The 576,716-nt window shown below is 37.4% G+C and overlaps 11 protein-coding genes and 1 long non-coding RNA gene across 30 annotated transcripts; 6 read left to right on the top strand and 6 right to left on the bottom strand.

Moving 5' to 3' along the window:
- The first annotated feature begins 38,884 nt into the window (after positions 1-38,884).
- Positions 38,885-145,757, top strand: LOC101738279 (collagen alpha-1(XVIII) chain). 4 transcript variants are annotated; one of them, XM_062671260.1, is made up of 25 exons: positions 38,885-39,117; positions 103,679-103,737; positions 104,316-104,818; positions 121,603-121,671; positions 122,883-122,903; positions 124,880-124,940; positions 126,327-126,397; positions 127,177-127,275; positions 128,271-128,384; positions 128,715-128,909; positions 129,377-129,535; positions 130,931-131,039; positions 131,399-131,488; positions 133,440-133,501; positions 133,708-133,905; positions 134,320-134,406; positions 134,860-135,109; positions 135,195-135,274; positions 136,053-136,145; positions 136,664-136,750; positions 137,199-137,344; positions 139,019-139,201; positions 139,783-139,920; positions 141,120-141,188; positions 143,006-143,535. In XM_062671260.1, the coding sequence occupies exons 1-25, from the start codon at positions 39,104-39,106 to the stop codon at positions 143,145-143,147; spliced, it is 3,099 nt and encodes a 1,032-aa protein (XP_062527244.1). In that variant the 5' UTR covers positions 38,885-39,103; the 3' UTR covers positions 143,148-143,535. The 4 variants fall into 4 exon arrangements, with proteins under 4 accessions (XP_062527244.1, XP_062527245.1, XP_012551551.3 ...); XM_012696097.4 differs by lacking the exon at positions 143,006-143,535 and adding an exon at positions 143,589-145,757 and having other exon boundaries at positions 38,893-39,117; XM_062671261.1 differs by lacking the exon at positions 122,883-122,903 and having other exon boundaries at positions 38,892-39,117.
- A 40,002-nt stretch (positions 145,758-185,759) lies between these two features.
- LOC101738416 (uncharacterized) lies at positions 185,760-364,596 on the bottom strand. 13 transcript variants are annotated; one of them, XM_062671256.1, is made up of 14 exons: positions 364,173-364,478; positions 308,041-308,080; positions 301,563-301,602; positions 299,655-300,048; positions 292,395-292,434; positions 241,504-241,616; positions 199,797-201,684; positions 197,605-199,722; positions 197,196-197,473; positions 196,357-196,563; positions 195,622-195,911; positions 189,020-189,131; positions 187,783-188,046; positions 185,760-187,031 (listed from the first exon to the last, which is right to left on the bottom strand). In XM_062671256.1, the coding sequence occupies exons 6-14, from the start codon at positions 241,573-241,575 to the stop codon at positions 186,900-186,902; spliced, it is 5,361 nt and encodes a 1,786-aa protein (XP_062527240.1). In that variant the 5' UTR covers positions 241,576-241,616; positions 292,395-292,434; positions 299,655-300,048; positions 301,563-301,602; positions 308,041-308,080; positions 364,173-364,478; the 3' UTR covers positions 185,760-186,899. The 13 variants fall into 13 exon arrangements, with proteins under 13 accessions (XP_062527240.1, XP_037869597.1, XP_037869598.1 ...); XM_038013669.2 differs by lacking the exon at positions 299,655-300,048 and adding an exon at positions 257,712-257,788; XM_038013670.2 differs by lacking the exon at positions 299,655-300,048 and having other exon boundaries at positions 364,173-364,596.
- LOC134199756 (uncharacterized) lies at positions 279,263-281,437 on the bottom strand. Its single transcript, XM_062671292.1, has one exon. The coding sequence runs from the start codon at positions 281,435-281,437 to the stop codon at positions 279,263-279,265; it is 2,175 nt and encodes a 724-aa protein (XP_062527276.1).
- LOC134199755 (uncharacterized) lies at positions 356,567-361,123 on the top strand. Its single transcript, XM_062671291.1, has 2 exons — positions 356,567-359,470; positions 361,067-361,123. The coding sequence occupies exons 1-2, from the start codon at positions 356,567-356,569 to the stop codon at positions 361,121-361,123; spliced, it is 2,961 nt and encodes a 986-aa protein (XP_062527275.1).
- An 18,662-nt stretch (positions 364,597-383,258) lies between the features above and the next one.
- Positions 383,259-419,601, top strand: LOC101738550 (axotactin). Its single transcript, XM_012696152.4, has 29 exons — positions 383,259-383,468; positions 384,295-384,429; positions 385,771-385,996; positions 388,143-388,279; positions 391,622-391,773; positions 392,385-392,448; positions 392,605-392,889; positions 393,853-393,959; positions 397,594-398,208; positions 398,670-398,850; positions 399,787-400,053; positions 400,603-400,805; positions 401,900-402,111; positions 403,130-403,344; positions 404,316-404,489; positions 405,331-405,556; positions 405,639-405,886; positions 406,893-407,321; positions 408,440-408,643; positions 409,382-409,605; positions 410,813-410,892; positions 412,703-412,818; positions 414,860-415,063; positions 415,638-415,828; positions 416,790-416,942; positions 417,916-418,032; positions 418,267-418,396; positions 418,785-418,879; positions 419,468-419,601. Exons 2-29 carry the CDS (start codon positions 384,318-384,320, stop codon positions 419,573-419,575), a joined length of 5,475 nt encoding a protein of 1,824 aa, XP_012551606.1. The 5' UTR covers positions 383,259-383,468; positions 384,295-384,317; the 3' UTR covers positions 419,576-419,601.
- Positions 419,602-421,907: 2,306 nt separating this feature from the next.
- Positions 421,908-423,012, top strand: Mtch (mitochondrial carrier homolog). Its single transcript, NM_001043395.1, is given in 1 exon segment — positions 421,908-423,012. A coding segment is annotated over 1 exon segment (888 nt). The 5' UTR covers positions 421,908-421,925; the 3' UTR covers positions 422,814-423,012.
- A 777-nt stretch (positions 423,013-423,789) lies between these two features.
- Positions 423,790-427,516, bottom strand: LOC101739847 (U3 small nucleolar RNA-associated protein 6 homolog). The gene is made up of 8 exons (XM_004932854.4): positions 427,287-427,516; positions 426,706-427,018; positions 426,160-426,354; positions 425,457-425,657; positions 425,154-425,255; positions 424,857-425,063; positions 424,456-424,641; positions 423,790-424,211 (listed from the first exon to the last, which is right to left on the bottom strand). Exons 1-8 carry the CDS (start codon positions 427,376-427,378, stop codon positions 423,801-423,803), a joined length of 1,707 nt encoding a protein of 568 aa, XP_004932911.2. The 5' UTR covers positions 427,379-427,516; the 3' UTR covers positions 423,790-423,800.
- Positions 427,517-428,512: 996 nt separating this feature from the next.
- Positions 428,513-448,166, bottom strand: LOC119629141 (tonsoku-like protein). Its single transcript, XM_038014058.2, has 14 exons — positions 447,974-448,166; positions 447,639-447,896; positions 446,631-446,796; positions 446,066-446,342; positions 444,524-444,677; positions 444,102-444,306; positions 437,925-438,114; positions 436,950-437,184; positions 435,722-435,834; positions 434,431-434,617; positions 432,657-433,965; positions 431,996-432,171; positions 430,798-431,503; positions 428,513-430,150 (listed from the first exon to the last, which is right to left on the bottom strand). The coding sequence occupies exons 1-14, from the start codon at positions 447,990-447,992 to the stop codon at positions 429,805-429,807; spliced, it is 4,341 nt and encodes a 1,446-aa protein (XP_037869986.1). The 5' UTR covers positions 447,993-448,166; the 3' UTR covers positions 428,513-429,804.
- A 2,325-nt stretch (positions 448,167-450,491) lies between these two features.
- Positions 450,492-551,232, top strand: LOC101739984 (tyrosine-protein kinase Src64B). 2 transcript variants are annotated; one of them, XM_038014057.2, is made up of 8 exons: positions 450,492-450,751; positions 495,775-495,805; positions 540,719-540,803; positions 542,779-542,907; positions 543,726-543,936; positions 544,420-544,673; positions 546,872-547,059; positions 547,812-551,232. In XM_038014057.2, the coding sequence occupies exons 3-8, from the start codon at positions 540,755-540,757 to the stop codon at positions 548,544-548,546; spliced, it is 1,566 nt and encodes a 521-aa protein (XP_037869985.1). In that variant the 5' UTR covers positions 450,492-450,751; positions 495,775-495,805; positions 540,719-540,754; the 3' UTR covers positions 548,547-551,232. The 2 variants fall into 2 exon arrangements, with proteins under 2 accessions (XP_037869985.1, XP_004932912.1); XM_004932855.4 differs by lacking the exons at positions 450,492-450,751; positions 495,775-495,805 and adding an exon at positions 478,719-479,006.
- On the bottom strand, positions 498,015-506,520 carry LOC105842528 (uncharacterized). The gene is made up of 3 exons (XR_002431571.3): positions 506,200-506,520; positions 502,726-502,861; positions 498,015-499,218 (listed from the first exon to the last, which is right to left on the bottom strand). It is a non-coding gene; the product is annotated as an uncharacterized LOC105842528 (long non-coding RNA).
- Positions 551,233-554,093: 2,861 nt separating the features above from the next.
- On the bottom strand, positions 554,094-559,491 carry slc35b3 (solute carrier family 35 member B3). 3 transcript variants are annotated; one of them, XM_012696091.4, is made up of 6 exons: positions 558,739-559,491; positions 557,851-558,187; positions 556,987-557,213; positions 555,690-555,916; positions 554,993-555,174; positions 554,094-554,373 (listed from the first exon to the last, which is right to left on the bottom strand). In XM_012696091.4, exons 2-6 carry the CDS (start codon positions 558,162-558,164, stop codon positions 554,196-554,198), a joined length of 1,128 nt encoding a protein of 375 aa, XP_012551545.1. In that variant the 5' UTR covers positions 558,165-558,187; positions 558,739-559,491; the 3' UTR covers positions 554,094-554,195.
- Positions 559,492-561,781: 2,290 nt separating this feature from the next.
- LOC101740210 (E3 ubiquitin-protein ligase MARCHF6) lies at positions 561,782-576,314 on the top strand. The gene is made up of 10 exons (XM_012696141.4): positions 561,782-563,120; positions 563,741-563,992; positions 564,285-564,485; positions 565,698-565,883; positions 567,010-567,138; positions 567,285-567,375; positions 570,518-570,702; positions 571,209-571,393; positions 573,709-573,898; positions 574,138-576,314. The coding sequence occupies exons 1-10, from the start codon at positions 562,044-562,046 to the stop codon at positions 574,264-574,266; spliced, it is 2,625 nt and encodes an 874-aa protein (XP_012551595.1). The 5' UTR covers positions 561,782-562,043; the 3' UTR covers positions 574,267-576,314.
- Positions 576,315-576,716: the final 402 nt, after the last annotated feature.

Below are 576,716 nucleotides of genomic sequence, written 5' to 3'. Positions count from 1 at the left end.
TATTGGACTTCAGCAGTGCTTTTAACTCAGTAGACTTTGACATCCTTCTAAGTATCCTTGGATCTCTTAATGTATCTCCACTTGCCCTAACCTGGTTTGAATCTTATCTCCGGGGACGCTCGCAGTGTGTCCGTTCTGATGATGCTACTTCAAAATGGTGTGATTTAACTGCGGGTGTACCTCAAGGTGGCGTACTATCTCCTCTCCTTTTCTCTATTTTCATTAATGAAATTACTCAGGTGCTGACTTCTCACTACCATCTCTACGCTGACGATTTGCAGATTTATAGACATTTTAAAGCTGATGACGTTGCTCTAGCTATTGCTGAAATCAATGGAGATCTTGGTAGAATTAGTGCTTGGGCTAAATCTTTTGGACTTCTTGTGAATCCATCAAAATCACAGGTCATAGTAATTGGTAGTTCCTATAGGTACAACACGATTGACCACATTAATTTGCCCCCTGTGACGCTAGATGGAATTCCAATCGCTTATTCTAAAACAGCAAAAAACCTAGGTATCGTTCTTGATTGTCATCTCTCTTGGTCCAGTCAGATAAACTTAGTTAGCAGGAAAGTGCATTGCACGTTTCAGTCTCTCAAGCGTCTTCAGCGTTTCTTGCCCTTTGAAGCTAAAGTCACCCTGGCCCAATCCCTTATGCTTCCTCTCCTTGACTATGCAGATGTCTGTTTCCTGGACGCCGCGGAGGGGCTGTGGGACAAACTGGAAAGGTTACAAAATTTATGCATACGCTTTATTTTTGGTTTACGCAAATATGATCATGTCTCGCAGTACAGATCACAACTTAATTGGTTACCTATCCGACTTCGCCGTGATGTACATGTTTTATGTATGCTGTTCAACATCCTTAATAACCCAGCTGTTCCCCGGTACCTCCGTGAGCGCTTCGAGTACCAGATGCCCCGAGGTGTACCCTGTCGTACAAGTAGATCCCTTCTCCTTAATTTTCCCCCTCACTCCTCCAGCCGCTACGGCGGTTCGTTCACTGTGCAGTCTGTGCGTCTGTGGAACTCAGTTCCACACTCAATCCGTGCAAGTCCCTCACTTGAGGTATTCAGGAAGGCATTAAAGAAGCACTATCTATCTATTTAGTATTACTTATATATATTTATTTTATGTATTTCATTATATATGTACGTGTATGTATATGTTTACGTTATTTATGTGTGTATGTATATATATGTAGTCTAATATATTATGTATTAGTGTTTTTTTTTTTGTTTTTTTTATTAAGTTCTTGTCTAGATTGTAAATTGTTTAGATTGTATTCTTCTACCCACTCATTTAAAGCTTTCCTTCGTTAAGAACGGTTAGCTGGTAGAAAACTCAATTGTTGAGTTAAGCTCGCCATTTTTTTATATCTTACGCAATTATTGTAATATTAACTGTGTGTACAATAAAGAATAAAGAAGAATGAAAGTTGCTTTTCCGCAGGTCACTTCATTTCATTTATCTGCAGCCTTTTCAATAAGTTTGCTCACATCTTCACTATTTCGGTTAGTTAGCCGAGCGAACTGTAAAAAGAATGTTGTTTTAAATCATTTAGCACGTACGAAACTTTTAGAAAAATCTAGAAACTTTGTAATTCTAACTGGAAATACAAGATTCTAAAACGCCTTTGTTTGGGTTCACTAATTTCGTGCAGTGTCAATAGCGCACTCGGTTGCAGAGTCCAAGCTTCTAATCCTGTAATTACACAATAAACTCGGTACGACCTAACTTTAATCCCCCTTTGTTCCTGTAAACAAGGCGTCTACTCTCTGAGGAGTTGCGTGTGTTGGGTCAGCTTCTTTGAGGTTTTTCTTTTGTTGTCCTGGTGTCAAGAGATTACCGGAGTCCATTGAAACAATTCCGTCACCCACCTTGAGTTAGGGGGTCCACCAGCGGCACCGCCCGGGCGGCCTGGTAGGGCCGCCGTACCGCGGAGACCGACGTCGTTGGTCGTCGACTATCGCCTCGACGACCCGTCGGTCGGGCGTCCTCGGGGTGGCGCCGCGTGTCTGGTTGTAGTGTTGACCGCGGGAACCCCCCTACTCTGAACGGGTTCTGACCCCGGACGGAGATCGGACGTCGGGTGTAAGAGTGCAGGGGAGTCGTTTAGTGGGTGGGCCCTAAAATCCTTGGGCCCGCGATCTGCTCTCAACACCTGCAGATCGTTGAGTCTCACATACCCCGCGCGCCCCCTAGGCGCGGGGACCTCGTAGGAGGTTCGGCCCCCGGCCCGAAAAAAAAAAAAAAAAAAAAAAAAAAAGCTTCTTTGAGTTCCTTAAAGTTTAGAACTACTGTTTTTCAGTGCTTTATACCTTTGCGGAATGTAATTTCAGTGTTTCTCGTAAGATAAGGTATTTTTTTCGTCATAAATAAAACAATCATTTCACTTTGACCGAATTAAAAAAATGCAAGTGATGCAAATAGTATCCTTAACTACTGGTAACGTATTCATCTTATTCCAACTAATTTTGTGCAGATCGCTATGAATGATTGTTTGACATTCAAAAGAAGAACAATAACTTCCATTAAACTAATAAAACGCACACTGTCTATAGACAATCGGGTATATGAACATCCGTGTGCTCACTCACATTCGACAGCCATCACTATTGACTTATTATAAAGTCAAGTCGACTATACAAGGCTGTAGAAGTGCTTATGAAATTACGTGCGCATCAACTATTACGTGACAAACTTACAGTACGTCAACTTTGCGATGCGGAGGTGCAAACTTACGCCTCGAGCAAGCAATAAGACTGTTCTCAAACTCACCGATAACGAACGGTGTCTCAAAGTTTGTTGATACAAACTAAACTACAGACCAATGAATTTCATTAATATGGTTAATTTTGTATTCACTGGAATTAGGGCAGTGCATTACGACATGACTTTTATATCTTCACACGAGAAGAGAATTCTTTGCAGTCCACTACAGTGTATCAAAGCACCAGTCATACTGTTCTCGTCGAATTTTTCGAAGTGTCATGTATGATACATACTACTCATACAAAATTTTAAATTTTAAGAATTAATTTATATTAAGGTATATTTAGAAAATAAAATGGTGGATTGTCAATTTTCTTTCTTACACAAACAACACATAACATAAAAAACCGCAACGAAATTCTGCCAATTTATGCTCTTCATCTTTCCCCGTCGTTGTTGTAAATTAGTGCTTAACTGTTGATGGATTTCGTAAAGTAATGTGAAATGACGAATTTTGATTGGTTCAAATATTCGATTCGATCGAAAATAATTCAAATATAATTTTTTCACGATCCGGAAGTTCTTGAGAAACCATACCCATGAAAGTTCGTTTTTGTGTACTTTTTTGTTTTTAATACCTAAGTAGAGTACTGCTCACATCAGGTGGAATTCTTAATTAAAATAAAAAGCTGGACTGTCAATTATTAGAATAAAAATTAATGCTCACGAAAATAGTGATGTCCCACTACGCATCTTTAAACTTCCTAATTCTTCAAACTATGAAATAGACTTCAACTTAAGCTTCGTTCAAATATAAAATCACTAATAATGCTTTGCGACATAATCAAAATGTAATACAACTTTTTACTTAAGTCAATAATTAGGTCAATAATCTTAACATATTAAAATAATCTCTATATATAAAAATGACTTGCTGCTCGTTAGTCTCGGATTCCTTTCGTTGTTTTAAGTTTACTAGTGGTCCCGCAGTAGTCGAAATTCGACTATAATTAATTGGAATTGTAAGTTCGTACACTATTATGATTGTATTTTATACTTCATAATCACAAATTTCGCCAAGGCTACACTATAAATATTAATAAAGACAAACAATATTTAATCTATTCTCAATTTGACCACGGGCGTCAAGAACAAAAGTTTGACAATATGCGTGCGTCAAATACATGGTATGTAGTGTGTGTAATGTTTCTTTATTGATTTAATGTATCTTTTATGCATTATTTTAAAAAAATATTAGCATTGTGCACTTCTTCTCTATATTCTCTATAAGTGTGGAAAATTTCATACTCCTCCGTCCGCGCAATTTTCGTAAAAAGGGATACAAAGTTTTTGCTTCACGTATTAATATATAGATATTATGCAAAAGTTTAGGTCTTTTATTTATCGATTGAGGCACTACGAAGTCTGCCCGGTCAGCTAGTTTAACATAAATCAAGTGATACAGTAGAACAAATCTTCCAATGCGCTTGAAGGAGACACAGTTCCCAAAATACTGGCTGCGTTACCTCGTTGGGAAGCCAGATTTACTGTCTGTTCAAAGTACCAGCCAGCCTTACCATCACGTGTAGCTTCCTTCAAGCGTTTGGAGATTTCATTTATTTATTTCATTTTTATGGTTCATTTACCTTAATAACCTTGCTTTCCCATTCCGATAGAGGCACCCGTCACGTGCGGACGTGCTCATCGACCACTCGTTCGCCCGGTCTTTATTCGCCCGGCTTTTGTTAGCCCGGCCATTGTTCGCGCGGCCTGTGATCGTGATACATCTGCCGACCAAGTGTTTTTCCTGGAAGCTTTTATTTGTTTCGTTTTAGTTATTTTTGTGTTCGTGGTACATTTGCCGACAAAGTGGTTTCCTGCAAGTATTTATTTGTTTTGTTTCTTTTTGTTATTTTTGATTTGTTTTGCTTTTTCTTTGTCCTGTAGTAATCGCGCCGCATTGCCACCTGTGTTCAATAGAACCGCTCAGGTCCGAGAAGTTGGGGCCTCGCCGCAAGGCGAGTGTTTTCTAAGACCCAGGGTAGCCCCACCTGGGCACGTAGACATCATGGACGCTGTATTTGCGGAATTTCTCCGGCTTCGCTACCCAAAGCTCACTTCCGAGTTTCAGGCCTTCAGGGCCGATCACACCGCGAGCCCTCTCGTAGACTCCGCCGAGCTCGCTGCTCCTGCGTCGCCTGTACCTGCGTGCAAAGCTTCTGCATCGAGCACCGCAGCCTCCGTCGTGCCTGCCGTTCCCGCGTCGCCTATACTGGCGAGTAAAACTGCTGCGTCGTCCGCCGTGGTCACCGTTCCAGCAGCGCGATCATCCGCGGCCTCCGTCGCGCCTTCCAAAACACCTACTCGTAGGTCACCTGCGCCCGCCTCCTCGTCCTCCGACTCTGACTCGGACATGGAGGTTGACCTCGCCCCCGCCTCATCGACGGATGGATTCACCCTGGTACAGAAGGGTAAGAAGCGTGCCGCGGAGTCCCGAGCTCCCGCGGCCGCTAAAATTAGCAAAGCCGCGAACGCGTCGCGCCCCCGCCCTCAGACTCCCGTTGCGGCCCCAGTCCGTGCCACTCCGTCGCCGCGTCCGATGGCACAAAATAAAACCCAGACCCCTCCCCCGGTTATCCTTCAGGAGAAGGCAGATTGGGATCGAGTTTGCCTGGCCCTTAAGGCCAAAAATATAAATTTCACGAATGCCCGTAACCTCGCGAACGGCATTCAAATTAAGGTTCAAACACCCGACGACCATAGGGCCCTCTCTTCTTACCTCCGCAAGGAACGTATAAGTTTCCATACTTATACGCTCCAGGAGGAGCGCGAACTCCGCGTTGTAATACGCGGAATCCCTAAAGAGTTAGATGTAGAGCTCGACAAGGCCGATCTGTTAGAACAGGGCTTTCCAGTGAATTCTGTGCACCGTATGCACACCGGTCGCGGTAGGGAGCCATATAATATGGTTCTAGTCACCCTCCAGCCTACCCCCGAGGGTAAGAAAATCTTCAACACACAGGCCGTCTGTAGGCTCTCCGGTATCGCCGTCGAAGCCCCCCATAAAAAAGGCACTCCTAGCCAGTGCCATAACTGCCAACTGTACGGGCACTCTTCCCGTAACTGTCACGCGCGCCCCCGATGTGTTAAGTGTTTGGGCGATCACGCCACGGCCCTCTGCGCTCGCGACCAAAAAACCGCGACGGAACCGCCTAGCTGCGTCCTGTGTCAAACACAGGGTCACCCCGCAAATTACCGCGGATGCCCCCGAGCCCCGAAAATAAATCGCCGCGTCGCCCGCCAAAACCGCCTCCGAGCTTCCGGCCCAGACATCAAAGCCTCGGCACCCTCTGTGTCGCAGGCTAAGCCAGCGTTCGTTTCGGCGCCGGTGCCCAGTGTCTCGGCCTGGGCGAAACCGCTGCCGTATATGAACACGGCTACAATTCCCTCCTCCGCGATTCGTCCCGCCCCCGCGACTCGTCCCGCCCCCGCGACTCGTCCCTCTCCCGCGACTTGCCCTCCGACCGCGTCCGACAATCTCGCTTTAGCGATCGACTTCTTTCAGTCGATCAACTTTGAGCGCGTTAACGCTTTGGGCGACGCCATTCGCGCTGCCTCCACTGCACAACACTTTATCGCCGTTGTGCAAGAATACGCCGACGTATACGCGTCATTAAATACGTACGTCCTCCCCTCACTCCGCCGGTAATCAATGGCGTATATAAGTAGAGTAAAGCCCCTATCCGTAACGATAGGATTTTTTAACGCTTACGGTCTCGCAAATCAACGTGATCAGGTTTCTGACTTTTTGCGTGACCATCAAATTGATATATTTTTAGTGCAGGAGACCCTACTTAAGCCCGCGCGCCGTGACCCTAAAATCGCGAACTATAACATGGTCAGGAACGACAGGCTCTCTGCTCGTGGTGGTGGTACCGTCATTTACTATAGAAGAGCCCTGCATTGCGTCCCGCTCGATCCTCCCGCGCTCGCTAATATCGAAGCATCAGTGTGCCGAATCTCACTGACGGGACACGCGCCGATCGTTATCGCGTCCGTTTATCTTCCACCGGATAAGATCGTTCTAAGCAGTGATATCGAGGCGCTGCTCGGCATGGGGAGCTCTGTCATTCTGGCGGGCGACCTAAATTGTAAACACATCAGGTGGAACTCACACACCACAACTCCGAATGGCAGGCGGCTTGACGCGTTAGTCGATGATCTCGCCTTCGATATCGTCGCTCCGCTAACCCCGACTCACTACCCGCTAAATATCGCACATCGCCCGGATATACTCGATATAGCGTTATTAAAAAACGTAACTCTGAGCTTACACTCGATCGAAGTAGTTTCAGAGTTACATTCAGACCACCGTCCCGTCGTTATGAAGCTCGGTCGCGCTCCCGATTCCGTTCCCGTCACGAGGACTGTGGTGGATTGGCACACGCTGGGCATCAGCCTGGCTGAATCTGATCCACCATCGCTCCCGTTTAGCTCGGACTCTACCCCGTCTCCTCAGGATACCGCTGAAGCCATAGACATCTTAACGTCACACATCACCTCGACATTAGATAGGTCATCGAAACAAGTTGTAGCGGAGGACTTCCTTTACCGCTTCGGGTTGCCCGACGATATTAGGGAGCTCCTTAGAGCTAAGAACGCCTCGATACGCGCCTACGACAGGTATCCTACCGCGGAAAATCGTATTCGAATGCGTGCCTTACAACGCGACGTAAAGTCTCGCATCGCCGAAGTCCGAGATGCCAGATGGTCTGATTTCTTAGAAGGACTCGCGCCCTCCCAAAGGTCTTACTACCGCTTAGCTCGTACTCTCAAATCGGATACGGTAGTAACTATGCCCCCCCTCGTAGGCCCCTCAGGCCGACTCGCGGCGTTCGATGATGACGAAAAAGTAGAGCTGCTGGCCGATACATTGCAAACCCAGTGCACGCCCAGCACTCAATCCGTGGACCCTGTTCATGTAGAATTAGTAGACAGTGAGGTAGGACGCAGAGTCTCCTTGCCACCCTCGGATGCGTTACCACCCGTCACCCCGATGGAAGTTAAAGACTTGATCAAAGACCTACGTCCTCGCAAGGCTCCCGGTTCCGACGGTATATCCAACCGCGTTATTAAACTTCTACCCGTCCAACTCATCGTGATGTTGGCATCTATTTTCAATGCCGCTATGGCGAACTGTATCTTTCCCGCGGTGTGGAAAGAAGCAGACGTTATCGGCATACATAAACCCGGTAAACCAAAAAATCATCCGACGAGCTACCGCCCGATTAGCCTCCTCATGTCTCTAGGCAAACTGTATGAGCGTCTGCTCTACAAACGCCTCAGAGACTTCGTCTCATCCAAGGGCATTCTCATCGATGAACAATTCGGATTCCGTACAAATCACTCATGCGTTCAACAGGTGCACCGCCTCACGGAGCACATTCTTGTGGGGCTTAATCGACCAAAACCGTTATACACGGGAGCTCTCTTCTTTGACGTCGCAAAAGCGTTCGACAAAGTCTGGCACAACGGTTTGATTTTCAAACTATTCAACATGGGCGTGCCGGATAGTCTCGTGCTCATCTTACGGGACTTCTTGTCGAACCGCTCTTTTCGATATCGAGTCGAGGGAACCCGCTCCTCCCCACGACCTCTCACAGCAGGAGTCCCGCAAGGCTCTGTCCTCTCACCCCTCCGATTTAGCTTATTCGTTAACGATATTCCCCGGTCGCCGCCGACCCATTTAGCTTTATTCGCCGACGATACAACTGTTTACTATTCCAGTAGAAACAAGTCCCTAATCGCGAAGAAGCTTCAGAGCGCAGCCCTAGCCCTAGGACAGTGGTTCCGAAAATGGCGCATAGACATCAACCCAGCGAAAAGTACTGCGGTGCTATTTCAGAGGGGAAGCTCCACATGGATTTCCTCCCGTATTAGGAGGAGGAATCTCACACCCCCGATTACTCTCTTTAGTCAATCCATACCCTGGGCCAGGAAGGTCAAGTACCTGGGCGTTACCCTGGATGCATCGATGACATTCCGCCCGCATATAAAATTAGTCCGTGACCGTGCCGCGTTTATTCTCGGTAGACTCTACCCCATGATCTGTAAGCGGAGTAAAATGTCCCTTCGGAACAAGGTGACACTTTACAAAACTTGCATAAGGCCCGTCATGACTTACGCGAGTGTGGTGTTCGCTCACGCGGCCCGCACACACATAGACACCCTCCAATCTCTACAATCCCGCTTTTGCAGGTTAGCCGTCGGAGCTCCGTGGTTCGTGAGGAACGTTGACCTACACGATGACCTGGGCCTCGAATCTATTCAGAAATACATGAAGTCAGCGTCGGAACGGTACTTCGATAAGGCTATGCGTCATGATAATCGCCTTATCGTTGCCGCCGCTGACTACTCCCCGAATCCTGATCACGCAGGAGCCAGTCACCGTCGACGCCCTAGACACGTTCTTACGGATCCATCAGATCCAATAACCTTTGCATTAGACGCCTTCAGCTCTAACGCTAGGAGCAGGCTTAGGGACCTCGGTAACCGTACTCGTCGAACTCGACAAAGAGTTCGCCGTACAACCTAACCCATGAATCAGCTCGCTGAGTTTCTCGCCGGATCTTCTCAGCGGGTCGCGATTCCGATCCGGTAGTAGATTCATTCGCGAAGCAATTGCTCATGAGTTGTTAGGTCTCCTTCGGAGGCGCTCGGGCAGTTGTTAGCTAATCCCGCCCCTCTTGGCTGAGCCTTTGCTCGCCCACCTGTCCTGGTGAAACTGGAAAGGCCTTCGGGCCACCAGTAAAGTATCAATCATAAAAAAAAAAAAAAAAAAAACCTTGCTTTCCAAGGTGATGGAGCGAATAATTAATATACAACTCCTGAAGTATCTGGAGGATCGCCAGCTGATCAGTGACCGACAGTACGGTTTCCGTCACGGTCGCTCAGCTGGCGATCTTCTTGTATACCTTACTCACAGGTGGGCTGAAGCCTTGGAAAGCAAGGGCGAGGCTCTTGCTGTGAGCCTTGATATCGCGAAGGCCTTCGACAGGGTCTGGCATAGGGCACTTCTATCGAAGTTACCATCTTACGGAATCCCCGAGGGTCTCTGCAAGTGGATCGCTAGCTTTTTGGATGGGCGGAGCATCACGGTCGCTGTAGACGGTGACTGTTCTGATACCATGACCATTAACGCTGGCGTTCCACAAGGTTCGGTGCTCTCCCCCACGCTTTTCATCCTGTATATCAATTACATGCTGTCTATTGATGGCATGCATTGCTATGCAGATGACAGCACGGGGGATGCGCGATATATCGGCCATCAGAGTCTCTCTCGGAGCGTGGTGCAAGAGAGACGATCAAAACTTGTGTCTGAAGTGGAGAACTCTCTGGGGCGAGTCTCCGAATGGGGTGAATTGAACTTGGTTCAATTCAACCCGATAAAGACACAAGTTTGCGCGTTCACTGCGAAGAAGGAGGCGATGTTTGTCATGGCGCCGCAATTCCAAGGAGTATCCCTGCAACCTTCCGAGAGTATCGGGATACTTGGGGTCGACATTTCGAGCGATGTCCAGTTTCGGAGTCATTTGGAAGGCAAAGCCAAGTTGGCGTCCAAAATGCTGGGAGTCCTCAACAGAGCGAAGCGGTACTTCACGCCTGGACAAAGACTTTTGCTTTATAAAGCACAAGTCCGGCCTCGCATGGAGTACTGCTCCCATCTCTGGGCTGGGGCTCCCAAATACCAGCTTCTTCCATTTGACTCCATACAGAGGAGGGCCGTTCGGATTGTCGATAATCCCATTCTCTCGGATCGTTTGGAGCCTCTGGGTCTGCGGAGGGACTTCGGTTCCCTCTGTATTTTGTACCGTATGTTCCATGGGGAGTGCTCTGAGGAATTGTTCGAGATGATACCAGCATCTCGTTTTTACCATCGCACCGCCCGCCACCGGAGTAGAGTTCATCCATACTACCTGGAGCCACTGCGGTCATCCACAGTGCGTTTCCAGAGATCTTTTTTGCCACGTACCATCCGGCTATGGAATGAGCTCCCCTCCACGGTGTTTCCCGAGCGCTATGACATGTCCTTCTTCAAACAAGGCTTGTGGAGAGTATTAAGCGGTAGGCAGCGGCTTGGCTCTGCCCCTGGCATTGCTGAAGTCCATGGGCGACGGTAACCACTCACCATCAGGTGGCCGTATGCCCGTCTGCCTACAAAGGCAATAAAAAAAAAAAATAAAAAAAAATATGTGTGGTGTCGTGGGACACCGGATAAGAACGAAGTTCCTTATTATAAAAATATTAATTTTAAGTTCTATTCGAGGTATAAAGAAAATAAAACTGGAGGTTTCGCAACAACCCACGGTCATTCGGTAACGTGCGAACTTATTGTGGTACACTTCATTCATGGTTGTTTGCATAAGAGTTCGTGTATTGCGCAAACGAACGCTCTGAGATCGTGGTCAATGAATGATAAAAAAATATGTTATTTTTTATACGTTATTACAAAGTTAAGTCGTACACTGTGTGCATTACTAATAAAAATATTACGTTACGGACGTTTTTTCCCGGTTGGGTGCCTCTCCGCATCGTTCCATAAGGAGTTTCGTTCCAATAAACTCTCTTGAATATAAAATAATAGAAGAATGCATGTGCCTTGTGCTAAAACACAAAACTTAACTTAAAACTTCTAATATCTATTAGGTATTCAACCAGTGAACCAGTTCGTTTTATGTCGATAGCATCGTTTTGCAATTCGAATCCTGTATTCGAAATTGCACAGATACGCGTATTTTATTGATCAATTTTATACGTGCCCATATCTCTCTGTGAATTCAAGTCTATGGTAATAAAACGGCACGACGATAGTTCGCCTCGCATTAAATCGAGACAAACCCACCCCTTTAGATATAAAATTATTTTATGGCTCAACTACCAGGATTTTGTTTTATCGATAACACTAAACGTTATCGATGTATGTATCGAAAATTTCGAAATAAATTTTGATCGAAGGTCGGTCGTCAAACTCAGTTTTTCGACAAGATTTATCCAACTATATTTTTCGATAAGCCGGTCGGAATTTTATTTTAAAGTGAAATAGAAATTGTAGGTGGAACAAAAACGTATTTAGTAGTTTATTGGTTTGATTATGGCGCAAAAACATTGAACGTCATATTAGTAAGATCAGAGACCAGGTTCTGTAATTATAGCACTCTACCCGCATATTAATGAGGGTACAGGGTGACACGGACTTTAACTAATGCAGCTATATTCCTTTAACTAATTCATATTAACAGTATCCATCCCTCAATGAACTTCTCCCTCTCAAGTTCTTTCTGCTCCTTGTTTCTAAATTCCACTTTATGAAAACTACCCTACATATTCAGATGAGCGGTGTTAGTGGCTTGGCTGTGCCCTTACCTGACGTCCTTGAAAGTCTGCTACTCATCATCAGGTAGTTCGCATGCTCGTCTACCTCATAAATGCAAAAATATATATCTCAACTTGCTCCGGTACGTTTTTATCATTGAGTGGCTCGTGAAGTTTATTTTCGGTAGGCAGCGGCTTGGCTTTGCCCCTGGCATTGCTGAAGTCCATGGGCGACGGTAACCACTCACCATCAGAAGAGCCGTATGCTCGTATGCTTACAAGGGCAATTTTTTTTTAATCATCGATTAAAAAATAAACAGTTGAAAACATACATAATATATTTTCAATGCAAAATATGTTGGTATAATAATTAAATATTGGTGACTGACGCTAGCAATATCTAATTATATTATTTATAAAATGATAGGTAACTAACTGACTCCAATTGCAAGTACTAGTTCACAGTTATCTATTCTAAGAGATAGTGCAATAGAGAGGAGCAATGTCCTTCCACTGATGGATTTTTAATAGTTTTCTCTGCAAACAGTTTATTCAAAATTTCTTCTACAGCGTAGGTGACATTTTCAAAAGATATATTCTTATATATTATGCATATTAATATGCATTTACACCACTTCGGCTCTCCCCAACCATTTCTTGCCGACCAGCATTCGTAAGCCATACTTCGTTTGCACATTCGTGTACTTTATGAGTAGAGCCCAAGCATTGTACACTTCGGGACATGCACAGGTATCTAGCATATATCTGTTAGCAATAGGTGACACGCGAATTCGATTATCAAAATTAAATATATTCATAAACATAACGAGCTACAGGGAGGCCTGACTTTTATAATTTTTATTTATTTATTTGGTTTTTGAGTCCCGGTTTTTAACGGATGACAGTGTTCATATTTAAAAAAAAAATGTTTCAATAATGTCACTGCGTATATCGTAATCAAATCAGATTTGGATAAGCAGAGTTCGGGAAGCTACGCAGAATCTTCTGATGCCAAATACCGCAGTGTCTTATAACGATAGCCTTTGATTAGTGTATCCTATAAGTAATCTAAATATTATTTTTTATTGCTTAGATGGGTGGACTCACAGCTCACCTGGTGTTAAGTGGTTACTGGAGCCCATAGACATCTACAACGTAAATGTGTCACCCACCTTGAGACATAAGTTCTAAAGTCTCCTGTATAGTTACAACGGCTGCCCCACCCTTCAAACCGAAATGGTCACGTAGAACTTCAACTATGTTGGTGTAACGCTTGTTGGAATTCTCGAGACTCAATTCGAGTAGCTTACAGGCAACTAAAGTAGTTACATATAAAGTGGACGAATAATTTAAAATAATAAGGTATAATACTATTCAAAAAATTCAAACAGTTTTCGAAAAATATGCATCTAAAATATTCCCGATATATTCTAGATAGGCAACTTTAGAATTCCCAAAATGCGCTACTCCACTTGAATATTCAACATACATCACTGAGCCATACATAGTTCTCGATCTATACATGATATTTAAAGAGTAGTTCGTCATTCCGTCACGTTCCAACTCTATACATATTCAATACGTGCGAGCAGGACAAACTTCAGGATTTAAGTCCTGTCTACAGATCATTCCAGTCTGAGTTTCCCCTTGTGCATTGAAATATTTTCTGGTGTTGTTCTACAGTTTATTCCGCCAATATAAATCACAGGTTGTTCAGTCCTGAGAGACTACTTAGATGATCTTAGAATTCTAGCGCAGTCGGGTTTTAAATTTAATCGTCTCTGAGGAGCCCTGTAAGCCTTTGTAGGTATTTTTGGTTTGAATTTTACAAGCATTTATTTTCATTTAAACAAAGCCGCAATGGAAAGAGACGTGCTAGGGTGATGATCACAAACAGTAAAAAGACGGTTTGCCTTGGAGCAGAGTACGTCCATATTATCTGGAACCGCTGCGTTCATCGACATTGAGTTTCTAAAGACCTTTTTTGCCACGAACTATCCGGCTTTAGAATGAGATCCCCAACACAGTGTTTGTCGAGCGCTGTGACATGTCCTTCTTCAAACGAGGCTTGTGGAGAGTACTTAGCGGTAAGCAGTGGCTTGGCTCTGCTCCTGGCATTGCTGAACTCCATGGGCCTGCAAGGGCAATAAAAAAAACCTTGGTTCACAGCAGCGGGTAAAGGTACTACCACCTGTACAAACGGGTAAGTGTCTAATATACCGTGTCTCCCAATAACAAGAGGTTTTATTTTAATATGTAAAAAAAAGGATTTTAACCCAAATCATCGAAGAATTGTAAAGAAAAGGGTATGTCATTAATAATGAAAAACAATATCAGCCAAACGACTGCCACGGCTATGCTTACAAGAACACTTTTTTTTATTAAATTTTCCATCACCAATTCTCATATTTTAGCTCCTTGATAACTTCGCGAATGCTATCTTTAAAGTATTAAATCGATTGTGGGCCTTTAGTTTTCATGTAGACCCAGAAAAAGTCTATAGGTGTGAAATGGCAATTCAAAATGAGCATCTTAGTGAAACGCCCTACAATTCTGACACCGAACAGTTCTGTGTTACTCTTTAAAGAATGAGAGAGACATCAGAGAGTAAAATATAGGTCTGACAAAGAAGCAAACACAAATGAAACTTCAATCATATGTCTCTTCGTAAACTGGTGGAAGGACCTCTTGGGAGTCCGTGCGGGTAGGTACCACCGCTCTGTCTATTTCTGCCGTGAAGCAGTAATGCGTTTCGGTTTGAAGGGTGGGGCAGCCGTTGTAACTATACTGAGACCTTGGAACTTATATCTCAAGGTGGGTGGCGCATTTACGTTGTAGATGTCTATGGGCTCCAGTAACCACTTAACACCAGGTGGGCTATGAGCTCGTCCACCCATCTAAGCCAATAAAAAAAAACCACAATCCACTATCAAGTTCGACATTTTCCTAACACCGATCAGTGAGCTCTGCCTATCATAGTTTTTCCGTTAAAGTTCTTTAAACAAATATCAAACTGCACGATGTGCGAGTTCTAAAACTAAATAGCAGTCCCATTGTACTAAAGACATACAGTGGCTATACGGTCCGAGCCAGGAATTAGCATAAGCAATAAAACTTTATACGGATCCCTTTCACGAGCTCGCCTCGCACACCCATCGCGAACGATAATCGGACTGAATACACTGAATTATATTATTACTTAATCAGCTTCGCAGTGTTTTCCAGATCCAAAGAAACCTTACCTTTTAGAATACAAGAAACACAATAATAATGGCTCACCATATATAGTGTCTTCTATCAAAAAGCGCAAGATAGAATATCTCGGCCACGTGCTCAGGAACGATCGATACATGCTGCTGCAGTTGATAATGATGGGCAAAGTGGACGGAAAGAGATGTGCTGGGCGAAGAAAAAAGTCATGGCTCCGGAATATCCGGGAGTGGACCGGTATTGCCTCCATCGAACAGCTGTTCCGGCTGGCTGTTGACAGAAATGAATATAGGAAGCTAACGGCCAACCTTCAGGATTGAAGAGGCACTGGAAGAAGAAGAAAATATATGGTGTATAGGTAGGGGTGACACTGATGTGACCTTGCTATATCACTGATGGTAGAGCGTATTGCGTGGCCCTAAACACGTCATTACGGATTCCCCCGATCCAATAACGATGTTTTTAGGTACCTCAAGCACCGGTCACCATGCTCACCGAACCTGTCGCTTGGGACGAAAGGCTCGGCGAGTAAATTAACTCATAGACACAGCCCACTGAGCTTCTCGCCGGATCTTCTCAGTGGGTCACGTTTCCGTTCCGGTGGTAGATTCTGCGAAGCACTACTCTTGCTAGGGCCAGTGTTAGCAACATCTTCGGTTTGAGCCCCGAGAGCTCATCTACACGCTAGGGCAACGCTGATATGGTTATAGCCTCTCAAGGCTATCAGCATAGGTTGAAAAAAAAAGTATTGCGCGTATAATAACTATTATTAAAACATTTCAAGATTTTTAGATTGCGTTTCCAGATTTGCAATATTATTAATCCATATTAATATATTAACGTGAAAATTCATTTTTTGTACGTTTGCTGCTAAATTTGATGAAATTTACTGGGAAGTTAGTTTATAACCTGAGTTAACTAGCACACAGAACACTTTTATAATGGTAAATGACATAGCTTGGGCAACGTTAGATATATTTACTGTAATAAATACCATAGTGTATTCGCTACATCGACTTTTTAAACACCTACCTATATATCTACCTACTGGTATATACCTATTTTAAACTAGCTGAGTCCCGCGATGTTACCCGCGGTCATTGTTGTACCGCGGGTGACGCCGCGGGGCGAAAAAAATGTAGCCTAAGTTACTCCTTATATCATCAGCTACCTATCAGTGAAAATCCCGTCAAAATCGGTCCAGCCGTTGCAGAGATTAGCCGGAACAGAGACAAAATTAAAAAAAATGTTATTTTGGTATACATACTGTGTACAGTATACTTACGCCTTTAGTAAAAAGTGTTTATTTTATTATTACAAACAGACACTCCAATTTTATTTATTTGTTTAAATAATAATGTATTGTCAATAGTATACCGCAACATACCTGGTATATTTTTATATTTTCCAGAATTTCTGTAAATTAAACGGTTTTCTGGAAGAGATCGCTGTTAGCGATAAGACCGCCTATTGTACAAATCTATCTGATTTCTGACTGTTTTTAAATGTAAAGTTTATTCTCTCTCTCTCTCTCTCTCTCTCTCTCTGTACCTAGTCTGAAAGGTAAGACAGTCGTGAGAAAATACAAATGAACACTGGTGGTATTTACGTCGTGTCCTTGAGCTATGGTAATCACTTAAAACCAGACAAACCGTGAGCTTGATCACCCAAACAGTGAAATAAAATATAAAAAAATTCAGCATTAACATACAACTGATAAAGTTGTTGGACACGTATCAATTTTTTTCTTTGCGCCATTCATTTGATTATGCGTAATTGAATTTTACAGTTCAGATAAGTTTTAGCGTTGAAAGTCAAAATTAATGAACTTAGGTCACCTCGTTAGTTAGTTGCTTGGTTAGTGACTAGTTTCGATTTCCGATTAAACTTTGTATACTTTTGTTAAAAAGCATTTTGGTATTAGCGGTTAGGTGCAGTCTTTTATTATTCTATTTCCAGCACAAGAAATTTTGACCGAAAAGGAGGCGTACATATACGCGAAAAAAATACGATTAATATTTGACGTCATTGTATACAGGTTGTCCCAGAAAGAATGGATAATCCTGAAACACCACACAGTAGAACTATTGGGGACACAAAATAAAAAATAAAAATTCTCAGGTAGGTAGTACCCAAAATACGTATTTAAAATAAAAAGTTGATATTTTTCATACTGCTATGCATTTCTGGATATAACAGCTACAAATAAATTAAATCCATAGGCTTTATTTTTTTATTTTGAGTCCCCAATAGCTCTACTATGAGGTGTTTCAGGATTATCCATTCTTTCTTGAACACCCTATATATTGCATTAGCTTGAAACCAAACACTGAACTAGTTTTACTCACTGCTATTTACCTCTACTGTGACCTAATATAATTCCCATGCAAATAAAAAAGAACATGTACATTCCATTAATACTTAAAAGGTGGCGCTTTGTATATTGTTGTTTTAAAGGTCAAGTCATCTGCTACGCACATGAGCTATTGTTTTAAACACGTTTTTTGCGTGGGATTAGCATATTTTCTTGCATACATAATATGATATCTATAGACAAATAATGGCTATACAAATATGACTTTTACAAAATATTATATGTAAATATAGATGACGACGACTTCAAAATATCAAATGCAAAAATCAGTTGCTTCTTTATAGTCAATATGTCCTCTTGCTAAAAAATATGACCAATGACCACAATAACGACCGTTACAAAATTAAATGATAGAACATATTCATAAGCACTATCTCATTTGTGTCCATAGCTCTTTTTGAATCCTTGGCGATCTGCTGTTGTTGTCCGTAACTTATGCCAGTGCCACGAGGTACGAAATCAAGCATGTTGTGCTAATTTCCAATAATAATTACATAATTTACTAGCAAGCTAGTGAAAGCCAAAGTAACATCCAAAAAGTGCAGGGTTGAATAGTTCTTGAATTAAAGCAAATTAAAACTCATCATCATCAGCCTGTATCCCTTCATTGCTGGATGTAGGCCTCTCCCATAGTCCGCCACAATGAGCGATCCTCCGCCTTCTGCATTCAATATTTTCCAGCATATCGCCCAATTCTGCGCTTACTGGTATGTGATCTCCAGTCCAGAACGCGTCTGCTAAAACTACTAAATTAAAACTGCAACTACTAAAGCATATAAAAGCATAGTCTAGATTCTAATATTAGCTACATACGAAACTTCAGGAGAGCTTTAGTACATTTTTTGTTTGTTTAGCACAGGAGGGCATTGCCATCAATGGAGGCATCAGGATCATACAAAACTAATGGATTTTATAAGGAAAGGGGAGAGCTTAAAGGTTAAGCATAGAGTATGTGCGGTATAGCGTTCTCATCTAAACTCACATAAAGAGGAATCCTTAGCATGATTTTTTTTTAATTGGACAATCCATGCAAAATTATCGATTCTCAATCTATTGATGACAGAAGAGAATTGCTCTACAATTTTTAGATCAGAGAAACATGAGTGTCCGTTTATAGCCCAATATGATTTCACCAAAGTCAAATATGATGAGCTAACATCTAAGGCCATGAGGGATTGTAGGTTTAGTGCCAGTTCACTTTCAACCTGCCTTTATGGAAGGAAACGAGTAGTAGTCTTTTCTGCCCGAAAATGGCAGGCAGCAGTCAATGTCAATGATAATATACGTACGCGACTTGGCTCTGCTTCTAGCATTGCTGAAGTCCATGGGCCACGGTAACACTCACCATTCGGTGGGCCGTATGGTCGTCTGCCTACAGGGTAAAAAAAAGTACTTAATAAAATAATTTCACACTAATTGACACACATACACTTACGCACACGCCACAATGTACACATTAAAAAAAAAGATGTGGTGTCGTGGGACACCAGGTAGGAACGAACTTCCTTCGGCTAATGTAGAATCGACACAATTTGCAAAAAAAAATCGTGCTCAATTTTATGTAGGTTTTCTTGATTTTTCTCTTAAATTTTACTGATTACTTTTTATTTAAGTACAGGAAAGTATTTAGGAAATTCAGTATTTTAGGAAATAATAAATTACGTAAAATAATAAAACAAATCGTAATTCAAATTATCAATTAAAATAACAAAATATGTCTCTTTATTTTTGTTTGATAACATAAAATTACATAGAAATAGAAATAATTACAAAATAGAGAGAGAAGGGATGAGAGAACGAAAAGAAAGAAGGAGAAAGAGAAAGGTATTATACACTACTCGCTTGTGTATACGACTGTCGCGCCTGCGCACGTCTCATTTAACGGTTTTATTCCACGGACTTTTGCTTACGGTTTTACTATAAAAAAAAATTCAGTTCGGTCGCGCAGCAAAATCCCTATCTCCTCCAAGCCTGCCGTAAGGAACTTCGTTCCAAAAATTAAGGTAAAACATATTTTATATCATTCCGATTGTTGATTCACTAAATTATAGAAATTATTACAGCATAGCCATTATTAAAACGCGACATATCATTATAATGAGTCATTGCAATGAACTCAACACAATAACGAATAAATGACATCACATTTGTAACGCACGAACTTTGTCTGAGTTGATTTTCCATTGTTTTATTTATAGTGCTTTTACACGTGAACAAGTACCCTGATATCACAACGCCAATACCTATCTTGGGACATGAGTTCTACGTCTCGCTTTTACTGTACAACGGCTGCCACAAAGGCATTACTGCTTCACGACAGAATTAATTAAGGATTTCAACTAACAACACTTTTAGTTTAATATCCTCAATTATAGTGTATATGGGCGCAAACGCCACCATTCGTAACATAATAACATAATAATAAATAGTTTAGTTTATTCTATGTTAATATTTATTTATTATTAGCAACAAAATTGTTATTCTATCATGTTTAATAATTAGCAGACACTGTTTTTATGTGAAAATGTTAAGAATATGTTTAATGTTTATATTATTGTTTAAAAACACAAATGACCGCTGTATAAATGATTAAATATGAATAAAGCATAAATATTAATAATAATTTATATTATAATTAACAGTACTAATAATTTAATTAAGTATTGTAATTGTTATGCAATGGTGTTGTTGGCGCCATCTATGATTAGGCTGGATAATAACAACGTTAATTAATATTACTTAAAAGTAATTCATGTAAAATAAATTAAATGTCAGTCATGTAAAAATCACTAAAATATGTATTGTGAATATTAAGCTATATTTTGTGAATTGTACCGCAGTAATTACATTTGTTTGTATAAAAGAAGTTGTAGTTGCTATAACCATCACAAAATGGCTAATTGTGTAAGAACCACTGAATAACTAAGGCGTGGCTTTTTGTTGTAAACAAGTAATGTTAAAGTTTTATAGAATTGTATTGTATTTTCATTGTAAAAGAACTTATGTGTGAAAACCCTGGCTTAACGCCGACATGTACCTAACGCTGAAACTAAACTCGAAGTCAAAATATACACTCGCGAGCAAAAGTTTGGAATCACTTACTTGAAATTGATTCCGCGCGATCTTGTGTACTAAATATTTTTTTGATAATCATAAAAATGAGATCATTTTAAAGGTTGAATTCCTAACTTTAAACTGATACCAAATTCATTAAAATCAAACCAGTATTTAAGAAGTTATCTTGGATTAAGTGAAGGAATAACGAAAAAGACGTGTTTCAATTGCTTGATACGTCGCGAGTTGCGGCCTACTGACCCCTATAAAAGCACCTGTTATCGGATTTTCTTTATCAGTCGACTTTCACACGTTGACTGGTACATATCTCGGCTACTTTTGACCCTTTACCTTGTACGACAATTGGGACAACACCTACAGAAGTAGCACAAATCGTAGCCCTATTGCAAGAAGAGCTCAGCCAGCGGATTGTCGCTCGTCGGCTCCAAATAAGCCATTCCTGTGTTTCAAAAGTTTGCAAGCGCTTTCAAGAGACTGGTAGCTTTATCCCGAGACCAAGATCTGGACGGCGCCGGGGCACATCGGAGAGGAATGACCGTTTTATCGTGTTAACCTCTCTCCGAAATCGGCATTAACCTGGTGTCGACGTCCAACAGGAGCTCCGAGATGTTCGTAGGGTAGCAGTTAGCAAGTAGACAGTTCGTCGACGACTCAAGCAAGCGAATCTGACTCCAAAAAGGCCTGTCACAGGCCCGAAACTCACGGTAGCTCAGCACGCACAAGCACGCCTTCAATTTGCTCGTACCAATCTTAATTGAGAGGTTGAGCAATGGAGGCAAATCCTGTTCTCCGACGAGAGCAGGATGTGTTTGCATGGTAGCGACCGAAGAGGTTGGGTCTACAGGCGGCCTGGGGAGCGATTTGCGCAGTGCTGTTTCGCTGAAACAGTGGCTTATGGGGTCGGCTCTTGTATGATGTGGGCCGGCATTTCCTTCGACGGTAAAACCGAGCTTGTTTTCGTGCCTGGCGGGGGACGAGGAGGCGGTCAACTTCGGACGGGTACATTCCCAATATTCTGCTGGAACATGTCGTTCCCTATGCGGGATATGCCGGTGATAGCTTCCTCCTTAAGCACGATAACGCTCGTTGTCACACTGCCCGTGGAACAACTGAATACTTCGAAGAAGTCTATATCGCCACATTGGACTGGCCTGCGCTCAGCCCTGACTTGAATCCTATTCAGCACGTGTGGGATGAACTGAAGAATAGGGTTCGTTCCAGAACTTCTGCTCCTTCATGCCTGAATGAGCTGAAATCGGCGTTGATTGAGAAGTGGGAAGGTATCCCACAAGAATCAATTCAAAAGCTGATCAGGTCTATGAAGAATTGTCTTTGAGGAGTTATTAGGGCAAGGGAAGGGAACACAAAGTACTGACATTTAATTTTAAGGCTAAATAAATTTTTTATTTATTAATTTTTGTTGTTTTATGCATTCATTATTTTTCCATATTTCCTTTGTTTCCTACCTCCTTCACTTAATCGGGAATAGCTCCTTAACTACTGGCTCGATTTGAATGAATTTGGTATCAATTTAAAGTTAAGAGTTCAACCTTTAAAATGATCTCATTTTTATGATTATCAAAAAAATATTTAGTACACAAGATCGCGCGGAATCAATTTCAAGTAAGTGATTCCAAACTTTTGCTCGCGAGTGTATATGACCAAATGAACTATTTTTAAGCTTTTCATTCGTACATTTTCGTTAAGTAGTACAGATAATATGATATGAAGCTCTATACCAAACTCACGCGACCAAAATAACATGATCTCGGCCAGAGTTTCTCAAATTGTACGACTACGTACATAATTCCACATCTGCAAACAGAGGCCGTCGTTAATAAATAAACACTTCCGTTGAGTTGCACCCTCGTGAATCTGGACCGCAGGTTAATGTTTTCAAGGGTGAAACAACCCGAACACCTAAATCCCATCCCTTTAAAAATCAAATGTTTTTCTGTGCACCGCATTTAAAAAAAAAAAGATGTGTGGTGTCGTGGGACACCGAATAGGAACGAAGTTCTTTATTATAAAAATATGAATTTTAAGTTATATTCGAGGTATAAAGAAAATAATTATTGGAGTATACATTTTTCATTATGACTTTTTTATTGATAAAAATAAATAAAAACTACTTTACAAAGTTATCAACTTTATTTTATTCACAATGATTAATAAAAAATATATAATAAAGAAATATGTTATTTTTTGTACCGTATTACAAAGTTAAGTTGTACACTGTGTGCATTACTAATAAAAAACTACTTTACAAAGTTATCAACTTTATTTCATTCAGAATGATTTATAAAAAGCATATAATAAAAAAATATGTTATTTTTGTACGTTATTACAAAGTTAAGTCGTACACTGTGTGCATTACTAATAAAAATCTTACGTTACGGACGTTTTTTCTCGGTTAGGGTACCCCTCCGCATCGTCCCATAAGGAACTTCGTTCCAAAAAGGTGCTTTCGAACGACACGTATAAGTTAAACAGATATAAGTAAAGATTTATTATGAAAAACGTCATGTCGATTACATGATCTTATTAGATACTGCAATTTTTACGTCCACAATTTTAACTTGAACTTTTAAATCTCTTTCAGAGAAAAAGCAAAATCCATTCATTACTCCGCGGTAAGGTCATGCCAGCCTCAAATCGGCTTAAACTAGCAAACTCTCTTATCGCTATTGTTTTGTTATGTGGACAACGTACATATTTTAAAGAAAAAACCACAATAATTTGCAATCGCAGGAACTGCAGGCACTGATTCTTAATATGACAAGTTGTCCCCTACTTCCGCGTAAGAATCAATTTAAATGTCAGAAAATGCTTGTAGAAACTAAAATATATTATAGTTTCAAAATTAAATAGGACACTATCCAAACTCTTTCCTAATAAATAGCGTAGAATTTAATCATCAAGAAAAAGAATCTTTAAAACAGTGAAAAGTGATTAAAGACAGAGGAGAATTTTCATCTGAGATTTTAATGTACCCATGATAATTCTTTTCTTAGACTATAATAAAACGATCGTCCGCAACCACAAATCAAGGAACACTAAATCACGCAGCAAAAGAAGAGCCAATTAATAAAAACGTCTTAGAGAACTCCAAAATTATTCATCTCGAAACATTCTTACGTACAAAACACAAAAGCTTTATAAATATAACGAATGTTTGAAGCGAAGTGGGAGTCCTTTTACCAGATTGCGAGGGGAACGATAGATCATTCCAATGTACAACGTAAGCAGCGGAACAAATGTTTGAAATCAACGCCATCTATTATTCAAGGAGTAGAACTTACTCCAAGCATTTGTTTCAAAAAATTACTAAATTAATTAGTCAAAATTCATTCTTATTAATACATCATTAATACAGACAACAAAACGGTATCATTCGTATCTGTAGATTAAAGAAAAGTCTTAAAAATACAGAGAGATAATTATAAAAAATGAATTTTACTCCAGCGACTTTTTTGATAGCGAAAATTATTTTATGTCTATATGTTTAAGTGATGTTTGTTTGTGTAAATCTCCGAGTTAATAAAACGGATTTCTTACAGGTAGACACATTAATTTGGAGCAGAATCATTGCATAAATAAAATTGTGGTTATGTTCGTTATAAAATATGAAATTTGCTTTTATACTATTAGATGCTAGAAGTTGTGTGACAAATAATATAGTTAATACAAAAGTAACTCTCTATTACGTTTTAATTCACAAATCACTGGACCGATTTTTTCACGAAACCGATTATTAAAATCGTTTGAACGCTAAGACTAAACATAAGCTTTCTTTCATCTCACTGCTAAGCTCGGATCTTGCCCAGGCGACATAAAGTGTAGTTCACGCAATTGAAACAGCGGACGGAAAGCTAATTTTATTTCTAAGCATTAGTTAGCAATTTTTTTTTTTTAATTAATGATATGCTACTTTTTTTCTATTGATCGATCGCGATCTAGGTTACCTAGTTGAATTAGATAGTTCCAGCATAATATAGTGTGTGAATGACGATATGAGAGAGAGAGGATTCAGTGTTGAGATGACGGCTGATAGAAGAGAATGGAAAAGAAAAATTCGCTGTGCCGACCTGGTGGTATAAGGTGGAGAAAAAGTAGACGTTGCTCCTTCCGGATTGATTCCCAAATAATTACATATTATCTTCATTATAGAGAGGCAATAGTGTAACCATATACTCAGCGGCAATAAGATCATAGACATCAACAGCACCAGGGAACAATCAGAATCAATCACTTTTTCTTATTACACATTTTATTAATTTAAATTTTACATGTATTTTTCTCGCCTTCTCGACATCTTTAGACTAATGCTTAGTAACCTTTATTTCATTAGAACAAATTATTGAAATCGTGGATACCCTTTAGTTTGTCTCTAAGTTAAATGTTTGCTAACTTATTTGTAATACAAGTTTAATTATGTCGATAAAACAAGATACATTATCCTGTCCTCTGATAGGCGTAATTGGCGTTTCAATAATTACGTGCAAAGATAACAAAATGCAACATAACCTAAAACTATTTCACCTACGCATTCTATTTTTAGATATTACACCGATATTTAAGTTCCAAAGAGTATAAATTCATGAGAAATTACTTAATAATTGAATCTATATATTAATACGTGAAGCAAAAATAATGCATAAAATATACATTAAATCAATAAAGAAAACATTACACACACCACATACCATGTATTTGACGCACACACGCATGCATACTATTTATTGTCAAACTTTTGTTCTTGACGTCTGTTGTCAAATTGAGAATAGATTAAATATTGTTTGTCTTTATTAATATTTTTTTATAGTGTAGCCTTGGCGAAATTTATGATCATAGGATGTGTACAAACTTACAATTCCAATTAATTATAGTCGAATTTCGACTACTGTGGTACCTCTAGTACTTATAATTTCCTAAGAGACTAGTCTATATTAAATAAGTTAAAAAAAAATTGATAAGAGATAAATTTAATATACATAGGAATTCGAAATTCGCAATCTACGTGTGCATACATATTATACACCTTTTCAAATTTATTGAATAATTGCTGAAAATAATAAATCTAATACTCGGATTAATTTTTTTTTTTTGGGTTGTTTTTTATTTATTTCGGAACTAGCGTGTTCGAATATCACATAATGTAACCTATCAGTAGACGTTAAAAAGTCTCACCACCGACAGAGCTTAGTACGCTTAGATCATCAAACCACAAATACTCAGGGAGCTATTTTGAATGACAACGGTGTTTTTACGATCGGCCATCTCGGTATTTACATTGGACTGTAATTCGCGACAGTACCGAGAAACGGTGTGATAATATCTACAGCAGTGATTCTCAACCTTTTATTTGTTGCGGCACATATTTAACGATTTTAAAATTTGGCGGCACACAAAGAAAAAGATTTAAACTATTTACTTTCTAAAACACTGCATAAAACGTTTATAAAAACCATTAAATATACGAAATAAACTAATATATGCTTTAATAATAATTAATAATATTTAAACGTTTAAAAAGGGATTAATTACAAGCTAATAATAAAAAAAAAATATTTGATATAATTTAATAATATTAACATCATTATATATTGGCAAAATATGGCGGAACACTTTTGAAATTTCGCGGCACACAAAAGTGCCGCGGAACAGTGGTTGAGAATCACTGATATACAGCTACAGTTTCTTAAACGAGACGATAGCATAATAATAAATCGCATTGCCAACGAACTTTAAGTTAATTCGGTTACAAGTTGCGTCGATATTAATGCCGGCGTTGATTTTAAAGCGATTCACTTCATTGGATGATTATCTTTCATTGACAAGTCATGATTGAGGTTTTTTTTTTATTGCCCTCTTAAGCAGACGAGCGAGCATACGGCGGACCTGATACCGTACCGGAGTTATCTGCTCTCTGTTTGGGTATTGTATTAAATGTACGAATGACAATATTCAAGATCTTTTACTGCTGGTAGGACCTCTTGTGAGTCCGCGCGGGTAGGTACCACCACCCTGCCTATTTATGCCGTGAAGCAGTAATGCGTTTCGGTTTGAAGGGCGGGGCAGCCGTTGTAACTATACTTGAGACCTTAGAACTTATATCTCAAGGTGGGTGGCGCATTTACGTTGTAGATGTCTATGGGCTCCAGTAACCACTTATCACCAGGTGGGCTGTGAGCTCGTCCACCCATCTAAGCAATACAAAAAAAAAAAAGATCGTCTCCATGAAAATTCAGCAAAAGCGAAAGAAAGAGAACCGATATATCTACGTGGCAACAGAGTTATTTGAAACAAAATAAATAATTATTCCGTCTTGTTCGCTCACACATGCTAAAAACTATTCGAAATGAATAAAGAACGATTGATTCAAATCGGATCACGTGGTCAAAGAATATTCTAGCAACACGCAGATGTCGTTTGATGAAAATTAGCAATAGATACGGGACCAAAACCAAAGTCGGTTGAACATAGGGTATTTATACAACAGTTACGATAGAATTTAGATTTTTTAACTACACGATTTATGTCTTAATTTCGCGAACGTTATGTAAATGAAGGAGTTTGTTATTAAATTTCTATTGCAGGATTATAAATCTTCCGAAGTATCATTGGGAGCCTACATATGTCTCCTGCTGAATACCTGCAATCTTTGCATTTCACCATATTCGCCGGTCCTGCGCTACTCATCTCCTGGTTTCCCATGATCTTCAACAGGTCATCGTTCCAACTTGTAGCAGGCCTACCCATGACACCCCTTCCATTGTACAGTCGCCACTTGCGAACTTTCCCCAGCATTTATCTTTCTATAAGCTATGCCCACAGCAAGTTCAACCTCACATTCCTTTGGACTGCGTCAGTTACCATGGTTCTCCTGCGACTAGGCAACTTCAAGCTTAACTAACCCTTTTCATTGCTCTTTGGGTAACTTTGATCCTTCTGATGAAGCCCATTATGAGTGACCACATTGTAGTGCCATATATTACTATTATACTATTATTATACTGAGACCTTAGACCTTATATCTCAAGTGGGTGGCGCATTTACGCTGTAGACGTCCATGGGCCCCAGTAATCACTTAACACCAGGTGAGCTGTGAGCTCGTCCACCAATCTAAGCAATAAAAAAAAAGATTACTAATAGCATACACTCATCAAAGGTTTTCGTTATAAGACACTGCGGTTTTTGGCATGAAAAGATTCTGCGTAGCTTCCCGAACTCTGCCCATCCAAATCTCATTTGATTACGTTTTACGCAGTCACATTATTGAAACATTAAAAAAATTTTTTTTTTAATATGAACACTCTCATCTATTATAAAATTGGGATTCAAAAAACCAATTAAAAAAAACACACACATCGATCATCACCCTCCCACAACAATTTTGAAATAAATTGTATTTCAAAACATCTCTTCTAATACTATATTATTACTGGTGGTAGGACCTCTTGTGAGTTCGCGCGGGTAGGTACCACCGCCCCGCCTATTTCTGCCGTGAAGCAGTAATGCGTTTCGGTTTGAAGGGTGGGGTAGCCGTTGTAACTATACTGAGATCTTAGAACTTATATCTCAAGGTGGGTGGCGCATTTACGTTATAGATGTTCATGGGCTCCAGTAACCATTTAACATCAGGTGGGCTGTGAGCTCGTAACCACCCATCTAAGCAATAAAAAAATAAAAATAAAATACCATTCGCTTTGCTGATTCAGGCAACGCGTTGTCGACCAATTCACATGATACCCACAGTCGGCATTATTAACGTCAATGCCCACGCTTGAGTAATGAGTCGAAAGCTCAAAAATGCTGGTTAATTATTAAATGAAACTTAACGGTAGCTGCCAATCTTACTCAACTTCTGAGAACACCGCCAGGCGCCAACTGTTATCAAGTAAGGCTTAGCACACACGAACAATTAAGGCGATGACGATTAACAATTGAATGATCCGAAGTGTTTACGTGCTGTGTTAAGTAACATCGCACAGGAAAATTTTGTCTTAGAATGATTTTAATTTATTTTCAAAAAAGGGAATATCTGATAAAAAAAATTGCTGCTCTTTTAAGCCGTCATGACCTAAAGGCGAAATAAGGCGCCCGGCGGTGTATTCGTATGTAGCGATGCAACGGTGTTCGAAACCCGAGGGAAGGTACCAATTTACTGGTGGTAGGACCATTTGTGGTTACTGGTGGTAGGACCACTTGTGAGTCCGCACGGATAGGTACCACCGCCCTGCCTATTTCTGCCGTGAAGCAGTAATGCGTTTCGGTTTGAAGGGTGGGGCAGCCGTTGTAACTATACTGAGATTTGAGAACTTATATCTCAAGGTGGGTGGCGCGTCTACGTTGTAGATGTCTATGGGCTCCAGTAACCACTTAACACCAGGTGGGCTGTGAGCTCGTCCACCCATCTAAGCAATAAAAAAATAATAAAAAATTCCAATGAAATAGGTATTTAACAAATGTTCACAATTCTACGGTGAAGGGATAACATCGTGTCATAAAAATCAAACCCGCAAAATTATAATTTGCGTAATTAATGGTGGTAGGACGTCTTGTGAGTACGCACGGGTAGGTACCACTACCCTGCCAATTTCAGCCGTGAAGCAGTAATGCGTTTCGGTTTGAAGGGTGGAGCAGCCGCTGTACTGTAAAAACTGAGACTTACACCCGTATCTCTAGTCGTTTACACGAGCTTAACTCGACTCGACTTAACCTCCAATGCGCGTTTTGGTATGATTAGTCGTAAAAATAAACTCCACTCAAACGTCCTTGGAAAATTTTCCTAACCGGAGTGAAGTAAGCGAACTGTCAAGTCAAGGTACGTCGCGACGTACCTTGAACGATCCTCAAGGCTGGTTTTCTATCAATGTCCAAATAGTATGTGGACCGCAAATGGAAATATATGATATTGTTGTGCAATGGCCTGGATCTGTGCATGATTCCCGCATATTTTAATAATTTAAGTTTGATAATATTTATTAATAAAGTAAATAGTTCGAGGTTAGACATTTGAAACTCTTTATTTTATTTACCTACATAAGAGACATATTTTGCTTACTACCTGATAAATAAAGTCAATGCGATTATAAGTTTTATTTATATAATAATAAACTGGTGGTTGTGGAAAAGCACTTCAACAACACGATGCAACCAAAATCACACAAAAGCGGCGAATAAAAATACAAAGCCGGATCCAAAATCTAAAATAATAATAGGTTAGAAAATAAATAATACACTTTCAGATTTACCGCACGCACACATATTTACGAATAACTCAGCAACCAAAACATCAAACAAGTTCATCTAGTGTCAAACAGACAGCGGCAGCTTGACTTTGACATTAAACAATGACCATAGACTACAGAACTCTATGGGTTTGATGCTAGCTTGATCAAATTTTCATCATTATTACCTCACTCGAGGACAGTTGAGGAATATTGTAATGGTCGACTAAAAATACCAAACTCGAGTAAGTTTGGAGGCAATTCTCGAGCATCATCAGATGAGTTAAGAGTGGAGGACTATTTTACGAAACGTCTAAAGATACGGGCATTAGAACTCATGTCTCAAGGTTGGTGGGCTTCGGTAACCACTTAACACCAGGTAGGCCGTGAGTTCGTCCACACATCGAAGCAATAAAAAAAATCTTTGTAAAACAAACTTTACTATCGCGTGGATTATTTCCAGATTTCCGTAAACGAATGATTGAAATCGAAATAGTTTTAATATTGTCGAACGCGTCTGAACGTCATTATTGTTGTTCCATTGGAAATCTTTCTCACTATTTATATTCAATCAGAACTTTAGGTTATTTTTAGTCGTCGGACGTAATGTCAGAAGCAGTCATGTCTTGTTTGGAGCGTGAGACATCCGTTATACAATATAGTACACGGGTAATATCGTTGTTGTAATAAACATGGGTTCCGGTAACAAAATAACAAAAAGTTAGCCGTCAATTTGGCTTTAAATAAAGCAACAAAAAAATATGCCATAAACCTCCATACGACCGTGTACACAAAATAAAACAAATTTAAAGGTATTAAAAAAAATCAAAGTACATTTTTATCTTCGACATCCATTGGTACAATGACACCCTTCACAGTACATTATCCAAAACGTCCTATTTTATATATATATTTACTATTGCCCTTGTAGGCAGAGGAGCAAACGGCCCACCTGATGGTGAGTGATTAACGTCGCCTATGGACTACAGCAATGCCAGGGGCACTACGAAACCACTACCTACTTATTGAGAAATAGATCCAGTGTTTTAAGCTTAAAGCATTAATGTTGTGATTGATTCTTAAGGTCTGTCTCTATCGTGACGCAGGATGCTGCAAACCAATCTTGCGTTTCAATTTTAAGATGCAACCACAATTAGAATATATTTTAGACTTTGACGCCTGTCTTTAAGTGCATTGCGAATTTAAAGTAAATTTAAAATATCTGATAACTCTTTTTTTATTGTTTAGATGGGTCGATGAGCTCACAGCCCTGGTGTTAAATGGTTACTGGAGCCCATAGAACATCTACAGCGTAATTGCGCCACCCACCTTGAGATATAAGTTCTAAGTTGCTCCACCCTTCAAACCGAAACGCATTACTGCTTCACGACAGAAATAGGCAAGGCGGTTGTACCTACCCGCGCGGACTCACAAGAGGTCCTACAACCAGTAAAATAAATTCTAAAGTCTAAACACTTTTCTTCTTAAGCATACCGACAAAACGAATACCATATGATCCTTATAGAAAAATCAACAGCGCTAATTCCCAACGGATTCGTAGGCCATGACCTGATTTCCACATTGGAAAAAATGAGAACTTGATTAATTAAACGTTGTGATCAGACGTCAAAAAAAATGGAACGACTCTATTTTGAGTGACACGTCTTCATTAATGTTCTTTGCACACGGGCTTCGGGTGTCATCTGCTATGACGTCACGGGCCGTTATCAAACGATTTTTCGCATCTAACTATTTTCGTATCCTGCCGTATTTTTAGATTTACAGACTCTATCACAAATATTTAGTGTTTTAAAGTGCCGCTCTCCCAGTTCTGTTCAATAAAGGTAATTAAATAAAATGAGTATTTAACAGTAACAATGGTGACAAAAATGAAACTACCAATTTATTGATACTTGAAGCACTAGCTCATTTCAATAAAAAATAAAACTCCTCATTGTCATTATGAAATGACACAGTCGCATAGTCGCAAAACATAGACTTCATTCAGACATTTGCAGATGAGCAGCGTTAGATTTCTTAAAAAAATATAGACAACTGGTTTGACATCTTAATGCAGGTCCCTTCAAGACCATCCATATATGTAGACTTGGAGAGCGTGGTACGCGTTATCCCTTTGCAAGTGACATAACACTTCGGATTGGTCGCTACATTCATGCACTTATTAATGCGATTTAATTAACACTAACCCCGCAGTTGGGACATAAAGTTTTCAACTAATACATACTAATAAGCATCTCTCAGATAAAAATCGAACAGGTTTCAGAATCAGTACGGAGACATATCTCATTGTGACCGCAGAGTACATAGAGTAACTCAAATGCAATACATGCAATACATATATGCAATGCAATACATACATACAATTAATGTTTCCCTCAAATTTTAGGTTTGTGCCTATTTTATGATTCCAATTAAATTTGGACACTCACAGTACGGGTGGTCCGTCAGTTCAAGGTCACTCAGCGAGCCATTGAAAGAGCCATGCTCGGAGTTTCTCTGAAGGATAAAATCCGGAATGAGGTTATTCGACAGAGTACTAAAGTCATCGACATAGCTCAAAGAGTCAGTAAGCTGAAGTGGCAGTGGGCTGGCCAAATATGCCGTAGAACTGACGATCGCTTGAGCAGACGGGTTCCCGAGTGGAGACCGCGCAGCAGAAGACGTAACGTGGGACGCCCCCTGGCTAGGTGGTGCGATGACCTCCGAACGGTGGCCGGCAAGAAGTGGATGAGAAGTGCCGAATACCGGGCTCAGTGGTGTGGGTTGGGAGAGACCTATGTCCAGCAGTGAACGACTGGGGGTGTTGATGATGATGATGATAATGAATAAAATTTTTAAACCTAAACTGGCACTCTTCTAAATTAATATAATGAATAATATGTAGAAATCAGATTGTTATGGTCAATCGATATACAAGATACCATATACCATAATCTACCATAAAAAATATCTTTCCGACAAAATAATATTTTAAATATTTATTTAAAATCTATGGTCATAGTTCTCGCAATCTATAAAACAATGTTCAACGGATGCAAGGATCATTAACTACCAGTTATCCGGGCTGGCAATAAATTGTCGAACAAAGCGATTGTTCCGTATTCGGTAAAATGCCGCGTGGGTGTTTAATTGAACAACGTTTTTACTACTCTAAGGGACAAGCCAAAGCTTCAGTCACCGCACCGGTACAAGGTCCACACTCTATTTTGAGTAATATCGATATTACGTCGTTACCACGAAGTCGTCGTGGCCTAAAGGATAAGATGTCCGGTGCATTGGTATGTAGCGATGCAAATGGTGTTCGAATCCCGCAGGCGGGTACCAATTTTTCTAATGAAATACGAACTTGTCAAATGTTCACGATTGACTTCCATGGTGAAGGAATAACATCGTGTAATAAAAATCAAACCCGCAAAATTATAATTTGCGTAATCACTGGTGTTAGGACCTCTTGGGAGTCCGCACGGGTAGGTACCACCACCTCGCCTATTTCCGCCGAGAAGCAGTAATGCATTTCGGTTCGAAGGGTGGAGCCGTTGTAACTATACTGAGACCTTAGAACTTATATGTCAAGATGGGTGGCGCATTTACGTTGTAGATGTCTATGGGCTCCAGTAACCACTTAACATCAGGTGAGCTATGAGCTCGTCCATCTATCCAAGCAATAAAAAAATAAACTGGTGATAGAACCTCTTGTGAGTCCGCACGGGTAGGTACCACCGCCCTGTCTATTTCTGCAGTGAAGCAGTAATGCGTTTCGGTTTGAAGGGCAGCCGTTGTAACTATACTGAGACCTTAGAAATTGTATCTCAAGGCGAGTGGCGGGCATTTACGTTGTAGATGTCTTTGGGCTCCAGTAACCACTTAACACCGGGTGGTCTGTGAGTTCGTCCACACATCTAAGCAATAAAAAAAGAAAAATAACTGCGAATGAGGAACACCCGATTTTATGACATGATGACTATAAAAAAATCAAAACTATGTTTTTCTCGTTTAATTAAGATGTTAAATGAGTCAAGGTAGTCCATCTATTTATTTAATGTTAACAAATTTAAAATGTTAATTAATTTTAAATAGTTTTACGATTTCAATCGATGCAGGAAACAGAACTTGGTTTTAAATTGATTTTTTTTTGTTTCCCTTATTTTTCCTCAATTGTTTCTGTGTATATTATTGTTTTTGATAAATAAATATGTATAGTAATTAAATTATTTAAATTGCATTATTTGTCGGGTTGTATTTCTATGCAAAAGTACTAATGAAGCAGATTTATTTTTATGGTAAGTTGCAGATTGTACTCTTTGGAGTTTAGATGTTTTATTTATATATTTATTTATTTATTTATTTATTACACTTCATGTAAAATTTACATTGGCGGACTTAATGCCTAAGGCATTCTCTACCAGTCAACCAAAGGTAGTGCAGAGTAAAGTGTTGGTCTCTGGTTTTAACACTTCACCCTATCTAAGTATGTGGACAAGTAAGATTTTTCAACAAGTTATCATATAGGTAAAGGCGCTTCATAGGATGCAGGATAAATCTATTAACAATTCTATCATATGGCGATTATTTGGCGCTTATATTCAATCGAGATATGGCTTACTTGATTTAAGTTGATTGAAAATTTTTACTATAGCGACACTTAAGCATTACGTCAACGATACGCACGCAATTATTGCATTACGGTACGCCAATTGTCCGGCCTGTCTACATGTGAATCGTCTTAGGCAATAAACGGTGTTATCATTGGTATTATTATTAATATTTTATTATTGACGTCACAATAGCGGTATTTATTTTTCCTACCTATTTTAGTAGCTTTAAGGGGTTATTCTAGATTCACCGAACTAAAAGGTAAGCTCACGAGGTTCAAACCGGGAGTGTTGCTAACACTGGCCCAAGCAAGAGCAGCGCTTAGCAGAATCTACCACCGGATCAGAAACGCGACCCTCTGAGAAGATCCGGCGACTCAGTGGGCTGTGTCTATGGGCTAATTTCCTCGTCGAGCTCTTCGTCGCAAGCGACGAGTTCCGCGAGGACGGTGACCGGTGCTTGAGGTACCTAAAAGCACCGTTAGTGGATCGGGAGGATCCGAAATGACGTGCTTAGGGCGACGTCGACTTTACCATTCGGTTTACCATTCGGTCCAACGGATCGGGTATGGCCCGGTAACAACCTCTATAGAAGTGACCCAAAATGAACTTACCATTATTGTCTGTGAGACAGACTTTTTATTTCGGATACCAAATTTTAATTAATTAGTTTGTATAATGCTATTAAATTCTATACGCTTGAAAATGCTCTTGATTGGTGGACTAGCACACGGTCCAACTGACATGAAGCTTATACCGGATCTTATACTACACAGGCCTTAATTTTACCAATATTATTTCACGGTTATGCTAAAATTGATGATTGTACTAGTAGCTACGAAGGCTTTTCAAGGACACGACCTTCAGCAGTGAAGTATCCGACTAAGAAAAGATGCCACAATTCCGTGGATATTTTAAATATTATTTAAATATTTACACTATTTATTTACACTAACAATCACGCCACGTTAACTGGTCCCGTGATAAGTTCGTAAAGAACTTGTGTTACAGGTACCAGATAACGGAAATAAATGTAAGATTTTTATTATACACATACATATATTTAATATACATCCATAACCCTGGAAAAGACATTTATATTTATCATACAAATATCTTCCCTTGGCGGGATTCGAACCCGCGATCCCCTTGTGTAGTGACCATGTCACTTACCACTACACCAGACGGCCGTTTAAATGATGTAATGAGACTATAGCACCAGCTGTGGGATCACAAACTTTTCTAGTTTTTTTTATTACTTAGATGGGTGGACGAGCTCACAGCCCACCTGGTGTTAAGTGGTTACTGGAGCCTATAGACATCTACGACGTAAATGCGCAACCCACCTTGAGATATAAGTTCTAAGGTCTCAAGTATAGTTACAACGGCTGCCCCACCCTTCAAACCGAAACGCATATATATGCCAATTATATCGTATAAAATACGAGACAGATGACCTACAACAGTCACTTAATAATCACTAGGTCGCAAAACACACAAAACTAATTATGTAACAGGAAATTAATCACGACTTCTGATACGATCCAACGAACGTTCGACCGAATCCATTTTTATTATAAGTTAGGCGAAATCACGCAATAAGAATATAAGTTAGGTTATAACCTTTAACCTTATAACCTTTTTACTGGTGGTAGGGCCACTTGTGAGTCCGCGCGGATAGGTACCACCGCCCTGCCTATTTCTGCCGTGAAGCAGTAATGTCGGTTTGATGGGTAGAGCAGCCGTTATTGTAACTATACTTGAGACCTTAGAACTTATATCTCAAGGTGGGTGGCGCATCTACGTTGTAGATGTCTATGAGCTCCAATAACCACTTAACACCAGGTGGGCTGTGAGCTCGTCCACCCATCTAAGCATTAAAAAAACTTTTTTTAATTGGACGTAATATTTGGGTTTTCTTGACGAAACCCTTGTCTAGCATATTTCGTCTATCAATCTTGAACTCGCCCCGACAAATTAGAAGTATTTCAAGCCTAACTTTACGAATTCTAATTCGCGAACTAAACGCTTGGTAATGAAAAGAAAATTATCCAGCCCACTAATAGAGTCTCCGCTCAGTTAATTGTGAACAATAAATCTCGTTCATGCCGCGAAGTCCACTAATGATCCGACCGATGTTATGCAAACTCATTTACATACTCGGTGCTTTCTTTAAGATTTTTTTTAATTACGGTACGATTTCCTTTCTTTTTAGGGAGCAACTCCTCTGCTCATCTGTGATAACAACCTAATACTTTAAGTACTTTTTTGAATTTTTTTTCTTTCAATATAATTATTGGCTTCTTACAATGCCGTCCATTAACGGTGCTTTTAGGCACCACAAGCACCGGTCACCGTCCTCGTCGAACCCGTCGCTTGCGACGAAGGGCTCGACGAGCGAACTAACCCATAGACACAGCCCACTGAGTTTCTCGCCGGATCTTCTCAGTGGGTCGCGTTTCCGATCCGGTGGTAGATTCTGCGAAGCACTGCTCTTGCTAGGGTCAGTGTTATCAACTCTCCGGTTGAGTCTCCCCGCGAGCTCACCTACTAACGTTAGGGCGAATCTGAAATAGCCTCTCAAGGCTATCAGCATAGGCAGGGAAAAAAAAAAAAAAACAATGCCATCGTTACCAGTGTCGAATTTATAAGTCGTTCATTGTTGTAATTGAAAAAAAAAGTGTGTGTGTCCGCTCCGACGCACGACTGGAGTTTACTGGATATAAAAAATTAAACGAAACAATACGAGAAATAGTTCTATATTACGACAACACGATACACTACAGATTATTAACAAATTAACGAGACACAAAACAAACGACTAACAAATATATGAAAATACAATAATGAGAGAAACGCGCGATCAGTACGAGGCTTTGTGGCGGACTGCCGGCGCAGCAGCCCGGCGTCACCTGCGATAACGCGGCCGCGCGTTGGCTCCTGATTGGCGCGCGCACGCATCACGCAATCAGGAGCCAATCAGGCGCATAACGCATTTCGTGTGACATGCTAGTACGATTTTGGTCCCCATAATTTTCATACCCCGGGCCTATATATGTAAATCGATTCTAAAGGAGTAAACTCCAAAAAATAGAGCGAAATTACGATGAAGTTAATTTATTAGAAATTGTAATTAATTATAATGAAATAATGTTCTAGTCCCAGTAAAATGGTGGACATTTACCTATTGAGAATTCCGTGGAATTTTTTGGTACAATCTGAAGAATCACGTGATTATTCTTGACACACGGACGTGCCCTTATACAGATACTAAGCGGATAATAAGTCACAATTAATACACCTTTAAACCTGAAGAAATACTAAATTACCAAAACCAAACAATTCAAATTGTCTGCTCATCGCGCTCCCGATCATTCTTGATCCTGCGGACAGAATGGAAAGCAGTCGACGTCGCCCAAAACACGTCATTTCGGATCCTCCCGATCCACTAACGGTGCTTTTAGGTACCTCAAGCACCGGTCATCGTTCTCGTCGAAACCGTCGCTTGCGACGAAGGGCTCGATGAGCAAATGAACCCACAGACACAGCTCACTGAATTTTTCGCCGGATCTTCTCAGTGGGTCGCGTTTCCGATCCGGTGGTAGATTCTACGAAGCACGGCTCTTGCTAGGGTTCGTGTTAACAACGTCATCAGGTTTGAGCCCCGTGAGCTCACCTACTAGTTAAGGTTACGCTGAAATAGCCTCTCAAGGCTATAGGTAGGAAAAAAAAACAAAAAAAAAGTGTGTGTGTCCGCTCCGACGCACGACTGGAGTTTACTGGATATAAAAAATTAAACGAAACAATGCGAGAAATAGTTCTATATTACGACAACACGATACACTACAGATTATTAACAAATTAACGAGACACAAAACAAACGACTAACAAATATATGAAAATACAATAATGAGAGAAACGCGCGATCAGTAAGAGGCTTTGTGGCGGACTGCCGGCGCATGTCCCTCAAAATGCCACGATTTTGGTCCCCATAATTTTCATACCCCGGGCCTATATATGTAAATCGATTCTAAAGGAGTAAACTCCAAAAGTTCCCGACAAAAAACCATATAAAACAATTATTTCCTATTTCCAATTATTTCCTACCCGAAAGAAAGAGAAAACAATTTAAAAAATCACAAAAAAAAGAACTAAACAACCGATGACATGATAGCACAGCTATAAATAAAAGCGCGCGAAAGAATAACAAGCGCCACAGAAAAAAAATCTTTAAAAAACGTGTGAGCAATAACGTGTCGCGCGTAATTAATTAGATCTCTAGTTAGCATCAAGCCAGAATTCGCAGTTCGCCAGTTGAAATCACGCTCTCGTTAGTAACACATGCGCCGGCGCCTCGCGTGCCCAGAAGCGAAACTTCGATACAATAAAAAAATATTTGCTGAGCGATAATGTGATAAATATGAGTGTACTGATTGAACGTTTTTGGTGCTGTGGTTTTGAATAATTGTATTTAGCGTGGTGTGTAGATTTTGAATTCGGAACGGCAGTATGGCGGGAATTTTGTAAGTTTTTTTTTCCATATTTGAATAGTACATAGTAGTGGTAATGTTTTTCTTTTCTTAATTCAATTTAGATAATATTTCTTAAATGATTCTATTTCGACTAAGGAGTTATGCAAATGTGTTGTTACCTACCAAACTGGTCTATAATGTAAACACATAAGAGTTCTTTTTTATTTTTATTATTTACCTTTTTCGAACATATTCTACTTAAATCAGCAGATTTGACACAGCCTTTTGTAATAATGATTGCCGTCTGGTTCATAAAATTCATAAAATAAACGGACCTCAATTTAATCATATCTTAAATCTTTTGTTCGATAATCAGCCTCTATCTAATTTTTAGTACTACTAATTAATTACCAACCTACAGATAATATACTGAAAAGTTTAGACTCAAAAGTAAAATTTTCAGCCAAGCCACAAACGTTAACTTCCTCAAAATGTCAGATTACGCAGCTATATTATGCAGTTTCAATTATTTTAACTATAAATAATATAATAAATTCGGGAGATCTGGATGGGTAGTTGTATCACTATAGTGGCGTAACAAATGTATGGTTTACATGAGTGGACGAGCTCATAACCCATCGGGAATTCCCTCTTGAAATATATTTTTTCCTACCTATTCTAGTGACCTCGAAGGGTCATACTAGATTCACGTGGTGTGTAGGTGAGTTCACAATGCTCTAACCTATTGAAATTAGTAACACTAGCCCTAGCAACAGCAATGCATTGCAGAATCTACCACCGGATCGCAAACGCGACCCACGGAGAAGATCCGATGAAAAACTCAGTGGGCTGTGTCTGTCGGTAAAACATGAGTTCTAGATCTCTGCTTTTATAGTACAATGGTGCACCTCCCTTGAAACTGAAACGCATTACTGCTTCACGGTAGAAATAGGCAGTGTTGGCTCAGAGGGCTCAAAGGACTCCCTACCACAAGAAAAAGTATTAGAGGGTCGTGTAAGCCATTGGATTAATTTTAGATAATTATGTCTAAATGAATAATTTAATGTTAATCATTTATTTAATCGTTACAACTTAAGGTATAACAAGGTAAGATAGTTTTAAATTAATAATTTTGTGCAGCGACCGGCGCATGCGCGTTATTCAAATTTTTTCGAAACTCACTGACTGCATTTTTACGAATCCCGCGCAGGTGTCGGTCGCGCGGCGTTGGTCGACACTTTTGGGTTCCGCTTAGCGTGCGAGGATTTTTTATTATATTTCGGTTCCGCACGTTACAATAAATAATAACTTATACATGACGTCTGTTTGATGTACAATCAATTCATTCAACTAATAATTTGAAAATAAGTTTTGTTTTTTATAAAGTATTTTAATTTTTGAATCAATAACTTAAATTATATTTAAATATTTACAGTATTACGGCATAAAGATAAGATGTAATGAAAAACAAATGTCAAGTATATAAATCGGACTACAAAATTCTTTTAATATGCTTTTTTTTACAAAGAATTTTAACCATCCATTCCACCTTTGATTGTTGATAAAACTGTAATATAACAATCATCGTAGAGATTACATTGAAAATACTGAAAATAAACTTTTAAATGTACGAAACAGCCTCCTGTGTGGTCAGTAATGAAATCTGTATTTTTTTATATATATTTTTATTGCTTATATGGGTGGACGAGCTCACAGCCCACCTGGTGTTAAGTGGTTACTGGAGCCCATAGACATCCACAACGCAAATGCGCCACCCACCTTGAGATTTAAGTTCTAAGGTCTCAGTATAGTTACAATGGCTGCCCCGCCCTTCAAACCCAAACGCATTACTGCTTTACGGCAGAAATAGGCAGGGTGGTGGTACCTACCCGCGCGGACTCACAAGAGGTCCTACCACCAGTAAATGGTATGAAAGGAATAAAACAAATAAATATTACGTCGGTTCGTCGGCAAATGCTATAAGGAATTTTAGAGATGTTTCCGTATAATAAATAATATTAACACGTTTTAGTTACCTTGATAGGTATTTATGATGGTTTGCATGTAACGAAATATTTGACCGTCATTTTTACCGACTTTAAAGACGTCTGATTAATTTGAAAAATTTCGCACGCATCAAGGACAAGGATATTAAAATAATTTCAGGACGTCTGACTGACTACTATCAACAAGATAAAAAAATATGAAATTAACAATTGTTATTTCGGTAATCTATTTGAATGGAAAAGCTAAAAACGTGCTATTTCGGTTTTTTAAAGTATGTAAATTTAATAATTAACGTTTACCAACGAAGTAAGTAATCGATCATAAGCTTTCTATGTCAGACAAGTAGTTGAAACAGACAGCCGTCTGGTATTTACCGGTTATTCATCTTTCGCCTATAACATATTCATATATAACAATAATATTTTTTTATTGATATATCCTAAACAATATACTAAAACTAAGTCCAGGCTCTCGCGTTAATAAATAACTGTGCTAAGGAAGCTAGTCTTTTCCCAACAATGTTGTGGTATGAATTCAATAAATAAAAAAAAATAAAAAAATCATTGTTAAAAGTAGATTTTATTATCATTTCATTATTTACATTTTAGTTTACATGGTATTTTATTATTAACAAAAAGTCAAATCAAAATAATTTAACATAACTCAACCCACACAGTAGAACAGATCTTCCAATGCGCTTGAAGGAGGCACAGTTCCCATACTGGCTACGTCGCCTCGTTGGACAGCCAGACTCACTCTCTGTGCAAAGTACCAGCCAGCCTTAGCATTATGTGTAACCTCCTTCAATCGTTTGGAGATTTCTGTTAAAAATTTGTTTGCTTCAGGGCCCCAAGGGCCCATCGTCTCAACCGCGAAAGGCAAATTATTTATTTAATTTATTAAAATTATTTATTATTTACAATTTTTTTTTATTTATATAATAAATTTTTTTTCATAGTTAGAATTTAAGAAAGAACCGAAGAAAATACAATAATAAAACTATCGTTTTTGTTTTTAAATAGCTCAATTCGTCAAATTTATTGAATCTTAAAAAAAAAAACAAAATAAATACATTATCATTAACATATTTATTAAATCTGCAATAAATTCGTTAATGATAATCGATTCAAATTTGAATTATCTTTGAATAAAAATTAAGATTTATTGAATCTTTATATTAACGAATTCATTGAAGATTGAATAAATTCGTTTTTGTTAATTAATTAATTTTGTTTTTCCTTTTCCAGTAAGCGTTTAGTTCACTTGCGTGAACTTGACACATATTCTTGCCATTCCGATAGAGGCACCCGTCACGTGCGGACGTGCTCATCGTCCACTCGATCGCCCGGTCTTTGTTCGCCCGGCTTTTGTTAGCCCGGCCATTGTTCGCGCGGCCTGTGTTTGTGGTACATCTGCCGACTAAGTGCTCTTTCTGGAAGTTTTTATTTGTTTTGTTTCCTTTTGTTGTTTCTGTGTTCGTGGTACATCTGCCGACAAAGTGGTTTCCTGCAAGTATTTATTTGTTTTGTTTCTTTTCGTAATTTCTGTTTTGTTGTGCTTTTTCTTTGTCCTGTAGTAATCGCGCCGCATTGCCACCTGTGTTCAATAGAACCGCTCAGGTCCGAGAAGTTGGGGCCTCGCCGCAAGGCGAGTGTTTTCAAGACCCGGGGCCGCCCCACCTGGGTACTCAGCGATCATGGACGCTGTATTCGCGGAATTCCTCCGACTTCGCCACCCACAGCTCGCCTCGGAGTTTTTGGCCTTCAAGGCCAATCACACTGCGAGCCCTCTCGAGGACTCCGCCGCGCTCGCTGCTCCTGCGTCGCCTGTACCTGCGTGCAGAGCTTCTGCATTGAGCACCGCAGCCTCTGTCGTGCCTGCCGCTCCCGTGTCGCCTATACTGGCGAGAAAAGCTGCTGCGTCGTCCGCCGTGACCATCGTTTCAGCTGAGCGATCATCCGCGGCCTCCGTCGCGCCCTCTAAAACACCTACACTTGCTCGTAGGTCGCCTGCACCCGCCTCCTCGTGCTCCGACTCTGACTCGGACATGGAGGTCGACCTCGCCCCCGTCTCATCGACGGATGGATTCACCCTGGTACAGAAGGGTAAGAAGCGTGCCGCGGAGTCTCGAGCTCCCGCGGCCGCTAAAATTAGCAAAGCCGTGAACGCGTCGCGCCCCCGCCCTCAGACTCCCGTTGCGCCCCCAGCCCGTGCCACTCCGTCGCCGCGTCCGGTGGCACAAAATAAAACCCAGACCCCTCCCCCGGTTATCCTTCAGGAGAAGGCAGCTTGGGATCGAGTTTGCCTGGCCCTTAAGGCCAAAAATATAAATTTCACGAATGCCCGTAACCTCGCGAACGGCATTCAAATTAAGGTTCAAACACCCGACGACCATAGGGCCCTCTCTTCTTACCTCCGTAAGGAGCGTATAAGTTTCCATACGTATACGCTCCAGGAGGAGCGCGAACTCCGCGTTGTAATACGCGGAATCCCTAAAGAGTTAGATGTAGAGCTCGTAAAAGCCGACCTGTTAGAACAAGGCCTACCAGTGAATTCTGTGCACCGTATGCACACCGGTCGCGGTAGGGAGCCATATAATATGGTTCTAGTCGCTCTCCAGCCTACCCCCGAGGGTAAGAAAATCTTTAACACACAGACCGTCTGTAGGCTCTCTGGTATCGCTGTCGAAGCCCCCCATAAAAAAGGCACTCCTAGCCAGTGCCATAACTGTCAATTGTACGGGCACTCTTCCCGTAACTGTCACGCGCGCCCCCGATGTGTTAAGTGTTTGGGCGATCACGCCACGGCCCTCTGCGCTCGCGACCAAAAAACCGCGACGGAACCGCCTAGCTGCGTCCTGTGTCGAACACAGGGTCACCCCGCGAATTACCGTGGTTGCCCCCGAGCCCCTAAAATAAATCGCCGCGTCGCCCGCCAAAACCGCCTCCGAGCTTCCGGCCCAGACATCAAAGCCTCGGCACCCTCTGCGTCGCAGGCTAAGCCAGCGTTCGTTCCGGCGGCGGTGCCCAGTGTCTCGGCCTGGGCAAAACCGCTGCCGTACACGAACACGGCTACAACTCCCTCCTCCGCGATTCGTCCCGCCCCCGCGACTCGTCCCTCTCCCGCGACTTGCCCTCCGACCGCGTCCGACAATCTCGCTTTAGCGATCGACTTCTTTCAGTCGATCAACTTTGAGCGCGTTAACGCTTTGGGCGACGCCATTCGCGCTGCCTCCACTGCACAACACTTTATCGCCGTTGTGCAGGAATACGCCGACGTATACGCGTCATTAAATACGTACGTCCTCCCCTCACTCCGCCGGTAATCAATGGCGTATATAAGTAGAATAAAGCCCCTATCCGTAACGATAGGATTTTTTAACGCTTACGGTCTCGCAAATCAACGTGATCAGGTTTCTGACTTTTTGCGTGACCACCAAATTGATATCTTTTTAGTGCAGGAGACCCTACTTAAGCCCGCGCGCCGTGACCCTAAAATCGCGAACTATAACATGGTCAGGAACGACAGGCTCTCTGCCCGTGGTGGTGGTACCGTCATTTACTATAGAAGAGCCCTGCATTGCGTCCCGCTCGATCCTCCCGCGCTCGCTAATATCGAAGCATCAGTGTGCCGAATCTCACTGACGGGACACGCGCCGATCGTTATCGCGTCCGTTTATCTTCCACCGGATAAGATCGTTCTAAGCAGTGATATCGAGGCGCTGCTCGGTATGGGGAGCTCTGTCATTCTGGCGGGCGACCTAAATTGTAAACACATCAGGTGGAACTCACACACCACAACCCCGAATGGCAGGCGGCTTGACGCGTTAGTCGATGATCTCGCCTTCGATATCGTCGCTCCGCTAACCCCGACTCACTACCCGCTAAATATCGCGCATCGCCCGGATATACTCGACATAGCGTTATTAAAAAACGTAACTCTGCGCTTACACTCGATCGAAGTAGTTTCAGAGTTAGATTCAGACCACCGTCCCGTCGTTATGAAGCTCGGTCGCGCTCCCGATTCCGTTCCCGTCACGAGGACTGTGGTGGATTGGCACACGCTGGGCATCAGCCTGGCTGAATCTGATCCACCATCGCTTCCGTTTAGTCCGGACTCTATCCCGTCTCCTCAGGATACCGCTGAAGCCATAGACATCGTAACGTCACACATCACCTCGACATTAGATAGATCATCGAAGCAAGTTGTAGCGGAGGACTTCCTTCACCGCTTCAAATTGCCCGACGATATTAGGGAACTCCTTAGAGCTAAGAACGCCTCGATCCGTGCGTACGATAGGTATCCTACCGCGGAAAATCGTATTCGAATGCGTGCCCTACAACGCGACGTAAAGTCTCGCATCACCGAAGTCCGAGATGCCAGATGGTCTGATTTCTTAGAAGGACTCGCGCCCTCTCAAAGGTCTTACTACCGCTTAGCTCGTACTCTCAAATCGGATACGGTAGTAACTATGCCCCCCCTCGTAGGCCCCTCAGGCCGACTCGCGGCGTTCGATGATGACGAAAAAGCAGAGCTGCTGTCCGATACATTGCAAACCCAGTGCACGCCCAGCACTCAATCCGTGGACCCTGTTCATGTAGAATTAGTAGACAGTGAGGTAGAACGCAGAGCCTCCTTGCCACCCTCTGATGCGTTACCACCCGTCACCCCGATGGAAGTTAAAGACTTGATCAAAGACCTACGTCCTCGCAAGGCTCCCGGTTCCGACGGTATATCCAACCGCGTTATTAAACTTCTACCCGTCCAACTCATCGTGATGTTGGCATCTATTTTCAATGCCGCTATGGCGAACTGTATCTTTCCCGCGGTGTGGAAAGAAGCGGACGTTATCGGCATACATAAACCCGGTAAACCAAAAAATCATCCGACGAGCTACCGCCCGATTAGCCTCCTCATGTCTCTAGGCAAACTGTATGAGCGTCTGCTCTACAAACGCCTCAGAGACTTCGTCTCATCCAAGGGCATTCTTATCGATGAACAATTCGGATTCCGTACAAATCACTCATGTGTTCAACAGGTGCACCGCCTCACGGAGCACATTCTTGTGGGGCTTAATCGACCAAAACCGTTATACACGGGAGCTCTCTTCTTCGACGTCGCAAAAGCGTTCGACAAAGTCTGGCACAATGGTTTGATTTTCAAACTATTCAACATGGGCGTGCCGGATAGTCTCGTGCTCATCATACGGGACTTCTTGTCGAACCGCTCTTTTCGATATCGAGTCGAGGGAACCCGCTCCTCCCCACGACCTCTCACAGCTGGAGTCCCGCAAGGCTCTGTCCTCTCACCCCTCCTATTTAGCTTATTCGTCAACGATATTCCCCGGTCGCCGCCGACCCATTTAGCTTTATTCGCCGACGACACGACTGTTTACTATTCTAGTAGAAATAAGTCCCTAATCGCGAAGAAGCTTCAGAGCGCAGCCCTAGCCCTAGGACAGTGGTTCCGAAAATGGCGCATAGACATCAACCCAGCGAAAAGTACTGCGGTGCTATTTCAGAGGGGAAGCTCCACACGGATTTCCTCCCGGATTAGGAGGAGGAATCTCACACCCCCGATTACTCTCTTTAGACAACCCATACCCTGGGCCAGGAAGGTCAAGTACCTGGGCGTTACCCTGGATGCATCGATGACATTCCGCCCGCATATAAAATCAGTCCGTGACCGTGCCGCGTTTATTCTCGGTAGACTCTACCCCATGATCTGTAAGCGGAGTAAAATGTCCCTTCGGAACAAGGTGACACTTTACAAAACTTGCATAAGGCCCGTCATGACTTACGCGAGTGTGGTGTTCGCTCACGCGGCCCGCACACACATAGACACCCTCCAATCCCTACAATCCCGCTTTTGCAGGTTAGCTGTCGGGGCTCCGTGGTTCGTGAGGAACGTTGACCTACACGACGACCTGGGCCTCGAATCAATTCGGAAATACATGAAGTCAGCGTCGGAACGATACTTCGATAAGGCTATGCGTCATGATAATCGCCTTATCGTTGCCGCCGCTGACTACTCCCCGAATCCTGATCATGCAGGAGCCAGTCACCGTCGACGCCCTAGACACGTCCTTACGGATCCATCAGATCCAATAACCTTTGCATTAGATGCCTTCAGCTCTAATACTAGGGGCAGGCTTAGGGACCCCGGTAACCGTACTCGTCGAACTCGACAAAGAGGTCGACGTGCAACCTAACCCATGCATCAGCCCGCTGAGTTTCTCGCCGGATCTTCTCAGCGGGTCGTGATTCCGATCCGGTAGTAGATTCATTCGCGAAACAATTGCTCTTGAGTTGTTAGGTCTCCTTCGGAGGCGCTCGGGCAGTTGTTAGCAAATCCCACCCCTCTTGGCTGAGCCTTTGCTCGCCCACCTGTCCTGGTGAAACTGGAAAGGCCTTCGGGCCACCAGTAAACTTTCAATCATAAAAAAAAAAAAAAAAAAAAAAAAAACATATTCTTGGAACAATTAATATATTCATTATTAATCTTTACGTCATTTTGCCATTAGCCGATTCAGTTTTACGGTTCGAAATTAATTAAAACACCATAAATACAGTCTGACGGAACGAATATAATTTACCAAAATGGTTTTCTTATAATAAAAATTTGTCATCAAAACCTCAACTGTTGAATAAAATAAAATATTATGTAGATCCGCTATAATTATGTTCCGTCGCGAAGCAATCTTGCTTTCCGGTTCGTGGGGACAACTTATGTCTTAATTTGGATGGCAGCAAATCACATAATATATATAGGCTCATCTATGTTTTTATTTAACCTATAGTGTAACCTTAATCTAAACATCAGCCCGCTGAGTTTTTCGCCGGATCTTCTCAAGGTTCGGAGTCCGCACGGGTAGGTAACACCACCCCGCCTATTTCTGCCGTGAAGCAGTAATGCGTTTCGGTTTGAAGGGTGGGGCGGCCGTTGTAACTATGCTTGAGACCTTAGAACTTATACTGGTGGTAGGACCTCTTGTGAGTCCGAACGGGTAGGTACCACCGCCCCGTCTATTTCTGCCGTGAAGGAGTAATGCGTTTCGGCTTGAAGGGTGGGGTAGCCGTTGTGACAATACTGAGACCTTAGAACTATATCTCAAGGTGTGTGGCGCATTTACGTTGTAGATGTCTATGGGCTCCAGTAACCACTTAACACCAGGTGGGCTGTGAGCTCGTCCACACATCTAAGCAATAAAAAAAAAAAAAAAAAAAAATCGGATTGAATACGTTGTTTTCTTCGATATTAGCGAGTCGTGAACATAATTAAAACTGCTTTTTCGTTTTAATTTCTAAGTATTTTTTGTTGTCATTGTATTATTCCCGACATTTCAAATACTTTACAGTTTCCGTGGTCACGGACGACAATTTGATGACCTACATATTGTCCGTATACAGTACCAGGTACACGTTTGTTACAGATGTGAATCATATAATTTAGGTCTTCCTTTTCTTGGTCTAGCACTCTTGTTAAAGTGGTCGTAGTTGTGATGATGAGCCACAGGATCATTAGTTAGGTCCCCAAAGTTTTCAAGGATTACGTCCTGGTGATACGCTTCCAGATCAGGCGGTCTGAAGCATTTCACGTACACTGGACCATGGTAGACTCAGTGGCTTGGGGGAGGGTGATGGGAGAGATATGCTCCGCACTAAACGCTTCACTTTCCCCCTTTGCCTTTTCATGAGTTCTGTCTCATGCGAGGTTTGGATGCTGGTTGTTGAGCAACAGGAGGATTTAGTCGGTTCAACTCCGACATGCCCCGCCCTCCATCCCCAGTGGAGGACGGAAGTCCGGTGATTTACTCCTGACAAAAAAAAAACTCAGTTGCTTTCGTTATTTAATCAGTACAGCGGATTGGTAAGTAGCCGCTTGATCTCTTGCCTTCCATCTGGCTTTAAACCACTGGTATCTCAATCGAATCTTCTTTTCTGGACATGTGACCAACTTTAAAATCCGTAATCGTGCAAATGACGAAAGTCAGTCTTTCATACCGAATTCTTTGAGGATCAATGGAATCTTTAGAAGCTTCTCCAACACCTATTTAGTTAGGAGAGGAATAAAATTATAGCAATTTCATTACTATTGACATAACAATTTTATGAGATTGTACACTCATAACTCATTATGAGCCCGTTGTTTAACTTATAGTCAACACGGTACCGCATTTGAAACAGTGAAACAGTAAGATCACCCCAAAATAAATATAGCCCAACAAATATAAATCGATACAATATATATTAAAGATTGTACTGTAAATATTTTAATATTTCTCTCCGAAGCCCGTCGTTGGCCACACAAGAAGCTAAAAGCTGTTTGGTTTTCGCTAAAAATTTATGAAGTTACGACAAGACGCAATAACAGGTCGCAAAGTTTCGCTACACACGATCATCTCGTGCGGCCAACTAAGGACCAATCTATCTTGAGTTTTTTTTTTTTGTATCATTTATTGAAGTTGTCGAAGCTTAAAGGTTACATTTTTTTAACCTAGTCTAGCTGTTTAGATTTTTTTCCTGAATTAAAAATAAATAAAACAAAGTTAGTGCTGAGATGACGGCATCTCACCAATCTTGGTAAAAATGAATTGAAATTAAAACCTGGTGTTAAGTGGTTACTGGAGCCCATAGATATCTACACCGTAAATGCGCCACCCACCTTGAGACATAAGTTCTAAGGTCTCAGTATAGTTACAACGGCTGCTCCGCTCTTCAAACCGAAACGCATTACTGCTTCACGGCAGAAATAAGCAGAATATATTTGGCATAGAAAAAAAAGGCAGAAATAAGCAGAAAAAGAATATATAAACGTGTCTAAGTATGTATGTCAGTCTCTGGTATCCATATCACAGGGAATTCTATTTTGAGGCCAGATGACCGTGCTTGATTTGTTCCCAGCTATTATTATTGTTATTACCAAACGTCAGGATAAATAAATATACCTTAAAGATTATATAGAAACAAACAAACGATAATCGTCAACAAGTCATTTATTATTAATGCAAAGTGAGTGCCTTCATGCTCTCGGCCGTGGTTAATTAATATCATCATGTACTGGAAGAGTTAGTCAAACGAACTACCAAACATAAAATAAATATTCAATTTTTAAATTTCAAAAATGGAATTCAATTCCTTATATTTCAATTCCAGCGTTCATTAGTCCTATAAAATATGGTTTAAAATAGCAAATGATACTTTTTTTCCGTTTTCTGGTCAAGTGTATTTTTTTTATACTTCCTGCCTATTCTTTTGATGTAACTTACGTATAATAGTTGTTAGGGGAAATAAAATGCAAATTTAATAATAAATATAAATTTAAGCGTATTTTAAAAATTGATGGTCGCTAATATAATTAATACGAAAATAAGTTCAACCAATAATATGAATTGATAGCAATAGTGAAGTCTTAAACATGAAAACCCAAGAGATTTCTCGAAGAAATTTATTATTTTTAATGAACACCCTCGGTGTCCGTGTGTAACATTTGCACAAAATATTTAAAATAAATATCGTTGCCGCCGTCGGTCTGAAATTAAAATATGGTAAACTAAATTCTGCGCGTGACTTAGTTCGTTTGTCATTCACAATTTATATTCGTTGTTGCTTGGGCCATCAGAATAGTGTAACAAGCCTTTGTTTGCTGTTTCCACTTTAGTAAAAACTAGCTTTTGCCCGCGACTTCGTCCGCGTGGAATAATTCCCAAATAATGCTTTATTTTAGAACAAATTTGGTTAGGATAAGAAACATTATAGTGAGCCAACCTTAACATATAGACATATTCTGTCGCGGACTTTTTTTTAGATAAGGGAACAATTCTGTCATACATTATTTTAGCGAAACTTTAACCATTTCTGCAGCGCACGCAGCGGAAGCTCTCAAAAAGGAAAAAACACCGATTTTGAAACATTCTTTATTGGTGCTCCGCTTATATTGGTCTTAGCGTAATGTTAGCGTTAGCCTATAGCTTTTCTCAATAAATGGGCTATCTAACACTGAAAGAATTTTTCAAATTGGATCAGTAGTTCCTGAGATTAGCGCGTTCAAACAAACAAACAAACAAACTCTTCAGCTTTATAATATTAGTATAGATGAACACGTCAGCATCTTATTATGGAATCAAATCTACCAATATCATAATATCATGAGAATATTTACTGCTCAATAATCGTAGGAATTCTATTTATCTATTTTTCAGATTGGAAAAATTGGGAAGGTAACTAGTAGCCTATATTGGACGCTATTTTACAAGAGTCAAACGAAGTATAATAAATAAAGAAATAATAATATATATTTTATATTATTTACTTTACGCCAAGAAGCCTGTGCTAATTACTCTGTGATCTAAATATACATATGTACATATTCTCCAAAAGTCATACCGATATGTTTCGGCAATTTTGGAATAATCTGACATTAGATCTTCGATCAATAATACTACTAGATTCGCGATTAGCGCTTCAAAAGCGGCCCGAAAAATAAGACCACAAATAAATTTGTGGTCTTATTTCAAATTAGTATGGTCCAATCATAGCCAACACTAAGACGTCAAAACGCTGCAATGCGCGTTCAAAAACTGAGTAAAAAACCACCGTAACACCAAGGTTTTGGAAGGAATATCTTTTTTTGGTAAATTTATATTATTAAGTGTTTTTCATAAAATAATAAACACAATTATATTGTAAATAAAACACAATTTACGAATATTGTAATTGTTTGGCCAATGTTTGCAACAAGGCACCAACTATTGTAACAAACATCACCTATTCTTGGACAGGGAATGCATAGAGTAGTTTTGTTATTTTATAATGTTATTTTTGTTTGTAGATTTCCTAGTAGCCCCTTGTCGCTGTGCACAATGGATATATATTTTCGCGAAAGAAAGAGGAGAAGAAATATACAACTCTTATAAAAATTCTAGAATTGTTCAATGGTGGTGGCAAATCAATGCAAAAAAGTATTAAAAAAACTTTATATGTATGTGTAAATATTTTAAGCGTATATGCTGAAAAGGATTTGTTTTCTGGGGGAAACGAACACAGCCATAAAATAAGCCTAAATTAAACTGATTATAGAAAAATTCATTGATATAAGATTACATTATATTTGTAAAAAAGAAACCGCTCATATAAAAATGACTTCTAAAAGACAGCTTTATAACAAACTGAATCTGTTTAAAGTTAATTAAACCTACTGGTTGCGCCAGCGTCATAACAGATTTCTAGATAAATGTTTTATAATAATATGGCAGCTATGACACTTTTCCCTTCCCCTTCCTCACCCATCCCCGCGCCCTGGATTGGCTAGTACGAGTGACGCGGGCACAAAAAAAAAAAAAAGAAATATATGGCGGTTACCTAAATAATGGTTGCGCTATGCGGTTGGTAGACCAAATTGTAACGGTCACCTAATACAAAAATGAGTGTGGACTGTATTTGCGTTGTTCAACTATGACACTTTCTCGGGTCGTGGCGGGAAGAAACAAAGGAACACAACCCGAGGGAAATTGTGAAGGAAAACGCCGTACCTGGAGAGGATGGAGTCGTCCGAATCACGGCTGCTAAAAGTGCTTGAAGCCAGTTGGTGTATCTTCTATCTTGCACGACACTGTGATACACTGACACTGATGTTGTATGAGAATAAAGTCTTAGGCCATCTCAATAATTAAATCACAAATAACTTATTTCTGTAATGCGGAGCGCGCGCTAGGTAACCGCCATATATTTCTTTTTTTTTTTTTTGTGCCCGCGTCACTCGTACTAGCCAATCCAGGGCGCGGGGATGGGTGAGGAAGGGGAAGGGAAAAGTGTCATAGCTGCCATATTATTATAAAACATTTATCTAGAAATCTGTTATGACGCTGGCGCAACCATTCCCCCCCAGTTTGAAGGGTTACCTTCAAGAAATAAAAAGCTAACCTACCAAACACCTATGCGAAGATCTATCTATCTATCTATATCTATGTTATCTATGTATATTAAACTAAATCTAACGAATACCTTATATCTAATAGTGAAGTTATTCTATTGTGAATTAGGTAAAGGGCAGAGGCGAATAACCGGGCGTAGATACGATCCGGTTGCGGTCCTAACGCGTACAGTTCTAATCACTCCATTTGAAACAGGAAAAACCTCCTCCACTACTCCTAAAGGCCAATGTAGCGGGGGCGCGTTTTCCGTCATTAAAATTACTACTTTTCCAACAACGATTGGGTTGGATGGAGTGTTCCATTTTTGGCGCGATTGTAGCGTATGTAAGTAGTCTGTTTTCCAACGTTTCCAAAATGACTGAACTAATTTATCTAAAAGAGAGTGACGCGAGAGAATATGCTGCCTGTCTTCGTCAATATCTCTAGCGGGTAAATATTTAAGCGGCGTCAACGACAAAAAGTGAGCCGGAGTCAAAGCTAACGGCTCAGCTGGGTCGCCAGACAGTGTCCTACATAGCGGACGTGTGTTCATCACGGCTTCTATTTGAGTGAGCACGGTACTCAACTCTTCGAAAGTGAGAATCTGCAACCCTACAACTCTATAAAGATGGGATTTAAGGCTTTTTATATTTGCTTCCCAATTTCCGCCGAAGTGACTTGCGGCGGGCGTATTAAACTGCCATTTAATGCGATTTTCTGCTAACATATGTGCGAATTCAGTTTTGTAGTATTTAGAGTTCAAAAAAGCGTGAACTTCCGAAATATTGCGTTTGGCACCCACATAATTTGTACCGTTATCTGAGTACATACAACCTACAGGACCTCGGCGCGATAAAAATCTTTTAAAAGCAGCCATGAAACTATGCGTGCTCAAATCACTGGCTAGTTCTATATGAACAGCACGAGTGGTCATACACACGAAAAGACAAACATATGCTTTCGATGAACGAATACCCCGACCACGTGAGATGGTGACCTTAAAGGGTCCAGCAAAGTCTGTACCAGTATGCACGAAAGGTTTAGCGGTTTCTACAACGCGACAAGAACGGTGGTCAGCCATTTCAGGTGCGATGGGACGCGGACGAAGTCTATAACAGGGCACACATTTATGTACCCTTGAGCGAATCAAATTACGTGCGGAAAGTATCCAATATCTTTGTCTAAGTATTGACATCAATAAATCGGGACCAGCATGACAGTGAAGTTTGTGATAATAATCGACCAGTAAATCAAGGATGTGGCCCTTACGCGGTAAAACTATGGGGTGTTTTTGATCAAATCCTAAGTTGGACTGACTCAAACGACCACCTACTCGGATGAGTCCATCCTGTAAGAAAGGCTTCAAATTTTGAAAAGGACGCCTGCAAGGTTTATTAGACTCTAGGCTGCTAGTTTCTGAAACGAAATGCGCTCGTTGCAGTTCACGAAGAACAATAAGCTCTGCCTTATAAAAATCAGAGGCGACTATGTACTGTTGCTGTGGTAACAGTTTAGCAAAGCGGCAAACATATACCACGCAACGTAACAACTTTGACCATGACGAAACATGACTAGCCAACAATAATATAACTGAGTCTTCTCTTGGCGCAGAAGTTACAAGAGTGTGTCGTTTTTCTTCTGGCGGTTCAGAGACAGTCGCGGGATTAAAAAGCTTAACTGGCCAACTACAGGGTGCATCTCGTACCCATGATGGACCATGAAACCAGAGCGGATGATCTAATATTTGAGCGGGGGTTAAACCCCGCGAAAGACAATCGGCAGGATTGTCTGTTCCAGCGACGTGATATAAATTTTGAGGTGATAATTCAGACTGAATTTTTGCTACTCTATTAGCAACAAATGTGTCCCAACGGTGGGGAGAAGAATGAGCCCAACACAAAGCTACGGTTGAGTCAGAAAAGCCAGCAATTCTATCAATATTAATGCGGTTGTTACAACCCTTGACTATGGCACCAATGAGCCGCGTCAATAGTAGTAAAGCGCAAAGCTCAAGGCGCGCGAGAGAGACGACCTTTCGAGGGGAGACCTTAGATTTCGCACTAATAAGGCTAACTGTAATATTGTCGCCATTGCAAACGTGAAAATACACCACTCCTCCATAAGCCTTCTCACTAGCATCTGCGAACCCCACTATTGTGACTACACTATCTCGAGAGATACCTACATGACGTGGGATTTCTATATGTTCGAGCATAGGAAGCTCTTCCCTGAAGCGAGCCCATAATCTGGCCACGTTGTCCGGTGCGATGTCATCCCAGTCACACTGAGAAAGCCAAAGCTCTTTAATAAGAAGCTTTGCGTATAACACTACAGGTGCTACAAAACCCATAATGTCCCATATGCGAGCGACACAAGACAATATGGTGCGTTTGGTACAAGTTGGCGGGGTCGAACTAATTTTGAGACTGAATGTATCGGATGTGGGAGACCAGCTCAAGCCGAGAATCTTATGTGTATCATTGACATCAAAATCCTTAACCGTCGATAGACGATGCGATGGCGGAATCCAGTCCAAAACACGTTGAGAGTTGCTCGACCACTTAACAAGGTCAAATTGCCCAGTCTTCATTAGGCTTATCACTTGAGTAGCTGTTTCGATGGCTTCAGGCTCGCTATCTACACTATAAGCAAAGTCGTCCATATACAGACCAGTATTGATGGTAGCTTTTGCCTTGGAGTAGGAATCACCCCCATCAAGAACTAACTGCTTCACAGTGCGAAGCGCGTGAAACGGACTTGACTTAAGTCCGAAACAAACGCGGTTAAACTGGTAAACCTTTAATGGTTCGTGTGGGGAAAACCTATATAAAAATCTTTGGAATCTACGATCCGATTCCCGAATGCCAATACAAAGAAACATTTGTCTAATGTCTGCAGATAGCGCTACAATAAATAAACGAAAATTGACGATAATATCAAACAAGTTACCTTGAAGATTTTTACCACAATACAAGATGTCGTTTAGAGAAACAGAAGTACTAGTCTTAGCACTGCCATCCAGAACAACACGCAATTTTGTGGTGAGTTTATCCTCCCTAATGACACCATGATGCGGGATGACATAAGAGGGACCATTTTGCGTCTCATCAAGTACAGCGGGAGCAGGTGAGATGATACCCTTATCTACATATTCATTCACGACATCGTCGTAGGCCTTTTTCAACTTCGGAGATGCCATCATCTTACGTTCTAAACAAAAAAAGCGTTTTTCGGCCATTAGGCGCGAATCACCAAGCGAAAAGGTATCACCCTTAAACGGGAGTGCAACAATATAACGACCACTTTCATCGCGGGTGGTCGTGCTACAATAAATATCCTCAGCGGTCTTATCATCAGGACTCATAACCAGCGGAACATTTACTTCTTCAATTTCCCAAAAGCGGCGGACGGTGGAGTCCAGTGGCGGCTCGACGGCGCAGCAGTATGATACGGTCGAGTAACTATTTATAAGAGCGGGTGCGGATCCAACTATAACAAAACCGAGAACAGTTTCCAAAGCGTGCGGTGCGGGGTTCGCCGAATGACCTTGAACCTTACGTGGCAGCAGGAGGTGCGGGAAAATCGAAGCGCCAATCAAAATATCGACGGCTCCTGGAACGGCGTAAGTATCATCGGCTAACGGCAAACTATCAAAGTTAGCTAACAACGAGGTATCTACAGAAACAGTAGGAAGTTGCTCCGTTACTTTATCTACAACCAGCGAGTTTATTTCGAATGAAACATTCGAGCTAAAACGTGATTCAAATTTAATTTTTACGGACCCTTGGATGTCCTTAGTAGACCCCCCTATGCCCTTGACTACGGGGCACGTAGGCTGGTTACTATATTTTAATCCAAGGCGTTGACAACATTCACGAGTAATAAAATTACTCTGTGAGGCGCTATCTAAAAGGGCGCGAACAAGATGCGGTTTGCCATAAGTATCAACCATTACAACTCGAGCGGTCGCAAGCAAAACAGTTGTAGGTAAGCGAGCGGAAGACAGCGAGCATAATGTGACGTCATTTGTGTTGCCGTCCGAGTTGATAGCTGCGGAGCTGTCTGTGCGAGCGGCAGCGACAGCAGCGGCGGGAAGCGCGGGTGAATACGCCGGACGCGCGAGAAGTGTCGTACAACGTGCGGTGCCGCCAGCGTGAGTTCGACCATGCGAGTGCTCCGAGCTTGATACTGCTAGCGACGAGTTACCATACATTGGTTGGTTACCTGCGCTTGTATTTCTATTGGCTACTATATTACTATTTTTATCAAAATGAAGCAAGGTATGATGCTTCAACGAACATTTGCGACAACTATGGCTACTATTACACACACCAACGCGATGTTTATCACTAAGGCAGTTTAAACACAAGTTATTTGTGCGAACAAAATCATAACGATTTGTAGGCGACAATTTCAAAAACCCAGCACACTGATACAACTGTGTATGATAAGATTTGCACAGAAAACAAGTCGACTTGGCGGGCACAGACACAGGCAACGCCGCGGTATTTACATAGCTATGAGTCGTTCTAAGCGGTCTTGAGGACGTTTCTAAATGCCTTTCTGGTTGTCTTTTCGGGACCTCGTGAGGTCGCGTAGTACGCTGAAGTATTCTTATGTGATTACGTAAAAATGATTCCAATTCATTAAATTTCGGCAATTCAATACCCTTAGTACCCTGATTCGTTTCAAATAAGCGAACAGTTTCGAAATCTAACTTTTTTAAGCCAATGTACAAAAATAAAAAGTCGCTGAGGTCATTGACGTTGAGATTTCTAATAGCCCGAACAGATGATGCAAATATGTCTAAGAATTTCTCCAAATTCTGTTCGGTACACGATAAAATAGGTTTTAATTCGAACAACTGATCCAGGTACGCGGTAGCTATCAACCGTTTATCTTCATATTTGGCTTTGAGTGTGTTCAAAATCAAAGAATAGTTTTCGGCACTAAACGTAATTCCCGCGCAAGCCGCACGGGCTTTGCCGGTGAGTTTTTCTACTAGGTAGTGTAATTTTTCGTGATCGGTTAAGTGATCATTTTGATTTACTGTATTTTCAAAACTATCTATAAATAAACCCCAATTACGGATGTCCCCATTAAATTCGGGTATGTGGATAGGCGGTAATCTAGGTCTATCGCGGGTGAACTTAGGTTCCGTTTGCGAATACCCGGCGCTAGGTATTTTTTCTAAAGATTTAGCGACACGTTTTATACGGCAATATAGATCATCAAACGACGACATAACAGAGTAACTGACGGCGTAATCAGGATCTAGTTCTAATTGCAATGCGTTGATATTATGAACGATACTTTCGAAATCCGCGCGCAAATCGTCTATGTTTTCAATAGAACAAAGAAATGAGTCTCGTATTGCTAAGTCGGATATCTTAAGTGCATTATCACAAATTGTTTGCACGCGTGAATAAATCATATCCCTCTTAGCGTACAAAAGCTTCAAATCGTTCTCGGATTTATTAGATTTAGGCGGCATATTTAAAATTTAAATAAAACTAATAGGTAAAGAAACAAAATAAAATCTGCAAAACAGCGCGGGAAATCAAATAATTTTGTGAATAAAGTATATTACGCGGGCGGACGAACGACGCAGGGGCGAGGGGGCGCGCGGCGAGGTGCAAGCGCAGCGCTCGTCGTCTTATAAACTAATAATAATAATATTTAAAATAGTTAGACAGCTACTACTATAAAAGTTGCTATTATTGGCGCGTTGAGAATAAAACAACCAGACAATATCAAACGACCTAGGTTATGCCTCTGTCCTAGTTAAATCAAAAATGATAATAAAATATAATAACATACAAATATTTAAACACGAACGATGTACATATGTATTATGTTATTCATTCAAATAAATCAAAACAGACCAATTTGGTAGGTATTTGTATGTTCAAATGCGGTTGGCGAAGCGAGTGAATAACTCGTGAACATAAAAATAATGGGAAGGTAGCTAATCACAAGATCACAATGTTCAAAGTAAATCTTACGATATCTATGATGCGTTTTCGAATACGAAAAAACCAATTAAATAAATATAATTTCTACGCATTCAGCGTCTAGCGAATGTGTGTGACTACAAAGATGGCGTTTACCTAGGCTATCTAAATCTACCTATAACTAAATACCTAAATGCGGGTTTTTTCTACTATATTAAATAAGTATTTAATTGCGGTGCGTTAATTCCCTATGGAATTAAATACAAATAATGCTAGATTACTAATATGAGACGATGTAAGTTCAGAATCCGGCTCGAAATGGACCACTAAATAATGGTTGCGCTATGCGGTTGGTAGACCAAATTGTAACGGTCACCTAATACAAAAATGAGTGTGGACTGTATTTGCGTTGTTCAACTATGACACTTTCTCGGGTCGTGGCGGGAAGAAACAAAGGAACACAACCCGAGGGAAATTGTGAAGGAAAACGCCGTACCTGGAGAGGATGGAGTCGTCCGAATCACGGCTGCTAAAAGTGCTTGAAGCCAGTTGGTGTATCTTCTATCTTGCACGACACTGTGATACACTGACACTGATGTTGTATGAGAATAAAGTCTTAGGCCATCTCAATAATTAAATCACAAATAACTTATTTCTGTAATGCGGAGCGCGCGCTAGGTAACCGCCATATATTTCTTTTTTTTTTTTTTGTGCCCGCGTCACTCGTACTAGCCAATCCAGGGCGCGGGGATGGGTGAGGAAGGGGAAGGGAAAAGTGTCATAGCTGCCATATTATTATAAAACATTTATCTAGAAATCTGTTATGACGCTGGCGCAACCACCTACATTATTGTTTTAATTACTTCTGTATAAAGAATACGTGGAAAACATGTTTCGTGTTTCCTTTCATATTTTTTTTACTTTATTCAATTTTATTTTTTATCACCTATTTGTTGTAATAGCGGCAATGTAAAATATTATCTACTACTTTTTTGAATCGGTCAAAAATAGTTGCGACCATACAAAACAAACCTAAAACAAATATGTATATTCTGCAACTCTATGTCTTTCAATACTTACTGTGTTCTGAGCATTGAAATGTAATACCAAGAACTACATCTAGTTCCACAATACAATAAGCACGAAATTTTAAACAAATATTTTTAACCTTATAAATTAGGCTTTAAGTATCATTTTAGAATAAATATTTTTGTACTGATGACTTTTTATGTTCAAGTGACATTTTAAATTTATTCCATAATATTCTTTTTCTGACGAAAGGACCTAAATACATATATTTTGCAATGGTAATTAAACTTTATGTTTAAGTTTTAAGGTTTATAATAAACTGAAGTCGTTAACATTATTAAACTTTTTTCTAAGAAATGAAGATGTTTTCGTGTCTGCAAACGTGGCCACGGGAGCGTCTTATTTTTGTTCCTGATCCGTAATCTAGTACTATTATTGATCGAAGCATTAGATCACAAAATAGTTATCAAGTTGTTGTTGTAAGAGGAAATACATATTCGTGATCGCTTTTCTGACTTGTTGTTGTTTTTTTTTTAAAGAGGTTTTGGAATATCATGGAATGGTAGTACTACAGGTGGTAGGACCTCTTGTGAGTGCACACAGGTAGGTACCACCGCCCTGCCTATTTCTGCCGTGAAGCAATAATGCGTTTCGGTTTGAAGGGTGGGGCAGCCGTTGTGACTATACTGAGACCTTAGAACTATATCTCATGGTGTGTGGCGCATGTACGTTGTAGATGTCTATGGGCTCCAGTAACTTCTTAACACCAGGTGGGCTGTGAGCTCGTCCACATATCTAAGCAATAAAAAAAAAAAAAAAAGAATTCAGATTTTTCTGGTTCTTGGTAAACTTCCTTTTTAAGCGCGCTCAGAACAAGTAAATTCGAAATACATCTGGATACGATTGACCGTTCTTGAAATTCGAGTGTATGAAGGATGCAAGTTTTTTTTTTATATTATTAAAATTGTCAATATAAATGTATCGGTTGTGCAGAAGAATGTTGTTTGACGTGACTTCGTGTGCATGACATTCAAGCAATTTACATACTTCAAAGGTTACTGAACTTATGAAACTCAGTCGGTAGTATATGGGAAACAAAAATATGTTGCAGTTAAAATTAATATACAATTTTGCGGTAGGCAGCGGCTTGGCTCTGCCCCTGGCATTGCTGAAGTCCATGGGCGACGGTAACCACTCACCATCAGGTGGGCCGTATGCCCGTCTGCCTACAAAGGCAATAAAAAAAAAAAAAATGTAAGATGAAAATTCCATCGCCCGCCTAATATTAAATGGCAACCGAAGCCTATAGACATCTAGAACGTAAATACAGCCACCCACCTGAAGACATCAGTTCTAAGTCTCAATATTATAGTAGAACTAGCCGTACTCGCCCGCTTCGCTGCGCATTTAAATTTAAAATTATTATTTATTGTGATTATTATTAGGGAGCCCAACACTCATATAAATATTAGCCTATCCATTAAGTACATGTATTTTCTACATGGATACCAAGTTTCAAGTCAATCGGATGCATGGTTCAGTAGTTATAACGGAACATCCGTAAAAACCACTGTAGAATTATATATTAGTATAGATGACAGCCCCACCCTTCAAATTGACACGCATAACTGCTTCATTACAGAAATAAGTACCTACATCTGTTTCATTACAAAAATTGGTACCCGCTTGCGGGATTCGAACACCGTTGCATCGCTCGATACGAATGCACCGGGCGTCTTATCCTTTAGACCACGACGACGACACGAGTCTGAAGAACATGGCGCCTTTTAAGCAGCAATGTTAAGAACGGAAACAATTTAAGATCAGGTGTCCGTGTGACGTGTACATATTATCTATACAATCGTTCAAGAGTGGACATGCAAAAATTCATTTCCACAGCTTTCTGAAGACCAAATCCGTACTTAGGACAAAAATATCGTATCAAAAATAACGCATTGCCTGAACTGGTTGGACTGCATATTCAAAATTTAAGGGAAACAGTACTGAAGTAATTAAAAGTGCACGTAACTACAGAGTGACAATGTTTTTTTATGAATCATGTGTCATTTTTAGAATTATAACCAAAGTACCAAATTATCTCCGTCCAGACTACGTAGCTATTTACACATTTGTAATGTTTTGGTACTATCATTTAATTCCCCCCATAAAAAGGTTACTTAAAAAGTTAAAGTAACAATCCGCATCTGTGTTTGATACGCACACAATATGTGATTAAGTTTTACTTTAATGGCCCTAAACTATATACAGCTGTGGTATGATGTCATCGTTACTACGTTAGAAATTGGTCTTAACGTTTTTAAAGACCTATTCAGAGTTCTGTGTAAGCTGCCACTCTAAATACATGGTGATTCTTAAATTTACAAGTATACATACTGTTTAATTATTTGAAGAACAGTAAATAGGACCAAGGACGTCTACAGGCGTCTCCCGAACCAGGATTACGGTATCATTTCAAGAAATCTGTTTCGCTCTATTACAAAACCCCCCAGTGGTTGATGGATGGATGGATCGTACTGGACAAGTCTGGACGCCCTTGAGGTGATGTGTGAGTCCGGATGCAGTATTGACCACGATAGCCCCTACCTCTCCCGGATTCTGTTTCGGAGGAAAATACGTTTGGGTGAGAGTGGAGTTGTTTATTGGATCATATCGCCAACATCTTCGCAGTCCAAAATACCCCTTGCAGACCTTCGCACCGGGGACCCAGAGGAGGTTCGGCCCACGACTCAAAAGACCCTATAATTGAATCAATCAGACATAGTTAATGAAAAATTTGTAAGCATACAGTGCAATGTAGTGCATGCAAGATGCAATACAGAATTTGCAATTAAATGATGGCTTAGGACTATTGTAAAATAATATTTGCTGCAAACAGATATTAGTTGGTTTATTATTAATTATTGATACTGACGAATCGTGGAGAATTAGTAAATAGCTCATAGTTGCCGGGGTCATAAACCTCTTTTCACGAATTATAAACCACAAAAGCATCAACCCAATCTTTGATCTGCCCAGACCGTGAACCTTGTGATTTTATCATTTTAAGATCCGACGCATATCGTACTTAATAAGGTGTGCCAGAAGCAACGAGGCATGACTTCACACCTTCAATGGTATTTTAAACCGAATGACAACGATCTTATCTGGTGAATTAGTCAGCTTAACGTCCACAAAGGGTTAAGTAATTTTCTAGAGTTTCGATTTTTATAATTCACTGCCGAGTAGTAATCATAACTTCACAGCTTCAATGGTATTATGGTCTGTAAATACGCATACATATATGTAAGTATATACATGTGATTTTATTTGCCCATATAAATATCATGACGTGAACAGTACCCAAGAGACAGGAGGCCTAGTCTAAATTGCGCTGTAACAACAAATGTCCTACCATTTAAATTATAAATATATTTCCCAGTAGATCGGAAAACTTTACTGGTGGTAGGACCTCTTGTGAGTCCGCGCGGGTAGGTACCACCACCCTGCCTATTTCTGCCGTGAAGCAGTAATGCGTTTCGGTTTGAAGGGTGGGGCAGCCGTTGTAACTATACTTGAGACCTTGGAACTCATATCTCAAGGTGAGTGGCGCATTTACGTTGTAGATGTCTATGGGCTCCAGTAACCACTTGACGCAAGGTGAGCTGTGAGCTCGTCCACATATCTAAGCAAAAAAATATATATATACATATAGACAGGATCACATTTATTTGTAGACCCTCACCTTTAAGTAAACCAAATCTCTTGTTCAACTCTACCAAAACGGTATGAGATCGAATATGTATTTTTCACGGACGCACAAGTTGCAATCATTATTGTGGTTGATAAGTTTAACGTATTGCAATCTAGAGTGAAACTAATCTTCTGTTTCCCAGCGTGATTTATTACTCATTTCACTATCATGTCGTTGTTATTATTAGTAACATCCTGTTGCATTATTAACAGAGATGTGAACAATTTTAATCGCTCTGCGATATCCTTTACGGCTTACTGTTTTGTATGTGTGCGTTGATTTAGACAGGTCCCGTGTGTGACTTTACCTAATTTTTTGATTGGGTTAACACGCTCACCAGTCTAGTTGGTATTAAGAAGCCCAAAGGCATCAGCACGTACTTTGGAAGCTCATCTCTGTTTAACGTTTTATGGCGGCATAGGACCGCCATAATTTCAAATCACTATGAGCTTTTGTCAAGGTTAGTGTCGATGTTTGCTTTATGATGTCAATGGACTACAAGCCCGTTTGTCCAACTACATTAAAACGTAAGAATTTTTGATTTTATTGATATGAAACATCTATAGCCGCACGTAAAACCGTGGCGTGGCGTGGCGACGCATGCCTAGGCGACGCGTCGCCACTCTATATGTGGTATATATATACAGTATCTATGCAGTAGTGTGTACGGTGTGGCGACGCGTCGCCATGCGCTATCGACTGTGCGATTCTCTCCCACTCGATCCGGCGCTAAGCCATCTCTCTCGCTACACTGAGCTCGGATACCTATAGTGTATACTCCGTAGTGTATACAGTGTTGTTTACTACAGTACACATAACCTGTGTTTTACTTGAAAACAAATTATTTTTTCGTAATATTTTATTTTAACATTATGACGCATTTAGTTCCTATCACAATCTGTTCTTTTCTGCATATTACTTTTACAAAATAATGTCGATGTTTCACATCTGCAAGACGTCCCGTGACGGCTCACATTTTTTTATAATTATTAATTAGTATAATAGTATCAGTGATGTGTATTTTTATATTGAAGATCAAAGCGATGTTTTGAAGTGAAACTTCCTTATCGGCGTTGGAAAAAAATTTACCGTCACATTTTTCGGTTACGCGTCACATTTTTCCGTTACGCGCCATCTGTTTTGTATTCATGTCTATGATAATAAAATCCTTTTGTTTAAACTTTATCTAATTTAACTTTTTTGTATTCATGTCTATGATAATAAAATCCTTTTGTTTAAACTTTATCTAATTTAACTTTATTTAACCAATTTCTAGAAAGTTGCATGTAGATCATTTTTCGAAAAATAAGGCCATAAATAAGTTTCACTTCTTACGTGTGTACACTAGTACACGCACACATTTTTTTGAAGTGAAACTTCCTTATCGGCGTTGGAAAAAAATTTACCGTCACATTTTTCGGTTACGCGTCACATTTTTCCGTTACGCGCCATCTGTTTTGTATTCATGTCTATGATAATAAAATCCTTTTGTTTAAACTTTATCTAATTTAACTTTTTTGTATTCATGTCTATGATAATAAAATCCTTTTGTTTAAACTTTATCTAATTTAACTTTATTTAACCAATTTCTAGAAAGTTGCATGTAGATCATTTTTCGAAAAATAAGGCCATAAATAAGTTTCACTTCTTACGTGTGTACACTAGTACACGCACACATTTTTTTTGTTTAGTTTGTCTACATTTGTTGTTTTTGAATTACACTTAAATGAATACGCAGAAACAATGATTGATTTGTAGTGCTCAAAAGCCTATTACATTTTTCCAATAAACAAAAGTCGGTAGGCGAGATAACATTTCTTTTATTTCTCTATTGTTTACAAAAAAAAACGCTTACAAGAACCTAACTAAACTAGTACTGAGTATCACGAAAAAAACAAATATAATTAGCAGAATCAAACAACTTAATTCAACAGTTTCGTATAGTATACTTAATAAGAACAGATACCGCGTGCCCATTATCGAATTGACCTGAACAAAACTGCACCCATTATCGTATCTACAAGCATACCTTCCAAATTATTAGACCGACAAAAACGACAAAAGAATGTCATCGCGTTTCTTTATCAAGACTAGTTCTGAAGTAGTCAGCGCTTATCGGTCACTTTTATTATCAACTCGATCTAAAAATTTGATTAATGTCTTTAAAAATTTGGGTCAGTGAACTTTGGTAAAGTGAAAGTCGAGATTTCCGTGCGAGAGCGAGTACTAAGCAGTACTTCTAGAGAAATTTAGGTTGTTTTGTTCCAGAAAAAACCAGGATCTAATTTATATTTACGAAAAGAGGTTACAAATTTGACCTCGGCTCGTATTAGACTATTTTAAACTATATGTGTATTGATAATAAAAGACGGGAAGTCAAGTGAATAAAAACAACTTAAATTTTGTAAGCCACAGTCCTAAAGACAACCAGAAGTCGAACTACGGGCTTACTTTTGTATTTTTATAAATAAAATAAATATTTAGACAAATATTCAAATTACATATTTTTCTTTTATTTCTTGGACAATTGATCTATATAAATCATCACGATGTCTTCATTTAATATGAAATTAGTGATAATAAATTACGCACACATACTCGATAGATAAGAGAAGAGACGAAGAAAGAAAAAAGAAGTTGGTCCAACCCATAAAATCAAGCCTGACACAATCCTGCACTTCATCACCCCTGCCTCAATAGACAGGGAGACAGCCTGGGCAGAGGGGTGTCCTGTAGGCCCGCTCCGCGCCCCTGCAATGGGTCGCGACGACCCCCACAGATAGATGGCGTAATTAGTTTTCGGAAATGCGCTATTGTAAACCTGTAGGGGAAAGTACCACAATCCTGCCTCTTTCTGCCGTCATGCGTTCTACTTAATAGGGTGGGTAAGCCGTTTTACAATACAATTTAGATTTTGCCCCTTTCACTTTGTGATGTCTATGGACTCCTTGAATCTTTTTACATCAGGCGAGCCGAAAGCTCACTTATATATAAAATTGTAAAAAAAAAGTTTCATTAAAACTGCCTTTCTCAGCGACTACTTAAGTCGATGCAAATGAAGTTGCGAGCAGGCGTAGTAAAATATATTAGACGCCAATCAGATTTAAAGCTATTTCTCAAGTTGGATGACGGCATCGAGTTTGAGCTGTGTACGTACGTGCCATGATAAAAAAAATCAACGTGAACAGTTGAATGAACAAAAACGCCACACCAACATTTCCAAAGAATCAATCACAAGACAAATTCGCTGTATTATATATACACTAGGTAAGTTTATTTCCGGGACGTCTATCAATCTTGCTGCGTCAACTTGAAAAACAAATATTATTCCAAAGAGGTACATTCTATTCTAATCCTTTAGTCTATACGATAAGGAATGTTTTCCCGAATGAAGATTTGTAACGGTGGCCGTGCTTCCTTGAATTTTGGAGGGCTTATGAGCCTGTGAGAAAAACTTGCTAATAATTCTAGTATTAATAGATAAAAGATAATATATATTTATTTTAACTTTACAATAATACTGAAACAACAGTTTTTTTCTGTATAGGTACCGTTATAGGTAGGTTGCTTTTGTATGGAGCTTAGCTTTAAGTACTAGATTAAATTAAATCTATCTTCTTAACACATGTGAAGAAAGAAAATTCAATAAAAAAAAAACTAAAAAAACAGAAATGTTTACCAAACACTTTATAATAACTTTAATCGAAAGTCTAATTTTTATTAATTAATATTTATCTCGTGTTTTTTTTTTCATTAATTTTTTTTTGACCTTCCTTCGACATATTTCCACTTTTACGTAACCACTTAACGTTAAGGTGTTATTAGAGAACATTTCAATATTTTATTTACTGCCATCTTTTTTTTAACGATCGTTACGATTCCCGAAAGCGGAGGAAAATAGTTTATTCACATAATTAGAATGAATTATACGGCTACTATTCAGCGGAGTCAAAGCAGCATCAATCGCGTTTGACTGGCAACCTGGTCGCCTTGTATACGCTTGGCGACGCCCCGTGGAGAGCTTGATGAGGATTGCTGGCATGACCTGGAGTGATATCAAGAAACAAGCGCAAGACAAGGTCAAGTGGAGACAAGTTGTGAGAGCCCTATGTACCAGCGCGGTACTACCACACAACAACAACATACGACTACTAAACAGTCTCAATGTTCATTAATTCAAATCGATATACCAATACTATTTGCGATATTGGGCGTCCCCCTGCCCGTTGGACCGATGACTTGCGGCGATATGCTGCGAAAGATTGGATGCGGAAGGCGGAGGATCGTTCATTGTGGCGGACTATGGGAGAGGCCTACATCCAGCAGTGGAGAGACATAGGCCGATGATGATTTACGATATTAATCAATATATTAGTACACTGGTGATTTGGGATCGAGCCTTCGCTTACATCGGGCCCATGTTGTTGTAAAAATCGCTTTGATTAACACAGTCTATTCGAACCGTATTATTTGCGGATTCTTTCGAGTTCTTTTTCTCAAGGTGAGTGTTGTCACTTGCGTTATAATTTAAGGCCACCACTTCACACTAAGGCGCCGTGATCTCATGAATATTAACAATAAATGGAAACGAATAAAACAAGTCAATGTTTAAACATTTATAATTCAAATCATTTATGTTTCTTTTACACTCCAATCGATTTCATTCTTAGGAGCTTAATGTTCGTAATGTTTTACCAAAATAGTAATGTCAACTTTATATAAGTGATATTTATACAAACTAGTCCCGCAGTAGTCGAAATTCGACTATTATTAATTGAAATTATAAGCTTGAACATAATTAAGGTTCTATTGTCAAAGACTATTATACTTCTATAATCACAAATTTCGCCAAGACTACACTATAGACAAATAATATTAAAGATAAACAATATTAACCTATTCTCAATTTGACCACAGACTTTAATCAATAACAAAAGTTTGAAAATAAAAAAGACTAAGTTATGTGACTGTGTGTCAAATACATGATAGTGTGTGTAATATTTTTCTAATTGATTTATTGCATTGATTCTAATGCATAATTAAAAAAAAATATTAACATTCTGCACTCCTTCTCTATATTCTCTATAAATGTGGGAAATTTCATACTCCTCCGGCCGCGCAATTTTCGTAAAAAGGGATACAAAGTTTTTGCTTCGCGTATTAATATATCGCGTATAAATTATTTCCTTAAATTATATTTGTCTATCTGATGATTGTCTGGAAGAGATCGCTGTTAGCGACAAAACGCTGCATTGTAGTTTTTCTATTTATTATTACATATTCATTAGTTTTGATTTTATCAGACCAGTCGATCATAATGTGAATCTCTGCAGAACCAAACTGTATTTATGTGAATCGAAAATATTTTAATAACTCCAAACCGATGACTTCTGCCTTCGAGTGGATCTCGAGTGAGCAAGGTGAACACGCTTTTAATATCAAAAACAGATTCCCATGAGTATACAATTGATCCGTAATTTAAACCAACCAGGTGGTCATTTAGCATTGCAACGAACAATGTTTACTTTATAAATCAACTTGCTGACAACGCGACTTCAGTGAACGGACAGATAAATGTATTTATTGTGGTGTTGTTACGAATGTATATAGTGTTTGTTTCATTCGTATAGACCGATATATCCACAGTAAACAATTCATTTTGAATAAGGCTCTCAATTGTAATTTTATATCGGCTTGTGTTAACTTTTAAGTCAGTGAAAATTAAGGGACTATTTAAAAGAGATTTAAGAGAGATTTTTACTGGTGGTAGGACCTCTTGTGAATCCGCGCGGGTAGGTACCACCACCCTGCCTATTTCTGCCGTAAAGCAGTAATGCGTTTCGGTTTGAAAGGTGGGGCGGGCAGCCGTTGTAACTATACTGAGATCTTAGAACTTATATCTCAAGGTGGGTGGCGCATTTACGTTGTAGATGTGCATGGGCTCCAGTAATCACTTAACACCAGGTGGGCTGTGAGCTCGTCCACCCATATAAGCAATAAAAAAAATATATTATTCGCTAAACACCCAACCGACGATATTTAAAGCTATTATTATATAATTATTCACAAACGCCCATTCGTAATAAACAACAAAGGCGAATGTAATTGAAGAATTTGTTAGACGGGGCACATAAGGACAAGCGTGAATACTTAATAGAATATAACAGATAAATGACTGCAGCGTGGATATTGTTGGTATCGCGCCAAGTCATAAAATTAATAACATAATATGTAAACTCACTTAATTCACTGGAAGTCCAAGGAGGATCCAATTTAAGAAGGTGACGTGTCTACTAGACTTATTAAAAAGCACTGCCGACTTAATTTAAAAAAGTGCATATTTTATAGTTAATTATGTTGCTACGGGGAATTAATGAAATTCAACTCGATTTTGGAATAAAGTAATTACAATTAAGTTATATAATTCGTTTTTGTTTTCATTCTTTTAATGGAATTAAAACTTCAATGTAAAACAAGGGAAAACGGTTTCCAATTTTCATCACGCCACATTCACCTGTAATAAAATGTTCTAAAAGGCAATTCCTGAAAACCTACGACTAATCGCGTAATACTATTGGAAATAAATTTGTCAAAATGACTCGCGGCGCCTATCCTACGTTGAGGCATTCTAGAAACTTCTGATATTCCATCAGCTTATTGTACAGGATCTTAATCAATTGAACAACAAAAAAATACAATAATATTTGAGTGTATCCAAAAATAAAAAAACAATGTTACATTTTTTTTTAACTGACTTCAAAAGCTTGTTCTCTGTTTTATGTCACACGAATTCGCGGTCGTAACGAAAACAGGTATGTTGATTATTATTTTTATAGGCCAAGTTCGCCTCCAAAGAGTCCCTGACATTACTTTGTTTATGTATTTTGATTCTTTCTAAACTAAATTTAGAAAAAAAGCCTACGATAAATAAAACAGTATCACTGAAGATTTAGCTATTAGATAATAATATAGCTATGGACTTAATGCTCAGCTTGGTTCAGAGAAAGGCATGTAGTTACACAAGTATCGATTTGAAAACTAAGACATCCATTATACGACAAATTGTGATGACTTTTCTTGGGCTCAGTAAGAACTCACGTCGTGACGATCTCTATAAGGTCCGAAGGCTATTTAATTTCCTTTTTAATCTTAATTTACATATTAAATAAGTAAACCAGCTCTCACGGAAGAGGTCTAATCTATTTAACTGCAAGAAATTGATTTTATTTGACATAATTTACAAAATATTTATTTTAGATGTTATACTGAGAGCAATAAATTATTCTGAATATTGTCCAAGAGATCATTATCACCAATTAGACAATATGTTTTTGTTTACTCATATATTATAAAGAAAAGAAACTTCCATTATATTTCATTAAATTTAATACACAGAAGATACAAAGTCATAAATACATCAATAAAGTTTTCTCACAGTAACTTAAGTGTATAGTTGTATACTATTCGATTGAATTGTATACGACAGTAACTTATCCATTTATGATTGTGACCTGAATCCTAAGTATCTATACAAATGAATGAAATAAATTGCCTGTCTGTAGTTCCGAAGAAAAAACGATTTTACTAATACAATTTGCCGTTTACAGAAACGCGTTAATTGCCTTCGAAAGTAAATAAATTACGTTATATTTGTAAGTGGATATCGCCACTTATTGATATCAGCAAAACGTAAGATACAAAAGCCAACAAGATATATGAAATCCTGTTTGAAGAAGAATACAATTAACGTTAGCCTAACCTTTCAAATTTCAAAGTCGGATAGTGAGTGGCAAAAATGAAATTTGAAAACGTAATGTTGATGAATAGATCAGTTCCATGTAGCGCAATAGTAAAAAGGTGACGAGAGGAACACCTCAAACAAATTACTCGAAAAATTCTCATGTAACATAAAGTACAAAACACAGGGGAGTTACTAAAGTTTCTCCGTAGACCCAAAGGCTCCAAACGATACCTTAAGGATTATAGATAATCCGGAGAGACCTTTGCGAAGAACTTTTTAAGAAGCAAAATGAAACTAGTTGCTAGTTACTGGGCTTGGTCCAAAGATTAGAGAGGAACTCCACAATTAAGTTTTTATTCACACCTGAAGTATCGCTTCGTCGTGTTGAGAGCTGCTAATCTCTCGAAAAGGTTGCACTGATTTATATTGAAAAATTATAATAAATTGAGAAAGTCCCCAAAAAAAACGTAATACACATACAATTCAATTTTTTTTTATCAAGAATTAAATTCGAACGTAATTCAGGTAAAGCCGCGGGTCTGAATAGTCGCCCATAAATATGCACGGCTTCGGTGCTTTATGTTAATCGAACAACAAAAAGTTAACACAACATTGTTGTGCTGCGATTGTAGAATAATGATAAGAATCGCGGCAATAAGAACGAATGATTGCCAAACTGTACACTTGTTCGCTTTGTTCGGCTTCGATAAACGTTTAACCCTAGAAAGGCTACATATCCTGAACGCCCTGAACAAAAAATATTGAGTTAGAATAATAGCAAGCATCATGCAAATTTAAGACTTGTAAAACTAAAACAAATCAAGATAAGTGACAATTTACCGTTATTAAATTTCAAAAATAGTTCGATATTTGCGGGAACCCCTCTACTCTGCTTAGGTTTTGACCCCGGGTAGAGATCAGACATCGGGTGAGAGAGTGCAAGGGGAGTTGTTTGGTGGGTAAGGTCCTAAAACATCCTTAGGCCCGCGGTCAGCACCCAACATCTGCAGACCGTTAAGTCTACTACTACTACTACTACTACAATAATGTTTTTACCGCATTGATATATGTATAATGTATCGTTTTCATTCGGAACTGAAAATATCTTCCCGTTCTATTCGTTTTTGGAGGAAATTTATCTTTTAAGATCTTTACTTACTCCAAATGCTATAGGGCGATGCTAGAATTAATCGCTAATTGATATCGCCAAGTCATTGAGGACTTTTTCAAACGGAGCATGCTAATTTTGGAATTTCAAAACCCTGCTTTGAAACTTCATAACTTCCCGGGATACTCTTAGTCATATCCATAAACTCTGTTTTATACCTGCCCCTGTCGAAATTGAATTCAGTCTGAAGTAGGCTGCACGGAATGAATTCGTGGAGGTAAAATACATAAGCCATGCGTTCCGAATAAGGGTTTGAGCACAATTCAATCCAATTCCGGTAACAGCCTAGATTAGGACGGCTGATCGGACTCTAAATAAACTGTAGGGTTTTGCTGGGAAATCAATGAATGAAATAAAATGTTAGTGAAATGTTGTGTTGATAAAATTTGTTTTGGCGTTTGCTTAGACTATAAGACGTTGTCAACTAAAGGATTAAGTAATACTTAGTATAATACCACATTAAGTACCAAGTGTAAGCGTGTTCAGCGATGCGACTATTTATAAGTTTCGAGGGCATTTATCAATATTTCTAATGAGAGACGAAATTTTGTTTTTTAAGCTGTTAGATCAATATAGTCATATAAATGGGAATCAATATATTCAATAAACCAAATTCGATATCCTTAATTGCTTCATAGGTTTTTATTTCGTATTGTCAATGAATTAGTTCGCTACCCACCGGGTATTAGGAAGTTAGGAAAGTCCAAAAACATCACAACACGAATACTATTACCCGTCCTGAGACATGAGGTCAAAATCTCCATTGTATTGTATAAATGATGTCCTACACTAATAGCCAGCATGCATGACTGCTTGAAAGAAATAGTCAAGAAAACGTCTATGATACATGAGTATATTGTACCTATACATTCCCTTAATATTAAAAAGATTCATAAATAAAATTTGGGAAGTAACATAACCCATTTTTCTTAGATACTAAAATATTTTCATTCATTGAACAGTAGATGAATCAGTTATTTAGAATTTTCAAATACACTTGGCAAAGTTCCATTTTCATATGATACACGCACTCAAGCTATCTACGAATATTTTTATGGTGGATATTTCAATGGGCAAAGCTCACGGCCTAATAATTAGTATCTAGCAGACGATATGCGTCTTCACTTCACTTTCGACCTGAAGTGGGAGCTCCGAAGCTAGGAGCTTCTGTATTTTCCGAAATATGCATATACCCACGACCCAAATAGCTTCAGCAAAAATATTGTATTATATAGAACCATTAGAAGCTGGGCACAAGATACCCGGACACTTCATCTTTGGAATTTATAGTGTCATTTCTCTCTACCCTTCATCTCCAAACACGCCTTGCACCGGCTTATCTTGGTTCGGGTAGCCATTGTCTAATTTTTCAACAAAAGTATAGCCTCCAAGCGAGAATCAAACTTGATTACAACAGTAATGGTCACTTATAACTAAATCAATAAGGTAATCCACTAAAATTGAGCTAATTTGAATTTTATCACGTTTTTTTTTTTACAATTAATATCATTTATGAAGATTTTTTGTGACAAATTTATTTACTCGTTAGCGGTCAATCATATTGAACTTAAGAGTTAAAAATTAAAGGCACATCTGAGCTATATATTTAATAGTTTTTATTATTTAACAATAATTTAAGATTTACAGTACACTGATGCTGTTCATCAGTCTATAATATATACTTATATTAAGGGATAAAGGTTGTTAACGTAGCAAATAGGGATGGTATAGTTGTATTAAATATAGGACCAATAGCCGAGTTTGACAAACCAAAATAAAATTAAATTTAGTCTTTAAAATTTATTATAAATTCATATTTAAATGATGAGCACAAAAAAAATATATCGTTGCCTTCATTATACGGGATTACATAAACTTCTAATATGTAATTTTTTCATACCCCTGTACCACCAAACCTAAAATCCATTTAATACCTTATCACTCATAAAATAAGATTTAAAGTGCCATATTAATGTTTTGCCTGACATAGTACAGTGCTCGGCAAATCCGTGCCATTTTGACAAGGGTCTGGCTGCTCCCAAAAATAGATTTTAATCTTCATCGTTACGTTAATGCAGTGTAGCTAAACGGAATGTCCCAGACGCGAAAACATCTTAATGGTCGTGTCGTGACTTTAAAACGACGGTAAGTTAAATTATGTCAATTTGCACTAATAATTAATGCCTTCCAAGTTACGCCTGATAAAATTGACATGTGCGACTTTTATATTGTATTCAATTATTATGTAATCATAGTTTGTACCGTTTGCCAGTCATAAAATACTGGTATGCGACCCCGAATTTCCGTAACTAGTGATACAAATTCCGGCTCTTCCTTAATTCCACCCTGTAATGCCTTTCTTAGGGGACTTTCTAAGGCCACTCAGTTAAACACCACCATTCTATTTTAAACTAGCTGACCCGGCAGACTTTGTAGTGCCTCAATCGGTAAATAAAATACCTAAACTTTTGTATGAAATAAACTTAAAACAAACAAAAGGAATCCGTCCGACGGGAGACACATCAAATGGAAAACAAAATTGTTATTTTTATTTAATCCGAGCATTTTCATATTTATCTACCTTTTAAATCTTCTCTGGACTTCCACAAATAATTCGAGACCAAAATTAACCAAATCGGTCCAGCCGTTCCCGAGTTTTAGAGAGACTAACGAACAGCAATTCATTTTATATATATATAGGTATAGATAGATAATAATGTGCATTCTAATACAATCTGCTGAATCCCTTTCGCCAATTCTTTACTGGAAGGTTTCCGTGGAAACTGTGGCAGAAATTAACTTTCGGCCAAGAGCTGTAGAGCTGAACGAATGTAACGAAAAATTATCTCTTTAAATTCTTAAACTAATAAATTCTCTCTATTCACCTCAACTCAAAATCTAAAAGCATATCCAGTATGAGCAGTGATGTAGTCTGACCTTTGTGGTGTGAAGCTCAAAAGAAATAAAACGAGAAATCTGGCTTTGCAACAAAAATATTCTAGACATGAGATGCACTTGAATCATGTGACAAGACAACATATCAAAGAAAAAACACAAAAATCATTTTAAAATTCTATTGAAATGGGATTCAGTGCCAGAATTATTAGATCTATTAAAAGAGTGCGAAACGAAAATAAAGTTAGCGTGATGCAAATGCAGAAGTGGTGTATTTTTTAAATTTAAAATAAATTTGAATGTAAGCTCGAACCTGTCTGTATGAACCTGAATATATACATTTTTAAAGCTGTGTAAAGGTAAAAGAGCACACGGACATCACTTGTTACTAAAGTCACTAGATTATAATAATATTATAGACTAAGACGTTCGTATTGAGATGGAATTAAGATTTTGATTATATTAGAATACGGGTTATTTTCCTTTCAAAACAAATGCATGACTGAGGCTTTTTTTTCCCTACCTATTCACTGGTGGCCTAAGGGGCCATTCCAGTTAGTGAGCTCTCTTGCTCATTCTTGGGAGAATTTGCTAACACTAGCCCAGCAAGAGCAGTGCTTCGCAAAATCTACCACCGGATCGGAATCGCGACCCACTGAGAAGATCCGGCGAGACACTGAGTGGGCAAAACTGAGTGAAACAATATATAAGACATATCCTGAACTCGCATCGGGTACCGCTGTCTTTTCCTGTGACGCACAACCTTTAGCCGTCGTGGTCTAATAGATAAGATTCCCGGTGTGCTCGGATCTAGTGATGCGACTATACCGATTTTCTAATCCCTCAGGCAAACAGTAAAAACTGTACTGAGTTCATGTTCAAAAACGTCTTTCACGATAAAGGAATAAATAACGTCATAAAAATCAAATCTCATAAATTGTGATTTTTCATTTTGAATTCATTTTATACAATGAGAAAAGAAAATATTTTTTACAAGTTCTTCCTTAAGGCTCAAGGTAGGGGCAGTATTCGCATTAAGATGTATATTATATAGATTTAGAGCTGTTAGTTCGCTCATCAATGCTATAAAAAAATAAGTCTTCAAATTAGAACAATTGAATGTTTGTCATTCATACGCTATAAGGACTTAAAAAGGTCACAAAGTAATGCGCCGGCTTGCCTTAAAATATATATAATGGTTTGTAAAAACAACAAGATGTTTGTGTCATTTGTCATCGCATGATGTCAATACAAAACTTGTTGGTTAGATCACTCAAGGTATTTTTATTGGTTAGATTAACGAGCAATGTCTAATACGTAATAAGTAATATTCATGTTTAATATTATATACGTTTATTTTTACTGTTCAAATTTTATTTTAATATTTTTTTTATTTTTAGCTCACATTATTGTTATCTGTACTTCATTACTTTTTGGTTGTATTTGTTTTATTGTTTATTAGGGATAGTCCTGAACTATGGAATTGACGGGACTTTGATTGGCACCAGTGGTAGGACGTCTTGTGTGTCCGCACGAGTAGATACCACCACCCTGACTATTTCTGGCATGGAGCAGTATTGTGTTTCAGTTTGAAGGGTAGGGCAGCCGCTGTACTGTGAAAACGAAGATCTTAGAACTCTTGTCTTAGATTGGGTGGTGGTATTTATGTTGTACACGTCTATGGGCTTCGATAACCACTTAACACCAAGTGAGCCGTGAGCTCTTCTACTCATCTAAGCAATAAAAAACTTAATTAATTTTTCAAATAAAATTTTACATACTCCAGTGTTTTTTCATTTGTTTTTTCTTTTTATATTTTCATTTATTATTCAATCTCTAATAACAATGCTCTCAAAAACTCTTCCCGGCATACCTTCGCCGATTTACTTTGACCATCTGACCATGATTAGCGAAATCCAGGGTAAGAAGAGAAAACGTCGAACTCAAGCGACGGAGAAACCAAATATAACAGCATCAAGAGATGCTTGTCAGCATAACCATTCATTTTATTGATAAACATAAACTGACTTTTCCTGAACACCGTTTTGCAAAAATTTTGGCTTACCTTCATCGCCCTCTAAAGCGACAAATTTCAATAATTTCAATATTAGCATGGATGTAACAGCAAACTAACGAAAAAGGCTAATGCATACAATTTGGCAACTTCGATTATTTACAAAGATAACAAAATACAAAGATTTGATTAGGCTTCCGCGAGTGTTTGTTAAGAATGTATATTTCGTGAGAAATATAACGTTTGATGTACCCAAACAAGACTTGGGTGCTTACTTCTTTAAATGCACACATTCAATAAGTTAATCGTAATTTCGCGAGTGTTTCTAAATTAGCAAAAACCACAAAGAAACGGCCTTTCAAAAGACATATTTTACATTAAGAGTCCCTACGACTGTCTTCTTTTTGTTCTAACTTACACATATTATATCTAAATTGATCCCTTTATTATCAAAATATTCACATGAAATATTATCCAGTATTAAGAACGGCTCTAGTTGCTCAATTACATTCCTAGAACTATGAAGTAAACATAATTACAGACGTGTCAATCTTTCACATTAAGATTGACCTTGAATTTAGTAATTTACAAAATAAAAACTAGTACCTTGGAACGAAGTTCCTTATGGGACGATGCGGAGGGGTACCCTAACCGGGAAAAAACGTCCGTAACGTAAGATTTTTATTAGTAATGCACACAGTGTACGACTTAACTTTGTAATAACGTACAAAAGATAACATATTATTTTATCACTCATTGACCACGATCTCAGAGCGTTCGTTTGCGCAATACACTAACTCTTATGCAAACAACCGCGAATGAAGTGTACCACAATAAGTTCGCGCGTTACCGAACGACCGTGGGTTGTTGCGAAACCTCCAGTTTTATTTTCTTTATACCTCGAACAGAACTTAAAATGAATATTTTTGTAATAAGGAACTTCGTTCCTATCCGGTGTTCCACGACACCACACATCTTTTTTATTGATCTTGTAGGCAGATGAGCATACGGTACGCCTGATGGTGAGTGGTAACCGTCGCTCATGGACGTCAGTAAGCCAAAGGCATAGAGAAGACTCCGTCTACTGCGGAGTACTCTCCGCAAACATCATGCGAAGAAGGTTATCATAGCGCTCAGGAAACAAAAAGAAGGGGAATTCGTTCCTACAGGAGAACGGCATCATCGATAATCTGAACAGCCCTCTTGGTTCTTCCTTAGTATTTTATAGAGCCAAATGAAAGCTGGTGGTGTTTGAGATATTAGAAATTACAATTATTCTCTATAAAATCTCTGAAATTAAAAGTGAAGTAAAAGTAACAAAGACATCATAAATAAGCCTTGTTCGTACCCAAATGTGATATTCAGGTTTTCATTATCAAGGTAATTAAAATGCTTTCGTCGAAATAGTCAATGAATACTCGTATCATCAATTATTAAAATTAATCAAATTCCGAAATCTGTTAACTGAATTAATTCGATTTAACATTAAATATTGATTTGAGATATGATATATCACACTGACAGCTATAGTCATGTTGATTCTTCGTTTTGTTTATTTTGCGGATAATTAACTTAACTAATGTGACTTTTCGCAACTTTCTTTTATAAAATAATATATCTAAATATATTATTTTACAAAAGAAGAATCTTTATATAATTAATTATAAAAGAATCTCATAAGGTTTTTTTTTTATTGCTTAGATGAGTGGACGAGCTCACAGCCCACCTGATGTTAAGTGGTTACTGGAGCCCATAGACATCTACAACGTAAATGCGCCACCCACCTTGAGATATAAGTTGTAAGGTCTCAAGTATAGTTACAACGGCTGCCCCACCCTTCAAACCGAAACGCATTACTGCTTCACGGCAGAAATAGGCAAGGTGGTGGTACCTACCCGTGCGGACTCACAAAAGGTCCTACCACCAAGCTAGATTGTAATTAAATATTTTGTTAAATATCTTGTAATTAAATATTTATAATTTCTCAAATTGACTACAATTAGCGCAAAAAGGGCCGTATATAAAAAACAAATATACTTACGGATTGCTGATCCTATACACACGCTAGGTTCGTGACTTCACATTTAGCAAGCCATCTGCCACGTGCAATAAGGGTCTATAGGGAAACTTAATTAATTGTGAAGCCATAAACTTAGTTTGTTATTAATGAAGTAATTAGCAAACTAATGAAACTCATGTATCGGTTACCTAAGCACTAAGTATTGATTGCTGGCTCTGGGCTCTGTTCCTGTTATTAACAAAGGCTATACAGCCAATGTTACGTTGGCAAGTTATAATAAATATATTTTTATAGATTGTTTTGAAAACTTTTTTTTTTTTTATTGCTTTGATGGGTGGACGAGCTCACAGCCCACCTGGTGTTAAGTGGTTACTGGAGCCCATAGACATATACAACGTAAATGCGCCACCCACCTTGAGATATAAGTTCTAAGGTCTCAAGTATAGTTACAACGGCTGCACCGCCCTTCAAACCGAAACGCTTTACTGCTTCACGGCAGAAATAGGCAGGGCGATGGTATAATAGTTGTGTTCTAGTTTACTTGTGTACCTATCGAAATTCGACCATAATGACTAACACCTCAAGATTCTGTTTACTGTATCAGATTTTCTCTCGTCTTTTGTTATTGACAGATTTAATTCGGAATTTCCAAAAAAAAAATGTCGATAACACAAAACTCATCAAGACCATCTACTAAATAAAATTACCAGTTCACAGAGGTGAATACGGTACTAACCTGTTTTATGTTTGCCTATTTGTTCATAGATTCCTAGGTTACACATTAAGGTCACAAATCAATTACTCTATGTTGCCGTAAGCAACGAGAAGGCTTAGCTGTATGGATTCTTAGTTCCAATTGAATAAATGTTTTACATTATCATGACTTTTTTTTATTGCTTAGTTCGGTGAACGAGCTCACAGCCCACCTGGTGTAAAGTGGTTACTGGAGCCCATAGACATCTACAACGTAAGTGTGCCACCCACCCTGAGATATAAGCTCTAAGGTCTCAGTATAGTTACAACGGCTGTCCCACCCTTCAAACCGAAGCGAAACCGAACCAAGAGGGCCTACCACCAGTAATGCATATCTTTGTGACAGAAATAAGTAGGGTAGTGATACTTATGCCCAAATACTTGGCATATGCTATAGAACCTATGTTAACATATGAAATTAAGGTATTTTGAATTAGAGAATTAGATTGGTACCTTCTACTGCGGAAGCATGACAGGGAGGATAGTCGCAGAAAAAAACATAGATTTTGTGTAAATAATTAACACGATTGATTCGTAACGTCAAACTTCCTAAACTGTAGTGTTCACAATTTTAAATCATAAAAGTATATTTGCCGCGATGCGTCGCATGGACATTGACTTTGGATTTCGAAGTAGTTAAAGCCATAGATATTTTGTAATTTCATAAATCTGAATATAATTATTGTTAAGTCGACAAGTCCTTTATACGCGAGGAACATTATCGGAGTGAAGCAAGTCAAGCTGAACACGATAATTACTGAGATAGGCTTGTCCTCGGGCTAATGCCCTAATGTATGGTAGCCATGATTTTGGAATTTTAATCAATAAAATTATTATAAGTGTGTTTATTTCTTTTATTTACTATATGAAATATTTGTACACATATTCTACATATTGTACGCTGGAACAAAAGTAGCGTGTGATGTTAGTTTAAGTCATATCTTGTACTGTTTTCTTGTACAGTTACTGTTTCCTGTTGAAATATTTCTGTGCATATTAAATAATAATTAAAAATAATTAAAATAAATAATAATAACTAAAATAGATAAAAATAATAAAAATAAAGGAATTTAAAATATTAAATTAATTAATTATTAAAACTCCTTTCAAATTTCTTTTGAATTTAATTGATGAATAGTTTTAGGAGTGTTATTATTATTAATAATAATAATAATAATAATGAAACAGTAAATTGAAACTAATGCTAGTTATTTAAATTCATTGAAACCTAAAATAATTAAAATCGTAGAATTGATAGTGACTTAATAAAAAAGTATGGACACCGTACCTCATGGTATGAAAGTAAATTGAAGATGCTCATATATTTGAAAGGCCCGCTATCGCTAAATGGAGCTTGCACCCTCCTTTGGTTTGCATTTATGAACATTAATAGTCTGGCCAAATTAGTTTAAATCTTCATAAAGTGTAGAAAGTACATTAAATCGTTCTCGAGCGTGCTTTATTGAGAAGAAAAACGGCTTACGTTTTGTACCTACCAAAGTGCTCTCCCGTTTTTGGATAACGAACCCAGAGAAAATATTTTGAGCAGTTAACTAACTTTAATACTTGTATGTTTCTTTGCTGATTATTTTTTTTTGTAAGTATTCCAACTTTGTTTTAAGACATTCAGCCAATATAGAACAAATAAAAAGAAAACTAAAATTTTAAGTTATTTTTCAATACAAATAACTAGTGGGTAAATTACTTAAGACTTATATCAGTTTTATTCATAATTTTCCCATTCGTATACTACATATAAATTTCAGTAGATTCAAAGTCTTTCAAAGAGACCACAATTTTTTTGTCAAGTCATTAACTATTCATGAAATTTCTCGATCCACATCGCGTCTAAGCTTGGAGGAGTTATATATACAGATGTTTTGATATTAATCAATCATAATCTTAACGGCCGTCAATAATTGGATAATCTGACAACAATACGTGACAGTCGTGAACTGCACTTACTTGTTACCAAACACGAGCTTACTCAACAATCAAAAGGTACCTCGTTTGATGACAAGTTTTATTTGTGTATATTGGTTAACGACACTAAAACCCCTTAACGGCTATAGGGCCGGCTGAGTAATCGATAAAGTAAACCTGATAATGCCCAAAATGGATGACAGACACATGGCCAAATTATACTGAACGCCGTGAAGGATGTTGTCGTTTAAAAAACCACTTTCACGCCAAATGGTAACTTGTTCCTTAAGTTGTTTCAAAAGTATTGATTAAAACAGGAACGTCAATGCTACAGTTTGATAAGTAAACTAAATAAATGCTATTAAAAACACCGCATAGTCGTTAGAAACACCACATTAATTTATTCCTAAAACACACAGACCTATAAATCTAAGACTGACATAGACACACATACGCAAGTAGGTCTAATATATAAGCAGAATAGTCTGAATTTCTGTGTCGTAATTGACCACGAATTCATTAAGTATCAAGTTGTAAGTTAAGCTCGCAAGATTTGACATATGTTCCATTTTTATAAATAAGACTAGTGCATAATATATATTATAAGACAAGCGTATTTTTTGCCAAAAATATCCTTAACTCACTGTTATATTGACAAAGTAGACAATAGTTTTGGACTTGAAAGGTATTTTTGAAAAACAGATAAGATAAAAATTAAAAGGAGGTCATAGAAAAGTAATGAAAAAATGTATTTATTCTTTTCTTAGTTATCAAAACATATATTCATTAAGATACAATTTTAATTTAAAACTTTTGAAAGAGTTTTGATAAAAACGATAAAACAATTCAAAGCTTGAGGATCTTAACGTTAGTAATGTGTTGGGCGACTTATCAACTATAAGATTTGGGTATAAATGGTGCCCATACTTGAATTAATATAACCTCATAATACACTGATGATACTTGAAAACGCCTTTTAATCTCACACTTATTTCATCAGTTTTATAATTTCCAATGATTTAACCATTTTAATTTAACCTTGGTTACGGAATATGGATGTATTGTCTAATGCAATTTTTACCAACCTTACAAAAAAATACCAATAAACAAACAAAACAGAAAATGTTAAACATAAATTGAATTTCAATCTTGAAGTGTCAGGGATTATAATCTCATGGGCCAACAGTAGCAAGGTTTAGGGATTCCGGCGAGCTATATATTTCAAGGTGGGTGGCGCATTTACGTTGTAGATGTCTATGGGCTCCAGTAACCACTTAACACCAGGTGGGCTGTGAGCTCGTCTACCCATCTAAGCAATAAAAAAAAAGCTAACCTTCTTACTAATTACTGACGTCAGCAATTTGCACACCGAAGCTGAATGTATTACTATATATTATAGTGATAATGAAGATAATTTAAAGTCGTCGTGGCCTAAAGGATAAGACGTCCGGTGCATTCCTGTGTAGCGATGCACCGGTGTTCGAATCCTACAGGCGGGTACCAATTTTTCTAATGAAATACGTACTCAACAAATGTTCACGACTGACTTCCACGGTGAAGGAATAACATCGTGTAATATAAATCAAACCCGCAAAATTATAATTTGCGTAATCACTGGTGGTAGGACCTCTTGGGAGTCCGCACGGGTAGGTACCACCACCCCGCCTATTTCCGCCGTGAAGCAGTAATGCGTTTCGGTTCGAAGGGTGGGGTAGCCGTTGTAACTATACTGAGACCTTAGAACTTATATCTCAAGGTGGGTGGCGCATTTACGTTGTAGATGTCTATGGGCTCCAGTAACCACTTAACACCAGGTGGGCTGTGAGCTCGTCCACCCATCTAAGCAATAAAAAATAAAAAGATAATGTCACATATTTAAATTAGATCTTAGAATTACGAAGTTGCAATATTTCACTGAAGGTATTTAATTATCTACAAAATGGACTATTTTTTACTTAGAAATTTAAATTTTTAGAAAATTTCGAAAATTAGAATTTTTACTTTAAAAAAAAAAAGATTTAGTTACATAATTCAATTCTCAATCTGTGTGTTAGTTTCATTAAATGTTTTAGATAGATAGATTGGATATTTAGTTACTTTAACTGCATCCTGATGCAGTTAAAGTAACTAAATATCCAATATTTTAAGCTAAAAATATTTTGAGCGAATTTTTTCTTTTTTTTCTTTGTCATTCATGGTTTATAATAAATTTATTTATTATTTAAACACCGTCATGAATCCGAAGTCGCCCATATGCCTCAATGCGGCTGGTATCATTCACGTGACGTACGTGACTGCGTATCATCACAAAATCTACTAGCATATTCATTCATATCCATAAAAAAAAAACCCTAAAATTTCATTTTTTTTCTCACAATCGTTCAAATCGCAACTACGGCTATACAAAATAAGAAAGAAAGACTCATTCTAACAGTTCACTTTGAATACTCTAGGTACTTACAATACTACCCGCTTACATAATAAAACAAGTATCTGGTTGGCCTTCAGCGTATACAATACAGGAACTGGACCGAGAGGAATCGATATAAAACTATGTCGGAATAAGGATGTGCAGTGATAAAATCGATTTTCCTTACCGCATCCTCGAACTTGAACCGTTATCGATAATTGTCAATAACATTGACGATACGAGCAAGTATTACAGGATATTTACTGTATAATTGCATATTATCGTTGTTAGGTCGCGTTCATGGACATTAAACATAAATGAAGCAGCTCAATTCGCAGTTCGAAACTAGTTTTTGAATGCGGTGCTATGCGGTAGGCAGCGGCTTGGCTCTGCCCCTGGCATTGCTGAAGTCCATGGGCGACGGTAACCACTCCACAAGGGCAATAAAAAAAAATAAAAAACTGAAACCCTCTTCACTAAATATTTAAGTACAACATATTTCATCGCTTTGATTTAGCTGGCTGATAGGTCATGTCCACGCCATAACAATTAATGTTGATTGTAGTTTAATATCTGTTCTTTGTTGATTTATATCTGTTGACATTAGAATAAAATGGATACAACAAATTAACTAATAGATAGACAGCTAGTTCCTAATTAGTAAAGTGACGTATCGTAGATCTAGATACTAAATTACGTTCAAAGTGAAGCACCTCACTAGAACAATCTCAGAGGTGCATTGAAATCCCTCGGTCTATTGTCATATCTTTCCTTCCATCCAAGACTAATGTTTTTCCGATATCCTTATATTTTAAAGTGCATTTCATTTCTCGAATGTACTTCGGGTTTTATGTATACCGTAAAAGGGTAACTGAGAATTGTTAAAGATATTATCGATATCCACGAACCATTTGTGGAATAGGTAAAGGGGTTTGATGACGCAAGGTAATTTATGTTTACTAGAGGTCCGGCAATAGTCGAAATTCGACTATAATTAATTGGAATTGTAAGTTTGTACACTATTATGCTTGCATTTTATACTTCTATAATCACAAATTTCGCCAAGGCTACTCTATAAAAAAATATTTAAAATAATAAAAGACAAACAATATTTAATCTATTCTCAATTTGACCACAGATGTCAAGAACAAAAGTTTGACAATAAATAGTATGCTTGCGTGTGTGCGTCAAATACATGGTATATAGTGTGTGTAATGTTTTCTTTATTGATTTAATGTATCTTTTATGTATTATTTTAAAAAAATATTAGCATTGTGCACTTCTTCTCTATATATTCTCTATAAGTGTGGAAAATTTCATACTCCTCCATCCGCGCAATTTTCGTAAAAAGGGATACAAAGTTTTTGCTTCACGTATTAATATATAGATAAAGACCAATGCAGTTGCTTTATCCGTAAATCAGTGCTCATAACGAGCCAATCAAGAGGTTACTTTGTACTTTTTAATTGCTTTAGTTTGTCTAGTTGCTGTAGTGAGTCCACAGCCCAGATGTCAAGTGGGTCATAGACATAATAACATTAATGCCTTAAAATTTAAAGCCGAGGTCTCGATTTTATAGATAACTCCTATACAAACCTTTGAGTCAGTATTTATGTTATACCTTTTAGGTAAATTTAATAATATCAATGATCTGAACATCAATTGAGTTTGTTTCGCCGGTTCTTCTCAGGACTGTGGCTTTTTTTGGAACCGGTGGTAGAGTTAACATTTTCTTTTACATTTTGACATTCAACAAGTGTGTTTTTGATGACATCCAAGTTGAAATAAATGATTTTGAGTTTGAATTTGAATTTGAATTTCCTTCAAATACCTTTTTAGTGTCTCGCTACGTTGGTTCTTGTGTTAGTAGGACTTTTGGTTGGGTTTGCGACACTGATATTGTAAGTGCTATGGGATTCGAATTGTACTCTCTATCAGAATCAGTATTTTTGTTAAAAATATTTGGCGCTTAGGTAGGTTTTTTTTGTATTTCCAGTTCCTATTACACAGAAGTAATATCTTTTTTTAGGCAAGATACCAATATGTTGTCATATGATTAGTACACATAATAGGAATTTTGATAATTATGGAATCCGGTACGAAAAAAGATGGGGTTACCACAATTACGAAGAGGTAAAGGAAAGAAGTAGAAGTAAGACTAATCTTACCTTTATTCTTTCCTTTACCTCTCGAAGTTATTGGTCTGGTTTCTAAAAACCAGACCAATAACTTCGAGTAATTACATACCTTCATGACCTTATCACCTAAAACGTATGCTTAAATTATATCTATTAAAATACCTGCTACTGCGCTTGGTATAGAGTTTTATCTATATAACATTGCGATATTAACTGGAATATCCATGTAACACGAATATTAAAAACCCAATCTACAAAACCAGTACTTAATGGAAATATACAATACTTAATAATATGTTTCGTTTGATAGCCTATCAACGTAACCAAATGAGGCTGGAGACACTAACTGAAGACTTGTTGTTAACCAGTTGCAGAGGTAAACTCCATTCATTAGAACCGTTTATGGAAATCTTGATTATAAACTAAAACTGATATTACTAGTACTATAACGTTGTAATTGTGCAGTACTTAGTAAAGATTAACATATAAATGAGACTATTTTGTACGGTTACAGATTTTAGTATGGAAATGGAATGACTTTTTATAACTAAGGTATATACCGTTCTCTGTGTTTCGGTGCATAATATAAAATAGTTGCTTATTCAATTGCATTCACTAACCAGTTAACAGCTGCTAGACTATAAGATTTTATACTGAAACAGAAATCAATAATGTAGTAAATGTAAATTGGACATTTCATTAGTTTTTAATTAAAAGACTTGACAAAATGTGGCCCAATTTAAACACATATTTCTTATATAAATGAGACTCCAAATTCAGCTTTAAGTATGTATATGTAACAGCCTGGCCACGGGACATTCGCCGATGCGAATATTCGCGCGGTGCGAACGGCGAAGCGTCTAGCGACTAAAACAAGCGCATAGAACTGTACCTAACAAGCCACGCGCACCGGCGACCGGCGAAGCGACCGGCGAAATGTACCGAGCGAATCGCGCGATGCGGCGGGCGAGCAAAACAAATGCATGAATACGGACGGCGCGAGCCACGGAGTCGAGCGGTAGTCGCGGCGAATAGTGCAGTGATTAAATGAGTTTAGTTGTTTTCGCCGCGAAAAATTAACGCCGAAATTTTTATATTTTTTATTTATTTTTTATTTTATATTTTTAAAGTCGTCGTGGCCTAACGGACGTCCGGTGCAATCGTGTTGAGCGATGCACCGGTGTTCGAATATCAGGCGGGTACCAATTTTTGTAATGAAATACGTACTCAACAACACTCAACGTTCACGATTGATTTCCACGGTGAAGGAATAACATCGTGTGATAAAAATGAAATCTTCAAAATAATAATTTGCGTAATTACTGGTGGTAGGACCTCTTGTGAGTCTACACGGGTGGGTACTACCACCCTGCCTATTTCTGTCGTGAAGTAGTAATGCGTTTCGGTTTGAAGGGTGAGGCAGCCATTATAACTATACTTGAGACCTTAGAACTTATATCTCAAGGTGGGTGGCGCATTTACGTTGTGGATGTATGTATGGGCTCCAGTAACCACTTAACACAAGGTGGGCTGTGAGCTCGTCCACCCATCTAAGCAATAAAAAAATAAAATAGCTGAAATACTAGCTAGACCAGCTATTTGGAAGTCTAGCCACCCAAAGTATTTCTCGTACTTCTTGTGGAATTCTCCATCTATAGGTATACTCCGATTCTTATTCAAATCATGTACTTCACAATCTTTTCCAAATAATAGGTCCTGAACCAAAAAACTATTAATTTGTAAGCAATATCGAGATAATTTCGATATAGACATTTCGCTGTCGGACTTCCTTACTAGTCGCGGCGGCGAACGTGAGTACCCGTGGCCTGCAAACGGTGCTGCGCGAATGGTCGCCTCGCCCACCGCTTCGCTGTTCGCACCGCCGATCCCCGTGGCCAGGCCGTAAGCCATCGATTCGACGACCGCCAGTCTGGCGTCCCGAGGGGAAGGGTGATGGGAGAGATGCGCTTCGCACTAAACACTTCACTTTCCCCCCTTTGCCTTTTCATGAGTTCTGTCTCATGTGAGGTTTGGACGTTGGTTGTTGAGCGACAGGAGGTTTTAGTCGGTTCGACTCCGACATGCTCCGCCCGCCGTCCCCAGTGGAGGGCAGAAGCCCTTCGATTTCCTCCTGACCAAAAAAAAAACCATCGATTGCACTATTTTCAATGTCAACAAAGTCACCCAAAATAAAAACGTATAAAAATCGAAGCGAGCGAATAGTTTTACACCAGTTACACAACGTTGACTTTGATTGACAGTTGAGAAACAGATATTTCAGTAAAACGGATATCTAAACTTGACACATGACACTTTGAGTTGACCGAAATTGAAAACCAAAACTGTCGTCTAATAACAGAGCCACTAAATGCTTGCATTAAAAAAGAAAAAACTTCAAAAAGAAGACGATTTTTACAATAAGAACTCGAAGGCCACTTCCCTTGAGACTTTAGAACTTATATCTCAAGGTGGGTGGCGCATTCACGTTGTAGATGTCCATGGGCTCCAGTAACCAAAACCAAAGTTCTGTAGTCGTCGTGGCCTAACGGATAAGACGTCCGGTGCATTCGTGTTGAAGCGATGCACCGGTGTTCGAATCCCGCAGGCGGGTACCAATTTTTCTAATGAAATACGTACTCAACAAATGTTCACGATTGACTTCCACGGTGAAGGAATAACATCGTGTAATAAAAATGAAACCCGCAAAATTATAATTTGCGTAATTACTGGTGGTAGGACCTCTTGTGAGTCCGCGCGGGTGGGTACCACCTCCCTGCCTATTTCTACCGTGAAGCAGTAATGCGTTTCGGTTTGAAGGGTGGGGCAGCCGTTGTAACTATACTTGAGACCTTAGAACTTGTATCTCAAGGTGGGTGGCGCATTTACGTTGTGGATGTCTATGGGCTCCAGTAACCACTTAACACCAGGTGGGCTGTGAGCTCGTCCACCCATCTAAGCAATAAAAAAAAAAAAAAAAAAGGAACCACTTAACACCAGGTGGGCTGTGAGCTCGTCTACCTACCGAAGCAATAAAAAAAAAGGTGGCCAGATTTTATTTGTCTACGTTAACATTAAGAGTATTAGTCTTACTAAAAGGTAGTTCGCCTTCCATTAATCAGAAAACGTTTAATAAAAGTGAAACCGAAATATCATTAGTGCTTATGAGACGTCTATACATGGTGCAAAACAACTCGGGTAAAAAGACCACATAGCCACGTACCATCCGGCTATGGAATGAGCTCCCACCCCTCTACGGTGTTTCCCGAGCGCTATGACATGTCCTTCTTCAAACGAGGCTTGTGGAGAGTATTAAGCGGTAGGCAGCGGCTTGGCTCTGCCCCTGGCATTGCTGAAGTCCATGGGTGACGGTAACCACTCACCATCAGGTGGGCCGTATGACCGTCTGCCTACAAAGGCAATAAAAAAAAGCCAAATCAAAAAAAAATTAAGAACTCGATTGAAATCGACGATAATTTAATAACAAACAATAAACAATTGAATTTACTCCAGCTTAAGTGGCGGAAGCGTTGCTTTCTCGGCTAAATGCCACAGTTTGAAGTCATTGAACTTTGCTTAGGCTCGTCCTATTGTAAGATCAGGTATATTAGATGAATACTCAGATAATAAATGTGGGTAAAACGTTTGTATGTTAAATCGGTCGATCACGCTCGTTTTCAAATCAACTACTTCTAATTGGACGTCGTGTCTGACGAATATCGAGTTTACGTTCAAAATTGTTATTACATTAATACGTCAATCTGTTTCCTTCATAAATTCTCTTATATAATCAAAGTTCAACAAAATACAGTTCTTCCCGTAATAAAAAAAAAACTAGTAAGGCGTAAAAATATACAGCGTATGCAGAAATTAGGTCTTACAAACATTGAACTTTTTGCTGTTCATTATGCAATGAACGTAACTTCTCGTAATAGATAGCTACTACACACGGATTTAAAAGAAAGAAAAAAATCTAATAATAGTTCGTGTGTCTGGTTTTAATAAAGAAATGATAGAGTCGACTCTTCAATAATAGTTTACGATGAATCTTAAACTAGATTATTCTGCACGTGCGTGATATGAAGAATTTATTTAGTTACTAGCGGACCCGGCGAACTTTGTTCCGCCACACTGTTTGTTTTAAACACGTCAACTTCAAAATTCTACGATAATTAACCATAGAATATATTACGTTTAGCTGTCAGTTGCGTTTTGTTATTCCTTATCAGTTGCGTTTTGTTATATCACGTTTTATATCACGTCCTACGGGAACGTGATAAAAAGTATCCTATGTCCTTCTCCTGGTTCTAAGCTACCTCCTCACCAATTTTCAGCCAAATCAGTTCAGCCATTCTTGAGTTATAAATAGTGTAACTAACACGACTTTCTTTTATATATATATAGATATGTACACACCTAAGAATGGTTATTTTTAGGAATTTAAACATAGAATTTGTGATGGAAGCGAATTACGTCACAGTTATATCTCTAACTTAATCATAATTCATGTAGAAACGTTGATCTCAAAATCAACGCTTACCACGAAAAGTTTGATCTCATCTCGTAATTCTCTAAAATTTTCTAGGTCTGCTATATTCATTTACTTTTTAGGGTAGCTATATTCATAAGGTTCAAACTACTTCCATAACTGATTTCGTCAAAATCGGTTTTAATGACTTAAGCGTGAAAACGTAATAGACAAACACATACTTTTTTATTAAATATTTTACGTATTTCATTATCTTACATGTCCATTTCTCAACTTCTGAGAGTATAAAAGTTAATTAAAAACTATATATTGAAACTTCGATATCTTGTTCTGCAATATCCGATTTTAGTGAAAAGAAGCTTGCATTCTGCTCCAAATTAATATCAAAGTAATATTATCCCAAAACTCCAAATTAATAATTAGCATAATAAATTCCGGACATTGCGCGAAAAAAAAAGATGATTCAAAAAATCGCCAGTCCTATTACTTTTCGTTTGTGACCCCCTTTCTATTTTAATTCTATTTATTTTTCTATTTTATTAGACGTATTTAAGAGAGCTAATTCATAGTATCGTTCGCGTGAAAACAGCCAATTATTATTAAATGTGAACGAAGAAGATTATAATTAAAAAAAAAAAAATACTAGAAAAAAATACTTCCCGCAATTCGATAGTATTGCTCCGCGAAACCCACGCATCGAACGAACTAAGACCTCGTTTATTCCACATCAGAGTGGCCCGGCTCGGATCATTTGCAACTGGGTCAGTTTTATTCGCGACATTGTATAGTTTTCCGCTGTCAGCATTTGTCGAGAGCCCGGCCCGACTTTCCGACGGGAATGAATGAACGGATTCTATTTCAGAAGCAACGCCGCTCTCTGTGTTTTACTGAAAACTTTCGGTAGGTAGGTACACTAAAAAAGTTATCTGTGCCGATTTTGGTTATGGCGACTAAAAAAAACTATTATGAGAATAAATATGTGCTCAATTTTTTTTTATTGCTTAGATGGGTGGACGAGCTCACAGCCAACCTGATGTTAAGTGGTTACTGGAGCCCATAGACATCTGCAACGTAAAATGCGCCACCCACCTTGAGATATAAGTTCTAAGGTCTCAGTATAGTTACAACGGCTGCCTCACCCTTCAAACCGAAACGTATTACTGCTTCACGGCAGAAATAGGCAGGGCAGTGGTACCTGCCCGTTCGGACTCCTCCTAATACCAGTAATTACGCAAATAAAACAAACTCAAAGAGTCAAAAAAATCACCTATATATTTAAAGAAGAATTAACACTGACAACGCAAGAAGACATACATAGATGGCCAATATTTTCTTTGAGGCTATTTAATGCGAGCCCAGTATTGAAAGGCATTGTTGTAGTTTCGACTTTCAGTTTCTGATGTCCGTTCTTGTGACTTTCGGGTGTAGTTTAGACTCTGCTAACCATTGAGCTGGCCACATTAGGCCGCAAGATAACTTATCCGATTGATACACACGGTAACACGTCTTGACCTTGGATTGGACTGAATGCGGTATTATCCCTCTTAATTAATTGGTGTTTTTTTGCGTTGGAGAATTGAATTTACGGATACCGTCGATGGGAACTCGCAAAGCACTAACGCGTCCGTTTTATATAGCCCATGTGTCGAACTTTGAATCAATAACTTAGAGCAATTTATATTTAAAAAATAATTTTATTTTTCAGCAATGTTTGTTCTCATAACACTACCGTAATCAGTATCGGGTATACATATTATTATGTACGTATTTAATAAAACGACTTCACGATGATCATACCTAATTATCAGCTCTTAAAATATTTTTGCAAAAAAAAAATTGGTTTCAATGATTGATAGGGTTACATTCCTTTACGATTGAATATGGCTTGACAATTAATTATGTTATTAAACGCATCGTGAAATCCAAAAAATAATGTACTAGATGTCAATATCAAGTCACTTAATACTTATATATAATTCTGGTGTAGTGGTAAGTGACATGGTCACTGCACAAGGGGGTCGCGGGTTCGAATCCCGCCAAGGGAAGATATTTGTATGATAAATATAAATGTCTTTCCAGGGTTATGGGTGTATATTAAATATATGTATGTGTATAATAAAAATATTATATTTATTTCCGTTATCTGGTACTTGTAACACAAGTTCTTTACGAACTTAGCACGGGACCAGTTAACGTGGCGTGATTGTTTAAAAAAAAAAAAAAACTATCATCTACTCGTAATGCAGATGGACATGTTTTTAAAAAGATCGACACCAGTTTTATATATTTCTACTGCTAATAAATTCATGGTTTTTTTTTATTGCTTCGGTAGGTGGACGAGCTCACAGCCCACCTGCTGTTAAGTGGTTACTGGAGCCCATAGACATCTACGACGTAAATGCGCCACCCACCTTGAGATATCAGTAGGTCTCAGTATAGTTACAACGGCTGCCCTACCCTTCAAACCGAAACGCATTACTGCTTCACGGCAGAATAGTGTTTTGATAGTGTGGTGCGGTGAATTCTCAGATGCGTCATGAAACAAAAACTCACTGACCGGCAGTTCTTATGTAAGTACCTGCGAGTATGTTTCGTTACTAAGGTTTTCACCACATATCTCCATTTAATATTGAAAAAAAAAAGCCCAGATGTTTTATCGACAAGCCAGACGGACGTAGTAAAATGTAGTGCATATATTTAAAACGTCACTTAAGAATTTAATGTTAAACTATAAACCTAGTTCGCCTAGGAAACGTTGATCTAAATGTTTATTTACGTACGACTTATAAAGTGTGCTTCACACATGATTCGCGATGTTTATAATTTTTATCAGTGTTTATTTTAGCGGTTTAAATTCTGTGTTAAGACAGTTTAAATATTACAGGAAACAGTAGATATGACTAGAAATAGATAGAGCACTATCCAAGCTTTTTTTTTCTTCTTTAAATAAGCTTAAATTGGAAATAATAATATGTTACATTTCTTGTTCCACTATATTACCACACTAGAGTACCAAGTCATCACTCCTTGATTCAATACAAGGGCTTAATCTTTTTTTATTGCTTAGATGGGTGGATGAACTCACAGCCTACCTGATGTTAAGTGGTTACTGGAGCCCATAGACATCTACGACGTAAATGCGCCACCCACCTTGAGATATAACTTCTAAAGTCTCAGTATAATTACAACGGCTGCCCTACTCTTCAAACCGAAACGCATTACTGCTTCACGGCAGAAATAGGCAGGGTAGTAGTATCTACGTGGACTCACAAGAGGTACTTCTACCATCAGTATATTATATGTTATATTTTGGAATATTTATACAAATACATTAAATATAAAATAGGACAAATTGGGTGACGAGCAAACATACCATTACTACTAGCATTGTAGAAATACTTATTACTTGTTTTGATTACAGGCAGGCAGACGCTTAGCTATACCCCTGGCATTGCTGATGCCCTTGAGCGACACTGACTATATATCATTAGGGAGGTCGTTTGTTCGTCTCCACTCAAAGTCAATAAACAAAACTTAATATTATACGAATGCTTTATGATATTTTTCTTTGATGTTTTCTAAAGTTAATATTGATTTTCAAAAGTTCAAAACTAACTTACTTTTATTATAGAGCATCAGAGCCACTTAAAACAAATGAGATTTGTTCGAAAATATTCGATTCTTTGTACTTAATGTACTTACTTTGTACTTTCAAAAGTTAGTTTCTTATTTAATGCCATTACACGATAAAAACTAATGCATTCCTTGAATTAGATCACGATTGAAGTTGCTAAAATATATATAATACAAATTTATAGGAGTTCTCAAATATCTACGACTGCCCTACCCTTCAGACCGAAACGCATTACTGCTTCACGGCAGAAATAGGCAGGGTAGTAGTACCTACGCGGACTCACAAGAGGTACTACTATCAGTAGATTATAAATTTATATTTTGGAATGTTTATACAAATAAATTAAATATAAAATAGTAATACTTTAAACAATTTTTGGGTGACGAGCAAACATACCATTACCTACTAATATCATTATAGAAATACTAATTACTTGTTTTGATTACAGGCGGGCAGACGCTTAGCTATACCCCTGGCATTGCTGATGCCCTTGAGCGACACTGACTATATATCATTAGGGAGGTCGTTTGTTCGTCTCCACTCAAAGTCAATAAGCAAAACTTAATATTATACGAATGCTTTATGATATTTTTCTTTGATGTTTTCTAAAGTTAATATTGATTTTCAAAAGTTCAAAACTAACTTACTTTTATTATAGAGCATCAGAGCCACTTAAAACAAATGAGATTTGTTCGAAAATATTCGATTCTTTGTACTTAATGTACTTACTTTGTACTTTCAAAAGTTAGTTTCTTATTTAATGCCATTACACGATAAAAACTAATGCATTCCTTGAATTAGATCACGATTGAAGTTGCTAAAATATATATAATACAAATTTATAGGAGTTCTCAAATATCTACGACTGCCCTACCCTTCAGACCGAAACGCATTACTGCTTCACGGCAGAAATAGGCAGGGCGGTAGTACCTACCCGCGCGGACTCACAAGAGGTCATACCACCAGTAAATCGGGTAATATTAAAAAACACCATATCGCAATAAACCAATAGTTTTAAGATCTTAGTTTATTTAAGATCTTCCTAATCCAAATGTCTCTAATATATGTCTTCCATACACAGAAACAGTTGTATCATCTATATATTAATACCTGAAGCAAAAACTTTGTACCCATTTTTACGAAAATTACGCGGACGGAGGAGTATGAAATTTGCCACAGTTATAGAGAATATAGAGAAGAAGTGCAGAATGCTATTTTTTTTAAATAATGCATAAAAGATACATTAAATCAATAAAGAAAACATTACACACACTACATACCATGTATTTGACGCACACACGCATGCATACTATTTATTGTCAAACTTTTGTTCTTGACGTCTGTGGCCAAATTGAGAATAGATTAAATATTGTTTGTTTTTATTAATATTTTTTTATAGTGTAGCCTTGGCGAAATTTGTGATTATAGAAGTATGAAATACAATCATAATAGTGTACAAACTTATTATACAATTCCAATTAATTATAGTCGAATTTCGACTACTGCGGGATCACTAGTATATATTAATACGTGAAGCAAAAACTTTGTATCCCGTTTTACGAAAAATGCGCGGACGAAGGAGTATGAAATTTTCCACACTTATAGAGAATATAGAGAAGGAGTGCAGAATGCTATTTTTTTTTAAATAATGCATAAAAAAATCATTAAATCAATAAAAAAATCAATATACTCACTATCACGTATTTGACAGACGCACGCATGCATACTATTTGTTTATTGTCAAACCTTTCTTATTGGTTATAGTCTGTAGTCAAATTGAGAATAGATTAAATATTGTTTTGCCTTTATTAATATTTGTCTAAAGTGTAGTCTTGGCGAAATCTCTGATTATAGGAAGTATAATAATAGTCTTTGATAATGGAATCATAATAGTGTGCAAACTTATAATTTCAATTCATTAATTAGTCGAATTTTGATTACCGGGGAGCCACTAGCTCTATGTAAAGTAGCCCGGGGTAAATTATAAATTATAATAAGCCCGTCCATTTTTACTGGTGGTAGAACCTCTTGTGAGTCCGTCCTTCCTTCTCTTGTGGGTCCGTTCCTTCAAGCCGAAAAGCATCACTGTTTTTTTTTTTTTTTTTATTGCCCTTGTGGACAGAGGAGCATACGGCCCACCTGATGGTGAGTGGTTACCGTCGCCCATGGACTTCAGCAATGCCAGGGGCAGAGCCAAGCCGCTGCCTACCGCAAAATAAGATTCATACTAAGAAATAGACAAGATACTGGTACCACCCCGATAGGACTAAAAAATACAACTACCAGTAATTACACAAACATAATCTTATACAATACTCTATAGAAATATTGTTACGCAAAAAAATATAGATAAAAATAATAATAAATCTATTAAAAACAGGAATATTATAAATTAGTAGTGTCACTCGAGATGAAGTAAAACTTCTAAGGAGATATCCCATACACCCAAACCATAAAAAGCCTCCAGGAAAACAGTACCCTTTCTTGGACTGTCATGTGTCATTTTTAAATAAGATTCTAAAATGCAATTAGTAGTGATTCAGCCTAGCGCTTGATAAGCGAATCATTTAGAACAAATCATTACGAATAATTCGATCTAAATTTGAATGAGATATACAACTGAAAATGGATTTACTGTGTGAATACGTCAATTAATTTATCAATGAAGCCCTTTAACATACACGTGACATGTAGGTAGCGAGTGACGTCATCGTGGAAAACGCACGCTCAACCTAATTAATATCTGTAACGTGCCTTCATACGAATTTCTAATTAAATCTAACTTAAAAGCAATTTCGTGTCGCATTTTAATGTTAACGAAAGGTTTCTCTGTTTTTTTTTGTCAAGCAAATTTAAACTTTATTATCCAGACGCAAGGATAGCCTTAGCAATACCGATACTAATAGTAGCACATTCATATATGGATCAAAAAACGCTTTGTAATTGTTATTGTTAATGTTTACGCATTAGAGTGAAAAAAGAAGAATCAGATAGTGAATTTTGGTTTACTGTGTTAAAATTTATGTCATGAAAGTATCATCTCTAACAGTGAGCAAGAGAGAAGAAAAAACTGCGCAAACGTATGACGTCATCCGCGGGCAAAATACTTATCGTTTATTTTCGTTCTTAATTCTACCTTATTTGGATTACAGCACAATGATCAGCCACATATAACGTTGCGATCAGTCTAATAAATACATACAACTGACAAACTAACCGAAACGTTTTGAAGGGAGTCAAATCCCGGTTAAAGATTCCGTTTCATACAATATACTATAATACGTACGAATCTAATAAAAAACATATTAAAAAAAAAATGTTATTTATTGTACGTTATTACAAAGTAAAGTCGTACACTGTGTGCATTACTAATTTGTACGTTATTACAAAGCTAAGTCGTACACTCTGTGCATTACTAATAAAAATCTTACGTTACGGATGTTTTTTCCCGGTTAGGGTACACCTCCGCATCGTCCCATAAGGAACTTCGTTCCAAAAATCATCAGATTGCATTTAATGATTTAAAATTTAAATCACTCTTATTTCACAGAAATTTTAGTTTAAGATCTGATCTCTTTTTCTCTATGATTATTTTTAATTGTGTCTGCTGGCATGTTACGCAGTTGCATTTCAAGATTTCGGAGTTGACAGTACTAGTTTTTGGTATACACTCACTTGTAACACTGCCTACTGAGCATGAGGGGTGTGAATTCGTCGTTGTCCTAACCACCTATAAAAAATAATTAGAAGCTCAATTTATGAAAACAAGCGTGCGCTTGTCGATAAGATTTTCAACTTGGGCGGGAGACATAGGAATTCACGTAATCTCTTAGTATCGATGCAGGGAACCGTTCCTATCTGGTCTGCCGGTTGAAGTCAAAAATATAACAACTGCCCGATTTCGAAGGCTCGGACTAATATAATTTCGAGTCACGAGCCGAATTTCTAATCTACAATCGAGCTATTTCCTAATCGCGCAGCGTAATCACAAACTAAACACAGTTAGGGCCCGACAATCTCGTCAAATTGCATGTAACTAAGCCAGATATAAGATTTCGTCATTCGCAACACGTCTTAATTGGAGGGCGTAATCCGAAGGGTTGAGTTTCAGATTCGATGACTCGTTTTGTTTTCGTGAATTATTTTCGAAAATAAACCTTAAAATTATTGAGGGTTTAAGGTTATTTTCTTTCTTTCCGGAGATTGGAGGATTAAGTTTGACAACACTACTCCACATGTGGGCTGTGGGGTAGCATTTGGAGTATCGACGATCCAACAACACAACCGCGCTGCCCAATTTTATTCAACAAGATTCCTTTGTCGTATCACTCTTGTCAGAACGGTCGTGATCGTCATTCAACATCATTGCTGTGGGCAGATGTTATGCGCCTCACGAGCAATCGCCACTCCTCCCGGTTTGTGGTGAGCCTGGTACACTCATGCAAACAGCCGCCAACTGCCGACTTTACTGGTGGTAGGACCTGATCCCAAAAAAAACCGTGAACCGCGGCGACTACTGCGCCATTATTTTCAAATTTAGGCCCCTAAGATGTTCCTTTAACCGCAGAAATAGGTAAAAATCACTAGATTTACTAGTGGTAGGACCTCTTGTGAGTCCACGCGGGTAGGTACCATCATTCTGCCTATTTCTGCCGTGAAGCAGTAATGCGTTTCGGTTTGAAGGGTGGGGCAGCCGTTGTAACTATACTTGAGACCTTAGAACTTATATCTAAAGGTGGGTGGCGCATTTACGTCGTAGATGTCCATGAGCTCCAGTAACCACTTAGCACCGGGTGGGCTGTGAGCTCGTCCACCCAACTAAGCAATAAAAAAAATAAAACTTGATCTGATCGATCCATGGCATGGTAACCTTCCAAGAACAAGATAAAAATTCACAAATCTGAATCACATCCATGATCCCTGAAAGCTTATAACAGTGATCCTTCCTACGAACAATTACGTATTCATGAGGCCTCGTCTCCTAGAACTCCTGCTGTGTGATTCGAGATTGAAATTGATTACTTAAGAGCAGGTCTCTGTAGATAACGACGCGTGTCGATTGAATATAGAGCGCCGGATCGACTATGGTGCAATTGTACAATGCTTTCCTTAGATCTCGGCGTTTCGGGGTGGTTTCATTGTCGTAATATTAATACAGCTTTCGATTTCAGCGTGTTGTAGATATAATTCAAACCGTTTTCGTAGGGCTTAATCTCGCATTTTTTTACTCATCATCCTTGTCGTGAAGATCAAAGGTGAAATCAAACAAACTGCCAATCCTCAAGACAAGATGTTTGTGTGAAATTAAAAAAAAAATTGTATTAGAATAATAAACGGTATTGAGGACAATATTCAAATATCGACAGATTACAGTTTAATGGTCCGTGAAATAGAAAATTGTAGAATATTCGAAATGTCGCACATTATATTACGTCTTTACCTGTAAAGCTACCTAAAGTATACTATAAGTATGGTTGGTAATTATATTCAAAATAAAATATATTTTTATTTTTTAAATATTTTATCTAATATTTTTAACGTACATAAAAGCTATATGACTTTGACTGACATGTGGCGCACTGAAGCAATTATGTCGATTTCTGATACTAAGGCGCCGAAATATCTGATATTTGACTTTGGGAAAAACGAATCTGAAGATACTGTGAATGAATCTATTGCTAAGAAACCTAAGAGACTAAAGCACTTCAAAAAAAAAGAAAGTCAACACTAGTTGAACACTAATAATGTTGACAGGCGCCTTAATAATATAAATCGACATAATTAATTCTATACGCCACGTAGGGCACCGGAGACCTACACGTCAGTCAAAGGGTTAATTATATCACTCAATATTTTTATTAGTATTGATCGCGTACTAAATTTATATTTTACAAGCTTACAATCCATCTGGTCATTAATGGTTAATGGAGTTAATGGACATCACAGGCCTAATTACTACCTTGGCTCGTGTGATCGAAATTTAACATTACCCACTTATATTTAACGGCTGTAAGGACTGTACTACCTACCGAGTCGAAACTCATAAATATTAGAACGAATTAATATTGAACGATTGGCTTCGAGAACGAGATAGTAAAGTAGTTGTTACTACTTTATAATTACTAGAGGTCCCGCAGTAGTCGAAATTCGACTATAATTAATTGGAATTGTAAGTTTGTACACTATTATGATTGTATTTTTTACTTCTATAATCACAAATTTCGCCGAGACTACACTATAAAAAATATTAATAAAGACAAACAATATTAAATCTATTCTCAATTTGACCACAGACGTCAAGAACAAAATTTTAACAATAAATAGTATGCATGCGTGTGTGCGTCAAATACATGTAGTGTGTGTAATGTTTTCTTTATTGATTTAATGTATCTTTTATGCATTATTTAAAAAAATATTAGCATTGTGCACTTCTTCTCTATATTCTCTACTAGCGACCCGCCCTCGCTTCGCTTCGGAAACATTAAAACATACATGAAACCAAACAAAAAAATTAAAAAAAAAAAAAAAAAAGTAGCCTATTTTCATCAGGGACAATGTCGGCTTCTAATGGAAAAAGAATTTTTCAAATCGGTCCAGTAGTTTCGGAGCCTATTCGAAACAAACAAACAAACAAATCTTTCCTCTTTATAATATTGGTATAGATAAGTGTGGAAATTTTCATACTCCTTCGTCCGCGCAATTTTCGTAAAAAGGGATACAAAGTTTTTGCTTCAGTATTAATATATAGATTAACACAAAAATTGCGTGGTCCACCAAAAATCAGCGGAACTCCAAAAGAATGTGACGTCAATTATTAATTTATCTAATCATTACCATCAAAGGTTCGTCAAAGCGTCAAAATGTAAACAAACTCGATCATTTAACTGCGTATATTTCTGTTTGCTTCCAAACGGGCCCTGTAAGCCGTTTGAAAACGTTTTAAAACAAATATTTAATTTTCGTTTCTTACAATTCGATGGTGTACTCTTTCGATGGAGCCTCGTGTGAATTTCGATGGCAGTTCAATATTTATTTTGGCATCGAATAATTTCAAAAGTTTACTTATAATTACGTTTTATTTCTCTGTATGTGTTTTTTTTCTGATTGACGTAAATTTTGTGTTGATGTAATATATTTTTTTATCTTTTAAAGATCTATAGATAGACAAATTCACAGACCGCTTGGTGTTCACGATTGACACTCATGGTGAAAAAAAAATCAAACTCGCAAAATTATAATTTGCGTAATTAACTAGTGGTAAGACGTCTTTTAAGTCCGCAAGGGTAGCTACCACCGCCCTGCTTATTTCTGCCGTGAAACTCTAATGCGATTCAGTTAGAAGGGTAGCCGTTATACTGTAAAATCTGAGGCATTAGAACTCATGTCTTAAGGTGAGTAGCGGCATTTAAGTTGTAGATATCTATGGGGACTTAACACCATGTGAGCCGTGAACTCGACCATTTTTCATTCCACTGGGATCGTCTTTGTGTCAACCATTTCTAAGGTTAATATTGAGTAAGACTTGATCGATCGTGAACCGTGCTGACCCACTGAGCAATACAAGTTTTGTTTGGTTTAACTTTACTTATCGTTCCCTTAGTAGTGCAGAAATTTCTGCTACTTCTACAACGAGACAATACTCTGATTGCGTCATTGCCCTTGTAGGCAGACGAACATACGGCCCACCTGGTGGTGAGTGGTTACCGTCGCCCATGGACTTCAGCAATGCCAGGGGCAGAGCCAAGCCGCTGCCTACCGCTTAATACTCTCCACAAGCCTCGTTTGAAGAAGGACATGTCATAGCGCTCGGGAAACACCGTGGAGGGGAGCTCATTCCATAGCCGGATGGTACGTGGCAAAAAAGATCTCTAGAAACGCACTGTGGATTTCTACTCAACAGCTTTTTTCATGGGAATTTTTTCAAGGTGTTGTAAAGTTCGCGTTGGAGTTATCAAAATTGTCTTTAGCAGGTATTGCGATATGGGTTGCGTTAGCATAATTTTCCGTTAAATTTTAAAACTATTTGGAAAAAATTGTATGCCAAGCGACTTCATTCTCCCCATGGCAATGTCGATGTCCATGGTGACAGTGACCACTTATTTAACATCAGGTGGACCAAATGCCAAAATCTATATATTAATACGTGAAGCAAAAACTTTGTATCCCTTTTTACGAAAATTGCGCGGACGGAGGAGTATGAAATTTTCCACACTTATAGAGAATATAGAGATATTCTCTATAAGTGTGGAAAATATCATACTAAGAAGTGCACAATGCTAATATTTTTTTAAAATAATGCGTAAAAGATACATTAAATCATTAAAGAAAACATTACAAACACTACATACCACGTATTTGACGCACACACGCATGCATACTATTTATTATCAAACTTTTGTTCTTGACGTCTGTTGTCAAATTGAGAATAAATTAAATATTGTTTGTCTTTGTTAATATTTTTATAGTGTAGTTTTGGCGAAATTTGTAATTATAGAAGTATAAAATACAATCATAATAGTGTACAAACTTACAATTACAATTAATTATAGTCGAATTTCGACTACTGCGGGACCTCTAGTTTTTATAAATACGTAATTAAAGGACTACATGCCAAATTTCAATATTAAGGATAATTTGCGCAAAATAATTTGGTTAAGTACTAATTATTTTCAACACAATGAATGTACATACTAACAGCAGCAACTTTGCTTTTAATTTTTATAGATTAAGGATAATAAAAAGAAATCACAACAACTAATCTTATTAATTCTTTTTCAGGTACACTTTATTTTCTATACTACTCTTCCAAAGAGCAATTTCCAGTTACTTGTCTGGTGGTAAGAATATATTTAATTTTTTTTGTATTTAATTGTTATATACTTTATTATATTATAATTTTATTGTTGTAAATAAACTATATGGTTCAATTCTTCTCTGATCTATTCGTTCAGCATCTAATGACTTTAATGCTGAGCAAAGGTAAATTTGGAAACTTGTTTTTTCTCGCCTCGTATGAGAAAAACTCTCAACTGTAAAAATAGTACAACTCGCAAAAACCGAAGAAAATATATTCGAAAATGTTTATCTACTATGTGACCTGAAGGAAATAAAAGGCATCATACATGCAGTTATATTTGTACATAGTATGTAGTCTGGTAACTGGCCAAATTCGGATTACACTTGATACACAATAATACACTGAAGTCATGAAAGGTTTTTGTCTTGAAGATTTGTGTATTTGTGCGACAATCTACATAAAGTTTGAATAAATTTGTTTGATTTAATTTTCAATAATTCAATAAAAGCTTAGAGCATAATATTTAGGGACAGTTTCAACCAAATCGGTTGAAAAAAAAAAGCAGTTTTTGTAAGATAATAAAATTTTCATTTAGCCGATGACGTACTTCATTTACAGGTTACAACTTACTGAGACTGGACCAATTACCTTCCGACATACCGACAACCGTAGCACCCGACGGCTTTCCGGCTCCAAATTTCGCAAATCAATCCGTCACAATACCAATAAGCGACATCATCGAAATCGGGGATTATCTACCAACACCGTTTATTATCAACGCAGTGATCAAATTGGACGAACTAACAGCGACATGCTTATTCCAGTTTAAGAATAACGTTGCTGACACGTACTTCAGTTTGTGTATGGAGCCCGCCAGCGAGTCTCTAGTGAGATTTATCTTCAACGGCCTCGATACGAGCCCTATAGAAACCGTAGTGAAAGTAGACAAAGATTCATGGACAAAATACACTTTTGAAATCGATCGCACCTCGTTGACCACTCGTTTGGACTGTATACTCTTATTTAAGCAGAGCACCGAGAGACCTACTATGGATGTTTTATTCGAACCGGATTCGACGTTGGTTTTGGGAGAGTCGCCTTACAGTGAAAAGAATTTTATGGTAAGTGTTATATAATCGGTGATGTGTTTTTCTTTGAACTAGGAATCCCTCTACTATGAAAACCAAAGACTGACGCTTAAAGAAAAAGATACATATATACAACATCCAGATAAGGAGCAAAGAAATGTGTTCGTCACGCGAATGATTGGCCAATATGGGAATGGATCTCACAATCTTCAGCCAAGCCGTCATTGCGCTAACTACTGCGTTAACAAATCAGACATTGCTCCCCAGTGCTTGTTTAGCATTCTTACACTGGTAACAGAGTTGGGAGATTGTATGTAAGTTTCCTACCCTTCTACGTATGTAAGGCCTTGGTCTGATCCCCGCAGCACCACACCATGGCTATTTAGGACTCAATTATGAATCGTCACCTACTGATTCTGGGTAGAAATAACTGAGAATGAGGATGTTTTTGTTCGAACTCACAATTCATTCGGCCACTACTAAATATGCAGTTATTTTTTAATTTTTTATTGCTTAGATGGGTGGACGACCTCACAGCCCACCTGGTTAAGTGGTTACTGGAGCCCTAGATGTCTATCATCTACATCGTAAACGAGCCACCCACCTTAAGATACAAGTTCTAAGATCTCAAGTATAGTTACAACGGCTGCTCGACCCTTCAAACCGAAACGCATTACTGCTTCACGGCAGAAACAGGCAGGATGTTGGTACCTACCCGCGCGGACTCATAACAGGTCCTAGCACCAGTAAAAATTGTTTATAAAATTACACAATGTTTTCCGTGCCGTCGGATTTTGGTTTCTCGAGACCCACCCGACAAGGTTTTGATAACTCATAAGAGAAAACAAATTAATACTTTTTGTTCTAAACAAAAAAAATAATTTTAATCCCTTTTTTACGCCATCTAAATTCTCCCGTTGTAAATCCAACGACTCCGCGGAGACACCTTAATATTAACTTTGTAACTTAATGAACGTTTAATGCAGCACAGCGGTACAAACATAACATGTGTTACCAAATTTATCGTTTAGACAAACAGCCATTTTGCATTGTAATATAATTGCAGTTTTAGTTCACTTTGAATTTATTTATGAAGATTAGGATTAAATGCGTTTCGGCTGAATTGTTATTATCTATATATATAAATAAAAATGAATTGCTGTTCGTTTGTCTCGCTAAAACTTGAGAATGGCTGGACCGATTTGACTAATTTTGGTCTTGAATTATTTGTGAAAGTCCAGAGAAGGTTTGAAAGGTAGATAAATATGAAAATGCTCGGAATTAAATAAAAATAACAATTTCGTTTTTTCTTTGATGTCCCCCCCCGTCGGATGGACTCCTTTTGTTTGTTTTAAGTTTATTTTATACAAAAGTTTAGGTATTTTATTTACCGATTGAGGCACTACGAAGTCTGCGAGTCAGATAATTTGTTAATAAATTTATTTAGAATGTTTTGGACTAGGTTAGGCTCCATTGAGGGGATCGCGATGTGTGGCATTATAAAAACGACGCGCTTGGATCCAGATCCGGCAGCGGATGCATTCCCTAAGCAGCTGCCCTTAAGCTATTAGATCTTCTTCGTAAGGGGTTAAGGCAGCAATTAGAAAATCCCACAAACCTGAAAACGGATCGGGTAACATACTATCCTGCTCTGTAGATATAGACGGTAGATATCCCTGTCTCTGTCTATGTCCTTTTACCTCCAATTACTAGACGAGTTACAATACACTTGCTGTTAAAATGGTAAGAGCCCATAATCATCACAATGCAAATATCGCCACCCACCTTGAGGCGTTTGATAAGGTTGTTATATCATTTGAACTGTTGGCACTTGGTTGGAGATGTCTCTTGACAGAGTATGGTCATTACCGACCATTGACGACACTTCAGCAATATCTGGACCACATAGAGCGCTGCTTACCGTCAAACTTTATTACACTTCTCAAACATCGTTGAGACACATGTAATTGAGGCTTGCGAATACCGAAGGCGAGAGAAAATAAAAAGATATCCGTACAAAAGTCTTATCGCTAATATCTTCAACAATCATGAAAGTCACTAAACTTTTAAATATCAATGGTCGGCTTTTATTTGTGATATCGGCTCCTCGAAAGCGCCCACAAATAAGAAAAGGATCTTGTGAAAGGCAAAATTGAATTCACCTTTATCCAACGACTTTATAGAATCGAAACCGGCTTGAGACGGATACGAGTATAGTAGCAGCCGAACAGACGTTAAAATTTTCTAGAACATTCCGAAAAATGTTTTCGAGTATTTGAAGATTTATATCTAAATAGGTGTTTTTATTATTTATTTTTTAGATGGGTAATTTTTTCCTACCTATGGTGATAGCCTTGAGAGGCTATTTCAGCTTCAGCCTAGCGTGTAGGTGAGCTCTCGGGGCTCAAACCGGAAGTGTTGCTAACATTGGCTCTAGCAAAAGCAGTGCTTCGCAGAATCGGAAACACGATCCACTGAGAAGACCCGGCGAGAAACTCAACCCATAGGGATAGTTAAGCCCATAGGGGTTAATTTACTCGGTGAGCCCTTCGTTGGAAGCGACGGGTTCGGCGTGGACGGTGACCGATGCTTAAGGTACATAAAAGCCCCATTAATGGATCAGGAGGATCCGTAATGACGTGTTTGGAATGACTAGCCTTTATCATTCGGTCCACAGGATCGGTTATACCAAGTCACGAGGTATATGGGGCACATAGTGATGACGTCATTATACTTTGAAGTCATCATGACCTAAAGAGAGAGACTCCCAGTGTACTAGAATCGCGCGATGCGATTTTGCCTAAGTTCAAATTGCCTTCAATTATTGTGCAAAATAGTTGTTCGATCTGAATTGAACTTCAACTTCATGTGCTAAAGGGTTTTCTTTGTTGCCTTTGTAGGCCGACGAGCATGCGTACCCAATTGATGTTAAGTACTCACTGCCGTTCGTCGACCTCAGCAATGTCAAGAACACAGTCAAACCGCTGCTGCCTACTATGTTCAAACCGCTCGCAAAGCCGTACAGATAACTACTTAACACTAGCTGGGCTCCTTTATCAGTCTATTCAATAAACAAAAAGTATCATCAGGAAATGCTAACAACAATACCTTTTATAGGCGTAAATAGTCGAGTTGAATGTCCGCCTGAAATCAAATGGAGTATGTAATATATCGAGTAAAGATTGACCACAGTTGCAATGGAATTTAGACTTTGTGTCTATAGCATCTAAGGCGACATTAATGTCAAAAAATACAACAGGCACATCATTGTGTTAGTACGCTCTTAGTAACTTAACCTAAGCATCAGCCCGTTGAGTTTCTCGCCGGATCTTCTCAGCGGGTCGCGATTCTGATCCGGTAGTAGATTCATTCGCGAAGCAGCTACTCTTGAGTTGTTAGGTCTCCCTTGGAGGCGCTCGGGTAGCTGTTAGCAAATCCCGCCTCTTCTGGCTGAGCCCTTGCTCGCCCACCTGCCCTTGTGAATCTGAAAAGGCTCCGGGCCACCAGTAAGCCCTCAATCATAAAAAAAACGCTCTTACTGCAAAAAAAAATACAAAGTTTTTTATTGCAAATGCCAATAAAACATAGTTTGTCCAAATCGATCGACTGTTGTTGTATGAAAAGAAAAGATTTTTCTTTGTAAACTGTATCAACATAGTTACGGTTTGTTCGTTCACCCATCCAAAACAAAAAGTTTGAAACCGATAGATCGTGTAATTGTTGTTTTTACGAAGCTTCGCGCTTTGATGTAAGAACATACCGATTCCTTCAAAAATCGTTTGGCGTCTGAATTACCACGAGAATGCGAAGGTTCATAAACATTTTTTTGTTGTTTTTTTATTTTATTGTTTTGATGGTTGGAGAGCCCACAGCCCACCAGGTGTTAAATGGTTACTGGAGCCCATAGACATATACAACGTAAATGCCGCCACCCACCTTAAGATGTGAGTTCTAAGGTCTCAGTATAGTTACAAGGGCTGCCTCACCCTTCAAACCGAAACGCATTACTGCTTCACGGCAGAAATAGGTAAGGCGGTGGTACCTACCCGTGCGGACTCACAAGAGGTCCTACCACCAGTAATTACGCAAATTAAAATTTTTTGGGTTTTATTTTTATTACACGATGTTATTTCTTCACCATGGAAGTCATTTGTTAAGTACGTATTTCATAAGAAAAATTGGTACACGCCTGCGAGATTCGAACACCGGTGCATCGCTAGATACAAATACACCGGACGTCTTATCCTTTAACCCACGACGACGAATATCTTCAATACTGCAATTATGAGATCGATGTATTTACAACTAAAGTTATTCGGGATAATACTTGATAACAGGGAAGCCGCGAACTCAACCCGGCTACAAAAATAGAGGAACGTACCAGAAGCCTTCTTATATAAGATCTCGACAAAAATAGGCAGAATCTTGGTGTCCGTCCACCACACGTAAAAGGGACCTCACATATTCTACTCACACTCGCACTAACGCAATGCAAAAGTTAAAAACTTCTCAGTCGTTTAAAGTCACGTACGTTCAACATAACCTCACAGAGAAGAGAAATTAAGGCGACCCGCACTCGGAAGGAAGGAAGTTGAGACAGAAAAACTTGGCGCCGTACCTGTCTGAACAATGAGCGCACAGCTACAAAGTTTCAACTGCTTTATCTTGGTACAAGTTGTGAAATGAAAGCGTAAAAATATTCCTATATTATAAATACAAAAATCATATTACAGTCGATCTTAGAAAATGGGCAGAAAATTATAGAATATTTCCCTTGTTTACATTTTCACTACACTATTTTCTGTTGTTCAAAAATCTTCGATTTCTTAACCAGGACATTTATACGCCTTGTGTTTTTTTATTTTTATTGCTCTTGTAAGCGGACGAGCATACGGCCCACCTGATGGTTAGTGATTACCGTCACCCATGGACTTCAGCAATACCAGGGGCTGAGCCAAGCCGCTGCCTACCGCTAAATGGTATATTTAAAATCGTATTTCTGCTAAATATTGGACATTTGTTACCATGTTCTCGCCCACTGTTTGTAGGCTTACGCGATTACCAAAAGTATTAGTAAACGTATTTTAAAATCTTTGTTTTTTATTGCTTAGATGGATGGACGAGCACAGACAGCCCGTCTAGTGTTAAGTGGTTACTGGAGCCCATAGACATCTACAACGTAAATGCGCCACCCACCTCGAGATATAAGTTCTAAGGTCTCAGTATAGTTACAACGGCTACCCCACCCTTCGAACTGAAACGCATTACTGCTTCACGGCGGAAATAGGCGGGGTGGTGGTACCTACCCGTGCGGACTCCAAAGAGGTCCTACCACCAGTGATTACGCAAATTATAATTTTGCGGGTTTGGTTTTTATTACACGATGCTATTCCTTCACCGTGGAAGTCAATTGTGAACACTGTATTTGTTTTATATTTAATTATCTGGCTTTAGTGTTAAATTTTTAGTTCGTAGACTGGTCGGTTTGTACTTCTACAAATAGGTAAAATCATGAACCAGATAACACAATACCGCATTTGCCGAAGATGTGCGAGTAAACTCCGTTACCACGATACGAAGTAATCTTATTTTCTAATTCAAGCTATAATACGCTATCGTGAGGCGAAATTTCATATAAATATCGCACTATTTTTGTGCGTGGTAAATGTCACACATCCAAACAAGCATTCTTAAAATTTATAAAATTACTTGTATTCATAAAATATTTTTTACTAACGCCATAAGTCTCTTTTCCTGTAATAAATGTCTTGTTTCTCTTTTATCTTTCAAACCTCTAGGAATCGCTACATGTTTTGAAGTAAAAAGTTTATGACTTAAACCATCCAAGTAGCACTGAGGGACCAAACGGCGGTTCGCGAAGGATTTGAGTGCGGTATCGTGAGGCGGTCGGTTTCGTCCCAACCTTCTTTTTGAGGAGCTTTAAACAAAGCGAACAATTGATTTTATATACTTTCCCGCGATGCCTTTAAATGGCCATTGAAAGTTCAAAAGCTATGATTTAAGGCTTCGACGGTATTACCAAAACAAAAGTATTAGGGGGTTTCGATTTTTCTTTGTATTTTCCTTTTTCTTTTATTTTTGAAACGTTTGATTGTTGTTTAGCAAAGCTGTTTACGATTCGATTAATCTCGAATTTTCAATAAAATCTTCTGCATTTTTATGGACTTCGTAATAATACTTTGGTTAGCCTTAACAATAACCTACCACGGCTTTGTGGCTTACACGTGCTTAATATAGATCAAAGAGTTTGGAATTAATTTAATTTTGAAATAATTTAGTTTCACTGCTATATAAATAAAATTGGAGTGTCTGTTTTTAATATTGACATAGCCTCTTTTAACTACATGCATATGAATATATATACGGTACATACACCAAAATAACATTTTTAACAATTTTTGTCTGTCGGTCTGTCTGTCTGTTTGTTCCGGCTAATCTCTGGAACGGCTCGACCGATTTTGACGGGACTTTCACTGATAGGTAGCTGATGATATAAGAAGTAACTTAGGCTACTTTTTTTAGACTAGCTTCAACAACCGCGGGACTCAGCTATCAATAATAAAATTTAATGTTTCCGAAGCGAAGCGAGGGCACCCGCTAGTAATAAATAAGTAGCAATGTATCATCAGAATTGTTCGAACTAACAAATCTGTCGATTAAAGAATCACATTTTTTTTATTAGGGATTTTAGGACCTGGTAACTAAGACCTTTAAGTCATCTCTTATTTTAATTTATATTCTTATTTTTATGAAAATTGATAATATGGAGTGAAATGAAATGACATGAAGATGATTAATTTGAGACATTAATCTACTGGGATGAAATTAAATGAAATGAGATGAAATGTAATCTCAGTAAAATGGTGATCATTTACTGAAATTTTTTTCAGTGGACTTTTTGGAGCATCCCGGGAAGTTACGTCCAACGGCTTTGCTTGATTTTCCTACATTTGTGCACTTTCATACATATACTAAACAGTTAATAAACCACCGTTATTACACATTTAAACCAGAAGAAAAACTAAATAGACAAAATAAAACAAATCACACAACTTCACTCCTCGCGTTCCCGCCAAAAGTCCCGAATCACACATTACATAATCACATAACCTACAAATTCTGAATCGATATTTAAATTCACAGAATGACGTAAGTTTTTTCACAGGCCGTGACATTGACAATTGACGAAATAGAACAAGTGTAGATACGAACAAATATAAAATGAATAAATTTTAAATGTATCATCATAACCTATAAATCATAATAAAACAAACGTTGGTAACAGACGTTTTGATGAAAACGCGAGACAATTAGAATAACTCACGTGTAACAAGCTACGTGATCTCATTACGTTTTTAATAAAGTAGTCGATTTATGACAATGAATTTGAGCTGTGCAATGTGTGTAAGACAAGGTTCTTAAGACAAAGGTCTTAAGAACGTACGCTTTTTTGAAATTAAATTAAATTAAAATGTAATATATATTATTGATTGTTTTCTTTGTCGTATCACTCATGTCAGAGAGGTTGTGGTCGTCAGTTAGTAAGTATAATTACTGTGGGCAGATGTTATACGCGTCACGAGTAATCGCCACATCTCAATTAATAAATTTTTTTTTTTTTTAAATTCACTTCACATGTTTTTTTTTTTAAATATAATTAATATGGGTTTGAAGATATAGAAAAATTAAGTATTTGCGGAAAGAATAGTACATATCCAGGAGAAATAGTCATATAGCGTGGCATTAGACTTCGAAAAGCAACTAGAAGAATATTGCAAACCCTACCGCGTCGGATCACACGGATACCGGTTCAAACGGGGATCCTCCTTAAATTTGCTTCAGTTCTCAAGCGGAAAATCCAATGATTTACCGGGATAAAGCCTTATCATAATCTCGCACGTCCCTCATATTTCACACTGAGTTAGTGCCGTGTTCTTGCCTCATTGTTTCAAAGAATTCCAAACGTTTTAGCTTTTCATCTCTCAGTTTAGATATTTTTGCTTTTAAATTAATATATGTAATGACGTCTGTACAGAAAATAGGCCGATACAACATTTGAATTTAACTATACTTCGCTGGTATTCATATGCCTATTTTTAAGTATTGTTTGAGTGTGTCCTGAAAAAAAAAAAAACAATATTTATTTAAATAGTGTACATTGTAATTACTTGTAAAACCGATTTATAGGTTCACCTGACGTTAAACCTAAAAATACCCTACTAATGCAATGCTGTCCTACTAGATCGAAAATTCAACTATTCATTTTACGGCATAATTAAAAAAAAAACCTAATCTGGCTCATAATTTTTGGTTAAAACTTTCATTTGCGATATCAAAGAACGATAACTTTGAGGCCTCAAGTTTAATTGGAACATTTTAATTGTTTTCGAAAGTATTATGATTAGTTTGCGAAGGAATTACAATTTTCAGCTTCGGCTAGCGGAGACCAGTAATTTTTTTAATTTTACGTTTTTAACTAAAAAGTTTGAAATTTTTAGAAAGCCCTTATTAAGCTATTATTTTGATAGTAAGCAGCTTTGGTTACGTCACTAAAGACTCCTTACATTTTTAATGCGTAATTAATACAAGATTTTACAATTCTGTGACAGGCAATATTTTTTTATTTTTTTATTCTTTATTAGAGCCATACACCTATTAGGTTCAGTCGGCTAGGCAATCATTTAAACGAGATTTCAAACTATGATTACTGTGTATGTAGGTATGTAGGTATTTTTTTAAGTATATTGATGAGTGAACTCACCGTCCATTCGGTAAGTGGTAGCCCATTGTCAACACAACACAAAATTTAATGCCTTTGCCCACCCTTAGATCGAAACGTCAGCTGTGTTCTATCAAGGATGTCCCTTCAAGCCGAAAATTAGATATTTAATTTTATTGTTTAGATGGGTAAAAGAGCTCGCGGTACAGCTTGTAGTAATTTCCAGTTTTTTATTTTTATTTATTGCTTAGATGGATGGACGAGCTCACAGCCCACCTGATGTTAAGTGGTTACTGAAGCCCATTGACATCTACAACGTTAATTAGCCACCCACCTCGAGATATAAGTTCTAAGGTCTCAGTATAGTTACAACGGCTACCCTACCCTTCGAACGCATTACTGCTCACGGTGGAAATAGGCGGGGTGGTGGTACCTACCAGTGCGGACTCCCAAGAGGTCCTACCACCAGATAATTAATATATCAATAACGTAAATGCCGCTACCCATCTCGAAACAAGGTTTAAATCTTAGTTTTTACAGTACAACAGCTGCCCTACCCTGCTAAATGAAACGCATTACTGCTTCAGGGCAGAAACGGGCAGGGTGGTGGTATCTACCTGTGTGGCCCACAAAACGCCAGACTACCTCCCGAAATTTAATCAAATTACAATTTTTATTACCTGATGTTATTCCTTCACCGTGGAAGTATTTCGTGAACATTTGCAATAGTATTTTTTTTTTATTGATTTGATGGGTGGACGAGCTCACAGCCCACCTGGTGTTAAGTGGTTACTGGAGCCCATAAGCATAGCCCTTAAGATATCTTAAGTTCGAAGATCTCAAGTATGATCTAGTATGATCAAATAGTATTCCCTTCAAACCGCATTACTGCTTCACGGCAAAAATAGGCAGGGCGGTAGTACCTACCCGCGCGGACTCACAAGAGGTCCTGCCACCAGTAATTACGCAAATTATAATTTTGCGGGTTTGATTTTTATTACACGATGTCATTCCTTCACCACACGTATTTCATTAGAAAAGTTGGTACCCGCCTAGAATTCGAATGCCGGTGCATCGCTACATACGAATTGCACCGGACGTATTTATCTTTTAGGCCACGACGACTTCATTTCATTAGGAAAATCAGTACCTACCTGTGTGATTCGAACACGGTCACAATCGCATCGCTAGATACGAATGCACCGGGCGTCTTATCCTTCAGGCCACGACGCCTTCATAAAATACTCCACAATTGTTGATTGCTTTTTCCGTCTTTAAGCCGGTTTAATAGTGACAATAGTTTGATCGGCTATTAATCAGGAGTTAAGAGAAGACGACTTCAGCTATTAGCTAGAAACGTAACTTAGCAAATTACTATTGCAAATTTTAAAAAAATGTATTTAAAATTTCGCATTTTTGTTTATTTTAGTGTACAAAAAAAGGGTGCGCGTACTTATGTACGCGAGTAAGAAGTTATACTTAATTTTTGTTAATTTTTTTTTTAATTTAAATTTTAATCAATTTGAAAAAAAATCGATTAAACAACATCCTCAAACACGCATATTGGACATCCCTTTTCTTTACATCGTATAAATTCGGTAATTCTCGGTACGGTTCGGAAAGTTCACCTGCGGCTATATTCAGACTCGCCAAGTTACGTCGGTCGTATTGTGATGAGCGATTTAGTGGGCAGCTTCATTCTGTTCATTTTGTGTCACGGTGCGCGCGCATCGTGAAATTTCACTCTCATCAATTTTTCATAACGCGCCTAAAGAAGTATAACTTCAAAAACCTTGGTATCTCTCTCTACAGAACATTGAAGTCACAGTTAAAATACAAAAGAAACATAAATTTAACACAACTTTTATAGGCTTTGTGAAGCCGAAAGCCACGAAACGAAGACCCTGTCGAACTCTTAGATAAGACGGATGGGTTGAATGTGGTTTCATGCGAAATTTTGTTGGGCGAAAACTAAATTTGTGTTGAATAGTTTTGGGTTTAGTTAAAACTGTAACTGACCTGTCTCGTGTTACCTTAACGAAATCAACAACAATATGAATTTATTTATTCAAACATAAAATACTTATTCTTTTGACCTGTCTAATGGTCAGTAGTCCACCATGGACCATACTGGACCAGAGTTGCAGAGGACCGAGCCCAATGGAGAGAGCTGGAGGAGGCCTATGCCACGAGGCACGTCGAACTGCGAGATATGTTATAAGAAATAAAATGTAAAAATACACAAAAATGTTTAATTTCATGGTTGTAGTTCGGAATTAAAGGGCTTTATTATTATTATTATTATTATTATAATGGTCAGTAGTCAGATTTAGATATCAGCAATTAGGCAGTGGCTTGACTATCCTCCTGCCATTACTGACGTCTATGACGGTGACTACTAGATACCTCGTCTACCAAAATGGCTATATAAATAAATGCAGGGTAATAACGAAATGGCAGGGTATTCACCCATAGAGTGCTAAACTAGGGCAATATCGAAACAATAGATCTCATGTTAAAGTCTGTACGTTATAAGACAAATAGACAGTTATTCGAACTAATTCATATTCAGAATACCAGTGCTACTAAACATTGTGTAGGAATCCGCTTCCAAAAGTCAGGAAATAATACACAGATTGCAGTAGTTCACTTAATTCTGTATTGTTTTATTTGTAACTCCACTTATACAATCTTTAGATATCTGCTCACTACTGAATACACTGCTTTCTGTCCCGTTTTTTCAGACTACCGCCTTTTTAATAAAAAAGGCCTTAGTGGCGACGTGCCCCCACCAACAGTGTTCCTATTTGGCAATCCGAAAATTGCCTTATCATTAGGTAACAAATTTAATTATTTTACAACAAACCTTACAGTTGCTCGTAGTGTTGTTCAAACTTGTAAGCTCGAAGTAAACTTGAATGTAGGGTAGCGAAATTTTCCCCCCGACCTAACATGAAAGCGCGTATAAAATTTAATTCAACTTATTTCAGAAGGTTTTTGCTTTTCAAACGAATTAAATAGAGCTTCGGTTTTTTTTTGTTTCGTATATTTTTTTCGAATAACATAAAACTACAACCAGTGGAACTCCACCACGCTGCGTTCTCTACCGAAATGTTTGCGCTAGCAACGCAATTATTGTAGTTGCTTCCGAGAAAACACAACAAAATATTATCGTCTAAAGTATATAAAATAAAATTTAAGCACCTTGTTTGTGTAATTAAGAGTAACAGTGTATTTTTGGAACCCACATCGGTTGGTACATACCACGCTATTTCTGCCAAAGCAATCACGTGCGTATTCCAATGCCATTAAGAGTACGACGTCATGTCTCATTGTTGTTGATAAAAAAAGGCTTTTAGTAAATGTCAGATGTCGATTTTCCGTAAATCGGTCTTTCGTTAAACAACTGTCAGAATTTTAATTCCTTACGACGGACGATGCGGAGGGGTACCCTAACCGGGAAAAAACGTCCGTAACGTAAGATTTTATTAATAATGCACACAGTGTACGACTTAACTTTGTACTAACGTACAAAAAAAAAGATATTTTTTATCATTCATTGACCACGATCTCAGAACGTTCGCTTGCGAATACACTAACTCCTATGCAAACAACCGAGAAGTGTACCACAATAAGTTGGCACGTTACCGAATGACCGTAGTTTGTTACGAAACCTCCAGTTTTATTTACTTTATACCTCGAGTAGAACTTTAAATTTATATTTTTATAATACGGAACTTCGTTCCTATCCGGTGTCCCACGACACCACACTTTTTTTTTGTTCGGAAGTGTATTGACAAGATTGAAATTTTAGTACAATTTCATCTATTCAAATATGGAATAAAAATATTAAAACTTAAAAGGTCTCTCTTCTGTCTTTCAGCCTAAAGACCTCCACTGCTTGGAAATAGATCTCGCCAAGCCTCACTACACAGATTAAAGGAATTAAGTGACTTAAAAAATGTTTATCTTATATACTTATGTAATTTTATAATTTTGTTCCACTTTTTTTGGTAAAGAATTATCTAATATTTCACAAACTTTGTCTAAATTTTCCGTTCCCTTTTGAAAACGTTAAACATGAAAATGTAGCAAAAGACAAATCAGTAGAATTGTGGACTCCGGTTACGTAATATCCGCCGTGTCATAGCTTCACAGCTGTTGCGATCTACTTCCGTCCACAACAAGGATTCGATAATGACAATATGGATGTGGTATCGTATACAAAAAAATCTAATTATTCTAAAATAAGCACAGATCTCGTGTCGACGAACGAATTCTACAGTAAAAGATTGATTCCAATAGTATAAATTCAAAACTCAAAATTTAACCGAAACAGCAATATTACAGTACAAAGGAAATCAGAACTTTTTCTCTCAACATTATTATATACATTCGGTCCGTTAACGAAACTATCAGGAGGACGGTGAACTAATCTGCCTGTCAAAATTAAAAAAAGATGCACATCTAAGTTTAGCTTACAGCGTAATTTTGACATGTCCACAATCTTTCATGACTCCGCGTGCACTGATCCGTCCTGAACAGGGAAGGTGCGCACGAATTCGCTAGAAATCGAACTGCGGTGAAACTTGGTAAGTTGTGTTTGTATCCGCTCGGACGTTAACTAAAGAGACCTCCAGTTGTCGATAGTTACATCAGGAGCTCTTTTATCAAGGGCTGTGCGTTAAAAAATTTAATGTATTTTTCTTTAAATAGTAAAGTACCATAGAACATTCCTTTTTCTCTACAAAACCTTTACCCTATAAGTATGTAACCGGTTATCGAGCTATGTGATACAATTTAAACTAAATTCCCAATGCTTCTACATCACCCTGGTGTGGCAGAAATTTCGTTGCCTCTTTCCTATCCTAACTACTCTCCTTAAATTCTAAGTAAAGCATATTTATTCATGACGTAAGCACACAACTTGCTGTAAACAAAAACACAGTAATTACCCTTGTCTAAATAGAAGCCACTTACATGACACAACACAAGATGATCTAACAATTCAAATCAAATCAAATCAAATCAAAATATTTTTATTCAACATAAATGAAAGTACATACTTGTTGAACGTCAAAAGAACTACCGCCAATTCACAAGAACTAGCCTCCGTCCTGAGAATAATTGGCAAGAAACTCAGCGGGCATGTCTTTTTTTTATTAAGAAATTATTTTTTATTAGTTTTTTAACATTAGATTTTTTTTTAAATATGAATTTTTTACAATGAGTATTATAACGTAACAATTACTACAATATTGAAATGCCCGGAGCGAGCAACTCATTCCCACTTTGTGCAATCTTCTAGATAATCATTGACTTTATAGTAAGCAATTAGAGGTAACGACACTAAATAATCTTTCTGGACAATTGGGTGTTTAAAATATACAACTCGTTTCCCATTCCCTGGCATTGATTTATTGATAGAATTAGATTTTTTTAGATTTACAATTAGATTGAAACTAGATGGGCAATGCAATTTCAAGTACTATTATCATTAAATATGACACCTAAATACTGGTGGTAGGACGTCTTGTGGGTCCGCATGGGTAGGTACCACCATCGCCTGTTTCTGCCGTGAAGCAGTAATGCGTTTCGGTTTGAAGGGTTGGGCAGCCGTTGTACTTTAAAAATTGAGACCTTAGAACTCATATCTCAAGCTGGGTGGCGCATTTACGTTGTAGATGTCTATGGGCTCCGGTAACCACTTAACATCAGGTGGGCCGTGATCTCGTCAAGCACTTAAGCAATAAAAAATAAAAAGAAATCCTACCTACAATTGTATTATCTCGTTAGGCTTTCAATCCTCCTCCTCCTTCAGTCGATCGCTCATTGCTGAGCATCGTGATGCGCCCGTCTGTGACATTTTTTTTGTATTTTGTATCCACGTATGTCGATCAGTGGCACAGTGAAGTGCGTGGCTCAGTCTCATGTCCAGATACTCGGACACTTGGTCACTCCATCTTTTTCCGCTCCGACCTCTGGATCGTCTTCCATCCACTTTACCCGTCACTATGAGTCTCTCCAGGTTGTCAGAGGGTTTTCTTGCTATATGACCAAAATATTGGAGCACTTTATATAGGCATTTGGTGGATAGCCTCTGGTCAACTTTTAACTCGTTGAGAATGGAAGCGTTGGAAGCGAAAACGAGCGTCTCAACAATTTGCACTTTCAATACCCTATTAATAAATTAATAAATTAAATTCATACAAAGATCGAGATCTTTCAAAGGGCGCAAACAAAACCTTTAAAATCCAACAAGAAGCCAACACGGATTTCAGCTTCGTAAAAATTAAAATACGCTTCGTCTCTTCCTTCACAAAGAGTTCCTACTTTAGACGTCATATTTTTAATCTTCTCACCGAGCCGAGCAGACGTAGTAAGATTTAACGTCTTATCCACACGTTGCGGCGAAAAAGTTGCTTTTTATTTTATTGTTCTAGATGTGTCTGGTGTTAATGTGTATCATAATCCATAGACATCACGATACAAATGTCATCACACACATCTAGGACTGCATCACGAATTTACAATTTTTATTAAGCTATGGCATAGCTTTTATCGCGGTCTTTGAGCGTGGCGACCGAATCACTTCGAAATAGCACACGCAGAAATAGGCAGGGTGGTGGTACCTACCCGCGCGGACTCACAAGAGAGGACTCACAAAAGAGGTCCTACCAGCAGTAATTACGCAAATTAATATTTTTGCGGGTAGATTTTTGATATTGAATCAAAATGTTTTCTTGGGTGAACATAATTTGTGATTGAAAGAAGTTTTATTGTGTCTTCAGGGTTACAATAAATTAAAAAAAAATAGTTGCTCCAAAGATTCCGACTGTAAACCGAGCATTAAGTTTTAATACTTTCTTTAGCTTTACGGCGCTACGTCACTACAGTCTAACTGAATCATGTTCTCCGCGAAAGTTCAGTTGTTAACGCAACCATTGAAATAAAATTTTATCCATCCCAACGAACCCTTGTTGTTTGTAACTTCACTATCACTTGTAACTCCTGCGATGTTTTCTTTGAAAAGATTTAACGCAAAGCAATTGTCTACGCGAGACACTGTGGCCTTATTGTTTCTTTAATAAAACCAATTGCATTCTTGCTACTTCCTTTAATTATACAATGGTTTGGTTGTGATTGTTCGTCGATGAATCTTGGAATGTGACCTTTCACGAAAAAAGGAAGGTCTTGTGTCAATAATGATTATTGGGAGGTATCTACAGACTGTTGTTGAATGCTGTCAGCGCGCGGTGCCGGTAGTAGTAAATGTTTTGGCTAGCTTGCTGTGCTAAACGCGTCAGGCGCCGCGACAGCAATAAATGTAGTTCATAGTTATAACAGGTTTCTTGGCCTTTCAAACAGTGCTTTTTTATTCGAAACTCCGAAACTATTATAACTCGACTGGCTCGATGGTTTAGTCGTTAGCGCTCTTGACTGCTACGCTGAGGGTCGCGGGTTCGGTTCCCACATCGGACAAACATTCGTGTGATGAACAGGTTTGTGTGCTCTTTGTCTCGGTGTTTATTATATATGTCTCTATGTATGTATTTAAACGTATATAAGTATGTATGTCTGCCTGTGTTATGTTGCCAATTAGGCCAAATTAAGATTATCCCAAATTAGCCCAAATTTGGGGCGGATGACCGTGCGTGATTTGTTGCCAATTTTTTATTTAAGTAAATTTTAGTGAATTTGGTCTCACATTTTAACTGTAAAAATTGTTTTTTTCTAGACAATTACATCCTTAGTTAATACTACAATGTGCAATAAACTTCGTATAATAATGACTTTGTATACAAAGTAATATATTCCTAAATAATAATATAATCGAGAAGCAATGAAGGGTTTCAGTCAGAATTCTCTTTTAATAAATGCAAAGAGTACATGAGAAGCCACTACAACTTCGATCAACTATGACCTCATGGTGGCCGGGAATACCTATGTCACAGTTTTATGGATAGACCCTGAGTTCTATAATTATTGTCCCTGTACAGATAAGCAAATGAATCGCCACTAAGTAAATTTTTTTTATATTTTTGAATTCGCACTTAATTTCATAAATTTTTTTCAGGGATCCATAAAGGAAATAAAAATATATCCGGACTCAAACGAAGAAACCATAAAAAATATTTGCAACGAGGTAAGATAACTTATTTTATAGTTCATGTTAAAGATGATCGTATAAGTCCTTGTGAAATAGCAAAAAGGAAACCTAATTAGCTGTGAAGATGAAAATAATCGTAAATTGTAAGTCTTTTACAAAACAAAGGTACAGCATGATTGTGTTTGTTACACATTTTTTTCTGACTATGCTGATAGCCTTGAGAGGCTATTTCAGCTTTTCTCACGGGGTTCAAACCGGGAGTGTTGCTAACACTGCCCCTAGCATGAGCAGTGCTTCGCAGAATCTACCACCGGATCGGAAAACCGACCCACTGAGAAGATCTGGCGAAAAACTCAGTGGGCCGTGTCTATGGGTTAATTTATTCGTCGAGCCCGTCGTTGAAAGCGACGGCTTCGGCGAGGACGGTGATCAGTGCTTGAAGTATTTAAAAGCACCGTTAACGGATCAGGAAGATCCGTAATGAAGTGTTTAGAGTAATTACACAAGATACACAAATACCTATATTAAAACACATTCACGACGCTTGAGCTCATCTTAGTATTGAAGGAATCGATCCTAGACCCATTATTTCTTTGCGTCAAGTCAAACACGAATTAAATGAGCCATGAATAAAAGCCATTAAATTTATTAGAGATCGACTTTTTTAAGGTGGCATTTGGATAAATCTATCTACGTGGCGACAATAGATAGTACAGAAGGAATACTAGAAATGTCCACTGCTTATGCAACGGGGAATGAAGAAATGGCTAGTAAATTTGATTCTGCGTTAATGAAAATTATAGTTAGATTCAGTCAAACATCGCTTTAGGTCATTCTAGCTAAGAGAAGATCAACAATCGATTCCAAGGCTTTGAAGTTTTTGATAGCAACGAGTGATTCGAAAAACCGTGAAAAACACTGTCAAAATATTCACCAAACCAACAGGTTGATACAATTAGTTTGTTTTCATAGCGGTTTTTACCAAACGCGTATGAATAGGCATGAATAAAATCAATACAATCAAATTTAAAAACTTTGTATTGAAAACGAATTTTAATGTACCTACCAAAAATTTTAAATTGTCTACTAGCTTTGGGACTGCTATCTGCTTAGTTAGACCCTGATTACGGAACAAATTTTTGTGTTAATGACCAGAATCCATAATATGTTTGGGATTCCATAATTGACAAACTACAACTCTAAAATTCACATTTTTTTTTCTTTCTAATTCTTTTAATATTTTACAGGATTTCAAATTACCGAGTATAGTTAGTATGATTGCATTATTAAAAGCACATTATGCTTCAGCAACACCTCTCTGTGTCATTGTTCTAACATTTGGTCATGCAAATTACAATTTTATTTTTAATCTACAACAAAAAGTATTAAAAAAATGGTCTTTGGTCATAATTATCATGTGATTTATAACGCTTTTGTTTCTCAACCCCAGAAGTAAATTCGTCATAATCTCAATAATATTAACTCGTATCAAATACACAATTCTGACTCTCTCAAAAATAGTTTTTGGAAACAACGTTTAATAATTTACTATTTGGATACTGTGTTTTATCTTCTATTCCATAAAATACCAGTGTATCGTCTTGTTCGTCAACTAATTGATTTTATAAATGAAATCAGTTTTAGACATTTAGATAAAACAAAAACAAAGTTAAATCCCGAATTATCTAAACAACAATAATTAAAGTAAAATAATGTAACTTTCTAATATTATAATGGAAGTTATTGTTTTCCTTGGAACTGAATGAGTTATTCTCGTATAAAATGGCAGCTAAGGTATTTAAAGATTAAATAAAGTTTGCTTTAACATCCCAAGTCCATTGTGTACAAAGACTATTTTTGTCATGCAACATATTACTTAAACAGTATTCACACAGTGAATTGTTTAGTGATAATTGAAAGAGATACATGTGCTAAGCTTGTAAAATTGTGATACTCACTTATGTTTTTTAAAAGGCAATTTTTAGTGGATTATGAAATATCGTGAACTGTATTGACACTGTAATAGGAAGGAACAATTTCACCTTCCAAATATGCAAAAAAGACAATTTAAAATTATTTACGTTCAACGGATGGGAAATATTTAACAAAAATTTCGAATAAATTTTTGATTGACGCATGGAATATTCTTTTTATTTTACTGACGAAAGAATACCAGTCTCGCTGCGTTGTATATCGGCAAAATTAATGAAAAAGAATGGGCCGTTTATTAATATTTCGTGTGCCACCATGGAGCGCTGTTTAGTAAGTCGTTCCTGAAGTGCTGATTTTAGATGAGAAGATGCTACAATATACTCCGATTCCAAACTAGCATTTACTGACGGTAGAGCATATTGTAATCCCACAAACAATAACCAAAATACTCCGATTACAAACCAGCATTTACTGACGGTAGCACATATTGTAATCCCGCACGGATAGGTCCCAACATCTTGTCTATTTTTGCCACAAAACAGTCATACATACCATAGCCCATCTGGTTGTAAATACCGACTTTCAAACATCAGTGTGGGGTTCCGAGATGTTTTGCCGGTACTTATGCAATGTAAATATTAAACAGCTTTCAATTGACCTTTCCAAAACTGCGCTTTACTTACGACATACCAAGCTTTTTACTTTGTTAACACGGGTCCATAATCTGAAAGCATACCTAAAAATATTCAACATCACATTATAATATGAATAATATATAAATAGATTTAGAAATAGAATCTATTTGTATATTTTCAATATTATAATCTACAAGTCGTATTGAATTTGACAATTGTCTACTTCTTTCTTTACAAACTATTATTAATATTTGTAAGTTTTTCAAATTATTCAGTGCTATTCTAGAAGTTTGTCTTCGACCCTTCCAAAGAAGTATGACAACTGAGCAAATGTCAATTAATTTTAACTCGAACATCATTAACTCGAATAACACGAGTAACTAAATCTGTTTGAAATCTGTATAAATAAAACGTTCAAAGACATAAAATTCTATAAAATGTTTTTTTATAAATTTAATAACAACTTTCACGTAATTTCCGCTGCCATGCAAATATGTGACTTCAGCTGATTCTAAGTTACTTAGCAAGCAAAAGGAGAGTCATGTAGTATAACTTTTCAACATAGATATTCTTAACAAAGATAACTAGTCTAACGATTATAACCCGAACATACAGATTTCCAACAGTTTCGATTTTATCTTAACAGATTTATTTTATTAAAAAAAATATTTTTGTAGTTTAATGAAGAAAACGAAGAGTCAACGGACAATGTAGAAGAACCTCAATATATTAAAAACCGTAAGTTATCACAGATAATCGTCTACAATCTAAGCTCTGTTTGCTAAGAAAATTTCAAGCATTTCGAAATATTATTTTTGGTACATATTAAGAGTGTTCAATAGAAAGTGATAATGAGTATGATGCTACTATCTTTTATTAAATGTTATCTTATTATATTTTTCGCCAACCTTCCAAATATATATACTTTGTGTATATATTTTTTTTGTTGTTGCTTAGATGTGTGGACGAGCTCACAGCCCACCTGGTGTTAAGTGGTTACTGGAGCCCATAGACATCTACAACGTAAATGCGCCACACACCTTGATTCTCAGTATAGTTACAACGGCTGCCCCGCCCTTCAAACCGAAACGCATTACTGCTTCACGGCTAAAATAGGCAGGGTGGTGGTACCTACCCGTGCGGACTCACAAGAGGTCTTACCATCAGTAAATTTATGTTACGTATTAAATGTTATCTTATTTTATTTTTCGCCAACCTTCCAAATCTGTATACTTTATATATCTCTTTTGTAAAGCTAAAATTCCCTTTTAAAGGAAATCTTCCTGATCCCAAAAAAGTGTCGTGTCGTGAACCGCGGCGACTACTGCGCCATCATTTTCAAATTTAGGCCCCTAAGATGTTCCTTTAACCGCTGAAATAGGTAGAAATCACTAGATTTACTGGTGGTAGGACCTCTTGTGAGTCCGCGCGGATAGGTACCACCGCCCTGCCTATTTCGGCAGTGAAGCAGTAATGCGTTTCGGTTTGAAGGGTGGGGCAGCCGTTGTAACTATATTGAGATCTTAGAACTTATATCTCAAGGTGGGTGGCGCATTTACGTTGTAGATGTCCATGGGCTCCAGTAACCACTTAACACCAGGTGGGCTGTGAGATCGTCCACACTACAAAGCCATAAAAAAAAAAAAGATGCCTTTTCCGATAAATATGAAGAATGTTCCATCAATTCAAAGACAGTTTCTTGAATGGCAGCCATTGTAACTCTGGACTTGTGCGCTTGGGCGCTATCTTTGTAAAACAAAACAGCTTAAACGTGTTTTCCACGTCGTTGCTTGCGTATTCCCTCATGCAGCTTTGTTATTTGTCCTTAGTACAAAATGCCCCTTATAATGGCTCCATAATTATAAAACAACCCATCATCTTATGACCGATGGAACCGCGTTAAATATCTTCGGAATTGGAGGTGACGGTCTCCTAGAAGTTATAGACTATTTTATCGATTCCGGATTATAATGGTAAAACCATGCATCAAAATCTTGTTGTTCAATTCAAATTTAAGGTTTCTATTCTCTCGGTTCGTTTTTATTCTCTCAAAAATGTAAGCAGTTTATATCCTATTAATTTGTAAGTCGAAATTATTATGGCGTATCTTTCTTGATCTTACAGCGGAGAAAGGTGAGAAAGGTGACAAAGGTGAGAAGGGTGAAAAAGGACAAAAAGGACACCAATGTCTCAAAGTGAGTTCAAATCTATACTAATATTATAAAGAGGAAAGATTTGTTTGTTTGTTTGTTTGTTTCGAATAGGCTCCGAAACTGGTTGTAGGACCTCTTGTGAGTCCGCGCGGGTAGGTACCACCGCCCTGCCTATTTCTGCCGTGAAGCAGTAATGCGTTTCGGTTTGAAGGGTGGGGCAGCCGTTGTTACTATACTGAGATCTTTAGAACTTATATCTCAAGGTGGGTGGCGTATTTACGTTGTAGATGTCCATGGGCTCCAGTAACCACTTAACACCAGGTGGGCTGTGAGCTCGTCCACTAATCTAAGCAATAAAAAAAAAAAAAAACTACTGGACCGATTTGAAAAATTCTTTTTCCATTAGAAGCCGACATTGTCCCTGATGAACATAGGCTACTTTTTTTAATTTTTTTTTTTATTTTTTTTTTATTTCATGTGTGTTTTAATGTTTCCGAAGCGAAGCGAGGGCGGGTCGCTAGTCTAATAATAATTTCACTTCAATTATTCATGGTTTCATGGTTGATGTATTGCACAATTATTTTTAGAATTCTAAACAAATTCACACGAAAAAAACGTGACTAAGGTAATAAAAAGGTAAAGGTTCTTGATTTTTCCCATCACTCAATCGGTTGTTCGAGTTGAGAGATCCTATTTTTAATAATGTTTTCAAAATATATGTACAAATACGAATTCTTTTTTATGCCCTTAATATTGTTACTGGAATTAATATATTTGTATCCTCCATTAGTGACAGTTTGATTGAATGTACTTTATTTCAGGGAGAGCCTGGAAATTCCGTCATCGGTCCAGAAGGATCACAAGGACCTGTTGGGCCGCTAGGACCCCCTGGCCCCGTAGGAAAGCGAGGACCGAAAGGGGTTCGTAGACACTATATTACTGATAGAACAGATAATATAATTTATAAGTCGTCGTGGCCCAAAGGATATCACGCCTGGTGTGGTCGTCAAGCGATACAACAGTTTCTTTTTGTTTTTTTTTTTCTACTTTATCATTGGAAGGTTAAGGAGCTATTCCAACTTAATGCGGATCGGTAGGAAAGCTCACGGACTCAACCTGAATTGCTAACTCTAGCCCTAACAAGAGCAGTGCTTCCTGTATCTACTACCGGATCGGTATCGCGACCCACTGAGAAAATCCGGCGAGAAACTCAGTGAGCGCAACAGTGTTCGAATCTCGTGGCCAGGTACCAATTATTCTAATGAAGTACATACTTCAACTATGTGAAAGTCAATCGTGAATATTTGTTCACGATTCGACGGTGAAGGAATAACATCGTGTAATAAAAATCAAACACGCAAAATTGTAATTTGAGTAATAACTGGTGGTAAGGTGTCTTGTGAATCCGCACGAGTAGGTACAACAACCCTGTCTATTTCTGCTGTGAAGGGGTATTACGTTTCGGTTTAAAGAGTGGGCAGCCGTTGTAGTGTAAAAACTGAGGCTTTAGAAATCATGTCCCGAAGTGGGTGGCCGCATTTACCCTCTACATGCCTATGGGGTCCGGAAATTATTTAAAACCACTGATTTCGGCCGTCTTTTCGTATGTTATTGGGTTTTTTTAGTAGTTAGTTATGTTAAGTACCTACATAGTTAATAAAGTTCGATCTTTATCGAATCGAAGAAATCAACCCTTCGCTGATTTCTCATTAACTTAAACTAGCCAAAAATAAATAGCTACATATCTTATCCATAAGTATATATATAAATTAATTTTTTTTTATTTTTATGAATAGATAGTTCTAAAAGATATAAATACAAAACTGAATACAATAGCCTCTCAAGGCTATCAGCATCGATAGAAAAAAAAACAAGCAATTAACGCATAGCTTGGCAACTATTTGTACATTTTCAGGAGTGTGAGTGCTCGCCTAATTTGGTATCGACTCTTTTGGAAACAATGCCTGAAATGAGAGGACCTCCCGGTGAAGCTGGTCCCAGGGGCGAGCCTGGACTTCCTGGTCTTCATGTAAGCTCATTTCTATACATTATATTCATTTCTATACAATATACTGTCATCGTCTTCATATTTGTTACCAATTGAGGCATATTAAATACATTACATGATAATTCTGAAAAAAAAGATTTTGTTTCATGATTTTTCACTAAATTATCTAAATTTCGAAGGTAAACTTATTGCTGAAAAGTTTCAACACAAAGTTAATTGCTAAACGAAAACATAAAAAAACTACTGAGAAACCTACAATATAATAACTAAATGAAATAGAAAGAAAGAGGAATTTGTTCTTAGTTTGAGTTTTTGTATCTTCTTAAGTTCTTTGAAAAAATCCTCGCTTAGGGGGAGAAAGGCCCTGAAGGTCCTGCGGGGAAACCTGGCCTAGACGGTAGAGTAGGGGAGCCAGGTCACGATGGTGTACCTGGACGAAACGGAAAGCCTGGGGAGCCAGGACCACCAGGAAAAGACGGAGCACCCGGTCGTGATGGAGAACCTGGACTAAGAGGCCCACCTGGCCCACCCGGTCCTGGTTTCATGGTAAGCTAGGATTATTTTATATTAAATTCTCAGTCAAAAAGTATTTCGTACCAATCGTAAGTTTTACTAACACTCTAGTCGCCTATTTAAGTCAGTAATGTATATGAAATACCCGTTTGTAGTTACTTAAGTACACACATGAGAAGTTAAACTTCTCTCGCATAATTAAATTATTTACCAACTCAACATTCACACATTCATATAAATAAATACACACGAGATATAAACTATCATAAATAATACATAAATTTAGCAAAATATCTTGATAACGCAGTCTTTACAAGGTAGCACATTGTGGAACACAATTTTGTTTCATTGTAAATATCGGCATGTACATTTTCATCATACGACAAAAAACACTTGTTCTGTATTCATATAGTCGAACGCCAAAAAAATACATATAAAAAAGGTAATTGACATTTTAAAAATGCTATCACACACACATTGAACATTACGACATGTAACAGGAAACAGAGGAAGAAAAGAAGGCTCGACAGATTCGGATACCTGGGCCTAAAGGTGAGCAAGGCTCACCTGGCTTACCAGGGTATCCCGGGCCAAAAGGTGAAACCGGATCAAAAGGTGACAAAGGAGAAATTGGACAACAAGGTGCAAAAGGAGAAGAAGTTAGTCACGTTTTATTAATAGCAGTAAACAATAAGGGTTTTTTCACAGCAAACCAAAAACATTCGTATTATTAAAGATTAACAATAAATAATAGCCTTCAGTTTTTGAAGATTCAAACCATAAAACGCTCTCTGATATAACTAATCTATAACCTACAATTATATATATGGCTCCGTCACATGTAGCTAATGTCCCAAAACATTTATGGTACTATGACTATTTGAGGATGCATAATCACTCTTTAGCAAAAACAAGCTACCGTTGCCAATCTGAAATCATCAACATCTTCAGTTAATTTTTTTACTGTAACCTCCAAAGATATGGATTTGAATTTAATTATTGGATTACTGCGGTTACTTTCTCATCAGCTCTTCGACCTAGTAAATTAGTACGCGAGTAAATTAGTAGGAAATGTAGTGTGAATACTATTGTTTAAAAATACTTGACCATCATGTCTATATATCTTATTATTGACTATGTAAGTAAACATAATTATTCTTATACGTACATATAAATAAAATTGGAGTGTCTGTTTGTAATATTGAAATAACCGCTTTTTACTAAATGCATATGAATATATAATATATACGGTACTGTCTATCTGTATATCTGTCTGTTTGTTCCGGCTAACCTCTGGAACGCCTGGACCGATTTTGACGAGACTTTCATTGATAGATAGCTGATAATATAAGGAGTAACTTAGGCTACTTTTTTTAAACTGGCTTCGCCCCACGACGTCACCCGCGGTACGATAATAACCGTGGGTAACATCGCGGGACTCAGCTATCAATAATAAAATTTAATGTTTCCGAAGCGAAGCGAGGGCGGGTCGCTAGTTTATAATAAATTTATTCGTGTATAATATTAATACCTCAAAAACAAACTACTTTTGTATTAGTAACATTTTATTTTAATAATGTATTACTTAGGCAAAAATAGTAATACCAACATCCACGTGTATTTTTTTTGGCTCTCTCATCAATTCGTATGTAAGAACTAATGCCACAGATTGTTGAAACTATGCTTGCATCTTGCTTGTAAATACAATATTGATACATTGTATTCAGTCCCACACTGGTAGGCCAGCTACACCTTATGCTGTGATAAATAAATAAAAAATAGAATACACACGGAAACGCAATTAATATATGCTTTTCATTTAATATCAGATTAACAGTAAAAAACAGTTTATCATTGACGGCATTATCGGTTAACATTGCTTTTAAATTTATAATAATGCTTTGTGAAATTATTAAAAACCCGTTCAATTTCATTTTGCAATTGGTTTTCTAATGCATTTTTTTAATACAGGCTTATTAATCGTCTCTCAATCCATTAAAAATTGAAGGGCCATATTTAAAAGAAAATCATAACAATCTCGGAACTTCCTTTAGGGTATCATGGGTCAAATGGGTGAGAAAGGAAAAAAGGGTGATAAAGGTGACGCAGGAGTAGATGGTAGACCTGGTATGCATGGAAACCACGGAGTAGACGGGAGAACAGGTAAGTTGATTTTATTAACCCAGTCGTTTTTGCTGATTCTCTTGTAGCCCATTTGTTCAACAAATCTTCATTGAATGGTGTTGTATCACATTTGTCATAAGACAATTTGTACTCGCATGTTGAATTGTATTTTTTGTATGCCTTTGTAGGCAGACGAGCATACGGTCCACCTGATGGTAAGCGGTTACCGTCGCTCATAAACGTCAGCAATGCCAGGGGCAGAGCTAAGCCGCTGCGTACCATAATTTTTTTACGTGTCTACAACTATAGCTTATAGAAAATGCAAGTTAAAATTCACGCATGTGTTGTTTTATGAACTTTTATTTCACGTATTTTGAACGTTTTATCTTCTATCGTAGGTGATAAAGGTGATAAAGGAGCACCAGGGCTGGCGGGACTTCCAGCAAGCTTGGCTTCAATTTTGGACGAAGAAATGGACGAATTGACAAGTAAGTATTTAAAGGTCTTATATCTTGCGATTTCGAATTATATTATGATATATTAAAGCGTTTTGAGGCCGACCTGAACAAAAGAAGAAAAGGCCAATCAAAGAGCAGATGGATCGACGAAATAATAGCAACAACAGAAAAAGAATGGAGAAACAAAGCCAAGAATTGGGAAGAGTGTAGTAAGCTGGAGGAGGCCTATACCCGAAGTGGGGTTCCAATAACATAAGTTTTATATTTGTAATTTTTATTCGATAAGGTTTTTTTCTTTTTTTGGAAATAAAATGGGCTTATTATTATTATTATATTATAGCATATTTATTGTTATGTCGAAACGTGGGCCAAAATTGGAATAGAAGCATCCTTGTTGCTTTTCCTTCAATAGTTTTTTCTGGTTTCGTTCATTGCTTAGTAATTTACTCGGAATGGTTTGAAAGTAATGAATGTAGTATCAGCAGAATTGTCGTTTCTTACAGCGCTATTTTCTTCAATTAATTAAAAATGAAGTAACGCACTTTGTCAATGCCCCGAGAAAGCGCAAAGGTTGACTTTTTGCATGCCATTGCCTCTTGACAAAATACCTATGAACAGTTATTTTGGCTGAGTTATCAAAAAATATTTTATTCCATTTACATTAGAGTGGTTCTTTACAATTATTGTAGCTTCAATTCTCTTATCTATATGGCTCCTGGAATAACCAATGTCCCATATTTGCAGTCACCAATTTCAACTACACAATTGGTAAAGCTGTACTTTATTTCGGGCACTAATATTTAATGACTAATTTATGATGATAAAATTATTTCCCTAGGGACATTTTTAACATAAAAGAGCGTTAGATTAATGAGCATCATAATTATTTTTAGAGATGCACATAAACACCATGCATGAGAGCTGAATGCAAAAACTTTAAACATAATTTAATCTTTATATTCATTCGAGACACGTTATAAAATCACATTGTTTGTAAAACATTTTTGATTTCAGTTCTTAAAGTACGTATAATAAAATTCAATGTGAAATATGGCATTTTAGTCACGTAGAGACAATAAGCTAAGTAGATTGCGCCTCAACATTTTTTCGTTACTATTGGCTGTATGGGCTTTGATCTTGATCCCCGGCTTGAGAGCATTGTCCTTCGGGACTGGTCAAGACATTATTTGCTTTATCTTGTTAGAAGAGATTTTGTGAATACTTCAGTGCAAAAATGTTGTTTGATTCCCTTATGTTTCATTCTTCGAAATATTATTTTATATCAAAGGGATTTAGGAGAAATAAGTAATTTTCTGTGTTTAATACATTCTGAGATTACCAAAACATGATTAATAAATTAACAAATGGATTCTGTTAATCTAAACATGACGAGCTATATGAACACTAAAAACTATCAAATAATTTATTAATTCACTGCAACAATTGCTACAAAAGAATGAACTATACAATATTCGCCACCACTAAGATACAAAAAAAATATTTTAATACATAAATAAACAATAAGTATGTGATATATTAATATAATATATTGATATACAGCGGTTACCTTCCTAAATGTAATCCTTAGATTACCTTAAAAAAGTTATCCAATGTTCACACTTTTAAATTTTCACAACAGTTTAAAATATAGTGACTGTCGATATTTGCAAATAGCATGCAGCACGGCGATTCCCAGGCTTTTAGTGTATCGATAGAATTATAAAAATAAAATTATAAACAAAAATATGCTACTTAATTGGTTTAGGTAAAGCGACAGACGGTTTATGTTTTAATGCACTAGATCAACTGCTGGTTAATGGAATTGACAAGCATGAAAATTAATAATCAACCTTAACACGTGGGCCCAAGGCCTTGACTGCCTTAGCCGTAGAAGTAGGATGGTGTTAGCCCGTGAGAAATCGAATACGCTTTACCACTAAATAAATTTAATGCAATAAGGTTAATAAGTTCTCGTTTTTAGAAGCGGCAATCATTGAGAAATTCAGAGGGTTCAAAGGGGAACACGGCGACAAGGGTGATAAGGTGAGATCTAATGTCTAGCATTTTTTTAATTACAGCCTCAAATGTATTCATATTTCATATTCGTAATGGGAATTTTAAGAAAAATCAGTTATCGAAAAAGTGGCAAGGGCCACTAGGGCTATTATAATTGCCATGGAAAGATATAAGAAAATCATTGAAAATCACTTATTCCTCGACCAATATTAATAGATATTCTAAAACTCAAGGGCAGCAAAGGTGATCAAGGGAATACTGGTCTAGCAGGGGAACCCGGTAAAGATGGTAGAACTGGAAGCACGGGGCCTCGAGGACCTACAGGTCCCCGAGGAAAACAAGGTCCTATGGGCCCTAGAGGATACAAAGGCGCAAGAGGTGCACCAGGACCAGTTGGAAAAGTACCAGCTTCAGAAATAGCTTTACTAAAGGTTGGTGATATAAGATATTAATTTATTTGACACTAGTTTGTATATTTACAAACTTTACCGATTTCATCTAAATAAAATTCCTTATATCCAATATAGCTCGCAGACTTAGTAAGCTGAAGTGGCAGTGGACTGGTCACATATGTCGCAGAAACGATAACCGTTGGGGTAGACATGTTCTGGAGTGAAGACCGCGAACCGGCAATCGTAGTGTAGGACGCCCTCCTGCTAGACGGAGCGACGACCTGCGCAAGGCATTTGGCAATGACTGGATGCGTAGAACCGAAGATTGGGTTCAGTCGCAAGCTTCGGGGGAGGCCTATGTTCAGCAGTGGACTGCCGCAGGCTGATCATGAATATCCAAGTATATACATATACCATTTTGAACTTTTTATTCAGCTGTCTATATTATTTAAGGGTGCTACAGGACCTCCAGGACCAAAAGGAAGTACTGGAGAAAAAGGTCAAAAAGGCGATAAAGCCCCGGAAATAGACGTATCAAAGGTAATTGCATTGTTTTTTTTATTATAGCTAAGACTGTTACTCGGCAAAAGTATTCAAAAGCTGCGCCCTACTTCAGCAAAAATCCTGAACTGGTTATAAAAGTTGAAACAAGTTTGCAGTCAATACTGCAACCAGAATCGCAGCTCATTCTACGAACACCGAGCTGGTGGAGTGGTCGAAGTGAATCGATGACTCTATGTCAGCTGTCTCGGGACAACAGTCTATGAGGTTAAGGCAGTGCCGCTGGTGTTCCGGAATACCTCGCTTAACCTGAACCAGCCTGCCTGGTCGGAACGCGAAACATCGCTAACCAGTCGCTCTTTAATCTCTTTGATTATTGTTCATCCAGTGCACCGCGCTAAAGTGCTTGTAGTGCTGGCACCGAAAACATTCATAGCTCTATCTGGAAATAAAAATAATAACGTGTGTTACTCTAAGAGCTTCAAATTCCAGCTGAAAGGTGAAAAGGGGGATCGAGGGCTAGAAGGTAGTCCCGGTAAGCCTGGCCCCATAGGACCAGTTGGCCCTCCAGGAATTTGTGAGAAGTCGAGTCCTCAACCACCCATCCCTGGACCTCCTGGACCCCCAGGGCCTCCAGGATCACCTGGGAGAGACGGTGAAGCGGGTCAACCAGGAGCGTCCATAATCGGTCCGAAAGGTGAACCAGGATTTACGATGACATCGAATAATATTGATGAAACAGGTATTTAAAACACCTATACGATTTAATTTGATCTGTTCATAGTTTTCATGGAAATACTGCAATTGGTAAATTTGTTCATTTCTAGTTGATTTCGATAGCAACGACGATGAAGCCTTCTTTAAATCATACACGATTATTTTCAAGACCTACAAGGGTCTGTTGAAGGTAAACTATTTGGCAAATTTATTAGAATTTACTAATAAAACCCAACAACGCTCCACTAAGACAATTGCTAATTCTAATCATTTTTAAATTCTATACACTCATTTGCTTTAAAACTACATATACTCTGAATGTCAGACTTTAATGGATTGAATCCTTTCTTGAATTGCTAAAATACTGTGGTACCCAGTTTCATCACTTAAACAACATTTTTACACTTACAATTTTATATCTAATAGATATAAATAGCAATGAATCTCCTACGTTCTCGCCCAAGAATCCGACCCAAGGGATCATAACCCGTAGATATCATATAACCAATAAGATAACCAATAGTACACTTTTTGGAACGAAGTTCCTTATGGGACGATGGGGAGGGGTACCCTAACCGGGAAAAAAGTCCGTAACGTAAGATTTTTATTATTTATGTATAGTCTTAGTATAATGGCTATACAGTGTGTAATGTATAGTCTACGTGATGACGGTTATTATTATTATTAATATAAAAAGCTGTTTCTTTGTATATTATTATCAAATAATATATTTTTGATAAATCGTTGTGAATAAAATAAAGTTGATAAAGTAGTTTTTTTTTATCAATAAAAAAATCATATTAAAAAATGTATATCCGAATAATTATTCGAATAGAACTTAAAATTATTAATAAGAAACTTCGCTCCTATCCGGAGTCCCACGACACCACACATTTTTTTTTTAATTAAACAGCAAATTATTTTGCAAAAGAGCTTTTTAAAATTTGAAATTCACTAATTTGCCTCAGAGAACATCGAAAACGCCTGTAGGAACTCTCGCTTACGTTCTGGATGAACAAATTTTGTTGTTGAGAGTGGAATATGGATGGCAGAATGTTAATGTGAGTATACAAGTTACTATTCTTTCTGTACTTTAGCTGCCCATTGAGTCGCGTTTCCGATCCGGTGGTAGATTCTGCGAAGCACTGCTTTTGTTAGGGCTAATGTTAGCAATTCTCCCAGGCTGAACCCGTGAGCTCGTAGTTGGATATATCTATCTTCTATCTATATATATAAAAATGAATTGCTGCTCGTTAGTCTCGTTAAAACTCGAGAACGGCTGGACCGATTTCGCTAATTTTGGTCTTGAATTATTTATGAAGGTCCAGAGAACGTTTAATAGGTAGATAAATATGAAAATGCTTGGAATTAAATAAAAATAACAATTTTGTTTTTCCTTTGATGTGTCCCCCGTCGGAGGGATTTCATTTGTTTGTTTTAAGTTTATTTTATAAATAAGTTTAGGTCTTTTATTTATCGATTGAGGCACTACATAGTCTGCCGGGTCAGCTAGTTCTTGATATTTTTTGTAGAATATTTTCACAGTATGAATTTAGTATCCAATTTTAATTTTCTTTAGATTGGATCGATGTACCAACCTTCGAGAAGCGCACCTAGACTTGTACCATACAATCAACCGTCAAAGTCACCTAACGACAAAAGATATGTGAGTATGGGGTTTGTTATTTAATTCTCTTATTAGCGGGAAATTTGCACTCAAATTAAACAAGTCTTTTTTTTTATTGCTTAGATGGGTGGACGAGCTCACAGCCCACCTGGTATTAAGTGGTTACTCTAGCCCATAGACATCTACAACGTAAATGCGCCACCCACCTTGAGATATAAGTTCTAAGGGTCTCAGTATAGTTACAACGGCTGCCCCACCCTTCGAACCGAAACGCATTACCGCTTCACGGCAAAAATAGGCAGGGTGGTCGTACCCACCCACGCGGACTCACAAGAGGTCCTACCACCAGTAACGTTTTGAAATCATACAGTTTTAATGCGAGAAGACGATATTATATGAGTCATATTGATTTTGTTAATCGTGGAAGTGATTAAAAGCAGATTGATAAAAAGAGTCTCACATGTTTATAAGTCGCTTTGATTCACAGATACGCTTGGCAGCCCTGAACGAACCTTACTCTGGTAGAATGGAGACCCACTTAAATAGGGTTGGCTACAGCGCGATCAACTACGAGTGCCACAGACAGTCCATGCGCGACTATAACGGAACATTCGTTGCTGTGCTCTCAAACAGGTTTGGCGCTTTATCTTAAACCGCAATTTAGGGATTGAAATTAAAATTGGCAACCCTACTTCACAAGACATTGTATGTTCTTGAAGATTTTATGGATGGATGTATGCGGCTGAGTCCTTCCGGGAGTAGCTTCGCACTCGCGTGTGTTAAATACAATACCGATATAACTCTTCGACTGATCGTGATCTTTTGCTACTTATGGATACATTACAATATGTTACGGATAACGTAGTAAATTTGTCTTAGATATTGTTAATGATTTTACAAACATTGTGGCCGATAGTTTGTGACAAGACTAATAATATATAATACTAGATGTACCCGTCCGCTTCGCTGGGCATTTAAAATTAATATTATTATTTCTCACCCCCACAAAGATTCTCATAATTAACGCCCCCGCAATTGGTGTAGGGATTTCAACACTCATATAAATATTTTCTACATGGATACCAAGTTTCAAGTCAATCGGATGCATGGTTCAGTAGTTATAACGGAACATCCGTAAAAACCATAATGTTAGTATAGATATCATTAGTGATAATATTTGATTTCCAAATATTTAGTAAATTACAGATATTCAAGTCAAACACTATACACAGACGAATACAAAATATTGTCTCTGTTGTTAACGCGTTGACTGCCCCGTAGGTCACCGGTGCCCTGAATGGGCGCACTGAAGTAATTATGTCGATTTCTCTCTTCGATCTTCTTACCAAAGCGCCAGAATATCTAGTAGACTCTGGGAAAGACGAATCCACGCTGATATGGTCTCTTTAGACCATCAGCTTAGTAAGGGAAAAAAAAGCGAGTCCGAAGGTACTGAGAGTGAATCTATTTCTAAGAGACCTAAAGACTAAAACATACATTAACAAACAAAATAAGGCAAAGTAAGTCAATCCAAACGTTTAGTAACAGAAATCGACATAATTATTACTTCAAAGCGCCGCGTAGGACACCGGAAACATCTTCCGATAATTTTTGTATTTCTTTATAGATTCCAAAAACTCAAAAAGTTATGATAGAAAGAGGAAAGAAAATAATGTTATAAAATATATTTCGCGGAAAAGTAAACAAACAGCCTTAGATAAGTTTTCGGAAGGTTTTTTTTGGAAAAAAATATCCATAAATAGTCCTTTCACCACTTCTTATTTCTATGTAAAACTCAGATTCGACACGGTTCCTTGTTTACACAGAACGAAAATTGAGATTATCTAAAATAAGGCCTAATATAATATGCGTAATATATTCTACTAGTGACCCGCCCTCGCTTCGCTTCGGAAACATTAAATTTTATTATTGATAGCTCAGTCCCGCGATGTTACCCGCGGTTATTTTCGTACCGTGGGTGACGCCGCGGGGCGAAGCTAGTCTAAAAAAGTAACCTAAGTTACTCTTTAGATCATCAGTGAAAGTCTCATCAAAATCGGTCCAGCCGTTCCAGAGATTAGCCCGAACAAACAGACAGACAAAAATAAAAAAAAATGTTATTTTGGTGTATGTACCGTTTATATTATTATATTCACGTAGTATATTCACGTATATGCACGTAGTAAAAAGCGGTTATTTCAATGTTACAAACAGACCCTCGTATTTTATTTATATGTATAGATAATAAGCATAGGCCTGACATTTTCAATCCATTACAATTCCAATGAACATCGCTTTGTTTTTCAGGGTAACAGACCTAATTTCATTAGTAAAACCGTCAGAACGTAACATTCCTGTTACAAATTTAAAGGGGGAAATTCTTTACCCTTCGTGGAGTAGCATATTTGATGGAGCCAGATCAATGCACGGGCAATCTAAGGCTAATATCTACAGTTTCGACAACAGAAACGTCTATGTGGATCAACAATGGTGAGCTGTTTAACGTTTTGTTACTATAAAAACTGAGACCATAGACACTCATGTCCCGAGGTGAGTGGCGGCATTTAAATTATAGTTGTCTATGGGCTCCGGTAACCACTTGGCACCAGGTAGGCCGGGAGCTCGTCCACCCATCTAAGCAAAAAAATATATGAGAAGTGGTCAATGAGCAACCGACTTCTTGATTCGTAAGGTCTGAAGCGGTTATTAGATCCTATAGATACGTGTGTATACCACCGGTTGAAAGCAACAGTTTCGCAATAACCAATGCTATATACCTACCCAATAACGCAAAATTGTTTCTCATGAAAACAGAGCTTTGACAAAAAAGCTAAAGAGCTATTTCACTCAAGGGACTTTATCACATAAATATCAAGATTTATCGTATTCAATCCAATGTCTGGTTACTAAACTGTATACTTGATATTTCTATTTACGAAACATTAAATTAAGGTACCAAAATTTGATATCGATGATTTCCAATGATTTTTTTACCTGAATAACTAACATAGTAACAAAAAAAAACAAGTTTACGAGAGTTAATTTTACTATAATGTTGGTTTGTTTTTCAGGCCTAAGAAAATGGTGTGGATAGGTGCTGATACTCTAGGCAATCGATCAACAAAAGCATACTGTGACGAGTGGAGCTCAGATAGCCAACAAATGTTTGGCACCGCATCTCCTCTAGACAAACTTTTAGAACAAAGACTGTAAGTAACCTAAAACTAACTACAAATAAATCATTCTAAAATTTAAGGTTCTTAATTTTCCCAATACAGCACCAAATCCTAGCTTAAGCAATCGTAGTCATAATTTAATTGTACTGAGATAAATCAAGGTTTATTCAAGATTGAAACATCAATATTTCTTTTATTAAAACGAGGTGTGTGATAAACGAACACAAAGACGCTATCTAACTATCTTTGTTGCACTTTTGGTGTTCAGTTAAGTAGAATTAAGTTCATTATGCAGCGTCTTTCAGCGCTCGTCCATGGGCGCATACTATCATTTTTTGGTCATGTCTCCTGGCGAGGAAATGACTCCATAGAGCGCCTTGTCGTTCAGAACAAAATAGAAGGCACCAAACCACGTGGAAGGTTGTCCATGCGATGGACCAACCAAGTCAAATCGGCAGTTGGCGGCTGTTTTCATGAGTGTACCAGAATCATCACAAACCGCAGGAGTGGCGGTAGCTCGAGAGGCGCATAGCATCTGCCCACAGCAATGATGCTGGATGACGACCACGACCGCTCTGACAAGACTGATATGACAAAGGAAAGGTGTTCAGTTACGACATAGACGATATGTCTACGTGTCATATGTCAAATTGACATCTGTCATCTGAATACTGCGATGCAGCCCGTAATGCACGATGTACAAATCACAAACGCGTCGTGATATAGTAATGTTTACTGTTCATATAATACATTACTGTTCGAGCCAAAGATCGTTTGTTCGACTGCTTTCTAACAGACAAAACTACTGAAAGCTAATTTCCTCTCCCCGTATTAAGATCTTTCCCAGGCTACACAAAGATGCGTAGAGATTACAGTATCAATAGGAATCGTTGCAGAAGTTGATGATTAATAATTATGGTGGTAATTCAAAACACGATAGCATAAAAATCAGTATTAAAAAGTATTTTTCTACCCACGCAATGTATCACAAATAAAAATTTGCTGGGTTGTGATTCATGCGACACGAGGAGTTGGGTTTGGTGTCCATTGCGGGCTTTCAAAATATGAACTCAAAATTAGTGTTTATATTTTAGTTAAAACTACCATTGAGCAATTAATTTGGTTTTGAAAATTTAGCACAATTTGTTTAAATAATAATACGCGTAATACTTAGTAAATGATTAAAATTGATTTGATAGTTTCCACTACATTTTATTTGTAATTAATTTCAGATTGAGCTGTGATAATAAACTTATAGTCCTTTGCGTCGAGTTATCGTCGCAAGCATCGAGACACAATCAGTAAGTTGATAACGTCGCGATCGTTGAATTAACACAATCACTTTGTAGTTGAATTGCTGTAGTAATCGCATTTGCACCGGTGATGGCTTGGTAGTTAGAACATAATTTTAACATATTAATGAAAAGTAGAATGCGATATAATAATATCGATTTTTCGATTCCAAAGAGTAACAATTGTAAATATCGAGTATGTAGTAAACGATTTATGGAAGTTTTACGTGTGTATTGTTCAATTAATATGTAGCGTTATTTAGTTATGTATATTACTTACGATAGTACATTATCCAGTAAATCAAATCTTCAATTAACTTTGGTGTTTAATTTTTTGAATAAAAAAAAGATTTATTTTTTCCTATTTTCTATTTTTTTCTTGGTTTTTGTATGATAAACGTTATAATACGTAATCTTAAAAACGACTTACGCATCTTACTTTTACTGAATTTCAGACTGGTCACTCTTTGGAACTGTGATATTTATTATATTTTATAGCATGAATAAAGCACGAAGTTGTGACGTTTTAAAACTAAAAGCATTCATAACAGAAGAACTTATGCTTGATACGTTTGTATTCATTTTTATTTAGCGGATAAGTTTAGAGAAAAATGTTGAATAAGTAATTATTTTTGAGTTGATTTACGAATGTTTGGTATTTGTAGATATCTTTTTTTTTCTAGAGAAGTATATAATGGTCGTGCCAATATTTATTTAAAAAATATAATAGATTGGATCATTTTCAAAATATGAATTAATTCAGAGAAAGCATTGATAAACGAAATAACAACACAGTTTTTCTTTAGTCAAAGTATTTTCTATGCATATTTGATTGAAAGACGTGGTTTAGTGATTGATATCTTTAAATTGTCAGTAATTTTTGGTATTAACACTTACCAAATTTAGCTTGTTTTTTTTTAAATTACTTATTTGACTATAAATTATTGCGTATTCAATTTACATTTCATATTATTTATTATATGATCAAAAACAAGTATAATTACATAAGGTAAGCCAAGGCCACGTAAAACATTAACGGTGCACGAAAATAGTAAAAACACTTACGACTTAGGTTAGAATTCTAATTTAACATAACTTGCATGATTCATTGCCATTTACTAAAAACATTATATTATGTAATAAATACACTTTCACGGTTCAAACACGAAAATGTCAAATTTGACAGCTGTCAAAGATTTATATGTAAGTACCTACTGTCGGTAATTCATCTTTCTCCTAATCGAAAGTTATCAAAGCATCATCGTCGAAGGAGTAAAATAGCAATCGAGGAACTTAAGTCGCCATTGACGCTATATAAAAACAAAATTTTTTTGGCCTCGAATATCCCCATAAACTCTACGACATGAGGTGAAAACTTTTAATATATTGTAGTAACGATTATTCAATATCTAATATCCCCCTCAAATCAGAATGTACAAGATTTTGGCTGTAAAAGGTATACAATACTAATTCCTACCTGTAGTAGGTTCTCAATACTATCATAATAGTTACATAAATACTTAGTCTGGCCATAAATACGGTTACAATTAAAAATAAACAAAATATTACTTTTGAATTTGGAATCTGTCATTTTTATATGATTGCTCATTGAGTTTTCTCATTTTGACGCCAATACATTGTACAATATTTTGCGATATTAAAGTGGAGTGGGGTGATAAAGAGAACCGAATCGCTGTGATTGCATTACACAAAGTAGGTATGGAGCCAAATGCAATTTTTAAAACTCTCCATACGCTTGGTATTAGTAAAATGTTTGTGTACCGGGATATTAATAGGTGCAATGAGACTTCCTCTGTTTATGACAGAAAAAGATCTGGCCGTCCACGTAGTGTTCGTACGAAAAAGGTGGTCAAAGCAGTAAGGGAAAGAATTCGAAGAAATCCTGTCCGAAAGCAAAAGATTTTATCTCCGGAGATGAAGCACCTAGAACCATGTCGCATATTTTAAAAGATGACTTAGGACTTGCAGCCTATAAGAGACGTACTGGTCATTTCTTAACTGATAATTTAAAAGAGAATAGGGTGGTAAAATCGAAACAACTACTGAAGCGATACGCAAAGGGAGGTCATAGAAAATTTTTGTTTACGGGTGAGAAATTTTTTACAATTGAGCAACATTTTAAAAACAAAATTACCGTATTTATGCTCAAAGCTCTAAGGCAGCTTCCCAATTAGTCAGTTGCCGCGTGTTTGACATAATATAATCTACTTTCACAGATACAAATTAAGTTTAAACCGTTAAAGTAATTCAATAATTAAACAATCGATGCTTTGACGCACAAATAACAGGGCTACGGTATGATGAAAGCTAACACAGACAACTAATACAAAAATTAACTCCGTGTAAAGAATTCGTAGTATTATATTCTTGAAAATTTAAAATTTTCAGTAAGAAGCGCTGGCCCAAGAAACGTGTTACGTACGATAAACGAATCCGAAAACCGTTTGCTGGTACATAGTAAAAAGTTTTTAGTGTACAGACTTCAACTTCTTGAGTAATACTCGTAATGTAACATGTGAGATTGATGTGCGCCATAGTATAATATAACTTGAAATATGTGTGGTGTTGAAAATTTTGTGTATATGAAAGTTCAACATTTATTTCTGTGAATTGTTTGTGTCATCTTATCACGTAACGCGGGACTGTCGTATCCGCCTTTCCTGTATTTGAAACAAAATGGACGGCTGTCAATCTGACAGATGGATGTGTCAAACGAATGTCATTGTGTCAGTGTGATAATGAGCATCCATTACAGTTATTACCTAATTATAATACGGGTTTTATCAATTGATTTAGCACCTTTAGAATTGAAGCTAAACGACCGACCGACCTAAAAACATAGATTCTATCATCTTATAAAAAATATTCAATCTGTTTTAGTCTAGAAAAGGACAAATGTACTCTTTCCGTCTCTTTTAAATCAAGCGCTTACTCTATAGTAACGTAATCGAAAAACTAAAAAGTGACAATTCTTCGATTACATTTTTGGCGTTTATAAAAAAATAAGAACTTTAAATTAAGCCATTTCAATTCTAAAGGTGCGAATTATGTATTAAAGTTAAATAAATCTATGTCTGTATTATACACTGCATTTCTAGTAAATTTTCAATTGTACTCTTTTTGGATAATAACGAATAATGTATTTTTAAATTATTATAATTAAGAACAGTTAGTTACGATTCTTATCTTTTAAATAAATTAAGTTTTTATTGTACCTATTCAAATTTCCACACTTTTGGTATTATATAAATTATTATTTTATTATTAAAATTAATTAGGTTATAGTATGGCATATATTATAGTATGGTATCGTAAATTGTTTTTAGTTTTCGTAAGTTTATATTTCAATTTCAATTATGTCCTATCAAATTAGTAAAGTGAATCAACAGTTTTGACAGACCTATACAAAAATAAACATGATTTTGATTATTATAGAGGAGGATAATAGTGTTATTGTAAGATATTTCAAAAATATGTTCCAAGCTTTTGTTTGTATTTCTGGCGACTCACGGTAAAAGCGAGTACTTTCACGGGACGATCACACTATCAAACTGAAATAAAGCGGGAAACTTAGCCTAATTTTATACATTTCATTGACGTGTATAAAATTAGGCTAAGTGGCTTATCTTGTATTAAGTGATTACCAGAGAACACGTGATAAATGGCCGTATCCACGTTTAGATATGATGCCCCATTACTGAATGACTTGATGGTGCGGTAGTTAGCGACTCTGACTGTCACACCGAGGGTCGTGGGATCGATTCCCACATCGAGCAAACATTTTGCGATAAACAGATTTATTTATGGATATGTTTAAGCATATCTAAGTATGTTTAGCAGTCTCTCGTAGGCATAACCCAGGGAATCCTAAATTGGAGCAGGATGACCGGAGCGTGATTTGTTCCCAGTTATTATTATTATTATTAATTACTTAAATAACCTATGTGCCTATTATTCTTTTTATTTATTGCATTATATGGGTGGACGAGCTCACAGCCCACCTGGTGCTAAATGGTTTCTGGAGCCCATAGACATCTACAACTTAAATACGCCACCCACTTTGAAATATAAGTTCTAAGGTCTCAGTATAGTTACAACGGCTGCCCCGCCCTTCAAACCGAAACGCATTACTGCTTCACGGCAGAAATAGGCAGGGTGGTGGTACCTACCCGTGCGGACATTCATACATGAGAAGCCATGTTTACTTTACCGGCGGCAAAAATATACTCTGCTGTGACTGAGTTTGAGGAACTTAGGACTTTATAACTGTAAGCAATCATTAATGTTACTTTATAGCATAATAATATATGTAGGCATTTTGTTTATTCATCATTTACTCTTGATACTGTGTAATATGTGTATTAAATTATCCTTTATATTAAATAGTCTACAAATCATAGCCGTACAAGTGGACAACGCCATAAGAGTTATTAAAATAGTATTGTTACTTTTACGTTACCTTATTGTTATAATTAATTGTTAATTCATTAAAGAAACAAGTGCCATAACGATTTTGTACTTTATAAAATATTATGACAATAAAATAAACTGTTCAATGCTGCTTGGTTTTTATTTTGCATCCAAGGGTATAAGTAACTCGTGTTTTTAGTAGTTTTAATGGAAAATGGTTCGCATAACACCAGGAATGCGGAAACAGAGAGGGAGAGAGAGAAAGAGAGAGAGAGAGAGAGAGAGAGAGAGAGAGAGAGAGAGAATATACTTTATTGCACACCAAAACACAATTTACATTCAAAAACAGTCAAAAAGCAAATAGATTTGTACAATAGGCGGTCTTATCGCTAAAAGCGATCTCTTCCAAACAACTGTTTAATTTAGAGATATTCTGGAAAATATAAAAATATGTTGCGGCATCCTATTGACAATACATTACTATAGAAAATATATACATACAATAAATAGATTTATACCGTTTACATATAATATGAAATAACTATATTTGATTTATATACCAATATACATACTTACAAACATATAATAAATCAACAGTATGGAAATGATAAATAATAATGATACAATCAAACAACACTAAGCAGATAGGTAATAATGTTCCTTCACCATTCTTTTAAAGCAGCTTAAAGTTGGAGCACTTCTCACTGCATCCGGCAGAGCATTCCACAATCGAACCGCCTGGATGGTGAATGACTTATCAAAGAATGAATGAAATATTTAAAAAAAAATTGATGTTTTTCTACATTGTAATGCAATTGAGATTATATTATGATACTAGAGATATAGACAAAAAGCATCCGATAGTTAAGATGGGTAAGGTAGACTCACTGCACATGGTAAAGTACTTGCTAGAGCTCATAGACATCACCACATGTATTTACAGATACTGCCTCGGTTCTTTATATTTATTTTTATTTTATTCCTACCTATTCCACTAACCTCGAGGGGTTATTCTGGATTTACTGAGCTAGTAGGTGAGATCACGGGGCTCAAACCCGGAGTGTGGCTAACACTGGCCCCAGCAAGAGCAGTGCTTCGCAGAATCTACCACCGAATCGGAAATGCGACCCACTGAAAAGATCCGGCGAGAAACTCAGTAGGCTGTCTCTGTCGGATGCTTCGGTCTCAATGGTGTCGCAGCAAATGTCTACAGGATTTTTTTATTACTTAGATGACCGGACGAGCTCACGGGCCAGCTGGTGATCTGTGGTTATCGGAGCCCATAGACATGAGCAACGTAAATGCAGCCACTCACTTTGAGGCATAAGTTCTAAGTCCCAGTTTTACCTAGTACGGTACAACGGCTGCCCAACCCTTCAAACCGAAATGCGTTACTGCTTCACGTCAGAAATTGCCAATTGTATCATGTCCTATTACGTCTAGCCGTAAACTAGATATTTGGGAAGTTAATAATTATGGTAAAGGTAATAACTAATAGTTTAAAAAAACTAACAAAAGGCTTCGTCAAACAGAACGCGTACTTAGCGCGCTTCAGAGCGCTAAACTAACGCCGCGCTCTGACGCGCGCTAAGTACGCGTTCTGTTTGACGAAGGCTAAAATACGCTTTTATAGAAAATCCAACTAAAAAATAGAAAATATTTTTTAATAAATTTGAATTAAATATAGTGTAAGACAAAATGATTTTATTTTAAAAAAGTATGGGGTGCTTTTCAGGATATTATCAAAATAACCCTTCAACTCAAATCTGTTCATAAAATATTTATAACTACTGATACCATGCACCCCACGCTTTTTTTTTACAAGAAAATCATTCTTTCTTACCCTATTTTTAATTCAAATTTATTTTATATTTTTAGTTGGATTTTCTATAAAAGCGTATTTTGTTAGTTTTTTAAACTATTATTTATTTTTCATTTTTTAGTTAAATTTTAATTTTTTCAATTTTTTTTTTGTTTTTTTTTATATTGAATTGTCATCGATCCTTAATAAGCATACCAAATTTCGAGTTAATCCGACGTTTGAAGGGAGTCAAAATCATGTTCAAAGATTCCGTTACATACATACTTCTTAAGATCATAAAAGCGTATTAAAAAATACACGTTCCAACAAAATCAATTCAAATTTAAAAAAAAAAACCAAATTTGAATCCAAATTAGCGTTTCGCACGAACGAAGCACCCATAACAATGATCCTAAACCGAAATTAGGTCTCAAATCTCGTTTCCATTTCCACATTCACGCCGTAGCGTTTCTCGGGGAGCGCCGCAGAGCTCATTTGCAATAAGAACGGTCGCAATGAGGAGCGTAATGCGACTTGGACGGGGCTTTAGACGGTTTCCAATATACTACGATGAATGTTGTTTAAAAGTTTGGCATTCTTGTGTCGTTTCGTGTCTGAAGGCGATGTGTCGTGTTTACTGATGGCAGCCTTGTGAGCCCGCCGGAGTAAATACCACTAAGCAGCAGAGGTGATAGTAAGCAATTGAAACATAGACCTCATGTCTTAAGGTCGGTAGCGGCTTTTACCTGTCTATGCATTAAAAAAATGTCTACGGGCAGTAACGTCGGAACAGCAGTTGGCGCGAGAGCTCAGCCATTCGACATACAAAAATGCATGATCGTCAGTTTTATTAAAATACTAGCGGCCCGTTCCGGCTCCGCTCGGTTCTTTAACAAAAATTTCAACGATATTTGACGTTGTTTTATTTTTTCAAATAAAAGAACACTTATTGCGACATAACTATAATAGTTAGACATATACTGTCGCGACACTTTTGGTAAATAATAATGTGCTCTACAAAGTCGTAGTACATTATTTTATTCTATCATCAATAGTTTTCGCAGGACACGAGCTGTAAAGGATATTTTAGGTATTTTTTTTACACCTTGGGTTACATTATTGGAGTTTTAGTAAGGATGCCTAATTTTTTTCAAAAAAGATTATAGCCTATGTAACTCGGAAATTATTAATAGCTTCCAAACAGTGAAAGAATTTTCAAATCGATTCAATAGTTTCGAAGCCTATTCAATACAAACAAACAAACAAATCATTACTCTTTATAATATTAGTATAGACTAACTAATGCTACAGACGTTGGTTTTATGAAGTACTTCTTGACGTGGCGCGTCAATGCTTCATTTCCGTCCGAGAACAAAGATACAACGCGAACAATCACAGACGAATTGCATTCAAAGGTAGATTGCAATAAGAGGGCGCATCTATGAGCGCTGCCTCTGAATATTTGCAAGCTCATTTGAACTAGACTTTTTCAATTGTCTTGGTTTGTTCACAATTCGTGAAAGTCTTTGATGCGCTCCGATCGGTTGACGACGGTATTTCGGTCAACAAGTTTTATCGTGCTAAAAGAGGAGTAGCGTTTTAAACGACTAATGCTTATAAATTGCGTAATTACTGGAGGTGGCACTATCAAAATAGCTATTTTTATTGCTTAGATGGATGGACGAGCTCACAACCCACCTGATGTTAATTGGGTACTGGAGCCCATAGATATCTACAACGTAAATGCGCCACCCACCTTGAGATATAAGTTCTAAGATCTCATTGTAGTTACAACAGCTGCTCCACCCTTCAAACCGAAACGCATTACTGCTTCACGGCAGAAATCGGCAGGCTAGTGGTACCTACCCGTGCGGACTCACAAGAGGTCAGCTTAGACAAGAAAGATGGATACTTCGAAAATTCGAGTGACTTTTTAATACGAGCTCCGACGTGAAACTAACGCTGCAGTAACAGCTCGCAATATCAATGTTGCGTTTGAGAGGGGACTGCTGATTTTTTTTATTTTTTTTATTGCCCTTGTAGGCGGACGAGCATACGGCCCACCTGATGGTGAGTGGTTACGGTCGCCCATGGACTTCAGCAATGCCAGGGGCAGAGCCAAGCCGCTGCCTACCGCTTAATACTCTCCACAAGCCTCGTTTGAAGAAGGACATATCATAGCGCTCGGGAAACACCGTGGAGGGGAGCTCATTCCATAGCCGGATGGTACGTGGCAAAAAAGATCTCTGGAAACGCACTGTGGATGACCGCAGTGGCTCCAGGTAGTATGGATGAACTCTACTCCGGTGGCGGGCGGTGCGATGGTAAAAAGGAGACGTTGGTATCATCTCGAACAATTCCTCAGAGCACTCCCCATGGAACATGCGGTACAAAATACAGAGGGAACCGAAGTCCCTCCGCAGACCGATGATGAACGCACCGTGCGATTTTGATTTAAACGCTTTCTTGATGGAAATTTTGATTTGAAGAACGAAGCACGTAGAAGTTCGACCACACATGTGAATAACAATTGAAAGAGATGGTAGAAGCCGATCTGGGCCAAACTACCAAGAAATTAGCGGCATGGCTTAACGTTACCTTACCAACAATATTGACTCATTTGCAACAAATCAGTTAAAAAAAAATGGGTGCCTCATGATTTAACTGATCTGCAGAAAGAAACGCGTGTTGAAACTTGTGGTGCCTTGTTGAATCGATATAAAAATGGCTGACCCCAGGTCAAACGCCACAACAGTGTTTAGGACACTGTTGTGGCAAAGCTTACCGATAAAAAGGTAACTGTTTGGTCTCAGCAAAGTGGCATTCACTACAGCTGTCTCCAATCTGGTCAAGCAATAGCGTCAGATGTCTACCGTGCCGAACTCCGAACAATGATAGCAAAACTTGCATTGAAACAGTTCCAACTCATGAATCGGTCTTCACCATTATTGCTCCATGATAACGCGAGACCTCATACAGCACGAGAAACCGTTTTAAATCTACAGGAACTGCAATTAGAAACCATTCGTCACCCTCCGTATTCGCCAGACTTTGCTCCAACGGACTACCATTTTTTTCGTGATTTGGACAATTTTCTACGCGATAAATGTAGGAAGAAGGCAGTACAAAATGCTTTGGCAGTTTGCAAAATCTAGATCACCAGACTTCTATCACAAAGGCATAAATGACCTTCATATTAGATGACAGCAATGTATAGATAATAATGGTAGATATTTTGAACAAATACACATATTAAATTTAAAAAAAAACAATTTCAATTTTTCAGTAAAAATCTGCAATTTCATAGTTTAACCCCTAATATTTTTGACAAAAACATATTATATCAAAAGAGTTAAACTAATAGCACACAGCTCTTTCATAATTCTGAGACAATCTATTAAATTGGCTCGTTTTTAACAAGATTCAATATACCCTTATGAACGTTGTAGAAAATTCCTGCATTCATTTTTACAAAAAATTCCAGCTGTTTCACTGAGAGATAAGCTTTTTCTAAAGGCTAATGGACGTTCAAGCAGATTGTCGTAATAAGAATTCTACATTATGTAGAATAAATGTTCCCTTAGTGAAACGGCTAAAGAACAAAGTGATTCAAGAATATAATTTAATAATCTGACATTTTCATTCGTCCATGGGTTATATCTATAAGTCGTATTGTATTCAGTCTTCCAATTGTAGTCTTTTGATTCCGGACAAATACATTTTCGGAATAATAACGCATTAATAATTTCCTGCAACTGCAGACAATCTCGTGTCACAGAAGTGAATTTTCAAAATTTGCACATTAAATATGATACATAATGACCCAATATGAGATACACGATAATATAGCTCCTTAATTTGATCTTCTTGCTTGCGAACTTTGGACCCAGAAAAAAATCTGTACAAGTATACCCGACTTCTTATCCTTTAGGTCAAAAAAACTTCTATTCGGTTCCAAATTAATAAGTTTTTGAACTAGTTTAGTCATTAACAACTAAACTACGGTGTTGGGTTTTTTTTTGACTAGACACTCCAGCTCGTACTCGTAATGTTACTATGCATTAAATTCAATATTTTGTAATACTAAAACAAAATGCGTACTTGACATGCTAATTACTCCAGAAAATCTGAATTCTGAATTAATACGGATTAAAAAAATTATGAGATAAAAAATCCCTTTTGGGTTAAATTAAAAAACAGGCCGATGGCCGCAAAATTATAAATGGCTCAAATCAAAAGTTGCTATTGGAAGGATACAAGTTTTATTTTTATTTTGCTTAGATGGGTCGATGAGTTCACAGCCCACCTGGTGTTAAGTGGTTACTGGAACCCATAGACATCTACGACATAAATTTGCCACTCACCTTGAGATATAAGTTTTCAGGTCTCAAGTATAGTTACAACGGCTGCCCCACCCTTCAAACCGAAACGCATTACTGCTTCACGGCACAAATAGGGCAGGGTGGTGGTACCTACCCGCGCGGACTCACCAGAGGTCCCACCACCGGCAACTTCACTTACTTTCTTCAAATATAAATGTCATTCGGGTAATTCTGTATGTGAGCAATAAATTAGTTTTCAAAAGGAAACATATTGTTTGAAGCGAAATAGTGAAACTATTGCTACCTCAGCTTCTATTTCAATCTTGAAGACAACAGATCCAATTTCGGGGGGCCAATCGAGTTTAAGCAATAATACGTGACGATTTGGAAATTGGCACAACTCCAACGGCCAACACTTAGCAATATCCAGAGTATTGTTAACGTAGGAAGCCGTGAATATTGGGGGTTTGCATCACTTGCCCAAAACAATACTCCGAACTGTTTTTGACTACATAGCGCTTTACTCTCTGCTAAAAGTATACTTAAAGATTGTTATATAAATTATTAATTACCTATTTTGTAACTAATATACTTATTCAAAAATCGACTATAACTTACCAAGTTAGCATGTGATAATAATATGATTTTAGGTGGTAGGACCTCTTGTGAGTCCGCACGGGTAGGTACCACCACCCTGCCAATATCTGCCATGAAGCAGTAATGCGTTTCAGCTTGAAGGACGGGGTAACCGTTTCACGTGTTACAAGTGGGATCTTAGAACTCATGTCTCAAGGTGAAACAAGTCAAAAATTGAATTTCACGGATAGTTTAGTAAAAGGCGAACAAATAATACCCTAAGGCAAATAGTTTCATATGTATATTGAATGTAGAATGTTGGCTAAAAGCTGTTTACAGAAGTTGAGAGTTTTTTTTTTTAAACAAACTATTTTAAAATAAAAATATATAATGTACACATAATACATAAAATAAATATCAAGGAATTTAGACCTACAAAGATAAAAGGGGTAGATTAAAATGATCATATACTACAGCACAAACCGCGAAGGGGTCAAATCGTTATGACTGATATACCTTAAGTTTTGCGATACTGTACTTAATTTGGGTGGATTTCTTTATTTTTGTCAATATCAAAATAAACAGCAAGAATATTTTTTTTTGTTTCTTAGATGGGTGGACAGCCTGCCTGGTTTTAAGTGGTTACTAGAGCCCATAGAAAACAACAACGTAAACGCGCCACCCACCTTGAGATATTAGTTCTAAGGTCTCAAGTATAGTAACAACGACTGCCCTACCTTTCAAACCGAAATACATTACTGCTTCACGGCAGAAATAGGCAGGGTGGTAAAAGTTACAGCGTAATAAAATAGTATCTAACTAGTTTATAATAAGATTAAAACGCAGCATTTGGTATAATTTTCATGCAGTACTATAAGGTCCAATGTTGCTTCAGGACACTCGACACGACACGACATTTTCACTTAAATTAAGCGGGTGTTGTATTAAATTTGTCACAATAACACAATTCTGCTATGGTACAAGCTCCGCACGCGGATTAAACTTTTTTAATAACACGAGAACAAATTCACAACATTTAATTTTGTTTGAGGATCCGACCAGACCATTAAATAGAAGTAGCATTTAATAGTATTTTATTAGTGCTAAAATCGTTACCTTGTTACGAATGTTCTCATTGGTACCTCATTACGTAATAGTATGAATGTTTTTACTGGTGGTAGGACCTCTTGTGAGTCCGCGCGGGTAGGTACCACCGCCCTGCCTATTTCGGCCATGAAGCAGTTAATGCGTTTCGGTTTGAAGGGTGTGGCAGCCGTTGTAACTATACTGAGATCTTAGAACTTATATCTCAAGGTGGGTGGCGCATTTACGTGGTAGATGTCCATGGGCTCCAGTAACCACTTAACACCAAGTGGGCTGTGAGCTCGTCCAATCATCCAAGCAATGAAAAAAAAAAATTTATTCCCCTTCAAAAAAGTGAGATATATTATTCAACTTATATGCTTTTTCAATGACAACCTAAATAATTACTATCACCTGTAAAAACATTTTTTAAGAACAAGGAAAAGCTTCAAAATAACGTCCATTAAAAGGAGAATCGTACACGGCTAAAAAGGATTTCTAAAATTTTGTTTTCCGTTTGTTAAAAGAAAATTGGCTAAGCCAACGCCCATACCCGAGGCTTTTTTAACCTGGCCTTTCTAAAGAAAGGAAAATAGAAATATCATGGCGGTCTATAAATATTAAACTTTTAATATATAAACTTTTATATGTATAAACTATAGAAACCTATAAATAACTTTTAATCAATTAGATCTTCACATGGATTTTTAAAACAACGAGGCCTTAGCACCAATTTGAAGTTTCAACACTGATAATTTACAAAATCTTATTAAACCATCACATACAATGTGGATGACTGGAACTAAAAAAGAAATAAGTGGCAATGTCAAGCACTTTCAAAAATTCATTCCTGCTGTTGCTGTTTTGTATATAAACTCAATACCATAAAGAGGATGGTTCATTTCATTAATGGACAAATCTAGCATTACCACATAATCGAAGTCCAAAACGTCCGTCTGGTGTAGTGGTAAGTGACACGGTCACTACACTAGGGGGTCGCGGTTTCGAATCCCACCAAGGGAAGATATTCGTATGATAAATATAAATATCTTTTCCAGGGTTATGGATGTATATTAAATATATGTATGTGTATAATAAAAATCTTACATTTATATCCGTTATCTGGTACCTGTAACACAAGTTCTTTACGAACTTATCACGGGACCAGTTAACGTGGCGTGTATGAAAAAAAAAAAAAAAAAATACATTCTCATGACTTAAAGCTAGATGTTGGAAGCTACTCGCTTAAACTAACAACGGTAAAGTGAGATTATCCAAACATTTTCCTTAAATAACAAAATATAAATCAATCACAAACTTAATAATCCATTTTGTGTTGGGTATTTAATAACGAATTGTTTTAAGCTTTCACGACTGTCTAGATTGTGAACAACCCTCAAATAGTGTAAGTTATACAATTAGTTTGCAGCTATAGAAAGCTTGAAAATAACCAAACTTACTATTAGCGTTTTCCATCTATGTATATATTAATACGTGAAGCAAAAACTCTGTATCCCTTTTTACGAAAATTGCGCGGACGGAGGAGTATGAAATTTTCCACACTTATAGAGAATATAGATAAGAAGTGCACGGTATGACGCACACACGCATGCATACTATTTATTGTCAAACTTTTGTTCTTGACGTCTGTTGTCAAATTGAGATTAAATATTGTTTGTCTTTGTTAATGTTTTTTATAGTGTAGTCTTGGCGAAATTTGTGATTACAGAAGTATAAAATACAACCATAATAGTTTACAAACTTACAATTCCAATTAATTATAGTCGAATTTCGACTACTGCGGGACCTCTAGTTTTTAAAAACACGCTTTAAATATTTTGCACATTATTGTTCTAGAAGCTTCTTCATTTATATTTTACTCCAGACATAATGTCTGAAACATCCCTTAAAGGAATTTTCTTTGGACTACGCTACCGAGTATAACTTTTGTCGGTTTCATATCGGACAAACACGCTGCTATTGAAATCGTTAACGAAAATTATTATGGATAATTTTGTTTTTCAGATGTTTTTATTTAGTGCTCAATGCAATATAATTATAAGTTAGATGACGCGTAAAATAAGAAGCTTAGAGAGAGCCCAATGGAAGTCAGAAAACTATTTCATCGTAATTTACAATAGATTCGAGAAACACGAACTTTTATTTTTACAACGGGCTTATAAAGCTCCTACAACTCTTTGCGAAACACCGTTAAAATAATAAATCATTAAAATTTTATCAAAATCATGAGTGACCGATTGATTTTATTGAATAAAAAAAAAAAAACAATTTTATTAATATTGTGTTTCGATTGCTTATTGCCGATACAAGATTGCGTAATTTAATTTTATCAATACGAACAAGTTTGAAGAGCGAGGAAGTGCACAACCTAATTTAGTTATCACCTAGTTAAATTCTAGACTGTAAGTTAGTCTTATCTCAAAGTAGCACGCCTAAGTTGGATAGTTTCATGTTGGATTCACTTACGACCGACTTCAGACACTGTTGATTACTACATCACTATTTATCGAAGATAACTTCGATGTATGAGTGTGGAATTAATCATATAATATTTAAAATTACGTTATAAGGTTTAATCCCGCCCGAATTAATTAAAAAGCCTTTTTATTTCTTTTATTATTTTACTTATTTGCCTCTCCTCGAGTGAAGGCCTCCTCCAACGAAAACCAATGTGCCCTATTTTAGGGCCACTTGTATCCAATTTGAGCCCGCCAACCTTGTGATGTCATCCTGCCATCTTGTATGAGATCTACCTCTGTTTTAATCCCGCACTTATAAATAAATTAACGAAAATCTAACGTATCAAGTTAAAAACGCTAAAATTGCAACTCCAAAAACAATCGAAAATGAACTTAATTTATTGACAGATAAGACTTTTTTAATAGATCAACTTTCCGTGAACTTTTAAATTACACTCGCGACCTATGTGTATATATAGATTCTGATCTCTTTATTTGTCAAGCTGACTTAGTTGTAAGGAATTGGGAAGTTTAACAGTTTGGCATGTTTCCAGACGTCTCGGCTAATGGCGAGGCAAAAACCGAAAGGTTTTTGTTGACATTTCGCTAACAAAGTAGCTAGTCTTTAATCTTAATTACTTAATACAGTTTTAGCTTTAACAAAAGAGGTAGCTTCGGTAAATTAGTTCCCGTTTAATATTGAAATGTAATTGATTGATCAAGTGATAAACTTGCCCAATGCGTATATAAAAACACATAAGAATGACTTTGATAACATTTTCATTGAGATAAATCGATTTAAATTTTAAAAATGATTTCCTGTCGCTCTTTACAATGAAACTAAATAATGAAAGTCTGATTACCTCAAAATATGATCCTCTAATGTCACATGGGCTGATTCTATAATTGGATTTACTGAATCTTGAAACTAGGGTCTCAAAATTTTAATTTACCCAGCTTATGAGTTACAGTTCAAAATTATTCATCTATACTAAATTATGAATTAGACGAAATGAAAAAACGAATTATACTGTCAACATTATTCTAATGGTAAAGTTTTCCTATGTATAGCCTATACGTCAAAAGGCTCATGAAATATTGTCTGCGCTTAATAAGAAAAGTCCACCCGAGAAAATTATTAGAGCTTAAACAATGAGTTAGCGTGAAGTTTCCATAATAGAATATTCTCGGTATGTTTCCGACGTGGATGGAAAGCTTTTAAAAGTGTTTCTTTGTTTTCTACATAAAATGATGCACTTGTAGCTTTTTAGTCGAGAAAGGTAACTTAAATATTCGAAATTTAGCACGTGGCAAAGTTTCAAAGTTTTTTTAACTGCTGCTTTTTTTAGCTTTTCAATATAAAGATAGTAGGTATCGCTAGATTTAGCTCAAGAAAAGTTTAACTTCAAAATAAATGTTTTCGATCCAGTTTCTTCTAGATGACTATAAAGGACCTGTAGGGGTAGCTATCATAGAACAGAATATATTTGAACGATGTCTAAATCTCGCTAGCGACATTTTCAAGATATCTTTGCATATATGTGTTACACAAATTCGGAACAATAACATTCGGACCATCGGTCTATCGAGCAAAGTCACCAGCTTGACGGAAGACCTTCCCTTTGTTGTTAATCCCCAAAGACAGCTACAATTTGCAAGTGCATATGGATCAAGAAAACACTGTCTACTGGTAAAATTGCTAACACAAACAATGTGGGGATCGTAATTTCAAAAAAGTAGACAGTTGAGCTTAATTGAGTAGAAACTAGGTATGTTCCTCTATATACCATCTGAAGAACTCAGAATCTCTTTAAAGGGGTAAAAAACAAAACTTTTTTTTTTTAAAACATAAAATACAAGACTTCTACGTAAAGCCTTCGTAATATCTATGATATCTCAATAAAGTCTAAACTTGCTATCAAGGAATGCGAAATGTTTCTCAGAAACCGTTCCAACGTTTTCGACACGTCATAAATTTCATCGAACGCGCTTCGATAGCCATCTTGCATTGCTGTGCATCACTAGCCAAGCTTTGCACAAAAATAGGGCTACCAGACTATAAGTTATAAAAAAAGGTCTTTGTCGAAGATGAAGAACGTGACATCCCTATCAGTGTTCTGACCACAACTTTATATATTCGATTGGTAACAGCTAATTTTAATTACAATACTATGACTGATCAAAATTAAAAGATATATACTGTATATATTTACTGGTGGTAGGACCTGTTGTGAGTCCGCGCGGGTGGGTACCACCGCCCTGCCTATTTCTGCCGTGAAGCAGTGATGCGTTTCGGTTTGAAGGGTGGGGCAGCCGTTGTAACTATACTGAGACCTTACAACTTATATCTCAAGGTGGGTGGCGCATTTACGTTGTAGATGTCTATGGGCTCCAGTAACCACTTAACACCAGGTGGGCTGTGAGCTCGTCCACCCATCTAAGCAATAAAAAATAAAAAAATATATATCTTCAAATTTTCACTCCGTCATAACGATATTAGCTTGAAGAATTTCGGAGAAACGTGCAATTTTCCTGGACTGCACGCGGAACGCATGGAATTCTCGAGAACTCCACTGACATAGCAACACAAAGCACAAGTCAGACGGCACTATTCCCTGGCGGATATTAGAACATCGCTCAACGTCGAATCATATGATATTTGAAAAAGAAAATAAGATCACAGATTCCGAAACTTTTTTAACTCGATTCATGTTTTCATTACTCCACGGTGTTAATCATTACTTAATAACCCATAGAGCTCTAAAGCTTATTAAATTAAAAATATATACCGCTAAAGTATTCGAGAAACTTCAAATTCGGATATAATAACACGGTATTTTACACCACGATTCCACTCTAACATGAAAAGAAAAATTCCCCAAAACCCTTTTTGGGAATATACGACGAAAGGAAGATCTTCCACCGAGCGGGTGATATTTGCTCGGTAGACCGACGGTCCGAATGTTGTTGTTCGGAACTTGTATATATGCAAGCTTATCTTAAAAATGTCGTAAGCGAGATTCAGGCATCTGTCAATTATCTTGCGTTGTATGATGGCTACCCGTCACACCCTCTTATAACACAGTACTTCTACTACACGATAACGAAATTTTTCTTTAAAATTATTTAGAAAATTACATTATGCACTATGAAAATACAATATGTGAGAATAACTTAAATTTTACCGGTTTTTTTATGTATAATAGGTAAAAAAATACATACTAGCATATTTGAAATAAATATCTCAAATATGCTAGTATGTATTTTTGAAAACGAAATCATTCAGAAAAAGATCTCTCTTTTTTGTGGTGGACAAGCTCACAGCCCAACTGGTGTTAAGTGGTTACTGGAGCCCATAGATATCCACAACGTAAATGCGCCACCCACCTTGAGATATAAGTTATAAGGTCTCAAGTATAGTTACAACGGCTGCCCCACCCTTCAAACCGAAACGCATTACTGCTTCACGGCAGAAATAGGCAGGGTGGTGGTACCTACCCGTGCGGACTCACAAGAGGTCCTACCACCAGTATCTCTATGTTCTATCGTTTATATTCATATAGGTTTTTAGTTTGAAATGCTTCCACACTTTTTCTAACACATTGTTTTCTCGCGTTTCTAAAATAAAACACTGAGTAAAAAAAAACACATACGAAAATTTATCAAAACAAAAAAAAAAAACACTTACAATAATTTCCAAATTCAAATAGAATGCCAAAAACGTACATTAAATAAACAAAGCCAGGGGAACATTATGTTCAGCAGTAACATACGAAAAAGCAATAAATATGAGTACTATATCGGAATCCAATATGCAAATAGAAGTACCCAAAATTCACGAGGGAAAAATAAAAAGAAGGGTGAAACAAAAAATATGATAATCAAATGTAGTGAACTCGACGTTATATCAAATGTTGCGGAAACTTGATTCGGTTGCTCGTGGGAAGGATAAATATTGTATTTTTTTTGTTTTTTTTTTTTGAAAAAACTTCGTTCATTATACGAATTGCGTATTTGTAACTTCTTTGCGTGAATAAAAAGCTGTAAAGCTTAAATTTGGAATAACATTTCGTTCGGATACGCGTCAACACCTGTAGAATACATTAAAGGAGATTTTGTTTTATTTATTTTTGACTGATATGTTTTTAAGTTGACGCGCATAGGTATCTGAGGTTTAATTACTACCGAAACCCGTAGATATTACAACTTAGCTACTACCGTCTGAATTTAGATACGACCTCAAAGTCTCAATTGTTTCAGTATGCTCTAGAACACATCACTGTTTTGCTATCGAAATTAGAATGAGTTTTAAAAGACTAGTAAAGAAGGTGGCGAGCAACTAGGCTCTACCACTTTTTTTTCTGGCCGGGGCCGAACCTCCTACGAGGTCGCCTTCCCACGGCAGTCGGCAGGCTCTACCCTTACATAATGTCCACGAACTACAGTAACCACTCATCACCCAGTGGTTCGTATGCTTGTCTGTATATAAGGTGAATTTAAAAAAGAAATCAAAAATTTACCATTTACGTATCCACCATGACGCTGTTCGTTACACATTGAATATTTGATCTAAGGTAGTCACATTTAGGACAAGCACACATCCAGGCGTCAAAACTATTCGAACATAGATTGTTTGGAAACTAAATCCTTGCAGGAAACGTTTTAATGTTACAAGAAATGAGAAAATTGCTTATTAAAATTTTCATTTGTAATTTAAAGCTCAAATTTATGACACGGAAAGCCATGAAAAGCTTTAGTGGCCGTTTAAAATTGAAAATATACTTCCAAAAGATCCTCCCTCCGTAATTAGGACGTCGTCTAAATACACGATTTTAGTTGCCGAATCCCGCGTGCTAATGGGCTAGTGGGTTCAAACCCTTGTAATTTCTCTGCTAATGTTGAGACTATTAAGCCGAAGGTTTCGTTACGTCCAAAGGGATACCTTTCAATGGGCACAATTAGAATTCGACAATACAATTTCGTATATTGACAAAAACTCGAATGGGCCCTTCTTTAGTATTCGTTAAACTAAATACTTTGGATTTTATTTTAATAATTCTTATTACTATCATTAATTTGGCATCTATACTAATATTATAAAGAGGAAAGATTTGTTCGTTTGTTTGTATGGAATAGGCTCCGAAACTACTGAACCGATTTAAAAAAACCTTTTACTGTTTGGAAGCTACACTATTCCCGAGTGACATAGGCTATAATCTTTTCAAAAAAAAATTAGGGATCCTTACTAAAACTCCAATAATGTAACCCAAGGTGTACTACGACTTTGTAGAACATATTAATATTTACAAAAAGTGTCGGGACACCTTAAGTCTAACTATTATAGCTATGCCGCAATAAGTGTTCTTTTATTTAAAAAATAAAACGTCAAATATCGTTGATATTTTTATTAAAGACCTGAGCGGAGCCGGAGCAGGCCGCTAGTGATATAAATGTGGAGACCATTATCTGGAGCTCTATGCTACTCTCAAGAGCCTATCAATCACGGCTTATCTTATTTTAAATTAAATCACTCAAGCATATTTCAAGGCCATATATAATAAATCATTGAAATGTATGTACCCAAAGATTTTGAGAAATTATCGTAAATAAATTCGATTTCATAATTTCAACGGGATCGGTGATCTATGACTAAGAAAATAATAGTGTTCCGTGTTTCTCTAGTGTAATTAAAAGTACTTATAGATTTTTCAAATAGTAAACTTACTATTTTTTCTATTTTATAAATACAGTTCATTATGTTGCTCTAGCATTTAGGAACTTATGGTAAAATTGCTAAGCTGTAAAATCAGGAGCTGTAAGATCAGGACCTAACGTAATAAAACACAAAAGCAATGCTATAAAATATGCATTTCAAACCCATCAAAAAAATCTAGATAAACCTACATTGGTATGGTACGAGCATATTTTTGTTATATCAAGGCAACTTACATCTCCTATTAGTCTAGTTGTCAAACTTCAACGTTCTGTGAATGCGTCAGCTGGCTTGCTGACCTAAAATGGCTAATTTGGATCGAGTTTGGTTCGAGTGCCAATATTACGAACAGCATTTGTAAACGGATCGTGAACGAAGAGAGAACTACGTAATATATGAACGTTGTACTTGATCCTATTTACTGTCAAAGCTTAGATAATTTGAGAGGTTTGATTGAGTAAATTCTAATCAGTGCAGTGTATGTAAGGATTTTAATTTCTTATATTGTAACTAGGTATTCGCCAATATAATTTTTTAAATATAATTCTCTTAATAAAAATACTCAGATAATCATAGATTCAATAAACAGTTAAGTAATAAATACATTCCTTTTCTCTTATGACCAACCTAAGCATGCAGCAATATTGTTTCAGGCCACTCTAACCCACTGAGTTTCTTGCCGAATTTTCTCAGTAGGTCGCGTATCGGCTCGGTGGTAGATTCAACGAAGCACTGCTCTTGCTGGGGTAAATGTTAGCAAATTCTTTCAGGCTGAGCCAAAAAAGTGAGTGGAGCCAGAGAATAGACCCTTGAGGCATTGATAGGTTGGCGGCCAAATTAAAAAGCCGCCCTTTCGTTATTTTAAGGCCCGTCTCAATTTCTCTAATCTTTCGATCACGCATATTGCTTTTTGCTTTTTCTGCATTATTATAAAGTTCGGCAATTATTATGCCTTGTGAACTTTTAATAACTTAAATTATTTCAAACACAATTTTCTTAATAGCCGTATCTTGTGAATCTTTCATCTCAATTATAATATGTTTTATAATAACTTTCAAATCCTTCAAACTAGAACGCATGACTGCTTGGAGATAGTTATAGACAGATAGTATCTACCCGTGAATTAATACAAATTTAGTTTAAAATTCAATTGGTCTAATAACGTGCCGTGCGAATGTTTGGGCCCAATTCTCGGCCGTTCTTTATTGGGTATAGATCAGGAGGTACTTTACTCGTGTGTCAGGAGTACCTGACTACTACCTTGAGGACATTGAATGTGAAATATTAACTTTAGCTTTAAATCTAATTCCCACTCATGCGAAAACCAATCATTACAGCATTTTAATGTAAATCTGTAGGGTCCTAAAAAAACAAAAGTTGCTTTAACACGTGCAAGGTTTTATCGAAACCCAATGAAGTATGCGAACCTGTTAAACTGTTAATACAAAAGCTGTGACCGATACAAAGACCCTCGCAGCAGGAATTTTAATCTCGACGCCAAAATTTAATATTAATTTGTAGACGAGAAAATAAGGGACAAAACAAACATTCCGGGAAACGTGTGGGGATTATCGATTGTTCGAAACAAACACGAGGGTTTTGCTATTTTTTGTTCTTTAAAACCCTCAGTAAAAGTTTTCATGTTTTCATAATTATAATCTAGAGATTTTAAATAAATTTCTTAATCTTATTTAATATCAATAGGTCAAAATAATCCATAGAATTTAAATCTGAAATGTTGAAGAAAGTGTTTTTTTTAATACGCTTTTATTAGATTCATACGTATGTTAGTATCTATGTAACGGAATCTTTGAACATGATTTTGACCCCCTTTAAAACGTCGGATTAACTCGAAATTCGGCATACTTATTTATGACCGATGACAGTTCAATATTTTAAGCAATTTGATCCGTTATCCTTACTAGGATAATCAGGATTAGCGATTTTTTGTTTTCACTAGATCTAGAGTGTCCGGGCGTCAAGACCAAGAAGGGAAACTACCAGACGCGCCGATCACCTATTTCTCGGATAAGTTACCGACTGATTCAGACGAAATTTTCGCAGAGGGAACCTGAGAACCGCAGGCTATCTCATCCGAGAGAGGCAGCAGGCGCCTGAATTCCTCATTTCTTGGATAAGTTACTGACTTAGAATAAATACTAATTACGCCTCAATTTTATTGAAAATCATTGATTTTAATAATAGTTTAATAAATAATAGTTTAAAAAACGCTTTTTTTGCAATAAAATCATTTTTTCTTACACTATTTTTAATTTAAATTTATTTTCTATTCTTTAGTTGAATTTTCTATAAGAGCATATTTTTTTCGTTTTTTTTACCTATTATTTAATTTAATTATGCTAATGGTAATTTGATGAAGTGTTGGGTTTTCTTTCGTTATCTATCATAAACATAATTTAACGTAATTTTACGGTTTCATTTAGAGTTTGTTATTACCATTGTACTATTATATTTCCGACTTTTCGAAACTTTAATGACCTTGTGGTCATGACTAAGATGTTCCTTATTCCTCGACATTCTCATATTGTGCTATTGTGTTTATTGATTGTTTAATTGCTACTTTATTGTTGAACTGGATTTAGACAGTAAACGAAGTTATAATTGATAATTACTGAACTATTTAATTAGTTCTCAACTAAAGAACCAATTTGATTTTCCTTAGCAGTATCCACGCTTGTAGCGAACTTTTCGAGCTCTTTCACACTACGAAATTGCCTCATTTGAAACGATTCACGATGTCGAATTCTGTAATCGCATACGTAATCACCTGGGAATACCTTCGTCTTAAGGGCAGGTGGGTTCAGCTCTAAGGGATATCGGTCTACAAAAGGCGAAGGACATTGATTGATTGAACGGGTCACGTGTTGTGCGCCAGCAAACTGAACACTGTTGTAATTTTTTGATGGAAACAACGACTTTACTGCAACGTAAAAAGGTACATTGTTCTCCAATATTCTTAGAATCTTTTGTCGATACGAATATTCTAGATGTCGGAGATTGAGAACCCTTAAAGCAGCACTTCGTGATATCGTAATTTTTTCAGTTAAATGATACAAGGATAACGGTGATCTTAAATCACTGAAACATTTAATTTCTATATAGTTCATTTTCCACCCTTAGTTTGGTCAGCTAATTTCAAAAATGTGGAATAATTGCTATTCCAAAACACTCCTAAAATTTACAAAAATGAAACTTGTTTAATGATTAGTTGTTGCCCTCTCTACGACTATTTTCCTATAGCCGAAAAACATTATTTTCAATACCAATTATTGTACGTTCGTATTTTCTCCCTAACTAATATTTTTTCTCCTCGAAAGGAGAAATTGCCAAATCTATTTCCAACGCAATACAGAATGAATTAAGGATAAATTGATCCCTTCGAAACGAGAATCAAATCTCGGCATCTAATATACTTTTATTTTTAGATTTTAAATTATAGAATTTCCTTTCGTCACCAATTTTAGTCGGAAAAAAAATATTCGATAAAATATTCTGCTGATTTTCCATTAAAAAATATGCTGACATTGAAATATTACGTTATGTATCCATTTATCACTTCATTACAAATCAATATTAACTCAAAACAATCTACATTTTCGAGACAAAGTAATATTTATTTTCATACTATTTAATATTTGGACTTATTGTATATTAAATTAAATGAGTAAGACAAGTTTGCAGTTCGGAAGTCCACAAAGTAAATGCCGCCGCTCCTTATGAGGGACGAAGTGAAAGTATCTATATAATAGTTTAAAGTTTAACAATTAGTATATATTAAGACCAAAATGATGATTGTAGACAACAACTTGCAAGACATCACTCAGATTGCGAATTCCGAAGTAGTCCAATCCTAAATAGGTACGTATATCTTGGAGTATTAATATTGGACAATGGCGGTTGCGTAGATGAAGTAAAGCAGCGTATGGCGATCACAAGAACTGTAGTGGATTCGTCTACCCATACGGCAATAAAAAATAAATAAATTAAAACAAAACTAATTTGCATACATAATTTAGGATTGTGTGTTTTTTCTAGTCTCCGCCATTAATTGTTTTTTTTTAATAATAGTTCAATATCAATATATATCTAACAAAATAAAAGACGATAAAATACAATGTCCTCTGCACATGTTACTTTCCAAGGAACAGTGAAATCGTTTTTCAGAAGGCGTTAGGCCAAAACGAACTCCGAAACAGTGAAAGGCAGGAACTCGATTTATCTACGTCAACCCTCCAGAGGAAGACACCGTGAAATCTACTCCATTAAAAACCGTATCTAGTATATATGGAACAGAAAAATGATAGAAAAATATTCGCACATTCTGTAGTTGAATTCGGTTGATATGCTTAGTTTAAAAAGTAAACAGAACATAACGGCTTTTAAATTTAGTGCGTTTATACATTCAAAAACATTATCTAGATTTTAATGTGGAAATTTGGAGGTGTTATTATGATATTTCCACTGCAAGAGACCAGCACTGCTGTTGCTAGATACTGAGAAACAGCAGGTGCAACTTTTGTTCATTATTTTAGTGTCAAGACTTAATTAAATACGGAAATAAGTGACAAATATACCTAAATTTTAATACCGATGTTTTATACCCGAAATGTTACAGCCTACTAGATGTTAAATGCTTGCCAGGAGCTTACTACAAACCTTGAGACGTGAGGTCAGAAATTCAATTGTAATGTGTAAGAGTCGCTCCATTTGTCAAACGAGAATGAAGAAGCGCTTCGCGACAGAAATGTACAGGATGATGATATGAGTTTTATACTATTTACTAATACTACTTTTAAACTACGTAGCCCATAAAATGTAAAAGAAAAAAAATCCAAAAAATGTCAAGGACCCTAATTCGAAAATGATCTATTGTGATTCAGTAATTTAAACATATCGTCTGATATATGTAAGTAAATCCAGATCTCAAGTACCGAATATCGAACCGAAACCCCATCGTGCACTATTCGAAGTCAACAACCATTAAGCCAACGAAGCAATCAAAACAAAACTGCAACTTTGAAACGTTACCTCACATAGCAACAGTAGCGACAAAAGTGCACATTAAAGATAAATTCAGTAGCATCTGCACTGGAACTAGAACAATTAATTTCTCGAAGAATCAAGCTCACCTGCGTGTTCTTAATTAACGATTCACAATTCAACGGAAGCACGTGTTAACTATACAATGTCGGAGCACGTTGAGTACATAGTATTCAAAGCGAGCGTTCCTAAGAGGATTCTGCAACGTTGTAATTGTAGGATAATATTAAGTACTGTACTTTGTTCAAATAGAATAAGGGGAGTTAACGTTTGTCTTTTAACACAATGTCCTAAAAGCTCAGGCCGATTTATTTTTAACGACGCCTGCCTTTCTTGTCTTTGCTTTTAAGCCAGCTGTGATACTTATATAAGACATGCGTAGAGTAGAGAGGATGTTATGGCCCAAAACACCGTGGGCATGAAAGTAGACTGTAATTTGAGGGGGCCTGAAAAGACTTTGATGGACTGTGTAAAAGAGGATATGCGAGAGAAGTGTATGAGTGCAGAGATGACATATCGATAAGTCAAAATGGAAACTAAATATAAGAGTCGAGAAGAACTAACAAAGAACCTAATGCGAAGTGAACACCATAATGTAAGCGTGACGACTGAAGTCAAAAGAATCAATACTTTTTAGGATTGATTTCTTTCATTGTTTCCTTGCTCCCAATGTTCTCTGAAATTGTAAAAATTATGAAAATCTATCCTAAGCTTGGTAGATTAATTTTATCAAATGTACGATACGTTAGAAAATCCGCTATGAAACCCAATATCAGTCATAAACGGTTTTGTGGCCAAAATATAGACATTCTAAATTTCGTGAACAGAATGAAGCAAAAACTCTCAGAAATGCTTTGTTATTAATATGAGAAACAGCAGAATTATGCATATAATGATCAAAACAATACAGTGCTAAGTAATGTTACTAAATACTGCTGCACATAGGCTTAGCTTTTATGAACCTTGTTGTGTTTAAAACGCTTGCAACCCAAACTAGGTTGTTTATCTTAAAAGGCTTATTATGCTTGTTAATTGAAAAACTCTGGTCTGATAATCCGTGCTGCATTGCGGTGCGGGTTATGTAGATGATTTCGAGATACGATAATGTTTTGAGACAATTGTTAAACCAAAATGAGGCTATCCTTTGGCGAAATACAATACGAATATAAGATGTTCCAGTTTTAGTAGGAAATATTCTATTGAGAAACCGATATGGGAAATTAGAAAATTCTGATAATTATTGAACACATGCCCTCTTTCGAAAGATAATTAGTATTTGGTAGCATGTAGCTAATAGTCTCATAGCAGATGTGCATCATCATAATCAACTCACAGAAGTCCACTGCGTTTCCAGGTCTACGCTGTCTGTATCCAGAAGTTTCTAGCAACCTTCGGTAGGTCATATGTTCACCTTTTGGAAGACCTACCATTTTATCGCACATAAATGTCGGTAGCTAGTAAATACGATAATACAATAATGAAAAGGGGAGGGATACAATATTTGATTATTTTTCGTATCGATTCTCTATAGTATCGTTACTCAAATCGGGTATAATTTCTGCAGCCGCTAGGATTTGTGTGTAAGCCACCGTTCAACCCGGTCTATTTGTTTCCAGATATTCGCAGAGCCAACCAGCGCACACCAAGTTTTATTAAAAATGAACGAGTGTTATTTGTAGATATTTATTTGAGACCGCAAAAGAGTAATTCGCGACTGAAATAGAAAATTCGAATTTCTATTAATATTTTAAAAGACTTGAAATGTATTTTCGGGTAAAACGCAAGACTTTGTAAATATGTGGATTAATGATGCCCAGGTTCAAGCCTCAAATTGAATGACGAAAAATATGTGTTGGAAATACAAAAAAGTCGAAAGCATGCTAACGTATTTTGACGTTACAACAATGCCAAATTTATGGACATAGATGCATAGGTAAACCAATAAAATTATACAGTTCGTGGATTAGTGAATAGAACACTATGATGCCTTCCCGTGATAAGGTGACAAGTTGGCCTCAAACTGACATTGAATGTGCATTGTTTTATTTATTTAAATTTAATTAAAAAAATCTCGATTTTTTGGCAAAATCAAAGATCTAATTATTTATCAAATTATATTTTTTTATGAATGCAGGATTACTGAAGGCCGGAGGCCTTTCCGATTTCACCAAGACAGGTGGGATTTATCAAACCCAGTGAAAGCTGCGTTTTTTGTTGAAGATGAGACAGTGACCCCGTAGTCACCCTCACAGTACAATGATATAAAAATAAAAGACCTTTGAGTTTGCAGTAACTGGATGCGTAGAACCGAAGATCGGGTTCAGTGGCGAGCTTTGGGGGAGGCCTATGTCCAGCAATGGACTGCCGCAGGCTGATGATGATGATGATGAGTTTGCTTCACCAGTTCAGAGTTTTGCGACTGTATTTGAAACGGACGCTAAAGTATTTGTAGTGGTGAATATTTGAAATTTCATATATATTAGTGGTTTTGGATATATTAAATAGTACGTATATTCAATGTGGATTTACTTCTAGAAAATTTTCACAGTTCCGAACTCAAGATAGCCGTATCTTAGTGCATAGTTTCATGAAACTAGGTTAGGATCCGATTTGCAAATTCCTTACAAGAAGGCAACCCGGATTTGGATCTATAGGAGGTGCAGACAATGTTTGTTTTAATAATGCAGCGTTGGATTATGTACATGTTCGAACAGAAGCCAGAAGATTTTACAAGAAATATACATTAGTGTCAATGCAATGGCGGCGAGCAGCTGTGAGATTAATTTGTTTCACTTTATTTAATAACAAATTTGATGTAAAAAAGGCCATTTTTAGACAGACAATCATACAACCCATACGTACCTGGCGTAGGGGGTACCGTGATCATGCAGGTGGTTCCCCCAGAGCAAGGCTGCTGCAGTTGCACTGCAGAGTGGTTGACCCTTGCGATTATCCCTAATAAAACTCGAACTCGTAATTTTTGATATTTATGTATAGTCTTAGTATGAAGGTTTGCAGTGTCTAGTGTATAGTCTACGTGATGACGGTTATTATTATTATTCATCTAAATAGCTGTTTCTTTGTATATTATTATTATATTTTTTTTATAAATCATTTTGAATAAAATAAAGTTGATAACTTTGTAAAGTAGTTTTTTTTATCAATAAAAAAATCATAAAAAAAATTATACCCGAATAATTTTTTTTTTTTATACCTCGAATCGAACATAAAATTAATATTTTTATAATAAGGAACTTCGTTCCTATCCGGTCTCCCACGACACCATACATTTTTGACACACTATTTCTATGTTTAAATACATATCGATTTTAAGTTAATTACGCGGCATCAGCTCACAGCTACCGATCGCTCACCGGGCGCGGTCATCCGTCACTCCCGGCTTTAGTCTCGCTAATTGCAGAGCGCGGTTTTTGCCGAAACTCTTGCGAGATTATACTAGGTCGAGTCTCTTCCCTTTGTTATTGGCACATACTTAATAGTAAAATACGTAATGATTAAACTTATTTATTAGGAAAATGAAGATTTAAATCATATTAATACGCTTTTATTAGCTTCAGACGTATGTATGTTTGTAACGGAATCTTTGAACATGATTTTGACCCCCTTCAAAACGTCAAATTAACCTGAAATTTGGTATACTTATTAAGGACCGATGACAATTCAATACTTAAAAAAAAATAAAAAACAAAAAAAAAATTTTTTTTTTATTTATTCTTTATTATAGCCATACACCTATTAGGTTAAGTCGGCTATTAAATTCAACTAAAAAATGAAAAATAAATAATAGTTTAAAAAAACTAACAAAATACGATTTTATAGAAAATCCAACTAAAAAATAGAAAATAAATTTATTATAATAAATTTGAATTAAAAATAGTGTAAGAAAAAATGATTTTACTGTAAAAAAAGCATGGGGTGCATGGTATCAGTAGTTAAAAATGTTTTATGAACAGATAGGGTAATTTGAAAGTGTCCTGAAAAGCACCCCACGCTTTTTTACAATAAAATAATTTTTTATTTTGAATCCAATTTATTAAAATTTATTTTCTATTTTTTAGTTGGATTTTCTATAAAAGCGTATTTTGTTCGTTTTTTAAAGTATTATTTATTGTATAATCGGAAGAAATATTGAAAGCTGAAAACGTGATAGAGGGAGGAGATAGAGTATACTTTATTGCACATCGAACCCCATTTATCATTAAGCATTTGCTCATAGAACTCGTCGCGAGTTTGACGTTCGAGCTAGCCTATAGGCACAGCCCACTGAGTTTCTCGCCGGATTTTTTACAGTGGGTCGCTATTGCGATCGAGCGATGCACTGCTCTTGTTAGGGCTAGTATTAGCAACTCTCTCAGGTTGAGCCCGTGAGCTCACCTACCGGTCCGTGAGTACTTGAAATAGCTTTTTCGGCTGCCAACGATTAGGTATTGAAAAAAATTTCAAATATTTGTGTTCTACAGTAGCTACCCGACGCATCTTTAAAAAACATGTGTGATATCGTGGGACACCGGATAGAAACGAAGTTCCTTATTATAAAAATATTAATTTTAAGTTCTATTCGAGGTATAAAGAAAATAAAACTGGAGGTTTCGCAACAATCCACGGTCATTCAGTAACGTGCGAACTTATTGTGGTACACTTCATTCACGGTTGTTTGCATAAGAGTTAGTGTATTGCGCAAACGAACACTCTGAGATCGTGGTCAATGAATAATAAAAAAATATGTTATATTTTGTACGTTGTTGTATATTTGTACGTTATTACAAGGTTAAGTCGTACGCTGTGTGCATTACTAATAAAAATCTTACGTTACGGACGTTTTTTCCCGGTTAGGGTACCCCTTCGCATCGTTCCATAAGGAACTTCGTTTCAAAATGAAATTAAATGTTGTCGCAGGATCAGATCAGGTTACGGGTACAAGCGTAATTCTCCCATCTTCTAAAACGCTCACTTCAGAAGTTGTAGTTTCGACGGTAAACACAAAAAAAAGATTACATACAATTACGTGTATCCTACAAGATCGAGGACTCGAGCCAATCAACCCTTTCGCCGCCTCCGGGGTACAAATGACGTCGGTAGAATGACGAATGAACCCGCCCGGGGCTGACGCGGCCTTTGATTGTAACAATCGTAACACGCCGCTTTCAGGATCTCGCGTTAATACGTCTAACACAGTAAGCGTTTGTGTGCTGGGAGATATAAATCTGTGCTAGAAGAGGTTTATGTCTATTAATAAATTTGAAGAACATTTTCGTTGGACTTTAATTTCTTGGTGAGCTAGATGTGTCAACGATTATATTGTGTAACAGTTGACCTAACAATCCAACTAACTGCTTAACGGTTTTGCTTCAATTATTCGTATGAGAAATTATTATATGTATTAAGTGGTGCTGGAGAAGAATGCTTGGAGTTTCGTGGACCGACTTTCGTAAAAATGTCTCGATACTTCAGGAACTCGGCATCAAGCAGCGTCTGTTTGGTATAGTACAGTCTCGAATGGTGAATTTCTTCGGACACGTTTCGCGACGTGATGGCCAGTCCATAGAACGCCTCGTTGTACAGGGAAGTGTTGATGGTACAAGACCGCGCGAGAGGCCACCAATGCGGTGGACCGACCAAAATAAAATTGCAGTGGTAGGTCCCCTAAATAAGTGCAGTAGAATGGCCTCGAGCAGGGAGAGATGGCGCGACATCGTCAGACGTATCAAATCTCCCCCTTCCAACACTATATGACGATCACGACCACTCTGTCAAGAGTGGCACGACTGAGAAGAAGAAGAAATTCGTAAGAGAGATTTGACATACTTAAATATTTGGTAACAAGCCCGACTAATCGATCATTGAACTCATCAAAGTTACAACCCTATTTAGTTTTATTAGGAATAGGAATTTAAATCTTTTTTTTATTGCTTAGATGGAAGGACGAGCTCACAGCCCACCTGGTGTTAAGTGGTTAATGGAGCCCATAGACATCTACAACGTAAATGCGCCACTCACGTTGAGATATAAGTGCTAAGATCTCAGTATAGTTACAACGACTGCCCTATCCCTCAGACCGAAACGCATTACTGTTTCACGGCAGAAATACGCAGGGCGGTGGTACCTACGCGCGCGAACTCACAAGAGGTCCTACCACCTGTAAATTCTAGGTATTTTTAGGTACCATTTCTAGATATTTTACTTCAATAAGCAAAATGTAGTGCTCATTTCGCACTTACCCTTTTGACGGTCCTAAAAAGGTCGGGGTTCATTTACCAGTGCCGCCTTCCAGCTGAAATGAGATCCGGGGGATACGAGCAGCCTGCGACTTGCCTTCATTGCTGATTGGATGAGGATTAAGAGTACTATTTAGCTAATACCTTACTTAAACCGATGTTAGATAAACACCGAATTGAGTCGGCTTTTGTGTTGTAGGTACTTTTAAAAGATGCATTCGTTCTGAATTAAACTAAGCATTTTGGATACGGCTACTGTTAATTCGAAACAGTACTGAATTTTAATAAAATAATTATAAAAAACTACAACAAACATATTACAACCGGTTGTATTTTACAACTTTTGGGAAATTACATAATTATGTTTTGAACAATTCGGACACTGATAAAAAGAATATAGGAATTATTTCGCAAAATGCTTCGAATTTTGCAGATATACATTATTAGATTATATGTACTTATATAATATATATATATTTTTATCTGATCGCTGCCAAACTTCACATAGTCATTAGGCCACTAAGCCAATTTGAAAGTTCCTTGAAATTTTCATCGAAATCGACCCAGCCGTTTCGGAGCCTTTAAGGATACTTATGTACGTAATTTATAAATCGACTATTACAAATATGGATAGATTTTTTTTATTGCTTAGATGGGTGGATGCGCTCACAACCCACCTGGTGTTAAGTGGTGGTGTTAAGTCTACAACGTAAATGCGCCAGCCACCTTGAGATATAACTTCTAAGGTCTCAAGTATAGTTACAAAGGCAACCCAACCCTTAAAACCGAAACACATTACTGCTTCGCGGCAGAAATAGGCAGGGTGGTGGTAACTACCCGTCCGGACTCACAAGAGGTCCTACCACCAGTAATTACGCAAATTATATTTTTGCGGGTTCGATTTTTATTACACAATTAAACAAATTATTCCTTCACCGTGCAAGTCAATCGTGAACATTTGTTGAGTACGTGTTTCACTAGAAAAATTGGTACCCGCCTAGGATTCGAACACCGGTGCATCACTCAATACGAATGCACTGAACGTCTTATCCTTTAGGCCACGATGACTTTTATAAGCATGTGTACCACGAAAAAAAAACCTCCCCTTGACCGTGTCAGGCCTCATCACAATCTAACGAACGCATATAACAGAAATGCGAAGGAATTGAATGTAGAAACATATTTTTTTTAATCTGTTAAAGCAAAATTTTCCGACAGCAATAACGCATTTTATAAATACGAAATTATTCAGAAACGATATCACGCCCACTTCATAAGCTAAATCAAGAGTCATTACTACTTAATGAGCTGAATAAGACTATTTCTAGCGATACTAGCACTTGCAAAGATAGAGGGCGTTTTTGAGTTACCATCCCACGTCCTTACTCATGAAGACGTAATTTACGGTGAAGGAATAATATCGTGTAATAAAATTGAAACCCGCAAAATTATAATTTGCGTAATTACTGGTGGTAGGACCTCTTGTGAGTCCGCGCGGGTAGGCACCACCGCCCTGCCTATTTCTGCCGTGAAGCAGTAATGCGTTTCGGTTTGAAGGGCGGAGCAGCCGTTGTAACTATACTGAGATCTTAGAACTTATATCTCAAGGTGGGTGGCGCGTTTATGTTGTAGATGTCCATGGGCTCCAGTAACCACTTAACACCAGGTGGGCTGTGAGCTCGTCCACCAATCTAAGCAATAAAAAAAAAATGACGTCACGGACATTTCCTTAGCCGTACATTTTCGCTCTAACAATAACCATTTAAGATTCAATCATATGTACCACCATCATCATCTCGCTTGATGATCATCAGTTTTCTCATCATGACCCATTTCTGTTTCCTGTAACGACTATCCTATAGTTAAAATATGCTACATATAATACCTATGTAAAGATAAAACTATTTAGTTTTAAAAATATTTTTCATAGACAAGTTCATAAATTAACCTGTCATTCATGACAATGAAGAGAAATAATTCAATCTTACATAATTTAATAATATTGTTTAAAATATTAATTCAAAAAAAGATATTAAATTATCGTATTTATATTACAGAAAACGCAGTTAAATCTTTCATTGTCTGGAGTAGTTGATATTATTATATATACTTACTAGCTGACCCGGCAAACGTTGTCTTGCCATATATAAGATTTCTAGATAATTTCTAGTGTAGAAAAAAAAAACTTATTGGAAGTGTATAAGGATGTGGAATATGAGTGAAAAAGGCCTGGAGCGCTGTGAACGATGAGGAAATGTGGTTTAAAAATAACAAAACATCAAACATTAAAAAAAAAAATTTTCAAAAAAACAAAATATTTTTTTTGGTGTGAACACCCCTTATCACTTAAAGGTTAGAAAAATAGATAGTAGCTGATTCTCAGGCTTACTGAATATGCATAAAAAATTTCATGAGAATCGGTCAAGCGGTTTCGGAGGAGTATGGGAACGAACATTGTGACACGAGAATTTTATATATTCACTAGCTGACCCGGCAAACATTGTTTTGCCATATATAAGATTTCTAGGGAATTTCTAGTGTAGAAAAAAAAACTAACTTATTGTAAGTGTGTAAGGATGTGGTAAATGAGTGAAAGAGGTATGTAGTGCTGTGAACGATGAGGGAATATTATATAATAAAAATAACAAAACCTCATTCAACCACATAATACCTCATAATAACAAAAAAAAAAGTTCAAATAAAAAAAAATATGTCAGGGGTGGACAACCCTAATCACTTAGGGGTATGAAAAATAAATAGTAGCCGATTCTCAGGCTTACTGAATATACATAAAAAAATTCATGAGAATCGGTCAAGCGGTTTCGGAGGAGTATGGGAACGAACATTGTGACACGAGAATTTTATATATTAGATTATATACATCACACATATTCTTAGCGCTATCATTAAGTATTGGTTCAATTTCGACAATGCTATTTCTAAGACTTCAAGTGAATCAAAAGCTTCTATCAACTATAGTAGATTCAAAAAAGATTCCCATAGAAACCCAAAATAAAAGAGCTACCAAAATAAAAATAAAAACACGCTCATGAATAATAATGATTTGAAAATTTCCTAGAAACTTTACAAAGTAAAGAAAAAACGTTCGCCCCGAGCCGAACAACCAATTCTATGTATAATTTTGTTGTTATTATACGTTAACATTGTTCTGAATCTGGTTGTAATACTCTCATAACATAAAGGGGATGAACAGTATTTTTTTAAATCAAGTAACCAGCTTATTAATCAATGTTTCGTATAATAAAGTTAAAGTAAAATAAATTTTCAATAAATTCAATGTTTCACGACGCCACTACAGATTTTATTACTAAAGGCGAATTTACATTACGAAATTAGTGACATGAAATTAATTTCGTGACATTACTTTTACCAACAGCTTCACATCTAATTTAATATTTTCGTAATACATGCCTCAATTTCATGAATGCAAATAAGTTTCGTGATCTGCGCGATTTTTTGGTGAAATTAGTGTCATACAATTTTTTTTTATTTTATTTATTTATTATTTATTTTAACAAACATACTGTAGATGCGACGTGACCTAGTGTCGCGAAAGCGGCTGCGCTTTCATATCAGCGACAAGAGTGTGTCTCTGGGACTCGAAACACCTACAGTAAAAAATTAAAATTAACTTCACTCATTCGAAAATAGTTTTTATAGCTCTCAAGTTCTTCATCTGCTAATTCAGAGACTAACTTCATTGCACCCAAATGCCTTCTTGTTAGCCATTCTCGAATCCACCAACGCCTTTTTTTCTTGATAGTCTTTTTTAAAGTTTATATAATATAATCATTTCTTTAGCTACATTGAATATAACAAAATATAGCTTTGATGCTAAAGGCGCCATGATTAACTGCGATACTGTGGATTTCGCGACACTAATTTTTTTACGAAATTAATTTGGCATATATCGAAATTACTTTCGTGAAACTGAGTTCAACATGCATGAGACTAATTTCGTAATGTAAATTCCGCATAACTGTTAATAGTACGCAGAATATTACAAGAACGGCACGATTTTATGTCGGACGCGAATTTTCTTTCAGCAAACCTAAATTAGAGGATTATAAATTTTTTTTAAATATCGAAATTAGTTATTTGTATATGGTGGACGTCTGTGGGATGACGAAAAACTTTTTTTTTTCTTTCAAAAGTTCAGGTTTGTATAATAAAACAGATCACGTAATCGTCAAACGTAAATCGATTGCAAATTTAATCACAGGTTAGTTAAAATATACATAGTTTCATGCTATCGAAGGGAAGTAAAAACTCTGTAGGAAAAGTGTTAATGCAGGTAATTTTCGGTTTTTACTTAATGCTTTAGCTAGGCAAACAACTTGGTTTTAAGTGGAAGCTGACCCACCAATTCAAACCAATTACTGGTCAAAATTACTTTTAAAAATTTAAATTTTTAGTCCACTACGTTTTATTTGGACGAAATTAGATTTCCCAGCGATCTGTAATACTAAAAGAACGGCATAAGTTCCATTACATCACGTTCAGTACGTCGTCTAGGTAGATACTGCCATGAAACAGCCACGTCTTCTGTTTTGAAGGTCGCCAGCTATAGATTATTCAATCTCATATCTCATGGTATACGGCGGCTTTCGCGTTATACCTATAGTCGCCGGTAGCCATTTAATATAATAGCCTAAAATCAAGTGGCCCGAGCGCTTGAGGTTCGTCCTGCATCATACTGTTTCCGCGCTATTAATCTAAGCAATAATTAATGAAATTTCCCTAACAATAAACCGAACACAATATCTCGCTTAATGAAGCTGAGGAAAATACCTGTAATTTAATGAACATTAAAAACAAAACAAAAAAACCTTAAAAGCAGTACCCATTAACTTAATACCCTACAAGATAATAAAGCAAAGTTTAAAAAAATATAACAATCTTCCCTAAAGATCTTCATCATTATGTTCTTTTTTTTTTTTTGTAAGCAAACATCATTATCCCCCGAAGACTCACTTCGGTGTTGCGGAGAAATCCATTATTATTAGTAAATAGACGCCGTGCTGGGACCTCGTTCATGAAGTTTTCGTAAAATCGAAACGAAAAATGAATTAACCTAACAACGCACGGATCTGTGGGCTCCAAAAAAATTTAATTACAAACGCAAACATTGGGTCGTATGAAGTTAGTAGAGCACGTGTGGATTCTAAACTGTGTGCTTAGGTTCACTCTATTTGTGCTTTGTTAAGCCACGTAGCGAGTGCCCTTTCGTGAGCCCTAACGGGTATGCTCCCGAAATTATAGGACACTTGTAATCTTCCTACGATTTCTCCGGAATAACCCTGAGGAAACCATCGCTGTTTCGGACTATTTCAAAACAGGTACATAGCCATTTTTTTTGTTAGTAGTTAGGATAAGTTAGGTATAAGGGAAAAAGTAATAAGGGCAACAGGATGACTCCAACAGGAGGCTGCCACGCTGGGCTTTATCCCAACTAGAAGACTCAAGACCCACAGTAATATATATTATGTATGTTTATGTACATATTATAGCGATGTGGCTACGGCTTTGTGCGCAATACAAGCCCCCTCGCTCCCTTATTATTTTTCATAAGCTCTAAATTTATAATTAATGATAAATCAGGTCTTAGATGAGGTCTTATGACGAAACATCTGCTGGACCAGGATTATGGTTACCGAAACTCCTGTTCATTTGTCGCAGCTTTAATTGTATTGTATATTTGTCCACACCTTCCAGACTAAAGTTTGTCCAAATTAGTACAATATTATGTCCAAATCCTATTTTTTAATGTGAACCTCAATACAGTTTTAATGCAAAAAAAAGCGGTCGTCTGGAAAGTCGGTTTACTGACGATAGTTGAACGTGACAACGTCATAAGAAAATACGCCTCAGAGCGAGGTAACGCCGCATGAGTCATGTTTTTTCGTGCGTGCAGCCGGCTCCATCGAATTATAAAACGTTGTCACGTCAATAAAAAAGTGCGTTCCTTTTTTTCTCGCCTATCATGGCAGACGAACTTACGATTCATTAAGTGGTCCTCGTCGGTAGAGAACATCAGCCAATGGTCTATTCAAAGGTATAAGCAAAACGTTGTATCGTGCTCACACAATTTCAGAGGAAGCACAGAAGAGGAACATTCATTCCAAATTCGGATGGTATGTGACGAAAATAATTCATGCTCTGGCTAGAGATTATAGGCATGTAGTGCGATATTAAGAAGGGAGTGACGGGGTCATCGCAAGCAATTCCTTAAAAAATTTAATTACAAACGCAAACATTGGGTCGTATGAAGTTAGTAGAGCACGTGTGGATTCTAAACTGTGTGCTTAGGTTCACTCTATTTGTGCTTTGTTAAGCCACGTAGCGAGTGCCCTTTCGTGAGCCCTAACGGGTATGCTCCCGAAATTATAGGACACTTGTAATCTTCCTACGATTTCTCCGGAATAACCCTGAGGAAACCATCGCTGTTTCGGACTATTTCAAAACAGGTACATAGCCATTTTTTTTGTTAGTAGTTAGGATAAGTTAGGTATAAGGGAAAAAGTAATAAGGGCAACAGGATGACTCCAACAGGAGGCTGCCACGCTGGGCTTTATCCCAACTAGAAGACTCAAGACCCACAGTAATATATATTATGTATGTTTATGTACATATTATAGCGATGTGGCTACGGCTTTGTGCGCAATACAAGCCCCCTCGCTCCCTTATTATTTTTCATAAGCTCTAAATTTATAATTAATGATAAATCAGGTCTTAGATGAGGTCTTATGACGAAACATCTGCTGGACCAGGATTATGGTTACCGAAACTCCTGTTCATTTGTCGCAGCTTTAATTGTATTGTATATTTGTCCACACCTTCCAGACTAAAGTTTGTCCAAATTAGTACAATATTATGTCCAAATCCTATTTTTTAATGTGAACCTCAATACAGTTTTAATGCAAAAAAAAGCGGTCGTCTGGAAAGTCGGTTTACTGACGATAGTTGAACGTGACAACGTCATAAGAAAATACGCCTCAGAGCGAGGTAACGCCGCATGAGTCATGTTTTTTCGTGCGTGCAGCCGGCTCCATCGAATTATAAAACGTTGTCACGTCAATAAAAAAGTGCGTTCCTTTTTTTCTCGCCTATCATGGCAGACGAACTTACGATTCATTAAGTGGTCCTCGTCGGTAGAGAACATCAGCCAATGGTCTATTCAAAGGTATAAGCAAAACGTTGTATCGTGCTCACACAATTTCAGAGGAAGCACAGAAGAGGAACATTCATTCCAAATTCGGATGGTATGTGACGAAAATAATTCATGCTCTGGCTAGAGATTATAGGCATGTAGTGCGATATTAAGAAGGGAGTGACGGGGTCATCGCAAGCAATTCCTTAGAGAAGCACTCCATCCTTACTACTACTAATACTAATACTACCGTACTAAATTCCTTCCGCATTCACGCTTCTTGCTGTGATCGTCTTACAAATTTCAAACGCCATAACTTACTTGTCTTAACAAAACCAAGGTCTGAAACTAAGGTTTGATTCTGTGAGAACTGTGAAGTTGGGAACTAGATACAGCAGCGAGTGTACGAAGTCAAGTTAGTCTGGCAGATTACTTTGTACGGTTTTGCAAACTAGCGATTTGAGTTTCAACATTATTCGTAGTCTGTTTTTGGAACGAAGTTTCTTATGACGATGCGGAGAGGTACCCTAACCGGGAAAAAACGTCCGTAACGTAAGATTTTTATTAGTAATACACACAGTGTACGACTTAACTTTGTAATAACGTACAAAAAATAACATATTTTTTTATCATCATTTACCACGATTTCAGAGTGTTCGTTTGCACAATACACTAACTCTTATGCAAACAACCGTGAATGAATTGTACCACGATAAGTTCGCACGTTACCGAACGACCGTGGGTTGTTGCGAAACCTCCAGTTTTATTTTCTTTATACCTCGAATAGGACTTAAAATTAATATTTTTATAATAAGGAACTTCGTTCCTATCCAGTGTCCCACAACACCACACATCTTTTTTTTTATATTGCAAAACTGAAAATTCAGATCATGTCAAAGAAGCTAACGTAATAGTTAATTGAACATCAAAGCATCAGTTTCTGCTCGTAGCATTGCTGACATCCATGAGCAACGGTAACCACTCACCATCACGTAGACCGTATGCTCGCCTTCCTACAGGGGCAATAAAAATATACATATATACAATTGAGTCTTAGACCTCATGACTCAAGGCGAGTGGCGGTATTAACGTGATTAATGTCTATGGAGTCCGAAGACGACTCAACACCAGGCGGGCCGTGACCTCATCCTCTATCTTCGCAAAAAATTAAATAATGAAAGTTAACAACCCGGTACTGAACTGTAAGTTTTGATTTTGTCTACGCCTCGCGATAACCGAAGAACATACTAATAATAATAAAAAATCTTATCTTGGGCTTGATTTGACGTATAGCTCAAATTGCGCACTATGGTGCTAAGTGCTAGGCTCAAAGTTAAAATTACTCTAGCTTTTGTTTCAAAAAAGAAAAATGTGTGCGTGTACTAGTGTACACACGTAAGAAGTGAAACTTCTTTATGGCCTTATTTTTCGAAAAATGATCTACATGCAACTTTCTAGAAATTGGTTAAATAAAGTTAAATTAGATAAAGTTTAAACAAAAGGATTTTATTATCATAGACATGAATACAAAAAAGTTAAATTAGATAAAGTTTAAACAAAAGGATTTTATTATCATAGACATGAATACAAAAAAGATGGCGCGTAACGGAAAAATGTGACGCGTAACCGAAAAATGTGACGGTAAATTTTTTTCCAACGCCGATAAGGAAGTTTCACTTCAAAAAGATATGTTCATTTCCCAGGACGTATGCAATCACCGCGGTACATCAGAAAACATTAATTTAATAACAACACAAACAGTCTCATAATAATAAATAATTTTTTATGACAACATGTACACACTTCCGTCAACACCTTAAGTCAACACGTCAAACAGACAAGAAGTCGAGGTATTAACGAACACCCACCGTATCAAGTAAAATTTGATTTAAACTTCGCACAATGTAACTAATAAAGTTTGAGATGTGTAATTTCTGGCTTGTCTCTTCTGAACCTTAACCATTTTCGTATGAACTATTCTTTAATGTTTCACAAACAAAATTGACTCTTATGTTAAACTTGTATAAGAGTCACAAATGAATTAAATATAGTTTAATGTGAACCGGTTTCGTTTGGTAGTTTAAGTAAATCATTATAATCATTGGGCGACATAGTAATGAGATACGTAACTCTCCTTTGTTTAATGTTGACGTGTAGGCGTGAAATTCATGCAAGGGTCTGTTTGCGCCCTAACCGCTTCCTGTTTTTACTTGCATAATTAATGTGGGGGCTGAACCCTAGTAACCGCGATGCGAGAAGTTAAATAAAACTGGGATTCGGGTCTCGTTCTTTGAAAACAATCTTCAACAGTATACTTGCAACACGTATACTTGTGATTGTCGAATATCTTGTGTTTTCATTGACTTGCAATGTAAGCAGAAACCTTATTGTCGATGGTGTATTCGAGTCGTGAGCTTGGTATTTTTGTATTGTCCTTTTAGCGGTAGGCAGCGGCTTGGAGCGGTAGGCAACGGCTTGGAGCGGTAGACAGCGGTTTAGCTCTACCTTTGGCATTGCTGACGTCCATGAGCGACGGTAACCACTTACCATCAGATAAGCCGTATGCTCGTCTGTCTGCTCGGGCAATAAAAAAAATTGGGCAAAAGAGCTTATGGCCCATCTGAGGGTGAGCTCATACTGGGGCTCATGGATACCAGTAATGCCAAGAGCATAGCCAAGACTAACCTACCCCTGAGTGATTTCCGCAAGCCTAGTTTTTAGGTGAGATATCATAGCGCTCTGGAGTTCATTTGAGAGCCAGATGGTACGTGGTAAAAAATACCTCTGTGGAAAACGCACGGAAGAATTCTGTAGCGGACGGCGCGATTGCCAGTAAACGACAGAGGTATCTTATCGAACAAATCCTCAGAGCACTCCCTATATCCCTGCTTTGGTCTACCGCGAAAGAATGGTGTATTTTGCTTGAATATAGTTACGCTGATAAAAGTAACGCCATCTATCATCGAATAGTAGGAACGAATATGAAAAGAACTCGAAAAATCGAGAACGCTCGAGAACTTTAACGCCATCTATTATCAAATAGAGGAAACACATATCTTAACGACTTGTCTTGCCGAGAATGTTCTCGATAATTGTAGAGACACGAAGGCAGTTCGGATCTACTCGAATCGAAATTTACATTACTTCTAGTTAATAAACAGATTTAAACTTCTTGATCATCTTGATTTTCATACCTTATGTTATCACTAAATTGTCCAGGTCATTTTTACACGTATTATGTACATATTTGCATCAAGTGCTTATACACTCACTGACTCGATGTAAGCCAATATTCAATCTATTAGTGCTAAGGAAAACCGTATAGGGTGCTTCTGTTCAAACATGAACATCTCATTGCTAATACGCTAATCGTATTAATAGTAAAAATCTCAAATATGATACATAACGTATAGGCAGAGCGTTTTCCTTAATATTAATAAGACCCACATTTCGTACATTCGAGGTTATTACCGCTATGACGTTTGCGTAAGCGGCGTGCACAAGAGGATCGAGGAAGCTATTTATAAACAACGATTACCTACCAAGAACTTTTAATGCAATTGAAAGTAGACAGTTTTACTTGTTTTAGGAACTATTGAGTGCTGCCTATTTATGCCTTGAAGCAGTAATACGTTTCGGTTTGAAGGGTGGGGCAGCTGTTGTAACTACACCGAGACCTTAGAACTTATATCTCAAGGTGGGTGGCGCATTTACGTTGTAGATGTTTATGGGCTCCAGTAACCACTTAACACCAGGTGGGCTGTGAGCTCGTCCACACATCTAAACAATAAAAAAAAAGACTAAATCACAACAGACCTTACGTGGACATCGGCTGGTCTAGGGGTTCATCCACGCCGGACTTATCAAAACTCCCTTTTAATAATCGTTTGAAGTTATCGCTAGAGGCTAGGGCCAAACTCAACCCTGATGGCCAAAGTGAACACGAACTTGCCAGGAGTGCACCGATTCCGTCAACACCGTAATGCCATCGAGTTAACAATATCTCGCCAAGAGTGCACCGATTCCGTCGCCACAGCCACGCCCTCAAGTTTTACGTAAATAAGCATCAAGAATTTTAATAGACATTATTCAGAATAACTTTATTTTTTTACAGCCTTTGTAGGCAGACAAGCAAACGCGCACCTGATTGTAAGTGGTCACCATCTCTCATGGACGTCAGCAATGCCAAGGGCAGAGTCAAGCCGCTGCCTACCGTTAAGTACTCTCCGCAAGCCTCGTTTGAAGAAAGACATGTCATAGCGCTCATTAGCGCAAAATTAACGTTCACAATTAATTTAATTTCTCGCTTTTTTGCTATATGTAGACCGTTTTCCAATTACAGCACAAGAGCGCATTATGCGGCATAATGCTCAACTAAGCTTCCGTTGAGCTTAGTTGTTAGCTTAGCTAATTATGCTCTGTAATTAACCATTAGTTAATGGTAGTTTTCCAATTACAGAGCATAATGCGACTCAGTGACGCACAATGCCGAATTATGCTGAAGCTTAGTTGAGCATTATGCCGCACAATGCGCTCTTGTGCTGTAATTGGAAAACGGCCGTAGTCTACGACTTAACGACTCGATTGGATAACGTTACGATAGTCGTTGCTTATAAATCGTCTCTAGCTCCGTCTAAAGGCGAAAGATGTTATAATTATATCGTTATTTGCCGTCTTCGAACGTCGAGGAAATGAACACGCTCGCTGTATTACATTTAGTCTGTTGATAATATTCCACTTAATATTGTGTTTAACTTTTATGTTCCACGGATTGACTTATTGGATTATTCGTTTTATAGCTAGCGCATAAATGCAAGCATCTTCTTCTCAATAATTTCGCTCTTGACGGAGTGATTGTTTTGTTTATGTAGCTTTGGCAAATTTGACGCGTCTTACGTTGTTCCTATACTTCTCTCGATGCTCAAGGGAAGTGCTGGACCAATTTAAGGGACCTCCCACAGTAGTCACAGTATAGTAGAAAATAATAAAGGCGAACGCAATCATCTGAGTTCAAATAAACAAACGTATGTGACGATATTTGAACAATCGGTAGGCAACAGTATTATGCTACTGATTTGACTATTAATAATTAATTATTGATTGTAATCAACAGTTGAAGTTACACCAAGTTGCACGTTCATATCACGCCGAGTCACCAATATCGGTAAAAAGAAATTTTGGTTCACTGAGATGAGTCAGACGGTTTTCCGATTAGACCAATAACAAAACTCCCGTTAAGGTGAAGGAATAGTACATTAACAATTTAAAATTGACGACGGACATAACGCATATCTCACGCATTTTTCACGAATAAATTTTTATGTTCGACAAAAATTCTCATTAAATTCCAATTAATAAACAACATAATATGTAGTTACGAAAGTTGATACTGGATGTAACATCATATTAAAACGATCACAGAATAATTAGCATAGTGAATATGATATAATCGTTGCGTAACTGTAGACCACAAGTGACGTCACACGTACTGAAGATGCATTTAGACGAAGCTCTGCAGTCTTCCCACTTCTTTTCATCAGTAGCAAAAGATCTGACAGGCTACCACCGGGTCTTATTACTTTATTAGTTATTTACCTTGAAATGTGAGGTCTCGTAATAACGGTTGGTCAATCCTTCAAAGGATTTCCTTGTCTACCGAATAGAATTCGTAGAATATCTTCGAATCGAAGCAATCAAACAACATAATTCATTTTTATTCAATTTATTTCCTTTTGCCTCCACTAACAAGAACAAAAAATACAATAAAAATACTCATAAGCCAAGAAAGAAACATTTAAAAACTAGATTTTAACGAGAAATGTCCTAAAACTGAACGATAGATACAATAAATACAGAGGAATGTCTTTTTCTAAACAAAAAAAATATTATTTATAATATAATCTAAATATAACACGTAATTCTCTTAAGACTAGTCAGGAAATTAAATAACATTACATTTTATTTAAAACAAAATTAATAATGAAACTCCTCAATAAAAATAATAATAATAATAAATTTATATATTTTACAAAACCCGAATCGGTTACGAAGCGTTTGTTTTATTGTAAATAAATTTTTTTTGTATCATTTTTTTTTCATTTTCAACGTTGAAATTATCACAGCTATTATTTAATTAAACAAAAGTTATTTACAATTTATTCGTTTTAATGTTATTTATTTAAGGGATACGTAATAATGTTAAATCATCTAAATTTTGGTGTAAAGCTAAAATTATGAACTAGTGGCAAAACGTTTTTATTTTTATTATACACGGAAAGAAAATAATGAAAAAATTGAACTACATTAGATGTCGTCTTAAACGGTATGTTAATAACACAATAATCGATTTACAAAATGCACGTATGGATAAATCGATGCGATAAATTAGATCGAGCCGTTATCGATTTTAACGATATCAAATTTTCGGAGAAAATAAAGCTTTATCTTACAAATAGTTTATTTTCGCTGTATCAGAATTCAAAATCTTCTAAGGAAGATGTTTCTAAAGTGGATTTAACAACAAAATACACTGAATTCGCTAAATTATATGCAATAAAGTCTAACATTTCTTCACTTGGAACGTAGACATTTAAATGCTTTTACGAATGTTTGGATTGAAAATGGATTGATAATTTCAAATACCGCATTAATTTCTTAGACCGAAATACCCTATTTCGATGGCCAGAAGCGGATCAATCTGGTATTAAGTGAGCTCACCTTGAGACATGAGGTCGAAATATAGATGTTTTTTAAAGATATTTTCTACGTTAAAACTGATATCAACATGGTCATTTCGTACGAGTCATTTTGACTAACGGCTTACGTCAAAGGCATGTTGGATTTCGATTAATTTCTAGTCAGCATCGGGTTGATCATTATGTTCGCGAGTGCGTTACGCCTCTTCCTCCAAGCGCCGGCTCCTTGCGCGTGGTACTGCAACTGCCTATACCATGATCGTGTTCGTGTGTTTTCTTCAGCCTGGAATCAAAGTTTTTTTTTTATTACTTAGTGCTTAGTATGTTTTTTAACGTTCCCAATAGCGTAAAAGTAACTCAAATTTGTATGCAGTTAAAACAGCGCCCCTAGCGGCAAACGTAGACGAACGTTAAAACACCATACAAATTTGATTTAACTTTTACGCTATCGAGAACGTTCATAAATCGGTTGTCTGTAAAGTCGGTTTACTGAAGATAGTTGAACGTGACAACGTCATAAGGTGTTGCGTGGTTACCGGAGCCCATAGACATCTACAACGTAAATGCCGCCATCCACCTTTAGATATTAGTTCTAGGGTCTCAGTGTAGTTACAATAGGTGGTGGTAGGACCTCTTGTGAGTCCGCGCGGGTAGGTACCATCACCCTGCCTATTTCTGCCGTGAAGCAGTAATGCGTTTCGGTTTGAAGGGTGGGGCAGCCGTTGTAACTATACTTGAGACCTTAGAACTTATATCTCAAAGTGGGTGGCGCATTTACATCGTAAATGACTATGGGCTCCAGTAACCACTTCACATCAGGTGGGCTGTGAGCTCGTCCACTCATCTAGCAATAAAAAATAAAAAAAAGCTGCCCCACCCTTCAAATCGAAATTCATGTGGAAGATGTGATTTTACTAGTCTTAGAGCTAAATGTGTCCACTTTCGAAGTTAAACTTCTTTAAGTTCGTTGAGAGTAAAATTTAACTGGAACAGATAGAAAATATTCACTACGCTGGGTTCGCTACAATACTAACCTTAAATATGTAAGAGTCTTTTGTAGTTATTTCGTGTACTTCAAAGAAATGTTCCGGCTCGTGATCAGCGGCCACCACACAGCGGTCGAGGAATAACGGCTCTCTCTGCAGCGTGTACCTGCCCGCTTTCTCCCTCACCAGGAGGAGGGCGGCCTCCCTCACGCCGCTCCGAGCGAACAGCGTCTCCCCCTCTTTCTCTCTCGCTTCCCGGTCTCTCGCTTCTCTGGTCTCGCGGATCTCATTCGTTTTGTGGGTTATCGTTGGCTGAAATACAAGTTTGGTCTTACGAACGCTCTTTTGTGTCTCTGACGTCGGAGCATAGAACTAAACGCTATCAATAAAGAACGGTTTTATATCCAAATGGGTTTACAGAGATGGTTTGTGGAGTCTCTCCCGTAAGTAATCTAACTTATACTTATGTTGGGAATGGCTCGCTGCTTCCCTTAACTATATGGTTTACAATTTAGATATTAACACAATTAATTAATATTTCTACGATTTTCTAATTGCTTAAATGGGTGGACGAGCTCACAGCCCAGTGTTAAGTGGTTACTGGAGCCCATAGACATCCAAAACGTAAATGCGCCAACCACCTTGAAATATAAGTTCTAAGGTCTCAAGTATAGTTACAACGGCTGCCCCACCCTTCAAACCGAAACGCATTACAGCTTCACGGCAGAAATAGGCACGGTGGTGGTACCCATCGCACGGACTCACAAGAGGTCCTACCACCAGTAAAAAATATCCAAACGGGTTTTACAGAGATGGTTTGTAGAGTCTCCACGGTAAGTACTCTAACTTATACTTATGTTGGAAATGGCTCGCTACTACCCTTAACTATTAAGCATGGTTTACAATTTCGGTATTCACAAACTAATTTATATTTATATGACTTCAATTAGTAAAGTTATTTTGTATGTAGTGTAGTCAGTTCATGAACGATAATGAATCAAAATCCGTACCATGAGTCTACCGAACAAAGACCGTTCGGATAGTGATGTTCCTTTTGGGTTCCATTCTTACACAAGTAGGACTTAGACGTAAGCACAATTTACGGTACTTTAAATGGTAGACGAGGTTCCTGGCAGCCTCTCTCTTATGTCTTAAGACGAACTGTAGCATTCAAATTGAGACTCTATAAGCTCCGGTGATAGCTCAAATTAGGTTGACTTGAAGGTAATTTTGCTGTATAGGTTCTATATAAAAAAATACTTCGAAAAAGCAATTTAAAACTGACCTTTCCGTTGGTTACCAAGAGAGCGTTGATCGGCGTCAACTTGATGGTGCGGCCTTTCCTCCAATTGTTATCGTTCGGTTGAGTGAAGAGCAATTTCCCTTCCATTGCGAACCTGATGTAAAACGCAGTTTATCAGTTTACAATTCTAACAATACGAATTAAATTAGATACAGTGAATAGAGCCAAAAACTTTCATCATCATCATCATCAACAGCCCACAGTCGTCCACTGCTGGACATAGGCCTCTCCCAATCTACACCACTGAGCCCGGTCTGCGGCTCTCCTCATCCACTTCTTGCCGGCCACCGTGCGGAGGTCATCGCACCATCTAGCCAGGGGGCGTCCCACGTTACGTCTTCCGCTGCGCGGTCTCCGCTCGAGAACCCGTCTGCTCCAGCGATTGTCAGTCCTACGGCATATATGGCCAGCCCACTGCCACTTCAGCTTGCTGATTCTCCTTACTCTTTACTCAAAAACTTTACGTAATTTCAATTCGAATCGCGAAAGAGGAGAAAACAAGCAAATAACTAAATGTCAATAACATTCAAACATACAGCATGCATTAAATCATAAAGTCAAAAAACAATAAAATGTCTGAACTGCGACGTATATTATAATTAAAAAAGGCAATCGTTTTTCACGTGAACTTAAATATTACACGCCGTATATGTACTTGGGTCGATTTAATATGTTGCGTTCGTTCACACCCTGTATACATCAAGGGTGCTGTTTTTTTTAAAAATCGAATCCCGGCAATTAATTTCTCCTATTATTATTTTTCTATTCATATTGTCGAAACTGTGTACGTGTTTATATAATCTAATCTAAACGTATGAAACGTACGAGTATGAAGTATGCAAAAAAAAACCATAAAACTATGTGACTATTTGTGTGCTTTTTGATAAAGTGATTTGGCCTATGTCTCCAAACAGCCGTTTTCCACTTTGATGACCATGACTTAAGTTTAAGATCACAGAATCATACTCTAGCTTTCGTAGCTCGGTGCAAGCTTGTTTTATATTATTAGAAAGATACATTCAAAGCAGATGTACGCTTAAAATGATGTGTATAACACATTAATATCCTAATGGTGGTACAGAATTTTTGAGAGCGGACGTGTAGGTAACTCCAGTCCGCCTATTTCTGCCGCCCGAGTTCTTAGAACACGAGTTCTAAGTCTCAAGGTAAGGAGCAGCATTTACATATTTGATGTCTATGGCGGTCGATAACCAATTTTTAAGACCAGGTGGGCCTTGTGAGCTTGTTCAACGTTCTAAGCAATGGCCCGAGGTTTTGACTTAGTGAAATTTGTAATACAAAATTGTGATCTCTGAAGTCTATAACTGTCTTTCAAAAAATGTTTGGAATGAGTCTTTGATATCAATAGAGAGGTTTAATAAAATGAATAAACATTTTCTTTTTCGAATACAAAAGCATCGGAATATTCGACTTAAAATCTTATTATTATACTTATAATCCGTGGTCTTTCATTAAAATGTTTTCTATTTATATAAAATTAAATAGACAATAAATATAAATCTGTTTTAATCTATTAATTTGTAGTCAATAGAACCAATTTTATTTTACTTCATTTACTAAGTGGATCTAATTACGAAACAAATAAAGTATGTAGTTCTATTAACAATTTGGGACTTTCTAAAGTAACTCAATTAACAATTGAATGAATGTCGTTAGTAAAGGATTTTTTGTTGTTTTTCGCGAGTCTTACGAGATAATTTAAAACTAATTTGTTATTTACGTTTGTTTGTCAAGATTTTTTTTAAAATGAAATTTTGGCGTAATTAGCACAACATTGCAAATGTTGACGGATAACAAGGGACATAAGTAACGCGCTTTCGAAGCGACAGAAATAATAAGACTCTCTCGCCTTTATTACTTTAAAGGCGAGATTATAATATATAAAACTAGCTGACCCGGCAGACTTCGTATTGCCTCAATCGACAAAGAAAAGACCTAAACTTTTGTATAAAATAAACTTAAAACAAACAATGGAATCCGTCCGACGGGAGACACATCAAAGGAAAAACAAAATTGTTATTTTTATTTAATACCGAGCATTTTCGTATTTATCTACCTTTTAAATCTTCTCTGGACTTCCACAAATAATTCAGGACCAAAATTAGCCAAATCGGTCCAGACTAACGAACAGCAATTCATTTATATATATATACAGATTTGTTATAATTGTCATTAAGCAATTTAAGAAAATACAAGGGGACAAACATACGGCCTAACTGATGAGGTAATCATTGTCGCTAACGAAGACCAGTAATTTCAGGGGCACAGCCAAGTCGCCCTTTACAATAATTGAATGAATGTAAAAAATTTAATGAAAACATTAAACAAGGTTTTCTAATTAAGCACTATTAAAACTTAACAAAACCTATTTGTTATTAATGAAATAGTTTCCATTCGATTTCCGAATCATTTCAAATGTTTGGAACAGGTTACCGTGTCATATAGCAAGCTGGGTTTAATTTTCCCTGCGCGGGTACCAAAACGCCTTGCTAATATAGCGCTAGAAGTCTAGACGGTTGATGCAATGCATTCCGCAGTCCACGGTCGTAAAGATGAAAATGAAATATTAATTTTACCACTCACATTTAGCGCATGAAGCACTTCGTAAGATTAGTTACTATTTAGTTTAATTTATTAGATATTTTAGTTTACTAATTTGTTTTAATTTGTAATTTCATTCGCACGGATACATTGCAGCTTCTTATCTAATTCTGCCGCGTTTCATTCCGGTTTCAATGGTCGGCGACCATTTGGAAAGATGGACGCGAAATTCACTTTGTGACGTTTAAAGGCTCTGTTAAACACTTAACACCGGATGAGCCGTTAGGTCACTCAGTCATAAATTACAGCTTAGGCAACAATGTCATTTGTTGTTAGGCTATTACATTTTTTTTTCTTTTCTTTTACTACGCCAACTTTAAGAAGTCCGATATTTTTTTATTGCTCAGATGGGTAGACGAGCTCACAGTCCACCTGATGTTAAGTGGTGACTGGAGCCCATAGACATCTACAACGTAAATGTGCCAACCACCTTGAGATATAAGTTCTAAGGTCTCAGTATAGTTACAACGGCTGCCCCACCCTTCAAACCGAAACGCATTACTGCTTCACGGCAGAAATAGGCAGGGTGGTGGTACCTACCCGTGCGGACTCACAAAACGTCCTACCACCAGTAAAAATATGTCATCTGTTGTTAGGCGATTATATTATGCCAACTTCAAGACGTCCGATTAAACTTGACATTTTGCATACGCGTCAAGGAACGACAGCACTACAATAATGAATTTGGCTGAATATCCTTAATATCACATGGATATAAAAAAATGATTATTTCAATAATCAGTTCGTATTGCTATTTAATTTTTTTTATTAGTTACTAAATCATATTTAATTGTTTTAACCTAGCTCAAAGGAGATGATTACAAATATTCTTAGTCAACGGACACGTTAAGACCTTCATTTGAAGAATTCTCATCAGCAATGGAGTACTAGCTTGTGTTATTTGTTTAATTAATAAAAACATCTCAGTATGCTTTGAAGGGCTTGTGATGCGTGCGAGATATCAATCGTATCGAGATTCAATTATCTATATATATATAAAAATGAATTACTATTCTTTAGTCTCGCTAAAACTCGAGAACGGCTGGACCGATTTGGCTAATTTTGGTTTTGAATTATTTGTGGAAGTCCAGAGAAGGTTTAAAATGTAGATAAATATGAAAATGCTTGGAATTCAATAAAAATAACAATTTTGTTTTTCCTTTGATGTGTCCCCTTCGGACGGATTTCTTTGTTTGTTTTAAGTTTATTGTATACAAAAGTTTAGGCCTTTTATTTATCGATTGAGGCACTACGAAGTCTGCCGGGTCAGCTAGTTTATAATAATAATAAAAACAATTCCAAAATTATTATTTTGACCATAAATTATTCATACAGAACATTACTCGCATCACCGACGCACATAACTTTTATAGGCCACTCAAGAAATGGATTTGACGTTAAAAATGACCGCCTCATCATAAAAATGAATTGAACGAATAAAAGCGACAACCATAACGCTTTTTAAGTAAGAAAACCGAATCGCTAAAATGGAATCGTATTCCTGTGATATTGGTAGGCAGCGGCTTGGCTCTGCCCCTGGCATTGATGAAGTCCATGGGCGACGGTAACCACTCACCATCAGGTGGGCCGTATGCTCGTCGGCCTACAAAGGCAATAAAAAATAAATAAAAAAATTAGGAGACATGTTTGGACGCTGTCCTTACCCAAACTAAATAGAGAATAGCATTACATATATATTTAACTAACGACTCGCTCTCGCTTCGCTTCGGAAACATTAAATTTTAAGATTGATAGCTGAGTCGCGCGATGTTACCTGCGATTGTTGTTGTACCGCGGGTGACTACCTATCAGTGAAAGTCTCGTCAAAACGGGCCAGCCGTTCCAGAGATTAGCCGGAACAAACAGACAGACAGACAGACAAACAGACTGACAGAAAGACAAAAATTTTAAAAAATGTTATTTTGGTGTATGTATGTATATGCATGTAATAAAAAGCGGTTATTTCAATATTACAAACAGACACTCCAATTTTATTTATATGTATAGATGTATAGATTATGGGTAACTGCACTGATAGCTCGCCGAGCAGAGAATTATGATTTTCTTACAAGGATACGTGGCGACTAACTTTAGTTTTACACGTATAATTACTAAGTATTTGTGAAGCTATGAAACTATAAAGAGCCCTCGAGGATAGCACTCGGCCCGTTACTGGCAGTAAACTGTCGATTATCAGATTTACGGAGCAAGTCATAAAGTTTCGCGTGGAACGTCGGTAAAACATTTCAAATGGATAATCCGTATTTACTATATACACGAAAAATGCTAGAAAAAAGCAGAGGAACTTTTTTTTAGAAAAGATTTAGAATTGGAATTGTAATTACTGTCCCGATAAATGCTGATTCGGGTCTCGATTAAGACATTTTGAAAATATACGGATTTTAGCTAGACTTCGGCAATCTAGCCTGCGTTTTAAACAACAAGAAAAGTGAATCTGAAAAAACTATTTGTAGGAATTCAGTTCCAAAGGATCGGGGAAGGTCATACAAATGAAAATCTACAAATGGTTTTAAGAAACTAGTCCCTCAATCGCTAAAATAGGTAAGAAAATAAAAAGGTTTTATGAAACTAATCATAATCATTATCGTTATAAATCTACTGTAGCGAATTGATAAGACTATTAGCGCTTAAATTAACGTACATAATGTGACAGACATAACTAGTCTACAGTGTGTTAATATTTTTGATAGTGTATCCAAATTTGCACCTAAACAAATCATGTCTTTAATACTCAAAATTCGAAATAAAATTTGGATATCTAAATGCATCTCAAGAGGAACAGTAATTCGATGGATCCCGATGAATCCCTTATCAGACTTAACTTGATTTATTCGATTAAGATACATTTTCAAGTTGACTCTGAGCTTTTTGTCCACCGTCTTTGTCCAGCTTTGTAACCACGATATCAGTGGTAACCAATTTATCTGCTAAGATGACAAATTTCAAAATAATCGAAAAGTCAAGAGTACGTAGTCTGGTCTGGAAGCTAAAACTGCGGCAGGCTATTGCCCCGGTAATGGCGACATTTGTCCACTCCACCAATAACAAGAGAATGTAGTGAACATAATTCCAACGAAACAGCTAAATTGTATTATAACGATTGTTTACTTTTAATCAAAGCCGGTTTAGATTAATTTTCCGTTTTGCAAAACTAATTTGTAAATTTACCTTGCGTTATATTTACGTTTTATTAAAACAATCTTGCCAAAATAATAACATTACAATAACAATTATGTAAACATTACAGTTTGCTACCGGAGCTAATTGGAATCCATTGGAACATTGGAGAGTTTGATTAAATTTTGTCTTATTAAGAATGTTTTTAGTTATTTTTTTTTTGTGTTATTTTTATTGCTGCGTAGTTGGATGAATGAGCTTGCAGTCCGCAGGTGAGGTTATTACCGATGTCCACATCGCAACGTAGATACCGCCACCCAACCAGAAAAGTGAGGTCGAAAGTCCAATTATACTATTATGGCCCACACTTTAAGCTGAAGCACATGATCGCCACGCAGCAAAAATAGACAGTGTAGTAATATCTACCCCTACTTAACTACAATAAGCCGCACTTCAATTTTCAATCCGATATTATGAAAACTTGTTTGTTTGTTTTCCAGGGTTTGAGCTGGTATTTATTCGTTTGAAACTTTTTTTATTGCCCGTGTCGAGTCGCTGTCAGGCATACAGCCCACCTGATGGTGAGTAGTTACCGTCGCTCATGGACTTCAGCAATGCCAGGAGCAGAGCCAAGCCGCTGCCTACAGGTATACCTACCTACTTGATATAATTCGTGTTGGCACTACAGAGGGTTTCGTCATTCACAATTTGTCTTATAACCAATCTGTAAGTGTACTCTGTCGATACACTTATATCTACACCTGCATGGCTTCATCCAGTGACACTACAAAGTTGGGAACTAAACAAGATCGGCCCACACTTACCTAGCATCATCGTGATTCCAATCTAGCACATCGACGGCCATCTTCCTGAGCCTTATATCGGCTACGTGCAGGTCGTGGGCCGTGCGTCTAGCCGCAGCCAGCCTCCTCCACAAAGGAACATCTCTGGCGGCGGCGGCTGCAGCTGCGGCGGCTGCGTTGATCTCTTCCAACCTAGATTCGACGCAGCGCTGAGCTGAACGCACGTCTTCCCGCTCGGTGGCGCAGGAGGCTGTCGCTCGGTGAAGCCGAGAGAGAAGGAGGGGATACTTTGTCACGCGTTGTACTGGCACCTGAAAGAAATCAAAGCTTTTATTTAAAGACTTGGTTTCTATGTGGCCTATTTATTGCTTGGACAGGTCAACGACCTTACGGTCTATCTGGTGTTAGGTAGTTACCGGAATCAATGGAAATCACAACGTGAATACCGCCACCTACCTTAAAATATGAGTTCTCAAGTCTCAGTATAGTTACAACGGCTGACTCACCCTTCAAACCGAAACGCGTTACTGCTTCACGGCAAAAATAGGCAGGGTGGTGGCACCTACCCATGCGGACTCACAAGAGGTCCTACCACCAGCAAATAATTTATATTATTGTCGAAATACTCAGACGAGCAACCGATATACCGGATGGTAAATGGTTGCCGTATTTCTTTGGTATTAGCAACTCCAATGGAACAACCGAGCCGCTCCTAATCGCTAAATCAACCAAAGATAAAATACCATCGATACCCACCATAAGGAACGAATTTAGATTCATTCGTCGTAACACGGTGTTTTCCATCTGAGAGACGCGTAAGAATATCCTCAGGAGCTCTTTCTCCTTCTCCAGTCCGGCCAATAGCAAAGCGGCACCGGCTTGCTTTACGCAGTACGATTGGAACGCTGTTAGCATCCCTGAACACTCCAGGAGGATTTTACCTACATTCACCGTTAGTAAATCCTGTAAGAAATTACATAAAAAACTCAGTCTTGACGACATCAAAGTTGATCCAAGAACAGTCTCGACTTTAATGACAACCGATGCTATATTAATATCTTCTCCCGTAAAAATCGTTTCAATTCGAAAGGCAACAGAGACTTAGTGTAAGTTCGATTACTAGACCAAAAGAATGCCTTACCAACACCCTGGATCACCCCAAATGAAAGATGGCTTCAGGTGATTTGCTTACCCCGATAGCACGAAATGCAAATCGCTATTGAACGTTTTCAAGACTTCGACTTAATGATTCAAAATCCAACAGTTTGTTCATGATGCGACGTTTAAAGATTAAACAGATTAATAATCCAACAGTATGTTCATGATGCGACGCTTAAAGATTAAGCAGATTAATAATCCAACAGTATGTTCATGATGCGACGCTTAAAGATTAAGCAGATTAATAATCCAACAGTATGTTCATGATGCGACGCTTAAAGATTAAGCAGATTAATAATCCAACAGTATGTTCATGATGCGACGCTTAAAGATTAAGCAGATTAATAATCCAACAGTATGTTCATGATGCAACGTTTAATAATTAAACAGATTAATAGTAGTGTTATTTCAATAGTTTCAAAATTTGAATTTCTCACCTCATCTCCTTGTTCCATAGCAATTTCAAGCCCATCTCTCAGCTTCTCAGACAGTACTTGATTGTTTTCAATAAGTTCTTCTACGTTTAAAAATATAGCGCTGAGCTGTTCGTGCGTTAGAAGACCAGCTACTAACATGGGTTTGTAAAACTCTTCTAAAATAATCTGTAGATCTCGACCGTATTTTTCTTCAGTCTCTACTATTTCAGTGATAATCTCCTTTCTTTCGGATCTTTTTTTAGCACATTTTCTGCACACTAGCGGAGCGTAAACAGAACCTGAAATTAGGAACGTCACTCACATTAAATACTGAATAGCTACAACCATCGCTTTATACTATAGAATCATTATAAAGTTTTTGTTTTTCATTTTTTGTCGGTGAACTAAATAAAAATTAACATAAACTGACCTTGTTCAGTTACTTGAGTTTCAACAGCAGTGTCACAATCTTCGCAAAGATGTATAGTCGCCTCTTGTTGTGTCATGGAATTAGCGGGCGAGGTTTTCCCTTGAAGCCTACTTCTTGAAGATTTACTCGTCTCTGAACCAACTCCTGAATCATTTCTTTCTATTTCTGCTGACGTCTTTTTGCTCAGTACTGTCTTCTCTAAGCACTCGTGATGAATAGTTAATGAGTTATCTTCACTTGAATCAGAGGCGTTTGAAAGTTGACTGTTGTTACTACTCAATCGCGTTTCAATAATTTCGTTTGTAGAATTTTTCTCTTTTGATTCTTCTAGTAAATTGCTTGATTCGTTATTGGCATAACTAGTAATGTATGTTTCTTCGTCATCAATACCCCTTTCTTTAGCATCCACTAAGTACGACAGAATATCATATTTCGATGCCCCTTCAAATATTGACCGGGAACCACTACGTTTTTCATCGTCAAGTATTAACAGTGAATTCGGTGGAGGGTTTACAGGTAACGGTGGTGGCATATCACCAATTTCCTCATAAATAGGATCCGTGTTTAGACGTATCGATTCATAATGATGATCATCGTCCGTATTATTAGCAACTTCGATTTCACAAAGAGCAGCGTCGACTAACATTTGATAAAACTTCGATCTAGTTGAATTTGTATCGTCTTCCGTGGATAATTCGCTCGCTGAGGCGTTATAGCAATCTGACATAAGTTCTTGATCTGGAAAAACTCCCGCAGCACCGCTCTCATACTCCATACTTTCATAGGGAGCAGAGCAGCCGTTATCGTCATTTTCACAAACGGACGAGTCGACGTTATTATTCTGTTTCGACTCGCCTTCGTTGGCACTTGTCTGATATTTGATTTCATTCGTCGTCTCTTTATTTACTAATTTATCATTTTCTTCTTTCATACTTTTAAGGGAGCTTTCAATTAATTTTTCAATGGTTATTTCATTACTTTCATTACCTTCCAAATTTTTCGTTTCTTGTAATTTGATCAAAGAATTTTCTATTAACTTCTTTACCAAATCGGAATCAAGGCCTTCAGCTAAATGACCGAAGAATGGATCGTCAAATAGTTTCGAAACGAAATTTCCATTTCCGGTTTCGTTGTCATATTCACATTTATCTTCGTTCGCATCTTTCATAGCCTCGTTTTTCTTTCCACAAACATGAGGAATTAAGTTACGTCTAACGGCTTCTACAGGGTCTTTCAATATGGAAGAAATATCAGACGAACTGTCGTGGGTTATGGTGTCATTATACACAGCCGATTTATTCTCTGCATAGTACTCTTCGTACGTATTGAAATCTTGACTACTATTTTCCGGACTAAAAACCGCTCCAATGTAAATTTGACTTTTTGATTTCTTCACTTCTTTCAAAGGAGACCCCACACTTATTGTTACAGTAGTGCCTGTTTGATACGTGTTACAAGTATTGCCACCATCATCATTTACAACAACAGATGAAAGATAAATTGGAGTATCACTGCTAACATTCATTGTTGAATAACATTCGTTTCCATTTATTTGAATCGATGTTTTTCTAGGTTCGTTATCAGCTATTTTCGTTGCATTCGATACTGTTCTAGGATCTTCGTTCTCAGAATCTGGGTCAAATTGTCTTACTCTTAATATAGTCTTTTGTTCGTAATCATTTGCGTCCGACCATTCGTCACTCGTAGAACTATTGGAGTTATTCCTGACAAATCTTGTTTTTACATACGTGTGCTTCTTAGATTTAGTTCGCTCCTTAACTTTTTGTCTAGGCGGTGGTTCTGGCGACTCTGATATGCCACGGCGCAAGTTATTCAGAATACTTCTCGTTATATCACTGCTATCACTTAAGTTCCCTGACTCAAATTCTTCGGTAGCTTTAGATGACTCAACATTTATTTGTTTAATCTCGTGTTGATATTCAATAGCTGTGTTATTTTCTCCAGGAGAAGTAAAAAATACTTGACTGGTGTGACCGTGCCTAGTCTTCGGTCTAAGGGCCATAGTATCTAAAAACTTCGGTGGGTCGACGATTATTGTCGAAGTCAATCGTTCAGATTCAGATCTTCGGAGCACTGGAATTTTCGGAATATTGTTATCTGCAACAAAAAAGGTATTCATATTAAACTAAAATTAATTAATAAAAAAAATAAAGTTCAAAAGATATTACTACCTTCTTTGACTTTTTTCTGGAATACAATTTCAGTTATTTCATCTTTGCTCTCTTCACGTGTGTTATATTCTTCTGCCGATACTGTGCTATCGTCTTTGATCTGAACATTTTCAAATACTTCTTCAATTTTATCCAGTTCTGCTATTTCAACTGAGTTTAAAGCTTCGCCGGTATCTTCGGCGGTAAAACTCTGACTCTCTATTGCAGGAGTCAAAGTATGACTAATTACTTCAGGAGTCAAGCTCTGACTCACTATATCGCCTTCTTCTGTTACATCATCTTCAGTTTCTGTATTCGTTTGTGACTGCTCAGGACTCTCCCTGATAATATCTTGCTCAAGATTCAGCTCAGCTGTATAAATGACTTTTGTCTCATCATTCTCTACCAAAAATTGAACACGTTTCCTTTGCAAAATAGTACTAGGTTTTGAGATCGTTCCTTTATCTTTTGGTATTGGTAAGTAGAAAAGGGTGGTATTTGCACGTTTATGTTCCGGTGTGTCATCAAATGTATCGATTTTGGTTAATGATTCATCTAATTCATAATTTCTTGGCTTCTTTAAAATCGATTTAATTGTGTCGTTATTTGAATTCTTATTTTTGGGGATTCTATTGTTGTTCTCTAATAAGCGTGGATTGTCACTTTCGCTGTCATCGTCTGTCTTATTCACATTTCTGATCCTTCTGGGAGGTCTTTTTGGAGAAACACTTTTTTGTTTTGTTCGGTTCGATGTGGGTATAGAAAGAATTTTCTTACTTGTACTTTTACTAAATGATAATTTTTTATTTTCAGATTTATTGTTACGTAACGACAACGCCGAAGGGATTTCTTTCGTTTTCAGTTCTGAATTTTTGAGATCATAATTAACCGTATCGTATACCCCTATTTCTTCGACTATGCAATTTTTAGACTCATCGGATATTCTAACCCTTTGTCCACTGATGGCTTTGACACAAGAGTCTTGTTTAGATTTAGTAAGAGTACCTTTGTTATTTTTTAATGAATCTGCAAAAACATCCGAATAATCATCATCAAATTCAATTTCTGCCAGAGATTTTGAGCCTCCACTCGCCTTAACCAAATCATACGGGTTGATATCGCAAGACAATATTGACTTCTTGGACTCAATAGTATTAGAATCTTCTTCAATCCAGATTTCGTTTACCCGACTCGTGGATTTGCTTCTACTCTTGCTAAGAGTTTCTGGAATTGGTTTTTTACTTTTAATCCTGCAAGGGCTTATGCTTTTTGCTCTAGATCTTGTCGTTGAGAATTGACTTCCAATACGAGCTTCGTGGGGAGGTGCTAGTCTACTGCGTCGCATTAAATCATAAGGATCTGCTTCTCCATTTGACTTAAGTATTGTAGGTCTTGATTTAGAGCCTTGTACTCGAACTGTTCCTGACCTAAGCAAGCTCGTATCACGACTAACTTGTGGTCCTCTGACTGTTCCACCCACAAGTAGCCTCGGACTTTCAGCTATTGTTAATGGCAAACGAGATCCCTTGCATTTCTTACATATACTGACTTTGGTTGAACTGGTTTTCTTTGTACCGTTCAGGTACTCAGGACAGGAACATAGAATGACAGCGTAGTTGTGTGGTGTTGGTTTTTGTGGGGTGCTAATAAGAACAGGACCAGCGACTTCTGGATAGGCCGTAAAGACGCTAGGTCGAACAGGGGGCGTCTGGGTCCTGACGGACCCGTAGAGCCAAGTCTCTGCATACTTCATTGATTTAGATAATGCTGACCCTCCGGGCCCGCTTAGTGTCCCATACATATATGGACTGTCTGGAGATTTGTCTGAAGATTTCACGCTTCCTGAAGTGTTTAGCTTCAACTTCGAAGACCATTTCTTCGGCCTCGTACTCTCTGGAGTGTCGTATATCTGGAAACGAAAAATAATAATTGAAAAGATTTCTTTTTTTGTATAAACATTTTTATTACAGCCTTAACGTGTTTGTTTTTAACACTAAAGTGCCACAAATAAGTGCTCAACGTCCAACCAATAAGTTTTCCGAGCAAAGTTAGTCGACCAAGTATAGGCTTCATTTAAAGGCATTTGTTTACTGACTTCGAAGAGCTTTTTCATGCAAATATTTTTAGCTTATTTATGAAGTTGACTCGATACTTCTTCACGGAAAAAACTTTATACCAAATTTGTATTCATGGATTATATCCTTAAGTATACTTGAGTTACGAAGAATAAATAATATGTCAAGGAATATGAGATTTCTTTACGATTCCAATATTGTGGTTAGTAGCTACGTGTTTGATTTTGTATGTTTGAAACATAGACGCTTTAATGAGACATTGGATCATAAATTACCTTAAAGTCGTTAGTGAAAAGTATTAAGTGAATATCAATTATTTCTTACAAAGCAACATACAATATTTCGCCAGTGACCTAATTACAGTTTCAAAATAGAATCATGGATTGTTTATACGCAATCACTCCGTCTTAGAGCTTTCGTCTACTTTTTTTTTCAGTCCAAATAATCCAATTTAATTACTAATATCCGACTATCCATTCGTTTTCCGGTAACGCTTTTCAGCTGAAGACGACCTAAAGCTCTGCCACGTTAATGGCGCACTTTAAAGCTCGCCTGTGAATTTAGAGTGACGTTTTGATTGCTCTCTCCGTTTCGAATTCTCTTGCAGACAAGGGACGTTTAGCTGTCTTGTTTTTAGTTCAATTAAGACGTCCTTCGCTTTAAAAATGAACGAATGAATCTGTTTCTGGTCTTAGTGCAGCTCTGTTAAGGCTTAGGTGCTTTTTTGTGTTGCCTACTTTTGTGGGTGTTATGGACCCGTATTCTGAGCCGGCAAGGGTAGGCACTATCGACCTGTTTCTGTTACAAAATAGCCATGTGTCCCGGATTGAAAGGAAAGTCGAAATATCGCAGTTCTGACTTCGAGGTCAGTGGGTGGGGGATTTTTTTTTTATTTCTTTGGTCGGTGTACAAGGTCCACCTAGTATTAAGTAGTTACCGGAGCCCATAGACATCTACAACGTAAATGCCGCCACCCACCTTGAGACATGAGTTCTAAGGTCTCATTTCAGTACAACGGCTGCCCCCACCCTTCAAACCGAAACGCATTACTGCTTCACGGCAGAAATAGGCAGGGTGGTGATACCTACCCGTGCGGACTCACAAGGCGTCCTAATATCAGTAAAATTTATCATGTTTATGTGCCTGTTAACCCCGGATGAGCCGTAAGCTTTTCACCCATCAAGTCTCTATTAAAGCTTCTGTTTTATTCTTTAAGCCGGACCCCAATGTTTTCCTTGTTTATATGAGCTAAATCTACCAGTAGTTAAGATAGGAACTAAGAGATTATGAATCAATTCAATCAAATCTCATTTGCATAGGTTTAATATCTGCAGATGTATATTCGTAGTTGCGAAAAAAATGCGGACGGATGGTAATGTATAAATCGAGGGGTGAAAGGCGACTATTGAAGCGACATATCGCTTAATACGCGATTTAGTATTAGCATCAACAGTTCTAATTGAACTTCAATTAACTTTACTCCATTGAAATATAATAGCTGAAGAAGTTTTTTTGTTATGATATTTTTTCCAAATTTTAAACTTCAAATGGCTCTGCTGTAAAAGTTGCAAAAATGTAACTTAAACCAAACCGCCTTTCACCCCTCGATATACATATCATTATGTAAATACTAAGTCTAACTTATGTCAACGAATGCCGACAAATAGAGGTGTTATCTATTATCAAAAAATTTCACGTACTTCATTCAATATAAATTTGAATAGAGATCATCACCACAGACTTTAATATTTCAAAGACACGATTTCGATATTAACGTTAGGCAATGCAGTCACGACCCACCATTGTTGATACAAACAAGCCCAGGCCATTCGCTGTGCGTTCTGTGACCATGGAAGTCTGTAGAAACTTTAAAAAAAGCTAATAATAAACTTTTAATTGGCTTTTAGGCGTGTTATTGGCCGAATGAAATTCGCATGGGTCGTATTGATTTTTGTAGGCATTTTTAGAGAAGGTGTATGTAATGACAAACGTAATGCGAAGCACTGCTCTTGCTAGGGCTAGCGTTGGCAATTCTCTCAGATTGAGCCCGTGAGCTCTCCTGCTGGTCCGAGTGAAGTTGGAATATCCCTTTAGGGATACCAACCACCAACGATTAGGTAGAGAAAAAATTGACAATACTTGAGATCTTAGAACTTGTATCTCAAGATGGGTGGCGCATTTACGTTGTAGATGTCTTTGGGCTCCAGTAACCATGGGCTGTGAGCTCGTCCATACAACTAAGCAATAAAAATAAAAAAAAAACATCTGTCACTCCTCGGTCGATTTTGAAAATTACTGTTTGAATCTACATACACTCAAGATGGTTACATTGTTGGGTTTCATTGATGTATTCTAGTCTCGAAGTCGGTTTTTCTTTCTTAAATTATAAATTTAAAAAAAATCATTAAGTATACCTCTTTATATATAGTATTATATATCATCTTTCATCTATCATCATAAGTATTTTATAACCGCATCGCTTTTTAGATCAATTGCTTAGGTTTCGTGGTTAAGTTACGCGATATCGAGTTGTCATATCATTTTCATTGTCATATTGGCATGAATACGAGTAGGTATACGAATAAATAAAGATATGAACGCAAGTGAATTTTAAAAGAGCCTAATTTGTATATTTGTTTCGACATAATATTTAATCTAAAGTTAATTTAATGAAAAAAAATATCGAAATCTAAATTACTTAATTAACATAAATTAATTATGTACAAAAAATTAGGCAATTCAATTTAAGCTAAAAAGAAACCCATCGGGATTTAGGAAATAATGTTATATTTACGTTCATTAAGAAGTCTACTAGACAAGATAGCGGGAGATATACATATATTACTGGTGGTAGGACCTCTTGTGAGTTCGCACGGGTAGGTACCACCACCCTGCCTATTTCTGCCGTGAAGCAGTAATGCGTTTCGGTTTGAAGGGTGGGGCAGCCGTTGTAACTATACTTGAGACCTTACAACTTATATCTCAAGGTGGGTGGCGCATTTACGTTGTAGATGTCTATGGGCTCCAGTAACCACTTAACATCAGGTGGGCTGTGAGCTCGTCCACTCATCTAAGCAATAAAAAAAAAAAAGTGTGTGTGTCCGCTCCGACGCACGACTGGAGTTTACTGGATATAAATATAAATTTGTGTCAGTTGAATACAGTAAAATATGCATTTATTAAAAAAGCTTTATTAATAAATGATTTGTAGCGGGTTATATTCGGGTATCAACCCACTAACAGTTGATACGTTCAGGAATCGAACCCGAACGGCGTCCGGCCACAAGCAAAACGATGTCGGTAAATTAAACGAAACAATACGAGAAATAGTTCTATATTACGACAACACGATACACTACAGATTATTAACAAATTAACGAGACACAAAACAAACGACTAACAAATATATGAAAATACAATAATGAGAGAAACGCGCGATCAGTACGAGGCTTTGTGGCGGACTGCCGGCGCAGCAGCCCGGCGTCACCTGCGATAACGCGGCCGCGCGTTGGCTCCTGATTGGCGCGCGCACGCATCACCATGGCCAATCAGGCGCATAACACATTTCGTGTGACATGCTATACTCTCTAGTACGATTTTGGTCCCCATAATTTTCATACCCCGGGCCTATATATGTAAATCGATTCTTAAGGAGTAAACTCCAAAAAAAAACATATTTAAAATTCAAGGTCGTCGTGGCCGCCTAAAAGGTAAGGCTGTGTTTATTCGGTTTAATAGTTTATTCGCCTCTATCGATGTGACTACCTCCGTATTCAAGCCCCAAAAGCAGGCGAGGACTAGCGCTTGAGGTACCTAAAAGCACCGTTAATGGATCGGGAGGATCCGTAATGACGTGTTTAGGGCGACGTCGACTGCTTACCGTTCGGTCCACAGGATCGGTTATGAAAAACCCATAAGCGACGGTAACCACTACGCTACAAGACCAATAAAGGTATCTCGCCTCGATGCTCCCTTCAGTCCAAAAAAACATTTATACCCAAATCGAATACGAAACTTGAAAAACTATTATTTATTTGAAAATAAAAATAAAACACAACGTGCGAACCGAAACCAGAGCTGGATAACAACGAAGATTACACGAGTGAGAGAGCTCTAAAACTTTCCCATTCGTCTTGGTTGGAAGTGTATCGGATATACGGCGGTACAAAACTCCGCTACGCCTACACTGAAACGATACTTCGATACCGAGATCGCGCGAAGCAAACTTGGGAACTTGGTACTTGTTTCCTTAACATAATTTAATAAGCCTTGAGCGGATCCTGCTTTCTAATAGTCTCTTTATACATGTATGTAGTTCATTAGATAATTTAATACCAGTCTTGTTGCATCAGAGAAACGGGACAGCTAAGTTAATGTAAAAAGACTTTAGCAAGCGACCGACAAAGGTTCTCTTTTAAGTCGTTTCCTAATTATTTTAGCGAAGTATATTTCGATACTAATCGTAAATAAATAATAGTTTAAAAAAAAAAAAACAAAATACGCTTTTATAGAAAATCAAACTAAAAAATAAATTTTATAAATTTGAATTAAAAATAATGTGTAAGAAAAAATTTTTTTGTTGTAAAAAAAGCGTGGCTTTTCAGGATATTATCAAAATAACCCTTCTACTCATATCTTTTCATAAAATATTTATAACTATTGGTACCATGGATGTTTTATAAAAGCGTATTTTGTTAGTTTTTTTAAACTATTATTTATTTCTAATTTTTTAATTGAATTTAATTTTTTTTCAATATTTTTTTTAATATTAAATTGTTATGGGTCCTTAATAAGTATACCAAATTTCGAGTTAATCCGACGTTTTGAAGGGGGTCAAAATCATGTTCAAAGATTCCGTTACATACTAACATACATACGTCTGAAGCTAATAAAAGCGTATTAAAAAACGTTCTCTTAACGAAGCAATAACGCTTTTACTCAATTCTTACTTTGCAAAAGTTGCCGGTAGAAAATGGATTTCGGTAAACAGAGAGACTAAAAGGAAAATATATCTAGTTTTTTCCTGTTTTCATATTGACGATGAGCATCTGAAAATGGCACTGAATTTTTCGAATGCAATCGAATAGCTTCAATTCGTTTTATTCAGAAATTCTTTGTTGATATTTTCATGAAACATTCTTTTTAGTATGGCAAACTTAGAATGAGAACATCAATACTAATATTATAAAGAGGAAAGATTTGTTTGTTTGTTTGTTTGTATTGAATAGGCTCCGAAACTACTGAACCGATTTGAAAAATTCTTTGACTATTTGGAAGCTACATTGTTCCCGAGTGACATAGGCTATAATCATTTTTGAAAAAAAAAATTGGGATCCTTATCCTAAAACTCCAATAATGTAACCCAGGTGTAAAAAAATTACCTAAAATATTCTTTACATCGCGTGCCCTGCGAAAACTATTGATGATAGAATAAAATAATGTGCTACGACTTTGTAGAACACATTATTATTTCGGCATGGAATACGACTTTTTTTCTTACGAAAAGTTTGGAAATTAGACTTTCACAATAAGGAGAATGAGGACACTGACGGTAGTTACGAGGACCTTCCCTTTTCTGGTACGAAACAGTCAGACAATTGAAATATCGACTTTGGTAGCCAGAATAAATGATTTTAGAGAGTCTCACATGAAAAATAAATGTAAGATGGCGTATTAGGATGACACAATACTTCTTCAAGTTTTTCACGAGTAATTTTATTTCTTTTCTTTGTTGCGGAACGTCTAATATCTAACTTCGCTTGACAAACCCCTGACATTGAGATAATAGACTGGTGGTAGGACCTGTTGTGAGTCCGCGCGGGTAGGTACCACCGCCCTGCCTATTTCTGCCGTGAAGCAGTAATGCGTTTCGGTTCGAAGGGTGGGGCAGCCGTTGTAACTATACTGAGACCTTACAACTTATATCTCAAGGTGGGTGGCGCATTTACGTTGTAAATGTCTATGGGCTCCAGTAACCACTTAACATCAGGTGGGCTGTGAGCTCGTCCACCCATCTAAGCAATAAAAAAAAAAAATACCAGGGCCAGGCCAGGAAATTTAGAAAATCCTTCATTAAAAATAAAATATAGGAAAGGTAATTATTTACTGCCATCTACAGGAGCAATGAGAAACTAATCGAAGAAACGCCATCTAGTGGCCGACGCCCGTAAACATTTTTGTTGAATGCTTGAGTTGCTTATCTTTATCTAATTTATGTGTATTAATTATGAAAGATACATTGTAGTCTCAATCAAATGGTGGTGATGTACTGAGACTTTTTCAATTAACTTTTTGGAAGATCCTGAGAAGCTGCGTCCGGGGGCTATGTTTCATTTTCACATTTGTGCACTTTCACAGATACTAAACAGTTAATAAACCACTGTTATTATTCATTTAAGCCCGAATAAAAACCAAATTAACCAATAAAACAATTCAGGTAACTTCGCTCTTCGCGCTACCATCAAAAAGCTCATAATACACATTTAAAATGGACATAATAAAAATAACACATGACACAGATAAGTTAAACTATTTCAACGTAGTATCTATGTATATACTCGGGAGGCATGGGATCCCTTGATTCTCAAATTGCCACCATAGATTCTCCTCATAGAAGCGAATTGCCTGTTTTCCTCTCTTCTGCTTATCTATATATTAAAACGTGAAGCAAAAACTTTGTAACCCTTTTTACGAAAATTGCGCGGATGGAGGAGTATGAAAATTTCCACACTTATAGTGACGAAGTGCCCAATGCTAATATTTTTTTAAAATAATGCGTAAAATATGCATTAAATCAATAAAGAAAACATTACACACACTACATACCATGTATTTGACGCACACACGCATGCATACTATTTATTGTCAAACTTTTGTTCTTGACGTCTGTGGTCAAATTGAGAATAGATTAAATATTGTTTGTCTTTGTTAATATTTTTTATAGTGTAGTCTTGGCGAAATTTGTGATTATAGAAGTATAAAATACAATCATAATAGTGTACAAACTTACAATTCCAATTAATTATAGTCGAATTTCAACTACTGCGGGACCACTAGTTATATTGAATGAGCAAACGCGCTCACGGCCTAAATGTTCAAGAGGATCCATATACCATCCATATACCTATGCAATACATCTTTTTTTTTATTGCTTAGGTGGGTGGACGAGCTCACAGCACACCGGGTGTTAAGTGGTTACTGGAGCCCATAGACATCTACAACGTAAATGCCACACCCACCTTGAGATATAAGTTATAAGGTTTCAGTATAGTTACAACGGCTGCCTCGCCTTGAAACCGAAACACATGACTGCTTCACGGCAGAAATAGGCAGGGTGGTATCACCACCCTGAATAAAGGATTCATTATATAGGTATCAACCTACCCATGCGGACTCACAATAGGTCCTACTACCAGCAAAACTGTAAACTTTACGAAAGGCCGATAATAATATAAAGACAATATCAAAAGCGAGAATCAACTGTAAAACTAGTTTTGAAAAACAATGACCTATATTTGCCTGAAACTGAATATCCTGGTATCATCGAAATCAACCCGAAAATAGGGCACAGTGTGAGCACGTTATGTCCACCTACATTACAGAATCAGGATACCGTATCTGCGTAAACGTTATCTATAGGATTACGGCAACGAGATACTGGAAAATCGTTCTAAAAACCCGACCGGAATGCGAGTGGAAACTCGCTTCGTTGCGATACTGACCTGTTATGGCCTGTGGTTCTGTTGTTGTACATTCAGTTGCCTCGTGGTTTACTGCGTATTTTAATTCACCTCGATCCTTCCGATGTGATTCGAACAAGAAATATATTATAATGGTCTTGGAATATATAATTTTAAATTGAAATTGGTATATTATTAATATTAAGACGAACTTCAAGACGAACACTATTGATTTGTAACCATTAAAAAACACTTATAATTTTAACATATAGCGCAATGAATGTTATAATAATATATCAAATTTGAAGAGATTTTACGATGATTCTAAATTTTCCGATGTTTCGGCAGTAATGTTTTTGCAAAATTTAAATTTTAGCCAGGATTTAAATTTTGTTTTATATTTTTGTCTTGGGCGACATGTATTGCGTATGAGTTAAGGTAATGAACGTCTAACCCACCAAAGAAAACATCTTTTCAAGTTAGCTATTTAAAAAAATTTACAAAATTGAATATTCAGATCAAGAAGTGGTTAAGAGGTTTCGATGTGCCGTAATAGAATCAAATAATAAACTTTTCCTCTCGATACGAAAAAAAGCTGAACAGAATTAACTCCTCCAATTCGGCACAGCAATCTCGTATTTCCGAAAGGCATAAAGACAAACGATGTGGCGCTATTAACGAATCCGCTCGATAAAATCAATCCAACGTCATACAGTCGAGGTTATATTGCGAGCGATTACGATTTTGTTACGTTGCAAGCGATTAAGATATTTAATACAGAACTATCCATTTCTTAAAGAAAGAAAGAAAGTGGAATCCATTTTTTCGATATAATTAAATATATCGACATATTTACTTCAGTCTTTTTAGTAAAGCCTGTACAAAAATAAACCTAGCCTTGGTAAGAACCGCCCTTGTTACTACTATTTTAATACTTACATATTTACAATGATTTATAGAATTTTATTATTTGCCCATGTAGGTCAACAATCATACAGCCCACCTGATGGTCAGTGGTTACCCTGCTCATGGACAACAACAACTCCAGGGGTAGAACCAAGCCGCTGCCTACCGTTAGATAATGATTGTTTGCACTAAAAATTTTTAAATCACTTAAAGTTTTATGATGTCTTGTAATAAAAAATAAGTCGTTTAATCAATAAGTGATATATTTTTATTTTCATTAATTTCATTAATTTTCATTAATTTATTTACATTATTCGTGTATCGTTTGCCGTTGAAAACGCTATTAGTAATTCCCGCTTATAATATAACCCCGCTTATGATTTCTACCTGTGATACGGGTGCGTAGAGGGAGCGTAATTTGGACGTCTGGCAAATTTTTCAAGAGCTCACTTCGCTCCGCCCTCAGATCACAATAAGTATAAAACTGTTTTGGTTTTAAGAGTACAAATACTCTCACAGCCTCAAATGTCCACTGAGTTTCTCGCCGGATCTTCTCAGTACGTCGCGTTTCCGATCCGGTGGTAGATTCTGCGAAGCACTGCTCTTGCTAGGGCCAGTGTTAGCAACATTTCTCGGTTTGAGCCCCGTGAGCTAGCCTACATGTTATGGTGAAGCTGAAACAGCCTCTCAAGGCTATTAGTACATTATAAAAAAAGCCTCAAATACAGTGCGCTACATACATAGACGAGAAGCAGGGTCTTAAAATTCGATAAATTTCGAAGCGAGCAGGGACTTAGCATCCATGTCGTTCTGTGCACTCATAGTCATTTGATTAATCCGTAGTTCCACACTGAGACTGACAGTTTTTTTCATATAGCGTTATGAAAAAACTCCTATGACGAAGTGAGATCGTGTAATAAAATAAAAACCGCCATATTTACTTATTTTTGGAACGAAGTTCCTTATGGGACGATGCGGAGGGGTACCCTAACCGGAAAAAAACGTCCGTAACCTAAGATTTTTATTAGTAATGCACACAGTGTACGACTTAATTTTGTAATAACGTACAAAAAATAAAATATTTTTTTATCATTAATTGACCACGATCTCAGAGCGTTCGTCTGCGCAATACACTAACTCTTATGCAAACAACCGTGAATGAAGTGTACCACAATAAGTTCGTACGTTACCGAATGAGCGTGGGTTGTTGCAAAACCTCCAGTTTTATTTTCTTTATACCTCGAATAGCACTAAAATTAATATTTTTATAATAAGTAACTTCGTTCCTATCCAGTGTCCCACGACAATAAACATCTTTTTTTTTATTGTATTAATGTGTGACCGAGCACAAGGCTTATCTAGCCTAAAGTGGTTACTGACTTATACACCTCACTACGTAAACGCACGCCGATACCTTGAAACATGACTTCAAAGTCTCAATTGTATAGTATAATAGTTGTCTTACCCTTCAAACGGAAACGCAATGCAGCTTTGTGGCACAAATAGGTCGTGCTACACACCCCTTAGAGGCTCAGAAGTTCTACAACTAGATCGACAACCAGTAAAAGACGTTGAGATATTAGTCTCTTAAAATACGGAGATTAACAAGAAAATATAATAACAGCATTCGCCCTGTCTCCATTATGAAACTTCTTCGTAACCCGTATAATTCAATAAACCCCATGAATGATGATAAGCGAAATTGAATACCAAGTACGTGACCGGGAAGTTTTTATATACCCGACGTCCAGACCCCGGCTGTATCGCTAACTTAATACAAATAACAAATTATTATTCCATTCGTTATCAAAATGTTTCATTTCGGTAGTAAAGGAATATGTTTGTACGCTTCGTTTCGTCGCAAGATATTGAGGTCGCGAGGTACATAAAGACGAAAATATGTATTTATTTCAGACTTTTTGACGCTCTGTACTATCCCCGGAATAGGTTATCTTTCTCAGACTATTATTAAACGCATTCCTTAATAATAGGTCCTTTACAATATTAGCCATTTGAAACGTAATTTATGCATGTATGTAAGGCAATCACTGCATAGTATAAAACAAAGTCGCTTTCTCTGTCCCTATATCCCTATGTATACTTAAATCTTTAAAGCTACGCAAAGGATTTTGATGCGGTTTTTTTAAAAGATAGAGTGATTGAAGAGGAAGGTTTATATGTATAATAACATCCATTAAATAGTGGAGAAATCAATAATAAATTACAGTTTCCGAAGCGAAGCGAGGGCGGGTCGCTTGTAAATTATAAATTCAAATGAATTTGTCTATTGATTAGGATTTTGTTTTCATTTTCACTAGATTTGTATCTTTTTCATTAATAGTGAAACGATAAAAACACGATACAGTATAATTAATCACAGTTTCTTACCAAACAGCACCAGCATTACTGTGGATGCATACTGTGAAGAACTGGACACAATAATTGAGAAGCTCGCGAATCACCGGCTTTAGTTAACAGCTCGTCCCCGCTGCTCCTACGCGACAACGCTCGACCTCATGCGGCGCAACAAACAGTTTCTAATCTACAAGAGCTAACTTTGGCAGTTATGTGTCATCTAGCGTACTCCCCATAACTTGCTTCGGCAGACTTCTACTTTTTCCAATGTTTGCACAACTTTTTGGGAGGAAGAAAAAATTCAATTTCCCAAGAGGCAGTCCAAAATGTCTTTAAAGAGTTTGTTAGCTCCCCTAAACCTAACTTCATCAAGAAGAGTAATGAAAATTTACTGACATAGATCCATCGATACCATGAGTACATATTTTAATTGACAGAAATGAAAAATATGCATAAGAAACTGACTTTTAAATTTCTGTATACTAAACGGGAATTTATTAGGTAAAGATCTAATATAATATTATAAATATATTATTATTATTGTATCTAACTAAACGAATTTACTATAATAATAAACGCAAACCGATTTTTATGTATCGAAATAACTAATCCGAGTTTCTATGGTGAACACAATAAACATATTTCCATTATGACGGACTAGATTAGTGCCGGTTTTTTCCGGATCCAACCCAGTCCCGGGACGGCTGGTCCATTTGTTGATGAGTAACAAAACCAATGAGTTTTTGTACGGGTTCTATTTTTTTCTTTTTTTGTTTGAACTCTCTCTGAAATGGATTGTATTTTTCTGTTATGATTTTCTAAATTTGAAAAAGTGTGAGCAGCGAACTTTTAATTTGCATTTAAGGAAGCAGCTGCAGTTCTTTTGGGTGTTACGAAGACTAATAGTATTTATCATTACAATTACAGTACGTACCAATGAAAACTCGACGGATGGATACGTACCTATGTATATACAATGCAGAATTTTATTTTATTTTTAACTTTTGCTTTGTAACCTCTTTTCATATTCACCATAGCGTAAACGCCTACCTAAGAGATGAATTAGAAATCTCTCAATTTCATAAAGAATGTCGTAGTTTTGTGAATCAGAACACATGACCGCTTCGCGGCAGATGTAGACATTACCAACACCAATAAGCCTTAAGTCGCATTAAGCAAAATTATTATTATTAATTTACTGGTTTTAGGACATCTTGTGAGTCCGCACGAGTAGGTACCACCACCCTGCCTATTTCTGCCGTGAAGCAGTAATGCATTTCGGTTTGAAGGGTGGGGCAGTCGTTGTAACCATACTTGAGACCTTAGAACTTATATCTCCAAGGGGGTGGTGCATTTACGTTTTAGATGTCTATGGGCTCCAGTAATCACATGACACCAGGTGGGCTGTGAGCTCGTCCACTCATCTAAGTAATAAAAAAAAATTAATTATATTAAAATAATAGTTATTATTATTTAAGATATTATTCCATATTTATGAATGTCGTAAAACCGGGTGCGTATTTGTTTAAAAATCCTCGCCTATTAGCAGTATTTGAACTCTGGAACCTTCCGATCAATCCATACGAGTAGGCACGGCAAAACAATTAGGCCATGCTTCTTCCGTAACCAAACGTAAAGTAATATAACGCGGACATAAATATTTATTGACGTAGTGTAAACTAACTGACGGCCTTTTAAAATTTACGATCCCGTAAACTTTCTATAAAACAAAAATCGTCGATCGCAAAAAAAAAAAAAAACACGTGGGCTGACCCAAGAATGGAATGGTCGAATTTAACTGCCTTCATCCATTCGGATGTCTTCGTAACAGTTTTTATGTCCTCAATAATCTAAATACGAAGGAATTTCATGTATTTTTTTTTGCCAACCAATCACGTTGGTTTATAAACATAAGTCATTAGTTATTCAAGCTAATGCCTGCTAAGGTTATCGCGGGAGGTTTTAAACGAAATTGAGCTAGCAGTAAATCCTAAATAATAAATTTGAAAATGTCAGAAATTCAATTGTAAGTTAAACCACAAGCGTCAAGGAGGTGCCTTCCATTATCGTTGCAATGGGATCTGATGCAATTGATTTGTAGGTGTGCCATGAACAGAAGACCTGTCCACGGACAGAAATAAAAAAATCAATCCGATCGCGGGGTATTGATTTAATAGGGTTGATAATTTTAAATAAATAAGATTTATTCGTAATAAAAGTATCTAACTCATTATAATATCACTATAGTATCAATAGACGACAGCAGGGCAGTGGTATCTAGCTTAACAATTCCAAATACAAGCTTCTACCAACATTAATTTAAGGATATTCCACAAAAATCAAAGGTAATGCCGAGAAATTAATAGTAGGTGCATTGATAAATAAATCGAACAGACATATTCACATAAGGACTTGTACATAAATTTACAAATATGGAAATCACAGAAGTTATTGTCATTCTTAAGCAAAAATTATCTCGTCTTATAATACTTTGGCCGGACTCCTCCAATCCTAATTCATTAAAGTTCGCAACACTAAAAAGCTTGGCGTATATAAAATGGGCTGATTTTACACCTCACAAGCACCCCTATATTCGACTTTACGCGTGCTCGTAAAAGTTCCGTTCTATAAAAATTTTAAGCTCCACAACGTGGAAATTTACTGTCCCCTTAACTTAGATCGAATGATTTGTAGAGCTTTAGCATTTAACTGCTTAAGGCTTAGGATTTTAGGAAAATTTTAGTGATGGCAACTTTCTCTGAGCATTCAATGTGCTGGGTTAGTAGTTTTTATTTAATTTTACTGAAACTCGGTCTCGTTCAGCTATCTCTATCGCTAGTTGTATGAAAATGACATTTATTATGTCAGATATCATTCATATCATATAATTGTATCAGATATCAGATATAAATATTATTATTATATCATTATATCAGAAACCTTCCTAAGGCTGACAACAACAACTATAATTATTATTTTTTGTGTAAACCTCGAAGCTGTTTGTTTCCAATCTGAGATTGGTTTGAAATTCTTTTGTGCCTAATTATGAAATTACAAGTTCTCGCATGAGACGAACGATTGCTAACGTCAAATCACTCGAGCGTATTGAATCAATGAGTTGTTGTAGACCTCATTTGATTTTTATAGAACAATAATTTCCCTCTTATCTTTTTTTAAATATTTGAATGTTTTTTGTTAGTTTTTATTTGCAGTTTTTTTTTTCTTAGTTTTTATATTTATGTATAATGTTATTTTATTATTTAATAAATAAAAGTCAGCTTCTGATGACTTCGTAACCGACCTTATGCTAGTTGTGTTCACACCCAAAAGGATAAATTCAATAATGTATTCATTTATATACGTTAAATGTGAATGTGTGTAGATTTTAACCAGTTGTGTGAGTTGTGTGAAATAAAAATATTTAATTTATATTTAAATAGTACTATTATTGTTCCCATGACGTTTGTGCGTATCAAAATTGAAACCAACAGTCGATTTTCGTTGGAAATTTCTTTTATTTTACTTCGCAATAATTGAAGGCATTTATACAAATTAACATCATTAAGACTCCCACAATTGTACTTCGGGCTTAAGAATAAGTCCGCAATTATATTATTCCGAAGACCTTCTTTGAAATTCTTTTGTATTCAAAAATATGATTTGGTAATTGTTTTTATTTTTGGACGTTAGTGCTGAATTATTTTATTTGCTCAAAGCGATTACTTTTTGACCGTCCTATAGAATTCAAGGCACAATCAATTATTATTGGCATTGATGTCTTTGGTTGTATTTTTTTTTAAATAATGGAATTACGAATACACCAATTACTTAGCTCGGTTAATTAACTCTGAACAGTTTTGTTTACCTGAAACATAAAACAAAATATTGAAGACAAAGAGAAAAATCGAGTCAAAATACATTTGTTACAAGGACAAACAACTTATACACTGTATTTCGAATCTCGAACTTGTTCTTATTTACTTTGATTTTTATATATACTAGAGGTCCCGCAGTAGTCGAAATTCGACTATAATTAATTGGAATTGTAAGTTTGTACACTATTATGATTGCATTTTATACTTCTATAATCACAAATTTCGCCAAGACTACACTATAAAAAATATTAACAAAGGCAAACAATATTTAATCTCAATTTGACAACAGACGTCAAGAACAAAAGTTTGACAATAAATGGTATGCATGCGTGTGTGCGTCAAATACATGGTATGTAGTGTGTGTAATGTTTTCTTTATTGATTTGATGTACCTTTTATGCATTATTTAAAAAAAATATTAGCATTGTGCACTTCTTCTCTATATTCTCTATAAGTGTGGAAAATTTCATACTCCGCGCAATTTTCGTAAAAAGGGATACAAAGTTTTTGCTTCACGTATTAATATATAGATATAATAAAGTTGGTTAATCTTGAAGTATAAGCATGTGGATACGAACGGAAATGAACGCCAATTTAATTAGTACATAACCAGGTAAATGTAAAGAACACAGTTGTGAAACTAATTAGATGTTTGAGCGTTATATATTATTAGTTGAACATATTTTAAGTGTTGGGTGTGCATTTCTGTGTACATAGGCGTTCTCAACGGTTTCGCTCGCGCTCTACTTTTAAATCAGATTTTTTTTATTGCCTTATAAGCAGACGAGCGTATGACCCAAGTGATGGTGAGTGGTTAACATCGCTCATAGATGTCAGCTTCGCCTTGACGTGTAAGTGAGCTCACGGGGCTCAAACAGGAAGCTTTGATAACACTAGCCCCAGCAAGAGTAGTGCTTTGAAAAATCTATCACCGGATCAAAATCGCGACCCACTGAGATGATCCGGCGAGAAACTCAGTACCGTCGTAGCGTGCGGAAGCTCTGTCCGAGCTCTCTTGACATTACTGTCTGTCTAATAAGGCCAGCCGGCTAATAAAATATTTTTAAAATCCCAAAATTCGTTTCTGTTTCTTACATCAGAAGTGGGATACGAACCCATGGAACCTCGACCTCAGAGTATTATCTCAAGATGAACTCATGCCGTGTTCTTAACATTTACCGCAAGTCTGCCTTGTCAAGTTAATAAAAAACATTCATTTTTGAAATGTTATTTCTGTTTGCGGTCATATCTGAGGATCGTGATCATTATTGGAAAGTCCTTAACTTAATCGCCCCGTCTCATGGAAAAAAAGAGTTCTTATATTTTGTACTAAGCCCTGCAATTTTTTTTTTATTGCTTAGGCAATGTTGGCCGAGCTCACAGCCCACCTGGTGTTAAGTGGTTACTGGAGCCCATAGACATCTACAACGTAAATGCGCCACCCACCTTGAGATATAAGTTCTAAGGTCTCAAGTATATTGACAACGGCTGCCCCACCCTTCAAACCGAAACGCATTACTGCTTCACGGCAGAAATAAGCAGGGCAGTGGTACCTACCCGCGCGGACTCACAAGAGGTCCTACCACCAGTCATTACGCAAATTATAATTTTGCGGGTTTGATTTTTATTACACGATGTTATTCCTTCACCGTGGAAGTCAATCGTGAACATTTGTTAAGTACATATTTCATTAGAAAAATTGGTACCCGCCTGCGAGATTCGAACACCGGTGCATCGCTCAACACGAACGCACCGGACGTCTTATCCTTTAGGCCACGATGACTTCTGTGAAAATCTATCTATAGAAAGCTAAGAATTTCAAACCATTCCAATCTCAACTGGTGTCTGATACTTTTTAAAGATATCTACTTCCCTAGCACCTCTCCTTTTATGATTATTAAACTTCCTGACTCCAAAGAATGGTTACAGTTTACATTGTAGATTTAAGACGACAAACTATAAGATCGAACTCGTTTTCGTTGGAATACATTCTGTTTTGGTATACCTACAGCCTCTTTGCACGTAACTTGCATAAAAGTTGTACTGTACACAAAGAAATAGATATATTTTGACGTTGCATGTGTAACTGAAGTTGTTTGTCTGCTAGATTTAGTGTTATTTTGTAGGTATGTATTCAAAGCGTTAGTAAAAAACGTAAATTAATAAATAATTAAATTAGGGAGTAGTTAATGGCAAAAAACCTTTAAAAAGTTTCAAATATCAAAAGAATCGTAAGCATGGAATGTATTTCAAAAGCCCTCAAATTTTAAGATATTTAATTTTAATTAATATAAAAAATTTACACAAACAGAATTTCGATTTGGTTTTTCTTAATTTACCTTCCAATTATCGATATTTTGAATACAAGTTTTAATAACTTTGATAAACTTCAGGTTCACAAAGTTAAATACAAGTATACAGGTTGCGTTTGTATCTATTATTATTATTTTATTGCTTAGATGGGTGGACGAGCTCACAGTCCACCTGGTGTTAAGTGGTTACTGGAGCCCATAGACATCTACAACGTAAATGCGCCACCTACCTTGAGATATAAGTTCTAAGGTCTCAGTATAGTTACAACGGCTGCCCCACCCTTCAAACCGAAACGCATTACTGCTTCACGGCATAAATAGGCGGCAGGGTGGTGGTACCTACCCGCGCGGACTCACAAGAGGTCCTACCACCAGTTCATACTGATGTAAGTTCGTTAAATATTATACTTTATTAAATATTATTTTTTGGGAAAAAATATGCTATGTCACTTGTTGATCAGTGAATCGACTAACGTAACGAGATCTGAAAACCAAACAATCGTTATTTTAATTATATACATGTAAGTATATAATATACGATTAAATGATGAAAATTAAATCAGTCGCCTTCAAAATATTATAACTATCAATGTCGCTTTAGGCACATTCAAGAATCCGCATATTTTTTCTGAATTTGAAACAAAATCAATAATATACTAACCAACAAATAATATATTTTAGTTCTATACGAAAGAGGACCAACCGAATGACATTTATTTTCTTAGCTATTATGTATGTAGTTCTATCATGTTCGCATATTAAGCACGCAACGGAAAGCAAAATTATTTGTCGGATGAAGGGTCGATGACCGACCACGAACTCTTCTGTCCTACCGTCAAAAATACCTAATCATTTAATATTAATATTATATTGTATAACAAATATTGGTGTTAGTAGGTTTCCTATGCCATGTATTTGATTACGTAATAGTACCAATAGTAATACATGTATTATATTTTTGTACTAACCTAATAAATAAGATGCATAGTTTAGCGAGCTTTCTAAACGGAAGCTTCGCTGGACCAGTTCTAATGATCATTAATGACAATTAAGCGTCGTAATGCTTTGTTTATTGCGGTAATTTTCTTAGTTCAATGGATAATGAGCAAGTTTTTCCGTATACATTCGCACTAATCTGTGGTATATATTGTTGTAATTTAGCAATAAAAATTAAAATCATAATTATTGCATAAAGTTGAGCGACACCATTACGTGATAGTTGATAGTTGCCTTTAAAAATATTTCAATAACGGGTCCTAAATTCGAAAGCTGGCCTAATCCTGTGGGCTTGCCCTGTCACCAGAAAATTTCATTGGCAATAACAGTCAGATAACGATAATGTCTATTCTTCTGATGAATATCTTAGTCGCCCATTGTGACACTAACAAGATGTGACGGAGTGCTGGTATCCTGGACACCACAAAATGAACATGTTAAAGTAAGAATAGGAATAGTTGTTTTTTTTTTTTACATTTTACATCCAACTACGTGTAATGTAAACAGCGTGACATTTCTAATGTTGTGAAAACTAAATCAGCGCTAACGGACAATAGGTATGTGTGAATACCTGTTATTGGTATTTGAAATACTAGTTTTTTAAGTAACTGTCTTAATTTTCACTTCCCTGAAAATCACATCTCGTCGACTATAAAAGCGTTGCAGAAATGCCACGAAGGCAGTTATTAATCTCATCTACTCGAAGCGAAACAGCGAACGGATCCCCTGAAGCGAAGCGGAAGAAGCCGAACACCAGCGCGTAACAGCCATTGTAAACCATTAATGATGAAACCCAACCCATTAACAGTGCTCTTTTTTTTCTTTTTTTTTATTGCTTATATGTGTGGACGAGCTCACAGCCCACCTGATGTTAAGTGGTTACTGGAGCCCATAGACATCTATAACGTAAATGCGCCACACACCTTGAGATATGAGTTCTAAGATCTCAGTATAGTTACAACGGCTTCCCCTTTTTTTTTTTTTTTGGTCAGGAGGAAATCGCCGGACTTCCGCCCTCCCCTGGGGATGAAGGGCGGGGCATGTCGGAGTCGAACTGACTAAAACCTCCTGTCGGTCAACAACCCGCGTCCGAACCTCGCATGAGACAGAACCCATGAAAAGGCAAAGGGGGGAAAGTGAAGCGTTTAGTGCGGAGCACATCTCTCCCATCACCCTCCCCCTCGGGACGCCGGACTGGCGGTCGTCGGCGCCACGACCACCAGCCCTCTCGGTCGGCAGGCTATCCGGAGCCCGCCTAGATGGCGCCGGTTAGAGTGAGCTATCCTACGGAATACCCCGCTGGGTCAGAACCAGCGTGGGTCGAGGATAGCCGGCCTTCCATCACCCGGATGCTCTTGCGTAAAACGCGTGCAGAGCAGCTTGCACGACGTCTTCTTAGGCCCCCTTCGCCGGTCCCCAGACCGACATGTGAAGGGGACCCGAAACCCTTAGAGGGCCAGGGCTTGGGCGAGATCCGCCTCCCTGGCCCCCGCCCGACGGCGGCGGGCTTGCGCGTCTCTCACGCGCCCCGCCGCCTCCTTCTGCGAGATGGTGCACTCGCAGAAGTCGAGCATCGCCTTCCACGACTCGTCGTCGCCAAGCATCGATGCCACAACACTCGGCAACGACAAGTCGTTTCCTATTTTTGCGACGAGGACACGGCGCCACCCCTCCCATGCGGGGCAGGCGACGAGCGTATGCTCTGCCGTGTCCAAGTCGCAACCACAATGGTGGCACTCTGCCGTCGGCTCGGCTGTGATCCGGTGCAGGAACTCACCGAAGCAACCATGCCCAGTGAGCACCTGCGTGAGCCGGAAAGTGAGGCGTCCTCTGTCACGATTCACCCAATCCACAAGGACCGGGCGAATCGCCTCGACGGTCCTACGACCAGCCGAAGGATCAGCCAGCCGTCTGGACCATGACTCCAGCACGGACAACGGCTTCCCCACCCTTCAAACCAAAACGCATTACTGCTTCACGGCAGAAATAGGCGGGGCGGTGGTACCTACCCGTGCGGACTCACCAGAGGTCCTACCACCAGTAATTACGCAAATTATAATTTTGCGGGTTTTTTTTCATTTTTATTGCACGATGTTATTCCTTCACCGTGGAAGTCAATCGTGAACATTTGTTGAGTATGTATTTCATTAGAAAAATTGGTACCCGCCAGCGGGATTCGAACACCGGTGCATCGCTCGATACGAATGCACCGGATGTCTTATCCTTTAGGCCACAACGACTTCTAAGGTACCAGGCTCTTAGGTACCACAAGCACCGGTCACCGCGCCGAATCCGTCGCTTGCGACGAAGGGCTCGATGAACGGCTCGACGAGCGAATTAACTCATAGACACAACACAGTCCACTAAGTATCTCGCCGGATCTTCTCAGTGGATCGCGTTTCCGATCCGGTGGTAGATTCTGCGAAGCACTGCTCTTGCTAAGGCCAGTGTTAGCAACTCTCCAGTTTGAGGCCCGTGAGCTCACCTACATGTTAGGAAGAAGCTAAAATAGCCTCTCAAGGCTATCAGCATAGGTAGGAAAAACAAAAATAATAATAATGAAAATGATTTAATCTTCTTCTTTTTTGTAGACTTCCTAGTGAAATGAGTGCAGCATAATCCATGTACCTCGATAAATGGACAGCTCTGTTTTTAATTACGGGCTTAAGGACACTGGACACTGCACTAGGGGCTGTGTTGCCAAGCTGTGAACACAGTATTATGAATTTCCCTATCTTAATTTCCGATGAAAAATCGAAATCATATTGGCGTGTCAATTTTTTAAGCCCGCAACTTCATACATTAAAGAAACATATATATTGCCCGTGAATACGTATAGTATAGAACCGAAGCCTAAATCATTTTTCAATATAGACATTTCCAGTTAACATTAATTGTAAATAGACATGCTTTAACAAAAACCGACTTCAAATAGAAAAAAATATATATATTCCAAAACAAATTAATATACACTAAAAACAATAATCATCGAAATCGGATGGCGTGATAATGAGTTATTGAGTTATTCATCTATTTGTGGCGCACGTACTTAATGCAAATTCACCATCACGGAATCACGCTAAAACTCTGGATCGTAATTTTAAGAAACTACTTCTACTACTACCAAAGAAAGAAAGAAAAGAATCATATTAAAAAGAAATAATAAAAACGATACATACGTTCAAGGAAGTTACAGAAGGTTAAATTAAAGAACCACATTTTGACAATTAATATATTTTCAAGCAATCAGGGATCTAATTTCCAGTATAATATATCGTCCCAAATCAAATTAGTTCGAAGACGTGGTACACGCGTAGCTTACAAAACTATAATAGACACACGTTATAATTAAATTGTGTTTTAAATTCCATCTATTCTTGCAAATGCAAAATAGATAGCAACACAGTCCCTACAAATGGTAGAGCTCGACGCTTCGGCTACTAAGTCCCGTCTCTATCGCCACATCGCACGAGATATACATACTTTACTAACTCTATCTACTCTACTGATAGCTACATATAGATTTAGGAGTAAGCTTAAATACGACAACGTTTTGTTTTGATTTGAAGGATGTACATAAAAATGATTGCAAAGTGTACAACATCAGGTATCCAGGTATTCCAAAGATTGATTCAGAAAGTTCGAATATTGTTATACAATTTTCAGATATACCAATACAAAAGACTAAACTATAATGTATTGTAGTATTCTTTACGGATACCTCGAGTTGTAGACATAATGATAACGACGATTATCGTCTGCGACCACTATAACGGTATAGTGTCAAAATGATGACAGCAAAAAAACTCGAGATAAAATTTTTAATTAAATTTTCTTGTTTAATCATAAAATGCCAACCCTAATACACAGAGGGCACGCGACATTGTAGACGACAGCCAAGAAAAACTAGATTGCAAACAGACATACTAATGTTGCACTATTCAATGTAATCTTGTTAGTTATAGAGTTAACAACAGTTGCATATATATACCAATTAAATAAATAATGTATTTAATAGAGATAATAAATATATTCAAGGAAGGAAGGAAGGAGGAAGTAAGGCTGTTTCTTTCTACACAGTTAAAAACAGATGACGACTGATAGATGGGAAAGGGAATAGAAAAATTCGCTGTGCCGACCCTACCTAGTGGGATAAGGTGGAGACAAAGAGAGTTAAACACAGATGACGAACGAAGATCACAGCCTTTGAAAAGGTACGGGAGTATCGCAATCCAGATACTTGATGAATTTCTTAAAGATTCTAATCTTTAAAGAAACGGAAAAAAGTAAAAAAAAAACTTTTGCATTTTACGTACAAAATTAATATTTTCAAGACAAACGTCAAAAGGTCTTTTTTTATTCTTTCTTATTTCTGCTCTCTTAAAGAAATTTATTTTTTAAATGAATAGCGCCTTTGTGAATCTGTTTTGTTTATTTAAAAAAAAAAACTGGCTACGTACAGTGCTGATAACATAATTTTGTACATCACTACAAACTTTAGCTGGCTTCAAAAGTGATAATGTTTTTTGACAGAAATAGGCAAAAGGTAATAGGCAATAGGGAAGGCAAAACGATATCGTGTAATAAAAATCAAGCCCACAAAATTATAATTTGCGTAATTACTAGTGGTAGGACGTCTTGTGAGTCCGCACGGGTAGGTACCACCGCCCTGCCTATTTCTGTCGGAGCAGTAACGCGTTTCGATTTGAAACGTGGGGCAGCCGTTGTACCTATACTGAGACCTTAGAACTTATATCTCAAGGTGGGTGGCGCATTTACGTTGTAGATGTCTATGGGCTCCAGTAACCACTTAACACCAGGAGGGCTGTGAGGTCGTCAATAAATAAAATCGTAATCAAACAAAAAAAAATTATTTTCTTGCAATCTGTACAGATTCCGCCACATATTTCATAGGCATCAATACATATATTAAAATCATCAAGAAATACAGGCTTATCGCTGGAATACCGTGACATTTATATTAACATTAACTAACAAACGACAGTGCTTATAGCACAGCTTTTAAATTGTTAAGACACTTAATTCACTCCATCGTTCTTCAAGCTTAAAATGCTTGTCACGTATTAATTAGGCGTTCAAATTATTTCTATTAGATAAGTATTTTGGAATATTGATTAGATTTCGTGCGAACGTCTTCACATGCAAAGAACTACGAACTATTTTTTTATTATTATTGTGTAGATGGGTAGACGAGCTCACAGCCCACCTGGTATTAAGTGGTTATCGGAGCCCATCGATATCTACGACGGAAATGCCGCCACCCACCTTCAAATAAGAGTTCTAAGGTCTCAAGTATAGTTACAACGGCTGCCCCACGCTTCAAACCGAAACGCATTACTATTTCACGGCAGAAATAGGCAGTTTAGTGGTACCTACCCGTGCGGATTCACAAGACGTCCTACCACCAGTAATTAAGCAAATTATAATATTTCCGGGCTTCATTTTCATTACGTGATATTATTTTTTCATCGTGGAAGTCTTTAATGAACATGAGTTAAGTATATATTCCATTAGAAAAATATGTTATTAGTTTGATTTTAAACGTTTTTATATTTTACCAAACCTTTGCTGTTACCATTTTAATTATCCCGATATTTTCTTAGTTTACGGTTTTTCTAATTAAAAATATAAATAGTTTCTTTGATCAAACATTTGACCACAACCAAAAGGTTCTTTCTTGTATAAGCTTAACGAGTAATTAATGTTTTGCGTCTACATTCAACTTAATTAAAATGCAGCTTAGGACTTTTTGTGTCATTAACACTTAATGCCACAAGTCTCCTCTGTAAGCTAAAGGTCAAAATTTAAACACACAAATGAGCAAGTCAAAATTATTTACTTCTGTTTGTTTTGAATGTGATTTTGTTTGTCTCCATTACCTAGGGCCTTAGGGATTTTCTCTAGAAACTGTAATTAAAGTCTGCAAATAAAACTTGCGAATGTAATACTGTATTTGTTGATAATAAATCAAGTGGTTCATACATTAAAATATTAGTCTATGAATTCGTGAAATATATGTTGTTATGAATACCTAACTGTTCAGTGTTCAAATGTGAAGTTTTAAGAAGCAACCTAATTTTTTGGGAATTTATTTACGGTAGGATACTGAAGGCGGTCGCTTTTTTTTTCCTACCTAAGCTGATAGCCTTGAGAGGCTATTTCAGCGTAACCTTAAGTAGTAGGTGAGATTACGGGGCTCACACCGGAGTGATGCTAACACTGACCCTAGCAAGAGCAGTGCTTCGCAGAATCTACCACCGGATCGGAAAAGCGACCCACTGAGAAGATCCGGCGAGAAACTCAGTGGGCTGTCTGTGTCTGTGGGTTAATTCGCTCGTCGAGCCCTTCGTCGCCAGCGACGGGTTCGACGAGGACGGTGACATGGTGATCGCAATCACGACGCGATGGACTGAATTTTGTTCAGCACTGTTCGTCACTCGTCGAAGAGTTCGACGTAAAATTTAGCCCATACATGCATATAGGTAGTAGATAAGTAGGCAGCAGCTTGGAGCGGTAGACAGCGGCTTGGCTCTGCCCCTTGCATTGCTGAAGTCCATGGGCGACGGTAACTACTCACCATCAAGTGGGCCGTATGCTCGTCTGCCTACAAGGACAATAATAATAATAATCAAGCCACTGAGCTCCTCGGCGGATCTTCTCATTGAGTCGCGACTCTGATCTGGCGGTACTCGCGAAGCAACTTTCCTTGAGCTCTTAGGCCTCCTCCGGGTCGCTGTTCCACCTCCAGAGGAAGGTTTGTTAATAGTAGCATTAACAAACCTTCCTCTTCAGATGGAGTTCGCTTTAGAGTTCTTAGCCAAGCGGCAAGGTTTCTAACCAGCCGCGATCACATACCCTTAACAACAAAAAATGTAGGGCGTCGTATCTGCGCCGAGAGTTTTCAATTACTGTCATACATTGCCCAAAGCTATTTCTTCATTTGTTTCCGCAGACCACAACAAAATCCATGATCAAACCACATCGCGAACCACACAGTCTTTCAATGTCATTTTATTTTCGACTATATTAAATATCCAAAGTATAAACAAAAAGAATCGAACGTCATTGTTATTCCAATTATTAACATTGTCAAAACTGCATAAATTGGCTGGTGTGCTGACATATACAGCAAAAATTCATGGTCATGATTTCAAAGTTTCATAAAAGACGTCCCGAAAAAATAAATCTTTTAAATTACACAAACAAATTCTCATTTCGTCGGAAGAGGCACATAATCACCCAGTTTGTAATAAAGATGTATTCGCATTAGCTTAATACCTAAACTTTTCATTGTTGTGGCCCACATTGTGTTTTATAATCATTAAAATTTACACGGCCTTACCACGTCGGAAAGAACGTATCTCTTTACCGAGAAACATTCTTCTTTTTTCTAAATTGCATGTATAAAGCGGAATCTATAAACGAAATTTTGGTTTAACGTGTAAGTTATTTTTTTTTTGTAAACAAACTTTATCGAACATTTTTCTTCGACTTACAAAAGCAAAGAAAAAGATACTCTTGAAGTCATGTTGAAGTCAATAAACACAATAAGGTTTAATTATGTAGCTTATGACAGAAGATCGAAGTTTCAATCGGAAATAGAGAAGAAAGAAGCAGATAAAGATTTTTTAAAGCCAAATTATTTTTTATAGCTACGTACTTATGTTTAAATAGGAAGAGGGAAGTCAGAAGATTTTTTTTAAAGAGATAAACGGCTAAAATTGTATTTACCTATTAAAGCAGATATTATCACTTATAAAAGAGATTCTTGATTGGATATCTACATGAAAATTTACATTTGTAGCGGCGTCAAAGTGCTGAAAAATTTCAATAGCAACATTTTGCGAATTCCTTTGACTAACTTATCTTTTCAAATTGAATACCAGTATTTTTATTTACTTTTCCACTAACTTACTAAAGCGCATCGTCAAATATGCTGTGCGATTTTAAACTTTACGTTAAAGCCCGAAGACGGTAAACTCATTTGAAAACACGATTAGTACAGTTTAAAACACAACGAGCCATTAGAAGTCGGCAATCGTCTCGCAATTCTGTACTTCATCGGGATGGAACACAAAAATCCGTGAGCAATCTCAGAGGCTGTAGAGAAACATAAAATTTATTACAACAATAAAATGCGGGATGCTTCCCGGCCCCGAGTAAAAGCGTGCAATAATCACACAGTTCAGACGTAGTCAGTACGATCATTCGTTATCGATATTGAATTATGTTCAATTTTTTAATCGCGTACATGGCTTACGGGCTCTTAGAGACGCAAGATTCAAGACAGTCGAATTGTAATACCGTCTTTTCATATATACTGGAATACCGAAGTACTATTGGTTTGAATAGCAGAAAACATAAGACCGACCGGTGCCATCTTGCGATCCGTCACATTTTTTTTCGCATTAACCTCGAAAAGTTATTTTAGATTCACCGAGCTAGTAGGTGAGCTCACGGGGCTCAAGCCGGGAGTGTTGCTAACACTGGCAAGAGCAGTGCTTCCCAGAATCTACCACCGGATCGGAAACGCGACCCACTGAGAAGATCCGGCGAGAAACTCAGTGGGCTGTGTCTATGCGTTTACTTTACTCGTCGAGCCCTTCGTCGCAAGCGACGGGTTCGGCGAGGACGGTGACCGGGAGGCCCGTCACCAATACATTTCGCTTACTTTAGTATTTAGATTGGTTTTAGCGAGCCATGAGCACAATTAAAACTAACTAACCAAGAAAACGTCGGAAACAGTACGGCAATAAAAACGCGAGATTGAGCCGTAAAAAAATAGTTTTAATTCAATAACTTTATTCATCTTCAGAGTTATAGTAATAGGATAATAATTTTAAGAAATAAGCTACCAACACAATTAACGCGCAAATAGTCATAAAATACTTTACTGGTGGTAGATTTTACTGGTAGTAGGACCTCTTGTGTGTCCGCGCTAGGTACCACCACCCTGCCTATTTCTGTCGTGAAGCAGTAATGCGTTTCGGTTTGAAGGGTGGGGCAGCCGTTGTATCTACACTGAGAAAGGTGGGTAGCGCATTTACGTCATAGATGTCTATGGGCTCTAGTAACCACTTAGCACCAGGTGGGCTGTGGGCTCGTCCACCCAACTAGGCAATATTTTTTTTTTTAATACGAAACGGGAGAATTAAAAAAATTTCAAACAACGAACTAACAAACCTATTAAGCCTAAACGGTTTGCTAACACGGCCTACTAGTGGGCATGTTCGCCTTTGTAGTCGCTTATTAACCCAAAATCGAGATAACGATTTTGTTTTATTTGAGTTACGTTATTAAAATTTTCTGTATTGCCTTACTGAGCGCCCGTGTGGTACGACTCGGGTCGTTAAAGGTAAAATCGTAGCTATAGTACTCGCGAATACACCTCCAACGAACCATGCACATCGCCCTACATCTTGAAATGTCGAGATTTTTACACCCTAAAACTCAACGTATTTCCACGTTCCAAATGACATAACACTCCTGAAGTTGTACAAGTTGCATTTAAGCATTATAACTAGCCGTACTCGCCCGCTTCGCTGGGGATTTAAAATTAACATTATTATTTATTGTCATTATTATTAGGGAGTCCAACGCTCATATAAATATTAGCCTAACCAGTACATGTATTTTCTACATGGATACCAAATTTCAAGTCAATCGGATGCATGGTTCAGTAATATAATAGTAGTCAATAGTAGGCTTCAATCGCGTTGTTATAGAAAAAAGTATACGACATAAAGATTTCCTACCGCTAATAGTAGTTTGATTTGAGGCTTCACGCCACACCCTGTGGTTACCAACTTTTTTTTTTCTACCTTTGCTGATAGCCTTGAAAGGCTATTTCAGCTTCACCCTAATGTGTGTAAGTGAGCTCACGGGGCTCAAACCGGAGTGTTGCTAATACTGACCCTTAGCAAGAGCAGTGCTTCGCAGAATCTACCACCGGATCGGAAATGCGACCCACTGAGAAGATCCGGCGAGAAACTCAGTGGGCTGTGTCTATGGGTTAACTCGCTCGTCGAGCCTTTCGTCGCAAGCGACGGTTTCGACGAGGACGGTGACCATGTTTACCAACAGAATTTTTAGAGGCTATTAACGAATGTAATATGTAAAATGAATCTATAACTCAAGGCGTCGAGTGCTTATAGTAGAATATCGCTCTTTGCGCAAATAATACTATAATAGTTTTATTGAAATTACTCATTTTAATACGCTTTTATTAGCTTCATACGTATGTTATTAGTATGTAACGGAGTCTTTGAACATGATTTTGACCTTCTCCAAAACGTAGGGTTAACTTAAAATTTGGCATACTTATTAAGGACCGATGACAATTCAATATTTTAAACAGTTTGATCCGTTATCCTTACTAGGATAATCAGAATTAGCGATTTTTTGTTTTCCTGAGACCCGGAGTGTCTGCGTCAAGACCAAGAAGGAAAACTACCAGGCGCGCCGATCACCTATTTCTCGGATAAGTTACCGAATGATTTAGTTGGAATTTTTTAAAAATTCAAAAACTGAAACTGAAAATATTGAATTACAACTAAAAAATGAAAAATAAAAAAAAATACGCTTTACAATAAAATAGTTTTTTCCTACATGATTTTTAATTCAAATTTATTAAAATTTATTTTCTATTTTTTAGTCGGGTTTTAAACTATTATTTATTTAAATTCAGCTAGTAAATATTGCTTTTATAAAGAGCAACAGCCTGTATATATAGATAATGTTGATACAACAAAAAACCAACATCTTGAAACTCGGTTTTCGCTGAACTTCTCTATGGATTGATGATGGCAAGAAACAGGCCTACCTTGCCTGATAAAGCGGTACCATTCCGCCTAATGATAATCACTCATGTTTACACCATTCCAACGGAACGCTATTAGTTGAGGCTTTGCGTGGTTTGCACGTAAACAAAGCTGTTATTGGTCTTCGAATCGATACAATATTAAGGCTTGTAGTGTTCTTAATGCCAAAACATAAGTCGTTGTGGCCTAAAGGATAAGACGCCTGGTGTATTCGTGTCAAGCGATGCACCTGTGTTCGAATCCCAGGCGGGTACCAATTTTTCTAATGAATTACGTACTCAACAAATGTTCACGATTGACTTCCACGGTGAAGGAATAACATCGTGTAATAAAAGTGAAACCCGCAAAATTTTAATTTGCGTAATTACTGGTGGTAGGACCTCTTGTGAATCCGCGCGGGTAGGTACCACCACCGCGCCTATTTCTGCCGTGAAGCAGTAATGCGTTTCGGTTTGAAGGGTAGGGCAGCCCTTGTAACTATACTGAGATCTTAGAACTTTATATCTCAAGGTGGGTGGCGCATTTCGTTGTAGATGTCTATGGACTCCAGTAACCACTTAACACCAGGTGGGCTGTGAGCTCGTCCACCTATCTAAGCAATAAAAAAAAAAACTATGCCCGTGTTCCGACATTATGGAATTCGAATATTACAATAATCAGTAAAGCAAAATTTTGTATTAATTTTGAGAGCTGTATTAAATTTCGTAATTACCTCGCGCCCTGAATTACTGACGCTCTCCATCTTTACTCAAAGGCTCTATTTGACACCCGTCAAACTTGGCTTATTATTTTCGGAGCACATTAAACAATAACAAACCGGATTACGTTACGTTTTATTAATTACGCCTCCGAATACAGTTATGTTCATTTTATAATACATTTTGTTTGGTTGTTCCCTGTAATTTTGTATTCATTTAAAAAAAAATCCTTATTTAAATTTGTACAAAGAAAAGCATTTGCTGACGTGTGTACATTTTAAAAGTAAAGTATAAAGGATTATTTATATAAGTTTATAAACATATAACATATAAATAAGGATAAATATAGTATACCTGTTAAGATACTCTCTCGATTTTTTTTTTGTGATACATATCCGCAGGTTTCTTCTTAATTTCGCCGATGACTCGTTAAACACTCAATAAGTCGTATGTGAAACTTATCCGCCATTTATAAAGTTGCGTTTAAGTCAACATTATAGGTTGACCTGTAATTTTATTTTAAGACTAGCGACCCGACCTCGCTTTGCTTCGGAAACATTAAATTTTATTATTGATAACTGAGTCTCGCGATATTACCCGCGGCTATTGTTGTACCGCGAGTGACGCCGCGGGGCAAAGCTAGTCTAAAAAAAGTAGCCTAAGTTATTCCTTATATCATCAGCTACCTATTAGTGAAAGTCTCGTCAAAATCGGTCCAGCCGTTCCAGAGATTAGCCGGAATAAACAGACAGACAGACAGACACACAAAAATTGTAAAAAAATTTGGTGTATGTGCCGTATATATATTCATATGCATGTAGTACAAAGCGGTTATTTTAATATTACAAACAGACATTCCAATTTTATTTATATGTATTGATGTACACTCAAAGTGGAACACTCGATTTCTTATAGACAATTGTAAGTACTGACCTACCTCCTAAGAGATACTAGAACTGTTATTAAGCCTGAAAAATGTAATTTGCTAACTTTTTATTTTTTATTGCTTAGATGAGTGGACGAGCTCACAGCCCACCTGGTGTTAAGTGGTTACTGGAGCCCATAGACATCTACGACGTAAATGCGCCACCCACCTTGAGATATAAGTTCTAAGATCTCAGTACAGTTACAACGGCTGCCTCACCCTTCAAACCGAAACGCATTACTGCTTCACGGCAGAAATAGGCAGGGTGGTGGTACCTACCCGCGCGGACTCACAAGAGGTCCTACCACCAGTAACTAACTCTAGACCAAGACGAAAGCCGAATAAATACCGTTGATGTGAATTATCAAATTTTCAAATCAAATTTGAATTATTATTTTGTACAGTAAGAATCGATTATTTTACGGTAGAAAGCGAGACTCCAATATCACCTGCCGAGCCTTTCGCCGTTACCTAACATTCCACCATCCACCATCGGAACGAAGTATTGATACAACATATTGTACCATCGGACATTACGTAATCTTACAATCGATTTCATGGTACCTCTATTACGCTGAATCATTGCGTTTAGAAATTATTTTATAAATTACTTATCGCGGTTCGATTAAATATTAATTTGGATTTTACAGATTATCGCATTGTCATTTTTAGCCGACTTCAAAAAAGGAGGAAGTTCTCAATTCGACTGTATGTTTTATTTTTTGTGTTTGTTACCCCATAACTTTTGAATGGGTGAACCGATTTTGATAATTCCCTTTTTATTAGAAAGCTGATACTTGCCGTGTGGTCCTATTTCAATTTAGTCCAGTTCTGATAATGGTATCCATGAGAAAACCATATAAGTCTTAAATTTGCATTAAATACGTACGCGACAAATATATGAATAACTTAATAACTCAATATCACGCCAACCGATTTCGATGATTATTGTTTTTTTAGTGTATATCAATTTGTTTTGGAATCTCTTTTTTTTCTATTAAAATTTGAAGTCGGTTTTTGTTGAAGCATGTCTATTTATAATTATTAAATAGGTGATAGATTTGTTTGATAATTTCACATTACATTAAATACAGTTAACGGTATATTGTCGGGGCGAGTTCCAGTGGTAACTCCAAAAAACGGACTAGACAGAGAGTAGACAAATTTGTTTGTTCCTAATGTCCTACTGGGAGTCCTATGTCCATGACCATGGCGCCGATTATTGTGTAGATCCTAGTAGGAACCTATTGAATGTGTCTGTAGATAATTTGAAGAACGGGGCAGCCGAACTGTAATGAGACCTTAGAACTCATATCCCAAGGTGGGTGGCGGCATTTACGCTGTAGATGTCTATGCGCTTCGGTAACCACTTAAAACCAGGTGGGCTGTGAGCTCGTCCAGCCATCTAAGCAATAAAAAAAATCGACACTTTTATAGCTAATTTGTCTAGACCTCTCACTCTTGACGCTTATTAACACTATTACACTGCAATAAAAACCAAAACATGTACTATCTTCCAACCAACAACTCGTTTCGGTACTAGATATGTCACGGATATCCCGCCAAGGACATATGAAAATGAAACTAAGTTACTTGACACAAAAATTCATACATTCAAATGTTCCAACGCAGTTCGCGAACAAGAAGTTATTACACAGATGTCGTGAGACTAGAATAGCAACAAGCCTGCGACCTCTGTGCGGGCCGTGATGTTAGAATGAACTTCTTGGTGCATTCCGGAGCGAAGTTGAAAGTAAGGTCAAACACTCTGCGTATAATACCTGTCTACGATTAGGTCACGAGTCTGTCTGTGTTTGTGTGATTGGATCCTGTTTTTATACAACAATCATTTGCAAGGTAATATGTACGAGGAATTAAAGGGCACAGTGTTCAGTGGACATTGAGTTCAAACAAAAAACACTTTCAAAGTATGCTCATTAAAAAAACCTACTCGTGAGTAAATACAACAAGCTTCACCACAGATAACTATGTATACATTTTGCGATTTTCATTTTTATTACACAATTTTATACGATACGATACGATTTATATTATCTTGTAGAAATTGTCATCATCATCATCATCATTATCGTGCCCTTCTCCCAGTCACCTGGGGTCGGCGCAACATGTTTTCTCCTTCCATACTCTTCTATCATATACCATTTCTTCGCTCACTCCCCTCCTACCCATATCGTCTTTCACACAATCCATCCATTTCTTCTTAGGTCTACCTCTTCCTCTAAATCCTTCCACATTCATAGTTAACGTTAACACTCTCTTAACAACCTCATTTTCATTCCGTCTCATCACATGTCCATACCATCCCAAACGTGCACTCCTCAGCTTCTCTATCACAGGTGCCACTTTCAGACTTACTCTAACATATTCATTCCGTATTCTATCCATTCTCGTTACTCCACACATCCATCGCAACATTCGCATCTCTGCTGCATGCAATCGCCTTTCATCCGCCACTTTCGTAGTCCAACAAGCTGATCCATACGAGACGGCAGGCCTTATTAGGGTCTTATGTATCTTCCCTTTTAGGGGAAGAGGGATGTGCGAGTCACATATGGTGCCCGTGACCTGCCGCCATTTCATCCATCCTGCGTAAATTGTCACTCAACTAGAAAAAGAGCCGTGTAAGATCGATGACGTCATTCACGCTGTCTCTACAAACTGAATGATGTGAGGAACCATGTCTCAATACTATTAATAATACTAGTGGTCCCGCAGTAGTCGTGATTCGACTACAATTAATAACTGTAATTATAAATTTGAACATTATTAAGGTTCTATTGTCAAAGACTAATAGACTTCTTTATTCACAGATTTCACCAAGACCACACTATAGACAAATAATATTAAAGATATACAATATTAAGTTATTCTTAATTTGACCACAGACTTTAATCAATAACAAAAGTTTGACAATAAACAAAGAGTATATATATGTGTGCGTGTGTGTCAAATACATGGTAGTGATTTAATGTTTTCTTTATTGATTTAATGTATTATTAATGCACAATTTAAAAAAAATATTAGCATTCTGCACTCCTTCTCTATATTCTCTATAAGTGAAGAAAATTTTCTACTCCTCCGTCGGCGCAATTTTCGTAAAAAGGAATACAAAGTTTTTGCTTCACGTATTAATATCTAATATATAAAATTCTCGTGTCACAGTTTTCGTTGCCATACTCCTCCGAAACGGCTTGACCGATTTTGATGAAATTTTTTGTGCTTATCCGGTATCTATGAGAATCGGCCAACATCTATTTTTCATCCCCCTAAATGTTAGGGGTAGTCCACCCCTAAAATTTTTTATTTTATTTTTAGACAAAATTTTTAATTTCTATTTTTTTATGATACAACATACAAAAATACATACAATCCTCAATTTTCACCCCTCTACGATCAACCCTTATTTTTTATTTGCTAATTAAAAACTTTAAATTTTTTTGCGAGAATTTTGTTTTTATTTTGTCATGACGTAGAATAAAAAAAAACATATTACTCTGAAATTTTCACCCCTCTACGATCAACCCCAATTTTTTATTTGTTAATTATAAACTGAATTTTTTTATTTTGTTTTGTCATGACTTAAAATAAAAAAAATCTATTGCTCTCAATTTTCACTCTTATACGATCATCATCATCATCATCATCAACAGCCCACAGTCGTCCACTGCTGGACATAGGCCTCTCCCAATCTACACCACTGAGCCCGGTCTGCGGCTCTCCTCATCCACTTCTTGCCGGTCACCGTGCAACCCCTATTTTTCCATCCCGATTTTTTTTTTTTTTTGTTTATTGCTTAGATGGATGGACGAGCTCACAGCCCACCTGGTGTTAAGTGGTTACTGGAGCCCATAGACATCTACAACGTAAATGCGCCACCGATTACCGAACGAATTACACGATGGTTAATTAATTAAAATACGCAATGGACATTAATCATTTAAATGTGAGAGGAGAATTTATAAGCGACATGGTCTTCCGCTCCGGTTGGGTTGACATTAAGGTCATGCCAATGAAAAGGCCCGATAATTATTATCAATAGCAATTTTTGTATGAGTTTTATATTTTTGCATAGAAATACATGAACAGCCAAGCTTCACACGGCTCTATCGATTCGTAATTTACGTATCACAGCCCACCTGGTGTTAAGTGGTTACTGGAGCCCATAGACATCTATAACGTAAATGCGCCACCCACCTTGAGATATAAGTTCTAAGGTGATATGAGAGAGAAAGGAGTGAGTGTTGAGTAAAAAACCCCACCTAGTGGGATAAAGTGGAGAAAAAGAAGAAGAATATTATTAATATTGTATGCCTTTAATCATATATCTAATAGGTTTAATTTTCAAATGTATATTACATAGATATAGTTATTTATGTCTAGCTGTGATTGAATTTAAGATACATACAATTTTTTTTTTTTACAATTTGGCAAAAATGTTTTTACATTACTCAGAGTTCGCCACCTCTCCACTCGTGGGTCCGGTGCATAGTGCCAACCCTGATATTCTATAGTGACGCCACTGTATGCTAACTACCGTCAATATTTTTATTCATATTAAGGAGGCATAATGAGTGCCTAATTGCCATCAACGACTAGTGAAAACCAAAGAAGATATGTAGACTAGTTGAGTCCCATGTTACCCGCGATTATCGTTGTACCGCGGGTGCCGCCGCGGGGCGAAGCTAGTCCAAAAAATATATATCAGTAGTATATCATCAGCTACTTATTAGTGAAAGTCCCGTCAAAATCGGTCCAGCCGTTCCAGAGATTAGCCGGAACAAACAGACAGAGAAACAAAAATTGTAAAAAATGTTATTTTGGTGTATGTACCGTATATACTCGTATATATTCATATGCATCTAGTATAAAGCGGTATTTTTTTTATTGTCCTTGTAGGCAGACGAGCATACGGCCCACCTGATGGTGAGTGGTTACCGTCGCCCATGGACTTCAGCAATGCCAGAGGCAGAGCCAAGCCGCTGCCTACGAATATTTCAATATTACAACCAGACTCAAATTTTATTTATATGTATAAATGACTGTAATCAAAATATCAAATCTAAAAGAAAATTCAAGTGCGTATCCATAACATGTAATTACATGCTTAGCAGAAAGTAATTTCATTAGTACGCATATTACTCAAACAATCTGAAGACAACACACACGAAAGCGAAAGAAACATCTGTCGTGAGAAAATCGCTTAATAACATCAAAGAGATCGTAAAGAAAAGTGAAAATTGAATTGATTTCCAATCTTTATAATTACAGCTTCCCAACTAAGTTGAGAACAGGAAATTAAATTGAATGAGCGTGAAACAAGCTGCAGGTGCCTTCGATAATATCACCGATTCATCAGACTGCCGAATACGCGAAATATTTTTCGAACACAGATTGATTTGTTAAGACGCTTTTATTGGTTCGACCTGTAGCTAACCTCAACCTCAACATCAAGGAGAGACTATCGTCAACAGTCCAAATACGAATACTCAAGTTCTTCGGGCACATCACTCGTAATGAGGACTCCATTGAGCGGTTGGTGGTGCAAGGGAAAGTCGAAGGCAAAAGATCTCGCGGACGATCTCCAACACGATGGACCGACCTCATAAAATCTGTGACTCACTCCAACATAAACGATTGCTATCACTCTGCAAAACACCGTGTCACATGGCGTCGCATCTCGAGAGCATCGGTATCGCAGAATCCGACTGATACAGGACCACGACCACTCTGTCAAAAGTATACGAATAGGAAGAAGTATCTAACCTTCGAGATCTGACAACATAATGTTCGCCAACTTAAAGATGTCCTATTAACACGTATCAAGTACCGATGCCAATACAACAATTTTATTGTTTTCTTTGTTTAACTTATCAAAGCTGAACTGGTTAAAAAAATATGCTTTCATTTTCATTTCGGCTTCCTGTATATGTGAGTGTTTTAATACAAAACGATATACTTATTTTTACCTTTTTTAGTCCAGAATATTTATATAAATAAACATTTTCAGAGATTTCTCTTTTATAGTCCAGGGTTATGAATCTTCGCCATCTGATTACTTCGAGCGAATGAAGGCACCCAAAAATTGGTACACAAGTGGCATATAAAGAAGTCTACCAGTGGGATACACTTCCTGCCCGTATACTATATCCGGCTGAAGTCAGTAGTAAAAGACATGCACTATCCGGGGTCTTGATCTTCCTTTTGTAGAAGACAAAGTGTTGTTTGATGCTTTTTAGAGAGAGAGCGAGAGAGAGAGAGAGGGTATCCTTTATTATAAACCAAAATAAGCACATATGCAAAACCTTAAATACAAAAGTGCAATGGGCGGTGTTAAAATACATTTGTAAAGCTAGTTTTGAATGTTTGTTTTTCGGAATCCGAACCGAATTTTCCCCTGAAATATCAACCTTATTTTAATAACATAATCATCGGACCGGTAGTTTTATTAATTGCTAAACAAACTGTAATTGTAAACATGCTCTTCAACCCATTCGACCCATTCAATGTTTTCATTCTAAAGTTCGTAGCATAATTCGTAAACGTATTGTATGTGAAACAAAGCCTAAAACAACACAACGAAATAATTACAAAACAATAAGTATAATTAAATATAATATAATTTATGTGCTGAGGGTATTTTATTAACTTCAGGATTACCTATATAAATGTTTATAAATTATAAGATATTTTTTTACAGATCATATTATTTGTTCTTTGTTGTATATATGGTTTCACAGGCGACTTTAACGTCCATCTGGTGTAGTGGTAAGTGACATGGTCACTACACTAGGGGGTCGAAGGTTCGAATCCCGCCAAGGGAAGATATTTGTATGATAAATATAAATGTCTTTTCTAGGGTTATGGATGTATATTAAATATATGTATGTGTATAATAAAAATCTTACACTTATTTCCGATATCTGGTACCTGTAACACAAGTTCTTTACGAACTTATCAAGGGGACCAGTTAACGTGGCGTGATTGTAAAATATAATATATAAATATAAAAAATATATATGAAACGGCTACTAGCGCCCATAAACAAGCAATACATTAATGCCGTTACCATCAAAACCTGTGTGCTTAGTGCGAGTTTTTTAACGTTCTCGATAGCGTAAAAGTTTTGTTTGTTTGTTTGTTTTATTTACTAACAGTCACGCCACGTTAACTGGTCCCGTGATAAGTTCGTAAAGAACTTGTGTTACATTTACCAGATAACGGAAATAAATATAAAATTTTTATTATACACATACACATATTTAATATACATCCATAACCCTGGAAAAGACATTTATATTTATCATACAAATATCTTCCCTTGGCGGGATTCGAACCCGCGACCCCCTTGTGTAGTGACCATGTCACTTACCACTACACCAGATGGCCGTTAAAGTTAACTCAAATTTCTATGGATTTGGAACTTTTGCCTACGTTTGCCGCTAGGGGCGCTGTTCTAATTACATACAAATTTGAGTTAACTTTTACGCTATCGAAAACGTTAAAAAGTCACACTAAGCACACTGAGATATAGAGCGATATTTAAGAAATAGTTGTCGTAGCCTAGCCGACACTCACGATCGCTTCCCGACATAAAACGAATATATTGTTTATTTTATTTGATTAATAATCAATTGTCTTAAACTTTTAAAGTAATATTATTAAACGGAGCTAAACAATACTAAATATCATGGTAACGACTAGTCTACATAATAATATATAAAAATGAATTGCTGTTCGTTAGTCTCGCTAAAACTCGAGAACGGTTGGACCGATTTGGCTAATTTTGGTCTTGAATTATTTGTGAAGTCCACAGAAGATTTAAAATGTAGATAAATATGCAAATGCTCGGAATTAAATAAAAATAACAATTTTGTTTTTCCTTTTATGTGTCCCCCGTCGGACGGATTCCTTTTGTTTGTTTTAAGTTTATTTTATACAAAAATTTAGAGGCACTACGAAGTCTGCTGGGTCAGCTAGTTAAATAGTAAATTAATTTGCGCGTGTCCTCTATGCGTTCCTAAGCTTGATCAGATTCTACTGAATCTTGGTACAGCTGTTTGTTATTGTGGTGGAACGGTGTATGTCTTAATAGCATCGCAGTAACGCGCGAATAATTCCAACAGTCGATGTTTTCATTCGATCAGCGTTTGTCCAGGTGGAACATGACCTAGGTTTCTGAATTTAGACTTAAAAATTAAAAAATTTTTTATTGCTTAGATGGGTGGACGACCTCACAGTTCACCTGGTGTTAAGTGGTTACTGGAGCCCATAGACATCTACAATGTAAATGCGGTGGGTACCTTGAGATATAACTTCTAAGGTCTCAGTAACCCCACCCTTCAAACCGAAACGCATTACTGCTTCACGACAGAAAATAGGCGGGGTGGTGGTACCTACACGTGCGGACTCACAAGAGGTCCTACCACCAGTGATTACGCAAATTATAATATTGCGGGTTTGATTTTATATTATACGATGTCATTCCTTCACCGTGGAAGTCAATCGTGAACATTTGTTAAGTACGTATTTCATTAGAAAAATTGGTACCCGCCTGCGGGATTCGAACACCGGTGCATCGCTACATACGAATGCAACGGACGCCTTATCCTTTAGGCCACGACGACTTCAAAATAGTAATGGCACGATTTTTTTACGATTATAAAACGACCATTGAAAATAATTATTATTTCGTTTTGATGTTGATGTGCGATTGCGTATTGTTTATGATATCGACACGTACGAATTCATAACAGACGTAAAAGCCAAGAATTACCTATGTAATTTATGAATAATAAATATTTATATTGGTTTTCATCGTGGTAGCGTGGTGGTGGACATAGGTACGTGGCATTGAAATTTCTTGAATTGAATTTCATTATAACAAAGTTAATACTATCATTCAATAATTGTTGTAGTTTAATGTAAGAAAAATCTTACAATATGATGTTTAAAGCAATTATTTATTTTAACATTGAAACAGGTAATTTTTTTATGGGTGATTTTTTGATAACAGCGACATCTGTGTTTACAATTAAGAACTGCTTACCCGCTGTGTGGCGTAGCATGAGGGGTCGAGACCGCCCCCAGGCCGGAACATCGCCGCGCTGACTGCTGCCATCTGCTGGCTACCTCACTTTCCCCTTCCACCGCGACATCGCTCTGAAAACGAAAAGCCATACTTGTAATTTAATTTTTCAAACTTCAAAATTTGGCTAATAGATGCCGCTGAAGTAAATTTCGTAAATGATGCGGAAAAAATATATTTTAACTTTTGCTAATTTATGTGCTTATGTTTAGAAACTATGTTTTTCTTTGGTGTAATTAAATTAGCTATTACTATTTTTACTCGGACAGTCACATAGCTTAATTTTATTGCAACCAACGCTTTAACTACTAAATCCTAAAGATTATAAATTAGTGGTCCATTTCAAACTCAATACGTAACACGTATTAAACAACTATCAACTATTTATTTATTCTTTATTTTGTACACACTGTTAATATAATACAGTAATTGCGATAAGATATAAAAAATGTATCTATCATATATGTATGTATACCATATTATATACGTGAAGCAAAAACTTTGTACCCATTTTTATGAAAATTGTGCGGACGGAGGACTATGTTTCCCACACTTATATAGAATAGAAAGGAGTATAAAATTCCAATATTTTTTAAAAATGATGCATAAAAAATACATTAAATCAATAAAAAAACATTACACACACTACCATATATTTGACACACACACACGCCTATATACTCTTTTGTTTATTGTTTAATTTCTGTGGTCAATTTAAGAATAGATTAATATTGTTTGTCTTTAATATTATATGTCTATAGTGTACCCTTGGCGAAAGGTGTGATGTAGAGAAATGATTATACTAGAAATATAACAATAGAACTTTAATAATGATTAAACTTATAATTTAAATTAATTGTGGTCGAAGTTCGACCACAGGGCGACCACTAGTACAAATTAAAACGCTGGACTGCTTCACGGCAGGATTAGGGCTGTCACTACATTTTTTGTACTTAAAACCACATCCATCCATTGTGCAAGCACTGGGCTCGGTGTCGACTCACTGCACTTACGGACTTATCTATAGTTCACACTTTGGTTAAGTACAGAATTAGATATTATATTTTATTTTAAGGTTTGATTTTTGGAGATCTACACCAAAATACAGGGGTCTGAATAGGTTTTGAAGAACTCGTTAATTTCAATATATGTTAACATATCTTTCTACTATTAACCAATCGATTAATGTTAAATCACTGTTTCTTTAACAAAAATCATACTCCGTTTGCTCTCACCTCTCGTGTTAGCTCTATACTTGAGATCTTAGAACTTATATCTCAAGGTGGGTGGCGCATTTACGTTGTAGATGTCTATGGGCTCCAGTAACCACTTAACAGCAGGTGGGCTGTGAGCTCGTCCATCCAACTAAGCAATAAAAAAAAACCCTACCTACGGACTCACAAGAGGTCCTACTACCAGTAAAATAAGTGTTGCAGTAAGCAACAAAATAACCATAAAAAGCAATTTCAATTCTCAAGTTTATAATTTCCAGTTTTTGTTTATAATTCCCAGTTCCAAAATTTTTCAAAAAAGGACCATATAAAAAATATACTTTAAAAAAAATTACAAAAATCAATGTTAAATTCACAGCAAAATAATTTAAAATGGTTATTTATAAACATTATTAATTTATTCAGAATGTTTTACCTACGCGCGCTAAGAGACGTCCAGATCGAAACCTAATACCTAAAATCAAACTACGCGATAACCGGTATACTGACGGTCCGCTCTTTATAAGCACTAATAGAGAGTCTATAATAAATCAATGGTTTCCACTCTAAGGGCCAATCCACGTACATTCACGCTACTTTATTAAATATTTATATATTGTTTACTTAAAAACATTGATATCATTGTTCATAGAAGAATATATCTACTAATTAATATTATTATAGCAAAGTTAACACCAATACTTGTTAGGTGTTCAAAGTACAGACTATAGTTCTAACGCCTTGTGCCAATGACCCCTCCCGTTCGTTTCCCACGTTTGTCTATATGTCACAGGCAAAGGAAATTAAAGGTTAGTAGAACACAATGTCTGAGATGGAATGCGCTTTTGTTAAGGTGGCCACGATTACAAACTATAGGTACGTGGAAATAACTGTATAATAAGATTTTCTGTCTGTCTCTTTCCAGTGTTGGATTTACGCCTAGGCCCGCGAGGCCAGGGCTGAGAAAAAAAATTAAATGTCAAAATTTCAGAGACTATAAAGTAAAGACAGTCTCATTTGAAAATGAGTTCAGATTAATTATTATAAAAAAATGAATTTGCTTAATATAAAAAAAATTAGATATATACCTATTTAAATTTATTTATTAATTTGTCTATTGTATGTTACTTTTTTAACTGTAATACCATATAAATAATAGTTATAATTTAAAATTTTATTCTAGGGAAATAAAATTATTTTATATGTATTTAAAATAAAAATGTTAGTTCAAAATTAATAAAATTCATTCTAACATTAAGGGCGGCGCGATAAACAGGGCCTAGGGCAGCATCAAACCGTCATTGTCTCTTTCTATTTTATTTATTATAAGTCAACAATGCTTGATAGGGAGAGCAGACTCCCCCTAAAGTGGGATAAGGAAAAGAAGGAGAATAAAGAATGATTCTATGACTTTTCTTTAAATTTTCTCTTTCACTTCTTATCCTCTTTGGTGTCGCATTATATTTTTCTATCTTGCCTCTGGCATTTCCAATGAGGAGTTACAGTGCCAAGCACTCTTAATCTGGAGGCCTTAACTTCGCAAGTCGTCGTGGCCTAAAGGATAACACGTCCGTTGCATTCGTATCTAGCAATGCACCGGTGTTCGGATCCCGCCGGCAAGTACCAATTTTTGTAATTAAATTCGTACTTAACAAATGTTCACAATTGACTTCCACGATGAAGGACTAACATTGTGTAATAAAAATCAAACCTGCAAAATTATAATTTGCGTAGTTACTGGTAGGACGTCTTGTGAGTCCGCGCGAGTAGGTACCATCACCCTGCCTATTTCTGCCGGGAAGCAGTAAGGTTTGAAGGGTGGGGCAGCCGTTGTACTATATTAAGACCTTAGAACTTTTATCTCAAAGTAGGTGGTGGCATTTACGTTATAAATATCTATGGGCTCCGGTAACCATTTAACATTAGGTGGGCCGTGTGCTCGTTCACGCTTCTGTGCGTTAAATGGTATTGGAAAAAACTACCCTAGATTGTTTTTTGTACATTCCCAAACATAAAAGTGAGTTTGCATGTTAAACAACACTGCAATTTGAAACAAAACATCAACAATAAATAAGTATACAGCATACCATATCTTTCAATAGGCTAGTAGAATAATACCAACATTTTATACCATATCTTTCAATAGGCTAGTAGAATAATACCAACATTTTATACCATATCTTTCAATAGTCTAGTAGAATAATACCAACACTTTATACCATATCTTTCAATAGGCTAGTAGAATAATACCAACACTTTGAACAGTAACAGCGTTTGTTTTTTACTGAATAATAATTTATGTGCAATTCGAATCTATAGCGTGATTAATTTTAATCGACAGGTTAATAGTTAAAGGAATAAAATTAGATGCTGTAGTTGATTAAGCTTGTATAGAAATCGCGCGATGTATAATTATATTCATAAAATATTTGTAGATCTCATCTCAGTTAAATAGAATTACGTGAATTTAGTTTAAAAAAACCTATATACAGCAAATCCGGCTCTTTCTCTCTCCCTCTCTCTCTCTCTCTGCCTCTCTCTCGCTCTCTCTCTCTTACTAGCTATTTAACACATGTGGTAGTAGGGTTGCTTTCCGCATTTATCTCCTGCACTTCGCTCTGTCTTCGACATCATAGTCAGTAACATCGCATTTTACTGAAGCGCCAAATATCCGACATAATCCCGTGACCTCCTTTTTGACTTCATCATACAATCTAAGTCCACCCTCCTGCATCTCGCTGGTGATGTCATGTACAGCGACTTATCATCTTTTTTACTGTTGATACTGGTCAGGATTTAGAGTGAATCTATATAATTGTTATATAATCATTAACCTTTGAGGCGTGTGCAAATTTTTTAAATAATCGGACATCTTGATGTAATTGAAAATGACGTTTAAAGATTCCGTTACAAACAAACAAACAAACACACGGACAAAGCTATAAAAGATCTGATAAAATTAAGTCATAAAAATGTCTTAAGCGCGCGTTGTGTCGCGTCAAAATACTTTCTTGCTGCCTACTTAATTTTACAGTATAAGACTGTGCTAATCGTAAATTACAAAGCAGCCTGGTGGGTGTTGCGTGTACACACGAATTATTAATATGCAGAGCTTGTCATATAGTTATTTATCTATATCTATATACATATATATATATATAAAAATGAATCGCTGTTCGTTAGTCTCGCTAAAACTCGAGAACGGCTGGACCGATTTGGCTAATTTTGGTCTTGAATTATTTGTGGAAGTCAAGAAAAGGTTTAAAAGGTAGATAAATCTGAAAATGCTCGAAATTAAATAAAAATAACAATTTTGTTTTTCCTTTGATGTGTCCCCCGTCGGACGGATTCCTTTTGTTTGTTTTAAGTTTATTTTATACAAAAATGTAGGTCTTTTATTTATCGATTGAGGCACTACGAAGTCTGCCGGGTCAGCCAGTTGCTTATAATAAGAACGGCTTCCGACTCCCTTTAGATAATAACAATTTTCACTTTAAAAAGTCACACTTTCCAAATCGTAATTTAATCGTCATCATTAGACATTATTTTAAAACTGAAATATTCATTATCACATGGGACTAAAAAGCCTTTTTGTTTCATCAACAATTCAAACAAAATACATGTTATAGCATTTACTAATTTTAAGTATTACTCGATACGCGTACAAACCCGCAAAACTATAACTTACGTAGTTACCGGTGGTAGGACCTCTTGTGAGTTCGCACGGGTAGGTACCACCACTCTGCCTATTTCTGCTGTGAAGCAGTAATGCGTTTCGGTTTGAAGGATAGGGGGTAGCCGTTGTAACTATACTGAGACCTTAGAACTTATATCTCAAGGTGGGTGGCGCATTTACGTTGCAGATGTCTATGAGCTCCAATAACCACTTAACACCAGATAGGCTGTGAGTTCGTCCAACCATCTAAGCAATAAAAAAAAGCTCATCCAAATAAGCCTCCGTATGCTCCGAATCATTACGGTCACTAGACGGAGGCGAGCTTACTAATAAACAATGCAAATTACCACACTGTTTCGATCATACAATAAGATTGCACTGATATGACCACAAATTAAACTTCCACACAACCAGGCTTTCCTTCTTTTTCCCTCTTGAGGACAAACATTTATGTTGCTAAAAGATAGCAACATAAATGTTTGAGGCCCCCAGGGATTCAGGTGCTGCTTTTATGATTCAGTCAGGACGCGAAACCATTGTACATAAAATGAGCGGTTTTTGCGAATGACAGCTGGCGCTGTGTAACGGTACTTAATACATTGACTGCTATTCCAATTTTAGGGCTTCGTAATGACTAACACTGACGGAAATATAATAAGATATTATTATATCTGGATGAGCGCCTTTTTATTTTCCACACAGTTTTGAATTTAGAATTTAAGATCTGATGGATCCATCTAGAAGGCGTAAGAATTCCAAAATTGAATCACCAAAGAACATAATTTTGAATTTGGAATCGACGAAAGCCCCATTCGCATTGACATTTCTTTACGCTGGTAAAAATTATCTAAATTAATCCCGCTTTTTACCAACTCCCATTGCTTCATACCAGATCTCTTATTAATATTGTGAAGTATATCGTATCCCGTTCGTCACTGAGGAAGCATTAAGGAACCGTATTACTGGAGAGGACGTGAGCTTGGAGAGCATCAGGTCAGTCACGGGTATGAAAAAATATTCGATATATGATAAACTGAATGTGTGAATTATTGTTCAATTTAATCTTTCTGGTTGAGCCCCGAGAGCTCACCTACTTGTCCGTGTGTTGTTGGAATAGCGCTTTAAGCTGCTGACGATTAGGTAACGAAAAGAAAGACAATAAGAACATCTAATACATTGGCGATGGTGTTTTTAATACTCAACAAAACGACGAATAACCTAAACTAAATCACTTTTCATTTTTACATCCGCATACATTGGCTATTTGAAAAGTTATTCGCGCTCCATTTAAATAGAATTGAATAAGCAGGTCGAGGTACTTTAAGGGCGACAATCCAAGCACCGGAACTGCTATAGGTTTTCACTAAATCTGAATTAACAGTCGTAGAGCATGTACCGGCTTTCTACTGGAGAAACGTGCTCAAACGTATAGATGTAAATGTAGGGTTGCCAGAGAATGACGCTTCCAAGGAATTACGCATGTTCATACCTATGAGACGCGTTAAGGAGTTGGGTACGCTGATATTGCCGCTGTTATAATCCTGATCGCTGAAGTCTGGTGTTGTAAGCAATATCGAAATGTATGCTTACTAAGCATTTAGATTTTAATTTATTAGTATGTTAGTAATTTACTAGTAACAAGCGTATTTTATTAAATCCTGTCAAAACATATTTTGAATCTTCTGTTTGGTATACTCTTAAGTCTGACTACTGTACCGTTCGATTGCTTATCCTAGCTCTTAGCGTAATCATTGCTAGTAATTAAGCGTAAGAATTTACATATTCCTAGACGGTGACCGCGGAGTGCTCATTTTTTTACAGGCTTTATATTAGCTTCACTTGTATGTATGTTTGTAACTGACTCCTCTAGACGCGATTTTGACCCACTGTAAACGGCCCGATTTCATTCAAACTTTGTAAATTTATCGAAGACCGATGACAATACACTAATTTGATAAGATTATTCCATTATTCAATTTGCAAAATAAGATTTTTGCCAGTTTATATAATTTTTATCTATAGTCGATAATTTATAGAACGCTCCGCCTTTTTCATTTTCCGAGCTGGCAAGCCTTTCCGCGTTATTACGATTTACGCATATTAGGCAATATTAGACACGTTCGCGCGGACGTGACTATAATATAAATTGCAATGCATGTAATTACTAAAATGTATAATACTTCACAACGAATATTGACCAAATTGTGTTCTTAAGTTTAGAAAGATATACATTTTTATCCACGTACTGATAAAAAAAAATTACAGATGGTAGGTGGTAGATCGTCATGTGAGCCCACTCTGATGGGTACCACCACCATGCCTATCTCTGCCGTAAAAGCATCACCCGATGGGCCGCAAGCGCTGGTAATAAAAGGAAAATATATACATGATATTAAAATATCTATAAGAATCAAGGAAACATCTGTAAGTATCAAGAATGGTACCAAAAATTGTGACAAAAATGACATAAGCCGAGAGGAAACAATTATAACTAGACCAGTATACTACTTTGCACCATGTCCATTTTCATAGTTTTGTTGAGGTATATATTATTTAGCCTGAACATACGGTTTCACTATGTGTGGTTTGCTGGAAGAATTAAGTGAGATACGCTTTTTTTGTATACCTACGCCTAAATTAAAATAATTATCTATTGTCATATTAAAATATAAAAATATATAAACACTGCATTTTTTTATTTGCGCAATAACCAATAAAAGAATTATCTAATGGACACCGCTTACGTTTATACATACATTTCGTATGTACATTCACTCAATTCAACCAATTTTCTTTTAATTCCGGGAGTAATAGACACCATATTCTATACTACGCATTGACTGTGCCGCAGTCTTGAAAACTCACAGAAAATAACTTCAATTTACTGTTGTTTAAAAACATGAATTTATCTGACGTAAAAGAGTACTTAACTCATCGAAGGATGCCTATAAAAAAATCATGAAGGTTTGGAAATTATTGTCCGACTATGGAATAGATTACCCTTGAAATAAAAAATATATATCACTACTACTACACGCTATGGTAGGGACAGCACACTGCCTATACTGTATCATGCTAGATTTTATTTAATATTTATATCCGCCTCTTAAATTGTCGATATTTGACTATAGACACAGTAGACTTGGCAACCCTATCTGACGCACATCCTTGACGAAGATACGAAATAAAAACAAGTCGTAACATTTAAGGTGTGAAAAAGGTGTGATTAGAGAAAAAAAAAACAAATTAAATATGCGATTTCTGTTGAACACTAATGCGGAACAGGTTTGGCCAGTAAAACGGGATGCTGGTGAAATTCAAGAGCAACGATCCCGACGAATGACACAGACTAACAAGGCTTAGTCATTCAACTTTTTATTTACACTGTAAATAGAGGTGTTTTTTTTAGTGTTAGGTACACAAATGGTATATTATGTAATATGTATTTGCCTATGATGTTCTTTTTTTTTAATTGCTTATATGGGTGGACGAGCTCACAGCCCACCTGGTGTTAAGTGGTTACTGGAGCCCATAGACATCCACAACGTATATGCGCCACCCACCTTGAAATATAAGCTCTAAGGTCTCAAGTATGTTTTATTAATAATCGAGTTTTTTCAGACCCCATGTGTGTTAATATGGTGCATCTATCTAATGCAAAATCAGACCCAAGCTTTAGATATTCGCATAGCCGTATCTAAACGGCATGTATCATTTAGGATCAGGGATGTCATGAGCTAATTTTTCCTTCAAAGCCAATACTAAAATCATAGAACCCATTTAAATACTAAACAAATGGGTTATTATTACAACCCTATTTTACTTTTTGTATAATATTTCTCTAAATACTATAACCTCGGGGCGAATTTCATGACTCACTTATGATTCATTGTCGCTAAGTTACCTTCTACCGATAAATTGATTGGGGTCATTTCCTTTTGATTTTTAAATTAAAGGTTTTATATTCCATTTGCTTTTGCTTTCTGGCTATTTACTGCATTAAATCTAGAACAATCTAATGCACTTAAACATTCGATAATTTTTATTTTTGTCTACTGCTTCGTGTTTACACTGGTCAGACATTACGCTGCATTGCGCACGCGCATATTCATGTCAATAAGGTATGTGGACTGCACGTGAATATGATCGATATTAAACGATAGGCTTACACGCTTTATTACTTTTTTATTGAAATATGTTTCGTAATACTGTGATATTTTGAATTAATAATTCAGAACACTTTGTTCAAATAACACCATAAAATTACATAATATTGCACACATGCACACATTGAAATTGCATTTGCACATCAGCACATGCTTAGCACATTCATAATTATTCTATACATCAAACGTAAATAAGTAGTTTCCAGTAAAATAAATACTATTAACGAAAGCTTGTAAAGTAACTTAATATATAGACAATACTATCGAAGGCCTATCTTATCTCTAAAATCAATATTTCGTGCACTTTTTTCCCTTTTCAATTAAGAGAAAATCACCCGGTATTGAGATGGTAGGACTGGTGTGGAGGCTAACTTTAGAATGGCGATTTGGACTGTGAGTTACCCGCGTATCTCTAGCGACCATTTCATGTCGCAACAAAACAACTTAAATAAACAAGATTCGGGGATATCGTCTGAACATTTACATTTCGCCATATCAACTCGGTCTGGATTCCTATTTGAATTTTTCACAGATTATAATATATTGTCGCGTTTTGCAGTTTTACAAAAGAAGAAGGTCCTATGTGTTTTCACGGGGAGTTTCGCAGGATAATGATAACCGACATAACCCAAATGATGGCGAGGCGGAAAAGTTCTCGAACGGCGACTGTGTACCAGAAGACGTGGCGTTTGTAAGCTGGAACGACGACCTGTTGAAGGTCGTGAGAATCCGCTGGATGCAGGTATCACAGGGTCAGTCTTCGTGGCGAGGTTTTGAGGGGACATATATCCAGCAGTAGATGTGAGTGAGCCGAAAGATAGAAATACTACTTACTGGTGGTAGGACCTCTTGTGAGTCAGCCCGGGTAGGTACCACCACCCTGCCTATTTCTGCCGTGAAGCCGTGATGCGTTTCGGTTTGAAGGGTGGGGCAGCCGTTGTAACTATACTTGAGACCTTAGAACTTATATCTCAAGGTGGATGGCGCATCTATGTTGTAGGTGTATATGGGAGAGATGGGCTCCAGTAACCACTTAACACCAGTGGGCTGTGAGCTCGCCCAACTATCTAAGCAATAAAAAAATAAATTAAAAATAACCATGATGAATCTCAAATATTACAGATACCTCTTGAAATCTATGAATCGTTAATCTTAGACTTCTCTGACATTCACATTACACAGTCGGGACACGTATAAAAATCTACAACCAGGCTTACTACAAAAACAAATATGATCCTGTTGATACATTTGAAATTTCGCTAGTCCTATTTCTTATTACACCTATGAGATGCGACAATTCAATACGTACTTATGTGCATACATAAAAAACTTGACTCTTTAAAGCGAAATCGGTTATTCAAAACATGACTACATGTTGACCGCGACCTGATCTTTCTGTGGCAGATTATACTGTGACGTCAACAGCTGCTAAGGATGGCGATTTTCGAACGGAAATTTTACCCCGAAAAGATATACTGATTGAATATCTTAGGTCATCAAACTATTTCTAAACGGTGTCGGTTTCAAATCTATTAATCTTTTTTGATGATCGACAACCTTGTTAATACGAATTCGGCAGGATTTTTCGATCCGATTTAAAACACACGCCTTGTTTAATGAGCTCTTCATAATGCCTACTAGTCGGTATATCCGATCTCTTAATTCTTTAAAGTATCTTACTTTGAAAAAGCACGATACACTATATGTAAAATAACCTTTATTATTTAAACTAGTTTTAAAAAAGGATTTTTCTTCAGTGTCTTTCAGTGAATTCTGTCATTCAGTAAAAAGAAAGTTCGGTTTGTTTAAAATATTAATTTTATTTGATTAAGGGATTTAAATGTTGTTTTCTTAATATAAATGTAACAGAAAACGCAATTATGCTACATAGAAACGTTGTCAATAAATACTTACATATATATTATCTATATTATTAAGCGGTAATTAACACCATAGTCAAATTGTAACAAAACCTTAGTAATAAATGACGACGAAAACTATAAGTAAACAATCAAAATTAAGCCATAGTAATTGTCTTAGCTAAATTAACCTCTTTAACCTGATTTTTCTAAGCATGGTTTTTTTACATTGGTTTACATACATACAGTAAATACGGTTGTATGTATAACAAAAAAACGACTACAGTGTTGTCAGACACTTAAAATGTAACTTGGTAACATTAGTAATTACGAACAAAAAAAGTGACATCCTTGAATTCAAATTTAATCACAAAAACAGATGATCCAATCCGCATCTAAATGGCTGTCTTGTGTCTAACTAGGACATTACAAACTTTAAGTGTGATTGTAGTGACTTAAAGTTTAATTAATATTACTTTAATAATATGTAGTATAGTATTATAATCCCCATTATAATACATACTAGGTTAATGCCGTATCATAACTTATTAATTGAAAATCGAGTTCCATAAACAGTAATGTTTATGTATTTTTTATAATTATTATTAGTTCCTATTCTTTGTTTTTCTCATATATTTTTTTATTGTTTCCGTGGGCGGACGAGCTCACGGCCCACCTAGTGTTAAGTGATAACCGGAGCCCATAAACACCTACGACGTAGATGCCTAGACATAAGATCTAAGTCTCAGTTTTAACAGTACAACGGCTGCCCTCCCCTTCAAAACGAAATGCATTATTGCTTCACGGTAGAAATAGGCAGGGCGGTGGTACCTACCCATGCGGACACAAGATGTCCTACCACCAGTTTGTTGTATGAGGATGATTTTTCGAATATACTCTCGTGTCACCTACCTAATTTTTTTTTCTACCTAAGCTGATAGCCTTGAGAGGCTATATTAGCGTCGCCTTAACTAGTAGGTGAGCTCACGGGGCTCAAACCTGATGACGGTGCTAACACGAACCCTAGCAAGAGTCGTGCTTCGCAGAATCTACCACCGGATCGGAAACGCGACCCACTGAGAAGATCCGGCGAGAAACTCAGTGGGCTGTGTTTGAGGGTTCATTTACTCGTCGAGCCCTTCGTCGCAAGCGACGGGTTCGACTAGAACGATGACCGGTGTCACCTAGCGTGCGTTGGTAGTACTATGACAGAAATATTTCACGGAGTGCCTGCACCCGTACCAAGCTTCAACACGATCGGATAAATGGACCCTTAACACACAGAAAGACAGACGGACAGAAAAACATCTAATAATTATGCACTAAAAACATTGGCGACTTTCCTTTTTGATTTTAGTCAGAATTTATTTGCTTAAACTCTATTTACGTAATTTCGTGTGAAAATAATACTGAAATTCCTAGTCAAATTAGTAAGTTTAGAAAACAACTAGAAATTATATAACTTTTCGCTCACATTTAACATAAACTCGAATGGAGAGATAAAAATAGAAAAAGTGACGTATAGTTAGGATTTACATTTAAATAACCTAATTATAATGGCCATATGCAAATAAAGAAAATTTCTATGGAGCGGCAATTCTAACGAATCACAGGCCTGTGAACAATGATTTTAATATTTAAATACATTAATATATATTTTTTTGCATAATAATAAACTACGCTAAAATTATAAATGGACACTTTCAAAGTTTTGTTATTTTTGATAAAAAATATATCTACATATATATTAATACGTGAAGCAAAAACTTTGTATCCCTTTTTACGAAAACTGCGCAGACGGAGGAGTATGAAATTTTCCACACTTATAGAGGATATAGAGAAGTTCACAATGCTAATATTTTTTTTAAATAATGCATAAAAGATACATTAAATCAATAAAGAAAACATTACACACACTACCATGTATTTGACGCACACACGCATGCTTACTAATAATAAAAACTAATTTATTTTCAAACTTTTGTTGTTGACATCTGTGGTCAAATTGGAATAGATTAAATATTGTTTGTCTTTATTAATATTTTTCTATAGTGTAGTCTTGGCGTTGAAAATACAATCATGATAGTGTACAAACTTACAATTCCAATTAATTATAGTCCAATTTAGACTACTGCGGGGCCTCTAGTATATTTCATTTGCAGAGAAAAAAATCCTATGAAGATAAATTAAGAGATGCGCGCCTTCAACTTATGTCTTAGGGAGGAGGTTGGTGGGTGGACGAGCTCACAACCCACCTGGGGTTAAGCGGTAACCGGAGCCCATAAACATCTACAACGTAAATGCCACCACCTACCTTGAGATATAAGTTCTAAGGTCTCAGTATAGTTACAGGGTATGTGCTTAGTGCGAGTTTTGGTCTCTAGCGGCAAACGTAGGGGCGCAGTTCCAACTCCATACAAATTTGAGTTAACTTTAACGTGATCGAGAAGTTAAAAAACTCGCGCTAAGCACACTGATCTTCGTTTCCTCGAAGTTCTAGCGGGTCAGCGCACACGAGACGTGGACCCGATGCGGAACCATTAACGACAAGTAACTATTCAAGGGACCGGTTGCATTGACGTACAAAAAAATAAATATACCCTGGTACAAGTTAGCGACTCCACCGATATATTAAAATACAAAAATTCGTGGAATAAACTTTGACTATGTTAATGATATTAGCATTTAACTAATATTTTGTAAGAATATATTATTGTTACCCATATAAACGGATCACCAATTATGTTTGTTAATTTTTACAAAAATAATAATTATAATCATGATTTCTTAAAACCTATAAACCTACCTATAGAAATAATATACGTATAGAAAAAGGTTCAAATTTTTTTCAGTTGTTTTCTAAAACGGTTATCCTACTCAAACTACACCTACGTCTACATATCTATCTATATAGATGTCTATCTATCTACCTATCCTACTCAACACGACCGGTTTACCGGTAGAAATTGTCAATGGTACTTAAACCATTGGCAATTTATGTAGCCAGATAAAGCATTTAAAAAAAACTGTTAATTATGTTGAAGAAACTGAACGTCTCCTCCATTAGGCCACTGTTGATTTTAGAGAACATTTGTGGATACTGTACCGGAATCAGACAAATCATTCAAATACAAACGCTCCTAACTTACACCACACATGAAGTCTTCTCCGGACACTACTAATGCTATAGTTTGAAAGTTCGTGCCGTTTCATGCCGTATAGGCAATGGAGTTTCTTGCTTAATGTTGACTTTACTTATGCATTACGAGACTATAATACTCACTATCATTCTAGTGGACTACTTCGATGAACTGAGACACTATAATCAAAATTTCCGGTACTTGTTAGAACGGTTTTGCAACTGTTTTCCAATATGAAAACTGTTCCCAAAATACCGCGCTAGCTTTGGATAACTCAGTCGAATGCAACGTCATCACGCGTGACGTCATATGGGGTTAAAATGTACTCAAGCAATTAATACCACGTGGACTACATAACGATTAGCCGCATTTCGAGTTTTGATTGGCCTTTGGATTATTATCAAAAGTTATTTTACGGAACGCGATCACATCATGTTCTGACTGGTTCGATCGCAATTAAACCATAAACAAGTACAAAAGTCTACACCATGTTTGGTGACGTTAATAATTAGTAAGGAACGTCAATATTTTCATGTTACTGCTAACAAATATTGGTAGCACCTCTTGAGAGACTGCACGGGTAGGCAACAACACCCTGGCTATTTCTGCCGTGAAGCAATAATTCGTTTCGGTCTGAAGGGTGGGGCAGACGTTGTAACTATAGACCTTAGAACTTATATCTCCAGGTGGGCTGTGGTCTCGTCCATCCAACTAAACAATAATTTTTTTTTTCTAATTCATAGTGTTTTTTTTTTCTTTCGCGATCTACCGTGATGTTCAGCTTTCGTGAATCGCTAACGTGTTTTTTTTTGTTAATCTGACAACCCCAATACTTATGGATCCGTCAAGCGCTTCGTACAGACGGTTTTGTTCACGTAAATAATAGTCCATTGTTGGAAACCCTAGTTAACTATCAGAGCATGAGAACTGAGCGCATTCGTGGATGTGTCTAAATGAATGAATTAAAATATTCGTTGCGTAATTTTGTTTGAGATAGTGCGTATAATTAAATAAACGATAGGCTTGTTTATTACGTGCTAGAAATGAAATTTAATAATTATTTTAAGACAACTCCTGTAGACATTTAGAACCCATATAGAAACCTCTACAATGTTTTTTGTTTTATCCATGGTGCAGTGTCATGTTATATGATCTATATATTAATACGTGAAGCAAAAACTTTGTATCCCTTTTTACGAAAATTGCGCGGACGGAGGAGTATGACATTTTCCACACTTATAGAGAATATAGAGAAGAAGTGCACAACGCTAATATTTTTCGAAAATAATGCATAAAAGATACATTAAATCAATAAATAAAACATTACACACACTACATACCATGTATTTGACGCACACACGCATGCATACTATTTATTGTCAAACTTTTGTTCTTGACGTCTGTGGTCAAATTGAGAATAGATTAAATATTGTTTGCCTTTATTAATATTTTTTTATAGAGTAGCCTTGGCGAAATTTGTGTTTATAGAAGTATAAAATACAATCATAATAGTGTACAAACTTACACTTCCAATTAATTATAGTCGAATTTCGACTACGGCGGGGCCTCTAGTTTATATTAAATTATCATTTAAATAGACATATAGCAATATCTTCTTCTTCTTCTATGTCTCCACCTTATCCCACTAGGTGGGGTCGGCACAGCGATTTTTTTCTATTCCATTCTCTTCTATCAGCCGTCATCACAACACTCACTCCTCTGTCTCTCATACATTCCATACATCTAATCACATGCATCTCCTCTCTACGCATCACATGTCCATACCACACTAACTGTCCGCTCTTTAATTTGTCAATCACCAGAGCTACTACCTTTAGCAATATCTATACTAATATATAAATCTACGGTGTTTTTACTGATGTTCCCTTACAACTACTGAACCATGCATCCGATTGACTTGAAACTTGGTATCCGTGTAGCAAATACATGTACTTAATGGATAGGCTAATATTTATATGAGTGTTGAACTCCCTAATAATAATGACAATAAATAATAATTTTAATTTTAAATGACCAGCGAAGCGGGCGAGTACGGCTAGTAAACTCATACAATTAGGGTTTATTGACCTTGCTGGGTAGTATATATAATAAAGTACCTTTTAATGAAGATCTTAAAGCGGCAAAAGGTGCTGGTCGCCTCATTGACCAATCAACATAGACACCCCATTCTCACCTGAAACAAAACAGAAATTGTATTAATTTGAATTTGTTCAACATAAATTGGTACTTATTAAATTCCTATTTTAAATACATGTAAAAACAAAGAGTACACAAACGAAGGCTTTGGTTTAAGCCATATACAGTTTTGACGATAGCCAAAAACTCTATGGTCGACTACCAATTTGTTTTATATGGGTACCATCTCGCGGTCCTAATTAAAGTGGTTATCGAAGCCCACAGATATCACAATGTGAATGAAGCCTTGAAGAATGATGTCGGAGTTGACCAATTAGACTGACTTACAATGAGACTGCTTAAAATTGCACTTGGTCATATTCTATAATCGAAGGGACAGACGGGGCTACACATTTTGTATTTTTTTTTTTTATTTCATTCCGCAAGCAGCAGTCGCAGACGTCCGCCATGCCAGGCTCAGAGCCAAGTCGCTGTCTACAGCTAAGTACACTCCGCAAACTTAGTTTGAAGTAGGACATGTCATAGCGCTTGGGAAACAGCTTGGAGAGGAGTTCATTTTACAGTCGGGCGTTACGTAGAAGAAAAGATCTCTGGGAACCCCCGTTGAATGACCGCAGTGGTCCTAATTGTTATGGACAGATCTATTTTTTTCTCGTTTGCTTGGTAATGCGCGAAACAAAGTCGCGATTCCACTTTCCTCATTATAATAATCTGATCATTTCGCGTATCGAAAAACCATTGACATTTCGACGGTTTCAAAAATAGAACCAATAAATTGCGTGGCTTCACACAATGACATAAACCTTTTTATTTCTGTGCTGACATCGCGTGATGTGTTCGGTGGAATATTGAAAAATCATCAAAACCAATGTACTTTATCTGCATTAATACAAGGTGTAAAATCAAGTGGCAGATATTTAAAAAAAAAAGTGAAACTTTATTTGGTACTCTTAAAATCAGTTAACGACCACAGTATTCAAAGCATATTTACAAGCTACTGAATTTTGTGAATCATGATAATTTTCAGAGTTGTAAAACAAATATTTTATTGAAGTGGGAGCAGCACTAAAGTTTTCTTTATTTATTCGATAAGCAATTGGACGTTCTACAAATTTTCATCTTTGTTTTCTTTTGCTTTTAAAAACGTTCTTTTTTCTTTACTTAATAGTTGGTAATCTAAGGGCTACTCCAACTACGCACAGACTGGTAGGCGAGCTCAAGGGGCGTAACCTGAGGAAACTTCCTAACACTAGCCCTAGCCCTATCAAGAGCAGTGCTTCACTGAATCTACCACCGGATCGAAATCTCGACCCACTGCGAAAATCCGGCGAGAAACCCAGTTGTATCTATGGATTAGGTCACACGTTGAAATCTTCGTCGAAAAAAAGCGTCCGAATTTCAAATTCGCTGCTAAAAACAAAAGGACCAATACAATAAAAGAACAACACGAAAAATGCAACCTAAATTCCGCCTCAACACTTCAAACAGTGTTCACCCAGACTTGTCGCTGTAAGAAGAAAGCTACGATCAAGATGAGCGATCTAAAGGCGCCAACATCCGACCGACCCACATGCGGTCGGCTTGCGTAATGCGGACAGCGAGCAGTGCACGCCCCAAAATTTGAAATTGAATTTGGAACATTCGAACAATTGCTCCGATTATAGTAGAAAGTAAAACAATAAATTATTTTATCTATTATAAACAATAAATTATTTTATTGTTTTACTTTCTACTATAATCGGAGCAATTGTTCGAATGTTCCAAATTCAATTTCAAATTTTGGGGCGTGCACTGCTCGCTGTCCGCATTACGCAAGCCGACCGCATGTGGGTCGGTCGGATGTTGGCGCCTTTAGATCGCTCATCTTGATCGTCGCGAATCCAAAAGCAAATTGTAATGATGATTTATTATCGAAATTTAATTCGTATGTGACGGTAATTGGAAACTCGGTCAAGGTATTTTTCGTCTTATAAACCTGTGATCTTTTCTCGATACAGATTTTTGTTTGTTGTTGTATGATATAAAAGAGTTCCTATCCGATCGCGACGAACCCCCCCTCTCGCTCTCGGTGCTTTTATGACCCTCAAGCACCGGTCAGCGTCCTCGTCGAAGTCATCGATTCGACGAGCGAACTAACCCATAGATACAGCCCACTGAGTTTCTCGCCGGATCTTCTCAGCGGGTCGCGATTCCGATCCGGTGGTAGATTCTGCGAAGCACGGCTCTTGCTAGGGTTCGTGTTAGCAACGTCATCAGGTTTGAGCCCCATGAGCTCACCTACTAGTTAAGGCGACGCTAATATAGCCTCTCAAGGCTATCAGCTTAGGTAGGAAAAAAAATAGGTAGGTGACACGAGAGTATATTCGAAAAATCATCTTCATACAACAAACTAGAGCTAGTGTTAACAAATTATCTCAGGTTGAGCCCGTGAGCTCAACTACCCGTCCGGACGTAACTGCAATAGCCTCTTAAGCTACCAGCGAATAGTTTGGGATAAGAAAGAGTTCACACGTGTTTACCAAATCCCTAAGACAATGCAAATGTACGATGCGACTATAAATAGCTGTCGAATGCCGAATAAAAAATTCATAAGTCTTACATTAAGATATGTTAATTTCAAAATGCCTTAACATTACACACACCACATACCATGTATTTAACGCACACACGCATGCATACTATTTATTGTCAAACTTTTGTTCTTGACGTCTGTTGTCAAATTGAAAATAGATTAAATATTGTTTGTCTTTGTTAATATTTTTTATAGTGTCGTCTTGGCAAAATTTGTGATTACAGAAGTATTAAATACAATCATAATAGTGTACAAACTTGCAATTCCAATTAATTATAGTCGAATTTCGACTACTGCGGGACCACTAGTATTAGGAAATCGATGAACACAAACATTCACATCCTTTATGTTTCCGCTCGTGACTTCTTACTTTCGAATTTGATTTTCACAACACGATCCGAGTATTTAGATCTTAGTGAAAGTTTTCATTGCGTACATAAAATCTGGTGTTTATCGATTATATTATAAAACTAATCTGATTGTAATTGAAAACTAATAGAGGCAGGTACAATTGCATCCACACCCAATCTAAACACAACAATAATAAGTCGTCGTGGCCTAAAGGATAAAACATCCGGTGCATTCGTATCTAGCGATGCACCGATGTTCGAATCCCGCAAGCGGGTACCAATTTTTCTAATGAATTACATACTTAACAAATGTTCACGATTGACTTCCACGGTGAAGGAATAATATCGTGTAAATATATAATTTGCGTTATCACTGGTGGTAAGACGCCTAGTGAGTCCGCACGAGTAGGTAACACCACTCTGCCTATTTCTGCCGTGAAGCAGCAATGCCTTTCAGTTTGAAGGGTGAGGCAGCCGTTGTAACTATACTTGAGACTTTAGAACTTATATCTCAAGGTGGGTGGCGCATTTACGTTGTAGATGTCTATGGGCTCCAGTAACCTCTTAACACCAGGTGGGCTGTGAGCTCGTCCACCCATATAAGCAATAACAAGAAAAGAGAAAAAAAAATATTTATTTTTATTTTTAAACTACGTATAATATTATATTTACCATACACAGTAAGTCCAGAAGCAAGTTAGTATCTCTACTAAAGCAGAACAGCTAAGCCGATGTCGCCGCTAAGAACTCTGATCAAAACACCACTTCAACAAAGACATCGTGTCTATTTGAAAAAAGGCTTAACTGATCGAGGACTAGATAGAAGACAAGCTCTTGGACCATCTACAATTAGATGATTACTGGACCAATTTAAAATAACAATGTGACGGCACCTCGTGACATAAGTTCATAGTACTTCGAAGGGGAATACTGACTGCTTCGCGATTCTTCTTCATTCTCAATACTTGACTCCGAAGCGTTTATTTATAGAAAAATATTGATCCTTCAGTTTCACCCCAACTTAATAGGAAAAAATTTCAAAATAGGACAAGGGTTGTGTCTCCAGTCTAGTAAATGTATAAAGTTTAGATATTTCATTATTTTTGAAATTAAATATTCCATTTTAGCTACGCTACTCAAATAACAAACAAATGACGTACATACAACCTCATGTTTAGTACATTTTAAAAGACATAAAACCCGCAACAAGACATGACAATTATCGCCAAAGATTTCTATGTTCCCATTGCTTTCACTATAAAATTTACGGTGTTTGCATGCCGTCCGTCGCCATTGTTCTATGGTGCGTGAACTGTAAATGGAATCTTTGTATCGGTACAGTGTAGAGAAATCAGTGTGTTAGAATGACCACTTTTACAACTGGTAGATGTTGTGGAAGAAACGTCCAACGAACTTAAGATTGAACAGAAGAAGCGTAGTGTATCAGTACTACCCTCGCATTCTTGTTTAAGAGTACAACTAATTAGGACTAGGAATCTCTGAAAGAATCTTGACAACCAGACAAATGAAAGTACTCTGCCAGATATTGTTCCAACATCAGCATTACCTAAGACAAAGAGCCAAGCGAAAAAAAAATACGGACGTAACGATGAGTTATCAACAAAAAAGTATTTAAGTACTGCAGTTTTGACATTCATTGACACAGTTTAGCTAGTGGAAATTAAATTGTTTGAATTAAAGTACTCGAAATTGGTTTTGAATTTACTGTTGCAATTTTCAAAGTCTTATAGCATACGCACAACAGTACATCGAGGAGTGTTTCTTTTAGATGGTGGGCTATACTAATAGTAGCTTCCTGAGGTTCTTAACAGTAAGTAACTGTATGGCTATCTTCAGTATTGGTTAAGAACAAGAAAAACACCTTCAGCTGGACGAATTTTCGTCAATACACAATCCTGTGTGTGATATAGTGATTACACCTGATCCCGAATGCCTGTATATGCCTGTTTTTTTTTAAATGGATATAATTTTCCGAAATGTTTTTTTGTATTACTGCTTTCTTTACACTATGCTATTGTTGAATAGAAAAACTTCTCTCGTTTACGTGTTAATAGTGTACTGCTTTTCTTTGTGTAAGTTGTGTAAATCCTATTTGTGTGGATGCTGTTCTATTGAATAGTAAACGTAATAATGTTAATGACGCTTTCGATGTAGACCACTCTCTAGAAGGTTCGAATTTAGTGTTGTGCTCTAAGCAGCGATACGAAATGCTAATGAGATTAGCGTATATTATTACCTAATTCAATTTTATCTATTTGATTAGCGTTGGACACGGGCTAATGTCCTTGTAGCCTATTTTATGTAAATCGGGTACCAGAGACTATGAATACGAAGGAAAAGGTGGCAGTTATTTTTGGACTTATTTAAATTTAGATCATAGTCATCTTTAAATATTTTTACATATTATTTGGTTCATATAAAACATAATAAATTAGTGGTTCTATGGTCCAAAAAACTGATTCTACCATTAAAAACCTGAAAATCAACTGTTTCATAAATTTCTAAAAAGCAAGAAGCATCCACCAAAGTGAATACTCAAAAATAAACCACGCAAAACTACCAACAATTCAATAAAAGATACAATAGAATTCTGCCAACACCGAAAAAGAACAAAGATAACGTATTGTGAGCTGCTATTACTCTATTTAATGCATCGATGGACAGGAAAACTTTCGTTTTACTCACATCCGGAGTTTGTCTCAAAATTACTGGTATTCTGACCGTAATCTGTGTAATGTTGAAATATTTTCCTTATTCGGTAACCTGTTTTGTGGATTCTAATTATGAGATCAGGTCGGGTGCACAATTATCTTGCGGCGTAACTTTATATGCGTAGATGGTCAAGCTCGTCTCTCAGGCAGCAAAAGGAAATTTCCCGCGCACTTTAAGACTTTAAATAAGGAGTATCAATGATTTTCAGTTTAGTTCCATCAAATGCAACCTACCTGTAACCTAGGATCCCTTTCACACCTTGTTTAGGCACTTAATCGCGCACTTAATACCAAATAATAACTATGGATACACTGTGGAGCAAGATTTTATTGATAAACCACTACTATTTGACTGCTACTCGAAAATCGACCATAACAACTAAAGATATAAATTAATTTTACGTTTTCTTCATTTCTAAAAGTGCTAAAAAACGAAGTTCCTTTTAATTTTATTTATTTTCATTGATAACCCTAAAGTTTGTAAATATATACTTAATGAAAAGGAAAATCGGTTGAGAAACTCTAAGTGACTATGATAGTCAATCGAATTTTGCATCTAAACTCTGATAACAACCTCCAGCAGACAGCTCAATACATGCATTCAATATTATAGAACAAAAGAAAGAAGATAATTATTATTGTTGACACAGAACATTCCAACTAATGCCTCAATATAATATCCACGTCTGTTAAATCATATAACTAAGACTCCACAATAGTAATTGATGCAGCAACTATAATTATTCAAAAATAGAAAATTTTAAAATGGGGTGTGCACGCTCATCCACAGGTAGACCTTTAATCAAATCATAAACTATTAAACTATTAGTACCCGTAATGATCTCGAACACGATCCCGTTATTGAATGAAATCAACGAAGACTTTAGAATTTCAAGTTCCGTAATGGATTTAAGCGTTCCACAAATCGTTTTGAATGGTGTATCATTAGGCATCACGCCCATAGAAACCGAATCTGGCACCGACCGCTCTGAGGCAGATAGAAGATGTAAGATAGAGGCTGGATTGCTAAACTTTATTGGTTTCTGGGCTGCGATTTGAAATACAACCGTTTGTAAATTTGGTTCCTTTTTAAAAGCCAATTTATATGATATACAACATAATCGAAAATAACCATAAAACAACGTAGGTTTGATCACAGGTGAGAGTTTATTGCCTTTTGTATGCATATCAGAATACAGTCCATCTCACGGTGGCTAATCACCGTCAGTCAGAGACAGCAACAACGACAAGGGAACAGCCAAGACGCTGCCTACCGCTAAATACTCTCCGCAAAGCCTGGTCTGAAAGAGGACATTTTAGTTTAGTGCTCAGGAAGAAATAGACTCGTAGAAGGAAGTTAATTCCAGAGCCGGATGGTGATCGCGTAAGTGATCGACGTCGTTTCCTGGTAGTATGGATGATAGAAACGAAATAACAGAATTATCCGAGACAATTCCTCAGAGCACTCCGCACGATTAACAAATGACGAAGCATTACATATTCTAATATTTTTGAATGAGCACTATTTGAAGAAGACGGCGACGTATTCAGAAAATAAAGAAACAAGACTCAATCCTTATCAAAGTTTGACCAAAACGTACGGCTTAAAAAAACTCCTTTTTCACGTTTCTTGGACCAAACAAAGAAATCGGGGTCGACCAACAAAGCCCATCATTGTCTGAGAAACGTAAATTGTTGCATTTAGCAGAGGAAGCGTTACAGTTCAATAATAATCTGTACTACTTTGCCTTCGAGTGTTCGTTCTCCGACAGCTATGATTTCCAATCTATTGTTTGATACGGAAAAGCATATTGCATATTGCAGTTTGATTTCGAACCTTGCGAAGGCCACAATAGGCTCAAAATTATTCACTGTTTGTTCAATTTAAACTATTTTTACGGTTTAATACCGCGGTGGTTTTTTTTCTCATATTATTATTTTGGTTCTTTCGAATGCTTTATAATGCTCTTGGTCACGAACGACTAGGATTTTATTTGTGGACATTTGAATATTGACATTTGAAACAATAAACACGGAATTAAAGCGTAAAATTTGTTTTAATTTTGTCTGAAAACTGAAGAACATACGATAGTACTTGGATAGTTTCGTTTTTTTCGCAATTTTATTATTTTATTTTTATTTATTTCACTCTACTAAATTATATAAAGCTGACGCCGATAAAACCCGCTCTCCGCTCACGCTTATGATGCCAATGGAACACACATTTGTTTTTCATTTACGACAAATATTCTTCCCTTTGTGTGTGGTTTTTATTAGCTACTAAGCTTTGCGCTTGTTTGTTTGTATGTAACGGAATATTTGAGCATCATATCATCTAATTGTAGATGGTCCAAGAGCTTGTCTTCTATCTAGTCCTCGATCAGTTAAGCCTTTTTTCAAATAGACACGATGTCTTTGTTGAAGTGGTGTTTTGATCAGAGTTCTTAGCGGCGACATCGGCTTAGCTGTTCTGCTTTAGTAGAGATACTAACTTGCTTCTGGACTTACTGTGTATGGTAAATATAATATTATACGTAGTTTAAAAATAAAAATAAATATTTTTTTTTCTCTTTTCTTGTTATTGCTTAGATGTGTGGACGAGCTCACAGCCCACCTGGTGTTAAGTGGTGGTGGATGGCCCATAGACATCTACAACTAAATGCGCTACCCCCTTTGAGATATAAGTTCTAAGGTCTCAAGTATAGTTACAACGGCTGCTCCACCCTGCAAACCGAAACGCATTACTGCTTCACGGCAGAAATAGACGGGGTGGTGGCACCTACCCGTGCGGACTCACAAGAGATCCTACCACCAGTAAAGGACCTCAAGATGTTCGTTAAACTTGAAAAATTTTACACGCATCAAGGACCGATAACAATACAATAATTTTACAATTTCGCTCTAATATCCTGATCAAAATAAAAAGCTTTCTTCTTTCTTATCCTGTTAATTCTGAAATTCAGTGTTAATATTTCTATTTACTTGTATCTGTTTTAGGTTTCAAATTAAATGTAGATATTATTCAATAACTATTGGCTGATTCTCAATTATCACTTGGAACTGTATCGTCTAAAATAAACTGTTTTTCTGAATACGTATATTCATCGCCCCCACTGTTTACTTCGTGAGATATATTGTTTACATACAGACCGTTGTACCAATAGCAAATGTTATTAAATATTTATTGTTGACTTAAGACGCATTCTTTAAAGCAATTCTTGGCGAGTGCATACCGCATTAGTGACAAGAAAGCCGTCGCATTCCGGTTTGGTAAATTAAAAAAAAAAACTAAGACGACATAATTACGTACTTAATGATTCAAAAATTGACAGTGGCCGGTTCTTTTTACGTTAGTTCTGTGGCGACAAGCCTACGACGCCGTTAGTCGTGCTAAATGTATAAAACGACCCAGTTCCTCATTTTAAAATTTCAATAGATCTACTTACTGACAAACGCCTGGAAGCGATCAGAGAAATCTGATCTGAATCTGAATTTCTGAGACGACTCTTGTACTACACGATCTATTTATTGCTTTTAGTAATGAGATCCCCCGTAGTACTTTTTGGTTTTCAACCTGTTAGTGCTTATTTTCACATATTTTGCAGAAATCGCTAAGGGTTTTTTTAAAAAGCAATTTTTAAAATATTTAAGCTATTGCATAGCTTTCTATCGCGGGCCTTGAGCGCGGCGACTGAATCAAGAAATTCCGTAACGAAAATAACCTGACACCCCCACTACGCCTACTATGTAGCTCGCGTTCAACACATTCACACGTTGCGCTTGTGTAGTGTTTGTGAATAAGCGCGCGGCGTGACGACGTACTGCATGCAAATCATGAAAAGTCTGCCCATCTCTCCCTCGCGCGGTCTAGGTTATGAGTGTGAAGGGGACAGTTAATGTTTTGCTTTTGTTAATGTTTATAAATATAGCGTGGTCTTATTTTATTGTTGTTTTAATATTAAATTATTATTGTCGATTTATAATTGCATAAGTTGATAAAAAATGCAATGCAATTGCTTTACCGCGGCAGTCTCCGAGTGCCACACGTGTTTTTTTTTATTAACAAAATAGTACATTGTGCACCAAGGGAGAAAAGTTGGACGAGGTCTCTTGGAAAATAACAGTAGTAAATACTATTCATTGACAAAAAATAATGTACCAAAAGTATTAAGAATGAATTTCACAATAAATAAAAAGATTAATTGAGTATAATTATTTAAGTTACAATTGTCCGACTGATCAAGACAAATTGCATGACTGGTTCGCGGCAGATATAGGCAATGCGGTACCTTCCCGTGCGAACTAAGAATACGCCTAAATGAACTAAGAATACGCCTAAGAATATGACTAAAAAAAACGAGCATCAAGGCCGCATGACCATCGGCTTTCGAAAAATAGCAAAAAATAAATTCACACGAATCGCATCCAATAATTCGTTCGGATCGTTCAATATGGAACCGGTTAGACCGAACTCCGTATGATTCCCCGTAAAAGTTTCACTATACATTTATAACGCCAATTATAGTTTCACTTTCAAAACAATATTTGACCTCCGCGAGTTTCGTGTACTTAAACTAAACGATAAGTAGACAACAATAGTAAATATTTAATAAGTAACGCGCCTCAGGGATTTGATTCTAAACGACCCAGCGCCGTCATCGCTCAGTAAGATATTACGGTACATACATATATACCTAATACATAATTTATCACTAGTTTTTTTTTTTGTATATTGCTTATATGGGTGAACGAGCTCACAGCCCACCTGGTGTTAAGTGGTTACTGGGCCCATAGACATTTATAACGTAAATGCGCCACCCACCTTGAGATGTAAGTTCTAAGGTCTCAGTATAGTTACGACTGCCCCACCCTTCAAGGCGAAACGCATTACTGCTTCACCGCAGAAATAGGCGGGATGGTGATACCTACCTGTGAGGACTCACAAGAGGTCCTACCACCAGTATTTACGCAAATTATAATTTTGCGGGTTTGATTTTTATTACACGATGCTATTCCTTCATCGTGGAAGTAAATCGTAAACATTTGTTAAGTACGTATTTCATTAGAAAAATTGGTGCCCGCCTGCGGGATTCGAACCCGTGCGGACTCACAAGAGGTCCTACCATTAGTAAACGTTGCTGTTCATTCCTCGGCGATTCGCTTAGTCGCATTTCAGTGATGCTGTTCTAAGCAGACAAACTCCCTGGAGGAGAATTGATTCCGGAGACCTTATAATTCAGTTCCAATAAACACCTACACAAAATTTCGTTTCCGTACTTGCTTAGTGGGCGTCGTAGCCAAATCAATATTGGCACAGCTTTAATTAGTTTTATAATAACTGTTCCCTCGTTGAGTAACAGATATGTTTCAAATGTAATTGGCTCTTGCTGTATTGGCGCCTGTTGATTGGTTAAGTATAGGCAGAAACGTTTTATTTCTTTTTTTATAAATGCTACGGCAATCCAAGCGTTTAAAGCTTAATGTTAATCAATTACTTGAATTCGTTATGAAGCGAAAATTATTAATGGGACAACCTACTAAGCCAGCGGTTCTCAACCACTGTGTCGCGACACATTAGTGTCTCGCAAGTCCATGTATAATTTGACGCGAGATATACATTGTTTTTATCTAAGGTGAACTGTTTAGTGGTTGTCAAATGTACAATAACGTAGGATAAGTTAACTTTGTATAAATTAATAATCGTATTTATTCCTCAACTTTCACTTCAAATATAAAAAAACAATTGCATGTAAGCAGCATGTAGGCAACCTGTAGCCAATTTGCAAACAGCATGTTAGTGCCTCGCCGCGTAATTAAGGTTGAGGACCGCTGTATTAAACTATAATATTGTCGCTTTGCATTCCGTGAGACATCTCCGAATCTTGAGATATGAGGTCAAAGTGTCAATGACATGATTACTTTCCGTAAAATAAGGGTTAACGAGTTTCAATTAATACCAAAATATAAATTCGAAATTGAAAACGTAGCATACAATAAATAAATGATATACTAAGTTTTAAAAGTATAGGTGTAAGTAAGTAAGACAAGTATGAAACATGAGTTGGCTATAAGAGCATTAGGAAATTGTGTTTACCTAGCCTATGCAAATACGAGAGATTTGCTAAAGACTTTTGCTTTAGTGGAAGCTCTAATACCATATAAGAAACATTCAGCCATATAAAGAAACATTCTGAATAGCTACATCGCATTTATTGATAATTCCCATAAAATATTCTCATTCAAATTGTGGCCCGAACGCGAAATTTGGCGGCACACGAGAGACTGGTGGTCATTATTGGTGGTAGGACCTCTTTGTGAGTCCGCACGGGTAGGTACCACCACCCTGCCTATTTCTGCCGTGAAGCAGTAACGCGTTTCGGTTTGAAGGGTGGGGTAGCCGTTGTAATTATACTGAGACCTTAGAACTCATATATCTAGGTGAGTGGTGGCATTTACGTTGTAGATGTCTATGGGCTCCGGTAACCACTTAACATCAGGTGGGCCGTGAGCTCGTTCAACCATCTAAGCAATAAATAAAAAATAAAAAAAGATAAAGGCGATAATCGTAAGACAGGTTGTCTTGCAACAAAGGCACATACATACATTAGTCCAGTCGTTCAAGAAACACTCGTTTTATTAATCGAGTATCATAACCACGTAGGTTCAGAATAAAATACCGAAGTAAGCTCGGCCTAATGATTTAAAATGTCAAAATCGTGCTTTTAGCTAAATTACGTAAATCATTCCACTAGTAATATTTAGTATCCGTACTTAATATGAGAATCTAATTTATGCTTCATATTTCACTGGCTTTCCGTCCGCATCTTCGCTCGTGTAGTCTACAATGAAATTGTTCGAAATGGTCCCACCATCTCCTTCTTATCATCGCACCACCCGCCATCGGAGCAGAGTTCATCCATACTACCTGAATCTGCTGGGTTCAACGACAGTGCGTTTCCAGAGATCTTTTTTGTCATGTACCATCCTTGTACTATTATGTACTATCCTTTTTCAAACGAGGTTTGCGAAGAGACGATAAGCTGCGACTTGGCTGTGCCCCTATCATTACTATTCATAAGCGACGGTAGCCACTCAGCATCAGATGACCCGCATGCTGGTCTGCCTAAAATAGCAGTTAGAAAAACGTAAGCTGATAACGTTTCTATGCTTTGGCTGCATGGTCTAGAAGCACCACATTATCCTTTCCCGTGGATCTCGTAAAAGACGATTATGTGGGTCCCCGGAGTACTGGTACTAGGTCGCATTGTAAGCCGGCCAGGGTCGTATAACACTTAGCGGCAGAAGCAGCATGTCTATTTCTGCCGCTAACTTTATTACTTCAACCTCTGCTACAAGAACGCCATTCCACCCAATACCTACGTTTTAAAAAAGTTCGTCATAGAAAGTAAATCATCAACGAAAAAATCGTCGCAAAACAATTTTTTACCCAATATCTACCAAAACGTAACCACTTACGGTCCCTAATGCGGTTATAATGACAAAATTACTGCACCAATCGCGGGGAAAGTGGACAGGATCTGGCAGAATTCACCTTGGGAAAATCTGCGACACACTTACTGAATTACTTCAATTGAGTTCGTATTAACGCGGTTAGGTATGCAATCCCGGCCAAGAGAAAGAATTATTAACTTGACCACTTGATACCTTGTACTTGATTTATTTGATGCCTTCAAAGGCAGCCGAGCATGGTAGATAGCATGCGGCCCGCTTGAAAAGTAACTTGACTAATACATTCTCTATTATACTTAAGAGTGATTTAAGCTATTCTCTCATATCATTGTTTTAATCTAAGCTGTATTTCACCGACACTAACCTATTAGCTACGGCATTCCTCACGGATCTTAGGTACTGTCCAAATGGCTAGATCTCATAGTTTCCTAACTTTATTCGTCGAAGTAGAGTTCATTTAAAATTGGTGTATTATGTTCTGTATTCGCAAGGAATTTGCAAAGGTCAACATACGTGTTTCTTTTGACAATGAATTTATTTATGTTCAATATACCCTTTACCAGATATAAATTACTTGCTTAAACAATCGTATCTGACAAAATTTGCATGAACTATGTTATCTGTGGTACTACAATAAAATTTTAAGAGTCCAATTTAAAATGATATATTTTAAGTCGCACAATTCTGATCATTAAGATTTTTATTAGCTGGTTTTATATCAATTCAGCCTTTGCATTGGCCTGGTCGACCCCGCCTCGCGGAAGAGAGTTTAAAATACTTCTTTTGTTTCATTACTATCGATCATTTGGATTGATAAAGTTTTTTTGTTGTATTTTAAATCGATCTCCGGTTTCTGAAGGTTAGCTGTATAATGTAGAAAAAGTTTTTTTCTGAGCGTTAAATTCAGATACTACTTTATATTATATTATAGACCACTAGAAGCATAATAATTTTACCACTGGTGGTAGGACATTTTGTGAGCTCTCACCGATAGGTACCTATTTTAGCTGTGAAGCAGTAAAGCGTTTCGTCTTGAAGATTAAAGTCAACCATTTTACTGTAAAAACTGAGACTTAGAATTCATGTCTCAAGGTGAGTTGCGTTTAGATTGTTGATGTCCAAAGGCTCCAGTAACCACTTAACATTATTGGTGGGCCGTAAGTTTTTAACCTATCTAGACAGTAAAAAAAGCAGTAATGGGTTTCGGTTTGAAGGGTCGGGCAGGCGTTGTAATTATACTGAGGCCTTAGAACTTATATCTCAAGGTGGGTGTAACATTTACGTCATAGATGTCTATGGGCTTCAGTAAACACTTAACACCAGGTGGGCTGTGGGCTCGGAAACCCATCTAAGCAATAAAAAAATGTACATTATACTATTTCCCAAGATTATTCCTTCATCAAGGAATTCGCTCGTGAAAACGTCCTAACTACGTATTTCCTTAGTAAGGTTGGTACCCGCCTGCGAGATTTGAACACCCTCATATTTACAACACTCGCTTTGAGGAGGTCGGGTGTCTTATCCTTTTAACGACTTTAATATATCTACCATGTTTTTTTTACCCAAGAAAGAAGCTACCAATAGCTGTAGGCTTAACAGTTTAGTTGTTAGTGTATTCCGCAAGAGGATATTTTCATAACGGTTCCATTATTTGTTGACCTAAATAGGACGTTGCAGATTTAACTGTAAATTTAAAAAGGCTGTTAGCTACGTATTCTTGCTAATGTATTAGGCACGCGTCCTTTTTGAGGACAAACAAACACTGTAGTTAAATTTTCCTTTTTAAATATTGACTTCAAAATACATTCTCCTCGTGATTTCGTACAATTCACGAATAAAACTTGACAAATTAGTCAGTTCTTCAGAGCAGATCATGTGTTGGATGAGTATGAACATTGAGAATGCGCGAGAAAAGCCAGGCCACCGGTTAATGCCTCTTTTTAATCTTCGTTGGAAGAAGGATTTCCCATCAACAATCACCACGTAGAGAACATCATTCTAAAGACGAGGCCAAGATAATCTCTGGTGATGTACTGTGGATGAAAACAAAGGTTTAAGATTGTAGAGGTGAAGATGCTTCGGTGACATATGGTGCGATGAATAAAAAGTAAGTCACAAGAACTTGAACAATTCCACAGCACTATCACGAGCGCTATGAAACACAGAGAGATCCAATGTCTTCGAGAAACCAGATTTCGAGAGGATAGCTCTAAAATTATCGTGAAGGACCAAAAAGGGGATTGCCCACTCTCCATAGTGTGCTAGGCCCAAAATGGACATCAAATATTACTATAAAAATGTACTGATTCAAATTCTTAAATGTATTGGATATCTAAAAAATATATTGAAATTGACGCCACTATTATAAAAAATATAATAAAAATAAAAACTCGTTTTGAGGTTAATTTTCTATACAAATAAGTGTCGGATTGTGAGATACTTCAAGAACTTTTCTTTTCTTAATGTTTAAGATGTTCCTAATGTATTTTTATCCAATAGGGTATAAAAACACACTTAATTCTTTAAATATCTATATTTTCTTCATCTTCATACACAATTAGTATCATCTAAAAATAGCAAAGGAGAGCATATACACGGTTTTAAATCTCGGTCAGGGTAAAACCACAATTCACACAATGTTTTTTAGTCGTAGTATGAAACGTTATTGATAAAAGTAAAATAAATCGAAGAAAAATCAAAACACATCCATTTTGTACGCAAGCACAACACCACAAGCAGCAAGCGAAGTTTCAGTCAGTCAGATTAAATTCAGTGTTGTCAGTATAAAGAAAAATAATTACATGAAATTCATATATCGATTATTTTTTTAAATAACCGATAATTGATTTATATCTTAATCTTTTTTTTACGAGTACACATTATTTTTTATGTTTTTGTTTTAGTTGCACATATTTAAATAACAATACTAGTAAAGTTTTTTTTATTGCTTACATGGGTGGGCGAGCTCACAGCCACCCTGGTGTTGCTAAGTGGTTACTCGAGCCCACATACATCTACAACGTAAATGCGCCACCCACCTTCTAAGGTCTCAAGTATAGTTACAAGTTAAAGTCCAATGGGTATGTCTTCGATGTTATTTTATGTGCATAAAATCCATTAAAATCGTTTGATTAATGATAATACTTAAAATGATTTATTTATATGTTTTATTTATATACTCAAAATATTTACTTCATACGTAAAAGGATTTGAAGCTGGCAATATTTTTCCCGCAAAAATAAAAATCCTTGTTTTTTCAATAGAGTTACTTTTTTTAAACTACTTATTGTAAACTATAGTGGCGCTTATTTGCAAGAAAGTAAATGCATATTTATTTATGAGAAAATTAATGCACTAAGTATTTTTTCTATAATCTATTGTCCGCTTTGGGCCTAAAATGGGCCATCCCCTTTAAAATGTTATTGAGAAAATTAGACAATACAGTATAGTTATTTGGAATACTCATTCAACGTTCGATATAAACAATTAAATTAGCGTATAAACATAAATGAAATCGTCACGAGATCATACTGAGTCATTGAAATAATGAAAAGTTCAATTAGATATCTTCAAATCGAATGGCACTGGAAGTTGTAAATCTTTTTGTTTGTTCGGACTAATTATTGCAATATAAGTAAACCCAATAAGTATTAAGTACTTTTGGAAGCAAATAGCAATTTATCGATTAGCGCTTTTGAAGCGCTTAAGAAACTTTATTCGAAAAAAAAAACAATATTTGGGTATTTCTAAACGCCCTACTTTTATATATTATATTATTACGTTTTAGACGATTATACGATTTTGTTTTTTACTATATCGTCAATTCGAATCAAGCATTCGCTCTTTCACCCGACAAACTACAAATATGTATCTTCTTCTTCTGAGTCGGTCTCTTCATTACTGAAGGTCGTGTTTAATCTAAAATGTGGACCACTCGATGCACAATGCTTCCCCGCGTCTTCCTGTCCTCGGCGGTCTTTATAGCCTCGGTTATTGGCAGGCCAGTGAGCGTCTTAACCAGATCAGACCAGCGGGTAGGTGAGCGTCCGCGTGATCTTTTCCCGTCAACCTGACCAACTACCGTCAGCTTCTCCCAGTTATCGGGGCCTCTACGAGCGATGTGGCCAAAGTACGCGAGAATACGTTGGAAGCAGACAGCGGACAGCCTTGTGGCAATACCGAGCTCCTTCAGAATGGATAGGTTGGTCCGGCGTGCTGTCCATGGAATTCGCAACATCCGTCTATAATCATTGTGCTCATTATACAAATAATATGTATAATGAGCACAATAACAATGGATACGTACTATATTGTGTAAACATTTCTACTTTTTAAATGGAGCCCTCAAATAGAAATGCCATTTCCCCCATCCAAACATAACTCGATAACTTTAATCGGTCGCATTTCATTGAACATTACTTAGTTACACGAAAATCTAAAGGTTTTTATAATTCCGAATAAAGGGCGGTCACGAATTTTCGATATAAACAAAGTTAATATTCAAATGAGAATTTCCGTTTTATATTGGACCGATGGATTCTTATTTAGTTTGTTGCGTAAAAATTTTTGATTATTCTCATTGTCGTTATGTTTAAAAAAAATCTTATTAGTTAATACAATCGCGTGATTATAGCCGTTGACGCAATGGCAAGACCTGGTAGACATTTTCAAATTGAACGGTACTGCTAATCGTAGCCTTCTAGATTGTTCGGTCCAATTATTACAATATAATTAAAGCAAGTCGTGTCTGCTGTCCTTTTTTTTTTTTTTTTTTTTTAACGCTGGGGAATCCATTTACGGATACCCGGTCCGGGGGGTAACGAACCGGGTTATGTCGGACTCCGGCGCCTCCTGAGAGGAAGAGGGGGACGAGAAGGTCCTCCACCTCCCCGAATCCCTCGCAAGAGACTACGCCTTGAAAAAGGCGCGCGAAGCACTTGCCCCGCAGAACGACTACCGACTAAACCCCATCGAGCTCCACCACACCGGCTACACCAGACCTACGGTACCGCAGTGCGCGCCGAAAGTCCGCCTTCGCCGGTACCCGTCCTGATGATAAGACGGGATTTCATCTCCGGGAAAATCCCGAAGGACGTCATTTCGGGAGATACACCGTGAGCGGCGCGCAGGAGCCACCTTGCACCGCCCCACCACCGGACCGACAGTCGAGTACCGGGCGCCCCCGCACCCGCCACCTGACAGTCCCTACGGGGGCTGAGCGGGAGCTTCACGCCCGCGCCGGCCATCCCGCCTTCTGCGCTGAGGTGCTGAAGAGGGATCCCACTCCCTTTCACGCTCCTCAGCCTCACGGGACGCCATTACCAGGTCACAAAACCTGGCCATGGCCTCCCACGAGCCCTGATCCTCTAACATGCGGGCGACGACAGCCCGCAGGGAGAGGTTTCTCCCCAGCACCGCGACGAGATCTCGCCGCGAGTGCTCCCAACGCGGGCACGTTTCGAGCGCGTGCTGCGCGTCATCGTCCGGGTGCCCGCACTGGTGGCAGCCCGGATGTGGCTCTCTCCTGCAGACCTTCCACAGGTACCTCCCGAAACAGCCATGTCCCGAGAGGACCTGCGCAAGGTGAAAGGAGAGTACGCCGTGACGCCGATCCGACCATGCCTCCAGCACGGGCACCAGGGCCTCGAGGGTGCGACGGCGGGTGGCCGAAGTTTGGCCAAGTTCCTTCAGCAATCGCTCTCTCCACTTAGCGTATGCTACATGACGCGCAGCACGCTTCCACCGACCGACAGCCGACGGGCCGGGCGACCGTCCCCGACTCAAGGCCTGCGCCTTACGCCGATATACCGCAGCCAAGATTTCGGCCTCGAGGTCCCAGGGTAGGGATCCGGCGAGAGCGCAGGCCACATCTTGAGAGATGGTGCGGTACCCCCTGATGACCCTCACCGCGAGCGCCCGCTGAGCTCTGAGCAGCAGAGACGCGTTTCTCGCGGAGAGTGCGGGCGACCACACGGGAGCACCGTACAGGGCCATACTGCGCACCACCCCAAGGTACAGTCGCCGAGTACCGGCGCTGCATCCTCCGACGTTGGGAAGAAGACGGGTCAGCGCACCTGCCGCCCCCATGAGCCTCGGAACCAGCGCTTTAAAATGGTGGTCGAATCTCCACTTGCTGTCCAGCACGAGGCCCAAATACTTGAGCTTCGGCTGGACAGCAATGGTGACACCCCCGACTACGAGATTCGCGCCTTGAGGTGGCCCTTTCCGAGCTGAGTGGAAGCACACTGCTTCGGATTTTTGGAGGGCCACCTCGAGGCCGAGTCTCTTTATTCGTCTTACCACAGTTGCCACTGCAGCCACAACCAGGACGGCTGCTGACCGGTAGTCGTCTCCGCAAGCCGTCACCAGCGTGTCGTCAGCGTAGCAAACCACTTCGACGCCAGGCAGGTTAGCCCCGCGGAGGACCCAGTCAAAGCCTATATTCCAAAGGAGTGGACCCAGTACCGACCCTTGTGGAACCCCACGCGACACCGTTTTTCGTCCCCACCCACTCCGCTCGGGGAAGATCACCGCCCGCCCTGAGAGATAATCCTCAATCAGATTACGGAGACCGGTGGGGACGCGGTGAAACCGTAATGACTCCACAATCGCGCTCCAGGGGATCGTGTTGAAGGCGTTGGCAATATCAATCGACACAGCCAACAGTACACCTCCCCCAGAGCACGCCTGGTCGGAAAGATCGCGGACCCGTAAGACCGCGTCCACGGTCGACCGACCTCTCCGGAAGCCATATTGGTTGGACGCGAGATCCGGCCCAATGTTCTCGAGGTGCTGAACAAGACGCCCGGCAACCACACGCTCAAGGAGCTTACCGGCCTCGTCCAACACTACTATCGGGCGATATCCGGAGGGCTCGTCTCTAGGGCGACCGTCCTTCGGGATAAGCACCAGCCGGCCCGTGCGCCACGGCTCCGGGAACCTGCCCTCGCGGAGGCACCTGCTAAACAGCCTTCGAAGTGCAGGTCCCAAACCATCCTCAGTTAAAGCGAGAGCCCATGCTCGACTCGACAGGCCGTCGGGGCCTGGTGCTGTACGCTTCACGCGCATCCTCGCCACTGCCGCCTCAAATTCCGCCTGGGACACACCTTCCAGCTCTCCGCCGTCAGCGACCTGCGCCGTTGCCATTACAGGGGGGATGAAGGCCGTTCGGGATGAGTCCGGAAATAGACCCCCGACCACCCGGTGCAATGTCTCGGGTGGCAGTGTGCTGGTCGTAGCGGGAGCCCATGGGCGAAGCGCATTGCGCGCTAGCCTGTAGGGCCGCCCCCACGGATCACGATCGAGCGAGGCGAGCAGATCATTCCAAGCGGCTTCCTTCGCCTCTCTGATGGCTATGCAAAGGGCCCTCACCTCCGTCCTGTACACCTCATAAAGGTGGTCCTCCTCCTCAGGGTCCCGATGCGTCCTTCGACGTCGGCTTCGTTGGTACGCACGTCGACTGACGTTGCAGGACTGGCGCAGGCTGGCGATCTCATCAGTCCACCAGTATACGCGGCGCTTAGGAGCAAGAGTTCTGACGCGAGGCATAGCGGCATCGCATACCCGCGACATTGCCTCGCGCATACGCTCCGCCCCCACGCTTACATTCATCGGCTCGCCGAGGGAATCGAGGCGCCAGGCCTGGACGACAGCCGCCTCATTCAGCCGTTCGACATCGAGGCGCTTCTGGGCCCAACGTGGACCCTCCACGCCGCCGCCGCAGAATAAAGGAGTTGATGTCACTTCTGGGGCTACAGCAATGCTGAAACGGATGTAGCGATGGTCGGAAAGCGTCTCCTCACCAACCATCACCGTCCAACCACGGATGCGACTCGCGACATCGGGAGATGCGAACGTGACGTCCACCACGGACCCGCCTAATCGTCTCACGCACGTAAGTTCCGTGCCACGGTTGAGAATAACGAGGCCGCCTCCGACCAGCCACTCCTCCACCGCCGTTCCTCTGGGGCACGTCCTCGAGGAACCCCAAGCCAATGACTTGGCATTGAGGTCCCCAAGGACGAGAATCCGACGGGAATGTGACCTCCCAATGACGCGACCGAGCTCAAGGAGGAGGCCCTCAAACTCGGCGAGCGTCCTGTTGGGGGAGAAGTATACTCCCACCACGATCATCTCGGCCCAGAGGACGGCGACGAAGCCGCGACCCCTTTCAACGAGGTCGAATCCGGGCGGAGCACCCACACAGCCACGCCTGACAATGGCAACCCGGCCGTCAAGGTCACCTGCCCAATCGGGACCCAAAAGGACCCGGTACGGCTCTGCGACCACCGCAAGGTGAGTCAACCCCTCCGCCATGCTCTGAAACAAAAGATCTTGAGCTCTGGCGGAGTGATTGAGGTTCCCCTGGAGGAAACGAAGGACGTCTGTCATATCTGAGCATCCATCGGTGTCACCGAGGCCATACCGGGCCGATTACGCACGCCCTCAAGCGACGCGGGATCCTGCCGACGTTGTCTCTGTCTCGGGGGCTTGGCACAGGCCTTGCCCCCGGAAACGTGGTCCGCTGGTCTGCCGGCGGAGACACAAACAGTGCAGCGCGGCGCCAGCGAGCAGCCAGAAGCCACGTGACCGGCCTGGCCGCATCGGTAGCATTCCCGGCTGCGATCGACCGACGACGGGCAACGAGCGCTCACGTGGCCCAACTCGTGGCACCGGAAACACTGCAGCCTCCTGGCCTCCAGCAAATGAGCGCGGAGCACGCTCCAGCCAATCCTTAGCTTGGGAACTGCTGCGATTTTCGCCGCTGTTGAGATCGGACAACGAACTAAGACTTGTCCCATCCCGCCTGGATCGGTTTTTATTTCCCCGATCTTGATAATCTCGGGTGGACACCCCCCAATTTTGGCGAGCTCATCAGCGATTTCTTCACGCGATATCGAGTCGTCGAGGCCACTGATGCGCATCGCTGCAGTCACCAATGGCCTGGAGACCTCGACGCCCTCAGCGGGCAGAATCTCTTTCAGTTTGCTCGCCAGGAGGTTGGCTTTCTCTACTTGATCGTCTCCGTCCACCACCAGGACCTTGGCACCCGTCAGAGAGGATCGGATCCTCTGGAGCGGGATACCCAGGGAGTCTAGGTCGAGCTTCGCCCTCGCGTCCGCGAGGATGAACCGATATGTGAGACCGCTATTTATCGCTTCAGGCTGTAGTTTTAATACCACAGCCTGAGAACGCGGAGCTCGGAGCCGCTTCTTTGTCCTCTTCTTTGAAGACGGGACTTTCTCCGACACCCTAGTGGGTGGAACGGCTGTGGCCGTTCTCACGGTCTCCCCTCTCGGCTTAGCGCGCCTACGGGTGACCGTAGACCAGCTTTCGGTCACGACAGCTGGAGCCGGAGGGAAGGCACGCGGTTCGGGTGGAGGCGCTAACACTGTGGCCTTTTGTCTAGGGCCTCGTGTCTTCTTGTTCACCGTGGACGGTAGTGCTGCTTGTGCCGTTGTCGACTCCAGCGTAGCGTCAACGAGGAGAGGAGAATTCGGCGATTTCTCACAGCTCTTCCGCTTATCCGCCGCTAAGGGTGGCCTGATGCGAGGCTCCGGGGGTAGCCGCATCTCCAGACTCGCAATGCGAGCGTCAAGCATGGTGCCGACGGCACGCATAATGCGTTGGACACGCAACTCCTCCTGGTCCTCTGTGGTTGAAGCTGGGGCTGGGGTTTCGACTGGATTGGACAACGTCAATGCCTGTGATATGCGCGCCAGCTCCTTGTGCACCTTCTGCAGCTCCTGCCGGAGCTGTAAAATCTCTTCCTGCTGACAGGCGTTTACCGCACGCAGCTTTTCCATCTCTTCGGTCGCGGGGCGGTTCGCCAGTTCTTCTGTGACTTCCGTTATTGTCACCGCCAATTCCTTTAGGACACGTTGATACGTGCCCTTCAGGTTTCCGGGCTTACTACATACCTTCAGAGCCATCGCGGCACTCTCCTTTAGACGACACTCGGGATCTTTCTTAGAGCTCCCTTCCATGATTTTTGCGCTTCTTAATTCGCGCATACTACGCACGCTACCGGCATCCTTTATCTCAGAGCGCTGAGCTTTAAGATACGCCTGTTCGTCCGCAGTCAGACCGTACTGACCAGTGGTCGTCGGACGACCGCGACCTCTCTTCGATTGCGGCTTGACACCACATTTACCAGTAGTAGCTGTTTCATCCGAGCCGGAGCTGCTTCCAAACTCATCACTGCTGATCGTCAGGACTCTTTTTCGCTGTCTGCGTGTCGGCGAAGAGCGGGCTGACGAGTGGGCCGACCCAGCTGTGGTCATGCTATCATCCGACACCAGAGTGGTTCTGGACGATCTCCCCTCACTGTCCTTAACGGACCCTTCTGCTACTACGTCCTTCGCGGACCCGTTCTTCCTACTTACGTCCTTCCCGGACCCTGCTCCTTTTTTAACTCCGTCCTTCCCGGACCTTATCTCAGTGCAGTTTGTGCCCCCCCCAGAATACGAGGGGCTGCGCACTACCGACGAGTCGGTAGTACGGAGGGATTCTCCCGCTTGGCGGGTACCCTCCTGGGGTATTACTCTTTGCAAACTGGACATCTTCATTGGTTTCCCTTTATTTTTAACCCGAGGTGTGGTCCCCTGGGACACCCTAGTGACCGGTCACCCACCGGCCATGCATCCTCTCACCAGGTGTCAAAGCTTAGGATTAGGATTGAAATAAAGAGAAGAAGAAAATAAAACAAAAGAAACCAAAAATAAAACGAAAGGCAAAGAAAGACAGGATAAAGAATAACACAAAACGATAAACCAAAAAGTGAAACGAAGAAAGAGACAGATTACAACTCAAAATATAAATTAAACAAATTAAGATAACAAAAAGACAGTTAATAAAATAACGAAATAATCAAAGGGAAAGGGATAAAAGGTAGAGGCCCACGCTTCTCCAGGAGAACCACCCTTCAACAAGTGAAGGGGGAGGAGAGCTTGGAACCCCCAGAGCTGGTTTTGGTCCACGTCGTTCGGTCTCTCTCGTTGTAACAAAACGAGAGAGACGGAACGATGCCTCTGGGAATGGTGCCCAGAGGCCCGTTATCCGCCACCTACGGACGCGCCCGGTAGGAGTCCAGCAACTCCCGCGGGGTGTCTGCTGTCCTACCCTTCAGGCCGGAACGCATGACTGCTTCGGGACAAGAGGCATTTATCAACCAGTTAGTGTGGATTTCACAATGTACCTATACGGATAAAATTATACCGATGTTTATAGATTTATTTATCGTTTATTATAACGATAAAATTTTGCCACTTTTTTTCGGGTTTACAGCCTTCTGCGACTATTCTAGTTCGTCTCGCTAATCCGTCGTCACTTTTTATGTTCCTAATTAATAGTTCTGCAGACATAATTCGTATATTGTGTATCATTAATAAGAGTTGATCTGAAGCCCCCTTTTCTGGTACCAAAGCAATGACGACATTTAAACTAACTTTTATTCCAAAAAAACAATATGGTGTTATTACCCTTTATGTTAACAAAACTATTTAAGGATTTAAATAAAAAACCATAGTACTATAAATATTTAGAACAGAAATCCATAATTATCGTTTTCTAATCCACAATATGATTTATTAAATGTTATCTGTCCTTTATCATTGCTTAAATTGTATTTAATAAATTTAATCATTCAATATATTTCATCTAAAGACACACAAACGCACTTTTGAATTATACATATAATACATATAAGTATCTGCACGTTTTAGACCTTCCAAAAACACAATATGGGTTCTGTGTGAAGTGTGTTCTTAGATGCGGCGGATTTTGATTGGAAGCTAGTATGTACAACGGTAGCTTATTAGCCTCAAACACCCAAATCGCATCTACATAAATATTACAAAAGTCCTAACAATCACAATCATTACGTCGATCGTAGTCTCACAATGTTCAAATATTGCGTGCCTATTACGTTTAGCTTAGAATCCAGCTCATGTATCTTTAATGTATTATTTTAAGTTGCCAAAAAGGATTAACGGCCATCAATCATAAGCAACACAGAAGCAGAGACTTAGACGCTTAAAGCAAGTTTTGGTAAATTTTAGTATTCGTTACTCGTATGTTTCAATAAAAAACATTAACATGGAACACATCAGAGATAAAAACATTACGTTTATTTTTTTATCTATACTAATATATAAATCTACAGAGGTTTTACGGATGTTCCGTTATAACTACTGAACCATGCATCCGATTGACTTGAAACTTGGTATCCATGTAGAAAATACATGTACTTAATGGATAGGCTAATATTTATATGAGTGTTGGACTCCCTACACCAGTTGCGGGGGCGTCAATTATGAGAATCTTTGTGGGGGTAAGAAATAATAATGTTAATTTTAAATGCCCAGCGAAGCGGACGGATACAGCTAGTCAACTATAAAATCAAGTCGTTCTATTCTTGAAGCAATCACTACTTTCGGCATGCAAGCTAATCTCTAAATATAAATAGGAAATGACACAAAAAAAAAATTGTTCAGTGCTTCTTTCTCGGCTATTGTTTCACTGATTTTCTTTTTGTTTATTAATTTTATGACTTACCAGTTTAATAAACAATTATTTTGGAGACAGTAAAGCATGAGATGAGAAAGTTTAATATACATAAAATGAATCTAAAACTAGATTACAATTAAATTTGAATATCGAACAGTTAATTATTACATGTTTAAAAATAAATTAAAATTATGTGTAGATACGTATCGGTGAGTGTTAAAACAAAGTTTTGTTACCAATCGTTATTGCTAAATGATCGTAAATGATACAACAAGAAAAATATGTGGAGCAATATTCTGTTTTGGGCAATTTCGTAAATGTCTTTTTCGCGTTCACAGCCGTTGCCTCATTTCTTTTATTTTTCGTCTGATTTTCAAATGAGAAGTATGTGACCTTCATATACTAAATTAAGGAATCCATATTGGCTAGATTTTTTTTTTTCATTTTTTCAGAACGTTCGTATTTTGCTGATCTAAAGGAGAGGCTGAACTTCGCGTTCCACGGCGAAGGTTTTCTTTGGTCAACTAATTTTTAATCGTGTTAGGTGAAGTACAAATAACAATAAATATAATAAAACGTTACCGATTTCTTCGTTTTCCGAAATTGTTGGTCACACCCCAAGATGGCCGCGATGTTTTGACGTATTCTTTATATCTAGACGACACTAAATAACAACACAGTAAACCTTTTTTTTATCTAAGTGCCAGTCTACAAACAAAAATGAAAAAAAAAACAATAAATCGAACAACTTTTAGTCGTTTAAATTTCGAATCGTGCATTCTCTCAATTCCCGGCACATCTCTTGTAACGTCAAAATGAACATAAAAATGACGAAAGATACACACTGACGTTAATTTATTAAGATCAATGATCGACCACTGAAGCGTGTTGCAACGCTTTCTATACAACGAGAGTTGTTGCTCTGTAACTAATTCGCAAAAAGGAGTTCATTAGCCATCCTTTTCTCACGCCTCGAAATTGTGATTGAAACAAAGAGGGAGAGAAGAAAACGGTTTTTAGATTCCATAAAATTAACTTCAATTTTTAATTGGAATAACGCCATGATGTTGCGAATTCGAAAATCGAACACCGTAACCGTTTTGCAGCCGCCGAATGATTGAACAACGGTATTTGAAAATCGATTCGAAATTTTAGGAGTTGTTCGCGAGCATTTTAAATGGTGTATTCCAAGATCAATGTTTAATAATTAAACGTGACACACATTCTGAATTGAGCCGTAGTGGCCCAGTTTTACGGTTCTTAATGTAACACGAAATATTTACTACGAGTCCATTCGAGAGTGTTACTTCAATATCAGGATATAATTACAAGCGAAACTGACTCTTATGCTTCCTGGGGAAAAAGTTTACAATAAAAAAACAACGTTATGTATTTCTGGTCATGAATGGAACGGAACCACGCTCGGTTGATTTCATCAGCAGAATAGTTTTCAACGTATGCATAGGATGTCCGTTTGTTGTTCTATAGAAAATTTTGATTGTATAATTTTAATTAGGATGTTTACCGTATACCTCAATCGTTGTCAAAATATCTGCAGTTTTTTTGAATATAGCATATGATGGAGGCATTTAATTTTTGGCTTTGTTTGCCGATTTAAAACGTTACTTTGATTTAGTTCGCTTTTAAACTGGGTGATCTAGTTAGTAGTAGATAGCGAACTAAAGGCCAGGCTAGGCCATATTTGAACATTTCCGGAAAATTTCCAGCTGTTTCGTAGTATATAGTGAACATATGTACATACACACGTAAATTTTCTTAAGCATAAATCCATAATTGAATATGTAAATCTACCGTCTACATAGACAATCGTCAGACACGCCTTCCTTTTTTCTTTATAGAAAATGGAGGACCGACACAGCAGATGTCCAAATTTTAAAGGAACGTTTCCCGCAAACTAACATCTATAAAGATATGTCACTAATCCAAATTCTTTCTAAGTTAATTTCATGTTAAAAAGACGTCATTTCCTATCCTCCCGATCCACTCTCACTGCTTCCAGATATTCATAGTCCCGATCATCGTTCTCGTCGACCTCGTCGAAAGCGCCGAAGGATTAAGTAGTCATGAAACTTAACCCACAGACGCAGCCGATTGAGTTTCTCGCCGGATCTTCTCAGTGGGTCGCGATTCCGATCCGGTGGTAGACTCAGCTAAGCACTGTCCTGCCAGGGCAGATATTAGCAAGGTCTTCCAGGCTGAGCCCCGTCATCTCGCCTACACATTTGGTGAAGCTAGTATAATCTCTTAAGGTTAATAAGAGGAAAAAAAAATGTTCAAAAAGAATTGCTGTCGGTTACAGTCTTTCTTTTTTAAACACATTTCATAGTCTGGATGCAGAAGAACTTTTATTTGGTTTAAGGTGATTGACTTCCACGGTGAAGGCATAAATAACATCGTGTAATAAAAATCAAACCCGCAAAATTATAATTTGCGTAATTACCGGTGGTAGGACCTCTTGTAAGTCCCCACGGGTAGGTACCACCACCCTGCCCATTTCTGCCGTGAAGCAGTAATGCGTTTCCGTTTGAAGGGTGCGGAAGCCGTTGAAACTATACTGAGACCTTAGAACTTATATCTCAAGGTGGGTGGCGGCATTTACGTTGTAGATGTCTATGGGCTCCAGTGACCACTAATTAACAACAGCAATAAAAAAAAAAGATTACGTTGGATAAATGTTTTCAGATTGGTCAGGCTAATAAAACTGTGTTATAAACTTCTTCCATTAAAAACCTGCTCCTACGTCGTTGAATACTTGAATTAAAATTATCAGCTAACCTTGTTACAAAAAAAACCTTGCGTGGTTTATCAGGGCTATTCATTCGGACGACCATTAGGACCAATTTGTTTATACGTATAGTGATAATGGATTATCGAAGGCTTTATGTTGCAATTGTTCGTATGCGCTATCTTCATAATTATATTATTCGAGGTGACATCATATAGTAGAATAGAAGTTTTCAAGAGCAGCAGATAATTGTTTTTATTTTGTATGTTTGTGTACCCGGAAGGAAGGTAATGCAGCTCAGATAAACATTCAAACTAATCACTACATAGCATAAAACAAACATACAACAAAGTCACTTTCTCTATCCCTATATCCCATTAAAACTACGCAACGGATTTTGATGCGGTTTTTTTTAATAGATAGAGTGATTGAAGAGGAAGGTTTATATGTATAATAACATCCATTAAATAGTGGAGAAATACTGTTATTTTTGAGATTTCTAATGTGATGTCGTAAATAATGGTAACCACTCACCATCAGGTGGGCCGTATGCTCGTCTGCCTACAAAGGCAATAAAAAAAATAAAAAAAAAAAAAAAAAATCCGCTTACATTGCAAACGCAGGCTGAACCCTACGAAATATATCAAAATATAATAATGTATGTACTAAGTATTGTACACATTGAAAGGGTCTACAGAAAACTCCGCGATGGTATATGCCTATCTCTTATGGATATCCCACAACACCAATTTAATGTTTCCGAAGCGAAGCGATGAATGACGGTTCGCTAGTTCAATCTATATAATATCGTCTCGATTTGTTTATCAAATATTTTGGAGTGCGAAACCTTGTTTAACCAGGAGCGCCGTGGATATTTCGGCCATAGATATCGCTACACCGTTGGTAGATTCTGCTAAGCAATGCTCTTGCTAGGGCTAGTATTAGCAATTCTCTCAGGTTGAGCCTATGTCCAAGCATAGTTGGAATATCCTTTTAGGCTACCAGCAAAGAGTTAAGGGAAAAGAAACAAAGAAGTAAAAGTTAATGTCACGGAATAGATAAATAAGGTTAATGTGGACCGAACCGTTAACTGATTAACAAAGGACGCATTGTTCCGAAATCGACCCAATGACCCAATCAATTCAACTTCTTAATCATCGATATGTAAAAAAACTTATCTTACACAATTGATTATAAAGTTGAATTTTAATTGATTAAATCATCGAATTAATTTCAATTAATTCTGTGATTGGTCGCGTTCAATTGCGAAAGCTTTTGTTATTGATTTCCATTCTGTGATATGTGGGAGGTTGTTCTTAATTTGTATTTTGTAATTGAACTGCCAAAATATGCCATTTAAAACCAGATGGAAGGTGAGTTCTCGTCCGTCCATAGACTGAAAACTGCGGGTAGGATGTTACAAACCCTCGAATTTGTGTCTACCTTCATTCCAGTCCATTTTTGGTGTTACCATTGGAACTCGATGACTCGCCCCGACAATATCGACTTACGTGCCGACTATTCTTCCCAATACACCTTGAGAACGCCTTATTTTTTACTAATACTTTTAAAAACACCAGTCGAAGTTTTTTCATTTGGCAATTTCAAATTATTTCTTTAAGCAGTTTTGGCATATATTGGCGTTCACTGGATACTTGAAATAGTTTACGATTCCGGCATGTGTTCAACAATTGCAGATTAATTCATTTATAGTAGTCCCATAGACAACGCTTTGCGAATGCGGCCATCCCTCATGAGGTCGAGTTCAATTGTGAGAATGTCATCGTTCAAACAAATCACGTTACAAACAGGCAGAGCAGCCGTGGATTCCGCAACCCGCCTTAAAAGCCAATCATATTGAATAAAGTCCGCATGATGCCCATTTAAGTCCCGAGGACCGCATAATTTATATTGACAAACTGCGAAAACGAGTACAACATTGACCCGAGAGTCGTGTGTAACGAACCGGCTCTGAAAATCCGTGCCAATGCCACGAGACGAATGAAAAATATACCTACACAAACAACTCTATAGGTTCAAATTAAGATGTCTCGTTTTATTAATGTTTACAACTTTTTTTTTTTGTTGCTTATGTGGGAGGACGAGCTCACAGCTCACCTGGGGTTAAATGGTTACTGGAGCCTATAGACATCTACAACGTAAATGCGCCACCCGCCTTGAGATATAAGTTCTAAAGTCTCAAGTATAGTTACAACGGCTGCCCCGCCCTTTAAACACAAACGCATTACTGCTTCACGACAGAAATAGGCAGGATGGTGGTACCTACCCGTGCGGACTCACAAGAGGTCCTACCTATCCTAGAATATGAGTTTTTTGAGAAACAACTGCTGACTGACTGCTGGGTCGGGGGTCGTGGATTCGATTCCCGTATCGGACAAATATTCGTGTGATGATCACGTTTGTTTGCTCATTTCGGGGAATTTAGTATCAGTCAAGTGTTTACAGTTGATCAGAACTCAAGCAACACGAATAGCCTACAGGTTTAATTATTTTAAGAATTAATATGTCCTTAACACTTATTCACGACATTTATGACGAAGGAATCAAATCCGCAAAATAATTATAAGGTGAGTTATGTTTAGTGGTATTATTGTAAAGCCGCATGCATACCATCATCTACTATACTTCTGCCGCAAGGCTGTCGTGTATTCCAGATTGAACGCAACAGGCGTGGTGCAAATCAGACATCGACCTCATGTCTTTAAGACGGCATTGACATGGCAACAAATACATTGGACTTATTACTCCAATGTATTTGTAACCTGTGTAAGTTGCAGTGAGTTCTCGGCTTAGCGACCCTTAGTTGTCGATAAAAATGAGACACGCTGTATTAGACGGACTAGGATATGTATTATTAAAACAAAACAATTCTATTTTTCACGAACATATGCTTCGTTAAATGTCTTTGAAGAAAAACCAGCACGAAACCAAAACAAAACAACTGATCGTATCCAAAAAAAAAAAGTGAAAATATCAGTTTTTTAATAAAACCAGTCTTAATAAAACAGCAACTCAGGTAACTTCTGTTGATTTATGTATCTATGATTAATGGTTCTAAGGTTAATTAATTTTAAGTGCTCGGCCATTGCTAATCTTAAACTGGTTCAGTAAAATTGATCGATGTTCTTTTTTCTTGCTTTTCGGTACTTTTCAGTACGATACTTTGTTTTAGTCCAATTGGCCCGATCGTGTGATATTTTTGGATCTAAATCTCCGAATTTCGATCAATTTTATGTTTTGTTAAATCTTCTTTTAAGTCATTGGTGTTTTGAAAAAATAAAGCCTATTTCAAAACAAACCTTTATAAAGTTAAAGTTCGTCAAAAGGTACTAAAGATAAGACAAAAGAAAAAGATAATCGTATGACAAATAGAGGGAAATTTGGAACCGAACTATGTATTTTTGGCTATTCGTATTTAGATGTCAATCATATTTCAACCGATTAAACTAAGTTGGAAAATCTAATTAAACACCACAAAACTAGTAAAAAAATAAATGAAGTGACCAATAATTTATGTTATACCAATAACTTAGTTATAATAGAAGTTTCTTGCGCTTATATTAGTGTTTTGTGTATTGTTAAATTTATATACGTCTAAATAAATTTAGCAATAAACAAAGATATTATATACGCATCGATGGATCTCAATTTTAGTAATTTAAAATGATTAAGAGAAAACTTCTCGTTTCTAATTACACAACAAACAGGTCGATTAGACAATACCGTTTAGTTTTATGCCTAATTAATTGGAAATTTAATTTAAGAAACCACCGTGACTATAATAGTGCTCTGTAACGTGTTTCTGATCTGTTTGGTTCTCTTTAGTATTGAAGTAGATTTATAAATACTAGAGGTCCCGCAGTCGTCGAAATTCGACTATATAATTAATTGGAATTGTAAGTTTGTACACTATTATGATTGTATTTTATACTTCTATAATTAATCACAAATTTCGCCAAGGCTACTCTATGAAAACATGTTAATAAAGACAAACAATATTTAATCTATTCTCAATTTGACCACAAACGTCAAGAACAAAAGTTTGACAATAAATAGTATGCATGCATGTGTGCGTCAAATACATGGAATGTAGTGTGTGTAATGTTTTCTTTATTTATTTAATGTATTTTTTATGCATTATTTTAAAAAAATATTAGCATTGTGCACTTCTGCTCTATGTTCTCTATAAGTGTGGAAAATTTCATACTCCTCCGTCCGCGCAATTTTCGTAAAAAGGGATACAAAGTTTTTGCTTCACGTATTAATATATAGATGACTAAGCGATAAATAAATGCATATCATATAGACATAAAATTGATGTGTGTCGTAATGTGAATTTTGGCTGGTTGCATTTGGCATGAAATGAGAATTCAAGCAATCGAGGCTGACATCTTTTTTGATGGGCGATGCAACAGCAATTATCGGCGAATCGAAGTATCCTGACATATATCTGGTTCGCGCTATAAATAAATTCCAGAAATATAATATAGTTTAGGACGCTTAAATAAAAGCGGCTCTAAATAAAATAATAAAATGTTTATTTTATGTAAAAATGTACAATCTGTTTTATTATGGCGGGGATCACGGCCTCCTGGATTTTTTAGCCGCGCATGCGCGTAACGGACCATAGGTTTTGCCACACCAGTATTGTAGACCGAACAACATTTGGACTATTAATCTACCAAGGAACGGCATATGCTCAAAGGAAGACATGCCTTGTGCAGTCGATTTCTAAAAAAAAACCAGAAGAATTGAAAGACCTTAGTTCTAATAAGTCACAAATAAATTATTAATCTCAAAACTCTAAAAAAAATCTCCATTGTATCTAATAATTACCGTTGTACTGTTACATGTGAGACCTTAGAACTATATCTCAAGGTGGGTGGCGGCATTTACGTTGTAGATGTCTATGGGCTCTAGTAACCACTTAACACCAGGTGGGCTGTGAGCTCGTCCACCCATCTAAGCATTAAATAAAAATAAAAATAATAATAAACTTTCAAAAGTTTCAAAACAACTTCAAACCGGTCCCCAAACATAATTTTATTACGAAAAAGAAAACACTATAGGTGTTATGCCTAACAACATAACGATTGAATAAAAATCGGTATTTTTGAAGAGTTCACAATCGAAGAAATCTCTCCGGTCATCGCGTTTGTTGACCGAGACCTCGGATTATATAAGATTATCAGTAGTAAAGTTTGTAGAAAGTCACAGCGGTATTGCTGAGACCGCGAGTCCGTTTTCGGATTTCTCCGACACCGGTTTTTATAAGAAAGCGCTATTTTTTTTTTTTTTAAATCAACAGAAAAAATGTTCGAAACCATAGTTTTTTGATTAGAGAACATTGAATTAACGATTTCAAGTTTGGACAGATTTGCTAAAAGCGCGCGGCTTTCTTAAATTAAATTCTGGTTACAGATGTTGGTAAACATAACATTATTACAGTACAGGTTCAATCTTTTCTGTTCTCAAACAAGATTTGGTTCACGATCATCGTCCTTATAAATGATAGATATTAAGCTATGTTCATGCTACATTTACTTTACAAATAAATATATGTAACGAACTAATGACTATTGAGTTTAAGGACGTACTGTGAGCACGCAGGGAAAGAAAATATTCATGTCACAGCAATCTCAACACTGCTTAGATTCTTATATATAAATTTATATAAATGTTTCCCAGATTGCCATCTATATCTATCAAACATATCTCCGATTACTTATAGATAAATAAAAAGTAAGAAAAATGAATTAGATAAAAAAAGATGTTTTATTGAAGACAAAAAATGTATAAAAATAAAACAAGCAGCGATAAAATAATAAATAGCAAGTAATCATTAATTAGCAGCTATGCGTTAATTTACCGCTGTTCGGAAACCGATTGATACTTTCTTTCTGATTGATTCTTTCTTTTGATCGACACTTTAAGCTGACCATCCCTTATTTGTGTTATTACGCATACGTCGATTTTATATGTAATTTTCTTCTAATTGAACAAAATTTGCATCGTCGCAGACGTTGTTCTGATATGAAAACATGGACATCTGCTCTCAATTACAATAAAGTTCCGACATAGCACCAAAAATTACAGTGGATATGACAGCCTCCTCTTTTTTTTGAAGTCGGTTAAAAATGCGGCTATCTTCGAAAACGTAACATTTAGAATAGCATTACGTTGAATTAAAAATACCTATTATATATGGATGTACGCAATTACGTAATGTATTACATAATACACACCTAGTGTATTAGCGGAGCTCCACAACTGCGATATTCGAACCTGAAATCAAAATAAGCGATTAGCATTACGTTATAACTCCACAAAGAAACGTGTTATTAATTGCTATTTGTATAATGCTAAGATAATGAATGAAACACTTTCATGGTAATTATGCTTTATAGTTTAAGGCGTGATGGAAGAAAATCCTTTATTTATTTCGCAGAAATAAACTAAACTAGCCAGTTTAGTTATATTAAATTTCGCTTATTTGTCTAGCTAGATTAATGGATGAGGTCACGATTCACATGCTTATCGGCAGGTGTTACGAAAGCCCATGGACATCAGAACGTCGAGACATGCATCAAAGTTTAACTGGATTATAATTTATAATTCCATCCCATTTCTCTCAGAGCACAACGAATGACTTCTTCAAAATATTCAACGTAACGTCTCAACGAAGATCTAAAAGCTTTGTATTAAACGTGTATTTTAATATTAAAATATCATGCTAAAATGAAAAGTGAAATTATCGAAAGTAAATGGCCGAAACGAGCGGCCATTTTGACTAATTTGATGCACGTGTTTTGTTGACAAGTTCTATTCGTAGGCGCGGCCATCTTGAAAGGGGATTGCCCACTCTCCATAGTGTGCTAGGCCCAAGATGGACATCAAATATTACTATAAAAATGTACTGATTTAAATTCTTAAATGTATTGGATATCTAAAAAATATATTGAAATTGACGCCACTATTATAAAAAATATAATAAAAATAAAAACTCGTTTTGAGGTTAATTTTCTATATAAATAAGTGTCGGATTGTGAGATACTTCAAGAACATTTATTTTCTTAATGTTTAAGATGTTCCTAATGTATTTTTATCCAATAGGGTATAAAAACACACTTAATTCTTTAAATATCTATATTTTCTTCATCTTCATACACAATTAGTATCAGCTAAAAATAGCAAAGGAGAGCATATACACGGTTTTAAATCTCGGTCAGGGTAAAACCACAATTCACACAATATTTTTTAGTCGTAGTATGAAACGTTATTGATAAAAGTAAAATAAATCGAAGAAAAATCAAAACACATCCATTTTGTACGCAAGCACAACACCACAAGAAGCAAGCGAAGTATCAGTCAGTCAGATTAAATTCAGTGTTGTCAGTATAAAGAAAAATAATTACATGAAATTCATATATCGATTATTTTTTTAAATAACCGATAATTGATTTATATCTTAATAATTTTTTTACGAGTACACATAATTTTTTATGTTTTTGTTTTAGTTGTACATATTTAAATAACAATACTAGTAAAGTTTTTTTTATTGCTTAGATGGGTGGGCGAGCTGACAGCCACCCTGGTGTTGCTAAGTGGTTACTCGAGCCCACATACATCTACAACGTAAATGCGCCACCCACCTTGAGATATAAGTTCTAAGGTCTCAAGTATAGTTACAAGTTAAAGTCCAATGGGTATGTCTTCGATGTTATTTTATGTGCATAAAATTCATTAAAATCGTTTGATTAATGATAATACTCAAAATGATTTATTTATATGTTTTATTTATATACTCAAAATATTTACTTCATACGTAAAAGGATTTGAAGCTGGCAATATTTTTCCCGCAAAAATAAAAATCCTTGTTTTTTCAATAGAGTTACTTTTTTTAAACTACTTATTGTAAACTATAGTGGCGCTTATTTGCAAGAAAGTAAATGCATATTTATTTATAACAAAATTAATGCACTAAGTATTTTTTCTATAATCTATTGTCCGCTTTGGGCCTAAAATGGGCCATCCCCTTTGTATAAGTGTTGATTTATAGTTCATAAATAACAATAATAATAGACAATGATTAATCGTAATCGACTCACTGTAAAAATGATATGTAGAAAAATTTGAACAAAACAATACGCAATCTAACAAATATAGAAATTTATATGCTATTGAGACTTCGGCCACTTGTCTTGAGGTGCATGCTGACAGTCACGTTGTAAAGTCGATGAGATCCGGAAACTATTTTACAACAATTGGGCTGTAAACTTGTTCACCGATAACCAATAAATAAGTAAAATAAAAAAGTAAACACAAATCAGAATCTGATGAAAATAATTGACAATTGCTTTTTTCCTATCCTATACCTCATTTCTCTTTATTGTGTATTGACGTGAAGTTGGTAAAAACGTATAAGGCTAGGCCTTAAGTCGAATGAATTTGTCCATAATTTTATTTTCTCAACCTCATATTACATCAATAGTTTAGTTAAGATTTCGTTCCATACAATTTCATAGATTAAACAACTCAATGGCTAATGATGTGATGTAAATATCTTGGTGCATCATATATTTTATGATGCACCAAGTCACGAATCTGTCGATTTTCCCAAAAAAACTCAAATATAAGTGTAAATAAATCGAATAAAAACATGAATCTAGTATTTGAATTTAAAAACATAATTTCTGCTTTAAAGATTTACGTAATTATGGTAGCTTAAATTGCTAAATTATTTATCGATTTCACAAACATCATTTGATGTGACTAGAAAAATAGTTTCTGTTTAATAACATAATTCATAATTTAAGGTTCATGATTTATTTTAATTTCAAACAACAACTAGTGATTTATAAGCACTGTCATTTACGACTTTTAGATTTAGTCAGTTCCTTAGAACTTATGACTCAAGGTGGGTATTTAGCACTGTCGGTGCTTTTAGGCAGTCCAACTACCGGTCACTGTTTTCCGAAGAGTTCTTGCAACTTAACTCTCACCTTTTTTCCCCGGATCTTCTTAGTGGGTCGCGACTCTAATCCGGTGGTAGATTCAACAAAGTACTGCTCTTTCTAGAGCAGATATAAGCAAATTATTTTAGACTGATTGGTTTGTTTGTTAGATGAAGCTAGAATATGCCGGCTACCGGCGCATAAGGATGAAAAAAAGTAGAAATAGGGAAAGCACTTGCAACGACTACTGCGTGTGCACAGTACGCCAGACCTTTATTGAGCGTATAATTTTTTTTATTATATCAACTACAATTACGAATGTCTAAGGTGTAAGACGAATAGAAATCGATCGAAATCTATCCAGTTTTATGTATAATGGCCTCCTATCATTTTATGTATATACAGATTTCTACTATGGAGCTTTACGGCGTAATCGACGACGTCCAATTCTATTTTGTTTATTGCTTAAATGTGTGCATGTGCTCACAACCAACCTAGTTGTTAAGTGGTTACTGAAGCCCATAGACATCTACAACCTAAATGCCACCTAGAGATATAAATTTTAAGGTCTCAGTATAGTTACAACGGCTGCCTCCACCTTCAAACCGAAACGCATTACTGCTTCCCGGCAGAAATAGGCGGGGTGGTGGTACTTACCCGTGCGGACTCACAAGAGGTCCTACCACCGGTAATTACGCAAATTATACCTAATTTTGCGGGTTTGATTTTTATTACACGATGTTATTCCTTCAGCGTGGAAGTCACAGTCTAATAAATACACGCACGTGATATTGACAATTTATTTAGAGGTAAATGACTTCACAGCGTAGTTTCAAGAACAACAGATTCTAATGTGATTTGTTCAAGTCACGTACATGACGAATTTTGTTTAGAAAAAAAACGAATATTCGAGGAATTCAATTACGAAATACTTATTCTAAATCTTCATCCATTTGGTTTAATCAACTGCTCATATTAAGTATGACTATTAATTATTTTTGTACATGCCGTAATACGCTTGCATGTAAATCTATATATATAAAAATGAATTGCTGTTCCTTAGTCTCGTTAAAACTCGAGAACGGCTAGACAGATTTGACTAATTTTGGTCTTGGAATTATCTGTGGAAATCCAGAGAAGGTTTAAAAGGTAGATAAATATGAAAATGCTCGGAATTAAATAAAAATAACAATTTTGTTTTTCCTTTGATGTGTCCCCCGTCGGACGGATTCCTTTTGTTTGTTTTAAGTTTATTTTATACAAAAGTTTAGGTCTTTTATAGGTCACTACGAGGTCTGCCGGGTCAGCTAGTGTAACATAAAGATATCCCCACTATTTTTATCATAATTCACGTAAACAATGCCTTATCAATAAATAAATCTATATTTCAAAACATTCTGAAGAAAAACATAAAGCTCATCAGATGCAGCCATGTAGCTTTACGCGTCCTTTTCTAACGGATAGCACGGAGGTGTGTCTATAAGCTTAAAGTCAATGAACTCGGCGTACATTGAATACTTTTTTTTTTTTTATGATTGAAAGATTACTGGTGGCCCGAAGGCCTTTCCAGTTTCACCAGGACAGGTGGGCGAGCAAAGGCTCAGCCAAGAGGGGTGGGATTTGCTAACAACTGCCCGAGCGCCTCCGAAGGAGACCTAACAACTCAAGAGCAATTGTTTCGCGAATGAATCTACTACCGGATCGGAATCGCGACCCGCTGAGAAGATCCGGCGAGAAACTCAGCGGGCTGATGCATGGGTTAGGTTGCACGTCGACCTCTTTGTCGAGTTCGACGAGTACGGTTACCGGGGTCCCTAAGCCTGCCCCTAGTATTAGAGCTGAAGGCATCTAATGCAAAGGTTATTGGATCTGATGGATCCGTAAGGACGTGTCTAGGGCGTCGACGGTGACTGGCTCCTGCATGATCAGGATTCGGGGAGTAGTCAGCGGCGGCAACGATAAGGCGATTATCATGACGTATAGCCTTATCGAAGTACCGTTCCGACGCTGACTTCATGTATTTCCGAATTGATTCGAGGCCCAGGTCGTCGTGTAGGTCAACGTTCCTCACGAACCACGGAGCCCCGACAGCTAACCTGCAAAAGCGGGATTGTAGGGATTGGAGGGTGTCTATGTGTGTGCGGGCCGCGTGAGCGAACACCACACTCGCGTAAGTCATGACGGGCCTTATGCAAGTTTTGTAAAGTGTCACCTTGTTCCGAAGGGACATTTTACTCCGCTTACAGATCATGGGGTAGAGTCTACCGAGAATAAACGCGGCACGGTCACGGACTGATTTTATATGCGGGCGGAATGTCATCGATGCATCCAGGGTAACGCCCAGGTACTTGACCTTCCTGGCCCAGGGTATGGATTGACTAAAGAGAGTAATCGGGGGTGTGAGATTCCTCCTCCTAATCCGGGAGGAAATCCGTGTGGAGCTTCCCCTCTGAAATAGCACCGCAGTACTTTTCGCTGGGTTGATGTCTATGCGCCATTTTCGGAACCACTGTCCTAGGGCTAGGGCTGCGCTCTGAAGCTTCTTCGCGATTAGGGACTTATTTCTACTAGAATAGTAAACAGTCGTGTCGTCGGCGAATAAAGCTAAATGGGTCGGCGGCGACCGGGGAATATCGTTGACGAATAAGCTAAATAGGAGGGGTGAGAGGACAGAGCCTTGCGGGACTCCAGCTGTGAGAGGTCGTGGGGAGGAGCGGGTTCCCTCGACTCGATATCGAAAAGAGCGGTTCGACAAGAAGTCTCGTATGATGAGCACGAGACTATCCGGCACGCCCATGTTGAATAGTTTGAAAATCAAACCATTGTGCCAGACTTTGTCGAACGCTTTTGCGACGTCGAAGAAGAGAGCTCCCGTGTATAACGGTTTTGGTCGATTAAGCCCCACAAGAATGTGCTCCGTGAGGCGGTGCACCTGTTGAACGCATGAGTGATTTGTACGGAATCCGAATTGTTCATCGATAAGAATGCCCTTGGATGAGACGAAGTCTCTGAGGCGTTTGTAGAGCAGACGCTCATACAGTTTGCCTAGAAACATGAGGAGGCTAATCGGGCGGTAGCTCGTCGGATGATTTTTTGGTTTACCGGGTTTATGTATGCCGATAACGTCCGCTTCTTTCCACACCGCGGGAAAGATACAGTTCGCCATAGCGGCATTGAAAATAGATGCCAACATCACGATGAGTTGGACGGGTAGAAGTTTAATAACGCGGTTGGATATACCGTCGGAACCGGGAGCCTTGCGAGGACGTAGGTCTTTGATCAAGTCTTTAACTTCCATCGGGGTGACGGGTGGTAACGCATCAGAGGGTGGCAAGGAGGCTCTGCGTTCTACCTCACTGTCTACTAATTCTACATGAACAGGGTCCACGGATTGAGTGCTGGGCGTGCACTGGGTTTGCAATGTATCGGCCAGCAGCTCTGCTTTTTCGTCATCATCGAACGCCGCGAGTCGGCCTGAGGGGCCTACGAGGGGGGGCATAGTTACTACCGTATCCGATTTGAGAGTACGAGCTAAGCGGTAGTAAGACCTTTGGGAGGGCGCGAGTCCTTCTAAGAAATCAGACCATCTGGCATCTCGGACTTCGGCGATGCGAGACTTTACGTCGCGTTGTAGGGCACGCATTCGAATACGATTTTCCGCGGTAGGATACCTGTCGTAGGCGCGTATCGAGGCGTTCTTAGCTCTAAGGAGTTCCCTAATATCGTCGGACAATTTGAAGCGGTGAAGGAAGTCCTCCGCTACAACTTGTTTCGATGACCTATCTAATGTCGAGGTGATGTGTGACGTTAAGATGTCTATGGCTTCAGCGGTATCCTGAGGAGACGGGATAGAGTCCAGGTTAAACGGGAGCGATGGTGGATCAGATTCAGCCAGGCTGATGCCCAGCGTGTGCCAATCCACCACAGTCCTCGTGACGGGAACGGAATCGGGAGCGCGACCGAGCTTCATAACGACGGGACGGTGGTCTGAATCTAACTCTGAAACTACTTCGATCGAGTGTAAGCGCAGAGTTACGTTTTTTAATAACGCTATGTCGAGTATATCCGGGCGATGCGCGATATTTAGCGGGTAGTGAGTCGGGGTTAGCGGAGCGACGATATCGAAGGCGAGATCATCGACTAACGCGTCAAGCCGCCTGCCATTCGGGGTTGTGGTGTGTGAGTTCCACCTGATGTGTTTTGAATACTAATGAGCACTGTAAAGTACTTCTGAGTTAGATCAGAACGAGCGAGGAAGGAAGTAATTGAATGATAAGATTGTTGCAAACGATTTATTTATTACTATGGCAACATTCAAAAGTGGTTCACAAAGGGGATGGCCCATTTTAGGCCCAAAGCGGACAATAGATTATAAAAAAAATACTTAGTGCATTAATTTTGTCATAAATAAATATGCATTTACTTTCTTGCAAATAAGCGCCACTATAGTTTACAATAAGTAGTTTAAAAAAAGTAACTCTATTGAAAAAACAAGGATTTTTATTTTTGCGGGAAAAATATTGCCAGCTTCAAATCCTTTTACGTACGTACCTTGGCTGGTTGCATTTGGCATGAAATGAGAATTCAAGCAATCGAGGCTGACATCTTTTTTGATGGGCGATGCAACAGCAATTATCGGCGAATCGAAGTATCCTGACATATATCTGGTTCGCGCTATAAATAAATTCCAGAAATATAATATAGTTTAGGACGCTTAAATAAAAGCGGCTCTAAATAAAATAATAAAATGTTTATTTTATGTAAAAATGTACAATCTGTTTTATTATGGCGGGGATCACGGCCTCCTGGATTTTTTAGCCGCGCATGCGCGTAACGGACCATAGGTTTTGCCACACCAGTATTGTAGACCGAACAACATTTGGACTATTAATCTACCAAGGAACGGCATATGCTCAAAGGAAGACATGCCTTGTGCAGTCGATTTCTAAAAAAAAACCAGAAGAATTGAAAGACCTTAGTTCTAATAAGTCACAAATAAATTATTAATCTCAAAACTCTAAAAAAAATCTCCATTGTATCTAATAATTACCGTTGTACTGTTACATGTGAGACCTTAGAACTATATCTCAAGGTGGGTGGCGGCATTTACGTTGTAGATGTCTATGGGCTCTAGTAACCACTTAACACCAGGTGGGCTGTGAGCTCGTCCACCCATCTAAGCATTAAATAAAAATAAAAATAATAATAAACTTTCAAAAGTTTCAAAACAACTTCAAACCGGTCCCCAAACATAATTTTATTACGAAAAAGAAAACACTATAGGTGTTATGCCTAACAACATAACGATTGAATAAAAATCGGTATTTTTGAAGAGTTCACAATCGAAGAAATCTCTCCGGTCATCGCGTTTGTTGACCGAGACCTCGGATTATATAAGATTATCAGTAGTAAAATTTGTAGAAAGTCACAGCGGTATTGCTGAGACCGCGAGTCCGTTTTCGGATTTCTCCGACACAGGTTTTTATAAGAAAGCGCTATTTTTTTTTTTTTTAAATCAACAGAAAAAATGTTCGAAACCATAGTTTTTTGATTAGAGAACATTGAATTAACGATTTCAAGTTTGGACAGATTTGCTAAAAGCGCGCGGCTTTCTTAAATTAAATTCTGGTTACAGATGTTGGTAAACATAACATTATTACAGTACAGGTTCAATCTTTTCTGTTCTCAAACAAGATTTGGTTCACGATCATCGTCCTTATAAATGATAGATATTAAGCTATGTTCATGCTACATTTACTTTACAAATAAATATATGTAACGAACTAATGACTATTGAGTTTAAGGACGTACTGTGAGCACGCAGGGAAAGAAAATATTCATGTCACAGCAATCTCAACACTGCTTAGATTCTTATATATAAATTTATATAAATGTTTCCCAGATTGCCATCTATATCTATCAAACATATCTCCGATTACTTATAGATAAATAAAAAGTAAGAAAAATGAATTAGATAAAAAAAGATGTTTTATTGAAGACAAAAAATGTATAAAAATAAAACAAGCAGCGATAAAATAATAAATAGCAAGTAATCATTAATTAGCAGCTATGCGTTAATTTACCGCTGTTCGGAAACCGATTGATACTTTCTTTCTGATTGATTCTTTCTTTTGATCGACACTTTAAGCTGACCATCCCTTATTTGTGTTATTACGCATACGTCGATTTTATATGTAATTTTCTTCTAATTGAACAAAATTTGCATCGTCGCAGACGTTGTTCTGATATGAAAACATGGACATCTGCTCTCAATTACAATAAAGTTCCGACATAGCACCAAAAATTACAGTGGATATGACAGCCTCCTCTTTTTTTTGAAGTCGGTTAAAAATGCGGCTATCTTCGAAAACGTAACATTTAGAATAGCATTACGTTGAATTAAAAATACCTATTATATATGGATGTACGCAATTACGTAATGTATTACATAATACACACCTAGTGTATTAGCGGAGCTCCACAACTGCGATATTCGAACCTGAAATCAAAATAAGCGATTAGCATTACGTTATAACTCCACAAAGAAACGTGTTATTAATTGCTATTTGTATAATGCTAAGATAATGAATGAAACACTTTCATGGTAATTATGCTTTATAGTTTAAGGCGTGATGGAAGAAAATCCTTTATTTATTTCGCAGAAATAAACTAAACTAGCCAGTTTAGTTATATTAAATTTCGCTTATTTGTCTAGCTAGATTAATGGATGAGGTCACGATTCACATGCTTATCGGCAGGTGTTACGAAAGCCCATGGACATCAGAACGTCGAGACATGCATCAAAGTTTAACTGGATTATAATTTATAATTCCATCCCATTTCTCTCAGAGCACAACGAATGACTTCTTCAAAATATTCAACGTAACGTCTCAACGAAGATCTAAAAGCTTTGTATTAAACGTGTATTTTAATATTAAAATATCATGCTAAAATGAAAAGTGAAATTATCGAAAGTAAATGGCCGAAACGAGCGGCCATTTTGACTAATTTGATGCACGTGTTTTGTTGACAAGTTCTATTCGTAGGCGCGGCCATCTTGAAAGGGGATTGCCCACTCTCCATAGTGTGCTAGGCCCAAGATGGACATCAAATATTACTATAAAAATGTACTGATTTAAATTCTTAAATGTATTGGATATCTAAAAAATATATTGAAATTGACGCCACTATTATAAAAAATATAATAAAAATAAAAACTCGTTTTGAGGTTAATTTTCTATATAAATAAGTGTCGGATTGTGAGATACTTCAAGAACATTTATTTTCTTAATGTTTAAGATGTTCCTAATGTATTTTTATCCAATAGGGTATAAAAACACACTTAATTCTTTAAATATCTATATTTTCTTCATCTTCATACACAATTAGTATCAGCTAAAAATAGCAAAGGAGAGCATATACACGGTTTTAAATCTCGGTCAGGGTAAAACCACAATTCACACAATATTTTTTAGTCGTAGTATGAAACGTTATTGATAAAAGTAAAATAAATCGAAGAAAAATCAAAACACATCCATTTTGTACGCAAGCACAACACCACAAGAAGCAAGCGAAGTATCAGTCAGTCAGATTAAATTCAGTGTTGTCAGTATAAAGAAAAATAATTACATGAAATTCATATATCGATTATTTTTTTAAATAACCGATAATTGATTTATATCTTAATAATTTTTTTACGAGTACACATAATTTTTTATGTTTTTGTTTTAGTTGTACATATTTAAATAACAATACTAGTAAAGTTTTTTTTATTGCTTAGATGGGTGGGCGAGCTGACAGCCACCCTGGTGTTGCTAAGTGGTTACTCGAGCCCACATACATCTACAACGTAAATGCGCCACCCACCTTGAGATATAAGTTCTAAGGTCTCAAGTATAGTTACAAGTTAAAGTCCAATGGGTATGTCTTCGATGTTATTTTATGTGCATAAAATTCATTAAAATCGTTTGATTAATGATAATACTCAAAATGATTTATTTATATGTTTTATTTATATACTCAAAATATTTACTTCATACGTAAAAGGATTTGAAGCTGGCAATATTTTTCCCGCAAAAATAAAAATCCTTGTTTTTTCAATAGAGTTACTTTTTTTAAACTACTTATTGTAAACTATAGTGGCGCTTATTTGCAAGAAAGTAAATGCATATTTATTTATAACAAAATTAATGCACTAAGTATTTTTTCTATAATCTATTGTCCGCTTTGGGCCTAAAATGGGCCATCCCCTTTGTATAAGTGTTGATTTATAGTTCATAAATAACAATAATAATAGACAATGATTAATCGTAATCGACTCACTGTAAAAATGATATGTAGAAAAATTTGAACAAAACAATACGCAATCTAACAAATATAGAAATTTATATGCTATTGAGACTTCGGCCACTTGTCTTGAGGTGCATGCTGACAGTCACGTTGTAAAGTCGATGAGATCCGGAAACTATTTTACAACAATTGGGCTGTAAACTTGTTCACCGATAACCAATAAATAAGTAAAATAAAAAAGTAAACACAAATCAGAATCTGATGAAAATAATTGACAATTGCTTTTTTCCTATCCTATACCTCATTTCTCTTTATTGTGTATTGACGTGAAGTTGGTAAAAACGTATAAGGCTAGGCCTTAAGTCGAATGAATTTGTCCATAATTTTATTTTCTCAACCTCATATTACATCAATAGTTTAGTTAAGATTTCGTTCCATACAATTTCATAGATTAAACAACTCAATGGCTAATGATGTGATGTAAATATCTTGGTGCATCATATATTTTATGATGCACCAAGTCACGAATCTGTCGATTTTCCCAAAAAAACTCAAATATAAGTGTAAATAAATCGAATAAAAACATGAATCTAGTATTTGAATTTAAAAACATAATTTCTGCTTTAAAGATTTACGTAATTATGGTAGCTTAAATTGCTAAATTATTTATCGATTTCACAAACATCATTTGATGTGACTAGAAAAATAGTTTCTGTTTAATAACATAATTCATAATTTAAGGTTCATGATTTATTTTAATTTCAAACAACAACTAGTGATTTATAAGCACTGTCATTTACGACTTTTAGATTTAGTCAGTTCCTTAGAACTTATGACTCAAGGTGGGTATTTAGCACTGTCGGTGCTTTTAGGCAGTCCAACTACCGGTCACTGTTTTCCGAAGAGTTCTTGCAACTTAACTCTCACCTTTTTTCCCCGGATCTTCTTAGTGGGTCGCGACTCTAATCCGGTGGTAGATTCAACAAAGTACTGCTCTTTCTAGAGCAGATATAAGCAAATTATTTTAGACTGATTGGTTTGTTTGTTAGATGAAGCTAGAATATGCCGGCTACCGGCGCATAAGGATGAAAAAAAGTAGAAATAGGGAAAGCACTTGCAACGACTACTGCGTGTGCACAGTACGCCAGACCTTTATTGAGCGTATAATTTTTTTTATTATATCAACTACAATTACGAATGTCTAAGGTGTAAGACGAATAGAAATCGATCGAAATCTATCCAGTTTTATGTATAATGGCCTCCTATCATTTTATGTATATACAGATTTCTACTATGGAGCTTTACGGCGTAATCGACGACGTCCAATTCTATTTTGTTTATTGCTTAAATGTGTGCATGTGCTCACAACCAACCTAGTTGTTAAGTGGTTACTGAAGCCCATAGACATCTACAACCTAAATGCCACCTAGAGATATAAATTTTAAGGTCTCAGTATAGTTACAACGGCTGCCTCCACCTTCAAACCGAAACGCATTACTGCTTCCCGGCAGAAATAGGCGGGGTGGTGGTACTTACCCGTGCGGACTCACAAGAGGTCCTACCACCGGTAATTACGCAAATTATACCTAATTTTGCGGGTTTGATTTTTATTACACGATGTTATTCCTTCAGCGTGGAAGTCACAGTCTAATAAATACACGCACGTGATATTGACAATTTATTTAGAGGTAAATGACTTCACAGCGTAGTTTCAAGAACAACAGATTCTAATGTGATTTGTTCAAGTCACGTACATGACGAATTTTGTTTAGAAAAAAAACGAATATTCGAGGAATTCAATTACGAAATACTTATTCTAAATCTTCATCCATTTGGTTTAATCAACTGCTCATATTAAGTATGACTATTAATTATTTTTGTACATGCCGTAATACGCTTGCATGTAAATCTATATATATAAAAATGAATTGCTGTTCCTTAGTCTCGTTAAAACTCGAGAACGGCTAGACAGATTTGACTAATTTTGGTCTTGGAATTATCTGTGGAAATCCAGAGAAGGTTTAAAAGGTAGATAAATATGAAAATGCTCGGAATTAAATAAAAATAACAATTTTGTTTTTCCTTTGATGTGTCCCCCGTCGGACGGATTCCTTTTGTTTGTTTTAAGTTTATTTTATACAAAAGTTTAGGTCTTTTATAGGTCACTACGAGGTCTGCCGGGTCAGCTAGTGTAACATAAAGATATCCCCACTATTTTTATCATAATTCACGTAAACAATGCCTTATCAATAAATAAATCTATATTTCAAAACATTCTGAAGAAAAACATAAAGCTCATCAGATGCAGCCATGTAGCTTTACGCGTCCTTTTCTAACGGATAGCACGGAGGTGTGTCTATAAGCTTAAAGTCAATGAACTCGGCGTACATTGAATACTAATGAGCACTGTAAAGTACTTCTGAGTTAGATCAGAACGAGCGAGGAAGGAAGTAATTGAATGATAAGATTGTTGCAAACGATTTATTTATTACTATGGCAACATTCAAAAGTGGTTCACAAAGGGGATGGCCCATTTTAGGCCCAAAGCGGACAATAGATTATAAAAAAAATACTTAGTGCATTAATTTTGTCATAAATAAATATGCATTTACTTTCTTGCAAATAAGCGCCACTATAGTTTACAATAAGTAGTTTAAAAAAAGTAACTCTATTGAAAAAACAAGGATTTTTATTTTTGCGGGAAAAATATTGCCAGCTTCAAATCCTTTTACGTACGTACCTTGGCTGGTTGCATTTGGCATGAAATGAGAATTCAAGCAATCGAGGCTGACATCTTTTTTGATGGGCGATGCAACAGCAATTATCGGCGAATCGAAGTATCCTGACATATATCTGGTTCGCGCTATAAATAAATTCCAGAAATATAATATAGTTTAGGACGCTTAAATAAAAGCGGCTCTAAATAAAATAATAAAATGTTTATTTTATGTAAAAATGTACAATCTGTTTTATTATGGCGGGGATCACGGCCTCCTGGATTTTTTAGCCGCGCATGCGCGTAACGGACCATAGGTTTTGCCACACCAGTATTGTAGACCGAACAACATTTGGACTATTAATCTACCAAGGAACGGCATATGCTCAAAGGAAGACATGCCTTGTGCAGTCGATTTCTAAAAAAAAACCAGAAGAATTGAAAGACCTTAGTTCTAATAAGTCACAAATAAATTATTAATCTCAAAACTCTAAAAAAAATCTCCATTGTATCTAATAATTACCGTTGTACTGTTACATGTGAGACCTTAGAACTATATCTCAAGGTGGGTGGCGGCATTTACGTTGTAGATGTCTATGGGCTCTAGTAACCACTTAACACCAGGTGGGCTGTGAGCTCGTCCACCCATCTAAGCATTAAATAAAAATAAAAATAATAATAAACTTTCAAAAGTTTCAAAACAACTTCAAACCGGTCCCCAAACATAATTTTATTACGAAAAAGAAAACACTATAGGTGTTATGCCTAACAACATAACGATTGAATAAAAATCGGTATTTTTGAAGAGTTCACAATCGAAGAAATCTCTCCGGTCATCGCGTTTGTTGACCGAGACCTCGGATTATATAAGATTATCAGTAGTAAAGTTTGTAGAAAGTCACAGCGGTATTGCTGAGACCGCGAGTCCGTTTTCGGATTTCTCCGACACAGGTTTTTATAAGAAAGCGCTATTTTTTTTTTTTTTAAATCAACAGAAAAAATGTTCGAAACCATAGTTTTTTGATTAGAGAACATTGAATTAACGATTTCAAGTTTGGACAGATTTGCTAAAAGCGCGCGGCTTTCTTAAATTAAATTCTGGTTACAGATGTTGGTAAACATAACATTATTACAGTACAGGTTCAATCTTTTCTGTTCTCAAACAAGATTTGGTTCACGATCATCGTCCTTATAAATGATAGATATTAAGCTATGTTCATGCTACATTTACTTTACAAATAAATATATGTAACGAACTAATGACTATTGAGTTTAAGGACGTACTGTGAGCACGCAGGGAAAGAAAATATTCATGTCACAGCAATCTCAACACTGCTTAGATTCTTATATATAAATTTATATAAATGTTTCCCAGATTGCCATCTATATCTATCAAACATATCTCCGATTACTTATAGATAAATAAAAAGTAAGAAAAATGAATTAGATAAAAAAAGATGTTTTATTGAAGACAAAAAATGTATAAAAATAAAACAAGCAGCGATAAAATAATAAATAGCAAGTAATCATTAATTAGCAGCTATGCGTTAATTTACCGCTGTTCGGAAACCGATTGATACTTTCTTTCTGATTGATTCTTTCTTTTGATCGACACTTTAAGCTGACCATCCCTTATTTGTGTTATTACGCATACGTCGATTTTATATGTAATTTTCTTCTAATTGAACAAAATTTGCATCGTCGCAGACGTTGTTCTGATATGAAAACATGGACATCTGCTCTCAATTACAATAAAGTTCCGACATAGCACCAAAAATTACAGTGGATATGACAGCCTCCTCTTTTTTTTGAAGTCGGTTAAAAATGCGGCTATCTTCGAAAACGTAACATTTAGAATAGCATTACGTTGAATTAAAAATACCTATTATATATGGATGTACGCAATTACGTAATGTATTACATAATACACACCTAGTGTATTAGCGGAGCTCCACAACTGCGATATTCGAACCTGAAATCAAAATAAGCGATTAGCATTACGTTATAACTCCACAAAGAAACGTGTTATTAATTGCTATTTGTATAATGCTAAGATAATGAATGAAACACTTTCATGGTAATTATGCTTTATAGTTTAAGGCGTGATGGAAGAAAATCCTTTATTTATTTCGCAGAAATAAACTAAACTAGCCAGTTTAGTTATATTAAATTTCGCTTATTTGTCTAGCTAGATTAATGGATGAGGTCACGATTCACATGCTTATCGGCAGGTGTTACGAAAGCCCATGGACATCAGAACGTCGAGACATGCATCAAAGTTTAACTGGATTATAATTTATAATTCCATCCCATTTCTCTCAGAGCACAACGAATGACTTCTTCAAAATATTCAACGTAACGTCTCAACGAAGATCTAAAAGCTTTGTATTAAACGTGTATTTTAATATTAAAATATCATGCTAAAATGAAAAGTGAAATTATCGAAAGTAAATGGCCGAAACGAGCGGCCATTTTGACTAATTTGATGCACGTGTTTTGTTGACAAGTTCTATTCGTAGGCGCGGCCATCTTGAAAGGGGATTGCCCACTCTCCATAGTGTGCTAGGCCCAAGATGGACATCAAATATTACTATAAAAATGTACTGATTTAAATTCTTAAATGTATTGGATATCTAAAAAATATATTGAAATTGACGCCACTATTATAAAAAATATAATAAAAATAAAAACTCGTTTTGAGGTTAATTTTCTATATAAATAAGTGTCGGATTGTGAGATACTTCAAGAACATTTATTTTCTTAATGTTTAAGATGTTCCTAATGTATTTTTATCCAATAGGGTATAAAAACACACTTAATTCTTTAAATATCTATATTTTCTTCATCTTCATACACAATTAGTATCAGCTAAAAATAGCAAAGGAGAGCATATACACGGTTTTAAATCTCGGTCAGGGTAAAACCACAATTCACACAATATTTTTTAGTCGTAGTATGAAACGTTATTGATAAAAGTAAAATAAATCGAAGAAAAATCAAAACACATCCATTTTGTACGCAAGCACAACACCACAAGAAGCAAGCGAAGTATCAGTCAGTCAGATTAAATTCAGTGTTGTCAGTATAAAGAAAAATAATTACATGAAATTCATATATCGATTATTTTTTTAAATAACCGATAATTGATTTATATCTTAATAATTTTTTTACGAGTACACATAATTTTTTATGTTTTTGTTTTAGTTGTACATATTTAAATAACAATACTAGTAAAGTTTTTTTTATTGCTTAGATGGGTGGGCGAGCTGACAGCCACCCTGGTGTTGCTAAGTGGTTACTCGAGCCCACATACATCTACAACGTAAATGCGCCACCCACCTTGAGATATAAGTTCTAAGGTCTCAAGTATAGTTACAAGTTAAAGTCCAATGGGTATGTCTTCGATGTTATTTTATGTGCATAAAATTCATTAAAATCGTTTGATTAATGATAATACTCAAAATGATTTATTTATATGTTTTATTTATATACTCAAAATATTTACTTCATACGTAAAAGGATTTGAAGCTGGCAATATTTTTCCCGCAAAAATAAAAATCCTTGTTTTTTCAATAGAGTTACTTTTTTTAAACTACTTATTGTAAACTATAGTGGCGCTTATTTGCAAGAAAGTAAATGCATATTTATTTATAACAAAATTAATGCACTAAGTATTTTTTCTATAATCTATTGTCCGCTTTGGGCCTAAAATGGGCCATCCCCTTTGTATAAGTGTTGATTTATAGTTCATAAATAACAATAATAATAGACAATGATTAATCGTAATCGACTCACTGTAAAAATGATATGTAGAAAAATTTGAACAAAACAATACGCAATCTAACAAATATAGAAATTTATATGCTATTGAGACTTCGGCCACTTGTCTTGAGGTGCATGCTGACAGTCACGTTGTAAAGTCGATGAGATCCGGAAACTATTTTACAACAATTGGGCTGTAAACTTGTTCACCGATAACCAATAAATAAGTAAAATAAAAAAGTAAACACAAATCAGAATCTGATGAAAATAATTGACAATTGCTTTTTTCCTATCCTATACCTCATTTCTCTTTATTGTGTATTGACGTGAAGTTGGTAAAAACGTATAAGGCTAGGCCTTAAGTCGAATGAATTTGTCCATAATTTTATTTTCTCAACCTCATATTACATCAATAGTTTAGTTAAGATTTCGTTCCATACAATTTCATAGATTAAACAACTCAATGGCTAATGATGTGATGTAAATATCTTGGTGCATCATATATTTTATGATGCACCAAGTCACGAATCTGTCGATTTTCCCAAAAAAACTCAAATATAAGTGTAAATAAATCGAATAAAAACATGAATCTAGTATTTGAATTTAAAAACATAATTTCTGCTTTAAAGATTTACGTAATTATGGTAGCTTAAATTGCTAAATTATTTATCGATTTCACAAACATCATTTGATGTGACTAGAAAAATAGTTTCTGTTTAATAACATAATTCATAATTTAAGGTTCATGATTTATTTTAATTTCAAACAACAACTAGTGATTTATAAGCACTGTCATTTACGACTTTTAGATTTAGTCAGTTCCTTAGAACTTATGACTCAAGGTGGGTATTTAGCACTGTCGGTGCTTTTAGGCAGTCCAACTACCGGTCACTGTTTTCCGAAGAGTTCTTGCAACTTAACTCTCACCTTTTTTCCCCGGATCTTCTTAGTGGGTCGCGACTCTAATCCGGTGGTAGATTCAACAAAGTACTGCTCTTTCTAGAGCAGATATAAGCAAATTATTTTAGACTGATTGGTTTGTTTGTTAGATGAAGCTAGAATATGCCGGCTACCGGCGCATAAGGATGAAAAAAAGTAGAAATAGGGAAAGCACTTGCAACGACTACTGCGTGTGCACAGTACGCCAGACCTTTATTGAGCGTATAATTTTTTTTATTATATCAACTACAATTACGAATGTCTAAGGTGTAAGACGAATAGAAATCGATCGAAATCTATCCAGTTTTATGTATAATGGCCTCCTATCATTTTATGTATATACAGATTTCTACTATGGAGCTTTACGGCGTAATCGACGACGTCCAATTCTATTTTGTTTATTGCTTAAATGTGTGCATGTGCTCACAACCAACCTAGTTGTTAAGTGGTTACTGAAGCCCATAGACATCTACAACCTAAATGCCACCTAGAGATATAAATTTTAAGGTCTCAGTATAGTTACAACGGCTGCCTCCACCTTCAAACCGAAACGCATTACTGCTTCCCGGCAGAAATAGGCGGGGTGGTGGTACTTACCCGTGCGGACTCACAAGAGGTCCTACCACCGGTAATTACGCAAATTATACCTAATTTTGCGGGTTTGATTTTTATTACACGATGTTATTCCTTCAGCGTGGAAGTCACAGTCTAATAAATACACGCACGTGATATTGACAATTTATTTAGAGGTAAATGACTTCACAGCGTAGTTTCAAGAACAACAGATTCTAATGTGATTTGTTCAAGTCACGTACATGACGAATTTTGTTTAGAAAAAAAACGAATATTCGAGGAATTCAATTACGAAATACTTATTCTAAATCTTCATCCATTTGGTTTAATCAACTGCTCATATTAAGTATGACTATTAATTATTTTTGTACATGCCGTAATACGCTTGCATGTAAATCTATATATATAAAAATGAATTGCTGTTCCTTAGTCTCGTTAAAACTCGAGAACGGCTAGACAGATTTGACTAATTTTGGTCTTGGAATTATCTGTGGAAATCCAGAGAAGGTTTAAAAGGTAGATAAATATGAAAATGCTCGGAATTAAATAAAAATAACAATTTTGTTTTTCCTTTGATGTGTCCCCCGTCGGACGGATTCCTTTTGTTTGTTTTAAGTTTATTTTATACAAAAGTTTAGGTCTTTTATAGGTCACTACGAGGTCTGCCGGGTCAGCTAGTGTAACATAAAGATATCCCCACTATTTTTATCATAATTCACGTAAACAATGCCTTATCAATAAATAAATCTATATTTCAAAACATTCTGAAGAAAAACATAAAGCTCATCAGATGCAGCCATGTAGCTTTACGCGTCCTTTTCTAACGGATAGCACGGAGGTGTGTCTATAAGCTTAAAGTCAATGAACTCGGCGTACATTGAATACTAATGAGCACTGTAAAGTACTTCTGAGTTAGATCAGAACGAGCGAGGAAGGAAGTAATTGAATGATAAGATTGTTGCAAACGATTTATTTATTACTATGGCAACATTCAAAAGTGGTTCACAAAGGGGATGGCCCATTTTAGGCCCAAAGCGGACAATAGATTATAAAAAAAATACTTAGTGCATTAATTTTGTCATAAATAAATATGCATTTACTTTCTTGCAAATAAGCGCCACTATAGTTTACAATAAGTAGTTTAAAAAAAGTAACTCTATTGAAAAAACAAGGATTTTTATTTTTGCGGGAAAAATATTGCCAGCTTCAAATCCTTTTACGTATGAAGTAAATATTTTGAGTATATAAATAAAACATATAAATAAATCATTTTAAGTATTATCATTAATCAAACGATTTTAATGGATTTTATGCACATAAAATAACATCGAAGACATACCCATTGGACTTTAACTTGTAACTATACTTGAGACCTTAGAACTTATATCTCAAGGTGGGTGGCGCATTTACGTTGTAGATGTATGTGGGCTCGAGTAACCACTTAGCAACACCAGGGTGGCTGTGAGCTCGCCCACCCATCTAAGCAATAAAAAAAACTTTACTAGTATTGTTATTTAAATATGTACAACTAAAACAAAAACATAAAAAATAATGTGTACTCGTAAAAAAAAGATTAAGATACAAATCAATTATCGATTATTTAAAAAAATAATCGATATATGAATTTCATGTAATTATTTTTCTTTATACTGACAACACTGAATTTAATCTGACTGACTGATACTTCGCTTGCTGCTTGTGGTGTTGTGCTTGCGTACAAAATGGATGTGTTTTGATTTTTCTTCGATTCATTTTACTTTTATCAATAACGTTTCATACTACGACTAAAAAACATTGTGTGAATTGTGGTTTTACCCTGACCGAGATTTAAAACCGTGTATATGCTCTCCTTTGCTATTTTTAGATGATACTAATTGTGTATGAAGATGAAGAAAATATAGATATTTAAAGAATTAAGTGTGTTTTTATACCCTATTGGATAAAAATACATTAGGAACATCTTAAACATTAAGAAAAGAAAAGTTCTTGAAGTATCTCACAATCCGACACTTATTTATATAGAAAATGAACCTCAAAACGAGTTTTTATTTTTATTATATTTTTTATAATAGTGGCGTCAATTTCAATATATTTTTTAGATATCCAATACATTTAAGAATTTGAATCAGTACATTTTTATAGTAATATTTGATGTCCATCTTGGGCCTAGCACACTATGGAGAGTGGGCAATCCCCTTTAATATTAAAATGGACGTCGTGTTGTCAAATGAGCTTTTATCTGATACTAGCTGACCGGGCAGACTTCGTAGTGCCTCAATCGATAAATACAAGACCTAAACTTTTGTATAAAATAAACTTAAAGCAAACAAAAGGAATCCGTCCGACGGGGGACACATCAAAGGAAAAACAAAATTGTTATTTTTATTAATTCCGAGCATTTTCATATTTCTCTACCTTTTAAACCTTCTCTGGACTTCCACAAATAATTCAAGACCAAAATTAGCCAAATCGGTCCAGCCGTTCTCGAGTTTTAGCGAGAATAACGAACAGCAATTCATTTTTATATATATATATATAGACAAGAGTTTAAAAGCGATTTGTTCTTAAATATTATGTGAGGGTACTTCATAAATACGTTCGCTCCCAACTATTTCCAGTTATTCTCAAAGTGAATATTGAACTAATAAAAAACACTGCGAACAATTTATGGACACAAAAATAAATAAATGTGTTGAATATACGTTAACATCTCTGTTATAGAAATTAACCGATGCTAACGTAACAAAAATAGTTTAGTAACTAATAATTATTTTTATTTTTTTACGAGTTCACAATTAAGCAACTTTCAAATAACATGTATGTCGTAATAATTTTCGCTCTGAATTATAACGATCAAAACATTTAATAAACGATGCGAACAATAATCATCAATAAACTTTTACATAACGTTAAGATTTGTTAGTAGAATAACTATTAACAATAGTAATTAACGGTTAACATGACGTTACGCAATGTGCGGCGTTGGCGCGTTAAATTATGATCGGTGGTCGCAATTATAGGGTTGCCATGTTCTAGAATTTGCATATATCGGGTACAAAGAATACCTACTAGTACTAGAAGTCCCCTGGTAGTCGAAATCGACTATAGTTAATAAAAAATATAAGTTTGTACACTATTACGATTCTATTGTCAAAGACTATAATCACAGATTTCGCCAAGACTATACTATAGATAAATAATAATTAAAGATAAACAATATTAACCTATTCTCAATTTGACTATAGCAATAACAAAAGTTTGACAATAAACAAAGAGTATATATGTGTGGGTGTGTGTGTCAAATACATGGTAGTCGGTGTAATATTTTTTATTGATTTAATGTATTTTTAATACATAATTTAAAAAAAAAATCGCGTTCTGCACTCCTTCTCTATATTCTATATAAGTGTGGGAAATTTCATACTCCTCCAATTTTCGTAAAAAGGATAGGATTTCGTAGATAACACTAGCGTATGCTGAGCCAGCAATGGTATGAACTAATGTCCTGCATATTTCTGTCGCAAATCAGTCCATTACCCGTTTGAAGATCAACAGGAGCTATTGGAAATTATGTCTCAAGGAGCGACATTAATAGCCCGAGAATTCATTTTACTTATATTTTGTTTCAGGCCATTTATAAGCCACGATTTCAGCACAAAAACGTGTCTACCGAAAAATCTCGTTAGGCAGCCCTAAGTGGAACGCGTATTTCAAACAAATTGCAACGAATAAAAGTAACAAGAGTATTAAAGAGATGAATGTATTTAATAGTTACAAATAAACAAGAGAGAGAGTGCTCTTCAGATTACATCATACGGCTGTAGGCGTCGCTTAGCCTTATTTTTTTCTACGCTTACCGTCATTATATCAGTTACACGTAACGGTCACCATTACATGTAGTACTAAACACTATTTAAATTGTTTTGCAAAAGAAAATTACCATCACATGTTTTAAGAATGACGTCAATGGTTAGTTATAGTCTTTTTTCTGTTGTGGTAGTTCCGTTATTTTCATGCCTAACTCGACCCCCTTTTCGGGCAGTGGGAACCCCAAGCACGTGATTTTCGCGCCTAGGAGGCACGCGGCGTAAGTGAGTCTTGATGGTCCACAGATGTTGGGAGCGGACCCCAGGCCCCAAGCCCACCCACCAAACCCACCACTCCCTTTGCACTCTCTCACCTGACGTCAGAATTCAGACATAATAGGTGGATTGCCGCGGTCAAGACTAGGTAAAACAAGAATTGCGGTGATACCCCGAGGACGCTCGACCGACCCCCTATTTCCTACCTTAAGTAAAGGTGGCAGAGCATATTTTGACACATTTTTTAAATATATGAGCGTCTTTAAGACAGAATAAAAAATCACCAATTAAAACGCGAGATGAACAAACAAAATAAACATAATGAAATAAAACATACACAAGAAAAGCAAATTCTATGTAGTTTCTTAATTCTCCGTATTTTCGATATACATATATCTTTATACGATTAATAGAACACAGAAAAACCGTACTTATAAAAAGTTATACATGGTTATACACATTTTATTACGGGTAGAAATACAAGGATATGTTTTTTCTATAAGGTACAGAATCCGTGATTTAAAAAAAACCGAGGAACATTAATGAGATTATTTTATTCAAGTGTTTTCACATTAAAACGGATGCGAAACTAGTGTTTTTTTTTATTGCTTAGATGGTTAGACGAGCTTACGGCCCACGCGATGTTAAGTGGTTACTGGAGCCCATAGACATTTACAACGTAAATGCGCCACCCACCTTGAGATATAAGTTCTAAGGTCTCAGTATAGTTACAACGGCTACCGAAACGGATTACTGCTTCGCGGCAGAAATAGGTGGGGTGGTGGTACCTACCCGTGCAGACTCAGAATAGGTCCTACCACCAGTAAAGAGGTCCTACCACCAGTGTTATTCGAAACTGGCTATTCGATCGCTGTATGAAAGGAATTATGCAAAAACTTCAACACGAATACAGAATAAGGACATATCGAAACATGAACTAAGAGACAGCAAACAACATTACTAAATTATTGATGACATAACATCAATAAATGTTGTAAGTAAACGTATTGCATACTAGATAAATTTATATAATTTTATTTAATTTAAATTTGATTATAGAAGGAGCCTTTATATAATTTTTACGTATTAAAATGTATTTCGATTTCATAGCGCGGTTTTTGGTTATAGTGAGTTCCCAATAATTGCGAAGACTGCGGTTAGGATGTTAAGAACAAACGTGGCTGTCCTCTTTCTACCGAGAGAGCTGGTGGTCGTGGCGCCGACGACCGCCAGTCCGGCGTCCCGAGGGGGAGGGTGATGGGAGAGATGTTCTTCGCACTAAGCGCTTCACATTCCCCATTTGCCTTTGATGAGTTTCATGAGTTCTGTCTCATGCGAGATTTGGACGTTGGTTGTTGAGCGACAGGAGGTTTTAGTCAGTTTGACTTTGAAATGTCGCCCTCCATCCCCAGTGGAGGGCGGAAGTCCGGCGATTTCCTCCTGACCAAAAAAAAACCGTCTTTCTGAACCTTAAACTAAAAATAAGACCCCGTTATAAAATAGTTTAAATTTAAATCAATTCGTTATATTTGTTTAGTTTTAAGGAATATTTAAATTAAAAACGGCTATTTTTTTTTCTAATACTACGTCATTCGCACTGTGGATAGACAGAGTGGCTCCAGGTAACATGGATGAACTCTACTCCGGTGGCGGGCGGTGCGATAGCAAAAACGAGATGATGGGATCATCTCAAACTGTATACATATTTAAACAGTACAACAAAACTACACACATACATTTCCAATATTCGTCAAACATTTTCAAACAATTGAAAAGACAAGACAAAGTAAATCTATTCAATGACAAACCGCCTCATTAGTATTGGTTCCAGTATACCGTGTTAACCTCCCCGGCAGCCACATTCGGGTATTGTCTGCATGTATGCGACATTCAGCAGTGAAACCATGGATAAGTCGAAAATACTTTGTGTTATTGTGACAGAGCAATGAAGGTTGCCTGCGTCTTTAAGAAAATGATCTAAATATGTACAGAAAGCGTCGAAGATTTAATATCGCTGTTAATTTATGCTTCTTCTCAATGCCAAATATGTTTTCGAATTACAATATAAAAATTCAAGTGTTTGAAGGTTCCAAATTTTAGTGTAAGTAGTTTCGGCTACATTGATTATTTATTGGCTAGCGTCAATATAAGGAAAACGAACAAAAGAGCACACATTTATTCATAACTAGCTGACCAGGCAGACTTCGTAGTGCCTCAATCGATAAATAAAAAACACATCAAGGGGGAAACATCAAAGGAAAAACAAAATTGTTATTTTTATTTAATTCGGAGAAATTTCTTATTTATCTACCTTTTAAACCTTCCCTGGACTTCCACGAATAATTCAAGACCAAAATCAGCCAAATCGGTCCAGCCGTTCTCGAGTTTTAGCGAGACTAACGAACAGCAATTCATTTTTATATATATAGATAGATTAATTTGGTGTCTCACTTTATACTATTAATTGTTGGTCTGCGAGTATTTTAATATTTTATTTACAATCGAAGTATGTTACTGTGATTTCGCAAAACATCAATCGTTTAATTACCTTGAGAAAGACTATTGTATTTCAAAAAATTATATACAAGCATTAACAATTACATTTAAATGATTACTCAATCCAGCGAAATGGAATTCAGTAGGTACGTAAATTCCCACATTTTAACTCACGTCACATACCGTATCCATTTTTTTTTTAATCACTGTCACGTTTCGTGTTACGCAAGTCAAGTCCATTGTGATATGAGAAACGTGGACTTTCTAAGAAAATATCTGTTTAATTACTTTTTTGTATTTTTTTTTACAATACAGCTAAAGGTAAACCGATTTCTTATTACGAAGAGATTATTTTACTTCACGTAATAAATATAAGTTTCGGGAAAGCGACCGCGCGGGCGCAGTCCGACAAGGTGGTTCGACCAAATCCGCACCACACTAGAGATCCCATTCCACGACGCCCTTCATGCGGCCAATGATCGGAGGCGCTGGCGGGACATTACAAGGAGCAAAATCCTGTCAACATAATATAATGGTCACGACCCTCAGCAGTGAGAAAACGACACGAGGAGGAGGAGTATAAGTTTCGATTTGGGACGATTTGTCTAAATATTAACTGTGAGATTATCATTACAATTCAATTATTGTGAGTATTTAAAGATTTTTTAAAGTATATTTCAAGGATATTATTACGTGTCTTATAGACTCGAGAATTCTACGATCCGTGTTCTTCAGACACAAAATATTTACAAATAAAATTTACTTTAATCATATCGTCATTCAAACACGAATGGTGAGAAGTACGAAATTATATCAATCGAGAGTCACCTTTAACGTTTCTAACGTAAGGTTTCAAGCAGCAAACATACGTCCTTTTGATTCCGAAGACGTACATCCGAAACATTGGTTTGGTTGCGTAACAAATTAACGAATAAAACATTTTTAGATAGTTTCGGGACACTTGTGCTTACACAAGTGCTTTTCTTGCCTCACGAGTTTGAAAGAATAGTTCCGTTATGACCAATGGCGCAACTAATTTAATTAAAATATATATTAGATTTCTTGAGCTGTTAAGAATGAAACTCAGATCTTGTAGTCTCAATTGAATCTTATACCGTCTGTTCCCATTCAAACCGCATGACTGCTTCGTGACATAACAGGGTAATAGTCCCCTATGGCCTTAATACGCCGCACGGCCATTTAAAATCTTATATACAGGTGTATTATTAACCGACTTCATAAAAGGAGGAGGTTCTCAATTCGACTGTATGTTTTGTTTTTTATGTTTGTTACCTCATAACTTTTGACTGGGTGAATCGATTTTGATGATTCTTTTTTTATTTTATTAGAAAGCTGACGCTTCCCGGGTGTTCCCATTTCAATTTAGTCTAACTCTGATAATGTTATCCATGAATTAACCATGTCTTAAATTTGCATTAAGTACGTGCGCGACAAATAGATGAATAACTCAATAACTCAATATCACGCCAACCGATTTCTCTCGATTATTGTTTTTAGTGTATATTAATTGGTTTGGAATATCTTTTTTTTTTCTATTTGAAGTCGGTTTTTGTTAAAGCATATTGTCTATTTACAATTATTTTCAGACTTCAAGCATTAGAACCACCGTATTACCCAGAATACAGTCCACGATGTACCTTCCATATGCAGTGGTTTACTACACTGATAACGGAAGTTAGGCACATAAAATCATTACCATCGGTATTAAGTTATACGCTAAACGAAATAATTAGTAATTAAATAACATACTTACCGTTTTGCATGTTAATGTTTTAGTGTGTGTGGAAGACAAAGTGAATTACCGCTAACGCGAACAAAGTAACTAATTAAAGTCATGCTCGCGAACATAACATTATAATAAATAAGACACCTTACGACTCGAACATTTCATTTTGCATAATTATTATTGGCGCTTCACAATATAACTTGTGTTTTACGAACAGATTACCATTCGGATTCCATTATTGTTATCGCCGTAAACCAGGGCTGTCGATCTCAATGTATTTTGGTTTGGGCGGTGGCCAAGGGCGGATCCAGCTTTGGCGCCAGGAGGGGGTCACATAGTCAAATTTAGATGCGTTCGTTCCCAAGCGTTTGCCATTATACAAAGTTATTATATTATTATATTAAATTAATTAAATATTGAAGGTATGTAGTTACATAAAATCTGTATGGTGACAAAATATATAAATAAAATCATTATATTCAATTAGTGGTCCGCCTAAGTCCTGGAACCAGCTCAGGGGGTGGTCATGACACCCATGACCCCCCCCCCTGGATCCACCATTGGCGGTGGCTAGGTTTTAGGGCTCACTCGGATTTCGACGTTGAGTGTTCATAATAAAGAAAAAAACTGTCTTTGTTAATTTTTGCATGTTGCTAGTGGAACTTGATCCGGCCCGATAATATACGGAATGAAGTGGAATATACGGAAGAATGGAATGGAGTAGTGTTTGCTTTATTGTGCACTAGATAATCTTCTACAAACAAACACTTGTGGAGAGTATTAAGCGGTAGGCAGCGGCTTGGCTCTGCCCTTGGCATTGCTGAAGTCCATGGGCGACGGTAACCACTCACCATCAGGTGGGCCGTATGCTCGTCTGCCTACAAGAACTATAAAAAAAAAAGAAAAACACTTTAGTGGGTTCTTAAACCACTGTTTTCAGTTTTAATGAGTTCAGGATATCCCAGCGCTGTGTAGATAAAAAAATGCGAGTAGGATGTTAGTAGCAGGCATATCCGCCTACCCTCTTCCGAGTCCGTTTTTATTAATTTTTTAGATGAGGCCCAATCGTTACCGGAGCCCATATACTAATGAAGGTTGGAAGGTTCGACAACGACTGGCCCATCCTTCAAACCGAAACGCATTAATTACTGCTTCACGGCAGAAATAGGCAGGGTGGTGGTACCTACCTACCCGTACTCACAACAGGTCCTACAACCAGTAAAATGTAGTTTTCCATGTGTGTCTTCTTACTTTTAAAGGGATATTAACATACACCAACGACTAAGAAAAGGTTTTTTTTAATTATCAAAGTTTTATCGAAACAACAAAAAAAAAGAATTAGAAATACATACATAACAAGAAATCCTCGAGGTGTTTTAAATCGATAAAGCACGTACATCGATTACGTATTTCATATTATCGATAACGTTTCATTCGTGTAAGATCACGCATCGTTGTTAAAATGCGAGAGCTCACGTTCCGCAGGAGAATTCACACATGAAAAAATGATTCAAGGTTTGCTGTTTGATCTATTCCGTGGTTTGATCGACCGGTTAATAGGACGTGTACATATTATATGCTGCTGTGATTGTTATAATTGATAGCTAATGAAACTATTGTGATTAATTTTCCGTGGGGAAAAATTAAGCGGAATGTTTTTAAGTTTTGGAACGAAGTTCATTATGGGACGATGCGGAGGGGTACCCTAACCGGGAAAAAAACGTCCGTAACGTAAGATTTTTATTGGTAATGCACACAGTGTACGACTTAACTTTGTAGTAACGTACAAAAAATAACATATTTTTTATTATATATTTTTATAAAGCATTGTGAATAAAACAAAGTTGATAATTTTGTAAAGTAGTTTTTTTATATTTTGATCAATAAAAAAATCATAGTAAAAAATACCCGAATAATTATTATTTTCTTTATACCTCGAATAGAACTTAAAATTAATATTTTTATAATAAGGAACTTCGTTCCTATCCGGTGTCTCACGACACCACACATATTTTTATAATTATATTGTGTTTTTTGCGGATCGGTTTTAAGTGGCCAATAAGTTGAATGCCGCAGATCAAATGACTATTGTATCATCGTTTAGGTGAAGGATGGCTGATGGATGGCGAGACTATTGGACCATCGATATTATAGCCAACATTTGACCCAACCTTTGCCCGATACATAATGGATCAATTAACTTATGACAGCGTATTTACAAAGCACTCGAAATAACAAAAGATTCGAATTATATTCCGTAACGAACTTGTAATACTAACCTTATGTTTTAAATTATGTACATCGTAATAATTATTGTAGACATTTAAGAGAATGAATACGAATTGTTGTATGCAATTATAAAATATGTAAATAAAAATATTAATAATGCATACTTAATATCTTCGTTGTTCTGTGTTCGTTAGATTGCAGATGATTTTAAAGATTCTAATTTGAATAGAACATCGCAGATAACAATTTAGATTTGATATTTAAATGGCATTATTCATTTAAGTAATAATCCTGTGAGGTTGTTGAAAAAAAAAACAAGGAATATTGTTTAATTGTGTAATTTGTACTTTGATATGCACTTTGTTCGTAATTATATGATTTAAAGATATTTTTCGTTGTTTGGTAGACGGAGTGGTGCGAATCTAGGCTGACACGATCCAGCTATCATATATTTTTCTTTTTTTTTATTGCTTAGATGTGTGGACGAGCTCACAGCCCACCTGGTGTTAAGAGGTTACTGGAGCCCATGGATATCTACAACGTAAATGCGCCACCCACCTTGAGATATAAGTTCTAAGGTCTCAGTATAGTTACAACGGCTACCCCACCCTTCGAACCGAAACGCATTACTGCTTCACGGCGGAAATAGGCGGGGTGGTGGTACCTACCCGTGCGGACTCCCAAGAGGTCCTACTACCAGTGATAAATATCATACATATCTTGTGTAATTAAGGAGCCCTTAGTAACAAATAGTTTTTCGTAAATCGTATTTCATTAGTCGCAATGAATATTGACGTCCTTACTAATTCTAGCAGCATGCGTTCTGATTGAAGGGCGCAAGAGCCCTTAAACAATACAATTGAGATTTCAACCTAATGTCTTAAGGTGGTAGATAGCATTTACATTGTCTATTCCGGTAACCAAACAACGTAAGTAACCCTCCACGATGTTTCCCGAACGCTATGACATGTCCTTCTTCAAACGAGGCTTGTGGAGAGTATTAGGCAGTAGGCAGCGGCTTGGCTCTGCTCCTGGCATTGCTGAAGTCTATGGGCGACGGTAACCACTTACCATCAGGTGGGCCGTACGCTCGTCTGCCTACAAAGGCAATAAAAAAAAAAACAACAAGTCCACCCGTCTAAGCAATAAATAACGTTTAATAATTTAAATAAAATATCAATCACTTGTATTTAACCGATAATTTGACGTAATATTCGTGGCAAAGTCAACAAGAACATGAGTGTCCTAGGGAATACGTCTTACAATGAAGAATCAGGAAATTTTAAAAATTCTATTTTTTTTTAATGCTTAGATGGGTGGACGAGCTCACAGTTCACTTGGTGTTAATTGGTTACTGGAGCCCATAGACATCTACAACGTAAATGTGCCTTGAGATATAAGTTCTAAAGTCTCAGTATAGTTACAAAGGCTGCCTCACCCTTCAAACCGAAACGCATTACTGTTTCACGGCACAAATAGGCAGGGCGGTGGTACCTACCCGCGCGGACTCACAAGAGGTCCTACCACCAGTAGTTTCTAGTATATTTTCGTAGCCAATCGAACGCGGGATATGTGATCTAGGGGATCTAGGTAAATACACAAAATAAGTGAAATGTGTTATTGCCTTAGTTCTCTTCAATACTACGTTTATGGCTAGTCGAAGTGTGAGTCGAAGATGGTTATGATGTGGGCGATTTTAGAACACTGACTCACTCACATCGCTTAAATATAGCCTTAGGTATAAATAGTGCCACCAATCGAAACATTTTGGGGTTGTCAATGAGTTTGCGGGCTATTTTTATCCAGTAAACCGGGTAAACGGGAATGCCGCTGCCAGCCACAAAACCCGGTCGACTTCTCGATTGTATAGGATACCCACTGCTTTAGCTTTGAAACCTTAACGCGTGACTGGGAGCGGTTGAAGCAGGTCGGTCCACGCTACTCGTTTGGACTCCCAATTCGACCTACCACAATCATAAACTCTCGTTTTCATCTGTTTATACGTAAGTCGTATAAAACCTAATCTGTTTAGAATGAGTTTGTCAATGTTTATAAGGTGAAAGTCACTTCCGTTTCCCACGACGGTCGGACGATCGGAGGCACGGAAACGAAAAATCGTAATAAACGATCTTGATATTATGTATCTAAAAACTGATTTTAAGAGGTATTTTACACACATTCTTGTCTCTCCTACTTAAATAGCGACAGTAGAATAAATATTTTTATAGCATACGATCAATCTTTAAGACTAACGTATCCCGATGTTTTATTTGTGTTCCCATATTAATACGTGAATCAAAAACTTTGTATCCCTTTTTACGAAAATTGCGCGAACGGAGGAGTATGAAATTTTCCACACTTATAGAGAATATAGAGAAGAAGTGCACAATGCTAATATTTTTTTTAAATAATGCATAAAAGATACATTAAATCAATAAAGAAAACATTTCACACACTACATACCATGTATTTGACGCACACACGCATGCATACTATTTATTGTCAAACTTTTGTTCTTGACGTCTGTGATCAAATTGAGAATATGTAGATTAAATATTTTTTGTCTTTATTAATATTTTTTTTATAGAGTAGCCTTGGCGAAATTTGTCATTATAGAAGTATAAAATACAATCATAATAGTGTACAAACATAGAATTCCAATTAATTATAGTCGAATTTCGACTACTGCGGGACCTCTAGTATTAGTTATTGTGCGAATGAATTCCTATAATCATAGTGTATTGAACGACAGTCGATATATGCGATATTGATATGCCGTAATTTCTCCAGCTGATGAGCTTCACACCACTAGTCAAACCGTGCACTCATTCGCTAATTTACGCAATGAGTAAGCAATAAATCGAGATGTGATCGCCCAAAATCATCGATTCGTTGGTCAAATTGTTAGTGAGGTTATTTACTATGTGAAAACATTCGGTGTAGTGTACTTATTCTTGTCTCGTATGTTTCCATTCCAGGGAAGAATTTTCCGGCAGATTAATGTAGAAAATTCGAATTGAAAATTAAGAACCTTAAAAAAATACTACCTCTTTCGCTGACAGTTTTATAGGTTGAACAAATTTAAGTCATCGATATCTTAAAATTAACTTAAATCTTAATAATAATAACTTGTTTTTAAATCTTTAAAAAAATGTGTGTCATTTTTATTCGTGTAAAATATGTTTGCTTTCTTTTGCAGTAATTTGAGGCCGCGCGGTTTTTTTTTTTAATGTAGATTTTTAAATCAAAACCAGAACACTTCCTTTGCAAAGGAGATTTGAAAGTAGTTCGATACGAAGTAGGTACTACTGCTCGGATGTGTCTTGTGGTCATGTATGACGATGACTTACTAACGAAAGTTATCAAATACAAAAAAGCTTTTTAATTAAGGTCTCATTCTGGTGTAAGGACCTCTTGGGAGTCCGCATAGGTACCACCACCCTACCTATTTCTGCCGTGAAGCAGTAATGCGTTTAGGTTTGAAGGGCGGAGTAGCCGTTGAAACTTATAACCCAAGGTGGGTGGCGCATTTACGTTGTTGATATCTATGGGCTCAGTAACCACTTAATTCCTGGTGGTCTGTGAGATCCTCCACCCACCTAACCAAAAAAAATCATTCATTTTCTTCTAACCTCTTTTTTTCCACCCGCTTTTTTTCCTGATCCGGATACCGAGCCTCTTGTGAGGTCCCTGTGCTTAGGGATCGCGGGGGGTGTGAGATTGGACGGTCCACAGATGTGTGGAGCGGACCGCGGGTCCAAGGGTGGTATTTACAGCCCTACCCACTAAACAAGCCTCCCTTAGCCTACGTCTATGTCACTCAGTACGGTTTTGTACTATTTTCTTTTAAAATTATTTAAAAACTCAAACCATACAACTATACTCGTTTTGGCCGCGAGTCGTGTCAATACTCAATACATTTATGTAACATAATGAATATTTCAAAACGTCTTATTAAAATAGTATATTTAAACTAGATCACTAAAAACTAAATCTTAAAGTGTCTCCGCAAGATTGAAATTTACATAGCATCAGATAATTGTTAAATTAACGATAACGATGCTTACAGACCTTGTCGAATTTAAAATTAGCCATTTAAAATAGAACGCTGTGATAAATACAAAATTCGAATGTTTTGAAATTCGTTTATTTCAGAAAATTTGATTATCGCAATTGCGTAACTTGATACGCTACACTTACAAATGAGCTTCGAATGTTCGTGAGAGAATCTATTGGTGCAATAAACATTAACACCGCTTAAATTATACGACAATTAAATTCTTTTTTTTTTTTTTTTTTTTTTTTATGATTGAAAGTTTACTGGTGGCCCGAAGGCCTTTCCAGTTTCACCAGGACAGGTGGGCGAGCAAAGGCTCAGCCAAGAGGGGTGGGATTTGCTAACAACTGCCCGAGCGCCTCCGAAGGAGACCTAACAACTCAAGAGCAATTGTTTCGCGAATGAATCTACTACCGGATCGGAATCGCGACCCGCTGAGAAGATCCGGCGAAAAACTCAGCGGGCTGATGCATGGGTTAGGTTGCACGTCGACCTCTTTGTCGAGTTCGACGAGTACGGTTACCGGGGGGAATTAAATTCCTCATCTCTTTCTCTCGTACATAGCTATCTCGCTCATCATCCTCCATTTTGTATCTGTAGCCGGGCGCATGTACGCCCCTTATTGGCGTAATTTTCCCTCCTGGCTGAGCCTTTGTTCGCCCACCTGTTCTGGTGAAACTGGAAAGGCCTCTGGGCCACCAGTGATCCCTCCCTCCCAGTAATCGCCCACGAACGTTAGCAAATACTAGGGGCAGAACTAACTTGCTGTCTACTGTTAAGTACTCCCTACAAGCCTCGTTTGAAGAAGGACCTAACTACCAGAGACTTTTTCGGTATTTTGTCCACGATTACGGTCGACTTTCGGTCATTGGACAAACACTGGTCGTATTAAGTCAAGCATAAATTGGAACATTCGACCAACTATTGGAATAAAACAATTGGAAACGATCTATCTCATTTTAAGTCCTATCCAATAGTAGCCACATTCATTAGTCAATATGTCAATATTTCCGTCCTTAATATTCAAATAGTGCCGCCATTAAAACACGTTTGCTGATAATTTTGGAACATCAATACATACGGATTTATGTGTGAGAATGATGAGAGGAGTGAGTATTGAGAAGACGGCTGATAGAAGAGAATGGAAAAGAAAAATTAGCTACGCCGACCCCACCTAGTGGGATGAGGTGGAGAAAAATAATAAAAATATAAAAGATTTATAGGTCACATTTTTCTTCCATATTCCATCCATTGAGTAGGTACGTTCCAAGAAACTTCGAGTAAAGTTTTGTAAATATCTCAAGGTTTGATTTCTTTATTTATTTATTTTACTTCATGTATTTATCTACATTGGCGGACTAAATGCCTTATGCATTCTCTACCAATCAACTAACTGGTAGTGCAGAGTAAATAATGATTTTTTTTTCCAACAGGAGAAAACCGCCGAATCCCCATCCGCGCAGCGGGTGGTGTATGTGGGAGTTGAACCTCACTAAAAACTCCTACCGCTCACAGCCGGCGCCCTACCCCGGACCGGGCCGGAGCCCAGTCAGAGCTATTGAGACGGCGGGACAGGGTTTACACAGAGCATAATAATATGACATCCATCCCGCCGTCCCCCAGACGCCGGACCGGCGGCCGCCAGCGAAACGACCAGCGGTTCCCACGGTAGTAAATAAAAATATAGGTATACAAACAGAAACATATACAAAAAGGTACATACATAATATACTCATATAAGTGTAAGTATATATATGTATATACACACACATAGAGCAGCCGGTCTTAAAAGTGACACATGACTGGACAGTAATCAAATTTAAGTAATTAAATATTTTGGCAAAAGTAATCAATTTCAAAAACAAACAACTAATGATAGCATCATTTCATAAAACACAATCAATCGTTGCATTTATTGCTGAATTTTGAAATAATTTCAAACAACGCGTAATGTTATTCAGGTAGTGAATTGATATCAAAAATAAATATTAAATTCATTGAAATAATGCTTCCAACGACCAGCATATTGCACATGCTTAGTTATTGAACAATGATTACATTAAATGTGAATGTTGCCAGTCTTTTATCTATATATTAATACGTGCAGCGAAAACTTTGTATCCCTTTTTACGAAAATTGCGCGGGCGGAGGAATATGAAAATTTCCACACTTATAGAGAATATAGGGAAGAAGTGCACAATGCTAATATTTTTTTAAAATAATGCATAAAAGGTACATTGAATCAATAAAGAAAACATTACACACACTATGTATTTGACACACACACGCATGCATACTATTTCACCAGACACCGACAAACTAGATCTGTATATGCATACATTGATATAGTATAACATTATGTATTTTATAACCGGGTCTTAGTAATGTCATGTCTAGTAGTATTAAGTATCGATGTCGTTATAGAGCGAGACGCGATTTCTATCCGATATCTCGTTACAGGCATGGAACCGTGACCGTCGGAAGGTCGCAAGGAGAACGGTAATCATTTGAAAAAAAAACCACGATCTAATTTGATTTTTAAATGTTGGCAACAAAAAACCGCCTACAAGACGCTGTTACATAGTATCTTCTGAGTGAAAAGGCATTACTTATTATGAGTATTTTTTTAAAATAAGAATTAAAAGCAGTTGAGCATACAATTTTACAACGTCATACGCGATTTCAAATTTCGCGTAATAAGGCTTAGTCGCTCTTAGCTTAGCCTAAACTACCTATATTTGAATTTAGAATAATATTTTTTTAAATTATTCGACTTATATTTTTTTTTTAATTAATGTATTTCTCGAATAACAGTTTTGAAACATCGATATTAGTTTTAAATGCATATTCAAATTCACGTGGAACATTTTGAAACAGTGACCTTGCGTCAGCTCAACAGCTTAGGATACATAAAATATTGAAATTAAATGTTTGAATATTACTAATACAGTATATCTACGACGCCATTTTATTTCTATTAGATATTTTAAGTAACTTTGAATATTCGTAAGAAGACCAACAAAACAACTACAATATCATTGACATTGACACTCCGCTCAGACCGGATCTTGGAGCCAGCTCGTACCTACTATCAATTCAATCTCATTGAGCATTATTAATGATCCCTATATAAGCTAAGATACAATTCCAAACCAGCTATTTAAGATGAAAATCGCAAAGCAACACCTTGTTAAATAAAAATAAATCACTGAGAGCTTAATAATGTAAAATATGCGAATATAATCTTCAATAACGAAATTTAATAATAATACTTAATTGTACAATTCCATTAAAAAAATAAGTTAATATACATAAGTATTGAAATATAACTAACTATTCTAAGGATTTACTTTTCCAAAAATAAATGAATAATAAAGAAATTTAACACCAAGTGAACCGTTTGATTTTTTACCAATTGAGTCAAACAAAAAAATATATTTTATATAAATATAATTTTGTCCAGCAGTGGACATCTGTGGGCTAAAAGACAGCTCCAGTAGGATAAAACTAAAATATCAAATCTACATTTTGGATCGCATTATTTTAGTGTTACCATGTGTAATCATCATTCTCTCAACTCGTCTACATTTTCCTCTTACACAAATATTACCTTTACAGCTGCACACAAATACGCGGCCAATTGAACACGTTCAAAGCCTTGAAATGAAAATGTAACTATAGCCTTCATTGACACGATGAAAAATTCTATTAACGGTTTTCAAACGATATAAATTTCTACGTTGCTGGTAACGGCATCAATTACTGCGCCTAAAATAAAAATTTCAATCGTAGCATCAAAATTAGAACACGTCTAAAAATCTTAAAAGTACGAAAAACTCCAAGATCTTATCGGAATAGCTCACGAAATTCCATTTTTGAGGCGATAAGGATCTTATATGACAATGGCGTATTTGTTTTTGGTACATGCGTGCCCGATTCTGATCCCAAATCGTGTCGCTGAGGTTAATAAAATAATTTAGCCAGATAGGAAAAATTTCTAGTTAATCCATATAGTAGTATCCTCCCTAGATCGTAGAGCTAATATCTTTTTTTATTTTCTACTTTTAATATACCAGAACGCTGTCTGTTTTTGGAAGAATAAAGCACTTTCAAAATTTATGAGAATTGCTATTTTTTTTCCAAATCACTCAAGTGCAGTCAAAAGTTTCTATTAAATACTGTTTGAAAATAATTTCGATCCAAATATCAAGGGTTCAGCTTGGAGTTAGGAACATCGAAACATGTAAAGCACCATCGAAGTTTGTTAGACTGGCGTTTTTAGATCGCGTTGTCCCTTTCGTATTCCGTTTAAAGAAGTTTTGAAAGCAAAAAGAGCAATGATATTAAAAAAGAAAAAAAAAACACGACATCCGCGTTGCTCTTTCAAATCAGAAATATAAAGCCAGCTGTAACAATCTTGAACGTTTTCCAGAAAACGTGCTCCCAATCGAATCAACAGAAAGTGATGCTAATGAAAGAAACTAACAAACGTTGAACTCAAGATAGACTTGTGATAAACTGGTAACGAACCAAGCACGGTCACATCAAGATTGATAAGTCGAGATCGAGAAAGTTGTATTTTTAATAACCATCGAATATCCAACCACTTTCTATGAAAAACGTCTTGTGTGTAAATTATTCGTTGGAATTGGAAAATCTTTAATTGACTGAATTAGATTATTAACAAGCGAAAATTTTGAAGATTACACCGATCTTGAATGTGATTTCGCTCAGTGATTAGTAACTAACCTATTCCAACTAAATTTAAAAACTGTCATTGCGAGATATCTGAGTGACATAATAGATGTGCCCTTTTGTAATATACCTATATACGTAAGTAATGAAAATATGAATTACTTATCACATATCACAATCCTATAAAATTAGCCTATGAACAATTTATATTTGCGTACATAAAATAATCGCAAGCTGTTAGGAGGAATTGGCTAATGGTTTTATCTTAGTAAAAGTTCTTAGGTTATATAGATGTGGGTAGAAGGTCGGTCGTAAAACTCATGCCAAAACCTTATGCAGAATGATAAGTAGACCGCTGCGCCGATTGCACAAACCGTGGGGTAAGAACAAGAAGAAAATGTATGTAAAATGAATATTGTTTTACTAGGAACAATAGAAGCGGCGTGCTAATGCAAACAAATTTATTATTGGATACTCCGTTTATAATACCTCTAAAAACAAGTTCATTAAACTTTCATTTAGGATTCAGCAAGCTTACCGGAGCATTTACTTAAATATGTTTACCTGTTAAAACAAAAAAAAAAAGCCTTTACAATGAACTTAAAGAAGCAAAAACTGAAAACGGTACTCGCTTCGAAGCAAAGTGGGTCACGCATGAGCCCGTACAAGATCTCGGAGCCTCGCCTACAACGAACTCGTGAAATATCTACACAGAGATAAACCGGAGACAAAGTTATTCTATACACGTTCACAAACTGGAATATTGTTTTAAATAAAATGTACCATAAAAGGTCCTTGACTTTTTGGTCGCTCGCGTCATGTTTACCAACGAAAAAGGCTTGGGAAAGTTTTTTTGTTATTGTTGAAGACGGTTAAGGAAAACTTGGATCCTTTGAAAAATAAGACTAAAAATAGTCTGTAAGTTCCCAGATGAATCGATTTTCGTTACAAGACATTTTAAGGAACACCAAACGAAGTGGTAAATTTTGACTAGAAGCAAGCTTTGGTACGGCAAAAGACAAATTGTTACCATTTCATAATGATGATACTAGTCATATCACGTCTGTTCTAAGCTCTAATAATTAGACACATTATAATTAAAAGAGACTCGAATATCATACACCAATTGAGCAACACAAGCGAGGGATAGAGACCGCGGTATATGTAAATCATAAAATGTAATAGTATTCAAAAAATTACGGACATTGGCAACTTGACCTTTTATACTATTAACGTGACGATTCACGGAGTCCTTAATAGAATTTTAGAAAAAACTCTTGAAGCAATGTAAGGCGTTTTTATACTACTTCCTCACACTTATAGTATACTTTCACGAATATTAAACGGATAATAAACTGCCAATATCGCTCTTCGCGTTTCCGTCCCCCCCAAAAGTCAATACACTATCGACGAGGAGGTGAATGTGGCCATACTAACTCAAAAACAGGCTCCAATTTCAACGAAATCCCACGGCTAATTCATTAGTCATTTGATAAAATTAAACGTGAAGCTAAACGCTGAAAACGTTACTGCCTTTTTACAGGTTCAAAGATAACGGGTTTCAAAACATTTAGATTTCATTCGATATCAAAGTAATCACGAATCGGTCACACCGAACGGGCAACGACCTAAGACGAAATCCAACAATTTTCCACTTGGAGAGCTATTTCGAAAACATCTGTCGGTTTATGTATCGAAGGAAAGTAGCTTCCGATGTTTATAGCTCTTATATACAGTACTGTAAGGAATAGTTTTCTTTGTTTATGTTGCTTTGTTTGAAAATCTCGTTTGTACAAAAAAATTCGTTAACACTGTTTAGTTAGGTTTCAAGATATTGTCGATTTTTTTTTGTGCATTTACAATCTATAAATTTGATTCGAGTATTAAAAGACAGCAATAACTGGTAATCTTTTCTTTGAGAATTCCATCGAAGTCGCCATTTTAGTGCGTGACTATAGTGAAAAAATTTCAAAGTACCCGCCTATTTCCGCCGTGAAGCAGTAATACGTTTCGGTTCGAAGGGTGGGGTAGCCGTTGTAACTATACTGAGACCTTAGAACTTATATCTCATGGTGGGTGGCGCATTTACGTTGTAGATGTCTATGGGCTCCCGTAACCACTTAACACCAGGTGGGCTGTGAGCTCGTCCATCCATCTAAGCAATAAAAAAAAAACCCACATTTTGAACAAATAATCGGGCGTACATTTAAACACTTTTTTTTATTGCCCTGGTAGGCAGACGAGCATACGGCCCACCTGATGGTGAGTGGTTACCGTCGCCCATGGACTTCAGCAATGTCAGGGGCAGAACCAAGCCGCTGCCTACCAAATCGCCAAAAGCAGCGTAAATTCACTCAACAGTGCATGATGATCAATCATACATTTACTTTTAAATCTGCTAACGTCATATCTCAATGAATCACTAGCAGATACCATCACGGTATAGATCCCGTTTTACAATCAGTTTCTCTTTCAGCCCATACAAAAATAAGTTTTATTGTGTGCACAAAAGGCTTACTATCTTACCATTAAATGTTTTCCGTAATTAAATTTTCTGCACCATTTGCTTCAAACATCTTTAGTGCGTGATTGTTGTAGGCTCAAAATACCTCAAATGCAAATTTACGAATTTACCCTATTTTATTATCAGTGTGCTTAGTGCGAGTTTTTTAACGCTCTCGATAGCGTAAAAGTTGACTCAAATTGGCAGTTGGAACAGCGCCCCTAACGGCAAATGTACGCAAACGTTCCAACTCCATAAAAATTTGCATTCTAATATCCTCATAGAGATTTAAGTCTGTTATTGATAAGTGTAAAATCTCACAACCCAACTAGCTAATCATTAAGCGGTTACTAGAGCCCAATACATATCATTCATACATATCATCAGTCATTTCGATTTGATCAAGTGCAGGAAAGAGATAAAAATATGTCTAAGAAACAGCCTATTGAAAACAGAATAATCGCTGTGTTAACTGTTCTATCCTTCGAGAATTACTTGAAAACCAAACGAATGTTATATAGAAATCTAAAATATAATTGCATTAACAAAATAAAAGCAAAATATTATTGTAAAACGAACACTTTCTAATGCCGGATAAAGCATTGTACACTATTCGTACGACTTCGAAAGTTCCAATTCCAAAATGGGAGCACAAAGAAACAGCATTGCATAACGCCCACGTTTTTGATAAAGCTTTTTACATACATACATTTAAATTGAATAACAAGCACATGCAAATATTACGAAAGCCTGCAGACCAGTTGCTCAAATATTAGATAAATTTATCGTAATCGAAAGTATAATTTAACAAGAATTGATTAAAACACTGTCAGGAACTTATATTAAGTGGCGCTTGTTGGTGCGGCAGTGTGTTGCAATGCCGTGCAGGTGAAATACTTTGTACATAATGCGGCTTATCGCTGCCATATTTGCACGTTTCCAGACATTTCGATGTCCGATTATACAATTGAACTTGTTGTGCAAAGAGATCGTTGATAGGAAAAATTGCCTAATACATATTTTTTCATCCGGCCCTCAATAATAATTTATTTGGAAAAATTGATCCGTTTTCAAAATATATTTTCGTTCGAGAATTTGTTGTTTGTGGTATAGCATAACAATGACGTTGTAGAGAAGGAAACTGGATTTGCCATTTTTCCATTGCATATTTTCCAAATGAAATATTTATCTTTGAATAATTATAATTTTTCCTACTTTTTGCTGATAGCCTTCAGAAGCTATATCAGCGTTACCATACCGTGTACGTGAGCTCTCGGGGCTCAAACTGGAGGTGTTGCTAACATTGGCCCTAGCAAGAGCAGTCCTTCGCAGAATCTACCACCGCACCGGATCTGAAACGCGACTCGCTGAGAAGATCCGGCGAGAAACTCAGTAGGCATTGAATTCTACAAGATCGAACCTCGGGCCCAAGGATGGTATTTAAGGCCCTACCCACTAAACGACTCCACTACCCACTCACCCGATCTCCTCCGAGGTGAGAACAAGACCTGATAATTGAATTTTTAGGGGTTTTACAAAATATCATTTAAGGGTAAGGATTTTTAAGTTATTTAAAAACGAAGGTTAAGAGCATATTGGTGTTATTGTTTGGACAACTCATTTACAAATTCCTTTTGAATTTTTGACGGTTCATAAGTGTTCTTTGAGAATGTTTTTATGTTTTGGGTTTTTTTTTATTTAATTCAAGATTTAATGGATTAGTATTGTTCTCTTAAACTTTAAAAACAACACGCCAACACTAACGTTTGTGTTCTGAAATCGTGTCACGGACTATTATCACTTACATAACTTCGACAGCGGTTAGTAATGTTTCTGCGGTTCCCATGGAGGGAAACCATTATAAGTTAATTGTGTACATAGATTCGTGAGTGCATGTTTTTATTTATTTTTTATTTCTTTATTTTCGTTAAATTAGCTTTATGTTTGAAGCAATTTAAAAAGTTAGTTAAGTTACTGGTGGTAGGTCCTCTTGTGAGTCCGCGCGGATAGGTACCACCACCCTGCCTATTTCTGCCGTGAAGCAGTAATGCGTTTCGGTTTGAAGAGTGGGGCAGCCGTTGTAACTATAGTGAGACCTTAGAACTTATATCTCAAGGTGTGTGGTGCATTTACGATGTAGATGTCTATGGGTTCCAGTAACCACTTAACACCAGGTGGGCTGTGAGCTCGTCCACCCATCTAAGCAATAAAAAAAAAGTAACAGCAAACCGAAAATTATTTTATTTAATTGCCTTGGGAATATTTAAATGGATGACTTGACTTCAACTTTACTACACAGACACTAAATACACGAATTCATCTTAAAACTATTGAGTATTAAACAAACAGATATTGAAGTTTATGACTTTTTTGATATTCCGAAAATGAGCGCGAACAAACAAACAGACAGAAAAGTATTCTAAAAATCGCTGGTTAATGTTCTATTGCCATTCTTTAATTACCTCTTTCTATTGCTTTTCTTCAATATACTACATTATATTCTACTGTAAATGTCTTATTTGTGGGCTCACAAATACAATCATCAACTTATTAGTTATCATAAAATGGCATACCCAATATATTTTTTAATCCATGGAGTACGTCTGTTTGAGCGTTCAAAGCAATCTTGTGCGGTTTTACGCCATATTTTTGCCTCTATGTTGATGTTGTGAAATGAAGATCGAAAATATGTCGAATCTATTAATTAAGATGGCTTTAGATACGTCAACATCATAATTACTTTCATCTAATGACTTTTATTAACTGTAGTTAAACATTGTTTGCCGTTTTCCAATTCAGATATTATTATTTAATTTTGTCTTTTTTTGTTAAAATGACAAGTTTTAAAAATGGCGGCCATCGTTTAACAATATGTTCTTAGTATTTTAAATTTTACACCACGTTAAAACTCATTCAACTCATCGTACTCATCCCGAATAATTTAAAAAATTCACACATCTAGTTTTGTATTTCTTTATTCCATTAAAACGATTACAATCAAACTGATAACTAAACTAATTGATTTCTACCTTTCGTCGAACAGAAACGTGTCGTGTGGAGAAATCGATTTAAACTCGATTAGTTAATCGATTACTTTAAAAGCATACAGATAATTGGTATTTACCGTGTATATTCGTATCATTTAATGATTTTGAGCCTCATTTTCTTCTCAGAATCCCGGTATGAGAATTGTAATTGATGAAATTAAGATGTCTTAAGGGGATTATCTGAAGCAACTTTACCAACGCCCATTCAGTATTTATTTATTTCTGTACTGTGTGACTTCACTAACTTGTATATTTAAACACTTACGTGATGTAACTTTTTTGTATATTCTAATTAATCTGGAGATATTGGGATTTTGTATTAAAACATAATACTTCACAAGAACGGGTTTATTTAATTTTACCCTCAACTTTAAGTAAGCAAGTAGATTCGGTTGGATCTGTGAAAGTTTTAAATAAACTAAATAAGTATATTCACGTCGCGTATACATCGTCTACAAATAGTGAAATCGCGCATCAATAACGTATACGGTAATAAATTCAAAATTCAAAAAAAACTCAAAATTTCATTTAACACGTTGACTGCCATGTAGGTCACCGGTGTCCTACGCGGCGCACTGTAGTAATTATTTAGATTTCTGTTACTAAACGCCTCGATTGCCTAGCTTTGCCTTCTGTCGTTTTTAAACTATGTTTTAGTCTTTTAGGACTCTTAAAAATAGATTAATTCTCAGTGTCTTCGGATTCGTCTCTCTAGTCTACTATATATTGCGGCGCCTTAGTGACGGAATCGGACACAATTACTTCAGTGCGCCGCATAGGGCACCGGTGACCTACATGGCAGTCAATATGTTAATAGCATTAACATTAATAAGTGTTTGTTTTATATTAAATAAGTATTTAAAAATATATTAACATTGAATAGTTAAATGATATGCTGAGTCACATAAATGAAATTGATTTTTAATGGTCTAGTTTTTTTCCCGCCTTTAAGTATCCAAAAAATCATATGTGACAAAAGCGCATCCAAGATCTAAATCACGAATACCAAATATTTACTCCGGTAGAATGCTAGTGCAGACGATCATCTAATACACAGTATAAAATGGATGAACATTAGTTAGGATGAAGTCACTACATAGTAGAAAACAAAGTCGCTTTCTCTGTCTCTATATCTGTCTGTCCCTATGTATGCTTAAATCTTTAAAACTACGCAACGGATTTTGATGCGGTTTTTAATAGATAGAGTGATTGAAGAGGAAGGTTTATATGTATAATAACATCCATTAAATAGTGGAGAAATCAATAATAAATTACAGTTACCGAATCGAAGCGAGGGCGGATCGCTAGTAATTTATAAAACGTGTTTGTTATGGAACAAAAAGTTTAAAAAAAGGATTTTGTAGCTAGCGAATAAATAGTTTTCGATCATGTTGCCACATAGTTTGAAACTAACAACACAGCTTGGTACACCAATTTCGTGTACGCCTAGATTTTGTGTATGCAAATTACCAGATGCGACTAGATTTTCTGTATGCAAAAGATGTTGAATGCGGGATCTCTAGAAGCGAATGTGAAATCTCTGAACGCGTCTTGTGAGAAATTTGGCCTAGTGATTTTATTGAATACTTTTGATACCAGATATTTCGATTTTATATCTCGATTTTATACTACTGATATTCTTCCTGTATCACTCTTTGTATTTAACTTATTTTCAACAACTTATTTGTGCACCTTCGTAATGTTGCAAGCATATTTTATATTGAAACTTTTAGCAAAAATTTTGTAATGGGACATATACATGGGACATGATAGTTGTAAATTCTTGGAATCTAAAAAATATTACAAATTCCCCTACGTCAATCTGCATTCGAGCTACATAGCAAATTCACAAAATAATATCTGAAATAGTATATAGTATTTACGCTTACAATTACATTTTATAGTTCACCAACATGAACCATTGGGATAAAATGTTATTCCCGTTTCTAGAATATTCCTTTCATACTCAATATAATTCTCATACTACTCAGTGTCAAAAATATGCTCATTGTCAAGTGTAAACAAAGAGTGCACCGTTCACCTTGCTCCACCTGCAACGTCGCGACATTAAGGCCGTCAATCCGGACCTAACAAAGTGTGTCGAATTGATTGACATATGACAACGATTGTTTTTCTTATAGGTCTTTTGTTGAGGGCCGAAAGTTGATTTTGCTTCGTCAGCGTGTGTTCGACATTATTCAGTGTTTACATTTAGGGTTGCATACGTGTTTGTAATTCTTTATTATTATAGGCTTAAATAAAGATTTTTTTGAGGGCTTATAATATCGCAGATTCTAAAGTGTTCGTTCTATCTTCATCTTCTATGGATCCTCCGAAACGGTCTAGAGTTAATATTTATTGACACTAAGCTGCTATTGTATTAGAGCCATCTAGATTAACTATAACGATTCGTTAACTAGTCAATGTCAAGTCATTTACATTAACAGTTATGATTTCGATACATCTTGAGCATTAGTAACAGGTAACGGTGTACCTAGTATTAAATGAGTATCGGACAACTTAATAATCGCAACGAAAATCCCGTCATCCACATTGGGATAGCTTCATACCGTAACGCCTGACGTCTTGGAGGCAGAAATAGACAGGATAGTGGTACCTACCTGTGCAAGGCTATAATACCATCAGCGGAACTGTATAAACACTTCTGTAAGCTTCAACCTCATGTCTCAAAGTGGGTAATAGCATTTACCGATCAAAAACCAATACGATATATTGTGTTGTGCTGAAGAAATCTATGAAATCACGAAGGTCAATATTAATCAAACATAAACGTCCCGCGAAAAGGTCGCATTTAACTTGTAATTTTCAAAATGTCAAACGACAAGTGCCCTTTGACAGTATATAGAAAGTTACATCAATTATAATGTGGCTTTCGAAAAATTTCACTGAATTTCGTAAGAGTTTGCACATAATATTGTGAATGGTGTGAAATAGCATCCAAACAAAAGCACAGGTGGTGCGTCCGTAAAAAATAATGGTTTAATAATTCAATTTCGTGTGCGTGTTACTCTGTACGACGAAAGCTTAAGAAAAACTGGGCTGTTGGTTTATATGCCCTTTGCTCGGTTTGAATTAAGAAATCGGCTAACTCTTTTAGGGTACTCTGTGTGCACGTTTTCATTTAATTTCATCCCAGTTGATTAATTAATTATCTTCATTTCATTTCACTCCATATCATCATTTTTTCATAAAAATAAGAATATAAATCAAAATAAGACATGACTTAAAGGTCTTAGTTACCAGGTCATAAAATCCCTTAAAAAAAAAGATATCCCACAAAATTTCCAGTTACCACAGATTTAAGAGCTTAGTCCACAGATTACTAATCAAAGTACATTTGTGCAACAAGATACATTTTAGAGTTAATGATTATTTATATGATGGCACTTCGTGAGAATAAGACGTTCTCTCCCTTTCATTTGTATTATTGTAATTAAGTAATATAACCTTTGTTTTAGGAATAAACAGTCATAAAAACACATTTTTGAAACCGTATTGCTTTGAATTAGAAGTTATGACAGTAGAAAGCAATACTTCAACGTAAATTGGCTTTGTAGTTTATTTTAAGTAATTTAATGTTCGTAAGCACCATTTTAATATAGGTATATACGAGTATGTAATTCTTCTTTCCGTGTGTGTGTGTGTGTGTTAGTAAATTCCTCCTGTGTGGTCGTGTAAATTTGGGAATGGTTAGATACACAATTCAAATCACAACAAAAAAAAATTATTAATTTAGGGGTGTAAAATTTTCGGATTTAATATGTGTATATAATACACAGGCATGTGTGCATATGTTAGATTAGCTAGTGTGAATATAAAGTCGTACATAGATAAATACGATCAAATATCACACAACCTTGGATAGGTGAGATCCAGTTTGCTACACGGAATACAGCTCACACATGACTGAGCAGTTTCATGCGGGCCTTGACTCACACTTATATGTCAAAAATATCTCTCTTCGAAGGTAATAGCACGCGACCCAGTTACCGGGTCAAAGAAATCCAAAACATTCTAACGATTCGGAAATTGGAGAAACGCAATTTGTATTATTTGTACACTTTAATAACATGCGTGTTTGCCGTAACGAAATAGTCGCCATGTCATCAAAAGAACATTCATTCAAGAAGTCATTTGTGTTAAAGATAAGCGTGTTCAGCAATGCTCATGATTGACAAGCCGTTAACAATGTATATACGTTCTCGAAAGCGGGGATGTCGCTTGCTAAGCCTCTTGATCATCTCCCAACGTGTGGTAACAGAAATAGCCTTTCTTCTAAAACATTAGTGAATGACAAAGTTTGATGTTGTGTACCTCATTATGCATCTTGTAAATTAAAAAATATGGAGGAAAATATATTTATTTTTAAATGCAATGAGTTAACTAGTTAAAAAATTAGCCCACTGAGTTTCTCGCCGGATCTTCTCTTTTTTTTTTATTGCCTTTGTAGGCAGACGAGCATACGGCCAACCTGATGGTGAGTGGTTACCGTCGCCCATGGACTTCAGCAATGCCAGGGGCAGAGCCAAGCCGCTGCCTGCTTCTCAGTGGGTCGCGTTTCCGATCCGGTGGTAGATTCTGCGAAGCACTGCTCTTGCTAGGGTCAGTGTTAGCAACTCTCCGGTTGAGCCCCGCAAGCTCACCTATAAACGTTAGGGCGAAGCTGAAATAGCCTTTTAAGGCTATCAGCATAGGTAGGAAAAAAAAAAAAAAAAATTAAAAAAGCATTTGGCAAAATTCTGTAATTCACTTTTACGGTGGTGGTGAAGAATGAGACGTAACTAGAATGAATCAATCTATTATTCATTAACATGTGACCTACTTATATAATCAAAGGAATCTGGGACGTCTTTAAAAGAACTGTGCTTAAAGGTCGCTGTGTTAAAGCAAAGGTTAACGCGATATTACAATAGAGTTTTTGTATTTAAAAACTTCATTATGAAATAATTTTAAACATTAACGAGAAAAGCTGAAGTCGCCGTGGTCTAAAGGATAAGACGTCTGGTGCATTCGTATCTAGCGATGCAACGGTGTTCGAATCTCGCAAGCGGATATCAAATTTTCTAATGTAATACGTATTCCACAAATGTTCACGATTGACTTCCACGGTGAAGGAATAACATCGTGTAATAAAAATCAAACCAGCAAAATTATAATTTACGTAATTACTGGTGGTAGGAACTCTTGTGAGTCCGCACGGGTAGGTACCACCACCCTGCCTATTTCTGCCGCGAAGCAGTAATGCGTTTCGGTTTGAAGGGTGGGGCAGCCGTTGTTACTATACTGAGACTTATATCTCAAGGTGGGTGGCGCATTTACGTTGTAGATGTCTATGGGCTCCTGTAACCACTTAAAATCAAGTGGGCTGTGAGCTCGTCCACCCATATAAACAACAAAAAAAATAAAAAATCTGTCAAATATTTTGATTTCAATTAAATTTAAACTAGTAAATTTTTTATAACATTTCAAATAACAAACACGTTGCGCAAATGCGCTTGGTCGCAAGGCTTCAGTTGCACGACGTTTATTAAGAAAACGCCATATACGTGAAAAGTCCTGGCTACATACTCGTGCAATAAGCACTATAAATGATTTTCAAGAATTAGATTTTTAACGTGAATTAACTTAAAACAAAACAAATCCCTTATTCGCATAGCTGTGACCCGATGTCTGATAGAGGCATTCGACATTGAACATCACGCCAAAGACATAAAACTTTTAAATTAAATATATCGTTTTAGATAAATACTTTAGTAACCAATTATTAATAACTTTAAATTTACGTAATCCGACAACCGAACAAAATAACAAGTCTATTAATAAGCAAACAAAAAATAATTATAAATACATAGACTATTGTGTTTTTGAATACACATATTACATGCTCGTTCGACACTAATCAACCGTGTAGTTCGAGAAAAAAATTGTATTGGTAATTCTTATCCGTGACCTCAGATTTTGCGGTCGCCTGCAAAAACTTGGCATCACTATTGACCATCAGGAAGTTAACACCTCGAAACGAGATTTTAATTGACGTTTATGACTTTATAAAATGAAAAACAACAACATATAAGTATATAATGATTTTATCATTCTTTCTTTGCAACGCCGTATCTCATCATTTTTTGTCTTCTTTGGGTCATGTATTGGGGAGAGGAAGGTTAGATTACCAGCAATATAGGTTTTATGTGGTTCAGCTCTCACATTCTCAACTTTACATAAAATAGTGTCGTACTGTGATATCTTGCTGTCCAAAAAGTTTCAATTTGAAAACAAAAACGGTAATACCTACATTATTGTCTACTAGTGAAATGTTACTTATCACTACATAATATAAAACAAAGTCGCTTTCTCTGTCCCTGTATCCCATGTATGCTTAAGTCTTTAAAATTTTTAACGGATTTTTATGCGTTTTTTTTTAATAGATAGAGTGATTGAAGAGGAAGGTTTATATGTATAATAACATCCATTAAATAGTAGAGAAATCAATAATAAATTACAGTTTCCGCAGCGAAGCGAGGGCGGGTTGCTAGTTATTAATAATTCCTTATCTTAATATATATAAATCTCGTGTCACAATGTTTGTCCTCAATGGACTCCTAAACCACTTAACCGATTATAATAAAATTCGCACACCATGTGCAGTTCGATCCAACTTGAGAGATAGGATGGTTTTTATTTCGATGAATGGTCGCAATATTTATTAATTAACAATAAAATGATTTCTTATGTTGATTTTTGTTATTAATTGTAAGTTTCATAAGTCTAAAACAGATGGCGCCCTAAATCAGTTTTTACAGACAATTGTTATACTGTGACTTTAATATCTCATAGATGGCGCTGTGCTAAAAATACCAACGTTTCACATAAGCTACAATTTAATGGCATAAGCACCACGTGTTTCTGAGGCTAAAGTATAAGTGAAATTTATTTCATAGTAAACGCAATACAGTGAAATCCAATTGTTCTTACGTTGTCAATTTTTGGTATTAGCATAGGCGGCCGCGGGTTATTTAGAAACAAAAACCTAAGCCACAGCCACAGCAACGTGTGGCCGGGTCCGCTAGTAATCTATATAATTCCTTATAATTAATCTTGACCTCAATAATGATGATATGAATAGAATTAGGAACATCGCACACTAAAAATCGAACTGTTGCAACGTAATACTAATTGTCAATTTTCAGCCTTGCCACTAATTCTAGCATCCGTTGTTCCCGCCATTGTCGCAAGTAAGATACGTTTACGTACTAAATTGCTAGTCACAGCCAAATTTTACGGTTGATCGTCTGTCTACAGAGATACAATCAACGATTCAGCTCACAAGCGACCCAGTTGGGAGCAATCCATCACCGCTTGTTAAACAAACAAATTATTGCCAGTATTTTTCTGGTCATTTAGTTTGTGCAGGTTATCTTAAACATTAAACATTACAAAAATTGCTTTTCTTCCTACTATGAACGAAGATGTATAGGGTGGCACGCATTTGTCGACTTAAGACTTAAAGAATATGGTCTAATTCACTAAGTAATTACAACTGTGAATGCGCAATATTAAAAATAGTAAATTTTAATTTAATTTCATTACTTACTACAAGAAACCACAGTTCTAACAGCGAATACTGTCACCGGGTATTGCGGCCGCGACGTAAGCACGCTCAAATAATTTCCATTCAAATTACGGTCACTTTCGAAATATCATTGAAATTCGGTACTGCGGGCGATTTTTTTAAACGCCATTGTTTGAGTAACGTGGACAGTCGGAAGTCGATTTATTCACAAATTACACGTGTGACTATTTAATGAACTTACTACATTCAACAGATAAACAAAATCAATACACGAGTAACAAGGGGAAGTCGATCAAAATAACTTGGTCAACTTTATTTGGGAATTTGGAAAATAAACAAGTAGGTACTCTTAAAATATAACAACGAATCTTTAACTTAATAATATAACCTTAAAAATAATATTATCAGACAAAAAATTATAAAACTAATTGGATTAATTAAATTGATAAAAAATTAATCTACCAGGAAATAAAATGTTTGTAAATCAAATTGCTGATACTAAAATTAATATGTTCAATATTAAATAACATGCTAGATAAATAATATATTTATATAGAACCTAATTGCTGTCTTAACGCCAATTAACTCCAGTTTACTGTTTCTTATAAGCTTAGATCTTATACTTAAAATAAAAAACACTACAGTCAATTCAATAACTGTGCAATCGAAAGAGCAGAATATTTCAAAACATAAGCTGGAGTGCAAGGTTGCGTCATCAGCCTCGGCTATGTAGTCACGATCTTATCTCAGACGCCATTTACTTGAATTTGTATGAAAATATGGCAACGAAACTGACCACGGCTCTGACGTAAGCCTTCCATTATTTCCCACTTTAAATAAAATAAATGATATTTATTGTTTTTCTGAAAGGAAAAACACTGGGTCACGCAACTAATGCAAAATTCTTGTAGCACAAAACGGCCAAGGTCCAGCTTTCGCCATCCCACGATCGAATCGAATGGAAATTTTGGTTACTAAAGACTTCTGTTATTAGTAACAAATACAATACATACAACATAACAAACACAAATACAAGCGGTAGGCAGCGGCTTGGCTCTGCCCCTGGCATTGCTGAAGTCCATGGGCGACGGTAACCACTCACCATCAGGTGGGCCGTACGCTCGTCTGCCTAAAAAGGCAATTAAAAAAAAATACAATATTTTCATTATCTTCATAACTGCATACCTTTCCATTTTAAAATTATAAGCGTTATCTCAATATCTTTAGTATTAGTGGTTCCTTAATCGTCTTCTAGTGTTATTTCAGCTATTTTTTCTCCTTTCGTCGAATATTCATTGTACGAGGACGTATTAACCCATATAAACGGCAATATCCCACGGTCATCGTTTTCTGTTGGGAAGATATTTAAAGGTTAGCCCGGTTTTTTGAATTTTTAATTTTCAATTTTTATAACAATTTTTTATTAACTGCGTCTAGACTGCACTAATTTAAGTTCTATAAGAATGTGGTTTTGAAAACGTGCGCCCCTGAGCTGACACCTGCGCTAACGCGTTTGTATCGCCTCTCTTATTGCACTAACAGGGTTCCGTCTTCATGGAAGACCGCCCACGTCCACCCTATCCCCAAGAAGGGTGACCGGTCGGACCCATCGAGCTACAGGCCTATCGCGATAACTTCCTTGCTTTCCAAGGTGATGGAGCGAATTATAAACACACAACTCCTGAAGTATCTTGAGGATCGCCAGCTGATCAGTGACCGACAGTACGGTTTCCGTCACGGTCGCTCAGCTGGCGATCTTCTTGTATACCTTACTCACAGGTGGGCTGAAGCCTTGGAGAGCAAGGGCGAGGCTCTTGCTGTGAGCCTTGATATCGCGAAGGCCTTCGACAGGGTCTGGCATAGGGCACTTCTATCGAAGTTACCATCTTACGGAATCTCCGAGGGTCTCTGCAAGTGGATCGCTAGCTTTTTGGATGGGCGGAGCATCACGGTCGTTGTAGACGGTGACTGTTCTGATACCATGACCATTAACGCTGGCGTTCCACAAGGTTCGGTGCTCTCCCCCACGCTTTTCATCCTGTATATCAATGACATGCTGTCTATTGATGGCATGCATTGCTATGCAGATGATAGCACGGGGGATGCGCGATATATCGGCCATCAGAGTCTCTCTCGGAGCGTGGTGCAAGAGAGACGATCAAAACTTGTGTCTGAAGTGGAGAACTCTCTGGGGCGAGTCTCCGAATGGGGTGAATTGAACTTGGTTCAATTCAACCCGATAAAGACACAAGTTTGCGCGTTCACTGCGAAGAAGGACCCCTTTGTCATGGCGCCGCAATTCCAAGGAGTATCCCTGCAACCTTCCGAGAGTATCGGGATACTTGGGGTCGACGTTTCGAGCGATGTCCAGTTTCGGAGTCATTTGGAAGGCAAAGCCAAGTTGGCGTCCAAAATGCTGGGAGTCCTCAACAGAGCGAAGCGGTGCTTCACGCCTGGACAAAGACTTTTGCTTTATAAAGCACAAGTCCGGCCTCGCATGGAGTACTGCTCCCATCTCTGGGCCGGGGCTCCCAAATACCAGCTTCTTCCATTTGACTCCATACAGAGGAGGGCCGTTCGGATTGTCGATAATCCCATTCTCTCGGATCGTTTGGAGCCTCTGGGTCTGCGGAGGGACTTCGGTTCCCTCTGTATTTTATACCGTATGTTCCATGGGGAGTGCTCTGAGGAATTGTTCGAGATGATACCAACATCTCGTTTTTACCATCGCACCGCCCGCCACCGGAGTAGAGTTCATCCATACTACCTGGAGCCACTGCGGTCATCCACAGTGCGTTTCCAGAGATCTTTTTTGCCACGTACCATCCGGCTATGGAATGAGCTCCCCTCCTCGGTGTTTCCCGAGCGCTATGACATGTCCTTCTTCAAACGAGGCTTGTGGAGAGTATTAAGCGGTAGGCAGCGGCTTGGCTCTGCCCCTGGCATTGCTGAAGTCCATGGGCGACGGTAACCACTCACCATCAGGTGGGCCGTATGCCCGTCTGCCTACAAAGGCAATAAAAAAAAAAAAAAAAAAAAAAAAAATTTCCAATTCCTGCCATGATTCACTGACTCGATGGTACAGAACTTAGTGCCCCTAACTGCTGAACCGAGGGTCTTGAACTAATCGATTTCCACATAAGGCAAACATTTCCGTGACAAACATGTTTATTCAGTCTTAGTTTGGGTTGTAAAATTTATATGTATGTATTTAATTGTATATTAGTGGCAGCTTCTTGTTTCTGTGCTGTAGGAAATCCCAGTTTGGTTCCCCCTATTATTTATCATTAATAACATCAGGTAGCTGGAAACTTGTTCGCCCATCGCGCCACACTTGAAACCCTATTTCGATAACAGTAATAAGACCTGTTAATGAATATTCTGTATCAATACTCTGACCAAAAAACCCACGTTAATTATATTGCGTATCAGAAACTAATTGCTAATTGAACGTTATTAGAATTAAAAAAATAATGTGAAGAATTTGGGATTCAAACCAAAGCGGCGATACATTACGCGTTGCAACGCATTTACAGGCATATCTAATCATACATTACCTCGTTTTGCTGAGTTCAAAAGACGATGGATTTAAAAACTATTAATTATTAAATCCAATTACAAAACCGTCTCTTTCATGTCCTTTTTCCATAGAATAGGACCTGCACGAGTAATAGCACGAGTAATAGATGAATTAGGATTTGATTGGCTAAAGATTTAGAAGTGAGGTTATGAATTAGCGGGCAAATTAAGTTCTAAAATACATTGAAGATGCTACAACTGAACGAAATGGTAGCTCGAAATACGTAGCATACACAATATTTCTGATAAGCAACGACTTCATATGAATATTTTTTTAAATTGTATTCTATTCTACTCATAGTTTCAATATTACTATTACTATTGCTCACTTTGTAATGGAAGATGGCTAATGGTCTGTGTCCTAGGGTGGCCATGGTGTCGACAATCTCGTGCATCGTACTGATATACTCATCAAGCACGTAAAAGTAACGTCCTAAAAATAATGAGGCACCTCATAAATCGATACAGTTTGTAAGACAGCGTCGTCTAACTGTATCAAAAGAAAGGTCGGCCGGCCGGTTCCGCACAATATGGAAATTTAATGACCATTTATACGCATGTTTTTGTTCATGGCAAGATTCGTTTATTATGTAGTTTCGGAGCTCTGTCCCAGATTCCGTTGGCTAAGTCTCCCATAAGAGGTTATGAATCTTTCGTAACTTTTGTAGGTTATAACGGTGTTGACAATTTTATTCATTTATTTTTATTTTAAGCTCTTAATAATATAATATGTACAACAAATTTGTTATCTTTATATATGATTGTCTTTTATTTTACTGATAATTATTTTAAAAGAATTCACGCTTTAGTATTTTTTTCAATATTAAAAGAAAACACATTGAGATGCACACCATGGTCCATACAAATCATAGTGTTTACATTAAGCTAAATTATCCCTGAGTTAAATCACTATTTTTGAATACGTTATATCTGTCATTATAATCAACCTGTTATTACAACCGAACGTTGAGATTTCGACGATGTCGAGGAAACCTTAGCTTGTTCCTAATAAATTAGTCATGCTTTAGATAAATTAGACACCTGATTCTTAACAAAATAAACATTGATTAATTTAGTAGCATTTGATTCAGGAAGTTGACAAGGCTGCTGTGTTTACGCGGATGTGTGTTACGGTACCAGGATTGTTATTAAACCTAATTACATGTATTTACTGACGTGAATTAGTTAACCCGCAATTTCGTCTGCTGCAAATAATTTCAGTGTTAGATGTAGTTGAATAAAAAAAAATTCGTGAACTTTAAAAATAATAAACATCCAAAAGCATGCTCATAATTAATTCAATAAAAAATAAAAAGATAATAAAAATTTAATCTAATGGTTTTTTATGAGTCTACGGCATGTGTATTTTGAATGCGTTATATCGAATATAGTTTTACCATCTTTAACCCTTTGAGGGCGAACTGTCGATAGATCGACTCTCTATTAATGCGTATAAAGTGCGGAGCGTCGAAATACCGACCATTGCCCAAATGTACGGAGATGGCTTAGCGCGCGCATGTATAACCTTTTTCATAAGTTAATACCACTTTTAAATAACCATTTCGAATTAATTTGCTGTGAATTTAGCAAAGACTTTTGTATTTATTTATAAGGTACTTTTTTCAAAAATCCCTTAGCAATTTTACGCAAAATATGTAGAGACAAGCTCAGCACTAAAAGGCTTATAAAGCATATTCTCTGTTTACGGATAACTCGTTCATTTCTTATTGAAAAACAAAAATTCTCACCGTAAATAAAAGACAACGACCGATTAGTTACGATACGTATCGTTTACGAATTCGCATTGCACCACTTAAAGCGAGCGTTTCGTTTTGTGCGATATTAATAAAAGTTGTTGTCAGAGAACTATTTCGTGATGTCGTGACGCGGAATATAAAAAAGTCTATCTATATCCGAAGTCGATTGCTGCAAGCCAATAGCTTTGGTGAATGCGGCCGCTCCGAGGTCGCATCGAGGTCGGCGCGAGGTCCACAACACTGCCCGGTCGAGTTACCAACTTTTTTAATTCTTTTTTTTTTGTCTCAAAAATTACATCTTAATATCTGCACGAATGTTAAGTAATAGGTGAATTGGGATTGGCTGGCCAAATATTTGGGAGATATTCATTCTTTGGGGTTCTCGAATCTTAATCTTTTATTAGCTCTATCATTTCTATTCCAGCAGGATTTTACTGTGAAGAAATAATTGATTCCGGCTTGCTTGGTTTGGACAGCTTCACTTAAGCGATTGAGAATTTAATTTTCTGCCTCAACGTGCATGGCGGCAGTCAGATTGTCGTTACTATGGTCTTTTGTTACAGTTTCATATCAGATCGATTGTTAGCAGTTTACTAATATTACCTAATTTAGAAAAGTTTCCTTTTCATCAACCTTCTTCTACTTAGTCATTCTCTTATTTGTCAGGATCGTGGCTCTTCTGTAGTCTTAACACTGTTTCTCTCCACCTACTGCCAACGTTTACCTGGCGGAAACTAAAGGTATTTCTATCCTCAAATATTTTTCCGATATTAAGTTCAGTGCATTATATAAGGCCTCCTCCAGCTCTCCCCTAGCGTCCGTCTTTTTTGATTTTCCCATCTTTGGGTTGGTTCATCATCTGCCCTTACTGCGCGTACCGTCTCTTAGATACCAGTTTGTATTGACCGTTTTACATATTAAAAAAACTATTATATAACGGGTTCTTACTGCAATTTTCTGATTTCATGAGTTTCCTATATTTTCAAGTGACAAAAGTGCGTATTGTCGAGCAGAGTCATCGAGTTCCATTGGTAACACCAAAAACGGATTGGAAGGTAGGTAGGACGGATTTATCTGCTTCGAACGTCCTAACCGCAGTCTTCAATCTACCTCTGACCATGACGTCTGCTGTAGCATCGAAATACCGGGAACTCATTAAATGTCAAAATCGTGATAAGGATTCGTTAAATAATATTATGTGTAATATAGTGATTGTTCTTCGTATTTTATACTATTTTCGAATCAGACGTTTTAGCTAGCGCTATTTTAATTTCCCAATTATCTTTGGTATATATCTTGTCAATTTTTATAATAATTATGTCTGCTCTTTAACAATTTTATAACTTATTTCTGTGCATGAAGGCTCATGTTCAAATGCATACGTCAGAAAAAGTTCTTAAGCACTATTAATTATTTGCTACTTCTACCTGTAGTGCGGTACAAGTGCTTTATGATTTGTTACGAAACAATAACGATGCAATTTGAATGTGGAAATATGACTTTATTTTGGAGATCTTGTCGTCTGATTTTTCTAGTAATCTGATTTTGATTTCCGGCTGGATTTATAAGCGTCATTGGTGCAGATGTTTCATTGCTATTTTGTGTTCTAGATCTGGCTTCGTGTACGCGATTCTACATCCGTAAAACAAGAGAATATCCTGAGAGCTATCGAATTTGGAATTATAAAATAGTTCGGTTCCGAACAAAGTATGGCTTTAAACAAAACAAAAAAATTCGTGTCTATTAACATTTTCCCTTTAGTTCTCAAGATCGTGCGTGTATCTTGAACATCTTGAAGTAATAAACTATTATACATATATTCCAATCACAGAACACCAATTAGCAAAAGATAAATTTTCAAGGAAATAAATTATTTTTAACAAATCAAAGCCAAAACGGTTAACCTTGCTTTTTAATCATCGAACATCAAATTTCGTTAAACGATTAACATAACATAATATTTTGAAATTAGCGCGTATAAATTGTGTAACGAAGGCGTCTGTCTAATCGCTAATCTCTGGTTACGGATAAACCGCTCACGATTTTATGGTAAAATCCGCCTCTAAAAACCTTGAGAATAAACAGTTAAGAACGGCCTGGTATTATGTGTTATGAATCGAATTTGACTTACTCTCATTCTAAATAGACAATGGCTGTATCCGTATTAATATTTTGGTGAGAAGCGCTAGTACAATATTCTGTTTAATAAAAACAAAAACGGCTTATCAAATACCGTCCATTTAAAACAATCTAATTAAGTTCTAAGATATAAACGTTTAAAAAGTGTTGGTGTGGATCAAGAGATAGTCCGTCCCTTTCCCGCCACACAAGTTTATCACATTAATTTTATCGCCATCTTGAATGTTGACGTCACTTTGGAAATAGGACTCAAAGGACATTTCAAAGATTGCAGATTTGTTAAATAGGATCCTATTTATTTACAAGTCGTCCCTAGTTTGTTAATGTAATCACAACATTAATGCCACTATACCCACCATATTATTGAATTATCCATCGCGTGGGTAAAATAGCTGCCCAAATTTTAAACTAAAACTTACTACTTATTTACATTTCCTAATCAATAGTGAAAGATAATATCCAATAAGAATTAATAAAATTATCAACAAAAGAAAAACTCTGATCTGAACTTTCGTTTATCGCGAAGACGACACAAAACTGAAATTCATTGTTAAATTTTTCTTAAGCCGTCGAAACATTTCTATGAATTTGAATAGTCGTCATTTATCCAAGCTTTAAACAAAGAAGAATCGCCTTGCTCCGATTAAAACGGCCGTTTTGCGTAGTGGGCGAACGGGTCGGCACGGCGCACGACAAAATGCACATTGCAAGTATGTACGTCCCTTTGTTTACTAAGTCAAGTGTCGTTATTTTGAGCTCATAAATGAGGCAGTCAGCGCGAAAGAGATTTTTTTACTGGTGGTAGGACCTCTTGTGAGTCCGCGCGGGTAGGTACCACAGCCCTGCCTATTTCTGCCGTGAAGCAGTAATGCGTTTCGGTTTGAAGGGTGGGGCAGCCGATGTAACTATACTTGCGACCTTAGAACTCCAGTAACCATTTAACGCCAGGTGGGCTGTGAGCTCGCTCATCCACCCATCTAAGCAAAAAAAAAAAATCGTTGCCCTCATGTTTTTCCTTTTATGTATATTGCAACTTATTTAAAACCAATTAAAACAAGGCCTATCCCGAGTTTCACCGATAGATAACCGATGGTTTTGTAAACATTATTTTTACGCGTATTTGTTTGCCTACGAAGCAGTTTAAAAGTAAATTCAAAACTTATTATCTCCATACTAACTATGGTATGCTTAGGCCACTTTTGCACTGACGGCCTCAAATAAAGTAAGCAGTTCGGTTTTTAAGGGACTTCAAATAAATGGGAATGTTCTCAATTTGACTATGTTTTCTATGCGTGATACTTCAGAGCTTTTTCTAGGTGAACCGATTTCGTTGAATCGTTTTTTTATTAATTTGAAAGCTGATGCATCTCATGTAGTTCCGCTTAAATATTATCAAGCAAGATCAGACAGTTTTTAAGTTATTTTTGATCATGTGTATTTAATTGTTTTCGACTACATTGATGATATTTTATTCCGTTGAGGTCGAGTTTTATTCTTGTTTAAATTTTGTATTATCGAAAATTATATTTTGCTTTCCTATTTAAATGGTACACTTTATGTGTGTGTATGTTCTACACGCTCACTGACAACGGTCGAAATAATTCAAGATTACAAAAAAATTACGAATGCATTATTAGGTGTTTGACTAACATAAAAATCGGCTTCAAAGTAAATATATGTAACGTCAGTTTTATCTTGTTAATTTTTACCGACCCTTGATAAACGGTAAGCAAGATGAGTGCTCGAGTAACTTAAATGTAAAAAAGTTAACTGATTGTTGTGATGAAAATATTGGTACACTTAACCCGCAAACTTACCGAACAACTAACTCAACAAAAATTGAATCAAGTTTTTTTTTATTCTTTATTAGAGCCATACACTTATTAGGTTAAGATTTTGAAACGCGAAAAACGAAGCAACAAATTAAATGGCACACTATATACATCCTATATAAAGTCACGTCTCATATTAAAATCGTTGTTATATTATGACTTAAATACATACGTGACGTTGGCATTACAAGAACCAAGTATTTTTCACATTCTGATCGTTTTGCAGATGATAAAACGTGACTTAAACAATTAGCAGCAACGCCGTGCAGCGTTAGGCACGCCAACACTAATTGCAGACGTTGAAAAATGGAAATTCCATTTTAAAGTGTTATGTTTAGATGAAGAATTTCGTATTTCGACTACTAAGTTCTTGTGAAATTTGGAGAATTTTATTTGACATTCTGACGTAATGAATAAGCAATTTTTTTTTCTGCTTAGTAGCGTGAGGTCTTAGGCTACCAGTGAATAGGCAGGGATAGAAAAAAGGACACGCTTGTCTTTAGTATAAATGTTTTTTCTTTTCTGTTTTCTTCTGTCACTTTTATCTTTCACTATTATTTTCGTCACAGCTTTTCTGGCTTCATGCAAATCCATTGAAATCGTTCTACATAGACGTGATGATGGTCTATTTAACCGCAACATTGTCTATTATGATGATTGGTGGTTGATAATTTGCTGTTTTTTTTTAAGTTTTGAAGACAAAAATGCGGATGCCATTTTGAAGCTCAGCAGCCCTTTAGATCGAAGATTTTATTTATTTATTTTTTATTACATAGATGGGTGGACGAACTCGCAGCCCATCTGCTGTTAAGTGGTTACCGGAGCCCATACGAGGGCGGCACTGAAAATTTCGGGAATTAACGAAGTGACACAACATTACTATTTAAAAATGTATTTATTGCTTTTCTAAGTATTCTCCGCGAAATTTGAAACATTTTTCCATACGATGGAACCAATCATTGAAGCAACCATTCCATTCGGAAGTTGGGGTCTCCAAAATGGCCGTTTTGTAGGCGTCCACAGCTTCTTCAGGTGATGAAAATCTCTGTTCACGAAATTTATTCTTTATTTTAGGGAAAGTATAGAAATCATTAGGGCTTAGGTCGGGGCTGTACGGTGGATGGTCTAATAATTCTATGTTTTCTTGCTCTAAAAAATCTTTTGTTCTGTGCGCGGTGTAAGAACTCGCATGGTCGTGATGGAGGACGATACGGCGGTTGCAGTTCTCTTTACGGAGTTCAGAAACGACCTGTGGCAAACAAATGCTAGCATACCATTCTGCATTAACCGTTCTTTGTCCCTCAAGAGGAATAGTCGTAACATGGCCGGTTTTGGAGACAAACGTGGCCACCATTTTTTTGCAACACTCCGTGAACGAACAATTTTTGTTGGCTTTAGCTCATTTTCGAACACCCAAACTCGTGACTGGTTTTTTGTTTCGGGTTCGTACGCGTATATCCAGGATTCGTCACCTGATACAATGTTGTATACAGCATTTGAGGATCCTGCGTGGAATCTTTCGAGAGTTCTGACGCACCAAGTAACGCGAGCCGCTTTTTGCTCTTCACAGAGCGAATGCGGTATCCATCGGGAAAACAACTTTTTTACACCTAATTGTTCATGCAAGATTATTTGTATTTGACTCATGCAAATGTCTAAAGTTGCCTGAATTTCGCGGTATGTCACATGTCGATCTTCCTCAATCAGCTTACGCACAGCATCAACGTTTTCTTGGGTGACTGCAGTTTTTGGACGACCTTGACGGGGATCATCACTGAGCTTGACACGTCCACGTTGAAACTCAGCAAACCAGCGATAAATAGTGGTTTTGGATGGGGCTTCATCACCAAATGCAGAAATCATCCGGTCAACACACTGTTTTTGTGTTAAACCACTTCGAAAGTCATAATAAATCATCGCTCTTAAATTTTCTCGAGTCAATTCCATTTTCTCAACGACTAAACAAGTTTGACAAAACCTCGTGACAAGACCGAGAATATTTTTTAAAATAAATAAATGGTATTCGATTTTTAAAACCAAGGAGTTTTCAATTAAAAAGATTTTAATATGACAGGAACAGTGGAAATATTCCATTCCCGATACTTTTAGTGCAGCCTAGTAGACGTCTACAATGTAAACGCCGCCACCCACCTTGAGATATGAGTTCTAAGGACTCAGTATAGTTACATCCGCTGCCCTTCAAACTGAAACGCATTACTGCTTCACGGCAGAAATAGACAGGGTGGTGGTACCTACCCGTGCGGACTCACAAGAGGCCCTACCACCAGTAAGTCTAAATTGCATGGCATACCCATGCATGGCTAAGTTGCATGGCTCCAAATAGGCACGGATTGCTTCATGGCAGGTATAGGCAGGATGGCGTTATCCAACGGGATGCGTATGTTTTCTTAACAGTCTCTGATTAAAATTAGTACCCAACTATTAAAAAAAATATTTAAAACAACGACACGATTATTCTAGACACTTAACAATTATTTACAGTAATAAATCATGCAATCGTCCTGAATTCGTCAAAACGTATTTCTGTTTATAATGTTGAAAGCAAATTGATAAATACAATATAGAAAACGAAACTTTTGATATTTCAATGTGGACACAATATTATTACTGCGAAGCGAGTTCTTGAACTTTGACATCAAACATGTAATATTTAAAGGTTACACAGTCTCTATTATATAGTTACTGAGGCATTTTATTATACTTAATAGAGAGAGACAGAGAGGGAATTATTTATTGCACACCAAAATGAAAAAAATACGACAGATTGCGATGTATTATTATTAACAACATACAAAGTTATCTATCAAAATTGAGTAAGGCTATAAACACATTACTCAATAATGAATCTATACATTAATACGTGAAGCAAAAACTTTGTATCCCTTTTTACGAAAATTGCGCGGACGGAGGAGTATGGAATTTCCCTCACCTATAGAGAGTATAGAGAAGAAGTGCAGAATGTTAATTTATTTTTTAAATTATGCATAAAAAATACATTAAATTAAAAAAAAGGCTTTCTTACACCATGTATTTGACACACACACATAATAATATGTTCATAATTATACTCTTTATTTACTGTCAAACTTTCGTTATTGCTTAGTCTGTGGTCGAATTGAGAATAGGTTAATATTATTTATCTTTAATATTATTTGTATATAGTGTAGTCTTGGCGAAATCTGTGATTATAGAAGTATAACAAATAGTCTTTGGCATTGGAACCATAATACCGTCTGTTGAGGGTATATTGACAGTAATTAATAAACAGTTGTCAACGGTACTCTGAAGTTTCAATACACAACATGGTGACAGCGGTGATTTTTTAATCGTAAAAACTGTTTAAAATAATATTTAAGTGCATTATTTCGCGTTTAAGTGTCGTAATAAATACGAATTTTGTTTTTTCGTAATGGAACACGCCCGACCACCGTCAGAATTGAGTCTGGAAGGCAACTCCGTCAGCCGGGCTGACGCATGGAAGCGTTGGAGGAAACAATTTCATCTATTTTTGAAAGCATCAGGGGTGCATAAAGAAGAAGGCAGTGTGCAAGCCAGCTTGCTCATCAATTTAATTGGAACGGAAGGTTTCGATGTGTACGAGACGTTCAAGTTTTCAAATGACACTGAAAAAGATGACGTAACGGTTTTGTTAAAAAAATTCGACGAATACTTCGGCGTCAAACCGAATGTTACGTTGGCGAGATATAATTTCTACATGAGAAACCAGGAAGGCGGCGAGTCCATAGATCAGTATGTGACGGCTTTGAAGCTGCTGAGCAAAACCTGTGAATTTAAAACCTTAGAAGAGGAATTCATTCGCGATCGGATCGTATGCGGCATAAAAAATACGATAGTTCGCGATCGTTTACTGAGAACGGACGACCTAACGATGGACAAAGCTATTAAAATATGCCAAGTCGACGAGGTATCGGCGGACAGCAGTCGCGTATTGCAGGAGTCGCGCGGAGCGAGTGCGGGGCCGGTGCGCGTGGACGCTGTGGGCGCGCGGGGTGGTGCTGGGCCACGTGCGGCGCGGGGTCGAGCCGGCTATGCGCGAGCAGCTCGCGGCGGCCGCGGCGGTCACCGGCTGCGTGCGGTCCCGGATGGCGCGGGGCGCCCGCCGCCTCTTTCCAGTTCATCTGCGTCCAGTACTTGTCTCAGGTGCGGAGGTCCGTGTGTTAGTTGGGCTGACTGTCCTGCGGTCTCAGTGCAGTGTTATGTGTGTCAAAATTATGGTCATTTTGCAAGAATGTGTCAAGTACATAAAGGTGTAAAAAAGTTATATGATATCGGTGTTCTAGAGGACGAAAATAAATACGAGCCGGAACTGGACGATGACTGGGAGTCGTTTTATATATCTACTTTAATTGATGGTTCCAAAATCGACTCGGTGTCGCAGGATTGGTTTGAGGTCCTCCGAGGAGAATGGGGCTCGGAAAATTTTAAACTAGACTCGGGTGCAGATATCAATGTCTTATCTTTTAAGCGATTTGTGCAGTTAGGCAATAACCCTAATAACATTGTTGTAAATCATAAGGTTAAACTGCAATCTTACAGTGGCGATTTCATTCCTATTAAGGGAATTTGTAACATTAAATGGTGGTATAAAAATGTTCAATATGATCTTAAGTTTGCGATAGCTGATATTGATTGTCAAAGTGTACTGGGACTGCAGGCGTGCTTATTATTAGGGTTAATAAAAAGAATTCACGATATAAATTTCTCTAAAAATAGTGATTTGTTCACTGGGTTAGGTTGTTTACCGGGGGAATATCATATAACGGTAGATAGGGATGTGACGCCGGTGGTGTGCGCTCCGCGGAAAGTACCGTTAAGCCTTCGTGATAACTTGAAGGACGAACTCGATAGGATGACAGAGTTAGGTGTGATTAGGAAGGTGACTCATCCGACACCTTGGGTCAACTCGTTAGTAGTAGTGGCCAAGACAAATGGTAAAATGCGCATATGCCTAGACCCGAGGCCTCTCAATAAGGCGATTCAACGTGCTCATTTTCAACTACCCACCATAAATGAGTTGGCTACCAAATTGAATGGGGCTAAATATTTTTCGGTATTGGACGCCAATTCAGGATTTTGGTCCGTAAAGCTAGATAAGGAGAGCGCCGATTTATGCACATTTATTACGCCGTTTGGGCGATATCAATATCTAAGATTACCGTTCGGACTGAACTGCGCACCGGAGGTATTCCACGCTAAATTAAAACAATTGTTAGAAGGTTTAGACGGTGTTGAGTCGTTTATTGATGATATTATTGTCTGGGGGTCCACTAGGCGAGAACATGATGTAAGACTAAATGCGTTATTTCAAAAAGCGCGAGATATTAATTTAAAGTTTAACAAAGATAAGTGTCGCATTTGTGTCGATGAGGTGACATATTTGGGACATATTTTTAATAAAGACGGAATGAAAGTAGATACGGAAAAAGTGCGGGCTGTAATCAATATGCCGGAACCTACGGATTGTAAAAGTTTAGAAAGGTTCTTGGGTGCAATTAATTATTTATCAAAGTTTATACCTAACTACTCGCAACACATATTTCCATTGACTAGATTATTGAAAAAAGATGTCGAGTGGTGTTGGGAAATAGGTCACAAAAACGCCTTTGATAAATTAAAGAAACTGATATGCGAGGCTCCGGTATTATCGTTGTTTGACGTAGGCAGTGAGGTATTGTTGTCGGTGGACGCGAGCAGCGTCGCACTTGGCGCGGTGCTGATGCAGCGCGGCCGCCCGGTCGAGTACGCGTCGCGCACACTCACCGACACACAACAGAGATACGCTCAGATTGAAAAAGAAATGTTAGCTATTGTCTTTGCTTGTGAAAAATTTCACCAGTACATTTATGGAAAAAGGTATATAGTCATAGAAACTGACCATAAACCTCTTGAAAGTATTTTTAAAAAGCCGCTCAATTCAGTCCCAGCACGCTTGCAGCGTATGATGTTAAAATTACAAGGGTACGATCTGAAAATTACTTATAAACCGGGGAAGTATATGTATATACCCGACACGTTATCACGTGCGCCTCTTCCGGATTTATATGACGATAAAATTAGTAAGGCAGTATTGAACCAATTGAAAATGGTAATTAACAATGTACCGATGTCTCAAAGCAAACTGACATTAGTTAAGAAAGAAACTAGTAAAGATGAGTATTTGAAACGTTTGTTAGTTTACATTAATGAAGGTTGGCCCGTTCATAAATATAATGTTGATAGTGATTTAAAGTATTTTTGGTCCATGAGAGACGAGCTGTACTCTGTTGACGGAGTAATTTTTAAAGATAAACAGGTATTGATACCTAACTCGCTTAAAACTCAAATGTTAAAAATAATTCATGACGGCCACCTAGGGATAGATCGTTGTAAAAGACGCGCACGTGAGGTACTGTTCTGGCCGGGTATATCGAATGACATAGAATCATATATTAAAAAATGTAAGGTTTGTCAGGAGAATTCAAATAAACCAAGTAAAGAGCCCATGATTCCGATAACTGTTCCGAAACTGCCATGGAACAAAGTTGGTACCGATCTATTCGAGTACGGAAAAAAACATTACTTGATTTTAGTGGATTACTATTCGGGATTTATTGAAGTCTCACAGTTAAGAGATACGTCGTCAAACTCTGTTATAAAAGAATTAAAACAGAACTTTGCTCGCTATGGCATTCCGGAAACGGTTGTTAGCGATAACGGTCCCCAATATTCTTCTCGAAATTTTAAAAAGTTCGCAGAAGAGTGGTGCTTCAATCATATTACTTCATCACCGTATTACGCACAATCAAACGGCAAGAGTGAGAGGTCAGTACAAACTATAAAGAAAATGTTAAAAAAATCAATAGACAGTAGAACAGATTTTTATTTGAATCTATTGAGCTATAATAACACGCCGCGAGAAAATTTGAATTCTCCCGCACAACTGTTAATGGGACGGAGATTAAATTGTAGATTACCAGTTCATCCAGATTTGTTAAAACGTTATAATTGTAATGATCAGCAACAGCATAAAACAATAATAGAAAAACAATTAAAAAGTAAAATGTATTATGACCAACATTGTAAAGCGCAGCCGGAGCTAAGTGTCGGCGATGATGTAATTATGTTAGAACATAATAATGAACGAATGCGCGGCACTGTCGTAGGCAAGGCATCTGCACCGCGTTCATACATTGTAAAAAACAAATTAGGTATATATCGACGTAATCGCCGACATTTAATTAAAAATATGCCTGATGAGAAACCTAATGTTGTGGAAAAGCTGAAGAATGATCGGCGCGGCACAATAGTGATCGTATCAGACGAGTCAAGTGGGGGAGAATATGAGATGAGTGTGGATGAGGATGGTTCAGTGTACGAACCGAGTACTTTGTCATCACCTTCATCACCTCATATTTATCCGCCTACTACTCGTAGTAGAACTAAGCAGAATGCAATTAATAATAATTAACCTCTGATTTTATGTTTATCTTGTAACACACTTATATTGTAAAAGGGGAAGATGTTGAGGGTATATTGACAGTAATTAATAAACAGTTGTCAACGGTACTCTGAAGTTTCAATACACAACACCGTCACCCTCTTAGATATGTTTTACTTTTCGAACAAGTTCACTGTCATGGTGACGGCACCACGCTGCGATATGGCAGGAACCCGAGTCTTGATCGATATAAATAACAGCATAATATTTTTTTGTGTGTCGTAAATTGAAAGGAGGCTACGGTCTAGAAAGATCGGATAGAAATGTCTATGGTGAATGAGCGAAAATAAAAAAAAAGGCATTGAACCTGCCCATTAGCCAATTGGATAGTGATATCTTGATATCTTACTATCAATCAATCAAATTAAACAAAACCCTTTTATAATCTATGTTAACTACAAATTTTTACAGGTTTTCAAAGAAATAAATCCATCCAAGCCAGCAATCAGTTTTACGTGCGGCTATTGATGTTTCACGTTTAACATCCAAAATTACGCAGTTGGTTAAATAACAAACATTCAAAAACAGTCACCACGTCTTTCGTAATCCACCTCTGCTACATGGTCAATCATTGTTGGATTTCAAAATATCACACAAAGAAACATATTAATACATGAAACAGAGCACGTAAGCATTTGATAAAGACCAAGGTCAGTGGAAGCCTCGAGATTCTTAGGGATGGGGATAGTGTCGATGTCGATGTTTAGCTCTAGGATAATTATGGTACAACTTGAAGTACAAGACTAGTTTGGTTTTCTGGAAGTCATAGTAATATAAACGCAACGCATATGTATTCTACATATTTAGAATAGCTACCGCGACGAACGCTACAAAATATATCTTCAACTTTTTCTTGCTCTTATCACTCTGTGTGTGTATGTGTCGGCGCAGTACGCCTTCTTTTACCGTCCATTCCTATCCTACGTCATCTCTGCACTCAGACTCTTCCCTCACGCATCCTCTTTCACACAGTCCATACAAGTTTTAAGACGCCTCCTCCTCACATTACCGTCTACCTACAAATACTAAAATATACATTGCTGATTTAAATAATAATAATAATAAAAGTGAACCGCTGAATAAAATAGCCATTGTCGATAACCGGTTTTCCGGATAAATTATCGTAAAAATCGAGGACTAATCAAGATTATTTATCATTCGAGAAAAACATGACATTTTAAACTGTGTTTAACGGTAACGACAAAATCTCTTCCCACATCTATATATTCGAGACGCAAGACATAAATGTTTTGACATCATTCGTACTCTTCAAATTCTTTATTGCATTATCAAAACAATTGGTAGTCAGAAAATCTCAATCAAAATATGTATTCTATCTATTTTGCCTTGATATACATCTTAAGCTTATTTCCTAGCAAACTCACTAGCTCCTGCAGCTTTCATTAGTACTTACATTACGTAGATCGTGTATACCAAAGTAGTACAACTATGGCCTCAATGCAATTGAATTAAGACTTTAATATATTATGTCTTGAGATTGGTTTCGCTTAACCATCGACACTTAACAAGTCAGGTGGATACACACATTAGTACAAAAAAATCCGCTTATTATAAACAACTCGATTTGTCGATGAATTTCCCAACCCTAATTTTTATTTTTATCTCATACTGGGAGCTTTCACCCTCTATTTACACTTTCGTGAAGGCAGCTTTGCATAGGATATAATGTGTGTTTAGGTGAAGATAAAGCTAGAAAAACCTCTCAAAGCTTAACGATATCAAACACACCGCCTTGATATAAATGTTGTTATCGCTAGAGACGGTTTTATCCCTCAACTTTATGACTTGGATATGAGATCGTTTATTCTTGTTGAATTTTTAGACGCTATCTACAAATTTAACTACGTGTTTGTAATTGCAGGATTGTAATGAAATATTTTAAATTAAATTCTCACCGTCCGCACGGGTAGGTACCACCAACCCGGCTATTTCTGAAGCAGTAATGCGTTTCGGTTTGAAGGACGGGGTAGCTGTTGTAACTGTACTGAGACCTTAGAAATTATATCTCAAGGTGGGTGGCGCATTTACGTTGGAAATGTTTATGGGCTCCAGTAACCACTTAAAACCAGGTGGGCTGTGAGCTCGCCCACCCATCTAAGCAATTAAAAAAAACCACTTTTACACTTTTAATTATTATACTGACAAATATATGGTGATATCTACCTAACGTATTAATAAACCAGGAATGTGGGTAATGAAACATTTGAATGGTCCATTGAAGTAATTAAGAAACTAATAATAAGTAAGTCAACATCCCTAAGTATTGTTTTAATCAAATGTCCTTTTAAACTCAAAGTACTCGGTGTTTTCTAATTTGATTAGACGAAAACCAATTGTTCTTAAAAGAAAACGTAACTATTCCAATAGTACATTTCCTTTGTTTGAGTTTCATTTTTTTTCCATACATTCAGAAGTTTAATTTAAAGTCAAACTAAACGTACGACCTTATCTATCTATATATATATAAAAATGAATTGCTGTTCGTTAGTCTCGCTAAAACTCGAGAACAGCTGGACCGATTTGACTAATTTTGGTCTTGAATTGCTTGTGGAAGTCCAGAGAAGGTTTAAAGGGTAGATAAATATGAAAATGCTCGGAATTAAATAAAAGTAACAACTTTGTTTTTCCTTTGATGTGTCCCCCGTCGGACGGATTCTTTTGTTTGTGTTAAGTTTATTTGATACAAAATTTAGGTCTTTTATTTGTCGATTGAGGCACTACGAAGTCTGCAGGGTCAGCTAGTCGTTCATAAAATTTAATATAAAGCGGAGCTAACTTGAACAAGTGATTATATGTCAACATCAAACCTAACAATATACATTTTCGACGATTTCATAACACTGGCCAATTGGTTGCTGTCTCTTTTATTGCCTAAGAAAACGAGTTGACGACTAATTTGATTCTGTCGCTAATATACACGGGAAACACGAACATAGAAATCAAGCAATATTGTAACAAACCTATTTCTCCTTTGCTTAAAATCACTTTTGAAGTTCTAAGACTAATTACCGCAAGTGTATCTGATAAGGCGAATGTGATGTGAATATTAAAATATATCGAAAAACAGCGGCCGCCGTCTATTGTTTACTAAAAAGTGTATTCCGTATTCATTTAAAAGGTAAATTTATTCTAAACAGAAGCTTCGGGCGAGGGCGTAATGCCAGATGAGTCAGGAACCTTTTCACCGTCAAACAATTCTTATTCTGGTCAACGAAAAGCGTTTTCAGTCACAATTTCGACGTCCCAAAAAAAAACTAAATAACTACATCTTATTCATGCGAGATTCTCATATTCGAAACATATTATCATAATTGAATATTGAAGAGTTTTGTAGACGCACATTTTTTCTCTAATCATCCGAGTCTCAAGTTATCGACTTTCCAAGACGTTGTCGGATGCAAAAAAGTTCTAAAGAAGACTCGTTAAACTTCCGGCAACACACGCGGCTTTCTCCGCATTATAATTACACAATGATAACTGTAAACATCCGTCTTACCTTCGCACTGATGAGTCCGTAAAAATTCCGGTACACAGATTTTTAAAATACACTAAAAACACTTCGATTTCAGCTAGCCGATCGGGCACCGTTATTTATTCCGATATGTGTGTCAATTGACGTGATGTATTCTCACATACTCCCAGGGCACAAACACAGCACAGTTTAGTTAATACACTACACACAAGGGTTGGTTGGAGTCGGGGTTGTTGCGCGCGCGGCGGTTGTAATTTGTTTGCGGCGTTGGAAAGGTTAGGTTCTCGCGCAGGCGTGATACACACGCCGCTCCACTGAATAGACTGGCGCGGCGCCTCCACCGCTCAGCCGCGCGACCGCCTATTTCGCAACCACGCCGCCGGTTTCCTTGCAGATATCTTGTTGCATGGCAACTGTTTTGAAAAGGTTCGAGTACATTAACGCTTTTCTGATAGCTTCGTGTAGAATCAGAAAAAAATATCTTTCAACTAATAAACTTGAGCAGTGCGTGTGCTCTGAAATTAAGTAATACGCCAGCCGACAATAACTTTTACCAGGGTAAATAAGATTGTGAACATATTTAATTAAGTTATGCAACTTGTTTCATTATTGACCTAATTTCCTTTTATATTAAATTTATTTATATTAAATAAATTTCGTAAGCTTTATTTTAATTATTGTCGAAATGTTTACGTACCTACGCGCTATGTTATGGCCCATAAATGATTTTTACTGTTTAAACTATTTTTAATAATTGAATAATATAAAGTCATTAAACTCAGTCGAACAAAGAACACTAACACAATAAAACGGCCGGGAAACGAACCCGGAACTCCTCGGTGCATTAAACAGATGCAACGAACGAAACCGGTTTGAACGTCAGTAGAAGCGGCTTAAATTAAAACGAAACATTAAAATTATTCTAAGTGCTAAAAATAGCTTTTATATAGGTGGACGGGCACGATGTAATCCCCCTCGTATGGGTAATCATTCTACTTATTTCACTCGTGGCGCCATCACATATCTCAAACGAACAGCGGCACTCAAATTGGAGAATATATGGCTACTTTAATTCCCTACATATGCTGATAGCCTTGAGAGGTTATATCAGCGTTACCCTAGCGTGTAGGTGAGCTCTTGGGGCTCAAACCGGAGGTGTTGCTAACACTGGCCCTAGCAAGTGTGCCTTAAAATGCGACTACGAAATTCACCGGAGATTAAGCAGCAGCATTACCTAAGAGCAGTACTTCGCACAACCTGCCACCGGATCGGAAACGCGACCCACTGAGAAGATCCGCCGAGAAATTCAGTGGGCTAATGGGCATTAGTAACTGCTTAGAGCATCGGATCGATCTATCATCTGCCATGTCGAGTAATAAAAGAACATACATACAAAGCTTAATACAAGTACGTGTAGATGTTAAATACAAATATTTAGCAAAGAGTTCCAATCTGATATCGAATATTTTTTATTTTATTTTTTCCCCACCTATTCGCTGGTAGCCTAAGAGGCTATTCTAGCTACGTCCGGAAGAGTAAGTGAGCTCACGAGCTCAACCTGACAGAATTAACTAACACTAACCCTAGTAAGAGTAAGGCTTCGCAGAATGTACCGCCGGATCGGAATCGCGACCCACTGACCCACGAATCGAACCCATGTACTGGGTACAGCAAGCATGGTCACAAGACATTTAATTATTTTTTTAATTATCGCATTTAAATGATAGAATCAATTAATGTGATACAATGAATTCGTATTACTTAATTAGAAAACATGATTTTCCCACTTCGAGAAAATTTAATGCCGTTTTATTTTCTATTAGAAAATGTATTGTTTACGATTCGTGAATAAACGTTTTGTAAATGCCAAACGAATAAGATTTATTCATGTCACAATCATTGTTACGTGACCGAACAGAAAAAACATAAACTTTCGATCGATTAGGCAGTTTTATTTCATACTCTGAACCACGTACAATGTTAGGAATCGTAATAACGTTATATCGCAAATACTAAACATTACACAGGTTAAACAATACCAAATGAATATGATGTACGACGATTCGAATTTAATATAGGTTCAACTATAAACGGTGGGTGTTGCGCAATCATAATTTTCTATCAAATTCTCAATTGTATTGCATAACTACTATCTAATTCACTTTTCAATGAGGAAGCAGTGACGGATTTAGGCTTGATGTCGCCTTAGGCCCTGTTTATCACGCCGCCCTTAATGTTATATTTTTACCTAAAATATAATAATTAATTTTTTATAAACATTATTCTGAACTCATTTTCAAAGGAGACTCTTTTTACTTTTTTTGTCCTTGAAAATTTTCCGCCCATCAAATCATACCGCCCTAGGCCTGCGACTTACGGGACTAGGCGTAAATCTCTAAGAGGAAGGCATGGTTGTTTCCCGTCAAATAGCAGGGCTAGTAATCTTCTATCTTCTTCTTCTATATATATAAAAATGAATTGCTGTTCGTTAGTTTCGCTAAAACTCGAGAACGGCTGGACCGATTTGGCTAAATTTGGTCTTGAATTATCTGTGGAAGTCCAGAGAAGGTTTAAAAGGCAGATAAATATGAAAATGCTCGGACTTACATAAAAATAACAACTTTGTTTTTCCTTTGATGTGTCCCCCGTAAGACGGATTTCTTTTGTTTGTTTTAAGTTTATTTTATACAAAAGTTTAGTTGTTTTATTTATCGATTGAGGCACTACGAAGTCTGCCGGGTCAGCTAGTAATTTAAATAAAACTAATAGCCAGCGTAGAGCTTCAGTTTAGAGCTGTTTCTTCCCGTTTGTTTCTTTCCCTATCTATTCTGGCAGGTAGTAAAAGGCTATTCCTGCTACGCCCGGATGGGTTAATGTCTCTTAAAATGCGACAAAAAGATTCACTGGAGATTATGCAGAAGCATTATCATTTTTTTTTTATTGCTTTGATGGATGGACGAGCTCACAGCCCACCTGGTGTTAAGTGGTTACTGGAGCCCATAGACATCTACAACGTAAATGCGCCACCCACCTCGAGATATAAGTTCTAAGGTCTCAATATAGTTACAACGGCTACCCCTACCCTTCGAACCGAAACGCAATACTGCTTCACGGCGGAAATAGGCGGGGTGGTGGTACCTACCCGTGCGGACTCTCAAGAGGTCCTACCACCAGTGATTACGCAAATTATAATTTTTGCGGGTTTGATTTTTATTACACGATGTTATTCCTTCACCGTGGAAGTCAATCGTGAACATTTGTTGAGTACGTATTTCATTACAAAAATTGGTACCCGCCTGCGGGATTCGAACACCGGTGCATCGCTACATACGAATGCACCGGACGTCTTATCCTTTAGGCCACGACAACTAAATGCTATGTCGTCATTTACTGATGATTGGGCGAACTGTAACTTGGCACGGGTAAGTACCGCAATTTTGTCAGCTTCTGCCACGACGCAGTCATGCGCTCCGGGTAGAAAGACGAGACAGCTGTTAGGATTGAGCCTTCGACCGTATACATGAAGGTGGATAACGCTCCAGATGGGCTCTGAGTCAGGCCAACCATCAAGGTGATAAATAAATAAAAAGTTAACTATATAAATTGTTGTGATTTTTCAAATTATTAAGAACACGAATTAAGCAAAAGTAGTACTAATCCATGCTTGTCTGCGTTACGAACTACCACCACGAAAAGTTATTCAATAAGCACAAGAAATAGGTAAATCAATACAAAATTCGTATTACAGGTAATTGTGCATGCATCGTTTCGCCATGCTTTTCATAATCTTAAATACAATAAATTTTCTGTTTTATATTTCACTAACGGGCAAGAAAGTAGATGATCATGCCGTTGTCTCATTAGCAACATCTGCGGATTATCTACTCAAAAAAAGCAATGAAAATCGTTTCGAAATTGATTAAAAAACCCCGTCATTGCCTCAAGAAAGTGTCACGCGCGATGAATCAAGTTTAGCTTTTGTACTTCATACGCTTTTAACAAGGTTAGCGGTCGCTTCCGACAATAAGTGAAATCATGCAAAGCAAATTTAGCCTTATGCGTGTTGTATTGAGCGTATTTTGTTTTGTACTTTTTGTGTAAGTTACGATAAAAGTAAAATGTTGGCCAAGTTTAACACACATGCGACAAATGTATGATGCTCGGGCATGTACACAAGGTTTTGCGGTCTATATTTTTAACAAAGAAAGTAAAAGGCGACTTTCACTAGCAATGGACAGTCAATACGATTTGCACTTATCGGTGAAGAACGTACCTAGAAATCCTTCACAGTTCAACCTTACATAGTCCCGACAGGTTAACTATCATGATAGGACATCGAAATTTTCGAAAATCGTTCTAAAATGATTTTTGAATTGTTTAAAACTACTTTTACTATTCCATCACTTAATTGTCCGTGATGATGAAAACCGTAAAATTTCGAAAATAATAAGATAAAAATAATAGAACAAACGCGAAATTAAACATTAATAATTTTAATGAAGTCTAGAAAACCTAAGATAATATTCTTTGACAGGTATTTAAGCATTTCCGTCTCTATGAATCTTTTTTAACTTTTCTTCGGGACTTGACCACTATAATTATTAAAATTACTTACGAAAATTTTCGACTAAATAGAAACCATTTTATTCCTGCTTTTGTACTAATTTTGAAAATTAATAAACGAAATACAAACTTATAGTATGTATTTTTCTACAGACTAATATACGAGAAGACTACCCTTCGATTTCTGCAAATCTATATTAGACATATTATACTTAGGTATTCCAATCTCTATATATAAAAATGAATTGATGTTCGTTACTCTCGCTAAAACTCGAGAACGGCTGGACCGATTTGGCTAATTTTGGTCTTGAATTATTTGTGGAAGTCGAGGGAAGGTTTAAAAGGTAGATAAATATGAAAATTCCCGGAATTAAATAAAGTTTAGGTCTTTTATTTATCGATTGAGGCACTCCGAAGTCTGCCGGGTCAGCTAGTATTTAAATAAATGGTACGAATAATATTCTTGACTTTTGTACACGGCAATACTAATTTCTATGATTACTCTAATTATATATATCTTGTTTATTCACACACTGGCAATCATTCGTTCTTTGAAGTTTTATTTTAACAGTCTAACATCGAGTATTCTTCTTCAAGAGACAAATCTATTAGCAAAGATATCAGCATAGTGGAACAGAATACTTAGCCGGATACATGCAATATTCTATATGTAAATGGTACTAAAAGTAACTGAAGGCTTATCAGTAGAAACAAATGAATGATAATACTCGTGTTCATTCACAAATCATTGTATCCTAAACTATTGGCCCGCATCAAATCCAAATGCTTCGGATCAAAGGTTGTTACGGAAGAATTATGAATTCTTACAATATTTGTAACAACAAAGAACAGTATTGCCAAAACTAGAACAAACTGTCACAGTATAGATTTCAGTGTCGCAAATGAAATATGTCGCCTGATGACCGGATGTTACGCGGCTCCCGTTACACCGTTACACGACGTAATTACACCGTGCGTGAAAGACACAGTGCATTATGAAACAATACTGCAACTCAGCACGGAAAACTAGAAGGTTATATTATTAGAAGGTTATTTAGAAGAATAATTTAGATGGGCAGTGTATTGGCTGAATTGCTCGTGGTCATGGACGCCACGAATCAATATCGATGGAAAGGCCGCTTTTTTTTCTTTTACACAAATTAAAAGATGCAAAATGTGATGTGCTTTCGACTAATGCGATTAATTTAAAATAAGTTTTTATATCTAATAAAATACGTACCTAGAAAATGTTCACGAATGACTTCCATAATTCCTTTCATATGCACAATTACTGGTGGCAGAGCTTTTTGTGAGCCCGCATGGGTAGGTACCTACTGCCCATTCTTCTGTGAAGCAGTAATGCGTTTCGGCATGAAGAACTCATATCTCAAGGTGGGTGGCATTTACGTGCTTTATGCTTATGATGCTCTTGTCGTCAGGTTTGAGCCCCGCGAGCTCACTTACTAGTTCGGTGAATCTAGAATAACCCCCCGAGATTAATAAAATAATCTCTTGTAACCACTAAACACCAGGTGGGCCGTGAGCTCGTCTACCAATGTTAGCAATAAAAAAGAAATACATGGATAAATTAATAATTACAAAAAGCATATTCTTCTTTTTCTTTTTTCCACCTTATCCCACTAGGTGGAGTCGGTACAGCTAATTTTGCTCTTCCATTCTCTTCTATCAGCCGTCATCTCAACACTCACTCCTCTGTCTCTCATATCGTTATTCACACACTTCATCCATGTCTTCTTCGGTCGACCTCTTCCCCCTCTACCTTCCGTTTCGATACATCTCCTAGTTACATGCGTTACAAAAAACATATTAAGACATTTATTAAACGCATTTGAAAATATAGGAACTTGCAACTTGTAAACGAAACACCTAGATAAAAGAGGAATTGGATCACTGCTATGTTTACACTATTCACATACACAACGATGCAATTCGGTTTACGTAATTCCCATTTCTAGGCATAAGTGCATTTATGTAAGTAAACAAATTATATTGGTGCTTTTCCACAATGTCTACTTAAGCGAATTCCTAAGGATACTATTACCCTCTTGTAAAGCGGGTTAGTAATACATAATGCTACAATATTTACTTCTGCTGCGGGGCTTAAACTATTTTTAGAAGGATTTCCTGTGTTATCTTCCTCGCGTTCATTTTCTTTATCTGGGGATCATCTCACAAAATTGCTTAGGGTACTCACTCATAAAAGAAGGCTTCGAAAATTATAATCGACAGACAAATTAAGTTTACTATCACTGGTGGTAGAACCTCTTGTGAGTCCCCTCGGGTAGGTACCATCACCCCGCCTATTTCTGCCGTGAGCAGTAATGCGTTTCGGTTTGAAGGGTGGGGTAGCCGTTGTAACTATACTGAGACCTTAGAACTTATATCTCAAGGTGGGTGGAGCATTTACATTGTAGATGTCTATGGGCTCCAGTAACCACTTAACACCAGGTGGGCTATGAGCTCGTCCACCAATCAAAGCAATAAAAAAAACTAAAAATCAGTGTTCGTATTGTAATTCTCGTTGGAAAATTTTCTGCGTCCACAAAATGTTTCAAAAAAATAATTTTTCATTATACATTTTTTTTTTACTTTACTATTATTCAGTCTGTACTTTTATCTCATTGTGTAGATTTGGCAGATGTACTTTTATCTCATTGTGTAGATTTGGCAGACTAATGTTTTTAATAAATTAATTAATATGAAATAAAAATAAAAATATAAATTCATAATTAATTACGCTTTAGAGGTTATTATTATTTGACCGGACACCACAGATACAAAAAAATAAAAATAAAAACCTAACATTATTCTAGTACTTAAGGCCAATTTCACAAGTGGACTAAATGAATTTCGTAACAATTCTAGTGTTGCAATCAATTAAACCCACACTTGTACAAACAACCTTAGAATGTGGAACATAAAACACTTACCTAATTTCTAAGACAATTATTGAGACATTAAATGTTAACTCAACTGTGATAATGACTGGAAATTGTTCTTTAATGACTAAAATTATATGGTCTATACGCGAGGGAGCAGCCTTGGACACGATGACACCAGTGTTATACAAATACGTCGTGGGCCAAATATGTTAATCATGTTTTTCGTTGTGCACGCAATGTAACACGTACAAAAATCGTCTGACGCTCGGGGTCAATAACCTTAGTCATTGTTGTATTCGGTCTTTAGTTTCTGAGAGTGTTTTTAGTTAAATTTTTACTTAACTAAAATCAAAGCGAATTTAAGCCGTCCAAGTTTTAAGAATGACTTGTTGTTATCAAAATATTTCCTTTGAATAGTTTAAAAAAGTATGGTATTGCTCGGTTACAATATCTCCGCACTTCGCTGGAATATGAAGCCCCTCCCCGGTTCCCTTTCGCCAGGTCCATAGATAATGTAACCGGGTTGTACATTTCTTTTTCGGTGGCATCTTCCAGGCAACCTTGCAGGGAGAGGACGGTGCTATATCTTAATAAACTTACAAAAAATATATACTTACTAGCTGACCCGGCAGACTTCGCAGTGCCTCAATCGATAAATAAAAAACCTAAGCTTTTGTATAAAATAAACTTAAAACAAACAAAAGGAATCCGTCCGACGAGGGACACATCAAAGAAAAAACAAAATTGTTATTTTTATTTAATTCCGAGCATTTTCATATTTATCTACCTTTTAAACCTTCTCTGGACTTCCACAAATAATTCAAGACCAAAATCAGCCAAATCGGTGCAGACGTTCTCGAGTTTTAGCGAGACTAACGAACAGCAATTCATTATTTTATATATATAGAACATATACCCATGTGAAAAATAAATACAATATAAGATAGACTTACATACGATTAAATACAAATAAATACTAAAAATATGCAAGTAAATACAAAATAAGTAGCAACTTATACAGTTATATCGTTGGAGCCATATTATTGTGCAAGGTAGTGCGATTTTAATCTGAACTTGAAAATTTTATTATTAAAATAATTATCATCAGCTGGACCATGTGCTTGACTGTTTACAAAAGCAATAAAAAGAATACTTTGTAAAACTTTAATGATTTTTGCTATTAGATGTAAAATATAAAACAAATGATTCACGTCGTATTCGTAATTACTTCTATTGTTAATGTTAGCAGAAATTTGTTTCGACTACATTCTTATTTAATATGAAAATGAAATATTACTTTACGCATACCTACTACACTTTTTTTTTCCTACCTATGCTGATAGCTTTGAGGGGCTATTTTAGCTTCGCCTTAACGTTTGTAGGTGAGCTCGCGGGGCTCAAACCGGAGAGTTGCTAACACTGACCCTAGCAAGAGCCGTGCTTCGCAGAATCTACCACCGGATCGGAAACGCAACCCACTGAGAAGATCCGGCGAGAAACTCAGTGGGCTGTGTCTATGGGTTAGTTCGCTCGTCGAGCCCTTCGTCGCAAGCCACGGGTTCGACGAGGACGGTGACCGGTGCTTGTGGTGCCTAAAAGCACCGTTTATGGATCAGGAGGATCCGTAATGACGAGCTTTGGGCGACGTCGACGGTTTACCATTCGGTCTATTGGGTCGGGTATGTAGTTTCCAGCGGCTACGATGAGAGGGTTCTCATGTCGTGCCGCCTTCTCAAAATGGCGCAGGGATGCCGACTGTAGGTACTTACTAAACGAGTCGAGCTCCAGGTCATCGTGGAGATCCACGTTCCTCAGGAACCATGGTGCTCCCACGGCTATCTTGCAGAATCGGGATTGAATAACCTGAAGGAATTTCAAGTAGGTGTGGGCTGCGTGAGCGAACACTACGCTTGCATACGTCATAACGGGGCGTATGCAAGTTTTGTAGAGAGTTACCTTATTACGGAATAAACTTCACATAATTCAGCCACTTTATGAATCATCTAAAGAGCGTTTTTATATCTTTCGAATAAGTTTAAATTAATTAAATATTTTGAAGCCACACACAAATAATGTACATATTTATTTATTCTTAGGATGGAAGGACTGGTGACCCGGTGCTCTTTTCAGCTACGCCAGAATGGGTAGGCGAGTTTATCTTCAGCTAGGATGTGCTAACAACTACTTTTGATAGCTCAAGGACAGCTGCACTTCGAGAATGCATCTTTTTTTTTTATTGCTTAGATGGGTGGACGAGCTCACAGCCCACCTGGTGTTAAATGGTTACTGGAGCCCATAAACATTTACGACGTAAATGCGCCACCCACCTTAAGATATAAGTTCTAAGGTCTCAGTATAGTTACAACGACTGCCCCACCCTTCAAACCGAAACGCATTACTGCTTCACGGCGGAAATAGGCAGGGTGGTGGTGGTACCTATCCGCGCGGACTCACAAGAGGTCCTACCACCAGTAATAACGCAAATTATAATTTTGCGGGTTTCATTTTTTATTACACGATGTTATTGCTTCACCGTGGAAGTCAATCGTGAACATTTGTTGAGTATGTATTTCATTAGAAATCTACTACCGGATCAGAACCGCGACCCGCTGATATGATCCGGCGAGAAACTCAGCCGGCTTATGCTATGGGCTAGGTCGTCGACAACCCAACGACTCGACGAGTAGCTTATACACTGATACATTGGCTTCCTTGCACGGCATTTATTCTATTATTCACGTGTCTATCTTCATAAGCACGTATCATATGCGCACCAGTAACTTAGTACCAATAATCAAAACAAAATTAAATGGCAAATCACATTTAATCGTAAAATTCATATTATGTTCAGAGTTTCAGTTCGCAATTTTAAAAAAATACAAGCAGCCGTTGCAACTATACTGAGACCTTAAAAACTCATATCTCGAGGTGGATGGCGGCATTTACGTTGTAGATGTCTATGGGCTCCGGTAACCACTTAACACCAGGCAGACTCTGAGATCGTACAACCGTATATGCAATAAAAAAAATAGTTTAATGTAGAAACGCAAAACTAAATATGAATACATATGTAATAACATCAATCATTGTTGAAAACGTCTAAAAACTAGAATCAAAAGATCCAAGTTTGCGAAATGTGATTCACGAAACAAAGGTCAAACGAATCTAAATGACATCAGATGAATCGAGACAAACTTAAAAACACAAAAGGTATCTTCTATTTGTTATATTGAAATTACTTAAATAATTTGAGAGTTTTTGTTAGTTTTTATTCAGTTAAATGGATAGATGAGTTCAAAATACGATCTCTTGCCGCAGATTATTAGAACAAAGCCGAATGCTGATCGTATGTTACTATGATACTTGTCCGGTACTGCGGGGCATGTGCAAAATGAGCATGTATTTGGGTCGATGGTAACAGTCGATAGACACGGACCGCAGATGGCGACGCGGCCGCCAGCCGTCGCATCCGCCACGGACGTTGGACTTTCACTGTTCCCATTGTAGTGTACGATACGATAAAACGGTGAAAAATCGAAAAAAAAAACATGTGTGCAATGCACACGTGGTAGAAGTGAAACCTTCAAAAATTAAAATACAATTATCCTGAATGTCTAAGTATATGTAAAATTTTGTCATTAGTAAATAACTGTAAATTTTTGGTATGAGGTAGCGCCCTCTGTGAATTGATATTTTAACTTCACGTATAATGTGTTCTATCTAATTCTCTCGCCGGTTGAATCCTATACATTTATGTGTTTGTGTCTCTATGGACTTATTTTTTCGTTTCATCGAGTTTGAAATCACAACGATTGTAAAGAAGTTTCACTTAAAAAAATACACAAAGTCGGTGTGTACCGGAACCGCCAAAAACAAAGTGATACATTATCGTATTTATTCTACTCTTTTGAAAAATGTTTTCGCAGTTTCAATATTATTGTTTACCGGTTTCCCCACTCTTCGGATCTGCACGCATGACTTATTCACTACAGAAATAGGCAACATAACCGTATTCGCCTATGCGAACTATAACATTAATTTACTAAGCATTACTCGCAACATTCAAAAGAAAGAATGAAAAAGAAATCAATTCGAGGAGTGAAACGTTATTTGGTGTAAGCTATATTTTCGCAACTTCACAGAAGAGTCATTTAAAGCTTAAAAACTTCTTCACCTATTTAAATGAGGTTCCACCTAATTGAAGTTCAATTAAAAATATCGAATTGTTGATGCTTATACAAAAAAAAAACGACCTTTAATTAGAAAGACAAATGTCGCCTATTAAGCGAAATATGACTTACACCAAAGTATAGCTTTTCACCCATCGAATTCAATTCTATAGAAACTAAATTTTTCATTATTATCATATTTTCAGAGGTATTGATTGTTAATTATACCAGCATAGTTGTTTTTAGTCAGTTCGACTCTGACATACCCCGCCCAGTATCCCCAGAAAAGGGCGGAAGTCCGGCGATTTCCTCCTGACAAAAAAAAAAAAAAACCAGCATAGTTGTGATCGCTAACACGCATTTGATGTTTATAAGATAACCTGCCTACTTTTACCGTGAAATAGTAATGCATTCACATAGGGGATAGCCATGACACAATAAAATTGTGACTTAGATCTCATATCTCAAGACGGATGACAGAATTTACCTTGTGATGTCTATGGCCTTCGGAAACTACTGGAATCCAGGTTGCCAGCGTGATTGTTCATAATTTAGTCCATAAAATTCCGGATTCCGAATTCGGAAATTCCACGTGACGTATGGACCCCTTTTGACACTTAAGATGTTAAACGTAAACAAAAAAATCCACTGAGGAAATTAGAAAACGTTTGTTAGCTATTATATGAACGTTCTGCTTTATTTGTCTGTGAACATTGGACACAGATTACCTTTCATAAATGATGATCCATCACCATTCACCGGCGTACTTACTACACAAGCGGATTGTGCATCTGTGCTGTATTACGTAACAGCGAAAATATTTATTTTCTTCATAAATGTACCACATAGCGGACGTCATCCCAAATCTGGACACGATAACAATTTGTTCAAGCTCTGAGAACTGTTTATGTGAATGCTTAGAGATTATCGATTGATTCATGTCTTTTTTGTTTTTATTGCTTAGATGGGTGTACTAGTTCACAGTCCACCTGATGTTAAGTGGTTCTGGAGCCCATAGACATCTACAACGTAAATGCGCCACCCACCTTGAGATAAGTTCTAAGGTCTCAGTATAGTTTATGAATTACATCTTTATTAACGTGGACACATACACACCCACGGCCCATACGACCCTAAGTGCCGCATGACTGCTTCGTGGCAAAAATGAGCAGGATGAAACTTACTCGTAATACAGGCAGAAAATACGTAATATTATCAATAAGCTTGGAACAGTTTTTCCACTGAAGTAAATGGGAGTTGGCGATTGCAACCTATACTAATATACAAATCTACAATTGTTTTTACGGATGTTCCGTTATAACTACTGAACTATAAATCCGATTGACTTGAAACTTGGTATCCATGTAGAAAATACATGTAGTTAATGGATAGGCTAATATTTATATGAGTGTTGGACTCCCTACACCAGTGGCGGGGGCGTTAATGTTGATAATCTTTGTGGGGGTGAGAAATAATAGTGTTAATTTTAAATGCCCACGGCGGACGGGTACAACTAGTATGCTGATATACTTGGAGACCGCTACTGCACATTCTCAGGCGAACCTCTTAGTCGCGTGCGTTTACGTCATTCTCGGGAAATGGCGTGGAGCTATTCTGGAATTGAACTAAGCGTAAATAAATATCGTTTTAGCAAGTTAATTTTCTATGAATTATCTGCCTGATCTTCGCGACACACAGAACGTTGTATGCACAACGACTGATTTTTAATTAGCATACAAATGGTGGACAGTGCAAACTTCATCTAAGTTGCTAAAAAAATGTATGCTTTCACTTCTGAGATATATTTTTTATTGCTTAGATGGGTGGACGAGCCCACCTGGTGTTAAGTGGTTACTGGAGCCCATAGACATCTACAACGTAAAATGCGCCATCAACTTTGAGATATGAAGTCGTGTTGAGCGATGCATCGGTGTTCCAACCCAGGCGGGTACAAATTTTTCTAATAAAATACGTACTCAACAAATGTTCACGATTGACTTACACGGTGAAGGAATAACATCGTGTACTTAAAATCAAACTCGCAAAATTATAATTTGTGAGTCCGCACGGATGGGTACCACCACCCCGCCTATTTCTGCCGTGAAGCAGTAATGCGTTTCTGTTTGAAGAGTGGGGCTCCTCCTCGCATCGTTTCCTCACTGCTGAGGGTCGTGACCATTATAATTCGACATAATTTTATTCCTTGTGATGTCCCGCCAGCGCCTCCGATCATTGGCCGCATGAAGGGCGTCGTGGAATGGGATCTCTAGTGTGGTGCGGATTTGGTCGAACCACCTTGTCGGACTGCGCCCGCGCGGTCTCTTTCCCTCGATCTTCCCTGTCACGAATAGTTTTTCTAAGCTATCCGGTGTTTTCCGAGCAATATGACCGAAGTACTCGAGTGCGCGGCGAAGGCAGAGTGTGGACAGTCTAGTCTTGAAGAAGAGTGGGGCAGCCGTTGTGATTATACTGGGACCTTAGAACGTATATCTCAATTAAGTACGTATTTCATTAGAAAACTTGGTACTCGCCTGCGGGATTCGAACACTGGTGCATCGCGCGAATGTACCGGACGTCTTATTCTTTAGGCCACGACGATTAAATACTAAAAAAAAGTATTGAACGATCAAAAATATCTTGTCTGTCAATTTATGTGGTTGTGACGGATTGTAGGTGTACCTACAGCCACTGACAGCGTTATCAACAAACACATTGTTTAGTCTGTGGTAGCGAGAGCGCGCCAAAACTGAAACATGTCAAATCACACTTAAAATTTTAACTAAGTACATAATATGTACTAGACTACTAAATCATGTGAAATGCAACTTCCATAATAATTTTGTGGTTTAACTAAACTTATACATGTATGTGATGCGTCGACATCCCAAATAGTAAATTTCAGTTTAGATCTCGTAGAAGTAGAACAAATAGCACTGTTATGATATTTTTTTTGTGAAAAAAAAACCTCGGATCTAGTTAATTCGTAATGTAACAAAACGTAGACAGGAAACACAAAAACCGTATTGCTTCACGTCTTGGCGCGCAATTGATTGCTTTTTGACACGCTTTTTTTTAAACTCAATTGGTTCTCGAATCAAAATTATGGTAACTACTTCGTGTGGCTCTTTCGTAATTCGTTTATTTCATTTTTGTTACTGAGACAGACGAACCATAATGCAAAATAGCTTATGATACAGTCGTAGTGTTTTTCTTTAATGTTGACTAGCGACCCGCCCTAGCTTCGCTTCGGAAACTGTAATTTATTATTGATTTCTCCACTATTTAATGGATGTTATTATTCATATAAACCTTCCTCTTCAATTACTCTATCTATTTAAAAATAACGCATCAAAATCCGTTGCGTAGTTTTAAAGATTTAAGCATACATAGGGACAGATATAGGGACAGAGAATGCGATTTTGTTTTATATTATGTAGTGATAACGAATTAAAACGCAATGGAGTCGATTAAAAATCCGTATTTTCCATAAAAAATGCAAGGTCAAAAAACTCTAAGCCGTTCTGTAACGCTTAGCGATCTCGCGTCTAAATAATTCGCGAATAACATGTAATTAATTTTGAGATCACAGCGAACCGTTTTAATTCTGAATCCGTTAACATTAACCCAAATTTTACGTAACTCGCTGTTACGTGACGTAAGTTTTGATGCAATGATTTAACTGGCCCGTGATAAGTGTAACAAAACGTATCATCTTAAGTTGAGCCGGTAATGGTATTGCGTTTTCATCTATGTCTTAGGCGGGAAATGGGTGGCTAATGTCTGACATACCTCGATTAACTAATCGAGCGTATTACAACCCTACGATGACAAGTCTGCATATTTCTGCCGCGAAGTTCCGATTTGAATGATCTGATTTTTTTTCTTCCCACTTAAGAGGCTATTTCAGCTACGCCCGGACGGGTAGGGAGCCTGAGAGAGCTTACTAACACTAGCCCTAGCAGAGCAGTGCTTTGCAGAATCTACCACCGGATCGAAATCGCGACCCACTAAGAAAACCTGTCGAGAAACTCAGTGGGCTGTGTCTATGGAATTGCCACTTCAATGTCGCCCCCGAACAAGTATCAATAAAACTCCCGGGTCATGACGTCACTTGCATAGCCCGAATGTAATATAAAATTCCTAATATAGAAACCAGTCGGTGTGCTGCCGATGCGATGTGTGGGTGACCAATCTCGCCCATTGCCATTTTGTTTGAGGCTGGTCGCATTCTTGTTGACATTGGAACGTTTCTGATTATCTATAGAATTCTCGAGAATAATTTCTATTGTTTTGCGATATGAAGACACAAATGCCATTCCAAATTGTATGTTTATAACAGCTATTGTTTTTCCTCTTTCCGAATATAAGGGATAAAAAGTTAATCTATCTACATATAAAGGTCAACGCGTATGATATTCATAAATTTAATTAAACCATTTTTACTACATCCATTTTGAATTTGTCTCGTTCTACGTCTATAGAAATATTATGATCCCGAATGTTCAAATATCTATTAATCTATCACGCTACAATAGCTGAAGGCGTTCGAATAAAATTTCGCATAGTTACAGATAGTCTGGATGAACATTTAAGATACTTTTTATCAAGGCAAATGAAATGACCCGAGCAACGCTGTTTATAGACATTTAAAAAAAAATACTCTTCTGTGTGGCGGCTTCGTGATTTTACTTACCAACAGATCGAACGACTGATAGTTTTCGATCAGAGAGGGACACTTTTTATCCACCCACATCTCGTTTCATAGTACTTACTGAAGCAAAGTCCGAGACTGGCCCTTGTTCGATAACAGTAGACAATATAAATTTGAAATTTATTAAATTGACTTAAAGTTTATTTTGGAAAATTTCAACTGTCAATCTAAAAACTGTAATTTTTTAAGAGAAATTTATCTAGAGGACCCTGTTTTGGTTGAAGATTTCTTCGAATAATTGATTAGTTGATTGATATATTTCAAGAATAGTGATCTAAGAGATAGACAAAAATACGTAGCCACGAAACTATAGGCGGACGATATTTTAAATAATATGCTACAAAAACAGTAACGAATTCGTATAACAGTTGTACTGCAAAGCAAAATATGTAGTCGGAAGTGAAGATACTTTTAATAAAAAAAACCGCTTAAATAAGATTACTTTTTTGTTTGTTAATCGTCACAGTTCGGTTGATCTAAAATAACAAATATTTACTTTACGCAACAGAAAAATGGTCACGCAGCTCATTGTAAACGAATATGAATAGCATCCAGACTAGAAGGAAAAAGACGGTAGAGCATTCAAAAAAAACAAAAAGAAGCCTATGTCAATATCTTACCGCTCTTCAACTACTCATGATGTAATTATGGTACTCTAAAGAACATCAAGTCATAAAATACCAGAAACAGGTGCAGGACAGGTTTGAGGATGGTCAGGCCGCGCGGCAGCTCTCCCGTAAGGTGGAATAACCAGGTCAGGGCTGAAACGGATCGCCCTCTATACCTAAGTAAAAGACGCGAAGCTTGACAAGAGGAATGCCTCTGGGCTGTGAGAAAATCGTTACAGAAAGCATGACGGCCATGAGCACTCTTCCAAGAGTGTAGAGACTAAGAGGAAGGCAAAAGAGTATACGGCCCACCTGAGGGTAAGTAGTTACCGTCTCGCACGGACGTGATCAATGCCAGGGGCAGTGCCAAGCCACTGGCCACTAACGAAAATTTGATTAAAGTCAAAATATCGCTTGATTAGTTTTGTTAAGATTTGAAACAAATTTAACCTGTTGCAATCTTGTGACAAGCCCAAAGAAGGAAAAGGTAGTGTTTCCCGAGCGCTATGACATGTCCTTCTTCAAACGAGGCTTGTGGAGAGTATTAAGCGGTAGGCAGCGGCTTGGCTCTGCCCCTGGCATTGCTGAAATCCATGGGCGACGGTAATCATCACCGTCAAGTGGGCCGTATGCTCGTCTACCTACAAGCGCAATAAAAAAAAAAGAGATAGATTCTTTTTGCTTCATTTTCTCATTTCGACCGCTACATGCTTATTCATTTGTATAGTCGATGACTAATTCGAACGAAAGCGTTTAAAATCGCTTATGAAATGGAAGAACGAATAGAGAGTTTGCTTTGAAAGGAGTCTTTTATAGTTTGTCGCCACATTTCATTTCCTCTCCTCGATTTGTTATGCAAATCATTCATATTGAATATCCGATTTATCTATATATTAATACGTGAAGCAAAAACTTTGTATACCTTTTTACGAAAATTGCGCGGACGGAGGAGTATGAAATTTTCCACACTTATAGAGAATATAGAGAAGAAGTGCTCAATGCTAATATTTTTTTAAAATAATGCATAAAAGATACATTAAATCAATAAAGAAAACATTACACCCACTACATACCATGTATTTGACGCACACACGCATGCACACTATTTATTGTCAAACTTTTGTTCTTGACGTCTGTGATCAAATTGAGAATAGATTAAATATTGTTTGTCTTTATTAACATTTTTATAGAGTTTTTATAGATAGCCTTGGCGAAATTTGTGATTATAAAATACAATCATAATAGTGTACATACTTACAATTCCAATTAATATAGTCGAATTTCGACTACTGCGGGACCACTAGTAATCAGAATTATCCGTTAGTTGTCAAATAAAACAATTACAATGCGAAAGCAAAGAGCTACTGTAAAAAAAAAGCTAAACAAACTCCTTGGATTTTATATTATTCGCCATTTAAGTAAATCCAATTAGACCACTTTAATAATCTAAGTGACTGTCTTCATTGATGTATTCACATGAGATTGGCATGGCAAAGCGTTAACTAAGAACTGTTGATTTATTTTTTAATTCTCTGAACATGAGCCATCCAAGAAAATGATTTCGTCAATTACCGTGATTTTTAATCTTTTGACATGGACATAATTGAAAAAAAAAAAATCTTCCCACTTAGATTACCAGACGCGGTCGGTATATGTCGGCGATTGGCTTACTGTTTTACGAATCGCAAACTGAACGTTTCTCGCGAATCGTTAGCAAATAGTTTACAATACAATAGTTCGCGAATTAAATCAATAATCAATTGTGTATGGATTGGTAGCATGAGAAATAAAATCGGTATACTGCTGACACGGACGGAAGATGGTGCTGTAAAACGCTATGCCGAAACTCGCGTGGCCAGACAGTTTATGATAAAAATCAACTGTAAAAAAGATTTTAAAACATTTCCAATATTAAATTTTTTTTTACGTTTGAATGTAGATTGAAGTTTAATGATAATTTAATCTTCAACCAAACCGTGGGTCTACGCTCGATCATATTTTCCTCAATTAATTACAAGCTCCAAACATTTTTTTCCCGAAAATACATGATCAAATCGCTCAATGAACCTCTCCGCTTAGCTCGTGTGTCGTGTGCCTGGGAACTGTGTGACCCACAGGACAATTTGTTGAGCCATTACGTGTTGTTAGAATCGCCTCAGTCCTCCTTGCCTGTTAGGGGAAGAACGTTCTGGTCAGAAACGAAGTGTCGAAAAGAAAAATAAAAAATAAAAGTGTCCGGCGATTTTGAAAATAGAACCTGCGCGCCATATTGTGTCGTTCCGTGAAAATGATTCGAATTTGAAGATTTTATTTTAATGAACATTTTTTTTGTGTTTCACTATTATTATTATTATCTCTTGTACCATGTAAGTGTGATTTTAATTATAATTTAAATCTGTTTTTATTTCTCTGACATTTTTTCCAGTATTTAAATTTTATTATTATAAGTAAATATTTACAAATATTTTAATTCCAAACCCAAAAACAGTATCTCGAGACAAATGCTATTACTTTAGCCAATTTAATGTAAAAACCACTACAATGTGAGCCGTGAAATTGCAATAAGTTCGTCCATGTTAAGTCGTTTAAAAGAACGAAACTAACAGTCACAGGTCAAGTTTATTTGGTGTATATCTTTAAGCGACCGACGCTGCCACTGATGCTATATTTCCGCTGGGTTCGTGGTAAACGAAATTTTCGAAAATTGATCCTTACCGCAATGTCAATAAGATGTAAATTCGAAATATTTTTAACGAATTAACTGTTACTAGACACAAATGGATAAAGGGTTGTTCTTTTTTCGAATTACTGTATTGACATAGAAAATGACGACTTTTCTTGTAGATTAAAGAAAAAAAAAACACAATTTAAGTTTTCATTCTGTTGAATAATAACAAAAAAAGGCAGTGTTCAAAAATAAATTAATTGGAACCTAGCACAAGATATATCGATTGTTTAGGAGTATTAATTTGAATGCTAATTAAATATTAGCATTTATTATTATTATCTGTAATTACGACTATTTCTGTTCTTTGATTCAGAACGTTACTTCACAGAAGAAATAGGAACAATGATGGTTATACCTTACTTGTGAGGTCTCACAATACGACCACAGCTAGTATCTATCATGTTTATTATCTGAATTGTTGTTAATACTGTTAAATTATTTCAATTGTCTTAATAATATTTCAGATAATCGAACCAAATGCAGCAAAATGGGAAAAAATTCTCGGGAAAGCAAGCTATCTTTGTTGATACTTTTAATTTTATATGGAATAGCTGATATAAGATCTAGTCTCCCCGTAGAGTTGACTTCTGAAGAGAAAGGTAACTAAGTCACTTAAAATATCCTTACTACGCCTAAAACTGTTCAAAACATTAGTGATTCTCACGGCCTCGATATTCTTAAAGAGCCGAGACACGAACGATAAATAAATAAATTTCTTAGGAGCAAAACAAAACTGAGTTTTTTGACCCCAAGGCTTACATTTTGAGGTATATGGGCTTCGGTAACCACTTCTCAAACAGTGGGCCATTAGTTTGTCAATCCGTCTATGCTATTAAAAACAAATAAATAGTGTTACGAAACTGTAACCAGAAAGCAATGCTATCAATTATTAGTAATTTGACGATTATCAAAAGCCTCTCAAACTGTATCTACCATTTAATTACTCTACATAGATTACTAGCGACCCGCCCTCGCTTCGCTTCGGAAACTGTAATTTATTATTGATTTCTCCACTATTTTATGGATGTTATTATACATATAAACCTTCCTCTTCAATCACTCTAACTATTAAAAAAAACCGCATCAAAATCCGTTGCGTAGTTTTAATGATTTATGCATACATAGGGACAGATATAAGGACAGAGAAAGCGACTTTGTTTTATACTATGTGGAATACGATTGGATAAGCTACGTCGACTGCATATAAGGATCCTTACAGGAAAATACCGAATAAAGACTGCAAGCACGACGTTACGATACAATTATCGGTTTTCATGTTAGTCAAAAATAAAATCGTAATCTTAATTGTGTTATAAAACAGCTCGTTTTAACCTACGAACCGGAACGCTGGACTGCTTTTCATTAGAAGGATAACGGTATATATGAGCTCAGAGCTTAGAATTGGATAGTCAATGAACACTACCACTATGACTTAACGTATGATGCCAAACAAATCAAATCAAATTTTTTTTATTCAACCTAAATGAAAGTACACACTTATTGAACGTCAAAAAGAACTACTGCTAATTCACAAAAACTAGCCTCCGTCCTGAGAAGAACTGGCAAGCAACTCAGCGGGCATTTTTTTTTTTAATATTAGATTTTTTTAAATATTCATTTTTACAAGATGTATTATTACGTAACAATTATTGCAATATTGAAATGCCCGGAGCGAGCAACTTATTCCCACTTTGTGCAATCTTCTAGATAATCATTGACTTTATAGTAAGCTTTATTGCACAGATGTTCTTTAATAGTTTTCTTTAACCTATGTATATGTAGGTTCTGAACATCTTGTGGGATTTTGTTGTACAGGCGCACAGTCAAACCTGAATAACTTCTCTACGCCATTAATTCATTCAATCCATTCACACATTCTGTGGCTCGCAATTTGTCCTCTTCTCTTAATATACGAGCTGCAATTACAAAACGCGTTTTAGTCCCAGTTCAAGCAACAACACCGTCCCAAATGTCTACATCATTAACTGCGATGACGTCAAACGTGTCTACAACAACACACGCGACGGCAATAGCTCCAATACCCCCGAGCGACAGAGACAGATTCCTGACATTTGCGGAATCTGGACACCACAGGACGTTTATGTTCGCGAAAGACAATACGTATATTCAACTGGATGGTGATATCATACAAAGGTTTCAGTTGAGGTAAGGCTATTTATTTACTAGAAACTTTTTTATTTGGGAGGCCTTTTTTTTTTTTTTTTTTTTTTTTTTCGGGTAGAGGGCTGAACCTCCTACGAGGTCCCCGCGCAAAAGGGGCGCGCGGGGTATGTGAGACTCAACGATCTGCATGGTGTTGTGAGCAGACCGCGGGCCCAAGGATTTTAGGACCCACCCACTAAACGACTCCCCTGCACTCTTACACCCGACGTTCGATCCCCTCCGAGGTCAGAACCCGGATGAGGTAGGGGGGCTACCGCGGTCAACACTACAACCAGACGGCGCGGCTCACCCCAAGGACGCCCAGCCGACGGAGCCTTCGAGGCGAATCGAAGGCTCTGAAACGTCGGCCGTCTCGGTACGGCAGCCCGTCGGGCCGCCCAGACGGTGCCGCTGGTGTCCCGGAATACCCCGCTGGACCAGAACCAGCCTGCCGGGTCGGGACGCGATACACCGTCGACCGGTCGCTCTAATCACTCCACGGCGGCGCGCTAGAGTGCTGGTAGCGCGCCGCGCGGCCTCACCCCCTCAGGTCGCCCCTTGACCTTCACCGGGGGGAGGCCGCCACCTACAGGGGCCGGGACGTACGGGCGTATTCCCGCCTCCGGCCCCCGGCTCGACGGCGACGGATCGGTGCGGAAAGGGAAGAGCTCTCCCTCTCTCGCTCCGCCGCCTCCTTCTGCGATATGGTGGACTCGCAGAAGTCGAGCATCGCCTTCCAGGACGCCTCGCTGCCGAGCATCGTAGCCACGACGCGCGGCAGCGAGAGGTCCTCTCCAATGACCGCGACGAGGGCGGCGCGTTGCTCGTCAAATCCAGAGCAACGCGCCAATGTGTGTTCCGCTGTGTCTTCCTCGTCGCGGTCAGCGCAGTGGTGGCACTGCGCCGTCGGTTCCCTTCCGGCTATTTTGAAAAGGTACCGGCCAAAACAACCATGGCCGGTCAACATTTGCGTCAGCCGGAAGGTGAGGCATCCGCGGTCGCGGCCCACCCAGTTCGCGAGAACCGGGCGGACCGCCTCGACGGTACGGAGGCCGGCCGACGGGTCCACCAAGCGGCGAGACCACGCCTCCAGCACGGACCGCCGAGATTGGAGCCTCCGCGCTCGAACTACTCCTTCGCCGGGGCGCCCTTCCCCCCTAGAACGAAGGTCGCTACGCCACCGGTAATCGGCAGCGAGCGCCTCCGCCTCCAGGTCCCAGGGTGGCGCCCCGGCGAGCAAGCACGCCGCCTCGAAGGAGACGGTGCGGTATCCTCGGATCGCCCTGACCGCGATCGCGCGCTGCGGACGTCGCAGCGCCGCGACGTTCTTGCGGGTCAGGGCGTGGCACCATACGGGAGCCCCGTATAGTGCCATCGACCGCACCACCCCCATGTAGAGGCGGCGCGCCACCTGATCGGGACCCCCGACGTTTGGAAGCAGCCGGCTCAAAGAGCCGGCCGTCGCCATCAGTCGAGGGCCCAACTTCGCAAAGTGAGCGCGGAAGTTTATTTGGGAGGCCTGGCTGGCCTCGTTTTTTGATACTGTTCCAGAACAATCTGGATTTTCGGACCAGGAACTGACCCTCTTACAAATAAAAATGGTTGACAAATATAGACTTGGTACGCAAAATGGCGATGGCATAATTGTTTTTTTTTTTTATTGCCTTGATGTGTGGACGAGCTCACAGTCCACTTGGTGTTAAGTGGTTACTGGAGCCCATAGACATCTACAACGTAAATGCTCCACCCACCTTAAAATTAAGTTCTAAGATCTCAGTATAGCTACAACGGCTGCCCCACCCTTCAAGCCGAAACGCATTACTGCTTCACGGCAGAAATAGGCGGGGCGGTGGTACCTATCCGTGCGGACTCACAAGAGGTCCTACCATCAGTAAATGATTTGAATTTTTTTAAATTTAGCAGCGTGTAAATTTAATGAATTTAATTTAAACTATTTGACTATTCATTAAGAAGATTAGCAATTATAAATTTAACAAACTGAACACGAGATTAATCACGATAAAATATCTATTTTTTTATTTCAAATAATTTTTATAGTAATTTATTATCCTCAGCACCGCAATACATAAACTTTAATTATATTAAATATTTTCTATATAAAATTATCACGGAAATTCTTAAATTTCAGACTATGCAGAGAAATTTCTTTCAAATTCCGCACAAGATTACCGCACGGTCTATTGGTGTATCATAATGTCAAAAACCCTGTCTTCAAAATGCAGCCCTACGCTTTATACGTTATAGTGGAAAAGGGCGAATTGAAAGGTAAAAATATTATAACTTAGATTTATTAATTCTCTGTTTCATTCCAATTAAAAATGTCCCACAAGGTGGATTCTGCCTTCTCTTTTTTGGTTTCAACACCACATTTCTTAAGCTTGCCTTGATTTTTCTTCTAAATCTGCAATCCAAGAGAGACAGTTTCAGTGCCAAACTTTGCATATGAAACTCAATTAATGCATAATGTATATAAACCAAACACTAACAACCTTGGCAAACCATTAGCTGTATAGTCTATAGTTCAAAATCATTATTAAAAAAGATATTTATGATGACATTTAGTATGAGATTATTCAACATACAAGATGACTTTTATTATGCTTAAGAAATTTTAACAAGGATCTATAGTAAGTACTAAAAACGGCATTTCAAATTTAAACTCAATCATGCACACATCCACACATATAAAATATTCATTTTAAATACAGTATTCAGAAGAATATATTATTATGTATACCTAGTCAGGTCATAAATTCTGTCACATGTTTAATGTAAAATAATTGAAACAAGTTTATTCATTATGTAACCATTCATATACCAAAATGAACTTAACAAAACATAGATTCTTATGACACTAAAGTTTATTCAAAATGACCTCCGTGATTTTGAATACAGGCCTTCAATCTGCGCGGCCAGTCGTCTATCGCAGCACGAACGAGGTTCATGTCAATATCGGCGGCTGCCTTAATCAAGGATGTCTTGAGTGACTCCAAATTGGGATGAGGCTTTGAGCACGCCTTTTCCTCCAAGTGTTGCCATATCTTGTAATTTAACGGATTCAAATCTGGACTGGAGGAGGACCGGGCCAGTCTTCGTGCCGGATGAAGTCGATTTCACGCGCCGCCAGCGAGTCTTGTGTGCTCTTCGCTCTATGAGCTGGCGCCGAATCTTGTTGGAATATCCAGTGCCTGTTATTGAACATGGTATGAGAAACACGTTCCACAAGGTTCGTCAGGACTGTATTTTGATACACAACTGCATTCGTTTTTACACCTTTCTCACAAAAATGTACCTCTGTTAAGCCCCAATAAGAAACTCCCAACCATACCATGAGCGAGGATGGAAAATGACCTCGTTGGACACGCGGAATACGGTTGCTCGCTTCTTCACTACTGTGTGCGTACACCTTATCATTTTGTTTGTTGTAGCTCTCTTCTACGGTAAAAATTTTTTCATCCGAAAAAAGAATTTCCCGATATTTTTTCCCGCGTACCGCTTCAACAAAGCGCGGCATCTCTTCAGTCACAGGTCCATTAGACGAGCATTCAAAGGATGTCCTGTTTTTCTTCGATATGCCCGAAGCCCTAAGTCTTCATTTAACACCCTTTTCACCGTGGTTCTGCTTAACCCCATCTGAAGGGCCAACAGTTTCTGCTTACGTTTGGGATTTCTTTGAATTCGCGCCTTCAGAGCTTTTATCACTGCTGGAGTCCTAACGGACCGAGGGCGACCACTTCTTGACCTGTCATCTACACTAGAGTCTTCATTGTATCGTTTGATGGTACGATAAACGAATCTTTTGGTTATATTCAAATTTTTCAGTATGTTAAAAATTTGAATTGGCGCGTAACCGCAACGATGCAACGCAATAACTGCAACACGGTCTTCTTTAAGCGTTCACTCCATATTTAAAAATGAGTAAAATTCTAAAAGTTTACATTTTTATTTTCATGAAAAATTCGAAATTCGAATTCAATAAACTTTTTTGTGGCCAGAATTCTAAAAGAAAAGTTTTTACTGTGTGACAATACTTATGATCTGACTAGTTATATTATGTCCTATATACATACGCGGAAAGGTTTTAGAAAGTACTTAGAACACAAAAAATGTCAGTCCAGCCAAAGAGTACGATAATATATTGTTCGCTAAGTAACTTTTTCTCTTGTCTGTCAAATAGAATCCATTCAAACGTCTATCTGCTTCTGGAAGGTAGGTCTATTGCTGCGCTGGTTTCGTTTGTGGCTTGTAAATAGCTACATAGTAATGTATGTTTAATGTTTAGTACGTATTAAGTTTAAATCTTTGTGCGACGGACCCGGATTTCTTGTGGACATTCTTGCTGATTTGAATAAAACAATGGCATTTACATTCGTCCAAGCTATTTCGATTACAAGTAGATTAATAAAATAAACGAAGAAGAAGAAATAAGTTAAAAGTTTCTTGTTAATTTATTGCTCTACCAGAAAAATTAATTACACTACGCTAATTAATCACATTAAGAACAACATTCTTGCAGTAAAAATTACAATAAACATATAACGTTTATAACCTCAGACAATACCAGTCAAATTACATATCAGAATTAAGCACAACCTTTTTATTTATTGCACGAACTCAATGCCCTCCTGTTAAGTGGTTACCAGAGTCCATAGATATCAACAACGCAAATGTCGCCACCCACCTTGAGACATAAGAAACTGTGTATGGACCATTCATCTTATTATCAGAGAATCTTGGTATGTGACCTACTTAATTGACTATTCCCATCATCCGTCAATAAATTCCAATCCGTATTTGGCCATCCCAGACCTATCGATATCGATGTTAAGCAGCCGGTGATAAAGCTATGGACTATATATTATATGTATATCAAAATATAAACCCATGTACCAACTCAAGTTGTAAACTATCTACTCAACATAACACTGTGGAATTCGAGCAAGAAAATAAATAATATTTGACAATACATCTTTTATGGCGGAACTTCTTCTTATACTCTATTCCAATTACGAAGTCCCATGAGACAGGTGTTATTATTATGTTATTGTGTGTGTGAATTAATTGTATAATGATTTAAATTGATTGTGTATTTTTTAAATGATGTTTACGACCATGAACAAAAAATGATTATTATTTCAAATTATGCGAAACGTGAAGAGTTACGTTCTAAGGAGTGTCAAAAGGGACTTCGTAATTGGAATAGAGGATAAGCGCTACACTCTCGATAGAGTGGTCGGAATGGTCGTGTAGCATTGAGGTTTAGTTTGATGTACCTCACATTGTCCACTATCCATCGAGGTTATCTTACCGCAATCATTTAAGAAACCTCCCACTTCAGACGGTCGGACCCACAGAAATAAGTCGGACCGCTGCATGGAACATATCCTGCGTGGTCATATATCGTCAAACCTTCCTTGCACGACGGGGCTTTCTATATTCTGGATACCTAATTACCTCTCACTGAACACTAACCGACATATTTCTTCATTATTCATACTATTACTAATTATTTTATTTACGTGAAGATTCCTAATGAAATTGGCGACATATTTCTGTTAACTAGATTGATGATTAGTTCGGGAGTTTGAAATTGATTGAATATTTCAGTGGTCCACGTTTTCGGTAAACATCTAACTTCAGTGACCGTAGGTCGCGCACTCAACAGAGACGAATGGCATAGTGTAGTTGTAACTATTGATGTACACGGAGCCAGGCTGATAGCTAAGGTCGATCAGCTGAAGGAAGAAGTTTATTTGAAGGTAAAGAACATTCTTATACTTATTTAGCATTATTAAAGACTAGCCATCCGCTCCGACTCCGCTCGGGTCTTTAACAAAAAATTCAACAATTTTTTTTTAAATAAGAGAACACTTATTGTGGCATGAGTATAGTAATTAGACATATACTGTCGCGACACTTTTTGTAAATAATAATGTGTTCTACAAAGTCGTACTACATTATTTTATTCTATCATCAATAGTTTTCGCGCGATGTAAAGAATATTTTAGGTAATTTTTTTACACTTTGGGTTTCATTATTGGAGTTTTAGTAAGCATCCCTAATTTTTTTCACAAAAGATTATATATAGCCTATGACACTCGGGAATAGTGTAGCTTTCAAGCAGTGAAAGAATTTTTCAAATCGGTTCAGTAGTTTCGGAGCCTATTCAATACAAACAAACAAACAAATCTTTCCTCTTTGTAATATTATTATATTATATATTATAAGTATAGATTCTAAGTCTATTAAAAATGACAGAAGAAGAGAAAATTCTATTTAATATTACAATAAATGATTTTGGTAACAGTGAAAGGCTAATAATATTGGACTAGTTATAACTATTGTATTTACTGTAAACTTTTTTTTTCAGGGATTGAGTTTTGACACCAATTATGGCATCACTGATAATCTAACTTCGGTCATTTTGATTGGCGGTGAGTAAATTCTTAAAAGTTATTTACGATTTAAAAAGTCTAATACGATATAATATATATTAATAGACATAATAATATATTAATACAAGTCAAAGTTGGTACGAATTTTACATAAATTTACTTCTAGAAATTCAACTCTGTAAAAAATTTCCACAGGTCTCAGCTCGGAAGAGAAGCTTCACGGCGTCAAATATATTATAGAGTCATTTGTTGGTTGTATTAGTGATATAGTATTAAGTTCGGGTAAGGCGGCTTCGGATCTGCTTCCGATAGTCCCATTGATAGCTACGAAACATGAAAACGTAAAGGAGGGCTGCGTTGATAAATGTAAGACGATGAAAAACCTTTGCTTCGAAGGTTCTAGATGTATCAACGAGTACAACGGCTACAGATGCGATTGCTTCGGTACTTTGTACGAGGAACAACTGTGCGATGTTTATAGTAAGCTATTTATTAATTTTCACACATTTTTTTATTGCCCTTATAGGCAGATGAGCATACGGCCCACCTGATGGTGAGTGGTTACCGTCGCCTATGGACTTCAGCAATGCCAAAATCAGAGCCAAGCCGCTGCCTAGCGTTAAGTTCTCTCCACAAGCCTCATTTAAAGAAGGACTTGTCATAGCGCTCGGGAAACACCGTGGAGGGAAACTCATTCCAAAGTCGTCTTTTTTACCCCTCATCTCCTTTTTATCATCACACCTCACGCCATCGGAGCAGAGTTCATCCATATTATCTGGAACCTCTGCGTTCATCGAAAATGCGTTTGGAATGAACTCCCTCCCACGATGTTTCCCCAGCGCTATGACATGTCCATCTTCAAGACTAGATGTTGGACCAGATTCCTCCCGCGTACTTGCATCCTTATAATATACCAATTCTTATATTCGTAATCTTCTTCTCAGAATAAAATGGCCTACATTTAGTGTCTTACCCACAAGATATTTCGCTACAAAATAAACTACAAACTACTATATACTATACTCATTGCCTACCTTATAATAAGACATTACGAGACCAACCTTTAAATATGAGGTCGGAGTTACATAAATTCAATTCGTGTCCAGTTTAAGCAGAAGATTAATTTCAACTTATTGAGTATTAAAAAGGTAATTGAAAAGTATAGTATAGATCATCTACAATTGTACAATTATAGTTAGTTTTATTTTATTACAGCTCGCCAGATGATTTAGACTAATTAAGTTAAAAATCTGGAATAGTCTCTTTAGTTATTAGCCAATGGATAAAAGAAAAAAAAGCCAAATTTTTCGAATTAACAGTAATTAAACCTTGACCTTTCATTTCTGAATCCACCCTTTCCGCGTTTGCGTTTCTCGAACGTTCCTTACATATGACTTTTGTTGGTAAAATTCAAGTAAGACATTTGATATTCATCAATTACAGCGGCCACTGTTTTAACGCTCAGAGGCTCGAGTTACGTCTCGTACAGAGTGTACGATTGGAAGGACCGAGTGCATTCAGCTAACACAAGAGTCAGCTTACATTTCAAGGTAATTAATTACCCAAGACGTTGTTAACTTGTTTGATAGGGACACCATCTATTTGTTTTGGATTCTCGCCAATGAATAGTCTGGTAGTATCGCGGTTTTAGAAAAATCGCTTTAAGGCGGTATTGTTTGTGAGTTTTTGCCTAAAATTTAACTATCGAATGTGAAACCGTAAATGCGTGCGTAAGGCTTACACTGGTAATAAATGGCCCATCGAGCCCCTAGGCCCTAGACCAGTGATCCTCAACATTTTTTTTGTCGCGGCACATAATTAACGATTTTAAAATTTGGTGGCACACAAAAAAAGAGATAAAAATTATTTACTTACACACTGCATAAATAGTTTATCAAAAAATTTTAATATACGAAATAAACTAAAATATACTATAATTTTTTTTTGTGGATTTAAATATATGTTCATGTTTAAAATATTTTTCTTTTAAAATGATATAATTTAATAATATTAACATTATTATAAATATTCGCAAAATTTGGCAGCACACTTTTGAAATTTGGCGGCACACAAAAGTGCCGCGGAACAGTGGTTGAGAATCACTGCCCTAGACCATTAGGGCTGTCACCTAAATTTTGTTGCATTACAAAATTAGTTCGCGGCAGAAATAGGTGGGATAATCAGTTGTAGCTCCTGAGAGAACTCATAACGTTTTTTATTCCTCAAATGGGTGAACGAGCTCACAGCCCACCTGGCGTTAAGTGCTTACCAGAGTCCATAGACATCAACAACGTAAATGCCGGCACGGATGAATTTTAAATCTTAGTTTTATGACATTCGCTTCAAATCGAAATGTACTACTGCTTATGTCGAAATAAGGGATGTGGTACCCGTGCGGGCTCATAAGACGCGCTACCACCAGTAAACCAAGACTAGGTGCCATGTATGTCTCAAGGTGGTAAGATCAATTATGTAATATTTAAATAATAATTACGTATAAAATCGCTTCTCAACTTGTCCGCTTGTACATTTATGCAAATATAAAAACATTTCGATCTCGATACATAAATTAATTTAATATATGGTTTCATGGAAACAGCCAATGACATTTAATTGTGTAGATAGATATTTTAATGTTTTCGTTACACACGCAATTCTTAATGCCAATTTCGGTGAATTGTGGAGAGTATTAAGCGGTAGGCAGCGGCTTGGCTCTGCCCCTGGCATTGCTGAAGTCCATGGGCGACGGTAACCACTCACCATCAGGTGGGCCGTATGCTCGTCTGCTTACAAGGGCAATAAAAAAAAAAAATACAACGTCCTTCGTGACCCAGACCACTCGGTCAGTGGACCTTGGACAGGTGGTTCTAATCGGAGTATTCGAACCCTGAGTCTACTTATTCTCGATTGGAAACAAGTTAAAATAGCAAACCGATAAAAAAAAAAATGTTCCCCTTTTAAGCATACGGCCCACCTGATGGTGAATGGTTACCGTCGCCCATGAACTTTAGCAATGCCAGGGGCAGAGCCAAGCCGCTGCCTACCATTAAGTACACTCCACAAACCTCGTTTGAAGAAGGACATTAGTTGCATATTTTCTTATCCCGTCGAAACCTTTTTTTTTTTCGTTTCAAATCAAGTTAAAATAGTAAACCGGACAAAAAATTTGTTTTATCTTTTCTTCTCCTGTTCTAACTGGTCAGGATATTAGAGTGGAGTTATAAAATTATCTTATTGTCATTATCCTGGATGTGTATGCAAATTTTCAACATAAGCGCCCTTCTTAAAATCGGTCAAAATCGCGAAAAACGTTTCCGTCACATACAAACAAACATATATGTTGTTATAATCCAAAGGAAAGCGTATTAAAAAGATTATTCTTAATCTCGTCTTTGCTGTCCAATTTTCTTCTTTCTCCAGAAGTCTTCTTGAGATCTTGAATATACAAAACTCGCTTAATTATATTTGATGGAATCGCTATTTTTCATATACTAGTGGTCCCGCAGTAGTCGAAATTCGACTATAATTAATTGAAATTATAAGTTTCAACATTATTATGGTCCTATTGTTACAGATTTCGCCAAGAATACACTATAGACAAACACTCGTAATATTAAAGATAAACAATACTAACCTATTCTCAATTTGACTACAGACTTTAAGCAATAACAAAAGTTTGACAATAAACAAAGAGTATACATGTGTGTGTGCGTGTGTCAAATACATGTAATAATGTATCTTTTACGCATTATTTAAAAAAAAAATTAGCATTGTGCACTTCTTCTGTATATTCTCTATAAGTGTGGAAAATTTCATACTCCTCCGTCCGCGCAATTTTCGTAAAAAGGGATACAAAGTTTTTGCTTCACGTATTAATATATAGATCGTACGAGTAGTAGTACGAGTAGTTATACTTAATACGATTGAAATGTAATAATTTAAAAAGTTACGCAATTAATCCTGTACATGTACATACCTTTTTATTGAGTAATACCTACAACAGTCGCATTGTAGATTGCATTACCGATTGCATAATCCAATATTGTGTTACAAGCAAAGGCACATTTATTTACTCACTGACAATGACAATTTTCTCGATATTACACACAATCACGTCATATTTTTCTCACAAAGTTATTAAAGAAATGTTAAATAAAGAAAATTATTATCATGACCACAGTTATAAAGAGTAAAATGTCAAAAGTATGTTCCTAATCATAAATAATTATAATTGGGAACGTTAGTTACTGATCCGAGTTGGATTAGTATTTTTTATAAATATTTAAGTGGTCTATAAATGTTAGTTAGTAATCGTTATTCTTTTATCTCTTTTCAATATAATTTATTATTATTTCAACGAACAGGTCATTCCTATTTCTGTTGTTTCTATTGCTGTTGTTACTTACACATAACAAAAACGGATGCAATTATGGAAATATCTGCATTCTGTTATCGACTTGTCTCTCATCTTAGTTAATAGCAAAATTTCTCTGAAGAAATAAAACATTTTGAGGACAAAACGAATAGATAAAAACACAGTATGTTCTTGCTTTTCTTTTTATTGTAATACCGATGAGTTGAAAGTGAAGAATGAATTAAAACAACTACGATTTGTCCTCCCAAACCAAACATTCAATGCATGTAATGCAAAACATGCAACTTCTAGAAGAAAAATATATAGAATTGTATCAACAACGTCCAGCTTACACGGTCAAAGCCCACTAAGTTTCTCGCCGGATCTTCTCAGTGGGTCGCGTTTCCGATCCGGTGGTAGATTCTGCGAAGCACTGCTCTTTCTAGGGCTAGTGTTAGCAACATCCTCAGGTTAGAGCACCGTGAGCTCACCTACTCGCTCGGAGAATGTAGAATAACCCCTTGAGGTTACTAGAATAAGGAGTGGAAAAAATTCATGGACACAAAAATGAATTCAGAAAATAATATTTATTCATAATAACGTCACGCTTTTCGCCTTCAAATGCCACGTTTTTTTTTTATATCTTAATATCTAACAAATGACTCTAATTTTGGATCGGAATAAATTTACATTGCGTTAACAAAATGACGTAAGAATAAAGCACATTTAAAATGACCATTGCTCTTTTGTAATTTGTTTTTGGTATTGAACTTATGTAATTATATCTACGACTTTTTAATAAAATATAATATTATTTACATAAATTTCAGACGAGGTTCGATGATTCAGCACTGTTTTATGCCAGTGGTCAAATAGATGAAAAACACCATTACATAGCTTTATCGATCCACCAAGAGAAGGTGGCAATACAAATAGACTTAGGCGATGGTCCAGTTGAAGATTATTTAGGACAGAACGTTAATAACAACGAATGGCACAATCTCACTGTTATATTACACGAGAACACTGTATTTGTTTATTTGGATGAAATCTCTGAAACATATGAAGTCCACGGAACTACTAGATATGTATGTATAGATCCAGAGATATACATATGCGGGGGACCTGATCTATACAAGATGAAAGGGCTGAAATCATTCAATAATTTCGCTGGGAACTTAAAGTACGTTTATTATAACGACGTTTCAATATTGTACGAATTGAAACAGAACAATCCAAAGGTACACTACATCGGGGTATTGGATCCAGAATTTGAAGAGATCGATATAGAAGTTATACCTATAACGTATCCGTTCGCCACGTCACACATCTGGTGGCCTTTGAACCAAAGCAACAGTATCAACTTGATATTTGATTTTAAAACAAGTAAGAACATGGCTGTTTTGGCTTACAGTCAGATCACATCCGGCCAAGGTCACTGGGAGGTGAGTAAGCACGTGATTTTGAAAGTGACGATCTTGGACACTGCAAAACTTGTTTTCTGTATTTTGTTGTATCATTAGTTCACATCTTGAGGATAAATGTATTTTATAACTTTTATAACAGGTCTATATATTTTATGTTCGTCTGTGTTGCATTCTATATAAGCAAACGCGCTTTTGTCCTTGTCATGCCTTTTATTTGACTTTGACGGACCCTACTGGTCTTTCTTTACAAAATAATGATTATTTATTTAAAAAACGAAATGTTTATTGAATGTTATTTGTTTATCATAAACATTTCCGTCTATTAAGACATCTGTCATTAATTACAGTGTTAACAATTATTTTACATCCAAGAGCATATATCCCAAAAACCCTATTTCGCAGTCTTACCACTAGCTCATTCAATTTTGCGAAATAAAATGGGAATTATTGGCTTATGGCAAGTTCGTTTTGGGTTTCAGGTTAGAATGGTAAAAGAGGAGATTAGATTCGAACTGGTACCAGATGTCGGGAAGAATGTGACCGTACTGAAATCAGTGAAGTTCAATGTTAGCAGTGATTGGCACAACGTTGAACTGGATTATAGGAAAGGACGAATCAAATTAACCGTCGACTATCATAATAAACACGCGCAGATGTTTGGTAAGACGATACAAAACCCACTGTGAAATTTAAATTACAGAAAATTATTGTTAACATAACATAATAGTTACCTAGCAGTATATGCAAGTGCATGGAAATTAAAGATTTTGCGGGAAATTTAGATAACAAGAAACCGGTGTATTTTTGAGTCAACAATTTCGTGAGTTCGTTTAGAACTTTTCAGACGTAAACAAAACTCGTACTGCTCACCTGTTTACAACAAGAACAAGATTACCATAATTTATTCACGTTTTTATTGGAAATGAAGATTTCTAATTAATATCTTCATGGACATTAGATGCTTATATTCTTTTTATTTTTGGCTCCAATGATCTCAGACTTGTCTATACAATGATGATTTATAAAAATATTAGTAAATTATATAGAAAATGGTAATTTTAATAGTAAATAATGAGTTACTATTTATGGTAGGTATCTTGTGTGCCAGTACTTGTAGGTAACACTACCCTGTCTATTTCTGCCGTGAAATAACCAAGCATTTCGAAAGCTGGTGACGTCATTCAAGCACTAATGTCTAAAGACTCCGGAAACCACTTCATAGCAGGTAGAAAGCTCGTTCATATCACGCAAAAAAAAACGTAAATAAACCAAAGTCATTTAATGCATATGCCATCCCTCTCATGTATAATACAAAATTATAACAAAAAATAAAACCGACTTCAATAAGCTAAAATAGGGGTATCATCAACGTAGTCGAAATTAATTAAATGCGCATTAGTAATGATAACTAAAAAACCATTGGTCAGATCATAATAAATTTATCACTACCGCTACCAGCTCTCAAACGTCTAGAAGAAAGTTCTCAGGTGACACACATAAAAATAAAATCGAACTGATAACTTACTTTTTTTTAAGTCGTTTAAAAATGCATCTTAATTAAGCTTAAGCATTAAAGCAAGCTTTCATTGATTTCAGGTCTCGACTTCGAATTGCAAGACAAAATCGTTATAGGAAGCGGTCTTAAATCGGCGAACTTAGGTCTCATTGGCTGTATGAGAAACATCAAAATAAATGGACTCCTTATAGAGCCTAGATACGTTATAAACACTGAGAGAGTGGTAGGAGAAGTAGCCATAGATGACTGCAGATATGTAGATCCATGCACTAGACCCAATACTTGTGAACATGGAGGTATATGTTCTATTAGAGAAGACAGAGTTATTTGTAATTGCGATAATACAGGTGAGAATGAATTTGATGATAACATAATGGTCATTCAATCTAGAGCTTGACTTAACAAAAAAGTTTGTATTGAAAGTCACTCACTATAAAACCATTTTATCCCAAAAAAGTCTATTAAGTCTTCAAATAGACTTCAAATAGACTAGATGCATCCGAAATAGCACTATGAATTTCGGAGCAGGATTTGATGAGGACTAAAATGATCGAACAGGAAATATCGAAAAATTGGATTGTGTGGTTTTATGAAACCACGGTAAAAGTCAAACTTTTTTTCACATTATAGACATTTAGCTCTGACAAACAAAATTTACATTAGACACTGACAAAAACAAACAAAATAGCGTGGAACACTGGCACAAATGAGTAATAGTCTATACACTACACGGTCAGCTGCTGCGAACTATAGGCGCCGCCATATTGGCCTTGGCTGCTCTGACGAGCGCCTTTCACTTTATCCCTACTCCGCGGCCGACCGTCACGCGACATGCAACACACCGACGAAAAAGTTTGAGACGATGTAGTAAAAGTTTCATTTTAATAACTTTTCAGGTTACATAGGTGAGAACTGTCATTTCGCGACGTTCCGTAAGACTTGTGAAGAACTAGCCCTTCTGGGTTACACGCGTAACGACGTGTACCTCATAGACATCGACGGCAACGGTCGGTTCCCACCCGCGCACGTCAAGTGCGAGTTTCAGATCGAAGCAGACTCCTCTACTACGGTCGTCGAACACAACCTGCCCAGTCAAGTGGTAAGTACTGCACCTAGTTCAAACACTCAAAGAACTTATCACGTTAAGTATTTATTTTGAAAGCACATTCAAACCATCCACGTGTTTAATGTATGAAATTGATGTTTTTGTGTTTTTCTAATACGCTTTTATTAACTTCAGACGTATGTATGTTAGTATGTAACGGAATCTTTGAACATGATTTTGACCCCCTTCAAAACGTCGGATTAACTCGAAATTTGGCATACTTATTAAGGACCGACGACAATTCAAAATTTAAAAAAAAATTGAGAAATTTGAAATTCAACTATAAAATGAAAAATAAATAATGGTTTAAAAAAACAAAAAAAATACGCTTTTATAGAAAATCCAACTAAAAAATAAAAATAAATTTTAATAAATTTGAATTAAAAATAGTGTAAGAAAAATGTTTTTGAAGTTATACTTCTTTAGGCGCGTTATGAAAAATTGATGAGAGTGAAATTTTACGATGCGCGCGCACCGTGACACAAAATTAACAGAATGAAGTTGCCCACTAAATCTACGTAACTTGGCGAGTCTGAATATAGCCGCAGGTGAACTTTCGCGCATGTACACTCGTAAAAAAAGTGTTATTAGCATTAATTTTTTAGTAATATAAATGACAAAATTATTATTTAATATAATTCATACTAAATATTATTAAATTATTAACGTTAAATATTTATTATTAATTATTTAATATAAAAAAAAAGAAATAAATTTAATAAAAATAAAGTATAACTTCTCACGCGCGTACATAAGTACACGCACCCTTTTTATTGTATAATATAAATTGTATTTTTTTTTGTTTTTTGTTTAAACTATTATTTATTTTATTTGGGCTACTTAAAGGATAATTTATTCATTTACTCGCATGAAAGTTCATGAAAATTAAATATGTACATAGTTATTTGCATACTGAAATTTTCATTTTTCATGATATTTCGTGGCATCTTTGTAAGTATCAAAATGTTGCATATTTGTTTTCTTTGTGGCCATAACAACATATTCATTGATTGAAATTTAAAATGATTCAAACGATTTGTAGCAAGAACTTGTTCATGTGTCTAATTCACATACATTAAAATTTATAGGACGTGCGCTCAGCATCGGGACAAGATTTCAGTTTTAAAATCAAGTACAGAGAGTTCAGCGCGGAGATGCTGCAAGAATTGATCTCTCATTCTTTGTATTGTCGTCAGTACATAAAGTACGATTGTAATATGGCGCCACTTGAATTACACAGCGCAACATGGTTTATATCTTCTTCTAATGATGCAGTGGACTTTTTAGGAAACGTCAAAAGGTATTTTGTAACGTATTTATATTTTGCTGATGTGGGTGAAAGATCTCACTGTCTATCTGGTGTAAGTGTGTATTGGAGCCCACAGACATCAGAACGTAAATGCCGCCACACATCTTGAGTTCAAAGTCTCATTTGTTTTATATTACAGCTGACCCAACCTTTAAAGCAGAATGCAAGTCTGCTTTGCAGTAGAAATAGCAACCTATCCTGACGGTTTTACAATACGTTCAAATATTTGGAAAACTTAGAAATGATCTCGTAATAGGCAGACGAGCCATCGATTAAAGGTGGTAATAATGGCCCATGGGCACTATCATTACCAGAGACATAGCTAAGTCGCTACTACTGTTGAAGATTCCTCTCAAACCTCTTTAAAAAAAAGTAAAGTCTTAGCGCTCGGTACAGACCGTGGGGAACATAGTTTATAAGAATAATTTGTGGCAAAAATGATACCATAAAATATACTGTTGATGAACGGTTCCAAGAGATAGGAAGAACCCTGCTCGTTCCTGAAAAAGTGTTTCCCAGATTACTGATGGTAGGACCTCTTGTGACTCCGCACGGGTAGGCACCACCACCCTGCCTATTTCTGCCGTGAAGCAGTAATGCGAAGGGTCGGGCAGCCGTTGTAACTATACTGAGACCTTAGAACTTATATCTCAAGGTGGACTGGGAGCTCATTCACTCATCTAAGCAATAAATAAATAAATTCGTCTCTCTAGTCTACTAGATATTCCGGCGCCTTAGTAACAGAAATCGACATAATTACTTCAGTGCGCCGCGTAGGGCATCGGTGACCTACATGGCGGTCAATGTTTTAATAACATTAACATTAATAAGTGTTTGTTTTATATTAAATAAGTATTTGAAAATAAATTAACATTGAATAGCTAAATGATTTGCTGACTCACAAAAATGGATTTCATTTTGAACTAGTTTTTGTTGCCTATAAGTAACTAAAAATCATATGAGCTTGTCCACCCATCTAAGCAATAAATAAATAAACTTTGGCTTCCAGAGGCTACTGCCCTTGCGGGGTAAACGCAACGTGCGTAAACCCACTACAAGCTTGCAACTGTGACGCCAACGAGAATAAATGGCATTCAGACGAGGGAACTTTAGTGGACCCTAAAAGTTTGGGCATCACCGAGATGTTTTTCCTGCAGCAAAAAGACTTGACTGAAGAAGCCCAGGGGAGGATCACATTGGGACCACTGGAATGCGTCGAAACTAGTAAGCAGCTAACGGCTTGCCATTCCTTTAAAAAAATGCTTCATTTTTTCGCTCAATACAATAGTCATACCATATCTCAATCCACAACAGAAATAATTATAATTACTATTACGTTAGATTCAGAAAATTAGTTATAACTGCCTTGAATTACACACAAACTCCATTTATATTTAACAATAACACCAAAATATACCTAATATTTAAACTAAAATCAGTCCCGGAATCATATTATTATAAAAATAAACATAAAATTCTTACTTATAGTATCTTATTGCAACCATTGCTGTGCACGTCATTACGGAACCCTCGATGCATTAACGGTGCTTTTAGGTACCACAAGCACCGGTCACCGTCCTCGCCGAACCCGTCGCTTGCGACGAAGGGCTCGACGAGCAAATTAACCCATAGACACAGCCCACTGAGTTTCTCGCCGGATTTTCTCAGTGGGTCGCGTTTCCGTTCCGGTGGTAGATTCTGCGAAGCACTGCTCTTGCGAGGGCCAGTGTTCACAACACTCCGTTTTGAGCCCCGTGATCTCACCTACACGTTAAGGTGAAGCTGAAATAGCCTCTCAAGGCTATCAACATAAAGATAGAGAGAGAATACACTTTATTGCACACCAAAACACAATTTACATTCAAAAAACAGTCAAAAAGCTGATACATTTGTACAATAGGCGGTCTCTTCCAGACAACCGTTTAATTTACAGAAATTCTGGAAAATATAAAAATATAGCAGGTATGTTGCGGTGTCCTAAAGACAATATATTATTATAAAAAATATATACATACAATAAACAGATATATACCGTTTACATATAATATGAAATATATAGCTAACTTTATATACCAATATACATACTTACATACAATACAAGACATACTAATATATTTACATACACATAATAAATCAACAGTATGGTATCAACAGCATAGGTAGGGGTAAAAAAAATAATGTTGTGACACTTCCAGATACCCAACGCTACGTTGTAACCTTCACGACCTCCCAATCGTACATAGAGGTCCCGGGGTGGCGCAAGGGAGACATCGCCTTCAGTTTCCGTACGACCGGTACCAGCGCCATACTGCTGTTCCAACCGCCGATACGACCTAACTACCCCTCTTTTATGGTTGCTCTGACTAGCGGTAAGTATTCATTCTGGACATAATCGCAACTATTTTAAATAGGCCCGTGTCCGTAGTGGACGTGTGTGGACTGTGAAGATAGATAGAAAGATAATTGAAAAGTTTAGTTGAATAACAAATTTAAAACTCTAGTGTAGTCTATACTAATATATAAATCTACAGTGGTTTTTACGGATGTTCCGTTGTAACTACTGAACCATGCATCCGATTGACTTGAAACTTGGTATCCGTGTATATAAAATACACGCACTTAATGGATAGACTAATATTTATATGAGTGTTGAACTCCCTAATAACAATGACAACAAATAATAATGTTAATTTTCAATACGGCTAGTCTAATAAATAACTATTTCCTTACATTATAAGTTAGATTCGTTTTCGTTATCGTGTTGTTTTGTCGTATAGTTGTAATGACCATTGTGTACAAATTCATCACATTTGTCTTGCTTAGTCGTACGCACATGGCTTATGTTGTAAGCCACTTTTTTTTACTTGTTGTCATTTTTTATGTATCTTTTTAGCTTATGATGTGTATTTTGTGCCAAATAAATAAAGGAACACTAGTCTTTATAGGCCATCTTTTGGCTTCTTTTTACTAATTTTTTGTACTGTAAAAAGCTATATTCAGTCGTCCGTGACCACGAAAACTGTGCAGTATTCGATATATGGAAAATAACACAAACGCGAGATTAAACCATAAAATAAGTTTAGTTAATTCATAGTATATTTCTTTCACAAACGTGTAATTATTACTAATATGTAGTTTGATAAATTAAAGAGTTGGTATATTATATTTAATTGAACTAAGTAACCTGTTACCTAAATACGTACATTGCAGAGCACGAACTAACATTCAACTTCACGCTAAATACCGGAACAACCAGGAAACTAGTAATAAACTCGAAGAGGAAACTAAACGGTGGGGAATGGCACAAGATATGGATTGATTATAACTTCTACCACGTGAGGTTCATGCTGAACACTGAGTACCAGATGCTCAACTTGCTATTGGAAGAAGAGTTTGGACCATTCGAAGGGTCTATGTTCATTGGTGGTGCTACTGCGTAAGTGTCACTAGATTAGTAGATTCACGTGGTCATATGTCTGCTCCAGTTATAGCTAAATACCGCTATTGATATTTTCCAGAGATTACTTGAAGAAATCAACAGTGAATCAAGGGCTAATAGGTTGCTTCAGAGGTTTGGTAGTTAACGGCGAAGTGCTAGACATCTACAGTTACATGTCAGTTCATTTGTCCGAAATAATAAAGGATTGTAAGCCATCTTGCGTTCCCAATCCTTGTCAGAACAAAGCTATTTGCAAGGAGCTGTGGTCGAGCTATGAGTGTATTTGTAAAAATCGTTGGGCTCATCTAGGGGCTCACTGTGAGGAAAGTAAGTATTTTCCTTTAAAATAAATATAAATTTGTGTTTTTGTTAACGTAAAAGATTTGGATCTAATGTTGTATTGCATTAGTAACAGTCGCAAAGTAATTGGGTTTCTATTCGTAGATGAAAGTTTGAAGGGTATAACAGCCATTGTATCGATAATAATTATTATAGATTAAGATCGTTTGAAGTTGGACAAACAATTCCCAGACACTCCAACCCTTAGGATATTTTGTGTCACTCTATGAACACCAAGAGCAACCTAGTCCGCACACTGGTGTTTTCAATATTCATATACGGAGCAGAGACATGGACTATAAAGAAAGCTGACCGCAATCGGATTGATGCCTTCGAAATGTGGTGCTGGAGGAGGATGTTGGGTATTCCCTGGACCGCACGCCGCACCAATGTATCCATCCTAGCTCAGTTGAAGATCCGGACTAGACTCTCCACCATTTGCATGCGAAGGATACTTGAATACTTTGGCCACATCGCAAAGAAAGACAGTGACAACTTGGAGAAATTGGTGGTAACTGGAAAGGTCGAGGGCAAGCGAACAAGAGGCAGGAACCCGACCCGTTGGACGGACCAGATTCGTGCAGCCCTGGATACCACAGTGCACGATGCTCTGCACTCAGCTGCAGATAGGAACAGATGGCGGTGCACTATAAAAAACAAACTGTTTCAAGGCCATGACCACGACCCTCAGTAATGACGAAACCGACGCAAGGAGGAGGAGGAGGAACCAATGTACTTTAAATATGGCTATAGTGTCCGAATAATGAGTGACCACACTAACCTAGATAATGGCTTTGGCTTCAATAACCTTGTTAGTTGAAATTTAATCGAAGTCTCGAACGATACCGACGATTCTAAAATCTTTATGAAAATTTACATTAGAATAATACATGTATTTATCAAATTACATATACAGTAGATTCAATAGAATACAGAAATATTAATTGGTTCATTACTTCAAAATATAACTGTCTAAAAATATTGTCAATTCCAGATATAAACGAGAAAGCTCTAACGTTTCAAACCAGAGAGTCGTATCTGAAAAAGAACTATTTATTTGACGAAGAAACGGATGCCGAAAAGAATCGGCTTAAAAAAATGATGACTGAAAATGTTCTTATGAATTTAAGAACATACGACAACAACGCACTAGTGCTATACGCTAATGACAATCTCAATAATTTCATACATTTATTCATCAACAACGGAACGCAAATAATTTATCTCTTTAATCACGAAGATGAAATTATACAAATGAATGTTACGTACGAGAAAATAAATAAAGGGGAAAGTGTACAAATAGCTATTATAAGAAGTGAGAACACAACCACTTTACATGTTAACGAGAATAATAGTACAATTGATGTTGTAGCTAAACTACTTACGAACTATACTAATAAACCTTGGATGAATCCAGAACTTGGTGAGATTATTATTTTTATCTATACTAATATTATAAAGCTGAAGAGTTTGTTTGTTTGAACGCGCTAATCTCAGGAACTACTTACTGGTCCGAATTAAAAAAAAACATTCAGTGTTAGATAGTCCTTTTATTGAGGAAGGCCAAACGGTAAGGCCATTACAAGTGGAGCACCAATAAAGAATGTTTCAAAATAGGGGTTTAAATAGCTCCTTAACATTCTATAATTCAAAAATATTTTCACTTTCTACGTAAATGAAGTGGGGGTAAAATTTAGCGTTATGCCAAAGTAACTGTTCAAAGCGGGCGGAGTCGTGGGCAAAAGCTGTAATAGTACCCAATAAACAGGCTTGTTAAAATTTTGGCACAAGCGAATTTAGGAAATTCCGATCTCACGAATCCACTAAACCACAAACCAAATCACAACAGACAAGCCCTGTGTTCCACCGTGAATCCAGTGCATCAGTCGAGTTTCATTATGTCACATGAGAAAAATAATCCAATAATAATATTTAAGATAAAAAAGTTTTTAATCTAATTATTAAACTATGAATTTGAAATTTCTTGTCTGAAACTACGATTGGCCGTTCGTTTCAGAGTTATTTTTGGTGGGTTTTAATTAAACTAATTTAGAGTGTTGAGGGGGTAAATCTGCTACAATATTTCAGTCACCGGAATATTGTTGTTTCGTTATAGGCTGCTCACAGGTTGTTAGTACTGTGTGATTTTGTATGTTTTTCTTTGTATGTTTTAATTTGATTTTTGTTTTGTTTTTTCTTATTATTATACTAATTTATAGCATGTTCTAAGTCTAGACACGTACCTAGCCTCTTCATTCCCGCAATGAACCAAAGGGAAACGGAGGTGACTAAAATCAGCGCTGTTCGATTTCACGACCTTGAACAGCATTAGCTGAGCCACCTCCTTTTGCCTTTTTCTCTTTTTTTTCTTTTCTTTTTTTTGTATTATATTTTATTTAATATGAAAGGCAAAAAATTATTTTATTATTATTATTATTATAAATATTTCTTGAATTGTGGTAAAATTGGGATGATTAATATTCAATTTTTTAATTTTAATATTTTAATTGATATTGGATAAATCATGAACATCGTTCTCAGAGGTGATCAGACCTCAAAGGCCGCCAGCGCCTCCGACTGACTATTTCCAAATGAACCTCGGAGGATACGATTCGTACTCACTGCACTTGGCGCCGCGGGCCGCAGTAATCCCTCAAGGCGGTTACGTTGGCTGCGTCAGAGGATTCAAAATATCAGACCATGTCGTCGATCTTTCTAGAAAAGCCCAGGATAATGTTGATCAAGGTATACAGCGTTTGTATTGTTGTATTGTTATATAATATCCCGTCTTCTAGACTATAACTTTAGATCAAGTGTTTAAAGAAATGTCACTTAGCAAATGATATCAAACATGTCAACACAAACTAAACAAACATATTGAAATTAATTCTAATTATTAAACTGGAACAGCTGAATATTCGACCCGATGTGTCGAATTTCGAAATATAATTTATTAGGAAATAAACAAATTCGTAAATATTTCGAACTTAAGTATTTTTGGGATATTTCCATTTCACTATCCCAAAATACGATCTAAAATATACACTATAAAGAAAAGGCCACAAAAGGAAGGTCTTTTAGCGAAAGTTTTCGCTCTATAGAACAATAGTCTCGGTGTTGTACTTTAAAACTGTTCTAATCACATATCAACTATACATTTGTGGAACTTTACTAAAAGCATTCCGTGATTCAAAATATATATTTTTTTCCCTACCTATGCTGATAGCCTTTAGAGGCTATTTCAGCTTCGCCCTAACATGTAGGTGAACTCACGGGGCTCAAACCGGAGTGTTGATAATACTGGCCCTAGCAAGAGCAGTGCTTCACAGAATCTACCACCGGATCGGAAACGCGACCCACTGAGAAAATCCTTGTAGTGACTTGTTTTGGGCGACGTCGACTGTTTACCATTCGGTCTACAGGATCGGGTATGGCAAAATAATCATTACTCGCATTGCCACAGCATCTCGTATATCTCTGTAGATCTGACGGGAGTGCTACCGGAATGCAACATGAAGTGTGACTCGGAGCCGTGCAAGAACGGCGGCGTCTGCACCGAGGACTTCACGAACCAGGAGAGCAGCTGCGACTGCGAGCTCACCAGCTACTTCGGGGAGTACTGCATGGAGGAAAAGGGCGCGGACTTCAACGGGGAAAGTATATTGCAGAGGAAATTCGTGCACAGTAATACGGTGCCGATATCTAAGGTATGTTTCTGAGCTGTTATTGTCACTGTTTATATTGTTGCTGGTTAGAAGGGTGGGGCAGCCGTTGTAACTATACTTGAGACCTTAGAACTTATATCTCAAGGTGGGTGGCACATTTACGTTATAGATCTCTATGGGCTCCAGTAACCACTTAAAAAAATATAAACGTGTTCAGGGATTCATTAAAATGCTATAGTAAATTTAAATGTTTTTTTGTTGCTTATATGAGTCGACGAGCTCACAGTCCACCTGCTGTTAAGTCGTTACTAGAGCCCATAGATATCTACAAAGTAAATGTCGCCACCCACCTTGAGATATAAGTTCTAAGGTCTCAGTATAGTTACGACGGCTGCCCCACCCTTCAAACCGAAACGCATTACTGCTTCACGGCAGAAATAGGCAAGGCGGTGGTACCTACCCGCGCGCACTCACAAGAGGTCCTACCAGCAGTGATTACGTAAATTATAATTTTACAATCAGCCACCAGTAATATATCTAATACATTATTTTTTGTTTGTGTATTTTCGCCTAATATTAAATGTGGTATGATAGCATTCTTATTTTTGCTTAATTATATAACTTGACCTCATGTCTCAAGGTGGACGAAACTCTCATCGTGACCACAGACGGTGATTGATAGATCTAAGCTATTAGAGCCCCACGGAATGTAAACAAATATTACGAGTCACCAAGCTAAATAAGATCACTTTTAATGTTTACTTCTGATTTAGCATAATTATAGATATAAATATAACATAATTATAAATACTTTTACGATATATCTTTATTAAACGTGTCCGTGACCATGAAAATCTGTTATTCGAAATTCGTTGGAAATAATAAAATAAAATAACAAACATGAACTTAAACTGTAAAAATATGATTTTTTTTTTTATTCATAACATTTCACGAGCGTAGCGGTTATAAAAGATTGCTTATACTTTTTTGTGCTTTCTTATTTGTGCTATTAGAAAAATTTGTAGATTAATTAATTGAATTCATTGATTGACTAGTTGATTTATTATGCTTTTTTTTTCGTCGGATATAAAGTGGATACCTAGTTATACACTGGGAATAATTCAGAAAAACTAATTGACCAAGACAAACAAGTACCTATACCATTTTGAACACACAGACATCTTCGTTATTACAATAACATGCATGTAAATCTCTCGAACAAATTAGTACAAATCATCGTATATTTTAGGTGAAAATTAAACTGGCATTTTCAAGTAACGATTTACGACAGAAGAATACAGTTCTGTTATTAGTCCAGACGGAAAATAAGTAAGTATTTTTTTCATGTAGCTTAATTCTAACAGTATAATTAAGTTAGTAATCTTCTATCTTCTTCTATCTTCTATATACCTATATAAAAATGAATTGCTGTTCGTTAGTCTCGCTAAAACTCGGGAACGGCTGGACCGATATAGCTAATTTTGGTCTTGAATTATTTTTGGAAGTCCAGAGAAGGTTTAAAAGGTAGATAAATATGAAAATGCTCGGAATTAAATAAAAATAACAATTTTGTTTTTCCTTCGATGTGTCCCCCGTCGCCGCGTCGGACGGATTCCTTTTGTTTGTTTTAAGTTTATTTTATACAAAAGTTTAGGTCTTTTATTTATCGATTGAGGCACTATGAAGTCTGCGGAACAAGTAGTAAAAAAATATTTCAAGAAAATAAAAATGAAAATAAAATCAAAATGTTGTTTAGTCAAATTATACACATACTATTATTTAAGGGGTTTTTATTAGATTTTTTATATTTCATGAGTTTACATAATGTAGGTAGCGGCGAAAGTTTAAAGCGATTCGTTACATCAAAATGAAATATTTCAATGTAATCAGACCTCAGCGTGAATCACGGCATTTAGATCTTTGAAGTATTGGCTCTTTGAAGTATTCGAGTATTGGATACTTTCAGTGAATTGATGAATATTAATTTACGACTAAGCCTGTAGGCTTGCAAAAATTTTGACATTCCAAAATTTCAGAACAATTAAAAGTAAAAACAGTCACGTCTCTTTTGAAAATGAGTTCAGATTAATATTATAAAAATAAAAATAAAAGTTATTATAAATTTAAAATAAAAATATTGATCAAATTAAATAAAATTTACTTAAATTACATTAAGCATTACCTAACATTGTTACATTAATTATTTTCCTAATCTAACATATTTATCTAACATTAAGGGCGTTAAACAGAGCCTAGGACAGCATCAAGCCTAAATCCGTCACTGGTTTTTTTTTGTGAGATTACTGGTTGCCCGGAGGTCTTTCCAGTTTTACCAGGACAGGTGGTCGAGCAAAGGCTCAGCCAGGAGGGGTGGGATTTGCTAACAGCTACCCGAGCGCCTACAAAGGAGACCTAACAACTCAAGGGTAGCTGCTTCGCGAATGATCTACTACCGGATTGGAATCGCGACCCGCTGAGAAGATCCGGAGAGAAACTCAGCGGGCTGACGCTTAGGTTACGTTGCACGTAGAACTCTTTGTCGAGTTCGATGAGTACGTTTACCGGGGTCCCTACTCCTAGTGTTAGAGCTAAAGGTGTTTAATGCAAGGGTTATTAGATCTGATGGATCCGTAAGGACGTGTCTAGGGCGTCAACGGTGACTGGCTCCTGCGGGATCAGGATTCGGGGAGTAGTCCGCGGCGGCAACGATAAGGCGATTATTATGACGCACAGCCTTATTGAAAGGATACTGTTACGCCGGTAATCGCCGAATAGTCGAACGAATATCGAAGGATCTAGTAGCACGTAGAACGCTCGAGAAGTACAATATATTGTTAGATAGCGGAAACTTCTACTAGAGATGTATGGAATATTCTCGATAATTCTAGGGATGAGGTATCGACTATAAAAGCGTTGTAGAGATGGCACGCAGTCAGTCAGTAACCGGAACTACTCGAAGCGAAACAGCGAACGAATCACCTGAAGCGAAGAGGAAAACGCGAATTTAGAATTTTAAAGTGTTTGAGAAGTGTTTTAAGTGTTGAATATAGTCTTTAGTTGAACTTTGGTGGAATTTTATTTATCCCGAACCCCAGCGCGTAATAATACTTTAGTAGATTTTGTATTCCGGCAATTTCAGACGCAGCTACTATCTACTAGTCGCCATTACACAGGATGGATACCTCAAGTTCGAGGAGGATCGCGAAGCGCACGGAGCATACGGGGCCGAATTTAAGAACAGAAACTTCTTGAACGGTAATGAATTACGGAATTTATTGATGCGTCCAATTAATTATAGAAATATTATTATCACAAATAGAAGTCTCTCATCTTTAGTTAGTTTTTTGAAGTGAAATCTTCTTCGGTCGCGTTGAGCAATTTTTGGTTGGGGAAAATCTTTTGGGTTCGCGTCACCGACATGCGTAACAGTAGTCTATATCTTTAGCTATAGAGGCGGCGTACTGTGCAATATTAGTGCTGTGTATATCTTTACAAGTACAAGTTTCCATACTACTTGGAGCCAGTGCGGTCATCCGCAGTGCGTTTCCAGAGGCCTTTTTTGCCACGCACCGCACCTCGTACAAACGAGGCTTGTGGAGAGTACTAAGCAATAAGCAGCAGCTTGGCTCTGCCCCTGAAATTGCTGAAGTCCATGGACGACGGTAACCACTCACCATCAGGTGGGCCGTATGTTCGTCTGCCTACAAGGGCAATAAAAAAAAGGAAAATGAAATGAAATTTTTAAAAAGTATTTATTGTTATTCCAATCAAACTGTATTTATGTAAATGTCAGCATTACGCCAGGGCTTTCACACATAAGATCTATTACAATGAAAAGGTAGTATAATTCTATAAAACGTTAACATTTACTTGTTTATCACAAAAAGCTACGTCTTATACAATTAGCCATTTTGTGTTGGTTATAGCAACTACAACTTTTTTATACAAACAAATGTAATTACTGTGAAACAATTCACAAAACATGGCTTAATATTCACAATACATATTTTAGTGATTTTTACATGACTCTGACATTAATGTATTTTACATAAATTATTTTTAATTAATATAAACAATATTATTATTATCCAGCCTAATAATAGATGGCGCCAACAACATGATTTGCATAACAATTACCTACAATACTTAATGACATCATTAATTTTAAAACATAATTTATTATTAATATTAAAATTTATGCTTTATTAATATTTGATTATTTATACAGTCATTTGTATTTTTAAGCAATAATATAAACATATTCTGAACATTTTCACATCAAAACAGTGTCTACTAAATATTAAATATGGTAGAATAATAGTTTCATCTTGTATTATTAAATAAATAATAACATAGAATAAACTAAACTATATATCATGTTAATTATTGCCAGTAGTGACGTTTGGGCCCATATATATTTTGTCTTGTACAGCCCGAAATATATTTGCATAATAAATAAACCATATGCATGTGTGTTTTTTTTATATTGTATTCTATCAGCCCACAGACGTCCACTGTATGTATGTACATGTATATAATTTGTTGCTTGGAGTGTCAATAGATGTGAAAACCAGATTGATGTTGATAATTTTAATTTAAACATTATGAAATATCAAATTTTAATACTAAAGTTCTAAGTTATGACGTTTCACTTGGATCCCTATGACTGCCAATTTTTTTTTAAATCGATACCTTGCTGCTATTTCAAACAGTGTACTCAAAACTAAAAGTTTCCCTCCTATAAACCGATACAATATGATCATAACACACTTGTCTCAGCTCGTCCTGTACCTACGTAAAGGAATCTTTCAATGCAATCTGTACCGATTTCAAAACATCTAACTTGAAAATTTGCACACGCATCAAGGACCGATAAGAATACAATACAACATAATGTTATTACTTCTCGTTCTTCCTAACGTTTTGCCAGTCTAATGCCAAGGTCTGCTTTCCTAATTAAGCTCCTCCACTTTGCTGGTTATTACCAATGCCCTAAAAATAACGCAGTTGCCGGTTTAAGCCGGTTTTGTTTCTCTTATAATTGACGACATGAATGGATGAGAGGGATATGATACAATTTGTAAATTTTGAGAAAACGGGCAACAAACATTTGATACTTGTACTTTTTCTTCGTACATAACTTCTTTATCACATGCAATTTCTAAAAATAGCCTTTAAACCCGGAGTTTTAAGGTCTCTTGTGGTTTAAAGGCACATGACACCTTCATTCAATGTAAAAACTTAATCCCTTCATCCACTCATATCTTCAATAACATTCATGTATACTATATTCTAGGAGCCAGACACACAGTTTACTACACCAGAACAGGCCAAGAAGCCAGACTGATGATAGACAGAATCGAAATACCCTTAGAGCTGTTGCCGCCTCAAGGTCTCTGGGAAGTGTTCGACGTTGGCTCCAGTGAAGTCCAGATAGGGGGACTGAATACCACCGACCCCAGACTTAAGATATATAAAGGATACAACGGCTGTTTGTCCAGTATGTTTATTATAATCATTTATTTTAGAAATTACGTTGTCAATTTCAGTGTCTTCGTTGTTTTGGCTTGATGCATCGCAAATCGACTTGCATCAAACCTTAGTAAATTTGTATTGCATTCAATAGGAGCACTTTTTTTTGGTTTGAGCTCACGGGCCTCAAACCGGGAGTGTTGCTATCACAGGTCCTAGCAAGAGCAGTGCTTCGTAGAATCTACCACCGGGTCGGAAATGCGACCCACTGAGAAGATCCGGCGAAAAACTCAGTGGGCTAGGGTCGCATTTCCGATCCAGCGGTAGATTCTGCGAAGGATTGCTCTTGCCTGGGCCAGTGTTACCAACACTCCTGGTTTGAGCCCCGTGAACTCACCTACAGGTTAGGGTGAAGCTGAAATAGCCTCTCAAAGCTATCAGCATAGGTAGGATTAAAAAAATAAAAAAGAGTTCTTCGGTCTCTTTGTGATTATTTCTTAACCAGCAACAAGGAACTTGTTGAATAAATACACGAACCAGCTACTTGTTAAGCTTTGATATTGTTTACAATAGTTTCATCAATTTCCCAATACCTTTGGCAGATATATTCGTAGAGATAAACGACTACATAATGAAGCCGCTCGAAGAGTACATGCTCTTCACTCGGTCGGACGTTGAGAAAGTGAACGCCGTGAACGCGCAGGGAGTCCGGAGCGCGCAGTGCTCGGCCGACTTCGACGAGGCCTGGCCCGAACACGAGCTCGGCTCCACGCACAACGGGAGCTTTCTTATTGTGAGTGCACCGATACATCAGTGTGCTTAGTGCGAGTTTTTTAACGTTCTCGATAGCGTAAAAGTTAACTCAAATTTGTATGCAGTTGGAACAGCGCCCCTAGCGGCACACGTAGTCAAACGATCCCATTCCATACAAATATGAGCTAACTTTTACGCTATCGAGAACGTTAAAAAACTCGCACTAAGCACACAGGACCCGGAAAGCGCGCTAATCTATACAATCGATATAGCCTAACGCAAAGTCAATACCGTACAATCGTGTACCTAATTTATATAAGTGTTAATGCTAGTTTAATGTAACAATGTGTACGTGGCTATGGAATGAGCTCCCCTCCACGGTATTTCCCGAGCGCTATGACATGTCCTTCTTCAAACGAGGCTTGTGGAGAGTATTAAGCAGTAGGCAGCGGCTTGGCTCTGCCCCTGACATCACTGAAGTCCATGGGCGACGGTAACCACTCACCATCAGGTGGGCCGTGTGCACGTCTGCCTACAAGGGCAATAAAGAAGGGGGGGAAAAAACGTGCAAACAGTGACAGCTGAGCGACTCAGAGATAATCAAGACCATACTTTCAATGGAGACAGAGAATATTTTGGAACAAACTTACGAAACGACGTCACACTAACTGTAGCTTGCGTCCTAAAAGACCTGCATCAAATTTTTTATGTAGCGTTGTTCCAACTTTATGTTCTAGTAAGTTATTGCCGTCACCCACTTTGAGACACGAAGTTATGGCATATGGCTATTAAATGGACTATAGAAGGAACATGCATGACAAAAAATAATTGAGAATTCGTTTTCCCATTAATATTCAGATACCATACAGTTTTTTGTTGGAAGTTTTTCAACGATCTCATCTCGGGACCGTCTAGTGAGTGATGACTCCAAATACGCCCAACAACCTGTGATATCATATATTCTAATAGACCTAACATAATCACGCCAATAATTTTCACAGAGTGTCGACAAGACATGGGTAGAAGACCCGCCTTCAAGGATACCCTACGATTCACTATACCATCAGCCTGATGCTGAAGAAGAAAACACAGATAAATTATTTATAGCTCTCATTGTTATTTTCTTACTGGGATTGTGCTACTGCGGTTATCATGTCAGTAAAATCCACCTATATACTTGGCAATATCTTTAATTATTATTGGAACGAAGTTCCTTACGGCAGGCTTGGAGGGGATAGGGATTTTGCTGCGCGACCGAACTGAAAAAAATGTGATAGTAAAACCGTAAGAAAAAATCCGTGGAAAAAAGTGCGTGGAATAAAACCGTTAAATGAGACGTGCGCAGGCGCGACAGTCGTATACACAAGCGAGTAGTGTATAATACCTTTCTCTTTCTCCTTCTTTCTTTTCGTTCTCTAATCCCTTCTCTCTCTATTTAGTAATTATTTCTATTTCTATGTAATTTTATGTTGTCAACCAAAAATAAAGACATATATTTTGTTATTTTAATTGATAATTTGAATTACTATTTTTTTTTATTTTACGTAATTTATTATTTCCTAAAATACTGAATTTCCTAAATACTTTCCCGTACTTAAATAAAAACTAATCAGCAAAATTTAAGAGAAAAGCCAAGAAAACCTACATAAAATTGAGCACCATTTCTTTTTTTGCAAATTGTGTCGATTCTACATAGCCGAAGGAACTTCGTTCCTACCTGGTGTCCCACGACACCACATCTTGCTTTTTTTTTTCTATATATTTTAAATAAGTACATCGGCACACAATCACAAACCCTAGAATGTCCAATTCATGTTTTGGGCTTAGGGTGGATTTTGAGAAGGCGTAATGTTTGTTATTAGAATCACAGCCACCCCACACTTCAAATCGGAAAAAGATTAGTTGAGATCAGAAATAAGCAGAGCAGCTGTGTGTGCTACATTGAGACTCTCACCTCATGACTCATGGCGGCAACAACTGAAAAATAATTGGGCCATTTTGCCAAAATCTAATATTGCGTAGGAGTGTTTGTTTGTTTTGGTGTTCGTAAATGCAATAAAAATCAATGGAATGAATGTTGCAAACATAAATGTGAAGAAAGAGTACTTAAAGCTTTTATTATTTCAGATGTGGCGAACTCAGAAAGCTTACAGGCTTAATTTAGAAAAACTGACTGACGAGAAGATAGTGAAAAGCAAAGAAATGGCTTCAAAACTTCAGGAACCGAGCATCTCACTGTTACAGGTACCGATATTAAAATGACCTTAAATCACATTTTTTCCGAAGGGTACATTTTAGAAAAAAGAAAAAAAATGACAATTTATTTCGAGTGTTTAGCAGAATAGGCATTATTTTATTTAAATAACTAATAGATAATAGAAATATGATTATTTAATTCAATCCCACAACGCACGACATGTTTAAAATGTTTAATTAATTCAAATTCAATTACATAACAAATATTATTTTGATTTCCAGTTAAATACAACGGAAAACGATAATCAAGATGGCGACAAGAAATCGAATGGCGACGCAACGCCAGCTGTTGTCATTGAAGTCGTTAACGAAGAGAAACCGAACAACAGAAAGGGATCTTTGAGGTTTCGAGGTGAATAAAAAAGTTACAAGACCAACACATAAATCCGCACAGCTACTACATTCTTTCTATGACAATTAAAATTAAGGCAAACTTTTGGTAATCATAGTTTTGTATTCATGGCTGTCAATTATCACTGATATTGTGATGACGAGTGCACTACCCGCAAATGCCAATAAAATCAGATCAAAAGTATATTGTTGCCAGCCTGTAACCATTAGTGAATAATCTAACTCGCGTTAGTTTGATGGAGAACACATTAAAAATTTCTTAAATTTCTTCTTGAAAACGTAGGAGCAGTAACATATGAAATTAACGATTGCTAATATCAAATCGAATACAGAATTCATTATCAACATAAAAAAGTAATCGAATTTTTTTCATTGTAAAATATTTTTAGATTTGTCTGAACGATGGGAGACTTTAGAAGAAAAGGACGAAACTTCAGAAAATGATGACGAAGAACCAGAACTTAACGGGCACGACGAAGATTCTGTGCGTAATTTCTAGTATTGAACGACTGAATAAGTTTCTCCTTTGCATAATGTTTTTTTTTTAATAGCCGTTGAACTGTTTAGTCTATAATAGACAACTAGTTATTTTTCAGACAATAAGCGAATCACGAGATCCAATCAGTTTCTAGGCGTTTTTTGTACACGGTGGCTCAAATGAGGGTTGGCTGCAGAACTGCACAGATACTTGTAATTCTGTGAACACTTGAAACCAAATTAATAAAATAAACTAGTTAGCGTTGTTGGCCAAGCAATTAAACAATAGTCATAACAATAAACTGTCTTTCTCCCTCCTGGCTGAGCCTTTGCTCGCCCGCCTTGGCTGAAACTGAAAAGGATTCCGGGTAACCAATAATCCATCATAACCTATCAACGATAGATAACGTTAATTATATAGGTTCATAAAATATTGATAATACTGAATATTTTACTGTACCATCCATGCAGTTTTGCAGACCACGGTACGTTGTATGTTGGTTTTAGCTAACTAAATTCAAGCTAAATTGAACTGAAAATGTACAAAATGTAAATTATAATCATATATTTTTTTCTATACACATTTGGTTTTCAGAGCATTCTTGAAAATGAGATTACATCAAAAAATGAAATACTACATAATCCGCAGCTATCACCGAATATTGACAACGAAACAGGAAACGAACTGCAAGCTAATGCATGATTTGAAAATAAATATTTTTACAACAATTTTAATGTTTTACTGATGCCTCTTTATTATTGGTCTATCTTGAGACATTAGACATACCAACTTTTGAATTAATCATCATCATCATTTCAGCCTATCGCCGTCCACTGCTGAACATAGGCCTCTCCAATAGATTTCCAGTGTGACCGGTCCATTGCCACCTGCATCCAACGAGACCCAGCGCTTTTTACTAGGTCGTCGGTCCATCTAGTAGGTGGCCGTCCCACACTGCGCTTGCCAGTACGTGGTCGCCACTCCAGGATCTTTCTGCCCCATCGACCGTCCTCTCTTCGTGCTATGTGGCCGGCCCATTGCCACTTCAGTTCACTAATTCTACGGGCTATGTCAGCAACCTTCGTTCTTCTACGGATCTCCTAATTTCGGATTCGATCACGTAGAGAAATGCCGAGCATAGCCCTCTCCATAGCTCGCTGCGCGACTTTGAGCCTTCTAAAAAGATCCCTAGTGAAGCACCACGTCTCCGAGCCGTAAGTCATCACTGGTAACACACATCGGTTGTACGCCTTTGTCTTAAGGCACTGAGGTATTTTGGACGAGAAGACGTTGTGCAGTTTACCGAACGCTGCCCAGCCGAGTTGGATCCGTCTACTGACCTCTCTCTCAAAGTTGGACCTACCTAATCGGACTGCCTGTCCTAGGTATATATATTCGTCAACAACTTCAAGAGTAGAGCTCCCAACAGTAACTATGGTGGGTGCAACATGGACATTGTACATGATTTTTGTTTTGTCCATGTTCATTTTAAGATCCACTTGTTGAGAAACCCTACTGAGGTCACCGAGCATACGCCCTAAATCTTCCAGCGACTCTGCCATGACCACGATGTCATCGGCAAACCGAAGATGAGTGATGTATTCGCCGTTAATATTGATGCCAAGTCCTTGCCATTCCAGAAGCTTGAAGGAATCCTCCAGAGCAGTGATAAACAGTTTCGGAGATATCACATCTCCCTGTCTCACTCCTCTCTTTACAGGGATTTCCTTCGTGCAATGCTCCTGTACTCGGACTGACATGGTGGCGTTATTATACAAACACTTCAATACTTCGATGTACCGGTGGTCAATACGGCACCGCTGGAGAGATCTAAGGACCGCCCACGTTTCGACGGAATCAAAGGCTTTCTCATAGTCCACAAACGCTAAGCATAATGGCCGATTGTACTCTGCGGTCTTCTGTACAGTCTGCCGCAGCGTATGTATGTGGTCTATGGTACTGTAGCCTTTTCGGAAACCGGCTTGTTCGGTAGGCTGGAAGTCATCAAACCTGCGTTCGAGACGCTTCGTGATGACTCTCGAGAACAGCTTGTAGACATGGCTCAGCAGTGCTATGGGCCTATAGTTCTTCAATAAGGTTTTGTCACCTTTTTTGAAGAACAGGATCACAACACCCCTGTTCCATGCCTGTGGCGGTTTTCCATCGAGCAAAGAGGAATTGAAGAGCTTCTGAAGGACTTTCAGTACCAGCGTCCCGCCCGCTTTCAGAAGCTCCGTAGTAATTCCATCCTCGCCCGGTGCCTTGTTATTCTTAAGCTGTTTGAGAGCCATCCTAATCACGTACAGGCTGATGTCCGAATTATTTGATGAATTGAATAATTTTGAATTCATAGCACAATAAAATTGTTTAGCTCAACTCATTGAATTCTGTCAGTTTTCGTTAGGCTGTCTCTTTTGCCTATCCGCTGAACAATTGAAATAAAAAATATATCTTTGGAGATAGCATGGAGTTAGCTTATTAACTCCATGGGTGATAGAGTTCAGTTTGGGACTTTTTGGCCGGAACGCGAGGAACAAAGTTGTGTGAATGTTTTATTTTGTTTGTTTAGTGTTTATTCAGATTAAAAATGTGTAATAATGGTGATTTATGAACTGTTTAGAATCAGTGAAAGTGCACAATTGTGGAAAAACTAAACAAAGCTGCTGGACGTAGCTTCTCGGGATCCTCCAAAAAGTCCACTAAAAAGTCTTAGTAAATGTCCAACATTTTACTGAGATTTATTTCATCACATATCATCTCATTTGTAAACTTAATTTGTTTTTAATCATTTATGTTATGTTGCGATTAGTTTCTTTCGTTTTTTATTATTCATAAACTGTAAATAATTAAAACGGCGAATTATAAAAATCTTAACTTGTTACTGGCTAATGCACAAGCCGTGCCGGAGCTAAAAGATAAAGAAGAGTCCAAATTAAAATATAAATGACCATAGATTATACACTTAATTTAATGACAGTTACAGTCTACGTTGTTTCTGGTTTGCGAATTTTAATTTCAGAAAGCAAAAGTGCTTGATTGAGACTGTCAAAATATGGACGAAATTGAGAAAGAAAGAATAGCCGCGTTACCTTCACAAATACTTGTTACAACAATATGCCATCCCATGGAATACGCAAAAGTTTTAATCCAGCTTGGGTACGAGCCTTTGGCTCCGCGCCGGTCCACGACCCTGTTTGGCCGCCCAGCCATGATATTACCTAACGTTTTCCAGTATATAAAGTACATAAAGGCTTCGGATGGTTTCTTCGGTTGCTACAGGGGCTTATCAGCAAGAATGCTTGGTCTTATCGCCGCAAGTCAACTCACATCGAAGGTAATAGTAGCCGTCGGTATTGATCTACCTGAAATCAATGATCCTCCCAACATCGTCACCGATGATGAACCCAAAGTTGAAGATTACATCAAACTAGGACGCAGAGACATGATCATGCAAACGGTAGCAGTCGTTATTGCTCACCCGTTCCATGTTGTGTCAGTTCGAATGATGGCCTCATTTATTGGGAAAGAAGAACACTACAGCTCGCTGTTGGGCGCTATAGTCTCTATTTACAAGGACGACGGTATCCTTGGATTCTTGCATGGCCTTATTCCTAAGGTGTTAGGAGATTTAACTTGTTTGGCTGTAACTGGAGTTCTGGCTTACTATGTTAACAAATATTTTGTTAAGACTAAAGATCTTAGATATTACACGATTCCATTGCTTACATTTATAACAAGCACAATAACATATCCAATGGTTGTGGTATCTACCTGTATGGCAGTAGCTGGTTCTAGTTTAAAGGCTGGCAACCCTCCGGCAATGCCAAACTACCCTTCATGGCAAGTATGCTGGAGGGATTTAATGAGAAACAAACAACACAAACGTGGTTCCTCCCTTATATTTAGGTACTACATAGCTCCGATTTCAGCATTTCAGTAAACATTAATAGTTACATTATGCATTTACATGTTGGCGTTTATTTGCTAAGTCTTGTTCCATGATCACCAAAGTAGTTGATGTAATAGAGGTGTATGTAATGTAAATAATTTAGTATAAATGATGTTCCACATGAATAATTTTATTGTTATGCTAGATTATTGTAAAGTCTGGTTATAATAAATATATTTTGATTGTCAAATGAGTTTTGATTTTTGTGTCAGGCTTGCTTGTATCCAAATTATTGTGTGCTTAGTCTGTTTATGATGACAATTTAATCTTGTAGAAAGAATATTATCTGGTATGCAATAAACTGATAAGATAACTTAGGAATCTATCTCAAAATAAATGTAGAAATTTAAATGTAAATTCATAACATTGTACATTTATTTACATGAGCACAATATTAATAGTGCATGCAGCAGAGATGCGAATGTTAAGATGGATGTGTGGGGTGACAAGAATGGACAAGATAAAGAATGAGTATATCAGAGGAAGTGTGAAAGTAGCCCCGGTAATCAACAAATTGAAGAGTGGATGAATAGTGTGGTATTGACATGTGATGTGTAGAGAGAAGTTGCGTGAGACTAGGAGATGTATGGAAATGGTGTGCAAAGTAGAGGGGGAAGAGGTCGACCGAAGAAGATATGGATGGAGTGGGTGAATGACGATATGAGAGAGAGAGGAGTGTTGAGATGACGACTGATAGAAGAGAATGGAGGAGAGAAATTAGTTGTGCCGACCCCACCTGGTGGGATAAGGTAGAGACAAAGAAGAAGAAGAACACAATATTAACAGAATATGAACATTTTCTTTGGTTTTTGTGAATCTTAGACATAATTCAAACTTTTTTAAAGTCTGATCTAGCATTTATAATTATTCCAGATGTATAAAATGCTTCTTGATATCACTGGCAACTGAGATTAAAGTAAAACTTATCTTAATTAAGATATATATGTATATTCAAATTAAATAGAAATTATTTTAATATCATTTTATTTTTGATAAAGTTTGATCTCTAATAAACTCATCAACAATATCTTTCTTGAGCATGCCCACAGCTCTTCTATATACAACTGCTGAATTTGGAGCATTCCCATTCTCAATTTCAAAATTAATATAATCTGCCCAAATTTCTTTGTTGTCAGTCCCGTGATGATGCACAGCACACTCATAACATTTTCTAATTGCTTTCAAATTTAGCTTTTCTTGCGATTTTTCGATATTGATCATTATTTTATGAAGTTCAATTTGTGTTGGTGGTGTCCTAATAAAATCTTCATACAATTCCCTAGTAGCTTTCAGGCCATTATGTTCGTACATTTTCTGTAAAAGTTTTGGTTTAACAGCAAGAAGAATTGCATTGTCACAATTTTGAAACTTCTTGTATAGGGTTTTGATCTGAAAATACAATAAAATCATTAATGTTAATATAAGATTTTTACACAAACATGTACTCTTTTGATAGAAATACATGAAATGGCTATAAGACCCAGAAAAATTGTGGTCAAATTAATTTTATTTCTATTTATATATTATTATAACAGTTTTCTAGTTTTTTAAACAAAATTGTTGGTTAATATGTTAGGTATTTATTTAGTGTGAATTGAGTTTATGATAATACTAAGAAAATTTGCTTGCTTACCATAGGCCCTGATTCAATGTTATCTAATAGAATATTATACAACTGCAAGGCATCACCAGTATTCAAAGACTTTGTTGCATTTTGTAGTATTACTAAAAGTTGTTTCTCATCGTCTTTTTTATGAAGTAACAACTGTTCCCAGACACTCTTTAGTTTGGGATTTCTCTTTATTGCTGCATTTAAGATCTATAATGAAAAATTAACTTTTACTAAGAGTTTTCTTGATATTACTATGATAACTCTTAAAGTGGCTGCTGTAGAAATCACTATCTTTTAAAGCATATCCAGCAAAAAATTCTAAGAGGTACCCTCAACTGTGTGCTTTAAACAGTTGAGAGAGTGACCAACCTAATGATCACAGAATTATTAGTTAAATTAACAATAGCATTTTAAATGTATACCTCTAATAGTTCATCAGTAGTTGTCTCATTCTCCAGTTTCAACATTTCAATGCCAAACGCATACATGTCATTGCTGAGAAGACCATTGTCATGACCGTACATCCAAGCATGTTTTACAGCTTTGATTTTTTGTTGATCGGAACATATATCTTCACTCATACCAAGCAAATCATGGATGAAACGTGTGCATAAATTTTCGTCCATAAACTGTAAATAAATTTTATTTTATTATAAACTATCATCCTGCTATCCTCCAATATAAAAAGTAAAGACATTTTACTACATATAATTACTTACCAATTGCAGTGCTTCTTCGTAAATACCTATTACATAACCAACAACTTTAGGAAAATTATGTTCATCATCAGCAAATTCCTCTATTTCCTTCCAATGAAAACCCTAAAACATAATATATTAAATAAATTATATGTGCTTGGGTACACTATCTATTGTTATTCAAAAAGCAGAAGATATTCCAATGTAAATGAAGACAAAAAGTCTCAAAGGTCACCCTTATAAAAAAATATATCAACTGCAGACCATTAAGTTGACATCAAAAAGTTCAAAACAAGAATTATTAATTTATCAGAACTAATTTACTTCCAGTTCCTTCAATGCAAGATAAGGCCAAACTTCTTGGTTATTACGATTTGACCATATTTCAAGTTTTATATCGTCCACTAATCCACCGGTATATTCATACTTGGTACACAAGTCATACAATTTGAATAGAAACTTCACATTTTGGATATTCTTTGCTCCGTTTCTCCAGATTATATCAGCCTTCTTTTGCAGTTTCTCCTGTAACATCAAATAAAATTGAGTTGATCATTCACTCTTCTATCTTTTCAACTAAGCTATAGTTTCGAAAGGTTTTTCTATAGTTTCAAAGTTTTGACAAATGATAACGAAACAAAACATATATGGATATCATCCCAAGTGACAGAATAGTTTATCATTAAAAAAAAAAAGAAATATTCAAGAATGTGTTATGAAATAAAATCATAAGTCAAAATATATTTCTCAATTCGTTTGTACATATTATTTGCAGAAATCTAATTTTTTAATACTAAATAGGGTACATTTACTTAACTGTAGGCAGCAGGTTGGCTCTGCCCCTGGCATTACTGATGTCCATGGGCAATGTTAACTACTAGCCATCGGGTTAGCCATGTGCAAGAGTAATAAAAAAAGGGGGTTTTATTTGTACTTGTCCTCATCTCATATGTTGCTGGCTCCCATAACATAGAAGACATTCCTAGCTTCAAGTCATTGAATGTGAAATGTTAAATAGAGTACATACCTTTTCTTCGTCAGTCTCCGCCTTAAAGCACAAATCAATTAGCTCAATGTTGAACAATTCAAGGTACAATGGCTCAGCATCAGGGTTTCTTTGAATTCCCTTTAAAAGAAAGGCCTTTGCATTTTCTAGATTGTTCTGTTCTAAACTCTCCCATTTGCTCGCCATCAACCACATTTGAGGTTTATCACCATGTATCTGTAAATAGTAAAATGTTCCACTTTTAGATAAATACATTGTAAAAGGCAGTCATAAATGAAGTCTGTTTGCAGTATGTTAATTTCTACAGTAAACAGCCAAATTAGATGCAGTTTTTAGTAATATATTAAGTAGTGTTAAACTTTCTAATAATAAGGACAGTAAATAATAATGTTAATTTTAAACGCCCAGCAAAGCGGGCAAGTACGGCTAGTATATTTATACATCTATCATAAACTTGAAGAAAATTTTTCTACCAGTTGTCTAGTACAAGTCAAGTGCACATAATTACAAGTTTTATATTTTATAGTTACAAATTAAGAATGAAAGATTTTTATTATTTTCCTATACCTGCAACATTTGTCCGATGATACCTGAGATAGCCTGTTGAAACCCCACACCCTTACAGAATTTTATATACTCAAAATATATTTCAATTTCATTTTGGAACTTATAAATAAAGCGCTTGAAAAGTTGGTTCAAACGTTGAGCAATGGCATACTCCAAATCCTTTTTCTTCTCTGTTAGTTGTATTTTTTTTCTACGCGTTGTTATATCCTCAAGTAAGGCAAGTTCATAAGCGATGTATTGAACATAATCTTCTTTTTGTTTGACTCTCCTTTGTATGTGATATTCAAACTCTTTTCGTTTTTGGGATATTTCTCTGAAATTTTTGTAACGAATGTATTACATGCGCATAGGTACCGTTATTAATTACAAAATAACACGAGAATTTTGAAACGAGACCAATACTACCACTATAAAGACAACAAACAGGTAATTCATTTAATTTGGGAATTTTGTGTAACTTTAACAATTAAAATTAATTGCATTGTATGGTATGGAGAGTATTTCGAATACATTATGTTTCGGCATTCGTGCTATCATTTCAACGACTAATTGTGAAAACTACAAATATAGTGGAAACATACTTTATCTCTTCATCTGTATATAAGTTTGTTCTTCTCATTTGCTCCAACTCATTTATCATATTCTCAATACGTTGATTTACTTGTTCAGCCATTTTTATTTATATCTTTATATTACTTTTATTACACAAAAACACTTTCGTACAAAACGGTGGAATTAAAATTTTAACCTCTCCTCAAAGCAGCTCGGTTTGTTTGGAATTGGCGATTATTTAGAGGTTACCATAATTGTCACTTTGACATTACACAACATGAAGCAAAATAAATAATCTAAACATCCTATGATTCTGTGCTTCCCGCCTATCGCTTTTAGCGCGTTAGTTGGGAAATGTTCTCCTGACTATAAAAATTATTATTTAGTATCTTAAAAAGTTTTTAATCCACCAAGATTTTTTTTATATGACTGGTGGCTCAAAAGTCTTTCCTGTTTCACCAAGACACGCGACCCCCTGGCTCAGCCAGGATGATTTGGACTTGCTATCAGCTGCTGAAGAACGGACATATTTTTTTTACCTACTTAATCCTAGTAAGTTCAAGGGGTTATACTAACTTTAGCGAATGTACAGCGAGCTCACGGCCACCGCCTGAGAGACTCGCTCACCAGGTCTAGCCAATACAGTATAATATTTTATCTTTTCAATTATACTCTATGTTAGTCTATAATTGCAGCGCTCCGTATATAATCTACAAATATGCTGTCTTTAATATTTAAGAAGTCAAGTTTAACTCAAAGTCCATCCGGTGCTTTCAGAGTAATAGCTCACCTCACCGCAGGAGGTGACTGTCGGCATCTGGATCGTGTTGGACACGAGCATTTTAACTGTTTTAAAGAACAACTTAAAGCGCTAATGTACATTTAGAGACACCCTACCTAGAGTTTAACAAGTACCTACTCTAATGATAATGATTATTCTAAATATTCAGATCTGAGGCTTGGAAATGATCATCATCATTAGAGTAGGTACTTGTTAAACTCTAGGTAGTGTCTCTAAAGACGCACACGTGAGTTCACGTCTGAATGATGAGGTAGCCGTAATTTCAATGCAAATGAGAATCGCTCTTTTGAGCAGTGACACCTTTTTCGGTCTAGTGCAAGTCATGGTCCGAAAGCAATCTTACGACAGGAAAGCTACTCCACTTTAACCTCCGCAGCATATCATTCAGCTTCCAAATAGCTAATGTAATAAATATTTAATGATAATTATTATTACAGCAATAAAAAACGTTCCTTTCATTTATATATTCTTATTTTCAATTAAAACTCTTTAGCATTTCATGTACAGGGTGTTCAATTTTGTCAACGAGACGCGAGAAAAACAAACACCAATTTTCATGAAGTACTACAGGCTGTAGGTAAAAAATTACATTCCCTTTTTTATACAGTTTTATAAATAACATAAATATGAATATAACTTATCTGTCATCTGAACCTCACTGTTTTACACAAATAAATCCCATAAATACATGTAGACAAAGTAAATCGTCAATATTTACGATTGTTCATACAGCCTAAAATATACATATTTATGACTTATGAATGTATTAACGTAGCCTAAGAATGGCGACACCACATTTTCTTTTCCAATATCACTCAAATTCAAACACAATCGGAAGCGACAAAATAGTGTTATTTCACTACTTTAAGCTTTAAGTAGATTTAACGTTGGACCTACGAATTCATTCAATTTATTATTAACAATTAAATGTTCATTATCATATTTTGATACTTTATGGAGGTAGGCATAATTCGATTTAGTGTTATCTGTGGTAATTTTCGGCGGGTACCTGAACAATGATGGAGGATGCGTGGAATGTCTTGTTCCTAATTCTTTACGTTTAATGTGTAATGATGGCGTAGCATTATCAGCCGCTTGGTAACTGTTAGAGTGCACGTCTCAAACAAAGTCACTGAACTTTGCCTCCCGGATTCTTGCAAAAAGTCCATTGAAGTCTTAGTAAAGTCCTGTACACTTAAATAATACAGCTTCGCCAAAAAGCCGGATCATCTGTTTAAGGATGTTTATTCTTAAATGTTTAATACATTCATCGTTTTGAATTGTGTTAAAATATTTACAAAAAAAAAAACATTTTTTCTCAATGTCCTATAAAATGTTTTCTACAAAATAAAGATATGAATACCTCGGCTATTTTAGGTGGGCAAAGTTTCGTGTTATTCGAGCTTATTGGAGCAAAATCAACTTAAAATATGAAATAAATAGCTGGACCACATTTGTACAAATTCAAACAGGTTATTTTTTAATACATTTGATCGAGCAATAAAATCAACCCTCAAAATTAATATGGCCGTATTGAGAACAGTCTAAAGCAGTATCAGTTCAGATCTAGCAACACTGAATAGGACATTTCCGGTCATTTGACAGTCCTCTCTCACTGGGCTGTACACTAGCCTGCCTGCTAGCAATTAAAAAAAACACGCACATAGCACTGATACGTCATAGACAAGGAATTCGTAAAAAAACTTTAAAATCAGAACAGGTAAAGTCGATTTAAAGACGCATCATCACCTAGCCGTTAATTTGATTACTGTTCCATCGCAATGTTCTATGACACCCCTACCATTGAAACAACTGAGCCAGGTTTTAGAGAAAGACTTAAAACTGTCTCTCTCCTCCTCGCTCTTAGACACTGGGGTGACATTGATTTCTGGTAAACACCGTCCAAAGTTGACTGCTGGTAGCCACACTTGAAAATCTGAATCGGGCGAGTACTTGAATATGTCCGGGCACCCTTCTAAGTTGACTTGTGGCACGGGCGGCTGTCTTTGTAGCAGTTTCTTGAGTGTTATAAACGTTATGTTGTTTTTCCTTAGACTTATTGATTGTAGGTGTTTGGCTCTGCTCAGGCTTCTGCAAAAATTCATTGAAAATTATGGTCTAAAGCCGGCTCTGACACACATAAAACCAAGCTTAACAACTTGTATGAACAATTTTTTTTTTGAGTAGGGATTTTATACCTGTATAAACTTGATTGTTTTAACAGAGATAATATAATAACAGAGATAACCAACTATTTTCGATATTGATTAAAAAAAATTTAACTTATAACTGAAGCATCCATAAAAATAAAATAAAATATAAATATAGATTGTCAATTTTGCCCTAAAGTTAACGAAAGATTTTTTTATTTCTATTAGAATTTTGAGTCTCATCATATTTTATTTCTAACTAGCTGACCCGGCAGACTTCGTAGTGCCTCAATCGATAAATAAAAGACCTAAATTTTTGCATAAAATAAACTTAAAACAAACAAAAAGAATTCGTCCGACGGGAGACACATCAAAGGAAAAACAGAATTGTTATTTTTATTTACTTCCGAGCATTTTCATATTTATCTACCTTTTAAACCTCTTCTGGACTTCCACAAATAATTCAAGACCAAAATCAGCCAAATCGGTCCAGCCGTTCTCGAGCTTTAGCGAGACTAACGAACAGCAATTCATTTTTATATATATAGGTAGATAGATAAACACACGGTATCGATGATAAAATATTACCTGAATATCCTCATAAACTGTCCATCGACGAGTTTACAGTTCGATAAACCAAAGCGCCTCAACTTTAAATCTTTAGCAGAATCCAGAAAGCTGGCAACACATCCAACGGCACTCCCTTCCAATCCCACATTGTTCAACTCCAAATCAACTAACCGATTCGCGTTTAATGACGACAATACATACTCCACTGCATTTTGTTTCATATAATTATCGCTAATATCAATCGATTCCAGGCTATCGATATTAATCGATTTATTCATATCAATAATCGATTTTTCGGTTATTTTACAATTGTTCAATTTTAACGTTTTCAATCGCACATGCTGACACATTCTGATTATATTCCGGAATCCGTCATCAGAAATTGGATTGTTGCTAATTACAAATTCCTCTAACGATTGACACACCATTCTGGGCGATTTCTCGAACAAGTTCAGTATCAATTTCGTTCCTTCACTGGAGATATTGTTTTTGCTGATATCAATCAGCGTCAGGTGTTTCAATGTCGACACACAATCAACTAGATGTTTGACGCCGGCGTCTCCCAAATTGTTGTCCGACATTATGATGGCCGTGATGTGTGTTTGGTGGGTGATCGCTCTGAAGAGGGGTCGTGTTTGCGAGGAGGAGAGCGTCCGCGGACCGAGCGCCAGTCTGCGAGTCGTGAGACTCCGGCCGATTGCCTCTTGAATTTCCTTCGAGGGCGCTGTAAATAAAAAAATAATAATTAGAAATAGATATGCTTTAATAAAAACCGATTTCAAATAGAAAAAGAAAAAGAGATATTCCAAAACAAATTAATGTACACTAGAAAACAATAATCATCGAAATCGGTTGGCGTGATATTGAGCTATTGAGTTACATATTCATATATTTGTCGCGCACGTACTTAATGCAAATTTTAGACTTATATGGTTTTCTCATGGATACCATTATCAGAACTGGATTAAATGAAAAAAAAACCTATTTTTAAAACGCTTTATTAGCATTATTTCCACTCCATCATGTTAAAAAAAAACCATCCCATCATCAAAGTTTAGTACTATCGTCTGTTTTCGTTTTCGGAAGCGGTCTTCTAACACCCGGTATACTATAACTTCAAATTTTAAACATAAGGGTTCGACTTCTTCATTAGAAACTTACTTTACGTAATTCATACATGGATGAAGAGTATAACACAGTTGAAATTTTCACTTACACGTTCCCAAAGCATCACAGCACTCCAAGTATCGTTCTTCAGCTGGAGAAGCCTTCCAGTTGGTGATGCAGGTCTTCAGTTCGGGCGACGAGAGCACCAGGCTCAGGGGGTCGTCTTCGGAGAGAATCGCACCGTCTGACGTCATCAGGCTGAACACTGGACGCACGCCGGTCAGTCTGGACAATGCGAGAACAATGGTTACATAAAATCATTTGAATTATTAACGTGTCGAAAGGAACGTTAAAAATAAATACATAACAAAAAACATTTATTATGTGGTTTGTGCAATGTAATACGAAGACCTTCGACCGAGTGCATCGACGCTGTTATGTATAACAATAATGCATTGCACTATGATCATTTATTTCACTTTTCTTTCGAATGCGGATTCAATCGCGGATTCAAAACGTTATTTTACATTTCTGTGGGTATGATACCAAAATAAATATAATATATGTTAATTATTAATTACAAATAATTAAATAAATATAATATATGTTATTGTAGGCAGTGGCTTGGCTCTGCCCCTGGCATTGCTGAAGTCCATGGGCGAGGGTAACCACTCACCATCAAGTGGGCCGTATGCTCGTCTGCCTAAAAGGGCAAAAAAAAATTGGTTTCGGCCAGTTTTATTGTTAATTTAAAATAAAAATCAACTTACTTATAATATCTGGTCTTGACTTCCTCAACCAGCCAGCTTATCGTCAATCTGTTTATTGTGTCCAATTTCAAAGAGATCAGCAACACTTTGTCCTCTATGTGAACCTTCACGGCGGCCGGTGGTAGTATCTGCGTCTGTACCGGCCTCCCGTTCTTCGTCGATTTGACTATATTAATTGGCTGTATCACATTTACCGGTTGGACGATATTAGGATTAATATTTTGCATTATATTGAAGCCTTCATTGAAATTTTCGGCGGAAGAATGTCGGGAGATCGACTTGTTTCTAGCATGAAAAGAGTCTCTTCTAGTAAATTCGGTTTCACTTCCGCTGTTACTAGATTGGTCCTCGTCCAGTTTCCTCTGGAAGCCGGACTTCAGTAGCGTGCTCTGGCGCTTCCAGCGTTTCCTCATGTTCTCCCTGCTGTCGTTCGTCTTAAAATCTAATTCTCTTGTATTGTTCCTCGCGAATTTGGCGGGACTTGCTTCGGGTCGAATGTTCTCGTCTACCCGATCGTAATCCGAGATATAGTCTATATCGATGACGTCATCGATCCGTGACCTGTTTTGTTTCAAGGTATTTTCGATCAGAGGTTCTGGTATGCTATTGATACTGTCAACGCTTTCCTTGATTTGTTCGTACGAAGGTTTCTTCGAGACGATCGTGAGTGGGTCGCTGAGTTTTCTCTTTTTATTTTTATGAATACCCAAATCGTCTTCCAACCAATCATCGTCGACCTCTTCGGGGGCTAACAGAGCTGACTTAGGCTTCGTCTTTTTCGTATTAACTTCAGAATGGTCGTTGAGGTTTCTGTTTCTCAAAGCGGACATGGCATTCCTGTACTCTTTGACACCGGAAACCTCAATATTAACGTTTGATTTTTCGTCGGAATCGTTTGAATCGTCGGACGGGAACGCCAATTCTCTCCGGACGTTCTGAGACAGATCGATTTCGTCATCGCTGCCGTCATCAATGATATTTCTGCGTCTGAGCGCCGGTGAGTCTAAATTCCTCTTGGATTTTGACGTGCTTGGCGGAGCGATTTCGTCTTCATTTTTGACCGGAGTCACCGATTTGCACCTTAGGTCAGCGTTGGTTCTATCGCTTGAATTTTGGATTTTATTGCACACGTTATTGTACATGGTTTCTTCGTCTCTGGTGAGGATAGTGCCGGCCCGCCATTTCTGCAGTGCCCTTAAGGGCGTGTCCCCGAAGTCTGTCTTCAGTGAAGGTATCGCGCCCTTTTCTAGGAGTAGCTGTACGACTTCGAGATGACCATTACTGGCGGCGTCATACAGCGGGGTAATACCTGTCGAATGCTCATCATTTCTTATATCAGCGTAAATATAAGCTCACCGCACACTTAGATTCGGTGTGGATGGCGGAAGCAACACAAGCCATAAAGTACACAAGTTGACATTAGTAGGAAATCTTAATAGCATTCATATAACAACTATCCTACCTATGACATTGGAGAGCATAATTTCTTTGCGACAGAAATAGGCTGGTTGTTAGGGCACTGCGTATTAATTCACAGCACACCCTATCGCCAGTTAAGATAATCAATCGAGAGGAATCAGATAAATAAGAGAAAGATAGAGCATCAGTTCAATAAGGCTAAGATCAGACACTCGCTTCTTCTATTTAACCACCGGACGCAATATGATATGAGATTCTTTAGTACAAATAGAAATAACACAAATTTTTCTGTAACGTGTGCAACAAATTAAAGGACCTTTCATTAAAATGGTTACAAATAAATTCAGTGACTCACCATCACAGTTGGAGCCGCCCCGATCATTGACATTGGCTCCGTTGTGTATGAGCATGTTAGCTATTTCAAGGTGCCCATGAATGCAAGCCTCGTGTAGGGGTAGCCAGCCGGCATTGTCCCTGATATTGACCGGATGTCCTTTGGCTAGAAGCCGTTCCAACAGAAGTTTGTTTCCGGATATAGCAGCCTATTATGAACACAATAATGAATACACCGGGATAGTAATCATAAACCCACTTTCGCAAACGCTCGCCGGATAATCCGGAGGAGCTAGACATAGATAATACACATAAAGTAGTTATAGATAAGCAACTCAAGCACTCAACAAAAATGTTTACGGGCGTCGGCCACTAGATGGCTTCGCTTTGATTAGTTTCTCATGGCTCCTGTAGATGGCAGTAACATATTACCTATCCTTTATTTTATTTTTAATGTAGGATTTTGTAAATTTTCGGAAACTACAAATTGATAAAATTTAATCAATTTGTCTATAACAAATAAAGACTTGTATGATTTTTTTTGTTATTTTGTGTATTTAGTTATACAATAATCAAATACCTTAACTTTAACAACACAAGTTTAGGGGCATCCGCTACAAGATGTCGCTAGTTTCCATTCAAAAAATATTTGTCCTAAAGTATCGCAGTTTCAGGACCTTGGAGCTGACTCTTGAGGCCACCAGCGAATAGAAGAACCAAAAAAGCAATCTTATTGTGCGTCACTTGTCAAAATCAACATAGCCTTTATAGACAGTTTTGACGTCACGGGCAATACTGAGACAAGCGGCAGATAGTGTTTAATGGTTATCTATCCGATGCTCACTCAGCATAATTCAGGAGTAGCTGCCTTGCGGTAGGGCCCAAAAAACATCTTAAAGCCCGCGATCAGCTCCCAACATCTGGAGACCGCCAAGTCCCACATACCCCACATCCCCATAGGCGCGGACACCTTAGGAGCATCGGCCACCTGACCGAACAAAAAAGTATAGCGGCCTTCCGTCTCTCTAACTACTCTTCATACAACAGCAAGTACAGCGCCAGCCCGTCTAACAGTAAGCCGGCATAAAGTGAGACCCGGCGGTGCTTGCTAGAGCTGTACTGTTAAAGGTGAGACCTTAGAACTCATGTCTCAAGGTGGGTGGCGGCATTTACGTTGTTGATGTCTATGGACTCCACTGGTACGGTAACCACTTAATACCTGGTGGGCTGTGAGCTCATCTACCCTCCTAACCAATAAATTTAAATAAATAAGAAAAATAAGAAATAAGAAGATAACAAAAATCGATACTCACTACATGTAACTGTGTTTCGCCTTTCATATTTTTCTTTATAACATAGCCCTTCCCTCTCTTTCTTGTCTCGCGTTTCGTCTCTGTCACGTCTTCTTCATTTGTGTCAGACATATCTAGAAATGATATTAATATTTTTAATGCTGTTATGTAATTTTTTATATAAAATTTTTAATGAAACAGTCAAAACCTAGTTACGCCGAGACATTTTACTCCGTTTACAGATCATGGGATAAAGTCTGCCGAGAATAAATGCGGCACGGGCGCGGACTGTTTAAATATGCGGGCGGAATGTCATGAATGCATCCAGGGTGACTCCCAGGTACTTGAACTTCCTTTCCCTTTATAAACTCGACATTGGCAACATTGGCGTCACAAGGAGCCAATTGCCATACTTAAAAAATAATATTTTGATTGCCTGAGAACTGTCTTCAATGTCTGTCTTAAAACGTTTCTTTTCCCAAATCCGAATTCATGATTTTAAGCTAAACCTCAATTCACAAAATTGTTAATTTTTAAGTAAGCCGTACTACGTGTTTTGCTGATAATCTTAGCCCGCAGAATTTCTCGCCGGATCTTCTCAGTGGGTCGCGTTTTCGATCCGGTGGTAGATTCTGCGAAGCACGGCTCTTGCTAGGGCCAGTGTTAGCAACACACCTGATTTGAGTCCCGTGAGCTCACCTACACGTCAAGGAGAAGCTGAGATAGCCGCTCAAGGCTATCAGTATATGTAGAATAAAAAAAACTGATAATCTTAACGTAGCGCGAGATATTTTTTAAGGAATTTTATGACCTGGTAACTAAGACCTTTAAGTCGTCTTATTTTAATATTAATGAATTTTTTTTTATATGAAAAATGATATTATGAAATGAAATGAAGTTGATTAATATGAAACATAGCATGAAATGAAATGAGATGAGATGATACGGGATGAAATATAATCTCAGTAAAATGGTGGTCATTTACTGAGATTTTTTTTCAGTGGACTTTTTGGAGGATCCCGAGAAGTTACGTTCAGCGACTTTGTTTTATTTTCCCACATTTGAGCACTTTCACACAGATACTAAACAGTTAATAAACCACCGTTATTACACAGTTAAACCTGAAGAAATACTAAATAGACAAAAATAAAACAAACCACACAACTTCACTCCTCGCGTTCCCGCCAAAAAGTCCGTATCGCGAGAGGGATTAATTAAAAACAGAATAAAAGGCATTTCATAAATTTACCTGTAAGATCATCGAGGCATATATCATCACCGATATGAGTCGTGTCATCGTCCCCCCCACCCGCTGAACTTTGATCATCTTCGGAATGCTCCACGTTGTCAAAATTATCACAGCCTAATGTTCTTAGTTCATATTTGGTCTCTTCCGTTTTATCAATCTCAAAATATGCCTCTTGGTATTTTAGAAGATTTCTTAATATTCTGATTTCATATTTCCTTTTATTCCAAGCTTGTGCCTGAAATTTTGATTATCTATGTTTAAATAGGCAAAAATAAAGACATTTGAGTATCAATTTTACGTGTTCGTCAACTGATTTTAGTTTAGCATCTATTGACGAACTTTTGTTTAATACGAGAAGCTTCTTTTTCAATAACAAAGCAAAAGAAGAAATGTAATACCTAAAATGTATCTATTATAAATTTAGTCAGTGATGGTAGTCAAATTCCTGTTTTTTTGAGCCCACGATCGTCCAATCATAGACATAGGCCTTCCCCACGGTTCGCCATAACAACTGTCACTGCGCAGCCTGCATCCAACACCTGAAGTCAGCGTCGGAAGGGTACTTTGATGAGGCTATGCGTCATGATAATCGCCTCATCGTTGCCGCCGTTGACTATTCCCCGAACCCTGATCTCGCCAGTAACCGTCGACGCCCTAGACACGTCCTTACAGATCCATCAGATCCAATAACCCTTGCATCCAGCGGATTCCCGCGACCTTTTTCCCGCAGGTCAGCGGTCCATTTTTTTAAGAATATTGTGCCAATAATATTAGTATAAATAGTTTGACCATCGTCTTAAGATATGCCTAAGTTGACTGAAAATAGACGGAAGGGTTTTATTCATTCAGTCCTAGTACAAAGCGCAACAAAGGCAAATACACTGATCAATCAAATTTGAAAAAAATTTGATTTTTCTTTACAAATATTCCTTATCTATAAGTGCATGTTACATTATTGTAGATGGATGTACTCACAGCTTTCCGAGCATTTAAACATGCCTCTTCTACTTGTTCATAAGGCCTCTTAGCCAGATACAATGTCTCCGCAATGTTGTAGAGTGTAGTGTATGCTTCTTTCGGGACATCCTTTATAAGTTCGTATTCTTTCTCGTAATAATCTAAGGCTTCACTATACAAACCCATGTCTTTGTATGTTTGATACAAGCTGAAAAAGAAAATTGTATTAAATAAATTTGGGCTGTGTGGTGGCCAAGGGTACCATGAGCTCATCTCTTCCCGTGGGTATCTTAAAGGCGACTAAGTAGAAGATAGGAAATATGGTTGTTAGAGGCTAGTAAGAGAGTTTTAACTATGAATGTGGAACGTTTTAGAGGAAGATGTCGACCTAAGAAGAAATGGATGGATTGCGTGGAAGGTGATATGTGTAAGAGGGTAGTGGGCAAAGAAGTGGTATATGATAGAGGAGTATGGAAGGAAATAAATTTTAATAAATTTGAATTAAAAATAGTGTAAGAAAAAGTCATTTTATTGTAAAAAAAAAGCGTGGGGTTTTATGAACAGACAGTAGAAGGGTTATTTTGATAATATCCTGAAAAGCACCCCACGTTTTTTTACAATAAAATAGCTTTTTTTTACTCTATTTTTAATTCAAATTTATTTTCTATTTTTTAGTTGGATTTTCTATAAAAGCGTATTTTGTTAGTGTTTTTAAACTATTCTTTATTTTTATTTTTTTAGTTGAATTTTCAAATATTTTTTTTCAGTTTTTTTTTTATTATTGGATTGTCATCGGTCTTTGATAAGTATACCAAATTTCGAGTTAATCGGACGTTTTGAAGGGGGTCAAAATCATGTTCAAAGATTCCGTTACATACATACATCTGAAGCTAATAAAAGCGTATATAACGAATTATTAAAATAATCCCAGTTTAAGGTGTATGTTATAATTAAGTTTAACGATGTAAAATATATTTCATTGGTGCTATATCGACTGACAGCTTTCTGAAAAACTATGTGGTTGCCCGGCGACGTCTCTGTCGCTCCGCCCGCATGCATTCCCCTTCAAGACTAGTAAAGTAAATAGGGATGTGTGATGTGTGCGTTATACACTCCCCCTTTTGATCAGGTGAGGACCTATCACCTGGTCAAACAACACAAATAACGCGGACTGACACCTAAGCAATAACTTTACGCGGGCGACCTCTACCACGTTTAGGTACGACCGGCTCAGGACATTCACCCTCTCTAGCATGATAACGCCTTAAATCCGATACGTGGTACTTACCAAAAACCTCACCGGATCTATGAGCCAAAAGGTAAGTAGTAGGACTCACCTTTCTAGAGATGACGTAAGGTCCATCCCGTTTCGGGTTGAACTTGGAGGTAACACCCTTCGCAGCGTTACTAAGAACATGGGTCTTCATTAACACCAAGTCACCTTCTAAATATTCTTCGGGAGAGGAACGACCTTGATCAGCATATGCCTTGCGAGAGTCCTGATGACGTTCAAGGTTCTCCATTGCTGTCGAGATGGTATCGGCAAGCTTGAGCAAGTACGGTGTAATCTGGGGTACAAAATTTTCAGATGCAACGACCGCTCTTAGGTCCGCCTGGACCGTCAAAGGGGACCGCAACTCACGACCGAAAGTCAGGTAAGCAGGGGTATGCTCAGTAGACCTAGTGAGAGAACTATTAAACGCAAATCGTACGAACGGCAATACCTCTGGCCAGTTTTGGTGACGACCCTCAACCAATATGGCGATGTGAGCTTTCAGGTCCCGATTCTTTCGTTCAACTGGATTCGCCTCCGGGTGATAAAGAGGGACTATGCTTTGCTTTACACCTAGAACAAACATAGCCTTCTGCATGACATCAGCTACAAACTGCACTCCGTTGTCAGAAATCAAGCGCCGAGGTAGACCAAATCTCATAAATACCTCATTGACCAGCGTCTTGGCACAGATCTCTGCTGTAGCTTCCGTGAGAGCGAAGACTTCTACCCACTTACTGGCAGTGTCCTCTACAATAAGGATCCACCTTTCACCTTGCGGTCCTCTAGGCAAAGGACCAAAGAGGTCAATCGCAAGAGTTTCAAACCTCTGAGCGGGAACAGGAGTCTGTAACAGTCCAACTGGCTTAAGGTTTGATGGCTTGTACCGCTGACATTCAACACAAGTCTTAAGATATTGAGTTACAAACCGTCTCATACCAGGGAAATAGAACCTTTGCGAGATACGGTGCAATGTTCTATCGATACCACTATGAGCGGCAGTAGGCGAGTCATGGCACTCGAACATGACTTTACTCCGCAGACTTTCTGGTATGACGAGTTGAGGCTCTTCGGAATCAGTATCAGGCACATACCTATACAAAACCGCTTGATTCAAAAGATAACCTCTCTCAGTCCAGCGATTAACAGCAAGTTCATCCTTACCTTCGAGGTCCTGGATAATCTTGGCAACCTCTGCATCAGCCAACTGAGCTTCCCGGGTCGAAGTCGCATCCCAGTGTGGTACGTCTATGACAACCGGGCAAATGTCGCATGCCGGTGTTCCCCCATCACTGGTCGCGGGTCGACTAAGAGTATCGGCTAATACATTGGCCTTACCTGGGGTATACTCGATACGCAGATCAAAAGCCTGCAGCTTCATTGCCCAGCGAACCAACCTACCGCTTGGTGACTTCAAGGAAAACAGCCACTTCAGAGGTTGGTGGTCAGTCATCACACGGACTGGATGACCATCAATGTAACCACGGAATCGCTCGACAGCCCAAACTACCGCGAGAGCCTCTCTCTCAGTAGTAGAATAATTTTGCTCGGCTGTGGTAAGCAAACGACTAGCATACTCTATTGGATGCTCATCATGGGGCGACTCCCCCTGCAGTAGAGCAGCACCCAAAGCATAGTTACTAGAGTCTGTCCTCAGTAAAAACGGCTTAGTGTAATCCGCTTGTACTAAAATAGGAGACGTGGTCAACAACTTCTTAAGAGATTCAAACGCCTTACTTTGCTCCAAACTCCATTCCCAAACATACGATTTCTTAGTCAAGCGTGTGAGTGGTTCAGCTACCTTTGCAAAGTCCGGTATAAATTTGCGAAACCAGGAACATGTTTGAAGAAAAGTGCGTAAGTGCTGAAGACACTTAGGCTCCTTCATATCTAATACCGCGCGTACCTTGTCTTCATCCGGAGATATACCCTCCTGAGAGATTACGTGACCCAAATACTTGACCTTTTCTCTAGCAAAGACGCACTTGTCTCGATTAGCTCGAAGCTTAAACAAGCGGAGACGGTCGAATACTGCACGGAGATCTGAAAGGTGGCGTTGGTATGAATCTGAGATTACCAATATATCATCAAAATAGGCTAATACGGTAACGTCCTTAAGCGAGGATCCCGATCGAAATCTATCTATAAGTCTCTGGAACGTAGCTGGCGCATTCTTTAGTCCAAATGGCATACGCTTGAAACGATACATACCGAACGGTGTGACAAAGGCCGTTTTATCCTGATCCTTGATACTGCACTGCCAGTAACCACTTCGAAGGTCACAGGAACTCATCACGCAGCCTTTTTTAGTTGACTGCAGCAGCTCGTCAATGCGTGGCATAGGATACGCATCACCCTTTGTGACAGCATTAAGCCGACGATAGTCTACACAAAACCTATACCCACCATTAGCCTTTGGTACCAGAACGGTTGGTGCAGACCAGGCAGACTCGCACTCTTCGATGATTCCGTCTTTTAACATCTGATCGAGTTCTGCGCGAATAATCTCCTTCTTCGCGGGCGTAACTCGGTAGGGTGGTACAGCAATAGGGGCGTGGTCACCCGTATCGATATGATGTTCAGCAAAGGGCGTTGGCTCTCCGACTTTGTCAAAAATATCAGAATACTCACCAAGAAGATTTTCTAAGCTGGAGCGTTCCTCTTGTGTCAACAAAGTGCCCTCATCCTGCCTCAATAGGTTGACAGAGGCGCACTGAACCATCCCGCGTGTACTTTCTGTTAGCAGAGGGTGAATGACCCGAGGTCGATCAGCTGTCCACCATGTCATAGTAGAAAAATTCAAGACCAGCTCAAATTTTGTAATAAAATCGATGCCTAAGAGTGTCTCGTTATTTGACGCGTTAGGGAATACAACAAATTCTACAGGTATACACCTAGACATACAATTTACATTTACACACGTTAACTTAACAATATCAGTACGTATGCTACCATCAGCAAGCTTCACTGACATTTCTTGTGAATTAAATTTAATACCTAAACGTAACAAAAGTGAGTACAAGGTTGAACCCGCGATACTACGCCGAGCGGCAGTATCAATAAGCGCTGTACCGGGATACCCACAAATCTCGATATTTAAAATAGGTCTACCCTGAGCAACAATAACATTAGTATCATTACATTGAACATTACAAATGGTATCAAGTGAATGGAATACATTATGTTGTGATTGTGACGTATTTGGATAAATAACATCGCATGTCGAAACACTTTCTTTACATTTTGGACAATTTGCTCGATTATAACCCTTTTCACCACAACCATAGCAAAACAAGCTAGACTTATTACTATCATTTGACTTTCTAGAGTTCTTAGGACACGAATCACATGTATGACCACGACACTTACAATAAACACAAAACTTTTTATAATTTATCTCACTTTTCACTTTAACCGCGGAATTATTTTTATCGGCACTGATTGGAGTCGAAGACGACGATGAACGCTGCGGAGACTGCACCCATGACCGCTGAGCTAACGCGGTACTCTGTGGCAGTAATCCAGGATGCGCCGGAGACGCAGGCCCGATGCTTCCCGCTAAAGTCGCACCATCCGATGTGACGACGCGTGAACTTCGCGAGCCGGCCGCCGGATAGCATGTCGATTGCACACACGACGACGTTGACTTTATGCTCATAGTAGCATTTTCCATGAGCGATTCTTCAATAGCTCGCGCTTTATCTATCAGGGATTCAATACTGGACACCGCATCTCGTGACAAACGTTTTCGAATACGCCTATCCAATAAGCCGTATATCATGTCCAACTTCACTTGTTCGGGTAATACGTATGGTAATGTCGACATCATAGCCCTTATTTTAATAATAAACGAATCCGCGAGCTCTTCGTTTTGCTCGACAGCGAATATGTTACGGAAAATCTTGTAGGCTGGACGTGGAATACCATACATACATCGTAGTCTCTTGACGGCTTCGGGCCACGAAGACACTTCGGTCCGGACCCCTCGCCACCATACTGCAGCTTCACCGTGCAGCAGCATAGGCAGTCCTCGCAATGCAAGATCATCACTGATCGACGCACACTCTTTAAAAATCTCCACTGAGTCGATGAATGCTTCTATAACTTCAGGGTCACGGCTCTGACCATCGAAGCGCGACGTACACTTAGCCATGTTGCCGGACTTACTGGTTAAAGACGTGGGTGTCGGTGAGGATGCTATCGCAGCGTCGGAAACTTCAGGGGGTGCACCTGAGCTACCTCTCGCGTACGATGTCATGAGGGATTCGACGAGTTGCCGATTCACTTCCGCCTGAGTTTTTGCGAAGGCGGCAAGGAATGAGGTCAACTGGTCCCCAGACATAAGTACTGGCGAAGGTCTTGCGGCTTCATCTTCCGAGCTGGACTGATTATCACTCACAGCACCTGCACGTACTTTGCGTGGCGGCATCTTCTAGAACATTCTTTCTAGCACACACAATGAACTATGATTTTAATAACTTCGGTACGAAATCCAGTTTAAGCTGGGTTCGCGGCCACTAGTTGGGACGCCACTTATAACGAATTATTAAAATAATCCCAGTTTAAGGTGTATTTTATAATTAAGTTTAACGATGTAAAATATATTTCATTGGTGCTATATCGACTGACAGCTTTCTGAAAAACTATGTGGTTGCCCGGCGACGTCTCTGTCGCTCCGCCCGCATGCATTCCCCTTCAAGACTAGTAAAGTAAATAGGGATGTGTGATGTGTGCGTTATACGTATTAAAAACATGTTGCACTGACCCCAGGTGACTGGGAGAAGGGCAGAAGAATGGTGACTATTCTGTTTACTGGAAGCGAGTGGCGACTACGATACGCAACCCTGTCCATCCACAGCTACGACTACCCTGCCAAGAGTATGAAAAGAAAAAAGAAAAAGAAGTTCTGTTCACCTACTTACCTAACATAAATGGGTATTAAAGTCTTTCCACAATCTCCAGCTAGTTCAGCGTGTTCCAACATCTTCAGATAATACTCTACGGCCCCGGGATAATTCCGAATGTGACAAGCTCCATCTCCAAGCTTCTCATAAAGTTTCTTGAAGGTCGCGTGGTCTGATGGGTTCGTTGAGATTAAGAGATCTTCTGTATAGCACATTGCCGCCACTATACAAAATAACATAAATAAAGCAAATTAGTGTCACTGTCTAAATTCTTTATTCATGGCTTTTCACATTGCAGGTCTGGGTATAATGAAACTTTATATAACATTTTCTTAGTGTGAGATTAATTAAGCAGTGCATTTCTGTTCACAAACTATGTATCATAAATATCTGATGACACCTGTATTTTCAGATAATATAAGATTAAATTTTTATCTCACCAACTCTCAAATTTGTTTCAATATTATCCCTTTCTTCTTCATCAGGGGTCTTCAACTTCCATGCTTTGAGGAGCACTTGTTTGGCACTCTGATAGTCTGAGATTTTGCACAGTATGTCTGCTTTTGATGATAGTGTTTCACACGTCTTCAGAACCTTTATAATGGTAAAAATAGTTTTGAAGAAATTGATTTTTTTTTTCAGAATCAGACTTTGTTCTTATATCCAAATAGATTGATTATCCAAAAAAAATATAGCGACACTGTTATGTTTGTATGCAACATTGATTGCATTTTGAAATTAGATATTTTTAACATACCATAGGTACTACATAGTTGGTACTACATACAACGCGGGACCTCATACAATGCGAGACCTACTACAACGCGGGACCTCACACAACCCGAGATCTCATACAACACGGGACCTCATACAACGCGGGACCTCATACAACGCGGGACCTCATACAACGCGGGACCTCATACAACGCGGGACCTCATACAACGCGGGACCTCATACAACGCGGGACCTCATACAACGCGGGACCTCATACAACGCGGGACCTCATACAACGCGAGACATCATACAACGACCTCTATAACTATAACTCAAATATATCATAACTCAAATAACTTTTTATGTTTTCGACTGTGTAGTTGACTGTGACACCCACACACCCTCTCACACTGACTCACAGAGGGTGCAATTAATATATTTTTTGTTAATTGTTATATTTTTAATTTGAAGCTCACATATTGTCACTTTTATGCAATCCATGAATTTTAGTTTAATTTTTGTCTATTTTTGTGTATTTGAAGTAAAGCTGTTGTATTATTTGTACGAGGAGCACTGCTGCTTGTTTTATCACCTAGTTCAAGCACAGATGCAAATTATGATTGTGTTTCTACTTCTATGTTAATAATAAATAAATAAAATTAAATTAAATAAAAAAAAATTAAATAAAAAAAATTACTTGTAGCTATTATAGTTTCCAATATTAAGCACAGTTGCAATTATCAAATGAAATTGTGTTTTCAAATAAGCTGTTGAAACTATATAAAGTGGGTAGACAGATTTGTCTGCACCAAATGATGAGCCTTGCAGGAATTCTGAATTATTGTTCCAAATGATAAGAATAAATTTTTTTGATAAGAAGCCATTAAATTATAATATCACTGGTGGTAGGACCTCTTGGGAGTCCACACGGGTAGGTACCACCACCCTGCCTATTTCTGCCGTGAAGCAGTAATGCGTTTCGGTTCGAAGGGTGGGGTAGCCGTTGTAACTATACTGAGACTTTAGAACTTATATCTCGAGGTGAGTGGCGCATTTACGTTTGTAGATGTCTATGGGCTCCAGTAACCACTTAACACCAGGTGGGCTGTGAGCTCGTCCATCCATCTAAGCCATAAAAAAATAAAAATAAAATAATATGTAACTATATAGGGTACAAATGGTCAGTTGCTGATAATTTATGACTGTGTTATATGGTCAGGGTTACAATATGTACAACTACATACATTTACATATGTCCAGATATTTACCTTATTCTCCAGTCTACTTGCTATTTCAAGGGCTTTATTCAAGCAACTTAAAGCTTTTGCATAATCCTTCTTTTTATTGCTATGTAGCAATGCTTCAGTCATATAACAATTATGCAATACTTCATACAAGTCCTGATTAGAACATATTGAGATTGCTTTATGTATACAATCTGTTGCTTTTTCAAGAAAACCAAGGTGTTCTTGGACCACACCAATATTCAGGAGTAATCGGGCTCTCATGTCCATTAACTCATGTTTATTTATTTTTCCATTTAGACTGAAATTATGTATGTATATTGTTTAATTCAATGACGGAAACTTATTAATAAGTAATTAATTACATAGTTGAATTTATTTTATTGCCAGGACAACCCTAAGGCACATCTGAGTGTGAGTGGAATCTGAGTCCTGATGCCATAAACAAGGGTATTCGAACAGTAATCTTCTAAGCACTAAACTTCATATAGCTTCATGTAGCTGCTACCAACTAGTATAATTTGGTGATATAATAATTTTATAATATACCAATTAGCCATATTGGCTGTTAGAAAAAAAAAATTCATACTTTTCACACAACACTAAGCTTTTCATGAAAGCTTTTTCTGCTGCATTCAGAGATGTCTTTGCCTCAACTTCATCAATTGTGCTTTGTCCTTGTAGCAGATATATCCTGCCTAATGTTGCCATAGCTCTTTGTTCTTCCACTAAATTCTTTAATTCTTTAGCTACAGCTGTAAAATAAAACAGATAATTTTTTCCTCAATATCCTAATTACTTTTTATAATTTTTTTCAACAGTTAAATGTTTTATTTATCTTTTTGGCATTAGTGCCCGGACAAGCTTACAGATCTACAAAATCTCTGACTTAAAGGGGCAAAGAGCTCAATATTAATTAAATTAATCCACACATACTTCTTGTTTTAGATTTAAGTCCATATTTTGTGTACAGAAAATAAAGCATATAAAGTTGGCAGTCAACAACATACTCATGGTTTATTTATTTACATTTATAGTAAACAAGCCATGGCCTTCTTAAGGCTAAGTCATTACTAGTTCTCTTGGACAATTTAAAAATGCCTGATCATCCAAGGCTGGCTCATGACCACTTCTCAGCTAATTGTCCATTATAGTTTTTTTAAAATGACATATAAATGTCCACAATCACCAGCGCCTATTCCGAATTTAAAGGGTAGTTCCAAAACACTCGGTACACAAGCGAAAGTTGTATTTAACTAGTTCACATTTTTTATTTAATCTCTACATACATCTAACTTAATGAAAATAATTACAACATATGTATGTGCCTCTCTAGATCACACAAAAAATTAAGTGGGCATATGGAATTTTGTAAATAAACTATTTCACGTTATTCACTTTTAAGAGATTGTTATACTTTGGTATTAATAGGGAATGTTGGTAAACTGGGATTTCATAGCGAACAATATGGGGAAATAATTTAGATGACTATTACGAATGTGATAGGGTTTGTTTGAAACAAATAAGTAGATTAAGTAAGTACGAGATTAAGTAGATCAAAAACTACATTTTGAATGAAAACATTACGAAGGCTCACCCAAATGTCTCTCTTCGTATTTCAGGGCTTTATCAAATTCAGCCATTAACATGTACATCTCGCCGATCATCCTGCTGCAAGTTCCCCATTCCATACGGAGACCCAACTCTTTGCATACCGAGGCTTCAATTTTATACTCGTCGAGAGCGTCATTGTACCGATTATTTTTGTAATAAAACGTAGCTAAATCATTACAAGCTTCTGCTAAGGCTCTTCTGTTACTTCCGTTTAGAGCTTTCTTTTTTTTACGCAAAAGTTCTAAAAGATACAAAAGTTATTTTAGTAACCTGAAACTTCTTGAGGAAATGCAAAAAAGACAATTAGGAAGAACTAACTTTCTTCTTCCATATTCATTTAACAAATAACGATTGTTAACTTATTTTGCATGTTAGAACTTGTGTTTGTTTATATTTTTGATTAACTCAACAAGACTACCAAAATTCATTTAGCGCCCAAAAGTTGTTTCTGTTTAGAAAAGTACAAATAATATATGGCACGTTTGTTTTCGTTGTCATTGTCAGTGCCACCTGTCACGTCTGTCAGCGACTACCGTAGGTCACTGTAGTAGTCTATGCCGTAGGTACATTGAATTTAAAATGGACTTTTTGGCGGGAGCGTGAGGAGTGAAGTTGTGTGATTTGTGTTATTTTGTCTATTTTGTGTTTCATCGGGTTTAAATGTGTAATAATGGTGGTTTATTCACCGTTTAATACCTGTGAAAGTGCACAAATGGGAGAAAATGAAACAAAGCCGCTGGACGTAACTTCTCGGGATCCTTCAAAAAATCCACTGAAAAAATCTTAGTAAATGACCACCATTTTACTGAGATTATATTTCATCTCATATCATCTCATTTAATTTCATCCCAGTTGATTAATGTCTCAAATTAATCATTTTCATTTCATTTCACTCCATAATATCATTTTTCATAAAATTAAGAATATAGATTAAAATAAGACGTGACTTAAAGGTCTCAGTTACCAGGTCATAAAATCTCTTAAAAAAAATAAATTTAAAATGGACTTTTTGGCGGGAGCGTGAGGAGTGAAGTTGTGTGATTTGTGTTATTTTGTCTATTTTGTGTTTCATCGGGTTTAAATGTGTAATAATGGTGGTTTATTCACCGTTTAATACCTGTGAAAGTGCACAAATGGGAGAAAATGAAACAAAGCCGCTGGACGTAACTTCTCGGGATCCTCCAAAAAATCCACTGAAAAAATCTTAGTAAATGACCACCATTTTACTGAGATTATATTTCATCCCATATCATCTCATTTAATTTCATCCCAGTTAATTAATGTCTCAAATTAATCATATTCATTTCATTTCACTCCATATTATCATTTTTCATAAAAATATGAATATAAATTAAAATAAGACATGACTTAAAAAAGTCTCAATTACCAGGTCATAAAATCCCTTAAAAAAAATGAATTTAGAATGGATTTAGAGATGGGATAGGCGGCTTAATAAATCGAACATTTGTAATGTATTGCTTACTGTTTAACCAGGCATAAGAAAGACTTTTTCAAATAAATAAAAAATGTGTGCCGTCACGGGACGCCTGGCAGATCTGAAACATCGACATTATTTTGTAAAAGTAATAAGCAGAAAATAACAGATTGTGATAGGAACTAAATATGCCTTAATGATAAAATAAAATATTACGAAAAAATAATTTGTTTTCAAGTACAACACAGGTTATGTGTACTGTAGTAAACAACACTGTATACACTACGGAGTATACACTATAGGTATCCGAGCTCAGTGTAGCGAGAGAGATGGCTTAACGCTGGATCGAGTGGGAGAGAATCGCACAGTCGATTGCGCATGGCGACGCGTCGTCATGGCATGCGTCGCCACGCCAGAAATCGGTTTTACGTGTGGCTATAGATGTTTCACATCAAAAGTAAACGTATTAAATACACTCTTTTGATTATTATCACCACTAAAACATGAATAACGGTGCATTATCCTAAAAAGTCTACTAAAGTTTAGTGTGTTTGTTGTTTTGCGTACTTATTCGCTAGTAACTTATGGGGCTAGTCTCACGTGCCGAGTTCAACCTTAGTAAAATTTTGATCATTTCATAGCGTTTTTGCCCAAAAGACGTGGCTTTACTCATATAAAAAGGATTATTTGACTATATGGGTTACAAATAAATTTATCTATACTTTATTTTTACTGAGTACTTTATTTTTAAGAGTAGAATACATGTACATTCGTCATCCACATCACATCTGACTATAGTTTTTTTAGGATTGTAGGATTACTGGTGGCTCAGAGGCCTTCCCAATTTCACCAGGATAGGTGGGCGAGCAAGGGCTCAGCCAGAGGGGTGGGATTTGTTAACAGCTGCCAAAGCACCTCCAAAGGAGAACTGGCCACAGAGCAGCTGCTTCGCGAATGAATCTACTACTGGATCGGATCGCGACACGCTGAGAAGATCCGGCGAGAAACTCATATTAAGTTGCACGTCGAACTCTTTGCCGAGTTCGACGAGTACCTAGTGTTAGAGCTGAAGGCGTCTAATGCAAAGGTTATTGGATCTGATGGATCCGTCAGGACGTGTCTAGGGCGTCGGCGGTGACTGGCTCCTGCGTGATCAGGAGTCAGGAAGTAGTCAGCGGCGGCAACGATTAGGCGATAATTATGACGCAGTCTGTTTATAGTCACGACTGGTTGCATGAGGAGTTAACGTTAAAGTTAAAAAAAAATCAATAATTTATTTCAAATTAAATGTTTTTTTAAAGTACATATATGTTGTTTAAAAAAAAATACAAAGCCGTGTAATAAGCAAAGCTTTTGTTTTTGGAAAAAATCTGTCAATTTCTGATCTCTATATTTCGGAGCAATGACCTAATGACAGCCAGTATCTAATGATTTCGGCACTTGTTAAGGTAAAGTAAAGTTTTCGATATAAGAAATTAATGATTGTTCTTAATTCGACTATATTAAATACGTCATATGCACATTTTTGTTTTTAAAAAAAAGTTTGCATCATAAGTGCTGTATTTATTAATAGTCCATTTAAATAGAGATATTCAAATATTGAGTGAGTTGTTGTTTGTGTACAAACTTTATTAAAACTGCCGAATTTTATGAAGACGAACGTAAGTAATAAAACTTGTGCTTACAAAACATTTTCTCTATATTTTTTTCCGATACATTGTGTACAATAATTAATTGCTGTAGAATTGAGCGTCAAAAACCGACCATGTTAATGTACCATGAATGGTAATAATATTTACATGTAACAAATATAAGTATGTAATAATAATATAATGATAAATGCTAAAACTTAAGTATTAAAAAATAAATAAAATCATAAATTATATTTATAAATGAATTATTATTAAATTAAGAATATATTAAAAAAATCGACTATATTACAGAATTAAGAATACATTAAAATAATCCTTATTTATAATGACATTAAGATAATAGGATTATTTTAATCTAATTTTATTACGAAATATTTAATACATCTATCTATATATCTATTTAATATACTATATTATTATGTAGTAATATGATAACACATTAATTGATTTAAAAAAAAATTGGTGATTTATGCTAAACTGCTGCCAGATTATGGAACTCTTTTCTAACCTCATTGAAACATAGTACTCAGGAGACAGTGGAGAGGAGTTAATTCTCAAACTGGACGATGAGTGGTAATACAAGCTTACTCTCAAAATGCACTGTGGCTGAACGCAATAGTTCTAAGTAGCAAGGGTAAACTTTACTCCAGTGGTAGATAGGGCAATAGTAAAACGGTGAAGATGGCATTGTTCCAAACAATATATTTTGAGTGAATTAACCTGTTTACTATATCACAAGGTATTAGTATTCTGTTCTCGTCAAATGCTTCACAAAGCTTAATGACTATGCTCACCTGTCCTTTTTCTACTGTTAACATTACAACTAGTAGTGTCCAACAATACTGAATGGATCAAGTAGATCAGGTCAGGTCATGAGGATAAAAGATCTTGAGACCTAGATCATCGTGAAGGTCTACATTCTTCACATATCACGGTACTCACTTTTAAGATTTGGAGAGTCTGTGAGGGTTGCTGCCATGTGAGCGATATCTGAGCTTATATAAATCATATAGCCATATTTTAAAAAGTAAAATTGTATGTCTGTTAACAAAAAAAACTTGCAGCATGCCATTGAAACTGCTAACTCTTGCTTTTTCTCCTAACAACACACAAACGGTTAGTTGATCTCACAGGCTCAATCTGAGAGAACTTAGCTAGAGTAGGTCTAGCAAGACCAGTGCTCTGTTAAATTTACCACAGAATTGGAACTAGAAGTTACAATTGATTAAAACACCCGCGGTTGCATAGACCGGAGACGAACAAGTAAACACAAAAATTTATATTTAAGAGTATAAATTTGTAGGAGCCTAAAAGCCGTTTCAGAATAAACATTGAAAAATACAACATGACAGATGCATTGACTATATCAACGCTTGAAAGGCAAACTTGACTAAGCGACAATAACTGCTTTGTACATAAATGATAGGCAATAACCATATTCGATGCGCAAAAAAAATATATTTCTCATCATCATCATCATCATCATCATCATCATCATCATCATCATCATCATCATCATCATCATCATCATCAACAGCCCACAGTCGTCCACTGCTGGACATAGGCCTCTCCCAATCTACACCACTGAGCCCGGTCTGCGGCTCTCCTCATCCACTTCGTGCCGGCCACCGTGCGGAGGTCCATCTAGCCAGGGGGCGTCCCACGTTACGTCTTCCGCTGCGCGGTCTCCACTCGAGAACCCGTCTGCTCCAGCGATCGTCAGTCCTACGGCATATATGGCCAGCCCACTGCCACTTCAGCTTGCTGACTCTTTGAGATATGTCGATGACTTTAGTTTTCTGTCGAATAATCTCATTCCGGATTTTATCCTTCAGAGAAACTCCGAAATATAAATATAAAAAATATTTCTAGGTCTATTAAAATCATTTCAATCCTACAGCTACTAGCTAGATTCTACTACAGCTAGATTCGTTAAAATAAATTTTGTTTTCAGGTATTTCAACTTTAAATTAGTCTACTGTAAAGTTCACGCATTCTCGCTTAGTCACGTTTGCCTTTCAAGCGTCGAATTATATTTGATTCAAGAAAAACATAATTTCACGTATGTACGTATTACGTATTAAACGTATACGGCTATTAAACATGATTTCCATTAACATTCCTATTCTGTGACAGCGTCTCGGTGGCGCCCAGTAAGGCGCCGGATTTTCGACGCACAATGAAAGAATAGTACAAACGGACGTGGGATCCTTGTGAAATAGGCCGAAAGGGATAACGAAATAGCTTATTATGTATCGAAACACGATAACAAAGGGAAATAAATTTATGCTTTTATTACGTTTGTGAAGGTTGGAACGGATTCTAGAAGTTTTTCAGATTTTCATTCGTTAATAGACTTACGTTATCTAATGCCTTATTTATGTGAACAAAGAAAAATAAACGGTAGGTTATAATAATAAGATGAAATACAAAGGCACTAATGTTTCTTTTACAAGTCTATCGTTTCCGGGAGACCGACAAGAGAAGTATCAGAACCATTAAAAGTGAAGTATACAACAAACGTTATCATGTCTACTAACTCAAACACAAACTCACAAAATAATTAAATAAAACCTGAATTAAATGAAAGAATTATATTATATAGACGTTAATTTTATTATTTATATTTACCATATACCATCCGACTCTGAAATGTACTCCGCGGGGTTACGAGTGTAATATGGCATATCGTTTTTCAAATGAGATTCAAAAGGAGGCGTCCAAGGTAGGCAGTCGCGCAGTCTTGTTTCAGGAAATGTCAAAATAAGAATAATTCTATAATATATTAAAATTAACAAGCAATAGGTTAATAATGCGGTAAGCAGCGGCTTGGCTCTGCCCCTGGCATTGCTGAATTCCATGGGCGACGGTAACCACTCACCATCAGGTTGGCCGTATGCTCGTCTGCCTACAAGGGCAATAAAAAAAAAACTAACGTAAAATAAACAATAGAAGTTAAAATTAAACCAAACGAAATAAAGCCCTATTTTATGCAGGCACCGTAATAGAAATGTTTTCTGATATAAAATCAGCGATCCATATGGCATAAATAGAATTCGCCGATCTATATCCGAAAATATATCCGTTTCTCTGTCGGAAATGTTGCTTTAGAGTAGAGCGATACCTGGTGCATATGCAACTAGCGTTCCCGAAACGAAATCGGTCGACGAACCGGAAAATCTAGGCCAAGATGCCATATTGCCTGAATATTTTCGCACGAAGAACCCGCAATTTCAATCATGCATCCACGATCATACGACACGAAAGTAATAATCTTCGACAATTCCATTTGAGAAAATATCAGCTATCAATGTATTAGAATTAATTGGTACGGAACAAATTCTATAAGACCTCGTTACTGCATATTGTTGCGTTGTCAATTTGCGAAGTGGCAGGTCTCTCAACAATGGTCACGATGTTGATTCACACATCGTACCTATCTAAATGTTGCATTTGCGGAACGCATGTCGTTACATCGCGCATGAGTTCAGTAGAAATGTCCGAACGGTACTGAGATTCCGGTTCTAATTAAATACGAATGATTCAACGGTACGCTACATGCTAATTTGCCTAAAATTCGCATTTCGTGTAACGGGCCGTATTGTATCAGATATTGTGCCTATAACACGAGAGATCTATAAAGCTTTCACTTTATTTAAAAGACAATTATTTACTTATATACTTACTCGAACATTTTTATAACGCACAAAATTTATGGGGGTCATTAAATGGGTTATCTTGCTCAACCCCATGCGACGGTGGCCTATTTACTTCAGCACTCCGTGTAATCTATGCATTCATATCTGGGAGTGACTCAAAACCACACGAAAGCGCGTTGCGCAATATTTGTTCGATACTTCCCTGAATTTAAATATGGGGAACACTGCTAGTTGATAAGAAAATCCTGGTGACTATGTGCTGATTTTATATTTACAGGGTGTAATAAATACATGTTGTAATAGAAATACATCGTATGTATTATCATAATAATCATTTTGTCGCTAACTCAGAATAATGCCTGTCTATGAAAATCGTCCATCATGTGGAAGGAAACTTTTCCCCCTACCTACCTAATCGCTGGTAGGTAAGTAGGTAAAGAGCTATTCCAGCTACGCTCGGACGGGCCACGAAGTAAAAGGAGTTTTAATTCTTACTAACCCGGGTGGAGTTCTTTAATGATGTTGCCCATGAAATCAACATAACCGAATTAATGGAACTGATTAAGTGATAGATTCGGTGAAACACTGCTCTTGCTAAGGCAATGGTTATCAAATTCTCTCAAATTTAGTCCCTTGAAGCTACCAGTAATTAGGTAGTAAAAAAAAACAACTGTAGATGAACATTTGTTTCTCAGGAAATCTCTTCAATAATTTCCGTTGCATTGAAATCTGAAGATTGTTGGAACAAACGAAGGAACAAGGAGAACGTGTGCTTGAAACATTTGTATTAATAAATCATCCGTTGAAAGACATGTGTTATCGGGCCTGTAGCGCTTTATCTATCAAAGACGTACATATTTTAGAAAGCTTTGACTTTTAAGACACGATTGAGTATCGTTCTTTTATTGTTCATCGTATAAACACATACAAAGTTTAACATGCTGTAATGAATTATATTTTAAAATGTCGGTCAAGTCACGATAAGTACGACCACAAAGTGAATCACTTCTCTCATTAAGTAACTAGCTGTATTCATCCAAAAATAACATCGTTTTGGGACAACGGCCGCGAGTACTGAATGATTTTATTATAGGCTTCATCTATTATGCATTTAGCGGTGTCCAATAGCAGGTGAGATACGGAAAGGAAAATCGTTACTGAAAATGTGGGACGGGATTCCTAAATATAACGATATCGACTGCCCCACGTTCGGCCATTAAAAATATTGTGTGTCAGTGTTATGTTACTTCGTCTGCGTTTTTTTGTTAAAAGGAGAAAAGAGAAGATATATAAAACTACCGTCATTCCGATCGTAAAAGATACAGTCGGTCATAGATATAGTTGATGCCAGCAATCCTGGTTAAGTACAGCAAGACTTAATTTTGATTGGTTGAAACTGTGAATCTAGTAGTATTAATAGGTAGCACAACCAGATTTTCATGTCATCGTATTTCCTGTTTTTCAAGTTCAAGGTTAAATTTTTGAAGGAGGATTGAGATCAGACTAGCTGACTTTTGTAATAATATCGAGTCAAATTAGACTACAATATTATACACAGACATTAAAAGAATAATTTACTATCAGAAAAACTCTTAGAGTTACAGAATCACTAGCATGCCAGTTACACACCCATCTGAATAAAGACTTTTGATATTTTTTCATCAATTCCACCCTGTCGTGATCAGTAGTAGGTCTACAAAGAGCGCTGAGACTACATGGGTTAGTCCGGCCTAACTAACGAGGACCAATGGCTTGTTTATCTAAGCTAAAACAACATCAAAATTTAATATAATTACCCGGCATTGTTGACTAGAACAGGAAATTTCAATGAGACCAACCTCAATTTATTTACTAGCTTTGCGGGCTCATCATTAGAACCGTTATATGATACAAGGTTATAATAGATTATAGCCATTCTTCGATTATGAAACTTGAATCCGCAGTTCATCGATGAAATACGACTGGTGCCTCTGTTTCATCTACGGTTTCTAATAACTTATATTCAACTGGAATTTTCACCTGTAAATGGCCCTAGAATATGAAGGTTTTCGAGTTTTGTCGAATCTTTCTATCAATAATATTAACTGGAAGATTATACTAAGAACCGAATACTTCAATTATAAACGAAATTAGTAACTCTGCACATCTGAACTTCGTCGCATAACAAGTGATTATTCAATTAGTTTAAACTTCAGCAGACGAAGTTAGTGTTCACAGTTGCACAGCAAACGCGAAAGTAATGTTGAGAAAACTATTAAGTATGTCTCTTTAAGTTCAGGGCTTGTTTCTATCGTTAATTCCATTTACCACTAGTACTTGTTTGTTTTTTTTAAAGGATTTTGTGACCTGGCAACTAAGACCTTTAAGTCATGTCTTATTTTAATTTATATTCATATCTTTATGAAAAATTATAAAATATTACGGAGTGAAATGAAATGAAGATGATTAATTTGAGACATTAATCAACTGGGATGAAATGAAATGAAATGAGATGATATGGGATGAAATATAATCTCAGTAAAATGATGGTCATTTACTAAGAATTTTTTCAGTGGACTTTTTGGACGATCCCGAGAATTTACGTCCAGCGGCTTTGTTTCGTTTTCCCACATCTGTGCACTTTCACAGATATTAAACAGTTAATAAACCACCATTATTACACATTTAAACCCGAAGAAACACTAAATAGACAAAATAAAACAAATCACACAACTTCACTCCTCGCGTTCCAGCCAAAAAGTCACTAGTACTTGTATCTTGTTTTTATCAAATTACCCTCTCGAACGGTCTGGTTGTAAATGTCAAAGGATTTGGCACTCCTTCCTGTAACAATGTTAGTGTTTAGTAAACCCTTACCGTGACCATGAGTAATATGCGATTTGTAATCGAAAATATCGCGCCTTAGGTCATTGAGTTGGCGTGAATCCCACAACTCACCTTGAGGTACAAAAAAATTACTTTATTTTTAAAAGCGAGTCAAAACAATACAATGATTGGAGTCTCCTTTTAAGCGTGCAAGCCTGTACTAGGAGCATGAGGTTGAATTTGAGGCATGAGGTTGAATTCTCTACCGAATTGAAAAACTGGAACATATGATCACCAGATATTATAGATGCAGCTGTGTGTGACGGTCGTTTTATATAGTGTTAGATTGTATAATTCTTAATCAACATAGGAATTAGAAGAGGAAGAAGGGATGATGCATTCTCATTCTGTGAACCGTTGAATAAAAATATTCTATCATAGTATGCTTCATTGAGAAAATGGCATACTTTTAGATTGTTAAGTTTTCATTTCAAATTCATTCATCTTGAACTTGTTCGTGAGAAATGTTTTAAAGCAATCTTACCAAATAAAGTGACTGTATCTTACGTCGACACAAGATTAAGTCGGACGGGTGAATGTACTCGTTTTCCTAAATATGGTTCTATTTAAATTTCGGGGTCTAATAAACTTGGTGTCGTTGACTTTTGGAAACTGTATTTTATATATGTAAATGAAGCTCTCTTGGCCCTTCATTAATTACATTTCAATTTCCCGCGCATTAGCTTCCACCACTATCATAATAATATTATCTGTGGTGGAAGCTATGTTCATTCCATAATTGGATTTGCTCTCTGGCTTCGGACATTCAAAAATATAACGTGCTTTCTTAATAGATAAAAAAAAACTTGCAGATTTAAAAAAGGGTGAAGCAATATCTTTCAATGTTGTTTCTCTTTGCAGGTTCGAAAATAATTATAATAATTGTAAGTGTAGAAATAAGTTAATAAAATAATAATAATAAAAAACTCTTTGCAGAGCAACAACTTGGTTCTTTGTTTCATTACAAAACACATTACATATATTTATATTATATATCAAAGCTATGATTCGAATATATCAAATTCGGCAAAGACTACTAATTGCATTCATATACATATTATGTATTTGATGCAAACTTTAGTTAACCAAAATTTTTGTAACATAGAAATTTGAAACTACTAAGAATGATTTGGTGTAAAAACCAAAGTGACGGATAATGCAGACTTAAAAATTATTTCAATGATATAGACATTCACAGTTCAATATAAAACTAATATAAAACTAATATCTAACTTAATAATATTTTTAGATTCTTTAATCTAATTTATTGCATAGATGGAAAGACGAGCTCACGGCCCACCTGATGTTAAGTGGCTACCAGAGCCATCTACAACGTAAATGCCGCCACCTACCTTGAGATATGAGTTCGAAGGTTTCAATATAGTACAGCGGCTGCCTCACCCTTCAAAGCGTGTGGGGTGGTAGTACCTATCCGTGCGGACTCACAAGACGTCCTACTACCAGAAAATATTTTCACAGTATGCTCAATTATTATACAGATGGTCACACTTTTTACAATTTGAAATGGAATGGAATAACGGTGGTTGATCTACAACTCAGAAATCGGAAACCATGGGAGCCAGATCAACTCGTGAAGCTACGATTATTCTTATCATTTCGGCTTTGAGAAATTCGGTTCCCTTACCTGCAAGATGCCGATAGTCACACATGACATGACAAACAAAAAACGTTGCCTACAGTTGGACTACGCAACCCTAAAACGTTATTGTTGAATCAATACGTTGCGGCAGAAGTTATTTGCTTCTGTGTCGGAAGTGTATCTGGAACATCGGGAAATATAATATTTTCGAGCATCGAACGACGGAGATACCGAACCATTCAAAGTCCGGTCTTGGGTACGGTTGTGAAATGAAACATGAGTTTCCTTTGCAGTTTTTGATTTTATATTGAGAAACTCGACTTATTTTTAAAAAGTGAAATTGTAACACGCTGTATAATGTATAGACGCTGTATAATGTATATACGCTGTATAAGTATAGACGCTGTATAATGTATAGACGCTGTGTAATGTAGTAGATTGTCAAAAAGTCAACAAGTAATTTTATTGCAATAGATGAATTCTATTTTCATTAAGCTCTGTTTCAGCCTGAAGTAGAACGGTCACTGGGGTCCCTATTCACAATGTGAATAACGCCATCTATCGCGTGGCATGAAGCAGAAGTTTCAATAGGATTAATGCTATTCTACCCTTCGGACCGTAATGCACGAATGCTTTTCGACGAAAACATGTAGGATGGGCGTAGTCACTCGTGCGTTCTTACATTACAATAGAAATACAATACAATCTTATGAGTAAAAGTAATTTGGAAACACGACACTATAAAACGTGAGGCAAAAATGAGAGTCGGCTTATGCGAGTTCTGTAAGAGAAAACGAAAGTGTAATCCTGCCCGTTATAAATGTTGTGATACTGCCAGTTTATGTAACGGTCCATTGATATTCAAACATGGTTTCCACGAGATCGTGGTTAATGTTTACAGGCTTTAAGGCATGGAATGGACATTTTGTCATTATAAGTTTTGTGGGCACAACTTAATTGGTCGCATTAAACTGATGAGGTTTTCGCTGATGCTGAAGCCGAAAACGGTCGAGAAATAATACGCAATGCAGTAATATTGAATGGCAAGATGATCGGGTAAAAGTAATTTAGTTTCTTTTTCTTGTTTTATTCTTATGAATTTTTCGAAGACTTTCGCCACTTCTCTGGTAGAATCATAATTCCGTAGCTGTAGAACTTATTCTAGTAGGCAGTGACTAGACTGGGCTGGGCAAAAGCCGTAATTGACACCGTAAACTGAGTTCTGCAGAGAAGAGGTTTTTGACAAAAACAAAAAAAGGCTATGAACGAAATGTCCTAAAATAAAATCTGCATTTTTAAAGCCATAACTGTTTATCAATAAACAAACGACGCTACATTCATACCTAGAATGTTCCATAGACACTTCGATTGAGCTACAGGTAGTATAAGAGTTCGTCTGTCGTTCTTAAGAGGGAAACTTCTACTTGAGGGATTTTCAACCCGTAGAATAAGTCTTTTTTTTTTTTTGGTCAGGAGGAAATCGCCGGACTTCGGAGCATGTCAGAGTCGAACTGACTAAACCTCCTGTCGCTCAACAACCAACGTCCAAACCTCGCATGAGACAGAACTCATTAAGAGGCAAAGGGGGTAAAGTGAAGCGTTTAGTGCGGAGCACATCTCTTCCATCACCCTCCCCCTCAGAATAAGTCTTAGAATAAATAGTAATTTAAATGCAGAACGTCAATGACGTGTCAAAGCCTCAATTGTATTGTATAACGGCTGTCCCACCCTTGAAATTGGAACGCATAACTGCTTGGCGTCGGAAATAGGCAAGAAAGTGATACCGCCTTCTGCAATCAACTAGTAATCGTAGCTAACATACATTTTATCATTCGAAACGAAAAGAAACTAACCTTACACACCCGGAATTTTATAATTTAATTAAATGGAATCTAGTTTACATTTATACAAATATGTTGAACTGAAGGATTATTCATCGCCCGCCACGTGAGTAATATGGTTACGTTTTGCCATTGAATTTGCATAGAAAGCAGCTATTTGCATTTTCGCTGGCCAAAAATCTACGTTCAACGCTTTGCGTTGGAGTCGGCTCATGCGTCATCATTTAGCTTGTATTGTTTTTTTTTTACACTAAATTTGTTTGATTACGAACTAGATGGATTGTAGAGATTGACAACTTAAGACAAAAAACACAAAAAAGATGTGTGGTGTCGTGGGACAACGGATAGGAACGAAGTTCCTTATTAAAAAAATATTAATTTTAAGTTCTATTCGAGGTATAAAGAAAATAATTATTCGGGTATACATTTATTATGGTTTTTTTATATAAAAATAAAGCTTATTTTAATAAAAATAAAAATGTTATTTTTTGTACAAAGGTAAGTGGTCCACTATGTGCATTACTAATTTGTACGTTTTAACAAAGTTAAGTCGTACACTGTGTGCATTACTAATAAAAATCTTACGTTACCTACGAAAAACTAAAGAAAGGCAATACATTAATTTGCTTTTGTGGGCTTAGAAATATGTATATAATATTATGTATTCGAAACAATGATATTGATGATCTACTGTTGCCTATTAATTATTACGTTTTGCTACGTGTGTGTGTGTTGTGCTTCAATGGGCAAGTGTGCCGTTGTATTTATTTTTCATTTAGGCCTGCTTTTGTTTCTATTAAAACGTGATTAAGTTCAACTAGGTTAACGTGGACAACAGACAATATTAATATTATTATTTTTTCGTTATTGTTACATCTATGTCGAGGAAAATTTTATTTTGTATTCATATTTGATTGAGGAATCTGTAAAATTTAAAAAAAAATATATAAATATAATTATTCTTGTTTGTGCGATCATGATTGTAAACGAAACGATATTCCCTATTCCCTAGCTCTTTAATCTCAAAATGGCCGAGCAATCTTTAAAAGACTGATGAAAATTTCATAACTGGTCACGTTAAATAAATGATCCTACAATAGCACAGATTAGCCACATTATATTTCACGTTGTGAGCCAATTTTAACTCTAAATTAATTAGAGATTAATAAAATTTACTTAGTGATTTAAAATGTAAATCATATCGTTTTCTATCGATATCGATTATATCGCCATATTATTGTTTTAGTTCAATTAAGATCCTGATTATTTTTGTTTTTCCATTGAAACTTTCCATTTAAGATACGAAATTCATTCGGGTGTTTGACTGTGCGCCTGTACGACAAAATCCCACAAGATGTTCAGAACCTACATATACATAGGTTTAAGAAAACTATTAAAGAACATCTGTGCAATAAAGCTTACTATAAAGTCAATGATTATCTAGAAGATTGCACAAAGTAGGAATGAGTTGCTCGCTCTAGGCATTTCAATATTGTAATACTCATTGTAAAAATGAATATTTAATAAAAATCTAATATTAAAAAAAATACTAATATCTATTAAAAAAAAAAAGACATGTCCGCTGAGTTTCTTGCCAGTTCTTCTCAGGACGGAGGCTAGTTTTTGTGAATTGGCGGCAATTCTTTTTGACGTTCAACAAGTATGTAATTTCATTTATGTTGAATAAAAATATTTTGATTTGATTTGATTTGATATGAAACAAAACAATCGAAGCACAAATGTTCGGTTGCCTCTTTATTTAGACGAATGCAATTAACGCAACGAATGGTCGTGTTGATTAAACTCTGTTAAAAAATCGAACTTTCGATTGTGGTATTGTTCGGAATTTCCGTTCTGCTTCCCGAGAGCGTTCAGAAAAATTAAATAAAGCACGGGAAACGAAATTTTGATTACGACCGCCGCGTCAGCCAAGGGCCATACATTCGGAGCGCCTGTATCGTTCACGAAATCCACTCGACGAGGGCGCCCGCCCCTGAGTCTGGTGTATTCAAAACGCCATTTTATTTTACTCCCAGACCAGTCGCCGAATTCAATTTGTTTTACTTCAACACTGAGGCTGTAACAACCTAATGCACAATTTGTTTGTACGAATATTCGAGAAATAAAATTATTCTTTTCATCGTGCTAGTAGTGGTCCCGCAGTAGACGAAATTCAACTATAATTAATTGAAATTGTAAGTTTGTACACTATTATGATTATATTTTCAAAGACTATTATTATACTTCTATAATCACAAATTTCGCCAAGACTACACTATAGAAAAATATTAATAAAGACAAACAATATTTAATTCTAATCTATTCTCAATTTGACCACAGACTTGAAGAACAAAAGTTTGACAATAAATAAATAGTATGCATGCGTGTGTGCGTCAAATGTATGGTAGTGTCTGTAATGTTTTTTTATTGATTTAATGTATTTTAGGCATAATTTAAAAAAATATGAACATTCTGCATTCCTTCTCTATATTCTCTATAAGTGTGGGAAATTTCATACTCCTCCGTCCGCGCAATTTTCGTAAAAAGGGGTACAAAGTTTTTCCTTCACGTATTAATATATAGATGTTATGAATAAGGATTCTCTATCAACGAGAATTCTCTACACGTTGAGCTTCGTTAATGCGACTTGAATTCATAGAATAGTGTAATGTTTTCCGAGTCGTCGCCATGATTATAAATAAGGAACGGATAACCCAGGGTTTGAGTTATTCTCTTTTGTACTTACTGGTTGTAGGGCGAATTTAGCGCCCTCATGTACACGTAATACTTTATGGATGGGAGGATGTTCATCCTATTATCATGCTTTCTGCTTTCACGTATTTGTTACTAATCAATTGAGACTTTGACTTACCGTGTCAAGGCTTAGGGCATGAGAGTTGTGGTCTATGGGCTTCGCTAAAAACTTATCGAACTCTTGCTAGGGCTATTGTCGGCATAATCTCCTAGGTTGAGTCCCGTGAGCATACTTACCAAACCTTGCATAGCTGAGCAACTCGAGGCTACCGATAGGTACGGTAAAAAAGAAGTTAAAATGTGTACAGGAAGTGTGAAAGTAGCCCCGTTGATTGACAAATTAAAGAGCGAGGTATGGACATATGATGCGTAGAGAGGAGATGCATGTGACTAGAAGATGTGTGGAAATAATAGTGCAAGGTAGAGGGGGAAAAGGTGAACCGAAAAAGGCATAGATGGAGTGTGTGAATGACGATGTGTGAGAGAGAGAGGAGTGAGTGTTGAGATCGCGGCTGATAGAAGAAAATGGAATTGAAAAATTCGCTGTGCCGACTCCACCTATTGCGATAAAGCGGAGACAAAGAAAAAGAAAATGTATGTCACATAATTATGCTTTTTCGTTCGTCGTCGTTCACTGCGTTAATTTCAAATTTTGTACGTGTGTTTTTGGTTTAATCGATTGGGCGCGTCGGTGAAGGTGTGGATTATAAGAGGTACTCTTCAACAGAGTATTCGTTCCATCCCGCAAATAGTTCTCATAAAATTAGGTAGTAGCGAAAAAGACGCGTGTGTATCATTGGTTAAAAAAAGTTGGTACGTACGAAATTTGTGAGTTCTTTTTGAGATATTCGCAGTATTTATCTTTCACATTCCAAGCTGCTACCAAGCTAATAAGAATAAAAAGAGAACGGATCTGCTTGTCTTGCTTCCGCATACAAAGCCTTACTCATTTGGCGGTTGGTAGAACGTTGGAGGAACGTTGGTTCACGTCACGCCTTAGTTGAGGTGTTTTAGCGCACGAGGTCAATAGCCGTGCCACTCTGAAAAAGCTATCGATGACGCGTTCACTTATTCAAATTACTTAGTGGAATTTGGGATACCGATGATTTAACGTTACAGGTTACATGTTTGCTGAATAGCGGTTAGCGCTTTTTTCGAGAATTAAGTTTACAACATCAGTAAAAATAGTTCACACACACAGCAGGACCCTTAGTTGTATGTCGAATTAGGAAAACTCAAAGCGTACTAATTCTAATTAAACCATTGTCGTTTTTTTATTCTACACAGAGCTTGCAACAAATTTTATTTACCGATCAATCTTAAATGCCTACGTGTGACAGCGTTGTTGTTAAAAAGCGTTCAACTTGCAGAATTTCTTATAAATCTATTATTTTGACGGAACTAACCGTCACAAACAGGGGAAATCCTGTTGTTTCTGCTAAATAAATGATTCCGAATGTTTATTACGCTAGTAATGCAGTAAAAACCAATATGAAATGAGCCATGTAAATCTATATATTAATACGTGATGAAAAAACTTTGTATTCTTTTTTACGAAGATTGCGCGGACGGAGGAGTTTGCACACTTATAGATAATATAGAGAAGAAGTGCAGAATGTTAATATTTTTTTTAAATTATGCCTAAATATACATTAAATAAAAAAAAACATTACACACACTACTATGTATTGACGCACACACGCATGCATACTATTTCTTTATTGTCAAACTTTTGTTTTTGACGACTGCGGTCAAATTGAGATTAAATTAAATATTGTTTGTCTTTATTAATATTTTTCTATAATGTAGTCTTGGCGAAATTTGTGATTATAGAAGTATAAATAGTCTTTGAAAATAGAATCATAATAGTGTACAAACTTACAATTCCAATTAATTATAGTCGAATCTCGACTACTGCGGGACCTCTAGTATTATTAAAACTGTCAACATAACATCTATGAAGTTGTGTGAATTATTACTACTATAACGCAAATAACCAGTTATAAACATAATATATTCATGCTCAATCGAGCGAAATTAGGACGGCCTATGTTCATGTGACGTAATTCATAATTTTTTTGTCTGCATTCTTCCTTGGCCGCAGTTTTGGGTCGCAAACAATGGTTCCGTATGAATAGTCACAGCTAGACTGTACTAGGCGTCCATAATGCTGAAGCTTGCAGGTGGAGTTTTTGCCGCGAGCATCGCGCGCACTGGGTCAACAGGTTCGCTCGAGTACCGAGCCCGGCGATGCGAAGTCTCTCAACCACTTACTTAAAGGTCTCACGTACATACCCATACCGATATGTCAGCACCGGATAAAGACTTAAATCCGACCGAGAATCATACGAGAATCGAGCGCTTTGAGCTATTTGTGAGCCGTTGATTTTTAGCACCGCCATTATTTATTGTTTTCGAAAACATCCCGACAGTCTTATTCTGCTAATATGGTGTCAATTCACATATCGTCATCTCGCATAAAAACTGTATAATCTCAAAACTTACTAATTTTACAGTAGTGTTTTAAAGGTTTAACATGTTATATCTATCTTCTATCTATATATATAAAAATGAATTGCTGTTCGTTAGTCTCGGTAAAACTCGAGAACGGCTGGACGGTTTTGGCTAATTTTGGTCTTGAATTATTTGTGGAAGTCCAGAGAAGGTTTAAAAGGTAGATAAATATGAAAACGCTCGCAATTAAATAAAAATAGCAATTTTGTTTTTCCCTTGATGTGTCCCCCGTCGGACGGATTCCTTTTGTTTGTTTTAAGTTTATTTTATTTTTAAGTTTATTTATCGATTGAGGCACTACGAAGTCTGCCGGGTCAGCTATTTTTAATATTAATCATATTTGCATATATTTTTTTTATCAGTTGCATTATCTGTTATTATTTTGTTAATAGTAGTCAAAACATAGGTAAAAAAAAAAGAACTAAGGTACGCTCATTTGACAGTATTTATGAGAAAAATACTGGTGATACCAAATGTTTGTGCATATTAACTCAATTTCGAATATTTTTGGAAATTGTACACTTTTAACGAGAAAAAGCGATATATCTGTTCGGTTTATTAGTCGACTGAATATAAAGCGACAAGTTAAAGAGGCACGGTTAATTTTATGCAAGTTGGGCACGATGCGTTCACCCGCTCTCGTCCGTATTGATTTTTGTTATTTACATCCCGTCTGCTCCCTTCTACATCTGCGACTATTGTTGAATGAGCCACCGTTTATATCAGCCCGTTTAAATATAATTTTGGACGTTGAATGCTTCGGAATTCGGTATTTAGCTGGCTGGAACATTTTAAGGACTTCTTGTAGGGCTAAATACTGTAGTTGACAAAACTGATCTGATAAAAGACGGTAGTTCGATATCGTAAATTATAACATATGATATAAATAATTTTATTGGTGGTAGGACCTCTTGTGAGTCTGCGCGGGCAGGTACCACCACCCTGCCTATTTCTGCCGTGAAGCAGTAATGCGTTTCGGTTTGAAGGGTGGGGCAGCCGTTGTAACTATACTTGAGACCTTAGAACTTATATCTCAAGGTGGGTGGCGCATTTACGTTGTGGATGTCTATGGGCTCCAGTAACCACTTAACATCAGGTTGGCTGTGAGCTCGTCCACCCATCTAAGCATTAAAAAAAAAGAATGTCATAAATAAAATTGATCGATTATATGTAAAAGAATAAAAATATTGCAACCATCGATGAATATAAGAAGCCTAAAATGAAACATCAAAGAAAAGAAAAATAACAGCGTGTTGAAAATCGAGATCGTTTTCACAGAAAAATAAAACTCAATTCCCCGTTGGCTTACGTTAAAAAAATATCAAAAAATGTATCCGATAATATACGTTCATTGTTTACACGAAACACGGTAAAAGCTTTATTTCGCAACGTACCTGACATAGCTTCCAGTCGTCTGAAAATAGTCGTCCACGTGTGCCAGTATTTAGGTCGTCGCCTCGTTTACAATTATCTTTTCTGATGCTACACTTTATCACCCTCACAATGCCTTTGTATCATATAAGACATTTTTTGTGTATGGTCGTATGAATCCTTTTGTGCTTTATGAGACATTATTATATACGACGTTCCATTGTTTGAATGTTCTCCTATATATAGCCCGACCCTTTAGGACTATCCGTTTGTTTTAGTAAGTAGTATCGGAGATTTACTTGTTGGATCATCAATCATGGAAAACAAAACCATATTATGAATTAGTTAAATTCGATTTTCGCGAGACGTAGACATGATTAAAGCAACTTTTACGGTTTAATTTCGTGTATAACCACGAAAATACGTATTCGGGTATTCGAAACTTCGACATAACAACGTAATCATGACAATAAAAAAAAAAACGCTAGGTATATTAAACCGTAAAAGTAGTTTTAATTCGATTTAATTAATTTAAATCTTCATGATCCCAAGTACTTCAACTAATTCAGGGAATCAATTATCTATACTTAATATTATAAAGAGGAAAGATTTGTTTGTTTGTTTGTTTCGAATAGGCTCCGAAACTACTGGACCGATTTGAAAAATTCTTTTTCCATTAGAAGCCGACATTGTCCCTGATGAACATAGGCTACTTTTTTTAATTTTTTTTATTTTATTTTTGGTTTCATGTGTGTTTTAATGTTTCCGAAGCGAAGCGAGGGCGGGTCGCTAGTTAATCATAATCTAGTTACTATTAGTTAGTGAGCACATCAATTTCTCTATATCCTTTTTTTTTTTTTTTGTACCTAAGCTGATAGCCTTGAGAGGCTACTTCAGCGGAACCTTAACTAGTAGGTGAGCTCACGGGGCTCGAACCTGACGACGCGACCCACTGAGAAGATCTGGCGAGAAACTCAGTGGGCTGTGTCTGAGGGTTAATTTCGTCGCAAGCGACGGGTTCGACGAGAACGGTGACCGGTGCTTGAGGTACCTAAAAGCACCGTTAGTGGATCGGGAGGATCCGAAATGACGTGGACACAATTTCTCTATCAAAATACAGACAACGCCACAGCTAATCTAAGTTACTTCGAATAGTCATCGTTCGCGCCTGTTATACCGAAAATGTGTTATAATCTAATGTGAATATCTGTAACATAAACTTTAGTCTACTCCTCGACCTTAAATAAGCCCCGAAAACTTTTTAAGCCTCCCCTGATGCGTGCGAGCGACTCATATCAGCTCGTAATCTTACCTTTGATGATATCGGTCGGTGTCTTGTGTAAATTGAGTAATTACCGGCATAGATTACGAACTCCGGAGGGCGGGGTGGGAGGTATCGATCACTCTATAAGCATGATGTCACATCATTTACTCAGCTGGGTAATTTTTGATGAACAACCAAACGTTAATACGTTAATTAAACGGTTTTTTTATTTATTGCTTAGATGGGTGGACGAACTCACAGCCCACCTGGTTGTTAAGTGGTTATTGGAGCCCATAGACATCTACAACGTAAATGCGCCACCCACCTTCAGATATAAGTTATAAGTTCTCAAGTATAGTTACAACGGCTGCCCCACACTTCAAACCGAAACGCATTACTGATTCAAGGCAGAAATAGGCAGGGAGGTGGTACCTACCCGCGCGGACTCACAAGAGGTCCTACCGCCAGTAAAAAGAATTACCAGTATTTAGTAGAACTATAACACATTTCCAAGTCAAAACTCTTAAGTTTGTCCTTTGATCGGCACTAAAGTTTCTTCTTGATTTTTGAATGACAGAGAAACTATTCCAAGGCTCCCAAAGGCATCAAATTATCACATCAAAGGCGTCAATTTTACAATAATATTCGTCAAATTGTCTAGACTTTAGACTTTCGACAGCTGCAATGCCTTCGTCCTTAGAATCAACGGTTCAGTGCTCTGTCTGCCCTCACTTAACCAGAGACTGATGACCTTAGATCCTTTCAAAACTCATTTAATGTTACCATTTGCACCCAGCTCAAGAAAACATTTCTAATACTATTCAGTAAGGTTCACCGAGCAAACACTAAAGCCCGGCCCGCAGAAATAGGTATATTATTTAAATTGAGCGTAATGGAATGTAAAACGTCAATGTAATTACAATTCTTAGAAACAAAATACCTACGTATTTTTATTAAACTATTTTCCTTATGCCCTCCCTAATTTCTCAACTTCATAAATAAGTAATGAGCTTTAATTAGCTTAATTAAATATACGCAATACAGTACATTAGCAAGACAATTAAAGAACATTTCAGATAATGACAACGTTATGAAATTTATACGAACTCACAAAATAAGATATTACCAATGTTTTATCGAATATAGCGTGGAATCGATAATGATGCGAAACACAGACGAGCACCGTCACACCGTGTTATTACACAAAATCAACCACAAAATCTAATAGTACTGCGGCTTTTGACATGTAAATCTGACAATCGAACTGATAGAATAAAATGATGGAAGCAATTGTGTTTATAACAACTTACCACCTAATTGTGAGACTTTAGGTCAATTCATTAATTAGTTTCATTTCTAAAGACAAAATAAGTGACTAGAAGAGGCATTCGCAAAGGATAATATAACAATGGTTTTTTTTTTAAATTTGTTTGATGCAAATAATATTGTGAATAAATTAGTATCAAACCATGACGTTGATTCCTTTTTGTTTGATAGAGATGGGAGTTACATTTATTTTTTGAAGTCTTCTTATTTAACTCGAATATTGAAATTAATAAGAGTTATAGTGTATCTAATTATAAAAGTATAATTTTAGGATGTTGGACGTTGGTCTTACCAGAACCGTAGTACTCTTGACACCATAGTCCACGTTGCTCTACACTTGGCGGCAGATAGGAAAAAATGGCGTCGAGTGATCCACAACAAACTCTTGTTGCGAGGTAATTCCCGATCCTGCGGAAAGAATGGAAAGCAGTCGACGTCGCCCAAAACACGTCATCTCGGGTCCTCCCGATCCACTAAAGGTACTTCTAGGTACTTCAAGCACCGGTCACCGTTCTCGTCGAACCCGTCGCTTGCGACGAAGGGCTCGACGAGTAAATTAACTCTCAGACACAGCCCACTGAGTTTCTCGCCGGATCTTCTCAGTGGGTCGCGTTTCCGATCCGGTGGTAGATTCTGCGAAGCACGGCTCTTGCTAGGCTCTTGTTAGCATCGTCGTCAGGTTTGAGCCCCGTGAGCTCACCTACTAGTTACGGTTACGCTGAAATAGCCTCTCTAGGCTACCAGCTTAGGTAGGAAAAAAAAAAAAAGTTGCGAGGAAGTAGTGGCGTCCCTCAGTACTGAGGAAACCGAAGCGAGGAAGGAAGTTTTGTGCAAAAATATATCATCATCAAGTTTAATATTAATTCCAAATGACATGCATACTTTAACACTCCTATATTATAACAGTATTGATTTCCGTCCGCGAATTCGCTCACGTGGACTATTTTTTTTAGATTTTAAGCTATTTCCCTACCTAATCGTTACCAATAGACGAACTCAGCCAGGGAGGACTTGCTAACACTAGCCCTAGCAAGAACAGTGCTTCGCTGAATCTACCACCGGATCGAAATAGCGACCACTGAGAAAACCTGGCGAGAAATTGAGTGGGTCATATATTTATGAAAATGAACGAAAACATTTTGTATCTCTTCACGCCTTTTTTTTTTGTCAGGAGGAAATCGCCGGACTTCCGCCCTCCACTGGGGATGGAGGGCGGGGCATGTCAGAGTCGAACTGACTAAAACCTCCTGTCGCTCAACAACCAACGTCCAAACCTCGAATGAAACAGAACTCATGAAGAGGCAGAGGGGGGAAAGTGAATCGCTTAGTGCGGAGCACATCTCTCCCATCACCCCCCCCCGCGGGACGCCGGACCGGCGGTCGTCGGCGCCACGACCACTAGCCCTCTCAGTCAGCAGGCTATCCGAAGCCCGCCTAGATGGCGCCGGTTAGAGTGAGCCATCCTACGGAATACCTCGCTGCACCAGAACCAGCGTGGGTCGAGGATAGCCGGCCTTCCATCACCCGGATGCTCTTGCGTAAAACGCGTGCAGACCAGCTTGCACGTCGTCTTCTTAGGCGCCCCTCGCCGGTCCCCAGACCGACATGTGAGGGGGACCCAAAACACTCAGAGGGCATCTCTTCACGCCTAAACGATTTAAGCGATCGCTATGAAATTTGTCACACGATAACAATTCTTCAGCGTGCTTAGTGCGAGTTTTTTAACGTTCTCGATAGCGTAAAAGTGAAGCCAATTTTGTATGCAGTTGGAACAGCGCCCCTAGCGGCAAACGTACGCAAACGATCCCATTCCATACAAATATGAGCTAACTTTTACGCTATCGAGAACGTTCAAAAACTCAGACTAAGCACACTGGGCTCGAGAATGAGTGAGAGTTTTGTAACCTCCGATGTACAAAACGCAATAAACTGCTTGCAGGGCTTGAATCCAGTCTTATTTTGTACGCGATATACCGGTTACTTTATTGAATCTGTTAAATAATAGTGATAAAATAGAGGGAAAAAGGCCTAGGGGTAGAGGTCCCAAACGATGGTCGGACCAAATAGCGGAGGAACTGGGGATACCTATCAGCGACGCACTCCACCGGGCTGCAGGGCGGGATCGATGGAGACAGTTGGTTGACGAAATCGGACGGAGTCACGATCCTCAGCAGTGAGGAACCGATCGAAGAGAGAGAGAGAGAGAATAGTCTACCAAGAATTCAGGTCGCCATCATGAAGAATTTATGTCTTCGAACCACAAACCATTATGTTAATACAAAGACAACAATTTAATCCCAAAAGAAATATTTAAAGACAAAAAAGTAAATTGAGCCTAAAGCTACAGCTCGTACCCTCGACTCGCAAACGTTACGCAAATGTCAAACCCGCCCACATCTGGCTTCTTTGCCGTTGAATGCGAAATGTCTAATTTTCGTGGGTACTCTCTTTGAGCCGAATACGAGCCGCCAACATAAATAATTATACCCTTAAATTCTACTGTTTGTCAAAACAAAATGTGCATATAATGTTTTTTTACGATGCGACTTTAAAGGCAATGCTTTAAGTGCAGTTTAAAGTTTAGGGCATTCGTAACTTATACCATTTCGCCTTCAACGTTGTTCACTTCGAGACCAAATATAATAATCTCGCATATATTGATATGTATATGCGCGGGTGGGTACCACCGCCCTGCCTATTTCTGCCGTGCGACAGTAATGCGTTTCGGTTTGAAGGGTGGGGCAGCCGTTGTAACTATACTTGAGACCTTAGAACTTATATCTCAAGGTGGGTGGCGCATTTACGTTGTGGATGTCTATGAGTTCCAGTAATCACTTAACACCAGGTGGGCTGTGAGCTCATCCAGACAACTAAGCAATAAAAAAATATATAGAAGATTTTCTTCCCATAACAAAAGAAAGTCATTTTTAATTCATAATCAGAGAGACTATTACTATTACCGTCTTCTGAACAAAACATTTACCAATCCCCAAATTACTTTAGCTATTATTTCAACTAGAACTATCCGACTGCATAATGCATGCGCGTTATATAATACAATCTACAGTCTATAATATCGATTGTAATTAGATTTTTTTCTTTCAACGTTCTAATTTCGAAAGTCGACTTTAGTTCTCTAAATTGCCCAACTTCATCTCTGTTACCGCGTATGACGTTCCGATTACATGCTCTTGTATCGTGCAACAACAGGTAAAACTAAGTGTTATATGTGTACGCAACGGTCATAAAAACAAGGTAATTAATATATTATATGTACGTGTACAAGTGCTGTACGTACTGTTTAACGTTCGCTTGTGCTCAGACAAGCAGAAAGAGCTAATGTAACTTTCATCTGAACGCTAGCTAATCCCGATTAATATTCACATATATTTACATATGTATGTGTGTATAACAAAATCGATTATAAATTGAATCGGATCAAATTGAAAGCCGTGCAATTTTTTGAAGCGAATAATAATAACTTGTATTCAACTAGATTTTTTTTATTGCTTAGATGGGTGGACGAGCTCGCAGCCCATCTAGTGTTAAGTGGTTATAGACATCTACATGTGCCACCCACTTTGAGATATAAGTTCTAAGGTCTCAGCATAGTTACAACGGCTGCCCTACCCTTCAAACCGAAACGCATTACTGCTTCACGGCAGAAATAGGCAGGGTGGTGGTACCTACTCGCGCGGACTCACAAGCGGTCCTACCACCAGTGATTTTCAATAATAGGACCCAAACATGATTTTTTAGTCAACATTAAAAAGGCAGATGCCACCCACGATGAGAAATCGCAATAAATCATTTAGTTTGCCACGTGCGTCTTCCGAAGAACACAATACAGCAAACAAATTCGAATTCAAACAGTTCGGCACGTTTGTGGCATTAACCGTGACCCCCCATATATTTTTATTGTCTCACTTTATCGGCAAGATACACTTCACTTTACGCAACATTACGGATTTCCTATCCAAACCCAAAATTGAGCGGTAACTCGTCTTTTCGCATTAAAAGTGTACAATTTCCAAAAATATTCGAAATTGAGTTCATATGCGAAATCATTGGTATCACCAGTATTTTTCTCATAAATACTGTCAAAAGAGCATAGCTTAGTTTTAGTTTTGTTTTTTTGTTTACCTATGTTTTGACTACTATTAACAAAATTAATACATAATTTTATCTCACTTTAAAAGACAGATAATGTAACAGGTAAAAAATAAAAAAAATAATGCGGCAAAGATGATTAATATTAAAAATATCACAATATGATCAACCTTTAAAACACTCTCCTGTAAAATTAGTAAGTTTTGAGATTATACAGTTTTAATTCGAGAAGACGAACTGTTTAATTATTTCGTTAATGTTGCAGCAAAAGGTTTGAGTGAAATGTCCTATAATGGAATTAAAACACACCAAACTTCACTATTGAAGATTATTGATATAAGTTTTTTTATCCGGCATGTATTTTAATCTATATATTAATACGTGAAGCAAAAACTTTGTATCCCTTTTTACGAAAATTGCGCGGACGGAGGAGTATGACATTTTCCACACTTATACAGAATATAGAGAAGAAGTGCACAAGGCTAATATTTTTTTTTAAATAATGCATAAAAGGTACATTAAATCAATAAAGAAAACATTACACACACTGCATACCATGTATTTGACGCACACACGCATGCATACTATTTATTGTCAAACTTTTGTTCCTGACGTCTGTTGTCAAATTGAGAATAGATTAAATATTGTTTGTCTTTTTAAATATTTTTTATATTGTAGTCTTGGCGAAATTTGTGATTATAAAAGTATAAAATACAATCATAATAGTGTAAAAATTTACAATTCCAATTAATTATAGTCGAATTTCGACTACTGCGGGACCTCTAGTATATTTTAAGATCTATTAAACGTTGTTACTTCATTAGCTGTGTCCAATTTTTTTAAATTTGTTTGGCGATTGATTTACATTCTTTTGTGATTCGACGATGTTGAACAATCATGTCACCAAACTAAAATACTTCTTAATGAAATGATAAAAGCTCAGATAAAGCAGGATCAAATTAAGAGATAGCGCAGTATAATCTTGTATCGTGACTTAATTATGATCGTTTCGGTACCGTCTGCGTCAGATATCCTACTCGACCAAGTGACTTACGAGTGAGTCAATGTCGTTGAATGATTTACACTGTCGTTTTTGTTTTATTTTAATTTTTCACCGTTAATTAGTTCAGCTCTGTTACACTCTTAGGTTGTTGTTTCTTTAGCTTTTAGCTTTTCTTTTTTAAATCATTAAGTTTTTATGTTCGATTTGATTTAATTTTAACTTGAGTAATTATTTCGCGAGCTTTGTTACCGTAGGGAAAACTTTAGACGACAGCGAGGTTGCTTATTTACTGGTGGTAGGACCTCTTGTGAGTCCGCGCGGGTAGGTACCACCGCCCTGCCTATTTCTGCCGTGAAGCAGTAATGCGTTTCGGTTTGAAGGATGGGGCAGCCGTTGTAACTATACTGAGATCTTAGAACTTATAGCTCAAGGTGGGTGGCGCATTTACGTTATAGATGTCCATGGGCTCCAGTAACAACTTAACACCAGGTGGGCTGTGAGCTCGTCCACCCATCTAAGCAATAAAATAAAAAAATAAAAAAAAGCTGATGATGATATTAATATTGAATGTGAAGATGCCAGTCAGACGGTGCGTATTTTGTTCTTTGCTCTTTAATTTAGGTCAATAAAATTAGACAGAAGCATCATTGAGCAATTTACCGGCTCTTCGACCAATAGCTACTAAGGTTATTGAAGTTTTTTTAAATGAAACATTTTGTAAAAAGCATAGTTGTTGGTTACATGAATTCATTAATATTTCTTTAAGTAGTCAGTATTAATTGCAATGCAAAAAATCCTCTTAAGTTAAACAGAAATAATTTATTAAATTATCAAAGTAAATATCTTAGTTCAGTCTCCGGCCTAAGTTATGACTGCCTATATAATTTTAAATAAAATTTGTGTAATAAAAATGAATCCCTCAAAAAAAAATGTTGCTTAATTATTAGTGATACATTTACGACAACAGATTCCTCTAAGGAACTAAATTTGAATCCCTGAGTAAGTAAATCGATACTAAAACACCAATGTAGGCTTATTAAGTGTAAAGATTAATGTTAAACTCAGACGAAAAGGGATCGGGCATTAATTACTCGTTAAGTTAGTTTACTTTAAGGCTAATTACCTATACTACAATATAAACATACGTACATTTAAAATAAATAAATCGAATAGTTTAAGCTTTAGAAATTTTAGTACAATAAATAATTTAAATAATTTAACGGCCGTCTGGTGTAGTGGTAAGTGACATGGTCACTACACAAGGGGGTCGCGGGTTCGAATCCCGCCAAGGGAAGATATTTGTATGATAAATATAAATGTCTTTTCCAGGGTTATGGATGTATCTTAAATATATGTATGTGTATAATAAAAATCTTACATTTATTTCCGTTATCTGGTACCTGTAACACAAGTTCTTTACGAACTTATCACGGGACCAGTTAACGTGGCGTGATTGTTAGTATAAAAAAAAAAAAAAAAGCTCTAGAGAGAAAGACGATAAAATACGCCAGTAACTTTCTGCGACTAAAGGGATTTTACCTCGAATTATTGTAAAAAAAAGTTATAATTTTTAATTCGCATAAAGTGTAGATGGTATCTTTTTCCTACCTATACTGACAGCCTTCAGCGGTTATTTCAGCGTTATCCTAGCGTGTAGGTGAGCTCTCAGGGATCGGAGGTGTTGCTAACACTGGCCCTAGCAAGAGCAGTGCTTCGCAGAATCTACCACCGGATCGGAAACGCGACCCACTGGGAAGATCCGGCGAGAAACTCAGCGGGCTAAGATAGTAGTGGGAAATGGATCTCCTAGCTTTTAGTGATCGCGGAGGGCTATATGCACGATAACGCGATTGCCACCCTAAAACACAAGGTTAAAGGTTATTTTGAGTTGCATAACGTTTATCTAAACTCTCAATATATGACTTTATCGCAACATAACAAGGCAGGTACCCTACCTGTGTGCCTACCGCCTGCTACCTTACAATACCACCAATTGTCAGTAGTATAAGTTTATCATTGATTAAACGATCAATTTTACGCATATAGTGCTGTTATTTCGGTACTGGCAGGACCTGCAGTCTCACGGGGAAGTGATGCTGTCACAGAATAGAAAAATCCAACAAAACCTGAATCGCGCTAATGACAATTTAAGCAAAACTCTGCATAAATACAAGCTTCTTCTGCTTTGTCTCCACCTTATCCCACAAGGTGGGGTCAGCAACGCGAATTTTTCTATTCCATTCTCTTCTATCAGCCGCTATCTTAACACTCACTCCTCTCTCTCTCTCTTATCGTCATTGACACACTCCATCCATGCCTTCTTCGGTCGACCACTTCCCCCTCTACCTTACACTACTATTATTAATATACATAAATACAAGCACCGAACATTAATATTCGAACCAAATGTCTACCAAATAACACCTTGGTAGGGCAACAAGAATTTTAAATGAAACATAACTTCATGTTACTTTAAAGTAATTTCATTTGTTGCGTTTTAAAGCACACATCCATACTACCTGGAGCCACTGCGATCATCCACAGTGCGTTTCCAGAGGTCTTTTTTTGCCACGTACCATCCGGCTATGGAATGAGCTCCCCCTCCACGGTGTTTCCCGAGCGCCATGACATGTCCTTCTTCAAACGAGGTTTGTGGAGAGTATTAAGCGGTAGGCAGCGGCTTGGCTCTGCCCCTGGCATTGCTGAAGTCCATGGGCGACGGTAACTACTCACCATCAGGTGAGCCGTATGCTAGTCTGCTACAAGGGCTATAAAAAAACATTGATAAATACATTAGGTAAAAAAAAACACATCCTATATATTTGTGATGTTGGTCGTAGAGGCTTAACCACTAAGTATAAAGTAGCATTAATCCATTCCACCTAACATAGATTCTTAAATTAAACGAATCGTGGATAATCTCAATTACAAAATTTAAAGCATGTGTCGTATGGATCTTGAGACATTCTGTAGTTAATAAAAGGATCTACCTAATCAAGGGCGGATCCAGCTTTGGCGCCAGGAGGGGGTCACATAGTCAAATTTAGATGCGTTCGTTCCCAAATGTTTGCCATTATACAAAGTTATTATATTATATTAAATTAATTAAATATTGAAGGTATGTACATAGTTACATAAAATCTGTATGGTGACAAAATATATAAATAAAATCATTATATTCAATTAGTGGTCCACCTAAGTACTGGACCCAGCTCAGGGGGTGGTCATGACCCCCATGACCCTCCCCCTGGATCCGCCATTGTACCTAATAAACTATTTCTGTATAACTTTCGTAACGTTATAATTTCTATCCCCAATAAACATCGCGTACGGTCAAAGTCAACCCTCTTTCACGACAAGATTTATTATTCACTCTGTATCTTTACCCAAAGAGTCATCTTGTTTATTTTCGTAAGCCGTTTTGTCAATAGACATCTGTTTCGTTCGTTTATAGGCAGTGACTTTTCGTGATAAAATAAATAGGTTTTTGATTAAATACATAGATTTATTGGTGTGAAACTTAAAGAAATATTCATCTCACCGAGGATCTGTCAGTTTTGTATACATTTGTTATCATATCAGTAGTGACACAAGCCCCCGGTTCGATGCCTTTTCTAGCGGTTGACGCGCGCCCCCTACTGTGACCCCCCCGCACCGCGCTTCTCCTACCGTCTGATGCAGTCTGAGTTGAGCTGTCGTGAGGATCGCACGTCGTTTCGCTTAAAAAAAATTTCGATCTCGTGCTTTGTTTCACAGAAAAGAAATATGTTATAACTTTTGAATTTCTCAATTGAAACCCTCGTCCGTTTTAGTACTAATTATATTGATTATTGATTTATTTTATTGTTTGTGGTGAATAAACATAACACATTGTGGAGAATTGTATTCAGTTTTGTGCCAGTGTTCCTATATTTTCATGGATGTTTTGAACGCTTCAGGATATTGTCATTTTTAAAGGTACGTAAGAAAAAGGCTCACAATTCAATAGTTTCGTTTACTATAAACCTGCTTAATTTACATTTTTTTTAATATGCCAACTGATACAACACAGTTTTTGTACAGTCAAGGAAGCAATCACAAACCGTGTGAATTCATAATAAATCAAACAATAGATATTTTATTTAATTAAGATTAATTGATAGAGGGGCTATAAAATTAGTGTATTTTCGTGGCACTGTTTGCTACGACATAAATGTTTAATTATCCCACGATCGTGAATAGAGGGTTGGTTATTGTCAAAGCGAGATGGCAGCTACATAGGGGCTGCTATGTTCACACCGTAACGGTATTCGGGTTTCGATGCGATCATACTGAGCAGTTGTAACCTATTTATTGAATTCAAACATCCCAATTCTTGTTATAGAGACTATTTGTCTTTATAGATTTCTAAAGTTGTGACATGATTTCTTTTTTTAGTACATTTTTTAGTAAAGAAATAGACGGAAACTTTAATTCACGTATCAATTATGTTTCAAGTTTTAACACGACAGAACCCGTTTGTTTGCTTGTACCGTTTAACTAACTATCCCAAATGTATATATCTCTCTTATTCGTTTTTTTTTTCATTCATAATGCCTTCTTTGTAATTACCGTTACGTAAGTAAGGAAACACAAAATTTTACGTATCATTGTTACATTTACTTTCTTGTGAGACAAAATACCTATATACTTTCACGCATTCTATCTCCGCGAGCAGCGTTTCATTGTCTTGTGTTGCCAAAATGTATTTTTCATTGGTATACACATACACCTATTTAAAATCACGCTTTCTAGTTTAATAACTAAAATTTCATTCGTAGCTATTTCTTGTTAAGCGTCAAATGTCTATGATAATTGTCAGTTAGGTAATTTAATTAAAAAAAACGGTTTAAGTCGATTTATGTTGTGAGTGTATTTCAATTTTCAAATACACGGGCATTCCGACTGGAATCAAGGGACCACAAAAATTATTAAGTAGGTACATTTTGAATTCACCGTGTATTTCAAACTCCGATATGATCTCTTCTGAGAACAAATCGTTTGTATTAAAATTACGGTCGAGTTTAACGTTTTTCGTTACGAGCTCGGTCAAGTCAAGGATCCACTTAGAGTGGGTGACGACAGATGATCTCACATTAAACTAGATAGCAGCGTCCGGTGCCTTGACCGGGGTCATCAGCTGTCGCTTCGATACAATACCTAACTAGATGCTCACCTCAATTTAACATCACTCCATGAATGACAAGACTTCGAAACTTTTTGATCAACAAGTAAATGCATCGTCTGATTATGAAGGCCTTGACTTAAAAAAAACTGTTTAATTTATCGACATTGTGTTCATATTATTATTAACTATTGTATTCGTTGCATTAAGAAACGATTGTGAATCTCAAATGTAGTTTATGTTTATTATGTCAATTATGTTTATTGCCAGATTGAGGGCTGTCACTTGTGAGAATCATAATGTACACTATTCCAGCTTATCAGTATGTATTTTCTGTAAGCTTTATTTTGCTAATAAATGTGGCAAATAACAATACTTACTGATTGCTAACGGTATTTGTACGCAATTCTGTTCAAGAAGATTTATTAATACTGGCATTATTAATTAATGTATGATTGACAGAAAGGTTTAAAGCCTCCATCATACACTTGACGGCGAAAGCTAAAAATACCAATGCGAGAATTTATACGAATTGAATACTTTATTTAACAAAAGGTTTGACAAAAAGTTCTTCAGTCGTAAAATTTATCGTGGCCGCATTGAAATGTATGCGGTGTGAATCACTGCTTAGTCCCAGATTAAGAGCTCCAACACCAGATGAGAGAATATAACAATATCGATATAGACATGATTTGATTTTTATAACACAATATTGCTTATACGAGTGATCACGGTCTACCAGATAGGAAGTGGTCACTGGAGTTTACATCACAACGTAAATGTCGCCACGCTTTTCGATACATAAACTCTAAGTCTTGTCGAGAGGACCTCTAGAGGTCCCGCAGTAGTCGAAATTCGACTATAATTAATTGGAATTGTAAGTTTGTACACTATTATGATTGTATTTTATACTTCTATAATCACAAATTTCGCCAAGACTACACTATAAAAAATATTAACAAAGACAAACAATATTTAATATATTCTCAATTTGACAACAGACGTCAAGAACAAAAGCTTGAAAATAGTATGCATGCGTGTGTGCGTCAAATACATGGTACGTAGTGTGTGTAATGTTTTCTTTATCGATTTAATGTATCTTTTATGCATTATTTAAAAAAAAAAAATTAGCGTTGTGCACTTCTTCTCTATATTCTCTATAAGTGTGGAAAATTTCATACTCCTCCGTCCGCGCAATTTTCGTAAAAAGGGATACAAAGTTTTTGCTTCACGTATTAATATATAGATAACAGCTCTTCTCATCACATTTGTTTCTTCACTCATTTTTTTCCCTAGCTATTCTAGTAGCCTCAAGGGACTATTCTAGAATTACCGAGCTAGTAGGTGAGCTCACGGGGCTCAAACCGGGAGTGTTGCTAACACTGGCCTTAGCTAGTGCTTCGCGGAATCTACCACCGGATCGGAAACGCAACCCACTAAGAAGATCCGCCGAGAAACTCGGTGATTCTTCACTCATACTCTTCAAACTAGAACCAGCATATCTGTTATCCGACCGAGTTAAAAAGGATTTTGGTACCTACCCTATTTTTTATAAAAAATAAACAATTAAGTTACTTTATTGATACGTTTTCTTTATCATTTATTTATCTTAAACATTCGTTTTATCGGGCAGTAGAAAATCTGCTTATAAAACAATTACTCTCTCAAAAATATCGAACAGAATGAACACACACACAAAGTAACCAACGATCTTAATTGATCTACACGATTTCTTTCGTGTAACATAAATCATCATTGCGATTTCTAGTGTTATATACGAAAATTAGTTTTGTACGGAACGCGTTTAATATATTTTTATCTATGTACAACTGACCCGATGCTCTAAATTTCGTTAAACAACATTTATTGTATTAAACTCATTTCAATAATTGATGATACTTCAATCTTGTTCGACCAGTTAACTAACTGACTTAACTGTGTATCGATTTCATGACCAGCATTTTAAAAATATATTGATTGATCTGCTCCCCAAACGAACAATCAAATTAAGGTTAACGATGCTCATTGACAGTATTAATATGCGATAAAATTCGTCTAACGTAGATTGATAGCGAAATTTTATAGGTCATTTTTTTTTGAACACGATTCTTGAAATTCCTTGTCTTCTTCAGTCGGACATGTTTTATTCATATAACACACATTCCGTCTCCGCTCTGCCTTATTTGAGGCATTCGTAATTACATTTGTGTATTGAACAAAATATAATTGGATCACGAACGGGTGACCCGGTGAGTATTAAGTCGTGCGATTATCATTTGTCATGAATACGTAAGTCCCTTTCGTATGGGCACTTCGAAGAATTACGAATGAACGTGTTTGTTTGTTCGTTGCGCCATCTTCGTGAATACGTGTTAATTAATAACAAAAACTCTAAATAGCTCGTTCCGAGTGAGTAACTCGTCTGTGCGTATGTGTATGGTGTATGGTGATTAATTTTTTTTTTCCTACCTAAGCTGGTAGCCTGGAGCGGCTATTCCAGCGTAACCGTGGCTAGTAGGTGAGCTCACAGGGCTCAAACCTGACGACGATGCTAACACGAACCCTAGCAAGAGCCGTGCTTCGCAGAATCTACCACCGGATCGGAAACGCGACCCACTGAGAAGATCCGGCGAGAAACTCAGTGGGCTGTGTCTGAGAGTTAATTTACTCGTCGAGCCCTTCGTCGCAAGCGATGGGTTCGACGCAAACGGTGACCGGTGCTTGAAGTACCTAAAAGCACCGTTAGGGCCTGGCCACAGCTACTGGCGGTGCGTTTTGCGGTGCGTTGCGAGGCGCGGCGGGCGGCGTGATTTGCGGGGGTATGGCACAGCTAGACTAGTTGCGACGGCGGCGGCGTCAGAGGTGGACGTATTTAGAAAGCCCTATCAAATTTCCCTTTCAAAAGTGGCACGATATTACCTTGAAATAAGTGCGTTCTTAGCTGAAGATATTATTCAATCAAGAATAGGAGCGCACCCAGTAAGAAAAAGAGAGAACTTGGCGAATTTCACCCTATTTATTAGGTATTATATTAGGAATATAAGAACTATCCCGATAAATAGATTATTAATAGATTCAACCTTCACAGATATTACCAGGTTCAAATCTAAATTTACCATACGTGTTAATTGCTGATAAAGCCTATCCTCTTAAAAATTATTTGATGCGCCCATATCCACCGGGTGGTTTAAATGCGGAACAAATAATTTTCGACAAAACATTATCCCGGACAAGTGTCACAATTCAGTACGCGTTTGGTATTCTAACTAATAAATTTCGTATTTTTACGAAAAGTGTACAGGCAAACAAAAAGCACGCGACATTGATTATAAAGGTTTCGTGCCTTAACAGAAAGTGATGGAGACAGAGATGCAGATTTTCAGCAGTTTATTTCCCAGTTTGGAGACTCCAATATTCACAATAGCGTACGCAGATCAAGACGGAATAATCGAGCAACGGTTCAAGCATCTAGAATACGAAATCAATTCAAATTTCAAATTTTATTTCAATAATCCTATCCAAGAGTATCTAGGAAACCATTAGTACCAGAAAATTGTTGTTTTATTTCGTCCCACATTTTTTTTATAACATGCCTATATTTATGATGTGGATGTTTTGACATCCATATTTCTGGTCTACTCAGTATTTCACTAATGAATTGTTCCACATCCATTATATTTTATTAGCTCAACGCGCGGTAAAAACAAAATGATTTGTTTCGGTCGCGCGATGCCTCAATGCGTCCACCGACACCGCCGCGCGCGCCGCTCTGAGCTGTGGCCACCTCCATATTGTCTAGTACATTTGTTTCGCCATTCCGATAGAGGCACCCGTCACGTGCGGACGTGCTCATCGTCCACTCGATCGCCCGGTCTTTGTTCGCCCGGCTTTTGTTAGCCCGGCCATTGTTCGCGCGGCCTGTGTTTGTGGTACATCTGCCGACTAAGTGCTCTTTCTGGAAGTTTTTATTTGTTTTGTTTCCTTTTGTTGTTTCTGTGTTCGTGGTACATCTGCCGACAAAGTGGTTTCCTGCAAGTATTTATTTGTTTTGTTTCTTTTCGTAATTTCTGTTTTGTTGTGCTTTTTCTTTGTCCTGTAGTAATCGCGCCGCATTGCCACCTGTGTTCAATAGAACCGCTCAGGTCCGAGAAGTTGGGGCCTCGCCGCAAGGCGAGTGTTTTCAAGACCCGGGGCCGCCCCACCTGGGTACTCAGCGATCATGGACGCTGTATTCGCGGAATTCCTCCGACTTCGCCACCCACAGCTCGCCTCGGAGTTTTTGGCCTTCAAGGCCAATCACACTGCGAGCCCTCTCGAGGACTCCGCCGCGCTCGCTGCTCCTGCGTCGCCTGTACCTGCGTGCAGAGCTTCTGCATTGAGCACCGCAGCCTCTGTCGTGCCTGCCGCTCCCGTGTCGCCTATACTGGCGAGAAAAGCTGCTGCGTCGTCCGCCGTGACCATCGTTTCAGCTGAGCGATCATCCGCGGCCTCCATCGCGCCCTCTAAAACACCTACACTTGCTCGTAGGTCGCCTGCTCCCGCCTCCTCGTGCTCCGACTCTGACTCGGACATGGAGGTCGACCTCGCCCCCGCCTCATCGACGGATGGATTCACCCTGGTACAGAAGGGTAAGAAGCGTGCCGCGGAGTCTCGAGCTCCCGCGGCCGCTAAAATTAGCAAAGCCGTGAACGCGTCGCGCCCCCGCCCTCAGACTCCCGTTGCGCCCCCAGCCCGTGCCACTCCGTCGCCGCGTCCGGTGGCACAAAATAAAACCCAGACCCCTCCCCCGGTTATCCTTCAGGAGAAGGCAGCTTGGGATCGAGTTTGCCTGGCCCTTAAGGCCAAAAATATAAATTTCACGAATGCCCGTAACCTCGCGAACGGCATTCAAATTAAGGTTCAAACACCCGACGACCATAGGGCCCTCTCTTCTTACCTCCGTAAGGAGCGTATAAGTTTCCATACGTATACGCTCCAGGAGGAGCGCGAACTCCGCGTTGTAATACGCGGAATCCCTAAAGAGTTAGATGTAGAGCTCGTAAAAGCCGACCTGTTAGAACAAGGCCTACCAGTGAATTCTGTGCACCGTATGCACACCGGTCGCGGTAGGGAGCCATATAATATGGTTCTAGTCGCTCTCCAGCCTACCCCCGAGGGTAAGAAAATCTTTAACACACAGACCGTCTGTAGGCTCTCTGGTATCGCTGTCGAAGCCCCCCATAAAAAAGGCACTCCTAGCCAGTGCCATAACTGTCAATTGTACGGGCACTCTTCCCGTAACTGTCACGCGCGCCCCCGATGTGTTAAGTGTTTGGGCGATCACGCCACGGCCCTCTGCGCTCGCGACCAAAAAACCGCGACGGAACCGCCTAGCTGCGTCCTGTGTCGAACACAGGGTCACCCCGCGAATTACCGTGGTTGCCCCCGAGCCCCTAAAATAAATCGCCGCGTCGCCCGCCAAAACCGCCTCCGAGCTTCCGGCCCAGACATCAAAGCCTCGGCACCCTCTGCGTCGCAGGCTAAGCCAGCATTCGTTCCGGCGGCGGTGCCCAGTGTCTCGGCCTGGGCAAAACCGCTGCCGTACACGAACACGGCTACAACTCCCTCCTCCGCGATTCGTCCCGCCCCCGCGACTCGTCCCTCTCCCGCGACTTGCCCTCCGACCGCGTCCGACAATCTCGCTTTAGCGATCGACTTCTTTCAGTCGATCAACTTTGAGCGCGTTAACGCTTTGGGCGACGCCATTCGCGCTGCCTCCACTGCACAACACTTTATCGCCGTTGTGCAGGAATACGCCGACGTATACGCGTCATTAAATACGTACGTCCTCCCCTCACTCCGCCGGTAATCAATGGCGTATATAAGTAGAATAAAGCCCCTATCCGTAACGATAGGATTTTTTAACGCTTACGGTCTCGCAAATCAACGTGATCAGGTTTCTGACTTTTTGCGTGACCACCAAATTGATATATTTTTAGTGCAGGAGACCCTACTTAAGCCCGCGCGCCGTGACCCTAAAATCGCGAACTATAACATGGTCAGGAACGACAGGCTCTCTGCCCGTGGTGGTGGTACCGTCATTTACTATAGAAGAGCCCTGCATTGCGTCCCGCTCGATCCTCCCGCGCTCGCTAATATCGAAGCATCAGTGTGCCGAATCTCACTGACGGGACACGCGCCGATCGTTATCGCGTCCGTTTATCTTCCACCGGATAAGATCGTTCTAAGCAGTGATATCGAGGCGCTGCTCGGTATGGGGAGCTCTGTCATTCTGGCGGGTGACCTAAATTGTAAACACATCAGGTGGAACTCACACACCACAACCCCGAATGGCAGGCGGCTTGACGCGTTAGTCGATGATCTCGCCTTCGATATCGTCGCTCCGCTAACCCCGACTCACTACCCGCTAAATATCGCGCATCGCCCGGATATACTCGACATAGCGTTATTAAAAAACGTAACTCTGCGCCTACACTCGATCGAAGTAGTTTCAGAGTTAGATTCAGACCACCGTCCCGTCGTTATGAAGCTCGGTCGCGCTCCCGATTCCGTTCCCGTCACGAGGACTGTGGTGGATTGGCACACGCTGGGCATCAGCCTGGCTGAATCTGATCCACCATCGCTCCCGTTTAACCCGGACTCTATCCCGTCTCCTCAGGATACCGCTGAAGCCATAGACATCTTAACGTCACACATCACCTCGACATTAGATAGGTCATCGAAACAAGTTGTAGCGGAGGACTTCCTTCACCGCTTCAAATTGTCCGACGATATTAGGGAACTCCTTAGAGCTAAGAACGCCTCGATACGCGCCTACGACAGGTATCCTACCGCGGAAAATCGTATTCGAATGCGTGCCCTACAACGCGACGTAAAGTCTCGCATCGCCGAAGTCCGAGATGCCAGATGGTCTGATTTCTTAGAAGGACTCGCGCCCTCCCAAAGGTCTTACTACCGCTTAGCTCGTACTCTCAAATCGGATACGGTAGTAACTATGCCCCCCCTCGTAGGCCCCTCAGGCCGACTCGCGGCGTTCGATGATGACGAAAAAGCAGAGCTGCTGGCCGATACATTGCAAACCCAGTGCACGCCCAGCACTCAATCCGTGGACCCTGTTCATGTAGAATTAGTAGACAGTGAGGTAGAACGCAGAGCCTCCTTGCCACCCTCTGATGCGTTACCACCCGTCACCCCGATGGAAGTTAAAGACTTGATCAAAGACCTACGTCCTCGCAAGGCTCCCGGTTCCGACGGTATATCCAACCGCGTTATTAAACTTCTACCCGTCCAACTCATCGTGATGTTGGCATCTATTTTCAATGCCGCTATGGCGAACTGTATCTTTCCCGCGGTGTGGAAAGAAGCGGACGTTATCGGCATACATAAACCCGGTAAACCAAAAAATCATCCGACGAGCTACCGCCCGATTAGCCTCCTCATGTCTCTAGGCAAACTGTATGAGCGTCTGCTCTACAAACGCCTCAGAGACTTCGTCTCATCCAAGGGCATTCTTATCGATGAACAATTCGGATTCCGTACAAATCACTCATGCGTTCAACAGGTGCACCGCCTCACGGAGCACATTCTTGTGGGGCTTAATCGACCAAAACCGTTATACACGGGAGCTCTCTTCTTCGACGTCGCAAAAGCGTTCGACAAAGTCTGGCACAATGGTTTGATTTTCAAACTATTCAACATGGGCGTGCCGGATAGTCTCGTGCTCATCATACGGGACTTCTTGTCGAACCGCTCTTTTCGATATCGAGTCGAGGGAACCCGCTCCTCCCCACGACCTCTCACAGCTGGAGTCCCGCAAGGCTCTGTCCTCTCACCCCTCCTATTTAGCTTATTCGTCAACGATATTCCCCGGTCGCCGCCGACCCATTTAGCTTTATTCGCCGATGACACGACTGTTTACTATTCTAGTAGAAATAAGTCCCTAATCGCGAAGAAGCTTCAGAGCGCAGCCCTAGCCCTAGGACAGTGGTTCCGAAAATGGCGCATAGACATCAACCCAGCGAAAAGTACTGCGGTGCTATTTCAGAGGGGAAGCTCCACACGGATTTCCTCCCGGATTAGGAGGAGGAATCTCACACCCCCGATTACTCTCTTTAGACAACCCATACCCTGGGCCAGGAAGGTCAAGTACCTGGGCGTTACCCTGGATGCATCGATGACATTCCGCCCGCATATAAAATCAGTCCGTGACCGTGCCGCGTTTATTCTCGGTAGACTCTACCCCATGATCTGTAAGCGGAGTAAAATGTCCCTTCGGAACAAGGTGACACTTTACAAAACTTGCATAAGGCCCGTCATGACTTACGCGAGTGTGGTGTTCGCTCACGCGGCCCGCACACACATAGACACCCTCCAATCCCTACAATCCCGCTTTTGCAGGTTAGCTGTCGGGGCTCCGTGGTTCGTGAGGAACGTTGACCTACACGACGACCTGGGCCTCGAATCAATTCGGAAATACATGAAGTCAGCGTCGGAACGATACTTCGATAAGGCTATGCGTCATGATAATCGCCTTATCGTTGCCGCCGCTGACTACTCCCCGAATCCTGATCATGCAGGAGCCAGTCACCGTCGACGCCCTAGACACGTCCTTACGGATCCATCAGATCCAATAACCTTTGCATTAGATGCCTTCAGCTCTAATACTAGGGGCAGGCTTAGGGACCCCGGTAACCGTACTCGTCGAACTCGACAAAGAGGTCGACGTGCAACCTAACCCATGCATCAGCCCGCTGAGTTTCTCGCCGGATCTTCTCAGCGGGTCGCGATTCCGATCCGGTAGTAGATTCATTCGCGAAACAATTGCTCTTGAGTTGTTAGGTCTCCTTCGGAGGCGCTCGGGCAGTTGTTAGCAAATCCCACCCCTCTTGGCTGAGCCTTTGCTCGCCCACCTGTCCTGGTGAAACTGGAAAGGCCTTCGGGCCACCAGTAAACTTTCAATCATAAAAAAAAAAAAAAAAAAAAAAAAAAAAAAAAAAAAAAAAAAAAAAAAAAAAAAAAAAAAAAAAAAAAAACATTTGTTTCACTCGCACATGGCGCAGCTCGTCGCCGCCAGATGTCACGCACCTCTCACCGCGCCTCGCAACGCACCGCAAAACGCACCGCCAGTAGCTGTGGCATACTTCATAGGTTGTCTACCATTTGTTTTCGCTGCTCCCGCTTGCCGCGCCTCACGACGCACCGCAATTCGCACCGCTCTCGGCTGTGGCCAAGGGGTTAGTGGATCGGGAGGATCCGAGATGACGTGTGGTGATTCAAGTGGAGTAAGCAAACCACTTAATGCTCCTTATCAGAGCTTACACGTTTGCCATTCATGTTTGTGGTCGATCGAATATATTAGCGTATTAGTTTCTACGCGTTTTAATAATACGTTAAATGACTAATTAATTGTGGTAATAAATTAAACACGTACGTCAAAACCCTTGGCTAATAAAAACCAATAACCGAGCAAATCATGTTAATTTGTGACGCCTCAATATTCCATCAAGTATAACAACAGTGAAAGATAATATTGGAGAATAATCACAGTTTACAACGTTAAGCTGTTTTGTAAATCATACAAAAGTGTCGCTAAAATAATACGTACCAATAATAATAATGTAAAATAATAATAACACAATATGAAATGTGCTGATCTTTTCCGTGTACACTTGTTATGTCATCAATTTAAATAGTAAAAGTTGTCTAATTAAACAACAGTAATCCAGTTAAAGTACATGTGTTCCCTACGCCCTCATATAATTGCGAACTTAAAACATGAAAAGACATTCTGTAGTAAATGGCCAGTCACTTATTTCGGATAAGGCCACTGAGTTTCTCGCCGGATTTTCTCAGTGGGTCGTGTAGTAGATCCGGAGGTAGATTCTGCGAAGCGCTGCTCTGGCTAGGGCTAGTGTTAGCAAATCCTCTCACGTTAAGCCCGTTAGCTCATCTATCCGTACGCAAGAAGCTGTAACAGCCTGTTAGGCTATAAGCAGCATAAAGCAGATAATATCATTAATAATTTGGCATAATGGGAATTTACTTCGTTGAAACTACAATAACGAATATACGTTAAAACCATCCGATGGCCAAGACTGTTTTCTCAATATCAGAACTGTTTTTTTACTGGTGGTAGGACCTCTTGTAAGTCCGCACGGGTAGGTACCACCACCCCGTCTATTTCTGCCGTGAAGCAGTGCATTTCGGTTTGAAAGATGGGGTAGCCGTTGTAACTATACTTGAGACCTTAGAACTTATATCTCAAGGTGGGTGGCGCATTTACGTTGTAGATGTTTATGGGCTCCAGTAACCACTTAACACCAGGTGAGCTGTGAGCTCGTCTACCCATCTAAGCAATAAAAAAATAAAATATAATAAAAAATATATGGAAAAGTTGATGGCACATCGGTTCAATTGTGCGGTTGCTTACTGAGACAGACATACGATTCGGATGTCACGTTCAAATACAATTTCAAGCACTGCGGCCTTCTTGTTCACAAACAAATGGAATAACCGTAATCTTAGTCGTGACCGCATTGTGTGTTTACATGTGTTTTTACACCATGTATTTATGTTATGTGGCATTAACGGAAGCGCCGCCACTGATGGGCCGCTCACGAGAGCCCACATGATTACTAACATTAAGACACTTGTTGATTGTAACGCGGTGATGATTGTCGGAACTAAGAGCAATTACCGCCTCGTAATCGCGGTGTTTAGGCACGATAAGATAGAGGTCATCAGACATCTACATCCGATGTGATGGACACTTATTTATCTCGCTGCGGACGTTACGGCTTTATTACCGTGTTTATTTGTGTATTGGACAGACTGAGGATAACAAATGTTCAGCTATGTAGAATTGAAATGAATAGGAATATTTTGTACTAGCTTTTGCCCGCGACTTCGTCCACGTGGTTCACAAATAAGGCTGTATTTTAGAACAAATTTGGTTAGCATAAAAAACGTTATTGTGAGCTAACCTTAACATATAGACATATGCCGTGGCGGACTTTTTTTTAGATCTTTTAAAGGGAAATAATTCTCTCATACATTACTTTAGCGAAACCTTAACCGTTTCCGCAGCGCACGCAGTGGATGTTCTCAAAAGGGATTAAAACCCCGATTTTAAAACATTATTTATTGGTGCTCTGCTTGTATTGGTCTTAGCGTGATGTTATGTAGCCTATAGCCTTCCTCGATAAATGGGCTATCTAACATCGAAATAATTTTTCAAATCGGCCCAGTAGTTCCTGAGATTAGCGCGCTCAAACGAACAAACTCTACAGCTTTATAATATTATTATAGATTAACTAGCGACCCGCCCTCGCTTCGCTTCGGAAACATTAAAACACACATGAAACAAAAAAAAAAAAAAGTAGCCTATGTTCATCAGGGACAATGTCGGCTTCTAATGGAAAAAGAATTTTTCAAATCGGTCCAGTAGTTTCGGAGCCTATTCGAAACAAACAAACAAACAAATCTTTCCTCTTTATAATATTAGTATAGATTAATAATACCTATACTTACACTATGGCTCTGCGGAATCAACGCAGCATCGATGGCGTTTGACTGGCAACCGTGTGGTAGGAGAAGACCTGGTCGCCCTGTACATTTTTATTTATTTATTTATTGCTTGGACGAGTGGACGAGCTCACGGCCCGCTTGATTTTAAGTGGTTACCAGAGCCCATAGACATCTACAATGTAAATGCCGCCACCCACCTTGAGACATGAGTTGTAAGGTCTCACTTTTAACAGTATAACTGCTGCCCCACCTGTCAAACCGAAACGCATTTACGACAGAAATAGGCAGGGTGGTGGTACCTACCCGTGCGGACTCACAAGACGTCCTACCACCATTAAATATTGGCGACGCACTGTGAAAAACGGAATGAAAAGGGAGCAAGCGCAAGATAAGGTGAAGTGGAGACAACTTGTGAGGGCCTTATCTAACAGCGAGGTACCCTATGACTACAACAATAACATAGAGTTTTGTCTTTGACGGACTTTGAACCAATACAGTCGAGACGTCTATAGTAATTGCCGTGGAATCAGAATGTAATTACAGTCAAATTGAACGAATTATATTAGCGATATCAAATGGCTGGTGTGAATCAGATTGTGAATTAGCCGAATTAACGACCCAGATGTAGCTATTAGTTAATTTGTTGTATCACAGGGCGGTAATAAAACTCGGATGAAACCGGATTATCATGCTATGGCATGAGTGTAACCCATGCGGGCGAGGATGCTACCCATAAACTATTTATAGTCTCGCATTTAAATCTTGTTTTGTTTTCTCTTTCACTGCTTGAATTTGGACTGCTTTTATGTGATTATGAGTAAGTATATAAAATACTTTAGTTACGCTTCGTCTATCTTGCGTTCTTGTGCAGGAATCACTACATAGTATAAAACAAAGTCGCTTTCTCGGTCCCTATATCTGTCTGTCCCTATGTATGCTTAAATCTTTAAAAATACGCAACGGATTTTGATGCGGTTTTTTTTAATAGATAGAGTAATTGAAGATGAAGGTTTATATGCATAATAACATCTATTAAATAGTGGAGAAATCAATAATAAATTACAGTTTCCGAAGCGAAGCGAACGAGGGCGGGTCGCTAGTCTGAAATTAAAACGACAACTATACAAAGTTTCATCTCAATCGTATTAAACGACTAGTGAACGAATAAACCACGAACCATAAAACGGGAAATATAAATTTTATAGATATATATATATACTAGCTTTTGCCCGCGACTCCGTCCGCGTGGAATAGTTACTTTGGCATAACGCTAAACTTTACCCTCCACTTCAATTGCGTAGAAAGTGAAAATATTTAGAAACATTCTTTATTGGTGCTCCACTTGTGCCTTGGTCTTACCGTGACGTTGTAGCCTATAGCCTTTGTCAATAAATGGGCTATCTAACACTGAAAGAATTTCTCAAATCGGACCAGTAGTTCCTGAGATTAGCGCGTTCAAACAAACAAACTCTTCAGCTTTATTTATTAGTGAGTACCTATAGATAATTATTTTCGATACAATGGTTGTGTGAACGGTTTCTGGTACGGCAGTTCTAAGGAATTTCTTAGTATTGTTTGAAGCAGTAGTTTGGTCGAAAGTTGTGTTTGCCGAGATAATTAGCAGCGCGTGACCCTTGTGCCTCAGTTGAAAGCATTGACGCGGCGTTTCTACCTTCAAAATTCAATTACAGCGACGAAGAGCACCTACAAATGAATACGTATAATGAAGTGGTATAATTCACGTTTAAAAAAAAGTTAATCTATATATTAATACGTGAAGCAAAAACTTTGTACCCCTTTTTACGGACAATTGTGTGAAAATTGTGCGGACGGAGGAGTACGAAATTTCCCACACTTATAGAGAATATAGAGATTATGCATAAAAATACATGAAATCAATAAAGAAAACATTACACACACTACCATGTATTTGACACACACACACACACACACACACACATATTTTTTGTTTATTGTCAAACTTTTGTTATTGCTTAAAATCTGTAGTCAAGTTGAGAATAAGTTAATATTGTTTGTCTTTCTTGGCGAAATCTGTGACTATAGAAATATAATAGTCTTTGACAATAGAACCATAATAATGTTCAAACTTTTAATTTCAATTAATTATAGTCGAATTTCGACTACTGCGCGACCACTAGTAATAATATAATTTTGAATTTTGAAGTCGTCGTGGCCTAAAGGATAAGACGTCCGGTGCATTCGTATGAAGCGATGCACCGGTGTTCGAATCCCGCAGGCGGGTACCAATTTTTCTAATGAAATACGTACTCAACAAATGTTCACGATTGACTTCCACGGTGAAGGAATAACATCGTGTAATAAAAATCAAACCCGCAAAAAATTATAATTTGCGTAATCACTGGGGGTAGGACCTCTTGGGAGTCCGCACGGGTAGGTACCACCACTCCGCCTATTTCCGCCGTGAAGCAGTAATGCGTTTCGGTTCGAAGGGTGGGGGAGCCGTTGTAACTATACTGAGACCTTAGAACTTATATCTCGAGGTGGGTGGCGCATTTACGTTGTAGATGTCTATGGGCTCCAGTAACCACTTAACACCAGGTGGGCTGTGAGCTCGTCCATCCATCATAGCAATAAAAAAAAAATAAAAAAATCTGCGGTTTTCGCTCGTCTTAGAACAACCGCTTTTAGGTTTTCATCTAATCACAAAAAAAAATGTTATTTATTTTTTTATTTATTGTATCGTTTGCGACTACGAAGTAAGTCAAGTATTCGAAACGTGTAATATAATTAAAATGAAAAATGCGAAATTAAACCGTAAAATTGTTTAATTTTCACGTTAGTTATGGTTTTAAGTTTTATAAGAATCTAAATTTACCGTATTTCGTAATATAAAGATGAGGATGAAGATCTTATTGTACTAAAACGTGTTTTGAATTAAATTTCGACGATAAATCAGGCAATCGGTGACTGAGATAAAGAACGCTCGGCTCACACTATATCATTTCGAGCGCGACATCAAAGGGCTCGGTCGATGTAGCCTTTTAGAAGAACGCCCCGGCCCAGAATGACGACTGCTTATTAATTGACGCTCCCTGTAACGATGATTGAAATGTGAACATTCCGTTTTGGGAATTTAAAATAGTGCGCGTTTATTCTTAGACACTCGGGGGGCGTACGTAACAAGATTTTAAGGCAGCCGTGAATACTGTTCAGTGTGCATTTTATAACGCAGGAAAATAAGCGCGATCATGTAATTGTAACGGAAATGTATCTGTATACACAACAGCAGTAAAGCCAGATTTGGTCCAACGGTACCTTGATAAAACACCATAAACTTTGAACGACCGTCTACGGTGTTTGTCGTACGCTGACCTCGCTTAAGTACCCGTTAACCGAAATAGACTTATCATCCGAACATCAAAACGAGCACCGGAGTAGAATCGAAACGCCTTTTCATCGATACTTGAAGATTCTTAGCGGTAGGCAGCGGCTTGGCTCTGCCCCTGGCATTGCTGAAGTCCATGGGCGACGGTAACCACTCACCGTCAGGTGGGGCGTAAGCTCGTCTGCCTACGAGGGCAATAAAAAAAAAAAATTCGTAGTAAGAAGAATAAACGAAGCGATGTAATCTTTATCGAGTTTACAATCCTTCCGAGTTATTAAATGAGCTTACACAAGCCTTTGTTTGTAAAACAGTATGCTTATTTACTCCGCCGATTACGATTGTAATTTGAATCGATATCGGGACAGTTTCGTAAATAGTTTATCTATTTCTGTTATCTCGGTTGAGTCCATTGTTTCGTATCGATGGTCGAGAGCCGATTTTGCGTGAAGATTTTTTGCAAGAGCCATGCTAATTACATAAAGAAGTCATTGGCTAATCGTACAAGTCGGTCGTCTTAAGAAACTATATTTTATTTGAGCTATTGAGTTAACGTTTCGTGATGAACTTTAAAAGCAAAATTTTGAAAGTACAAACGCTGTCCTTCTTCATTGTAGATATTAAGAATTGCACTATCGTCGATTTCAAATGCGAATGTTTCGGATATTAATTGGTTTAAAATATTGTTTCAGGTACGCGACATGTAAACTTCATTGCGAACTGGTGAGATTTTGATATTGGACTTTTGTTTTTTAAGAGAAAACAAACGACCTGCTGATTTTCGCGTAATAATAGCATAACAACGTCCGTGTATTAACTTCAATACGCGTTATCTTGCTCAGAGACGCTTGGTTCCTTCAGAGTTAGCGATCCGTGGGGTTCAATGTAACTGGTTTCTTTTTTTTTTTAAACAATTCTAAAGCTTATTTATGATTTGCCTCACATCAACGGCCATACGCGACTATCCTTGTGTAACTAATAACTCTTACGTACGTTGACCTCAAATATTACCGAGTTTAATTGAATTTTTATGTGTTAAAGACCTTTGCTTGGTGCTGGACACGAACACCTTGGTTGTTGCTACGATAATTACTTCTGTTGATTAAAAAATAACCCTAAAATGGACTCTTTAATGCTTCTTTTACTTTTTCCTTATCCCCACTTTTGCTGTCTTTGATCTCAAAATAAAAATAATATTGTCTTTACGTGCAACTAAGTAATGGAATGATTAACTAAAAATAAAAATAGTCTCAAAATGCAACGGAAGCGCCGTGAGAAAGTATTTAGAAATCGAAAAATATATAACACTTGCATTCCCATGTTTGACCACATCCCATAATAAATTAACTGAACGAGAATGTTTATATATTGATAATGAAGGAATGGACTAAATACTATACGGCGTTTTTCGCAGGAGTGTTCACAAGTGGTCATAGCGATTTTTACTTGTAAAAAAACAACTTAGAAACTGTAATGTATTTGTGGATGATCGATATGATAAGGTAAGGCTGTAGAGCTCTTGATTTTTTTCCATTAACTCTAAATGTTTATACATAAGATCAGATTTGAATATTAATTGCTATGCTCAGCAAATATACCTTGAGTCTGAGCTAGACATCGCACAGGCGAAGACTAATTTGACGCTCTGCACGCTGATTTATTTCGAAGTGCGGCGAAAAACAATTAAAAAAATAGCAACGTAAAAAAGCGCTCTAGAAGTAATGGCTCGTCAAGTAAAAAATAACGCGCATCGAATGTTTTTTAAAAAGCGTTCGTGCGAATGGTCTCTAAGTGAAAAAGTAACAAGTAATCATGTAATTGATTTTAAAATAGCATAACCGGCAAGATGGACAATGGTGAAGGTCCGAAGGGTATTATCGATACAATTTCAGTGATTATAATATGAACTGCCGTGATTTGCTGCGACTAGGTGTTTGTTTCTCACGTTTCTTGTGCTTGTTTGATGCGATGCGTGATGAAATTGTTAATGAACAGACATCGGAATGCGAATATCTCCGTTATTCCTTGAATCATAAGATCGAAGTCTCAATTGTGGAGGAGCTATTGTAAAATATATAAAGCAAAGAATACCACCGCTTCTTACTTTGAAAAATTGTGCGTATGATTACGTACATCGGGCGTCTTACCCATTAGGTAAAGGATGCTTCAAACTTCTTAAAATTATTTAACGCGCAAAGTTAATATAAAAATCCAAAATAATCGTTCTCACAATATCTCTAGTTTAATCTCACTGCGCAAATTTGAACTCCAATAATAATAATAATAATATTTCATAAAAAGTTACAACGGTCCATCAGTTAGTTACCTAACTCATTAAACGTGTCTGGAAAATAAGCAAAACCTTAATAAACCGCCCACATTTCAACTTGAGCACGAAACAAATTGGTATAATAGCACGTGAGCTTTCTTTGTTTCAACCACATTTCCTATGGAGCAATTTATAGAATCGGCTTGTTCACGGTGAGGGTAACGTTACCATTAGGCTCGCCGGAGGCCCGATGGGTCTCGTTTGGAGTAAATCGAGAGGGTATATTATTGACCGTTCGATATTACTCAATTTTGCTGAAAACTCGGTTAGAGTTTGTGATTTATAACTTGCGATAAATCTGTCTATAATTCACGTTCTAAGGGATGGAGAAGTATATGCTAATTGTTATGATATTAGACAAGGCGTGTTTCTTTAATAATTATTAGACATGAATCCTTATCAATGGTAGCTTCAAACTTCATATTTCTTTATTCTATTATATGTCTTTTTCAATTCGTATCAATGTTTTCATATCAATTTTCACTTTGATTCGAGCATTCGTTGAAAATACAAAAAAAAAAAATGACATATAGGTAGTTATATTAAAAAATACCATGTCGAGAAAATTAGCTTAGTGGTTGGTTCTTGATGTTTCCAATCACATTCTGTTAAGATAACGCCTTATCGCTTTATTGAAATTTGATAGAAACATTTGATCACGAGTAATGTAGCCAATATTTTACTAGAAATAATCAAAGGGTTACAGGACTGTTTTCGACCTGAAGTCGCTTTTTCTCCTTTTTGAATTCTAACGAAGAAAAATAATAGATTCTTTAATAGAAATTACTGAATTAATGTAATATCCGTTCAAAAATATGATATGATCTATAAACCCATGCCTAAACTGTGTTGTGATATTGACAAAATAACTGCTGGAGTATACTCGAGAAATAAAGGGCTTAATGGAATCACATCCGTAACCATACTAATTTAAACAAACCAAAAACTATTTTCATAGCGATTCATAAATGCTTCGTAGTTTTGTTCATCGTTATTAAAAGTGGTAAGTTCATATTCTACTAAAACGAAGACAACTTGCTCCAATTTGAATGTTAGGGCAGGGCACTTGTACGAAAGTAATTGAAACTTAATATTTATGTCTCAATGTGAGCTGTGGGATTCTGGTTATGATGCCTATAGGCCCAAGTCACCGCTCAACATCAAGTCAGCCGTAAGAGCTTCTTCCAATACTAAGTTGGAAATACAAATTTTAATAATTACCGTTATAATAACGGTCCAAGGTCACGAATCTAATAATGAATTAGTAGCGTCCCTCTGTCTACCTCTGAGGCCAGCAATTGAAGAACGTAATACCACAGAATTTATAAACGATATGCACAAACAGTTTTACTTTTTTTTTTTCCGCCATAGCCATTATCACTTCGAAGCGAATTTTCATGAGTCTGCACTTATACCGACCTTATTTTAATGGTGCTCAAACATAATTGTCACTTATAATTGTATTTAATGTATTCGAATTTTGCGAATTGCCTTTTTTATTGTTTCCTCTTTCGCAAATTGCCTCTTGAGTCGTACTTTACACGAATTCTCGTTACAAGTGTAGATTCCTTGTTAGGGAACAAGCTTTTTTTTTTTTTTTCGATAATAACATTTTGAAATTACGTAAATTGTCGCACATATTCGCTGCAATGATTTCGCATTTCGAACATTCTTCGCTCGGGAAATGTCCGGGGCCATAAACGTGGTAATTCGGCTATTCGCAGTGATTTCAGATGTTGTCTCGCCCCTCGGGAGAGTTAAACTTGTTCCAAATGTTGCGTTTCCATTGCCTTCTTATTCTTAGATTCTGTGGTAGATAAAAGGCATTTATAAAATACACTACGTATATATTAATACGTTTTTATTAGCTTCAGACGTATGTATGTTAGTATGTAACGGAATCTGGGGTGAATGGTCTAAGTAGTTGTAAATATTTTATGAACAGATATGAGTAGAAGGGTTATTTTGATAATATCCTGAAAAGTACCTCACGCTTTTTTACGATAACATAATTTTTTCTTACACTATTTTTAATTAAAATGTATTAAAATTTTGTTTCTATTTTTTAGTCGGATTTTCTATAAAATCGTAATTTGTTACTTTTTTAAACTATTATTTATTTTATTTTTATGTGGTGGGTGAGCAACTCGCCATGGTGAAATTTGTCTAGGTTTGAAATTCTGTTTAATTAATCTAATTAAAATTACTGTTGGAGTACACCCTATAAATAAAAAAAGCACAAAAATGTAAAATGTACATAGCCTAGTTTTGTTTGTTTATCACATGCTGTCGTCGTATTTCTTTTGATTTCCGTTACGACGTGTAATGAAGCCGTATTATTTAGTCCACAGCTGCTGCATTAATTTCGCGGCAGATTAAACTATATTCCCATCAGGTTGTCACAGCTGTTACTTAATAAGATTCGGTTAACCTGTTCGATTAATTTTGTTAGAGGTACCAGGAGAGCATAGGTCGGAAAAGGTGGCATCATATCGGAGCGTAATCGAGTAAATATGTGGATACTTTGGAATCTCGACGAAGCAAAGCGGTGTAATTGAGCGTATGATGCCGACCAACGTCGACTGGCTGTGTCCAGTCCGTGAGAACGTACAGTAGGGTTGCCACCCATTGTCATTCGGAATGATAGATCTCAATGTTGTGAGATTTAAACAATAACCAACAATATGAACTTATTCCCAACTAATAAAATCTTTTGATGTAATTAATACGAAAGCTAAGTAAAACCAAACTTAGACAGAATACGGATCAAATATACTTACATAATAATATGTATATGTATGTATATATATCGAAAGGCGAAATATTATTTTGTTTAAGCATCATCTCGCTTAATACGCGACATTTATCTTTATAATTAAAGGTGCATTTTATTTAGCATTGGCAAAAACAGTTCGATGTTTTTAATTGAACTTCAATTGAATTTATTCCATTAAAATGTCTGAAGAAGGTTTTTTGTAATATTTTTTTTTTTCAAATTTTAATCTTTAAATGACTTCTTCGGTAAATTTGCAAAAATGTTGCAATAGTAATCACCACTACATAGTATAAAACAAATTCGCTTTCTCTGTCCCTATATCCCTATGTATGCTTAAATCTTTAAAACTACGCAACGGATTTTGACGCGGTTTTTTTTAATAGATAGAGTGATTGAAGAGGAATATGTATAATAACATTCATTAAATAGTCGAGAAATCAATAATAAATTACAGTTTCCGAAGCGAACCGAGGGCGGGTCGCTAGTTGATTATAACTACAGTATTAGACGCGATGCGTTGCGCGTAATGCCTTATTTTTGAACGGCTTAGCGTCTTCTAGGAACTGTCTATATAAATTAGATTAATGTATTGGATTGAATGACGATTAACCAGAAATGAAACATATTTGGTTATCGTAATATGATAGTGCTATAGTCCTTTTTATCTATAATTAATTGGTGTAAAACAAATTAATCAAAGGTGCAAAAAACGTTGTTAACATGATAAACATGAGTAGACATGTCAAAGATTTGAAGATAGCCTTGGATGGTACGCGACCACGGAATGATGGTTGAGGCGTTTAGTTATATGTATTAGCAGCTCTAACCCTACATAAACCCTTTCGTTTCTATGTCGGTTAAGCAACGCAAATGAACCAATAGTGTTTTGATGCTAACGCCGAAAGCAGTTGCTAAGTCAGCGATAGATTAAATATCGCCAGCTTCCACTATGTATCGCCTTTCATTTCGTCTTCTCGCATTAAAACTGTATAATCTGAAAACTTACTAATATTACAGGAGAGTGTTTTAAAGGTTTAACATGTGAAATTTAATATTAACCATCTTTGCAACATTTTTTTTTTTACCAGTTACATTATCTGTCTTTTAAATGTGTAATTTAAATTATGTATTAATTTTGTTATGGTAGTCAAAATATAGGTGAACAAAAAAAAAAACGAAAACTAAACTACGCTCTTTTGACAGTATTTATAAGAAAAATACTGGTGATACCAAATGATTTCGCATATTAACTCAATTTCGAATATTTTTGGGAATTGTACACTTTTAATGCGAGAAGACGATTTGTCGTTGTTGACTAGATTTAGGGACGACCACGGGCTTAATTTTTAGAGCAAATTTTCTATTTCGGAAGTTTCCGAACATTACTCGTATTTTTATTTGTGTCAATATTGATAAAAAGATACAAAGATAAAAAAAACAAAACACTAAACAATAAAAAAAAAAACTGAGTTTGAAAATAGAATTCCGTATTACTAAAATAAAATTCATTTGGATTTAAAATTTATTGCCAGCCATATATAAATTACGTTTCAAATTGCCAGTACTGTAAAATCGCAACTACATAGGTGAAGACCTATTATTATTGCCTTACGATTTCATATGTGTTATATTTCAAAATAGCGACACTATAAAAAATCGACATTTATTAATTTATCAATAAGAATTATGCAATTTGTGGTTAAATCCTTCTGACTCTCACCTCGTACCTGAAGGTCCCACTTGCATACTGCCTCAGTTCCCTTCAAATTGTAAAGCCGAATTTACATTACGAAATTAGTGGCGTGAAATTAATTTCGTGACATTAGTTTTACCAACAGTCTCACGTGTGATTTAATACTTTCGTAATGCATGCATTAATTTCATGCATGTAAATTAGTTTCGTGCCCTGCGCGATTTTTTGGTGAAATTAGTGTCATGCAACTAATTTCATAGTGAAGACGCGACGTGAAACTAATGTCGCGAAAGGGCCTGCGCTGTGCGGACGTGTGTATTGTTAGTTCGGACGCGCTTCAAGCGTTGAAAATGGCAAACCAATGATGGAGTACAGAAAAAAATATAGATCTTATTAATGAATATCAATGACAAGGGTCCCGAAACACCTATAGTAATAAATCAAAATTATCTTCACTCATTCGAAAATAGTTTTTATAACTCTCAGGATCTTCATCTGCTAATTCAGAGACTAACTTCATTGCACCTAAATGCCTTCTTGTTGACCATCCTCGAATTTACTAACTTTTTTTTCTTTTCATTTCTTTAGCTACATTGAATATAGCATATAGCATAGAATATAGCTTTGATGGTGATGGCGCCATGGTTACTGCGATACTGTGGATTTTGCGACACTAATTTTTTAACGAAATTACTTTCGCATATATCGAAACTACATTCGTGAAACTGAGCTCAACATGCATGACACTCATTTCGTAATGTAAACTCGGCATAAGGAGTGTTGGCTACATGACGCTTATGTTATATGTAGCTTAAAAACTAAAAAAGCATGCTTAAATAGCATACCGAAATAAAAATTAATGTCATCTTTTGTTGATCTTCTTGTTGATGCTGGATCAGGATATTAGAGCGAAATTGTTGTATTATCATGAGTCCTTGACGCGTTTATATATTTCCAAGCTAACAGAACGTCTTGAAGTCTCTGAAAACGATATTCAAAATATCCGTGACGTACATACATAGATAGTAAAAACGTTTTAAAAAAATTAATAGCATGGCATCATGCCCGATCCTGTAGACCGAATGGTAAACAGTCGCCGTCGCCCTAAACAAGTCATTATGGATCCTTCTAATCCATTAACGGTGTTTTTAGGTTCCACGAGCACCGGTCACAGTCCTCATCGAACCCATCGCTTGCGACGAAGGGCTCGACGACTGAATTAACCTATAGACACAGTCCACTGAGTTTCTCGTCGGATCTTCTCAGTGGGTCGCGTTTTAGATCCGGTGGTAGATTCTGCGAAGTTCTGCTCTTGCTAGGGCCAGTGTTAGCAACACACCCGGTTTGAGCCCCGTGAGCTCACCTACACGTCAAGGAGAAGCTGAAATAGCCTCTGAAGTCTAATCAGCAAAGGTAGGAAAAAAGGATAGCACTATTATGTTAGGTCCTCTTGCGTAGTAAGGTGATGAAACTGCTGCAAGCGAATGATGAGATGAAAATAATTGCAGTGGCCTGAGGAAGATGGATCGCATAATCGTTTCCTTAGAATAACAGACAAACAGACTAATAGAAATACTCCTCTCGTCTGAATACGCTGCGATCTGTCCATAATTACGTTTGTGAATTATTCATTCCATGATTGGAACCCACGTCACGAAACGAAACATATTATGAGATATAATTTAAGGAAAACGTAAACTAATGAGTAAAGTTTTTGCTGATGAAAAATACAATGGGTATCTTGGGAATTTCGTTACGTGAATTATTTAATAAAATAATGTCTAGTTAATTTTATAATAAAAACTTGGGTATTATAATATGAAGTTTCGAGAAAATAAATACAAGATCCTTCATTAGTAGTGTTGTATTTCGATGATTAGTGTCATTATGAGGTAATGATATAATAGGTTTTTCGATCAATCTATGCAAAAAGTGACACTTTTAAGAGAGAGACAAACATAAATCTATATGATTAAGCGTGCTAAAAAATGATAGAGAACAAACGATACGGTTCGGACTGAAAATACAAATGTTTTTGAAAACGAAAATATTTTATGTTGTCCTGTTTCCACCAAAATACGAGAGACTTAAATGATTCAAATAAAAAGGCAAACGCTTATGCTTGTATGTCTTGAATCTATAAAATACTAGCGATCCGCCCTAGCTTCGCTTCGGAAACTGTAATGTATTATTGATTTCTCCACTATTTAATGGATGTTATTATACATATAAAGCTTCCTCTTCAATCACTCTATCTATTAAAAAAAACCACATCAAAATACGTTACGTAGTTTTAAAGATTTAAGCATACATAGGGACAGACAGATATAGGGACAGAGAAAGCGACTTTTTTTTAAACTATGTAGTGATTTTATTTTAGTCAGAAAGGTTGTTTGTCGGACTTCTGAAAGAAACTAAAAAATGGGCATTCTCGTGAGTAATTCTCATAACAATTAGTTAGTAATAAAAGAAGACAATAGCGGTAGTAGATGTTATAATTTTTATAAATATCATTAGTATCCAGGGAGGAAATAACAGAATACATATTTTGAACAGGTAAAACTCCGTTGTGATTTTCAAAGAATTCATGATGTTTTTGAAACTAAATATGATATATTTAAAATACAGACAAATCAAAAAGTCATACAGAACAACATCATTTACGTTTTAAACGAACGAGGAGTAACACCCACACGAGACCATTGTGAAAACGCCTCCGTAAGTAATGCTGGGTTTTATTTCGGCCTCTAATATACAGGGTGTCCGAAAGGATGGGTAATCCTGAAACACCTCATAGTAGAGCTATTGGGGACTAAAAAAAAATTAAAAAATTTTCTTACGTAGGTAGTACCCAAATTAAAATAAACCAAAATAAAAAAAAATACCAAACGATTAAAATTTAAGGTCAGATTAACTTTTATAAAAAAGTACACTAGCTACTCATACGATTTCCTGCATATTCCTCAGTATAGTCCATGTTGAATATTATAACACCAAAAAGCCTATGGATTTCATTTATTTGTAGCTGTTGTATATTCCAGAAACGCACACCAGTAGGTATGGAAAATATCAATTTTTTAAAAAAAATACGTAATTTGAGATTTTTTTGGCGGTGTTTTTTTGTTCAGGATTATCCATTCATTCTGGGACACCCTGTATATGTCCAACGTTCAAGAACGGGCAATGGCCGCGCTCATTCGAGAAATACTGTCTGCTTGGACGATGTGAAGCCTTTATTTTACACTTCAATATTCTAGGTACCCCCACAGGGCTCTCTTTGATCCCCACACTGTCTGTGTTTATTTACTGGTTTCGACGGCTTTGAAAATGTACCTCGTATACTAACTCAAACTCTACTACAAAGCTATCCTGGACGTCAGAGAATTAGTTAATTAAAATAGCAGATATAAACCTAAAAAGACAAAAGTTATTTTTAGCATGACGTTGGTAAAGGTTAAAATATATGGGTGGGGCAGCCGTTGTAACTATACTTGAGACCTTAGAATTTATATCTCAAGGTGGGCGGCGCATTTACGTTGTGGATATCTATGGGCTCCAGTAACCACTTAACTCCAGGTGGGCTGTGAGCTCGTCCACCCAATTAAGCAATAAAAAAAAAATCATACATTTTGCTTCGATTATAAAGCTTAAATTATGTTTCGCAATAACAATATCTATCGCAGCTATTATGTTAGAATTATATTTTATAAGTATTTATTAAATTTGTCTACGTGATGCTTCAACGCGTTGAAAAAGGTTATTGTCAATGTTTGTTTCTAACCTAAACTTATCGAAACTCGTTTCTTGGAGTTATCTCGAGTCCGTAACTTATCAGCAGACAAAACTATTTTTATACGAACGGTTTCTTATTCTAATGTATCTCCTTTATCAAAACTTTCACTAATCTTTTAGTTTCGTTCTGTTGTATATAAATAAATCGTGGTTTTATGATAATTATTGACTCAACGCTAAACTTGCAGTCCGTTTCTAGTTTTCGTAGTGAACTGTTCTAAAAATTTAACGAACCAATCCAAGTTTGTACACCATAAACTATAAAACGTATAGAATCCATGTAATCAATTATCGAAGATAACATATTATCATTTTATTGCGTGACCTCGGCTCCGTCACGACCATTGAAATTTCAAAGAGGAATAAGTAATTATAAATTATAATATTTTCTAACTATAATAAACTAATGAGATACTCACAAATTCTTGTTAATTACAATTCTAATGTAAAATTCTTGAAATATGTATGATATGACTTTATTATATTTCAAATCAAAAAATAACTTGCATATTGCAACGCTTACTCACGCTTGGGTGACTCCTTCGCGTCTATTGATTCTGTGAAGTAATCCCATAGCACGGATCGAAGGTTGGGTCCAGATATAAGATCTAATATAGAATAGACATCATCAAAATGCTTGATGATTCATTTATGAAACACTAGTGGTCCCGCAGTAGTCGAAATTCGACTTTAATTAATTGCTATTATAAGTTTGAACATTATTATGTTTCTGTTGTCGAAGATTATTATACTTCTAAAATCACGGATTTCGCCAAGACTACACTATAGATAAATAAATAATTTATATTAAATTAAAAGTTAACAATAATAACCTATTGTCAATTTGACCACAGACTTTATGCAATAACAAAAGTTTGACAGTAAACAAAGAGTTTAAATATGTGTCAAATATATGGTAGTGTGTGTAATGTTTTTTTATTGTATTATTAATGCATAAATAAAATAAAATATGAGCATTCTGCACTGCTTCTCTATATTCTCTATAAGTGTGAGAAATTTCGTAGTCCTCCGTCTGCGCAGTTTTCGTAAAAAGGGATACAAAGTTTTTGCTTCACGTTTTAATATATAGATTTAGTCGTTGCTGATTATAATTTCCACGTGCATATTGTGGTAAAGTTGTATCGTGATGCGAATCGTGTCCATCGGTCCACCGTGTTAAGTTATTCACGAGTATCAACGGCTGTTCGGTCACGGATTTCTTCGGAATCCATTTGCGTTTACGCTTTTATTAGATTTTAGGAGCGTCGGCCTCGTCGCTTTAGGAAGCCTCGGAACCTTGGCGCGGCCGCAATAACGTGAATTTAGTAAAAAGGCTTAGTCAGTGATTAGCGTTTAAACCGTGAAATGTGTTTACTTGTGTTTGTGTGGGTTTCTATTAACTGGTGGTACGACCTCTTGCAAGTCCGCGCGGGTCGGTACTACCACCTTGCCTCTTTCTGCCGTGAAGCAGTAATGCGTTTTGCTTTGAAGGGTAGGGCAGCCGTTGTAACTGTACTTGAGACCTTAGAACATATATCTCAAGGTGGGTGGCGCATTTACGTTGTAGATGTCTATGGACTCCAGTAACCGCTTAACACCAGGTGGGCTGTGAGCTCGTCCACCCATCTAAGCAATAAAAAAATTAAAAATATATAATATGAACTACACGATAATCCACTGTCTAATGTTTCGCTACTACTCGTAATCACCACTGCATCATACAGTAAATCATGAGTATAAATGAAAGTTCTTATAAAACTTAAAAATTCTTTAACTTGAAATTGATCTGTATTTTTCTTCTAATTTCATAATTAACTCATGTATTTTTAAAGAGAAATGTCCTTGATATAAAATAATACAAAACTCAATGTCAACTCCCTACCAAAATTATATTAATGTATTTTACTTTGCAAGTATGGCTATTCGCAACACAAAATGTTGAGTGCATTTCCAAACGTCGCCAATACTAATATTTAATCTACCGAATAGTACGTAACATAAAATCTTATACCTTTAAACGAGCAATTCTTGTATATATAATCTGAATCTCGGAAACGGCTCCAACGATTTTCATAAAATTTAGTATAAAGGGGATTTCGGGGGCGATAAATCGATCTAGCTACGATTTATTTTCAGAAAATGTTGTTTTATTCGTGTTTCCAATAATCAACTCTTCCGGACATCTATTGGCGAATAATAATACTATTTTTCTTAATTGAGGGCAACTAACCGCTTTAAAGACACAACAAGATGGCGTTATCAAAAAAAATCAGTCATCATCTAGTTATTATTATTAACTTCCGTGTTATCGATTTGAATTTCGTCTTTAAGCTCCGACTCCATAGAAAGAAAACATTGCTTTATTGCTTACAACATAAATCCGTGATCATGCTCTCAGCTCCTGAAAAAAATATTCGTATTTGCTGCTAGTACAGAATTTGTTTTTTTTCTCGAAGGAATATTTCGCGGAGGTCGACATCTGGTCGTAAACCTACGCAGCTTTTTCCCGTGCATTTAACTTTTACCTTCTTATACATGCCAAAGGTTGGCCCGACTGAAACATACATATATAACCATTTCTAGAACACTCTAGGGACTAAAGATAGCGTATGCCGTGTTTTTTTATTTTATTGCTTAGATGGGTGGACGAGCTCACAGCCCACCCGGTCTTCAGTGGTTACTCGAGCCCATAGACATCTACAACGATAATGCGCCACCCGCCTTGAGATATAAATTCTAAGGTCTCAAGTATAGTTCCAACGGCTGCCCCACCTTTCAAACCGAAACGCATTACTGCTTCACGGCAGAAATAGCAGGGTGGTGGTACCTACCCGCGCGCACTCACAAGAGGTTCTACCACTAGTAAAATGCATATACGAAATTTAACTACAGCAAGGCTTATCTATATATTAATACGTGAAGCAAAAACTCTGTATCCCTTTTTACGAAAATTGCGCGGACGGAGGAGTATGTCCACACTTATAGATAATATAGAGAAGTGCAGAATGTTAATATTTTTTAAATTATGTCTAAAAATTTATGAAATCAATAAAAAAAACATTACACACACTATCATGTACTTGACGCACACACGCATGCATACTATTTATTGTCAAACTTTTGTTCTTGACGTCTGTGGTCAAATTGAGAATAGATTAAAATTAAATATTGTTTGTCTTTATTAATATTTTTTTAAAGAATAGCCTTGACGAAATTTGTGATTATGGAAGTATAAAATACAATCATAATAGTGTACAAACTTACAATTCCAATTAATTATAGTCGAATTTCGACTACTGCGGGACCTCCAGTACTATTTAATGCTCAAGTTTTTATTAACTAAATTATTATTAAGCGAAACGCAATACATAAATACGAAGTGTAAATTTCGAGGGGCCTGTACACAAAACGTTGGACCGTGACTCTTGGGGGACTTAAACGTACTTAAGCTAACAGCTTGGGGAGAAATCGGATACAATAGGTAGCGTTTCACGACTTTGACAATACGATACTTAAAAATTAGGTAACAAAGATTCTATAGTCGTTTATTGAACAAACAAAGCGGTTAGAACACAATATAGTTTTGTCGAGTTGCTGGTGCTTGTAGATCCCTCAAGCACCGGTCACCGTCCTCGACAAGAGTTCGACGAGTGTACTAACCCAAAGGCAACAACAGCCCACTGAGTTTCTCGCCGGATTTTCTCAGTAGGTCGCGATTCCGATCCGGTGGTAGATTCTGCGAAGCACTGCTAGGGCTAGTGTTAGAAAATTCTCTCAGGTTGAGCCCGCGAGCTCACCTACATTCCCCCCCCCCCCCGCCCCCTAGGCAAACAGCGAATAGGTACGAAAAAAAAAACGTGTTGTATTTATAAATGTGTATGTATTATTTAGAAACTTCGAAACTGACCTGCCGGGCAGGTGTTGATAAACCGTTAACCTAAAAGGGTGTGGTTGAACTCGGAACTATAAACAGTCTGTAATACTATAATAATGATAATATAACCTTTACACGAAACAGGTGCTTGACTGATAACTGTTCGTTTTGTTCGTAATAAATCATATAGGATCAAGTTTAAGTATTTCGTTCTATAATGCAATTAAACTAGGTATGTAGGTGTGATTAACACAAACACACGCACACACGCGCGCTTAGACACACAATATACACGCGAGCTTTGACACACACATATACACGCGCGCTTTGAAACACACACACACACATGCACACACCCAAACACACACATACACCTACAGACACATACAATTGATGAAAAAAGAATGTAGTGTTGTGGTTTACTGGGCAAGATAGTCCAATCAATTTAATGCCGTTGAGAGACTTTTGTATCTAATATTGAAAGGTGTCCTAAATTTTTTATTTTGTTGGATATGTGAACTCCGGTGAAGTATTGACAACAGGTGCACCCTACAGACGGCTGCATCTACTACGCCTGTAGGTAGTAATTTTGAAAACACGTTGGAATTTTGAAAGTTTTCTAAGGTTTAACATATGGCGATTTTGGATTTTATTGAATACTTAGAGCTTGCCGATCTGGTGGTTAAGTGATGACCGGAGCCTATAGACATCAATACATGAATACTGCCACCCAATATAAGAAATGAGGTCGTAGTCTCAATTGTTTGTATTACGGTTTTCTCTTCCTTCCAATCGCAATGCATGAATGCATGTCTGCATCACCGCAGATATAGGTAGGATACTGGTACCTATCCGTGCAGGCTTACATGTCGCCCAATTTCAAATTAGCAAGCGTCTAATTAGAGCGTGTGTTTGGGTTTTGTTTGGTGACGTCACTTTTGCGGTCTCGAGGTGCAGGATTAATTAAATTGAAAGCGCCAAAGTATTCTCTGTGTAATTGCTTTTTGCCATTTTCGTTTGATGCCCTATTATATTTTACAGTGAAGACAGGTGCGAAGAGGAAATTTTGAAATTATGTTCCGTTCTCATAAACGAATTTCAAATCAACCCCATTTTATTTTAAAAGGGCTTCCACAGGTCCTTTATTCTTAAATAAGACCTCTAAGCATATATTTTTATTGCCTGGATCGGTGAAGAGTGTAGACATTACAGCGTGATAACTATCAACCAGTATCTGACGTCGAAGTATCAATTGTTTGATGTAACGACTGTTTCAGTTTTCAAAGCTTGACTGCTTCATTGCAAAAAAGGACCGGTCATCGTGCTCGTCGAACCTGTCGCTTGCGAAGAAGGGCTCGACGAGTAAATTAACCCTCAGACACAGCCCACTGAGTTTCTCGCCGGATCTTCTCAGTGGGCCGCCTTTCTGATCCGGTGGTAGATTCTGCGAAGTACGGCTCTTGCTAGGGTTCGTGTTAGCAACGTCATCAGGTTTGAGCCCCGTGAGCTCACCTACTAGTTAAGGCGACGCTGATATAGCCTCTTAAAGCTATCAGCTTAGGAAGGAAAAAAAAAAGTAAAAAAGGCAGTATTGTAGTACCTATTCATATAATACGCCTTAACGTCAGAATTTACGCAAATTATGAAATTAGCCGGTTTGATTTTATTTTACATAATGCCATCATAATGTTAACAATAAAATATAACAATGATAAATAACTTCAAGCTGACAAATTGCAACCCGATCGTAATATTATAATATGTATAATTGATTTCTTCAAAGATCTCGTCGAAAAACTCAAATTACCATAAATACATACAGAATTGTTGTATCGACTTACAGTAGCAAAAGTTTGATTACCGTTCACTAGGTTACAAAAACTCCGGATAAATAATAGCATCTATGTAAACTCATCATTCTGACACAAGGAAAATAGATTCATAGTCAAATAGTTTCCTTTTAATTCCTCCTACATTGTTACTTATTTTTCGTTATTAATATATTATATTATTGTTCGTTACTAATAGCTTATTATAAAATAAATTGTTTAGATTATAGTTATTTTACTGGTATTATGCGCTCGAGCGGATATGTACAGCTATTTTACCTGTTTCTGTCGCAAAAGGGTCTCATGAAATTGAATTTTAAGGGTAGGATTGCCCGTTATAAAACTAAATTGTGACCGACCTCATGTTTTATGTCTCTAAGTATGAAATCTTTCACTATTTACTGATTTTCTTATCGTCTTAACGATCGATTCTTGCCGTTTCAACATTTAATTGGAGCCAAGACATTTATGATGTGATAGATGAAAATTTTGAACGAACTTCGCACATTTATCAAGTTACAAGATCTTTTAGCTCATTTTCCCTAGGTTGTTTTCGTCTCAAATTATAGTTAACTAGCGACCCGCCCTCGCTTCGCTTCGGAAACATTAAAACACACATGAAACCAAAAAAAAATAATTAAAAAAATTTTTAAAAAAGTAGCCTACGTTCATCAAGGACAATGTCGGCTTCTAATGGAAAAAGAATTTAGTTTCAGAGCCTATTCGAAACAAACAAACAAACAAATCTTTCCTCTTTATAATATTATTATTATTATTATTATAGTATAGATTCGGTTCTCGTCTTGAGTATTCTGATTCTTATATCAACCGTTTTATCTTGTAATGCAAAATCAAGTCCTAAGTCACATCCAACAACGTTAATTGGACTAAGGACACATATATCTTTAATCTAGCGGAAAATAAATAACGTATTGCCCTCGTCCATTAAGGCGTTCAATTAATTGTCTAGCTACAAGTCGGAACAGTAATCTGCATAGCGTATAATCGTAGCGGTCGAACGCAAAGCTAGATCGACCGCAAGCAAGTGCACACGTGCATGTCATATAGTCAAACAACGTTATGACAGTAACTGTGTGTGACATGCCTGAAGCAATTGTAATTGGATTAATGCACGTGTACTAATGACGCAAACAAGTTATCTCGGTTCGGCCGTAACTGTGTTACGATCCCAGATCCGTGTGTAACGTAACTGGCTCACACTGTAGGATTATTAAGATTTTAAACGATGATTGTTAGAGCTAATTAGAAATTGAGTTTATAATACTCCACTATATGCTAAAATTTACTTGACAAATAAGAAACTAACCAATGTTAGAATTGATGTCAAAAATTACAAGACTTGAGGGATTCTTCTATCATTTATCATAATGAGTGATTATATAGTATAAAAAAGAAGAAGAAAAGGTGTTAATTCTGATTGGATTGAAAATTGGTACATTTTTTATTGTAGACGTATATGTGAACATATACTGTTGTTTAATTGTTGCCGGAGACATCACATAATGATTTTTGCTGCCCACAATACGCTGAATTTCTCGCCGGATCTTCTCATTGGGTCACGATTTCGAACCGATGGTAGATTTTGCGAAGCACTACTCTTGCTAGGGCTAGTGTTAGCAAATTCTCTCAGGTTGAGCCCGTGAGCTCACCTACCGGTCCGGGCGTAGCTGAAATAGACTCTTAGGCTACCAGCTAATAGGTAGGGAAATAAACAAGAAAATTTCAACACAGTCTACTCTATTCAGCTCTCAAGGGCCTTAATTCTAAAAATTTCGAAATATATTCAAGTGAGCTTAGAGTGACTACAATTTACATATCAAATGCATTACTCCGTGGACGGCCAAGAGGACAAATAAATCTATCCTGGATCAGTTTCGCATGCGAGTCAGGCTCTCAACAATCTGTTACCAGAGGATCCTCAGCTACTTCGGTCATATTGCACGCCGACAGTCAGATAACTTGGACAAAGTGATTGTGACGGGCAAAGTAGAAGGAAAGAGACCCCGCAGCCGATTACCTAGCCGTTGGTGTGATCAAATAACCGCTCTAACTGGGTTGCCAGTCGCAAACGCCATTCGAGAAGCTGAGGACCGGACGAGATGGAAACAGCTCACGAGACAAGCCATGGTCAAGTTTCAGGGAAACGACCTTCAGCAATGAAGAAAGCGACGAAGAAGAAATATTACTCCGCCAAAAAAAATCGCTCAAGATTAAGGGCTCTATTGTGTTGTAACATCGGCTGTACTGTTTAAAGGAAATAGCAAACAAACATTCAAAAGCAGGTATCGTTCGAACGAGTAATATAGTTATCGAACGAGAACTTGATGAAACATGATTCACAAAATGTGGCAATTTATCGCTTCGTATTGCGTGAGGGTAAGAATTGGTGTGGAACCGTCGTAGTACAGGCGTCGTGGCAGGGAAGCCCTGTGGTATCGATCGCTGTCGCCCCACACGTTATGACCATAGGCGACAGAAGGGCGCACCCGGCTATCCGTAAACACTCCGCTGGCCCGACATGTGTACAAGTCGCACTATCTTGCGCTCCGAGAGGCTTATCTACGGCTTCCTTATAAATTATTACATAACATTTCACCCGATAGAGGACTTCAAAGTATTCACGTTGCGAGAAACGGTTTGTGAATTTTTTCAAAATTTCCTTACCCCTTTTAAATTTTTCCAATACGAACGATAGGAAATCGAAAGAAATTTCCCATAAAAAATCCCATATATAGGGATCAAATTTAGCTTTGGTACTTTCAATAAATAATGAAGGTAAATAAATTGATAGAGAACACTTTATTATGATGTTAATTTTAATATAAAAATTAGTATATTTAATTAGAAACATGGCAGTCGGCAATCTTATCGTTGATTGTGATTTTATTTTATACATCCATAGAAACGATATTTGATTTAGATACAAGACAACAATGAAGATAATTAAAGGTGAGAGAGAGAGAGAGAGAGAATACACTTTATTGCACACCAAAACACAATTTATATTCAAAAAATAATCAAAAAAAGCAGATACATTTGTACAATAGGCGGTCTTATCGCTAAAAGCGATCTCTTCCAGACAACCGTTTAATTTATAGAAATTCTGGAAAATATAAAAAAATATAGCAGGTATGTTGCGGTGTACTATAGATAATACATTATAGAAAATATATACATACAATAAAGGTATTTTTTTATATCCTAAGGTTTATTAATATCTTAACAAAGAGAATTAAATCATAATAAAGTTAGGCTTACTCATATCCCAAAGTTGATTACAACGTTCTCTTTATTTTTTCCGTAGCTATTGCGGTATTGGGGTATGGGGTCCGATAACCACATATTGGGTCGGCCGCAAAATTTACCTAACTACAAATGAAAAGCTTAGACTAACACTTCCTCTGATTAGCTTTTAGAAAACATGTACACGTTCGCGTGTCCATAAATTGGCAATTCAAGGTATAATTGTGTCATCAACCTATAACCAGTTGCACTATATCTGACAAAGCAAAGTCGTCATCATCATGTTCTGTCAAATCCCCCGTTTCCACACTCGGTGCTTTTAAGCTCTTGAAGCACCGGTCTCCGGCATCGTCGATTACGACGAAGAGTTCGTCGAGCGAATTAACCCATAGACACAGTCCATTGGGTTTCTCGCTGGATCTTCTCAGTGGGTCGCGATTCCGATTCGATCGTAGATTCTACTAAGGACTGCTCTTGCTAGGGTTCGTGTTAGCAAATTCTCTCCGGTTGAGTCCGTGAGTTCGCCTACCCGTCCGCGCATAGCTGGAATAGTCCCTTAAGCTACTGACAAATAGTTAATAGAATGGCACCCAAGTAGCTTAGCATACCTTTTATTCATAGTACAGTGAAACGTCACCGGGCTCAATCTTTTGTTTGGAACTAAAGAATTTTAGTCATAAAAGTACTATGTACTCATTATTTGTAAATATAATAATATGTATTGTCACTGTTTGCATATGAAGTTTTTGTTTCACGTTATCCTCAGTCATCCTTGATTCTAATCTGCCTCTGCATATATTTTATGTAAAAACAAAAAATAGTTAACTGAAAAACAAAAAAGAAATGATGATAGGTCTTTAAGTAGGTTGATAGGTCAACTACCACGAATTGTCGATTTATCTTTGTCTGAATATTTCTTTGGATTTTTGTATCTTTCAAAACTTAGCCTAAAAGTTGACCCAATTACTGAGGCAGAAGCTACAGCAATAAACCTACATTAGGACTATCCAAATATTGACAGGGGAGGCACATTTAATCAAAGAATATCATGTCCAATATGAATATCTAACAGATCAGAAACAAAAATACTTGCGTTTATTTTAGCTAATATATAATAACAAAGTAATATATTATAATGAATAAAAAATACTGACATAGTACTTATTAAATGATGGAACAGCTTTTCACGACCGAGTTAATAACCTCGTTGTGGCCTACGATTCAAAGGTCGTATTATTAAAACCCATTTCAATGCCCCTGAACTTAGAGTTTGTTGACCTGACAAGAAATCCAGAATTAGTGAAGTGAAAATTTATTTTATGGTAATTACTTAGAATAGCATTAGACTATAATAGCACCCAACTATTCTCGTGGGCGTCGGAAAATACCACTAAGGCATTTACCGGAGTATACCGCGATCGCCAACTGTCTTTGACTGGAGGTAAGGATTGTTCTAAAGTTGAACCAATATCCTACCCATTTATGCTGTGACGCAGTTTGTTTTCAAGCTACACCTGTTGGCCAATATTATTCATTAGGTACCTATATCATAACCTAAACATCAGCCCGCTGAGTTTCTCGCCGGATCTTCTCAGCGGATCGCGATTCCGATCCACCTGTCCTTGTGAATCTAGAAAAGCCTCCGGGTCAACAGTAATCACAAAATCATAAAAATAATAATAATTGAAACTTCAATCTCATGTCTTAAAGTGAACTTCCACTTTTCAAGTGGTTTCAACTTTTCCGTCCACCTAAAGCAATCATGGATATACCAATAAGACAAATATAACGTCAAATATAAATAAAGTCGTCACGAGGTCTCCGAAGCTATTCGTTCGATATAATTTAATCTGGGCACATTCATATTGCGATGAGACCGCTCACTAAAAACGGATTTTATATTAATTCTAGCCAGAATGGATTTTTCATCTACAATCGCATACATGATATCAGTGCAAAATTTAACATGGTAACCGTTGCCCTATTTATCCCACATAGCAATCTACAATCTCCGATCAAAAATAGCTACGTATACTTCTATCTTATCAATTATAGCTCTGATTAAGTTTTCGCCGTAATCATTAGAAGTAAAAACGTCGACTAGGATTAGTTCAGGATGAATACAGTAGGAAATAATTTAATTTATTACTACCGCACAAAAAGTTCTTTTGCCTTTGTTTACGCTGGCAGGTACCGAAGTAATCCATGTAATGGATGTTTGTTGTTGCGAAAGTTAAGTTTTGTTTCGCCGACGGAGATTTGTCCCAAATATGAAACGTTCCTCTATTTTCAGTCCAAGCATTGCATCTCGGACGTAAACATCCCGTTCTAGCGGAAGAACTGGGTTAACCACATATAATTTAATTACACAACGATTAAGTTACATGACCGAATTTAGTTTTAGTTTGCAGTTTAGAAGCAAGCTCAAATTTTTTGGTTCCGCGTTAAATACAATTGTATCTGATGTGTATTACGCTACCTAAGAAAAGCCGTTGTAAATGCTGTAGATGGCTAGACATTCGTGGTCTATTTGGTGCTAAGCATTCAAAGAAGCCCATAAACATCTTACGTGAATACCGTAATCCACGTGTTTGAAGTCGTAATTGCATAGGAATAACCGGTGCTATTGACCGGTTTGTCCGTTATCCAATGAACTGCGGTCCTAGCTCACGCGAGTTTGGAACATCAGCTACCGGAAAATTTAGAATAAACACCCAAAAAATTACGGTTGTTGACAAATGAGCTCTAATAACCATTTAATTAGAGTTTGAGCATGAGATCTTCAGCTCATGAGTGACATTTAAAGAAACCTACCCCCACTAATAATATAACCAGCCACTATGTCCGACTGTGTCAGGAAATTGTCCGAGACAAGAAAGTTCCAAGTACCGATGTCAACTCGTAGGGTGTGAAGATTTAGGGCCTGCGATAAAAAGCCCTTTGTATCGTCCATGTTCCTTCGCTTGATATATTAGATCATCTTCCGGTTACCGTCCACTATATTGGGCCACAATTTAATAAAGAATTTCTGCGTCATTCAACTTGTTTTGCACGCCCGTTTAAACTCGAGGAAAATCGAATAAATGCCTGTTGTTATTATTAGTTCGGTATTGGTAACCGCCCAAGTAAAGTCTTAAGCTTCTTTCAGTCATCGGTGACGTATCTAATCTTAATAATACCGTTGTAATGTTGGTAGCCGGTTAACGATCCTAAAATCTTGTGAACACTTCACACCATTTTCGATATATCTTAAAAATCTATAAATTGTCTTAATTTTTTATTTATTTTATTTTATTTATTGTATACCAACATGTTATAGCAACCGAAAAGTCGCTCAGGAGTTTCGGGTGACGTTGGCAGAGGACCGCTTAAGACAGTTCATGTCCCAATTATGACTACAACCTTAAATTCAAACAGCATTGAATATAAAAGAGATGTTATTGTCTTAAAAAAAGAATATAATGAAATTCAATGTTAACATTAAATAAATTAGTAATTTCCTTCACTCATAGCAAAATGTCGGTATTCTCTATATATATTCTAGTAAATACCATAAACAAATCTTCTGTAAACGAGGCACTGTATCCGACCATGCAATAATTTTGTGAATTTTATGTCTGCCATGACTAACACAACCAGATTTTTTTTTTGCCTGAACAACGTATCTAACCTTGTTTCTTTAGTTTATGAACTAATTTAATTTAAATTTAGTAAATCAATTATTATAATTAAAGTAACTACAAAATTTACAAGCTTTTTTGTTATAACGAGACTTACTTTAATCATATGTTTTCATTAATAACAGCGTAGGAATCGGGCTCTGTTGAACAATTCAATCGGTAATCGCGTTTCGTCTTGGCGGTAATCGTAGCCATTGTTTGCAGAACAATTGTCACACTTCATATTGTGCGTGCATGGAACGAGACGACAGTATCAGAACCGCTAAATGGCAACTTGGGAACGTTACCGTCATTGTCTTGTTAACTATTCGACTAGGGTCGCTTAGGAAACCAGCAGCTCGGTAAGACACAATAACTGATCCAATCTACAGCACCGGACCAGATCTATTTCGGAAAACATTATTGCGTATTTATTTTAACCAGTTAAATGAATTTAGGAGATTTCTGTCTAAAAAAACATTACATAGGTGATGATATAGGCTGTGATACCATCCTAATCAGAATTTTGGCAGACGTCATAGAATGGTGGTATTTTTTTTATTTTATTTTTTCTATTCTATCAGCCCATGGACGTCCACTGCTGGACATAGGCCTCCCCCAAGCCTCGCCACAAAGACCGGTCCTGCGCTGCCCGCATCCAGCGGATCCCCGCGAACCTCAATGGTGTTTATCTATACTAATACATAAATCTGCAGTGGTTTTTACGGATGTTCCGTTATAACTACTGAACCATTTATCCGAATGACTTGAAACTTGGTATCCATGTAGAAAATACATGTACTTAATGGATAGGCTAATATTTATAAGAGTGTTGGAGTCTCTAATAATAATGACAATGCCCAGTGAAGCGGGCGAGTACGGCTAGTATTACTATAAAAGACTTCCTATCACTAGTAATAATAAGTGATACCGCTTAATCTTATACCTTTAAACGAGCAATTCTTGTATATTATTATATATGTATATAATCTGAATCTCGAAAACGGCTCCAACGATTTTCATAAAATTTAGTATACAGGGGATTTCGGAGGCGATAAATGGATCTAGCTACGATTTATTTTCAGAAAATGTTGTTTTATTCGTGTTTTCAATAATCGACTTTTCTCGACATCTATTGGCGAATAATAATACTATTTTTCTTAATTGAGGGCAACTAAATGCAAGACGGCGTTATAAAAAAAAAACCGAGCCACGTTTGACTAAAAATAGTCAAACGTAGTGGCGCATCCTATTCTACTGGTATCAATCACGCATCTCAATTGCATTGGCATTCTATATGCTATTATGTAAAATGGTATGCCATTAAACCGTTTAATACGTACGTACTACTATCAGCAACCAATTAGTAATGTAGAGAAAGAGAGAGAGAGAGAGAGAGAGTATTCTTTATTGTACACCAAAAAACAAATAAACAGTGCGATACATTAAAAACAAAAAAGTACAATTGGCGGTCTTATCGCTAAGAACGATCTCTTCCAGACAACCATCAGGTGGACAAGAATCATTTGGAAACGAACTACGCGCGGTGTACCATTCCAGTGAAATACATATACATATATGTACACATACATATACACATACATATCTCCGTAAATATACATACAATTAATACAAAGTATTGTAATAGCTAAAGATAAGGGCGATTTTCTGCTAGGATTTAAAAAAAAAAAATTTAGAACATGATTTCCTACCATTTATTGTACATGTCATTTGAGGAAAACAATGCCTTAATTCTGTTCGTAAAATAAGCAAATAAAGAATTTGAATTCGCGCATAGTGTATGATGATTGCATGTATTTATACATACGTTCATAGGACCATTATCCGGCGGATGTCGTCTGGTAAATACCACCTTCGCTTCGCCATTCAACTCGTGTGATTTGCCTATTAATAAGCCTTATTAGTCGTTACAAGAATTGAGCATTTTTGACAGTTTTGTGTTTAAATACAATGAATAAAGCAAACCGTTGAAAAGTACTTATGTGTTAAACACATAATATGTTCGATAAGTTCCGTCACGAATGTGTTTACACATGGAATTTTTTTTTTTTTTATTTTTTTTATTGCTTAGATGTGTGGACGAGCTCACAGCCCACCTGGTGTTAAGTGGTTACTGGAGCCCATAGACATCTACAACGTAAATGCGCCACCCACCTTGAGATATAAGTTGTAAGGTCTCAGTATAGTTACAACGGCTGCCCCACCCTTCAAACCGAAACGCATTACTGCTTCACGGCAGAAATAGACAGGGCGGTGGTACCTACCCGCGCGGACTCACAACAGGTCCTACCACCAGTAATAACATGGAAAATTTTGGGTGGAGCTTAATTAACTGAAGCATAACGATGTAATGGGAATGCCTCTATTCATTACTGTTCATGGAGTGTAAATAATGGCAACTCGAAGTTTCCTACATAATCAAAGTCGTCTGCCTGTTCCTTATCTAACTTCCTTCTTCCTTCTCTGTTCACGTAGCTGCCTTCACTTTGCTCTAGTGGATTAATTCATGGACAAGAACACTTAAACACCTATCAACGTAAGTAATTAACAGACCCTCTCATCAGATCGACTACTTCAAGTAACAGGTATCTAAGTATGTTCTCGGTTAGGGTCTTATAGCAAAAATTGCAGAATTTTTCTTGGTTAGCTTGATTTTCGACAGGCTTTTGAAAAATTTTTAATACTTTTTAGATTAAGATTTTAATATTTTAATATTTATTCTCATAAATGTTTCACGAGTGATTGGCATTTACGTCTTTTATGTTGCGAAAAGTGTCAAACGAACTTAGATCACATCTTTTGGGTCACAGTATGGTCATTTAATCAATGGCAAAGGCACAACCACCTTTCCGCCTTTTTTTCGATGGAGATTGGGAAAATAGCTGTTGGTTTAAAATTGGCCCCAAAAAATCTATAAATAAAATTAAATCTAACCACCTCTTTCCAAGCGCATTTCATTATACTTGATGATAATAGAAACTAAAATAGCTAACACACAATATGTCATCATACACCAGGAAAAAACAGATGTTTGACGCAAATTGATTGTTCTTATTTCCTTAAATATACAAATAAACAGTCCAAAGCTTCTCATAATAAGATCAAAGAATGAAAAGGAAAAAAAGATATCGTTCCGCTAACCTCTATCCGTTTTAATCTTTTGTTCTTCATTCCACGGTACGTTTCACGGGAAAGCGTTGTTTGTAATCTTATCATAACAGGATTCAGAAGCACCATTGTCTCGGCCTTTCGCCGGCGACGGTCAACCCGCGTCCTTCAATACAAACCATTGTCAAGTTCAGTTGAACTCGCGTGTTCAGACTAATAAATGTCAAATTTATCGAAGCGATACCTTTTGAGAACTTCAAATGCCCGTCAATTATGTTAATGGTTTCAAAGATATTCACATAATTCAAAAGCCTTTTCAAAGTTAGCAGGAACACGCCTGTACAAGGAGCTCTTACAAACGTTAATTACATCTCACTTTACTTCCTTGCACTTGCGGTTAGACGCAACGCCTCTGAGGCTTCACGCGAACTGTGATATGCTGAAATTGTTTTTTTTAAACTCTTACATTGTGGAACAATCCAGAAAACGAATTGGAACAGTAAACCGAACGCTTATTGTTGCGTCAAGAAACGTTTCGAACGCCAGTAAAACCATTATCCTAAAATAACCAATCGGAACTAAATTATTTCAATATCCATCTACAGAGAAGAATGCTTTACATCATATGTATGTATGTGTAATATAATTATAAACTAACAAATAACATTCTTTTTAAATGATCCCGGATACTAACAATTGTACAATATATGTATTTTCAAAACAGTTCCCTTTTCCTCTGTAAATAGTGAATGTTGGCTTCAGGTAGGTATATGTTGATGCAGTTGTTTTATAAACGCTAACTGTACTGCTTCTACCAAAGCCAGATTAAATTGAAGCATATATCCAATTTTGATGGTCTCACTATAAAAGTTATCACGTCATCGATTAATAATGTCTATAGTAGATACCATTAAAAAAATGTTCTACGTCTGTTTAATTCTAATTTATTATTTAAGTGATCGCATGATCGGATTTTCGACCTTGAATTTCTATTGTGAAAATGAAGTGCTGAAAAAATGTTGTAGCCGTTTCCGTTCGCATTATGGTTCAAGTTCAAGATTCCACCCACTCACCCGGGTTATTGACCGGCGCCTGAACATGCGCGACGCTGAGTTTAGTTTTCTGCCTTCAATCCCCTACGAAATTGACTTTGGCGCATTAAATTCCTACTCGTGACGAATTTATGAAATTCTTCTAATCCCCATCCCTGTTTCGAATTTGTTCCCCGAAATTTATTCCTTGTTTACAATTACGAAATGTTTTGTATATTGATTATCTTATCTAAAGCCGTCGTGTTTGAACAAGATTCCCTTAAGCCCTTTCATTGGCATTCTCTAGCTTAACCTCAATCGGTTACGGCCTCTGATTTAGTTTTGGGATTATCCTCACAATCTATGTTTTGAAAATGATTATCGAATTCATAATGTCTAACATAACGGTGAGTAAATAAAATAGGAGAATCATTGTTTTAACATGGCAATAAACGAATATAGTGGCGACGAGTGGTCGATTTTATGGCTTTGAGGGAGCGTTGTAGGTGTTATTGATTGAGAGCAACAGGTTGCTGGGCCGTATATACTTCTCTTTCTCTTTTCCACCACCATCAGCTTCTTTGTTTGGAACGTTACGCTGAAACTTGAACACGTAATACTAAAAATCAATTTACAGTTTGAAAGAATTGTTTTTTTATTTTTAAATAATGACCATAGAAATATCCTTAATAGTGCTTAAAATAAATGAGATTTAATTATTAAGCGAAAGCCGTCAAAAGAATTAATTGTACGTGGAATTTATATTAGTTAAGGTTGATGAAAACAAACGTTTCTTCCCGTTCCAATAAAAGAAAGAAGTGATTTATCATGCAGTAAAACAATTAAGAACGCTGGATAACTCACAGAATATATAAAGGCCTAACTCATTTTGGCGACTAACGAAACAATTGCTCTGTTTCTTAATTAAAATCTGTGAAAAGTGGTGCTTAACAAATTGTCGGTGGGTCCATAAGAGTGACGCTTATCTGTTCGTTGTTATCTGATTGTTACTGAGCCATTTAAAAGATTTTCAAGTTGTACTTTGAATTTTGAATGAAGGAATATCTTTAAAGCGCGAAACGAGAATTCATTTTTTTGACATTTCAGTCAGTCTAACAAAAAAACTCTAATTAAAATCACATTATTGTAGTGTACTTTAATAATAGTGTTTCGGATTGGACCGTTAAGGATCATTGCCGCAACCACAGCGTTACGTCATATCGAAAAATCAAATTCAATTACACAAATCGATCATAATATTAATTTGATTTATTTCGTTCGCTTTCTAGTTTATCGATAAATTTGTAACCTGTTCTCTGCACTTCGTATGGAAAGGGGGTGACACTAAAATGTTTCGTAACTTGATTGCGTTCATATCGTACGCCAAACAAGATAATGTTTTACATAATAAGTTACGAATAAATCGTGTTGTATAGAGGATTATTGTAATATTTTTTGCTTTATTATGTAAGTTATTTGCCAGCAAAGAAAACAAGTTCGCCAATCGAGGCCCATGATATTATTATATAAATATTGTTAGTCATAGGTTTTATGAATAAGTGTAATTAATATAAAGCCATTTAGAACGAAAGCTAGACTTATTCCGTACCGCTAATATTCTTTGTTGATCTTTTATCTAAAACCTTGTGAATTATGGTAATTAATAAGTCCCGAACTTGTGTTAAATAGTGCTATTGAGATATTCTGGTAATTATATGACGTACACAATTTGTGGCAAGTCTCTCTGCAGGCCATATGTTTTTTACAGGAAACATTTAGAATAACTATCTGGATTCGATTGCGATAGTTTACTTGCCGACGAAACCGTAAGATGAGTAGGATTATTCTTAATACTTCCGCGAACCGACAGTTGTTATGTTTAAACCAGTTAAATTCCCGTTGGTGTAATGCAACCGAGAGACCGTACTTATAGTTTCCATGCTTTTTTTTTTCCTGCCTAAGCTGAGAGCCTTGAGAGGCTATATCAACGTAACCTTAACTAGTAGGTGAGCTCACGGGGCTCAAACCTGATGACGTTGCTAACACGAACCCTAGCAAGAGCCGTGCTTCGCAGAATCTACCACCGGATCGAAAACGCGACCCACTGAGAAGATCCGGCGAGAAACTCAGTGGGCTGTGCTGAGGGTTAATTTACTCGTCGAGCCCTTCGTCGCAAGCGACGGGTTCGATGAGAACGATGACCGGGTTTTCATGCATATAAGAAATATAGCTTTCTTAAAATTTAAAAGTTATTTTTTCCTACCTATTCACTGGCAGCCTAAAGGGCTAGCCCAGCTTCTCGCGGGCGGGTCGGTCAGTTCACGAGCTCGATAATTTGTTAACACTAGCCCTAGCGCCTAGTGCTTCGCAGAATCTACCACCGGATCGGAATCGTGACCGACTGAGAAGATCCGGCGAGAAACTTGGTGGGCAATTAAACACATTGTCTGCCATGTAGGTCACCGGTGCCCTACGTGGCGCACTGAAGTAATCATGTAGATTTCTATTATTAAGCGTCCGGATTGCCTAATTTTGCCTTCTATTGTTTTTAATTTATGTTTTAGTCTTTTAGGTTTCATAGAAATAGATTCATTCTCAGTATCTTCGCATTCGACTTTCCCAGAATCTACTAGATATTCCGGTGCCTTAGTAAGAAGATTGATGAGAGAAATCGACATAATTACTACAATGCGCCGCGCACCGGTGACCTATATGGTAGTCAAAGGGTTAACTGTTTAAAGTTTTTCTTTACCTCACGTCACCTTGTAATGGAGTTGCATATTGTAACAATAGGTTTTCTGGAAACTTCATCGTTGGCATCTTAATGTATTTGCTCATTGTTTCGAGCGTGTGTGATGTTTTTTTTTTTATTTTAAATAATGAGTTCTACGATTTTTGTATTTCACTAAATGTATTTTGGTTTTTTTATAATTCAGGATGCTTTTGAATATAAGAGTTTAGTTAATTTTGGAGAAATAAATATACGTTTGGTTATCTTATTTCCACCTAACCAATTAATTGTGATCGATATCCAAAGTATTGCTGTTGTAGTATGATTTGTTTTATAGTTTTTCAACAGGCCCCATTTGTTTGGCCTCAGGCTAAATCGTAGGATTATCGACTCACGTCTTGGGGCTGTGCATAAGAGATCCGATCTTGCAGACAGAAACGTCAAGGGAAGGGGATAGTTTAGTTTTTTTTTTATCTTAACCTAACCGTACGACTGCTTTTCATCGACCCTGGAAGCGGTAAACCGGGATTGATAAGTCAGCATAAGAATCAGTGGGGAGTTAAGTAAGTGAAAATATGTCAAAAATCAGTAGCCCTGTACCACAAATTGTTCCAAGGCTTTAATGACTGAGAGAGAAGGTATAGTATATTTAGTTTCTTTAGAATGATGAATAATTTAACTTTTTGAATCGATTTTAGATTCACGCCGACCATGACGTGTACGTGAGTAGATTTGTAATTTTAAAAATAGTCATCTAAAATCTCTCACTTATATTCAAGTTGTTCGTTTACTGAGCTTCGTCATGAACCGGGTTAAGCTTTTTTTTCGATGAGTCATCAAGACGAATTAAAAATAATTACTATTTTAAAAAATCTCAATCGCAAATGTGACGGTCTGTTATATCACTAGTATTATTGGAGTCTTAGTTTCCTCTACTCACGTTTCCGGTTTTACACACTCGTAATAATGCAACTATCAGTTCAATTTTATGTCTCATAATGAACAGTGGTATCCGGTTTGAGTCTTTAGTCCGCATCTCGAACCCGTCGCTTACCACGAAGGGCTCGACGAATGATTAACCCATAGACACAGCCCACTGAGTTTCTTACCGGATCTTCTCAGTGGGTCGCGATTCCGATCCGGTGGTAGATTCTGCGAAGCACTGCTCTTGCTAGGGCCAGTGTTAGCAATACTCCCGGCTTGAGCCCCGTTAGCTCACCCACACGTCAAAGAGAAGCTGAAATAGCCTCTCAAGGCTATCAGCATAGGTAGGAAAAAAAATCGCCGTTAGGAACACTTTGACAATGTATCATTATTATTTTTTTATTGCTTAGATGGTTGCACGAGCTCACGGCCCACTTGGTGTTAAGTGATTACCAGAGCCCATAGACATCTACAGCGTAAATCCCGCCACCCACCTCGTGACATGAGTTTTAAGTTCTCAGATTTACAGCACAACGGTTGCCCCACCGTTCAAACCGAATTACTGCTTCACGGCAGAAATAGGCAGGGTGGTGGTACCTACTCGTGCGGACACACAAAACCGGTAATGAATAATACAATAATAAAATCTATATATATAAAAATTATTTGCTGTTCGTTAGTCTCGCTAAAACTCGAGAACGGCTGGCCCGATTTGGCTAATTTTGGTCTTGAATTATTTGTGGAAGTCCAGAGAAGGTTTAAAAGGTAGATAAATATGAAAATTCTCGGAAATAAATAAAAATAACAATTTTGTTTTTGCTTTGATGTGTCCCCCGTTGGACGGATTCCTTTTGTTTGTTTTAAGTTTATTTTATAGAAAAGTTTAGGTGTTTTATTTATCGATTGAGACATTACGAAGTCTGCCGGGTCAGCTAGTAATATAATAAAATATGAAATACGAGAACCGTTACATAATACAATAACAAACAGCGCTGGATCAACTGTATGTAATTTTGCAGAACAAAAAAGGAACCACACCTCGGGCGCAAGCTCCATTACATTCGGCTTCGTAATAAAATATTAATACATACTTGGGACACTCGAAGTTCTTCGAAATACTTCGGTTTATTAATAATCTATGTATACAGTGTATCGTGTTACCGAATGCCGGACGTTATTGTGGATTCCGTCCACGGTCTTCGTATTGTTGACAAAACGTCAAACGGCTTTGTTCTTGTACAAGTATCAAACTGTTCCAATAAGATTTATTTATACTAAGGAAATCGTTATTTAGTATTCGGAATCAAATTCAAATTTTGTTTTTTTTATTGCTTAGGTGGGTGGACGAGCTCACAGCCCACCTGGTGTTAAGTGGTTACTGGAGCCCATAGACATCTACAACGTAAATGCGCCACCCATCTTGAGATATCAGTCCTAAGGTACAGTTACAATTATAGTTACAGCGGCTGCCCCACCCTTCAAACCGAAACGCATTACTGCTTCACGGCAGAAATAGGCAGGGTGGTGGTATCTACCTGCGCGGACTCACAAGAGGTCCAACCACCAGTAAATATTTATTTATTTTTGTTTGATTATTTTTAATTCATCACGTGTCGGTACGGGTAATCTCTCTCTACAGTAATTCTTTTGTTGAAATTCGATGAGGTAACAACTAGAATTTTAACTGTGGTATGACGTCACTGATTACCATGTTCCATGTATGATTAGCCCACAAAAAAAGTCTCACTTTTATTGTGTAAAGGCTATCCCAGTTCTCAATCAGGATTGCTGTAGATATAGACAGAATGATACGACTTACTCATGTGGGCTTATAATAAACGAATGGTGGTAGGACCGCCGCCCTGCCTAATTCTGCCGTGAAGCAGTAATGCATTGCGGTTTGAAGGGTGGAGCAGCCGTTGTAACTATACTTGATACATTAGAACTTATATCTCAAGGTGGGTGGTGCATTTACGTTGTAGATGTCTATGGGCCCCAGTAACCACTTAACACTAGGTGGGCTGTGAGCTCGTCCACCCATCTAAGCAATAAAAATACCACGATTTGCATCGAGTCCTCCTTGCGTCGTATACGTCAAAACTGAGTCGTGAGTCTTCTGTATCACTTTCTCTCGCACGATTTTTTTCCATGTATTTCCGTCTATGGCGGTGTGGAGGGCGTCGCGAAACGTAGAAACAAGAGCAGTGCTGATCTGGTCGGACCAACATATTAGAGCCGCTCCCCCGAGGCCTTTTTCCACCCACTTTACCGGTTACGATAATTTTCTCGAGGTCGTTTCCATCCTTCCTTGCAATATGACCGAAGTGTTTAAAGATATTCGAGTATCTTGACATATTATACATAATATTATAGTGGACTGCATGCCTCTGGTTCAACATGTTTTACAGAAATCGCGCATCACGCTAGGCGCTCATTCGTTAAGTTTTAATTTATCCACGGCTTTTGCTTCCATCTCTTTGCATAATAAAAAGCTACTGTTGTTATTGCTGAACTTTGCGGACGAGCTTACGGCTTACCTCGTGTTAATTGGTTACCGCAGTAGGGTAGTTGTACCTTCCCGTGCGGGCTCCCAAGACTCCCTACCACCTGTAAGTACTTCACTAATAAATGATTTATTTTTATTTGCTGTTATAACTTGTAGTGTATTTGTATCAATCAAATGTTGCAGTTTAGGCTTTTTTTTATATTGCCCTTGTAGGCAGACGTGTAGTGTATTTGTATCAATCAAATGTACAGATGCACCTGTTGCAGTTTAGGCTTTTTTTGATATTGCCCTTGTTCAGACGAACCCACGGCCCACCTGATGGTGAGTGGTTACCGTTGCCCATGGACTTCAGCAATGCCAGGGGCAGAGCCAAGCCGCTGCCTACCGCTTAGTATAGATAAAGCGCGAGTAATGATTTCTCTTTTAAAGAGTGTCATAATATTTTTTTTAGTTTGTCAACCGATTCGGAACGATGCGTGCCATCATTCACGAGCTATATACAAAAAAGTAAATAACATAAATTAAAAGCGTAATAGCGATCGAGGCATTCGAAAAATCAACTTATTTCACAGTCTTTCATTAAGCCTATACAAACTAGATTGGTTTTTAAAAATAAAACTTTAATTATTCTTTTGTTTTTTTTTTAAACTGAACATAGAATGTAATCTTCACCATGTTTCAAGGCGATTTCGTACTAATTAACGTTTCGGAATAGTAAATTAATGATTAAAAACATTAATACAATTGCCAAATCCTAACATCATTATGAATAGCTTGATCAAAATCGAGGCCATTAATTTTGCTTTGTCTCCGTTTGAGTACACGTCCTGTTTTGTTCATTTGTAAACGTTACATCTTACAAACCCTAATGTTTCACATGACTAAGTTCAATTCGCTTCTTGTTTTTACTTTGTGTTTTTTATCTATATGTCAGCACGCGCCAGGGATGGCTGAGCGGTAGGTTCCGTCATCACTCGTATTTGGTTGAACACAGTTTATAAAAAGTCAATAAAACCTTTTGAATAATAATTATTGAAACTCAACACACACAACTTTCACAATGAAAGGATAAACCGACAGTTTCGTTGCACATACCGACAGACCGACTGACTGACTGACTGACTGCCAGAGACTCACTGACTGAGACGGACGGAATGACTGTCTGACACGGAATGCCACGACTCTGTCCACGTACCGCCATTTTATATTGTGGCGTTACGGAGTCTACCCTTCATTTTGTGATATTTATCAAAACAACATTTCATCATTTAAAATAATAATCAAAACCACCGTCTTAATATTACTAAAAGTCGTTATCCACGACAACTAAAAGTCGTTATCCACGACATATATATTAATACGTGAAGCAAAAACTTTGTATCACTTTTTACGAAAATTGCGCATACGGAGGAGTATGAAATTTTCCACACTGATAAAGAATATAGAGAAGAAGTGCACAATGCTAATATTTTTTTTAAATACTGCATAAAAGATACATTAAATCAATAAAGAAAACATTACACACACTACACTATTGTGTATTTGACGCACACACGCATGCATACTATTTATTGTCAAACTTTCGTTCTTGACGTCTGTTGTCAAATTGAGAATAGGTATAATATTGTTTGTCTTTGTTAATATTTTTATAGTGTAGTCTTGGCGAAATTTGTGATTATAGAAGTATAAAATACAATCATAATAGTGTACAAACTTACAATTCCAATTAATTATAGTCGAATTTCGACTACTGCGGGACCTCTAGTATATATTAAAGCAGTTTGTATAAATGGTACAACGTAAGCCCGCGCGGATGTGGACCACAATCCTGCCTGTTCCTATTTCAAGATCGCTGTTTTACATACAAATGAGATTCTCACTGGTGGTAGGACCTCTTGTGAGTCCGCACGGGTAGGTACCACCACCCCGCCCATTTCTGCCGTGAAGCAGTAATGCGTTTCGGTTTGAAGGGCGTGGCAGCTGTTGTAACTATGCTAAGACCTTAGAACTTATGTCTCAAGGTGGGAGGCGCATTTACGTTGTAGATGTCTATGGGTCTAGTAACCACTTAACACCAGGTGAGCTGTCAGCTCGTCCACCCATCAAAGCAATAAAAAAAAATCGATATACATAATAATATGTACCATCATTTTATCTATACGAAATAAATAATAAATTATAGAATTAACCTCTCTCCTATGATTACGATGCGTAAGATGGTCAAACGAGGTTTGAAAACTCCTTAACACTTTGAATGCCATGACGGTCACCATGCGTCCACGGCATACTTTTCCCTAGAGGACTTTACCGCATCAAACAATATCTAGGATCGTCCAAAAATCGTGAGGATGTGTTTTTTTGCAAATATTATTGACGACGTGAGTGGATGAAGGAGATATGATACAATTTGTTAATTTTGAGAAAACGGACAATAAACTTTTGTTACTTGTACTTTTTCTTCGTAAATAACTCCTTCATCACATGCAATTTCTAAAAATAGCCTTTAAACCCGGGGTTTTAAGGTCTAATATGATTTATAGGGACATGACGCCTTCATTCAATGTAAAAACTAAAAAATCTTAAAAATGGCACTTAACCCCTCCATCCACTCATGTCTTCTATTAAGAAATAGTAAGGTATATGACGGATACCTTATCGGATATCTTCGGTTATATTACTATCGACAATTGAAAATTTAAAAAAATTCCATTTATTACTTAAACCTTTATTATTAGGAAACCTAGTCAAACGTAACTTTAATAATACTAAAATAAAAATCATCTTACTCAAAAATAACAAATGAAAATCAAAGCGACGCTAATTCAAAAACGTTGTAAGGCTTGAATCATAATTAGTGTGTCCGCATAGTATTATCTGAGCATCCACAGATACCAGGCGGGCCGTGGGAACTCACAATATGCAGTCCGATGATACGGAATTAGATAAAAGACGCCGATTAACATTTACGTAACATACAATATACAGCAAGGCTTTTTGTTTGTTTGTATTAGTTTGTCATTATATTATTTTCGACGGTCATTGTGTCGTCGGTCAGTAATATAATAATAATAAAGGCGAAATGAAACCGTAAGAATAGTTTTTATTGTGTCTACGACTTGCAAAAGACAAATGAAATTCGGTTTCTCTGATTGATCCTTTTTGAATCAGGTAAAAATACATTCGTAAGGGCCATCTTTTTAAAAAAATAAAATAAAAATCAAACCATTACTCCGAACGATACACGGAATCGCCAGGTGTGATTTCTCCGTCGTCCGCCTGCGATCGAGAATGATTTTAATGCAAGATCGACATTTAAAGGTGGACAGCATATTTTTTGTTGGTTTTTGGTGACTAGACCCTTACAGATGATATGCGAACCCAAGAATCGGTGCGTTTAATATATATGGCACCTGTCTGTGGTTTATTCATAGCTTGTTTTAAAAAAGACATCTTAGAGCCCTGCGGTGATAAGAGAAAAGGAATACATTCCGAGGCCGGATAATGGATGTTAAAAGTAACGTTTAAGTACTGAGGTAATTTAAAAAAAAAAACACATTTGACTACATCAAGAAAATATAATCTGAATCTGATTTATTAGTAGTTGTAGGACCTCTTGTGAGTCCGCACGGGTAGGTACCACCGCCCCGCCTATTTCTGCCGTGAAACAGTAATGCGTATCGGTTTGAAGGGTGGGGCAGCCGTTGTAACTATACATATCTCAAGGTGTGTGGCGCATTTACGCTGTAGATGTCTATGGGCTCCAGTAACCACTTAACACCAGGTGGGCTGTGAGCTCGTCCACACATCTAAGCAATAAAAAAAAAAGCAATTAATTTTCCTAAAAAAAAAAACAACGAATAGATAATTAATTATCTATCTATCTCTATGTATAAAAATGAATTGCTGTTTGTTAGTCTCGCTAAAACTCGAGAACGGCAGGACCGATTTGGCTAATTTTGGTCTTGAATTATTTGTGGAAGTCCAGAAAAGGTTTAAAAGGTAGATAAATATGGATATTTCATTTTTCCTTTGATGTGTCCCCCGTCGGACGGATTCCTTTTGTTTGTTTCAAGTTTATTTTATACAAAAGTTTAGGTTTTTTATTTATCGATTGAGGCACTACGAAGTCTGCCGGGTCAGCTAGTCATTAATATATTTATTTATCTATAAGTTGAGACCTAAAGCATAAGAAGCCTTGTAATAATAGTGAAGCGATGCGTCTGCCGTCTATACCAGTGTTCAAATCCCCCAAGCAGGTACTTATTCTAATGAAATACGTACTTAAAACGGGTTTACGGACAACTTTCACGATCAAGGAGTATTATAAAGTAATAAAAATCAATCCAGCAAAAATGTTTGTGTATTATTTGCTGGTGAAAATTTGACCTCGTGTGTCAAGACAGGTCGTGATGTCTATCGGTTCCAGTAACTACTTAAAATGCAATGGTCCGTAAGCTCACCCATCCATCTAGGCTAGAAAATTATGTTTAAAATAATTGCCATTGGATTAATTTATTTGGAACATTAACTTCTAGATATAGTGCTTGTCAAAACTATTATGGAACACGTTTTTTGGTTTATTCGCGGATAGCATCAAAACAGAAAAAATGATTACTGAGGGTATGAAAAAAGGGTAGTACGATAGTAGAAAGGAGATGCTAAAACCATCAGTACTTCTAATGGAACATACATTATATTAGGTTTAGATCTGGTCGGACCAACATATTAGGGCCACTCCCCCGAGGTCTTTTTCCATCCACTTTACCGGTCACGATAATTTTCTCGAGGTCGTTTCCATCCTTCCTTGCAATATGACCGAAGTGTTTAAAGATATTCGAGTATCTTGACATATTATACAGTATATTATACATTATATTATAGTGGACTGCATGCCTCTGGTTCAACATGTTTTACAGAAATCGCGCATCACGCTAGACGCTCATTCGTTAAGTTTTAATTTATCCACGGCTTTTGCTTCCATCTCTTTGCTAAAGAGATGCTCTTTGCTCTTAGCAAAAAGCTACTGTTGTTATTGCTGAACTTTGCGGACGAGCTCACGGCTTACCTCGTGTTAATTGGTTACCGCAGCAGGGTGGTTGTACCTTCCCGTGCGGGCTCCCAAGACTCCCTACCACCTATAAGTACTTCACTAATAAATAATTTATTTTTATTTGCTATTATAACTTGTAGTGTATTTGTATCAATCAAATGTACAGATGCACCTGTTGCAGTTTAGGCTTTTGTTTTATATTGCCCTTGTAGGCAGACGAGTCCAAGGCCCACCTGATGGTGATTGGTTACCGTTGCCCATGGACTCCAGCAATGCCAAGGGCAGAGCCAAGCCGCTGCCTACCGCTTAGTATAGATAAAGCGCGAGTAATGATTTCTCTTTTTAAGAGTGTCATAATATTTTTTTTAGTTTGTCAACCGATTCGGAACGATGCGTGCCACCATTCACGAGGTATATACAAAAAAGTAAATAATATAAATTAAAAACGTAATGGCGATCGAGGCATTCGAAAAATCAAGCTATTTCACAGTCTTTCATTAAGCCTATCGAAATTAGATTGGTTTTTATAAATAAAACTTCAATTATTATTCCTTTGTTTTTTTAACTGAGCATAGAATGTAATCTTCACTGTATTTCAAGGCGATTTCGTATTAATTAACATTCCGGAATAGTAAATTAATGATTAAAAACATTAATACAATTGCCAAATCCTAACATCATTATGAATAGCTTGATCAAAATCGAGGCCATTAATTTTGCTTTGTCTCCATTTGAGTACATGTCCTATTTTGTTCATTTGTAAACGTTACATCTTACAAACCCTAATGTTTCACATGACTAAGTTCAATTCGCTTCTTGTTTTTACTTTGTGTTTTTTATCTATACATATATTAATACGTGAAGCAAAAACTTTGTATCACTTTTTACGAAAATTGCGCATACGGAGGAGTATGAAATTTTCCACACTTATAGAGAATATAGAGAAGAAGTGCACAATGCTAATATTTTTTTAAAATACTGCATAAAAGATACATTAAATCAATAAAGAAAAGATTACACACACTACATAAAGCATTTGACGGACACACGCATGCATATTATTTATTGTCAAACTTTCGTTCTTGACGTCTGTTGTCAAATTGAGAATAGGTATATTAAATATTGTTTGTCTTTGTTAATATTTTTATAGTGTAGTCTTGGCGAATTTTGTGATTATAGAAGTATCAAATACAATCATAATAGTGTACAAACTTACAATTCCAATTAATTATAGTCGAATTTCGACTACTGCGGGACCTCTAGTATATATTAAAGCAGTTTGTATAAATGGTACAACGTAAGCCCGCGCGGATGTGGACCACAATCCTGCATGTTCCTATTTCAAGATCGCTGTTTTACATACAAATGAGATTCTCACTGGTGGTAGGACCTCTTGTGAGTCCGCACGGGTAGGGACCACCGCCTTGCCTATTTCTGCCGTGAAGCAGTAATGCGTTTCGGTTTGAAGGGCGTAGCAGCTCTTGTAACTATGCTAAGACCTTAGAACTTATGTCTCAAGGTGGGTGGCGCATTTACTTTGTAGATGTCTATGGGCTCCAGTACCCACTTAACGCCAGACGGGCTGTGAGCTCGTCCACCCATCTAAGCAATAAAAAAAATGAATTTCATTATACTGTGATCACTATTTAATAATATATACATTCGATATATATGTATATGTACCATCATTTTATCTATACGAAATAAATAATAAATTATAGAATTAACCTCTCTTCTATGATTACGATGCATAAGATGGTCCAACGAGGTTTCAAACTTCTTAACACTTTGAATGCCATGACGGACACCATGCGTCCACGGCATACTTTTCCCTAGGAGACTTTCCCGCATCGATATATCAAGGATCGTCCAAAAATCGTGAGGATGTGTTTTTTGCAAATATTATTGACGACGTGAGTGGATGAAGGAGATATGATACAATTTCTTAATTTTGAGAAAACGGACAATAAAGTTTTGTTACTTGTACTTTTTTTCGTAGATAACTCCTTCATCACATGTAATTTCTAAAAATAGCCTTTAAACCCGGGGTTTATAGGGACATGACACCTTCATTCAATGTAAAAACTCAAAAATCTTAAAAATTGCACTTAACCCCTCCATCCACTCATGTCTTCAATTAAGAAATAGCAAGGTATATGACGGATACCTTATCGGATATCTTCGGTTATCTTACTATCGACAATTGAAAATTTTAAAAAATTCCATTTATTACTTAAACCTTTATTATTAGGAAACCTAGTCAAACGTAACTTTAATAATCTATATATATAAAAATGAAACCCGTTTTCCGTTGTCACGACATAACATGAAAACGGCTTGACCGATTTGGCTAATTTTGGTCTTGAATTATTTGTGGAAGTTCAGAGAAGGTTTAAAAGGTATAAAAATATGAAAATTCTCGGAATTAAATAAAAATAACAATTTTGTTTTCCCTTTGACATGTCCTCCGTCGGACGGATTCCTTTTGTTTGTTTTAAGTTTATTCTATATAAAAGTTTAGGTCTTTATTTATCGATTGAGGCACTACGAGTCTGCCGGGTCAGCTAGTACTAAAATAAAAATCATCTTACTCAAAAATAACAAATGAAAATCAAAGCGACGCTAATTCAAAAACGTTGTAAGGCTTGAATGATAATTAGTGTGTCCGCATAGTATTATCTGAGCATCCACAGATACCAGGCGGGCCGTGGGAACTCACAATATGCAGTCCGATGATACGGAATTAGATAAAATACACCGATTAACATTTACGTAACATACAATATACAGCAAGGCTTTTTGTTTGTTTGTATTAGTTTGTCATTATATTATTTTCGACGGTCATTGTGTCGTCGGTCAGTAATATAATAATAATAAAGGCGAAATGAAACCGTAAAAATAGTTTTTATTGTGTCTACGACTTGCAAAAGACAAACGAAATTCGGTTTCTCTGACTGAACCTTTTTGAATAAGGTACAAATATATTCGTAAGGGCCATCTTTTTAAAAAAATAAATAAAAATCAAACCATTACTCCGAACGATACACGGAATCGCCAGGTGTGATTTCTCCGTCGTCCGCCTGCGATCGAGAATGATTTTAATGCAAGATCGACATTTAAAGGTGGACAGCATATTTTTTGTTGGTTTTTGGTGACTAGACCCTTACAGATGATATGCGAACCCAAGAATCGGTGCGTTTAATATATATGGCACCTGTCTGTGGTTTATTCATAGCTTGTTTTAAAAAATACATTTTAGAGCCCTGCGGTGTTAAGAGAAAAGGAATACATTCCGAGGCCGGATCATGGATGTCAAAAGTAACGTATAAGTACCATAGACCTATATAGTACTTCAGTGATAAGTACAGTGATAAGTACTGAGGTAATTAAAAAAAAACACATTTGACTACATGCAAAAAATATTATCTGAATCATTTAATTTTCCTATAAATAAATAAAACCGAATAGATGATTATCTATCTATCTCTATATATAAAAATGAATTGCTGTTCGTTAGTCTCACTAAATCTCGAGAACGGCTGGACCGATTTGGCTAATTTTAGTCTTGAATTATTTGTGGAAGTCCAGAGAAGGTTTAAAAGGTAGATAAATATGAAAAAATTGTTTTTCCTTTGATGTGTCTCCCGTCGGACGGATTTCTTTTGTTTGTTTCAAGTTTATTTTATACAAAAGCTTAGGTCTTTTGTTTATCGATTGAGGCACTACGAAGTCTGCCGGGTCAGCTAGTCATTAATATATTTATTTATCTATAAGTTGAGACCTAAAGCATAAGAAGCCTTGTAATAATAGTCAAGCGATGCGTCTGCCGTCTATACCAGTGTTCAAATCCCGCAAGCGGGTACTTATTCTAATGAAATACGTACTTAAAACGGGTTTACGGACAACTTTCACGATCAAGGAGTATCATAAAGTAATAAAAATCAATCCAGCAAAAATGTTTGTGTATTATTTACTGGTGAAAATTTGACCTCGTGTGTCAAGACAGGTCGTGATGTCTATCGGTTCCAGTAACCACTTTAAATGCAATGGTCCGTAAGCTCACCCATCCATTTAGGCTAGAAAATTATGTTTAAAATAATTGCCATTGGATTAATTTATTTGGAACATTAACTTCTAGATATAGTGCTTGTCAAAACTATTATGGAACACGTTTTTTGGTTCCTGCTTATTCGCGGATAGCATCAAAACAGACAAAATGATTACTGAGGGTATGAAAAAAGGGTAGTACGATAGTAGAAAGGAGATGCCAAAACCATCAGTACTTCTAATGGAACATACATTATATTAGGTTTAGATCAGGTGGTCGCCTGCCCCGCATGGGAGGGGTGGCGCCGTGTCCTCGTCGCAAAAATAGGAAACGACTTGTCGTTGCCGGGTGTTGTGGCATCGATGCTCGGCGACGACGAGTCGTGGAAGGCGATGCTTGACTTCTGCGAGTGCACCGTCTCGCAGAAAGAGGCGGCGGGGCGCGTAAGAGACGCGCCCCGCCGCCGTCGAGCGGGGGCCAGGAAGGCGGATTTCGCCCAAGAATTGGCCCTCTAAGTGTTTCGGGTCTCCCTCACATGTCGGCCTGCGGACCGGCGAAGGAGACCTAAGAAGACGACGTGGAAGCTGCTCTGCACGAGTTTTATGCAAGAGCATCCGGGTGATGGAAGACCGGCTATCCTCAACCCACGCTGGTTCTGACCCAGCGGGGTATTCCGTAGGGTAGACCATTCTAACCGGCGCCATCTAGGCGGGCTTCGGATAGCCTGCTGATCGAGAGGGCTGGTGGTCGTGGCGCCGACGATCGCCAGTCCGGCGTCCCGAGGGGGAGGGTGATGGGAGAGATGTGCTCCACACATGCGAGGTTTGGATGCTGGCTGTTGAGCGACAGGAGGTTTTAGTCGGTTCAACTCCGACATGCCCCGCCCTCCATCCCCCGTGGAGGGCGGAAGTCCGGTGATTTCCTCCTGACAAAAAAAAAGAGGTTTAGATCAGGTTGACAGAATAATTCAAACATAATCGTGTCGAAGTTTAAATAATATAGTCATTGTGACAAACTAATAACTAGCCACTAGATTGATTATAATTAATAATTAAATTGTTAATGAAGTAAATTATTCTTGTCGACCTTTTAATACTATACATCATATCGTTTACAAAATGATAATTCTTCGTATTGAAAGAAATCCTAATTAATGGTTCGTAACTGCTCGGAAACTATATAATTGATATAGAATCGTTTTGAATTAAGTCGTGAAGTCTGATAATTTATAATTAGAATAAGAATTAAGTCATCGCTTACACTGTACAACGAAAAGAACAGATTAGCATACCTTGGCCTAATTATTTACTATGTCTTTAATACGATGCTATTCTGTGCTTTCTACTTTTCTATTACGCTTAATTTTTTTTTTCTATTAATATTCTACGTCATTCCACGTAATAAAGCGCTTTCTTAATAGAATAAAATAAAAAAGTCATTAACATCCTGATTTCTGAACGGTTTTAAATTTTGTTGCCAACGATCGGTTGTACAATTTACAGGTAGATTTTTATGATACATAAGTATTGGTACAGAGGGGAACATGTTTTTTTTTTCTTCTACCCAATCTACCTAAGGGCTAGTTCTAGCCTTGCTCGGACGAGAGGAATTGCTAGCACTGGCCCTAGCAAGAGTAGTGTTTGTGAGACTTAAACGACGGCGGGAAGATCTTCCACCGAGCGGATGATATTTGCTCGGTGGACCGACGGTCCGAATGTTGTTGTTTTTTTTTGTCCTACCTAAGCTGATAGCCTTGAGAGGCTATTTCAGCGGAACCTTAACTAGTAGGTGAGCTCACGGGGCTCAAACCTGAGGACGTTTCTAACACGAACCCTAGCAAGAGCTGTGCTTCGCAGAATCTACCACCGGGTCGGAAACTCAGTGGGCTGTGTCTGAGGGTTAATTTACTCGTCGAGCCCTTCGTCGCAAGCGACGGGTTCGACGAGAACGGTAACCGGTGCTTGAGGTACCTAAAAGCACCATTAGTAGATCGAATGTTGTTATTCGGAATTTGTATATATGCGAGCTTAACTTGAAAATGTGGTAAGCGAGATTCAGGCATCTGTCATGTCTTGCGTTGTATGCTTTGCTAAATCGGGTCGGAATCGCGACTCACTCAGAAGAGCCGGCGAGAAACTCAGCGGGTTCGGGGTACACGATGATCTTTTATTTTTCTCGAAACACAGTTATATCAGACGAGAGTTGATAACGATATACGTAAACAGCGCGTGTTTACGTTTTTATCTTGTTTGCTAAGTTTATTGGAGTAACCTGGTTTCGGTTGCCTAACCTTTGTTCGGGGCTGAACCCTTTCCACGCATGTTATTTTGTGTCAAATAAAAAGTATTAGGTAGAACGTTCGAGTAAAGTTTGCATCACGTTTCGTATTTTCTAGAATATTCTTTTGAGTTATACCTGACGAGAAATTTTTAAAAGACTTTCTATAAAAGAGACTCTTTCCAATAGGATTGTGTGTTGATGTTGAACAAATCTTTCAGTGATCGCCTTCTTGGTGGAGCGGTTTATGATCAAAACTGGCTCGGCGTTATAGGTCGAACTCATTATCTTTGGTAAATACGTGTGGTATTCACCGTTTAGCTGTGTTTTTTTCTTGTCTCGTATATGAATGGTTTACTGGTGGTAGGCCCTTTGTGAGTCCGCACGGATAGGTACCACCACCCTGCCTATTTCTGCCGTGAAGCAGTAATGCGTTTCGGCTTGAAGGGTGGGGCAGCCGTTGTAACTATACTGAGACCTTAGAACTTATATCTCAGGGTGGGTGGCGCAAAAAAAAAAAAAAAGGGTGGGTGGCGCATTTACGTTGTGGATGTCTATGGGCTCCAGTAACCACTTAATACCGGATGGGCTGTGAGCTCGTCCACCAATCTAAGCAATAAATTAAAAAAAAAAGAGTGGAACGTTAGTTTTAATTAATTTATTTAATAAGAACAAATAAAATATATATGTATTGTTGATAAAATTTAACTTGTTACGTTTCCAGAAGGCGTTTGGCGCGGCGTGAACGGCGGGCCGCGCCATGGGTAACAAGTGTTGCAGCCGCCGACATGACGCCGAGAGACCTCCTGGTAAGAGATAAATTATAAAAAGAAAGAATGAAAGACAGAAAGAAAGAAAGAAAGAAAGAAAGAAAGAAAGAAAGAAATCATTTATTCTCCAAGCATAGTGAAAATAAGTTATTACATAAGTTGAAAGCAGCCTGTATGCTTTGTCATTATTTGGCATGCGAATTTTAGTGCAGTGCAAGATATTATAATATTATATCTTGCACTATTAAGCTTGCAGTATTACAAAAAATATTGCACTTGCAATATTATAAAAAAATAATTGAGCATTATTGATTATATTTATTAGAAAACTCCCAATCATTGGTTTTCCTTTTTCTCATTGTACCGAGATTACTTTCCTGTAGTCAACGGGGGCCTAGGCATGCTTAATTCATATACTTACTTAGCAAAATAGTTTTCAATTTGCATAAATTTTAATTTGTTCTTGAAATTATTGCCTTGTTCTAACATAATTTCACTCTCTCGGTAGACACATAAAGAATAAGTTCGCCTTCTTGTCTCGAATACAGAAATAACAGCATTTACATATTTTACAATAAAATAATATTTGGATTCTTTTACGGCGATATTACCATCCGCCGAACGTGTCCGCGAACTTCGAATAAAAATTATATAAAATTAATTTTGTATTGTTTTTTTGTTTTTTTTTTGTTACATCGTTTCCGTCAGCCTATTCAGAAATCCGGGAAGGCTGTTAAGAACCGTAATACATTCCTGAAATGTTTCGACTCTAATGATAGCTTTGGAGCGTATTCGGCAACGTGTCATAGCCCACTTCCTAGAAAAGAACAATGGCTCAGAATTTTGTTCACACGACGTTGAACATACGAATTCGCGTGCAATTAGCATTCGTCGGCTATATGTTTACTCATATTCTTAATATTTAAGGTTACCTCCCATTGTTTAGACGATAATTTGAATTGTAATATTTATAATTGGCGTAAATTAGACGAATTGTTTTTGTTAGACTCAAATTGTGTTATTGTTCGATTTTCTTAAGGAACTTATTATGAATAGTGTCTTAATTTAGACGCGTAGAAAAAGGATTTTTTTGTCTATCTTTTTTTTTTATTGCTTAGATGGGTGGACGAGCTCACAGCCCACCTGATGTTAAGTGGTTACTGGAGCCCATAGACATCTACAATGTAAATGCGCCACCCACCTTGAGATATAAGTTCTAACGTCTCAGTATAGTTACAACGGCTGCCCCACCCTTCAAACCGAAACGCATTACTGCTTCACGGCAGAAATAGGCGGGGTGGTGGTACCTACCAGTGCGGACTCACAAGAGGTCCTACCACCAGTATCTATTCTTGTAACTTCGAGGGGCTATTCTAGATTCGCCAAGCTTGTAGGTGAGCTCACGGGACTCAAACCTGACGACGTTGCTAACACGAACCCTAGCAAGAGCCGTGCTTCACAGAATCTACCACCGGATCGGAAACGCGACCCACTGAGAAGATCCGGCGAGAAACTCAGTGGGCTGTTTTAAGTTCGAAATCGTCCAATGAATTCGAGTGGTATAATTATTGCTTGAGGTAAAAATAGACTTATGTCAGACAAACTGTGGGAAAACCATATTGTTTAAAATTTTCCAAGACAACAACTTTAGACAGATTATAATTACTGTTTTGTTACATTAGAGATTACTAGCTGTACTCGTCCGCTTCGCTGGGCATTTAACATTATTTCTCACCCCCACAAAGATGCTCATCATTAACGCCCCCGCAACTGGTGTAAGGAGTCCAACACTCATATAAATATTAGCCTATACATTAAGTACATGTATTTTCTACATAGATACCAAGTTTCAAGTCAATCGGATGCATGGTTCAGTAGTTATAACGGAACATCCGTAAAAACACTGTAGATTTATAAATTAGTATAGATAAAATACTTTTAAAAAAAGCTACGTCAATAACGAATTATTAAATAATATTAAAAAACAACTTTATCCCTTTTTTTTCGATTTCAGTGTACCCTCACAAGAATGAGCCCGGTTTCACAACGTGCCCCGTGTCTTTTGACACCCGGTACACTGGCGAGCCAAACACCAGGCAGCCGTCGCGACCTCCTGTTGACGTCGTAAGAACGACAACAAAATGCAAGTACCATTTTATCTATATTCTTGAAAAACGATTGAAAGCTCAGCGATCAAAGGTAACTTCATCTATACTAATATATTATATTAATTTTTATTTTTATATAATACTAGCTGACCCGGCAGACTTCGTAGTGCCTCAATCGATAAATAAAAGACCTAAACTTTTATATAGAATAAACTTAAAACAAACAAAAGGAATCCGTCCGACGGGGGACACGTCAAAGGGAAAACAAAATTGTTATTTTTATTTAATTCCGAGAATTTTCATATTTTTATACCTTTTAAACCTTCTCTGGACTTCCACAAATAATTCAAGACCAAAATTAGCCAAATCGGTCAAGCCGTTTTCATGTTATGTCGTGACAACGGAAAACGGGTTTCATTTTTATATATATATAGCTTATAAAGCTGAAGAGTTTGTTTGTTTTGTTTGTTTGGACGCGCTAATCTCAGGAACTACTGGTCCGATTTGAAAAATTCTTTCAGTGTTAGATAGCCCATTTATTGAAGAAGGCTATAGGCTATATAACATCACGCTAAGATAAGAGCACCAATAAAGAATGTTTCAAAATCGGGTTTTTTTACGTTTCGAGAGCTTCCACTGCTGCGCCGCGGAAATGGTTAAAGTTTCGCTAAAATAATGGATGTCAGAATTATTCCCCTTTAAAAGATCTAAAAAAAAGTCCACGACAGCATAATAATATGTCTATATCAGCCACAAGCCAACGCTTCGGCCGATGAACAACATCTAATTAGCACCTATTACGTCACTTGTAAGTAAATCGTAATTAATCGATTGTTGTGGATATTGTTTTCAGGCATATCAAACGGCGGTCGTCGAGTCGTAAAAGCCCTATGCGAGTATACGGCTCGAGCGGACTCCGACATCTCGTTTCACAAGGGCGACCGCATGGAAGTCCTCAACAGCTCGGAGCCGGATTGGTGGATGGTGTTCCATCTGACCACGAGGAGGGAAGGCCTGGTTCCAGTCAATTACGTCGCCGAAGAGAGTTCAGTGGAATGTGAAGAGTGAGTGTCGAAACCGTTTTAACTTGATTTGGTGTAAAACTTTGTTTCACTCTTCTAGTCTTCAGCTTTTTATCTTCGTATTAAGACCATAAACAATATTCAATATGTTTGTGTTTAAATATAGAGTTCACTTAAAACCTTATTATATCGAGCAAAATTAAATATTTTTAATTTTTTTTTTATCAAGACGGACTCATTTTAAATTTTTGAAACTAAAATAACAAGTAACTGCCGCTAAGCTTTTTAATTTTAAGATTTAAGAAAAAAAACTTTTCTCATTATTTTTCGTTGGCAGGCCCTTGTATTTTGAACATAGTTTATGTTTCATTTTGGTGTATATAATTTATAAAAGGAATGCGCATTTCGATTTTTTCTTAATATAAAATGCTTTACTTCTACTAACTTCTATACTAAGCGGTGGCGGTTCGGACCACCAAGGCCTATCATTAACGGCGCCCCTTCTTAAAGGCAGTCATGTTGCAGCTGGTTCTTTCCTCACGTGTCGAGGAAGGAGGCCGACAAACTCCTCCTAGCCGAGAGCAACCCCCGCGGTACGTTCTTGGTCCGACCGGCGGAGCACAACCCTCACGGCTTCAGCTTAAGCGTCAAAGATTGGGAAGACGGAAGGGGCTACCACGTGAAACATTATAAAATAAAGCCGCTCGACAAAGGCGGTTTTTATATCGCCACAAACCAAACCTTCCCGAGCTTACCCGCTCTCGTCATGTCGTATACGAGTAAGTATGTTTTCTTTGTTACATTAAGAACTAGCTGATCTGACAGACTTCGTAGTGCCTCAATCGATAAATAAAAGATCAAATTTTTTGTATAAAATAAACTTAAACAAAAGGAATTCGTCCGACGGGGGACACGTCAAAGGAAAAACAAAATTGTTATTTTTATTTAATTCCGAGCATTTTCATATTTATCTACCTTTTAAACCTTCTATGGACTTCCACAATTAATTCAAGACGAAAATTAGTCAAATCGGTCCAGCCGTTCTCGATTTTTATCGAGACTAACGAACAGCAATTCATTTATATATATATAGATTAAAAATAATTATCAATTGAAGAGGCGCGGAGGGTTCGCGTTGTTTCCCGTGCGCTATGACATGTCCTTTTTTAAACGAGGCTTGCAGTATTCATCAGTGACCTGACTCTGCTTCTGTATGTTAACCACTACCATTGGGTGGGCCGTATAATCGTCAGACTATAAGAGCAATAAAAAAAACATTTTTATATGAATACGGTGGCGCCCATCATAATGGAATATTTAAACGTCTTCAACGTTCGGAAATGAATAAAAATAACAACTTTGTTTTTCCTTTGATGTGTCCTTCGTCGGACGGATTGTTTTTGTTTGTTTTAAGTTTATTTTATACAAAAATTTAGGTCTTTTATTTATCGATTGAGGCACTACGAAGTTTGCCGGGTCAGCTAGTCATATATACCTAGTCAGGTCATAAATTCTGTCACATGTTTAATGTAAAATAATTGAAACAAGTTTATTTATTATGTAACCATTCATATACCAAAATGAACTTAACAAAATATAGATTCTTATGACACTAAAGCTTATTCAAAATGACCTCCGTGATTTTGAATACAGGCCTTCAATCTGCGCGGCCAGTCGTCTATCGCAGCACGAACGAGGTCCATGTCAATATCGGCGGCTGCCTTAATCAAGGATGTCTTGAGTGACTCCAAATTGGGATGAGGCTTTGAGCACGCCTTTTCCTTCAAGTGTTGCCATATCTTGTAATCTAACGGATTCAAATCTGGACTGGAGGAGGGCCAGTCTTCGTGCCGGATGAAGTAGATTTCACGCGCCGCCAGCCAGTCATGTGTGCTCTTCGCTCTATGAGCTGGCGCCGAATCTTGTTGGAATACCCAGTGCCTGTTATTGAACATGGTATGAGAAACAGGTTCCACAAGGTTCGTCAGGACTGTATTTTGATACACAACTGCATTCGTTTTTACACCTTTCTCACAAAAATGTACCTCTGTTAAGCCCCAATAAGAAACTCCCAACCATACCATGAGCGAGGATGGAAAATGACCTCGTTGGACACGCGGAATACGGTTGCTCGCTTCTTCACTACTGTGTGCGTACACCTTATCATTTTGTTTGTTGTAGCTCTCTTCTACGGTAAAAATTTTTTCATCCGAAAAAAGAATTTCCCGATATTTTTTTCCCGCGTACCGCTTCAACAAAGCGCGGCATCTCTTCAGTCTCAGGTCCATTAGACGAGCATTCAAACGATGTCCTGTTTTTCTTCGATATGCCCGAAGCCCTAAGTATTCATTTAACACCCTTTTCACCGTGGTTCTGTTTAACCCCATCTGAAGGGCCAACAGTTTCTGCTTACGTTTGGGATTCTTTGAATTCGCGCCTTCACAGCTTTTATCACTGCTGGAGTCCTAACAGACCGAGGGCGACCACTTCTTGACCTGTCATCTACACTAGAGTCTTCATTGTATCGTTTGATGGTACGATAAACGAATATTTTGTTTATATTCAAATTTTTCAGTATGTTAAAAATTTGAATTGGCGCGTAACCGCAACGATGCAACGCAATAACTGCAACACGGTCTTCTTTAAGCGTCCACTCCATATTTAAAAATGAGTAAAATTCTAAAAGTATACATTTTTATTTTCATGAACAATTCGAAATTCGAATTCAATAAACTTTTTTGTGACCAGCATTCTAAAAGAAAAGTTTTTACTGTGTGACAATACTTATGACCTGACTAGTTATTTTTATTTGTTTTAACTGATTATGTTTAAATGTATTACATATGTACACACATTGACTTGTTTCTGAAATAAATCATTTTCATTCATTCATTACTGTGATTTTAATAGCCTCGATCGAATTCAATTCATTGACGTAGACCGCGTTATCTAAATAAAAGATGCTAATTGTTTCCAGAAAATGCATTAGGGCTGTGTCACGTCCTGGCCCGGCCTTGTCCGAAGCCCGAGCCGCAGATCTGGGACCTCGGGCCCGAACTGCGGGACAAGTGGGAGATACCCAGGATGGAAATACAACTCATTAGGAAGCTCGGTCAAGGAAACTTCGGCGAAGTCTATTACGGGAAATGGAGGAATAATATTGAGGTAACACGGGTTAATGTTTAATAGATTAATTATAGGAAAAGTTTCAATGCTACGATTAGAAGACTTGGGTCTGAATGTTGTTTAGAACTTGTGTCATATGCGCGAGCATTCTTGAAATCATATATTCGCCTTTTACCAACCGTTACCTTAGGCACCCAGTTTTTCAAAGAGAAGTGTTCGCAAGTGTACTTACTATACGAGAGCGATCCCTTGCTGTTCGCCATTATACTATGTGCCAACTCACACTAAAATGGTGGCAAGGCCTGATTAAATCGACATCTCTTTGATTTGTTCATTTCACTTAACTTGATTCGTGATTCACGAAATTTAGAATTTACTATTCTTGTGGAAAGAGCTCACCGCTGCTCATCTTCCTATTCGTACACTCTTGACAGAGTGGTCGTGGTCTTGCGTCAATCGGATCCTGCGATACCGATGCTCTCGCGATGCGACGCCATGTGGCACGGTGTTTCGCAGAGTGAGAGCAATCGTTTATGTTGGAGTGAGTCACAGATTTTATGTCCTCATGGATGGATTGGAGAGCAATGGAGTCCACATTACGAGTTATGTGCCCGAAGAACTTGAGGATTCGTATATGGACTGTTGACGATAGTCTCTCCTTGATGTTGAGCTCTTTCAGGATAGAAATGTTGGTACGGTAGAATTGCTCATAGAAATCGGCAAAGATATAAAGAAAAAAGTCTACCTAAGTTTCAAACTGCAATATATGTCAAGTTTTTTTTATGTTGCAGGTCGCCGTGAAGACTCTTCGCGAGGGCACAATGTCGACTCAGGCCTTCCTGCAAGAGGCGGCGATCATGAAGAAGTTCCGGCACAACAAGCTGGTCGCCCTGTACGCCGTCTGCTCGCAGCAGGAGCCGGTCTACATCGTCCAGGAGTACATGAGCCGCGGCTCCTTACTGGAGTTCTTGAGGAACGGCGAAGGGAAGTTCCTCCAGTTCGAGGACCTAGTTTACATAGCGGCCCAGGTCGCCTCCGGTATGGAGTATCTCGAATCGAAAATGCTGATTCACAGAGACCTGGCCGCTCGGAACGTGCTCATCGGGGAGAACAATACCGCCAAAATATGCGACTTCGGTCTCGCCAGGGTCATAGAAGACAACGAATACTGCCCCAAGCAAGGCTCTAGGTTCCCAGTCAAATGGACAGCCCCCGAAGCTATAATATACGGGAAGTTCTCCATCAAAAGCGACGTCTGGTCGTACGGCATTCTCTTAATGGAGCTTTTCACATACGGGAAGATTCCGTACCCGGGATTGCACGGCAAGGACGTCATCGACAAAATCGAGATCGGCTACCGGATGCCGAAGCCGATAGACGTGTACCTGCCGGACGCCATATACGGGCTGATGCTGCAGTGCTGGGACGCGGTGCCTGAGAAGCGGCCCACCTTCGAGTTCCTCAATCATTACTTCGAATCGTTTACGGTGACCAGCGAGATGCCGTACAAGGAGGTACACGATTGATGCTGTGATATAGTGACGTATAGGACGTTCGTTCTCTGACATTACGAGGGTAGGTGTGTATCGATTTAAATACGCGTTAGTACGATCAATATCGATACGCGAATCGATTAAGCGAATGCTTCTTACAATGATTTTAATAGCGGTGGTAGGACGTGACGTGACGAGCTATAGTATAACGGTTACTAAAATGCGATTGAGACTGGCCTCACTTCTCAAAGTGGTTGGCGGCGTTCACACTGCAATCTCGGTAAGCCGTCATGTACCCACATCGACGCCTAAAACGATAATTTAGTTCATTGATGTTCGTTGTTGTAATAAATAATGCTGCTGTTTTATAAATCGATTGAATAGTGTTGCGATTCGCACTCGACGCATCATCGACTCGAGAGACGTTTAGTAATTTTTATACTCTGATGCAATATTTATATAACAATACAGGTATGTGTGAGCTTGGCCGGTGGCTTTCACTCCCATTAATGGGTTCGTTGAGAAATTTGATAAGATATTTAGCCTAAGCCGAATCGACTCGCATCGTTTTGTACCAAAACACGTTCGTATAATAATATATTATAATTTCTTTCCCTGAAAAAAAAATATAAAACTGTAAATTGACGTGGAATATAATTACGTTATTTTACAAAAACGGGTCTAAACGAACATTAAACTTCTCAAGCACATCCCTATTAAAAACACCATTTTGAAATTTTTATAAATCTTAAAAACTATCGACATCACCATGAGATTTTTATTAACCCTTAAATTCACTTTTATTTATTTATTGTTAATTATTTTTATGTTGTAAAATATTTGTAGATTTAGATTAGAGAATTGATGTTTGAAAATTCAAAAAAAAAAAGTATATCAAAATCAAAATGAAAATGATTTACGTCACAGTGAATTTAAGGGTGTTGTGCTGGTTTGCAAATTCTAATTACCCCTATAAATATCAGACGAAAAAACATGCATACAATGACTACATTCTACATTATAAGTATTTATATAGTATGTCGGTCACTATGTTATTTATGTAGCTTTAGCACCAGTAAGATATTAATTTGCGTCACTATACAATTCGAATTTCAAGAAACAAAATACGAAATCATATTCTAAAGATATATTTGTGATATTCTTCGCGTAAGTTCCGACCCCCGTACAGATCTCAAGACGACGATCGAAGCTCCAACTTGACTCGACTTAAAACATTTAATTTAGTATACACCCGAAATATATCTTGTGTTTGACATTTATAAACAAAAACACTATTTTGACTATATATATATTATATTTATAAAATACAAAATGAAATCAAGAAACATTTCAATAAACAAAAAACTCGTGTCCTTGTCGTTGCTCCTTTTTTCTGGCGTTTATATAAATATAAATCGGATTTATTTACAATTTCATTGGCTCATTATTTTTGCGGGGAAACCTAATTAATTTTCTGAAATAAAAACAGCCAAAGTTTCTCGTCAGCTTCAGCTATAAGCCAGCGAATCATATTAAAATCGTTTAGAGGTTCGATAAAAAATATATTATATTTTATTGTTTTATAATAAGCCTTCGTAAAAAGTTTACATTTAATGTTTATTTTTTGGTTTATTTGTACAGTTAATATATACAGACGCCGTCTGCTGTTTTACGCAGTCCTAGTGTGTCCAAATTTATTTGATTTACTATGAATTTTTCTCTTATAAATGTTGAATAAAATTTCAGGTTACATATGTGTGTACTAAATTAAACCTTTTTTTTACTCACTAAATATTCATTTTACACGATTCAATGATCGTAATCGATTGCGTCCAATTTTATATTTATTTACCGACTGAATCCAACCCTTTAAATGGCTCCATGTGTTTAAAAATAGTACGACTTAGAAAGGCACAAATGTAAACAAATAGAAAAAAACATAGAACTGCAATGATCACGCGAAATCTCAATTTTTTTAATTCGCATTTTTTTCTTTTTTAATCAGAGAAACCCTTTTACTATCTAAAGTTACGACGGATGAGATTACTAAGTTCAATTAACTTATATTTTCCTAACGAAATTAGATTTTTGTTTTTGACGCATTTACTTCGTCACAGTTTTTGCGACCGTAGTGTAAAGTTAAATAGTTATTTAACTATCCACACAATTATAACGTAAAATGAAAAATAAAAGATTATTAGTATGAGTATTTTTTCAGATGTTAGCAAAATCAATAATGCCAATTCCAAGTATTCAAATGTACCGTCGAAGATGCTCACTTTTGTTTTAATTTAACAACAAAGGAGTCCCAATAACACGTAAAAGACAAATAAATATAGCTTTAGGACTATATACCAAAGAATTATTTGTACATTAAGAACGAAAATAGCTGTAGATTTAAAAAAAAAAACGAAACTTATTTAATTTCTAACCTATATAGCCCTTAATTGTTTCTATACTGACCAACCAGGCCACGTTGTGACCAAGTCGTAATACATACAATTAATTAGATATTGTTTCGTCACAGTTTCATGTTAAAATGCTTTAAGTGATCTTGTATAAAAAAAAAAACAACGTAAAAAAACGAAAGAAAAATAGTGTCTTAAACATTCCAATAATTATTCAGAGACGTTGGACACTTTTGTAAGAAGTACCGTTTAGATATTAAGATTTTGTACATACAATGAAATAAATGTCATTTATATTAAAAAAATAAAAACTTTTTTATTTTATCACTATAGCGTGTTGGAGATATGGTATTGCTCTTTTGATTTTAAGATGTAATTTTGCGTTGTGGCAACATTGTTATTCGTTTTACACAACACTATAAAAACTGGACATATTTAATATTCGGAAATTCCTTTCTAGTATCAATATGAGGAAAAGAAGTGATCATATTTCAGGTCCTTTATAGAATAACATGAGCAAGATATCTAGTAATAAAAAATAATAATTGTTTATTGACTTTCACATATTTACATTATTACAGATCAATAAATAAAAGTAAAAATAATGTAATACTACCTAGGGTACTATTATATTTTATTATAATGTTTTCCTTTCAAAGTTACATTTTAATTCAATTATATTCGACTGTGAAATGGAAACTTGTATAAACATTTATAAATTAAAAACCATCAGCCTGTATAGCTCCGTACATATTTTGTTCATACAACGTCGAACATATATTTTGATTTATATATTTTTTTAATTGCTTAGATGGTTGGACGAGCTTACAGCCCACCTAGTGTTAAGTGGTTACCGGAGCCCATAGTCTCAGTATAGCTACAACGGTTGCCCCACCCTTCAAACCAAAACATACCACTGCTTCACAGCAGAAATAGTCAGGGTGGTAGTAACTACCCGTGCGGACTCACAAAATGTGTACCATCAGTGTAATAAATAATAATTGATTGATGCACAAGGAATACATTTGGTAATGATGGAAAATTGGGCTGGAATGTTTTACTTTTTTATCTAAAAAAATCTACATGATTTTAGAAACTTAAGAAGAAATGCAGTTTCTATTAGTTAGGGTAGTGTAGCTCTTTAAAACTATAGGATGTTCACTAATGGTGGCATACATTAGTCCATTTAATTGCAATACTAGGTACCCACTAGTTATTGTTATGGTTGTGGCTTCGATGAAAAATCACACAGCACGACAAGTGAGATGTGTTCTACAGGCAGTATGACAAGATGAGAGATTAACTTAGCAGCTATGGACTACCCAGAACTATTTTGTACAACAAGACCACGGGTAAGTCGGGAGTGTGCTTTATTTGTCAAATGTCAATTTTGTCAAACAGCAATAAATTATCTTAATTAAATTCAATGTCCTCAAGGCACTGCCCAATGGCCAAAGAACAGCTACATCACAGATTCCAAGAACTTATATTGACAGTAGACCAGGGCAAAAATGTTACCATGCGTATCTTGCTCAGGTCAGCTTGGAGAATTCGAAATAATAGCTCAAAATGTTACATACTCGCCAGCTTTTTTTTTATTGCTTAGATGAGTGGATGAGCTCACAGCCCACCTGGTGGTAAGTGGATACTGGAGCCCATAGACATCTACGACGTAAACGCCACCACCCGCCTTGAGATATGAGTTCTAAGGTCTCAGTATAGTTACAATGCCTGCCCCACCCTTCAAACCGAAATGCATCGCTGCTTCACGGCAGAAATAGGCGGGGTGGTGGTACCTACCCGCGCGGACTCACAAGAGGTCTTATCACCAGTAAAAAGGGAGGGAAAACTATCTGGATTCCGAAGAAAATGTCTATTGGCAAGGCGGGCCTCAATAGCGTAATGAAGAACCCTACAAGAGCATTCTCTTTGCTTCCGCCACTCGTCACGTGGAGCACCACACGCGTCGGGAACAACGTCGTCGCTTAGTGAGAGTTTTTTAACGTTCTCGACAGCGAAACGTTTGTGGCGGGTAGCCATCATACAACGCAAGATATTTGACAGATGCCTGAATCTCGCTTACGACATTTTCAAGATAAGCTCGCTTATATACAAGTTCCGAACAACAACATTCGGACCGTCGGTCTATCGAGAAAATATCACCCGCTCAGTGGAAGATCTTCCCTTTGTCGTTTAAGCCTCCCAAACGTTAACTAAAATTTGTATGGAGTTGGAACGTTTGCCGCTAAGGGCGCTGTTCCAACTGCATACAAATTTAATGTTACATAACGTATTTTATGCTGTATACAATTTAATTAACTTTTACGCTATCGAGAACGTTAAAAAACTCGCAGTAAGCATACAGACTTCCGTGCGACTTATTTAGAAGAGAAAGAAGAATCCGATGCTACCGTCGTTTGACCGCGCAAAACTAATGACAGATGTGTCAATTCCAATTGTGCCCATTAGAACATTTTAAATCGGTAAATTAATGAACGTTACCAAAACAGTCAGTTTCTTTTCCTAAACTAACAATCTCAGATGAAGTCTCAAATCCAATACATTAAAAGGAATTGTAAGTCGTGTGGTATCAGTGGTTAAGATCGAATATCGAATACTACCAATACAAAAATATAACTAGTTTCTTATTGGGGCTTAACAGAGGTACATTTTTGTGAGAAAGGTGTAAAAACGAATGCAGTTGTGTATCAAAATACAGTCCTGACGAACCTTGTGGAACCTGTTTCTCATACCATATTCAATAACAGGCACTGGGTATTCCAACAAGATTCGGCGCCAGCTCATAGAGCGAAGAGCACACAAGACTGGCTGGCGGCGCGTGAAATCGACTTCATCCGGCACGAAGACTGGCCCTCCTCCAGTCCAGATTTGAATCCGTTAGATTACAAGATATAGCAACACTTGGACGAAAAGGCGTGCTCAAAGCCTCATCCCAATTTGGAGTCATTTTGAATAAACTTTAGTGTCGTAAGAATCTATGTTTTGTTAAGTTCATTTTGGTATATGAATGGTTACATAATGAATAAACTTGTTTCAATTATTTTACATTAAACATGTGACAGAATTTATGACCTGACTAGGTATTACCTGCTATAGCTGCTTATAGCTAGGATGTGTCACTGAAAAGTTGTTACAGATAATTAAAAAAATGTTTAGAGAATAGATAACTTTTATTGTTGTAAAACTGTGTGACGTCATCAGTACGCCTTCGCACAGATAAATTATATTTTTGAATAAAAAAATAAATACATTTTTACACCGTATCGGTGTACATTTTAGTTTTCATCTTAAGATATCTGTATTCTGAATCGTAATAGTTCCTTATTTGTTGCCAGCAACTAGACAGTGAGGCCGGTACGTAGTGGGGATGCTTTTTACTGTAGTGATTTATGTAAATGGCTAAAACCACCAAAGATCCCGACCAAACGTACCTGAGAAATACAAAGTTGTTATTAAATTATGTGACGGTCACCATCCACCAGCCATCACAGAACACAAGATATTTGTCAGATGCTTGAATCCCGCTTACGACATTTTCAAGATAAGTTTGCATATATAAAAGTTCCGAAATTTCAGACCGTCGCCGTCGGTCTATCGACCAATATCACTTGTGGAAGGTCTTCCCTTTGTCTTATACTTTCCAAAATTACATGGTTGAACGAGTGCACGGCCCAACTGATGTAAAGTTGTAGCCGTTCGCGGCAGAAATAGGCAGACCGGTGGTGTCTACAATATGCCCTTACCACTAGTATATTAGCCAATTGGTGATTGCAATATACTCCGCTCAGAAATTAATCGCCTTTCACGACACTTATGGGAAAATATGGCTGGTGGCTACACAGCTAAAAGATCCAACCAGACAACACTGATCTTCACTTTTATTATATTTATTAAAAATGTAATGTGAGAAAAAGAACAAAAATTAATGCAGATTGCCTTAAATGTGAAGCGAATCTGAAATTAGACGTTGTCTGTGTGAGCCAAAAGCCAGACTACCTTCAAAAGCGATAAAAAAAAACTTAACCTAATAATATACTCAATTATACTCACTGGAAGACAAAAGGCTTGCTGAACAACAAGAACGATATGATTATCGAGAGAGCTTTCCTCATCGTGGTGACGGTAACGGCGACCGTCGCACCGCATATCCTCACCAGCGTCAACACCGCTTGCAGACCCATATAGCCGCTCAGACTTAGAAGAAATATGTTCCGGTACATTTCAACTGGTGTCTAGAAATTAAATCCCAATCATTATATTTTTGCAAAGGAATACCGTATACTTTTATTTTCCCTACCTATTTGCTGGTAGACTAAGGGAGGGCCGGGTAGGTGAGCTCACGGACTCGACCTGAAAGAACTTGCTAACACTAGCCCTAGCAATAGTGCTTCGCAGAACCTACCACCTGATTGGAATTACGACTCACTGAGAAAAACCGGTTAGAAACTTAGTGGATTATGTCTATGTTATCCCATCTACTGTTATGTGGTTACCAGAATATACACACCACTTAAATAAACACAAGAGAACCAATTCTCTACCGTGTTGTACAACAGATGTCCCACCCATCCAACTGTAATAAATGAGTACTTCATTGCAGAAATAGGCAGAATGGTGGTAGAAACCTCTTACCAATAATATATCCTACCACCACTAGATGAAGGATAAGAAACTTATATTAACGCTTCGGCTCGGTCCAAAATAATAAATATCCAAAATTCATATTCAAAGTACATACAATACATACCTCAGCACAATAAGCAAATCCGTCAACTAGTATACCACTGAATCCAGTAATACAGACAAGGTAAACACATGCAATCGCATATGAATAGAAAACAACTTCGTTATTTGAAGCTTGGTACTGTTTCATTGCTTTCTCTTGTACGTTTCCGATTATTGCGTCGCATAGTAATGCTAAGGATATAACTAGAACGCCAATCAAATCGAAATTCGGTGATGTGCTGGAGTCAGCTGAAAATATGATTGATATTTATTATTATCATTTTATGTAAAAAAAAGATTTAAGGCAATTTTTTTGGCAAAAATTTCTATCTTTCTTCAAAAAACTTCTTCAAACGAGGCCTTGTGGAAAGTATTAAGCGGTAGGCAGCGACTTGGCTCTGCCCTGGCATTGCTGAAGTCCATGGGCGACGGTAACCACTCACCGGTAGGTGGGCCATATGCTCGTCTACCTACATGAGCATTAAAAAATAAAAAAAAATTATCGTTTTGCAGTCCGACCACACCAGCGGTCGGCGACACCACTCTAGTATCTTTTGCTTATTTTGCATTCGGTTGGTGATTTGTTTAGGTAACAATAAATTACACACATCAACAAAGAAAAGTTTACTAATGAAAATGTAAATAAACAACAATATAAAACAAACAAATTTTGTTTTTATTTATGTATGTATGTATATCGTCGAAATTTCATGAAAGTACAGGGTTGAGAACTTATGAGAACTTCACAACTTACTTAAAGCTGAGTAGTCACTGTCACTCATGGACATCAAGCAATGCCAAAAGCACAGCCAAGCCGCTGCCTACACCTGAATAAGCTGAGTGGTGACGGTTCAATAACAATGATTAAATTGTTTACATACGGTCGGTCAGGCATATTGTGAATACGGCAACACCATCCTGCCTATTTCTACCACAAAGCAGTACACATTCCGGCTTACAGAGTGGCAAAGTTATACATTATTTTAGTGTCAGGTGTATCATGAGCTTCTCAAGCTGTCTAAAACGTTAATTTACACATTGTTTTTTTTTTTATTGCCCTTGTAGGCAGACTTGCATACGGCCCACCTGATGGGGAGTGGTTACCGTCGCCCATGGACTTCAGCAATGCCAGGGGCAGAGCCAAGCCGCTGCCTACCGCTAACACATTTGTGTTCACGAACATGTCCTTATGCCATTATGATTATTTCACTTATAATCACTAGCACCCATGGAGGCATGTGATCAAAATTAGAAACTAGAGGCACTGTAATTAACAACAAAAATTACATGTCCATTGTTACTTACAATAAAACACTTACCCAGAGTAAACATAGTCAGTCCTACACACATAACAATTGCCGCTACATAATCCAAAAACGAATAACGTTTTCTCATTATGATAATACTACCAATCATAACTGGTATAAGTTTACAGCTCTTGAATATCAATTGAGTTGGATAGTTCAAATAACTTAAAGCTAAATTCGAAAATGACATTGTTCCTAATGTCAATGCAGCTAAAACTGCATACGTTTTTAGTGGAACTCTGAAAATAAAGACCATCAAATTTTTTTTTACATTTGGCTATACAATTTTATTCTCATGTTGCTTTATGTAATAATGTGAAAGGCTTTAGAGGATAGACAATATGTATAAGAGGGGAGTGAGCGAAGAAATGGTATATGATAAAAGAGTATGGAAGGAGAAAAAATGTTGCGTTGATCCCAGGTGACTGAAAAGGGCAAGAGAATTAGGATGATGTGGCTGTACAGGTTAACTTCTACTAGTTTTAAAAGTGTGACTGAATTAAAGTACTAATTTATGAAAATCTTTGAACACGTTTTTTTACTGGTGGTAGGACCTCTTGTGAGTCCGCGCGGGCAGGTACCAACGCCCTGCCTATTTCTGCCGTGAAGCAGTAATGCGTTTCAATTTGAAGGGTAGAGCAGCCATTGTAACTATACTGAGATCTTAGAACTTATATCACAAGGCGCATTTACGTTGTAGATGTCCATGGGCTCCAGTAACCACTAAACACCAGGTGGGCAGTGAGCTCATCCACCCACCAAAGCAATAAAAAAAAACAAGTATTTTTTTGTTTAGTTCAGCACACTTCACTATATTTACAATCTTATCAATCTTGATAAGACTAGTGATAACAAAAACTAATTAAACCAACTCACTTCCTTTTGATAGGATTTCTTATCCATGATTCTCCATAACTCAACAACATAGTAATCATAAATTGCACTAAGGTTATATACAAACTGACTGGCTTCACTTCCGGTTTTGCAAATATTAATTCTAAGAAGTATCCATAAGCTAAATAGAATATAAAAACGAATATCGAACAACACAGGAACTGAGTTAATTGACTGTAATTTGTTATGTCAAAGCATAATATATTGATTTCTGTTTTTGATGTTCTGCTGTTCTCATCATCTATCCTTATGAAGGTTTCCTTCACAGAATTCATTTTATCTGATGACGTTTCCATTACACATCACTTATGTTTGTTTCCTGGAATTAAAAATTGTAATTTAATAATCTATGATATTCAATTGGATGAGAGTTATGATTTTAGAAGTTTGTGAACTATTAATGAAGGGCAATATATATTAGATTTTATCTTTCTCAACGTAGAAATTAGAGAGTAAGTAATGCAGTTAACCTTAAGAATTGCAACTGAAACTTTCCTCTGTTGACTGAGAAAGCTTATATGGCATATTGTGAGCCCGTTGTTAGGTATCACTATCTTGACTATTTGTAAACTAGTTATTCGTTCCAGTTTGAAGGATGGGACAGTCACTACTTAATGCAATTGAGATTTTAACTTCAACGATTTATTTCCAAGATATCCAATATGCAATATAATAAAAAGTGGTAAAAGATCTGATTAGTAAATTTTAATTCAGTTATTTTTTAGTATAATTTCTTCTCTAAAAATATTTTTTGTATGTATGTATAAATCATAGAAGTCTTATTTGACGTCAAATAGGACATTTTTTAATGTTTACTCTAAATACCTTATGAATTTAAGCTATAACTCTGGAATAAAAATGTTTACTCACTTTTTTAATGGTTAAAAACCATATGCATATATCACTTTATTTAATTTTTCGTTTTCTTCAGGATTTAATCAAAAACAGAAAATTTATTTATTTTTGGACATAAAATACCTATTATTATACCTTTTTTTATGTAATTCACTTAACTCACTGTTAATGTATTTCTAGGCAGATATGTTTTAAATATTCATGTTGCTTAGTGGCATAATTTTTAAATTTGTAAATAAATGTCTATCTATCATGAAATTCAACATTTTTACGTAAATTGAGGTTTCCTACTTCAGTGGTAAATTGTAGTTTATGGTCACTGCCACCGCAGACTTCTTTTTCTTATGGATTTTATGACCTGGTAACTAAGACCTTTAAATCATGTCTTATTTCTTAATTTAATTTATTTAGATTCTTATTTTTATGAAAAATGATAATATGGAGTGAAATGAAACGAAGATCAATAATTTGAGACATTAATCAATTGGGATGAAATGAAATGAAATGACATGAGATGAGATGAGATGATATGGGATGAAATATAATCTCAGTAAAATAGTGGTCATTTACTGAAATTTTTTCAGTGGACTTTTCGGAGGTCCCGAGAAGCTACGTCTAGCAACTTTCTTTCATTTTCCCACATTTGTGCACTTTCTAAGATAATAAATAGTTAATAAACCAACGTTATTACACATTTAAACCTGAAGAAACACCAAATAGAAAACATAAACAAATCACACAACTTCACTTCTCGCGTTCCCGCCAAAAAGTCACCGCAGACTTTTTTGTTCATTCATATATAATAGATAACTGATACCGAACTGTAACTGATAATAAGAATAATAGGAAAAAAAAGTATAAATCGAATCGAATTGAATGGAGAGAGAAAGAAAAAGACATATTAATAATTATTTTTATTGAAATATGTGATGAACTGTGAACATTAAAGTAACAGAACACGTACGTACATAAGTAACGCATTTTGAAATTCATTCTTCGTTGGATGTGCCAAAGAAACCTAGTCCATAAAGCTACTCACTACGCAGAAACCCGCCGCCGCCGAGCAGGGGGTCGGGACCGGGGTCCCGTCCGTAACCCGGCCCCCTAAGAGCTTCGGGCTCCACCCGCTTTGTGCGGGGAGGAGCTTAGGCGTGGGGCAGCGTGGTAGGTCGCGTTCCCCCGACCGCTCCGGGGGAAGGTGTAGCGCGGCGCTATCAATCGGGCTCTTGGCCCGTCGACCGAGGGAACCGGCGGTCATGTTGCTGGCGGCCGCCGGTCCGGCGTCTGGGGGACGGCGGGATGGATGTAATGTGCTTTGCGTAAACCCTGTCCCGCCGTCTCAATAACTCCGACTGGGTTCCCACCCGGTCCGGGGTAGGGCGCCGGCTGTGAGCGGCAGGAGTTTTTAGTGAGGTTCGACTCCCACATACCTCACCTGCCGTGCGGGTGGGGATCCGGCGATTTTCTCCTGTGGAAAAAAAAAAAAAAAGTCCATAAAGCTAAACATTTTGTTTTCAATCATTTACAATGTTTTTCTCGTATGTTTCATATAATGTAAAAGAAATCATAAAGATTAATATCATTTTTGTATATTTTTATCGCGAGAGCTTTGGCATATTTATCACGAGGATCATTGGATGTTGAGCATTAAGAACTATTTCTAGATAGATACTGTTTGCAACAATCAATTACTTAAAATATTAATAAGGCTGATTTTAGTTGTCTTATTCTTCTTCACGAATAGGAAACTCTTGACAGAGTGGTCGTGGTCATGCATCAGTCGGATCCTGCGATACCGATTCTCTCGCGATGCGACGCCATGTGGCACGATGTTTCGCAGAGTGAGAGCAATCATTTATGTTGGAGCGAGTCAAAGATTTTGTATGGTCGGTCCATCGTGTTGGAGATCGTCCGCGAGATCTTTTGCCCTCGACTTTCCCTTGCACCACCAACCACTCAAATGGAGTCCTCATTACGAGTGATGTGCCCGAAGAACTTGAGGATTCGTATTTGGACTGTTGACGATAGTCTCTCCTTGATGTTGAGCTCTTTCAGGATCAAAATGTTGGTATGGTGCGCGGTCCACGGAATTCTGAGGAGACGTCTCCAACACCACATTTCTAGTGCGTCAATCTTACGACGGTCTTACATCCTCAGCGTCTACGTCTCAGCCCCATACAGAAAGATTGAAAGACCAGGCATCTCATTAACCGAACTTTTGTGTTTTTGGTTATTCTGCGGTCTCTCCAAATCTTTGTTAGCCTCTCAACTGAGGATCTTGTCACGGCGCAACGTTTTCGGATCTCATCTTCGCAGCCTCCGTTGGTGATAGTGGAGCCTAGATATACATAACTATTAACTACCTCGCATCCCGCTATATGTTGGACTTCCGGTTGGTTGATGTTAGCACGATCTACGATCATCATTTTGGTCTTATCACGATTGATCGCAAGTCCAAAATCCAACGCTGTGGTCTCCAGCCGGCGAAGAAGCACCTCGATTTCGTTTCTGGTTGACGCCAAGAGGGTAGTATCATCGGCGTATCTCAAGTTTGATATTTTCCGACCACCAACGGATTTTCCTTTATCCCAATCTTCAAGAACTATGCGCATTATATACTCTGTGTATATATTAAATAAAAGAGGAGATAGTATGCAGCCCTGCTTAACGCCTGCCTGTGTGCTGAAGCGTTCGGAGTCAATACCATCAACACGAACAGCGGCCGTGCCATCTTCGTACAGACATCTGATGGTGTGTACAAGATGTTGCGGTACACCCATTTCCGTCAGTACCAACCACAGCTTCCACCACTTGACGGTATCAAAAGCTTTTCGGAAATCCACGAAGCACACATATAGGGTAATATTAAATTCTCTGGCCTTTTCGACAATTTGCCGCATTACGAGTAGTTGCTCTCTTGTGCCTTGACCACAAGAGTTGTCTTATAGAAAAACTGAATTTCATCTATTTTTTAATTTACAAAAATTAATATTATTTGTGTGAAATTGTTATAATCCACAAGAAAGCATTGAGTTTTCCATGTCCAAAATGTTTTCTGAAATTGGCAGCACTGGTTGCTGCTGTCAAACAAAGAGAAAATGTAATATGTTCGGTACCTACCTACCTACTTACAAGTTTTTCTATCTTCGATAAAAAGTGTCGTCAATTTGTGTTTTGTGTTGTTTTAGAGCAGGGTTTCGCTCTGTGTGGTGTCATAACTATTAGTTACAAACTCAATAAATATCTTTATAGAAGAATTCCAAGCACCAGATTTTGTTATTCGACAGTGTTGATCAAGTCTACAAACTGGATAATAGATAATGATGGACTCGGACTCGTCCGGCGCCGACTTCTGCCGGTTTTGTCGCTCGGAGGCAACGTCGGATCGGCCTTTATTCCACCCTTGCATCTGTACCGGTTCGATTAAATGGATCCATCAGGAATGCTTAGTGCAATGGATGAGATACTCTCGGAAGGAAATCTGCGAGCTTTGCGGACATCGCTTTTCTTTTATGCCGATATATTCTCCGGACATGCCTCGCAGGCTGCCTATCCGCGATGTAGTGGGCGGCCTGGTGATGTCCGTTGCGTCAGCCGTAAAGGACTGGCTCCATTACACCCTGGTGGCTTTAGCCTGGCTCGGTATCGTACCGCTTACGGCTTGCAGGACATATAGGTGCTTGTTCTCAGGCTCCCTGGGACCAGTTATTTCCTTACCATTTGAGATTGTTTCTGCTGAGAATCTTGCCAAAGATGTTTTCTCAGGATGTTTTATTGTGACATGTACACTTTTCTCTTTTATTGGACTTGTGTGGTTGAGAGAACAAATAATGCACGGTGGAGGTCCAGACTGGATGGAAAGAGAAAATATACCAGTTCCCCCACCAGAGGATTTTGTACAGCCTGAGAATAATAATGAAAGAGTTAATGAAGTTGGAGGGGATGACGGTGGAGCTCGTGAAGAAGGTAATGGAGTTGGTAACGGTAATGGTGAAGGAGGTGGTGAAGAACCATTAGTGGGCGATGAAGCGAATTGGAATCCAATGGAATGGGATAGAGCTGCTGCTGAAGAATTGACATGGGCCCGACTATTAGGTCTTGATGGGTCCATGGTCTTTCTAGAGCATGTGTTTTGGGTGGTATCCCTCAACACTCTGTTTATAGTGGTGTTTGCATTCTGTCCTTATCACATAGGACGACTTGGGGCTGCCTTAGCAGGATTAGCAACAGAAGGTCCTTATGCTGGACCTTTGACAGCACTGGCTGGCTATGTGTTAGTTGGTGCAATACTTGCCGTACTTCATGGCTTAGCTGCTCTGTTTCGGCTAAGGAGTGCCAAGAAAGCACTAGGATTCTGCTACGTTGTAGTCAAAGTTGCACTGCTTTCAGTCATGGAGGTAAACTTGCAGCTATAATTATGATATAAATTATTGATAACTAAATTAAAATTACATTTCCAAATGTGTTTTTAGATTTTTATCTTTCAAAAAAGATATCAATTGACTGCCAAATACAACTTGAGTGTAGTAATACGGTTATTGTTATTTACTCATTAAATATTATCCTATTGTTTTTATTAAGGCCAATGAACCATAATAACATCACTCACAGCCAATATAGACAGTTGAAAATGGAAAATTTTATAATAATATGCTTTTTTTAGTCTAGGAGTTTTAAGTTAAGTTGTTAAACAGCAGATATAATCATCATGTCATTAACAATATCATTAACTGAGCTGTTTTGAGTATGCATATTATATGCACAATTGAAAAGTAAGCGTGATCGTTTTCATTGTTGCAGGTGAGAAAATATATTATAAGCACTAGGCATAAATCAGAAGCTCATAGATAACATAAATTTGTGACTTTTAACTTTGATACAGAAAGCATAGTTAGAATAGCTGTTCCATCTTTCAAACAGGAGCACATGACAGGATGGTGATACCTCTTCATGCAGCCTGTACATCCTGCCCGTAGGAAAATTCTGAATTAACGTTTGCATATTTCTTACTTTGCAGATAGGTGTGATCCCTCTAATATGTGGATGGTGGTTGGATCTCTGTTCTCTCTCCATGTTTGATGCGACACTCAAAGACCGCGAATCAAGCCTTCAGGCGGCTCCCTGGACATTGATGTTTATACATTGGCTTGTCGGAATGGTCTATGTGTACTACTTTGCGTCATTTGTGCTGTTACTAAGGGAAGTGCTGAGACCGGGAGTGTTATGGTTCTTGAAGAATCTGAACGATCCTGATTTCAGTCCAGTGCAGGTTTGTTATTCCAATTTTAGCAAATTCAAAGTATCAAAACATTCTATAATGAATTGTATCATAAAATTATCCTGAAATGCTCTTGAAATAGCTTGATTGATACTTTCTCGTTTGATTTGTTTGAGAGTTTGATTTCGAACTCAGGTTCAAGTATTCATATACAAATTAAAAATGTTCAGATCATTGCTTATTATTAGGTTTCAGTTTTCACAAATTGCAAATAAGACAAAATGTGCACAATACAAAAAAAAGTACTACATAATGCAAAAGTTAATTTGACAATATTTTTTAGGAAATGATTCACTTGTCTGTCATGTGTCACATCAGAAGGCTGGTGTTGTCAGCCATGATCTTTGGCTCGGCAGTACTATTCATGCTTTGGATGCCAATAAGGGTCATTAAATATGTGCTGCCCGGTTTCCTGCCATACACTGTCTCCGTTCATTCAGAAGCCCCAGTCAATGAATTAAGTTTGGAACTTCTTCTGCTTCAGGTAAGATTTAAATATGTTGTATGATAAATGATATGTTTTCAGTGTAATGTTTTAAGGAGGTTTAAATAAATATGGTGACTAATTATTTTCAGTAATTAGAAACATTTTGAAACAAATAGGAATAATATCATTAACCACATTATGTCATATACTTAATAAGTCGAAGGAAGTATGCCATTTAAATTGCATACATTCATTAGAACAAGGTGTTGTTCATGAATTATACTTCAGACATTGATATTCTTTGCATTTTATGTTTATTCTGATTTGGGAACATTTTAATATTTTCATTTATGTTGCTTGATGTAATGTTTTATAGACTCGTTGCGGCTTATAACTGAGTGTGTATAAATATTCAGAGAACACGCCACTTCCATATCTGGCTTTGTTTTTAGCAATTTGTGTATAAAGGTCCCGAAATGAAACTAGAAGTAGAACAGTTATTTAAAATGCGAATTTATTTTAATGATGATTCACTAAAGTAAACTACTTAATTGTTGCTTTACATTTATAACGGTCCTAAATCAATGAACTCTTACTCTATACAGCATTAAATAATTCTATTGATTGTTTAATGTGATTAAGTGATTTTTAAATCTTTTTTTACTAAAACAGTAATCTAATTGAATAAAGGTCATTCGAGGTTATTCGAAAATCCTAAATGTATTTGTATAGTAGCTAAGCGGAGTCGATGAACTTTATGAAAGCCATTTGTAGGAGATGAGCGTATGACTTACTTGCTGGTAACTACTTGGCAATGCTAACAGCTTACACGCTGTATACTAAGAAGAAATTTTTAGAGGCAATAAAAAAAAGGTCCTAACGTTAGAAAACATGTATTAAAGTTTTACTATAACTTTGCATAAATGTAGCAGTAAAAGCTGTAGGCAGTTGAATATTCATATTTTGTTAGCCAAGTCAGTTATGGTGGTAGGACCTCTTGAGAGGCAGGTAACCTGCCTATTTCCGCCGTGAAGCAGTAATGTGTTTCGGTTTGAAGGGTGGGGCAGCCGTTGGAACTTTACTTAAAACTTATATCTCAAGGTGGGTGGCGCATTTACGTTATGGATGTCTATGGGTTCCAGTAACCACTTAACACCAGGTGGGCTGTAAGCTCGTCCACTCTACTAAGCAATAAAAAAAATCGTACAAGTGGTATTGAAGACGGTCAATCGACGATAACAAATAGCTAACCGCCTTTATTTTCGGCAGGTGATCCTTCCAGCTCTTCTGGAGCAATCTCACACGAGGACGTGGTTAAAGATGGCGGTGCGAGCTTGGTGCGTGTGCGCTTCTGGTCTCCTCGGCTTGAGATCGTATCTGCTTGGCGAGATATCGCGACAGGCCGATCCTAATCCGCCCCCACATCTGCCTCATCAACTCGGTGTCGCTCATCAAGTAAGCTGAATAATTGTTTTTATAGACAGTGTAATAGGAAGGCATATACTAGTGCTATAATCTTCTTCTTCACCTTATTCCACTAGGTGAGTCGGCACAGCTAATTTTTCTCTTCCATTCTCTTCTATCAGCCGTCATCTCAACACTCACTGCTCTCTCTCTCTCTCTTATCGTCATTCACACACTATCCATGTTTTCTTCGGTTGACCTCTTCCCCCTCTACCTTGCACTACCATTTCCATATATCTCCTAGTCACATGTATCTTGTCTCTATGCACCACGTCACTAGTGCCATCATTATTTTTTTAAGGGATTTTATGACCTGGTCACTAAGACCTTCAAGTCATGAGTGCCATAATATCAACGAAAAAAAAAAAAAAACATTTTTCATAAATGTGAATGAGCCATTTTTTTTGAGATGGTTTTAAAGTGCTATTCGGATTAGATATGTGTCGTTCGCGAACGAACGAATCAAACGACCCGGGTCTCAAAATCCGCGCGAACGATAGGTTCACTTCAAAAAATATGAGTCGTTCACTAGATCGACTCGTTTAACAAAACCTACGAATCAGAAGAAAAGAACCATACGACTGATAGGACAGTCATTCGGATCATTTCGGGTTGCCGCGTCTCGCCCCGCGCCCATCTCGGTTAGTCGTTCGTTGTCGCATAATGACACATAACGCCTTTGTATTGTTTTGATCTCACGTAAACAATTGAACTATAACAGTTCCTTTAAACTGTTATTCAATACTAAACTTTATCCAGCCAGTGACCTGATAATATTAATTACGTCATAAATTGATGTGATACTGAACGTTCGACGTTCGAAACGTTCGACTGAACGCGTCGTACGAACCGGATCATTTTGTCAACAGGTCAGTATTGATCTGAATCTCTAAAATTGAACGAACGACACATGTCTAATTCGGATAAGCCCATAGACCGTGCGTTATCTCTCTTAAGACATGAGAAAATTTCAATTACGTTTTGTAATGACTGTCCTACGCTTAAAGGCGGGTCAAGTGACTGCTTCGCGGTGGAAACGAGCGATATGGTGGTACCTTGTGGTGCGTGCTTCAAATACGCCTCGGTAAAAGTTTAATATGTTGTCTCTTTCTCCCAGGCCCTGATGCGTCGCGACGGTCCAGCGGCGGTGGAGCCCTACATCCGCGTGTCGTGGTTCCCGCTAAGGTTGGCCGCGCTGCTTGTGCTGGTCTCTATTTCGCTCGTGTTAGCGAGTGCAATGACCCTTGTAAGCCTAACGTTATTATTGTTGTAATGTATTATTTTCGACAGTTTTTTTTACATTAATGATTTTTTTTACGTTAGGAAATTCGTCTGTAAGAGGTATTAGATCAATGAATAATTTTTTGTGTGATAATTTGATTTTAATTTCAGGTAATTCCAGTAGCGATCGGCAGAAAGGTGATGGCGCTGTGGATGCCTAAGGCGGCTGAGAGAGTTCACGAACTGTATACCGCTGCATGCGGTAAGTAAACAAAAAAAAAATATGTGTGGTGTCGTGGGACACCGGATAGGAACGAAGTTCCTTATTATAAAAATATTAATTTAAAGTTCTACTCGAGGTATAAAGAAAATAAAACTGGAGGTTTCGCAACAACCCACGTTCATTCGGTAACGTGCGAACTTATTGTGGTACACTTCATTCACGGTTTTTTGCATAAGAGTTGGTTGGTGTATTGCGCAAACGAACGCTCTGAGATCGTGGTCAATGAATGATAAAAAAATATGTTCTTTTTTGTACGTTATAACAAAGTTAAGTCGTACACTGTGTGCATTACTAATAAAAATCTTACGTTACGGACGTTATTTCCCGGTTAGGATACCCCTCCGCATCGTCCCGTAAGGAACTTCGTTACAAAAACAATTTTAAACGAATATAATAAACTCGGTTAAAATGATCAGAGCACTTAAAAAAGCGATAATTCGATCGAATTGCGTTTGTTTGCCTCCCTAATTTAATATAATATGTTATCAGATGCACGTAGCGTATGTTCCTATTCGCTGGATATAGGTTTCATGAAAATGAAACAGTTTGTTCCATATCGAAAAGTCGAATCGAGGCGAACAAAACTTGGGGTCAACAACCTCCCTCGGTCGCGCTTCAGTTAATATTTATTTGCGTTCCATTGCGTTCTGAATAAAAAGCCGGTAATGTTTAATTTGTTTGTCTCTTTAGTTCATTGGTTACTGGGTTATGTTTACTGTTACGGGTAACAAACACTATAATGTACATTTTAACTCAATGAATGTGGATATTTTTAGTTACACTTTACTTTATTTGTATATAAAGATGTCAATAAAATAGTTAACATATACATTGAAAAGTACAATGACGATCTTAATTTAGTGTTTTTTTTTTCTTCTGAAAACTAAAAACGGATCGAAATAATAAATAAATAAATAAAAACAAAAGAGAAAGGGAACAAAAATGCTATTTAAAAACATAAAAAACATAATAGTTAGCTCAACTAATCTTTTTTTGTCGAATTTTTTTTTTTTTTTTTTAAATTGGTTTTGATATAATGTCAACGGTCCTTGACCACGGTACGCTTGCAAGTTTTCAAGTTAATTTGATGTCCTGAAATTTGTGACAATTCCTTTGAAAGATGTGTTTGCATATATAGATGCATAGATATAGGTTGAGTGGTACTGTTACATAATAATATGTTCCTCAATAATAATGCAATATAAATAATAATGCAGACTAAGGCATTCCTGAATGCATCGTCTCTATATTTTATTTATTTCATTTACTTCAGATTTTGCATCCATATTACATTCATTAACATTTCATTTAGTATACTAGAATCAAATAAAAACAATAACTACAATCTCGGAATAAAACAAAAGACGATTTATTTCTAAAGCGCGGCAGAACAGAATTGGCTTAAGTAGCGGAAACACACATCGTTTGTTACTATTTCTTTTATAAAATAAACTCTTTATTCCTTGCTTTGAAGGGTGGACGAGCTCACAGCCCACCTGGTGTTAAGTGCTTATTATAGCCCATATACATCTACAAACGTAAATGCGGCCACTCACCTTGAGATTGATTTCTAAGGTCTCAGTATAGTTACAACGGCTGCCCCACCCTTCAAACCGAAACGCATTACTGCTTCACGGCAGAAATAGGCGGGGTGGTGGTACCTACCCGTGCGAACTCAAGAGGTCCTACCACCAGTAATTACGCAAATTATAATTTTGCGGGTTTGATTTTTATTACACGATGTTATTCCTTTCACCGTGGAAGTCAATCGTGAAGGTTTCTTAAATACGTATTTAATTAGAAAAATTGGTACCCGCCTGCGGGATTCGAACACCGTTGCATCGCTCGATACGAATACACCGGTCGTCTTATCCTTTAGGCCACGGCGACTTCAAACTCTCTCTCTCTCTCTTCAAAGACTCCGTGTCAGCCACAGTTTCCTTTTTACACGCTTTGTATTAGCTTCACTTGTCGCGCATCTTTAGACGCGATTTTGACCCACTTTAAACGGCCAGAATTCATTCAAACTTTGTAGATTTATCAAGGACCGATGACAATACACTAATTTGATAAGATTATTCCATTATTCAATTTGAAAATTAAGATTTTTGCCAATTTATATAATTTTTATCTATAGTCGATAAGGCAGGAATTGATGTTAAAGTACTTAATAGCTTTAAAAACTCTCTTTTATAGAAAATTTAACTAAAAAATAGAAAATAAATTGTAATAAATTTAAATTGAAAATAGTATAAAAAAATATATATTTTATTTAAAAAAAAGCGTGGTGTGCCATTAAAGATACTAGATGTCCCGCAGTAATCGAAATTCGACTATAATTAATTGGAATTGTAAGTTTGTACACTATTATGATTGTATTTTATACTTCTATAATCACAAATTTCGCCAAGGCTACACTATTAAAAAATATCAATAAAGAAAAACAATATTTAATCTATCCTCAATTTGACCACAGACGTCAAGAACAAAAGTTTGACAATAAATAGTATGCATGCGTGTGTGCGTCAAATACATGGTATGTAGTGTGTGTAATGTTTTCTTTATTGATTTACTGTATCTTTTATGCATTATTTAAAAAAATATTAGCATTGTGCACTTCTTCTCTATATTCTGTATAAGTGTGGAAAATTTCATACTCTATCGTCAGCGCAATTTTCGTAAAAAGGGATACAAAGTTTTTGCTTCACGTATTAATATATAGATTACTAGCGACCCGCCCTCGCTTCGCTTCGGAAACATTAAAACATACATGAAACCAAAAAAATTAAATAAAAAAAAAGTAGCCTATGTTCATCAGGGACAGTGTCGGCTTCTAATGGAAAAAGAATTTTTCAAATCGGTCCAGTAGTTTCGGAGCCTATTCGAAACAAACAAACAAACAAATCTTTCCTCTTTATAATATTAGTATAGATTGAAATAATAATTCTTCTACTCATATCTGTCAGAAAAATATTTATAACTAATAACAAACACCCATGTACCCCACGCTTTTTTTACAATAAAATATAATTTTTTTACACTATTTTCAATTTAAATTTATTAAAATTTATTTAAAATGAGCTCCTGGATCCACCCCGTCATGACAGTACGTCCTGTGCAGGTATGTACGTGAGCTGGGCGGCGGGGCGGGCGGGCGTGGCGGCGGCGGGGTGGGCGCGGGGCGGGGCGCGCGGGGGCCTGTGGTCGCGCGCCGCGGTGTGGGCCCGCACGGCCGCCCGCGCCGCGCTCGCCGCCGTGCTACTGCTCGGGCTGGTGCCGCTCATGTTCGGCTTGCTGCTCGAACTGGTCAGTTACAACATTATCTACACTTTTGGATCATTTTTTTGAAGTGAAAACTTCTTTAGAATCGTTGTGATTTCAAACCGGATGCAACGGAAAAAAACGACAGGTAAGAGACACAAATACAAAAATGTGTAGGATGAAGCCAGCAAAGAATGAGACAGAAATATACATACTATTTAATACAGCGCCATCTGTGAGATTTTTTAATACTAACGTGTGTATGAAAGCTCTTGTAGTGAATTTTAATTTAGGATTATACGTGAAATTAAAATATCAATTCACAGAGGGCGCTACCTTACAATTATTTACTAATGACAAAATTTTACATATACTTAAGACGTTTAGGATAATTGTATTTTAATTTTGGAAGGTTTCACTTCTACCACGTGTGAATTGCACACATTTTGTTTTTTCCTACCTAAGCTGATAGCTTAAATTATATCTCATAATATTTTTCGTTTCTAAGATCGGTCTTTAGGTGTGTGTCTTTAAGTTGACTTTCTACCTAGGTTCTCGTAATACCACTGAGCGTTCCCTTGGAGCAGTCCCCTGTGTTATTCGTGTGGCAAGATTGGGCTCTGGGCGTGCTGTATACGAAGATAATGTGCGCCCTCACGATGATGGGACCCGATTGGAGCATGCGCCGTGCCCTCGAGAAAGCGTACCGGGACGGCATCAGAGAAATGGATTTAAGGTTTGTTTTATTTTTGTTTTTTTTTTATTTTGTTTTTTATTGCTTAGATGGGTGGACGAGCTCACAGCCCACCTGGTGTTAAGTGGTTACTGGAGCCCATAGACATCTACAACGTAAATGCGCCACCCACTTTGAGATATAAATTCTAAGGTATAATTATTGCCTTTGTAGGCAGACGAGCATACAGCCCACCTGATGGTAAGTGGTCAGCGTCGCTCATGGACGTCAGCATTGCCAGGGGCAGAGCCAAGCCGCTGCCTACCATTAAGTACGTCGTCGCGGCCTAAAGGATAAGACGTCCGGTGCATTCGTTGTTGCGATGCACCGGTGTTCGAATCCCTCCGGCAAGTACCGATTTTTCTAATGAAATACGTACTCAACAAATGTTCACGATTGACTTCCACGGTGAAGGAATAACATCGTGTAATTAAAAATCAAACCCGCAAAATAATAATTTGCGTAATCACTGGTGGTAGGACCTCTTGTGAGTCCGCACGGGTAGGTACCACCACCCCGCCTATTTCTGCCGTGAAGCAGTAATGCGTTTCGGTTTGAAGGGTGGAGCGGCCGTTGTAACGATACTGAGACCTTAGAACTTATATCTCAAGGTGTGTGGCGCATTTGCGTTGTAGATGTCTATGGGCTCCAGTAACCACTTGACATCAGGTGGGCTGTGAGCTCGTCCACCCATCTAAGCAATAAAAAAATAAAAAGTACTCTTCCCAAGCCTCGTTTGAAGCAGGAGCTTTGAAATGTTTGCATATCTAGTGACGCTGTGGGCGTATCTTAGGAATCGCGTATTGATAAGATAAGGTAGCGCGGAGACGTCTAATTTTTTCGAAGTAACTAGCCAACCTTTACATTTCTCGGTTGGTATGTAATTTCACACGTCATCTCTGATCCTCCCGATCCACTAACGGTGCTTCTAGGTCCTCAAGCACCGGTCACCGTTCTCGTCGAACCCGTCGCTTGCGACGAAGGGCTCGACGAGTAAATTAACCCATAGACACAGCCCACTGAGTTATTCGCCGGATCTTCTCAGTGGGTCGCGTTTCCGATCCGGTGGTAGATTTTGCGAAGCACGGCTCTTGCTAGGGTTCGTGTTAGTAACGTCGTCAGGTTTGAGCCCCGTGAGCTCACCTACTAGTGAAGGTTACGCTGGAATAGCCTCTCAAGTCTACCAGCTTAGGTAGGAAAAAAAAATGTAATTTCACTACATGTGATGTCATTTTAGAGTGAAAAATAACGTGATACTAACAGAAACGCTAATAAACAACGAATACGGTGAACGTATGATATAGTAGGTTTTAGTTCGTGGTTCAACTTGACTTGAAAAATATACTACATCTTTTTTCATTGCTTGAATAAAAATAGTAAATTGTGCACCAAGGGAGAAAATTAGGTCATCTCCACCCGGGTGTAAAATGGCAAACACGCGGGATTAGATGTCCTGCTTTTTTCCCACGGTGCACGTACTATTTTTTCTCCTACTAGGTCGAAAGTTCGTAGAGTACCGAGCCGGGGTCCAGGGTCGAAGCCCTGGTAGGGGGTAGGGGGGGTAGAGTCTCCCCATACTCATAAAAAACAATTTAACTGTTTTTTAATTTTTAAATAAACTACTACTAATTAAATAAGAACTGTCTGATGAACTCATCTTTGTTTAATACTTTCACTATTAAATTTTATTGTCTTTTGTTTATTTCACCTTTACACTAAACACAATATTGCAAATTACCCGAGCACAACAATGGCCGAGAATTTTAGATGCGTGAGAGCAGACGTAGACACTGACGCGCATGTGCACTTGTAGTACCCAGGGAGGAGAAGTTACACTTTTAACCCTGTACAGCGGGAGTAAAAGTTAGACTTTCTTCCCTGTACAGCGGGAGGAAAACCGAACTTTCGGCGTAGGTAGGAGAAAAAAAAATTGTTTGAATTATCGTTTTTATTTAAATTTACGTCTTAAGTGCAAAACGAGGATTTCGAATCTTTTCGAGGTGGCCTAAGAAAAACCTAGACATCTACGTCGTGCGAATGTTGGAACATCAGTTTGATTTAGTGCAGGAAAGAGATGAATATATATCTGAGATGTCCTATTAATTACTGCTTTGACGGTTTTGTTATTCGCGAAGTCTCTTATTTGTGTATGTCGGCTCTTTGGTTTATTGATTTGCAAAACAAGTAACGTTGATTATAATATATCCCCTAACTATTTAATTATTCATTTTTAACTTAAGTAGCTCTTTGTTTTTTGAACATTGTTGTTTGTTTGTGTGGTTCCAATAGGTATAATTTGATGGTGCATGTGTGTGTAGGTTTATCGTGGGGTCGGTGGGTGCCCCGCTGGTGCGGTGGCTGGGGCTGGCGCTGGCGGTGCCGTACGCGGCGGCGCACAGCGTGGCGCCCGTGCTGGTGTCAGGGGCCGCCCAGCGCAACCTGCTCGTGCGCCGCCTCTACCCCGCGCTGCTCCTCGCCGCGCTCTTCGCCTCGCTAGCGGCCTTCCAGGTAACACCACCACCACCACCACCATCACTACCGCCTATATAATATCTATGTTACGTAAAACGTTACGTTTTGGCGAGATCTGTAACTACAGAAGTATTTGACAATAGAACCTTAATAATTTTCAAACTTATAATTTCAATTAATTCTAGTCGAATTTCGACTACTTGGCGACCACTAGTATAGTATTAGATATCTATGGAGCTAGTATTAAATAAATACGAACGGATCTTTATTCGCAGATCCGCCAATTCAGAAAACTATACGAACACATAAAGAACGACAAGTACCTGGTAGGTCAGCGGCTCGTGAACTACGATCACCGGAGACAGAAGCAGCAGCACAGCAGTGCCGTCACGTCGACAAACTGAAGCCTGTTCGCTCCGTGCCTCTAAAAATTTATATCGATCTCATTCTAAGGGCCTCTGTCTAGGAGCGGCGTTTTCTCGACGATTCTGAAGTCGAAACTTCTCTCGTACTTTCCTCCTTTCCCATTAAGAACGATAAATAAAAAGGTTGCTTTTAGTAAAGGAAACAAAAAGATAAAAAATAATTGAACTGATATTTTATTTGTTCCCACATCGACCTGTATAATGAAAAGCAATTTTAAAAATATCTATATACGATTCAATTTGTATTAATTATTAGCATAAATTTTACCGTCTTCACCTCGTTCTCTAACCTTCTCTTCTGAACTATTCTAATACAACGAAAATTTTATTGTCACCTTAACTGCCAACGGTCGTCGTCGGCGCGTCGCCGGAAAATCGTTACTTTGACCTAAAGGTCTTAGTTACCAGGTCATAAAATTCCTTAAAAAAAAAAGAAAATCGCTACTCTAACAAAGCACCGTTCCACGGGTCGATCGAAGCGGCAGTGAGTGTTGCACGCGTGTCGTCCTCAATAATAACAGTACAAAATTATTTTAGCACGAATACGGGGTTTAATAAAAAAAACCCGTCGGTTACACCACTGCCTACCAGTGAAAAAAAAACGATATTTCTCGGGCGGCGGTGTAACAGACTATACTATTAGGCTAATTGAAATTAAAAAAAAAATGTACTGCTTCCATTTTTAAAAGTCTTGTCAGTACAAGCTCACTTTAAGGAGCGATTGTAACGGCATCGCTGTAATGACAGGAACAATGTCCGTTCTTGTCGTACGAAGTCACAATTTATAGTCGGATTTTTTATTAGACGAAGTCAACTGACGTTTACTGTGTTGTCAGTTTTTGATGAAATAAAAATAGTGTTGTGACAAAGTGAACGTATGAAAAAACTCCTGAATTAATGAAATTGCCTCGATTGTCTAGTGAATAGTTGGTGTGCCGAATTGCCGATATCGGGTACGGGGTTCGTATTTTAGGCGTGCTTTGTACATACCAACGAGTTTTCGACGAAATATTATGTTCCTATAGTATCTACCTGTACTGAATACCGAGTGTTTTAAACATTGCGAGGAAGCTTGTAAGACTGTCCTATTTCCAATACATCATATAGTTGAAATTATAGATGTATAAAATATAACAATTATTGGTAGGTAATGAAAATAAATAAAAACTGATACTACTAGTAACATATATTGGAGCACTTTAATACAATTTTATTGTAAAATATAAATAATATTCTTTTATAGTTTGAAATTAATGATTAACTCTTCACACTCATTGTTCATTCATGTGATTGAACGAGAACTGAACGCATCACTATTACTTTAAATATAGCAACATTATTTCACAAAGTGACATTAGCTACTGTCAGCTGGCTTCGTCTAATTAAAAATCCGACTATATTTCCATATATTTGTAATTTATTTATTTTTGTAGAAATTTCAACGCGGATATCATCCTAACTTTTCGTTTTCCTCTCGTCGTAGACACGTTTAGAAATTAGTTTTGGGTCGCGTACGGATTTTTTATTAGGCTACACATAGGGACAAGCTTTAGGAATTTGGTTGATTTGAAGAGATTAAGAAATTAAAAAGATTTAAAAAAAAAACGTTATAATTTAGTCATTTAACCTACACTGCTCATTTTTCAGTTATAGACCGATAATTTAGCCAATTTTTTATGTTTCAATTTGTGCATGTTAATTGTTACATGTATACAATTGCTATGCCATGAGATCAAAATCCGTTTAATTTTTCAATTATAGTAATTTCAATAGCAACACAGTGTAAAATAAGTTATAAAAAACAGCAAGGTACTATGTCCATTTAAAATAAATCAATTTTCCTTTATCAGACAATATTAATAGCCACTTTTATTAGACAAACAGGCTCCAAATTTTGAGGTAACAATTAGCATGTACCGCATTAATTGCGTATTCAAATGTTTTAGAATTATAACAATTTGTAAATGAAATCAATTTGATGTAAATAATTATTGTGGTTTATTTAGTATTAAATTTTATTCGAAACTTCCGATAGTTTTATTTAAATATTATATTTTTATTTAGTATACATATTTTAGATTGTGGTAAAATATATTATTTTTGCCTTGAGATTTGAAGGAACGTTGATGATAAGTAACCCAAGATTTTGGTATCATTATCAAGTTTGTAACTTATAAGTTTAGAATGTTTTATTGAATAATAATTTATGAAAGTTGAACATTACTCATCTTTGAATTTAATCACGAAAATTTGAAAAGCACACAGGAAAATAGTTTTCTTTCGATCAATTAAATCGTAAAATTAGTCACTAGTGCTTTTTTTTAAAATGACTAAATTTTTAATGACTCAACAAATGAAAATTATTAAAATATTTTTACAATGGCAAGAAAACGTGATGTCTCTAGATTATGTCTAGTTTATGAATATAA

This window comes from Bombyx mori, chromosome 11 (genome assembly GCF_030269925.1).
Source record: "Bombyx mori chromosome 11, ASM3026992v2".
In the NCBI taxonomy this organism is placed as follows: domain Eukaryota; kingdom Metazoa; phylum Arthropoda; class Insecta; order Lepidoptera; family Bombycidae; genus Bombyx; species Bombyx mori.
Note: the sequence above shows the minus strand (reverse complement) of the source record. Positions and strands in the feature narration are given on the sequence as shown.

What these genes read in the sequence shown, in the direction of transcription:
- LOC101738279 (XM_062671260.1), top strand. An exon ending in ACAGTGAAAAGAATTTTATG is followed by an intron (nt 104,819 to 121,602) that starts GTAAGTGTTATA and finishes AATTTTTTTCAG; the next exon opens with GGATCCATAAAGGAAATAAA. An exon ending in AAACTTTTAGAACAAAGACT is followed by an intron (nt 139,921 to 141,119) that starts GTAAGTAACCTA and finishes AATTAATTTCAG; the next exon opens with ATTGAGCTGTGATAATAAAC.
- LOC101738416 (XM_038013670.2), bottom strand. Translation starts at nt 241,575, where the DNA reads ATGGCAGCAGTCAGCGCGGCGATGTTCCGGCCTGGGGGCGGTCTCGAC. An exon ending in CATGCTACGCCACACAGCGG is followed by an intron (nt 201,685 to 241,503) that starts GTAAGCAGTTCT and finishes TTTCGTTTCCAG; the next exon opens with ATATACGACACTCCAGAGAG. An exon ending in AACTCAAGTAACTGAACAAG is followed by an intron (nt 197,474 to 197,604) that starts GTCAGTTTATGT and finishes TCCTAATTTCAG; the next exon opens with GTTCTGTTTACGCTCCGCTA.
- LOC134199756 (XM_062671292.1), bottom strand. Translation starts at nt 281,437, where the DNA reads ATGTCCAGTTTGCAAAGAGTAATACCCCAGGAGGGTACCCGCCAAGCG.
- LOC134199755 (XM_062671291.1), top strand. Translation starts at nt 356,567, where the DNA reads ATGGAACACGCCCGACCACCGTCAGAATTGAGTCTGGAAGGCAACTCC. An exon ending in TAATTTTTAAAGATAAACAG is followed by an intron (nt 359,471 to 361,066) that starts GTATTGATACCT and finishes AAATTTTTACAG; the next exon opens with GTTTTCAAAGAAATAAATCC.
- LOC101738550 (XM_012696152.4), top strand. Translation starts at nt 384,318, where the DNA reads ATGGGAAAAAATTCTCGGGAAAGCAAGCTATCTTTGTTGATACTTTTA. An exon ending in GAACAGAAACTTCTTGAACG is followed by an intron (nt 412,819 to 414,859) that starts GTAATGAATTAC and finishes ACTATATTCTAG; the next exon opens with GAGCCAGACACACAGTTTAC. An exon ending in ATACAACGGCTGTTTGTCCA is followed by an intron (nt 415,064 to 415,637) that starts GTATGTTTATTA and finishes TACCTTTGGCAG; the next exon opens with ATATATTCGTAGAGATAAAC.
- LOC101739847 (XM_004932854.4), bottom strand. Translation starts at nt 427,378, where the DNA reads ATGGCTGAACAAGTAAATCAACGTATTGAGAATATGATAAATGAGTTG. An exon ending in TTGCATTGAAGGAACTGGAA is followed by an intron (nt 425,256 to 425,456) that starts GTAAATTAGTTC and finishes ATTATGTTTTAG; the next exon opens with GGTTTTCATTGGAAGGAAAT. An exon ending in ACGAAGAAGCACTGCAATTG is followed by an intron (nt 425,064 to 425,153) that starts GTAAGTAATTAT and finishes ATTTATTTACAG; the next exon opens with TTTATGGACGAAAATTTATG.
- LOC119629141 (XM_038014058.2), bottom strand. An exon ending in TTAATACCCATTTATGTTAG is followed by an intron (nt 438,115 to 444,101) that starts GTAAGTAGGTGA and finishes TTTCTTTTTCAG; the next exon opens with CTTGTATCAAACATACAAAG. An exon ending in GCGAAACACAGTTACATGTA is followed by an intron (nt 434,618 to 435,721) that starts GTGAGTATCGAT and finishes TGTTCATAATAG; the next exon opens with GCTGCTATATCCGGAAACAA.
- LOC101739984 (XM_038014057.2), top strand. Translation starts at nt 540,755, where the DNA reads ATGGGTAACAAGTGTTGCAGCCGCCGACATGACGCCGAGAGACCTCCT. An exon ending in AGTTCAGTGGAATGTGAAGA is followed by an intron (nt 543,937 to 544,419) that starts GTGAGTGTCGAA and finishes GTCATGTTGCAG; the next exon opens with CTGGTTCTTTCCTCACGTGT. An exon ending in TCTCGTCATGTCGTATACGA is followed by an intron (nt 544,674 to 546,871) that starts GTAAGTATGTTT and finishes AATTGTTTCCAG; the next exon opens with AAAATGCATTAGGGCTGTGT.
- slc35b3 (XM_012696091.4), bottom strand. Translation starts at nt 558,164, where the DNA reads ATGGAAACGTCATCAGATAAAATGAATTCTGTGAAGGAAACCTTCATA. An exon ending in GATTTGCTTATTGTGCTGAG is followed by an intron (nt 555,175 to 555,689) that starts GTATGTATTGTA and finishes TTTAATTTCTAG; the next exon opens with ACACCAGTTGAAATGTACCG. An exon ending in AGCAAGCCTTTTGTCTTCCA is followed by an intron (nt 554,374 to 554,992) that starts GTGAGTATAATT and finishes TGTATTTCTCAG; the next exon opens with GTACGTTTGGTCGGGATCTT.
- LOC101740210 (XM_012696141.4), top strand. Translation starts at nt 562,044, where the DNA reads ATGATGGACTCGGACTCGTCCGGCGCCGACTTCTGCCGGTTTTGTCGC. An exon ending in CTGATTTCAGTCCAGTGCAG is followed by an intron (nt 563,993 to 564,284) that starts GTTTGTTATTCC and finishes AATATTTTTTAG; the next exon opens with GAAATGATTCACTTGTCTGT. An exon ending in TCGGCTTGCTGCTCGAACTG is followed by an intron (nt 570,703 to 571,208) that starts GTCAGTTACAAC and finishes CTTTCTACCTAG; the next exon opens with GTTCTCGTAATACCACTGAG.